This window comes from Apodemus sylvaticus, chromosome 4 (genome assembly GCF_947179515.1).
Source record: "Apodemus sylvaticus chromosome 4, mApoSyl1.1, whole genome shotgun sequence".
NCBI classification, from domain to species: domain Eukaryota; kingdom Metazoa; phylum Chordata; class Mammalia; order Rodentia; family Muridae; genus Apodemus; species Apodemus sylvaticus.
In genome coordinates, this window is record NC_067475.1 from 102,966,359 (window position 1) to 103,543,074 (window position 576,716).

The window sequence follows — 576,716 nt, forward strand, 5'->3', positions numbered from 1 at the left end:
CCAAGAATGCGGTGACAAGCAGAAGCCACCACACCCAGCCACATGCTTGAAAAACTATAAGGAAATGTGTTGGGAGATCTCACGTGGGACAGTATCCCAGCATCGTGTCTTTCCAGTATCTTGTTCACTGTTAAACTACAAGTACACAGTCCATTTTTCTCTGAGATTATATGTTATAAAATGTCTGAAAACTATGTTATAAAAGTATCTGGAACCCTCCAGCTCAATTTTGGAAATCACGTGCTGCCTGTAGAGTGTACCCCTATCTCCACACTGTATTTTCTTTCCAGGTTTGGAGAAGATACTTGCTCAAGTGTCGAGGTCTGGAGGATCTAGAATTTTCTATCACTCTTCTGAAGAGGGCCTGCTCCTTTCTCATTGTTAATATTGGGAAGTTTCTAGCCTAAGAACCTGGGCCTACTAAGAATCACTGACAGACCCAGAGAAGTCCTTTGGAGACAGCTGCCTCATGTCAGTCCCACAAGATCACCCAGTGCCACCACATTCTCTCAGAGACAGTTCACATGGATTCCCTGGGCTGCTGAGGTTAAAGGTGATGGAGGCCACTGAGAAATTCCCATGATCACATGCTCGAGAATGTATGCCCAACCAGGAAGGAGCAGAGAGCTGACAGATGAGGCTGTCATTATGGAGACAGCCCTTTGCTGGCTGCTCTTTCCTTGATCTTCAAACGCAACACTGACTTGAGAATCTCTCAATAGTGGGGCCTGGAAACAGCCACAGAGCTGGTGTGGCTGCTACTCAGCCTCCAGAGCTGCTCTTTGACAGTGCGTTACACAATCTTGAGAAAACACTATTATCTCTGATAAAGAGCCAGGCAAAGGACCCTAATGGGGATACATGAGCTTAAGGCATGGCACTCATGGATAAATCTACATCTCATGTCTACATAAGAAGTGAAAAGCAGACCTCTGAGAAACATGCTCTCTGGAAATAAAAAAGGAAGTTCCTTCATATATTTAATTAATTAAGATTGAGAAATATTTTCCAATGGGAAAAGTTAGTTCCTGTCCCCTGTATCTTTCAGGACATGTATAACGTCTGGAATACCCAAATGACATTGTCCTGTCTTCCTGGTGCCAGGCCAGAGAATGGGCGGTACAAACGTGGATACCAACAGTCATTACTGAAGTTTCCCACATGGCTGAATCCAATTAATTAGGCCTAGCCAAACCTGTCAGCCACACCCAGGACCCAGGTGAATAACCCTTAGGATTCAGGAACACCCCTTCAACAAACACTCGTTTGTCACTACCTGTATCCAGTGAATCACTCCGGATTTTTCCTGAGAGAGCTTCCTCCCCGAAGCACTCTAGACCAGAGTCAAAGGCCTCTGCTTTAGAGTTCATTAAACAAATGTTCTTTTCACTATTTTACAAATGGTAATTTATATTTCACTTTGACCTATAATTTGCTTACAGCCAAGTATAATGCAACTTATTTTTTAGGCTAAAATCAAAGGACTGGATAGTGTCTTCCAGCCCTATCTGTTTCCCTTAAAGTTGTTGTAAATCTTAATTTTCTCTCCAAAGCCTGTGGACTGTTAGCAGAATGTTCCAGAAACTCCTCTGGGCCCTATGCTTTGTACATGTCTTGGAGAGATTTGCAGTATTCCAGAGCAAATGCACGTCTTTGGGTACCAAAGGTCCTATAAGTACTCAACCTACTGTTTCCACCAAGGCACATTTATTGAATGCCAATTACTACCAGGTACTAGGTGGAAAATACAGATGCCCACCCTTTCTGGTTGCCCACGTTTATGTTCTAGTTGATGCACAGGTAGGGAAAGAAAATGAAAAAAACAAAAACAAAAACAAAAAACAAAGGAACTTCTGATAGCAAGTAATGCTAAAATAATCCAGAGGACTGGGGAGTTTCAGCTCAGGGGCAGAACACTTGCTTAGCAAGGTGAGACCTTGAGGTGGGTCCCTGGCAGCTCCCCAAAAAGTGTGGAGGGGCCATTGGAGTCAGCCTGGTGGTAATAGTATATATTCTCACATTCTGTTGTACTTCTCTATTTTATTTATTTTTGAGACAGAGTCTTTATAGCTCTGGCTGGCCTAGTTCTCACCATGTAGACCAGGCTAGCCTCAAACTCAGAGGTCTGCCTGCCTCTGCATCCTGTGTGCTGGGATTAAAGGAGTGTGTTATTATGTCGAACTTATACATCTCTATTTTAAAAGCAACTACACACACACACACACACACACACACACACACACACATACTCAAGAAGAGATCATTAGGAGGCCATTGTCCTATGTTTTTTACTTTGGTGAAGGGGAGGTATCTGGAGGGATCCTGACACGTTGATTCAATCTCTAAGGTAAGTGACATAGTATGTACCCAAACATAAAATGCTTTATCTTTTGATTCAACAACATTACTGCTGGGAACTTGGTCTGTCAATATAGAACATGCTCAAGAAGATGTCTGTAAAAGATACCTATACCTCAGCACAGTCTGTAGTTGACAGCACTAGCAACAGCCTGAAAGTTCATCAGTGAGAGGTAAATGATGAAGCATTTATACAATAGAACATTTCAGTCAGTCATTAAGGAGAATGAAGCTGCCCTCCAAGATAAACTGTCAATGAAAAAAGCCAGGAATACAAATGGTGTGTTTAGTATCCCATCATCTCTGAAAATTATATATATTCATCAGTGTGATCATTGGAAGGATCGATGGGCTAGAGATGAAGTGTCACCTAAAAGGCTCAGATGTCAGCTGCCTGACTGCCAGCTGATGGGTGCTTTCTTGGGATGTGACTGGATCTTGAAGGCTTTGACTTAGCAGTTTTAATCCATTAGTGAATTCATAATTAGATTATGAGAAGGTAGAAACTGTGGAAGGTGGGGCCTGACTGGCGGAAGCAGGCTGCTGGGGACCTACCACCTCTAAGAAGTTTAATTTGTTCTGGCCTCTTCTCTGTCCTCATCTCTCTCTGCTTCCTGATCACAATGAGGCCAGTTAGTTTTTGGTTTGTTTTTTTTTCTTCACACCTTCCTTCACAATGATGTTCAACCTCACTATAGTCCTCTATAGCAACAAATTAAACTGATCTTTAGCCTGAATCTCTGAAACTGTGAGCCAAAATAGGTTTTTACTGCTTTCACATTGCTTATGCAGGGTCAGCACTGTTTGCCTGTTTGTTTTGGGCACAGTGAGAAAATGCCAACTACCTCGGGTATGTAAGAAATTGGTAACAGCCTTTGTCTCTACAGGGAAACTCTACATATTCCTTTCTGTTTTGTATTGCTCGTTTTGTATTAAAAAAAGAAGTTTTGGAAAAGCACTGCTGTATTGGGAATTATATATCTTTCATTTTGTGTGTTCTATCTTGAATGTGAATTTAATAGGTAGGCAAACATACTTTGATCATACTATACTATACTATACTATACTATACTATACTATACTATACTATACTATACTATACTATACTACAATATACTAATTTGTGGGCTGACTGAGTAAATGAACAATTCTCAGTCAGGGCAGGGTATAAGGATCAAATATAAGGAAGGTTTCAGAATGTTTTTTCTTAGGATGATTGTCCTCCTTAGAAGATGTTAGACTTATCTCTAATCCTGTCAAAGATTTGAAAGGCTACCCTGACCAAACAGAGAACTGAGAGGGGGCTGAGGTGGGGGTGGGGGTGTCTTGAAAGTTATTTGCAATCTGTCCTTGGGTTCCAAAACTAAACCTCTTCCAGCAGAAATGTCGTCCCAGCTCTCACAAGTACTCAGTTGCTGGGACACTGTGTAGATAGACTGGCAAGTAAATGGATGGAAATCAAGTGTTTTTCAGCTGCCTGTATTCTGAGCTAATCCTGGTTTCCTACAATATTGTGCCTGGGAAGGTCAGCCAAGAATATTCAAAATCTGCTCATCATGACAATAAAGCCTGTCTCATGTTAAATAAAGCATGTCTGCATATGTAAACGTCTTATTTAAAAGAAAATTTGCCATCAAGAACCTGAAGTAGCTATGGAAATGACGTTCAGTCTCTATTTTTAAGATGCATTAAACATGTATCTTCATGGAGATGTGAAGAATTAATTTGCTTTGGGGCAGAATTTCCATTACTTCTGAAGTGGGTGTGGGAATTCATGCAGGGGCAGAGCTTGGGGAATTGGCAGTGGCTGAGACTGCTGGGAGCAGAACTGCTCATTAGAAAAGGCCACAGGAACACCCCGAGAGCTGCTGCATGTGAAACTGAGTCAGAGAGCACAACCTGATCCCGGAGTGCAGAACAACAGAAACTGCCAGTCATGGGCCTGGGACCACAGCTTTGCATGCTCCACCTGAAACCAAATGCCTTCAGTCTGCTGAAGCTGAAGCTGAAGCTGGGCAGATGAAATGTTTTGAACACTAGCTCAGGAGGCCTACCTCCGCCCCTTCTCCCCCTCCCCTCCCCTCCCCTCCCCCAGCAGGAACCCTTCAGAGAGAAATCAGGAGGAACCCTCCAGATATCAGGCCTGTCATCTGTTCCCAAGGAACCTGATCACAGAGGAGGCAGCTATTAAAGCGTGGGTCAGCACTGAAGGCTGAGCTAACTTCTGGATCAGAGTTCTTGTTCTTATGAGGCTTCTGGGAAGGAAGGCCTTTGTTTTTCTGGCCTCTGACAACCTTTAATAATCTAGGGCAGAGGGACTGGTTGACATACTACTGGTATGGGTACTAGATAGTGGAAGTGGGGGGACAGGAAGAGAAGGAAGGAGAGACAAGAATGGGGGAAGGGAGGTGAAATAAAGATTCTAGAACTTATGTAGTAACATCACCCACAAGAACTCTCTCTAGTAGGCAGCAGATAGGTCTATGTCCAGTGAGGAATTCTGAATTTATATTTTATTTTTCTTCTTTTCTCTTTTCTGAAGTTCTTTGGAGTCCTTCAGCCTGGAATCAGACGACTTTCTTTGTGACATAGGGTTAAAGCCATGGTCTTATTAATAATGAAACAAGCTATTGACTATTTCTAAAATTGTCATAGAATCATAGAAAGGACCTTAGAAGTCTGTACCACTCGTTTTTTCAGATAAGAAAACTGAAGCCTGGAGTGGTTGGTGACTTGGTTAAAGCTCACAAAATATTGGGGACTCGAGTTCAAGATGTTTTTCCAAGTAGCCAAATGACATTAATTTCACTCACAATTCTATTGTTCTGTATGTTCTATTCCTGTCCTACAGAGAAAATGTGCTGTTCTCTCAGGAATGACACAGGAGACAGCAAAGCTTATATATAGGGCCTGTAGAGTTTAATATAATTTAAAAAACTTGTTTGTTGTTTTAAGACAGGGTCTTTTTCTTCAGTACAGACTGGTTGAATTCAAACTCCTGACAATCCTACTGCTTTAACTTCCTCAGTGATGGAATTACAGGTTCGAATTAGTATTAGTATTAGTATTGGCTTAAAGGAATTAGCCAATAGTGACCAGAATGGTTGAGACATAAAAATTGATCCCAAACTGGGCGGTGGTGGCGCACGCCTGTAATCCCAGCACTCTGGGAGGCAGAGGCAGGCGGATTTCTGAGTTCGAGGCCAGCCTGGTCTACAGAGTGAGTTCCAGGACAGCCAGGGCTATACAGAGAAACCCTGTCTCAAAAAAACCAAATCCAAAAAAACAAAAAACAAAAGAAAACAAAAAAATTGATCCCAGCACAACCAAATACAATTAAGGTTGTCTTCAGGGAATCAATGCCTGCTAAGTACTACCTAATCATCAGCTGGGATGCTGTCTAGACTTAGTACTTAGTCACTGCAGGTAATACTCACAAGGCATCTAATAAAAAAAGGATCTGGTATAACAAATGGCCTAATTTGACATTAAGTACACTGCAATTTACTAGAAATTTCTGGTTTGGCACTTTATCCTCATCAAATCAATAAAATTATTGTCACTTTGGCTGTCTAGGTAAAAACAGAATTCAAAATTTGGTGCTGTTCCTTGAATCACTTCATAAAGCATATTTCGCAGTGAGAGTGAAACAGCTGATTGTGCTGAACTGGGGAACAGCATCCCTCCTTTATTTGGGGGTGGGGCTGTGAATCAGTGACACTTGATAGATATATACCAATCACCTCAACCACTGTGTGATACATAGCTACCAATATATGTCTAGGAATTCCACAGGCATGGCTATTTTCTCCCAATATTTTTTCTCCCTAGACACCCCTGAAAAGGTCTTATAGTTTAGATATGAAGTACAGGGCCCCCTACAAAGGCTCCTGTAAGGGGATTGGTCCTCACCTGATAACAATTCTGGAAGGTTCTAGAAACTGTAGGAGGTAGGACTCAGCTGGAGGAAGCAGGTCACTAGGAAGGGCATCTTTGGGAAGATCTTCTGTCTCCCCTCTCCTCCCCCCCCCCCGCCCCCCCCCCCCCCACCAGTTTCCAGAACTCACATGGTGGCTCACAACCCTTTTACTCTAGTTCTAGTGACTCCATGCTCTTCTGACTTCTGCAGGTAGTAGGCTTGCTTGTGGTGCACATGCATGCAGGCAAAACATGTTCATTTGCCTTTCTGCTTTTCTGTGTGAGCGTATATAGGCCTTTGTCAGATGAAGCCTCCTGGGTCTTAAGCTATATGTGATTTTCATTTAGCTATTACCATGTCCCCAGGTATTACATTACCATACCTTAAGATGTTTAATTAACTATGTAAAGCTCCTTTGCCTAGTAACAAGGTGACAGGTTCCTAAAGTAGGATTTGGATATCTTTGGGAGTTCCGCTCAATTCATGATACTACTATTGCTGCTGTTGCTATACTGTTACTGTTAGATAAAATTTGATTGCATACCATAAACTAGATGCTGTTCTGCTTTACATTATCTAAATCTGCCCACAACCCAGTTACTAAAATCATATGACTTTCTTGAAGAGACAGGCCTGTGACTAAGTAGCTGCTGACAAATGGCAGTAATTTAAAACAACATTGGGTAACAGTGATTCACAAACCCTGCATTCCCATTCATCTAACATGACATGTATACACCAACAAGTTCATTTTAAGACTGCAGAAGCTGTAGCTCTAGAAAAATGCAGGTATGTGTCTAGAGCTATGGGGTAGAAACTTGCATTTATAATGAATCCAGCTACTTTTAAGAGGCATTATATACACCAGGTTCAATCAGCTTAAAAATCACTGAGAACAATGCTAGTTAAATTTATAATTGCTATCCTTAAAATGTAAACCAACTCTACCCAGTTTAGAAAATTTGACTTACACCCTTGAATAAAATACTATTACAATGAGAAGCTGGGGTGGGGGTGGGGGTACTCAATGTACCTCAGTACAGCACTTGCCTAGCACGCCCACAGCTCTGCTACACAAAACAAAGACTCTAAAGGCTCTGGAACACTTACTTAGTTGAGCCTGTAAGCTAAGTAATTAAAGTGATTTTAAGATTAAATATAGTTAAGGAGACACAATTAGTTATAAATAAGTTATATAAACATGAAGAATACAGGAACTTACCAAGCCAAGTTAAATCGAAATATAACTAACGCTGCTTGCTTGTACCCTATGATTACTCACACTGAAAGGTTTCATCTGCACTGTTAGTTGGTCTTATTTTTATGGCTTAAGTCACTCCTTGAATATTTTTGAGGGGACTTAATGCCTACACAGAATTGTCAGGTGACTCTCTGTGCTAAATCTTTAAAGTAATCAACTTTAAATATGGCAGAATTTCAGACTGTTATGACATAATTTAACCAAATGTAAAAACCTAATAATATGAAATACAGAATGACTAAAAACTATTGGAACTCAACTACACTCCATTAATTTGCCTGCAAATGAATAAGCAGGCTTAGACAAGTCTATTTAAAAAAAAACAAACCATAATACTGTTCTAAAAAAAATTAACTGCCTAGCTTTTAAGCTTATAAGGAAATAGTATCAGTTATTTATATTTATATAGAAGTTTACAAAAAGTATAGTCTCAAAGAATATTTCTAGTATTTAGGTTTTTTTTTTTTTTTTTTGAAAAAGCATTTCAGATGAAAGTACAGCCCAGACTTACAGTCCTAGCTACTAGGGAACCCGAGGCTAGAGAATGCAGAACTCAAGGTCATTCTGGACAACTAGTGAGACCCAGATTCAAAACAAAAGATAAAAAAGAGGGTTTGTGATACAATCAGTGGTAGACTGCTTGCTTACCCTATGCAAGGTCTAGTTTTCCTTCCTAGTACAGCAAAAACAAAAGATAAACAACAGTAAAAAAAAGTGTGGTATGGTGGGAGGTGCAGACCCTTGCCTGTAGTCACAGTACTTGACTGAGACAAAAAGATCTTCATAGGTTCTAGTCTAGCTGAGGTACATACTGAGACATACTAAGCCCCAAGACAGCCTTGTCTTAAAAAGTGGAACCTTGTCTTTAAAATGCCAACAACAAAGCAACAAAAAGCCCATTTTAAGATTAAGGTACCAACTATGGAAAAAGCTGTAATTTGTCTGGGATTAGAACTTAATTTCATGGAAGAGTGAGGCAGGAAGATGGCTCTGGATTTTGAGAACAGACTGTTCAAATATATGAAAAACTAAGTCAAGATTTAAATTTAAATTCTAATTTAAATCTAAATTGTACGACTATGTACAAACTTTGTTTACATTAAAAAAATGTAGGGCAACTATGATGGTGCAAGCCTTTATTCCCAGGGTTTAGGAGACAGAGGCAGGTGGACCTCTGAGGCTAGCCTAGTATACTGTGAGTTCTAGGACTGCTACACACACATACACACACACACACATAAACATGACTCAAACAAACAAACAAACAAAGCTCTCCTAGTACAGTATTATAAAGTATTGAACTATATATCAAGGAGTTTATAGGCTCGTTCCCTAGATGTTTCAACTACATTTTAAATGAAATGATACAAATTATAGTTGTGCTGGTAGGAAGAAAGTCATTAAATGCCTTTCAGTATGTTTCAACCATAGATTCACTACAAAATTTAAATTGACTCTATACATATATAGCTAAATCAGAACAATAAATGCAGTACTAATTACAGGAATTTAAAGTCATTATTATCATGGTAAATACAGTCTGATAAGTTCACATATACTCATCAGGGATTTCATTACACTGAAATCTTGAGTTTACAATTCCTTTTTATGTTTCATCAATTGAAAGCAGCATTCTCAACTAGCTTGTTTTTCTTTATAGCTATTTGCTGATGTAAGACTTGTTTGTTCCTTACCCCCAAATAAATTATCAGCAAATAAAAAGTCATTCTTTTCTTGTGACTTTGTGACTTACAGTTGAAAACTAGGTAATATTTCCTCCATTCCCAAGCAGAAGAGGATAAGCAACACGTTCTGAATAGATCTATTTAATCCTATAGTCTTCTAATGAACAAACCAAGCCAAATCAACACACTCACCCAGCCAATCAGCCAACCATCCAACATACAGATCAAATATTTAGTGATTTGTTATTTAAATGGAAATAGAACAAAACGGAGGTTTTAAAGAATTAACTTTTATTTTTGCTTAGTTTTATTAAAAAAATAAATATGTCATAAAGCTTTTGTTTCCTTTAGGGAGAAAAAAAGGAACACGTTCCATAAAATCAAACAAGCAATGGTAACATGTCTTAACTTGAAAACGATTGGGGATCACTGGTTTACAAGTTATAATGAATGACTGCCAGAGTTGCCCATTTCCTCCTGCCAATGGCAGCAAACAACAGGATCAACTAGGGCAAAATAAATAACTGTGTGGAAGCCCTGATAAGTGCTTAAACAGACTGATTCACTGAGACATCTGTACAGCTATATCTTGCTTTAAATAACAAAGTTCCTGTAAAGTTTGGGTAAATGAGATAACCACAAACATACAAGGAGAGCTTGGTATCTGAAGGACTTCTGTGGTTTATTTTATCAACAACCACTTTTCACTTTATTCAGGTTTTTGCTTTGCTTAGAAGTACTTACTAATGCTCTGAATTGAGGCAACAGCACATTCACCTAACAGTGCTCTTGCTGGGCCAGTGGCACAATTTCCAAGTTTGTGTTTCTATTAAGTAAGTAGTGTAAGGTACGGAGTCAGCCAAGAAATCCAGTGCATCTGGCAAAGCAGGCATGGGGATGAGCTTGTTGTCTTTAACAATTCAACTCAGCAAATATGGCTAAGAGTCTGTTTTGTGTGAAGCACAGTACTCAACCTTTCCACCTTGGTTGTAGGTGTCTTCTATTATCTAATACCAGCCTAGGGTTACCCAACCTAACTGACCAACTCTGAAACTAAGGTAGGCAACAATGAAAGAGGCTGAGTTTTCATGGCTGAATTTTAACACAAGTATCACACTTTACAATCAGGAATTTTGCTGGTGACAATTTTTTTCAAATGGGTTCTTTATTATTATTTTACTTCCTCTGAACAGATCCTGGGTTCTCAGGAAAATTCTGGAGGTTTGAGTGGATGATATATTTCATCCTGATCACAGAATGAAAATTTCTTCCCACCTATTAGAATTACATCAAAGTATACTACCCCAAAGTACAATACATAATGCTTTGGATAGGTAATAAGCATGGTAGTATCAGTTCCTGGTGGTTTTATCAATGTTAAGTAAACAGAATCCTCACTTTGCTCACAGCCTCTATTTGTTTTGACCAGACTTCTACCAGACCCAAGCAACATTTAATTAGGCTAGTCAGTTTTTGTTTTTTGTTTCCCAAATACTTCTACTAATATTGCTGCTGCCTATATGTACAAGTGTGAATGAAGAATATGCACTTTAGTCTTTTCCACAACAAGTACACTAACAATTAGTAAACAATTAAATAATAAGTGGCCATTTTAAAACCCATTTTTTTTCTTTTAAAAAAATTACTTTCTAGCACTTATTAAAAAATTGGGTCTGAAAAGTATCCTATTTCTGTCAAATGCTGTTTCCCTCCCAGTCCCACCCAAACCTGCTACAAATGCTGGATTGAGTTCATATCAAATAACTTAGTAGTACCAAGATTTTCAAATGGAAACAGTGTTACTGACTTCTTCATATTGGATAACAAAATAAGGGTAACTCTGGTCATCATTAAAAATGACGAAAATCTGAGGCTCAAAAAAATTATCCACACAAGAGTCATATAAGTCACTGGTGACACTGCCAGGGTTGACTGGAGGGGGCCTTCTCATGCCATGACTGCCCATTGTGTATCTGCCAGTTAACACTTTGGCCAAAAACATGAAATGGACTCCTTTGGAGGACTTCTTAGAAAAGTTATGAGAGTAGCTTGCCTTCTTTGCGAAATAACTGCCTTGTCCAAACATTGTAGCATGCTTTCCACAGACACGAGGGTCAAAGTTGTGCTTGCAAATTCCATCTACCACATCTTGGGATGTTCCATGAAATAAATGTCTCTCATTTATTATTCTGTCACGGCCAGACATTTTTCTGTTCATATATTCTTTTTTCCTAGTGCAAAAAATAGGCAGGCATTTAGGAGGAAGACGTATAAATAATAATAATAAACAATGCATTCAAACTCTGCTTTATAATTTCGAGGATAACAATATATTAAGCTATAAAAGTAAAATGCCAAAAATTAAACTATAGTTTGTCATAATTTTATTAAGACTATTTACAGGTGTATCATGATTACATGTGTGCTACTACATGAACATATGAACATAGTAAACTCTATGCAAATGTTTACTGTGTTGTATATTTGACAATAGTTATACTATGAAATGCTCTTACATTTTCATACCTCTGACTCACCTTTTATATTTCTCCCAAAGAAATTGGTTTTGGACTCTCAGTATTTGTACAATTCTGTATTTAAATTCAGGTACAGTTTTATGAAAAAGGTTGTAAATGATTCGATAACTTTTATCCTCTGCAGAAACAGGCACTTGGATGAAGTCCTGAGATGGATGCATATAAACCCATGTTTCAGGGTAAAAGTTTGCTGAAGTTACTCCATCTGGGCAGATGATTTGTGATGAAGTTGCTTCAAGAGGCAGAGAAGCCTGAGTGGGAACCCCACCAAGTGTCCTAAAATGGAGAAAAACACTAAGTAAAGCATTCAAAAAATTAATACTTCTCATAGTACATAGTGCTTTGTAGTACTGTCCAGTTTTATAACTGAACAGCTTAAATACTTACATATTAATTTTATTTATTTACTTTTGTTTTTTTGTTTGTTTTTCGAGACAGGGTTTCTCTGTATAGTCCTGGCTGTCCTGGAACTCACTCTGTAGACCAGGATGGCCTCGAACTCAGAAATGCGCCTGCCTCTGCCTCCCAAGTGCTGGGATTACAGGCCTGTACCACCAGGCCCGGCTTTTATTTATTTACTTAAGAGAAGCAAAACAAACCCAAGTGTGGTAGTGCTTTGCTATGATACCAACACTCAGGAGTTGAGGCAATAGAAATATAACCTCAGCCCAAGTCTGGGCAACTTTGTCTCAAAATAACAATTCAAAAAACAAATAAAAAAAAAACAAACCATCAAACAAAAACAACAACAGGCTCTTAGAAGCAAACACATTAAGCAAACACATTAGCTTCTTTCTAGCTTTTTTCCTGTGGAGATAACTCTGAAATGCACTGCTTCAGAACAAACAGTAAGGAGCAACTTACAAGTATCTTTACTTCTGAATCCTCCTGGAGTCCTCTTTTATATATACAGTTTAAAAAAGCTTTGTCTCAAAGGACCAACAATAATTTACATGCTTCTTTCAAACTTTGCTGATACTACGCAAAAAAATTACTATAACTACAGAATATTTGAAAATAAGGTAGGACAGGTGTTAAATTGGCTTCTATGATTAAAAATTTAAAACTTTACTTTATAAAAAGTAAGAAAAGTCACGAAGCAGGCATTCACTTTCTGTTTTTCTGGATTTTGTTTTTTTTCGAGACAGGGTTTCTCTGTATAGCTCTGACTGTCCTGGAACTCACTCTGTAGACCAGGCTGGCCTCGAACTCAGAAATCCGCCTGCCTCTGCCTCCCAGAGTGCTGGGGCATTCACTTCCAAATACTACAATTAAAATAATCACTTAATATTATTCCAATTTTACAATTTTAGATGTAATTAAAATGAAACAAACTAGGGGCCTATAGGTAGGCTCAAGTATAAAGTGGTGATCTATGATGCTTAATGCACTGGGTTCAGTCTCCAGGCCCCTCCCCCAAGTAGAGCAGATGCCAGAGGGTGCACAATTCAATCTTTAAATTCAACTTTGTTACTTTTAAAGATGAATTTACATAAATAATAAGTTTTCTTTTTCCTGCCTGGTTCATATATTTAAATCATACTTTTTAGTTTTTTTCAAAACAAGGAAAAGGGAAGAAGCAAAGTATACGGAAATCCTGATCCTGAGACCTAGTTTCAGTGTTAGGGTATTGTAACACACACTCATCAGTACATGGTGGTCACAAGGAAGGAGTAATGTCTGCCAAGTGGATTTGGAAATTGACATTTTCAAAAGAACTTTGCGACATAGTTGCATATGAACTTTGTCTTGTCTCTAAAGAGTATATCCTACCACCGCTGTCATTAGTCACCCACTGAACACACACTATATATTTCACACAGTGTCACTGTCACATGAACTGCAATATGGTTTGATTATCCCCCTCCTCAAATAAATAGTCAGAGTAATTAATGATTTTGTCTGGATATAGCAGATGTATTTTTTAATCCAGGTCTGCTTTTTTCCATTTCCACATTTCACAACTTACAATAAAATAAAGTAATTGGTATCTAATTGGTAGATATAAGCCGGTTTGTCTGACTCTTATGACGACTACTATTAGTGGTATTGCACTACTCTTTTAAGAGATGGCTTATTAAGAAGCTAATGCTATGGAAAGACAATTGCCCTTCCTTCCTTTTTTCCTTCCTTCCTTCCTTCCTTCCTTCCTTCCTTCCTTCCTTCCTTCCTTCCTTCCTTCCTTCCTTCCTTCCTTCCTTTCTTCTTTGAATTTTTTTGGTTTTTTCGAGACAGGGTTTCTTTGTGTAGTCCTGGCTGTCCTGGAACTCACTCTGTAGACCAGGCTGGCCTCGAACTCAGAAATCTGCCTGCCTCTGCCTCCCAGAGTGCTGGGATTACAGGCGTGCGCCACCAACGCCAGGCTACACAAATGCCTTTTCTAATCCCCGCCAGCTTCATGTAAGTAGCTGTGCCTTCAGTTCAATGTGCCCCAAAGCCCCTTTGTAAGACAAAGCTCTAAGTGAGTGAATTCAGGACTCAGCAAGTCCTCCTACCACCCTCATCTGAAATTCCCGGGCAGATTTAAGTAGTTCCTCCAACTTTTGCAACAAAAGAAGTGTATTTCTTGTCTTTTGGATCATTTTTTGAGAGCTAATAAGTTCTTTTGGAGACTTGGCACAGGTATATTTTCCTGTTACAATGGTTAAGCTTATGCTTTTTACTGGTATGCTTCTCTAAAGAGAAGCTCCACGGCTTCAATCAGTCTCAAAAACTCTGGATCTGAACAAATTACAGAACAGCATCCAACTTTTGGCCCCCAGCTCTTACCCTGCTTTGCACTAGCCTATCTGGTTTTCCATTATTGTTAGGGTTTGACATTTCCAACAAAGGTAAGATTCTTCCCAAACATTCTGCTAAGACTTGTTATTTACAGTTGGCATACAGAATAATGGTTTCATTATGTTATAGATGTCTATAATGGTTCATCTTACAGGATTCAGAATAACACAGGAAATAAACTTTTTTGTATTCTGTATGGCTGGTCCAAGTCTCAAGACTGAATAAAAAGGAAGACAGCAAGCTTCTTGTCTTTGTTTTCTGACTGCAGATGTAGCAGGAGCAGCCATCTCACACAGCTTCTATCATAAATTCCCCGCCATAATCAACTGTGCCTTAACCAAGAGCCACAGCAGACTGCTCCCTTCTTAAGTTTTGCTTTCGTCAGGTATTTTGTTAAAGCGATGAGTAAAGTAAATAATTCACATGTATACCTTTGTACTTTGCTCATCCCGTTTCTGTTTACTGTCCCCCATCCTCCTCCTAGACACCCTGTTCCACTTTCATGTCTGTCTTACAGATATATTGCTTAATCTGGATTCTACAGAAGACAAAACATGTAATAACAGTCTGTGTGAATCTGGCTTATTTCCTTTAATATGAGCTCCGGGACTATCCACTTCCTTTCAAATGACTTTTTTTCCTTTGTGGAGGAAAAACCCCCAGCACACATATAACACATTTTTCTCTATCTGTTGATGGGCATGTAGGATGATTCTTTATTAGTGTAACAATAAACACAAATGTACAGATATTCTAGATTCCATACATGGATAACATCAACTGCCACACATACATACTTTCATCAGGCTAATATTCTAGCTTTACTGAAACAGATATATAAAGGCAAGTGTGATGCTGGACTTTTATTTATTTTGTTTGTTTGTTTGTTTTTCGAGACAGGGTTTCTCTGTATAGCCCTGGCTGTCCTGGAACTTTGTAGACCAGGCTGGCCTCGAACTCAGAAATCCACCTGCCTCTGCCTCCCAAGTGCTGGGATTACAGGCGTGCGCCACCACTCGCCCGGCAATGCTGGACTTTTATCCACCAGTTGCCATGTCAAAAAAAAAAGTGTTCTAGGCAATGTTAAAATGTACCAGTATTTTCTGAGAACACTGCTTCTATTCAGCTTATAGTATACCAATAACAAAGCTTATAACTTTTCAGATTCCAACCTTATTCTCCTTGCCCCACCCCACCATTTTTGAAATGTTTCTTAAAGGAATTTCAGTACTGAAATAAAAATGGATTAATTTTATCCCTCTAGGGAAGGAGTCTATGTTTGGCATTCTTATAACCACGGGATGGCTACATGAAGTACATGTCCTTCGGCTCTGAGACAAAGCCTCTCAAGTCCCCGATGAGGTGGCTACATGAAGTACACGCCCTTCAGCTCTGAGACATGGCCCCTCAAGCCCGAGTCTCATTTGTTGCTTATGTTACTTCAGCTCAGGTATTCTAGAAATATTAAAGAACAGGGTCCTTTTTATAAGTATCAGAAAAAGTCTTTATACAATGGAATTTGCTGGAAATTCATGACCCACATCTCTTATTTCCTTTGGTTCTTTGAATTTAATAGCTAAATGGAAACACAAAACATTTTCTCTAGCTAATATCATGACCTCTGAAATCTGCTTTTGGAAGCACTGCCCTTTCCTCCTCATCCCTCTGAGGAGGGAATGTCCTGTAGCTGCAGACAGAGCAGAGAGGACGCTGCACTTCACATTTCACCCTGTCAATTTACTTTGTGCTTTCCTCCTTCAAACAGCTCCCTCTTCTCACTGATTGGCTGATCTCTCATTTTAGTCCTTTATTATCACTGCTTCAGACAGGAAGACTAAAACAATTTTTGAAAAGAAAAAGCAAATAATTATTTTCTTTCGTTGCAAAGCTGCATTCTATAAAAATGCCATATTTATGCTTCTATTATTTTTATATTTTATACTTTAAAAATGGGTATACGTTTTTTTTAAAAGGAATAATCTCTTAAAGCATTTCTTTTCACTATTTACAAGTTCTCCCACCAATGTAGCATTTGGAAAAGGACTTTTGTCCTTGCAGAGGAGCCAGTCTTCTGGCTTCTGTAGCTCAGCATGCCCAGCTGCTGGTCTTACTAATGAGTTCAACTGTCTCCTCACCAGGACAGCATGTTCCTAACTACTGGACGGAGACACTAGCTCCAGCTGTGCTGTGAGCAAAATCCCAGCAATAGTGTTTTTATTATTTCTAATTTAAAAAAACAAAAAAAACAAAAAAACCTTAGGTAACAATTTAATTTTCACATATGGACTTGGAAGAAAACACAAGCCAATATTTCTAAAACTGACCTTATTACAAACTGATTTTGAATTCTAATTCTTTGAGGGATTCTTTTATTTTCAAGTTTTGTGTTCTTGTTTGAACACGAGGGTGGGGGGATCCTTGATTTCCCCAACTGGTCTGCAATTTGGTATGTATCCCAGGCTGGCTTCAAATTTGAGGCCTCCTATCTTTTTATCACCTGTGCACCAAGATTACAGCTGAGCAACCATGACCAGAAACTTGTTTTTAATGGTCTTATTTCAACCCCAGAACTAAATTCTTTAAGAGTTTGCCATGAATGACTTGAAATAAAAATACTAGAAATATGAAAACAGCGTTTTACCTTAAGGATCAGAATGGACCAAAAGACACTAAGTTTAGTATCACTTTCAAAACCAAATTCTAATAATGGTATATCTGTCCCTAAAGTAGTCTTGTAATTTGGAACAATCTCCTTATAAGAAGCAAGCTCTCCTTCATTCAAATACAAGTTACTTTAGTTATATAAATATGTTAACTGTATCCTGTTTTTCAGTTCAAAAACCAAATAAAAAACTCATGCTTTTAGGATTGGGTGAATAGTAGTCATTTGAACTTAATTTAAGAATTAAATGTAAAGAATACACAATTTCACATTCTGGTAATAGTAACCAAGATCATTCTTTTAAATGTACACAAATGAAAAGTAAAAAATGAAGAGTATAAAACAATTAGATATTTACTGTAAATATGGAATCAGTATGAAACAGGAACGGAAAAGGGGTCTCCGTTTTATTTCTCTCCGGAAGAATGAGTTGTGGAGGATGTAATGGTTGTTCCACATCATAAATCTAACTTCTTTCAGACCCCGAGAGTTGGCTTCTTCAATTAGTCGAACAACAGACTATGGAGAAGAAAACAGAAGGTAAATGAAAACCCAATTTACATGAAAAAAGTAACTGAAAGCAAAAAAAACTGTTTACTTCACTGCTAACATCAAAGGAATTTCAATAAATACAATAAATCAATCTAATTCCTGTATTTAGGATTTCTGAGCCTTACAAGTAGAATGACCCTCCCTGTTCATAAGAGTACGGCTATCAATCTGCCTTACGACACATATGAGGCTCAGAAGTCCATTCTATTTTCAACATTAATGATGTCCTAGAGACTTTCTTGACTTACATTTGTCAAGGAAAATTTCAGAGAGGAATTAAAAGTTAACAGTACTCAAATTTCAAGAGATAAAAACAAAACAAACAAACAAAACCCCAGCCAAGTTCTAAGCCTAAAAACCCCACTAAAAGCACAAGGACAGTCCAAGCATTCCATTTAAACAGCCCCTTACTCCATTTGGAAAGTAGACATCAATCAATTCTTAAATGACAAAATCAGAATATGGATCAATATTGTGTTTAATTAGGGTCATTTTGTTTGGCAATGTCTTAAACAGATCAGGGGAATGAGAAGGTAATATCTAACACCCATTTTCAAGATTGTACTGGATTCAGTTACAAGCAAGGCCTTGCAACTGGCGAGCTCTTCTATATCATACTAGTGATTCATGTGCACATGACAGAATTCTGAAGAGATGATTTGCCTAACTGTAGCTTAATAAAGACACATATTCAAGCACTTCTTTCATGGACTCAGGAATGACTCCTGTTCCATTAGGCTTCTAAAAATGGTAAAATTTAACACAATTAGATCTCTATAAGCACAGAAGGCAGATATAGCCAAAAGCTACACCAGTTCTCATCAAAACTATTATAAAGATGGCACCACTGTTAAGTACCTCTCTACTGTGAGGTTCTGGGAAAGCCCTTGAGTAGCATTTTATTATGGTCTTCAGACTAATGGAAAGAAATATACTTTTAGAAATATAAAGAGAGAAGTTTTACCTGTACCAGCAAGGCTTTTAAATTTACATCCTTAAGATGTCTGATTATTATATTCAGTTCTGCTTAATCACTGTTGGAAAGGAAAAAAGACCACAGGAAAAAATTTAAATTTATTTAAAAGAAAAAAAAGAACATGTAAATACCTCAGGATATTCTCTCCATCCAAAGTGGTCTCTACAGAAGAATTTCCAAAATGTGTGGTAAATAGAGTTTGTACTACTACAGGGTGGTGTAGACAGCCTTCGTAGTTGGTCAAATTCAGTTGTTTCAAATACAGTCATGGCATTCAAATCTGCCCAAAAGTCTTGTCCTCTAGAAAGACCCAGAAAAAAAGACCTGCTAAATAAAAGTACCTAAATATCTTATTGGGCATTAAGAATATCTAACATAGCCTGATGCAGAACTGTCATAATTCATTTTATTTGGTGTAAAAGAACATTACTGGTTGCTTCCCCAACATACATTTTCTATATGTTCATTCCTAACTAGACCTACATTTCCAAGTTATGTATGGTATGATTAAAAAATTAGTAACAATAAACCAAAGCCATCAATAAATAATACAGCCATAGGTTCTTCTCCCTGGTTAAGATTAAGCCAAACCCTGGCAGTCAGTTTGAAGAATAAAACTGACAAAAATCAGGCAGAGAAACCAAAAAACTTTTTGAAACACAGCTTTTTTTCAGAAGCATCAGGTTACCTGTGCCAATGAGGATATACAATACTGCCTGGTGAGGTAGGAAAAAGGATGACAGAAAAACGACACCAGATGAAGCCAGTACTACTGATTCAACAAGCATCAATATTTCATTTCATTGTATAAGTGGGAAAATGTTAAAAGAGTAGTTTGAATTATTATGAGGGTTAGCTATGAGACTATTTTGTCATCTGTTATCTAGTCTACTATCGCTAAATTAAACCTTTACAAACATCTCCATATTGTTTTTTTCTCTTGAGACAGGGTCTCATGTAGTCTGAGCTGGCCTTGAATTGTTTTACAGTTAAGCGCTACTCATCTCCTACCTTCCTCTCCCAGGTGCTGAGATTATATGTGTTGTGCCACCATACCTAGTTTATATCTTCATATTGTTGGGAGACAAGTCCACTATAAGAATCAAATTCACTTAAATCATTAACTGACAAAGGATGACCTAAATAAAACATTTCCTCTTTAGTGAATCATTAGATCATGTTGAAACATCTGAACCATTAACTTTAAGAAACTAGTAAATGTCATTGTTCTCTGCCCTGTATAATGCACAACTGCAAATTTCCCTAAGAAAATATTTTTTAAAATAAGATAATATTATAGATATTTGTAACTAAGCCCCTGAATGCATTTCCTCTGGGTTTCTCCATTCTCAATGCAGACTTCTAAGGGGATATCTATAAAACAGATTAAGTGAACCTGTATATGTGAAATCAAGGATTGGAACAGATTTTCCTTGTTACAAAACAAGATTTTGAGAAGGGTATTCATTATTAGCATTTGTTAGCTAATCCAACTGTGCTTTTGGTACACTTGTTTCAAGGATTGTAAATGAGTACTAAAAAAACCCTCTCTGGCTGAATCTTTGAAAATTAAACTGGTTATATAAGTTAAACTATTCACTGTAGCCATTCTTTAGTCTCTGTAATATGCTAAGGACACTGTAGTACTGTGATAAGAATGACAGGGTATACTTTCAAACCAATGAAGATGCTCTCCTTTTTCAAATGACCATTTATCACCTCTTAAGGCACACACCCCTAGCAAATGTCAAGAAAAATCTATCACGTCTCTCTCCATCCTCATGTCATAATTTATGATCAAGTCCTACTCTTTGGGAAACAAAACAAAGCAAAACTAAAGTCACATGCATAATTAAACACACACACAATACCAAAACAAAAAACAACAACAAAAACACCTCTAACTTGTAAAAAGCTGTATGTACCTTTAAAAATGTCTAAGGATTCCAGAATCCCAAAATAACATACAAGTTAAATTAAGCATGAAATGGGACTATAATAAAATGCAGTTAAAAATAACATTTTGGGAAAAAAATAACATGAATGTAGAAGAGAGACTACTAGAGAGAAGTAAGGGTCTGAGAGGGGAGGCTTAAGGACAAGCATAGCGGGGCGGTGGTGGCGCACGCCTGTCATCCCAGCACTTGGGAGGCAGAGGCAGGTGGATTTCTGAGTTCGAAGCCAGCTTGGTCTACAGAGTGAGTTCCAGGACAGCCAGGGCTACACAGAGAAACCCTGCGTCACAAAACAAAACAAAACAAACAAAAAAGAAGGACAAGCAAAAGGGGCTATATTTTCTCTGAGTTCATTATGAAAGAATGAAACCTATTTATTCTGTATAATTAGGAATTTAAAAAAAAGGGGGGGTAAATCAAAATTGAACACAATTTCATTCAAAATTTATAATTAGTAATATTTAATTTAAAAGGAAAAATGATCATAGGAGATTCTAGAAAAAGGAAAACAACCCTGAACATGGAAATCCCTATGCTTAAGTTCAATATCATATTAAGTTGAAGGCAATTTTCATGTCATTTTATAAAGGAGAAATTTGATATTAAAACTGAGAAGAGCTAGAAATCTTTTTCTGAAGGACATTTCAAAGTTTCTTCTAAACATATTTCCCCCATTAAGCTCATTTTCCAGCAACCGCTTCTCAGTAAGTTAACAAACCCTTTGTCATTCCTGCTTTTTGCTATTTAGATTTTATTGTAGATATCACTTCAGCAATTTCTGTACAAGCCTTTATCACTAAAAACATTTTATAGATAATGATTTGCATAAGAAAACATCTATGAACATGGCTTTTGCTACAACCTCTATGCATTCCAGTCCTTTGGACATTGAGAAATTTCTATGATAAACCCTAATTTACTTCTTTAGATTGGTGTACTGAATAAAGTATTATTTTGGCTATATTTCATTTTCAATATGCTTTTCTAGACTTGACAGAGGTAAAATAACAAATGTGATAAATATTATCTTTTTATAAGATAAATTTGCTACCAAATCTTAAACAGGATGTTTTAAAAATTAAAAGCAAATAATTTTTTCTTCTACAATCTGGAATCACTACACATGTACATAATATAATCATCCAAGTGTTCAGCATCTTCTTATCAAGTCATTATTTACTATTATCAAGAAAGAAGTTACAAGTCATCTATGCATGGCAATGAATTGTGTACTGAATCAGATAATGCATAAAGAATTTAAGAATGTTGATCTCAATTTTGCAAGAGTTTCAAGGAAATAATATACATCTGTCTATATAAATTCATCAGTGGCAAATAATATATTTAAACAATTGGAGTAAATGACAGATTTTCAATGTCGTGGGAGAAAAAGTGGTTATTGGTGTCCAGCAAGAGGTAATGGTCAGGGAAAGTTAAAAAATATATATGTAAGTAAAAAACATATACATATATATATTCACACACACACACACCCAAGAAGTATTTAAGAAAATATTTTAAGAGCAGTTTAAATATTATAAAATATCAACAAGGAGGGGCTGTGCAGGAGAACAAGAAAAATGGCTAAGTGCTTTATTCCTTAGAACATTTGAGCAGTTCAAATAGTTGAAGACCTTCTTGACAGTGCATAAGACACAAAGGACCTGCATACCATATACAGGCAAGGGGAGAGCAGAAGTTAATCCAGGACCTTGGAGGACAGGAGATAAAGACGGAGGAAGCAGCCAGGGATGCAGTAAATATAGGATGTATGAAACTGAGTAAGAGAAACAAAGCTAAAGATTGAGGGGGTAGGGTGGGGAGGTGTCACGAACCCTACTTGGCATAAGAGTTGAGAGGTGGCCAGAATACAAAGGAGATGGTTACTATACTGTAGAATTTAGTTATAATCTCATCATTAATCAGAGGGACGAAACACATTTTGTGAACAGATTATGAACTTACTGAAAGATAAAATAAGAAACCCAGTTATATGCTTTACTAACAAACATACTATCACACATACTTGTTGAAAAATCCAGGTAGAAAACTAATTTGAAATTCTGGAAAATTACCCCATTCTCATAATTTTTAATAATGGTTCTCTTATCTAACAAATACCTCACATACTAATTGAGCCAGCATTTCCAGAAATATCTCACCAATGTATGTACCAGTACCCACATAGGAGCACAAAAAGTATACCTCACATATCATTTCATATGTGTATTTCAAATACTAAAAAAAGAAAGTGGAAAGATCCCACAGTGAGAAAGATGAACAGAGGTGGAAGATCAAAACCAATACAGAAATAGGTGTTGAGTAAAACAAAAATTACTACATTTCTCGCTCAGATAGTTTTCTGTTTATACATTATGCATTTGGGAACTCAGTATACAACAGTCTTGGACAATTTTTATTTGAGAGGTTGTTGAAATAGCTCTTGGGTAAAAAACACTTGGTGCCAAGCCTGACATCCCCAGGATCCACATGGTAGAAGGAGAGAACTGAGTCTGACATGTTGTCCTCTGACCTCCATTATTGTGCCATAGCATATGTCCCTCCTCCCATGATACACAAAATAAACTAGATGTAATAAAGTATTTGAAATGATGAAGAAAATAATGACAAAGATAATTTTTTAAATAGACAACTATGTATTAGACTATATGCTAGGGACATAAAATGAAAAAAATCAAAATACCACAGAACATTAGTTTAGAGAGAAGAATAACCCAGTTATAGTGTGAACTGTGACATAAAGATGATCTGAGGATAACTCAAAAGTAGATGGCCTGGGCAAGTTATGGTGGTGCACACTTTTAGTTCCAGCACTCAGGAGACACAATACAGAAGTGACTTCCACATCAACCAAAGATACATAGTGAGATCTTTAAGAAAATATCAAACAAGGCCTGACATTGCTGATAAAGGTATCAGGAGAGGTAACAGGATTGCTTCAGAAGGTGACATGTGAACTTAGTTACCAGACCACCATGAGATGACTTAATATGTGTAGAAGTTAACTAAGCAGGGCATGAGGATACAATGCAAGAAGCACATGCAGTTCATGTGGGAGGTCAGAGTGTATGTGGGAGGTGATTAGAGATAAGACTGGTCTGGAGAGATTGGCTGGAGCCAGATAAGGAAGAGCTTTGTATGCTGGGTTAAGAGGTTAGGGCTTGATCCTTTGGGCAGGATCAACACGGCCCAGGGTTGCCTTTTATAAAGCTTACTCCAGTAAAGTGATTTATTTTCAGTAGAGGATGGAGAAAGAAGAGGGGAAGAGTAGAGACTAGCACTATTTTGCAATATATTAGCATATTTATTATCGATGTTTAACAATTATGAGACAAATGTTGACAGTCTATGGAGGCAATAAAAGGGGGCTGCTTGAGAGGTTAGGGTTACGATCAACCTACACCAAGAACAATTAATTATGTGTGGGTAAGAAAGTACAGAGTTCATGATGACCAGGTGTGGTAGCAGAAGCACGTAATAGCACTCAGAAGACTGAGGCAGGAGAAGGGTCAAATTTGAGGCCAGTATGTGTTACACAGAAGACTTTCTCAAAGAGTCCAGAATGTGTCCTTTATTTCTAATCTGTGCTCTTGGATAATGATGCCAATAAAAATTATAAGAGGCAGAACATATCTGAGTGGGAAGATGATGTAAATAAAAATTAAAAGTAAGACTTTAGGAAAGTAAATTGAGTATAAGCTTTTCTGACCATTGCTCAATTTTAATGAGATCAGCTAGACTTCGGAACCTTGGCTTTCTGCCCATTAAAGAGTTAACCAGTCCTTTAATCCCAGCACTTGGGAGGCATTAGCACTCACCCCAATCAGCTGAACTAAACATTCACGATTAGTAGCCCTCTTCTATTATCATGTAAAATAAAATGTCTTCTTAAGCTGAGGGTCATAATGATAGAAGGAAAGATTAAATGCTGCCTGGAGTATGTGGGGATCTCCTAGCTTAAGACAAGCTTGATAGATGGGAATTTTTGCTATTGCTGCTGAAGAAATTTCACAGGGACACAAAATATAGCTAGCTTTTGATACATGGCTTTGATGTTTCCAGAACTCAGTTATACTGGAGTTATCTGCCAGCTTATATACTCCTTCAAGATGTTACAAGGAAATGAGAACCAAAGACATAGTGTATAATATACCAACATATTTTGTGAAAGTACTACAGTTACTAAACTTCAGAAGACTATGTACTTTATACCTTAAACTATGAGGTTAAACTTTTATGAAAATGAGTATCATCCCTTTTGGTAAAAGTAAGCTTTCTTCCTTACCTCAAAGCAGACAATAAAATAAAATGTTTACATAAATATTAGTTAATTTCAACTTGAGAGGAGACAGTGGAGGACTGAATGATTCCAGGGTCTCATATGTACTAGACAAGTAAGCGTCCATCCTACTACTCTTTTGCATCCCTGACCCTTTTTTATTCGAGACAGAGCCTAAACTATCTGTGCTGGCCTTGAACTTGCAGTCCTGACAGACTACAGACATGTAATAACCAGGCCTAGGTAACAATTCTTTGAATCTGAAAGTATTTAAAGAGAGCCCATAGTTTTCTATATTAGAAGCACTATCACTGTCAATTATCATATCCTGTTACTAATTATGATTTCTGCTATCATTGCCTCAAATAGTAGAGAGCTCCTGGAGAGAAAATAAAACATTTATAAATGCTGACATTCTATGCTTCATCTTTCACCTATTCACTAAAGGCTTAAAATTATACACAATTTATATACCCAGATTCCTTATGTGTTTTAAAGTAGTTATATCACAGTCATATTCATGAGACAAATTTCAGAGTTTATACTATTATCTATATGGATCTCTGTAGTTATGTGCAGATTAAAAACCAAATGTTAGCACTGGAGATATGGCTCAGTGGTTAAGAGAGCTTTCTGTTCTTGCAGAGGACCTGGGTTTGATTCTGAACAGCCATGTGATGGTTCACAACTATCTGTAACTCCAGTTCCAGGGGATCGCTTTTAATCTGTTTGGCACCAGGCATGCACACAGTGCACATACACGGAGGAAAAATAAAATAAGAATCCTTTAATGTTGATTATAGATTAAATGTGTTCATTTTAAAAGAGGATGATGCAGGCAGAGGCAGGTTTACTAAGGTTTAGATTACTCAGTAGAACTATTAACATATAAAACCAGAATGATAGACATGGTTAATGTTTCTAAACACTAAAAATCATAGGTAGGGGTAAGGGTATCTCCATTTTAAGATATAATGAATTTTAAAAAATGATCATTAAACAAAATTAAGCCCCTGTGTGGTGGGTGCTCCCTTGAATGTTCCTGGAACATCAGAAACATGTCTGAGAATTTCTGAGAAGGCAGGCAATTTTAAGCAGGACATCCACTTATCTATATGCCAAACCTCATGTCTGATTTATATGTCAGACATTTAATGTGTGGTCTTGAAGTCTTTCTAGAAGAGAACATAGTGGAATGAGGTGGGGGATGGGGACGGAGATGGAGAGAGATTGAAAGGAGAAAAGAGAGGTAATTAAGTTTCCTAAATGAAAAAAAAAAAATTCCAAAGACTATGGAGAACAGAACAACATGCTTTTAGTAAATATTACGCTAAAACAAGCAAAACCAAAACCAGTCATACTGAGACAGTCACTTGAATGCACATAAATATTTGTCAAAATTCTAATGATCTTATATTTAGAGTTTCTAAAGCCCCTACATTTTCCTCTACTCCCTACGTTTGCACCCATTTCAACCAGCGAAAACACTAAAAACAGACTATAATATCCATACTCAAGGAAAAGAACTGACCAAACATTAGGCATGATGATGATGATGAAAATAATAACTGCAGATGAAAGCAAAGAACATATACAAACAATTTTCTAATATCATGTGACTAAGCCTAAAATCTTTTGTAAATAAAAAGTATACTTGTAAGATCTTACTGCCATCTATTCACAGAACTGGGATTAAGTTTTGCATTCTCAAGAGGCCAAAAATGTCATACAGCCGTAATTTTGATCCAAGTTCAATCACATGTCCTGAGTCAAGTTGAAGGTAACTATAAGTGAAATATATTTAACTGTGGCTTAATAAGGAAGTAAAATATAATTTCTATGAGAACAGCTGGGAAAGGTTTTTTTTTTTTTTTAAATCATGCTGAAAGTTCTATTTATATCTTAAATTGCCCAAAACTATATAGGTAAAGATTACTGAAATATGTGAATATCCCCTTTGTTGAGTAAAATATTTTAAAAGCAGAAGTTTCAAAGTGATCAATTAAAAATGTGTGCCATATATGCAAGGCACAAATTCATTTTTTAAAAAATTGAAAGTAGAAAGGGCTAAAATAAAATTTACAAAATACTTCCACATAAATATAAAATGCTTAATAGTATATTTACATAAGATACATATAAATGGTAAAATATCATTTAAGTCACTTTAAGATAATCTCAAATTAGAGCTCATCTATACATAAACAAGACAATATAAACATTATAGAATATACTCTAATAATGTCTAGAAAAACTCAATGTACTAGTCACTTTATTTCTGATTTAATATTTCAATTACAAATGACTCTTCAAAAATATTTATTCTAAATTTTATTTAGCCTTGTATTTTTTTTCCTCCAGTTACTCTAAATAAATTTAACTGGTAAATAAGAGAAACAGAAATAAACTCACTGATGGTTGCTTTTGTACTGGTGCTAACAATCTAAAGTAAACGAGTTTTAGCAGACTAAAACTTAATGTACACAAATAAACAGAGAATCTATTACTGACAGCTCTTCATGTGAATTCTAGTGGGAGGGATGAGGAAGTTTTTACAGAAAAGATATTAAGAGGCTTTATAAAACACTTATGATATGACAGTATTTTGCTAACCCAAATGTTAAAAAGTGAATAAGAAAAGTCTTTTCTTTCATTCTTTACCCAGATTCATGAATGTCTTTTATTTTTTAAATTAAGATGAGTATTTGGAAGGAAAACCCAGTATTTTTTCTGTTCTTATTGTGTCAGTGCCTGGAAATAAAAGAGCTAAACCAGGTGACAGAAACCAAAGACCAACCACAACAGGAAATTATTTAGGGTATTTTGTACCCTTTGCTGTCTACACCCTGAGCAGCTGTGGGAGATGTGAAGATCAGAATGTAAGCAAGCTCCTAAAAGCACATGTGTCACTGCCATCTCTGCCATGCTTTGATGCCTGGCTAAGCAGTGCTGGTAGAAACTTGGAGCAAAGAACTTACAGCTACTGCAAACAAGAAGTAACTGGGTAAGAATCTCTTAAAATGCAAAAAGAGGAATTTTCTTTAAAAAAAAAAAATACAGCTAATGTGAGAGAAGTGCTGTTTCAACCAAAATACAGAATACAAACCTTTATTTTTCAGAAGCAATTGCACTAAAGCACAGGACTTGGACTTGAATAAAGAATACAAATTTACTAAACTCTCCTACAACTTAGTAATGGAAGATTACAATATACTGTTCACAAATTTTTGTGGTACAAATACTAGAATATGAGAAAGACAACAGTCACCCTAACCGATCTCACTCTTTTAAAAGCTTATCCTGTGCAATGACCATGAAAGGGTTCTTTACTGGTCAAGTGGGCACTCAAGTTAGTCAACAGAATAAAGCAGAGGAAGACTGAAAAGACAGGCACATTTTATCCTGTGGAACAACAGAAAGGAATGCTTAATTAACTTTCTATGCTTGCCTTAAAAACAATAACTGGCTAGGTCACAAAGGAAAAACTTGAAGTTTTACATTTGATAACTAGAAGCTTTTTGATAGCATCAACTTCTAAAATTTGGTCTTTCTGATCACAAAATTGTTATATTTAGTAAAACTTTCAATATCTTTTGCACGGACTGATAAATCTACAAAATACAAACTGAGATAAGCTCATAAAAATCTAATCTCAAACTTCATACAGTATTTTAAAATCTATCACTTGTAATTTCGAATTCTTTTATTACAATTTGAGGCTTTCAGTTATTATTTCAGAGGCTTGGCTAGGTGATGTTTAACAATTGTAGGGAAAAAAATTAATGGGAGTCTTTATGTGGTGTAATTCCTGGTCCCTAGAAAGCCCTGTCATAAATAAATATAAACCCAAAATCTAACTGAAAGTGGCTCAATCTTTAGCATTCTATTTATCTCTTAAAGATACAAAAATCACTCAATTGTAAAAGAGAAGCATGGTTAGTTTTAAGAACTGAGCTTTTTTAAAATTACCAGTGTCCACTTTAAGCCTCCCTTTTACAAAACTGAGCCAGAATCAATTATAACGTAACTCAAAATAAGACTTTTTTCTTTGTAAAGTGATATACACATGCATGCAGTTTTCTCTCCACAACTCACAAAGACTGGTAATTACTAAAGGTTGCTGATCTAGGTTAAAAGGACTTGACAACCTAATCTAAATACATTCCAGAACCAACCCCAGCAGGCAAAGAATGCACAATCTGGTGGTCTCAAATGGGGGGCGGGGGATAATAAGAAATTAGCAGGCCACAGACAACAGTTACAAATTTACAATAGGTGGATTGTAGTAGCATTCCTTCAGTAATTATGGTTTTATACATGATATAAACTGTTTCATTCTTTAGAAATAGCACTCAAACCTGGGATGAGGATCACTAATCAGAAATATAAAGAATTTACCTTTGCTTTATAATTGAATGAAAACCTAGAAATTAAAAGTATCTTGGATGCCTGAGTTTTTCTTTACACCTTCATGTTACTAGTATTTCTTTTTCATGTACAATAATAACTAAAAGCTTTGGATTCAACTGGATAATAAAATATATTATACATCATGCAATTATATTCAGGAATTGTGAGACAGCCTTATGAGCTTTTTTCCCTCCAATCATCTGAATAATTAGAAATCTTTGCTTTTTCCAAGGTTCATTTTCATTACATCAGGAAAAGCCTGACCTCAACCTGAAGCCAGGTGACAGCTGCTTCAGAAGTAACCTACTTATTGATGAAAAGCCAGAAAAGTAAATGAATGACAGCTATTGATTCCCATGATAGCTCTACACAGACCCACTAACTTCTCTAGATTAGTACTGATAGATGCCAATTAGTTTTATTTCATATGTAAATAGCAGCATAAAGAGGTAGAAAAAAACAAGTCACTGCATGGCTTTATCATAATAGCACAAGGCACCCATTTTGAAAGTCACTTCAAACAAGTTCTTGCTTATGGAACTCTCCTACACAGGAATTTTAAAAATAAATTCAAACTCATACAGCCGTGTAAAGAACTACCAAAAAGTCACAAGGACAGTTAAGTTTCAGCTGTTCTCCTCTGTCCAGTGTTATCAACAACACATAATGAGTTAGTTCACACATCATCACAGCTGTATAGACCAGAAGTAATTTGGCTAATTTAACTATTCTAGTTAAGTTCAGTAAGAAGCTTGCTCTATTTTAGATACTTCACCAAGTCATATAAATTATAACATAAGCTTTTGACTTCTTACATAAAATAGAGCTGCTTTGAAGTTATCTACTGGCATTATATCCTTGGACAGATTTTTGAAAAGGCTCATAAGAACTATTACCAATAAAAATTCACAGCAGCCAAGATTAGAACAATGTTTTAAAGCAAGTAAAATTATATTATCTGTAAATACTAGGCAAACACACATTCTAAACTCTGAGCTGTTGTATAGCTCACGCCTATAATCACAGCATTTAGTACATTTAGTATAGCATTGCTTACAAAGCAAGACCATGTCTCAAAATAAACAACAAAAACCACCTTCTCCCTGAGAAAATTTAACCGTGAGTTCACCACAATCCTCTTTCAATGAACTGAGAAATTAGGAATACTCATTGGTCATAGTTTCACTAGCAAGTCAACTCCAAAACCCAGTTTGTGGTTCCCTACCATTCTGACTTACTTTGAAATGAATGTAATGTGAAACTAATGGTGATCTTGGTTGCTAAAAAGATTTGCACTGCTTCCAGTTTCAATTATCAGCAACAGTATTCTAATTACCAAGGCTACTTTGAAACTACTTAGTTCTGCCACTCAAAAATCACCATCTCCTAATGATTAGTATCTATACTATTAAGAGATTACTTTCTCAATTAAAAAAAAAAAAATACAACACTTAGTGTTCTTGCTCTCAGTAATTTTTGAAGGCCCAAATACAAAAGAAGTCTAAAAATCAATTTGGAGTCCAGACCCATAACTAATTAGTTTTCATTTGATGTTGGCAACACACACCTATGATGTACAGAAGGAGGGAATGAAAACAGGAATGTATAAGTATTTATCATCCAAATATCATATATGTGTTGTTAATATATAAGCATCATCTTAAGAGCTCAAAGGAAATTATGAAAACATCTGGCTCAATTTCCTACTCAATTTAATTCCTGAAAACAAAATAAACAATGCATATCCAATTTTGATCAACTTGGGTGCTATATCCTCACAGGTGCAAAGAAAAATAAACATTTCTATCTTCATAGTTTGAAACTATGACCTGTCTCTGTTACAGACTCAGAACTATGAACATACCTCAAAGTCCTCAAAATGATATTATGATATAGTGTGCATTGATGACTTAATCATATAAACTACCCAAAACAAGTAAAACAAAACAAACGCCATTCATCAACTCTTCCTGGATATAAGACTGGGTCCAATATGAACATATACACAGCTGAACATGCATTTCCTGGTTATGTGCAATCTGCACAGATAGACCAGCTTTACAGGCCTGACCACAGAGATTAATAGCTTTAGCCAAATAATGTGGTAACCATGTGAACCTGGGCTGCTCCAGCTTGTTTGTGATTCTCTCAGCAAGGCTCAACATGCCGTTATCTGCATCTTGTTGCCAGGAAACACAACATCGCTTTGGAATACAAGGAAAACCAGGTTGCAATGACCACAGGTCAACTCCCCAAAAGCCTAATTTTTGACAGTTATTTTCAATCTTATATTTCTTCTTGTTCACTGAAAATTAGCAGTTCATATTTCCAACTATATTATTACTGCAGGATCACTTAAAATGTAGTAGCAGCAAAATCAATTACACTAGCAACTCACTCATACTTTTCCTCTCCTAAGTGTCATTAAATATTAGTTTACATCATTAAGACTAATTTGGAAATCAAGCTCCTACTGTAACTACTTTATAACTGATCCTAGTTTTTGCTAAAGGCTCTAAATCTATCTACTTTTCAAGCAAAATGATCTTATGAGAATTAAATGCCCAATATGTTATTGACCAAAGAATTTTTGGACCTTCTGGGACCAAAATGATTGTCTAATGGTAAGAGTATACCAGACCTTGCTTATGGTAAGAGTATAATGTGTGAGACAATGATTCTGCTAGTTTCTTTGTGATTAAGCCCAACAGAAACGCAATGTACCAAAATGTTCAAGAACTCAGTGAACTGAAATCTACTTCATAAATGAAGTGAGAGGCCACTGCTCTGAAGTGTTCTGTAATCTGGAGATGGAAGGATTCGAGTGGCTTTGAGCATTCATAAGCTTAATTACTATTGAAAGAACAATTAGAATTGCTAGCTCAGGGGCAATTGAGTTCTTGGACAATACCGCATTAAAACTATTTTTAAGAAAAGGAGGCCTCTTGCAGAGGACTATGGTTCAGTTCTTAGCACCTCATGGAGGCTCAAAACAGTTTTTAACTGTGCCAGAATATTCAACACCCACTTCAGGCCTCTACAACGCCAGGTGCACACACATTTATGCAGGCAGAACACTCATACACATTCCAACACCTTGAAAAATCAAAATAGCATGTGTCTGTGTATGAATAAAGAACTTCTGAATTACTCATATAAAAAGTGTTTAGCATAAGAGCTCCAAACATTAGTTCCTATATTTAAAAAAAAACAAAAAAACAGCTATCCAACCCATAAAAATTTAAAAACTAGACAAATTTAGTATGTAAGATTCACAGTAGATTTTCTTTTAAAGGTAATGTAATTACAGTTAAATTATTACTTGATTCACAATACTCAAATGTATATACAATTTTCACTCAAAAATATACATACTAAACAGAATGACATCTAAATTGTTCAAATCATAAAATGTTCCTTTTTCTGGTTAGGTAAAAAGAGACTACATTAAAATTTAAATACTACGAAAACTCAGAATAGCATAGAAGTCATAAAAGTGAAAACAAAACAAAAAACTTGGTACACTACTGAAAGAACTCACCATACCAAACTTTCAGCTTCATTAGAACATGTAACAATTTCTAAGTTATTATAATACATACCCATACTTCATTCTCATTCTATCATTTTCAGGATTACAATAAAATCTTTCCAAGTGCTCCTGAGAATCATTGGAAACACTCTGCCACTTCTGAGTGGTTGTCCTTTTGATCTGCCAGTGATAGGGCAATACGGTGTGATGCTTCAAACAATCCCTGCCGTAAATGCAAGTGCCCTGCAGAAAGTCCATACAAATTTCAATCCCATTCTCTTGGTGAGTATGGTACTGTAGCTGGTTTACAAGTTCAAACACAAGGTCAAGGGAAGCTTCCTCACTTTTGTCTTGGAAGAGCTCAGTACTCAACTTATCACTGGTATCCAAAATATACTGGATTGTAAAACTATTGTCTTGGAAAGCTCCTGGGACATAATCCATAACTTTATCTACGCAGTCAGGACTTGTAGGAACATCACCTGAAACAGGATGTAAAAGATCAGTTTGGAAGGGTCCAGTTGTAGAATCTGCCACTGTCCCAGTGATGTTTTCTGGTGGAAAACTGTGATCCTGGATTGGAACTACCTGTTCTGGAGCATCAGCAGAAGGATGTGCTTCTGGTAACTGGCTCTCAACATTTGTCCCATCAGGAATCAGGACAGGCATACTGTTTTCTGCTGATGGACACGATGGGTTGATTTCCAGGGGTTTTTTTACTATACGTTCATGTAAGCTGTTCTCATCTCCATTTTGGTCTCTAGCTCTAAAAACTCCATCAAGTGAGCCAGATTCTAGCAAAGTATTTAATATTGGCCTCAAGGATCTCAGGGTTCCAGTTCCCAATCTTTTCTGTTCCTGTTTTTTCTTAAAACAAGTTTTCAATGGAGAGATCTTCTCGGAAATTCTCATTTGGCATGAAAAGTCATCAGGAGGAGAAGGAGGCTGCGCGACGCAGTCTGGCTCAGGTTCAGTGGTTTCCACTTCCATGACGTGGATTAGCTCCAACTTAGTCTCAGTATCTACAAACCTACCAGGAAAGAAGATCATTTAAAAACTGACAACTGAACCCATTCATTCATTAAAACATTTTGTGTTGGTCTATGATTAACTATTTGCAATCACTGCTTCCATTATATTTAGCTCTTACAGGTCAATTTTCTTTTTGTTTTTTTACCAAGAAATGAAGATTCAAAGGCTATGCAAAAATCTGCATAATAGTAGATGAGAATGTATCTTTCAATAGTTATATATTGTTTATCCCACAAATAATTTGATTTAATAATTAATATACATACACAGATATGAGAGAGAGGGAGAGAGAGAAAGAGAGAGAGAGAGAGAGCGCTCACGAGTGAGCGCTGTGTGATTCTACTGGGGCATGGCTTTATTCTGTAAGGTAGAAATAACTTTTTTCTAGATGATGAAGCAGGGAAACCACATCTCTTGCTTAGCTTTGTGGTTCCCGTTACAGTTGTTTACATATGATCTGTTGCATGAGTTTGCAAAAACAAGTTTCTGTGGGAGGAAAGTTCATCAAAAGGATAAACTTAAAAAGTTAAAAAGTGAAAGAACAAGTATATGTCTGTCTAAGGGATAGACACAGAAGCTTTCAAGTGAATTGTGATACAAGAGAAAGCCAAAGCCTGCTAACATTTTTTAACATTCTGAAAGTTCTAGTATTTAATTATTGAATGTTATGTTAAAGACTTACTTGTAAATTAAAAAAAAATTACTATAACTGAAGGAATATCAGGATATGCCTAACTTCAATAGCCACTCTGCCTTAGAAACTTAACACAGCATGATTATACAAAGGGTCTTTTAGTCCTTGTCTTTGGAAAAGTTACACTTACCCACTTTAAAAAAAAAATCAAATGAAAGCATATTATAAGCAAAAATACAAATATTTAAAAAAAAACAAATTTCAGAATCTGAATGAAGCTGCTAAGGGAAAGTAAGATTTTTTTTTCCTTATAAGAACCAGATCCTTTAAAACGACTGATATTTCCAGGTATTTACTGAGATTGTTCCAGATGAGAAAGGACAGTGATGAGCAATTAATGGCCTTTTTTCTTGTCCAATAGACTGAAAGAATTCCTTGATGTAAGAACCTATGATTTAATCAAGTATGCATTAAGGGTACCTAGCACGGTTCACCACTGAGGATGTCTATATTTTGTGGCTGCATTACTGAAGAAAAAGCACACATTAGATGTTTTGTTCTTGGTTGAAGGTCAAAACCAAAAATGGTAAGACTTCGTGCTTTAAAAAAACGAATATAAAGATCTAGGAGGGATTTATAAGTCTACGTACACAAAAGTGCTGAATAATCAAAACTCAGAAAAACACAAGGCATGGAACAAAGTGTTAGTCTAAGTACAAAAGAGATTTTATTTTATTTTGTTTAAAAATAGAGTTCAGTATGAGCTGGCATTGTTAAGAGAAAGCCTCACGAAGGAGGGATCCGACATGAGACATAAATAACTGGAAAGCAGCCAAGCCAGGCGTTAGTATTCATCATTTGGTGCTCTTGCCTCAAGGCTCAGTTGGCACAGATTGTGGTATTCCCTCTCCGTATCAAACCGGCCTGTGCCTTCCCCTACGCACGCACGCACACTCGCCTCTCCCATCACACCAATCCGAGCAAAATACTGAAACGATTTTATTTATACTTCTGCACACACAGGCACACACGCACGCACGCACGCACACACACACTCGCACGCACACAACTTTTTCCTCTTACAGCCCTCAGCTAAACTCAACTAGGAAGCTGAGGAGTGGAGTGCGGAAGCCACGAGTTCCTCAATTAGTTTGCATAACAGAAAAATAAAGATTGGAAGGACATTTCCTTCGGTCGCCCGCAGCGGGCAACCCAATCGCGCCACCCTTCACCTCGTGACGCCCGGGTCGTCTGGCACTACCGGCTGGTCACACCTTCCATGGAAACCGCCGGCTCTCTCCAAACAGCCCTCCGGAGAGACGCCCGGGTCCGAGCGACGCCTCCTGCCGGCCGCGGTCTGCGCAGCCACGACCTCCCGCCGCGCCGGCTCCACCAGCTCGGCACTTCGCCGTGAGGGTGAGCATCCCCGGCCTCACCTTGTCCTCAGGAACCCCGCGGCGTCCCCCTCACTCCCGGCCCATCTCCCTCACGACCCGACCTCCCCGCCTCCCCGAAGCCACTCACGGCGAGTCCACAATGAATTTCCCCCGGCCCTGCCTCCCTCCGAGGATGGTCCAGCGAGTCCCGGAGCTTGCGGGGCCGAGCCGCAGCGGGCACTCCGGGTGGCCGGGAAGAGCAAGGAGACCCGTGCGCGCTCAAAGTTAACTCGAACGCAGCCTGCAAACTTCTGGGCTGCAGCCCGGAACGCGCGCCGGCCGGAACTCTCCCGCAGCGCCGAGCCCTCCCGCGGGGGCTGCCCGGGCTGCAACCCCCCGAGGGTAGCCGCCGGCGGCCCCGCAAGCCCTGCGGCGCCAGTCCATCTATACACCTGCCCGACTCCCGGCGACCGGAGTCTCACCCCATCCCACCCCGCCACCGACGGACGAGCGCATTCAGCTCTCCCGGGCAGTCTGTGGATCCGCCGCTGTCCCGGCGGGGACTCTTGGGAGGCGAGGCCGGCGCCCGCCATCCCGCTGGGGTCCCTCCACCGCTCGTTGCCCACCCCGAGCCCTGTTACCTCAGGCAAGCTGCCTTTAGAACGCGGCACAGGCGCGGCGTGGAGGGCCGGTTCTGCGCCAGCGGTCTGAGCCGAGGGCGAGTGCCGGTGTCTAGGGGTAGTGGGCGGCCGATGCGGCGAGCGGCGCGCGGGCCATTCCGCGGACCTAGGCGCAGAAAGAGGCAACTGCTCTCCGGGTTCCAGCTCGCTCGCCTGTCAGCTCCAGCTCTGCTTTAAGTGGCTTCCGGTCTCCTCCTCCTCCCCGCCGGCTCGTCTTTGGGGCGGAGCTTCGGGGCTAAGAGGGGGTGCGGTGGGGTGAGGGGGCCGGGAGATCGGTGGGTGCCGGGAAGAGGACCCGCCTCCTGTGCGCGTGCGCCGGGCGGAGGGGGGCTCGCGCGGCGGCTCTGCGCTCCGGGGAGGGGGGAGTGTCCGCTAAAGAGCCGTTGAGGGTCCGCGAGGGTCTGCGTGTTCGCGAGGTCGCCTAGGGAAGCCCGTGTGCGCCTGCGAGGAGAGGAGGCGCGCGCCGCGTGGGGCGGGCTCCACCTGCCTGCGGACAGAGGCAGGGTCACCGTGTTCCGCGGACACCCAGGCACGCGATGTGAGAGAGGATGTGAGACGGAACGGCCGGTTTCGGTGAGGTTGCCTTTGTTTATCTATCTCCCTCTCAAGACGCCTCCAGATCCCGAGGGGGAAGCGAGTAGCCGCCTCCGCCGCTGCCTCCAGACGGGGTCGCCGGCCCCGCGCCGTACGGGCGGGAAGGCTGAGCCCGCCCCGCCGCCTGTTCTCGGACACCGACTCAGCCTCCGCTAGGGGAAGCCAGTGTGAGGGTTTTGACAATAGAGATGCCTCTGCGCGTGTTTTCCAGCCCACGGACACCGTAGTGACTAATTCATTTAACAAGTCAGAGCACCTATTACGCTTAGGGAACCGAGAGTTAACCTCAAAAATACACATGAAACTGTCATCTGGATTGTAACTTCATGCATTCAATAGCTTTTTTTTTTCAGTAAGAAATAAACATATTAAATTAGTATAATCGGATTTTAAGAAAAATTAAAAGGTCGTACTTATTTCCAAAAAAAAAAAAAAAAAAAAAGAATCCTGGAAAAGCACGCTAAGAAGAGGTTGTGGTTCCCAAGTTTTATCGCACTACTGACCCAGATTAATGATCACCCAGAAGCGATGTTTCAGATTGCATCAAGTCAAGGCCCTCAAACTAAAGTGGAAAGCATTCAAAGACTAGTACATAAGCAAAATAAAACTCTAGTTTTAAAACATTATTAGATTGTAGTATTTCCAAATGTACCAACTTTACCTACTAATTTAATGATTTACCAAAAATGTTTGCAAAAACACAGTTTTAAGTAAGTTTATGGCTTCATGTTGGGTTGCATCCAAAGTTAATCCTGGGACACACATGGAGCCCTTGTGTTTCAGGTTGGACATACTGTATTTGGGTTTAAATATATCATTTTACTACTTATTTTTTTTTTTTGTCTCATCTAACTTGTTTGCTTTGCTTTCATGCTATTTTTAAAATTCCATTATCTTTCAACAATTTTTTATACATTCTTTATACTTTTAGTAATGTTTCAGTTACTGCTATGTACGAATCACCCCCCAGACATCGTTATTTAAAACCGTAATGATTTGTCCATGATCCCAACTCTTTGCTCAGGAATTCCAGCAGGCCAGCCAGCTAAGAATACTGAAGAAAAAGAAGGCATCTTGTTCTGTTTCCTTGTGTGTGGCTTCTCCACCTGGCTGACTTCCTCATGAAATGATAATCTGGTTTACAAGACGGGAGCATTCCAAGAGAATAAGCCTCAATCTGCAAGCAGTATGATTACTCTTGTGCCACTGACCCAAGCGAGTCATATGACCAAGTTGAGCATCAAAGTGGGAAGATATGTTACATAAAAGGCTATAGATCACTTAAGAGTAACTTTGTGTGTGTGTGTGTGTGTGTGTCTGTCTGTCTGTCTGTCTGTCTGTCTTCTGACAGCTCTGGCTGTCCTGGAACTCTGTAGACCAGGCTGGCCTTGAACTCAGAAATTGGCGTGCCTCTGCCTCCCAAGTGCTGGGATTAAAGGTGTGTACCACCACTGCCCAGCAAGGGTAACTTATCTTAACTCAAGTAAGGGTTGATAATTAGATGTAACTCCAGAGCTAGTTTAAATATTGGTTTCTAAAACCTTGAAACTCGTATTCTTTTTTTTTAAAAAAAAGTTGAAGGCATGAGGGCGGAGAGATGGCTCAGTCAGTACTGAAGAGCACTTGATGCTGGGCCTGAGGACCCATGTGCAATTCTCAGCAGCCTCATGGCAGCTAACAACGATTTCCAGAAGATCTGATGCCCCTCTTCTGTCCCCCTCATCCCCCACTCCCCCACCCCCGTGGGTATCAGGCATAAACATGTTAAACATACAGACACGTAGGAAATACCATACATATAAAATTAAGGACTTTTAAATTTGGAATATGGAAGTTTAAAATTATAGAATGCTTCATGAATTTTTATATCATTTTTGCACAGGGACCATACTAATCTTTTCTTAGTATACATGCTGCTGTTGAACATGGATTCACATACTTGATAGAAGTGCCAGTAGCATCATGAGGGCTCTTGGAGCCTGCACTCTGAGCTCCTTATAGTCCACTGACAGGCGTTTTGGGCTATTCTAGGAAGGGTAAGATTGTGTTCCTTGAATGAGAAGAAGGGTGAATTGTGCCATAAAGTTCCTATAGTACTTTTCTCCTTTATTAGAAATATTTGGATGATTCTCCTCCTCCTTTTTCTTCTTCATTCTCCTCTTTTTCCTCTTCTCCTCCTCCTTCTCTTCCTCCTCATCTTGAGGAAGAAGGGAGAAGGGTGCCTAGCTGAAAACGTTATCTCCCTAAATCTCGTGTAATTATGGTCCCCATAAGGAGACAGTCCTGGAAACTCAGTTGCTAGAAAAGCATTTCTTTTTCTAATACTGAGCCTCTCCTTCCCTCCTGTTCCCTCCTTCACCGCCCTTCTCTTTTGACACATAGATGGAAAAAGTGTCTCATGACAAAATAAGAGAGCATAATGTGGAAAACCTGGAGCCGGAAGCCATGGCCTGAGGATGCTTGGAAAGAAAGAAGGTGCCTGGGTCATACATGGTCTTCTGAAGCTGCAACCGCAGTCCTAGAATGGCAGCTTCTGTCCCCCAGATAAACCTGAATTTGTCTCCACTCCTACCTGGAGTGTGTAGCTGAACATAGCTTTGGCTAGTACATAAACTATCATAAGTTACCTTCTACTGAGTGTTCTTGCTCACATGACTTACAAGTTAGATATTGACCTGACTTAGTGTGTTAGAAATATACAAAGAGCTATCACAAAATAATGTATTAACTCCATTACCATTTTCTGCTAAATCCTGATATCTCAAATTATTATTAGTGGAAGAAACATTTATTAAAGGAAATAGTAGTTAAAAGGGAGAAATAGTATCCAAACTTGAATCTCCCAAAGTCTCATTTTAACATTTTGATGGTCTCTGCCTTTTTTCCAAGTACTTTTTTACCATTATGACACTAGTGCATATTTATATTATTTTACCTAATGTTGTACTATAAATAGCTTTCCAAGTTAGTACAAGTTAGCAAGGGTGTGGCTAAGTGAGAAAACAAATACATATACTGTGGTAAGTAACAAAATATATACACACAGGAATGGTCCTAAAAATACACAGAGGGAAAATTACTTTTAAGTAAGTAGCTGACAAACTACAACATGTTTTGGTTAACTGTTTCTTGGTAGTGAACATGTCAATTCACTTTTTAAAAAATATTATTACAGTGTGTGCACAACACTGTGTGGGGAGGTATGTGGTTACAGACGTGGCACGTGTGATATCAGTTCTCTCCTTCCACCTTTACATAGATTCTGAGGATCAAACCAATGTCTATAGACTTTGAATGTGACCACTATCTCACTGCCCTCAATTCATTAAACAAAAACCATTCAAGTCAAATGGTTAAATATGAGTAAATAGAGAATGTATGGCATCTTAGTGAATGATTTCCAAAACTGGAAGACATACCATGTGGCTATATGTTATATGTATGTGTAGACTTTTATTTGTTACCATGTATTTTCATAAGCCATTTTTTTAAGTATGTATGGAGGATGGAAATATTTTAACTTTCAAGCATTCTTTTTATTGCCAATTTTCATCATTACTGTGTTCTGGATTAACCTCAGTATATTATTAGAGTACTAATGCCAATGAATACACTTTAACATGAGAACCAAGATCTCTTTTGTGAAATTTCAAGTGACTCAAAGAAACTAGTTTTCATTTTCATTAACAGTAAATGTTATCAAATGTCTAAATATTGCTATTCTGTTGCTTTCCGCTATTACAATTATTTGTAATAGTTAATTTCCCAACATCCTTCTCCAGGAAAGATTATTTTTGGTTACCACACCAAGGAGGAAACAGTGACCAGCTTGACTAAGAGCTCAGTGAAAGACTCGAGATTGAAAACAGGCTTTGTCATTCAGTGTCGCTAAGCTGAGATCACACGGAGAGCACAGCTACTTGTACAAATAGTGAACCTATCTATGAGTGCTAAGTTCAAGCTGTCATGTTTTCTATGGCTTTGGGAATAATTAATGGCTTAGCTAGCTTAAGGGTTTTCCTAAATTCATTTGGAATTAGACATTTTAAAGTCATACTTTCTAAAGATGATAGAAGACCATTGTCACATTTTAAAAGACATTTCTTAATTATGATCGTTATAATTGCTCTCTCTTAAAACTCACTTTTTTGCCTTTGCCGTGAGTGAGTCAAAAAGTTCTTAAGTTTGGGAAACTAAGGGTAAAGATAAAGACCTAGGAGAAAATTAAATGCAAAATCTAAATATGTGTTAAAATGTTTTAGCTAGTTCACTTGTTCTTCTGGTTTTCTAAGATGTACATTTGTAAATTGCCTGATCATCTGCTGACCTTTTGGGTTTTTGTAGGATTCAGAAAGTCTGATAAGTTCTTGATTCACACCAGTTGTGAACCTGTTTAGTAGTTCTTGCTGCATATACTGAAATGCTTTCCAATGTAGTTGGTCTCTGGTCTCTGTGAAATGATTCCTTCAGAGAATTTCCTGGATTTTTTTTTATCTTATTCAATGGATTGAATATAGCTTTTCAAGTTTGTATGGCTATGCAGTTGTGTGACACACGTGAAGATAGCCACTACCTTTTTCAGTTTGTCATAGTGAAGCTTGTGAACCCACCGTCTGACATTAAGAATGCCTCCTACAAATTCTCCAGTTCTCTTCCTGATCTCTGAGTCAGAGTCTCAGAACAGGCAGGGGAACTGACATTGAGGCTCCCTAGGTACTACTGTTCTAAGAGCTCTCCATCATTTGGAACACTTGAGAGTACGGAGGAGGTAGGCTAATAAGAAAACAACTGCATAAACTGTGGTAAGTAATATAATACATATAAACAGGAACAGTGCCAAAAATACATAGAAAGCAAATTAATTCTATTGTCAAAAGGAAAATTACCAGCCTCAAACTCTTGGACTGTATACAAGAATTATTCCCTAAAATATTTAGAAATTCAGTTGTTTCTACTTGGAGTACATCTAAAACTGAATAGGAACATAAAACAGGAAGCCTACTTTTAAAAGGTTTATGTCTGTGTGTGAGTTTAACCTGCAGGAGCCTGTGGAGGCCAGAAAAGGGAGTTGGACCCCCTGGACTGGAGTTACAGGTGGTTGGGAACTGCTTTATGAATGGATGGTGGGAACCAAACCAGGTCCTCTGCAAGAGCAGCCTCAGTTCTGCTGTTGAGCCATCTGTCCAGCCACAAGAACCCTGATACTTTTTAAAAAGTGAGGTCCTCAAATGAAATAAAAGAGCAAGCATATACAGAAATAATTAAAATTAACAGCCTTCTCCTGTGGGAATTTATCCTAAGGGTATAATTAGGGTTGTGTGCATAGGTTTGATTACAAAATGAAAAACCTAGTAGGTTTGAGTGGCTCGTTTTCGTCTAGTCCAAGACCCCACTCTCCATTTCTTACCTTGTTAGGAGACAGAGCAACCAAACCCAACATTCTTTGTAAAGCCTTTTTTGTTTGTTTGTTTTCTTTTTTGAGGCAGGCTCTAGTCTCAAACTCACTGTGCTGTCACTTAAGTGCTGGATTACAAGTCTGGGCCACCACACCTAACTTAAGACTTTTATATTTTTCAGTAACAAAATATAGGGAAAGTTTATTGGACCCTGGCCAGCTGTGTTATTCAGGCTCATGCATTTAGCTTAAGTTTTCATTGATGTCCACACTCAAAATTGTGACTTTGGCAGAGTGGAGAAAATTACTCTGAGGCCTACCATCTACTTTTCTCTGATGCTCTCACCAGGCAAATAATGCCTAGCCCACAGGATTTCAACCTAACTGATATTTGAGAATTATTTGAGCCACTTCACATAGGAAGTATATATTGTACATCTGTTTTTAATCTTTTCCCAAGGCCAGCCAAATCAGAATTTCTCACATGAGGCCTGTGCACTGATGGGTACCACATTTGTCTGTCCTCCCTGGTTCTAGCAGAACACATGATATATAGCAGGTAGGCAGTAATGCCATTTAGTCAACACATTTTTTGAGCATCCGCATTCCAGGCTTATTTACTTATTTTGCATACCGTGTTCTATGTATGTTAAGTGTTAGATGGTACAGAAGAAAACAAATGGCAAATTGATAGCAACACTCTAATTAGGGGGAGCAGGTTGTATTAGAGATGCTGAAAGCTATAAAAATAGATGTGGTAAGGGCAGAACAACACCTCAGCAAACAAGAGCATGTGAATAATTATTCAGTTAGAACTGAACGATACAGGTTAAATTAGGACTGTCCTTGATAAAAATGTATACTCATACTACATTCCTACACAAGTTTCTAGAGTGCTGTAGGAAAGGGAGTAAAATATTAGGGGAAAAAGTCATATGATGAGCAGCAGAGACCTTCCTAAGAAGAAAACACAAGCAGAAGCCTGAAGAAAAGAAGGGGCAAGCAACGGCAGCACTCGAGGAGGGACTTCCCAGGAAGCGGTGCAACACTGGTCCGACCGCTCGAGATGGGGACAAGCCTGGCATATTAGCAGGAACCTGGGAGCCAGTTTGATTGAGGTAGAATAAACAGGGATACTGTTAGATCTTTGAAACAAAAGTCAATGTAATTTATATTTATAAAATAACACTCAGGCTTCTGTGTGGAGAAGAACTTTTGTAGCCTGCAAAGATTGGAAACAAAATTAGTAGATGAGAGATTATTATGGTCTGAACTAGTGTGGTAGCTGTTGCTGGTTAGATTCTAGACATATGTGGAGTGGTACTGAGAGCACTAGCTATTGCATTTGGGATATGAAAGAACTTGAAGACCCAGGAATGATTCCATTTGTAATTTAAGCAGCTAGAAGAATAGGGCTGTCATTTCACTGGGAGGAGTGAGCTTTGGGAAACAAGGAGAAGGAAAAGTGTAGATTTGGCTATTATTATTATTATTATTACTAGCAATTAGTGGAGAAGTTGGAGTTGTTTGCTATTGAAACCCAGAATGTCCTTAATGTTGTTTTTATTTTACTGCATCAATTTGGTGTGTGTGTGTGTGTTCCTGTCCGTATGTCATCTGTCTATGTGTGAAGACCAGAGGGTACCTTTTGGAGTTGGCTCTCTGTTTCTACTTTATGAATCCCAGGGATCGAACTCTGGTCATCAAGCTTGGCAGCAAGCAACTTTATCACTGAGCCATTTCCCTAGTCTGAAAGTCTTCATGTTTGAGTCTATATAGCAAACACACTTGTTTCTCCATTTGACATTGTGTTGACAAATCTTTTCCTCAGAAGACACAGCACACACATCTATTTACCCCACATAAAGAACTCAAGAAAGACCAAAGTTCAGTTTTGGTGAACCAATGTGTTTTATTGGGGTTACTTAGAGGAATATGGGTGAGGAGTTACTTAGTGGAGCAGAAGTGACTCAGAGACAGCTGCAACACCAAAGCCCACCCCGGCATGAGTGACAGCTCACATTAGCTGGGAACCTGGAATACACTGAGCAGCCTGCAGGCAGCTCCAACAGGCTGGAGAGTGGTTTTTCCAGGTGACTAAAACTCTTCCTGGCAGCTCTGCGGATTTCTGTTCCTCCTAGGCAGCCGGTAGAGTTCATTTCAGAGAATGGAGTTTTATTTTCATACAGCCTTTAAATGAGGCACTGCTCTCTTGTTTTGTCCACTCATTTTATAACAGATGCAGTAGATTTGCTTCTCGTTGAGTACGAGGTTGGTAAGCACAACCAGGAAATAAAGTGAAGAAAGTGTTCTTGTAGCAAGTGAGATGCAGAGTGCAGATATTTCCCAAAGTAGCTCCTCTCTGAACAAAGCAAGTTTTTGGTTTTGATTTTTGGATTTTAAAAACAGGGAACACTCATGTACATTCTTAGAGGGAAGACTCAGCATCATAGACTCAGTTGGAAGTCATGTGTTTTTAGACATGTTCCAAAACAAAACAAAAACCAGAATGGCAGATGGTAATTTTTTTTTCCTGGGTAGAGAATTTAGTATCATAGTAAGCCAAGTTTAATATCATCTAAAAAGGGCTAAGTACAATGACTCAACTGTTTCACTGATTCCTGGTTTCTCTGGAGGGCCCTACAGAAAACAAAGAGTAGTTTAAGTTGCACATTTAACAGTCAAAGCAAAGAGACTCCACCCTCACTCCAGACTTAGGTGATTGTTCTAAATGGTACCTGCCTCCTGCCTAACAATTTCTGATTCTCCCGCAGAGGCAAACTGCCGGGAGCTAATGTACAGTTCCCAGCACTTCCTTGGCCTGGCAAGGAAGCCTGCTGAATAAGAAGTGACTTTCAGGAGGATGAAGTGAAACAGGTGACATTCTCATGCTCTTCAAGGAGGGCTAGGGAAAAACAAGCAAAGCCAAGCATATTAAATATGAAAATCAAAAAAATTAGTACAAACTTATGCAACCTTATAGTAATGTAAGCTAAATATGTCTCTTAAATGAAAACGTATAGTATCAGTCTGAATCCCTATTATGTATTGGCTTCTGGCCTATAGACATTAAAGATGCAGCTGTGTCTTATTTTCAAATGTTAAACAATGAAGTCTATATTAAGCCAAAGAAAATATTTGCAACATTATTCAGTGTGTGCATTATTTTGACTTCAGCAAGATTTTATTTTTTATTTTCTGAAGTTACAGCTAATTAGAAGTCAAGATTCTAAATTTTGTTCTTCCACATTCAAGGAGTGTATTTACACTGAAACTGATAATCTTTTGGTTTGAAAGTTTTACCAAAGAGTAGCATTTCTTTGGTTAAAAATAACCTCTTGTTGAAATGAAATCTGTGACCATGAGAGATGGAAACCAAAACTGTTTTTTTTTTTTTTTTTTTTAAGCCTCAAAGGGAAAAGCCAGGACATTTTAGCTGCATCAACAGAACACCAGGTACAGACCTACTGGAAATAAATGAACTAGTTGTATAAAGTGACCTAGAAAAAACCCAACACATATTGATTGACATAATTTATATTTCTTTCACTTTCGTTGAATGAGAAGTTGCTGAGCACATGTCTGAACAAATGAGACAGAATCTCTGCCTTTGTATGGAATAACATACATTACTCGAATTCACAAATAAACATGTAATTAGGTTTCTAAAAATGTATTAGTGTGTGTGTGTGTGTGTGTGTGTGTGTGTGTATGTATGTAAGATTGATGTGTGTGAGTATGGGTGTATAGTGGAGGTCAGAGAGCAATTTCTGGAAAGCTAGTTGTTTCCTTCCATTGTGAGTCCTGAGAATGGAACTCAGGATATCAAGCTGAACTCATGTGTCACAGCTTACACAGCTATTTACACACTAGGCTATCTGTCTGGCTTTATAGTTACAAATTTTGAATTGTTTGAGAAAGTTCCATGACTGAGACCATATCTAGACTGGAGAAGAGAGGGAAGATGTGCTTGGTCGAAAACCATGTGGATAAACTCTGATGATTAAATAGAAAATAGGTCAAAGGACAGTGAGTGGGAGTAGTTCATAGTGAGCAAGAGACAATACAGGAAGTGAAAGTCAGAATGGTGAAGTATGGCACACACAAGAGAGCCAGTGTGTCCAGAAACAGAAAACGAAAGGGGTGTGGTGGGGATTGGAGAGGGTTTGGTGGATATACACATTGAGACATAATTAAGGATTATAGCACAAAATTAAAGTCAGTGTTCTTCAATTAAAATAATGTGGGGCAGCCACTGGATGGTGATGGTGCATGCCTTTAATTCCAGCACTCAGAAGACAGAGGCAGAGACAGGCAGATCTCTGGGTTCGAGGCCAGCCTACTCTGCTTTCTGGACAGCCAGGGCTAAATCAACCCTGTCTCAAGAAAAAAAAAAAGTGGCGCTAGAGAGATGGCTCAGCAGTTAAGAGTTCTTCCAGAGGATCAGGGTTTGATTCCAGCACCTACCTGGTCACTTAAACTGCTTTTATCACCAGATCCAGAAGATCTGATACTATCTGTGGCCTCTATGGGCAACAAGCATGTGATACACAGATAGACACATAGGCAATACAGCTATGTATGTATAATAATAAAATAAGTTAAAAAATTAAAGAAAATGGTGTGATAATATTTATTTTCAAGTCAGTCTGTAATCAGGGAGATGACAGGTGTGAAGGCATGACTATAATTCCAGTATACAACGGGAGACAGAAGTGGGAGAATTGCCAAAAGTTTTAGGCCAGCGTGAGATAAATAGCAAGATCTAGGCCAGGCTACACAGTAAGACCCTGTCTCAGAAACAGGGGGCTTTGTGGTAGTAGGAAACTGTTTCAACTTTAGTAATAAAAATAAAAATATCCTGAACTAATAAATAGTTCAGGATAAGCATAGGATTAGAACCAAAACTACCTTTTTATTCATTTATTTTGAGACATAGTACTGGTACGTAGTTATGGTAAGCTGACTGTGAACTCATAGCCCAGGACTCACTGGAGTATGAGGTCTTCCTGCCTCAGCCTTTCAAGTGATAGGTTATAGGTATGATCCGTCCCACATGGCTCAGATTAAACAGTGTTTTACTGTTGAGAGATAACATGACAAGGATGAAGAGGAACAGACCCTGGCGAAGTCTGAGAGGTAAGGAGATATGTGGGCCCATTTTGCTCAGAGGTGTCTGGGACACTGTACAGAACTGATGGGACACGTCAGAGGACACAAGAGGCCAGCTGGAGATCTTACCAGGCACACTGGGACAGTGAGTGATGGGGAAAGAGTGGTGATTCCTTACAAGATAGTTAAACGAAATTCATAAATAATCCAAAAGTTGTAGCCAGTACAAAAGAAGAGAGCAAGCTTTGGGGCTGTCTTTCTTTGTCTCCTTTGAGATAGGGCCCAAGTATATGTAAAACCCGGGTTGGCCTCACATTCAGTCTACTCTAGTTTCAGTCTCCTAAAGAACTTGGATTGCAGGCATTTATTGCCACACCTAGCTGAGAAAGTTCTTCACAGAAGAACAATAGCTGGGAAATGTGTACAGATTAATAGACTTAGAAAAGCATTTGGTTAACTGATCTAATAACAAGGAGAGTACTAGCTGATGTTAATTCTGCTAAGTGAAAGGCTGGAAGATACCCACAGCATTAAAGTACATATTCTGCTCCATGCAAGGCTCTGCAGCCTCTACAACAGCACCACCAGTGAGGACCTAGGTGCAAATACCTGAGCCTTCAGGGGATATTTCTCATCCAAACAACCTCAGTGAGTCTCAAGCTTGAGAGCAAGACCTGTTTTAAAACAAATGACAACCAAAATATCAATGTCATGAATTGCAAATAGTGGGGTTTCATTTAAAGCTGAAAAATATTGTTATCATGAGAGATAAAATAATGAAATTATTTTAGATTGAAAGATATTAAAGGCTATATCTGTACAATGGATATTTTTAAATATTGCAATACCACTCTTCAGATAATTGGTGAAATAGGTGAAACAATATATATGACAGGAATATTAATTTCTTAAGTGTAGTGATGGTAAGAGAATTAATGTTATTGTGTATGGTAATATATACAAATTTTGTTGTGAGACAGGGTCTCACTATGTAGTCCTGACTGGCAGGCATCAAACTCATAGTGATCTGTCTTTCTCTTTCTTGCATTCATTCACTCATTATTTTACTTCATTTTGTGGTATGTGTGTAAGCACATGCATGAGCTTTTTCTTTAATGTACATTGTGCCACAGTATGTGTATGCAGATCAGAGGACAACTTGCAAGAGTTGATACCTTGCATGGTCCATACCTCCCACCATGCAGGTCCTGAGAGTAGAGCTCAGGCTTCTAGGCTTTGTACCAAGCACCTTTCTCCACTAACCAACTACATGGCCTACCCTTTGCTCTTAAAAGACAGGGGTGTATGTAGAAATATTTAGGGGATGAAGAACCATTTTATATACAGTGTAAGATCACAGGGTTCAGGTATATCCAAATACTTACACATACAGAGGCAAGCATTCCTCACGTCGAATAACTATAGAAACAGTACAGTGCTAGGTGTATAACTATCTGTAACTCCAGGAGTTTGGGAAATAGAGGAAGGAGAATCAGTTCAAAGTCATTGTCCATAGCTACGTTTTGAGTTCCAGGCCAACCTGCCTCACATGAGATGGCTTGGCAGGTAAAGGGAGAGAACCAACTCCCACAAGTTGTCCTCTGACCTACACATGAACAGCACAGTGTGTATATACTCACACAAACACACAAGTAAAAAAAAAAGACTACTGGGAATGGGGAATTGGAGATGAATATAATCAAGATACAAGATATATATATATATATATATATATATATATATATATATATATATATATATACATACATATCTGTATGTATGTATATGCATATATATGAAACCATCAAAGAATAAAACTATTCTTAAAAACATCATTGTCAAAAGATTAACTCATTTATAAATGTAGGAAAATAAAGTAAAACTTTTTTATGTAGTTATACTGTAATTTAAAAAAATATTAGAAGCACCGGGCTGGAGACATTGCTCAGCAGCTAAGAGCACTGGTTTCTACTCTTCCAGATGTCCTGGGTTTGACTGTCAGCACTTATATGTTAGCTCACAACTATCAATGATCCAACAGCTTCTTCTGGTCTTCCCAGGCACCAGGCACACACATGGTGCACAGATATGCATGCAGGCAGAACATCCACACACACATTTAAAAATTTAAAAATAGGAACATTGAGTACTAAAATATTTTTTTCTTATAGAAAATATAGCACGTGTAATTTGAACAGCCCTCTTGTTTTGACCATAAAACTTAACCCAAATTTAGGATTATCACAGTTTGTGGAAGCACAAGAAAGATGGCTGACTCATAGTTTAAGTTTTTTTTTTTTAACATTTCTCTTTAAATTTTGAATATTTTGTGTGTGTATGTGTGTATGTGTGTGTGTGTGTGTGTGCATGTGAATGCTTAACAGTTAGCTTGGGGCTTGCAGAATGGCTGGTTTTCCTGGGCAGATGTGGGCATATGGAAGAGCCAACATGGAGTCTCCTTAGATTCCAAAACTGGCTTAAGGAATGTGGCCAGAAAGCCAGGGGCTGAGGAAGAAATTGTAGGTAGCCAGTAGGAAGAAAAGCAGTGCTTCCGTTTTGGGAGCAATGTGGCTAGCTGCAGAGGAGTCCCTCAGGCTGGGGATACAGCTCAGCGTTGGCTTCAGTCTTCCATACCACAAACCACCACCACCAAAAGGAATATATTCCCCAAATTAACAAAAACACTTATGAAGGAGAGTACATGATGGTATTCTTTGATCACGGAGACTGACCTGGGAGATTGTGCCTATAAACATTAAGTGAGTCCTCTATGACTTCCCCTCCTGAACAGACACTGTTCTTGTAATGGAGTAGGAGAAATGTTACGACTTGCAGGAAGCCATGAGAGTACGTTTTCTGTTCTAGGAATAAGAGACGGAGGAGATGGAGGGGTAACTAGTCTGGAGGGGAGGATGCAAAGAGTGATTGGGCAAAAAGAACTCATTTTAATTCTGCACTACAGAATGCCCTCACTATAATGCTGGGTATACTAAACCAATGCAGTTGCAAGATCCAGAATGTGGCTGTGAGAATATCTGATCCTAATGGAATGGACTAGGAAATTGTTGAGGATGGAAAGGTCAGGGTATAGGAGGCCGTGGTTGATGAAGTCTTCAGTGCTGGGAAAGAGTAAAATAGGGAGAGTGTGAGCCATGTGTCCAAGTCAGTGGTTTCCAAACTTTGGAGGGTATCATCTCAAAAAGCAGTTACAGAGCTAGGACGGCTTACAGAGGAGTGGACACGCTGAATGAAGATAAAGCCTACACTTTTGTATATTTTCACCACATTCTCAGGTAATTTGAAATCTAAAAGTTTGAAATCTACTCCCTAAACGTTAGTGGAGAGAAGTAACTGATAAGCAGTCTATGACAAAGTCTACAGAAGAGAGGGAGAGAATATAGTCGAGAGCCCTACGGAAGCAAACTTGTTAGGTTGCCATGGCCCAGAAATAGTAATGAGGACAACTGGCTTCCTTAACTGTTATTTTCCTTTTTGTGATAATGAATGTTACAGAATTATGACTCTTAAAGAGATACATTGAAAGTCCTAACCATATGTATTTCAGTATGTGATCTTATTTAGAAATAGGGTCACAGGAGTTTGAAATGCATGTAGGTAGTGAAAATGAGGGCATAGCATGACTGCTATTTTTATATGAAGTTGGCCACATGCACACAGACCCTTGGGCAGAATGTTGTATCATGATGACATTTAAGGTTATGGAGCTGCAAGCAAGAGAAGTCACCAAAGGTTGCCACCAGATCACCAGAACCTAGAAAAGGGCAAGCACAGATTCACCTATAGGATTCAGAAGAGCAGTGGGCTTGCTAACACCTTAGTTTGTATTTCTAGTCTTCAGAACTTAGAAAATAGATTTGTATTGCTCAAGCCATCACATTTATGGTAGATTGTTTAAAGCTTTCCTAGAAATTTAATACAGTGAGATTGACATGTCCCAAGTTTCTTTCCTACATTCTGCCCATGTCCTGCCTGCCCTTGTCTCCTTTGTGCAAAACGTATGCTCTGTCAGAACAAGGGAACCTTGTGTGAACCAGTGGGTGTCATTAGCACAGCAGCAACAACAACAAAAATAAGGAAAGAAGGAAGGAAAGAAGGAAGAATGGAAGGAAGAGAGGGGGAGGAAGGAAGGAAGGAAGAAAGGAAGGAATAAAGGAAGGAAGAAAAGACAAAAGAAAAGCCCATTTCTCCTAACATGCTGGAGGTGACACAGTACACATCTCTTCTTGATGGTGTGACTGATTTCTGCATTTGCTGAATGTAGTTCATATGAGATGAGTCAGTGCACATGAGATGCGTAACTTATTTGAGAGGTGTTAGCTGTTTTTTTTAATACACAGAAGCAATATGTACTTTGCAATATATACTTTGTAGCTCAGATATATTACCTTGGGACTCTAGAATGAGAATAGGGCAGTTGTTGCCAGTGTAGGAGTATAGGACTTATGTATGGAAGAGGGGTCATCTGCTAAATCTTCTCTTTTATTGCATGACCATCAGTATGGATTGGAGAGGAGACGATGGGGCATGAGAAAAGGACATGTGCACTAGAGATACATGTGCCTAATTTTAAAGCTTTCTCTCAAGTCTTACTAATATTCTGTAAGATAGTTTTATTTGGATGCTCTGTAGCTAACTGGATCTCACTGCATTTAAAACTTAGTTCATCCTCCTCTCTCATCTCCCTCCACAACTTTGTTTTCTTTTCACTTTCTGTTTTATATGCTCTCCTAAATTACACACACACACACACACACACACACACACACACACACACACACACACGCTCCCCTTCCTATGTTATCCAATCTGCTTCCATTCTTCTTTCTATTTCTGAAACTGCCTGACTGAGACCGTCAGTGGCCCTGGTGATGTCCATCCTAAGAGCCACTGTGTTCATTTCTTGTCAGTGTTCAACCTACACGCTTTGAGCTCATTCTGCTCTGCTCTTAGCCTCTGGTACATGACATATCCTGTTTTCCCTTCTAGTTCTTTGTTCCTTTTCTCTTTTCTCACAGTCTTATCTTCAGCCAGCCTTCAAAATATGAATTTCTGACATTTCTTTAAATATCATCAATATGTATTAATAATACTGTTAATATGTATTAATAAGCTGACAGTAGGCACCAGGCATCTAAGTATAAATACTAATTTGATGTGGCTGTCTTTTGCTTGCTAACTGTCAAGCATTTGAAACATGACATACCTGAGTTTTGGTTTGTGTTTGTTTTGTTTAGTATTTGTTTCCACATGCATGTGTATGTGTGTGTGTGTGTGTGTGTATGTAACAGGCATATGCTATTGAGTACAAGACAATTTTTGAGTGGTCAGTTTTCTTCCTCCACATTGTTGAGGATGTAGATCTCTAGCTTCTGTGTTTCTCCCTACTCCAGGCCCACTGGCTCCAGCGCTTTTTGTGGATTCTCTGTCTCTGCCTCCTGGCTGCCAACTTAGCAGTGTGGGGTTACAGATGTGTGCCACTGCATTTGGCTTGTACATGGGCTCCAGGGATTGGACTCTCCTGCCTTTCATAGCTAGCTTTTTTACCCACCAAGCTGTCTCCCTGAACCTTGTTTGCTTAGTCTTTGAGACTAGGTCACTGTGGCTCTTGACTACCCACGATGCCAGGGATATGTCACTATGACTGGCTGGTTCAGCCAAACTCTTGAGTCACTTCAATGCTTCCTTGCCTGACCTGTTATGCCCAAGTATTTCCAGCTTAGTAAGTGGTACTTAGTTTATTCAAGCTTAAACCTTACCATTCCCTCATCCTGCACATCCAAAAAGCCTTGTAATTCCTGTGGCTTTCTACACCAAATCTCAAATCTGTTACTTCTGTTTAGTCCACTTAAACCAAGGTTACCACTTTGGCGGTAACTTTGATTCTGGCAGTTGCTATCCAAACTGATTTCTCAGATATACTTCTTGGGACTCTGTTCCCAAACTCTGCCCCAGTATCTTTGCCAAGAAACAGCCTGAGAGCAGACTTTTAAAAATTTGTTAATGTGCCCACAAGGGCATAGATTGCCCTTTGCTGGTCTCTCTCATCTCATCTCTCTGTTTTCTCCACCCACAGAACTTCAGCCTGTTGCCTTCTCAGCTTCTGGGGCCAGCCCAACTCTTTCCCACCTCAAGACTTTGCATAATAGGTTCCCTTTCCCTTGAGCACTCTCTGCTTACTGCTTTACGTGTATTTTCTTTGTTTAATTGCACTTGACATTTAGTACAGTGATTGGCACATGGAAGGCTCTTATAGGAAGTGAATATAACTGGAACATTTATTAAACAACCTAACGTTATGTGAAGAGAGCACAGAGGGACTGTATTAGTCAGGGTTCTCTAGAGAAACAGAACTATACACTGAATATATATATATTTATACACATATATTCAGAGCTATAGAATGAATATATACATTTACATATGTGTCTATGTATAAAATTATACATATATTCATATGTGTACATATTCTAACAAATCATATATATGATTACAGTTCATATGGACTGCTAAGCCAACAGGTCCAACAATAACTGTTTACCAATAGAAGGGTCAAGAATCCAGTAGTTTGTTCAGTCCATGAGCCTGGATGTCGTAGCTGGTATTCAGTATATACCAGAATCCCAAAGAAGTAGGCTTTAATGTCTGTGAAGGAATGGACTTGGCAGAGAGAGCAAAAGCAAGCAGGCACAGAGATTTCTCCTTCCATATCCTTTATATAGCCTGCCAACAAAGTGTGGCTCAGATTAGAAGTGGATCTTCTTGACTCCAAAGATGTAGATTAAAGGTATATCTTTCTACTTTAAAAGAGCCTGACTAAAAGTAGGTCTTCTCACTTCAAATGATTTAATTAAGAAAAATCCATCACAGGGATTTTTACCTATTCCCATCCACTTGGGTTTTAGTTAATTCCCGGATTCAAGTTGACAAGCAAGAATAGCCATCATAGGAACCATTCCCATGAGCCAGAAAATGCTCTTTGGAGCAGCAGAATGATGTTTATATAGATACCTATGACTGCTGTCTGTTTGTTTGTTTCTTTTAAGAATTCTGCTGCTAGTCCCAGGCGCTGCGGGACCCAAGGGTTACCATGCAGACATGGCCAAGTCTAAGAACCACATCACACACAACTAGTCCTGCAAATGGCACAGAAACCTCAATCACAAAGATACAGATCTCTTAAGGAGTTGACCCCAAGTTCCTGAGGAACACGTGCTTTGCCAAGAAGTACAAGAAAGGCCTGAAGAAGATGCAGGCCAACAATGCAAAGGCGGGAGTGCACGCGCAGAGGCCATCAAGGCCCTGGTGAAGCCTCAGGCCATCAAGCCCAAGATGCCAAAAGGCCCCAGCCACAAAATAAGCCATTTGGCTTTCATCTCTCATCCCAAACTTGGGAAGTGAATTCGAAGCTACATGGCCAAGGGTCACAGGCTCTGCCAAACGAAGCCCAAGGTTCAAATCAAGGCAGAGGCCACAGGTCCAACTAAGGCCCAGGCTTCAGCTCCAGCTCAGGCTCCCAAAGGTGCCCAGGCCCCCGTGAAGGCCCCATAGAAAAGGATCCTGCCAGTGTGAAGCAGACGGACTGCTGTGACACATCTACCCACACACTATTTACAGATGATCAGTGTCCCATGCTGTTTTTACAAATAAACTTGAGGCTAGATCTGTTAAAAAGAAAAGAATTCTGCTATATCCTGTTGCTAGATGATTCATTTCATTATACTTTTTCCAACAAGATCTCATGTTTTCAAAACCATTTGTCTGCTAAGTAAACTGCCTTCACTATGGAATAATTTCTATTTTTTTTTCATATGTAACACCTAATTAGACATCCATAACGCCTAAGTGGAGAATTGAAATCAACATATGTTCAAAACGGTAAGTCAAAAGTAGGGCCAGGTAACAAGCATTGTCAGAATTTTCACTGGGTTACTATATTTAAAACATTTTACAAACCCACATCCCATATTCTTTTCAAAGCTTCACATCTTATAAAGAAAGTAAAACACAAAATTTATCTTTTTCATGTAAGTCTCACCAGCTTTTTGTAGTTCAGTAACTGTAAGTGAATTAGCTTTTGTGGAAGAATGAGTTAGGAAATTATTTTACCATAGTGATGTTTTGAAAATCTGTTAAGTAGGGTTTTTGTTGTTGATGATGAGACACTCATGTAGCCCAAGCTGACCTTAAACTTGGTGGCTGGGGTGACCTCAGAATTTCTGATCCTCCAGTCTCTACCTCCAAACTACTGGGATTACAGGCATGCACTTAGTTTGCAATGCTGGGGACAAAACAAGGATTTTGTGCATTCTAGCAAGCACTCCACCAACTGAGCCATCACCCCAAAATACAATGCATTTTCTCCTTTCCTGCTTTTTTATTTTTAAATCTCCCTCATAGATCTCTCTAAAGTAGCCTTTTTGTTTGTTTGTTTGTTTGTTTGTTGAAACAGGGTTTCTCTGTGTAGTCCTGGATGTCCTGGAACTCACTCTGTAGACCAGGTTGGCTCAAACTCAGAAATCTACCTGTCTCGGCTTCCCAAGTGCTGGGACTAAAGGCATGCGCCACCGCTGCCTGACTCCTGCTCTTTTCTTAAGACTTGTAACTCAGGGTCTGCAACATGATAGGCATCAAGCTATATCCTCCCTGCAAATAAAACTTCCTTTTTTATTGGCACTATTGGGTAACCTTTGATCCTGCATTTACGAGACACTATAATATGACCTACTAGTCTAATCCAATTTATCCACAAAGATCTATGTTCTTTTTGTACTTCTTAAATAATTGTAATCATTTTCAACAGTGTACATTCCCCAAAAGTAATTTCTGCCAAGAGAAATAGGAATATGTAAATATTTTATGTACATAAAATGAACACTCATTCATGTACTTTAAAATGTCTGAAATAAATTAATGATACTTTTCATGCTGTTGCTTTGAGAATATTTCCTGAATTCAAATCATTCTGAACAAAATCGGTGATTCTGTAGAGGTATTCAAAATAAAGGAGCAAATAATGTTACATAAGTCCTAAAGAGGAGGTGTATTATATAGTTTGGGAAACTTAACACTGGAAGTCAAGAAATTTCAATTCATAATTTTGCTAACAGGTGCAGAATCTTGTATTTTTACAGCTTTTGTGTGGGAAGCAATTTGTAGTGGAGTTGGTGGCAGTTTTATCTTACTGACAAGTGCCTGATAGATCAAGCATTTTGGGTACATAAAATAATCTCAAAATGGCAGATCTAAATTTCACCTTTTTACCCCCATCAAGATTCACCCCCATCTTAAAACCCTTAGAAGACCTTATAGACAATTATTTTCCTCCGCATTTTGCCACAGATGAGATGGAACAATTATCCTGACTTTATTACTATTACATAGTCTCTGCAGATCTGTAAAGCAAAGCTGCAGGGTATTTCTTCTATTAAATGCAAATAAAATATTTTACTGTGGTAATATATATATATATACATATATATATATTACCAATATATATCTTACATACATATCTATCTATATCTATATCTCAAAGATATATATGTATATATGTATCTTACCACAATAAAGATATATATTTATATCATAAAACTTACTAATTACTTATTTTTAAGTATAATTCAGTGTCACCAGTAACATTTACAATATTGTACAACCATCACTGTCCCATCAACTATTTCCAAAACTTTTTTTTCATCTCAAGAGAAACTCAAATCTTTGAATAGCATTATATATATAGTATGTACATTATATACATTATATGCAAGGTGGATGCTTGATAAATATTTTGCTAGTGAGTAAAGTATTTAATAAATACTTATTAACATGTTGAAAACTGCAATCATGTTTCTTCCACTGGAAAGATATGAGAGTTCTGGTTGCTCCATGCTCTTGCGAATAGTGGTTGTTTCAGACTTAAATGTTACCCTGTTTATTAGCTATACTGTGGCTTTAATTCACACTTCTGTGAAGACTAATGATATTAAGACTCTACAGTATTTACCATTGTGACAACATGACTAAAAAAGCTACTTAAAGAAGAGTTTATTTTGGCTCATGAGATGAAAGGTCTCAGTCCATGCTTAGCTGGCGCCTTTGCTTCTTAGCCATGGCAAAGCAGAACGTCACGGTGTAATGTGAAGCAGAACCAGACTGCTTACGGAATGGTGGCCGTGGGGCAGAGGGAGACACCGAGAGAGCAGTCAATGTACAACTTGGTACTTCGCCCAACTAAGGCTCACCTCCCAGTAAATGCCATCATATTACGAATGCATCAGTGGATTAATATACTGATTAGGTTACAGCTTCCCAGGTCCTGTCACTTCCCAAAGCTCATCAGGTGGCAAACAAGCCCCTAACATATGAGGCTTTAGGAGAATACTAGATTCAAACCATAACAGAATCTTTTCAATATCTTGTTTTATAAAAATCATCTGTTCTATGTTTTATTGAATAATTTTATAATTAAGCTGATTGTTACATAGTATACCTGTTTTTTTAAAGTATATTATGAATATGGGTCTTTTGTTGTGTGCATAATTTGCAAATATTTATTAACCACTGAGATTTTTCTGCTTATTTTTAATATGTATGTATATATGTATATATGTATGTATGTATGTATGTATGTATGTATGTATATATGTATGTATGTATGTATGTATGTATGTATTTAATGTATGTGAGTACACTGTTGCTCTCTTTAGACATACCAGAAACGGGCATTGGATCTCATGACAGATGGTTATGAGCCACCATATGGTTGCTGAGAATTGAACTCAGGACCTTTGGAAGAGCAGTCAGTGCTCTTAACTGCTGAGCCATCTCTCCAGCCCCCTGATTACTTTCTTAATCTGCTTGAGAATACACGATTTTCATTTTGATGAAGATTTAATAATTTGTCTTTTTTTTTTCTCCTAAGGACTCTTAATGTGTCTCAAGTTCCCTAAGTATCTCCCAAGTTTTCTCATGTAGTTTTTATAATTATAATATTCATTACAGACTTTTATAGATGTTTTATATCAAGTTGAAAAATTCCCTTCTATTTCTGATTTGTAGAGAACCTTTATCACAATTGAAATATTTATCAAATGCTTTTTTCTGTATTGAGATTATTTTGTAACATTCTTTATTCTGTAAATATGGTGAATTACATTGATGATTGTTTGAATTTCAAGTCAACTCTTGTTCCTGAGACAAATTTTATAGCAACTTCTAAAAGTGCCCTGAACAGAATTTAATAATATAAGTTTTGTAGATGAATTTGCATAGTTGTTTTAAGGTATATTAGTCAGTGGTTTTATTCTTGTAATATCTATCAGTTTTGATGTTGGAACAGTTGTTCTGTCAAAGAATGGACTGGGAAATATTTCCTTTCTAGTTTGTGAAGGAGTGTGTGTCGAACTGATATTTTTCTTAAATGTTTAATAAGAGTCACAACTATAACTATTTGAGCTTAAAGTACAGCCCAGATAAGGACTTCAATTTTTTCAATAAGTATTAGTAATTCATTTTTGAACCACAGAACTGTCTTATTGAATAAAAGTTTCACCATGCAACCCTGAAGACATAGGTTCTATCCTCAGGACCCATGTAAAGCAGAGAGAGCCTACTCCAGTGTTGTCTCCTGACTTCCTTGTACATGTGCATGTAGCACACACACACACACCACACAAAACCTCCCCTTCTCCATATTACGTGTTCAGAACAGTAATCAATAAGAATGTTGAGGCAGGATCTCACTGTATAGCATTGCCTGGCTCAGAAAGTACTAAGTAGTTCAGGCTGGACTTGAACTCACAGAGATCCATCCACCTGTGTCTGTCTCCTGAGTACTGGGATTAAAGTCATATGCTACCATGCCTGGAAAGAAATAATTATTTTTTTAAATTTATTTTCCTGTGCAGGTGGCTACTTTTGTTTTGTTTTAAGACAAAATCTTGCTGTCTAGACCAGGCTAGTCTTGAGTTGAAACACTACTTCAGAACTCCTGAGTGATGCAGTTATTATATAGTTATATTATAACACATTTGGCCAATTCCAATGGATATAAAGCTAATAACATTTTTCTTCTTGAATCAAATTTGATTATTTATGTCTTTTAAGTTATTAATTCATTTATTTATTTTTACTTACTTCCAAGACACACCACAACCTAACTATTGAATAAATAGTTTGAATTAAATTAAATTAGAGGCATTTAAATTAAATTTTTAAAAAATTAACTTAATTTAAATCAAATTTTAAAATATGCTCCTGTTTCTTCAGATAGGGTCTCACTATGTAGCCCGGAGTATCCTAGAACTCACTGTATAGACCAGGCAATCTTGAACTCCTAGAGATTTGTTAGGTCCAAAGTGGTACCCTAAATAGCAGTGCTAGTGATACTGTCCTAAACAGAAGGACTTTGCCTGGATAAACAGGATTGTTACTAAGTAAACAGAGGCCTAAAGGTGGGTTTCTGTTTACCAGGAACCTCACTTAAATCACCAGGAATCTTGCTTAATCCACTCCAAAGGTCATCTCCCTTGGACAATGGCATCCAAACAACCTATATCAACTCAAAGAACTCACCGTGCTGATTGATGGCCATGTAAAATGTTTGCTTTTCTACCATTTTGTTCTTCTCATTGCTCACTACCCCCAGAAGCTCACCTTGGCAGTTTGAGGCCAATCAACCTTTCTTTCTAACCATGGAGTAGTGTAGTTCAATGGTCTCACCATGCTCTACCCCTGTTTACAGGATCTACCACTTGCCTTTCCTCCTGAGTGCAGAGATTAAGGTATGTGACTCCATGTTGGCTCATGCTTCTTCTTTGATTCATGTATTATTTAGAAATGTATAATAGAACTTACAAAATTTCAGTAGTTTTCCAGCTATTTTATTGACTAAATTTCTTATGAACATAATTGGAATAATTTTGATTTTTGAGACTAGCTAAAGGAGCAGAATGAATTCTTCCCGATTTTATATGTATGTAAGAGAGCATTCTGCTATTTATTGAGTAGAGTAGTCTATAAATGTTTTTAATAAAAGGTTTTAGGTGATTGAGAGTGTTGCTCCAGTATTCTCTGCCTTTTCTGATTTACTACTTGTTTTGAAAAATAGTGAAAATTTGAACTGTAGTTGTTGGTTTGCTTATTTTTCTTTGAGGTTCTTATACTAATTACTTTTTACTGCTGTAATAAAATGTCATGGCCAAAGGCAATCTAAGAAAGAAAAGGTTTCTTTGGCTTAAAGATTTAAAGGAATGGTCCATTGTAGGGGACGGTGGCAGGAAGAAGGATGGTGGCCAGAAGCGGAAAAGCCACTTGTTGGAAGCAGAGAGGATGAACTTAAAGTGGGGTGAGGTCATGGAAGAGTCACTCTTGGTGGTGGTTTGAGTATGCCTAGCCCAGAGGGAGGCACTATTTGGAGGTGTGACCTTGTTATGGCAGGTATGGCCTTGTTGGAGTAGATGGGCCACTGTGGGCATGGGCTTTAAGACCCTTGTCCTAGTTGCCTGGAAACCAGCCTTCTAGCAGCCTTCAGATGAAGATGTAGAACTCTCAGCTCTGCATGTACTATGCCTGCCTGGAGGCTGCTATGCTCTGCCTTAATGATAACGGACTGAACCTCTGAACCTGTAAGCCAGCCCCAGTTAAATGTTGTCCTTATAAGAGTTGCCTTGGTCATGGTATCTGTTCACAGACGTAACAGCACCCTTAGTAAGACAGTGCCTTACTTTCTCCAGCAACCCTGTATACCCTCTAGAAGTCATGTAATCTCTTCAAACAGGACCACCACCAGGGGACCAGATGTCTTAGTACAGGAACCTATGGAAGATCTTTCTCAAACTGCCAGTTCTGTTGGTCTTGTCATGGACTTTGATGTTCTGGTGCGCAGTGTCATGAAGCATGTTCTGCATTGGGTGGTTGAAAGTCAAATGTCTTCAAGGTCTGTCTGAAATGTGGACTTTATCTAAAACTTACCTAGTTATTTATTATATGATAAAACCTCACTGGAATTCCAGCCTATTTGATCATTACTATTTATTCAGCAATAACCCCAAAGATAATACCTTTTTTTTTTCTTTATAGTACTTTTGGAACTTGTCTGTTGAAGTTGCGGCTTTTACTCACCCGAGGAGTCTAATCGCAACATGCGACTCTAAACAGCCCCTCTTGCAGGAAGTAGGTCCTGCTGTGGAACTCATCTCATTTATTGCTCTCTCTGAGACAGAGACAACACTGTGTGTTTCTCAGTGACTGTCAACAATGTTCATACATTAGACTAGGAATCTGTGTTCTAGACCCAGTTGCTCCAAAATGCTGAAAAACAGAAGAAGGGGGCACTTGTACTAGTTGGAGGAGGTGTAGTGGTGGGTGGATATGGTCAAAATACATTGTATATATGTATAGAGGATACGTGAAATATTATTTACAAACAATAAAGCAAAGCAGCAACTCTTAGAAGACAATACTGCAGAAGGTACCACACAACCACAAATTATATCTTATTCAAACAAAGAACTTTTTAGAACATAACCTTTGAAAAATACTAGATGACAGGTGGAGTGATACATGCCTGTAATCCACTTAATCTCCTTACATCCATTACAGATGGAAGCAAAGCCACCAAGAGTGTCTCTGTCCTATTTCTGCTGAACATGACATCTCAGTAGTTCAGTGCGATTACACTGGGAACAAAACCTCTCAAAGCTTTTGATCTACTTTCCTCAAGGTCTATCTTACCCATAAGGAAAAGTCAGGATTTATTATAGCAAGATACAAGAGGAAAAATGAAGCAATCACAAATAACATTAGCATGTAACATTAAGCTCTTACAATATACCTATCAGTCACAAGAGTTGCCACGAGAAAAAGCAACCTAAAACCTGAGCATTTCTAGCATACAGAAACAAAGGTTTGTTTCTGGCTCATGTTACATATCCATTGCTTTCTGGACTTAACTCTACATTATTTTTTTTCTCTGGGACTTAAAGTAATGGAGCAATTACTGTCTGGAACATTGCTGGTCATTATGGAGAGAACAAGGCAAACTGTGTACTGGCTCTTAGATATTCCTTCTCAAAGTGACATGAATCATTACAACAGGACTTCTCTAGTTAAATCAAATCTTAGGCCTATACTCAAATCAGAGGGATTGAGAACTCTCCCTGGGAAGGGACTTCAAATATAACAATTGACTCTACCACATAAAACAAATATTTTCTCCTTGAGTACTCATAACAGTCAGAAATAGGCTTTATAATTGTTCCATTTTACAAATGGACTAAGGCTGGGATATTACCTGACCCAAGGCAAAGGCTACCAAATGGCAGGGCCCGACTTAACTTGTCAACCTGGGTCCTGCTCCAAGGCCACGGCAAGGAGGAGAGTGGAGATGGTTGAGGCTGACAGTAGCGAGAGAAACAAAGATGGGAGCCATTAAAAAGAATAACAAGCTGGTCCTGTGGAGATGAGGCAGGTGACGGTGCAGCACAGGGAGGAGCACAGGGAGGAGCACTGCCTCTCGCCTGCTCACCCTGTCCGCGCGTGCCCTCATCTAGCATCACCCCAAGGAAACCAGGTCTTCCCCACCTTCTAAAGCAGTCACTCAATTCCTCAGTCTATGTTAACTGACTGATTTGTATTGTGAAAAGAAAGGAGTTGCTACACACACTTAGCACTGAGAATTTACCTAGCAAAGACACTTATCTTGATAATGCCAAGCATGTTATCAAATCCCAACAAATTGGCCACTTTCTGTTGTCCTCTCTGGAGGTGGGGAGGAAATATATGTGTGTGTGTGTGTGTGTTTATAGATATAGAGATAGAGATAGATATATCGATATAGATAGATATAGATATATAGTTTTTGTCTACTTTTAAAAACAAAGCCAGTATCCAGCACTTTCTGAAGCAATTCTATGAATAGGTGGATGTAGCTCGTTATAATCTTAGCGTTGTAGGAAAAGTGAAAACTCCCTCTGTGCCCTGGCTGGCCTGAAACTTGTTATGCAGAGCAGGCTGACCTAGAGCTCGCAGAGAGCAGTCGGCTTTACCTCCAAAGTGCCGAGATTAAAAGGCACCGCACCAGACTAGTTCATCTTTTCTTACTGTTTTGTTTTTGGTGATACTCTTTTACTGTTAAAATGCAGATGTTTCTTCTTAGTGTAGAAAACAGTGTGATCACACATAACTAGATCATTAAGGTCATGACCCTTCAGCCTATGTTTTCCTGAGAATGGATCCTGAGTTTGTCCCAGCAGTCTAGGAGGATGCTGCAGCCACTGCACAAACCTCTGAGGAAAAAGATGAGAGGCTGTGGGCGGGGCCCCACATCCCTCTTTAATAGATGAAATAAAAACGTTTCTTCCTGGATCCTGGTCATATCCTCCTCCCTCTAGACTTCAGCTTGCTGTATATTAAGTGTTATAGGAAGGGTTACATAATAAATGCTGTACAATAAGAAACTGATTAAAAATACAATGTAACTATTAAAAATTTATAAAGTCTGAACTAGAGAGATGCCTCAGTCAGGAGCCATCTTCAAAGATGCAGGAGTGCACCTTTCAAAAGCACTTGCTTAGAAAACCTATAGTCCTGGGTTCAGCTACCAGTTCCCACTACAAAGCTCGTGCAGCCACGGGCCTGTAATCTCAGCATAATGAAGATAGGGCCATTCTAAACACTGCTAGCCACCTAGTCCAGCTAAATGATGGCAAGTTCCAAGTTCTGTAAGAGACTCTGTCTGAAATAAAATAAAATTCTCAATAATTCCAGCACTGTGGAACATAATTCTAGAATAATTTCAGTGACAGAATACAATTACTGCAGTCACCCACAGTGGCTAGGCAGGATGTACAGTCAAAAGAAAAAAGGTTGCTCTGCTGAAGTGTGCACTTACACATGCAAACTTATGATTGTAAACAAGATCTTTTCTTACTTATTTAGGTTTATTGTGTAGTACAAATGGATACTTATGTAGTAAAAGTTTTACTTTTAAGCTAAAGAAGAAACAGGAAATAGTGGCCCTTTTCTATTCTGTGTCTCATTAGAGGCTCCAAAATTTCTTTCCCAGATCATTAAAATGAAAATCCCCAAACCATCTTCAATTTTGTGAGAATTGTGATGAATATATTATTAGAATCACACTCTGAGTTTCAGTCATCCTTCTTCTGGAAGGGTTTATGTGTAGGTAATAAGTGCTTCCTATAGTAATCCACTAAACTGGGAATTAGCATGGAAAGACACATCAATCACTGTGGGGGTTCAAATAGGTACAACCCCATAGACTCCTGTGTTTGAATGCTTGGCCAACAGGGAGTGGCACTATTAGGAGGTATGGCTTTGTTCCAGAACAGGTGGCTTTGTTAGTATGTCACTGTGGGGGTGGGCTTTGGGGTCTCCTATGACCCCAAAGCTCTGCACAGTGTGGACTCAGAGCCTCCTCCTGGCTTCTGCAGAAGAATGGCTGCCTTCAGATGAAGATGTAGAACTCTCGGCTCCTTCAGCACTAAGTCTGCCTGCACAATGCCGTGTTTCCCACCATGATGATAATGAAGTGAACCCCTGAAATTTTAAGCCAGCCCCAATTAAATGCTTGTCTTTATAAGAATTGCCTTGGGCTGGGCAGTAGTGGTGCATGCCTTTAATCCTAGCACTTGGGGAGGCAGAGGCAGGCAAATTTCTGAGTTTGAGGCCAGCCTGGTCTATGGAGTGAGTTCCAGGACAGCCAGGGCTAGACAGAGAAACCCTGTCTCAAAAAACCTGGGAAGATTTGCCTTGGTCATGGTGTCTGTTCACAACAATAAAACCCAAACTAAAGACTATCATGGTGTCTTAAGTTTCAAATTATAGAACATTTGTCGGGTGTTTGAATAGTCAGAAGACTTAAGAGAAACATTATAAAATTATAGTATTCATACTTAAAAAAAAACAAACTTCATTATTTTTGTTTTCGAGTCCTTTTCAGATGATGAGTAGCTATGTTTTAAATGGATGCTCCTAGTGTGGTGGTGCACATCTCTAATCGCAGCACTTAGGAGGCAAAGGCAGGCTGATCTCTGTGAGTTCAAGGTCAGCCTGTTCTACATAACAAGATCCAGGCCATCCGGGGTACACAGTGAGCACCTGTTTCACTCACTCACTCACTCACTCACTCACTCACTCACTCACTCTCACTCACTCAAGCAAGCAAGCAAGCAAGCAAGCAAGCAAGCAGTCGAGCAGTCAAACAAGCAAATAAAACAATATAACATGGTGGATTTAAAGGTTAATCTCAAAAAGATAAAACATAATTTGACTTGTATTTCCAGGTTTTTGGATATTCTTATATTTTAATTGTCCTCTTTTTCAGATTAACAATTAGACCCATCCCATTGTATTTAGAGATCAATTGCTAAAAAGGGGCCAGGAGGTTAAAGAAAAAGCACTCAGCAAATTATTTCAAAATAGGACTGAAATACTGTTTAAAACAAAAGTATGCTTTATGTCCTTACAGTGTGAACACCCTTGGTACTTTATCTGTCTCATCAACAGCAAAATCAGAAAAGATGGATTCATCCTCCCAAAACTGGGATGGAGGAATGGCATGGGGAGGAGGCAGATGAGCCCTGCTCCTTTGGGGTGGCACTGAGAGAAAGTTTGGTCTTGACATCAAGACTCTAATGAGTTAAGAGCTCCCTGATAGATGGGGAGGGGCTGGGGACAGGAAGAGATAATTTGCCCTCCAATGCCTCCTGGAACAGCTTCCTTACTTTTTCCATATTGAGGTTGAGACAAAGTTTCCAAGTAGATACTGGTTTTCAAATAATTACTGGTTTCCTTTCAGATGTTTTCCTATCCTCAGAGGTAATATGGCAGCTGCAAACATGAGCAGGGGATAATAAAGCTGTCAGTTGTGGGAGCCCAGAGCAGAAAATATTCTGGCGACTGAACAGGACAGAAACCAAATAGTGTGTGTATGTTTTTTTCCTTTTAGATCCTTTCATTCAGGCGCCATCTCCCTGGAGACCGGGGGTGGTTGGAGTCCCTGGGAGCGCTGGCAGCTCCTTGCGGAGCTTCTAGAGAAGAGAAAATACTAGATAAAGTATTTTATCTAGTGGCCAGTTCCCAGTCCAGGCCAGACTCAGGAGAACAAATGGAGAGATAAGAGGGACCCCTGACCTGAATAAACTGGAGACATTTCCAGATGTTTTTCCCTGCCCATACTCTGGTCCTCAGGGGACTACCTGGAAAGACAGCTGGACATCGGTGGCCCCTCTGAAAGTGTCCTCTCACCTTGTTTGTAGTCAACCTCAAAGCTTCCAGCCTTAAGGAGAACATTTCCTGGAACACTGGCAGAAGCCCAGACAGTGGCTGGAAAGCTGGTGAGTTTCCCTTACAAGTACTTCAGAGAGCCTATGCCAGGCCTCCAATTCTACCTTCCTCCTATTTTGAAGGCACTGAAGGCAGAGAAACCCACGCGCGGGAAGGCCACCTCATTACAACTGTCTGCTCTTTTCATTGCAAATCTGAATTAGTCCATCTGCATTGCTTCTGCCATCCTATTCATAATCACTGTTTCTGAAGAAAGTGTGTTCTGTGTTGGTAAAAAACAAAATCCTGGTAAATAAACATTGATAACTCGGACCTTTAAGGCCTATTGACTCATAGTTCTGAAAAAATGTTACCTGCTTACCAAAGAAACATATGTTGTGCATCTGGTGCTGAGGTTGGGTACACTGTATGGGTGTTTGTAAGCTGGAGCATCACATCTAGTTCTAGGATTTGACATCACAGAATAGAACAGGAATTACTGTGGAGTCACAGAGGGAGAACGTTGTTAGTGTAACCTCTCCAGTTCTCTTTCCGCAGGACAACACAGAGGAAGCCTCAGTTTGGAGCTTTAGCAGCCTTTGTAATCCTGCTTGCTATTATTTTTAAGTCACTATTTTACTAGGCCATGGGCTTAGAGAATTCTACTGGTTTCTGGTTAGAATTTAATTTCTTTGCTCTGCTTTTGTTACATTTATTCTTAAATTGATTTCTGTTCATTGCTATTGATCTGCTTTTTCTTTTGTGTTATAATAGTGTATTAGAAAATAAATTGTAGTAAAGAGTGAAAGGTCTATATTAAGGAAGAAATAGTTGTTTTTGACCAGGAATTCTGGGTTTCCTTTGGTGTGTGCTTAGACTTGTTACTAAAGTAAGTCCGAAGAGCATTTAATTAGTGTTTGAAACAAAAACAACAGGTAGGCAAGCCATATATCTCTGCAGCCATCCGGAGATAGCTACAAGGAAGAGAGAGACATGGCTATAAAGTCAGGGTCCAAGAAAACAGGCAGACTCAGTGTCAGACTAGTTTTATGTCAATTTGACCCAAGCTAGAGTTATCTGAAAGGAGGGAACCTCAGTTGAGAAAATACCTCATAAGATCTGGCTGTAAGGCGGTTTTTAAAATTACTGATTAATGGGGGAGGGCACAGCCCAGTGTGCTTGCTCTAGTCTGGTCCCAAGCTGCTTTCCTGTCTGTCTGTTTGCTTTCAGATTTAGGATTTATTTATTTTCTATATTTGAGTATACTGTTGCTGTCTTCAGACACACCAGACGAAGACATCAGATCCCATTACAGATGAGTATGAGTCACCATGAGGTTGCTTAGAATTGAACTCGGGACCTCTGGAAGAACAGACAGTGCTCTTAACCACTGAGCCATCTCTCCAGCCCCACTTCCCTGTTTTTTAATCACTGGGTTCTATATGAAGCAGGCTGGATAAGCCACAGGGAGCAAGTCAGTAAGCAGCATCCCTCTGTGGCTTCTGCATCAGCTCCTGCCTCCAGGTTCTTGCTCTGTTTTGAGTTCCTGTCCTGGCCTCCTTCAGTGAGTGTAAACCACTGAAGTGGAAGTGTAACCCCATGGAAGTGTAAACCCAATAAACTCTTTCCTCCCCAACTTGTTTTTCCGTCCTGGTGTTTCCTTGGCACCAGAAACAATGACTATGACACTGAGCAATGGAGACTGGCAAGCAGCAGTGGTGGAAGGGTCGGGTAGGCTTCAGAAAATGTGGAAATGTCTAAGGGGTCATGGAAATAAATGGTTTATCAAGGAGAGTTCTCCCGAGTCTAGGAGTAGGCTAGAAAGCTGAGAGGAATTGCCTATAAAGTGACAAGGCAGGAGACATATGACGCACTATGATATCCATGTAGCACTGTCGCCACCTGGGTCTGAACAGTGTGGCCTTTCCTTGGGCATGTTTTGTTTGCCAGAGGGCAGGTAGGCCTTCGTTAGTGTTAGTCTGATGCTGCTATCTCCAGGCCCCACCCTCCCACCACAGTTGTGACTTCTTACAAACATGAAATAGCATAACAAAATTGAGCTCTGCCATGGAGAACAGCTCAGGTTACTTTCCACTTATAAGAGGTTCCAATTTGTCATCAAATTTTATAAAATAGAGCAAATAGATTATTACAGAATTATCATCTGTTTGGGTGTAGAGGCAACGGTGATGCTGCTGGAACATTTCCAGTACACTCATTTGCTACAGGCTTCTACCAGACAGCAGGCACCCTGACCCATTACACTTGGAGTAACTCATCACTAGGGAATGAAAAGAGGCAAAGTCAAGTGAATCCAGGGATCATTTCAGACTGGAAGAAAGCTGGCTTGTAGCTGAGTGGCCTTGGCCTGACTGAAACTAGGCAGCTCACAGGGCTTTTTATTTAATTGATTGGTTGATTGACTGATGATTGATTGTTTGTGTAACTGGGGATTGAACCCAGAGACTTATGGTAGCTTAGTGTCAAGAAAAAAGCATAGCTTTTACCTCAAAGGGTATTAAAGATAGTTTACTCTAGAGGCAAATATCTGGCACAATGGTCTGGGAATACAAATGCAGGTTACAACAAATACTATGTTTCAACACAGCAACAGTTTCAAAGTTTTTATAGTTATAGGATAAAAGAAAGTCATACATTTCAAAACATTGCTGGGAACTTCAAGTAGGTACACTGTAGCAAAGACAGTGTATTGGTAGGGGAAAGGGCTTATCCACTAAGGTTCCATTATCTGGTGATATTTTTGGGGTTGTGTTTGGTAGAAGCTGGTGGTTTATTAATACATCCTAAAAGGTTTCTCATTATCACAAAGCTATTAATGATGGGAATTAGGGATGAGACAGCTTCATTCTAGGCAAGCTAGTCAAGGTCTCAGGATCAAGTGAACAAAGTATCTACATGCCAGGTGAAACTAGTAATCAACTCTGAGAACACAGAAGGTTTATAATAAACTCTAAGAATTCAGTGATAAGCCCAAGAAACAGAGTCCAGAAACGGAAGTCCAAAAGGGCCGCTCATTACAATGCGAGATTATCTCTAGCCTTCATTCGTGGGCCCTAGTTCCTCCTGCTTGTAGCTTTGGGTAGAGGTCGTGATTAGGGGTGGGGTGGGAACTAGTGGATTTTTCTTTAGTGTGCTTTTTCTGAGTCTGCACTCTTTGACTGGGGAGGGGGTCCCTTGACCAATTAGAATCCACTGTCTGCATGAAAATTAACAACCAGGTTCACCTCAACTCTGTGCTAAATTTACATATGGGCAGGACCAAATCGGCACATCCCCCAAAATATTAAAGAACCTCATCTCAAATGCTCTATCTGGCAGCCCTTTTTTTGTGGGTGGGGGCTCCCTTCTGTGGGGAGCTGCTGCTCTACTCTCCAAAAACACAACCCTGCCTGCTGACTCTCATTCTGCTGTCCTTCCTCATCCCTGTCAACCAAGCAACTACAAACTCAGTCACCCACAAAAACTGTGTATCAGACATGGTGGTGTTCACTGAAAGACTATTGAAACAGCTAAAAATAACCTGAGATAATTAGATTCCATATTTGTAACATTCCTACTGCAGTCATAGAGTCTAATAAGTCACCCCGTTTGTAGCCTTGTCACGGTAGGTGTGGCTCTTTTCTGGACACTTCAGCACACACAAGGCAAGTGCTCAGTCACTGCGCTACTTCCCCAGCTTGCTTTATACTTTTTAAGAATTTGAAACTAGTTCTCTTTGATTTGTCCAAACTGGCCTTGAACTTATTCTGTAGCCCAGGCAGGTTATTAACTTGCAATCCTCTTCCCTAAGGGCCCCTGAGTAGCTGGGACTTCAGTCCTATGCCACCAGGCCTGGCTTGTTTTGTTTGTTAATAGCACTTAGATGCACTTGTTATCCAACAGAAAGTCCTTGCTATGTGCAGGACTATACAAAATCCAGGAAGTGGGGATTGAGGGAAGCAGAGAACAGGGTCAGTGTGATAAAGGAGCTAAGGACACACCTAGAAGCTTATAGCGGAAAACAGAAGATAGTAAATATTACAAAGTGCTCGTTTGATGGAACCATGAATAATGTTCTTAATACGGTAGAAACAGTACTTGCTCTGTTCAAGTCTCCAACCACTTCCCTGGTTTTTAATGACTTAGAAAGATATGTCCATGATCATGGTGGATACTACACTCCTTGAATCAAAAGAGACTGGAGGATGATTCATTAGCCAGGAATAACTGTCTTTCTGAGAAGGTATTTAATCCATCTTAACATTAATCATCTGCAAAGTGGAAATGTCTGATTTTTCCTGGGTCCATTGTGCAGACTAGTAGGAACAAGGAGAATTTGTTACCCAGAATTGACAAGTGTAAACCTATGCTTGAGAAGCCTGCAGCTCCATAGTTCACTGTTGCCTGGGTTGTCATCTCTGACTGCGGACCCGTCCAGTAAACACATTTGTCAATTTCAACCAAGTAGAAAATCTTCTGGCTCAACACTCTGCTTAGAACACATCCACAGTTAACTGGACTTGGGTCTTCTCACAGCCTTGTGCAAAATGAAAGATAAGCCATTGTACCTTGGAACGGCTGCAGGAGCTGGATCTGAAAACAAGTGAAACTACAGACATTTTTCCAAACTTAAAAGAACTTTCTGTGCATGTCTAAAAGTATTGTTTGGATTAGGAACAAACCAAGCAAAAGAGGTAAGAGTTTCCTGAAATTTATGATTCACTTAGAGGCATTATAATATTTGCATGAAAGGCTTATAAAATGTGTGATTTAACACACACACACACAAAGTTCTGTTCAATGAAAACAATTCTGCTCACAAAATTTACATTCAAGTGAGAAAACTAGAAAAAGCAAATTAAATAGATGTTTACCATGCAGATGTTGACCGCTGTAACATTTATGATGACTTGTCACAACAGAGGAAGGAAGTACAGTCCCCTTGGACCTAGACTGTGAGAATGCCTGTAAGACAGGGAAAAGAAAGTTTCCATTTTAATCAGGGGGGCTCTTGAAGCCTTCCCCAGAAGGTACCATTAAATAAATACACAAAGGAATAGAGAGTAAAGCAGTGGTGCCTGGGGCACGAAGGAATGGGCAGAAGGAACAGCAGTACAACGGGGCTGGAGCAGGAGCATGTCCAGTGATGTTGAGATAGGTGAGTGTGCTGGATTCTTTAAGGTCAACTTGACATGAGCTAACATCATCTGAGAGCAGGGAACCTCAGTTGAAAACATACATGTGCCTCCATAAGATCCAGCTGTAGGACATTTACTTAATTAGCAATCAATGGGGAGGCCCCAGCCTGTTGTGGGTGGAGCCAGCCCTGGGCTGGTGGTCCTGGGTTCTATAAGAAAGCAGGCTAAGTAAGCCATGTGGAGTAAGTCAGTAAGCAGCACCTCTTCATGGCCTCTGAATCAGGTCCCTGCCCTGTTTGAGTTCCTGTCCTGACTTCCTTCCATGATGAACAGTAATGTGGAAGCATTAGCCAAATATTCTCCTGTTATAATTGTTGTCTGGGAGGCTTACAAAAGTCTTTCTCACCCAACTTGCATATACTCTGTGTGTGTGTGTGTGTTGATATGTGTGTATATATGTGTATATATGTGTATGTGTGTGTGTTTATATGTGTGTATATATGTGTATATGTGTGTGTGTATGTATATACACACATGTAAATCTAACTAGGACAGTGAGCATAAGGATAGCCCAGCCAAAGGCAGCTCTCCTTTGGGAAAAGGTATCCATCTTCCCTTCTTAGGGTAATGTGGGGTCAGGCATATCTTGGTAGGAAAGCTAAATAAGGCTGACTTAAATCAATATTGGGCACAAGCAAACACAGTGAGAGCAAATGTATCCTTGAAGCCATGTGTCAGGGGGGAAAATCCCCATTTACCATCTCATGCAGGCACAGCCTGTGCATATATGCTTAAAAGTATGGGATTTGTGGCTTTCACATGCACAGATCAAAGTTATATAACAGCCCATCTGTCAATCAGCATAAGGATATACACCACTCCCACCCCAGGAAATCAACTCCTCCAGACTGAGCTCATTAAATGAACCGAAAAAAGAACTCCCAGCTCTTGAGCCACATGGTTGCTCCAGCCTGCTCTCATTCTGTGAGTACTCTCTGCCTTTACTCATACTTTTAATAAATCTACACTTTTACTTCTGCTCGCTGTGTCTGGTACAGTTTGTTGTTTGAACACACAGACCCTGGTCATCTCCTCATGGAACACCCTGAAACCCTGTTACTGTAGTAACAGATTCCAGGAACAAAAGACAGGCCTGAGTGATTAAAGCACAGTGGGTGAAGGGGAGTTTGGAGGCAAGCAAGGCCATAAAACAGGGAAGACCGTGCGAGCCTTGCAGGGACTCTGCCTTTATGTGGAATGTCCTGAGTAGTCATGCTGGAACTTTGAATAGCAAACCAACAATATTTAAGAGAATCAACATGATTTAAGAGAATCACTCTGAATGTTAGATTAAGACTAGACTTTGGAGGAAAAAGACTGAGACCAAAGAGACCATTTAGGAGGCTAATGCTGTTGCAGGCAAAGATAATGGAAGTGAGAAAAAATAGCCAGACTCGATATATTTCAAAAGTAAAGCTGAGACCATGGACAAAAGAGGAGTGACTGTTGACTCCAGCCATCTGTGTGGATTCTTCTCACTCCGTCCCTCACTCTGTGAACCTAGAAGTTTTCTGCATCAGGCTCTAGAACGCAGGAAGTGCTCAATAAACATTTCATGGATGAAGAACTAAGCATTGTCTCTTAGCAGAAGAGAAGACTTTGGTGGAGTTGTTTTGGGGGTGAGGATAGAGTTGGAGTTCAGTGCTGGGCGTGGAGGTTTATGATAATTCCTACAGTGACTTGCAGATGGGTTGCAGGAGTTCAGTGGGGAGGTCCTGCTACACATACACATTTGGGAACCACCAGCATCCGGAAGGCAGTTAGAATCACAAGATGAGAGGACAGGACCGAGAAAGACAAAGGGAAATGAGAAGAGGGTCTGTACTGAATCCTGGAACTGCAGCATTTAGATGTTACAGAAATGAAGCCTGGCATGGTGGTAGCGACTGTAACCCCAGTATATAGGAAGCTAGAAAAGGATCACCACTAGTTCAAGGTCAGCCTGGAAGGCGAAGCAAGTGGACTGCAAAGCAAGACCCTGCCTCAACAAACAACACCCACCCACCCCTACTCCCCACCCCAGCACACATGATACAGAACTAAAGAACCAACAAAACCAGTCGAGCAGTTAGGAACAACATAGGAGACAGGGAAACCAAACCATGTCCTGGAAGCAGATGCTGGACTCTGTTAGTGCTGCTCATGGACCAAATAAGACAAAATATAAGAACAATTTATCAGTAGAGCAGGGTTCAGAGGCTTTGACTGAGCAATGGGAAGCTGGGTGGGGCAGATCTTCTAGCTCACCACTGTGGGAGCTGGGGAGGGAGAGTGCAAATTACAGCAAACTCTTCCAAGAGTTTTGCTGTGATGGAGAAGAGGAAAACCAAAGAGTAGAACCAAGACAGATTGTGTTGTTTTGATTTTGGAGGCTGATGAGGAGGACCCAGTAGGAGAAATCCATACTTTAAAGCAAAGGAGGGTTGCTAGCAAAGTGTGCTTGAACGTGTGAAAGGTAAAGATCTAGGCCATGGTCAGAGGAGTTGGCTTTTGTGAAAGTTTTTTCACAGTAACAAGAAAGCTCAGTTTGGATATATTCTGTTGGTGAGTGGTGGGTGGGATGGTGGCACCTTGTTGAATTATTTTCTAATTGTTTCTGTTTTCTCAGTGAAATAGGAAACAGATACTAATAAACCTTGGAGATAGAGATTTGAAGAGTGGAGGAACGGAATAGGTAGTGTAGGAAAGTAAAAATGAAGCATGAGTCTCAAGCAGTAACAGTAACATTGAGACCTGTGATTGTTAATTTGTATCATGCTCTGTGGTTCACAGAGTATTAGGTTATTTGAAGTAAGTCTACCTGGGGAAGGGAAAGCAAAATTCATTGGCTCCAATTTAGAGATGAGGAAACTGGCAGTCTAAGAGATACCATGACTTGCCAAATTCACATAATTGGTGCAGCTTGCCCCAGATATTTTGACACATGGTTAATTTATTTCACTCTGTGCTGCCCAGGGGCTGACAGTAGTATAAGAGCAGAAGATTACTGAGGATTAGACAACAGTGATCTCAGGGTGCTACAGACTGGCCAAAAGCACTGGAAGGAGACAAGATTTTCAGGTGAACAACAGCAAAGGTGTGTTGGACCAGAAATGTTAAAAAACAAACAAACAAACAAACAAAAAACAACAAACTTGTAAGGAATTGTACTAGTCAGGGTTCCCTAGAGTAACAGAATTTATACAATGCTTTTTCTCCCTCTCTCTGTCTCCCTCCCCATCCGTCTCTCTCTCTCTCTCTCTTAGATTGCCAATCTCTAAATTTGAGCCAGTGATTTTTGCCTTTCAAATTAAACAGAAATCCCTCAAAGATATGCCCTCTCTTTTTGGATTTTAGTTAATTCCAGATCTAGTCAAGTTGACAACTGAGAAGAACCATCACAGGAATGTTTGTAGTGAGTAGGCTGACTTCAATGATATAGGAAAGAGAGTTGGGCAGGGGCAGGGAATGGGAGACTGGCTAACTGGATTTCTAGCTTATGTTGGATACAGAAGTTCTGGGAATCATAGCCCAAATCTCTTCTCGGCAATAGCTGGCTCTCTCATGTACTTATGTATGTACATGCATATATCTTGCTATATACCCAGGCTGGCTTCGAACCCACAATCCTTTTGCCTTCATCTCTCAAATGCTGGAACTACAGGATAGTGCAAGACACTGAGGAAGACATATCTGAAATCCGATGTTCCATTGGGATGTCCATGAGGTAAAGAAAGGCAATCTAGAGAAAGTATAGACTGAAATCAGATATCCATACAGAGATAAGTAGTGAAGATAGGGGAAAGATGGAGGAAGATGGGCAGAGGCCTCAAGAGCAACATACTGAGGATATTCCTGGAAGAATCACAGCAATGATCTGAGGTGAAAGAAGAAAAATTGTAGTTTTATGCTGGTCAAAGGGCAAGACACAGGTGTTCTGTCAGGTCAAAGTCTGCACAGAACAAAGGGCTATGACTCAATGGAGAAGACAAAGGTATTTTCTAAAGATAAGATCTCTGTATTCATCAATTTGATACATTATCATTTTATTACCTTTTTATTTATTATTTTGTATGTATGAGTACATGCCACTATGAGGTCAAAGTACAACTATTTGTGGCAGTCAGTTCTCTTTAACTGACTGGGTCCTAGTTATTGACTCAGTTTGGCTACTGGCAACTCTACCTGCTTAACCATCTTACCAGCCCCAGAGTTAACAAATATTTATTTGGGGTAAAAGTCACTTTTCTTTGCTGAATGTAATTATTGTCTTGGAGATTTACTGCTGAATAAAAGCACCCTTTCTAGTTCTTTCTGAACACTAGATGACTGGGTCAACTGTTCTTGCTCAAAAACGCCTCTCCAAGCTGACTGATTCAAACTGGCTTCTCTTGGCTTCTGACTGAATTGCTCTACTTGGTCTCAAATTAACTCTGGCAATCCATTCTAATCCTCTGGCTCATTCTCATGCTTGTTCTGTCTTCATCTATACCCTATCTCTTGAAAAACTGCCTCCCCTCTGTGTGTGTGTGTGTGTGTGTGTGTGTGTTGCTCTCTTCCTCGTGAGGGCTTTGGCGTATTCTAACTCTGACTCATTCTATCAAATCTTTCTCTGATTCATCACTTTGTCTGCCCCTCAAATGCCATTTCCAAACATGGCTGCTTTCTTTTACAAACCTACAAACTAACTTTACCTTCACTGTTTGGGATTAAAGGTGTGTGTGTGTACTAAGGGCATGTTTGTATTCCAGCCAGAGGGATTAAAGGATTAGAAGATTTTTGGATGTAATCCCTTACCAGAGGAAACAGGTTGCTGGATTAAAATTCCTCTACAATTCAGAATCTGGATGTTATTCTGGCCTATGGAAGTAGACCAAATGAAGATGCCCCTCTTGTATCTTTTTTTTTTCTACCATAAAACATAATCACCACATGGATATTATTTGTGGTTAATCCTACAAGGACAAAGTGTTCATGCCAGTGAGTAGAGGATAACAGTGGGGCCGGGAGAGCCTTCTCTGAGATGCTAGCATTTAAATAGTCAAAAAGGAACTGAGCAGGCGAGACAGCTGTCTGGGAAGCACGTTCCAGGCAGAGGGGAACCAAGAGCAAGGCTGGGTCTTGCATATCTCCATTGATGTGCAAATACTTACTGCCTGGAGAGCAAGGGTGTTGGGGTAGGGGAAGAGACAGGGACCAGACCACAAAACCCCTGGTGGGTTACACTGACTTCCGAAGTCAGTCTGATTGTTTGAAGCCGGGCAGAGACAGGGTGTTTCTGCTGCTGCTTTAGAAGGACCCCGAGGCCTGGAGAGGGGCCTTGGAGGAGGAAGCACGTCGTGAACATCAGCCAGCAGGTGGGGCCCTGGCAGTCACTGAAGTGAGGGATAGAGATCAGGAGCAGGGGGGGTGTAGAAGGAAACGGTGGATGATAAACGGCTGGGGGAGTGATGCTATCAGGGGTGGACTGCTTCAGGAAAGTAAGAGGGGTCATTTAGAGGTGCGGAAGCATGAAGAAGAGTCTCAGCCTTCATCTCAAATATTTTTATTTTGCTCCTGCAGATCCATGTGGAACGACTGCTGTGGGAGGAGTTGTGAATACTGAAAGTGGGTTCTCTTGGGGAAGAAACCTGCTTTTGGGTTTCCAGTTTATGACAGCAAGTAGGATGTCTTCAATCCTACATACATACCTAGAAAGGATGGCCTCCCGCCTCACACACACAATGTGGTTCTGTGAATATCTCCTCACAGCATCTTCATCCTCAGCCCCAGCTCCATTTGTTTGTGGATTCCAGGTCTGGAGAGGTGGGATGTCCGAGCTTGTTTTGCTCACATCTTTATCAATCTAGGTTGTCAACTAGGAAGGCTGGTCCTGCTGGCTCTCCAATCTGCCCAGTAAGTCAGGAAGTCCTCTTTGGGTCACGTTAAGTCTCTTCTTAAACATTGCAGGCCTCTTCTTGCTTATTAAGTTGAAGTATACCTTCCCATTTCAGGAACCAGCCGGAATGACACTGCTTATCTTTAAACACAAAACCTTTTTTTTTTTCTTCTTATGACTTGACTATATGTTCCCCTAAATCCTGCCCCTCCCCAATCTGTCCATGCCGCTTGAAGACCTACCTAACATTCAAGACCCATTTCTAATACCACTCTTTCCATGAAGATTTTTCAAGTGAGGTCATCTTCCTTAGAATGCCACAACAGCACACACACTCTAGTGGTGCTTGCTGGATTCTGTGGGGAAACACTACTAATTAAGGTCGAAGTCTACCATGATCACATAGCCCCTCTGAGCTTGGAGCAAAATGGAAGGACTCCCTTTCCAGCAGGGCTTCCCCTTCTCTGACCTTGTCTGGAGAGCCCAACCCCCTAAACCAGCTACCTGGAGAAGGTTCAATAGTCCTTGGCAAACCTACAAGTTCAACTCCCTCCCCACACCCACCCTCATGCCAACATGCAGCTGTACATGGGATTCCTAGAATGCAATGGAGGAATCCCCAGCACTTTAAGCTCTAAACTTTACCCATGTATACCCAAATAAAGTGTATGTGTACAAGAAGTCTCCCTACCCCCAGCACTCCCTCCCAGCCACACCAAGATCATGTAGAACCCTACCTATCCCAGACTCCACTTCGTCCTTCCAGCTGTGTATGCAATATGCATCATCTGCATTGATGTCTGGACACTCAGAGAGGGAGGAAGGGAGGAAGCAGAGAAAGAACCACAGCTGGATGCCGATACGCATACCACAAGGTTCTGTGTTGTAATTAACTTGTGTGCTTATCTGATTCTCTCCTCCCTCTTCACAATAGCCTGGTGCTAAACAAGAGCAAACTTTTCTTTCCCTTTTTTTTTTTTGTATCATCTGGAGTGCTCAGTACAAGACTTTGAACATTCCAGGGAGCTAACAAACATTGAATTGGATTCCTTTCTTTTAAAAAAAAATAAAAGACAAAAAGATTTCTGATAGAAATCCGTTGGAAGAGAGACTTGTACCAAGCATTTACAAGGTTGAAATGTCCTGCGGGGATAAACCGGGGGACTGCCAATGAGATATAAGCATGGTGGGCAGCAAATCTCTGGCAGTGGAGAAGGCACTGACCTAGAGCCAGGACCACAATGGCATCCTCCTTCATGAGGCCCTGCTGCCTAACCCAGGGTCCTCCGGCCTGTAGAAGGTAGACGTGCTGCACTCTCGTTTGACCCTATTCACAGGCCTGCTCTAAACTCTTTCAGATGCTCTGGGCACCAGTCAGTTTTACATAGAAGCCAGGTGAGCACGGATCAGCTGGCCTGCCAAGAGTCTCCGAGCCTCTCCACCGGGGCAAGCTCTGCGTCTTCCCCCTTAGTTTATTTTGGATCATTTATCACCATGAAATTACCCCAAATCTGTGAACAGTACCTAACTGTCAGAATAAGTTGGTGTATAAATTCCCAATCTCCAAACAGCTATTTCAGCTGTTACAGGCAAACAAACCCTCTGAGGACTGATTTCAGCTGTCTGCTTCTAGACTCAGTGCAGAATCAATGGCATAGGTGTTCAACACCACAACCCTGGGTGTGATAAACTGTATCTTTTCACAGGGTACTAACATTATGCGGATGCCTAATACCCTGAGAGGTTGGTGTTATTAGTGAGTCACCCCCATTTTATAGAGGAAGGGAAGTTTCTTCCTCTGGCAAGAGACTTGTTTAAGGTCTCACTGTCAATTAACAAATCAGGATCTGCGCTTAGATTTCTTGAGTTCTGGTTCTGCCATATGTTCACTGGAAAGTAAAGATCCACCCCCACCCCCCACCCCCCACTGTACCCTCAGCCCTGACCAAATACCTAATGGTATGTGGGACTGGATGGGACAGACAGTCTAAGAGCAATTCCATACAGTTCTGGCTTCTTATTGCTTGCTGTTACCTAAAAGAAATGAGGGCTATACAAAGGCAGGCATTAACTTTTTTTCTACAAGGTTTACAAGCTTTATAAAGATTGATTTAAACTATAAAACTTTATTTATAAAAGTGCTCAAACAAAATAAGAAAGAACAGGATAATCCAATTACCCTAAAACCAGACCATAATAACCCAACTTAACTAATAGAAAACTATTTATTCAATACCCAGATTCAACGACAATCATTATTTTACTGCATTTGCTTAGCTGGCTGATCTCTCCCTCTTCCTCCACTTCATCATTATCTTGCTGAAGCTTTTCCATGGAACTATTAAATCCCAGACATCATGTCCTCTCCTCCTTCCTACTTCTGGATGTGTCTTGTAGAAACATCTCTGCGTTAAAGGAACACGGCTTTGCAGACAAGATCTCCATAAGTCACATTACACCAGGAGCACAGCAGATGTGCCGAGGCACCCTGACCAGTTTGTGAGGTGAGCTCTGGCACCAGATAGAGCTTTTCAATCATGCTGACTGACAAACACATCTGTGCTCCTTCCAAGCCCTTTGACACAGCTGCATGTTGATTCAATCCAGTTGCAGTGTACCAGCTGCTGTTGGGTGCCACCCTGCCTGCTTTGAAACTAGCAGGAAATGAAGACTGGAAGCAGCTTCTAGATCGTAGGTAGGGTTGCTCTTAATCCCATCTCCACAGTAAGATGCAGGATATCTAGTCCTGCTGCCATAAGTCTGAGGCTCAATTGGAAGCCAGATTTCTAGACTATGACAGGCATTACTGGTCATTCCTTCAGTAACTGTATGTATAATATCTGCTTGATGGTCCCTGGTCACACTAGGTGAGGAGCACTCTGAATCTACCTCTACGGAAGGAAGGAGGGTGTGAGGGCAGGACTCTTAGTCAATTCTATCTTCCTCTACATGCTACCAACTGACGTACCATAACATTAAATCAGAAACAAGAGCCATCGAACCTGGAATTAAACAGGTTTATCTATGGGTTTCATCCCGTCCTGCTTCAGGAAAAGCTATGTGCAAGCCTCCTTTGTCTTCCAGGCTCTACCTTCCTTCCTACCCTAGTGACACATTCATCAGAGGCTCTGGCAGATTAGATTGAGATTCTTCTGCACGCATTCTGTATACACATTGTTCAATATTAGAAACCATGGTTCTGGTTTAAAGCACCCTCAGTTCTGTTTCTAGTAGACTGCAGCATATAGGAACCTAAAATGCTTTGAGGGAAGCAGCAGTAACCAAGCCCTGACACATTTTCACAAACATCTACTAATTTTCATTTTTAGTTCAAGAAACAGATACTTGGCTACTTATTGGCTACATGAGGGTCACGGTTTTGGATTCTGCCACTAACATCTGAGAAATATTGACTCATCTAATAAACTTCTCCTCCAGCGGGCTCACATTCCTGTTACATGTGGGTGACTGGGATACTCAGTACTACAGTTAGTCCCCTGATCAGAAGGGAACTGATGTCATTTGTCTCCCACCTACATGCCCTAAATTGAAAACAAACTACAAATAGTGTTACTTATCTACGTCCTCGTGATACTGGAACCAATGCTAAAAACATCAGTGGCTTCATTATTACTTTTTGTGAATGACATTTTGGCTTAGATTCCTATGTATGACAAAAGACAGGTTCTACTTCCTAAGTTTACCTTATTTGAATTGGAGAAGAGACTGGATGAGGCCAAATGAGAGGGTTAGGATGCAAAATTAAGGTAACATTCTCAGGGCATGAAGCTATCAGACTCTACCCTCACATAGCCATGAAAGTGGATACTTTCTTAATTTTTCCACCTTTTTCTCAAGCAGAGGGTGGCTTGGGGTCAGCTGAGGACAAAATTAATCACCATATGACTCTGGAGTGTTTCATAGCCTAAGTCTGGGAGATCCCAATTCAGTACAGTTGAGGTGGGGTTCTAGCTTTTCTTTACTTATGCCTCATCACGAAAACATGCAGTTGGGTTTGGGTTTAGAATACCACATTGGTGTGCAGTTTAGAACACCACAATTGAAAGGTGATTGTTCTAGTGTGATTTCTGTTGCTGTGATAAAACACTGACCAAAACAAACTTTGTGAAGAGAAGGATTTTATCTGGCTTATACGTTGATAGTCCATCTTTAGGAGAAACCAAGGCAGGAACTGAAACAGAGACCATGAATACATGCTGCTCACTGGCTTGCTCTGCTACTTTTCTTAAGAACACCCAGGCACACTTGCCTAGGGAAGGCACCACCCACAGTAGGCTGGGCCCTTCTACTCCAACAAGCAATTAAGAAAACGTCCCTTATACATTCCTACAGACAAATCTGATGAAGCCAATTCCTTAATTGAGGTGCCCTCCTTCCCAGGTTTTGTGTCAAGTTGACAAAAAAATTACCCAGCACTGGAATTAGGTATTTGGAGATTGAATTCTCTATATAGGATCATATTTACCTCTAAGTAAAACAAAATCCATAAATATTGACTAATACAATTAGAGTTTTGTATATAGGCAAAACCTCTGTATTTTCTCAGGCTTTCCTCGGCTGTTGTTTCAAGGTCTTCAAGTAACAGCTGTCTCTGGGGTTCATATGCCTTCAAGAGCCTCAGAGAGAAACAGAACTACACGGTCAGCCATCTCTGGTCTCTGCACCTTTATATCAAGAATGCTAACGTTTTGCCACAGCCCTCTTTTCCTACATGACCTCTCATAAATTTCGTTGGCTACAACTCACAGGGTTACCTGCTGATTTAAGGGAGTTGGGAAAACAAAGAGCAGGCTCAGTACAATGGGCTTAGCTTGGTTCACCTCAATGTTATAAGCTTCAGGTTCCCTAGAGGGCTCATTAAAGCAGAGAGAACAGGGATCCACTCCCCAGGCATGCCAATTTAGCAGTCCTAGGGTAGGGCCTAAGAATTCTTATATGTGACATTCAAGTTATGTGCAGCTACTGGTCTTAGGAAAACAATTTGAGAGCCACTGAGTTCCACTAAGGCCTTTTACCAGAGTGGATTGATAACATCTAGAGAGCATTTTGGGGGGCAACTCCTTGTAGGATAGGTGGTAACACTTATATAGCTCAGGCTGGCCTTGAACTCCTGTGCCTTCTGGCTTACCTCCTAAATCCTGGGGTTACAGGCATGCTCCACTGCACTGGTTTCTGGGGGGGGGGGAGGGGAGGGATGTGGAGGCTTAAGGTTAATGTCACATCTTCTATTTCATGTTTTATTTTAGGCTTTTTATTTTGAGATAGGGGTCTCTTGCTGACCCCAGAGCTCACCAGTTTGGCTAGACTGGCTGGCCAGCAAGTCCTAGGGAGGCTCCAGTCTCTGCCTCCTCAGCACTAGGACTGCAGCATGTACTGGCAATGCTCTGCTTCTTTTTTGTCTACATAGCTCTAGCTGTCTTGAACTCACTGTGTAGACCAGTTTGCTCTCAAATTCACTGAGATCCTCTGCTCCACCACGCCTGACTTTCCTTTTTTTTTTTTTTAAAGTACTAGAAGTGGTGATTAAATTCAGTTCCTCAAGTAGCAAGCGACCGAGCAGACCCAGCTGTCAGCTGTCTCCCTAGCCCCAGGAGAGCACATTTAAAGGTACAGATTCCCTGGGTCCTATCTCTAGATGTTCTGATTTAATTCTTTTATGGAGGTCAAGCATCTTTATTGTCAAACATGATTTTAAGTGCAGCAGGAAATGGGAGCCTTTGGTTTCAGCAAACCACACCCTTTATCCTCAGGGAGCTGGTATTGGTATTCTATTGGTAAGCAAAAGAAGTAACGACCTCAGATTCTGTCTGGGATATCCAGACCTGCATGCATTTTTGGAACACTTGGCAATCCTGAAGAATTGAGATGGCTCAGCAGTTAAGAGCACTGACTGCTCTTCCAGAGGTCCAGAGTTCATTTCCCAGCAACCATCTCTCATGGGATTAGATGCCATCTTCTGGTGTGTCTGAAGACAGCTAAGGTGTGGTGTCCTCTTATACATAAAATAAATAAATCCTTTTTTTTTTTAAAAAAAAGAATTCCCAGATACTCGGTACCTTCCCAGACTACTAATTCACTATGGATGGCAGTGGGTCACGTACAACATCTTTCAAGTGCCCCAGGCGAGTCTAAGAAACAGACAAGTTGGGAGAACCCTGAGGTAAGAGAAGATTTCTGTGAAAATGATTACATTTAAAAGCAGTTTTCAGGGGGAGGTGTGAAGGAATGTTATTAGGATGGAAAAGAAACCTGCTTTATTGAATTACAGCTTTTGAGTATGTGAGAAAAGATCCAGTAAGAATGCTGTTGTCTCTCGGAGCTGAAGAACAGCAAGGGGAACACAGGAGCAGTGAGGCCACCGCCCTTGGGTTGGATGCAAAGAAGAATTTCCCAGCTGCAAATTGTTGCAAAGAGATGTGGTGTGGTGGGGCCAGGTTGTACAATCCTGTTACTGAAGAGCTGTAAAAAAAAAAAAAACCATAGATTTCCATTTGTTTGGAACGTTCTAATGCCATTCTCTATGAAGGCGAAAAAGGGCATGGGATGACATGTCTAGTTTTCTTTGAAAATGTCCTATTTTACCCCTCATCTCATTTCATATCTCATCTTAAAGATAGACCTCTGCATTAACAATCTAGAGAAAACATGACCCCTGTCTGCCTATCTGCTTGAATGGATAAAATATCTGACAGCTAGAAATAGGTTGAGATGCCTCTAGTACAGACTACTTAGATCTCTAAAAGGCTATTTTGAGATTCTAGATGACATGCACACTGCCAAATAGAGAGGGGCATTCACATTTAATTTAAATAGGTTTCTGTGTTTGAAATGTTAAAACCATATTAGCAATGATTTGTCATGCTGTCTAAGCTCTGCTAGACAGAAGCACACACAAGCACACACAAGCACACACAAGCATACACAAGCACACACACACACATACACACACATACACACACACAGAGCTATTTTCATGCCACATAGGAATAACATGTGTGCTTAAATATAACCACATTTAAACTGTGAATGAAAATAGTTACTGGAAATAGGATGTGTCCTCTGAGTCTTAATCTTCTTCAAGGCTGGTGATACATTAACCCTGATCATACCCAATCACATTTACCAATGACATGCACTAGTCCCATGCAAGGGTTCTAGCTGCAGAGGATAAAGTAAAAGGCCAAGAGAAAAGAAAATTACATAAGATTTAACCTGTATTGGTGGGTTTTGGGTAGAGGATAACCCAATTTAAAGGCAAGAATTGGGAGTGTTTTCTATCATTAATCCAGTGATTGCCAAATTTTGCTGCATATCAGAACTATCGTGGGGCATCTTAAACAGTCTGATATTCAAATTGCTATCTATAGGACTTAAAGCAGAATGACTGGGTGTGGAAGCCAGGTATCAGTAGTTTTTTGTTTTGCTTCTTTGAGATGTAGTTCAGGCTGGCCTTGAACTCAGAATACTCCTGTTAGTTATGAGCCACCACACCAGGCAGCATCAGTAATTTTTAAAGATCCTCAGGTATGTTCTCTATGCTTGGTTTTTTTGTTTGTTTGTTTTAGATTTATTTATTTTATGTATATGAGTACACCATTGCTCTCTTCAGACACACCAGAAGAAGGTATCAGATCTCATTACAGACGGTTGTGAGCCACTATGTGGTTGCTGGCAATTGAACTCAGGACCTCTGAGAGAACAGTCATTGCTCTTAACCCACTGAGCCATCTCCAGCCTAAGTTTGACTGTTTTAGTCACCCTATTATGGGATCTAGAATCTTCTAGAAAGTATGTCCAAGCTTATGCAAAAGTAAATACAGAAACTAAGTAAAAATCTCTCCTTGCTGAATGCTTGGAATCTCCAGCCAACACAATTTTTTTTTTAATTCCTCTGTCATAAAAGAAATATCATTAGTGGACAGTGGCCATAGTCTCGATTCTGGCCCAAGGGATTAAGGGAAAGCAGTGACCGACCAACCACGTGATTGTTAAGGTGATAGCAGGTATTTGCTCCACCCTCCAAATTCTAGTTAACTGGAAGGCAAGCTCATTTTGTAAAATAGCCAGGCAGTGAAATAACCTGGAAAAGATGCAAGGTCTGCAAAGCAAGGCGTTGGTTCCTAGCACTGAGCTTGGTATCAGATCTACAGCGACTGAGTATTCTGAGCATGTTACTACTGGGTGAGAAAAATAAACTGTCTTACATATGGTCTTACCTTTTTTCATTGTAACCAAGCTTACGTCTAACAAAACTAATGGTTCTCAAATTTCAATATATATCACAAACACTTGAAGTGAAGAAAGCTGTCAAGCAAGAGCTATTTGACCAACAGCTATCAACCAGTATTGGCAGCCTCCCAGCAGGAACCCACAGCTGCCCCAGGACTGACAAGAACAGTGGCCAGATCTGAATACTGCTGCTGTCATCAGTCCCTGAGTTTCATGGGGTTGTCCAGGGATACTGAGGTCTATAGCAGCTGTCCTCAGTGTGGTTAAGGAGAAGCACCTGTGACTGCTCAGTCAGCGCAGTCTAACAAGCCACGCAAATTGTTGGCATTATGTCTAGGCTCCGCTCACAGTTTCCTGGCAATAGCCAGGTGTCCCTGACTCCCTATAAAAGGGGGCGCTTGCCCCCCTCTCTCTCTTTTGCTCTTTCTCTATCCTCTTGCTCCTGCTCCCCCTTCCCCCTCCCCTCTCTCCAGATGCTCATGGCTGGACTTCTACTTCTCTTCTCTCTCTCTCTCTCTTTCTCTCTCTCTCTCTCTCTCTCTCTCTCTCTCTCTCTGCCTTTCTCTGTCTCTACTCCCTCAACTCCCCCTCACCATGCTCTGAATAAACTCTATTCTATATTAAACCATAGTGTGGCTGGTCCCTCAGGGGGAAGGGGTACCTCAGCATGGGCCCAGAGAGACACCCCCTGACCTGACTATTCATCCACCAAACATATTCCCTCTCTCTTTATTTTTATAAAACTCAATATAAGTAGTGACCCTCTTTCTCACTCTTTTTTGGAGAACTTTAGAAGTTCTCCCTTCTGTGTATTCCCTCCTCATGCTGGACTCTATGTCCCAAGAAACTCCATTCTACTGCTTTATCATCGTACAATAGGTTGAGCTGGCAATGCAGAGAACAGTTTGGAAGTAGCATCGCCAGTCACATATAGCAACAACAGCTAAAAGCACATGAAGAATTCCAGAGAGTAGCTAGGAGTAGACACTCTGGAGAGTTGGGACTGCAAAGGGCTGCCTCAGCATGCAAAGAGCTGAAACCAGGAAGGTGAAGGACTGCAGAGACAGACTGACTGGACACAGAAATAGTTCTGAGAGTCATTAGAAACTGTTGAGGTGTGGTCTTTTGCTGTGTATTATAATGCTAAGTACAGGGCCCAAGACCTGGTTGGCCCAGAGAGTCCACATTAACTCAAGTGATGCTATATGACCTTGCCTCCAGGTTATTTCTGATTGATAAATAAAGATGGCGGCAGCCAATATTTGGACTGAAGAGACATAAATGGAGTTTAGGATTCCTTGGGGTCAGGGAGAACCACAAGGGGAGAACTAAACAAAGAAGCCACCATGGGTAAGGTGAACCATGAAAACTGAAGACTGACCAAGTGGAGTTAAGAGCAGCCCAGATGAAATATAGTAAATAATAACTTGGGGTTATCTATAGGAAAGTAGATTCTAATAGCATAAAGGATGAGTATCTGCCCAGCTCTTGTGCTGATTATAAATATTGTGCTTATTATAAATATAAAGGTTGTGTGTGTGTTTTATTCAGGAACTAAATGGTCAAAGGTGGGGTAGAAACCCCAGATTGGGATTAAAAATTTCTACAAGAAACCTGTTCATGGGCTGGAGAGATGGCTCAGCGGTTAAGAGCACTGGCTGCTCTTCCAGAGGTCCTGAGTTCAATTCCCAGCAACCACATGGTGGCTCACAACCATCTGTAATGGGATCTGATGCCCTCTTCTGGTGTGTCTGAAGACAGCTACAGTGTATTCTTTTTTATACATAAAATAAACTAGTCTAAAAAAAAAAAAAAAGAAAAAAAAGGAAAAGAAAAAGAAAAAAACCTGTTCATTTCTAGTGAGAGACAAAAAGGTTGTGATTGAGAGGAGTACAGAGAGCTAAAACTAATCAGAATATAATATATCAGAAGAAAAAACTATCTTCAATAAAAGGGGGAAAAGTTGCTAGGTCTGGTGACTAAGGTATTAAACCAAGAACTAAGAGCTCTGATCTTCTAGGCTCAGAGCTCCTGTGTTACTGAGGGTGGATTTTGGGGTTTCAAAAGACTTTTACCATTTTGAGTTCTCTGTTTCCTGTCTGGGGATCAAGATGTGATCTTTTGGCTGTTCCTGCCGCCATGTCTGATGCTTCTCTGTCATGATATTGATAGATCTTATCCCTCTGGAACCAAATAAACCCTTCCTTCTATAAGTTTTACCATAGCAATAGAACAGTAACTAAGAGAGTAGGATGAGTATAATAAATAAAGACAATAACAGATGTTGAAACAGTGATAGAAAACCGGGAACCTGCATACATCGCTGTTAAAGATATATTATGATGTGACCATTGGAAAACTTGTTTGGCTATTCCTCAGAAAGGTAGAGTGATTTCAAGACTCAGTAGGTCTCCTAATGTACACACCAAGAGAAACAAGAACACACAAATGTTCACACAAAAATTTGTACAATCATTTATAAAGCAGAATTACAGTAGCCAAAAAGTAAGACTATATATCAAGAGATGAATAAGCAAACACAACATTCAATACCATGAAAAGGATGTGCGGATTCATACCCCGATATGAGGAAACCTTGAGCGCATTACGCTCAGTCAAAAAAGCTTGGTCATGGGGCTGGTGAAATTTCTCAGCAGTTAAGAGCACTGACTGCTCTTCTGAAGGTCCTGAGTTCAAATCCCAGCAACCACATGGTGGCTTACAATCATCCTTAAGGAGATATGACACCCTCTTCTGATGTGTTTGAAGACAGCTATAGTGTACTCATTTAATAAATAAATCTTAAAAAATTCGGTCACAAACAGTGGCATGATACATGATTCCATTTATATTAAGTGCCTAGAATATAAAAATCCATTGCCAGGCAGTGGTGGCACATGCCTTTAATTTCAGCACTCAAGAGGCAGAGGCAGGTGGATTTCTGAGGCCAGCCTGGTCTACAGAGTGAGTTCCAGGACAGCCAGGGCTACACAGAAAAACCCTGTTTCAAAAAAACAAAACAAAACAAAACAAATTCCATTGAGACAGGAAGTAGACTGGAACTAGTGGTAAGAGGAAGTGAAATGACTGTGGTAAGTGCATGGTCTTATCAAATGCTAAGAAGAAAAAAGTTCTGAAATTAATGATCATTACACCACTCTGAATACCGGAAAAAAAAAATCCCTGGATTGTGTGTTTTAAATGGTTGAATTTTACAGCATGTGAATTATGACACAAAATACTGTTAAGAAGAAAACAGAGCCTCTCCACCTCTGGAAAAAAAAAGAAACAAGAAAGAAAAAAATGTGCCAATGCAACATATATAATGGAAAGAACATTGAGCACAGAGACACAGGTCACAGGCCTCCATCCCTTTTCATTAACAGCAAAACCTAAAGCGTGAGGACTCCTCTACTCATTTGGCAGTCGTGACTCCTCCCTTTTGACCTGACAGAGCAGACTGTACACCAGTTTCTCAGCAGGGTCCAGGACCCCACACAGGTGAAAGCTGCCTCTTTCAGGACTTCTTTGCTGGGAAAAAACGAAAACAAAAACTGATGAAATGTCTGCAGGAGACCCCCAGTCACAGGTCTGTGAAGCGCCTCTCATCAAACTTTAGGAAATGCCCTGGATAGTGTCCAGAGGAATCCTGTAACAAATGGGACCGTGTTCCGATTTCAAGCCAAACCTCTGGTTGGCACTGTGTCCTTTCCTTGCAGATTGAGACGTGTGTGAGGGAGAAGAATAGAAAATATTCTTCAAGTTATTTCTGCTTGAAATTATCTTAATACTATGACAAACAAAACTAGTGCCAATTACAGACTCAATTCAAAACAATATATGTGCAGAAAGGGAAGAGGCATTTGTTCTAACATTTTGATGAAAAAGTTAAAGGTGATAGGCTTAAATAACTTGTTCACACTTCTGTCACCAGAATAACTCTTGTACTAGACTCTAAATCTTTAACCTAATATATATATAATATGTATATATTATATATATATATTATATAGTTTTAAATTGTGCATGGTGGTGCATGCCTTTAGTTCCAGCTCTTGGGGGGCAGAGACAGACAGATCTTTTGAGTTAGAGACCAACCTGGCCTACAAAGTGTGTTCCAGGACAGCCCGGGCTGCACAGGGAAACACTGTTTCAAAAGACCAAAAATATAAAATATTTATTTTATCATGTATACGTGTGTATGTATAGGTAAGTATAGGGTGTGCAGGGCATGTGCATTCAATGCTGCTGTCCAGGGAGGCAAGAGATAGCAGATGCCCTCGGAGATAGACACTATTGTGAGTCCTGATGTAGGTGCTGGGAACTGAGCTCAGGTCCTGAGGAAGAGTAGTGTGTGCCCTTAACCACTCAACTGTCACACCAGCCCCCCAACGTAATATATCTTTTTCATAACTGTTGACAAGGGTAGATTAAGCTTATACACACATTAGTTTCATTCACTTTATTTAACGGCTTATACAATTACATTGTAAGTTAATTCTGAATGAATCCCATTGCACCACGACTTTACTTGTATTCAGTCTAAAACCAGGGTTTTGAAACACACTCAGAAGAGCTGGTTTGCTGCAGACCTGGCCTTCTCCTTTTCTTGCCTCATTCTATCGCAGCTTTTATACTGACTGACCATTTAAATGTCCCTCACTTCTCATCCACCCACATGTAATCCACTGACTCGATCTTCAAAACATGCAGGGGCCAGCCTATCTTTGTTATTGATAAGGTTACAATAAAATCCCATTAAAGAAAAATTTCTTTTGGTTTGGAGAGTAGACTCTCTCTGGCCTGGGTGGAAACAGCATTCCAGTTGGAACAGGTAAAATAACTGGCTAAGGGACCACCCCCGGGGAAGCAGGCTCACCTTCGGCCAGGCGAAAGAGGTCGGCATTATACTTAATCTTTCAATGAGATAGTATACCTTTCCTTCCCTGAAGGGATTCCTGCCCTCACACAGACCCGACAGGCACCCATGAGCTTGCTGTGGGGGCTCTGCTGGGTCTGCCCGCCCTTCTTTTGTCTTTGTGTGTGTGCGTGTTTCGAGACAGGGTTCCTCTGTGTAGCCCTGGCTGTCCTGGAACTCACTCTTTAGATCAGACTGTCCTTCAACTCAGAAATCCGCCTGTCTCTGCCTCCCAGAGCGCTGGGATTACAGGTGTGCGCCACCACTGCCCCGCTTGAACTCAGGACCTTTGGAAGAGCAGCCAGCGCTCCTATCCACTGAGCCGTTTCTCCAGCCCCTCTGCCTACCTTTCTAAGTGCAACTTCCCATTTCTGTTTTTTTTTTTTTTTTTTTTTTTTTGAATGTTGGTCAAAACCCAAGTACTTTTCCTGACACTTTAGGTTTCCTTACTGTGTTTTTAAAGTCCCTGTTTCCACCATAAGGCTGCGTGTTGCCATGCAACAAACTTCCTGTTGGTAACTCAAATCGCATAGCTTTCCCCTTCTCCATTCTTTCTCTCTTTCCCTTCTGCTCTCCACTCTCTTCCTCTTGAGGAGGTTTACAAGATTTACGGCTTGCCCCCCACGGGAGTTTTTCTTCTAGTACTAGTAAAATTGACCTGGCGTGTCTGCTTGAGTCCATTCTTACTTTCTTTTATCAATGAGATTAAGAAGCCTAAGAGGGGGAATCCCAGTTTTCCTGGTCTCAGCGGGCATCTAGTCATGGAAGGACTCCAAGATCTTCACCTGTTCCATAATTTTACTGCTTTAGTGGAGCCTGCCGCCGGTCTTCTGTGTAAGACAGAAACTCGTTCTTCCTTCCGTTCTCTCTAGGCACTGACCTTCTAACATGCTGTATAATTAAATTGTCTTCCCCTCCCCCTCCAGTTGTCACTGTGAACTGCTAAGTAAGTAGATGCTTTCAAAAGACACCTTTGCTCAGGGGAAAAGAGTGCCCCGATTGTTTGTTATTAAAGTGCCTTTCTATTGCTGTGATAAAAACATCACAACCAAAAGCAGGGAGTGGGGGGAGATAGTTTATTTTAGTTTACACTTTATAATTCATCACTGAGGAAAGTCAGATATTAGGAAGGCAGGAACCTGGAGGCAGAAGCTGAAGCTGAGGTCGGGGAGGGGTGCTGCTTTCTGGGGTGCTCGCCATGACTTGCTCAGCCTGCTTCCTGGACACCTTAGGACCACCTGCCCAGGGGAGGCAGCACTCACACCTAATGCGTTGGGCTCTCACATCAATCATTAATCAAGAAAATGCCCCACAGGCCTGTCTCTCTGCCAGTCTGGTGGAGGTATGTTCTCAATTGAGGTTTTACCTTTCCAGACGGTCCCAGCTTGTGTCAAGTTGTCCTAAATTGGCCGTCACAACCTCTGGAGTAGTCAGCTTTTTGTTTCTGGTTGGTCGGGCCGCCTCTGGTGAGAACTGCCGAGTCATTCTGCCCTACCCCGTTCCGCTTACCTAGAGTGCCGCTTGCCTCTGTAATAGTAAACGTTCTGTAGTTTGAACATACAATGTATGAAGTATGACCTCAGCTGAACATGCTCCAGTGTGCTCCCCCCCCTCAAAAGAAGAATCTTTCCTGTTCGCTCAGACACCACTGTGCCCCTGCTCCTTCTGCTGTCTTTCTTTGACCTTCTGGCTTTGCACCCACTGAGATGCAAACTCGGCATCAGGTTACACCAGCTCTCTGTCCTGGCAAAGAATAATTTTCAATACAAATTTACAGAAGGTATCAATGAAAATGTATAAAAAGGATATTTTCTGTGTCATTTTAATAGTAACTGGGTGCTTTAGTCCTTTCATTTCTTGGGTTCTTGGCCATTATCTGAAATTTAAAATTAATTTTAAAAAGCCATGTAACTATCCATGCAACATTAGCATGTATTAAACTCTTTTTTATGTTCACGTAGCAATCTCGTCAAGGAGACTATTATTATTCCCATTTTTTAGATAAGAGAAACTACTTGAGGCCTATTTCCCAGGCCATATAGGTAGGAAACAACGAAATGAAATTAAACCTAGTTATATTTGATTCCAAAGTCCATGTTCTTTGTCTTTTTTAGTAGCAAGTAATGCTCATATTTCTGTTTCTGGCATGTGAAAGGAAGTAGTGGAGAAAATTCTGAGTTTGAGATTCGCACACAGTTCTAGTGCATATTTGCTTCAGAACTCACAGTTTTCTCCACCACCACCCCAGCCCCTCCTCCCTGCTGTTGAGTTTCTCTGTGTTGCCCTGGCTGGAACTCACTCTTGTAGACCATCTGGTGTCCAGAACTCAGATATGTGCCTGATTTTGCCTCCTAAGTAATAGAACTAAAGGCATGCGCCACCAGTGTGCCTGGTCACATACAAATTTCTTAACTTCATTTATTTCATTTGTGAATTTGGAATCATGGTCCCAATGAAGAATGAGTAAGGAGATAGTGTTTAGTATTTGGGCTTTAAAAAAATGTTTGCTAAGCCATGTGCAGTGGTGGCGTGTGCCTGTAATCCCAGCATGTGGGAGGCAGAGGCAGGCAGATTTCTGAGTTCCAGGCCAGCCTGGTCTACAGAGTGAGTTCCAGGATAGCCAGGGCTACACAGAGAAACGCTGTCTTGAAAAACCAAAAAAAAAAAAAAAAAAAAAGTTGCTAAGGGGCTAGAGAGAGAGATTCAGAGATTGAGAGTATTTGCTGCTCTTCTCTTCCAGAGGATCTGAATTTGACTTCTAGCAGCCACACATGGTGGCTCACAACCATCTGAAAGTGCAGTTCAAGGGAATATGACATCTGGCCCTTCAGACACGGGATGCACATGCAGCACACAGAGAAAGGGCAGGCAAAGCACCTTTACGTATTAAAAATTAAAAATATAAGATATTTGATAGATATCTCTTGAAAAGATTTGAATGAGCTTATCATTAACACACACACACACACACACACACACACTTTCAGAAGCAGAATTCAGAGGAAGGTGTAAGCCCATTGCCACGGGAAAGCCAGTAGCAGGTCTACCCTGGATTTCTCGGAAGCCAACAGACTTGCTGCAGAGAAGGCTGCAGGAGTTGGGCAGAGAGAGGGGAGCCGCGCTGCACACCAGTGGGGAGTGAAAACCATATTCTTTTGAAGTTACATTTGGTTCTTACCTCCTACAGGTCGGCTGGCTTGGGCGTGCCCTCCAAGCTTCCAAGTAGGCCTTTTCAGCACTTCATCGAACAAGTACCAGGATACATGAAACTTCCTGGAATTGACTCACGCCATACGTTGGGGTGTACAGCTCTTTGCTGTAATTCAGACAGGCTTCCTTAGCGACAATAGGTGAGGAAGGACGGCTTGGTGTAAGGGAGTAGGTTGAGCCAAAGGCTAAGTGGGCTCCTAGGCGAGGCAGCAGGCTAGTCCCAAGACCCCCGTGACCCCTGCAGAGGGCCCAGGGCTTCATGTTTCACATGCCTAGGTTCATGTATGTGATCCTGATATGGGCAGCCACCACTGACTCCTGTCCTTTTCTCTCTAAGGTACCTCAGAAGGCTGAATATTTTTGTAAAGCCACGATTTCATTATTTAACCAGAATTTGGAAAATATTAGGAAAAAAAAATCTCAATGTAAGTTTGTTGTTTGAATACAGCCAGAACTAAAAGTGTGTGTTTGATAAGGATTCTAGCCATATAGACTTGTTAACTGTTAGACTTTTCGTCCTCTAGTTTAGACAGCTTCTGATTTTGAGGAAAGTAAGGAAATTTGATGGATAAGGTGCCAGGATTAAATGAAGCCGTGAATGATAAAGGCTTTAAAAAAGAGCAGCGTATTTTCCTCTTCTTTCCTTCCTTCCTTCCTTCTTTCTTTTCCTTCCTTCCTTCCTTCTTTTCCTTTTTGGCGATTTTGTTTGTTTGTTTTATTTTTATTGCATGCATTCATGGTGTGTGTGTGTGTGTTTGCACGCATCCACACATACACACATGCCAGCAAACAAAACACAGAGCACAACTGGAGATCAGAGGTCAACTCCAGGTGAGGAAACAGTTCTTTCTTTCTGCTTGTACCTGGGTTCTGGGGCTCGAACTTGGGTTCCAGGCTCATATGCCAGGAGCTTTGAGCCCTCTTGCCGGCCCTATTTTTCCTGTTCCTTAAACCTACACATAGGTGATTGGTGCAGATCACTGGGAGCTGGAGCGGCTTCCAGCTTTATCTTTCTGCCACTGTTGAGCTGTGGAAGCTCTCAGATAAATAATTTTTTTAAAAAGCCAACGACAGGCCATGAGACTATAGCTCAAGTGGAGAGCTTACCTAGCATTCATAAAGCGCTGGGTTGGAGTCCCAGCACTATATTACCCTGGCAAGGTGATACTCGCTTGTAATCCCACCATTCAAGAGGTAGAGGCAAGAGCATCAGAAAGAAGGTCAAACTTATCTGTAGCTACACAGTGAGTCTGAGGAGATCAGTGAATTCTTCCTGGACTATGTGCAGAGAGAGGGGGGGGCGGGGAGAGGGGAGGGAGAGGGAGAGGGAGAGGGGAGGGAGAGGGAGAGGGAGAGAGAGAGAATTTAGAATTACCAGAAAAGTTCAAGAAAAAAGATGTTTATTAAAAGAAAAAAAATTTTCAGGAATTTTTAGAGCCTGGATGTTGGCCATAGCCAGGTAAGCAACATTTCCAACAGTTTGGCTCTCAATGTAACGCTGTGATAGTTTTTACTCTCCTTATTTGAAAGGTAAGTCTGACTGTATTACCCTATACTTAGTTCTGTAGTAGCTTCCCCTTTGATTTAACGTAAACCTGAGGAGAAGCAAGGCTCTGTTTGCCAGAGCCCCCAAGTTATATTCTCTAAAGCATAACTGACTTTTCTTCTGATTTGTCATTGGAAGAAAACTTTCCAATCTAAACATTGTAAGATGAAAAGAGGGCAACATATTTGTCTCCTGAGAGGCTCTGCCAGATCCTGACCAACTCAGAGGTGGATGCTCACAGCCAACCATTGGACTGAGCACAGTGACCCCAGCGGAGGAGTCAGAGACAGGACTGAAGGAGCTGAAGGGGCCTTATCTGGCATCAGTGGGAGGGGAGGTCCTTGGTCCTGTGAAAGCTTGATGCCCCAGTGCAGAGGAATGCTAGGGCCACCGGTGAGGCAGGAGTTGGTTGGTGGGTGGGTGGGGGAGCACCCTCATAGAAGCAGAGTAAGGGAGGATGGGATAGGGGATTTGCAGAGGGGAAGCAGGGAAAGGGATAACATTTGAAATGTAAACAAATAAAATATCCAATAAAAAAAAGCAATATATTTGAATTCACAAACTCTGCTAATTTCCTTAGGATATGTATTCTGTTAGCTATAATTTGCTTGTTTCTGAATTCTTAGGGAAATGCAAATTAAACCTATAATGAGCTCCTGTATCTATTAGAATAGCAGCCCTCCTCCCATCCCCCAGTCTGAAAAGCAAAATGTAAATAAAGCAAAACCAATATTTCACAGTGCATCAAGGACACAGAATCTTCTACAAGTCTTGGTAGGGATAGAATATTGTGCAGCCATTTTGGAGAACACACCTACCATACAATCCAACTACGTTACTCGACCTTTCATCACTAGGACAAAATTCTTAAGCTAATTTATAAAGAGAGAAATTGTACTTTTGTTTCTGAGTTTCCGGATTCTGTTAACTGGCTTGAGTCTCTTCAGGACTGTGGTGAGTCAGCGAGGGTGTAGGAGTGTGTGGCAGAGAGCAAACTCGGACAAATATGGACATCAAAGGAATGGGTTTCACAGCCTTTTCAAAGACATTCACTCGGTGACCTAAAGACCTCCCACAAGGCCCCACTTCCAATGTCCCACCATCTCCCAATGCGGCTTGTCAGGAGCACAGCCTTGGGGGAGGGCGGTTTGAAGATCAAAACTATAGAACCAGCAGTCCTACTTGGGAGCATGTACCCATGGGAATAAAGTTGTTTGTGCAAACACTTACTTATATGTCAATGTTTATAGCAGCCTTTCATTATTGACAAAAACTAGAAATAACTCAGCTGTCCTCCAACTGGTATACAGATAAACAAAATGTTGGGACTCTACACAATTGAACATTATTCACTAACACATAAGAGCAAAGTACTGGCACACAAGATAGCTGGCTCTCTCAAACACTTTATTTTATTGAAAGAAGGCATCCCCAGAAAGCTATATTTTGCATAATGGAACATTCTGGAAAAACCAACATAGGGACAGAAAACAGTTGGCTGACGGGAGCTGGAGTGTAACAGGGCATGGGGAATGGCTGCTAAGGTGAAGAAATGTATTATACTGAGGTTGTGAGACTGCTTACCTAACCACATGCACTTGTGAAAATTTATGGAACTTTATTCTAAAAAGAGCTAATTCTTGTAAGTAAAATTACCACAAAAATGTCAAACTTTTAAGAATAAAACAAGGGGCTAGAAAGATGGCTCAGCAGTTAAGAGCACTGACTGTTCTTCCAGAGGTTCTGAGTTCAATTCCTAGCAACCACATGGTAGCTCACAACCATCTGTAATGGGATCTGATGCCCTCTTCAGTGTGTCTGAAGACAGCTACGATGTACTCATATAAATAAAATAAATCTTTAAAAAGGAATATAACAAAACAATAACAACAAAATGAAAAGTAGGAAAAGCATTATAGTGTGTGTGTGTGTCTCTCTCTCTCTCTCTCTCTGTGTGTGTGTGTGTGTGTGAGAGAGAGAGAGAGAGAGAGAGAGAGAGAGAGAGAGAGAGAGAGAGTTTAGGGGTTAAGAGTATATATTCCTGAGTTCAGTTCCCAGAACTCATGTGCCTATAACTCTAGCTCTGTTAAAGAAAGATTTATTAACAGAGAGAGACACATACACACACACACACACACACACACAGATACGAGACACATACACACAGAGAGAGAGAGAGAGATACAGAGACAGAGAGATTAGTAAGTGCTCATGCATTTGTTCAGCAATTTTACCACTGGAAAATCTCATAAAGCCACAAACGAAGACAGGAGAGCAGTTTTCTATGTGAAATCAGTTGGCAAACATTATTAAAGGAAGCACAAAGTTTGAAGCAACTCACGTGTCTGCATCAAGGTGACAGTCAGAACAAGCTCAACTCATTAATAGGAAGGTAGTACAATGCAGAGTTAGCAGGGATGTTATTTTTGAGGCATTTTTTAATAATTTAGAAAGGCTTATGAAAGAATGTTGAGTAGAGAATAGTATAAAAGTCTATCCTTGCGCGGGCTCAGGGGTTAAATGCTCTTACATCTCTTGGGAGGACCAGGTTCAGTTCCTTGCACCCATGTGGCAGCTCACAACTGACTGTAGCTCCCATTCTAGGGGACTAACACCCTCTTCTGGCCTCAGCAGAGTCCTGCACACACAAGGTGCAAATAAACTCATGCTGGCAAATACACATACATATTAAATAAATCAACACATATTTTTAAAATGTATTTTTATTCTTATTCACCCCTATTTTTCTTAGAAATATTAAAAAAAAAGTTACTCTGAAAAAAGTGGACCAAGGCTAAGAAAATTCAGTGACTGCTCCCGATCATCCCTCTAACTGTCCCACAGAAATGTGCAATGGTGACTAGCTCTAGAAACATATTGTATTTATCTTCCAAAGCTGGAATACTTAGGAACAAAATACAATACCATTCATGTCAGTATTATGTTAGAGGTTTTATTAGCAATTAAATTACAGTTTTTGCACTTATGTAATTTAACGTCAAAGCTTTTTAAAAAAATTATTTATTTTATGTGTTTGAGTACACTATTGCTGTCTTCAGACACACCAGAGGAGGGCATCAGATCTCTTTGCAGATGGTTGTGAGCCACCATGTGGTTGCTGGGAATTGCACTAAGGACCTCTGGAAGAGCAGTCAGTGCTCTTAACCGCTGAGCCATCTCTCCAACTCCAAACTTCATAGCTTTTTAATATGAAATTTAAGGCTCTAATATTTATTTTTATTTTACATGTTCTTGCACATCTGTGTATCACCTGCGTGTGAATGTCCTTGGAGACCCGAGAGCATCAGATTCCCTGAAACTGCAGTGTCAGGTGCTTGTGAGCCTCCTGATGTGGGTGCTGAGAATTGAGTCCACATCCTCATTAAGAACAGCAGATGCTCTTAACCATCTTCCTCTGACACATCTTCCAGCCCCCAGATTTAAGGCTCTAAAAATGTGCTATCTAATAGGGTAGTCACTGGCCATATGTGGCCATTTGAGCTGTCCCCACAGAGCCACAGACCAGGACAACAGTATAAATACATGTCAGATTTTGAAGATCAAAAAAAGAACAGGTAAAAACATACGGGTTATCATTTGTATTGATTGCATTCAGAAATAACATGCATTTTAATAGGTTAAATACAATGTATTCTTAAAGTTAATTTTAGCTTTCCCCCCTTTTCATTGTGGTTATTAGGGAATTTTAAGTTAAAGCTGAGCATAATGCTTTAAAATCTGTCCTCAATCCAGCCTTTGAGCCCTATTTTTCTCCCCTGTGTTTGCTCATGAATAAATGGAATGATCCTTCCCTTCTCCCAAGATAAAATATACTTACTCACTTCATCCTGCTCTGCCCTGCTCCTCCGGCTGCAGTACCTTTACCCACCTTAGTTAAAGTGTTACTCACCATTTGAGTCCAGTGCTCAAATGCTACACTAATCAGGGATCCTATTCAGCTGCAAGTTAAGGAAACCACATTAAGAATCTCAGCAGAATAGCCATTTCTCCTCCCGTACCCAAAGGTGGGTGGTGCAGGTAGCAGCTCTCAGACACCTCTAATCTCTAACGAGTCCCTTCTGCCTTCTGCTTCTCTGTGTTTATAACCGAGTTGTACTCTCAAAATGGCTGCTTCACCTTCAGCCAGTAGTCTGCATCTTGCAGAGAGGAGAGAAAGGGAAATGTTGCAGAGAAAGGGAGGCTTCTGAATGATCAGAAAACAGTTTTGTAGAAAATTTTCACAAATCTTCCCCTGTACCTCTTTGGCTTGGATCCTGTCAAATGATTTCCCACTTTGCAATAAAGAGAAAATATGGTTCTTCCGGGTTTACTGTTGTTTTGCTGCTATTGTTTGTTGATCTGTCTGGCTTTCGGGTTTTTTTTTTTTTGCCAGACTCATAGCTTCAAGGATGTAGTAGCGGGAGGCCAAGGGGTTTCTGAGTCCTGGCTGTCTACCCTTCTTTGATTTCCGTAGTCAGAACTGATTTCCCTGGATGGTGCTACGTACCAGAAGGGTGTTACTATTTTTACATTTCCTTTCCACACTGCAAAGGGACTTTCTCCTATAAGCATCACTTTTCCTTCTGGCAAAGAACACAATAGTTTATCACATTTTGGATTTTCTTAATTACTATCACATTCCAGTTGGCCTCTGGAGTCTTTTTCTTTATTTCACACAGCGCCTGGAGTCTGAGAGCTTTGCAGAGGCTCAATATTTAGATGTGGGAGAGAAAAGTACTGGCTTCTATATATATATATATATATATATAAGGAATATAGTGATATAAAAAAAATCAGAAAAGACAGCTAAATGCCTACAAGTCACAGTTATAGCCAATGTATTGAATGTCTACAAAATGTTATTATATGGTATGATCTGGCTTTCATAAATGGACATGATTACATGGAGAACATAATGAAGTAGCAATTAAATGAATGACTCCTAGTTTTAAGAGATATTTTTTAGTGCTTCTCTGCATCTTTTCTAGCCAGAATATCATTTTAAATCTTTCACAGTGCCTGAATTCTAAATTAGTACGTTGGCCAAGCCAGGTCTAAGCTGTTCTGGCTAATGGCCTATAAGGAGAAGTGGGCTGGCCCTCGACTCTCGCTGCCTCTCTTAGATGTGGATAAGGAAGGGTTTATAGCTCTTGTCCCTGCAAGCAGCCAAGCCAGTGAAGAAGTGGAGGCCCACATTTTGGTCCACAAAGCAAAGACAGAGAAAAAAAAAATGACCCGGGTCTGTGAAATCCTTTGAATGTCCTGAATCAACAGTTCTGACATCTTTCCTTCTGGATGTGCGGTTATGTATGCAAAGAGATCTTAGACTGCTCTCTCATTATGACAAAAGTCATACATTCAAGGGACAAGTAAGTGACTCGGCAGCTGAGAACTCTCACTGCTGCTCTTTATTCTTTTTTAATGAAAAACTATTTTTCATGCAAAACCTATTTTGATCATGTTTTTCCCCCTCATCCAATTTCTCCCAGGCCCTTCCCACCCAATTTTATGTTCTTTTAAAAATTCTTTTTCTTTAAAACAAAACAAAACAAAAACGAAACAGCAAACACACACCAAACCCTCCAAAATACCCATACAGAGCAAAGCATGACAACAATACCACTGAGTTCGTTTTGTGTTGAACAACTGCTCCTGAGCGTGGGGCCTGCCCTGAAGTGTGATTAATATATCCAGGGAGAGTCCATTGGAGAAAACTGATTTCCCTCTGCCAGCAGATGATATCAGCTGCAGATAGCTCTGTGGGTAGGCGTGGGAGCCTGTGTCCACTTCCCCTCTCAGTGCTAACCCCCTGTTTAGCTTGAGTTTGTGTAAACCTTGTGTGTGCTGTCACAGACCCTGCGAGCTGATATGTGCAGTAGTCCTGATGTTGGGAAAACACTGTTTCCTTGAGGCCATTCAGCACCTCTGGTTCTTACAAGCTTTGGACTTCCTCTTCCACATAGATTTCTGTACCTCCGCAGGAGAGCCTTTATGAAGATACACCACTTAGGACTGAGTGCTCCAAAATCTCTCATTCTTTGTACGTTGTTTGGTTTCAGGTCTCTGTATTAACCCCCATCTACTTCAAGAAGAAGACTCTCTGATGAGGGCTGATCTATAGCAGTATGCTATTAGAAGCCATTTATTACTATGTTCGGTTGGCAAACTAACAATATTAGGGTTTTTCCCTAGGCCTATGACCTTATCTAGTCTCAGGTTCTTAGCCATTTTTTTGCAATGTCAAGTATGAATTCCATCTCGTGGAGTGGGTTAAATCCAGTTGGAAAGTGTTTGGTTACTCCAATAGCATTTGTGCTGCTGCTGTACCAGTATATCTTACAGTCAGGTCATTGGAACAGATCTCAGCGTTTGTAGCTGTGCCTATGATTATCTTTCTTCTCTGGCAGCTATAAGACTACCTGGTGTTAGGCATCAATGGGAGGAGAGGTCCTTGGTCCTGTGAAGGTTTGATAGATGCCCCAGTGTAGGGGCATCGAGAGCAGGGAGGCAGGAGTGAGTGGGTAGGTGGAGGAACACCTTCATAGAAGCAGGAAGAGGGGGATGGAATAGGGGCACTGGGGGAATCCGGGTGAGGGGATAACACTTGACATGTAAATAAATTAAAAAAAAAGACCACCTTCCAGTCCCATGAACCGTACTCAGTAAGGGTGAAGCTTCTATGTAGTCCCTGGCCTGACTTCTCTAAGTTCAATGACATATACAAGTGTTATCTTCTGCAATTCCCATCAGTTTATGGAGAGCAATGCTTAGCATAGCCTGTGATGTTTGGGGTTTTCCATGAGGTTCCTTTGACTGATGACTCAACAAGATGTAACCCACCCAGACGCTAAAGATTTTTACTTGGTGGCATAAAATGTCTAGTTGGGGTATTGTCTCCTATATTATTTAGTGACTCTGTTTGGATTCCTTTCATATATGTATGTCTAGTAGGTTTCCGTGTGGCCTTTGATGTTAGTTGTTCCTCCCCACATTCCCTGCTTACCCCTTTTCTTCCATCCCCTCCCTATTTAACCCTCCTATTTTAGTTTCTCCTTTGTCTCCCCATAACAGTATATGCTCTTATCACTAGCTGTGGACCAAGCACTCAAATACATGAGCCTGACTCAAAGCATGACGTGGCTCTAAAGGCTGGAATTATGATGCATCTGCAAGTTTTGTTTCTCCTGTGCTCGCTGCTGGCTCCCTTCCTACTGTGTCCTCATAGGCCTTTCCTTGTGTAGGCCAGGTTTCAGAGTCTCAGCATATGTCCAGATTGCCTCTTCTTGTAAGGAACTAGTTTTTAGCTGATTAAGTATCACTCTAATGGCCTCATTTAAACCTAAATCACTTATTTAAAGGCCCTGTCACATCCTGGACTAGGTACTAGGAGATTAGGCTTCAACTAATGAAGCAATTAATTCCCTAACACTTCCAACTTGTTACCACAAGGATAGATCTCAGATTATGACCCACAGTGCCCGATTCCAGCTGTGCTTTCTTTATCAAGATGAAAGGAATACTGTCTGTCCTGCAGTCTCAGCGTGGGTTAGAAGAACTTTCAGCAATAATAAAGCAAGCATTTAGTAGGAAGTGGAGGTGGAGATTCATCATCAGCAGAACTGGGAGGCAGGAATCAGAGCATTCCAGTGTGACTCAGCTCTGTGAGAACCCAACTCTACGGAGTGGGAGCTTTTATTTTATTATTCTGAAATGTAACATTAATCTCATGATAGAATTGCTGTTACCAATAAAACAAAGGTCAACAAATGCCAGTGAAGATTCGGGCGAAGAGGGCACCTTATTCAGCCATCCCCTGGAATGGGAGAAAATATTTGCAAACTGTATGTATCATAAAAATCTAAAGTCTAGCACATTATAAAAAAAATGCCTTTGGCATTAACAAGGAGCCCAATTAAAACAAGGGCAAATGACTTTAATAGACTATTAGCTAAAGAACCTTTACAAATGACCAACAAACATATGAAAATACATGTGAAAATTATATAATATAATATTCACAAGAGAAAAACAAATCAAAACCACAATTAGACACCATCCACACCCATTTGAATAGTCACTATCCAAGAAACAAAGAAATGACTGGATCTGTCGATGATGCAGAAAAATTGTCACCTCTGTTTACCATTGGTAGGAATGTAAAATTGTGTAGCTGTTATGGAAAGCAGTATGGGGGTTCTCCAAAAACATTAAAATAATACTACCATGTGACTGGGCTATTTCACTTCTGGGTGTATAATCAAAAGAATTCAAAGCAACTCTCAAAAAGTTATTTGCATTCACATAATTATCGTAATAGCCAAGAGGTAGGAACTCCTTAAATGCTCACTGGCAGATGAACGGATAAAGATGTGGGGCAGACATACGAAAATGGGAAGGGGCCTAACTGGTAAGAGTGCTCTTTGTGCAAGCATGACTTTAGTTGCAATCTTTATGGCCCAGGAAAAAGGTAGGTATGGCTGTGTGTGCCTGTAACCCCAGAGCTGAGCACAGAAGACCAGAATGGAGAGAGACACCTGAGGCCCTCCTCTGGCCTCTGTATGTGTGCACCTGTACAGGTGAATAACTAACACACACGCACACACACACACACAATTTTAAAACATTTAAAAATTAAAAGACCTCTGTGTTGTTCATGGCAGTGTAATGTTTCTTTTTAAAAAAAAAAAAGGAAATGTGCCACCTGCTACAGAATGGGTAAACCTTGGGGATATTATACTCAGAGGAATAATCGTCACAAAAGGACAGTGCTCAGTCATGACTGTTGCTCAGATGAAGGAGCTACGGTTGACAAAATCACAGAAGTTGACACTTGACAGGTGGTGGTTAAAGGCTGGGGTGGGGGTGGGGTGGAGTTGTTGTCTATTGCTGGGGAATCCATATTTTCTGTATTTAGTAGGCATGGAGTGTCCCATTGTCACAGGGTAGGGGGTAGGAGGCTTGCACATGTGGGACAAACTCCCCTACTGAGCTGCAGCCAATCCAAGAGTGTTAGTTTTGTAAGATGAAACGTTTAGAAGGGTCTTCTGGAAAGCGACACATATGTGTGACTGTGCAAATACCGAAATGAACCCTTAAAAATAAGTTGCTAAGTCTAATGCTATGTCCCCGACCTCAATAAAAAATCTTAACGATTAAATCATACAGCTCTGGTATGTTCTGATTTACAAACACATAGATTCAATTACTGGCAGTGTACAATGGAACTGTTAAAATACTACTGAGATTATGAAAAGCATTTTCCCTCTGCGTTTTTCCCTTAAAGAATTTTAAGTGAAATTAGCAAGTTTATATATTGAATCCCGAGAACCGTGTCAGTCTTAGTGTTCAAATGAGGGGTTTGTTTTTGCCTATCAAGCGGCCAGCAGTTAACACTCAAGTGGGTGAACTTTGGCAAACTGAGAGCTAGCAGCTGCCCTGGGGCTCCCTCCCCACTGAGCACAGATCCCTTAGCTTACAAGCACACGGAGAGGCAGTCCTGCTTTTTCTCAGGAGTTGGCATCCTGCCTGCCCCCTCCCTTAGCCGAGTATAGGCAAAGTTCTTTTATTTTGTACTTTCTCCCAGCCCGGCAGGGAACAAAGCACGTCCTCCAGGCGCTGTTTTGAAAGCAGAGGCCCTGAGCCCGGGCACGGGGAGAGCTCAGTCTTGGAACACTGGCTTGAGCAGGGGGCAGCCAAGTCATCTGTTCCCAGTCCGCACCGTTTCTGAGCACAGGCAGTGCTCGCTGGTCCTAGCCCACAGGCCCCTGGCCGTGGTTGAAGTGTTTCATCTCCTGTACTGACTGAGCCGTTTGAGCTGATTGGAAACATCTCCTTACCCTCCTACTCCCCGCCCAGAGCATGTACCCTTGACTTTGATAATAGTCTTGGAATTATTGCACAGTCAGCATGTCCCAGTGTCCCATCGCCTGTGTTTCATCCTGCCAGCCATTCTGGAAGGAGTAGCAGTGAGGTTGGGTGTGGCCGGATCCTGGTCCCAGCACAGCTTCAGAAGGGGTTTCCGCACTTGGCTTACAGTCTAGAGCTTTCTGGAACTGTTTAATGACCTTTTTCCACTAATTTTTGCCTCCTGCAGTTTTCCTCTTGTAGAGTTAGCTGAGCTTGCAACTCGTGTCATTATATCCCAGCAAGATCCTGGAATGGTGCAGGAAGTAGATCTAAACGACCATCAACCTCCCTTCTGGTGCAGGAAGTAGACATAGACTACCATAAACCTTCCTTCACAGAAAGCTCTAGGCTCCGCCCTGACACTCGATCCCCCAACCCCTGCCCCCAGCAAAGAGGTGGCAGGTTCTATGTCAGTTAAGAGTGTGGCGGGGGTTGGGTGTAGTGGTACACACTTTTAATCCCAGCACTGGGGGAGCAGAGATGGGGAGGCAGAAGATCTCTGACTTTGAGGTCTACATAGCAAGTTCCAGGACAGCTAGAACTACATAGTGAGACCCTGTGTCAGGGATCCTGTACAGGCTGTTGTAGTTATCCTACAGGCAAGAGCCCTCAGAAGTGAACTGCCCCTCCCCCCACCCCATCTCTTTGGTTCTTGGGGAACCAATGATAACAGAATATCACAAGTGAATACTTTTCCAGAATCACAAACAGCTTTATAGAGTTTGGGAAATATTTGGCTTTTCAATTACAAAGTAGGGAGATAGATGAAGACACGGCAGATTAAACTCTTCTGTGGGAAAAATATAAGCTCCTGTTTGCATTCAGTTGTTTGTAGTCTCTTGATTAGACTCAACATCAACTGATCTTTTTATCCCATAATTACACAGTTACAATTTACCTGTATTAGTCATGTGAGTTACAGTGTAAATATCAGATATGTTGTATAAAAATTAAGTATGGATTTATGAAGTGGAATTTTCTGGTTTCTTTGGAAACTCAGTTATGTCACTTGATGGTTTTTCTGGACGCTATCTTGCGATAGGATATTTTGCTGAAGCAGATGCTTTAGAGGGTGCTTGATGTTTGGAAAGAGTGTAAGTCGAACCCCACAGACAGTGAAAGGACGCTCTTACATGGTGATGCCGTGTAAGATGCCATGGTCTTCGCCTAGCTTAATTGGTTTTAGGTCCTAGTAAGACACTCTGCCTTAAAAACATGGTGGACAGGACAACTACTGAGGGGTGATACCTGAGACTGACCTCTGGCTCCACACATGCACGAAAGAACACACACACACACACACACACACACACACACTGATTGAGGGGAGAGCAAGTAGAAACTTGCTATGGTTGATTCTGAAGGATTATTTGTATGGAAAACAGATCTATATTTTTTCCACTTTCCTACCTCGTTAAAAGTTTCATAGGATGAAGTGAGGTAATAAAGGCATTTGAGTGCCAGCTGTGTGTAGGATGCTGTTCTGGTTGCCTGCTGCACAACCTTTTGTTGAAAGAGGCACCTGCCTGCTTTACACAGTGCTTTACACAGAGGTGGCTGAACATAGGACAGCTGAGGCGACGGTGGTTCATTAGTTATATATATATATATAGTTTTGGGAGGGGTACTGCCCCCCCCCCCACTCCACTCACACTGGATCACAGGGGAGTTGCACTCTGGAATAGAGCAAGCCAGTATGTGCTATGGGAAGCAAGCTTTTGTTAAAAAGAATGGCATGTTCCCACGCTACACCCTGCTACTCTCAGCCCCGGTGGTCTCGCTGACCAGGTCTTATCTAGTGGAGACTCTCTGACTCAGAGCTCCAAAATCTCTTAACCCAGCTTGCTAAATTCCCACTGGTGGGCTGCTACCATGCCAGCACCATGCTTCAAATCCCCCACAGCCCTTGTGGTGCACATCTGGCAAACCCATGCTTTGCCACTGTACCTTATCTCTTGAACCCAGAACTGCCTTGTGAAGGAAAATGCAATGCAGACTTAGTTCAGAAACAATAGTAACTCAATTTCTGGGCACAACAACTAGAATCCTAATCTTGTAAGCCCTATAAAATCTAAATCCTTTGGTGGTGAATCGGCCATTGAAACTGGGAGACATTAGCAGCTACATCTTGTCCTTATACTATCTCAGTCCAAAAACCTCTCTCTCCTTCTTCCTGTCTTCTCCATCTAACTCAGAAGTCCCATCTACTCACTATAAAATTCCAAATGCAACCTCATATTTTAAGCTCATTAAATATTTAAATACTTCTAAATAAATCATCATTCCTCAAAATTATTTCAGGTTGGTGAACATTAGAAGACCTTAAACTAATCATTAAAATAAACTACTTTTTGTTCCATTCATGTGCACCAATTTTAGTGTTTGATGCAATATATTCTATTAGGTACTTTGGTGAATATAGGAAGGTATGAGATGAAAAGTGGAATAATTATTTTAGGTACACACAATTTTTATTGAAAAGAGTTTAAGATATCATTATTACTTAGAAATTAGAATATGGAAAATGGTATGTATGATTTCCACTAATAATTAACATTCTATAATCATTAATAAAATATGAATATTTATCACATTATTTCTAATTATTAAGACACACCAAAGCATTTCTCAATGTCATAATGTTTTCTTTTTATTTACATGAGTAAAAATTATATATTTTTCTTAGTTCTTTAGTATTGATTTAATATTCTGAAATTGGATATACACTGAGTATTCATGTTGAATACTCAATGTGGTGGTTATTGTGAGGCCCAGTGATTGATTTCTTTATTCATTAGGGGATGGTTCACAAGGAGTCATCTGAGTACATGACTCATTCCTTGTTCTAGACAGCCCCTCCTGGGAAAGCAGAATTAACATAAAAAAGACAAGCAGCACCAGGGCCATCCACAACACTTTCCCCTTACTGTTCACTTAAAAGACTCTTTTATCTCACATATAAATTGAGCACACCTATTACCATTTTGCAATTTATAAAGTACAAGATAGACCTAACACCCAGTCCAACATTTTTGTCAATAAAATAGAACACTGTCATCTGTCCTAACTTAAAAGACTAATAATTCTACACCTGACTTATGTTCTGGCTTTAAATTGTATACCATCTGAAAACCATCCTCTCAAATCTGTTCTTTCAATGTAACTAGCATGAGTTGGCTATGAAACTATAAGTAGTCTTTCAACCCCGTCAGAAATCCGAGAATGACCAACATTATCTGAAGAAAGAAGCCTAACACAGCTTCCATAACTGAGTCAAATTGCAGAGACAGCTACCTACTTACACAGCCCCAGTAAGTCAGGATTTGGAACATCAGTCTTCAGCCTTCTGGCCTGGGATCATCTGACAGACCTTTGAAAAACAGGATTATTAAGGACTAGCCTATTCTATCTCTGCAGAACTAAGCTGTCCTAATCTGTATCTTGTGTCCACTCAAGGACAGTACAGTCTGCAGGAGAGATAGGCAATTTCTGCTCAGTGGCCACCTAGCCAGAATGTACCACCTCAAGCTTTCGTAGTAACTAAGGTCTAGGTGACCCTGGCTCCTGATGTAACTGGCTTGTTTAAATAATGTCATGGGTTTGCAGGGAAATAAAATCCCATTAAACTGAGAACCATGTAACATGTAGTAGATTCAGAGGATAAAAGGATCAAGGCAGATAGGAGTCTGTCCAAGTGACAGGGCCATCTCTGGTAAGGGCACAAAAACTCCAGTGAGGCTTTTGGGTACTCTAGCTAACAAAGGATATTTTAGACTTTTACACTATCAATATAAAAGAACAGGGAGCCGTGGGTTATAGTCTAGACAGAGCCAAGTCCAAAAGTCACACCATACACACTATTCATCAGAATGGCACAATTACATCACAATTGCATCAAGAAAGTCTGATCTCAATGTTACAAGTCTCTTGGGATGAATGCCAAGTTCCTAAGGAACCCGATCTTTGTCAAGAAGGGCATAAAAGGGCATAGGGAGATGGTGCCATTAGTGAAAGGTTCAGTTTGCAAGCATTAGGAAGAGTTTGGATCCCTAGGACCTGCATAAAAGCCAGTTGGCCTGTCTATAGTGCCAGTGCAAGGGAGATAGGGACAAGGAATCCCCAGAGGCAGCTGCTTATCCAGACTAGCCAAGAGAGTGATCCCTGGCTACAGGGGAGAGACCCTGCCTCAGTATGTAAGGTCGCAGCCATAGAGGAGACAGCGGTCATAGACTCTTTCTTTTTTCTTTTCAAGAGAACAAGACTTTATTGAAACATTAGGTTTAAAAGTTTGGGGCCTGGGGAGATGAGATGGCTCAGTGGTGAAGAGCACTGGTTACTTTTCCAAAGGACCTTGGTTGGATTCACAGCACCCACATTGTAGCTCAAGATGTCCAGTTCCAGGGGACCTGATGCCTTCCTCTGGATTCAGAAAGTACTAATACACATACTACACATACATGCAGGAAAAATGAAGTCAACTCTGCTTGACCAACCGGCACTGGTACCTGGAGACCCTAATTCTGCATTCCTGCCCTAGGCACGTTCCTGTATGACAGCCAAACAGGGAAACTAACCTGGCCATGTTGGCTCTACTTAAGATACCACAGAGAAAAATCAAGAGCATCTAACTAACAAGTGTTTACAATTTGAAGGCTAATCCATTTTACCCAGAGTTAAGTACAGCACACCGGCAGGCATGGTGCTAGAAGTATTATCTCCCCATCAACTGGGGACTAGGCAAGCATGAGCCTTTCGGAATAAAGCAAATGGTAGCCCACTACTGGCACATCTGTGATCTCAACTTCTAGGACATGGAGAGATCCACATCCTTGGTATGCTAATAGCCAGTTTGGGCTGTCAAGCCTGCTAAAATCAAACCAAGCCTGCAGAAGGAATTCATCATCCCCTCCCCCAATCTGATGATTACAGTAAGTAGGCTCAGTTCTGTTGCAATCATTGATAAGGATCAATCACAGGAGGTTGTCAACCTCTTGTAGTGGTGAGCCTGGAATATCAAAACAAGTTACACTCTTAAGATATATGAATGGGCTTGTGATGGTCAGTGAACGCAAGGAGGAAGCCAAACCAAGCCAATGGAGCAAACATGAAATCCTAGCCCTCAAAAGTTACCTTCTCTCCCGTGGGGCTTTGCTGGACTCCTCCCCTGCTTCAGTCTTCACAGGCTTGTATCTTCCTCTTCTTCTTGGGTTTCCACTGTGGTTTGACAACCACCATGCCATGAATGAGGCATCATCACCTCAGACTCTTTCCGTAGAGACTCCAACCTGAAGGCAGTCTTCTTCCTGTTCTCACTGGATTTCCTCTTCAGCTGTACTGAGAACCGGGACTCCATAGCTAAGATCTTCATGCCTTTATAAGCTCCTGCACAGCGGTGATGCTGCCAAGACCTGCTGCTTGTAGAGGCTACATCCGGGGCCCCTCTGATTCATGGCTGAAGTCAAGGGGGCGGGTCTCTATGCGCAAATTAGAGTTCCCAGGCACCTTTGGGGCTCGCTCCTGGGGTCCCCTCAAGGAATTCTTCTTATTGCCAGGATTCAACACCAGCAACCTCTGTTTATTAGCTCTAATCTTCTTGGCCTGAGCTTGTTCTGAAAAGCCTTTCCTGCTTAGATCCCGGTGTCTCCTCCCTCCTCTGGCTACAAGGCCCTGCTTTCCTTTTATCAAGCTTCGTCTTCAAAGGATCCCTTTGCTCTCCCATTTGACCATAAGCCATTCAGAGCAGCCACGATACAGCCCGGGCACTTTGCTACTTACACTGGAAGTTCAGTCTTACAACATGCCTCTGGACAGGAACACAAGGAAGCCAAACTGCTACAAGGAAACAAGGATGGCCTCTACTCCAGTTCCCAAGAAAACTCTCCATTCCACCAGAAACCTCATCTGCATGGCCTTTACAGTACATATGCCCAGCACCAGCAGCCTTCTGGGTCTCTGAGCCCTCACCCACACTGTAGGCTGATCTTACCGGTGGCCTGCTGCTCCAGACTCTTCCTTCCCTTCCCTCTTAATCCGACCCAAAAGGTCTGCCACATGCTCAGGGGCAGGGATATAAAGGACCTCATTTTATTTAGCTCTTGTCTTTTTGAAGGCCCGAAATCCCAGAAATGATGTTGAAGGTGCTGTCTCTATCTCTCTGTCATCAACTTTTTTGCAGGTTTATGAACATATATGTGCATCCACACACATCTGAATAGACATGTTTACACAATTTTTTTAAGGTGCATAAAGGCGTGGAGGAGACACAAGCCAACAACCCCAAGACCAAAAGCCCCCTGAAGCCTAAAGACAGTAAGTCCAGGATACCAAAGTCTGTCAGCCATTAGCTCTACTCCTTGCCTGCATCTTCTCTTTCAAAGCTCGGGAAGCGTGCTCTAGCCAGCACCACGGCGGGGCTCAGATTTGTCCCCAGTGCCAGAGCAAAGCTGCATCCGACACCCAAGCTGGGGTGGATTTTTAAGAGAAAACTATTTAAGAGAAAGTATATTTAGGTGAAAACATTTGGGCTCAGGGTTTTGGAAGTTCCAATTTAGGACCATTTGGCTTTCTTGATTTGGACCTATTGAGGCAGCATATTTTGGTAGAAATATATGGCTGAGCAAAACTACTTGCCCCTTTCAGGGCGGGAGATGTCCTGGGGTGGGGACCAAAGGGTCCCACTGACCCTTTGAATAAGGGTTTCTGATTGACTGAAGACATATGGTTAGGACCTACCCCTTAAAGTTTCCATCACCTCCCATGATGTCCAGCTGGGACCACATGGATCTTGGGGGATTTTCTAGCTCCAAACCGAAGCAGCTCCATGGCAGAGACTCCTGTCTGACAGTATGAAGGCAGTAGGACTGGCATGATCACCTGTGCCAGTGGGTACCAATGGGGTTCTCAGAATAGGACCAATAAGCCTGAGGCAGCACAAGAAGAAAGCCATGGTTCTTGCCTGTTATGACCTTGTTTTCTCTAGGCTGCCGGCGAGAGGGAGAATGGAGCTTGGAAGTGTATGGTGTAATGTGTGCCTCTGACTCTAAGCACAGGAGGAGATCAGAATATAGAGGTAGTTAGCTGTATTAATTGGGCCACAAAGATTTCATTAAACAATATGGTATGTGGAACTTGGGTACACCATCAAGGGTAGTTTGGATGCAAAACTGGGGGAGCTGAGTACTGGATGAGGCATTTTAGGGAAGAACCAAAATTAAAAACAAGTTCCTACTTATGTTTAAAGAGTGTTCAATTCTTTATTCAACATATACTAATTAAGATCTGATCCACAGTAATAGTAAACTGTGGGTAGCATGTAGGTGGAGCCTGCCAACCATAGATAGCCTCAAGTGTGGATGCAATTTTCAATAAAATGGAACAACTGGTGGGATAATATTTTCAACTTCTAATTTTAATCGCTGTAAGCACCTTTAGGTATATAATATATATTTTAAGATATAATAACTTTAATATTATATCTGTCTATCTATCCATCCATCAATCTATCAAATCTATCTATGTATCTATATATCTATGTATCTATGTATCTATCTATCATGTATCTTTATCACCTATATACCATCTATTTATATCTCTTCATCTATCATTTATCTATTTATTTATCATCTATCTATCTATCTGTCTGTTTGTCTATCTATTTATCTATCCATTCATCCATCCATCCATCTATCTGTCCATCCATCCACCCATCCATCCATCCATCCATCCATCCATACATACATACATACATACATACATATATACATACATTCCCTGGTACTAAGAATTGAATGCAGGGCTAACACATTCTAGGCAAACACTTTAACATTGATGTACAAGAGGGTTGTACCTTTTTAAGTAGTAGTAGTATTTTTGAGACAAGATCTTTTGAAGTTCATCAAGCTAGTTTTAAATTCATTACAGAGCCTAGACAGACCTCTAACTTGTGATACTGGTCCCTCAGTCTTTCCAGTAGCTGAGACTACATTTTAGAATGTATTAGGACGTTGAAGAAAGAGAAGAGTATCTGGGGATACATCACAGTTCAGTGTCCTAGCACTTGCTTAGGTTCAAGCCCTTCTGCTTTCATACAAAGAAATCATAAATGGCTTTGGAGGCTCATAGTTCCTGAAGGCCATCATTAGCCAGCCTAGGCTCATGGACCCATCCTGCCTATGTGGCTGGCTTTTCCAGGCTCATCCCCAGACTCTCCTGCTTGGAGCATGCTAAGAGCACCTCCATGTCTGCACTCCTGGAGCACTGGGGTTTGTTCTTTCCTGTGGAGCATTTGGTACTTAATGCTCCAGCCAACTGAGCTACCCAGAGTGTATGGCAGCCACAAAGAGAAAAATGAGCCTCTAAATTACTGAAGGAGCGCTATGTTCTTTCCAGGACAGGGTGGTCATTTTCCATTTGTCCAGCTCGAGCATGTGTCCTTGAAGATATTTATCAGAGACTTGGTTCACCTCTTGTACTTGGCAACCACAGAGAAAGATGCCTGCCAGCATGCCCTCAGGTCTGTGCTAATTTTGTATCTCAAATGGCGTCTTCCGACATTGAGGATAAAAGGGAAGCTCTTAGGCTCCAGGAAATTCACTATGACTTGAATCTTCTTCCTTAGTGAATTGTTATGTGAGATACACATGTATATGTACGCATTTGTGTTGTTTGATTGATTGATTGTTTGAGACAGGGTCTCTAGCTCTAGGCTGAAATTCAACTCATTTTGTAGATAAGGATAATTTTGAACTCCTGATTCTCCTGTCTCTACTTTCCAAGTGTTGGGATTACAGGTACACACTACCACACCCAGCTTATGCAACATTGTACATAGTACTAAGAATAGAACCCAGGGTTTTATGCATGCTAAGCAAAGACTCTATCAACTGACCTACATTTCCGACCTTACTATTATTTGTTTGGCCACCAAATAGTTTAGCTGGTAAAATATAAAGAAACAAGAAAATGTACCATTTCTTCAGGAATCACAATAATAATAACAAAGCAAACAAAAGGTACTTATAAACATAATTACTCCCAAATGACGGCAACAAACCCCAAAGGTATAAGTTGTTTAAAATTTATACATCAAGAAATAAACTTGTCCTAGGATAAGTGGCTATAGAGATGAATCTGAAGGGTTCTAGCACAACAAAATTAATAGCTTGTGGGTTAACATGCTTGAATATCACATTACTCTTTCTGGGAACTGTTTGCAGAATTTAAAGGCAGCTATGACCATTTTTTTGATGATCCTCTGGATGGTGGCCTGAATCTCAGGACGTCCTGAAGTATAAACTAGATCCATTAGAAGAAAATTGTATAGATCCTAGAAGTGATAATGAATTTGACTGTCACCCTACTAAGAAAAGAAATATCCAAAGTCTGGTAATGAATCAGTAAAGTATAAAATGTCCTGGAACATTTGTAGATGCAACATCTCGGATGTAATATTTCCAAGTGGAGATTATTTGGGAAATGTATTTAACAATCACAAGACTGAGACAAATCACCACTTATATGCTAAAGAAACTCTGACCTCATCTTTGGACTGCGGTTTTCTTTAGATCCCTGAGTTGCTTTTAACCATAATTTGTGCTTAAAACCCATTAATTATAAAAGAAAGTTTTAGGAGACATGGACCTTAGAATGAATGCATGCATACATACACACACAACACACACACACACACACACACACACACACACACACACACACACACGATAATTAGCAAATTCTCAGCATTCACAATGTAGTACTCTAGAAGCCCCTACTTTGAGATCTGGGTATATTGGTGCCAGAGCTTTCTCCTAAAGTGTTGAGTGACCATTTGATCAGGGACATCCATCAGGGCTATTTCATCTAAGACTAGAAGGTACTTTTGTTTTCAATTTCTCTGTCACTCACAAAAATGTTCTCTGTAGAATGCAAGGCAGCTATATGGAAGAATTATATAAACAAAATTCACGTGGAACTTTACTTTGGTTTAGTCAATTGACTTTACATAACTTTCCCTGTTCTATAGTCAAACTATTTCATCATTTAATCTGAAAGGAAGCCACCATTTGCTAGGTCCGACGAACAGGCTAAAGTGAGTAGAACATTTTTATCTGGAATACAATGAAGGTGATGCCAACAACTTAATAATCTAAATAAGTAACATTTTACTATAATTTAAAAAAAAAAAGCTGTGGCTTGTGAGCCAGTTGCCTAGGTTTGTAAATAAAGTTTTATTGGGATCTGGGTGAGAATTGGAGTGAGTCAATAAATACTGATCTGTCATAGAAATATCCTTATCTGTATTTTTCTAAATGTTTTCATTATTATTTTTAGCAGTAACTTTTAAGAAACAACTGTCCCAAGTCGTCTCAGATGAAGAACATCAGTTGCTGTCTGCACAAGGCAGATGCCACTCCTCACGTGCTTCTTTCTTTCTCAAGTGTGAGCAGAATCCTGAGTTTCTCCATCATCTTAACTTGGTACTCATAGCCGGCTTGATCCCACCGCAAGTGCTCGTTTGTCTTTTTTTTTTTTTTTAAGATTTATACATTTTGAAATATTCTTTCTTCCCCTTTCTTATTATCAGAATAAATCTAACTAGGATGTTTACTTTTTAAAAAAATACATACTATATCTGGTATGTTTAATAAATAATCTATCAACAGTGTGACCTGTGCCAGTCCCTTAGCCTGGAAGGAGTTCACTTTCTCCACTTGTCAAGTCTGGGGCTTACAGACTGGGTTACACCTTGCCTTCACTGCATAAGGAAGCACCATGTAATCCCCCTTGCAAGCCACAGACTCAGTATGCATCCCACAAGTAAATGTGGCACACGCATGCATGCACACATATACAGGCACATGCATATGACACATACATATACATATGCACACACATAAGCACACTATTAGGCACATACACACACACAGTACACCCCCAGCACACACATCACACATCACATATATACTCTACTTATACCCCTTATAAACATACACATACTACAGATACAAACACATGCATACAAACATACAAATGTACAGAGACACACATCATATACACACATATGCACACATGCATGTCTATATACATACCACACACATGCATGCACATAATGGTATACACAGTCAGCATATAAACACACAGAAACACATGCATATACATGTGAAAATACACAGATACACATGCACACACAGAAACACAAGTACACATACACATACCACACATGCATGCACACATGTACTACCACACATATGCACACACATATATACACCTATATAAGCATACCAATGCACATATACACAAAGATACATGCACAGACACATGCACATATTCAAGTTCTTACACTCCCTACTACACCATACACACATGCATATACACTCATTCTCACCTAACACATCACATATACATACATACGCATACAACATACACATGTTCATGTTTTGGTGTGTGCTTACACACACATACACTTTCATGTGTACCTACCCACACAAATGCCACATACACATGGATACATATCCACACACCACACACACACACATATACATACATTATATATATATATATATATATATATATATATATATATATATATATATGTATTCATACACATCTCACATCCCACACATATAGATATTCAGGCACACATGTTCATGCACACAACAAATATGTACATATACATACCCTATACAAACATCACACACACATACACATAGGTACCTATCCAAACACATGTGTGCCACACACTATAGACACACATACATATATATGCACATATGTGTACATGTACATACACATACACTACACACCTCTGCACACACATGTGCACACATATACACATGTGTGACACAGCATATACATGTACTTGTACACTCCACACATAGACACATGTACACAGATACGTGAACATGCATACAACATACACATATATAGAAATGCTCGAATATACCTCCCCACCTTCACCCCCATATTGATATATTCAGTCTCAAAATCAAAGTCTTTTTTTTTTAAAAGATTTATTTCTTTTATGTATACGAGTACACTGTAGCTGTTTTCAGATACACCAGAAAAGGGAATCAGGTCCCATTACAGATGGTTGTAAGCCACCATGTGGTTGCTGGGAATCAAACTCAGGACCTCTGGAAGTGCAGTCAGTGCTCTCAACTGCTGAGCCATCTCTCCAGCCCCAAATCAAAGTCTTAATCTCTTGAAAAGCACTGGCTCTAATATAAATATCCTCATTCATTTATTGCCTTGAAAATGGATACTCTGAATACAGCACCATATCTAAAGATCTTGTCTTAGTTAGGGTCTTATTGCTGTGAAGAGACAGCATGACTAAGGCAACTCTTACAAAAGAAAACGATTAATTGGGGCTGGTGTACAGTTTCAGAGGTTTAGTTCATTATCTGTAGTAGAAGTTTCTGGTTGTGTCATGTGATGCAGACTCTCGTAGTGTTCTGCTGAGGCTAGACCTGTAGGAGGACACATGATGTTTGAATAGAGTATAAGTAGGACTCAACGGACAGTGATGGGACACTTACATAGCTAGCCCTGTAATGGTTTCCTTGGACTCAGGTCTTCACTGGCCTTCATTTCCTTGAGAGAGGCAAGACAGAAAATGTCTCCTGGCATCCCTACTGTTCCTGCTGACTGGTCAGATTCAGAGGAGGCCTGGCTGTTTCAGGTGAATCGTGGCACTGCTGCTGATTTGTGTTTGGTATCCTGACACTATTGAACTGGATTGCTAGTATCCTGACAATGGAGATTGGAATTGCCCCAAAGAACCACCTCTAACGGGTCCATATCTCTTTGTTCTTTTTACCATCTTTTCTCCCATACCTCTGGACAGTGGGCTAGAAGAGAGATCGAAGCACTGGAGAACTCTTATGAAAGTAAGCTTTGAAAAGTCTAAGCCTACAGTTATCATCATGGTGGGAAGCATGGCAGTATCCAAGCAGACATGGTGCTGAAGAAGGAGCTGAGAGTTCTATATTTTGATCCTTGGGCAGCAGAAGAGAACTGTGTTTAACACAGCTTAGCTTGAACATAGAAGACCTCCAAGCCCACACCTACAGTGGCATACTTCCTCCAAGAAGGCCACGCCTACTCCAAGAAGGCCACACCTCCTAACAGAGCTACTCTGGCCATGCATTCAAAGACATGAGTCTATGGGGGCCATACCTATTCAGACCACCACAGAAGCCCACATCAGAAAAGAACCCAAGTTCCTGATCTTACTCTATGTGTGTGCTTGAAGTACGCAAATAGATGCCCCATAAGTAATTTTGGATTAAAATTGCTTATTGGCAGGACCAGTGAGATGTCTCAGAGGGTAAAAGTGAATATGGCGTAAGCGTGAGGATCTAAGTCTGACTCCCAGAATCCACTTCAAATTGGAAGGATTGTAGGGGCCAGAAAGGTCAAGCACAGCACAAGAAAACCCACAGAATCAACAATCCTGGACTGGGAGCTTACTGAGACTGAACTGACAACCAGAGAGCCTGCATGAGCCTAATCTAGGCCCTCTGCATGGATGACACAGTTGTGTAGCTTGGTGGCTTTGTGGAACTCCTAACAGAGGGAGTAGGGGCTGCTCCTGACGCTATTGCCTGCTTTTGGGACCTCCGTCCTTTTACTCAGTTGCCTCATCCAGCCTTAATATGGGAGGAGGTGCCTAGCCTTCCTGTGCCTTGATATGCCGAGTTTGATTGATGTCCCTGAGAGGCCTGCCCTTTCCTGAGGGAGACAGGAGTGGATGGGGAGGGAGATAGAGGGCGTGGGAAGACAGGAGGGAAGGGAAGCTGCATTGAGGATGGAGGATTTGCAAGAATAAATCAGTAAAAGCATTACTTGTTTAAAAACTAAAAGGCAGGAGAGAACCAACTCCACAAAGTTCTCCCCTGATCTTCACAAGAGCGTCACGACACATGCACACCCACACATCACATACACACAATAATAATAAATAAAAATAACACTTTAAACGTTATCTATGTTCAGTTCCATCTCTAAAATGCTGACCTTTAATAGGTAATATTTATTTTTAATATGGAAACCTGCCTGCATTTTGATCATTTGCTTGAGTGACCATACTCACTACACGGGAGTGACTTTATGGCCTGCGTGCTATTTAGGTCAACCTGGCCAGCAAAGACCACTTTATTCTCCCTGCAAATACTGTGACCAAAAGAAGGAAACCACAGCAACGATGGAGTCTGAGGACAGAAAAGTATGAGAAGCTGAGACCATCATGGAACCCAAAAGATGCCTGGGAAACTCACAGGTCATCGGAGCCCCTGGTGGTGACGTTAGTTTAAAATGATAGGCATTCTGAGTGTGGGAGGGAGGTTCAAATAGTCACCTGTTCCCCATTTCTTCCTCGTGCTGGACACTCACTGTGTATTTACAGGTACTGTACATGAACCAAGCCCACTGAAACAGAGGTAGATTTTTTTTCCTCAGTTGAGGAATTTTCAAGGCTATCTGCCTCCTGATTTCTGCCTTGCCCCAGCTCCAGGGCTGCCTCCAAATTGAATGACCTTGACTGAACTTTCTTTTTATTTATTTATTTTACTGGTTATTTTATTTACATTTCAAATGTTATCTCCCTTCCCAGTTTCCCCTCCACAACCCTCCTACCCATATCCTACCTCCTGATTCTATGAGGATGCTCCCCCACCCAATCCACTCCCACCACATTCCCCTATGGGACATTGAGCCTTCACAGGACCAAGGGCCTCCCCTCCCATTGATGCCAGATGGAGTTAGGGGAGGGACTGAAGGAGCTGATGGAGTTTGCAACCCCATAGGAATACCCACATTATCAACCAACCAGACCTCCTACCCCCCAGCTCCCAGGGACTAAACCACCAAAGAATACATATGGAGGGGCCCAAGGTTCCAGTTGCATATGTAGCAGAGGATGGCCTTATTTGACTAAGCTTTCAACACTTAGTTCTGATCACAGCATCTCTTCCTCAGGCCTCTGGGCTTAATGAATTGAGTCCAAACCTTTAGCTTGAGAGCTGGCCTCAAATCCCACCATTTCTATTTCAGCTTGACAGTTTTTTAACATGCTGTTTATTTTCAAAAATGTTTTTGGGGGTATAGAGCTCTGATTTACATAAAGTGTGCAACCTTTGGTGCACCTTACGGTTCTGAGGCACACTTAGACCTGTATATCGCTACACCTGAATCAATGTGTAACCACACTCTCCACACACGAACACACACCTTCTGTAAGCTAACCTGAATCATCCTTGGTGCGTGGGCGCAGTAACCACCATTCTAGATGTTTGCCTTCTCTTAAATGTCTTATGAATGAAATTATACAACTCTGGTCCCTTCTGTGTCCCTCGTCTTTCAATATCGGTTCTTGGGGAACTCATCCGTGAGATGCACATATGTTCATTCATCATTCATCTAGTGCAGAGTAGGATGCTGCTAGGTGAATGTACCGCCATTTATGAGTTGCTTTGCTTCTTCATAATTTTCTTACATGACTTTGAATTGAAGAGGGTTAGAATAGAAAAAACTGGGAGGCAGTTTCCTGAGGCCACAAGAGGATTCCCACCAGGTCTAGAGTCTGACCTCAGCAGCCTGGATTGTGAGATAGTTAACGGGGACACAGAGCCAGAGAGAAAAAAAAACAAAAAACAAAAAACAAAAAACCCAGCCTCATTTATTTATTCATTGTGAGAAATAAGACCATTAAATTCAGATATTCACCTGAATTTCATATATATTTTAAAATGCTTCTTTAATATTTATATAGCCTTTCTTTCAAGGAACTGGGAATACATTTAAATAATAAGTTGCTCTGGCACCTTGGTAAACAGATTGTTGGATTTAAAAGTGAAGAATTTTGGATGAAAGAACCAAAGGTACCCAAAATGGGCTTGTCAGGAAACGCAGCAGCTTTAACCTCATCGCTGCTTTCCTTTTCCTCAAGCTTAGAGGTTGACAGTGTATTGGGCAAGGCTATGGACTCCAGGGCCAGAGGCCTTTGGTGCAAATATGTGCCCTGCCGCCACCACCAGACTTCCAGGGGTTTCAGTGCCCCTCCATGCCTCAGCTGTGTCACTTTAGAATGGGGATAATAATAGCTAAATTAACTGGCAGAGGCAGAGTGACCCAAGCAATGCTGTCATATAACACGCAATTAAGAAACGCCAGCTGCTAGCACTGTCTCGGGCCCTATAAATTATCACTTTCCTCGTTCTCAGAAAATTAGATCACATTTAGGCATTACTAGCTAGTAAGGCTTCAGCTTAAAACTCCAGCATGAAACATTCCTTATGTTCCCAAGGGACAAGGCATTTCTAGAGGAGAGTCAGAGTTGGTGATATCACTTAAAAAAAATGGTAACACAGAAGAGACTAGAGAAAGCAAAGTAAGTTTTACCTAAAGCAGTTCAACATATTAGCATGCTTAGAATACAGATATTGTGTTAGAGGCACTGGCTTGTATCCTTGGCTTTGTAGCATACGCCGTTAAGAAGCAGAGAGGATGGAAGATATTATGGAAGAAGCTGAAGGGTCTGCAATGTTGCTAAGGGAAGTTAAGAATCCATGACGGGTAATTAAAATTAATTCAACATATTGCGCATAAATTGGATCCTAATGAGAGGAGCAATTGCAGTAAAATAGTTACAGAATGAATTTTTTTCTCAGAACAACAAACCAAAAAAAAAAAAAAAAAAAAAAAAAGAAACCCTAAAAGCCAGGGAGGCTGTGCACTCTCGGCTCATGTGTTTCTCTTCATCTGCAGCTGGATAAAAAGGAAGCGGCGTGGAGAGCACAGAGATGGAAAATCAAAACACAACCTTTCATGTGGTTGGCCCAATCTGAGCAGGGCACATGGGACACCTGTGAATAACAGAAAAGGAAGTCTTTGCAGGCCGTGGAAGATAAGTCACCCAGGGGCATTGCAGCAAAGCCAGCCAGGAGGTAAGTGACAGATACCAGGGAAGGGTTGTGACTTAAAGTCAGGGTCCCAAGAATCAGAATCACTAAGAATTAGATTCTGGAGAGACAAATTGTATCTCAACCACTTATGTCTTTAAGAAGATTCCTCTTCAAGAATGTATTCGGGTTTACAACATATTCAATTTTCCAAAGCATAAGAGGTTTAGGGACACTTCCTGCGAAGATCAAATCCTAAGGAACATAACTTCTTAGTAAGAGTTTATCTTAAACATTATGGAGCTAGGAAGTGGGTCTTCTGGAGATCATAGTCTCGGGATCCCCCACTCCTGCATCCTAAAACCTACCCACAATTGTTTTTGTTTATCCATATTGGGTTTTTCTTTCTTTTTTTTTATTCGATATATTTTTTATTTACATTTCAAATGATTTCCCCTTTTCTGGCTCCCCACTCCCCGAAAGTCCCATATGTTCCCCCATCCACCCCTTCCCACTTCCCTGTTCTGGTTTTGCCCTATACTGCTACACTGAGTCTTTCCAGAACCAGGAGCTACTCTTCTGTTCTTCTTGGACATCATTTGACATGTGAATTATGTCTTGGGTATTCCAAGTTTCTAGGCTAATATCCACTTACCAGTGAGTACATACCATGACTGATTTTTTGAGACTGGGTTACCTCACTTAGTATGATGTTCTCCAGCTCCATCCATTTGTCTAAGAATTTCATGAATTAATTGTTTCTAATGGCTGAATAATACTCCATTGTGTATATATACCACATTTTTTGTATCCATTCCTCCATTGAGGGACACCTGGGTTCTTTCCAGCTTCTGGCTATTATAAATAGGGCTGCTATGAACATAGTGGAGCATGTATCTTTATTACATGCTGGGGAATTCTCTGGGTATATGCCCAGGAGTGGTATAGCAGAGTCCTCCGGAAGTGATGTGCCCAGTTTTCTGAGGAACCGCCAGACTGAGTTCCAGAGTGGTTGTACCAATTTGCAACCCCACCAGCAGTGGAGGAGTGTTCCTCTTTCTTCACATCCTCGCCAACAAGTTTTTAATCTTAGCTATTCTGACTGGTGTAAGGTGAAATCTCAGGGTTGTTTTCATTTGCATTTCCTTAATGACTAATGATGTTGAGCATTTTTTTAAGATGCTTCTCAGCCATCCAAAGTTCTTCAGGTGAAAATTCTATGTTTAGCTCTGTACACCATTTTTTAATAGGTTTATTTGGTTTTCTGGGGTCTAACCTTGAGTTCTTTGTATATATTGGATATTAGCCCTCTGTCAGATGTAGGGTTGGTGAAGATCTTTTCCTAATTTGTTGGTTGCTGATTTGACCTTTTGATGGTATCCTTTGCCTTACAGAAACTTTGTAATTTTATGAGGTCCCATTTGTCAATTCTTGATCTTAGAGCATAAGCTATTGGTGTTCTGTTCAGGAACTTTCCCCCTGTACCAATGTCCTCAAGGGTCTTCCCCAGTTTTTTTGTTTTTTTGTTTTTGTTTTTTTTTTTTTTTTTTTTTTTTTTTTTTTTTTTTTTTTGATTTGGTTTTTTTCAAGACAGGTTTTCTCTGTAGCCCTGGCTGTCCTGGAACTCACTCTGTAGACCAGGCTGGCCTCGAACTCAGAAATCCGCCTGCCTCTGCCTCCCAGAGTGCTGGGATTACAGGCGTGCACCTCCACTGCCCGGCTCCCAGTTTCTTTTCTATTAGCTTCAGTGTGTCTGGCTTTATGTGGAGGTCCTTGATCCATTTGGAGTTGAGCTTAGTACAAGGAGATAAGGATGGATCAATTCGCATTCTGCTGCATGCTGACCAGTTGAACCAGCATCATTGTTGAAAAGGCTACACCTGAACAACAACTTCAGCAAAGTGGCAGGCTATAAAATCAGCTCAAGCAAATCAGTAGCCTTCCTATACTCAATGGATAAGCAGGCTGAGAAAGAAATCAGGGAAATGACACCCTTCATAATAGCCACAAACAATATAAAGTACCTTGGTGTGACTCTGACCAAACAAGTGAAAGATCTGTATGACAAGAACTTCAGGTCTCTGAAGAAGGAAATGGAAGAAGACCTCAGAAAATGGAAAAATCTTCCATGCTCGTGGATTTGCAGGATTAATATTGTTAAATGGCCATCTTGCCAAAAGCAATATCCAGATTCAACGCAATACCCATCAAAATCCCAACCCAGTTCTTCACAGAGTTAGAAAAAGCAATTCTCAAATTCATCTGGAATAACAAAAAACCCAGGATAGCTAAAATTATTCTCAACAACAAAAGAAATTCTGGGGGAACCAGTATCCCTGACTTCAAGCAATACTACAGAGCAATAGTGTTAAAAACTGCATGGTATTGGTACAGTGACAGGCAGGCAGAACAATGGAACAGGATTGAAGATCCAGAAATGAACCCACACACCACATTGGGTTTTAAACTCTTTTCAATTCTAACTTTTTAAAATGGATGTTTAACCAGGCAGTGGCAGCACATGCCTTTAATCCCAGCACTTGGGAGGCAGAGGCAGGCAGATTCCTGAGTTTGAGGCCAGCCTGGTCTACAGAGTGACTCCAGGACAGCTAGGGCTATACAGAGAAACCCTGTCTCGAAAAAACCAAAAAAAAAAAAAAAAATAATAATAATAATAATAATAAAATAAAATTAAATAATAAAAAAAATTGGATGTTTAAAACAATTCTAGCTTCTAGCTGAGTAACAGTGGCCCCTCTGCATCCAACAGAGCTCAAGCTGGGTGTACCCACGCAATCCTGATATCACAAGTTCTGGGGTATTCCCTATGGGCTCCCACTTGTCTGTGGTACCTCTTCTTGGTGTGGGTAGTTTTGAGGGGGTTGGGTGATAGAATACTTTAAAAAAAATCTGGTTTTGTATGTTTCAAGGCAGAGAATGGAATTAGGTGGGAATATTGTAGAATCTCCTAGCCAATTCTAAAGCACTGGTCTTTCAGTCCTCCCATCGCTAAGCTGGTGCCAGTCACTTCCCACATTGCTGTGGAATTGTAAGTATGCAGATAATTCCCTCCCCTATGAACTTCTCCAGAGCAGGGTCCAAGCCTAGTCATTAGTTGGTGTCTAATAAATATTTATTGAATAAACAAAAACTTAGATGACTGGGATGTTCCTCACCTCTAACATGAGAAAGAATCTGTTATTTTTTTAAGGCATAACGACTCTCTAGATGACATTGCTCCTTGCCATATGCCTCATTCGTTCTTTTGACCCTTTTGGCTCAGGGGATCTTCGGCTCTAACCACTAGCAACCTGGACAGAAGCCTGGTCTAGCAAAGCAGAGCACCATGGCCTCTCTCTCGGTGCTTGAAATGGGTCTCCCAGGGAATGAGCCAAGAGCCTCATTCCAACTGAAGACCAGCTGCACAGCTGGGAAAGTGGAGTGGACACAGCGGATTTGTTGCTTGCACATCTGAGAGAAGTCTTTAAATGAGGGTACACCCAGCTCCCACAAACCCAGTGAGCCAAGCCGAGCGAGCCAGCTGCTTTCACTTTGCTGAGAGGACACTGCTTTTTGGTGTTCCAGTGTACTTCCGGTGTACTTACTTGGCCAGATTCTCCCCAGGGAAAGTAATGAGGACAGTGAGTGTTGGCTGTTCACAAACCCTACTTACAAATGAGCGATTCGAAACTCTAGCCTCCAGGGCCAGACAGGCTGAGTGAAGCCTCCTGGGGAAGTCAGCAGGGATAGCTGTCCTCAGGGGCTAGAAACTGCAGCTAAAGCAGGAATCTGTGCCCAGTGTTGCTAGGCCTGATTTTTCAAGGGATGCCAGATATGCAGATTTTATGGGCATTTCCCCGATTAAGCAAAACAAAACAGATCCAACTGAGCAGGCAGATGGAGCCCTAAACTGTTAGGTTTTTTTTTGAAATCTTTAGTTCAACCAGGTGAAGGAGCCTGTTACCCTGTGATTGGCAATAGAAGGTTCCCAATCTTCTTTATTTTGTTGGTTTTGTTTTTTTGTTTATTTTGGATTTATGATTAACTAGAAAATTTGAAATTTTTACAAAAACAAGAACCATATAAAGGTGAGGGAGTTAGCTCAAATATGGAAGTGAACTAATAGTATTTGCATTCTAATTTCCTTATAGGCAGCCTGAATCTGTCATAAATGCTAACATCTGTAGACATGCGACTATGGACTGCAAGCGTATGTACATAAACATTCACAAATGTTTATTTTTTAACACTGATAATTGGTATCTGCTTTAAGAATATATTGTTCCAGATTAGGTTTGAGTTTTGTATTTTTTTCTTCATCATAACCATGGGATAGAAATGCATCCTTTGCCCGGAGTTACTTTGTTTTTGAATGTGGAGAAATGATAATACATTTCAGGCTTTGATCCCTGGACCAGATTATTTTCTGTCTCACAGTGAGGTCACAGACAGGACATGGGAACAGAGCACATGCTGAGAGCCTGCACTGGCCCACGCGAAGGCGATCCTTCAGGGCCTCTGGTGTGACTGCTTTGCTTTTATTAAAAAAAAAAAAAGAGTAATAATAGGAATGAAAGACCAGATAATACCACTTCTGCTCTGTTTTGTTTCTTCGTGTATGGAGAAGCTGGAGAATTGTGATGAAAAGTTGAACTATTAGTAACTTTGATTTTATTAAAGTGGAATTCATTTTCTCAAAATTTCTGTGAATAGCAGTAAGTTTAATGTCTGCCTGGAAGAGGGACTGGAAAATGGCTCAGTGGGTTCTGAGCACTTGCTGCTCTTGGAGATCACCAAGAGTTTGGTTCCCAGCATCAAAGTTGGTGGCTTATAACTGCCCATAACTCCAGCTCAAGGGGACTGGACACCCTTTTGTAGGGACATAGACAAACACACAGACACACAGACATACACACAGAAAGAGGGAGAGACATAGAGACAGACAGAAAGACAGAGATAATAAATAACCACTGGAAAAGGACCCTTCTAGAACTCAGAAAAGAACTCAAAAGCTAGTACCTAGTCACTATCACCTTATACTACTAAGTTAATAGCATACTATTACTTTATACTACATTTATGATTTAAACATTGATACTACAAGCATGGCTTGGGCTCAGCAGTGTCAGTATTCCCTGCATGCTTCTTTGAAATATGGGGTTTCAAAGCCACCCTAGATGTGCAGCATACTGAATTACCATATCCCTGGTTCTTCACATGCCTTGTCACTGTGGAGACAACACTGCTTTATAACTCTATAACGTACACTTTTTATATTTTACAACGTCTTTAAACAGTGAGACAAAACTTGGATGATTTTGTATTATGGATATAATATTCCCTGTATCTAGTTCCACCTGCATTCTTATTTACGTGATACATATTTTGAATCATCTTAATTGAAAAAAGATGTTAATAGTCTACTCCTAAAAATAAAATAGGAAGAGATGCATGACTTCAGTTCTAGGGGGTTGGGACCCTCATCTGACCTTCCTGTGCATCAGGCATATATGTGGCACTCATTTACACACTCATACACATAAAAATGAAATGAATGCAAATTTGAAAATAAAACACTCGATGTCACGGGTCTTATAAACTTTGCCATACTCATTCCACTATGATATAGTTGGGCATAAATAAGAAATGTAAGTTTAAAATGTGCCTTATAAATCATTGAAGCCCTCCTTGGTAGCACTGTGGCTCTTTGAGGCCACTCTTTGGAGAAACTCAATGGTAGCAAAAAGTTGGTGCTGAGTGGTTTTGAAAAGTAAAGAATTGGACCAGACATGTAGCAATAGAACATTGCAGAATGTAGTAATGGAACATCGCAAAGAAAAGGCCCTAGGTCCCAAACCCTGGCTCTTCAAATGAAGACTATTGATCAGTCTGCATAATTACTATCTGGCTTTTTTATTTTGACCATGAGGATGGAGTCTGCATGATGTACCTGACAATCGTTACAAGTCTCAGGAATGTGACTTTCCTAGCATGTACCTGGACCAGGTTGCAGTCTCCCTTTTTACCTTTAAATTAAAACAAAACAAAATGTGGGTGCTGTTGCCAAGGTGAGCGGCTAGTCAGAGGGCAGCTTTTGGAAGTTGGCTTCCACCTTTTAAGATGTTAAGTTGTTTCTGTGGCTGTGCTAATGGTGTGTTCTAGCTAGCTGGGCTGAGCGCTCTCCCCCTCACCCCCATCTAACGTTGGGAGTCCTGGGACTACAGATTTGCATCACTGCTTCTGTTTCTATGCAGTCGATTCTGGGCAGCAAACTCGTGTCGGCCGGCTTACTCAGCTGGTGCCTTTAACCCCGTAGGCCTGTTTTTATTTATTAATTTATTTTAATATACCCAGTCACATCTAGTGAACAACCATTGCACTGCCAAACCTTGTTCTTAGCATGGAAGATGGGGTCGAGGAAGACACTGATGCTACCCTAGCTGGGTCCTGGTCTGGTTAGTGGATTGAGATAAACAGAGTGGAAAGTTACATGGGCCATGAACAAGCATTTCCCAGAACGCCACGGATGTGCAGGGCAAAATATTTGGCCCTCCTGTGGGATCTAAGCAAGACTTTGTTTTTTGACAGGTGGGGCTGACAAGAAAGTTGAGGATTACATTTGAAAAGGCACCAACAAGCCTGTGGGCACAAACAGGCGAATCTCCCAGTCCTATTTGTGATGTGAAATAGGAAGATATTTTCCTTATTAGGTAATTTAGAAGATAAACACTAAGGAATGTGTTTATATGTGAGAATCATATGTCTACACATTCAGAGATTTAGAGGGAGGCTGTGACAAGTAATAGATGTGATTCTACACATTCCTGGTTACATTCCCAAAGGGAACATATGTACATGTCCACACACTAAATTATACACAAGTGTTCATAGTGTCTTATTAATAATAGTCAAAATTGGAAACATTTCCATATTCATTGACTGATGAATGAGCAAATAGATTGCAGTAGGCCTCCACAATGAAACATTATTTGGCAATAAAAAGAAATGAGATGTCGAAGTCAAATGTGATGGCACATAGGTGTAATTCCAGTATTCAGCAGGCAGAGGCAGCAGGATTGTTGCAAGTTCCAGGTCAAGCTCCTCTACATAGTGAGTTTCAAGGCCAGCCAGGGATACATTGACTATGTTTCAAAATCAAAAACTAGCCAACAAATAACCCCACCTCAAACAAAAGCCAAATGTAAACAATGATAAAAGAAACAAAATATTACTATGTACTAAAATGTGGATGAACTTTGAAGTGTTAGGTCAAATGAGTCAGTGACAATAGGTACCTTGTTACATGATTATATAGATGTCAAATGTCTAGAGACTGTTACAGACATGAAAGCCAATGATCATGTATGAGTGGGTTGGGGTAAGGAAGAGAGTGTCAGTAGATACTAGGTTTCTTTTTCTGTACTAAGGAAATTGATCAAGCTTGGCTCCAGTTCCTGTGAAAAATGCCATTAGCCAAAGCATCGGGAAGGAAAGGGTTTATTTCTGCTTCCTATGGAAGCTCAGGAAGGAGCATAAGGTAGAATATCTGACTGTTACTGCTACTGCAATGAAACCCGATGACAAAGAGAAACGTGTGAAGCAAGGGGTTGACTTCACTCACAGTTCCATCATCATCAAAAGTAGTGAGGACAGGAACTCAAGCAGGGCAGGAAGCTGGAGGCGGGAGCTGATGCAGAGGCCATGGAGGGGTGCTTCTTACTGGCTTGCTCCCCATGACTTGCTCAGTCTGCTTTCTTATAGGACTCAAGACCTCCAGCTCAGAGATGGCACCACCCACAAAGGACTGGCCCCTCCCACATTAGGCACTGGTTGGAATAATGCTTACAGGCTTGCCTATAGGCCAGTCTTATGGAAGCATTTTCTCAGTTGAGGTTCCCTTCTCTCTGATTTTAGATTGTGTCAAGTTGACATGAAGTTGTACAGCACAAACATGGAGGCAGGAATGTAAGTATTTACCCTGTGGCTACATGTTTGAAACGTGGGAATTTTGCTTTGCAATGCATGTGAATAAGCAGAGTGTGGGATGGGAAAAGGAATGTGTCACTTGCCCCAACACTGCCTTGTTCAAAGCCCTGGGATGTAGAAAAAAAGAATAACTTATCAATGGCCAATTGTAATTCTGCAAATGTATGGGTCGTGGGTTATATATTGCAGCAATGCAACTTCCACACAATGATAGAAAACACTTTCAGAGCAGTTTCTAATTAATTAATTCCAATTAATTCTTACAGTACTCAATGAGATAGGTACCATGGCAAGAAGAAAAGCCCCAGTCTGAACTAACTGACTTTGGAAGTTCCCAGAGGAAACTACCCAAGGCCACACAGCAAGTCAGCCGAGTATGACTGGCTCTTGAACACACACTTAATTTTACCCTGCCCTCTTTTGGCTAGGAAACCATTAAGAGCTTCAGTTTTCAGTTTGAGATAAACCTAGATTTTGATCTTGACCCTGATGCTTCCCAGTCAAGTGATCATGGGCCAGCTACTGAAGTTGGCTTTCTGATATGTCCAATAGGGATAATAATAGTGCATAGTTCATGGGATTGGTGTTTTACACTGGGACTATCTATAGTAAGCTGTTATTAACTATGAAGTTCTTTTATGTAGTGTTATCACTGGTTTGAGAACTGAAAAGCACTATACAAACCAACACAGCAGGCAGTCGAGCACTGTAGCAACTTGAAGAGTCAGCTTATTATTTCTGCAAGGGTGGAATTTTGTTTCCTATATAGAAATGCCCCAGTAAACCAGCGCTATGGCATGCTACCTTTTATATAATAACACAATTCAAAGTATAAAAAGAGTCAAAGTTTTAAACGAGGATTAAAGTATTTACCGTGTGGGCTACATGTTTGAAATGTGGGAATTTTGCTTTGCAATGCATGAAAATAAGCAAGTGTGGGATGGAGAAGCAATGTGTCACTTGCCCAGCACTGGCCTGCAAGGGCAGAGTGACCTCACACCAGAAGACAAATGCCAGTAATTTTCAAACTAATCTAATTTTAAAGTTTTGGATTTTTCATTTCTTGGTGTGGAGACATATTTATTCTTTGAAGAAGGACAAACAAGACAAAACAAAACGTAGCACCCTCCGTGCTAAAGGAAGCCTCGTCAGTTCTGCCGGCGGATGCACTGCACCGCTGAGCTTATTTGGAAGGTAGGGAAGTTAGTTAAAGCCATTGTGGTTTTCTGAGTGCCCCGTGGTTTCTTTGAACACAGTTTATGACTAGAATTTATTTTTGATGTTTTATTTTGGGCTTGCCACAGTTTGCTAGGGTATGATTCAACCTTGTCTCTCATCTCCGATTATTTTCCTGCTAACTCAATGAACCCGCTCTGGGGTTTCTACACAGTGGGGAATGCACCACACCATTGCTTTGCCTGATCAGATCATCTTTGATTCCTCCTCTTCTCTCCCACAGCCAGTCGGTGGGTGCCCTCCGTAGGCTGCCTCCAGAATGCCTTTAGTCCCTTTGCTTCTCTTTCACTCTTTACCACAGTCCAAGCTGCCTCTTCTATCTCCTGCTGGGGCCAATACCATAGTCTTCTAAATGCTCTTTTGGCTTCTGTCATGTTCCACACAGCCAATTCTCCACAGAGCAGCTTGAAAGAGATTTATTTAAATGTCTAATCATTTCAGTCACCTTCCTAAAAACTGACTTTAGATTAAAAAAAAAATCCCCAAACACGATTAATTAGAAGTTTTAAAAGATGTCAATAGTTATTAATCACCAGGGAAGGTAAGATGGAAGCTACAATGAGATTCGGTTACACATCACAAAATGTCTAAAATTAAAAGTGTGACCAGTACCACATGTTGTGAGGAGGTGGATGAGCTAGAATTTCCATACAGTGCTAATGGATGGCAATACATCATGAGTCTGGAAAGTTGTTTAGCAATATATCTCAGTGTGTTCTTACCGGGTTAACTGTCCTAGTCACTGTTTTACTGCTGTGAAGATACACCAGGACCAAGGAAACATAAAAGAAAGGATTTTATTAGGGGCTTTCTTAGAGTTTCAGAGGCTAGTCTATGACCATCATGGTGGGGAACATGGCAGCAGACAGACACTGGAGCAATAGCTGAGAGCTCACATCTTGATTACAAGCAGCAGGCAGATAGACTGGGCCTGACGTAGCCTTGTGAAACCTCAAGCCCACTCCAATGACACCTGCTCCAACAAGGCTATACCTCCTAATTCTTCCTAAATAGTTCACTGGAAATTAAACATTCACATATATAGACCTTTGGCAGCCATTCTCATTCAAACCACCAAGTTTTAAAAAAAATCCACTCCTAAATAGATACCCAGAATACATGGCTCCTTACATCCATGCAAAGATGTTGATGTATTTACTGCTTTAGTTGGCGGTGTGAACCTAGGCCTCCCAGGGCCTAAAAATGAGATAGACTAAAGTCTCGTGCAATAGCCAAGTTTATTCGGAGCATCAGACAATTCAAGAGAAGCCACCCGAGTAAAGTGTACAAAGTTTCATGTGACAAAACATGTTTTTTGACAGAGGTATATGCATATCAACAGCTGAAGTAAACTCGTTCTTATCCCTGAACCCTGGGAGGAGCATGAAATCACATTCCAAGAATAATTTTGTATTATGGAGGAGCTGAGGTCACAAAACTCATCTCTTGTTTTCCTGGAGTTTTTCCCACAAACATTCAAAATTCTCACACTGCTCTATTTTTGGACTGTGTTCTGACACTGAAGAATGTTCACACTGGGCTTGGGGGATAGTTCAGGGGTGAAGTATAGGATTAGCCCTAGTGAGGCCCTGGGATCAGTGTCATGTATTACAAGTGTGCAGTGCCCATGGAGGCCAGACGAGGGTGTCAGATCCTCTGGGACTGGAGTTACAGACAGTTGTCAGCTGCCGTGTTGATGGCAGGGATCACACCTGAGTCCTCTGGAAGAGTAGCCGGTGCTTTTAACAACTGACCTATTTCTTCAGCCCATCTTCCATGGTCTTATGTTCTTGTCACACAAGCCCGAGCTTCCGGTTCCTCTCAGGCAAGCTACTTCCTATTCGTTACTGTATTTGGTTCCGTTACAACCTCTTCCACCACTTGAAATTTCTTATTTTCTTTTTCCTAAGTGATATCCTGATGTCCCCATCTGCAATATCAGTCTTATTAGGTTAGATGACTTGTTAGTGTTAGTTCCTTTTCCTGCAGCACCCAGAATATGGCAACCATAAGATTTTGGTATTTGCTATATAAGGTTGGTAGATAGCTCAATCATGGGCACTTTTCCAGCATGGAAGGCCCCAGGTTCAGTTCCAACCCTGTAAAAACAAAAAACACAACAAACCACAACCATGTATTTCTTCTATAAATTGACATTGTCTTCATGTATCTACTGAAAGTTATACATTTGAGTGTTTATAATTTAAAATAGTCTTCAAAGTGTCTCACATGGAAACAAAGCTATTACAGTGTAACTATCCTTCTGGGAAGGTGCATTTACCATTCATCCACAAATTCATTTATTTACTCCATAAACATTTACAAGTAAATAGTACAAGCGAACAATTTATAAGTTAGCAAATTTTGTCTAGGAGTGCAATGAGGGATGGTTGAAAATACAGGAGACAAAGTAGTCACGATGGACGGTATCCCAAGGCTGGTCTAGCCCTGTGAGACTGAGCAAGAAATGTGGAGGGAACACCTCAGGTAGCTATGAATGAGCACATGGAAATGTTAGAGCTCTGCTGTGTGGCTCCTACCGCCATTAAAGCAGGAGTCACATGCCGGAGAGGAGAGAGGCACACACATGAGGAAATCTCACTGTCTATTCACTCTTCCTAACGTAGGGCACAACTCCCTCAGCCTGTGAGCAGCTGCCAGGTTCTCTCAAGCTTTCAAGTGCAGATGTTGCATCAGCAAGGCAGGCAGTGAGGGACCCCGGGGGGCCTTGTGGGCTGTGAATAAAGTGGAAGTAGAATGGGAGCTGAGCTGGTGGAGGGGAGTGGGCACCAAGCTTCTTCACCCTTCGAGCTCTCTCCTCTTCAGCCTCTCTCCTCTTCAGCCTCTCTCCTCTTCAGCCTCTCTCCTCTTCAGCCTCTCTCCTCCTCAGCTCGGACCCTGCCTCCTGACTGAGCAGAAGCCACTCAGCTGAGGCCTAACTTTTCTATGTGCTCACCCTTAAAGTCACCCGCCTCCCCTCCTCTTCCGTCTCACACACAGGATGAGGCATATGGGATAATGATATTGTTACATCACATGCATCATAGATGGCCTTGAATGACAATTGGTAAGTATGATGGCTGTGTTTTGTGTGCTCTGTTTTCTTCTTTTCTTCCTTTCCCGGGTCTTCTTGTTTTCCCCTTTCCCCCCTCTTTTCTCTTCACTCCTCTCTCTCTCCCCTCCCTTTCTCCCTCTTCCTTCTCCCCCTCCCTCCTTCACCCTTCTCTCACACAGGCATGCATATATGTGTGCACACATACGCGTCTTCTCTGTTAAAATTACATGATTCTAAAGATCCTGTCAGCCCCGGCATCCTCCTTCCTGATGGTAGAGGCAAGCACTTGCTCTAGGTCGCACCCTGGTCAATCCAGTGACAGTCATCATACAGTGAGCTCAACTCAACCCAGCCCAAAGTCTCTTCTGAATATTTTTGCAATTTTATGGCTGGCTTACAAAGTCATCCCTCACCTCCACGCCAGGGGATGCCTTGAAGCTCTGTCTGTGAAGAAAGAAAAGTAGAAACAACAACAGTAGTAGAAGATGGAAGATGAAAGGGGCAGAGAAAGACAGAAAAACAAAATTTTAGCAAAGTCAAATCTCAAGGATATACAGGCTCCACCCTTGCTACAATTAAACTATTCTGTTGTTGTTGTTGGTTCTGTGTAGCCCTGGCTGTCCTGGAACTCACTCTATAGACCAGGCTACCCTCAAACTTAGAGATCTGCCTGCCTCTGCCTCCTGAGTGCTGGGATTAAAAGCCTGCACCACCGCTGACCAGCTAGTTAACCTGCCCTTAACAACTCATCTATACTTATTTTAGTCTATATTTCCTTTCTTCCTCTTCCTTGCTTCTTTTGTCCATTTTGATCATTACACAATGTTCCACTGGCTTGAAATGCCTTTTTTTGCTTAACCATTAGATTACTTACAAAATGCTGTACCCTGTGGTTAGAATGTGGCGGCAGAGTGCTTGCTAGCTCAGCAAATGGTATTAAAAAGATGTGGAGGCGAGAAAGTACACACCGTGTTTAAGGATTAACAAATGATCTTATTTGGCTGGAGCTGAGGAATAGCAGGAACAGAAATAACTACAGACCGATCCCATGGTGTGCTAATGGTAGGGCACACGAAGTGAAAAACGGCATGTGGATTTGTACTGGACACATTGCTTTAAAAAACTTTTTAAAAAGGATGGCGATGTGAACTGAATCACGGAGCAGCCGTGTAGCAACTCCAGTTTGTTGTTCTCAAAGCTCTACATTAGGTGCTTCAGAAAGAATGACCACACCTCCAGCCACCTGCATCAGCAGCACAGAACTGAATATAAAGGGACTATGGAAAGCCATCTCAAGGAAGGCTTCAGGACGTGAATAGCTGGCCGTAGACAGATTGAATTGTGTAGTTGTCGAGCCTTGGGTTCAGGGATTTGGTTGTAGTGGGTGGCGTCGGTGCTTCTTCCGAGATCTTCCCTATTCCTTTGACTTTTGGAGAAGAGATTTTCCTGGTTGGCTGTCCCAGCTTTCACAGGAATATGATCTCTTGTCAAGAAGGTATCACAGTGATTGATGTGGAAGTGAGTGGCTTCCTGTTTTGGAAATACTGGATCTGCATCTTTCAGTCAATACTCTGACCTCTATGATAAAGGGTGAAACACAGGGCATCACAAAAGGCTAGAGGCAAACAGTGTGACTTCGTAACCAGGTCTCAGTGAAAGGGGCAGAGGGGGCTTTCTAAGCTTCGAGGTGCTGGAAGGAAAAGTTAAAGGTGGAATGTACTTGACCACAAAAACTGCAAAACTCTTGTTGCCCGGATCAAATTTAAAATGAACTTAGAAAAAAAAATGCACTACTATGAAATGCAGCCAATATTTACACAAACAGGTTATGGAAGAGAAATTAAATAGAAAGGATTAAAAAACGTGGCAGAATAAAATTTCTGAGCAACTACATTAGGTCAGCTTGTGTTGGATACTTTTTAGACATTCAGTTAAAATAAAGAAATTTACAAGGTGGATAGACTTCTGGTAGACCCAGGAGAAGCTGCGGGTTAGAAGTGTGTATGTGAGTTGAGTAACAAACATATCCCTCCCAACACTATTTTAGTCAAAGTAATTTCTTAGCCTCAGTTTCCTCTCTGGTCACTTCCCACTCTCGGCTGGCATTTGGATGAGGGGAATCTAATCCTTCTCAGGGCAGCAGGTGAGTCCCAAGGAACATGTAACATGGTCTCTGTGTGGAATCTGTGGTGTGGTTACCGTGATTGGTTTAGGATGCACACATGGTAAAGTCCAGCTTTGGAAGTGAGGGAAAAATGATCTCAGGGCCTTTGGGACATGATGTCTCCTGCTTAGAAACACGCAGAACTCTACCCTTTCCTTTTTCTTGAGGCAAGATCTCAATATGTCCTCTAGACTGGCTTTTAACTCATTGTGTTGTTCAGGGTAGCTTCACAGTCACAACCCTCTGACCTTGGCTTCTGAGGACTGTTCTTCCATGCACACACCACCCTGACCTGCAGACAGTGCCTCTCTTGCCCATTCATGTTTTGTCATGGGCTACCCCAACTGTAAGATAGGCATCTTACAGTTACATAGATTAGGTAGAACCAAGAGCCTCCCCTCCAAAAAAAAAAAAAAAAAAAGGTGAAATTCTCGTTGAATTTATAACCCAGTGCTAAACGACTTTAAATGAAGGTTTCGGTTTTGGAGAGATGTACATTTCTTAGTACTTAGCCCGGTGAAGACTGGGCATTCCATGCTCCCAAAATAGCAGATGAAGGTCAATGAAGCATAACTGAGATTAATTGATTAACTTACATTTCATGGGGAAAGGTTCTAGCTCTCTTAGCAAGGAAAGGTATGTGTACTCATTGAGACTGAGGCCTCATTTATTAAAAAAAAAAATAGTACAGAAACAGAAAGCCTCTACTCCCCCAGACTGTAAACAAGCAAAGAGGAGATAGTATGTTGAGCCCTGTTATACTTTTCTGATATTTGAGGATATAAACTGTCATAAGTTGTTGTTGTTGTTCTTCTTCTTCTAATTATTATTATTATTATTATTACTACACTTCTTTAGTTTGTTGAGGGGGATGGTGTCCACAGCTTGTGAATAGAGGTCTGAAGACAACTTGCAGGAGTCAGTTTTCTTCTTTTGCTAGGTGGGTCCAATCTCAGGTCCTCAGTCTTGGCAACCTAAGCATTTTTTTAAAGGTTTATTTATTTATTGTATATATATGAGTATACAGTAGCTACACAGCTGGTTGTGAGCCATCATGTGGTAGCTGGAAATTGAACTCAGGACCTCTACAGACTTACTTCGGCCCTACTCGCTACGGCCCAGTGATTTGTTTATTATATGTAATCATATATATATATATAATAATAATCATATATTGTAGCTGTCTTTAGACAAACCAGAAGAGGTCATCAGATCTCATTATGGATGGTTGTGAGCCACCATGTAGTTGCTGGGATTTGAACTCAGGACCTTCAGAAGAGCAGTTAGTGCTCTTAACCACTGAGCCATTGTTCTAGCTCAACCTAAGCATTTTTAATTGCTGAGTTACATTGCTGGCCCTGCCATAGCCTTTACATTTTTCTAAAAAAAATTCTTTTAAATGTATGAATGTTTTGGCTGTACCTGTGTATGTGCACTACATGCATGCCTTGTGGGTGAGGAAGCCATAAAATATGTGTTGGGTCTCCTAGAACCGGAGTTGCAGTTGGTCGTGAACCACTAAGTGGGTGCTGGGAGTTGAGTCCTGGTTCTCTGCAAGAGTAGCCAGTGTTCTTAACCCTGAGTGATCTCTCTTGAACCTTTTTAAATCTTTAAAAATATTTTAATATTTAAAAAATTATGTGTATGTGTTTGTGTGAGGTCTGACATGTGTGTACAGGTGCCCTTGAAGTCAGAAAAGGGTGCTGGATTCCCAGGAGCTGGAGTTACAGGAGGTGTAAGCTGGATGATGTAGGTGCTGAGAACTAATTCTAGTCTTCTTCAAGGACAGCAATTGCTCTTCACAGCCGAGCCATCTCTTCAGTCTTTGACATAGCCTTTGAAAAATAACAGCAGTGGCTGTAATTTATCATTTTGGGAAACTTACTACATGTTGAACACTAGATAAAGCAAGCAGAATAATTTAGCTATAGACCCTGAGAAAAATATATGATTATTTTTAGTTCAAAAAGAAATTCAAAGAGCCCTGGTATGCTGAGATCTCACAGGTACCAAAGGTGGGTCTCTAGGACCTCCTACACAAGCACTGATAGAGCAGGAAGGTCTCTGAACAATTGACACTTTTTTATTTTTTTGTTTTTGCTGAAATTTGGAATTTAATATAAAAAGTATAAATCTTTGGGAAATACCTGATTTTAGCCTCCCTCACAACTTATTTTCAGATGAGTATTGTATTTGTTTTGTATTTATCTTGCAAGGGAGCAGGCAGTGCCACAGATTCATACCAGTACTGAGAGCCTGTTTCCATCCAGCTGTGGAGTCAGGATCAGCCCAGATAGACTCCAAAGTCTGTACTCTGAACAGACTCAACATGGAAAGCCATTTTACCAATTAAAACAATAGTTCCAAAATGTTCATATTTTTTAACCTTTTGAATGAAATATTTTGACAAAATTGTAAAAGCTTAAGAATAAATAAATTAAGATAACAGTGAGAAATTAGAAACCAATATGTATGTTTTACTATAGGGACCTTACTAGGTAGGTTTTAAAATGCAACCATTGGACTAGTCTTTACGAAACACTGATTATGTGAAGCAATGTCAAGTGGGAAAATTGACATACAAGACAATTTATAAAGTAGTCAGGGGAGGGGCAGTATGTATAAAGAAAGTCCTAAAAGAAACACACTTAAAAAATGCTAGGCATCTGGTCGGGGAAGCAGTGCAGAGGGTAGAGGTGCCCAATGCTAAACCTCACCAAAGTCCACTTCCTCCTTGGTGGAAAGCACTGACTCCTGCAAGACATCCTTTGACCTCGACACACCTGCCAGGGCATGAACTCATTTGCATATATTTATACACCAATAAATAGGTGTGTAGATATACACACCATAAATAATAAATGACTTGATGTTGATATACTGTTTTTTCAATTTATGTTTATTTTTTGTATTTATATAGTAAATTCACTAATGAGCAGTACTTCTAGAAATACTAGTAGAAATAAAATATAAAAAAAATTAGTTTTTAAAAAAAAGTATGAGTCTTGAAGTCTTCATTTAGTTAATAAAAAAATTAGTGGCAGATGGACAGGCTTCCGCAGACAGACAGGACAACTAATTCCTTCGGTGCACAAAGCCAAACCTGGGAGAGAGCCCCACCCTGTCTGGCCTGGCCTGACAGTTTTCTAGTGCTGACTGGGGTCAAATGTCTTGCCTCATGGTGAGTTCATGGGGTCAATCCTTGATGTAGGGGCCACAGGCATAAGCGTCTTACTCAAAACTCAAATACTCATGAAGCTTCTGGGTGGTTTAATGTGTTTTTGGATCATAAAACCCAGACATAGCCATGTCAGCGCAGAACTCTCTAAAGCTCTCCACCGCTAAATAGCAAAAGAAAGCACCATCACAGAAAACATTACAAAGCTCATCTTAATTCACTAATATTTACTCTTTAGAGGGAATCTTTCTTGGTGTCTGTAGTGCCCGATAGCTTTGCTAGGGTCTCTTCCAATCATCTATGGCTTTTATTTTTGTCTACTCTAAGGTTCCTTTTTCTACATTTCTCTGAAAGTATACACACTCAACCTGGTCTTTACGTAGCCCCCACTCTCTCTACAGCTGCATGCCCTTCGCTGTACAATCACAGTTATTTGATTAGTTTTAGTCATCTGCTGCATAGGAGTCTCTCCCTAAAAGTGCCTAAAGGTGACATAGAGGTAGGTTCAAGACAAAAGTCTTCAGCCACTTCCCTAGTGTACTGGGTCCTGTGTTTGATCTTTAGCAAGGTATAGACCAAAAGGCACATTTTGAGGCGGAGGATTCAGCTCAGTAGTAGAATGAATGCTTAGTAAGCACGGGGCCCTAGGTTGGTTGGGTAAAACCAAAAGTTTTACTAGTTTTTATTTCTGATAAGAGTGAGCCTAGGAAATGTGTGTAAGGATCATGCTTTTAAAATGGCACCCTGCCCTTTGCATACCTTCTGCATCTGTGTGTCTGGAAGTCTTTGTTCTGTCTTCAAATCACACACTGTCTTACTTTGAAAGTGCTTCCTCTGAAGGCATTTCACCATGATTTTAACAATTCATTAGTGCCATATGGGAAGCAGACAGTTGAAGAGCCCAGTCACTCCATAGCGTCCAAACTGGCTCTACCTCACTGAGGGTCCAGGAGGGACCCTAAGGATAATGTTCATTCCCAAGAGGAATGTATAAATGAATAATGCGATAACCTCAAATTATCTTTCCTAAGCAACGCTGCCTTTCCTGTAAATGCTCTGGGCCTCATCTGGTTCGCATTACTTTGCCCTGAGAGTCAGCCCAGTTTGTTGTGGTCTCATCAAGAGATCTGGTATGGGGCACGCCAGCCACGTCTTCCTCTTTTCCATGTTTTAATAGTCACTCTTCCTCTTAAGCAATGTCCTCTCGAGTGCACACGCTTTGTTAAGTATTGTCATGTCCCCCAGCCTTGTTGTGTTTGTACAGATGTTAGACACTCATTTTTGGCTCAACAAATGTTTTTGAGCGTCAGCGATGCAAGAAAAGCTGTGTGAGGCACAGAGCAGTGCAAGATAAATAGAACAAGATCTTCAAACGCACTTCCGTCGTTCAGCTGGCTTCCAGGCCTGACCTGAACGTCCAGCCCTGTCACAGACACTGTACGATGGCTTTGCGTGTGGAGCTCAGGGCCAAAAGCAGCCGGGGCAGTTGCTGGTTAGCTTGGTTTCTTAAACATTTTAAAGAGGGATGTGTGTGAGTGAGTGTGTGTGTGTGTGTGTGTGTGTGTGTGAGTGTGTGTGTGTGTGTGTATGTGTGTGAGTGTGTGTGTGTATGTGTGTGAGTGTGTGTGTGAGTGTGTGTGTGTGCACTACCTGAGTGCAGAGGTCCTCAGATTCTGGAAGAAGATGTGAAATCCTCTAGAGTTGCAGTTGCAGCTGGTCAGGAGCCACATGAAGTAGGTGCTAGGAACCGAACTTGGGTCTTCTGGAAGAGTGGCAAATGACTTTACTGAGTTACCTCTCCAGCGTGTTGCTTTTTGTTCTCAAATGTTAGGTGACAACAGTCATTTGACCCTCCAATCCCCAGCTCAATTCAATATTGAATATTCCAGCTCTCTGGCTATTCTATCCTATTTGAAATGTCCTTCCTCTTTAGACTAGAGAGCACTGGCCACTTAAATAAAAAAGAAGAAAGAAAGACGTTCATTATAGTGCGTGAGCGCATGTCAAGGCAACCCTGTGGAGGCAATGGAGTAACTTGGCTGGAGTCAGTTCTCTGTCTCTGCCTCATGGGTCCAGTCCCAGGGGTCAGACTCAGGTCAAAGGTTTGGCATCAGGTTTCTTTAACCTGCTAAACCATGCTGTCTGTTCTGAAATGTCCTTATCTTAGGTGGATGCGCCCTTCCTTTCTTCTCTCTATTTAGGAGTCTACTCAGGCAAAAGCGTGGTTTAAAGCCACATAAATCATTTTCCCTCCACAGCTGGTTTTCTGTGGAACTTAGGGAAAACAATTGCTATACCCCCAGGAGTGTTCTAGCCTACTGCTATATATATTTCCCTGCTCCAGAGCATCCATGAAATAATGCTTGGGTGTGGTAGCTGGTAGTGCGGGCTCATGCCTTCAATTCCAGAACTTAGGAGGCAGAGGCAGGTGACTCTGAGTTTGACGCCAGTTTGGTCTACAGAGCAAGTTCCAGGACTGCACAGAGAAACCGTTTTCAAGAACAAAACAAAAACAAAGAACAAAACTTGGATAAAGTGGTAGTTCGAATAAGAATGGCACCTATAGGCTCATAAAGTTAAATGGTTAGCCATCAGGAAGTAGAATTACATCTAAAGGAGTTGGAGGTGTGGCCTTGTTGGAGTAGGTGTGGCTTGTCGGAGGAAGTACGTCACTGGGGGTGGGTTTTGAGGTTTCAAAAGCCCAAGCCAAACCCCGTGTCTTTCTCTTCCTGCTCCCTGCAGATCCGGATATAGAATTCTCAGTTACTTCTCCAGCACCATGTCTGCCTGAATGCCACCATGCTTCTTGCCATGATGACAATGGACTAAACCTCTAACATTGTAAGCCCGCCCCAATTAAGTGCTTTCTTTTTAAAATTGCTGCTGTTGTCTTGGTGTCTATTCACAGCAATTGAACACTGACAAAGACAGGTGCTTTTCTTTCACAAATTTACCACTCAGTGCCACATAAATACACTTGATTAATAGTAAATTCACAGACCCAATGGCGCCTATTCACGGTCCATGGAGCTAGGACCAGGGAGATTCAGAGGAGTAGGCTTCATCATCCCTGACCAGGAGGCGCCATCTTGTGATGTAGAATGTACTCCAAGTACTCAGCAGCGCCTCCTTCAGGACTTTATTGGTCTGCCTTAGGAAAGTGTGCTACTTCCATATGCACATGCACAGCACCAGCTACTGTACAGGCAAAGTGTGCAGAGGCCAAGCAAGGTGAAGTCAGAGGTTGACGATAGATGACAAATGGTTAAAACTGGAATTTCCTAAAAACCGCAATAGGGTGCTATGGACAAACTCTACCTCTTAGAACGGTAACACAGACTTAGACTTCAGAAACTATGGGCTAGTAGTGAAAGTGTAGGGAACCCAGCTTTTAGAATCTGGAGGGTTTTATTTGTTTGTTTGTTTTAAATATGTTCTCTTTGAAAATAATCATCTGAAAGTTCACAGAATTTTAATCAATTCAATCTTTCTTTGAGGCCTTTAACACATATGAACCTGTGTCCTTAGCTCATGTGTAAGAGAATTACAGAATGGGCTTTCTTTTCTTTTCTTTTCTTTTCCTTTCTCTTCTCTTCTCTTCTCTTCTCTTCTCTTCTCTTTTCTTCTTCTTCTTCTTCTTCTTCTTCTTCTTCTTCTTCTTCTTCTTCTTCTTCTTCTTCTTCTTCTTCTTCTTCTTCTTCTTCTTCCTCTTCTTCTTCTTCTTCTTCTTTTGGATAGGGTTAGGGATAGGGTTAGTGTTAGGGTTAAGATTAGGGTTAGGGTTAGGGTTAGGGCTAGGGCTAGGGCTAGGGTTAGGGGTAGGGTTAGGGGTAGGGTTAGGGGTAGGGTTAGGGGTAGGGTTAGGGATAGGGATAGGGCTAGGGTTAGGGGTAGGGTTAGGGCTAGGGTTAGGGTTAGGGCTAGGGTTAGGGTTAGGGTTAGGGCTAGGGTTAGGGTTAGTGTTAGGGTTCCAGAATAGGCTTTCTTATATTAACAAACAGCTGTTTCTTTTTTAGGAAGGGAAAGTAGGTAGAATTTGATTGGAGGCAGGTAGGATATAATACATTTTTAAATGTTTAGTATGCTCATGTTTATAAATGCATCATGGATCTTAATTTTGGGTACCCCTTCTAAAACCAAGATAATTTTAGGCTAATTTACTTGAATTAAAATGTTAAACTTTAAACCATATTAGATTAGATCAAAGACCATTAACTTTACAGCCAGACTTTCTCCTTTGCCCTCCTTTTTTCTCCCTTCCCTCCCCCCTCTTTCCTTCTTTCTCCCTTCCTGTTTCCCTTCCCCCTCTTTCCTTCTTTCTCCCTTCCTGTTTCCCTTCCCTTCCCCCTCTTTTTCCTTCTTTCTCCCTTCCCTCCCCCCTCTCTCTTTCCTTCTTTCTCCCTTCCTCCCTCCCCCTCTCTCTTTCCTTCTTTCTCCCTTCCTGTCTCCCTCCCCCTCTCTTTCCTTCTTTCTCCCTGTCTCCCTCCCCACCTCTCTTTCTTTCCTTCCTTCTTCCCTTTTTTCTTTCTTCCTTGAGTAGAGGCCCAGGAGCCCAGCGGGAGTGCTGAGGATTGCTGGGTCGGTGTTCTCACCAGGCTGCATGCTCTAACTCCTAGAGGAGCTTTCCTTTTTTGGCATCTGGGCTCTACCCATTGGCCATTGGCCATTCTTCCTTGACTGTTCTGAGTACAGCCAAGCGCTAGATGTTTCTTTAAAAACTTTTCCCAGGTAATCACCTGGGAATATAAAGATCAGTCAGTACTAAAAACATCTAGTAGAGAAAAGTAATTCCCATTTCCTTTTAAAAAATTCCTTTTAATATATATCAGAAAATGCATAATTAGCACATCAAAAAACATGGGTTCAATGACATAAATGCTTAGGACAAAACAGAACAGGAAGCTAGACCTCAGCTCACCTCAAAGGAGATACTGAGTAAACAGTCCTGGGAGGCCTTTTTGTTGGAAGCAAGCATAGAAACATCCAATGATCTTTCCCGTCTGCCTCTAGGAATAACACAAAACACCTTTCCATACAGAGACAAGCTTTCACACAGGTGTCAGAATGCTCCGGGAGGTGTTCTGTAACAGTAACTCTCAAAAGCTTGTTAAACACATTGGGGGCAATTTCAAGTACTATTAGCATAACACAAAATATGTTCAGTGATTCCACTTGAGGCTGGGGATGAGTTGAGTGTGGCTGGGTGCTGGTGAGTCAAGCCCGAGAGGAAACAGCTGAAACTACTCAGAGGTGTGGCCATGGCGACTGATGGAAGTGGGCTGCTGGGACTGTGGTGAGGATCTATCAGTTCAAGGAGCAGAAAAGCTTCCGACATAGAAGACTTTTACTAGGGAAAGGTCAAGAGGAAGCTGGGGCATGGTGACATGAGAGTGGGGGCTCTTCTGACAAGTGCAGGAGGTAAGTGTCTTGGGCAGGTGCATCTCTCAGGGAGCTCACGTGCTCTATCTAGGCACAATACAAAACTGTAAACTTGCTTAAAGCAGTACGGCATTGTGTGTGTGTGTTTTATTTCATAATTCCATTGCATGGTTCTCAGACACAATGTCAAAATGTTGAGCATGTGAGAACCTTATGTTCCCTGAGAATCCACAGAGGAGGGGACGTAGTAGGGTGGGAGACATGGAGGAGCCTGGAGAAGACTTGCAAGGCCAACTGTAGTCCTAGCATTTTTTTCTGCATTAGCAGTGTGTGATAGTTCTCAGCCGGACAATAAAGAAAAAAGAGCACTGGATATACAAGGTGTCATTAGTCATTTGGAGGATTCAAAGTGGAAAATTAAAGATCTAGGAAGCACTAGGTTTTGTTGGGAAGTGGTTACAAATTAATGAGTGAAATCCCTTGTGTATATTCTAAGTCTAAAAAGGAAACTAACAACGCCTATTATTGATGTAAAAATGTATATCTGTAATAAAGAGAAACCCATTCCACATATTTTAGTGAGTAAAAACACACCTATTTTTACTACATTCACTTCCTAAAAACATGGCAGGATCTCTCTTCCCTGGGTTGCAGTGACATGTTTACAAAGCCATGTACAGATTAGCGTCCCACACTTGCCATATTTGTTTGGTTTTGCTCAATTTTCGCTTCCCTTCTTGTTTTATTGTGGAGTAACTGATACTTGCGTAAATACATTCTGATTATTTCGGAGTTATAAAAATTAAGTATATCTAAGTTGAGTATTTGAATTTTTCACAGGTCCCCTTCAGGGTGGTGAGGAGGGCAACCAAATGACAGTTTTGCAAGGATCTGAACTTCCTCTCTGGGACTCAAGACTTTTGTGATTAGACTGTCACAGTCTTAGGGAAACAGGGTGGGGGTGGGGCAGGTAGTTACTACTGTTTTCTCTCTTCCAATAGTTCCTAAGTATTTTATTGGTGATAAAGTGATTGTTCTTATGTGGCTTGTGAGACTGGCAGAAGGAGTCATGTCTATTCTATGATCCAGGTTCATGGAGGGAGGAAGACTTGTTTGAGGAATACAATACAATTCTCTTATCTCCTGTCTACTCCGTTGATGTTGTTTTAGAGTTTCTATTGCTGTGAAGAGACCCCATGGCAAAGGCAACAGCTATAAAGGAAGGCATTTAATTGGGGCTTGCTTACTGGTTCAGAAATTTAGTCCATTGTCATCATGGCATTGTCATCATGGCGAGAAGCATGGTGGCCCATAGATGTAATAGAGAAGTAGCTGAGAGTTCTATGACTGGATCAGAAGGTAGAAAGAAGAGAGGAGAGAGAGGGAGACAGTCAGACAGACACAGAGAGAGACAGAGACAGAGAGGCCTGGCTTAAGCACTGGAAACCTTAAAGCCCACCCCCACTGATAACATTTCTTCAAGAAAGACCACGCCTACTCCAAGTCCACACCTCATAATTGTGCCACTCCCTATTATCCTCTGGGGGCTATTTTCATTCAAACCACCACAGATGTCTTACCTTCATAGGTAGATCATTTGGACTTGTTGATTTTTCAGCATCAAGTTTTCCTCATGCTTCTGTTTCTATGAGGAAGCTATAGTGGCATATCTTGGCTTTGGGACACCTTTATTTTTCCTGAACCTGGTATCCTAAGGAATCTTCTTTTTCTAAGCCATACATGTCTTTCCTAAGACTCACATGTCTTTCTTCCTTTTATCCCAAGATAACATAAAGTAAGTCAAGCACCTACTTCAATTTTCAGACCAAAGAACTTCTTGATTTAAGAACATCTCCCTGTGTATAAAAAGTCTTCTCCCCATTTCTTATGTCATCTGTATATAAATGTGTGATATGATATATGTTTTCATCTCTGTGGGATTACGTATGTATGTTGTGTGTATGTGTGTGTGTGTGTGTGTGGACAGAGGTTGATGTCAGGAATTATTCGTATGTAGTCAAGGTCAATCAAACCTGGATCCTACTGCTATGACTAGCCCTAACAGCCAGCTTGCTCTGGATTCCCATGTGTGGTGGTTTGAATAAGAATGTCCCCCATGGGCTCATGTATTTAAGTGCTTAGTCATCAGGGAGTAGCAGTATTTGAGCCTTGTTGGAGGAAATATGTCACTAGAGTTGGCTTTGAGTTTTCAAAAGTCCATGCAATGCCTATTATTTCTCACCCCACAGTCCAGGATGTAGCTCTCAGCTCCTGCTCCAGTACCATGTGTTCTACCACATCGCCTGTCATGATAATAGACTAAGCCTCTGAAACTAAAAGCAAGGAGCTTGCAGGAGTTGGACCAATATTTGTAGCAGATATGCAACTTGGTCTTTATGTGGGACCCCTAACAACTGGAGCGGGGCCTATTTCTGACTTTGTTGCCTGCCTTTGAACTCCCTTCCCCGGGGTTGACTTGTCGGGCCTCAGTGGGAGGAAGCACTTGATGTGCCAGGGCAGATTGGTCCAATGGGAGATTGTTTCCCCTTCTCTGAGGAGAATAGGAGGGGGGAATGGGGAGAGGAGTTTGTGAGGGTGGAACTAGGAGGCTAGGAGGAGAGGGGGGAGAGGGGACTGCAATCAGGATGTAAAGTGAATAAATAAATTAATAAAAGCAAAAGAGTAGCCGGGCGTGGTGGCGCATGCCTGTAATCCCAGCATTTGGGAGGCAGAGACATGCGGATTTCTAAGTTCGAGGCCAGCCTGGTCTACAGAGTGAGTTCCAGGACAGCTAGGACTATACAGAGAAACCCTGTCTCGAAAAAACAAAACAAAACAAAACAAAAAACCCAAAAAACAAAAGAGTTGCCTTTGAAGTGGAAACTTAGGGGTTCTTTGAAAAGTCAGTTGTGTTGGATGGTGTTTTGCTGGGGCAAATACGTGAAGGAGTGTTTTCCTGAAGTGGACACAGGGGAAAGGCTAAGACAGACTTGTGAAGGGACATTTCTCTGACGCAGACACAGGTGGAAAGATATTCTGTTTAAGCAAGCATGTGAAAGGACACACAATAAAGGATTCTTTGCTAATGACACACATGTATTGATCGGCTTTTCATTGCATTTTTGAGCTCCATTTGTGGGGACGCCATAGAGAGAAACAACAAAAAAATTCTGGTGGTGTGTTTCTGCCTCTGGTTGCTTCCGAGGACCCGGGCTGATTGGCAGATGTCAGCTGAGACAGACTCATGTGGAGTTTTGCTAAGTTAGACTCACACACTGAGGCAAGGCTTGTGAGGACACGTGATATTTGAAGGCAGTGTATCAAATCTACACCCAGCCAGGTCTGGGTCCCACATAGCAGGTTTGCAGCTTTGGCTTCCAGAATCTACCTTGGTAATCTTGTACAATAGTCTCAGACAAACTGCCAGGTTCACCTTGGGGATCAAGAACTATGATTATAAAAGCTGGGCTGTCTGGTGACCAGCTTCCTTTCAGAAGTATATTCTTATGATTACTCACACCAGAGAGAAAGGTGCCAACATGATCACAAGGACGAAGTGTAATATAAAGTCCTACAGTGTCATCCTGCGCCTCTGGACTCATTACCTATGCTGGCATATCCCTCCATTTCCTCCTTGTTTTGTTTCTCCCTTCTCCACTCTTGTTTGTTTGTTTGTTTTTGTACCCTTAAGCTCCTTTGGGAAGGTCTTCTGTCATTTACTGAAAAAGCTCTGACCCCAGACACTTATCTTTTCTCGGTTTCCATAGTCCACTGGAAAGAAACTCTCGGCTTTTATATATTAAGCAAGTCTAGACTTTTGAAAGTTTCTGTCCTTATAAGCTACGCTTCCTCCTCCTCACCAGTAAGGGCATTATATTAGACATATTTCATTTAATGCTTTACAGGCACTAAGAATTATATTTCAAAAGCATTCTAAATGACAGACATGGGAAAGCCCCAGTAATATATGACCTCAATTATTTTCAGCATATAATAGCTAATCATAAAAAAATACCAAAAGGAAATCCATCAAAATATCATAGTAGTTATATCTGAATCATAAGATTATAGATGTTTTATGTATTATGGCTTCTAATTTTATAAATGGACATAATTATTTCATGATTAGAAAGTAATAAGAGTTATTAAGGTAAATGCATAAATTATGATGCATTCATCTAAAAGATAATTTTGTAGTCACTGAAAATAGTGCTTTAGAAGCATTTTTAGTGACATTGAAAAATGCTCACATTGGAACTATTGGAAAGGTAATCAAAACAACATTTAACACTAGCTATGTATACACAGCTAGTATATGGGAATGACTAAAGAGGTTATTTCAGAGTGTTAATAGAAGTCACCTGTGTTGATAACATGGCCTTTTTTAAAAAAAATTATGTGTGTTTTCTAACATTGAGAATCAGGGTTCTTTTATAGTTGTAGTTGTATTTGAGTCCCCGGAGAAACATAGCCAACAGGATATGCAGACACACAGATGAATTAATTGAGAAAATTCTTAATATGATCCAAGACTAGATCAATATAACAACAAGACTGAAGGCTAAGAAGTCCCTCAGTGTGCTGTATGCCAGCTGGTTGCCCAGGATGGCTGGTGGCATAGCTTTGGTCCACGTCCAAAGGCCTGACAGCAGGTGGTGCCTGTGAATGAAGACTGCAAGAGACAGCTGTTCCAGCTCCCCAAAGATAACGCAGATGCCCTTCCTCAGCCTCTTGCTGTATTTGGACCCTCAGCAGATTGGATGATGGTCATGTGCACTGATGTGTGGACTTTATTCAACCTACTGATTATAAAGCAAATCTCTCCCCTTTCCTCTCCCTCTCCCTCTCTCTCTGTCTCTCTGTCTCTCTGTCTCTGTCTCTGTCTCTCTGTCTCTGTCTCTGTCTCTCTCTCTCTCTCTCTCTCTCTCTCACACACACACACACACACACACACACACACACACGAATAATTAAGAAAGAATTCCTCAGAAAGGGAGGGATTAAGCCTAGAAATGAGGCAAGGGAAAAATATTTACACAACATATTTTGAATTTAACCATATGTCTTGACAGCTGCTACATACACTTTTGTACTTAATCTTTCCCAAATTACCATGAAATAGGTGCAGTCTTTTCTTATGAAATAGACTAGAAAAAGGAGTCTTGGTTGAAATAGCTTCTACATCTTCATGTAACTAAGAAATACCTTAAGTGAGATTTAAATTGAGGTGGTTTTACTGAAAGGCCTGTGCAGTTAAACAAACTGTTGTAACAAGTTACAACAGTTAACAAACACCCGGACTTTGTTTTGTTTGTTTGGAACTGGTGAAACCCTTGCAAACAGTTTCATTTATGCTGACAGCAGCCTCAGGAACCTATGGGAAGAGAAGCTTGTGAAGGCAAGTGGTTTGTACAAGACTACACAGCTATCATCGTGCCAGGCTAAATGGACAGTTCTTTCTGGGTTTAAAGATCTGCAGGCCTTAAGTGTGGAAGAAATAAAGAAAACAGCATATGTACTATATAGAAATGTCCACGAGGAGGTGGCTAGAATTGTAATAAAAACTATAGGTTAGTAAAACAGAGGAACTCATCTTGCTCACAGGCAAAGGAAGATGCTATGAGAAGAAAACTTGCAGGAAATTAACATTTAATGCTATTTAGATCCTGGTTACAAATAGCTCAGGCCACCGGCTGGCTAAGTGTCCAGCTTAATTTCTTAGGAACACTGGGTTTCTGTGGAGTCCACAGGAGCATGAGGGCACAGTTACTTTATCATTTAGAATTGCCTGGTTTGGGGTCACTCTCCCGAAAGGTCACTGCGTGATTTGCAAACAGTGCACTGTGTCCTTTCACACGGGTAACAGTCTGTATACTGTTTCTTAGTCTGAAATTCTCTGTTGGTGACTATGGATCTGGGACACTCTGAGCGAATCGCTATGCCAAGAGAAATAGGCTCCGAGATTAAATCGCACTGGGGAATTTAGTCTTACGATTTTTAAATTGGTGGTAGTTCTTAGATAACATCAACTGTGGTGGCTGAGTAGAGCTTTAAGTGAGGCCTCCTAAAAGACGCTTTACAAATCATAACTGGCTTTTGCGTTGTTGACGCGATTCCAGTGAAAGCCCGTGACCTACTTTATCTAACATTTTGTTGCCATAGTGCTTGGGTTAAATATGTAACAAAAGGAAATTGATTTCCAGTATAAATCTTCTTAATTTTTGTTGTGCCCCACAGTGCTACATGAGTGATGCGCGTGTGCTAAGCCTCACATTTAGAAGACTCCAGGGGGAGCTTGGAGAGTTTAAGTGTGATAGCCTTAGTCAGTGCTTATTACGATAATATATTTTCTGTTGATCTGGATCATTTTCTTAAAGGATACAGGAGCTTTATGAACATCCGGAGGCAGACAGGAAACAAGCTCTTCAGAAGTCTCCAGATGAGGTTTCCACATCACGTGGGTCAGATCAATACTTCCTCAAAAGGAAATCAGTATTTATATGGAAAGTACAGACCTCAAGCTCAGAGACAAATGCTCCCCCTCCAAAAACTTTGGTGCCCTGTTTGTTTGTTTGTTTGTTTGTTTGTTTTAAAATCAATTTCTCAGTAAATTGTGTGTTTAGAAGCCTCCAGACCTTGTTTTTTTTTTTTTGTTTTTTTGTTTTTTTTGTTTTATAACAAAACCACACCAACAAAGCAACAATACCAAAACCCTATGTGTGTTGAACAGGTGAATTTTTAGAGAATTGGGCCTGATATAGATGAAGGACTAACATTTCCCAGCAAGCAATATCCACAATAAGACATGTTTCTTTCTGTTGTGCTTAGCTCTGCACTTACATCTTAGTCCCCCCCTTACCTTTTAAAAGTCTCCTTCAGTCTCAGAGTTTCATGAGGCAGGGATAACCCTGACACCTGCAGTGTTTGGCCAACAGAGGATTTCCTGTTGATCCTAAAGAGCTATCCATTTAGTCTATTTACCTCCCTTTGCATGCCTTTTGGAAGGACAAGCTTTTTAGCTGTACTGATTATATCACTGTTTCATATTCCATCCCTGGCATGATCACCTCCCTGAGGTTATGTGTCTGGGTCTTGTAGGTATTTGATCATATTACCTTATTTTTAGGGAGGCAGTGTATAAATTGAAAAACTGTGCTGGGCATAGTGTTTGTCTGTATGGTCATTTGTATGTGGAACCTGTTGATATTATTCATGCTGATATTTTTCCAGTACAATTTTCGGTTTTGATATGAGTGGTTTGATTCATTGCAAGTGACAGGGGCCAGGCAGTGGTGGCGCATGCCTTTAATCCCAGCACTTGGGAGGCAGAGGCAGGTGGATTTCTGAGTTTGAGGCCAGTCTGGTCTACAGAGTGAGTTTCAGAACAGCCAGGGCTATACAGAGAAACCCTGTCTCGACAAAACCAAAAACCAACCAACCAAACAAACAAGCAAGTGACAGGGGTCTCTTCTAGGCCCACGGAGAGAAATGAAGAAGCCCCAAGGTTCCTCTATTCACTCCTTCTCTAAGTTATGACTACTGAAGAGCAATGGATTTTATTTTACAGCTTTTTTCCTACTTTCATCAATCTCTCTGAACTGTCTCTTTCTGGGGTTTTACCTTCAAATTTACTGAGACAGAGTATCCAGCATGGAAGAATCCAGCCGGGTTACCTAGGTTTGCCTATGAGTTGGGCACAGGATCCTCCCAGTCTAAGGATGAATGTTCAGGACTGCAGTGTGTCTTGACTCCGCATGGTGATTAGGGTACAAGAAATTAACTGTGAGTGCTGGCTTAAAACCAGGCTCCTGGGGGTAGGCTCTTGGAATCAGATCCCACCGATACAAAAGAGGCCAGAATTCGTCCGTGGATTAACACTATGTACACTGGTGTCATGTTTCCTGGCTTTGTAACTCGCTCTATCAGTTACTAGCTGTGGGAGCTAAGGTGAGTTATTGTACCATTCTATGCTCAGTGTCTTCATCTGGTGAATGCGGATAACACACACACACTTCACAGGGCTGCTGGAAGGAGATCACGCTTGTGAAGGAACTTGCATAGAGTTAAAAGTTTAACAAGGACTTACTAGAGGTTGGTCATTATAACCATCATAATTGTGATGGACAGTTGCTTACTTGCAGTGCCTTCCATATTGTAACGTCTCCATATTTGCTGAATGAATATATTAAGAATGGATTAATCACGCATTAGTGCCTGAAAAAATGTAATTTGGGGAAATAATTTCCTAGGTAATATGTTAAAACAAAAAAAAAAATCCCATCTCCTTGCAAAGAAATTTCCATAATGATACTTCCATTTCAAACGGTCTTTAAAACAGAAGAACATTTTTTCCCTCCTCAAAGTAGCCCCGGATAATTCATTTGTTATTCTTTATAAGACTCACTATTACATTCTTTACTAGCTAGGAATCTTGAAGGATGTCTGTTTTAGCAAAATGTATTAATTACTAACCTGACAGACTTTCTTACGGGAATTTATCAGTAATGGAGTAGAGAAATCTATTATTCCTATCCTCAAGAGTAACAGGTATTATTGCTTAAATTTTTTCATCAGTTTGATAAATGCAAAGTGATATGAGGGAAATATAAAACCTGAGAGAGACCCACAGATTAGAGCTAGGCTGGTGCTTTATAAAGATGAATTATATTGAAATAAACTCTGTATCAGAGCTTCACTCAGCTAGAATCTTTTGGCATCTCCTGTTGGCATATTGCTTGTCCTGTTTGCCTATTGTGACACAAACATATTCCATGTCTTCAGCTCAATTCAATTTCAAAACATAATAGGTAATTCAGGTACCAGAAAGCATCACTCCAGCACTCATAGGCAAGTGCATGGCATCTGTCACCTTCATTTTTACCATAAAAAGCTTTCTCTTCTGTGAGCATCAAATGCCTATCACATTTCTGTAAAAAAAAATAAACTAGTGACAATTTTGGAGTTTTGGTTTCTTTTAAGAAACATGGAAATATTATAAGGACATGGTTTCATTTTAATCCCAGGTGTGGAATGTGGAACTGTTTCACAGCAGCTGGTTATGGCTTGCCTTGTGCTCTAGCAGGGATGAGATTTTGCTGGCTGCAGAGACTTTCTGCGATTGTGTGACATTTATAATTATCAGAGGGTCTATAAATGCCAGGGCCCCAAGAGGAGTGGTGGTGGATTGTTGGTTAGTTGTTGATGGGTTGTTGATGGTTGTGGTTTGTTAAGTAGTTGTGTGCAAAGAAGAAACAAGAAGAAATTAGATATCCTAACACTGAAGATCAAACTTGCCCAGGAACTTGACACCCCTGATCAGCAAGAAGCAGTCTAACGATAACATCGCCCCCTTTCTGACCCCTGACTTTATTCAGGGATCTCTTTCCTTTTTTTCTTCCTTATCTAGTGATAGGGGTTGAAAGGGTAGAAGCAAAGTGGTGGAGAACCCACAAAATAGCCAAAGACAAGGTATAGGTTACCCCCATAATTTTTCTCTTACTGAACATGATTTTTATCTCACATAATATATCCTGATTATGATTTTTCCTCCCTGTATTCCTCTCAGTTCCTTCCACCTCCCTTCCATCTGGATCCACTCCCTTTCTGTCTTTTATTAGAAAACAAACAAGCTTCTAAGGGATAATAAAATAAAATAAAATAAAATAAAATAAGAAATGGTAAAACAAAAACTAACACATTGGGATAGAACAAAAGAAACAAAAGGAAAAGAGCCCAAGAAAAGGCACAAGAAACAGATACAGACACAAAGACCCACATATTCACACGTCCAGGAATCCCATAAAACACTAAACTGGGAGTCAAAATATATAACCAAAGGACCTATGGGGTAAAAAGAGAAAAGATATGAACTCAAAAATAAAAGTAAGATTTAAAGAAGAAGAAGAAGAAGAAGAAGAAGAAGAAGAAGAAGAAGAAGAAGAAGAAGAAGAAGAAGAAGAAGAAGAAGCAGCCCTGACACAACATTATGAGACAAGGAATCAGGAACCTCCAAAGATTCCATTGAGGTAGTTTTTCCTTAACAATCTACTGCTGGGCATCCTACATACCCTTAAGAGTAGTTTGTTTCCCCGGTGAGGACTCCCTTGGAGGAAAACTAATCTTTCGTTTATGAGTGGTTAACAATTAGAGGCAGATTCTGGGTCAGGGACAGGGGCATGTGTCCACTTCTCCATTCAGCTCTCGGACCCCATCTGGTCAGACCTGCGCTGGCCCTGTGCACGCTCTTCCAGTCCCTGTTGATTTACAGGGCCATGCCTGCCCCTCCCCCCCCCCCATGGCTCTTACATTCTGTCTGCCTCCTTTTCTGCAGGGTTCCTTGAACCCTAAGGGGAGGGATTTGCTGAAGACACCCACTTAGGACCGAGTGTTCTGAGATCTCTCACTCTGCACATTGTCTGGCTGTGGCTCTCTGTATTTGTTCCCATCTGCTGCACAAGGAAGCGTCTCTTGATGATGGCTGAGAAGGCATCTATGAGTGTGGCAGAATGTCATCAGAAGTCATTTTACTGCTCTGTTCTTTTAGTGGAACAGTAGTATTTGGGCTATTTAGTCTCAGGTTCATGGTCACCTAAGCAGTTCCAGGTATGGGTTCCATTTCATGGAGTGGGTGGGTCTTCAGTCAAATCAGATATTGGTTGGTCACCCCCACAAGTTTTGTGCACCATTGCATTAACACATCTTGCAAGCAGGACACCATTGTTGATCAATGGGTTTGTGACTGGGTTGGTCACATTTCTCCTTTGGTACCAAACATTCTAACACATAAGGGTTTATGTAGGTACCAGTTAAGCTTGATGTTCAATAAGTTATGAAGGTGCTGGTAAGAGGGCCTTGTAATCAGTGTTGTGGAGATCAAATTACAGCCTTGGTCAGACCAAGTGTTTAGGGCTTATCACAATTGTCAGTCACCCTTAGACTGACAATTCAATTAGATGTAACCCATTCTCAGTACTGGAAGCTTGATTTGGTGACAAGAAATGTCAAGTTGAGGCTTTATCTTTCCTATTATTTGGCGATTTCATTTACATTGTCTTCATATAGGTATGTATTTTATGAAGCTTCTACTGTATTCGTTTTCCATATGAGCCCTCAAATGACCCTTAATTTTAGTTGTCCCTCCCCATATCCCTCCCTTGTCCCTTTCTTTCTTCTCATTCCCTGTTTGATCTTCCTATTCCAGCCCACCCCCTCATTCATCCTTTACTAGTTATTCAATTTTCCTTTTCTAGGGAAATCTGTTTCCCCAGTTCCTTCCTCTATACACCTCTGTGGTTCTAGGACTTATAGCTTCCTTATTAGTGACTTAACCGCTAATATCCACATATAAGCAAATACATACCATATTTGTCTTTCTGGGTCTGGGTGATTTTTTTTATAGTTCTATCCTATGAGTTAACCTATGAATTCATGATTTCATTCAATTGCTGAGTTCTCCATTATATATACCATTCCTTTATCCAGTCATTTGTTGAAGGACATCTAGGTTGTTTCCAATTTCTGACTATTATGAATAGAGCAGCAGTGAACATCATTGAGCGAGTATCTTTGTGGTAGGCTGAAGCATCCTTTGGGTATATGCCCAAGAGTGGCATAGCTGGATCTTGAGGTAGATTGAGTCCCATCTTCCTCAGGTTATCACCACACTAATTTCCATAGTGGGTATAAAAGTTTGCGCTTACACCAGCAATGGATGAGTGTTCTCCTTAGTCTGCGCGTTTGCCAGCACGAGCTGTCACTTGTGTTATTGATCGCAGCCATTTTTGACCGGTATAAGATGAAATCTCAAAAACAGTTTTGATTTGCATTTCCCTGATGGCTAAGGATGTTGATTTAACATCTAAGCACTTCTCAGCTGTTTGAGTTTCCTCTTTTAAATTCTGTTTAGATTTGTACCTCATTTTTAATTGGCTTATTTGTTTTCTTGATATCTAACTTCTTGAAATAGATATATATGTTCGGTAAGAATCTTCCCCATTCTGTAGGGTGCTGCTTTGTCTGAAAGACAGTGTCCTTTGCCTTACAGAAACTTTTCAGTTTCACGCGTTCTTCTTTATTACTTGTTGATCTTAGTGCCCTTGCTAATGGTGATCTATTCAGAAAGTCTTTTCATGGACCAATGAGTTCAAGGATGTTCCCCACTTTCTTTTTCATAAGGTTCGGTGTATCTTGTTTTATGTTGAAGTCCTTGATTGATTTGGAATTGAATTTTGTGCAGGCTGATGCCTGTGGATCTGTTTGGATTCTTCTACATGCAGCTACCAATTTGACTAGCATGATTTTCTGAGCTGTCTCCCCACCCCCTGCCCAGTGTGTATTTCTGGCTTCTTTTTCCCCCATGCTTCAGGTTCGCCATCTGCAATGGGCAGCGCAGTGCATATCCGAGGATTCTAAGTGTGATAAGGGGCTAGGGACCTATCTCATCTGCTAGAGGGCTTGCTTGACATGCAAGAAGTCCGTTTCCAGGACCTGCTATTAAACCAGGCACACGAGCAAACGGGCCAGACGTTCAAGATTATCTTCTATTACATGATGAGTTCGTGGCCAACCTGGGCTACATGGTGAGTGTGTACAAGAGTTAGATATAACTTTCTTCTCCAATGTTCAGGGTTAACCATGTGTCCATATGTTCACTGAATTACTGAATGTATGTCCTGAATCCACAAGAGCTTTTTTATTTTCCAATTTCTAAAGACTGTAATGAGAGTCTTTCAGACGTTTAGAGGCTTTGTTGATTTAAATAATAATGATGATGATGATAAATTAAACCTCTGGCCATGCAGAAGGCTCAGTGGATAAAGACACAAACCTGACAGTTTGGTTCAATCTCTGGGACCCAGAAAATAAAAGTAGAGAACTAACTTTCTCCAGCTGTGTTCTGACAACTTTGTGGCACGGGCCTCCAACCAACCAACCAACCAACCAACCAATCAATGCACCAATCAATCAATGCACCAATCATTCAATCAGTGTAATAGATTTAAATAAATAAATAGTGCACATGTTAAATGGAATACCAATAAAGTTAGTTAGTTAAAACAGAGGACTGCTTGTGTGGTTGCTCATTTCTGTTATCCAAACCTGCCTCTTAAGTTACCTTGAGGTCCACAAATACACACTAAACTACAAATCCCTCCATTCCTTGTGGCGTTGAGGAGCCACGTATCCTAAAGGATGCGGAAGTCTTGTTCGCATACCCAATCGTGCTTCGAGACTTGTAAAGCGACGTCAAGCTGGCCAATCCTGAAGCAGCGTGCTCTGCGGAGTCCCGCCCCCACGTTGCGCTGATGGGTCGCGGGCGGCTCTAGCGGACAGACAACGCGGCCTTCTGAGCTTTTCTGTTTCTCTGCTCCCGGTCTGTGGTCCTCAGCTCGACCATGGCTCCCAAAGGCGGTTCCAAGCAGCAGTCGGAGGAGGACCTGCTCCTTCAGGATTTCAGCCGTAACCTGTCGGCCAAATCGTCGGCGCTGTTCTTCGGGAACGCGTTCATCGTGTCTGCCATTCCCATCTGTGAGGCTCGGGCGGGCGGCGGCGGGGACGTGGCGGGCGCGGCGGGGAGGCCTGGGATCGGGGTCGTCCTCGGGAAGTCAGTCGCGGCGTGCTTGTGAGCCGCGCGCGGGCTCTGGCCCGGATTATCGATATACTGCCCTTCCCCTCATAACTGGTTGATCCTAGGAGGTCTTTAGTGAACCAGGCGGGAGACCCACCGATAACCTCTGAATTAGCAGTGACCCGTGGCAAACCTCCCCTTACTCCTGAGCATCCTTTTGACTTGCAGAATGACAAGTTAGGCCGGGCCAGAGGTCCTCGATCAGCCTTGTTTAGGATTTCAATAACTTGTCGATTGAATGAGAAACGGCCAACATGAAGGCCGAGGCTGTGTCCAAGCCCAGATTTTCCGAGTTTCCTGTCTGCTGACCCACACTGCGGCACTGCTGCAGGCCAATCACGTCCAAAAGTATTTTGTTATTTTGGCCTTGTAAAAAAAAAAAACTCACCGTGCAGTGAATGTGTTGCAGAGCCCCTCTGGCTCACTGGCCCGACAAAGCATTGCTTTGATTTCAGAGAGCAGCCACGTCAGCAAGTTAACCAAGGCTTTGGGACAGCGCTTGATTTAAAATGGCCTGTATTTTAATAGTACTCCATGAATGAAATTTTTATTCTTGTTTGTGATTCCCCACTCCCAGTTTGTTCTCAAGTTAGAAGATGACATTTCTAGGCTAGCAATAAACCCCACAATCTAACTTTCTGCACAGGGAAAGCCCTGAACTGGGACTAACCCCGTTCATTGGTTATCTCACCGCTAGTGAGGTTCCTTGGGTACTGGGTAGGATTTACGGACTCTCATTTACCTGGCTTAGCTGTAGTTAATGTGACATGTGTAATGTTTTGTGTCCCTTTTGTCCTATCTCAGGGTTGTACTGGAGGGTATGGCATATGGATCTAATCCAGTCCGCTGTTCTCTACAGTGTGATGACGTTAGTAAGCACTTACCTGGTAGCCTTCGCGTACAAGAATGTAAAATTTGTTCTCAAGCACAAGTAAGTACCCCAACCCCAACCTGCGTACTTCATATTAGGGTGTTTTAAACATGGGTCATAAGCATTAGTTTGAAATGTGTATATATTTTGTGTAGAAAGCAATACCTGGAGAATTGATAGTTTCTTGAGCCTTGTGACTTGACACTTCAGTGGAAATAGGTGGTTGAGGGTGGAGTTTGAATATTCAATCCTAGTCTTTAATTGATGGTTTGATCAGAAAAACAAATCAATTAAGTAAATGAATTTTTCCGAAATTCAGTGGATTTCTTTCTAGACATTGTTTTAGGCTGCCCATTTACTAATTTTGGAAGCAAAAAATTAAAAATTCTTTGACATTTTCAATGCCAGTAGAATGCCACTGTAGAAGACAACCATATTTCTCGAATTTCAAGACTACACATATTATAAGACAAATTATTTTAATAGCTTCAGGAGAAGAAAACCCAAGGTTTTTTTATTTTTTATTTTTTATTTTTTATTTTTTTTATTTTTTATTTTTTTTTACCTGTGTTTTCCGAGACACAGTCTCTCTGTGTAGCCCTGGCTGTCCTGGCACTCACTATATAGACCAGGCTGGCCTTGAACTCAGAAATCTGCCTGCCTCTGCCTTCCAAGTGCTCGGATTAAAGGTGTGCACTACCACTGCCCGGCAGCTGTGTGTGTGTGTTTTCTTTTTTAAATAGAATCTTCTTTCTTTCTTTCTTCCTTTCTTTCTTTCTTTCTTTCTTTCTTTCTTTCTTTCTTTCTTTCTTTCTTTCTTTCTTTCTTTCTTTCGTACACTATAGCTGTTTTCAGACACACTAGAAGATAGCAGTGGATTCCATTTTGAGCCACCATTTGGTGGCTGGGAATTAAACTCAGGACCTGTAGAAGAGCAGTCAGTGTCCTTAACCTCTGAGCCGGAACTCTAGCCCCTGAAAACCCAAGTTTTACCTGAGTAAATTTTTATGTTTTAAGCACTTGTATGCTCTGCTTTCCTAAAGATGAAACAGAAGGGTGTAGCAGGCTATTCTTTTGTTTGTTGAATTGGGCCTTTTAGGTTTGTTTTTTCTTTGAAATATATATTTTATAATTTACTTTTTACTTTTGAACTGTGTTTGTGTGTTTGTATCTGTGGTTTGGTGTGTCCCTTGCCTGAGGGGCCATAAGAGAGTGTTAGATCTCTGGAGCTGGAATTATACATGGTTCCGAGCCACCTGATAGAGGTGCTGGGAACCGAACTCAGCTCTTCTGCAAGAGCAGTATGGATTCTTAAGTCTTGAGCCTACTCTCCAGCTTCTAAAGTAATTTTTTGAAGGCAGTAGGGATTCTGATCTTAATTTTGTCTTCTATTTACTTTAAAAAATTTTTTTCACAGTATCCACACTTGATTAGAAATTATTTTTGTTTAGACTGATATAGCAGTCTCCATCTGGTCTCTTGAAACAAAAATGTAGAGTGTACTCTGGCATGCTTTGTATAAAGCTATTTGATGATACTCTTCCTTGCATCGTTTATATTTTATGGGATAAAAATCACACATACTGGTGAGGGAACGAAGTGGTGGCTCAGTGGTTAAAAGCTTACTGGCTGCTCTTCCAGAGGACTTGGTTTCAATTCCCAGCACCCACATGGTAGCTCACAACTGTCTGTAACTTAGTTTTAAGGATCCTGTGCCCCTGGTCTTGGGTACCAGGCATGCCTGTGGTGCACAGATATACAAGCAGGCAAAATATATCATCATCATCATCATCATCATCATTTTTAAAGATCACATATCTTAGCCAAATGTCTGGGAAGTAATATATTTCTCTTTATCTGTCATTTTTATTTTGTTAACTATCTTAATATATCATGGCCTTCTTTTTTCCAATACAGTAACACCAAAAATCCTTTCAGGTTCTTAGAATCAAAGTCGTCTGCCTCCTTCCTGTGAGTCTAGCCTACACCTTTAGATTCAGACTTAGCCTTTTTGCCATCCTTTGAGTGTGTATTATACCTACTTCATTCAGGATCCCTTGCTTTCTGTTCTTATATGTCTGTTATTTGAAGACCCAGAAAACCTTTGCAGAGACTTCCTGACTTTGCTCATTCTTTGGTTGTCTTTCTGGTAGGCTCTTGTAATTGACAAGTACTTAGTGGTGTATTATGATTTCAGTTAGCAAGGTTTATTTAAGAGATGGGCGTGGCCTCTGCTGCTTTCTTGCTGTCATTCTAGGCATGCAGAGGCTTGGCTTCATATTTGAAGTCCTGCTAGACCAGCAGGCTCGGCAGGCAGGTCGTAGTGTCATCCTTCTGCCTGGCAGCTTCTTTACTGCCTGTTATTTTGAGTGCTCTTACAGGGCTAATGCATGGGCTGGTAGGTACTCTGTACATGTGTGCACGCTGTCACTTTCTCTTCTGAAGGGTAGCTCTTAGTCGTGAAAATGTACTTTATTGAATATAAGTGTCTTAGTCTACAGGTTTTTTACATTTTCTTTAAATTTACCTTTTTTTAAAACTAAAAACCCCTGTGATAAAATTCATTTGTAGTTTGTTGTTGTTTTGATCTGAATACTTTTTCTGAAACAAGGTTATCATGTAGCTGAGGCTGGCCTTGAACTCCTGATCCTTGCTTCCAGTTTCCAAATGCTGGGATTACAGGCTTTTACTATCATGACCAGCTGATGAGTATGCTTTTCACATACTTCTTTAAATCAGATTCTGATCTGAGTTGAGTTCTTATTCGAACCATTTCTGTCTGACTTAGTGTTAACTCACCCCGGTGGCTAATTTAACTAAAAATGTTATGGCCAGCTTCTGACCATGCTTTTACTGTTTTGTTTGTTTGTTTGTTTGTTTTTTTAAATGAAATTGTCCTTGGGAATGGAATTAAAAAGCATAGTTTTACGATAGTTTGTTATTTTTATTCATGTATTAAGTCAAGTTGTCTATTCTGTAGTTTACTTGGAATTGAAATTGGATCATTAATAAAACATCAAGTTGTGAACCTCAGGAAAATAAAATGTAGTTACAGTGATTCCTAATTGAATTGTACTAATAGCATTTGACTTTTATACCCATGTTAAATACTTCAGCTTTGGAAATTGCTTCCTTTCCAGCAGAAATAAAATCTCATAACTAAGAAACCACATCTTGAAAATTTCTTGAACTTCTCTTAGGCTTGTATAGTGGAGTGTTTTGTATAGTTTATTTTCTTGAAATATAAAGAATCACTCAGTTGGCAATAGAAAATATGAATACAGAGTGTTGTTCTGAGACTGATTTTTCATCTCTAGAGCATGTGGAGACCTTTCTCTGTCTGTGTTTGCATCTCTAGAGCTTGTGGAAACCTTTCTCTGTGTTTTCTTTCAGAGTCGCACAGAAGAGGGAGGATGCTGTTTCCAGAGAAGTGACTCGGAAACTTTCTGAAGCTGATAATAGAAAGATGTCCCGGAAGGAGAAAGACGAAAGGTTTGTGTGTGTGTGTGTGTGTGTGTGTGTGTGAAGATGTGGTATCAGAAGACAGTTCAGGTTCATGTATTATTCCTCTATCACTTTCCACTATGTTCGTTTGAGGGTCTTGCTGAACCATGCGAGGTGTGGTGGCCAGTGCCTTCTCATCTTGTTTTTCTCAGAGCTGGAATTACAGGAGTGCGTTCAGGGTATAATACAGGGATTACAGGTGGGGCCATGGGTCCTGGGAACCTGTTTCTCTACCCACCCTTGACTTTTTATTTAAAGTTGTAGTCAGAAACCTTGGGAGGAAATCAGTTTTTAAATTCTCATTAAAGATGTTGGAATTGTGTAAATAGTAACAATGGTGATAGTAATGACTTTTGAATTGTTATCAGTAGAGTGTTTTCTTTGAGCTATATACAGTTGATTTATTCCAAAGAGTAACTATATGTAAAGTATCTGCTACATAATTCCTGCATTTACAGCTCAGGAATCATTACTGAAGAGGCGGGCTCTGTAAGAACCAAAGGAACGGGAAGTTTGCTGTGAGATTCTAGTCTACTAAAAATGTCAGAGAGGCTACACTCATGAAATCTCATCAACATGGGTGACCTGAACAAGGAAGACACCGATGGACAGTCTGATGTAGCAGGGGAACACCCATGTGGTCCCAACCCTGACAAAGAACTATGCTGAGAGCAGGAGAAATAGTCTGTCTTCACCAGGGAAGCTCATACCAATTGGTTATCCAGTACGAAATAATCAGGTCTGAAAGCATTCATAAAGTCACATACGGACCAAACAGGTTGTATTTTTATAGTTAGGAATACACATGACATATACCATCACCAGAAAGGGAGCACAGGGGCATTCATGGAAGGGGGTGTATAGAAAAGAAGGAAGGGGGACAAATGATGTAATTATAATCACACAGTCACAAAGAGTGAGCTAATAGTGCTCTTGTGATCTCCATTTTATATCCAAGGAAAACAAGTGTCAGTCAGAAGGCATGGTAACTTGGCTCTTGATATATAGATCATGGTAATACAGACTGTCCAACTTGGAAACTTCTGCCAGTAACTGTTTTACTGGAATTTAGGAAGCAACAGAGCTTGTATGTCGTTTAACCCAAGTCTGTAGGGATACAGGGTATTATGTTAACATTTTTAGTAGTTTTGATATGGAAATTGTCCAGGGGTGTCCACGCGTATATGAATACTGGATGTACTGTCTGGGAGAAAGTAAGAACTGGGTTTGTCCTTTGTTGCTTGAGGCTGTGGTGGTATGTTTGTTAACCCTCCCAATACCCCCTCCCCCACATCCACAGTATGAACTGCCTAAGCCCCAAATTGATCAAGTATTAGTGCAAATCTGGGCCAAGAGTTACCAGATTGTCCCAGTTGTTGGTGATGCAAGCCTTTAATTCCAGAGGCAAGCACATCTGTTGAGTTTGAGGCCACCCTTGTGTACAGAGTGCATTCCAAGAAAGCCAGGGCTTAGAAAACCAAAAAAAAAAAAAAAAAAAAAAAAAAAAGGTACTGAATGCAGCCTGGGGCACAGTTTGCCCATGGACCTTAAGCTCTAGCTGGTACTTTGTGGGGAAGCGCTTTGACTGCATTTCCTCCAGGAAGACTGTGTGGGCCTTGTGAAGTAATAGAGTTTATAAAACCAGAAACAAGGCAGGCTGTGGGCTTACCTGTAGCATTTGAGCCTGCACTCACTGGCGAGCCTAAGTGTTCAGCAGGCGTGTGAGGTCGGCTGGCTGTGTTCGCTCTGATGGAACGCAGCATGCAAGCCCTGCAGGAGAGAAGGCTTCCTGAAGGCTCTGGCCCTGGGAAGGGCTTGATCAAGTGGATCTTAATTTAAGGAACACCAAGTAACTCAATGAACGCTTTTACAGTGGTTTGGCAAGGAACTGAACTTTAACAAAATGATTGTCTTCTTTAAATACTTTATAAAAATAAGAATGTGATATTAAAGTCATGGCGATGAGGGGCTGTTGTAGGGAGCAGTAATGCTGTTTGGCTGTGTAGGTGTTTTGCATAATTTTGAGTAGGAATAAAAGTTGGAGAATCTTTACCCTAAAACTACCTTTATTGAATTGTGTGGGTCAATATTTGTTAAACTGGTACATATCATAGTTACCTAAATTTCAGAGTACTTGATACAAAAATCAAGATTTTGGAAATGGTCATATTGGAAATGGCAAAGGTCTCACCTGGCCTGCAGGCTTCCCCCCTCTGCTGTTCGGATGGCTTTTCATCCCGGGACACGTCTCAGTCTGGTGTTCAGGCTGACGGTCATTACCAGTGAGTCCAAGCACTCCAGGTCCAGGTCGAGGTAGTAAAGTGCAGATTATAAAATCACTCTTGTTGACAGTAGAAATGGGTGCTACTAGTGTTTCCCTCAAAAATAGTTTTACCCAGGTCTATCTAGACTCATGATTAATCTGGATAACAGATCAGAGACTCATTAAGATTTGGTAAATTAGCTGGGTGGTGGTGGTGGCACATACCTGTAATCCCCGCACTCGGGAGGCAGAGGCAGGTGGATTTCTGAGTTCAAGGCCAGCCTGGTTTACAGAGTGAGTTCCAGGACAGCCAGAGCTACACGGAGAAACCCTGTCTCAAAAAAAAAACCAAAAAAAAAAAAAAAAAAAAGATTTGGTAAATTGTTTCCAGAGGATATATGTTGCTTCCAAGACATTTGATGTAAGAAAAGGTGCAATAGTTTGTCGTTCTCGTCAAGCTCCATGTATAACTGTTCTGGCATGTTTGTATCTCGTCACTCAGGGATGGAAATGAGCAATGGCGAGTTAGAGAGTCAGGCTCTGAAGTGTGAATCTTACTTCTTGATTTCCTCAAGCTCTTCTGACAGTATTATCTGCTTGTAACAATTTCTGTTTAGTCTCCCCTTTTCTCCTGTCATAGTTGGCTGTCTCTAAAGAATGATAGCTTGGGAAATACTTTGCTAAGCTAAATTTTGTACTAGTGAAGCTTTGGTAGAAGCTTTGGTAGTAAATACATTTGGAGATTTTGACTTCCTTCAGATAAGCAGTATGTGGTAGACTAGCCATGCTTCAAAGACATCTGGATGGCCCTGGCCTGTGTGGCCTGAGGTAACATGGGAGCTGGGGTGTCATGATTGGGTCGTCAGACTTTCATCTCAGTTGTTTTGGAGGTGATTCTGTTTCAGGTCATGGCACGAAGAGAGTTAGGGAGACCTGCTCAGATGTCACCGGGATGATTTAATCAGCAGAATAAAAGCATGCCATAGCTCACTGGGTCTTATGCCAGAGTTAAAAATAGCTGTGTTGATTCTGAGTGTTTTTTAGCATTCAGGTGCACTGGATCTATGCAGCTTACTGTGCCTGATTTCCTTGGAGCAGTGTAAGAGTGGTAAAATGACTTTTCTCCAGTTTAGATTTACATTTACTCTTCTTTGAAATCAGAATGTTGTTGGCTGTACTTTAATGTAACATTCTTCCTGTTTCCCAAAGAGCAAATTTATTAAGTAAGGGGGTATTATAAAATCAAGGAAATAGAGCATATATATGAAATTACAGATTTTAGAGTGAAGATTAGGTGACAATATCCTTATTTTAGCTCCTATAGCCAAGCTTGAATTTGAATTAGAGCACGTGCTAAGTAGAAATGTCAATTACTTGTCCCTGTGGTGGTAGGTGGGAGGGCTCTGCATCATCTGACTTCAGAGTAGAATACCTTCCTGGAGGACAAAGCATCTGGAGTTGTGACTTTGAATCTCTTTGAGGATGACTCCACAGTGAAGCAGCCTTTTACCTTTAACCAAGTATAATAATTTGTACATATATACAAAGGCTTCTGGAAACGAGCTACCATACTGGGTGGCAGATTCTCAACACTGTTTTTTCTTTCTGTTGCGTTAAAGAAGAAAAGCAAGTCTTAACAATTTCTGTTTAGTCTCCCCTTTTCTCCTGTCATAGTTGGCTGTCTCTAAAGAATGATAGCTTGGGAAATACTTTGCTAAGCTAAATTTTGTACTAGTGAAGCTTTGGTAGAAGCTTTGGTAGTAAATACATTTGGAGATTTTGACTTCCTTCAGATAAGCAGTATGTGGTAGACTAGCCATGCTTCAAAGACATCTGGCATGTTTTCTTTTCTTTTTTTCTTTAGGCATTAGATCAATTTATTTGACTTCTTACCCTACCAATGGGATATAATCTAGTCTTTAAAAAATGATTTTGCAAAGTTAATTAGCCAAATGGAATAAAATCTGCTTTAATCACAAGCATTCTGAAACATTCTCTTGGCCTCTTGGATAAAAGGCAGATAAATATGGGAGCATTTAAAACAGATTTAAAAGTAAGAATTTTAATGAAGTTAAACACATCTTCCTTAAGATTTTATAGCTTCCTTGTTCAAATTCAGTAAAGACAACTAAAGATAGGCCTGGTGAGATTGTGACTGGCTGTGTTCTTGGCATTATCTCTTTAGGGTATAAAACTAAAGGTTTGAGCTATATGCCTCTAGAGAAGCTAAAGCCAAGGAAGCGTGTCTCATACCAACCATTGAGACCAAGTTTTAAGTACAGATCTAAGGGCATCAACCTTCTGATGTGTGCGTGATACGACATCATCTATAAATTGTTAGGCTACATCTTTAGCAGTCCTGGGACATATATGGTTGGTCCACAGGCCTCAGACTGGATACTCCCTTTCCTGGGACTCTTAAACAAAGATGCCTATTTTAGGACTTTACAAAATCATGTCAGTTGCAGTTAGTATCAGTCTCCTCTACTGAAGCCTTGCCTGTTTGGGGAAATGGTAACATACCCAGTAACTTAATTTAGCATCAATAAGAAAAACAGAATTCAGTAGAAAAAAAGGAGATAATTTGCTCTAAATTTAATGCTGCAAATGTATTTTCACCCTTGAACACAAAGAAAGGTTTGTTTTTTAGTGAATGAGAACTATTTGGCACATCAAGGTTTTGGTCATGTTTAAACTTACTTGGCTTGTATCTCTAGGATCCTGTGGAAGAAGAACGAAGTTGCCGATTACGAAGCCACCACCTTCTCCATCTTCTATAACAACACTCTGTTCCTGGTTCTGGTCATTGTTGCTTCCTTCTTTATATTGAAGAACTTCAACCCCACAGTGTATCCTTTAGAAGGGTTTCAGAAGTTATCCTATAAACAGTAGTTTGTTGTATTTTTAAGCTGTCTGGTATGTTAGTGGAAACAAAAACTTCCCAGAGTCAGTTAAATAACACTAACTATAGGTAGGTGTCTGTGGACTTAGAGCTTAAGAGTTTCTGGCTTGACTTAGTGTTTTTAAAATCTATAAATTGTAGTTTTATGGTAAATAATGTGTTATAAAGCAGTATTACACTGTCTGACTTGGTCTGCCTTCCTGTCTATAAGGAGTCAAACTCAGAGTAAATGTGTTGTCTTCACTAGTTCCGTTATACTCATATATGCTGGCTTTGGGGGTTAGGTGATAGATAGCCGGGGTAGTTACAGATGCACAGTTTATAATATCTTCATAGTGTTCAAGATGCTTTTAAATTGAGCTTTGGCCAAGAGTCATTTGTTTTTTATTAAAGTAATTTTTTTATCAGAGGTGTTATCCAGAAAAACACAGCTGGTCTGTGAATAGCCAGGAGCTCTGAGAGCCTTCTTGCCTTAGAGGCTGACCGCAGCAGCCCTCTGATTGGCCAGAGGACTTCCCATCACTGTTTGCTTGTGTCTGTGTGTTCCCCGATCCGTGCTTCCCAGGAGGCTTACATGGAACTAGGATGTGTTCTTTGTTGTTATTTTCGTGTCTTTTTTTTTTTTTTCTTTTCTTTCGAGACAGGGTTTCTCTGAATAGCCCTGGCTGTTTTGGAACTCACTCTGTAGACCAGGCTGACCTCGAATTCAGAAATCTGCCTGCCTCTGCCTTCCAAGTGCTGGGATTAAAGGGGTGCGCCACCATGCCTGGCTATTTTCATGTTCTATAGCCTCCCCTCTTGTAAATTGTGTTTACAGACAGTCCAACTACATCTATATATTGTGTCAATAAGGAAAAGCTCTTTCACTGTTAAAAAACTAATTTAGGAGGTCTCATTTTTTCCTTAACATTAAATTCTTGTAGGAACTACATTTTGTCCATCAGTGCTTCATCTGGACTCATCGCCCTCCTGTCTACTGGCTCCAAATAGACCGCTTATGAAGCTTGGCCCTGCCTTTGTCTCTAGGGGTGGCCTGTGGTATACAGGAAAGCATCAGGGTGGCCACGTTGGGAGACACATACGATGTTTTTAATAGTCTGGAGTTTGAGGGTTTAAAAATGCAGTAGAATGTAATTCAGTGTTTGTTTATTGGCTCTTTTTGACAGATTGTTGAAATTAAATGAATTGAAAGGGAAACTCAGAGTTCCAGGGCATTTATTAAAAGGCAAGAAGTCTTGCAATGTGCTCTAATCACGAGGAGAAAAATAACTTGTTTCCTACATCTGTCAGAGGTCATGGTAACCTGGACTGAGCTGTTATTATTTATAATAGGAGGAAGAAGTTAATAACTGGTTCTCTGTGTTCCAAGTACAATATTACAACTTTTTGAACTGTAAATCTTAGAGTGAATCCTCTTCCTAAGGGATTAAACAGAAGCCTCATTTTTTTTTTTTTAAACAAGGCTCCAAATTTGTAATTTATAATAACTCAAAGTTAAAAACATGGCCTCTCCAATTTGAGGGAGGGAAACTTGTAGATTTTTTTAAAAGGCAGCCAAGGTAGTAACCTAAAAATAGTCCCCAGGCCTATGAGTGTTGGCCTGCGAGGCTAAAGCACACACTGTTCAGCTGTATGGCTTGGCCCTGGGTGGCCGGGGAGGTCAGCTTGACCCTGCCATGTTGGTTTGATGTGTGAAGTCACTGGGATCATTGTTTCTGTGACCAGGCTCTCAGCACCACTGGCAGCGTATTGAGGGAGACAGCATTTCTGTCTTGATTATTGACACACTAGAGACCAAAAGAACTTCTGTGAACTTAGCCCTGGAATTCTTTGAGCTGTCCAAGTTTACAGTGGTTTAAGATGGTTGTCAGCATTTTTCCATGAGGGCTTTAATACATTTAGCCCCTTTTGCTCAAGGTTCCTTTTGATTGTGAAATGCTGATCACATTAATTTTTCGGGGGTCTAGCTAAGAGCAGCCTCATGTTGAGTGGTCATCCCCCCATGTTTCCCCCCCTCCCATTATGTACAGATTCTGTCTTTGTGTGCTATGACTTCACAGTTGGGAAAATGCAACACCACGAGCACTGATTTCATATTCCTATTTGCTGTTTACCACACACAGGAACTTTCTGTAAAGGGTACCTCAAAGGGAAATATTACTAATATCTAGTTTCTGCTTGTAAACTTAAGAGGAACATATGACTATTTCTAACTGTAAAGATATTTACAGATTAGAGGTATTTCTGTGCTGGTGGACGTCTCTATGGTCTGTGCTGAGACCTTAGGGAGCTCAGTTGGCATGCCCTTGTGTAGTCACGCTACTCCTCACTGTGCATTCAGAGTCACGTTATCTAAGTATTGAGTTCTGTTCAGTGATACGCTGGTGTCTGAGTGACATTCCAGGTGATGTGGAATGGATAGGGAAATGAGAAGAGATCGAAAGCAAAGTACATTTCAATAACACGTATGAGGTAGTCTGTTTGTTTTATTTTAATCAGTATTTGGCTGGTAACTGTACCAGTTCATTTATTTAATAAAATGATAATTTGATACACCATCAAGTTGTTACCAGAAATGAACCAAACACTTTCTAAGTGACTGCTGTGAACTTGCCACTAGGTGGCGGTGCCTGTGTAGATGAGGAAAAAGTCACCACCAATATTGGACAGTATGCTCAGCAGCTCAAGAGTAGTAAAATAGGGATGCCAGCTTCAAATTTTTCATTTTAATTAGTAACCAAAAGTTTGTTGGGAGAGTGATTATGCAGTTTTCTTCTGTCTTGAATGTTTCCTGTGGCTGTCTTTGCTTTTAACTCTCAAAATATCCTCTAGCTCTGTGCTGCCAACTTTCTGTGTGCGAATTTATGCAGCCATATCATTAGCATCCTTTACGGAATCAGTGTGTCAGTCCTTTGTACTTACAAGTGTGGGCCCTCTTCTCTGACCTCTTCCCCACCACTGCATGTCGCACATAGGCTTAGGAGGTGTCAGTAAGACATAGAAAGTGAAATCCTGTGGCAGGGTTTGTACCGTAGAAAGAACCCATGCATCACACCAGTAAAGTAGGACAGTCACAGTGCTCACATTCTTTTTTTCTCTTATGTGTGATAGGTAGAATTTTAGTGTTAAGAATTTTTATTTCATGATTTACTCATTTATAACATAATAGAAGTCTTGGATTTAAATATACAACTTGTCCTGTTTGGTATATTGTTTTAATTTGGAAAGGATAATTTGAAGTTAACTGAAATAATGGAAGTTGAATTTATACTCTGCATTTTTAAAAAAAGTTTTGTTATTAATAAGTATGATTAAACCTTGTTTTTAAAACCATGTTTTTCTGTAATTCTTTATATGTGAACCATAAGAATATTACAGACTTTATATTAGACCTCTTTCCTACACATGTAGGTGCATCATTGGGTTTCTGGGCAGATGTCTGAGGCAGTGACAGGCATGGCACAGTTGCAGAAGGAGCTGTCAGTCCCTGCCAGAGCGCCCTGCGGTGTGCCTGCTGGACCTTCCCGCTCATGCTGCTTTTCTTACCGGGCACTGCGGTAGGAAGGCTTTGTATGAATGTGCATGTGTGCACACTACCAGCGTATCGTTTATGCCCCACCTGCTTTGGAGTCTTCGGCAGGGTAGTTAATAGGAGATTGGGAGGGTCTTTAATTTCTTTTTAATTTTATATTATTGTGTGGGTAGGTGCGTGGACACATGCACACTAGCTGACCGTAGAGAAGCTGGGGTGGCAGGGCACGTGTGACACATGTGTACATGAAGATCAGAGGACTGTTGTGGAGTAGGGTGTCTCCTTTAACTCAAAGAATCTCATGCAATTGAGTATAAAAACAGCCCTATACTGAAAACAATCTTTAAAAGAGCTGAGGACTAGCACACAAGGTATGTGGGTTGTAAGCCTGGTTTCCTGTTCTGTCCTGACATGAATTCTTGTTATGCAAATCGGTGGCTGTGCAGCTTGGGCTCCGTGAAGCCGTGCGGTTGCTGTGTGCGTGAATGTTGCTTGGCAGTGTATGAAGTATCAGTTCCTGGAGTAGGCATCCAGGCACACAGTTTGTAGTTTGTATTTATCCTGCTTAAGACCAGTATGACTCCGGCAGTATGTTCTTTGCCAAGGAGTTCTGAAGAGGAAATTATGAAATTAGTTAATGAAACTTTTTTCATAAGGGTAAAACTGAAATGTATTACTTAGTTTACCTTTGGACATACTTAGTATGTCCAAATTGACTGCTCCGACAGCTAACCAGTATTGCCTGTATTTGGTTCAAATTTGTAGCTTCTTTCAAGTGGGTTTGAGAAGCTTTTTAACCTTAGTGTGCAGTTTTCCAAAATCTCCTGACAGGGAAAGGAGTTTGCAAAACATCATTTTCTTTAAGTGCAGTCCATGCTGGCCACAAACTTAAGAGCCCTCCCTTCAGCTTCCCCAGTGCTCTGATATAGGCGTGTGCCAGCACGCAAAGCCTGCAGCACCAGGCTCGGGTTTTTTTTTTTTTTTTCTTTTTTGTTGGGATGGTGGTGGTTGAGAGGGGGTCTGATGTATCTGAACTCTGGATCCTTTGGATTCTGCCTCCTCAGAGATAGGAATATGGGTGTGTACCACCCCTCCTTGTTTCAGCCTGTTCTAGTCACTGTGACTTCTCATAAGCATTCAGTGCAGTGTAGCGTTCAGTATAATTTATTAAGGTGATAATTGCTTACTTAACTCATGGTAACATTTTATTTGTATTTTATATATGGGAGAATGTATAGATCTTATAGCCTTATGGTTGTGTACCACCCCTCCTTGTTTCAGCCTGTTCTAGTCACTGTGACTTCTCATAAGCATTCAGTGCAGTGAGCGTTCAGTATAATTTATTAAGGTGATAATTGCTTACTTAACTCATGGTAACATTTTATTTGTATTTTATATATGGGAGAATATATAGATCTTATAGCCTTATAATGAAAGACCCGAAAGCTGTATTATGAGATTGCAGATAACTTTATTACTCTAAGCGAATGAATTGATTTTCATTTAGACAGCACTTCACTCATTTATACATACAGTAGTTCAGTGGATTTACAGTGAGTGGCTGGAAGGTTAATTCATCTCCATCAGTAATCAGATACACATGGGTGAAACTCCCAAGTTGCCTTCTGGAGTCTAGGTAGTAACAATCATATTTCTTGGTATCTTTCACTGATAGTTTAAGATTTAGAACATAACCACGTGGTACATATCTGAAAATGATTTTAAGTTCATATATTTCTTGTGTAAATCTTAAAGTGATGGAGAACTTACTAACTAGATGAAGTAGAATGTTGTCCATCTATAGTTAGACAAATAAGAGTTAGAAAATGACCTAGCCTTTACAGAAAACAAAAAACCCGTGTGTTTTTAATCCTTATTTACAGATACCCACACAGTATAGTCTTACAGTTCTCAAGTGGGATACAGTGAGGGGAGTTAGCTTGTAGAGGCAGGGCTAAGTGTATCTCAGATTCTGAGTGCAAAGCTAAGCCCCTTAATTCATGCAAAGAGCTTTCATGCATATGGTGTAGTGTGTGATACAATTAGGATCAGGAGCTTCTTGAATATTTTGCTTTTTCTTTGGGCAAGTTAATTCATCTAGCATGTGCTGAGGAATGAGAAAAAAATCCCATTTTTTTACATTGCCTATGACTTGTTTTCATGTTAATAACTTCAGGATATACCAAGCATTATATAATGATGTCCCAATGGTAAATTGAACACTTGCCTTTCTGGGTATTTATAGATTTAACTACAAAACTGAGCATGTGTGTGCTTTTAAAGCTCAAATATTTAAACTTAACAGAAATGTGCCTACAAGCAATTGAAAGTATATGCAGGCTTTAATAGAAAGTAAAAAATGAACACTTAACATTTTATTTAAAGCTGTTTCCACAGCATTGTAACCCTTTTATAAATTAGCATTATGTATCTAGTAAAGATTGGGGTAGTCATGCCTTTATAACTCTGTAAATAGATACATTAGAACCCTGAGAGACACCCCAGTTAAACTGTACAGGGCCAGGCAACAACATAACTTGAGAGATAGTGAAAGCAAATACCTAGAAATTTTATTTGAATTCCAGGTGACATAAAACTTGCTAGTGTGAATATGAAATATGACAAAAAAAAAGGTAAATTAGTTCTGTTTGTTCTCCCGAGCAAGACTAAAGAGTGAGGATATCCTGTTTCCTATGCAGGTCATATACTGTATCTTGTGAAGTTTGTTCTTTTGAAAAAAATATATATGTACAGCCTTCTTCTGAAGATAATAGATTCCCCTACCCCAATATTCTTTCCATTGCAAAAACATGAGGTACACAGACCAATGCCAGGATAGGGACCAGTCCAAGATAAGAAAATAGAATGGATTTTCCGGCTTGTGAATTTTCAGATGTGTTCAGAATTCAGGGTGCACAGTGGTAGCAACAGCAGAAACCTCAGAATCCTGGGACACTAGAGGTTGAGCAGCAAGCTGCTAAGTGATTGGAAAGAGTGGCTGGTGAGGCCAGCCGGTCTGCACGCCCACCCACCAGGACATTACCCATGCAGCTCAGGTGGCCATGCAGCGCCTTATGATCTATAGTCCTTTTTGCTGTAGGGCTTGTTGCGCAATATGTTATCAATCTCATTCACCACATGTGATGTCATCTTAGGGAGGACCTGAGGGTAGGGGAGAAGCACAAAGCATGGTTAGGGTTGAGCATTTGTCTTGTGTAGTCAGCATTAAGCAGTCATTTATACTTGCAAGCCATATGTTGCAAGTGTATGTTTGTCAGCCATAGCTGAAATGAAGGTCCGTCACCCCTCCCCCACTATGGACAAGCTTTAAATCAGAGATTATGTTTGTTGACTAAAGAAATAAGACAAAAGTATAGTCTCAGGAATACAGACTAGCTTTATCTGGTGTAAATTCAGCGTAAGCAATCTTTTAATTTTTCTAGAAGGTAATTATGCTAGCTGTCTTTAAAATAATATAATTAGTGCATTTTAGTACATTGTATCCAGCTAACACATTTTTACTTAGTATTTCTTTCATATGAAAATTAGTATAGAAGATTAAGGTGCTTTTGAGGATAGTAGCAAGTCCTTCAAATCCTTTGAATATACACTTACGTATACACACACATATACACATACAATGTATGTTTGGACAGTCCATCATTCATGTATTCAAATAGTCTCATGTGGCTAGAAGCTGCAGCAGTGGTTAGCACTGATAGAGACTGGGAGTGTGGACTTTCCAGCTGCTGCTTAGAACTGGTAAAGGATGCTTGCAGCTTAATAGGCCTCCCAGATAGATGGAACAGCATGTACGCGAACCGTGGAGTGGAGTGATACCAAGGACAGAGAGTGGAGATGGTAGGGATGAGGCAACAGAAGCTGGAATGTATAGGGGAGCTTTATACGAATGAAGACGTCATTCTCCAGGCTGTTCTGAAGCCTAAGGTAGTGTTTCTCACCTTCCTAATGCTATAATTCCTCATGTTGTGGTGACCCCCAACCATAATGTCTTCTTTACTACTTCATAACTGTAATTTTGCCATTCTGAATCATGATGTGTATATTTGATATACAGGACATCTGATATGCGACTCCCCCCGCCCCCACAGGTTGAGACCTGCTGCTCTAAGGTCTTGATTTCCCCCATCAGACACCAGGGGAAAGTTGAAGGATGAGTTGGAGGAGCCTGAAACGTAGCCAGAGTCACAGTGTGAGAGACAGTAGGGACTTAACAAGGCTAGTGACAGTGGAGTGGGAAATGGATCTGGGGGTGGGATCAGCGTGAAGCAGGATGTGTTGTGTGTATGTGGAGCTTTGGGTGTAGCTGACTTGCATAGAGGCGAAGCTCATTCAGGGCTAGTGTTCTACCATGAGACAAAGGACAATGACCTGCTTTCTCTCTGGAGTAGTCTCACCCTGTGTAGAGACTGGTGAGATGCAATTAGCATGACCGGTTCTGAGGGTTGGGCGTCACCCTTTGCAGCAGCAGCCTTGCTGGCCGAGGTGACCTCGCCTCCACTCCAGGGCTGTCCTTAGCAGCCTGTGGGTTTGGCGCAATAGTTCAGCTCCTGTGTCCGGGAAACTTGTGGTTATGGTTATCGTTTTTTTTTTTTTTCTTTTTTTTTTTTTCCTACCTGAAGTCAAAGGAGAAGTTTTGTTTCCCACTAGCTCTGGAGTCTCAGGTTCTAAATAGCTAAAGTTACTTGGAGACTTAAAGAGACTGGAGTTCAAAAACTGGACTTGATGGAAGAAAAATCCAGTGGGTTAGCCATGGGAAATGAAAAAAACCTCACTGTCCAAATACATATCAGCTAGAAACAGTGGAAACACAAAAGTACTCAAGTAAAATGTGAAATTCCAATGCATGTTGTATTAAAGGACCAGTATCTTTTAAAGGAGCCATACTTTCAGAATTTTATGTGAAATCACTTTTTAAAAAATGCAGCAGATACTTTACAACATTTTAAGCCGTTGGGCAGATTTAGTGAGATTGTTCCAGTTGTACAACTTTATTTTTATATTGCCTCAGGACTTGGTAATGGAAGGGGAGGTTTGGCTAGGAATGTTTTTCCGGGACTGGGGTCATCACGGAGGGCCTCCAGTAGTAAGTTCTTTGAGAATGATGGAGGTTTTGCAAGTTGGTGGTAGCTACTTTGGAGGGCAAGCATGGACCACTGCTAATTTTGGGGGAGAGGTATCCTGAAGTGTTCCTCCTAGTGGCTGGAGATTAGAATCCTGAGAAGCAGGGAGGGGAGAGGGAGAAAGAGAGGAAAAGAAAGAGGGAGGGAGGGAGGGAGAGGACATGTGCACACAAGAATGTGTACACACCTGAGACACTGGCATATCTGTTGCTCATACTTACACAGTCCTCTCTTAATGGTAGCCAGCATTTCACATTCTCTGAACATTTGCAGTCAGTTAACAGTGTTTGGCCTCTCCAGATACCTAGGGTACTTTTCACCACAGCCGGGGCTTCTGTCACACCATGTCTAGACTGTTATGTGCTAGTGCTTGGGGTGAAGGAGAAGGGACGTTTAGTGATTCCTTGTGCTAGCAATGAGGCTGTCTGGGTAACATCCGTATCATTTGCCTTTTGAGAATAGAACTCCCATCTTGCTGCAGCCAGAGCCTTGCTAGGGAGGGAATGCTTTGGGAGTTTTTGTATCCTTTCTTCACTGCCCCGAGCTCCTGCAGCTCCAACTGCTTAGATCCGGGGTGCTGTCTCATCCCTGCCCCTGGCATGACTTCCCCTGGGATGGAGGATCCCAGTGTTAACATGATAGGAATCCTGCATTTCTCTTCCCGCCAAGATGTTTATCTGTTTTCCCCAGATCTGCAAATCCATCCACTCCACTTCTGTTGCCACTGATGCTGTGGCTGATGACCACAGCTGCCTTCTGCTCTCCTTGGGGCAGCCTTAGGAATCCACGAAGATTCAAATACAAGTACATCTGTCCTCTAAATTTTCTAAATTTCCTTAGCTATAAGGAAAATGATAGTCTAGTATAAGCTATGTTCCTCTTAACCTAGGTCCTTTGTACTGCACACTCTTGTTCCTGAAATGTACTTCTGGGTTCCTTTCATGCTATGACAAGGCATACAAATCAAAGACTTAGAATAAGCATCTTATAGGGAGGAAACTTGCAAAGTTATGTCAAGTAAACACACCTCTTTCTCAGTTGCTTTCTGGTACAACAGTAAGTTTGCTTAATAACTCGTGATCTGAATTTTGTGTGTTTTTATTAGTCTCCTAGTAAGATGTAAACTTGTTGAAGACTGGACAGTATCTTGTGTCCTGTGGTGTTGTCAGTATTTGGTACACAGTGAGCTTTCAGAGGCCAGCTTTTTTAAGGCATAGATTTCTTAATTCATTCTTTCTTAGTCCACCAGCAGTTTTGCTGTCCTAAAACTTGTTCTTATGCTTACTTATCACAGTAACCCAAACCGTCTCCTTGGTGTCATGTGCAGTAAGTATTCCCATACACGAGTAGAACTGAAATTTTTGTATTGAACTTCAATTCTTCTGGGTACAAACTGTGCTCCTACCCCATCCTCATGGTGTAACCTTGTTTTCCCAGTGCATAACAGAAAATGAAAGATGGCTTGGTTCATTAGATGGCATTCCCTGTGAAGACACCACAGAATCCAGGAGGAACCATGGCCAGGCAGAATTTGGAAATAGCTGGGGAAGATCGCCCCACTGCCTAGTCTGGAGAAAGGTGGTGGCTAGGCAGGCAATTTGTACCATTATATACCATTCTGGTCTGTTATCCCTCCCTCCCTCTCTCCCTCTTCCTCTCTTCCTCTCTCCCTCTCTCCCTCTTCCTCTCTTCCTCTCTCTCTCTCTCTCTCTCTCTCTCTCTCTCTCTCTCTCTCTCTCTCTCTCTCTTTCGAGACTGGGCTTTTCTGTGTAGCCCTGGCTATCTCTGTGTACCATGCTGGTCTCAAACATACAGAGATCTACATACCTCTTCTAGGATTAAAGGCGTGCACAAGCACCACCATTCTTGTCTGTTTCTAAAAGGGGGTTTTAAATATTTATGTCTTGACCTTCATCTGTCTGGTTTGAGGAGAGGTGACAGGCCTTGTTTTAGGAATAGATGGATAGCCAAGAAGCTGTGAGTCTGTTTCCAGTGAGCAAGAGGGAAACATCTTTGCTGATTTCAGCAGGTGATGGCTAAGTGCTGGTTGAACTCATCCTAGGACTCTGAGCAAAGCTGAGGAGCAGGCTCAGGACCCAGATGTGTGCAGTGCTGAAGAAAGGTGATTCCAACAGACCACTAGCCACACCCCTGTTCTTAGACGCTCCTGATCATCTGCCCCTCCTCCTGCTTCAACATATACTCTTATGTGTTGCTGCAATCTCAATCCAGTGCCTGGCCTTTAGGCCATCACTTGGGGCGCAGGACCTGGGTATTGAATGGGCCTCCTTCAGCCTTCTTTCAGGAGGATGTGATCCTGAAAGTTCCAGACAGGAATTTATTCTCCAGTTACTTCTGGAGTACTGACTAAGGGCCACGTAGTAGGAAGTGGGAAGCCAGAGGAGAAGAGAGCCACAGGTCTCTGACCCTCAGGCTTACAGTACAGCAGAGGACAGACAGTTACCATGCATCTTACCCTAAGTGGTATGAGAGGGATCACAGGATGCTGTTAGATGGTTGGAAAAGCAGTGTGGCATAGTATATTGGCAATAGTTAATGGAAGGAACAAATGAACACACAATATGTATTGTCCTATAGCCATTACATCCCCAGGCAGACAGTTATACCTGCTTTTATGGTTAGACCTATCAGTTGCCAGGTGTGACACGGGAGTGCACTGCCCCACACCGATGATCTGCTGGCATTTGAGAAACGTGTTTCTTAAATAAGCAGAGGACAGCCCTGGTTCCATGTATAATGTAAATGTTGCTTCTTACAACTTGTGTTTCCCGCTATCTTGTCTAGGTCACAGCCTGCAAACACACTGTAACATTTCCTGGAGTTTGCTAGAAGGGGCTGTAGAATTTACCTGAATGGCACCAAGGTTTTCAATGAGTTGTTCAGGAGTGGATGATCCCAGGAGCACAGAACTCACACCCTCATTTCTCAGGCACCATGCTGGAAAAGAGCAGAGCACTGGGTCAGGATGATTGATACACTTAGAATTAATGTGTGTGTGTGTGTGTGTGTGTGAGAGAGAGAGAGAGAGAGAGAGAGAGAGAGAGAGAGAGAGAGAGAGAGAGAGAGAGAGATACATTATTTTCTGGGCTTAAAAACTAGAACAGCACCCTACATGTTCAGAAGGAGTTTACCTCCCCTTTTAAATTCCAGGTCTGGTTGGTTATTCCTCGGGTTTCTCTCATCCATTGGTTCTTACACTTCAGCGTACAATGGAGAGTTATCTGGAGGGTTTCTGTAGCATCGTTTCCAGGCCTCAAGATTTTTTACTTAGATGATCTTGCCTTGAGATATGGGCTTCTATGTATTTATTTGATAACAGTTTTTTTGTTCAAGCTGACCTTGAGCATTTTATGTAGCTCACAGATGACCTTAAAAGTTCTGACACTGCCTCTGCATCCCGAGCCCTGGGATTAGGGGCATGCGCTGCCATCCCAGGCTTCTGAGATACTGAGGCAAGCATTTTACATTTCCAGCCTGGGAATTTAAACTATCTTTTTAAGAGGAGGGGGAGGGAAAAAAACCTTTATTAAAGTTGAAATTACATATAAAAAAGAATTTAACCTGTTTTTGAGTGTACATTACCTTAAAAAAAAATCTAGCAGCCCTAGCAATTTTAGTGTGCCACCATTACCATTTTAAATTCAGTCAGTGGGCCATTCCCATCCCTGATAAAATGCCTCATGACAGGCAGTAATTGATAGCATACTTCAGTCCTCGATAATCACTATTTGTTTTTCCATCTGTCTTTCTGAACATCTAAATAGGATAAAGCGTTGCCATCTTTTGTATTTGGTTTCTTTCCCTTGGCATGCACATATATGTTTTCTAGTTTCTCCTGTGGTGTGACAGCGTATCACTTCTTTGCTGCACAGGATTTGGCGGTGTAGATGCCTCGAGGGTGTCTGCTCTGGGGGTCTTTCCCATGCTGCCACCATTCACATCCAGTCCTCGGGAGCTCTGTGGAATCGCTGCTTTCCCTCCTTTTTGCTCCAGCTGCCCCTCCCTTAATCTAGATGCCCTACTCCTAGCTTCAGCTTCTCTGAGTTTCATAATGTCACTTTCCTGTGATTTTGCCTCTCTGCCTTAATTTTCATGCTTCGAGAAAACTAGTTTGTTGATCTCTCTGTCCCGAAACGCCATGCTGGCTTTCCTTGTCTGGGAGATGGGAGTCCTTTGCCTGGAAGGCACGTTTTTGCCCTCACTTTGTTCTTTGCCTTGTTAACATCTCATCTTTTGAGGTTCCCAACGGTCTTCTGCCTTCTTCCTTGAACCTATCCTGAATTCCACACCAGCCAGATGTGCCCTATACATTGTAACCTGCCCTCAAATCTGTTAACTTTCTTGATGTGCATTAGGCTCTGGGATGTGGCTATCTTGAGTTGGACACTGCTCAGCAGCCTACCCCATACTTGGCGCATGGGACACACTGATTAAATGTTTGCTGGGGAAACTGGTCTGGATGATTGTTTCATCTCCTGCACACTTGCCCTGCTGTCTGTCAGCTGCTCCTCTGAGCTGTTGCCAGGGCTCTGAGGCCATCACTGAATCCTTCCGGGTGGCCATAGTCAGCACCCTCTCTTCCCCCTTGGCTTTATTGCAGTCCACTTTGCACTTAGAACCCCGTTTAGAACCAGTGGGAGTTCCGGGTCAAAGCGCAGCCCTAAGCAGTTGCTGCAGCAGCAGCTGATGCCTCCAAGGGCTTACAGGGCTAAGAGAACCGGCAGAGCTGGTGGATCCATGCATAGCCTCTGCCTGTAGCCGCTGCTTTACAATCAGTCTATCTAACTGGGTATCTGTCACCAGCAAGCACATCCATAGACTGTTTGCTGCCGGTGAGCTGTGCGTGCTGCCCCTGGGCGGTGTGGAACTGACTGGGGAACAGCATGCAGATTCAAATAGTCTGTCTCATTCTGGAAGCTTCCCTTTTCCAAGTCACGCTCTGCCCTTGGAGACCAACGGCAATGAGGCTGGGACTCATTCCTTTTTGGGTCTGAGAATTCTGTGAATAAAAATTACTTACTTGTAAAGAAAGAAGAGATGACAGGAAAGAAAAATATCTAGAGCAGTGATTCTCTCTCAGTCTTCCTTATGTGGTGGCCCTTTAGTACAGTTCCTCATGTGGCAACCCCCAACCATAAAATTATTTTTGTTGCTACTTCATAACTGTAATTTTGCTACTGTTGTAAATCGTAATGTGAATCAATATGCGGTATGCAGGATATCTGATATGTGACCTCTGTGAAAGGATCATTTGGCCCCAAAGGGATCACAGGTTGAAAACTGGTGACCTAGGGCATAGTTCAGAAAGGACTGGGAGGAAAAGCCAGCATGGATCAGTTTAAACCTAAGCTCTGTGCAAAGGGCGTCATGAATATCTAACACCCAGCCAAAGTCTATATTCCTCTCCAGGAAGGTAATGTTCTGCCATTTCTTATAGAGTTTAATATCCTCTTCCTGGTATTCGTGGAGGACCAGCTCTGTCTTCCCCCCAATGCAGGAGCACGCCACTCTGTTTCATAAGAATGTCTTGGCATTTGCATATACATTCTCCTATACTCTTTGAATCATCTCCATATTACTTATAATGCCCAAAACAATGTAAATTGTTGGTCAACTTTATGGACACAGAAAGTATTAAATTCATGTTACTACCTAAAATCTTATTTACAGTAGTAGAATCTATTTTCCTTCTGTGTTAAGAAAACCTCAAGCCCAGAATGTCTAGTTCTACGCAATATGTCAATATCATCATCTTTCCCACTTACTGAACTTACTTATACTAAATGTTTACATATACAATTTTGTTTTAGTTCAAGCTTATAGGGTATAGATTATTTGCATTGCACATGAGAAAAATCAGGCCAGGTGATTTGTCTACTATGATCACAGTCACTTTGTTGTTCTTGCTGAAGCCGCAGATACTGCTTTAAACCTGCTCGGTAATTCTTCTAAAGAAAGCGTTAAGGTGTGCCCCTGAAGTCCCTTGGGCAGATGATGAGCCACCTCTTCCTCCCTCTCTTACTCAGTGTGAGGGTGTTCACGTGCATACAGCAGCCAGAGACAGCAACTGTAGGAGTCCGTTCTACTCTGTGACTTCAGGTCATTAGCCTTGGTACTAAGTGGCGTTACCCAATGAGCCATCTCTCCAACCTTCATTTCCAGTTTTCTAGTACTGTTTGCTGTCATTTTTTAACTTCTAACTTTGGCAGAGCCAAGCTATTGGCAAATATTCTATTACTATTTGCACAGACCTTACCACTGGCTGTTTATCTCTCTGGGTCAATGTTGTTGTTTTATTTATTTTTATTTTTATTTTTTTATTTTTTCTGCTGTGGTTTACAGTTATTTGTTGCTGTTTCTTATTAGGCTCCTTCCCCCTCCCTGGAATTAACACCTGTTTTACTCCTTTCCCAATTGCCATGCCAATTCTAGTAAATCATCTAGTGACGTCTGTAAGACAAGGTTCCTTATAGCATGCACCTCCCAGGATTGTTTGAAATCTAAGGGTCAAAGAAGGTAAGACAATAAGTGTGAGGTACACATAACACAGCGTGGCACCCCCCCCCCCATTGCCTGCAAGTTTGAATGTTTCTGTATACAATGTGGGGGTCATTAATCAGGTGTGAATACTGAGCCCAGGTTCAGGTGCTTCAGAAGTAAAATACATGCTGGTTTTTGTTTTTTTGTTTTTATTTTTTAAAACAGGCTGAAAAACAGTATTTAAGAAAACCTAAGTAATTTTTTATATTATTTATTGAAATGATAATTTGGGTAAAGTGTGTTAAATAAATTGGATTATTAAAATGAATTTCAATTTTATGTTTTATTTTAAAGCTTTTTAAGAGTGTTTGTTTAGTTGCATGTGTGTGTGTGTGTGTGTGTGTGTGTGTGTGTATGCCGTTTGTCTTCAGGTACCTGTGGAGGCCAGAAAAGGCTGTTGGGTCCCCTGGAACTGAAGTGGCAGAAGGTTTTGAGTCACTGGACATGAGGGTTGGGAATCAAACTCTGGTTCTCTGGAAGAGCAGGGAACACTCTTAACCGCTGAGCCATCTCTGCAGCTCTCCTGTTTTTCTTTCTTAATATGGCCATTGGCAAATTTGGAAAGAAAGAAGTCGTTCCCATTGTGTTCTAATGGACAGTGCCAGTGCATTTGTTTTTTGGGTGGCCGTGACCTTTCACGGACTCCACAGCATGAGAAGAACAATTTTCATGGCTGTTGAAAAGGTTCCAGGGGAAGGAAGCTGCCCTTGTAGTATCATCTTTCAGTGTGGCAGGAGCCAAGGGCCTCTTGGGAGCCCTATTTCTCAATCTCTCACCAACCCAGTCTTAGTGTCAACAGGGGGAGGGGCCTGAGCCAGAAGAAAGGGGTGTCATTGTGTAGTGACACTGAAGTATGTGTGTATTTTTAATTTATTTTTATTAAATTTTATATGTTTATCATTTCCCCCTCCCACAAATCCTTCCAGATTCTCTCTAGTTCTCTACCTGTTGTTCCCGGGTAACACTACCTACCCAACTTTGTTTTCTCTCTCTCTCTCTCTCTCTCTCTCTCTCTCTCTCTCTCTCTCTCTCTCTCTCTCTCCTCTCTCTCTCTCTCTCTCCCTGTCTCCCTCCTTCCCTTCTTTCTCTATTGTTCTTTCTTTCTCTCTCTCGTGTGTTCTCTCTCTCTTTCTCTGTATTTTCACTGATATATTCTCATGTGACTGTCTTATAAGGGAGAAAGGAAGGAAAAAATGTAGCATATAGAAATTTCTGGGAAACCTTGAATAATTCACTTTCTCTGCTGTATGTACCAGAATTTGATGCTTCTGAGGTTAGCCTGTCCCTATGGTAGACATTTTACCATGGCAGGGTGTGGATCAAGCATAGGGAAGTTTGCTTTTGAATAATATCAGCAAAAGTTACCCTCCAATGCAGACCGCCTCCGTCTGCCACCCCTCACAGTTTCTTACCCACAGCCAGCTGAGGCAGTGTGCATCCCAGGCGGTCGGCAATTGGAGAGAGGTCTTTCAGCTTGTTTTGCTGTCTTCTCCCTTCTTCACTTACGATTCTTTCCTTCAACCACTGGTAGCACTGGAAATAATGATAACTGGTAAGTCTTATACAAGTGTAATGTTAAATCAGTAAAACATAAGACCCTCAGTTGAGGCAGGAGAGATGGCGCTCATCAGTTAAGACTGTTCACTACTCTTTCTGTGGACCTGAGTTTGATTTCCACAGGACCATCAGGCAGTTCGCAGCTACCTGTAACTAGCTCCAGGAGATCTAATGCCCTCTCCTGGCCTCCAAGGGCACCTGCTTTCTTGTGGCAAACACGTACACATGCATGAGTGCACACACATGCACACACCCAGACACACCCATGTACACACACATAGGCTCAGCTTTCTGTTCAGAGAGCTGGCTGCTGAGTTTTCTGCCCCCTGAAAAATCATAGCTTTGCATTATTATTGTAACTGTCCTGCCCTTTGCCTTATTCCATCCCAAATATCATTGTCATTTTAAAAATATTTTCCATGTGTATATGTGCATCTGTGTGTAGATAACCTTGGAGGCCATAAGAGGATGCTAGATCTGTAAGAGCTGGCGTTCCAGGCGGTTGAGAGTCACCCACCATGGGTTCTGGGAACTGAAGAGAGGTTCTCTGCAAGAGGAGCAAGTGTTCTTAATCACTGAGCCATCTCTCCAGCTCCCTACTACCACGATACGATAATTACAATAATAATATTATTATGTGGACTTTGTGTTGACTTCCTCTTGTGGTTAGTTTTAATGCCACAAATTAGAATCAATAGAGATTTTGTTTAAAGGACAACCCAGGAAACTACTCTTTAAACATGGGCAAGGGTTGAGGGTTTACTTCCCTCCGTATGAATAGCCATTCAGGGTTTTCCTTTGCCCTTCTTTGCAGAAGGCTCTGCCCTTACAGGAGACGGAATGACAAAGCTAGCACTGGCCAGCAACAGCCAAAGGGAAGGACTTCTTTCCCCTGCAGCCATGGCTCTGAGCCTTCCCACAGGGAGCAGGAAGCTCCTTAGTCCACAGTTGGCCCACATGATTTCAATAGGCTGCTGGCTTTTGTTTTATTAAGCATTTTTTCATCACCAGAGAAAAGGATAACCACACTATGTTTTATTGTGATTTTTGGAATAATTTTACAGATGTGAAAAGCAGAAGGGCAAGCTGCCCCAGTTCTGTCTGCTCCTAGATATCAAAGGCTTACGGTCTGGCTCCTCACTTGGGACTTTGCTTGGGGAAATGGCCAAGGCATTCCCAGATTCAGCCTTGAGAAGTCTCTGATTCTTCCAGAGGAAAGGTGCCTGAAGTGTCATCTCCAGAGATGACAGCTGGTGCCAGTGGTGATGGGGTGGATGGCTGTGAACTACAAGCACATGATCAGGGCCCAGGCAGTCTTCTTGAACCTGGGCACTGCCTATGTCAGACATCCCTGATTGGCTACAGATGCTTTAAGTGGGAAAATATCATCAACCGTTACTTAAATTTCACGATCTTTCAGGAAAGCAACATCTCTGAATATTACTCAAACACAAAATGAGAAAGTAGTAGACAAATGCTTTTCAACACTTTCAAAAGTAGAATTCCTGAGATTTCAATATGTATAAGGAACATTAAGAACGTTTGATTTGTTTATTTTATTTTTCAAGTATTAAATTTATGTAATAAATTCTTTTTCTTAAGATTGGAATACACTCTGTGTGTGTGTGTGTGTGTGTGTGTTTGTGTGTAGGAGAGATAAAGAGACAGAGACAGAAACAGAGAGACAGTGAGATACGCACTTATATCAGCCATATTGAAAGACTTCTGAAAATAAGAAGGATTGGCCTGGAGGGATGGCTTGGTAGATCCATTGCTTGCCTTACAAGATGGAGTTTGGATTCTCTGCACCATGCAAAACTGGGGATGATAGTGTATGCCCATAACTGAGCACTTCTGCAGTGAAAAGGGTGGCAAAGGCAGGTGAATTCCAGAAACTGTGGGCCAGCCAGCCTGCTGTGACCCTTTCTTACACTATAGAAGGTGGAGACTGATAGCAGAGGCTGTCTTCTGACCACTGCATATGCACAGTGTATGTGTGTGCCCACATGCACATATATAAACACTTCCTTATTGAATCCATCTCTTCTGACTTTCAATACTGTAAAGTTCACTGTTGGCTTAATCAGTGGAATATAAAGGGAGTTAGGGTTTGTAAAAACAGTGTTTACACTGCTTTCCTAATGCCGAAGGAAACAGGTTTTTTTTAATTAAAATATTAATTAAATATGAATGTGACCCTGTGTTTGTAGGAAGGTTGGTGGCGAATACTAATGCCACTGTGGATGGCACAGTGCTGTGGGTTTTGTCGCTCTATAGTATCCCTACACATGAGTGTCTCTGGAAGTCAACGAGATACTTCTTGAACATCAGTGTCATCCCCCTTGGTTCATGGATCCCCAGCGACCAGCAGAGAGTCCAGTACTGAGTAGACAGTAATATTTTCCAAGGTACTAATTGTTAAGATTTGTTTGATCTTATGTTTAGGGTTATTACAATCACTCATTCATTCATCATTTATTGAGTCATGTGTCTGGGTTAGTTTCTGTCTTAGAGTCACGCACAAGTCATTATCTAGGGACTTAAGTGTTTTGTAGCTGAGTGGCTTTCCTGTTTCAGTGGTTTCCTCACAAGCCATGTTTGGAGCACCATCTTTTTTTCTAACAAGGTCATATATGGCTGAGCTGACCAACACTTTCTCTTTCGGCTACTGTTGTTGGTCTCACAGGTGGAACATCGCCTAACTTTGGTCATTCTTTTCTGGTCTGAAGCTGTCAAAGAAAAGATCTCTTTTCTTCTAGGATATAGTCTCTTAAGGATGTGGGCTTGTGGCTATCTGTTTTCCTGTTCTAGCTTCATTGTCAAGATCCATGTAATGGAAGAAAATGGCGTATTCATAATAGAGATAGCGTAGAGAAGACAGAGGACTAGTAATGCCCAGTCTGTAGACAGGTCTGCTGAGCCCAGCCCACTCTATCCTCAAGGACTGTCTTTGTGACAATAGAGTTCTTAGAATGAGATTGTTCACATTGAGGTCGGTCACTGGCAGCCAGGGAACTTGAAGCCTGGGTAAGAAATGTTGGTGGAGCAGATAGAGAGAAGCACATAGAACTCAGTAACTTTTACTGAGCTAGAAACGTTGTTCTTAAGGCTAAGATGGAGGGACCACAGGAGAATGAAAACACCCTGGGAAGCCAAGGAGAGAGTGCAGTGCATTTGGGTGGAAAGTAAAATAACATGGGATTGTAGAGACAAGAACAGAAAAGTAGACTTGACTTAGATTCCAAGAGGATTTGGGATTTATCTTGTAAGCAGTAACTGAGAAGTCATGATAGAATTTTAAAGTGGGTTTTGATAAGGTCCTTTAGAAGAACAACTAACCACAAGGGTGGATTGTTGAGAAGAGGGAGGAAATGAAAGCATCCAAGTTCAGTCCTGCAGTAAACCTGGGAAGGAAAGAGGAGGACCTACTTTAGGGCTGTGCACGGTGGACCCTAGTGGTAGGATGCAGTCTGAGGATTTGGATGGAGCCTTGCTAGGTGGGTGAGGATGCAGAGGATGAAATCTGAGGTAGCAATATGACATCCGGATGGCTAGGTCTTGGGCAGGGGCATCGCTGATATTAAGGAGGGTTAAATTTGAGCAGAGGGTATGTGAGAGTAGATTCCACTAGGCTTGACAGATAGCTATGGGACATCTACTAGACTGGAAGCAGGGCTTGGCTTTCCAGCAGAGCAGCCAGAGCTGATAGCTTTGTAAGAGGAAAGGGGCCAGCCAGAAGAGGTTGCCAGAAAATTCCCTGGATAATCTTGCTTACTGTAAGAGCCCTGGAGAGCCATTAAAAGAAAAGAAAGATTGAGTTTTCAATTGCAGTTCAATATAGCAGACACAGAATATTAGCATTTCAGCGATGTAGTGACAGTGTTATGTGAGCCATTTTTAGGCTTTATTATACGTTGCCAGTGTATCTTCCCACTTGTCTTGACTTTTTCTGCTAGCACTATAATTCAGTATGGAGGGTATCATGCTATCTGCTTCTTTCATTCTCATTTTTATTTTTCACTTTGGTAGTTCTGCTTAAGTCGTCTTCCCCAGAGCAGACATGTTGCTCTTGGAAACACTTCGTCGATAGTGTAGAGCCTGGGGAATTCGTGGCCGCCTTCAGCCTTTCTCTTGGACAGGTTCTAAATGGGTGCTGTTAATGTTCCAGGAGCACTCAATTTGATGGACTACATGAAAGCCAATCAAACATTTACCCAGTTACTTTTGAACTTAGACACAGTCAAACATTTTGAATGTTCTCCCTACCCTCTTTCTGCTTTTGTTAGTCCATTTGTGGATGTTTTCCATCTGTGTGCAAGCTTTTTATCAAATAGTGATAGAGGCATACCAGCCAGATACAGCAAAGCTACATCTTCCCTTTAAGGACCTGAGTGTGAAAGGAAACAGATGTCTTCAGGGAAAGATAATTCACTGACATCAGGAGGCCTGGGTTCTCACGTCAGCTTTATCTGTTGGAGTTTATGGTCTTAATGTTGCTTAATGTCCTTGGGCTTTAATTTCTGCATCCGGCCAAAGCCTGCCTCTTACAGGATTACTCTGAGAACAAATAGCCCACATATGTGAAGTGCTTTGAATTTTTTGGAAAGTCCATGAAAGACTATACAGATGGCCATCCAGCTTATAATTGTTTGACTTAGGATCTTCTTGCTGATGTGCAAGAAGTGTGTCAATGCTGCCTTTGTTTCTCACTTTCAGTCCGGTCTTCAACAGATTGCATGAGATAGTCAGTGCTTTAGTGTAAAAAGAATCTGTTTTAGATGATTTGGCTGCTTTTTTTATTTTTTTATTTTTTCCAAGATAAGGTTAGGCTAAGCTATGATATCACGAGGTTGCCATAAATATATTTTTGACAGGGCATCTTGGGTTTATAATGTGCTTATCTGGGCATTACCCCATCATAAGTAGAAGAGTGTCTATATAGCAATTTAGCTTAGCCACAACTGATTGCAAGCCATCTGTGTCCACTTCTCATTGGGAGGATGAAAGGAAGCAAAACATAATTCATAGCTCACTGCCTGGCACACGGTTGATGCCAAGTGAAGACACAGCTCTCAGTATTTTCTTCATGCCCCCTTTGCCTTCCTCTTTGTCATATCCCTGCCTCAGACGCCGTTTCCTTCACGGACTTGTTTAGAGTCTGTTCCGAACGACCTTCAGTTTTCAGGAACAAGATCTCATTAAATATTCTGAGATAACTGTGCTTTGGGATAATTAAAAAATGAGAACACTGTCATGTCAGCATGCTTTGGGGGCTATTTATATCTTGTGAGTTTTAGAGAACAAACAAGCTAACAGCTCAACTCTTACAGACAGAAAGAAAGGAGAGTAAAATCCGGGAGCCTTGAGAGGGTTCTAGCTCGGGAGGTGCTGGTGGTCAGCTGTCTCAGCCCATCATGTCGTGTCCCATGTCCCTCTCCGCCCCCAGCTATACTGCTAAAGGTCTGGCCTTCGCTTGGGTGGTTCTGCTGCTTCAGTGCCAGTGGAGGCTGGATCCTGGGTCAGGCATAGGCTCTCTTTTAAGATGACTTTGGCTTGTCTGAAATTTTAAGATTCCTGAATTCTTTCTCCCTAGACACTACAGAGAAACAAGACACAGGCACCTGTTGTTAATAAGGAAAAATGTTTGTGGTGTTCCCCAGTGAGCTAACCATTAGGAAGGTGCCTAGGATGTGACAGGGCATTGAGGAGTGAATGTCTTCTAAGTATGTGATAGAACTGAACAAAAATGCCATTAAGAAATCCATCATGTATGCATGACTAAAAAAGTAGAATAAAAAGATCCACTGGGCAGAGTGGCTGCTGGTGGTGATGTGCTCTGTAGCTGTCTCCCGAGGGGCCTCCACCCCACCTTGTTTCCCTTGTCTCCGAAGGCGTGTAAGCCAATCTCAAGCTATATCTAGTTATATCTGTTTACCTCAAATGGATTAAGCCCTTATGGCTTAAGTATTGTTTTCTAAAGAAAAGGAAAATTAAATCCTCTTACATAGAAAAGGGATTTTAAATTCTGTCACTTCTAGACAAGGAACAAAATAGCCCCTTTAACAGAAGAATAAGTAAGAATGTAAGAATGTAGGGACCTGCATCTGCAAGTCAACTAGGTCATTGGACCCCAGAGTCTCTGTGCAGGCAGATTAGGAAGGGCTGACTGATGCCTGGCCAGCAGCAGAGACCTGGGTAGGGCTGAGGGGGCCCTGCCAAGGCCATGGCTGCCCAAGGCCACCGTGTGCTCAAGCTGGGAAGCCCTGGGCTGCCGCTGCCCCTTCTAATTCATCTTCTTCCTCCCCCCACAATCTTTTCTAGAAGTTGAGGAAAATACCTTCAGCGAAGCTCTAGAGCTTTCTGGCACCCCGTTTCCATATTTTCCTGAAATAATTCCACAAGCAAGTGGAGACCATGTCATTGCACCAACCCCTGTAGGGAGAAAACAACAACAACAACAACAAAAGATACACAATCAGAACCTTGTTTATGCCAAGTAGGACCAAAAGTGAGGGCATGTTTAAACAGCTCTGTCCGTTCTAGAGGAAAACTGGCCAGATAAATGAGTTAATACCAGCATCCATCTTTCCATTACAACTTAGGACTTACAAATTGTACCTCATTCTTTTAGAAACCAATTAAACATGTACTGTCTGTTCCTGGGAGGGAGCCATGTAGGCAGACCTGGAAATAAGGCTTATTCATGATCTTTTCATGGCCACAGTTCACAGGCCAAGAGATAAGAGCTTTTGCTGGCAAAGAAAGACAGTACTTCACTTATCCACTCCGTGCCTGGCAGTACCTGGTCCCTGGAGGAAGCACAGCTCGCCACACAGCAAATGCCTGGCACATGATCGGAACAGCAGCAGCTATTGTTGGATTTGGATTGTTTTTAATCCAGCATTTATTTCCCTATTATTTTTAGGGGAAAAAAAAAGGAGTCTCTGAAAAGTATTTTGGTATATAAGCCTGAAGAAAATGTGGCTTATCCATGTTTCTAATACCCAAGTTCTGGTGTTTATATCTTCCCACCCCCAGGCAATACTCTCACACAAACAAATTGTACCTGACTTGCTGTTGTTGAATTTGTTCTGTCTTACCCAGCCTCGGGCACAGCGCAAGAGACAGATGTGGCTATCTATATGCTTGTGAACACTTACTCAGTCCACTCATGTGTGCGACCTTAGGCCGGAAGAAGCATTTATGCAAACTGAGTTTATCCACTAGATCCTGGTTGTGAGCTCCTATGCAAATTAAGTTTATCCACCTGATCCTCTTTGTGTGGGAATTATTTGAACTGTAATTGCTGACTGTATATATATATATATATATATATATATATATATATATATATATATATATATATATATATATATATATTACTGCCAATTTACAACTCTGTGACTGTCAGCCCAGGACCTTGTAGACTATGGATCCACCTGATTCTGCCACCCATCTCTGAGATGTGTTGTTCTTGTCATTTCTATATTGTATTAATTGGGGGGACATTTGGGAAAGCATTTCCCTAGCACCCCATGCCCCCAGTCATTGATTCTCATGTTGTGAAGAATGATCAGATGTGATTGTGAAGATTACCTATTTTATGGTAGAGCTCAGGCAGCTGGACCTCCACCTTCTCTCTCTGGAAAAGATGGTACTCAGCTTGTTCACAGACAGGTGGGATCATGTTGAACTGCCGCGCGACAGAGTAGGCTTCCTAGGGGCAGAGGGAAGTGCAGCTAAGTTTATTCTGATGAGCACTGGCGCTTCACCGAGATTCATTTCCATTGGGGGGCCTTCATTTCAGTGGATTAAATAAGAACCAAGGAGCTAAGCCAAATACATGCAAAGTTGTGGCCATAAACATCACCAAAAGAAGTACCAAGTGTGAGGAATCCTTGTTATTCAGGAGGTTACCCTGAGTAAAGTCTGGGGCAAATTAATCAAAGCCTGAATTATGGGCTGTTATAAAGGAGATGTTGTTTGAATATGTTTAAGTTCTTAAAGAAAAAACTCAGACTAAAAACTCATACTAAAGTGGTCTGTAAGTGGTACGGTATAAGCAGAATTGTAAGAAAGATAGAATACTCTATTCACATATCTCATTAGCTTTGAACTTCTCTCTGCCCTTTTGCCCGCAAAGGACATGCTAAAACATGGTTCCTGTTTGCAGATTTGGCTCCTGGCTTTGTTCTAAGCTTGCTGACTCCAGCCTTCACATCCATGCCCTTAGTGCCAGAACTGATGGTAGAGTTCCAGTGGCATGGAGGAAAGTCCGCAGAAGATGCTGCAACTTACACACGATATCTACACAATAACACCAAGGTGCCCGGTAGCCATTAAAACCAGAAACTAACTCACCATGATCTCCATTGCGCTCCACCGGGAGGTGCCCCAGTACATGGCCATGCCTTGGTTGATCACGTGCGTCATGGCTCGAACGATTTCTACGGAAGCCCAAAGAGTGTTTCATGAACTCACCTACTGTACAGAGTTGTGATTCCTTCCTCTTTCCAGAATTTAGAAATTTAATGTGATTATTTGATTAGTATAATTACTCTCTCTCTGGTGACAGCATAACATTCACAATCAGTGGTTTGGAGGCTGGACAGTACTCTTAGGTAAACTGACACACATTTTCGGTTTTCAGCAATATTCAGCAGTATTAAAAATGTAATGGTCATTGCAGGTTCTTCCTTTACTAGGAAGATCGCTTGATGGTTCCTATTCTGATAACTGAAGCTGAGTTTCTGGTACGAAGTAAGAAGGGAGGAAGGTATTTGTTGTGACTGTAGAATGCAGGGTCATAGGATGAACGGCCTGTTTCTTCTGCATGGTGGATTTGCAGAACTGTTCCTTTCCCTCAATAGCCATTTAATAGAGATGACTCAATAACTGTGTCTAGCAGCAAGATAAACATATAAAATGCAGAACAAACAGCTGAGGCCGGGGGACTCGAAGCCCATTTTGACACACCCTGTCCTTGGCCACTTTGAACCAAACGCTGTTCTAGGACACCCATGTAATTGATCTCACCAGGGCCTGCTGGTGGGACCACCCTGTTTCCTCTCCCCAGAGCATGGAGCCAAGCTAATCCTCTTGGCACCAGCCAGATAGGAAGCATAAAGAGTTTCAAGTTTAAGTCAGCAAAATCCTTAGACAGCTTTTACAAAGCAAGTCAACTCCACTCCGAGGATGCCAGATCACTGGACATATTTCTAGGGTCAGGGTCTTAGACTTCTTTGTGTCCCAGTAATACCCTCAGATTAAGTGTCCTTCAGAAAGGAATCCTTGCTCAACTTAGATTTGGGGTAGATATGTTCTTTTTTTTTTCTTTTCTCTCTTTTCCCTGCCTCCTCTCATCTCTTTCTCTCCTTCTTCATTCTTGTTCTTTGAGACAGTGTCACTGTGAGGCCTTGCCTGGACAGGAAGTCACCTGTGTAGAACAGGGTGTATTTGAATTCACAGCAATGTTCCAGTCTCTGACTCCCAAGTGCTGTGATTACAACTGTATGCTGCTCTTCCTGGCTTGAGTAGATGTAGTCTTATTTGTATTTAAGTTGATAGGGGGGCAGGATTTAGATGGATGGAACTGTATTGGCTGGTTTTGTGTGTCAACTTGACCAGGCTGGAGTTATCCCAGAGAAAGGAGCTTCAGGTGAGGAAATGCCTCCCTAAGATCCAGCTGTAAGGCATTTTCTCAATTAGTGATCAAGGGTGGGAGGGCCCCTCAAGGGTGGTACCACCTCTGGGCTGGTAGTGTTGGGTTCTATAAGAAAGCAAACTGAATAAGGCAGTGGAAGCAAGCCAGTAAGGAACATCCCTCCATGGCCTCTGCATCAGCTCCTGCTTCCTGAGCTGCTTGAGTTCCAGTCCTGACTTCCTTTGGTGATCAACAGCAGTGTGGAAGTGTAAGCTGAATAAACCCTTTCCTCCCCAACTTACTTCTTGGTCATGATGTTTTGTGCAGGAATAGAAACCCTGATTAAGACAGGAGCCACGATTAGGATCATAGACTCTTTCTTTGTTGTTTGGCTTACATGTGTTATTTTAGTTTCCTTTGTTGATTTGTTTTGAAAATGGGGGTGTTTTTTATTCACTATCATCTAACAAAGAATTTGGTTTATTAGCTAAACACCTTTTCTTGTGATCATATATCTTATCGTAGCACCTAACTGTAAGGTTCATTTATCACTTATTAAATAAATGTGATAAAAATTGTAAGAAACCTTCCCTTCTTCTTTAAAGAGTGTACAAATGGAGATGATAAAAGTTTCTGGATTTGGGGGCCATTTTTTGCATCTTTGCCCTTGATTAGCCACCTGCATTATTGCAACAATCCCCTTCCTGTTCATAGCCTGTTTCTCCCAGAGCCGGGAGCTCATCTGGTCACCATGTTCTTTAGCTGCTTGCTGTTCTGGGAGCTGGACGTGCCGAGATGTGCCCAACATGTTGGTGGCGCTGAAGGGGTTCACAGAGAGCAAGCTGAAGTGAAAGGCTCCCCCACTGCTCTCTACTGACAGGGTGAAGAGGACAGAGAGGCTTTGTGGCCAGGCCATGTGAGTTACCAAAGCCTGGACCAGAGCAGTTAGGGTGGACATTGTGAGTTGTCCGAGACTCATTTGTTTACTTATTGAACACATTTGGTATACAGTTTCTAGACTTGGGGAGTTTGGGGTTGGATCGCAAGGGTGGAGAAATAAAGAAACGATTATGAAATATAAAGTATTATAGAAAAATATAAGTAGGGCCAGATCGGAAATGAAAGGGAAGATCTTCCAAGTTAGGGCTCACTTCCTGTCTCACTTCCTGTCATGTTGTATTATGTTGACGCACTGTAACAAGCGGACCATACAAAGCGTGGGAGAGTAACATTTTAGGATGAGGGAACGTGTGTAGGCCGTGCCCTCAGGACAGTGAATTCCTGTGATTGAAATGAAGCCAGGGAGCAGGAGCCCAGCATGGAAGGATGGGATTGAGATAAAGTTGCCAGAGGACAGCACACCAAACTGTGGGCTAAAGGGTGGACGGGGTTGTTGCCATGTTTAGGCAAGGGAATGGGAAAGACTGTCATGGGAGTTTGCATCTCAGAGTGCCATCCCTGTCTAAGTAATGAAGAATCAGTGGAACAGGAAGCCTCTGGGGACAATCTGTCGTGTTGCAAGAGTGCCCGGAGGAGGGTTTTGGTCATTAAGTGTGGCACATAGTGGACAGGAAGGAATCAAGGCCGTCTCCAGATCCCTGACTGTTTACAGCGAGGAGGGCAGTGGTAGAGAACCTTCTCTGGATGTGTGGAACTGGAGGGGATGTGGAGCCGCTGTGGCTGGATGCCTGAGGTGATGAGTGGCCACTGTGGGGACACTGGTGTGTGAAGGAGTGCAGCTCACTGCTGTGCTAAGTCGTCGCAGTGGAAGTCTGAAGAGAAAAAGAGAAGAGTTTTCATTGCCAGCATGCAGTCAGAGAGAGGACCCTGTGCCGTCAGCTGACTGACTAGGAGCCAGAGGAGAGGGACAATTTAGAGCCAAGAACAGAGGGTGCTTCAAGGAGGAGGCCCACAGTGGAACACAAGGAACAGTCACGTCAGAGGCTGCATACACACACACACACACACACACACACACACACACACACTGATTGCAGAGCAGGATGACAGCCATTTTAGTGTCACTGAAAGACCAAGGCCAGGCAGTCCTGAGGGAAGAATGGGGGGCAGACAGGTGTGGAGATCCTGCACAAACTCTTTCAGCAGGTTTCTGAAGGAAAGAAGCACAGAAACAGCAATCCAAGGAACGCCGGGAGAGTTCTTTTCAAAGTTGGAGAGGCGAGAGACTGTCTGGGAATCACTGAAGATGACCTAGAAGGAGGGTATCCCTGATGAGACCCCACTGTGAGACTGGGAAGGGAGGGGACAGAACACTGGGCTGTGAGGGAGGAGGCAGGTGCTTGGGGCTGGGGACCCCCACCAAGGACAGGGCCCAGCTGGGTTTGTGGGACTCGGTGGGAGACGACAGGGTCTTGTTTGATGCTGTCCTCTCAATGGACCGCGATAGGGTGTGGTAGTGAGAGGTGAGGCAGAGGTGCACAAACTTTACTTGCTGGCCACACCCTCTCTGTTGTGTGTGCCTCTGAAGAGAGGGCATGGAGGAAGAAGGGAAGCGGGTATCAGGGATTTTGTCTGTGGAGGAGGCTATTTAAAAAAAAAAATCCCCCGAATTTAGCTAACAGGCAATTACCTTATTGGTGACTGAGGTAGGATTTTACGTTTTTTACATAGTACTAACTTGTGGACACTAGAGGGCAGCATTGTTGAAAGAAAAAAATCCTGCCACATTGTTTTACTTGTGAATTATGGAAATTCATTTTATTTATTTTGACCTTAATAGAGAAAGCTAAGTGTAAGATTTTAAAAGAAAAGTGGTCATATTGTCTGTGTGTGTGTGTGTGTGTGTGTGTGTGTTTGTGCCTGGGCCATAGTAGCTGGTGGAGGTCATAGGTCTCTGTTCTTCCCTTCCACTACGTCTGAGTCCTATGGATAGAACTTGCAGTTTATCTACTGAGACATCTTGACAGCTCGGGGATGCTTTTAAAGGTTTACAATATCAACACATTGATTCTTAGTAGGGAAAGGCCAATAGAATGAATGTTTAAGGTTTATGTTTAAGTTTCATACTCTGAGAAAGAACACTCTGGAAATGCGGGAAAGCCTGCCTCCCCAGGACTGACCCTGGCTCTCCCTGTCAGGCTGAGGCCCTGGCATGAATATTTTAGAAACTTGGGCTAGTTGATTCTCATAATCAGCCTGGGGTAAGAAGCGCTGTACTTGTAGTTCTGGTCTCGAACCGCAGCTTCTAGGTAACAGCTGCAGTAGCAGCCAGGAACTGCTATGTGTACCCGCTGGAGTCCTGCCTTAAGACCGATGGACAGCAAATCCTGTGGTAGAGTCTCTGTGTTCCCTGAAGTCTGAGGACCGCTCACTGTGCACTTCCCAAGCCAGCCATCTCCATGGTGAAATCCTCCACACGCCTCTTCCACGGTCTTCTAGTCAACGTTTCCTGTATCCTTTGCTCTAGCTATTTGCCTTAGTGCTTACGTGAGTGGATAGTAAGAACTCACATGCACACCCGTGCACACCCGTGCACACCCGTGCACTGGCATGAATGAGATCGCCTGGAGAATCTGGTAGAAATACCTAGTTCTGAGTCTCGGCTTCCTTTAATGAGACTTTATGTCCTGCTTCTTCTTCCCATTTTTTCCTTTCTCCCTTTTTATTTTCTCCCTTCTGTCTCCAAGTAGTCTCTCTATGTAGCTCAGCCTGGCCTAGAACTTTGCAGGGAGGTAGCCCAGACTAGCTTCAAGTTTGTAGTCTTCCTGGCTCAGTTTCCTGGGTGCTTGGATTAATACATATGCATCTGATTACAGGTATGCCTGGTTTATGCATGTATCTATCTGTCTGTCCGTCTGTCCATCCGTCCGTCCGTCCATCTGTCCGTCCATCCATCCATCTATCTATCTATCTATCTATCTATCTATCTATCTATCTATCTATCATCTATCATCTATCTAAATGGTCACACGATTTTGTGAGGCCTTCCCAACCCTTCTCAGAATGAAATCATCCGTCTTTAACCCGATGATTCTCCCTGGGGCTCAGAGGCTACATGGAGCCTACCTTAATAAATTCTTCATGCCAGTTTTGCTTTCTAGGTATCTTATTTCCATCTCTATCATTAAGGTGATATCAATCCTGTAGAATCCATTCGCGGATGGTACAGATCATGCCCGTAGATGCTTTGAAGCGCCAACCTTTCCCTCACAGCCAGCGAGTGAGTGGAATGTAGCCTCGGTTCCTCCACAAAAGCCCAGCACCCACATTCTAGTACATTCTTTCTTCAGTGTTGGAGCTCATCTATGTTTAAAATATACACTTCATACCACAGAAGTTGATACAGATACTTGGAGTGAAAAATTTTGGATGATAAATTTTTAATTTTGGAATCAGATCTCACATAAAGATACACAGCTTACAAAGCCTGCCTTTGTTGCCTTCTACTGAATAAGAAACGGCCTGGATACCTTGAGAACCGAGCAGATGATAGTATCATATGAACAATAAGGCACGAGGAATAAGGACATAAATGTATAGAAATTAGTGTTTAGATTAAATACCATTACTCAAATGAGTCTGGACATAAGCCAGAAGTCTGAGAGACTGCACTGCAGTCTTCTTTGAATGGAGGTGAGGAACAGACTGGGAGTCCACTGTATTTGGACAGGACTAAAAGCTAGGATATTATGCTTGTGAAGTGCAGAGAGAAAATCCAAACTTACTGTGGTTAGTACTAATTATCTCTATATTGCTCATGCTTTATGTAAATGTGTATTTTATTTTTGTAATGGAAAAATGAAACTCATCATAGGGAAGGCTCTGTTTAAATACTATGTGTTTAATTCAATGCTGCCTTCAGAGCTAGAACGTGTTTGAACATTGGCAGTGTTAGATGGATTGATTTTAATGGTTTCTGAGGCCCTTCTATTTTTAAAGAAAATTTTAAAATCATTTTATTTGTTTACATTCCAGATGTTGCCCCTCCTTCCTGGTCCCCCTTCCACAGTCCCTCATCCCATTCCTCCTCTCCCTCGCCTCTGACAGGGTGCTCCATTGCCAGGCCTCCCCCTTCCCTGTGGCCTCAAGTCTCTCTCCAGATGAGGTGCATCTGGGAGTAGAGGCTCAGACCAGCCCGTGTATGTTCTTGGCTGGTGGCTCTGTTTCTGGGAAATCCCAGGGGTCCAGGTTAGTTGAGGCTGTTGGACTTCCTAAGGGGTCTCCCTTCCTTCAGTTTCTTCCATTCTTCCCCAAATTCAACCATAGGGGTTCCTGGCTTCAGACCAATGGTTAGGTGTAAGTGTCTGCTTCTGTCTCATTCAGCTGCTGCTAGGGCCTCTCAGAGGACAGCCATGCTAGGCTCCTGTCTGTCAGCACCATAGCATCAGTAATAGTGTCAGGCCTTGGTGCCCCCCATGCGTTGGGCCAGTCATTAGAGCACCTTTCCTTCAGTCTCTTCTCTATTTTTGTCCCTGCAGTTCTTTTAGACAGAAACAATTCTGGATCAGAAAATTTGACTGTGGGTTGGTAGCCCTGTCCCTTCACTCGAGACCCTGTCTATCTACTGGAGGTGGACTCTTCAAGTTTCCTGTCCCCATTGTTGGTCATTTTGGCTAAGGTCACCTTTATTGTGTCCTGAGAGTCTTTCATCTCCTGAGTTTCTGATACTTTCTAGAGGTTCCCTCCACATCCCATCTGTACTGGCTGGTTTTGTGTGTCAACTTGACACAAGCTGGAGTTATCCCAGAGAAAGGAACTTCAGGTGAGGAAATGCCTCCATGAGATCCAGCTTTAAGGCATTTTCTCAATGAGTGATCAAGGATGGGAGGGCCTACTGTGGGTGGTGCCATCCCTGGGCCTGTTAGTCTTGGGTTCTATAAGAGAGCAGGCTGAGCAAGCCAGGGGAAGCAAGCCAGCAAGAAAATCCCTCCATGGCCTCTGCATCAGCTCCTGCTTCCTGACCGGCTTGAGTTCCAGTCTTGGCTTCCTTTGGTGATGAGCAGCAGTGTGGAAGTCTAAGCTGAATAAGCCCTTTCCTCCCCAACTTGCTTCTTGGTCATGGTGCTTATGCAGAAATAGAAATCCTGACTAAGATAAATTGGTGTCAGCATAGTAGGGTATTCCTGTGACAACCTGACCATGTTTTGGGGAGGACTATGGAAGGACTTTGGAATGTTTTGCTAGAAGAACCATTTGGATGCTGAGAGCTATGTGGGATGTTCTGTGGGGTTTTGGATGATAATGTTGAGAACAGTACAGAAGATGGATGCCTGGCTTGTGAAATTTCAGAGCGAAGATTAAAGACTCTTATCAGGTAATTGCTGTTTTGATTGTGAAGATTCGTGGTTTTGGTTAGCTGGAGCTGAAGAATCAGCTGTGATTAACAGGATATCAAAACTACTAAAGTGAAGCCTTTGCATTACTGGGACAATTGATGCTGGTTAGCTGGAGCTAAGGAATTAGTGGTGATTTAGAAGAACCTAGCATCACTGAGGTGAAATCTTCTGGGAAGTGTTTTCTGAGAGCACAGAGGCTGTGTTCCAGAGATAGCCAAGGTTGTATCTTGTGCTGTGGCTGGACTTGGTAATGTATAAGTCATCCAGGTGGTACTGGTTTTGAAGGGGTCATGAAGAGCAACTGAGGCTTGGCACTGTGAGAGGCCTAAGAAGGCCATTGGTGAAGATACAGCCTCAGTTGCAATTGATGGCTCAGGACTGAAGGGGCCATGCAAAGGAGTTGAGTCTTGGCACCATGAAGAGAGCCTATGAGAGGCTATTGGTGAAGCCTGGTTACAGTGCTTTGGAGATGCCAGTACCATGAGATGACCACCAAGAACAGCAGCAGCAGTGGAGTACAGGCAGCTGGAGCCTAGAAGACAAGCTGTGTGCTACAAAGGGCAGAGCTGGAGAAGTGATCCAAGCCCTTGGAGGAGCCTAGAAGATTGTGAGTGGATCATAGACATTAGACAGTTGGAGTTTGATTTTACTTTTGATTGTGACTGTGCCCTCATATTTTTTCCTCTTGAAGGAAGAAGGTATATTAGTGGAGCCCACAGTTAAGAGACTTTTAGTTGTAAAAAGACTTTGGATTTTAAAAGAGATTGGATATTTTAAAGGAATTGAAATTTTAGTATGTAGGAATTTGCAAAGACTGTGGGACTTTTAAAGTTATTTAGACCTTGGGGAATGAATAAGAAAGTAAGGGCTGAGGCTTAATAGTGATGTGTTTGTCAAGTGGACAAGGGGTCAATTGTACTGGCTGGTTTTGTGTGTCAACTTGACACAGGCTGGAGTTCTCAGAGAAAGGAGCTTCAGTTGGGGAAGTGCTTCCATGAGATCCAGATATAAGGCATTTTCTCAATTAGTGATCAAGTAGGGAGGGCCCCTTGTGGGTGGTGCCATCCTTGGGCTGTTAGTCTTGGGTTCTATAAGAGAGCAGTCTGAGCAAGCCAGCAGAAGCAAGCCAGTAAGAAACATCCATCCCTCCATGGCCTCTGCATCAGCTCCTGCTTCCTGAGCTGCTTGAGTTCCAGTCCTGACTTCCTTTGGTGATGAACAGCAATGTGGAAGTGTAAGGTGAATTAAACCCTTTCCTCCCCAATTTGCTTCTTGGTCATGATGGTTGTGCAGGAACAGAAACCCCTTAGATACTATCCCTTGAGGTTGCATATTCCCATTCATTCTCCCGGCCCTCTAGGCATCTTCTCTGTCCCCTATACCTGATCCTGTTCTCTGTTCCCCTCCCCCTCCCCTTTCCCACCAGATCCCTCTCTCCCTCTGTCAGAGGCAAGGGCTCATATATACCTGTTTATATATATATATATATATATATATGCATGTATACATTATAGGCCAGGATGTGTATCTGAGGGAGTGTAGGTCTAAAGTCTAAACACCAAGAGAGGGTAATGGGTTGTGAGGAAGGGGAGAGTACAGGCAAAAGAACAGGAATCATGAAAGAGGATAGAAAACTAAATTATTTATATTTTTAACTAGTCTCAGGACCATTGTTCTTTTCTTTTGTGCTGGATGTGTGAAATTTGACCTTTTTATATATAGAAGTAGCAAAAATCATTTTGCATTCTAACACAATCCTGCATGAGTTAATCCTTTGAGGCAGTGGGTGTGGGAGTTGGGGGTTTATTTTTAATTCCACAGACATTAGTGGAGTAGGAAGTAGACATGAGTAGTCATTGGATAGATCTGTTCTACTGACCCACTTAGAAAAATGTTTTTTTTTTTAAATAAGTGTTTTGGGGAGAGGGATTTATAGCCTGTAATTTTCCCTTTCATTTAAAATTACCTTACGGGGATGGCCGGGAGAGGGGCAATGAGCAGGACGGAAAGTGAGTAAGTAAAAAGTAAATTTGAAAAACTAAAAAAATTAACAATATAGATGTAGTATACCTTTAAAAGTCTTGCAGTCTTTAAATACCTTAAAATTTTACTTTTTAAAAAAAGATACAAAGTCTTGAGGCTAGAGAAATGGCTCAGTGGCTAAAACCACGTGTTGCTCTTATAGAGGACCCAGGTTCAGTTCCCACTATCCATGTGGCAACTTCCAACTATTGGATAACTCTACTTCTAAAGAGTCTGACATCCTCTTCTGGCCTCTTTGGTTATGCCTCCCATAGGTAAAAAAAAATGAACAAAACCTTCCTTAAATTATTATATTGAAGTGTTAATGTAAATGTAAGTTGTATTGCTATAACTAAAGTAGGATTTCAAAGAAAAGAGGCAAGGCTTAGGGAGAGACTGGCCCTGGCATAAATGGAAGGAGGACTAGGTTTCATCAGAGAAGTGGTTAGGAATATGGGCAGAAAATGTGAGTCTAGAACTGGACACATTTATTATTTCAAACCAATTGTTTTATTTCTCTGTCTTTAGTTTCCTTGTTAAACTTCAGCGGCCAGTGCTTGTGGTTTCTTTGCAGCCTTGAGATTTCTCTTTGGATTTGTATGTTCATCATTTTCTGAACTGCAGATATGCCTATGCCTCTCTGCTCAGAGCTTGGAGCTAGAAGGCTGCCTTTTCTCATAGGATTAGAGCCTGCTCAGAAGTAGAGCGAGGTGTGCCCAGTACTGGCCCCAACTACTAGCATGAGAGCTGTTGATTGACCCGGGAGAACCTGGCTCCACGTTACAGGATTCAGGAGACCTTGATAACCGTGGCTTCCTATCTAGACCTTGCTTAGCTGCAGAACAGACTGATAATAATTAAGCAGTGTGTAATCTTTGTAATATTTTGCTCTCATTGATGCAGGACCAGGGATGCAGAAAGGCAAAATCACTTTGGCAAGGTTTCAGTATGCAGCCTTGATGTTCTCTCTCTCTCTCTCTCTCTCTCTCTCTCTCTCTCTCTCTGTGTGTGTGTGTGTGTTTGTGTGTGTTTGTGTTTGTGTGTATGCCTTGGTGTGGGAGCTAAATCTAAATGCAAAATTCATTTATGGCTCATATATATACCTCATATACATAAATAAAGGTAATTTCTACTATATGTATATATGTGTGTTTGTTTATTTATATATTTATTGAGACAGGGTTTCTTTATGTAGTATTGGGTGCTGTATGTCCTGGAACTCCCTCTGTAAACCAGGCTGGCCTCAGATTCAGAGATCCACCTGTTTCTGCCTCCTGTGTGCTGGGATTGAAAGTGTGCACAACCACACCTGGTTTACTTTATATAAAATACTGTTAGTATTTGAAGTGTACCTATATTTTTACTCTGGCCCACCACAGGAGGTCAGTGGTAGAATTTTTCTTTTATGGTGTTATGTCAGTGCTGAAACATTTGGATTTTGAAACATTTCTGATTTTAAATGTTTGAATTGGGGATTTTTTTCTTGTGTCTTTCTGGGACAGTGGTTCTCTAGGTAGCCCTGGCTTTCCTGGAACTTGCTCTGTGCATCTAGCTTTCCAATTCTTGGATTAAAGGTAGTGTGCCACCACTGTCACCTGCTGGATTAGCGTTGTCTAACCTACTGCCCGGAGACTGTCCGTGTGCTGTTCTGATCATAGAAGTTCAAACTTTGTGAAGTCCTAGGACCTTAGAATCCCATTTGTGAAACTTGCATCTAAGAAAAGCTCCTGAGGAAAGAGGCCGACTATGCAATGGCTTCTCTGGACAGACACAGGTTTCCCTGGGAACTCTGCTCTTTCCTGGCATACCACTCTACAGAAGGAGGCTCTGCAAAGCTGTGCATTTTGAGTGCTTCTTCCCTCTTTAGACACCTACCTGCTCTTTAATCCTAGCAAGAGAGTGACTTCCCATTTTACCTTTAGAGCTCACTTAAGACCAAGGCAGAGCTCACTAGCCTTCTTTCTTTCTTCCTTTCTTTCTTTCTTTCTTTCTTTCTTTCTTTCTTTCTTTCTTTCTTTCTTTCTTTCTTTCTTTCTTTCTTTCTTTCTTTCTTTCTTTCTTTCTTTCTTTCTCTCTCTTTCTCTCTTTCTTTGTTTTTTAAAGAATTAATTAATTTATTTATATTATCTGCATATATGTGTATGCATCACATAAGTGCTTGGTCCCCTGCACACCAGTAAAGAACATCAGATTCCCTGGAACCGGAGTTACGGCACCATATCTTCAGTCCCCAGACATCGCTTTCTTGCCTTTGAATTCTCCCCTTGACTGATGCTTTCCTGCAATAATGCCATGATTGCGTCTGCCCTTTCTACCGTCTCGTCTAGACTCATTGTTGTTTGCTGATGCTCTCCAAGGTGTGATTATGTAGGTGATGGATCAGAAGTTGCAGTTATCCATCAATACAAGCTTAAGCAGGAGCTGACAGTTTTCTAATACAACCTGGTCATTTCAAGTTTTGGAATGTAATTTCCGCATTTGCTTAACACTAAGTGGTAGAAACTAAAGAGTCATGTCTTGTCTCAGTAGAAGGAGAGAGTAGTCTTGATAAGTGTAGAGGCCAAAGCTGTTATCTAAGATGTCAAATGTGTTAGGATCAGGGAACAATGGAACAGATTCCAGTTAATTAAAGTTTGTTGGAGGCAAGGCAATGAATAAATAAAATTAAAGAGACAAACCTAAGTGAACTTAAAGTACTGGATTGTGAAGTTTTTCTAGATAAGTGATATATATCTTAACTTTTGGAGCCACAAGTTCTCTATTCTGTAGGTTAAGGGTGTTTCTCTACAAATCCTAGGATTTCCTTTGACAATCACTGGGTTACTAATGTCAACCTGTTATAAAAGAACATCCACAGTTTGAACATGGCTGTGCTGGTTAGGGTTTTTGTTGACTTGAGACAAGCTGGGGACTTCTGGAAAGAGAGAACTGAAGTCGAGAAAATGCTTGTATCACACTGGCCTGTAGACAGGTCTGTGGGGCTAATTAAACTTCTTTTCATTAATGATTGGTGTGGGAGGAGCCAGCCTGCGGAGGGTAGTGCCATTCCTGGGCAAACGTCCTGAGCTGTATAAGAAAGCGAGCTGAGCAAGTCAGTAATCCATATTCCTCCCCTGTCTCAGTTTGGGTTTCTCCTCGAGGTTCCGCCTTGAGTTTCCGCCCTGCCTTTCCTCAGGGATGGGCAATGACCCCTTTCCTCCCCAAGGTGCTCCTCAAGTCATGATGTAATCATAGTAGAAAGAAAACTAGGTCGACAGGCCTTCCCCGATCCCAGGTATCCCCCTGACAAAAGGAAAATACTGAAGCATGAAAAGAGGTGTTTTTTTTTTCTTCTAAAAATTTAAAGTTTTACACTTGCTATGTTTCTGACCTATAAGTTATTTTGGTGTATGGATGGTATAAAATAAAGACCTAGTTTCATTTATTTCTTCTTACCACAAAAAAAATAGTCATTTTCTCTTGGCTATTTTTTCTTTTTCTTTTTCCTTTCTTTGTTTCTTTTCAATTTAAGACAAGGTAGGGGTGATCTGGGAAGACAGCACTCCAGTTTCTAAAATGCCTCCATCAAATTGGCCAGTAGGCAAGCCTGTGGGGCATTTTTTTGATTAACGATTGATGTCAGAGGGCTCAGCCCATGTTCAGTTATTGTGTAGTGTGATGGATGTCTAACCTTTTGACAGTGTGGAGTTGTCATCTACAACATGTCATGGCTCTCCTGGGATAATGTGGCCTAGGGGCACAGGTTGGAAAAATGAAATGGCTATGCGTATTTATTTTACAGAACCAATCTCTTATAATTTCAGAAAATGGCTATGCGTATTTATTTCACAGAACCAATCTCTTATAATTTCAGAATAGCTAAATGTCTCTATCTCTTTACCTCTTGTATATCACCTTCTCTCATATGACTGTCTCTTGTATCTCCCCTTCTTATATATCAGGAAAACGACATAGGGTCATTCTGGTGTTTCACAACAACCATAATCAGCAACACAGAAAGATATAGAAGCTATTAATTCACATTTAACTATAAAATTAAAAAGATCTCAAGAAGATGATGTTAAGAATTACTAGGTTTGAGCAGGGCCAGAGTGAGTGGGGCCGGAGCTAGCAGAGGTCCTAAGTTCAATTCCCAGCAACCATATGATGGCTCATAACCATCTGCACAGCTACAGTGTATTCATATACATAAAATAAATAAATAAATCTTAAAAAAAGTATTACTAGGTTTTTTTTTAAATCTAACCTTCTTGAGCTTTGAGTTACAGCTTTTCTTATTAAAAAGTAAGGATACCTCTATCCTCTTGGTGTATTGATTAGGGGTTTTAATTCTAAATGTGTATGGAGGTTAGACTATCAAAAACTCAGTTGAATGTCCTTAAAACAAAAAGGTATTTATTCATGCTTGCCACTGGATGGTTCTTCTATCAATCTACTGAAGACTAACCTTTACCCCCGAGATCCATGCTATCTTTAAGGTGGTTTCTTTTGTGACATTAATACACTTCCCTATAGAATCTGAGGATGTTGTGCATGAACATATTCAACATGATCCTTTGGCTCATGATTCTAAGTAAAACTCTGAGATGCTTTCTGAGTGGGCTGCTTCAGTGACATGAACCAATGACTTGGAAGAATGGGAGTGGCAGGGAGATTGACTTATAACATACCCTGTAACTGAGGACCAGTCAGGGAAGAAGAGGCCAGCCTTCCTGTGGGTCAGTCTCAGGAATAGGTAATAACCTGAATACTGTGTACCAAGAAGGCAGTGTGGCTACTGGGTAGATAATCAACAATCCCCAAGAATTTTGGATTGCGTATTATTGGACACTCCAGGCAGGTGGGTCTCTCAGTCATGGGGCAGCAGAGGAACACGGACAGAGCTGACCTTATGGCTTGCCAGCCGGGCTATGTGCTGGGAGTTTTCCCAAATTTACTGTAGTTCTGTGAGGTGATGTTTTGAAGATATTTCCTCTGAATTGAAATATTACCTCCAGGTGGGAGGAAGGAAACTCAGAAGACTCTAGCAGCTAAGAAAATTTATAAAGCTCAGGAAGTTCATGAAACTTGTATGGCTTAGGAAGTCCCAGTAGTTACAATCCTGGTGATACCCTGTACCAAGTTCATATAAGTAGCAAATGTTTACTGGGGAGAAGGAAACTCTTCAGCAGAGCGGCTTGCAATTTGGAAAGAGAATTCCAGGGATTTAGCTTTCATGAGCTGTCACTTATGATGGGATGAACTTTTCTGTGATGCAGCTGCTTTTGAATTGCCCGTGCTCCTGTGAGTAAATCACTACCTGTATTCCTGTTAACTCATTGACTCACCCAGTTAGATTTGAGTGGAATAGTGTCTTGGTTCTGCCATCAGTGTGTTATCTGGGGTAAACAGATATCGCTTCTCATTTCCCCAGGGACAGTCAGTCACACAGCAGGTGGTAGCGCCACAATCTCATTTTGTGTTTGAAGAAATCAAGGCACAGAAGGATGAAGGCTCATTTCTGCTAGTTTTAAAATTTCCCTTTAACCTCCATGCTCAGAGAAATGAAACTATACACCCCACCATCTCTCTTCCCTTGTATGTGTGTTCCGTGCCCACTGTTTGGATTACATTCTTTGAGACAGAGTAGCAGCAGTATCTGAATCAACTGAAGAAAGAAGCCTTTGGGCACGGCAGAAATGTATTGGGCAAAATTCTTTTCCAAACATCCTTTGAGCTGCTAAAAAATAAATTTAGCCAGCTCCTCCAGTGCTGTATGACACTTAGTTTTATAATTGGGAGCCCCTGTCATTTCATTACAGCTAACTGGCTCAAGGCTTTAATATCCGATGTTTTAAGTTGTGTGAATGTCCTTCTCATTGGTCAGATAGATTGATGTGGATTCTTGACACATAGCTTCTTATTCTGTTATCCTGCCTGGAGCCTTTAATTCCATAACTGTCTGTGTATCTGCTTCTGGGGGACAGGCTTTTAACTATATTTTTAAAAGGCATGTTATCTTGTAGATCAAAGAATAAAGCAAACAACTTGGCAGAGATTGATCAGAGTAGGAAAAATATCAACTCTAATGAGATTTTTCTACTGGCAAATCCAGTTTAATGAGCCAAAGGAAGCAGTCTTTATTGCTCTTTTAATAGTCTGAGCTAGCTGTCTCTTTGGTCCTGTCATGGGGGATGTCTGGAAGGAGAAGCTATCTTAATTTTAATGACATTAAAATCCCTCTCCCCTTACATCTCAGGCTGCCCCTGGCTGCCTCTAGTCCATTTCAGCTTTCTCATACATACTGTCAGGTCACCAAAAGGCGACTTTTAAACTTGCTGTGGTGGAGCAGAATAATTTTTTCAGCTTCTCACCAGCTAAATTACCTGATAAAGAAGAGTTGCTAACCATCTAATGTTTTTAACAAAGCACTCACAACTGTATCTGTTCAAACAGGGGGCTGCACGCAAGGTGACTGGATAACTTCTGGTTCTGAAGCTGTTATGGGATTAGCCTGTGACTATGGCTTCTGTAAGAAGGACCGGAAAGGTATCAATGGCTTTGGTCTCTGACATAGGCTGTATTTGGGGGCGGGGGGTGGCTTTTGGAAAGTGATTGAGTCAGGAGTGCTCTGCCTTCGTCAAGGGATTACTTCAATTATGGATTCAGATGTTGAATAGGTGGTGAGACTGGAAGGTGGGCCTGGTTGGAGGAAACAGCTCACGGGTCTTTGAGGGGTTTAGTGTTGGTCCTGGCCTCTCCTCTTGGTTCTTTCATCTCTTCTTGGCTACACATAAGGTAAACCGCTTTCTCCTTCCATGTCCTTCTGACATGATGGCCTAAAGGCTCTGAAACTAGGAACCCGAGCCAACCTTTTCTCCTTTGAGATTGTTTCAGGTATTCTGTGGTGAACAAGAGGCCTAACATAGCTGATCTCCGTGGGTCTGGCCTGTGGTGCCCTGTGCTTTATTGCTGGTCCTGTTTAACCATTCTACATAGTGTCTGTTTGCATGTAGACTTTCTTTGGCACTTTCCTTCCTGTTTGTGAGGATCTTCTCCACCCTTCACCCAATGATGTGAGTTTCCCTCATTGTATCTCTCAGAATCCTCTGCTAAGGGGGAGTGTAAGGAGGGCTTTAATGATAAAGTAGTGCTTCCTCTCTACAGTCCACTAAACGGCTATAAACATGCTATTTAGATAGCTTGGGCTTTATCAAAACACGTATACAAGCTTTCTACTGCATACCATAATAAAGATTTAAAATTATATATATATTATATATACATATATTAAAATAAATCCTTGATGAAGATTGACACAGGAACCATGTCTCCTGCTTACTTTGCCTTGTTCAGCCCTGCTTCCCCCCCACGCCTGATCTTGCATTCACTCTCCTGTGATGTGCACAAACACTCCTTGCCCAGAAACCAGTTTGACTGAATCTTTTACATCCCGAATGCTTGCATATCTTCATTCCAGATCTTATGAAGCTGTTTCGAATTAAGGTTAAAGATCCTTTATCACCTGGGGTGTTCAAAAATAATAGTTCACATTTAATGTAGCATTTATAGTGTTTCTCACAATGTTCTAAACATTTTGCATATATTAAAGAATCAATTCCATTAGACGATTTTATCAAATAGGTGATTATTGCTGTTTCATACATGAGAAAACTGGGGCACAAGGAAAATGAATAAATTATTAAAAAGAAACAAAGGTATACAGATTCAACGCAATACCCATCAAAATTCCAACTCAGTTCTTCATAGAGTTAGAAAGAACAATTCTCAAATTCATCTGGAATAACAAAAAACCCAGGATAGCTAAAACTATTCTCAACAATAAAAGAAATTCTGGGGGAATCAGTATCCCAGACCTCAAGCAATACTACAGAGCACTAGTGTTAAAACCTGCATGGTATTGGTACAGTGACAGGCAGGTGGATCAATGGAACAGGACTGAAGATCCAGAAACGAACCCACACACCTATGGCCACTTGATCCTCGACAAAGAGGCTGAAAACATCCAATGGAAAAAAGATAGCCTTTTCAACAAATGGTGCTGGTTCAACTGGAGGTCAGCATACAGAAGAATGTGAATTGATCCATCCTTATCTCTTTGTACTAAGCTCAACTCCAAATGGATCAAGGACCACCACATAAAGCCAGACACTCTGAAGCTAATAGAAAAGAAACTGGGGAAGATACTTGAGGACATCGGTACAGGGGGAAAGTTCCTGATCAGAACACCAATAGCATATGGTCTAAGATCAAGAATAGACAAATGGGACCTCATAAAATTACAAAGTTTGTGTAAGGCAAAGGACACCATCAAAAGGACAAATCGGCAACCAACAAATTGGGAAAAGATCTTCACCAACCCTACATCAGATAGAGGGCTAATATCCAATATATATAAAGAACTCAAGAAGTTAGACCCTAGAAAGCCAAATAACACTATTAAAAGTTGGGTACAGAGCTAAACAAAGAATTTTCACTGGAAGAACTTCGGATGGCCGAGAAGCATCTTAAAAAATGCTCAACTTCATTAGTCATTAGGGAAATGCAAATCAAAACAACCCTGAGATTTCACCTTATACCAGTCAGAATGGCTAAGATTAAAAACTCAGGAGACAGCAGGTGTTGGCGAGGATGTGGAGAAAGAGGAACACCCCTCCACTGCTGGTGGGGTTGCAAATTGATACAACCACTCTGGAACTCAATCTGGCGGTTCCTCAGAAAACTGGGCACATCATTTCCGGAGGATCCTGCTATACCACTCCTGGGCATATACCCAGAGGATTCCCCAGCAAGTAATAAGGATACGTGCTCCACTATGTTCATAGCAGCCCTATTTATAATAGCCAGAACCTGGAAAGAACCCAGGTATTTCTCAATGGAAGAATGGATGCAAAAAATGTGGTATATCTACACAATGTAGTACTATTCAGCCATTAGAAACAATGAATTCATGAAATTCTTAGACAAATGGATGGAGTTGGAGAACATCATACTAAGTGAGGTAACCCAGTCTCAAAAGATTAATCATGGTATGCACTCACTAATAAGTGGACATTAGCCTAGAAAATTGGAATACTCAAAACATAATCCACACATCAAATGAGGTACAAGAAGAACGGAGGAGTGGCCCCTGGTTCAGGAAAGACTCAGTGCAGCAGTATAGGGGAATTCCAGAACAGGGACGTGGGAAGGGGTGGATGGGAGGACAGGGGGAGAGAAGGGGGCTTATGTGACTTTTGGGGAGTGGGGGGCCAGAAAAGGGGAAAGCATTTGAAATGTAAATAAAAAATATATCGAACAAAAAAAAATTAAAAAAAAAGAAACAAGGGAAGGAGATGTATTGATATTCCTGGGAAAAGTGGGAAGGGGAGTTTGGGGTGCATGAAATTGTCAAACAATAAATCAAATTTTTAAAAGTATGTTTTTAAAAATGTCTTTTTAAAAAAATGAAACCAAGCACTTTCCTGGTACAATAGTAAATCAGCTTGTACCTCCCCATCAAAGGCTCTGGGGTAAACTTTGAGAAGAGAGAGTTACTAGGGCACCCCACTTGCATGGGATTGCCTAGGCAAGTGTTTTCCTGGGTTCAGTTGCTTAAGGATTCAGAAACCACTGTAGCTGTGGTACAAGGGGGATTGACTAGTTCCCAGTCTATTTGCAGATCTTGATGCTGCGTGTGGTGTTGGCTTTGCAGGTGCACAAAACAGAGCGGTTACGCTATATGCTTCCTTGGACAGGTAACCTGGAGGAGAGCCTGTGAGGCCGGTGTGCAGCAAGGTTGGATGCCTTTCAGGGAGGCCTTGCGGGGTAGTGCATGAAGCTGTGAGAGTGAAACCGAAGTTGCACTGGAGATCACAGGACTGGGGAGATGCCAGGAATGTGAAATATCTGCAGAGGGAAGCTGTACGCAATAAATAGAGGCAGCCAAAACAGAGAGCATGTGGGCTGCAAATGCCAGGCGATGGGAGTGGGGCTCCTGGAGCTCACGGCACACTACCACGTGTCCCAGATGCTGGACACAGATGTACAGGAGGTTTGTCCAGTCTTTCTTTGGTATCCTCTTATTTCTTCTTTTTGGAATAGAAGTATTTAATCTATGCCATTGTCTGTTGTAAAAGTCATGTTAATAATCAATTAGTTGATGTTAGAACTGATAATGTTCATTTTGATTTTTTAGGAGCTCCTAGTTAAGAGACTACCTTGAATCTCAGTAGAGCCTAAGTTAAAGTTTTAGAAGTGTTAGTCTAAGACACAGAGGACTCTGGAAATGAACTAAGTCCTCATTACATTGTGAGACAGCTGTTAGTCATTTGGAGCCAGTATGAAACATTATGGTTTGTCTATGACAAGCCCCCAGAGCCCATGGGCTTGTGTTTTGAATATTTGTTCCCTAGCTGGTGGTTGCTGATTGTGGAATAAGGGGTAGGAAAATTAGGATTGGCCCTTTGTTTCTGAACCCCAAGGCTGTGATTGGATTTTGACAGCCACAGTCATTTAATACTGACCACTTACAGACACACTCTTATCCTATTTGTGTGTGAGCTGTTTCAGTCTTTTGTTTTTCCAAAGTTATATGTGCACATTGTTTAAAGGGCTAATGTTTAAAGGATTGTAACAAAAGCCTCAGTCCCCTTGAACTTGTTTCTTGTATCCAAGAAATGATATCTGATATTTCTGATAGATACATGTTTCCTCTGGTGTTAATTTCTATATTTCTCAGTAATGTTTTTGATTTTTTTTTGAGACTTTGCGTGTGGGCTTCCCCTCATATACCTCTATTATTTTACGTATTGCTAGTTGCCGGTCGGTAGACTGTGAGAAGAAGCCTGGTAATGGGTAGACACCTCGGAGACCCTGAAGGGATGGCAGGAGCTTCGCCTGCTCCCAGCAGCAGGCCCCTGTCACATAGCTGTAGCACCCCCAGAGAGAGATTTTGTGGCCACCAGTCACATAGGGGCAACGCCCCAAGACCTTCCACACTTAGATGAGGCATCTGTAACATCTCAGACCAGTAGGCAAAGAGAAGTGACCAGTCACATAGGCCTAAAACAGAGTTCTCCATGCTAATGAGGTACTTAGAGGCCTGGCTTAGCCAATAAGCTTCCCTTCCCAGACATTCCTCCCTGCAAAAGGTATTTAATCTCAGGCCCACCCTGAGAAGTGGGGTGTGGTTTTATGCATTCACTTTCCCCTATACAATAACTTGTTCAGAACCATTGGCTGTCTTTTTTCACCAAGATCTGCTGTGGGGAGGCATGGAAAAGGCCTTCACCTACAGAGCCACAGCCTAATCTCTCATAGAAGGCCTCTCTGTGCTCCTAGTCACAATCAACACCAAGCCATCTTTAAGCCAAGTACAATCTCTCCATTGGGAGCCTCCCTCTTCCTCCCCCACTGCTCCAGGCTAGACTGTCCCCAGTCCACCAGCCTCTGACTCAAATCTCTGTTCTTCAGCGACTCCCAGCAGCACCTGGATTTCCAAGAGTCTGAGGAGCCCCCAGCCCCAGCCTTGTCTCAGGCCTTGGGACCCCAGAACCATCTCCGGCTTCCCACATCTCAGACTGTGTTTCCCACCCCTGGAGCTGTTCCTTGGTGCTTCCTTATGGCCCAGCGCCCGTCCTGGCATGGCGATAAGCACAGTCAAACTTAGTGCGGAGCCGTGTACTGTAGGTGAGAGGTGGTATAGTTAGGATCTGTTAGCATGCCGTTTAGCGCCATCTTCATGTGGCTCAGACTTAGCAGACAGGACCGCAGCAGTTCTGGTTCCTCCACACTTAGTTACTCCGCCTTTGCAGAGTCACTTCTGTTGTGTCAGTATCTTAGCATTTCATTGGAGGGTTGTGCCATCAGATTTATTCAGATTGGATCACAGAATTATGACTTCTCAGATGGCTATGTGCTGCTCTGGGATGTCTCAGTCTTGTTTCATCATGATATTATACCCTAATTTTATCATTTAAAATTTCCAGCAAGGGTATTATAGGCAGCTGGCATGAGTTAAATATTAACTATTTATAGAGTATGTTGGCCATATAAGAGAAACAAGAAATGAATAACCTGTAAGGCCGAACAAAGATAACATAAAAAAAAGAAAATTACAGGATCATGTTTTTATGAACATAGTTACAAAAGTCCTCAGTTAAACATTATCTTACCTGATCCAAAAATATTTATTAAAAATAGTGAAATTTGGGACAAATAAAATTTAGATATGATTTATTGGTTTTAGTTTTTATGACTAAGTACTTGTTTCTTCTGCCTACCAAAGAGATATACCAGTGATTCCCTTCCTCTTGTTAACTAGCTCTTCATTAGCCGCCCTTGGACGCATCGCTGAGCCTTAACTTTCTTTCCACACGGTGAAGTTTGTAAGGAACTCCATTACTTCCTGCTTTGTGGGCGACATGCCCCCAGATGCCACATGTGTGTGCTCTCTGTGCCTGCCGCGCAGTCTTCGACCTGGCCCGGTCCCGCAGGCATCTGAGGAATCTCTTCCAGTGAGTTGAGTGTCATGGCTTCCTTTCTGTGGCTTTGTTCCCTCATTTCCATGAGCACATTTTCCAATAGTTTCTGAGAAACTGTGTTTGAGAGACAGAAAGTCCAAATGACCAGTGGTGGGCAAGTTGCTTGCCATGTCCTAGTGTCCAAAGCTTTGTTGATCCAGCCTGCAATACTGCTATTGAGTACTGCCTAGGCAGTTCTGATCCTCTGAGTCGTGGGCGTTAAACCTCAGGGTATCTAGGATGCTTTCTTTGTACCAGTCCTCCTGTGTCTCTCTGTTCATTGTGCTGGGTCTTCAGTGGGCACTTTCAGTCTGGAGAATCGTGATTCTCAGATTCAGAAATGGTAGTGACAAATTCTCAATTTTATTTTATTTTTCTAGATAGCCTTGCCTTCAGAAGATACTGGATTTCCTGGACAGAACATTAATAATCTTACATTTTCACTTCTCTTTTATATGCTTTCCTTCTTCACATTTTCTAAAGATTTCAACTAAATATTTGACATCTTTATTAACCAAAAAGAATCTTAGTCATTGTATTTTTAACTTCTTAGAATTTTTTCTAATTCTTTGATATTCCTGTCATGCTTACATTTTGTGTGTGTGTGTGTGTGTGTGTGTGTGTGAGAGAGAGAGAGAGAGAGAGAGAGAGAGAGTGTGTGCAGGTGCTCATTGCAGACCAGAAAAGCATGTTGGATGTACCATGTGGGTTCTGGGGACGGAATTCTGGTCCTCTGTAAGAGCAACAGTGTTCTTAGTTCCTGAACCATCTCTCCAGGTGGAGACTGTCTTGAATGCCAAGTGATTCTAAGTCTTCTATTCTTGTTTAAGGAGAAAATTTTGAAATTGTATTTGAACAATGCTTTTTAATTAGTGTAATTCACCGCAGGCATAATTTATACACTTGAAACTCTTTTGTTATTTTTTTCTATAATGTTATCATTAGATTTTTTTCCTGGGATAATTACTTTTCTCCCAAGATATATATATATATATTTACATGAGGATGGTATGTAAGACTTGGTTGTTGCTGATTTGGATGTGAGTGATAGGACAGACTTGGAGTTTTAAATACATATACATACAATTTTTAGTCAGTGGACCTGGCTTCATTCTTTAACAGAGAAGGGCGGGACCTTGACTGCAGACTTGTCCTCTTAATCTATCTTTCCTCTAGTCTATGGCATCTTCTGAAGCATTGGTGCCCCCTAGTTCCTTAAGCATTATGTCATGTATACCATTTACATTTTCTTCTGTGGGCATGCCAACCAACCAACCAACCAAGCAGTCAGCCAGCCACCCAGCCAACCAACCAACCAACCAACCAACCAACCAAAATCAACCAAACCAGCCAACCAACCAGCTAGTCAACCAAAAACCACCCACCCACCTAAATGCATTCCTTTTCTACTTTACTGTATATTGCTCCAGGTTTTCAGGTATCTGCTATTTTCATCACCAATGAAGCTTCTGCTTCTGTTCATTGTCTTTGTTAATTGGATCTTTATCTTTAGGATGATGTGTAAACATATACTTTGGTATTCTAAATGCAGAAGTTTTCTCGCTGTTTTTGCAAATAAGAAAGTGGTAAGTAAGGACTAAGTGGCTTTTGACTTCCATTTTCACTTGCTGGTGAGTTAGAGATCTCCACCATGCTAATGACCCCACCTGACCCACATTCAACGCACTGGTCTTCCTATTTTTCTTTCTTTCTTTCTTTCTTTCTTTCTTTCTTTCTTTCTTTCTTTCTTTCTTTCTTTCTTTCTTTCTTTCTTTCTTTCTTTCTTCCTTCCTTCCTCCTTCCTTCCTTCCTTCTCTTTCTTTCTTTCTTTCTTTCTTTCTTTCTTTCTTTCTTTCTTTCTTTCTTTCTTTCTTTCTTTCTTTCTTTCTTCCTTCCTTCCTTCTTCCTTCCTTCCTCTTCTTTCTTTTCTTTCTTCTTTCTTTTCTTTCTTTCTTTCTTTCTTTCTTTCTTTCTTTCTTTCCTTTCTTTCTTTCTTCCTTCCTTCCTTCCTTTCCTTCTCTTTCTTTCTTTCTTTCTTTTTCTTTCTTTCTTTCTTTCTTTCTTTCTTTCTTTCTTTCTTTCTTTCTTTCTTTCTTCTTTCTTTCTTTCTTTCTTTCTTCTTTCTTTCTTTCTTTCTTCCTTCCTTCCTTCCTTCCTTCCTTCCTTCCTTCCTTCCTTCTCTTTCTTTCTTTCTTTCTTTCTTTCTTTCTTTCTTTCTTTCTTTCTTTCTTTCTTTCTTTCTTTCTTTCTTTCTTTCAATGCCATCTCTATCCTTCCATTGATTCCAGCCTACACCTTGTAGTTATTTATGTTCTACTCTTTGTCATATCTATAAATTCTTTGCCACATTCTTCTCGCCTTCCTCCAAACTAGCTAATATTGGAGAACTTTAGGGCTAGTCCTTAGTTGTTTCTATGTCCATTTTCTATTCATTTGACTCTACATGTGATTTTATCTGTTACATTAAGATCTTTAAGCACCATTCACATGCAGACAACTCCCAAATCCCAAGTCTACCTCTTTCCATGTCAGGCCTTACCCCGCGCGTCAGGTTCAGAGTCCAACTTTAGAATCTCTATTTGGCTGCCAAATAAACATTTCAATCTCAGGATGATAAGCCCAAATCTTCACTACCTTGGCTACATGTGGAATCTCCCTATTTGTTTGAAGCAGTGCTTCTCAACATGTGGGTTGCGACCTCTTTGGTAAACTTCTTATCTCCAAAAATATTTATGTTATAATTCATAACAGTAGCAAAGTTACAGTTATGAAGTAACAATGAAATAATTATATAGTTGGGGGGCACTACAACATGAGAAACTGAATTAAAGTTAGGAAGGTGAGAACTGCCTAAAGTTTAGAGCATCTCTGTCCTTCCATTGATTCCAGCCTACACGTTGTAGTTATTTATGTTCTACTCTTTGTCATATCTATAAATAACCCATCTTACTCTTATGTGGTCAAGGTCCAACCACATTGCTAACACCCTTATCTAACCATGGACATCTCACTAGACTGTGGTAGCCATTTCTTAGATTGTTCCCTGCTGGTACATTTGCATCAACAATATAAACACAGTAATTCACAACTCTACTTCAGGTGGAGGGATGCTTTTGAAATGCAACCTGCCTCACTTCATGATTGAAATTCAGTGGGCTAAAGGGATGTGGCTCCAGCATCTCTCTCTCAGGCCTTCATTTTCACTTGTTATTCTGCTGTCCTCAAATAATACAGGCAGCTCTCATCCCAGGGCCTTTGCCCTGTTCCTCGGGAAGAAACAATCTTCCCTGCTCCCAGTTAATCACACGACTCCTTCCAGTCATGCAAGCCTATGAATTCTTGTCATATTGTATTTTCTTTGTCTCATTATATAAAAACACTCCTTTTTAGTTGGAGATGGAGTTTGCTCTGTAACAATGCTTTTCCAGTTTCAAAGCCAATGATAGATCATGTTCCATTTTCCCAAGTAAATAACAATGTTGGTGACACTTTCTTCTGCTCTGCACAAATCCTTCCCATCTGCTGGCTCTTAACACCCACAACCTGGTTTTCATATGTAAGTAATGTATGGCCTTCTATATTTGAATTTTTATAAGTTCAGAAGAATTGATGTTTAACTTTCATCATTTTTGTATGAAGTGGTTAGCCTTACAGCTTTCCTTTCTAAAAGTAAAACTTAGCACTGAGATGCATCACAAAGGATGGGCGTGTTTCAGGTTGCCGAGCCATGTAATGTCCTCCAGGCCTTGAACATTGACAGTTACTCCCTAGAGCAGAAGAAACACTTTCAAAGCCTTCAGATTCCTAAGGAGGCTCTTTGGGATGTAATGAGAGGGTACAAAGAATGCCTACCTGCAACATATAAATTGTGCCACATACCCAATTCTGTAATTTGTGGAAATGTGAATCTTCAGACACAGAGCACTTTTCTACACTCCAGTTATATTGGATGTAATGGTATTTTATTTTGAAGTAAACATGTTTTCTGGAACTAATGGAAGGTCATTTAAGTCAGATAGCTTTAAAACATACAAAATATGTGGAGCCAACATGACTGGTGATGGTTCAGCATTGCTTGTTGGTCCTTTATTCTTTCGACCCCAGTGAAAATCTCACACTTGTCTCATAGCTTTTCTGCCCATGGTTAGATATTCCGAAGATAATTTTAAACCCATCTTTTATAGGTTTCAATCAATAGTTTAAGTTAGAATTCTTCTCTCTTTCCTCACCTGGAGCCTGAATTGCCTGAAATGATAGGACAGTCTAGGGTGTGGTGGCTTTCTCTATTCCTCTACTTTTTGAACACGCCCCATACCATCCCTGGCCCCAATCTTAGATCCCCTCTAAGAGGCTTCAACTAACACAGGGCACATCACCTGGGCACTGTGCTGGCCTCAGGAGGGCAGCACTCAGCTAGCTGTGCTATCAAGGCAGAGGTCAACCCAACACTCCACTTCTAGATTTTCCAGACAAAAGTCAGGTCTCAGGTCACTGTGTTCCTCAGCTGTAAGGAGGATGGAGGGAGAGATTACTGGGAGAGACAACTGGATTTGGGGTGGGCATCTCTGGGACCAGCTAGAAACCTAGGGCATGGAAACTTCCAGGCATCTGTGATGGTGAACCTATCTAAGACTCCTAGCAATAGGGAATATGGAGTCTGAAATGGCCATCTAACTAGGCGAGATTCCAATAGATAGATTTGAATACTGACCAAGCTATAAAACCGTAAACCCACAATTTGTCCTGCCTACAAGATGTGTCAGGTTAAAGCATGGAAGGAAGAGGCAGCCAATGGTTGGCCTTACTTGCGACCCATGCCAGGAGAGGAAGCCCACCCCTGGCACTGTTAATGATAATCTGCTATGTTTGCAGACAGTAGCCTAGTATAACTGTGATCAGAAAGGCTTCACCCCAAACTGATGGAAACTGATGCAGAGATCCACAGACAAACATTAAGTGGAGCTTGGGGAATTCTGCAGAAGAAGGGGCAGAAGGATTGAAGGAGTGAGGGGGTCAAGGACACCACAAGAAAATCTATAGTATCAACTAACCTGGGTCATAGGTGCTCACAGAGTTTTTGTTAACCAGAGATCATACATGGGATGGAACTAGGCCCTCTGCACATGTGACATATTGTGCAGCTTGCTCTTTATGTGGGGCCTGTAACTGCAGGAGCAGGGGCTGTATCTGACTCGGTTGCCTGTCTTTGCATACCTTTCCCTGACTGGGCTGCCTTGGCTATATAGCCTTAATAGAAGTAGCACTTAGCCTTATTGCAACTTGATAGACAAGGCTGGTTGCTATTTGTGGGAGGTCTTTGCTGAGGAGAAAGGAGGAGGGGTAAATGAGGGGAAGGCATGGTAAGAGGGAGGGATTGAGAGGAGAGGGGGGAAGGGAAGCTGCGCTCAGGATGTAAATAATTAGAAAAGAGGAAGAAAGAAAAGAAATGAAAGGAAACTCCAAGGGCCCTGAAAGTTTCTAGATGGAGCTCAGCAGCTGTCTCTCCTCCCTGCTGGGGTAGATGGAGCCCACCAGCTCTCCCTCCTCCCTGCTGGGGTAGATGGAGCCCACCAGCTCTCCCTCCTCCCTGCTGGGGTAGATGGAGCCTACCAGCTCTCCCTCCTCCCTGCTGGGGTAGATGGAGTCCACCAGCTCTCCTTCCTCCCTGCTGGGGTAGATGGAGCCCACCAGCTCTCCCTCCTCCCTGCTGGGGTAGATGGAGCCCACAGTACAGGTTTCTTTATTTTCCCTTCTCAACTGGATCCCTTCTCTTTCTTGCTCTCTCAGGCTTCATATTCTTATGCTAGGGCGAGCTCCAGATTCACGGAATGGAATGGAGAGGGGGCAAAAGGGAAGCTCATTTTATAGAATAATTTTAGTCATAAATGGAATCAGGATTTCACTGTCTCTCAGCTCTACTGCAACAACCTGTATTCGTGGTCAGGCTGGGGTTCTGAGCTCTTCACAGCATTTAGAGTCACACTAAGGTTATTTACTAAAAGTCAAAGATATGGCACTAGTGGGACGTGCCCGTCAGGATTCACCCTGCAAGAGTCACCTTAAACCGAACAATAGTGGGGCACAGTGGCCCTTCTCGATCCTTGGAGAGACCCTGAGGAAGACCTGTGGAGTACTATTACCAAATGTGTTTAACTCTATCTGACCTTCAGTTGTCTCCCTATCAGATAGACTGAGAGGGAAATGGTCTCCAAAACAGATTACAGGAAGTTTGGTCAAGGTCACTAAAGAGAAAATGGGGTGGATAAATCATTTTAGGTTAAAAGAGATTGACTAGCTGTTGATGTTTTGTCTAAGCTCCACCCCACACCTACCTGGCAATAACCAGGTATGCCCCGCCCCAGAGATCTGGCCCACTATAAGAGGGGCTACTTGCCCCTCCTCTCCCTCTTTGCTCTCTCTGCTCTCCTACATTGTCTCACCTCTCTGCCCCTTGGGCTCTCCCCCCACCCTCCACATGGTCATGGCCGGCCTCCACTCCACTTTTCTACTCTCTCTCTCTCTCTTTCCTTTCTCTCTCTCTTTCCTTTCTCTCTCTCTCTCTCTCTCTCTCTCTCTCTCTCTCCCCCCACTAACTCCCATCCCCTACTCTGAATAAACTCTATTCTATACCATGCCTGTGTGTGTGTGGTCCCTCAGGGGCAGAGGTGCCCAGGCAAGGGCCCGCCTGGACACCTTCCCCCATGCTGCCGAGCCACACTCCCCTAGCTCCCTATCCTCCCCCTTTTTAAGCCCCCACACTAGCCACAACAGAACATCCTACACAACCCTGTAGGACTAAATCTTCCTTTTCCTTTTCCTTTTCTCCCTTTAGTGCCAGGGATTGAAACCAGGACCGAATGCATGCTAGGCAAGCGCGCCACACTCAGCTGCATCTCAGGACCACTTTTAGTCAGACTGTGTTCCCAACTTCCTTTCAGAGAAAAACAAAACAAACCATATGAATCTGTGAAGGGTACTAGAGGAAACAGGAGCATGCCTTGAGTGCTAGATTATGGGAGTGTGCTGGAATGTCTTGCATATGATGACTGTCCTGGTCATATGAGGACTGCTTTTAATCAGGAGATAATGGAGAAAGTATTCAAGGGTGAAGTGTTCACTGAACAAGAGCAGACAGAACTTATAGCAGCTTGAAACATGGAGACAATGTGTATCAGGTGTTCATTCTTCTGTTTTTCTGTACTTTTTAATTTTCTTAAAAAGTTGGAGAAAGAAAAGAAATCATGGAGCCAGCTTTGTCACCTCATTCTGATATGTTGATTGTGTTTTAGGACCTAACTGAAACTTCATCTTCCTCTTATTCATATAAAATCCCATAAGTATAAGCATATGCAACAACAGTAAGCCCCTTGAAATACTGATATTTCAACTTAAATGAACACAATTCTTTGTCACAAGATTGTTGGAAAGAGAATGTGACTTTCCCATTCTTCCTGTTTTATAAATAAGAATCAGAGGAGTTCTAATCAGCTCATCCTCATCCACATACTGGCACCAAAGTCCTCTCATTGTATTTTCTCAGCACACCTATGAATATCCAGGACTTTAACCAACCACACACTCCTGGACTCTTTTTGTATAGAGTAAGGAGGAGACCATGAAGTACTTGCTCAGATCACTGTGTGAGAATGGCTGATTAGCATCCCTACAAGTGTCTCTGCTCCCTCCATTCAACAGGAATGCTGGGAACCCTCAAAGATAATGCTGCTGCTACGTTCTTCAGCCCCCCATGCAGGTAGAGAGCTATCGTGGGTGATGTCATCTCTAGTTCCAAAGCACATGCACGCCATTACAGACCTGCTGTACTGTGGAGCAATGGGGAACCTATAGGAATGGATTCCCTTGAGAGTGAGTCAACATGTCCTCAGAATATTGAGTTAAATCATGTCACATCTCTAGGTGTCTTTTTGAGAGCTGACAGCTCATGGAAGGAAGCGCATGCGAGTCATAGATAGAATACTAAGCAGCTCTTTCTTTACCTGACAGCTGGGGTGAGCAAAAGCAGAGTCTCCTCTCTCTCTCTCTCTCTCTCTCCTCCCCTCCTCTCCCACTTCTCTCTCCCTATCTTTGTAATGGCAAACAGTTTAAGGAGAAAAGTTGAATAACAATAACAAAAACAAAAACAAAAACAAAAACCAACCAACCAAAAAACCATTTCACCCCTGGCAGGGGCTACAGTCTAGAGAAGCCAAACAGCCCACTTTGTTTCTTTATGAGTCTACTAGTAAGGGCTGAATTTACAACTGAATGAAGATGGAGAGAAAAGAGAAGGTAGACATGGGAGAGAAAACACAGGAAGTTGTATACAATATATTCACGTCCTTTCCCAAGATCATCCATTCCCACCAGGATTTTATAGATTGAGAAGTCAGTCTATAATTAATTCCAACCAAAGCACCGTATGAGTAAAAACTTGATTTTAGGATTTTTTTTTTTTAATTTACAGTCAGCTCTTTACATATATCCTGCAGGTTACCATTTCAGTACCCCATAATTCTTCTGAAGCTCCTTTCTCAATCTGTGGTTAACACTGCTAACCAGGAGCCTGTTTCTGACAGGTAGGACCATAGTGATCTGTGTACAGACCTTCTCGGGCCTCTCCTAACTCTGGGACATTTTTCACCAGGTCTTGAGGACTCCTTGCGAAATGGTATGACAGCCGCTAGCTTGGGCGCTTTGTCCCATGAATTCCGCTGCTTTACCTAAGACCATTCATTCCTCTGCAGGAAGCAAGAGAAACAAACAAGGAAATAAATGGGAGGAAAGAAGTAGTTTGTGAGACATAGGCAGAATTTACCAAACGTGATAGGACTAGTAACTACCATGGAAGCAGCTGAGACAGAGGAAGAACTGGGAACTTAGGAGATTTATAACACATATCTCTCTCTGTCTCTGTCTGTCTGTCTGTCTCTCTTTCTTTCTCTCTCTCTCTGTCTCTCTCTCTCTAGTGTTTTAAATTTTAGAATTATTTTATGTACATGAGTGTTTCATCTGTACATATGTTTGTGCACCTGGTGTGTGTATAACTGGAACTCAGAGACCAGATCCCCAGGAACTGGAGTGACCAATGGTCGTAAGCCACCATGCTGGGGATTGAACTGAGTCCTCTGTGAGAGCTGCATTCTTAACACACTGAGCTGTCTCTCTAGGCCCCCATGTGTGTTGAAGTATGTATATGAATGAAACATATGAAGACATATAAGATCTTCAATTAGCTCTCCACTGCTCGCCCCCGTACTAGCCTTGAACATACATTGTATAAGACGTGAACAACGTTCTTAGGTGTCCATCTGTTAATTGTGCATTAGCTGATGACTGACAGCTAATGGCCAGCTGTACTTATCCCTGATTTTTTTTTTTTTTGGTGGTGTTGTTTTGTTTTTGTGTTTTTTTCAAACTCAAATGCATTACTGAACCATGTCCTTTCTGCTGAGTGATATTTTTCAAATCCCAGATCTGATCCCTGTAACTGCACCACTCTGGGCAAAGCCAAAGTGTCAGAGAGAGAACAGCTCTGGGGACCTCTGTGTGCCCTAAGACTTGGGAATCTGGGTCTTTCTACACAGTTCAGTCCTAATTACTTTAGCCATCCCTATCGGTTCTCCATTTCCTCTTGTACTTTGTTTTCATTGATTTGATTAAATTTTGTGATTCGTGCATTTTATTCTTTTATTATTGATTTATATATGTGTGGTGTCTGCAAGTGTGCATACCCATGTGTGTGGACATGTATGCAGAGGCCAGAGGAGGACATCTGGTGTCCTTTTCTGCCAGTCTCCCTGTGTTGTTCCCTTGAGATAGGGTTTCTCACTGAATGTGAACCACCTCGGTTTGATCAGGCTGCTCAGCCTCTGAGAACTGCCCGTCTCTTCTCCACGAGTCTGGCCCTACAGGCATGCATGACCATGCCTGGCTGGCTTTTATGTGGTTGCTGGGGATTTGAACTCAGGTCTTGTACTTGTGTAGCATCTGCTTTTATCCACAGAGCCATCTCTCTACCCCCCAAATTTCTTAGTTATTGTCTGTCTGCACAGCCAGCAAACACGTAACTTCTAGAAGGGCAATATTTTTTGTCAGATTTATTAATGTCTAGTTCTCCTAGGTGCCCAGAAAAGTGCTTGGCACATGGTGGGAATTCAGCAAATGTCAATTGAGAATGAGTTGATCTTCTTTGCTTTTTGTTCGTTTGTTTGTTTTTGTTTTTGTTTTTTTTTTTGGGGGGGGAGATATCTTTGAAAATAGCTGCAGGCACAGGACCATCTTTTAGGCTGAAGCCTGGAAAATCTATAGTTAAATTAATGCAGAGCAATATTCCAAGGAGAAAACAAATAGCTTATAAGAAAATTATATTGTGCCCACTGGCTTGATCTACTCCTGACCCTGTTTAGCCCTGTAGCTTGGCCTTCACTGGGTTTCATTATGTTATAATTTAAAGACCTTGGGTGTCTCCCATAGTTACCTTTGAGAAGAAAGGTGTGTGTGTGTGTGTGTGTGTGTGTGTGTGTGTGTGAGTGTGTGCGCATTATATGGTGCACTCCATAAAGAAGGCTTAAGCTGCTTCGCCTTGGCTGGGAGGGAGGTGGTGAGCCCTCACTAATGGCTCACTCCCATGGTGCTTTGCATTTTACCTTTGTATTCCAGTGAGGAGCTGAGCCTGAGCAGGGACAGTGACATGTCTGAGTGTGACTGTGGCCAGAGCCTGGATCTGAAGCTGTCTGTTCTGGAGTCCCGCTCCAGTGAGGAGACCCATCGCTCCTCTGTGGACTGAACCCCACCTCTCCCCATTGCTGACTTCTCGTTGTGGCCTCAGTTACTACTGTTCTGTAAGGCTGAATTCAAAAGTAATCAACTGATTTGTTTGGAGGAGGAAATTTTAAGACAGAGTAACATTCGTGCTCTAGTGTGATTCCTGCTGTCTTCCTTGAGTCAAGAACAAAACCAGAACAGAATGATGTCAAAAAAAAAAATTTAATTTGGCCCAAAAAATCTAATTTGACCTAGGTGCATTCAAAGTTTCACACAAATTAAACATAGACAAAAGGGGCCATAACTGTTAAAGAAACCAGTGCCTTTAAAAATAGAGATAAAAAAAAAGCAAAAAAATTTCAGCAGGGGGCATAGAAAGATGTCTTGTTGTCAAGATCTCACCCATTGAAGCCTTGGGGGTATAACAATGCACACTCATTTGGAAGACTTTCTTTTCAAAGGATGCTTGAAAACGGCAAGTAGCCAGGGCTCCTTGATGGAAACAACTGCTCAGGGAAGTGGTTTCCTTTATTTGTTTATTTATTTATTTATTTATTTATTTATTTATTTATTTATTTTCATTCAGCTTCAAAGCACTACTTCAAAGGCTACTTCAACCATGGTCTAAAGGGGCCCATTTACTTCGCAGACTCGAGCAGAACTTGAGATAACACACACGGCTCTTCAGGCATCAGGAACACAAGAACTACAAGATTGCAAGATTTTAAAAAAAAAGCCTGGGAGGCCAGGCTCTCTCTCTCTGTGTGTGTGTGTGTGTGTGTGTGTGTGTGTGTGTGTGTGTTTAGGGAACAGATTTCCCATAGGGAGCCCCTGAGTAGGCTATTATGAAAGCTGTGAGTGTAAAGTCAGTTGAATTACAGACAACAGAATGGGATGCCTGCTTAGGAAACTTGTAGTAAATGAGTGGATGTAGCTCAGGAGGGAGAATGTGTGTGTTGTGGGCAGCACAGAAGTGGGCTGCTCAAGAGTACTGGAGCTCAGATGACGCCATACCTCTCCAGGGTTAGACATGGAGCTATGGGATGTAACACTTCCCTCTGGGATTTTTATCTTGATTTCATCCATTTTTTTTCCTCCTGACTTTTCTCCTGTGCCATCTTTTGTGGTGGGAATGTTTACTCTGTCTGGGCCATTGCACATTGGAAGTATGTAATTGGTTTTTTATTTTCACAGGGACTCACAGATTCTTATCTAAGAGACTGCCTTAATTCTCAGTAGATACTTAGAAGTTTGGGACTTTTAAACAGAAGTGGGGCAGTTAAGACCTGGAGGATCTTCGAAGCCTGGCTAACGGCTTTTGCAGTGTGAGGTGTGAACGTCTTGGGAGAGGGGTAGAATCTAAAATATTTCCCACGGGCTTGTATTTTAAACACTTGTGGCCAACTGGTAGCAATATTTGGGAAGAATGTGGAATCTTTCGGAAATTGAGCCTGTCTGTCAGAAGTCCCCAGGGGCTGGAGTCACTAGGCACATGTCTTAGAAGCTTGTAGTCTGGCTTCCAGTTCTGACCTGTCTCTGGTTCCTGGGTTGTAATATTGCAGAGTTTCTGCTGCGTGCTTCCTGTAATGCCTTCCCTGCAATGTCCCTGAAGCCATGAGTAATGCTGTTCATCGTAGTCAGGGCAACACAGTCACACGTGGCTAACACCCATGCTGCTATTGGACTGGGAGGAGCTTTTACCTCTGGTTATACAGAATAGTGTTCCCGACACATAGCTCTTGGGCATTTGAAATGTATAAGTCCAAATTGCGGTATATACTGTGGATTTCAAAGACTTAGTATGAAAAGAGTAAAATATACATTTTTAAATGGTTACATGTTGAAATAGTAATTTTTGTGTGAGTAGTTAAAAATAATACTATAACTAAACCTATCTGTCTCTTTTCTTCTTTTTTAGTATAGTTAAATAATTCAAATTGCATAAATGTCTTGTGCTATACCTTTCTGGGACAACATTGTCATGTGGCTTGCAGAGGATTTCTTCTTGGTGTTATTATGATTTTGGGGGCGTGGTGGGGGCACCTTTTTAGAGGCATGAAATAATGCCTCTGAACTTAAATAATCATGAAAGTTAGAGCCAGATGCACTTATCAATCATAGCTACATGATATATGTAAATATCAGGCGTTTAAGCTTTGGTTCTAAAACCTTTACTTTGGAAGATAAAATAGCCAGGTTCAGTATTTTCAAACAAATACAATATTGACAATATTGATAATATCAGGGGTGTTTTCTGTGGTCTCTCATTTTGTGAATTGTCATGGATATACTAGATTCCCAAATATCCTTATATTCCTGTTTGCATTGTAGTGACAGTAAAAAACAAAAACAAAAACATGGTCTATGAAAAATATTTACAGAATCAGCTATTTGGTTAATATCGTGGAGAAAGGTGAAGCTAACTTCAGTCTTAATACTGTTATTTGAAATAAGGCATCTGGGTTGCTTTATGGCTGTACCAGCCCATAAGAAGGAGAACTTGAACAGCGTGAAAGTAATTAGTATAGGCATAAAATTCAGTGATTCAGTAATTCTAGATGATTAGTTTTAGCAATGAGCCCTACATGAAAGGACTTGATTTCAAGCATGTTTTAAAATTAAATTTTAATAAAATGTAATTTAACTTGAAAAATCATCATATTTTGTCAATAAATTTTAAGTCTATATATTAAAATGCCTCTTCTTTTTGCCATTAGTCACAAGTGGTCCACACTTTATATCTATAACCACCTCACAAACATAGTGGTGTTCAATGGCTTTCTCCCTGGAGAACTACCCTGCAATTGACAGTAGCAGAAAAAGAAAACCACAAACCCTCCTCCTAGCATGGGACACAATGTCTCTGTCGATCCTTGCGCAGAGTGACTTAAGTTGTCTTGAACCTTCTCTTAAACCGAGCTCAAGACAAGAGTTTGAAATGCATACTGACTTATAAAAGTGAGAGAATTAAGTCTTTCATAGAGACAAAGAACTCTCAAAGTGAGCCCAAGGAGGGATATATTGTCGTAGGAAAGAAGACATAGGCTGATTTTTTCCTTCCATTGGCATGCCACTATTGGCAGATAGTATAGCAGAGACAGATGGCCCAGCAGCTGCTGTGAAAGAAAAATGCCTTACTACTAGGTGAACCATGAAAAATAATGAGAAGGACGGAGGGGAAAACGCGCATGCGCGTGCACTCCCCTCTACTGTCACATCTTCCTGTCTCCACAAAATAGAACTGTATTCTGTCAGGTGGCAGATTGCAAACGAAGTGCTTCGCTTTCCTCCACTGACTGCACATTTGGACTTTACCACTCATCTCTTGCTAGAACTTGCTTTTTGTCTTTTGATTTCTGGCAGGAATGGCAGGAATGGGCAGCAATGGCTCACGGGATACACAATGCCCATATATGGTAAGAAGGTGCACCAACTGATCTTTTCCATGCAGAAATTGGCCGGAACTCATCCATCCTATTTTATTTTAGATGCACCCCCAGTTAACACTGATTCATGGCATTTTAAACAGCTGGAAGTGGAAATGTGACTTTGAGCCCCACCAAAGCGCGCACACGGATCTTGACACTCACAGAGTTGGTGGTTAGACGCCATCCAGTGTTTTATGCCGGTTGCCTTTTTCCACTCCCTTGAGTACTCAACAACATTGAGGGGCTATTGGAGAGCTGCTCCAGCCTCTCTAGAAGAATTAGCCTCTTCATCGGTTTAGAAAGGAATGTTTGAAATGAACGAAGATCTACAAATGCTGAGGCTCTGGAGTTTTGATACACGCACAGTTAATATCTGCTTGGTAATTACTGCTGTGTAACTAATAGCAACTAGAAATCGGTCTAACGAAGTTGTGATGTACTGAGATAATAAAAGCAGGTGGATGATATTAAAGATGGTTTCTGCTTTGGGTGAATACCTGAAGATGTTTTTGTCATTTTATCTGAAAGAGCCAAATAAGGGCTGTAGAGTTACACTGACTGACAGTTACAAAAGGTTCCAAGGGTAGTTTTGGTAATATCCAGCCTGCCTCACAGTTTAGTGTTTAGGAACACTAGTCATCCTCCAAGGTAATGCCTCATGGTGCACGTATAACTTTGACTTATGCACAGGCTCATTGCCAGCATGAATCTTAACATAGAATCTAGAAACAACTCAGGTATATCCCCCAATCCCTGCACCCTGATGAAATAATCTTAACTTTTTCTTTCTATTTTCCAGAACTTGCCTCTGTTAAGAGAGAAGAAGAAGAAGAAGAAGAAGAAGAAGAAGAAGAAGAAGAAGAAGAAGAAGAAGAAGAAGAAGAAGAAGAAGAAGAAGACTGTACAATCTGTGCTTCCATAACCAGAATTCAACTCTGGTGTTTCTGTTTGACCTATAAATAAGTGATTATACATTATAAACAGTTATAAATATAAATTTATCAGAAAGCTAAAGTAAGCTACATGGAAGCCATTTGGGACAAGTCTTCATGAGAACAGCCTGGAGAGCCTGTTCACTAAGCCCAAGGCAGAGAAAACTTCAAGAGGTTGGTAGACTCATGGGGGTATGTGTCTGTGGGGGGTGGGAAGAGATGGAGGGACTACATTCCAGTACAGGGCAGCGATCGCTACTAGGAGAGTTACAGAAGCCCATGCTTTGTGACCTACTCGGTAAGTGGGACATACCCGTGGTCTAACACTCTTAGTACAACAACTAATTATGCCGTAGCTTCCCACTTTACTTTGTGGAACTTTATTTGAAAATCTTAGGGGAAAAATGTAATTTCTCTGATTCTTGGAGAGGTTAGATAGGTTAGATAATACTTTATCATTATAGACGCTAGCAGGTAACAACAATCTGTTCTTTTAAAAAATGCTTGGAAATTTCTTAACTAAATTTCAACATACCATTGGTGTTTATACAAGAGACTCTTAACCTGTGAGCATCACAGAGGTGGAGAATTTCCTTCTTTTACCCACATACTGTGTCTTTTTCATTTGAGAGATACTTATATATAGCTTTCCTTTTATAGATATAATGCAGCTTATATTTTCTGATTGAGGGGCTACAATATAGTCCTAAAATTAAAGGTAAAGTAGGATGCAGGATGGGTGGAAAAACAGACTCAGCTGTCTGCTGTGTATGAACACAGTGTAACTGTAAAAGACACCATTCCAAAGAGGAAAGTAGCTACGAGGTACTTAAAATGAGAATCAATTAGTCGTTTACTATCCAATATTTTATATTTGGTAGTTTTGCTGAGTAAGTGGCTTTAGTGCTCTGTTTGAATGTATCTTTGTGAATTGTGTGACAGCATACTATCATTGAAATAAATATCTCTAATACTGTTTATGATCTACTTATCAAGCAGCCTTTGTTCTGACATATGCTTGAAATGAATGAAGATCTACAAAATGCGACTTAGAAAAAATTCCTATGAACTTGAATCATTCGTATTCTCCTTAATTCCCATAACCCAACAGTAAGAATAAATCTTCACAGAACTTAATGTCTTACAACATTATAAACAACTTTCTCAATTATCAAAGACATAAAAACAAACTTACTTTTAGTGTAATTTTATGTGGGTTACATTATTTGAATTGTTAAAAAATATGATAGTTCAAATGTTGTAAAACTTAGAAACAAAGCCAAAAATTCCCTTTTCATCTTGAAATATTTTTATCCTCAAGTAGCTGAAGTTGTCTTTTCCAGTTTGGGGTCCATTATCGCCTTATTTCTCAGTTATCCCAGGTGGGATTGACAAACGGACACCACTGAAGAAAACATGGCTTTAGGAATGTTTGGAAAACTTTCACAGGGGACAAGCTGTGGTCTTCTGAAGGGGGGAGGGGTGGTGCTGGGGGAGGGGGACGACGGAGGCACAGAACCAAAACCAAACTGCAAAGAAGAGCCTTATTAACCAGTCTGCCTGTCCAACGCCTGCTCTCACGCAGCACCTCTCAGCGTTTATCATGAAGGATTGGAAACTAATCAGACTTAGCATCGTTATAGCAAAGGAAGCTCCTTAGAGGAGTGCCTCGGACACGGTGGTTGTATTATAAATCCCTCTGAGCAATGTGATCATTTTAGTTGACGGAATCATGAAAGTGAAATGAATCTGGAAGAGATGAGTACCTTACAACCATGAAAAGCCACCGAGAATAAAGGTAAAGGAGGAAGTTAGAAGAAGGAAGAGGAAGGGGGGTGGGAGGAGAAAAAGCGTACGTAGTACTCTGTTGGCTTTCCGAGTCAATACAGAGGACACTAGAAGCAGTCGTGAGGCTTGGACCAGCAATTCTGCAGCCTCCTATTCTTATTAAATTCCTTCACTCACCTTCCATGGGGGTGTTGCTGTCCGGGCGATTTGCAAAGACTACATCCACATATTCCAGTTGCAGCCTCTGGAGGGAGCCTTTCAGACCTAGCAGCAGAAGCAGAGAACAAAATATAACCAAAAGCCTAAGAAGTCCAAATAGGACCACTATGAGAAAGGGCTTGAGTTTTATTTCTTTCAAGAATTTACTTAAACACTGAGTTAATTACAAAAGTCCTTTTGAACAGGGCACAGCAAGACCACAGCAGTAATTACTTGCTCACAGAAACATCAGTCTGAGTTATTTACATAGGAATTATCGTCAAAAGAGTTAAGCCAGATGAAAGATGATAGTGCCTGTTTTTTAGTATAATAATGGAAAGTGATGTTTGAGAAAGCTGGAGGGAAACCCACCAAATCCAAGAATCAAACCACAGATGGTTCTAGAGAACCACAGAGCTTCTCAGATTTCTAATATAGTTCTTCAAGATATGGTGAACCTCAACTGTAAGATTATTTTTGCTGTTACTTCATAACTTAAATTTTGCTACTGTTATAAATTGTAATCTAAATATCGGTGTTTTCTGGTGTCCTTAGGCGACCCTTGTGGTTGAGAACAAATGGCCTAGAGAGAGACACTTTATGGGAGGGGAGGGAGACTTGAACCCAGTACCAACCTCACTAGGGTGAAATTCAGTACTGAGCAGACCTCCCCCAACCCCCCAGCCCTTGCTCCCAGGTTAATCTTCACAGAGAGTCTCTGGATCCACCCCAGAGCTAGGAAACCTTGGTGAGGTGGACTGGGTTCCCACTTCCACAATTGCTAACTACGGCCAGCTCTAAAGGTTGTAGCTTCAGGTATGACACAACTTAGCACCTATCTTGTTAGCCAAGGGGTTGCCTGCACTATTTACATCCAATCTCAGGCAGCAAGTTCAAAGACATTTTATTTGCAAGCCGCTTATGATGAAAAGGTGTGTAGAACCTTTACTTACAACTCAGGGCTGGGGCTGTAGATTCTTCCCAAGAACAACACCCATGCAGAAGCCCAAATGTCACATGGAATTCCAGTCTGCATTGCCCATGCCTGGCTGCAGTGGTGTCCAGCCAAAGGTAGACCGCAGCACCAGACAGGCCATGGAAACATACTTACACTGCTCTCAGCAAGCTGAGGACTCCAGAAAGGGACCCAAACTTGGCCTTTTGAGCTGCATCCCTTGTGGTAAGGTTCAGGACTGTGTAATACCTTATTGTTCCTGACCACAGGGTAGTGATTGTAGATGAGGTGTTTGGATTGGTGTTTGGTGTCCTGAGGTTGGATTACTTTCTCTGGTTCCCCTAATCTATCACATACAGTGTACCAATTGCAATCAACCTAAGCTAGGGATGCCATAGTTCACTAACAGAATAGCAGCACTGGTTTTGGATTTACTGGGACTAGAGCCCACTAGTGTTGCAACAGTAGGCAATGACTGTGGTCTCCAGAACAACCTGCTTAGAATTCCTAGAAAGAATATTCACCAACCCTACATCTGATAGAGGGCTAATATCCAATATATACAAAGAACTCAAGAAGTTAGACCCCAGGGAACCAAATAACCCTATTAAAAATGGGGTACAGATCTAAACAAAGAATTTTCACCTAAAGAAATTCGGATGGCCGAGAGGCACCTTAAGAAGTGCTCAACATCATTAGTCATTAGGGAAATGCAAATCAAAACAACCCTGAGATTTCACCTTACACCAGTCAGAATGGCTAAGGTCAAAAACTCAGGAGACAGCAGGTGTTGGCGAGGATGTGGAGAAAGAGGAATACTCCTCCACTGCTGGTGGGGCTGTAAGATGGTACAACCACTTTGGAAATCAGTCTGGCGGTTCCTCAGAAAACTGGACATGACACTTCCGGAGCACCCTGCTATACCTCTCCTGGGCATATACCCAAAGGATTTCCCGGCATGCAATAAAGACACATGCTCCATTATGTTCACAGCAGCCTTATTTATAATAGCCAGAAGCTGGAAAGAACCCAGATGCCCCTCAAAGGAGGAATGGATTCAGAAAATGTGGTATATTTACACAATGGAATACTACTCAGCAACAATGAATTCACAAAATTGTTAGGCAAATGGTTTGATCTGGAAAATATCATCCTAAGTGAGGTAACCCAGTCACAAAAGAATACACACGGAATGCAATCTCTGATAAGTGGATATTAATTAGCCCAGAAGACCTGAATACCCAAGGCACAAATCACATAACAAATGACTCCCATGAAGAAGTATGGAGAAAGTCCTGATCCTGGAAAGGATTGATCTAGCATTGGAGGGGAATATAAGGACAGAGAAAAAAAGGAGGGAGGTGACTGGAGAATGGATGGAGAGAAGAAGGTTTATGGGACATATGGGGAGGGGGGGATCCGGGAAAGGGGAAATCATTTGGAATGTAAACAAAGAATATAGAAAATAAAAATATTAAAAAAAAAGAATTCCTAGGCCAGGGACCCATTGAAGGCAAACAGTGACAGCTGGAATAAATGCCTAATACTTCAGTGCATGGATGTTGTCAGATACTAAAAGCATCAAGAGCTTCCAGGGAACTGTGAGATGTCAGAAGCTGATGATGAGGTGATAGATACGCTTGGCCTCTTGGACAGGAATTTGAAACAGCTATTTTATGGAAAAATCATGAACTTCAAGAAAATACAGAGAAGCTGGGCGTGGTGACACATGTTTGTATTTCTAGCACTAAGGATGTTGAGGCAGGAGGACTGCAACTTAGAAGCTTGTCTGAATTAAATAATGAGATCCTGTTTTGCATAATGGTCAGCCAAGAGTGGGACAAACAGTCTTCCTTAAGGAAGACCACACCAATTGTTATCTAATACCAAATGGTCAGCCCTGAAAACATTCATAAAAGTAACATTATGTAGGTTGTATTTATGAATGTAAGAGTATATATACGTATATGTGTCTGTGTGTCTGTAAGTATGCATGTATGTGTCTCTGTGTGTGTGCTTATGTATCTGTGTAGGTGTATGTGTGTGTCTATATATCTGTATGTATGTATGTACGTGTGTCTGTCTGTGTGTCTGTATAGGTAGGTGTGTCTGTTTATCTGTGTCTATGTCTGTGTATATGTATATATGTGTGTGTTTTGTATGTGTCTGTGTGTCTATGTGTATGTATGTATATGTGTGTGTCTGTGTCTACATATCTATGTCTGTGTGTCTGTGTGCATTTATGTACATATATGTGTGTGTCTGTGTGTGTATATGTACATATGTGTGTCTGTCTGTGTGTATATGTATGTATATATGTGTGTCTGTGTATATGTGTATATATGTGCATGTGTCTGTGTGTGTATGTTTGTATGTGTCTGTGTGTGTATGTATGTATATGTGACAACAAATAATAAAAAATAGAAGCCATGAATTTGGAAGAAAGCAAGGAAGAATATACAGGAGGGTTTGAAGGAAGGAAAGGGAAGGAGGAAATGACATAATTATAATCTCAAAAAATTATATATATATATAATTATATATATAAATATATATATAAATATAAATATATATATATATATATATATATATATATATATATATATATATATATATATATATATAGGCAGAACTGGTCATGGGTGGAAAATACATTAGAAATAGCCTACTGAAATGATCCTTAAAAACACAAGAGAAGCTGGGTTGCAGAGGTGCACACCTTTTTCTAGCACTTGAGATGTAGAGGCAGACAGATCTCTGAGTTCAAGGCCAGCCTGGTCTGCAGAGGGAGTTCCAGGACAGCCAGGGCTATACAGAGAAACCCGGTCTTGAAAATCGAAACAAAAGCAGACAATAACCACCAGAACCACAAAATAAAATCTCTTGAGAAACAATTTGAACAATTACCAGGAAACCTTGCTACAGAAAGTAAAATAATTTTTAAAACTGTTAACAGTTCCTGGAACTGAAAAATGGAACAGATGAAGAGGGAACTGACAGCATCCATGGAGACCACATTTAGCAGAAGAGTCCCTGAACTTGAAGTTAAGACATTTGAATATATTCAGGAGGGAAAAAGTGAAGAGGAATGAAGAAGTCATAGGATCTTAGAACATCGTTAAAAGAACAGATACCCAGGTCTGGGGTTTCAGTGAGGGCTTCAGAATCCTAGAGTTCAACATTTACTAAAAGTAACAAGGAGGTGGAAAGATGGCTTCAGCAGCTAATAAGCCTTTTCTCCTCTGTCGGCGTCACCAGTTCAATTCCGAGCAGAGTTGGGTGGCATACAATAGCCTGTAACTCTACTCTTCTCTGACCTTGACTCCTCTCCCTGCATATGTGGCTTCTTCACACAGACACAAATACTTACACATACATTTTTAAAAAAGATGAAACATATAAAAATATAATAACATGCTGAGAAAAGGTGACAGTCCAGTGCTCAGGCCTGAACAGGACATCTACACCTCCTCTCTAATGCTCTGAGATCATTGTAGACAGAAGGGTCAGAAAGAATACAAAAGCTGGAAACGCTGTGAGATGCTAGTTTCTGGGTATGCCACAATCAATGCGACTGTGATTTCCCAGCAGCCGCGGCTGTCTCCAGACTTGTAGAACACTGTAATTGATATCAGTTAAACATGGATAGGGGAGGGGCTCGTAAGCCCTACCCCTCCCTGCTGAACTACTGGCTACTAGTGGACTCTGGGAGAGGCTCAGTCTTAATAGTTGTATACCTGTGTGTAACTCACAATGGTCAGTCCAAACTCATCATCACATGACTGCCTTAGTGAAACTTAGGGTGTCACAAAACAAAACAAAACAAAACAGAACAACTGGAATTTGAGAAAAAGACTTGCAGCTAAGAGGGGAGATTGACAGAGTAAGAGGAAGATGGGAGAGAGGGAGAGTAACCAGGATGTATTATGCACTGCGCATGTATAAACAAATTTAATAAAAAAGTTTAATAAAAACTAGTTTTATAGGAATAAATATGATTCACACATAGTTTTGTATATATATTAAAATGGATGACTATATTCATACATTTCCTAAAATAAATAGTAACACAAAGCTTTCCAAACCTAGAGAGAGAACAAAATATCCAAATAGAGGAAAGCCAAAAGTTACCAGTTAGATGTAATTTAAGGAAGGAAGGAAAGAAGGAGGGAAGGAATATGTTGATTAGACAGCTGATTTCAGGAGAGAACTTACATGCTAGGAGGAATGAAATGGAGGAGAAAACTGAAACCCGTGGACCACCACTGGTGTGCTCTGCAGCAGGGACTGCCCGGAGCCTGTTGCCTGCCTCTAGATTCCCCGCCCCTAAAAGGACCGCCTTTCCTGGCCTCAGTGGGAGAGGATGTGCCAAGCACCCAGCAACTTGATGGGGGGGGGTGTGGGGTTGAGGGGGCTGATATTGGGGGTTGTGGTACCTGGTGGGTAATTCCTCTTCTCAGAAGGGGAAGATGGAGGGAGGGAGGGCTGTGTGGGAGGAGGTATGGGGAGGAGAGGAAGGGCTGATATTGGGTTTTAAAGTGAATTAATAATAATAATAATAATAATAATAATAATAATAATAATACTGGTGTACTCAGCAAAGCAAGCTTTCAGAAGAGGAGACAAAAGGATAACTTCCAAATAGAAGCTGAGGGAACTTATTGCCCACTTAGATCCACTCTAGAATAAATCCTAAGGGGAATTCTCGAGAGAACAAGACATGGTTGAGTAAAAGAAGCATTGGAAGGTAACAGTAAGTTTTCAGAAAGATGCAGTGTTTTCTAATTCTTTAATTACAACACTCCAAACATCTTTAGTTTGACGATTGAAAATCAAAAAACTTGAAAATGACTACATTGCTATTTTAAGAAATAGGCAATAGAAAAACATAAAATGAAACAGTATGCAGTGCATGTGTTGAGGTTTTCTTTATTTTTAATATTTATGATCAAAATTAAGTTGCTCTATTTTCAAAATAACTTGTGCTAAATATTTTTTGTATATTTAATATTAAGTACAAAGAGAAAACCTACGGTTACACCATAACAAAAAACAAAAAATAAAACAATACTACTAGAGAAACTCACAACCGAAAACACTGAGAGGGGAAGAAATGAGGAGCTGAAACAATATAGAAAACAAGTAACATCATCATAAAACAATATAGAAAGCACCCGTCATGATGGGTGAGACCTTACCCATCAATAACTGTTTTAAGTATAACTGGATTGAATTCTGCAATACAGATACACACAATGAAGAAATGAAGAAAAGTACATACATACATCTTATTAAAGACTGATATCTAGAACATTGAAGAGATTCAATAACAAAGCATTATCAATACCACCACCATAATCAACTCTGCCATGATTCAATTATGAAATGGTAAATAGCCCGAAATACACATTGCCTCAAATAAATGAAGAAAATGTGATATATGTACATACATACCAGACACACACTAAAGTCATGTATATTTTATTCAGCTACCAAAACATTATATCCTATCATTTATGACAACCTATATGGAAAGCAAAACATTATTCTAAGTAACATAAAGCATATAAGAAAACAAATGCCAAGTGGTCTCACTTATACGCAGAGTTTAAACATGTTGTGTTGGGGCTAGAGAGACGCTCAGTAGTAGGAGCAGAGGGTCCTCTCTAAGTCTGGTTCCTAGTGATGTGTCTATAAATATATATATAGAGGGAATATGTTTGGTGGAGGTGCACTCCGGTGTGGGGGAAGGGGTGCTCCATGGGACCATGCTTAGGCATCCCTTCCCCCTGAGAGATAGAGAAGGGGAGGGGAGGGGAGGGGAGAGGAGGGCAGCCATGAGCACATGAGAGACTGGGGGGAAGGGAATGGGGAGAGTGGGAACAAGAGCGAGAGCAAGAGAGAGAGAGAGAGAGAGAGAGAGAGAGAGAGAGAGAGAGAGAGAGAGAAGAGAGAGAGAGGAGGGGGCGAGCAGCCCCTTCTACAGTGAGTCAGGCATACCTGGCTGTTGCCAGGTAACTGTGGGCAGAGCTTAGACAGAAAGCTAACCCCTGGCATCCACACGGTAGTTCCTGGCTGTCTATATGATCTGATGATTCTGATCCGTGGACACTACAGGCACCTGGTGCACATACATACATGCAGGCAAAACACTCATGCACACAAAATAAAAAGAAATCTAAAAAAAGAGTAGAATAATGGTTTTCAGATGCTAGATGTGGGAAGTATTGAGGAATGGAAGGCAGGGAAAGGTTAGTTAACGATGTTAAATATATAGAGGGACTACTGCCACACAGTAGGGTAATGGTCAATAACAACAGTATACTGTATATTCCAAGGACTTTAGAATTGGAGTGTTTTTAATAAAAGAAATGATAATGATAAAGGTCCTTATCTTGATGTGAATGTTATCTCATGTATTTATGCACAAGGTATCCCCCAAATATATGCCATTCTTAATAAACGGGGACTGTTATGGAAGAATAGGAGGAAGGACTGCAGGCCCTGTCGGGGATAGGAACTCCTCAGTAAGACCAACAGTGTCAACTAACCTGAATTTTTGGGGCTCTCAGAGTCTGAACCAACAACCAAAGAGCACACACAGGCCAGATCTGGCCTCTCTGCACATATGTAGCAGATGTGCACCTTGACCTTTGTGTATGTCCCAAACAACTGGAGCGGGGGCTCTCCGAAAAGCTGTCGCCTGTCCATGGGAGATGTTCTTCTAGCTGGGCTGCCTTGTCTAGGCTCAGTGGGAGAGGAGGCAACTAGCTTTGAGACTTGAAGTGCTAGGGTAGGGGGATACCCACGGGCCTCCACCCACTCAGAGGGGAAGGGGAGGGGAGAATGGAGGGAAAGGTGACCTGGGGAAGGCAGTGAGTGGGATGTAAAGTGAATAAATTAAAAAAAAGAGTAAGAAAAATACGTTGAATGCAATGATGTGTTAATTGATCCCAGGAAGCATTAACTCATATCAAAGACTGACTTTGCTTCAATAAAGGAAACCTCAGGCCTCTCTCAAGATGACTAGCACCCTCAGTGGGAACTTGGGCAGCCCAGTAATGACCTTCCATGGTGACACTGTGGCAATAGCTGGAAGCCAAGTTTAAAATAAAAAGCAGCTTCTTTTCAAGGTTCTTTGTTCTTCTCTGTATAAGTTAGGGAAAACTAGGCTGCCTTAATCCATTTAATAAATGTATGCTTTAACAGTAATATAAATAGGAGAGCAAATAAAGGTTATACTCGGCACTAAGTCTATCAAAGTTTAGAAAGCCTAAAAGATGTGCTGCCAAACTATATACTTTTAAAGATCCCTCCGTTTTCCTTTTATGACATTAGGTCTTGAACCTAGGGTGCTGTGGTTGTTAGGCAAACAGTCTGCATCCACACTACATCTCCAGGCATCTTTTTACTTTTCATTATTAGACAAGGTTCCCAGGCTGGCCTTGGATTCAAAGTCCTCCTGTGTTAGCCCTGAGGGTTGCTGGGATTGCATGCCTGTACCAATGAATCTGGCTTTATTTTTCTTTTATTTTGGAAAGAAACCAAATGCCAGAAGCCATAGGATGTAAGATGTATTATAATAGAAAGAGCGAAACTCAGGAGATCTGCAAGCAATGGCTATGTTTCTGTCCTAAACGTTGGTCAGGAAAATTTAATTAATTTCATTAATATTAATACTTCTCCCACATAGGCTGTATTATATGTACTATTATGCAACCAAAAGGAGGGCAGCTTCAGGGAACTGTTTCATCTCATTCCCAGAAGGCACAGCAGGTCCTTATCAGCCTCTTTAATCCCTGGGAAGACTGGAGGTTTTCTCCTTTTATTATAAGCATAAAATTAATTGCCTAGTAAATGAGGCTCTTATAAATTTAAACTTGGCTCATTTAAATTTGATTTTCAAACTAGTTTATTGGACAGTCATAATTATTTTTCTGACCAAAAAAATGGAATGCTGGAATAGAGCCCAGGAAATATCTTCTGTGCAAGAAAGGATGATGGTCTGTAGTAGTTCTTATTAAAAGCTTTGATGAGGAGATCAGGGCAGACGGGTGTTAGGCGGTCAAATAACTCTTCCTCAGCTGGGTGATGCTAATGACTGGGATAGCACCAGCTTACTCAAGAAGTAGCTTGAAAGGAAATTTGCCTTGAAAAGTACTATGACATGAACCACTTTGGGGGAAATTGTATGTAAACAGGACATAGGACATAGACACATAACAAGGTTTGGAAGCATTCTTGGTGATTAAACACAATACCTTTTGTGACTTAATTCTGCAACCTGCACCTGGGCTAACAAATTTACCACCTTCAGAACTGTCATGCCAGAGAACGACGTTGTCTAAGGTGTTGGACAAAACCATGATGTAATTGCACTGTTGTAGTCATGTCAGAGGAGACGGGTAAAGATTAAATGCCCCAAAGCTTCTTGGCTGAAGGGAAACAGGTATCCTTTGGCCCATGCCTATGTTCATACCCAGCCCTGGAAACAAGTGTCCTCCTTTCTGAGAATGTGCCTCACCTACTAGGTCTCATTAGTGTGGGCAAGAAGGAGTGTAGAAGGAGAAGGGTGACTCGGCACCCCTGCAGCTCACTTATCATTTCATGTGTTAAATCTCAGGTTGTCCCAAAAGGGTGCCAGATCCTAGGACTATAACGATATATAGATAGTCTTCAACCCCAAGGACCAAACATGTACACTGAGGCCATCTATAGGCCTGTGTTCTCTGTAAAGCCATAATGTCTATATGTAACAATGATGTGACAGGTCCACCTCACTGTATTTGGTGAATATTTGGCCATTCTTGGCTTATCTATTATTTCTCTGGAAGCTCTGTGTATTGATATTTTGGCAGAGATATAAATGTGTTCATCTGTGAGTAGAAGGAACTGTATCCTGGGTCAAGTTAATGACCCCAATCTGGTTGAGGTGTGTGTGTGTGTGTGTGTGCAATTATATCTCCAATACTGGTCACTCTGAAAGTCTTCTGCAAGTCTTTTGTAATCCATGTGTTTGGAATTTCATTCTATGTGACACTTTGAAACACTGGCAAAGGATGCAGGAATGATAGGGAGTGAAGAAGAAAAGATGAAACAGGTCCGATCTGGCCTGACTTTCCTATGAACTGGTGGCTTTGCTTGCTGAGCAGATCTCATGGAGACAGGACTGAAAGGGAGGTCTGGGGCCAGCAAGGACGTGACTGACTGCAGCACATCCGCTCAGCTAAGCTGGCTGAGTGAGTTCAGACTCAGAACGGGCCTTGTACATAGAAGTAATTGGACTGGACATAGTTATGGATACAGGGTATAATGGTCACACAAACCAACTATGACTCCTCGATTGATGGCCTGAGCCAGGTGAGTACACCTAGGGTGGGGAAAACAAATTTCAGGAAGTGTTAGGAACTGGGCTGGGGCTGGGTGGCACTACACAAATGGAAATCTGTCCAAAGCGTAAACTGTGTCAGATCATTCCCCCTTCTTTCCTGCCTTCCTTTCTTTTTTCTCCTTCTTTTTCCTTCCCCTATTTCCTTCCTCACTCCTTCTGGAATTTCCCACCCACCCAGCTGCGCACTCTTCTCTCTCTCTCTCTCTTTCTCTCTCTCTCTCTCTCTCTCTCTCCTTTTTCTGTCTGTCTCTGTCTCTCTCGTTCTTTCTCTCCCCCCTTTCTGTCTGTCTTTGTCTCTCTGTCTGTCTCTGTTCTCTGTCTCTTTCTCATTCGCTCTCTCTCCCCTTTTTTCTGTCTGTCTCTGTCCCTCTTGTTCTCTCTCTCCCTTTCTCTGTCTCTTTCTCTCTCCTTTCTTGTTCCCTGCCTGCTTAAGTAGCCCAGATTTCTTCAACACTCTTGAATGCCTTGACTTAGTCTTATAAATGCTGGGGTTATAGAGTGCACCGTTCTTGGCCTTCATGAGCTTCCCCGTCCTTTTTTTTTTTTTTTTTTTTTTTTTTTTTAAATCATTCATGTGACTGGAAACCAAGTCAGGAATACCACCTTTTCCTATTGTGATGCTTTAATCTTGGAGAAAAAGTTAAATCACAGCATTACAAAGAAGTGCTCAACAACTGTCTCCTTAAAACTATTTAGAGATTTGTTAAAATAAACCTTCACTTAGCTAATACTTTACTGAGCGCTGGCTTGAACTAGACATTGTTTTAAATTTAAATAGATATGCAAAATTGCATTAATCCTGGTTCCAGCATAGCAGCTAATAACAAGCTAAAGCCACAGCTGCAATGAGTGCAGAAGACTCTAAGGATCTCAAGAAGTGAGCCCTGAAGAAGCAGAAGACAAGAAGATGTGCTCCCACCCTGGAGTGTTATCTAGAAGTTAACTACAATGTTTCAAGTCTGCAGGATAACAAATTATGTACTTCCAAAGGACTACAAGAAAATAGATCTAAGTCTATTTTTCTTTTAGATTCTGATATTGTTGAGATTTTGTTCTTTTAAAGAAAAAGATGTATTTGTTTTTGTATTGGGATATTTTGTCCGCATTTATATCTGCATACCAGAAAAGGGTGTCTGCTTACGTGAGTCTACAATTATAGAGCTGCTATTTGGGTGCTGGGGTCTGAACTCTGGAAGAGCAGCAAGTTCTTTTAGCCATTGAGCCATTCTCTCTAGCTCTTTTATTGTTTTGTTTTGTTTTTTAGATAGAGTTTCTAGCCTAACAGTGTGGCTCTGTCTTATAACTTGCTTTGCAGACTAGATTAGCCTCAAACTCAGAGGCATCCCTTCCTTGGCCTCCCCAGTGCTAGGACTAAAGGGATGCACTACCATGCCCAGCTTAGAATTCATATTTTTGTGCAACTTTCTAAAATAATGAGTTTCCTGCAAACTTTACAATGATGGGCATGGCTACATGTGCAGCAGTTGTTCAGGGTTGTAGCTTTACCCATATATCAACCAACAGTCAGTATTGAATCTGCAAGAGCTCTGTCTAAGTATGCTGTTTTATTAAATCTACCTATTGTGTTCTTGCTTTTCTATGTCTCTTGGAAAAATATTGTTTTAAGTGATGTCTGTGATTTCCCTATGTAGCTCCCAATCTCTTTTCTGTAGTAGTTCTCTCAGGCACTCACTTCCTTTATTAAAGATGCCTAGTCTATTCAGTTCATGTGTAGCATTTCATTCCATTGTGAAACATGGTTGTCATGAGTGGACATAACTGTTCATGAACATGATATATGGGAAAGGAATACTGATGGTTCACTTTGGTCAGAAAATTTATTCTTTCACTGAGAAATCACTGATGGTCATTCTTTTAAAGGAGGGGTTTTTGTTGTAATATTTAGTCCTGACTAAAAAGTTTCAAGCTGAGACTTTGCCACCTATTTTCATCTTCTGAGCTGACAGCAATGGCGTGTGACTGTAAAATCTTAAGAGAAGTGTACTTATTCTGACAATGTGACTGTGGTGGTTTGAATAAGAATGTCCCCATAGGGTCATCTATTTTAATGGTCACCAGAGAACTGTCACCAGTGGGTGGCACTATTTGAAAGGATTAGGAGGTGTGACCTTGATGGAGGAACTATGTCACTGGGGATGGGCTTCGAGGTTTCAAAATCCCAAGCAAGGGCCAGTCTCTTTCTCTCTCTCTCTCTCTCTCTCTCTCTCTCTCTCTCTCTCTCTCTCTCTCTCTCTCTCTCTCTCTCTCTTTCTCTCTCTCTCTCCTGCCTGCAGACCTGAATGTGGAACTCTCAGCTATTTCTCCAGCCCCATGTCTGCCTGCATGCCGCCATGCTTCCTGCCATGATGATAATGGATTAAACTTCTGACACTGTAAGCCAGCCCCGATTAAAGGCTTATTTTATTTTGTGTGCACTGGTGTTTTGCCTGCATATATGTCTATGAGAGAGTGCTACATCCTCTGGAACTGGAGTTACAGACAGCTGTGAGCTGCCATGTGGATGCTGGGAATTGAACTCTGGTCCTCTGAAAGAGTTCTTAACTGCTGAGTCATCTCTCCAGCCCGCAAATGCTTATTTTTATAAGAGTCAACTTGGTTGTGGTGTCTCTTCACAGCAATAGAACATGGACTAACACAGTGAGTTATCAAACTATTCCAATTCCTCTATGTTAGGCTTTCAATCTGTAGATTTTTAAAGCACAGTTTGTATCTTGGTCATGTAAAATGGTCATGGAATAGCTTAGTGAATATAGAGGACTGTAGAACCTCAAAGACCTTAGGACTCAAAAAGAATATAATAAACCTCTTGGAAAAATGTCTTCTTTCTTCTTGTAAAGATAAGGAGGAAATCATACTAACTGGGGCCATGCTGAAGATTTTGACTCATAGAGAAGGTTTTTCATACATTAAAATAAAGTACATTACACACACGGCAAACTCATGTATACTCTGTAAAATAACACAGGTGTCCAAGGTCAGCCAGCTTTGTCTATGTTCTAACCTTGCTCCTTAGATTTAATATGCATACGGATCACCAATTTTTAATAAGGCCACCTTTCTCAGAGGGAATATACCAATGGAATTCAAGTATCATTATGTGTAAACTTCTTCAAACTGTATTTTTGGCTTAAGAATCTCATGGCGCTCCTCCTCTGCAGAATTCATTTAATTCTCTAATTTCAGTTTGCATACAAATGTCCTATGGGGCTAACTCCTACTTATTAGCCTTTGTCTTTGGCTGAAACTACAAACTTCAAAAGAGCACCAATAACAACGTGACAAGTGGTCTCGGTCTCAAAACTGAGTGTTTGTGATCAAGTCTGAATCTGGGTCAGCTTAGACTTCGGCTGAAGTGGTTACCATCCTATGAGAATTCCTTAAGTAAAAAAAAGTAGAAATTTAAGGTATTCCTATTAAGTTAAATGAGACCTGAAGAAAAGTTACTGAAAAAGAATTCTGAAATCACACACACACATAGCCTGTGAATCCTTTTTTTTTTTTTGTTTTTTTGTTTTTTTGTTTTTTTGTTTTTTTGTTTTTTCAAGACAGGGTTTCTTCTCTGTATAACCCTGGCTGTCCTGGAACTCACTCTGTAGACCATGCTAGCCTTGAACTCAGAAATCCACCTGCCTCTGCCTCCTAAGAGCTGGGATTAAAGGCATGTGCCACCACTGCCTGGCTTACCCTGCAAATCTTAAGGCAATGGAGATTCAAAAAGTTTCTCCATTCATATATATATATATATATATATATATATATATATATATATATATATATATATATATAATGTTAATGTATGAATATATATATATATTCACTGATTTGTGAACCATTTTCTGAATCTATTTTCCTAACCAATTAGATTAAAAAGAAATTTTTGTGTTTTGAGTATCACACTGCCCTGTTTGGCCAGCTGGACTCCCTGGGCACCTGGGTTGTTGGATATTGGCAAGCTCTGTGTAGATGACACATACTGGTGACAGTAGAGAGGAATGGGGGTGGCCAGGAGGGGCAGCCTGGGCTTGACTTCAGCATCCAATTGCACAGTAAGCCTTAGCAGGACTTGTGTTTGGAAGAGAAAGTTGGAAGCTTTCCCTAGGGCCAGGGGTGACCATTCATTGTGGCAGCCTCATATGTCACCAGCTCAGGACAGTGTCAGGACAGTAAGGCAGTTGTGCTCATTACACAATAATGTGACAAAATGACCCTTGGTGTTCATTATGTGGTGGGCGTTCCACTTCATAGGAAGTACTGAGTTTTTCTCCCCAGGTTGTAATCCTAAAATGCAGGATGGAATCTCTGCTATACTAAAGGAGACAGAGGTTTGAGCAATTTGTAGGTTACTTAATAAATAGTAATAAGTAGTAGGAGTTTGAATGCTGGTCTCCAAAGCTCATGTACATAGAAATAAATACCAAAAAGTGAGAAATACAAACCTCAGATAAATACTTTACAGTGAAATTATATAATAAGCATGGTGGTTAAAAGTATGTATATATGTAAGGGAGGAAGAGAGACAGGTATACTTTTAAAAGTCTTCTTTTAAAATTAAATAATTGAGAACTTGTGTGGTGCTAGCAGGTAGAGTCTCCTGTGATAAGACTAATAGCCCAAGTTTGCTTACTGGGACCACAGCCATGGACGAGTAGAACTCCTATAAACTGTACGCTAATTGTATAATGTACTCTACATTGAATCCCTGGACCCCCACTCCTCCCTATACCCAATAAAACACAATATAATAAAAATAAAAATTAATTAATTGAATATCAGAACTATCTTTTTCTACTCCTTGTCAAATTGGGTGTTTCGGGATGAATTTTGTCTCTCCACACTACCTGGGGAACATCACAGAGAATTAAAAAAGAGTAAACAGAAGTTTACAAAGAGCTCCTGAAATTGAGACTACCAAACCAAACCAAACACACACACACACACACACACACACACACACACCCTGTGATGTATATAATATAAAAACACAAAAGCTAATTCTCAGGGGGAAAAGCATACAATTATAAAAAGAAGTTTGGACTCACTAATAAATGAGTAAATAAAACCACTTCATTTGACATATATTCTTATAAGAAAATAAGTTTTGAAATGTACTTTATTCTTTGACTTAAAACTGCTCCTAGACTCTACCCTATTTACGGAGATGATCATTTGCATAATTCTTTTTTTATAGCAATAAGTTGTGTGTAAAATATACTTTAGTTGAGGGGAAAAGTCCAGGTTAATATCTACAACTTGATTCTACTATTTTATATTTTCATGTTCATACATGTATATAATGTGTTTTAATCATATCTCCCTTCGAATCTCTCCCCCCAATCTTCATGTGTTCTCTTTTAAAACCCATTAAATTCATTTAATGTTAACTGAATATGCATGGGTCTGCAATCATCTGGAGCATGGGTAACCTTTCAGGAGTATCCTTGAAAATGGACTCTTCTGACCCTTGCAATCATCAATTGAAGAGTAGGGTTTGAGCAGATAGTCACAGCCACTGGGAGTTTATGTGTACAAAGTGTGAAACTGGAACAGTGTAGTAGGAGTTAAAAACCATCTCACAGTGAATGTCCAGCAGATGTTTTTTATTACTTCTGTCTCTTAAAATCTTTCCACCCTCTCTCCTTCAGTGATCCCTGAGCCTTGGGAAGAGTGGCTATGATAAAGATGTCCCATTTAGAGGCGAGCACACCACTGTCTCCTAATATTTGCATGCGGACCAGTTGTAAGTCTCTGTATTAATTACCATCGAAGACTGATAATTGTTGAGAGATGAGACCATCTAAGTGGGTGTGCAGCCAGACAGAGGAGCCAGTTCGTGCAGGACACATACCAGACTGTCAAAATGGAGGAGGGGTGAAATGGAGGTATGGTAGTGGTGGTGTCTTAGTTAGGGTTTTACTGCTGTGAACAGACACCATGACCGAGACAATGCTTATAAAAACATTTAGTTGGGACTGGCTTACAGGTTCAGAGATTCAGTCCAGTATCATCAAGGTGGGAGATTGACAGCATCTAGGTAGGCATGGTGCAGGCAGAGCTGAGAGTCTAATAATCATCTGAAGGCTGCTGTGAGGAGACTGACCTCCAAGCAGCTAGGATGAGGGTCTTATAGCCCGCACTCACAGTGACACACCCACTCCAACAAGGCCACACCTACTCAGATAGGACCACACCTTCTAAAAGTGCCACTCTTTGGGCCAAGCACATACAAACCATCACAGGGGGTGATAGCTTTATTTTTATTTTTTAAGTTTTGATAATTTTGAGATTTCATGAATGAAATTATTTCCAAAGAGGGAGAAGTTCTCTGCCTTAATAATTAATCATAAATATAAGGATATAAAAATCTTGGAGAGAGAGAGAGAGAGAGAGAGAGAGAGAGAGAGAGAGAGAGAATGAGAATGTGTTACTAGGATTGACCCCAAGCCTTGAACCTGCTAGGCAGGCACTCTAACTCTGAGCTACATGCCCAGGCTTTCTGTCCTTGTTGGGTCCTAATTGTTCACACATCTCTATGCTCCTTGAGCTGCACACCAGGAAGAAAGTTGATCAATGGTTGCTCTTTTCATAAATGACCTTTTCCTTCCCATATTTTTATTCTTCTCTCAAATATTACATCCTGTCCGCAGTTTTTCCCCCTCTCCCCTTCCTCCAGTCTCTCACACCCCCTTCCCCTCACAAAAGAGCATCCTTCTCAGGGACATTAACCAAACACTGCATAACAAGCTACAGTAAGACCAGGCACATACCATCATTTCAAGGCTGGACAAGGCAGCTCAATAGGAGGAAAAATGTCCTACTGCAGGCAAAAGTGTCAGGGACAGCTCTGGCTCCCACTGTTAGGATTCCCATAAGAACACCCAGATATTTATCCATAAATATATGCAGAGGACCTATGTGTTTTGAACCTACTTTACTGATACCTTACTTGAAACAGGAGCCCACACACTGAAATAAAATGGAAACAGTAGTACTCACCTTCAATGATGTGCTTTCTTGACAATCCTCTTTCTGTTTCAGCTCTGCAACAGAACAGAGGCAGGTGACTGACTCGGGAATACTGTTTTATTTTATAAAAATTGTTTCAAAATGCAGAATAATAATCATTCTTTCTTGTTCTACACTGCTAAATTTTTACCATATTTTTAGCAACTCTGCGCCACTGGCTGCAGAAGAGGGAAAGCTGGTAGGCAATACCCCAGGTGGAGATGCCTAAGAGAGTGGCCAGTATAGTGACCTTATTCAGCTCTAGGCGTCGCCACCAGCCAACCGCTGTGTATGCTTTTGTTAGAGAACCCAGTACACAGCTCAGTCTTCTGGCCTTGTCCCCAAGCAATCTAGAGAAGAAAAACACTCTAGGCATAAGTTTATAGGTTTGCTCTATGGTGGCCACAGCACAAATAGTAAATTTTTGCATGAGAAATTTGATGCAAAATTTGAGAAATTTTGCATGGCAAATTTGAAAGCAACTTTTGATGTTGAAAATAATTTAACAATGATTGAAAAAAAATGCAACAAATATTTCTTAAATTAGCATCCAAGGGGACAGGACAAACCCTTGATGACAGAGCTTCTGATATAACAGAAAAACCCTGAAGCCTGGACAAGTAGAAAGGATGTGGTGGTTGAGTTATAAAGCACCAATGAAGCTTTCCTTTAACACAGTTCCTTTGGACAGTTTCTCCTATAAACATGTAAGCCACTATTCCCTTTTTTAATGTATTTTTTTTTTTACAAGTGCCCCAGTCAGTCTCTGTTGCGCAGTGGCTCTTGCATCTGGTCTCATTTCTTAATAATTTGTACCCTCAAGGTAAGGTATCAGGAACCACTGCAGAGGAACCAAGGACACCATGAGTCAAATTACAGAAACCAAACTCCTGCATTTCTTATACATTCAATATTATCTAAAAAGAGGACAATAGTACCAAAGATCTAAATTTGTGGCCCCCCACCCCCCACCTTGTTTGCTCCTGCCCTGCTCGCTCTGGTCTTGCTTGCTCCGCCCCCCCATTTCGTCTTATGTCATCATATCATTAGCAAGCTCAAGGATCAAAGCAGTATGGGCCCATGTGTATACATATGCATTGAGATTGGACCCTTCTTGAAGCCTGAAGAACTAGCCTGGACCTCCTATTTTAAAAGACAAACTGATGGTAACAACAACAACAACAACAAGAAATAGCACAAACTAAATCAAACAAACATTCACAAGGCCTCCGCCAACACTCTCTATTTATTTCAGGTTAGTACATGAAGTTTTGCATGTTTCTGACTTGTTATTGTTAAGATCCCAGTATCTTCAAGATTTCTCCAAGAAGCACCGGGCCAACCATTGCACCAGTATAAGGACTAGCTTGTTGTTTTCTTACATGTTTGGTAATAACATCCAGTTCTCTGCTTCTTGCAGAATAATCTAAACAACCAGTTCAAGCTGGGTCATAGCAGCCAGCTCAGCCTGTGGATTTGTTCTGCATCAAGCAACACACAGACTGCTCTTTCATTGTCCTGTTGCTGAGTGACAGAGGCATAGCTTCTGCTATTCCCCAATGAGACGGTCTTTTTGATCAGTTCTCTCAGAACCCTCTGCAGAAATGATCAGAGACTTGAACACCAAGACAGACAAGGTATTTTTATCTTTGTGTTCTGTGGAAATCTTTGAGTTTTGGCAGATTTGAGGAGATTTTCTTTTGTGATGCTTTATTTTATTTTCCTGTATCCAGAACTCTCTTTTGGAAATGGTTCTAAGTTAGACACTGACAAATCTACACGAATCATTTAATAACAAGGGGCCACCGGCCATGTACTAAATTCCTTTGGGAATAATATGCTAAAATGTAGTCCTAAGATAATTACTATTTCTTTAGCAGGCAACAAAACAAACAAACAAATAAAAAAAAACCTAAGGAAAAAAGCAGGAATTGCCAGTCATTTCCTATCTCATTGAAAATAAAAAATGAAAGGTCTTTAACTTACTTTCCACCCCAGTAGAGTTTGGTTGTGATGACCAAGCTGGACCTCCTGTACATCAAACAGACACAGAAAAATAGTGAATAAATTTGTGGGGTTCTGATGGACTGAATCATGTTATGATTATAGCACCAGGAGGATTTGTGACAGCACCTTACATCAAAGAGAAGACAGAGTGGAGTTCTAAATTCACAGAACCGAAATGTAAGAGCAAGGGAAGCCAGGAAGTACTGCCTTGAAGTCAGACCCTAGAGAAGGGACTGGAGGGAACTAAGTTCTGTAGGAGACCCTGAAGGAGGGGGGTTGCCCAGCAGACTGGTAAACGGTGTTGCAATGTGTGCTGAGTGGGAGGTGATCTTGGAGGTCAGAAATGGTGCCTGCCAATGTAGGTGACTTACAGGAGGAGTTGCTTTGGTAGCTCAAAAGAGCAGCCACTAATTAACACTTATTTAGAATCTGGCAGAATGTTGATTGCCTGTGAACCTTTCCTGGGAGGAAGCCTCCTCTCTGCCAAGGACGATGGGCCCAAGTGGCTCTGGGTTACAGTCTTATGCCATCATCACATTCACAGGCAGTGAGAAGTGACTGACTCATGGAAGTATGAATGATGAAAGAAAGCCTCACAGACAGTAATGCTTAAATCCTTCACCAAACGTCCTATCACGCGTGTTCCCTTAAAGGAATGGAAATGTGGAAATCACGCCAGCAAACTTGTTAACCCTCTCAAAAGCCCCACTCAAGGGCAGCAAATGCAGCTTCTTGTGTTGTGATCATGAAGAGCTGTCTTTTGAGAGCTACAGGAATATAATTTATACTTGGGAGGCAGAGAGAGCTTGGCATACTTCTGTTTAGAATAAAATCTTTGAGATTCAAAATTTAGGATTATTTGAAATACCAGGCACGTCTAACTCTGTTAGCTGCAGAGGAGGTGAGACCTCCAGCTATGGGGCATACATTAACTGTACAGTATAGGTGGTTGATAATGACCAGTGGGGAATGACGGGCACAGTTCTAACAACTTGGTGGCCAAACAAAAAGCTTATTGAAAATGTCAGCAACCCCATCCTACCAATTCCCTGAAAGGCAATTTGAGTTACAGATATGGAAGGTCCTGAGCATCTCCAAAAGGGCTATGCAACTTTTCAGAGTAACACATGAACCTTCTGCTATCTATGGTGATAACAATCTGCAAAGGGGAGCCAGGTCTCCTTTAGCAAGCATTTTTGTGTCTTCCAAAAAATAATCGAAATAGTATAAAAGATGAACATGAGCTCTTTTGATTATTTGGAGCAAATATTATGCTAAAGCTGTAATTCTATCCAAACATTGAAGTTAGACTCTACCCAAAACTGTCTGCCCTCGAGGTTGTGAACATTAGCATCTATGTGCAAGTAGCAAGCAACAGTTCTGGGTGGGGATTGATAATGTGAAGGTGACACAGTAAGACAGAATTGTCCCAATGGCTTCGCTGTCCTCTCACTTGGTCTGCATGGCACCTCAACAGCCAGTTTACAGTTAGGGAAACTGAGGCTCAGGGAAGTGAAATTGCTTTCTCTGGACAATGCAGCTAGCAAGTCACAGCTCAAGGACCAGAACCCGAGCCAGCTAGTTGAACCACTTTTCTTAGCTCCGTGTCAGGATAGCGTGGCTCTTCTTCTCACCAGTTTTCTGGAGGCAAATGTGAACCATATAAGCTTTTTATAGCACAGTAATAGCTTGAGCTGTTATTTGCTAGGCTGAAAGGCGGCTGGTGAAATATTCATAGTAGTCTATTTTCCACAAGGTATGTATGATGGGTTCCGCAATTAAGGAAGATGGGCCAATGCTCGCTGAGGGAAAACCACTGCGTCTCCTTACTCAGGCAAGGGAAGTCTTCATCTAGCTGTTGTTGGTCAGACTCTGCTGTGTTGCAAACACATGACATGTTGTATGACAGCTCCAAAATGCCACACAGTCCTCATTCCCACTTGCTTTGGGTACAGAGCTGGTGGAAGGGATGGCTGAGCACATTCCTTAAGTTTCTTAGAGTTCGCATGGAGAGTGGATACTTTGCTGAACACTCAGAAGTCAGAGTGCCTAGCATCCAGGACAGATGTTGTCAGCTGTATCCAGATGAGAAAGCTCCAGGCAATTATGCCACAGGCTTTTTGTTTCATCTTTGTACAGAGAGTTGTTAATAGAATGAGTGGTGAACATAAATCTATGTGTCTAGATAGTTTCCTGTAGCTTGCTTTCTTCACTAATTACAAGTACGGTTAAAACTATGAAAATATCATGTTCATTATGCACAAACAATCTCATGAATGGTTCCTTTTTCTCTGCTCAACCACACTGTGATTCCCTGTAGTCAATGGCTATGTACATTTTGAAGTACAAATAAGTAAGTACTCTCTGGCATTTATTTCCAAACTACTGTAGATTATTTCTTTACCAAGTGTTGATTGTTTTTCAGACAGTCTTTTGTTCTAGTACCATATGATTTTATTTTATTTTATTTTATTTTTTTGTTTTTCTGGCACAAATCAGTAAGACTTTAAAAGGCAAACTAGCAGTTATGGTAGATGTGGTACCTCCAGCCTTTCTTCTTGATGATGCTTCCCAGAATCACCTCAGCCCTGAAGGGGAAAATAGACAATGTCTTAGGATACAATGTCTCAGAAAAGCAAGAGTCAACCCAACACCAGAGCCATCCCATTTTTGAACTCTCAGTGCCTACAGATCCCCAAAATAGAAGCACACTCAGCTGGTAGCACAATCTCCACTGTTTCTGCTTGTGCCCGCAGAATCCTGCTCCCAGGCATCCCAGAAGCACCTGCCAAATGCTGGCACTGGCAGGAGACCGCCTGTGGTCCTGACATAAGAAACAGAGGAGTCATCTGGCAGCTTGGTCCCTCATAAAAATATCCCACTTGGTGGTGTTCAACGAGAGGCAGCACTGCCTATTTCCATCTATTTTACGGGAACAATTCAGCTGTGCTCAGAGGCTTCAGACTGTCTTAACCAAACATACTGGCTTCCCAGTCTTGGAAGAGAAGAAAGAATCTATGTATTCAGATATCCCTAAGTCCAGGGTTGCAGTTATAGTGGTTCACATGAGAATGTCCTAGGACACAGGACTAAGATATAGGGAGACACTACAAAACACCTTTCCTGTTCCTAAGGCTGGGTTGTGGAAAGGTACACCAACGTCATCCTCAAAGTATCCCCACTTCCACTTCCCCAGGCAGATTCACCAAGATCGAGGAGCCTAAACTGTCCTCCTGTAGCCCTCCCACTCCCAGTAAGATGCTAAGCGTGAGAAGCAGTTGGGCTGCCAGAAGTTGGAGTAGAGAAGTGAATGCAGGTAGTACTTAGTTCATCAGTGAGCCAATATGGATGCCATGCTAGCTATTATTTGATGTAAACCAAAGTTGCTTTTATTTGAAGGCATAACCTCCAAGGAACCATGATGCAGGCTAGCTATGGTAAATGGTCTAAATGCACAGGCATGGGGTGGTACTGGAATCTTTTTCATTACCCCTTGTTTGGCTGTTGTTATATTGACCTTAGATATTGGGAGCCTATCTTAGTTCCATAGTGGCCATCAATGACTAATGATTCAAATGACTGTCCCTCGCAGGAGGAGTTGCAATCACTGAGTTCCCCTTCTCAGCTTTAGCCTGTTTGGGATTGAACAAGAGAAAAGCCCCCCAGAAAAATGGGCCTGTGGAAAGGAGCAAGGCTGTATAACTTCTCCTTTCCTTTCTTGGATTCATTATAAACAACATAGGTGTGGATGCTCAAGCCCTCTGACGGTCTCCTTAAACATAGACAGGTCTTTGAAAAGGAAGAAGGAAAGTAAGAAAAAGCTCTGAGATTATTTGGAGCTAACCCGGCAAGCCTCAGCTCTACTGTAACTGGCCTGAGGGAGGGCAGCCAGCCTGGTGTGTTTGTATTCTACCATGGATATCTTCTTCCTTTCCTGATGGTAGCTGGACACCCACGTTCATTCCAGGAGACCAGGGCTCCATACCTATTCTAAAGTGCACTAGTTATGTTATGTGACATGTGCTTGGTGAGCTGGCCTGATGGACTATCAGCTATGTGTTCTAATTTAGCAAGCCATGTTTAGAATGCCAAGCCAAGGCTCAGGTCCAAAGGAAGTCTGTAGAAGTTACTTGTCACCACAGCAAGGTCTCTCTGCAGCCTACAGCCCTCAGAATAGGCTCTGAAGTGCCCACCTGTAAAAGTTGTTGATTTCTTGGCATCATTAAGGAATCAGAACTTTCATGAATGGCAGCACTGGACTGAGGAAGAACATGCCTGCTGATACATGTACAAGAAGAGCAGCCCTTCCTTGCCAATGCCACAGCAATGTTTGAGCACACCCTCTTGGTTCCACAGATGCCATGCGAGAGACAAAAACTTGTTCTGACTCACTTCCCAGCAGCATAGACTTCAGCTGTGTCGAAGAGATTAACCCCACTTTCGTAGGCAATTGTCATCAGCCGTTCAGCAACCTGCAAGAGGATGCAAGGGTCAGTGTGAAATGCCAGGCATCCTCCTAGCTGGGAAGCAATGTTAAATCCTTTATCTGTCTTTCACTTGGAGATCTCATTAACTACTTCTGCTTTTCTCAGCTGTAGTGAGTGACAAGAGAAGGAGGAAAGACTGAAGCACAGGGCAGGCGATCCTCTACCCTCAGACACAGGGTGGACTGTAATCCCACTCCTGGGGTGTGCGTTTGGTTTCCCATGGAGCACTGAGGGGCTCAGATCTGTGTTTCCCACCCTGCTGGGAAGACCTTGTTTGACAACACCCTCCGTGACATCTAATCTTGCTGACAAAGAGAGTCATTTGTATCAAAGCTGACTCCATCTCTCAACTCCTTTCTGCAAGCCAATAGTTTCTGGCAGTTGGATGACTCCTGACCTAAAAGCTTGTGACTTTCCTCAAGGCCTAGCCAACTGTGCTGATGAATCACAGGCCAAACAATCATGACTGTGGTAAAGCTCCTGCCACCCACAGTTCAGTGGAACAATGGGCATCATCTTGGCGCTGCTGCTGAGTCAACACAGGGGAGGGAGGGAGCTCCTCTGGGCTCAGGCTGGAATGGATCAGAGCTCTGCACAGTCCATTCTCTTTGCTGCTCAGTGCAAGTAAGAAGTGTGCCAAGAGAGGAGAGGGCGACCTGCAACAATCAGCCTGAGGTAGAGCTGTAGGAAGATGGTGGAAAACAGCAGGGGAGGAGTCTTTCTCCACTTTGCTGATTAATTTGCTAGATGTTTGAAACATTTTTCCACTTTGCACATAATAACAATTGATTTTCTATTATGTTCTTTGATGGTGGACTAAAGTTGCTTCTCCAGCGTTTCTCCTATAGACTGTTTCTCCTGTTTTGAAAATTAGCCTCTCAAGACCATGGGTAGGCTAGTGGGCGTATCCACTAGCAGTTACTGCCTTTTAATTCGATAATATTGAGACATTATTTTAAAGAAGAGCTGAAAAGTAAAGCAAATATAGTAAAATATAGTAAAAATAGTAAAAACTATTATGGTATGTCATACAGCATATTGATGGATTATTATTAGGAAATCTAAAAATTATATTTTATCTACAGAGAAGTTTTGAAATGGAGTAACTGAAAGTAGAAACCCTTCCCAATCACAGGATCTGAAGACCTCATGTGGAAGAATGGGAAAGACATTGAATTAAGTCTAAAGACTGGTTTTAGGCCTTGATACAGTTTTTGATCTGAAATGTCTTATGAGTCCCCTGCATTTGGTTCCTGGTCTGTAGCATTTTTTAGAGATGGCAGACTCCTTAAGAGGTGTGTCCTAGCTGTAGAAGGGTAAGTCACTAGGCTCCTGGCTCTCTTCCCTTTCTGGGGCTTGTTGTCCGCTAGTTCACACTCAGCCATGACATGCCAGCTTACTACAGCACCAAAGTCAATAGACCATGGATTGGAAACCCTTGTTGTCTAAAAGTTAATTGCTTGAGGTTGCCCCAGTAATGGCATGTGAACATAGTCCTCGAATGCCCTTTTAATATTTAAATAAATAACTGTGGGCAATCATTTGGCCTTTGCAGATTTTGGTTTCCTTGTCTGAAAATTATAAGTGCTCCTATGGAGGGGTCTCCCTCTCCCTCATGGAGCCCAGAGGCATCGTGGAAGTTGACCCCACTTCCTCAACAAGGGCCTAATGGCCTATGAGCCACATGGCCAGGACAGGTCTTATGAGAGACCTTTCTCTCACAATGAGAAGTTCACACCAATGAGTTGCTGCAGACAATCCTTGGAATACATTCCCCTTCTTCATAGAATTTCTAGAAACACAACTTTTGCCCTGCTCCTTTTTAAGTCTTAAATATTCCTGCACCTATTTCATTCTTGGTTCTCAAAGAGGAAGTTGTTGCAGAGGGCTGTATAAAGCTGAGAGAATGGCTCTCTTCCTAAACATAGAGTTTAAATGTCGAATTGAAAGCTCTCTTCTTGGCTAAACTAACGTGAGCAGGGTTTCTATTATTAACACTGCCTCAACTACATTACAGGTGAGAAAAATATGGAATAAATCCCCCAATTCTGTGCTTTTGGAGCTAAATGTGCTCTCATAACTTTTAAAAAGTTATTACTTATATGAGAAACATATGTAAAGATTTTTTTTTAAATTTGAAAGACACATGATCAAGTTACTAAGTTTGTTAATATCCCTTCTAAGTACCTATCCAACATATTTAAAATATTCAGGAACAAGGACTTTATACTCTCCTGAGGTGGCACTGGTAATCAGTACTCAGGGCATCGTGGCCATTTGTAGCTGCTTTGAGTTGACAGCATCTGGAAGTCTGAGTGAAAGCTGAGTGACCAGGGAGGTAGATTCATAGATATTGGCTTATGTTTTACCCCTAGAGAAGAGGTGGGGTTGAGCCATTCAGTTGTGAGTGTGATTGGGTTTGGCTAGTCATCCTTGTCCCCCCTTGTGGACAGCTCTGCAGGAACCGTCTCACAGCTGCTCTCCACAAGGACGCTAGCTGTGGGGTGTACATCTGTGTTGGTGTCTCTGCAGCTGTTCATGACAACTTTATTGTGCAATTTTGAGAAATGGAATTTTGAAATGGTTCATCCACAGGGTCAGTCTTGCATGCCCAGACATGGGCTCCCTGCAGCAGAGAACGGACAGTATGAAGGGGCAGTCAGAGTCTTGGGGGAAACTAGATATGCTTCCAAGGCTAGCTAGCCACCAGTGCCTTTTTCCTTCTGCACAGAGCACCAGGCAGTGTCAGGTTATGCGCAGGCTGGAGACCCTGGCTATGAACTTACTCCCCTCCTATGTTGCTGCTTACTTTGTGCCTAACAGTGTCTGTGCCCTTCGCTGTACTCCCTGTGAGTGTGTCTTTGTGCCACCCCCAAACATCCCTCCCTGATGCCAGTTACAAGGTCTCTTGATATGTACTGGGGTCCTCCTGGGAGAAAGGACTTCCTTCTTTAGCTACTGGGAGTGCGGCTATTGGAAGATTTTCTGCTGTCAGCCCCCTAAAACTATGTTACCCAAGATCCGCTTCTAAGCTAGCCTTCCCTAATGACTGGGCAGTATAGTTATACACCACCCCACACACACATGTAAATAAAAATCCAAGAAAAAAAATGTTAGGAAGGGAAGACAATGCCTACTGCACATTTTCATCATTAGAACTGTAGAAGCTGAGAGCAGCTTACCTCATCTGAGATCTGACCTCCGAATGTCACCCATGTGCCTGCAAGACAACAAATATTTGTGCATTACTTGACGCCGTTTTCCTAAGATTATACAGATAAGAGCAGACTTTTGTATCAAGCAGAGAGTTCACAAATGTACTTATGTGGGCACATGCCGCCTGTTGTCTAGACTCCCCCCATCCCCTGTCCACTTCCTAAATATTCCAGAAAGGGTCTATGTCCCTTTGGAAGAAGAGTGCTCCTTCAAGCTGCTGTGGATGCTTGTGGCAGGCAGCCCTGGCCTACAATGAGACTTTGCTTCTGCTACAGGACCAAACGCACGAGGAGCCGGTGCTGTGCAGCTCACGTGGGCTACACACCTAGTTTTCCTCTTCTGCAGTTAAAGGCCCATTCTGACAGCAAGCACAAGAAAGTGTACACAGCCATAGTGAGCCTGACCTTGACTTCTTCCCTTTGCCCTAACAAGACTTTGTTTTGTATTTTCTGTTACCTTTCAAGAGGACCTTCTCAGACACTCTGCCAGGCTCTGTTTACAAGACCCGTGTGTGTGTGTGTGTGTGTGTGTGTGTGACATTTAATGTACCTTCTCTGTGTGAACTGCTCTGGGAAGTCTGTTGGCTTGGGGTGAAGTTAGAGGCAGGAACCAAGGCAAGAACAAAGAAGCCAACGGGAGGGGGACACAGCTAGCAGCGTGTGTAAAGCAAGGCTCTGAGCAGGCACGTTATGCTCATATCCAGAAGCCTGTTTAGTCAATCCCTTCCTCATCCATATTTTGGGGGGACCTTAAGTATATCAATGACATCACATTCATGTACTTAGGGTAATGAGGTGATGCTACAGTTTCCATCATTAGCTCATAGTTAACAGTTTATCTTGATAAATGCCGGAACCAAGACAAACTCAAGGCACTATGGCAGAGAGTACTGAAGGGGGCTTAAAAAGGGGAGAATGGGGGTTAGGGGAGTGTGGCACGGTGGCATGGGAAAGGGGGTGCCCAGGCAGGCCCCTGTCTAGGCACCTCTTCTCCCTGAGGGACCACACACACACAGGCATGGTATAGAATAGAGTTTATTCAGAGCAGGGGATGGGAGTTAGTGGTAGAGAGAGGCAGAGAGAGAGAGAGAGAGAGAGAGAGAGAGAGAGAGAGAGAGAGAGAGAAAGAGAGAGAGAGAGAGAGTAGAGAAGTGGAGTGGTGGCCGGCCATTGTGGGAGAGCGGAGAGCAAAGAGAGAGAGGAGGGGCAAGTAGCCCCTCTTATAGTGGGCCAGATCTCTGGGGCAGGGCATACCTGGCTATTGCCAGGTAGGTGTGGGGTGGAGCTTAGACAGAACCCCAACAAGTACTCTATCCTAGGCCTGGGGGTAAAGAATTCATGGAGGACTTCCTAGACAAGGTGATACCTTGGTTCAGTCTTATAGGAGTAAAGGGAATGGAGAAAAAAGGGGTAAGCATTTCAGATACAGACAAGAGCTTGGGAAAACAAGAAGGTGCTGATGAGCTCTGTATAGACCATCAGGGCATGGGCTGTGTATAGACCATCAGGGCATGGGCTGTGTATAGACCATCAAGGCATGGGCTGTGTATAGACCATCAGGGCATGGGCTGTGTATAGACCATCAGGGCATGGGCTGTGTATAGACCATCAGGGAATGGGCTGTGTATAGACCATCAGGGCATGAGCTGTGTATAGACCATCAGGGCATGGGCTGTGTATAGACCATCAGGGCATGGGCTGTGTATAGACTGTCAAGGCATGGGCTGTGTATAGACCATCAGGGCATGAGCTGTGTATAGACCATCAGGGCATGGGCTGTGTATAGACCATCAGGGCATGGGCTGTGTATAGACCATCAGGGCATGGGGTGGGGCAAGGGCCAAGGGGGAGACCTGAGCAAGTGTGGAAGCAGTTGGGCGTGGCCAAGGTTGGTGTTTACAGGGTGTGAACGAAACGCTGCTGGCAGCTTACATTCTTCATTCCACTGTAACGGTCTCAGCTCCTATTATGACACACCTTCTAGATGCCACACGGTCTACCAGGAAATTTCTCTTGATTTATTTGACAGGCTCAAAAGGCAATTTTATTATCCACATATGTGGCTGAGCAATCTCACAGTAGCCAACACCAAGTGAGATACCCAAGCTTTCGCAGACATCATTGGCTTTGAGAAGGCTGTCCCTTCCAGTGTATCAAGCTGATGAATTAAACTATCACTAAGTTAGTGTTACACACCCTGTTATGGCTCACATATACTTTATTATGCATAACTTGAAATATATGCCTGCTTTCAGACTCCATGTATCTAAGGATTCTTAAACTAAATTTTTACTTGTAGACATATTTTTGCACTCAAAAAGTGAATTGTGGAGCATTTGGGATTTATATTTTCACATTAAGTGTGTTCTGATTGTATCTGTACATAGACAAATATACCCATGAATATATACATACTCATGGAAATACATGGATCATATATACACATATATACATATATGTATATACACACACTGGTTCTCTTCATTAGGTGAATTTCACAATTGCTGTACAAGACTGTAAACTCATTTGTTTTCTTTCTTATCTGAGACTGTTAATACCATTAAAGAATAAATACTGAAGAAAAAAAAGAAAGAAACAGAGGGAGTGTATAATGATCTTTCGAGTGTGTTCTCTGTCTGCAGAGGCTGCGAATGGGTGCCCACAGCTGAGATCAGCTGATAGGCTTGTCTGGCTTCACTGGGATGGAATTGACCAACTTGGTATTTTCACAAATTTTGAATGAGTTACTGTGATGGTTTGTATATGCTCGTCCAAGGCAGTGGCACTACTAGAAGGTGTGGCTTTGTTGGAGGAAGTGTGTCACTGTGGGGATGGGTTTGGAGATCTTCTTCCTAGATGCCTGAGGATGCCCAGTCTGTTCCTGGCTTTCTTTGGATAAAGATGTGGACCCCTCAGCTCCTCCTGCACCATGCCTGGATGCTGCCATGCTTCTGCCTTGATGACAAGGGACTGAACCTCTGAACCTGTAAGCCAGCCCCAATTAAATGTTATCTTTTATAAAACTTGCATTGGTCATGGTGTCTGTTCAGAGTAGTAAAACCCTAACTAAGGCAGTTACTGACATTTAAACACATGGGAACCTTTTTTTCTGAAAAAAAAAAAAACATCAACATTTACAACAAAGGTCAATATTATTTCTAGGTAGGTAGGCCCCAAACTGAGAAAGCAGAGGGTGCCTTTGTGAAAGACCATGTCAGTTAATGAAAACCTCCCCTCCTGCCACCGCCTGTGACTCCACATGCATTCTTAACATTGAAATAAAATGGTTACTGCTTTGTGCCATATGCTTATTGCCATTTTTCTTACAGCAAACATAAGAGGAGCACGAATTTGCACATAAAAAATTGAGTATTTTAAGAAAATAATAGGCATAGACTTTTTCTCCCCAGGATTATTCTAAACAAATGGAGAAAAATCCTATCCTGAGGCACCAAAATAAAACCAGCCTTGACTGTACACAGGAAAGATTGTCTTTGAAAAACTTAATGGCCTGAGGAAATGGCAGTGTTTGGTTTTGAATGTGAATTAAATAAGTGAGATGCTGGGAAATGCAATTCTGTATTGAGTGGGTAAAAATGCTCAGCCTTTTCAGAGGCTACACATTTCTATGAGTCCTTTTGAATGAGGCAGAAACGGTGTGTCCAGAGAACAAACATTTGAGAATGTTGGTGGAACTATCCTAGCACAGGAATTTGGAGAGACATTCAGCACGTTAAGTTACTGGAGCCGCTTTCTATTGCAGCAAATGAGAAAGCAGGTCTGGGTGACCTGTAGCTCACTGTGTGGTGTGGCGAGTACTTTGAAGGGGTTGAAGAACTTTTGGATGGGGGCTCACAAAAAGAAAAACATGGAGAATGGCTGTCTTGAAGTGTGATGTGGGGAAGTCTCAGATCGTTTGGAAACTGAGTATATACTGGTCAAAGTCAGGGTTGCCAGAGGTGCGTGGGGCTGTCAAGCCAAGGGCCGAAGATGGCACTACTTCATAGGATTGTACACCTGAACCCCTTAATTTTATCATTCATTATAAATGGCTTTGGGCAAAGCACTAAAATGGGCACAAGCTATGGGCCCAGTAATGAATCCCACAAATTAGCTATTCTTCTATATCTTCAAGCAAAATTAGGTCAGTGCTTAACGAATTTGCTGGCTTGCTTGCACTGTGCAGCGAAAGCAGTTTTTCTTTTTGTTTGTTTGTTTTTTTTAGTTGTTCCTGTCATCAATGGGAATAGACCCATCTCTACTGAGTCCTTAAGATTTCCCTGAGCCTGAGTTTCTTGCTGACCTTACAAATCATCTGTACTTGAACACTTTTCTACAGGGACATTCTTTAACTTACAAAGAGGTTATGGCCTGGTAAATCTTTCATGTGTTGAAAATACCACAAGCCAAATATGTTTCACATTCTGCATGTACCAAATTTTCTAGCTTAGCCAGCAGTCTATTGTATGGTATCAGCGGTCTCCTCCGTGGTAGGTTAGCTGACCAGAGGCTTACCCATCTGCTGCTGCCTGGCATCAGGACAACATTTAGTGCAAATTCTGTCCCAGGAAAGATCACAATTCACACGCAAAGTATAAAAGTTTGGGGTTTAGCTCAGTTATGGCAGTACTAACTAGCACCCACAAGACCCTAGATTTCACCCCAACACCATAACAGAAATCAAAGTATACTTTCTACCAAATGTATATTGCTGCTGTACCATCATAGAATTATAAATTGCTAGTCAAGACACTGTTATATCCGAACCTGTATTTGCCTATATTATGATTTGCTCCTCTCAGACTTGACAAACCTTGGGGAAGTCATTTATTGAGAAATAACATCCATTTCTGAATGAGAATTACAGCCTAAAACTCATCCTCTAAGATAATGTTCAAAACTAGATCCTGAAAAGTTCTCTGATTTGAAGTTTTAGGCAAATAAACTAGCATCATTTAGCTCATTTTTATTAAGTAATTACTGATGTTGTTGAAGACTAAATACAACTCTGAAAGCTAGAACTATATGTACATTTCAGTGGAAGGAAAGGCTAGCCTACACTTCAGCACTGGCAGTGATTCTAGCCAGGATGTAATGGCACTAGTATTAGGAGCAGTTCTATTCCAAAAGGAATCAGAAAATCAAAACAAAGCAAGACAATGAAAAACAACCCTTCTATGTTGCTTTTAAGAATGTAAGGCTACATTTGAGGCAGATGTGCAGCTTGGTCCTCATGTGGGCCTCCGAACAAGAGGTATAAGGCCTGTCCCTGACTCTGTTGCCTGCCTGTGTATACTACTCCCCTAACTGGGCTGCCCTGTCTGGCCTCAGTGGAAGAGGATGTTCCTATTTCCTACAGTGACTTGATGTGCCAGGTTAAATTGGCACCCAGGAGAGGCCTCCCATTTCTGGAGGGAAAAAGGGGGATGTGGGAGGGGCTGTTTGAGATGGGGGGCTATGAGGATGGGGATACTGCAATCAGGATGTAAAGTGGAAAAATAAATAAATAAATGGAGGGGAAAAAGAATGTAAGGCTGTACACATAACGGTGAAAGTCAGATAGCCCAGAGGACACTATCACACAGAATGAAGATGTTAGTCAAGGAAGAGATGAATTATGAAAAAATAGTTATAGTTAAATAATTTTCCCTTTCAAATAGCTTAAAATTATCAATATATAACAGTACATGTATCATGTATGTTTATATTATTGCTATAGTTTGAATATGGTTGTGTGCCACCAGTGGCTCATAGGTTGGGAATTTGGCCTGGTGCTGTTAGAAAGTGGTGGGAATTTTAAGAGGTAGATTCTGTAGGAGGTCATAGGTCACTGGGGTGCGTAAGTCCTTGGCAGCTGTCATGAGGGAGATGTCATGAAAGGAGCAAGTTTGGCCCTTCTGCCCTCTTTCTTATTTGAGATGAGGTCATTGTTTGTTCAGACACATACTCTAGTCATGATGTGATGCCACAAATTGACCTCATAGAGGTCAGGTCAAGCTCACAGCTCCTCTCTACCCCCCCCCTGCTCCCACTAATCTTGGACTTTGCACCCTCAGAATTCTAAAGTAAATAAGTAGCCAGATATATTGTTATTATAGTGATGGCAAGCTAATAAAGCTACTTATGTACACCATAACAAAAAAAAATAGTGTTTCTTCTTTTAGAAGTTACCTATTATTCCATTTGTGTTACTTTGTTCAAGAAGACTGCCCCCCCCCCAATCCTTTCTTCACACACTACTCTCCAAATCCCTAGAATGAAGGTGGAGCCTTAGTAGATGGTTAGTCAATGTTGGTTAAGTTGAGCTGAACTGCCTTTTGACTATCATTAGTCTTCAAAGTACCGGGTCAATATCCTACTAAGCATATTTACATTGATTTATTGAAGAATGATGAATAATGCCCACTTATAATTTATTAGTTTGTCTAGTTTGAAGGGGTTGATATGCTTCCCACCATCCCTGGAGTCATTTTCTTTCCTGGAGAAGGGCCCTATGATAATCTTTCTACTCTCTGCAGGACTCCAGTGAAGGGGAGTGGTGACATTGTGGGAAGATGCACCAACTGTCGCTGGAGAAAGAGATGCCACAGTCCTTCTTACTGAAGGAAGATAGAGCAACAGCTGTATCGTCAGGGGTCTCTGATTCTAGGATCTCATTTTCCATTATAACATCTCCAGGAGAACTAAGGTGGTTTTGCTATTTAATATGATTTTCTTAATGGCAAGATGATGTGGGAAGAACTCTGCTCATTCATTAAGAGAAATATATTAGTTCAAGAGTAAGCAAAGGAAAGCCCAGAAATCCTAGGTCTATCAATATGGGCTGAAAAGTCTCTAGTGGTGGGTCTGGGATGTCTAGACAGGTGGCTTTGGTAAGGCTGAGGAATTCACTTCTTGTACTTGTCACATTACATCAACCTAAAGGCGCAGAATGAAGACACTCATTTCCTGAGGAAGCAATGTATTCAATCAGGCCTGGGCTAGAGTTCTGAGTCTTCTACTCACTAGGAAGATAACGGCTGGTGGCAATAAACAAAAACAAACAAACAAACAAACAAACAAAAATCAGCACAGGACTTTTAGGAGAATGCTGAAATATAAGAAAATGTAATAGTCTCTACCTCAGTGACACCATTAACTCGCCAACTTAGCTTAGCATTAGAATTTCCTAGCAACACCACTCTGAGATTTTGATTATTTTTATCTGAGCTGCACCCTGGTTACTTGTGTCTTTAACAAGCAGCCAAGAGATCTGAATGTGGCATGACAGACTGAGAAGCCCGACTGTGGCCACAGCAGAGATGCAGGCTTGTATTGCAGGACTGGGACACAGCTCAAGGCTACACCTCCTGGAAATGATGCAGGAACATCTCTCCTAATCCCTCCTCCTCATTTTGGCTCACATCTGTCAGTATTTCACCCAGAGCCTGGCCTTTATTTTTGGATCCAAGCTGCAGCCTTTTTTTTTTTTTTTTTTTTTTTCTTTTTGGCTTCTAGTACGTTGCTAATGAGCATCTGGCCAGAGTTAACAAACGTGATTATCAACCAAGCCTTTTCTTTTTATTTTGGTTACATTTTCTTACAAGAACCAATAATACCACCTAGGCTCTCAGGGGGTGAGGCTGGCATCCTCTCACACCTGCACTTTACAAAAGAGCTTGAAATAGCAATAAAACTTGACATGGAAGTCGTGAAGGCCATGTGGAATTAAAGCGCACGCCTCCAAGGTAGGTAAAGTGCAAGTAGTATCCCATTTACAGCTAAACTAAGTGTACTCTCACACACGCACACTTTTAATGACTGAACACCCTTTAAATCCTTTGTCTAACACTTGGAATGTGGTAAAATGAGAAGTTACAGTCAGATGAGAAAGAAGTTCTTAGTGCCTGCCATACAGATGCACTGTGGGTTTTGTTTGTTTTTTTTTTTGTATTTTTAATTTTTTTCTAGACCAGTGGTTCTCAACCTGTGGGTCTCAACCCCCCATGGGAATTGAATGACGCTTTTACAGGGGCCACCTTAAAACCATCAGAAAACACAGATATTTACATTATGATTCATAATAGCAGCAAAGTTACAGTTATAAAGTAGCAATGAAAATAATTTTATTGTGTGTGTATGGGTGTTGCCAGAGCATGAGGAACTGCAGTAAAGGGCTGCAGCGTTAGGAAGGTCGGGAACCACCAGTCTAGACTCTTCTGTATGCATCCTCAGTTCTAGTCCTTATGGGAAAACTCCGCAGCGTTTGTTGAAAACACCACTTATTCTGCATATGAGGAGCTCCAGTGGTAGAGCAGTGACTTACTCTTCAGTGGGAGGCTGTTTAAGCCACACCGTCCAGAGGCCCGTGCTGATTTTGGGTGATGTGCCTTGAGCCCTCTACCTAGCACCCATGCTCCATTCCAGACAATTGTACATCTGTCTGTTTGCAACATTGTCCTGCTTTAGGGATCTGTTCGTGCTCTTCCCTCTGCCAAATGTCTCTCCTGTGGAAACCTTGGCTGCGATGCACTACATACCCCTTTCTTCTCTCTTGTTGCCCATCTGTGGATGAAGAATGCCGTTTACCTGCCGCCACTTAGGCATTCCGAGTCACCTCCACCCTTAGGCATTCTCTCGATTTCACCTGAAATCGTAATCAGGGTTTGTCTAAGGGCTTTGCTGTTCTGCAAGCACCACCCCAATCTCACACACAGAAAACAGACCCAACTCTTAGTTGGCACACTTAAAAGTGAAGACCTGGTTGAAGACTGACTAATGACAGTGTATGATATCTGTGGAAGGGTCCTGGGGCAGATTGTCCAGGAATGAAACGTGTAGCAGAAGGTAGCCCCTGGCTGGCAATGCTGTCTGGGTATCACAGAAACATCTGTGGCGAGTGGCCTCTGACCTCTGAGAATGTGAGCACATTTGAGGTCCTGAGGGTTTAAGGGGTGGTCCATTCTTTATGGCCTTTATAAAGAATGTACAAATACTTGGCTCCTTTCCTTTGCCCGTCTCTTGTTTTTCCCCATCCACACTTTCTTCTTCCCATTTTCTTTCTTTCTTTGATTTAAAATTTCTTATTTTTAGGAGCCAAGGGCTTCTAGCTCCATGTTGTTTTCAGAGTTATTTCAGGGCAAGTTTTCCCAGAACCATTTTGTCCTATTTGTCCAGTTGTCTGATCAGTTCAAGTTAAACAAGAGTGTGGTGTTGAAGATGAGATGGATGACAGGGATGTGCTGTTTGGAAGTGGACAACCTTAGAAGAGTGTGAAGAATGGCCAGCTGTCTCTCCTTCAGTGGCTCAGGAGCTATGTGAGCATCAGCAGGCCAAACATCTTAGTGTACACTAAAAGCCTCATCAGAAAGGACAACCTACGCTCTGAATTTTGATGCTAGATTAACTGTAACTACCAATTTAAACCTATAAGTTCCCTTCCTGAAACTTCATTACGAAGACACGATTTCTGAATTGATTTGGTTTCTTGAGCCACTTTGGAAAAATTCAAAATATAAAAGCTTAAAAACTTTAAGATTTTCTTCTCTGCTTTTGCTCATGTTACTGAATTATATATTCATACCTTCCTAGCTTGAAGCAAAAGATACTCAAAGATTACTTTTATTGAACAATCCATTTAATAAACAAAGGTTGCAGCAAATCATAATTCGTCCTACTTTCTATCATTAAAAAGGAACACTGAATGTGGGTTGTCATCATATTATATTCTAATTTTTTTTGGTTATGGCTCCTAATCTTTCTCTTGTACTGATATTTATGGGGATTATTTACTCAAATGCAACTTGTAGGACACACAAACTTAGTATATAGCATCAACAAAACTTTCTCATGCTGCTCTTTGAAAAGTTCTTATAAGAAATATGTAGTTAACATAGGTGAAGTAAACAGTATTAGAGTAAAAGTAGATACTTAGCATAGAATATAAGAAATAAATACAATTTTTGATTCTTAAAACAAATTCAAATATTTTAAATATCTTCTTCAAAAATGTGACCTGCTACTAGGACAGCCAATGTTTTTACCCTGTGAGATCTTTGCACACTGGAATATATTCTGTGCACATACACATATTTTTGTTTCTTTTGGGGTCTATCATGCCTTTCAATGGCGAGTTACCATGGGTAAGAGTTCTGACAAAATACCAAGAATTTGAAATCCAATGTAGGCTTCGGCACTATTTCTTTTATCTCTCAACATTTGTTGAATTGTTGTTGTCACTGATAGTTCAGAGAGGTGTTCTACCTCAGATAGGAATAATTTTGAAAAGTTTTTATGTTTCTGAACATAAAAAAAAAACACAGTGTGAATTCACGTGGATACTAAGATCTGTTAAGAAATGCATTTTAATTTCCTGAAAAGCAAAAAGAAAAAAAAGTCTAGGTGAAAACAAGAAGATAATAATTGTAAAAATGATGAAAAAATATTTTTGCAACAGGAAGAAGTTCTTTCAAGGTCTTCTTCCTGGGCCATGAATGACCAGATGTTCAGGATATTAAATATTATTAAAAGGAAAATTTTGTGTTCAGAGAGTAAGAATAGTGTGGCATTCTTAATAAAGCAGGAATACAAATGTGCTTTTGACTAAGAAATTTTCAAACTATAAAAGAATTAAGGCAGAATATATATATTGTTTTAATTCATATATATATGTATATATACATATATATATGACAATTTGATAAAAACCTAAAATAATTTTCAGCCATAATGTAATTAGATTCATTCTCAGCTATAATGTAATTAGATTCAGTCAGTTCCTATGTTCACTTATATAGATTCATCAACTTACATACAAACATTACCTTACTTCATTAGCAATTATAAATACAAGCTGCTAATAATTTTACTTTAAAAATGTCTATAATCTTTTCCTAACAGAACATTTATAGCTATACCAAAGCTAAGAATGGTATTTCTGCATCACCCATTGAATGACACACACTCCTTTTATGCAGACTCTACTATTTCTATCAAAATAATAGGAACTTTCTTTCTCAGTACTTATATGCAGAAATTTAACACAACATCATGAACAAAGTGGAATAGTCCTAAATCATAAAATCAGGGTAATCTATCTTCAATTTTAGGATTCAGTTTAATCCAGACCCCACGTAATGTCTGATGGTTAACTTGATTATCTGCTCGATTAGGTCAAGGAACACTTAAGAGGTTAGTGAAGGGTATTTCAGGGTGTGTCTGTGATGGGGTTTCTGGAGAAACATTTAGTATGTGCCGTAGTGAGTGTACTGATCATGTGATAGAGTCATATGATGGTGTTATTGAATGGTGGGAAAGGTGTGAGGTGGGACCTAGATGAAGGAGGCTCTGTGGGTGTGGTTTTTGAGATCTATATTCTTCTCTAACTTCTAGTATTTGCTTTTTCTCTGCCTTCTGGTCTCCATGAAATGAATTATTCTGATTTTCCCTCCCAGCCACCATGGTTGTCGCCTTTGAAACCAGGAACCAAAATGTAACCTTCTTCAAGTTGTTTGGCTTTTGGTTTCAGTGACAAGAAGACTGATTAACAGAGGTCCATTGTCCTTCCAAATGATAGGCTATACTGAAAAGTTAATCTATGTCTGAGAGAAGCACAGAACAGCTCCTGGAAGCCTGTAACATCTGGGTTCTTTCTAGCTTCTGGCTATTATAAATAAGGCTACTCTGAACATAGTAGAGGATGTATCCTTGTCATATGTTGGAGCATCCTTTGAGTATATGCCCAGGAGAGGTATAGCTGGGTCCTCAGGTCCAGGTACTATGTCCATTTTCTGAGGAACTGCCAGACTGATTTCCACTGTGGTTGTACCATCTTGCAATCCCCTGTCTTGTACTCTTTACTGTTATTATTTAGTGTGTGTGTGTGTGTGTGTGTGTGTGTGTGTGAGTGTGTGTGTGTGTGTTGATTGTGATTTGTGCTGTCCATATACTCCCTGGATTGGTTAACCAGTCCAGAGAGCTACAACTTTAAAGAAGACCAATACTGAAGTAGTGCCTCTGTTATGAAGGAGGACTCCTGATCCTCTTCCCATTCCCTCTCGGATGTTGGCTGGCCTCATCTTGTACAGGTATTGTGCAGGTGCTGTGATGAAGAATGGCTTTCAAAGATTAGGTGAGGCACTAACACTCCCTTCCTCGGGCTCAGTTCGTGTTGTTTATTACTATCTCTAATAACATACCAGAATTCAGTTTTGCAAATTGACTCCCTCCTCAGTTAATAGGCAGCTCATTATTTTCTTATTTTATAACTCTTAAAGGCATATTTAAATTTTTTCTTTTGGATATACTTCAAATTATGAATTTCTTTTGGATATACTTCAAATAATAAATTGACCACAGTCAATTTATTAATTCACTCTCAAGACTTAATTCATGTCTAAATTAGTCAGTGATACTTACTCTATAGTTGTGAGGATGAAGTGAGATGAGATAATGACCAATATTTTGAGAACTTATATTGTGTCAGTCATTCTGTATATATTCTATAGACATAATGCCATCAAGCACGACCTCTATGATGTGAGTTTGTTTGTTGACAAGTGCTGGGGTTGGTAACTTTGTCTGGGTTGTGAGTCTCTACAGATCACACTGTTAGATGACTTCAACCATATGCACAACAGCACTCAGACCATGACCAGGACTCACTGAATGTTACTTTCCTTCTCATCTGGGAGAAACTATTTGAAGCAGCAGAAGTTTTATAGGAAGATGCCGCTTTAGAAACTGCAGTAAAAGTCTAACTCAGTAGAATATATCATCAGTTCTAAAGGCAAACCCAACTGAACTAAGCACTGGGAAAGTTGCTATTTGTTATGGATTTTGAGGTGGAGCATTATGGATAGAAAAAATTAAAAAGATACTACAATGCTCAAATATATATTTTTTTAAAACTGGAAGCAAAGGTAAATAAAAATTGAACACCTGGTTCCCTGTTGGCTTCTCACACTGGTGAGCAGAAGGGCACATGCCTGCTTTCTGGCTGGGCCTCTTGCGTGCTGTGTGAAACTTTCAGATGTGCCAAATGTTCTCATCTACCCAGCGGTGATAAGCAAGTACTGCAGGCAGGTCAGGGAAATCTGGACCCAGGTGAAATCTGGACCATGCGACTGCACTCCTGCCGCCATCAACTCTCTCCAGCCAGCCACGAGCATCTGGCTCACTTGTCCCGGGAGTTCACTAGCTAGTTCCCTCTCTGCCATCAGCTCTGTCCCACATTCTAGTAACTAAATGGAACTGCCAACCTCATGGTTGTATAGCACAATACCCAGTAACCCGGTAGAATCAAGACTCTTAAAGCTTAACCAGGAAAGGGAAAATCATTTGGAATGTAAACAAAGAATATAGAAAATGTAAAATTAAAAAAAAAGACGCTTAAAGGTTAATCAGTCAGATTTATGTATCAATAAAATCACACTTTACAAGATGGCAATACAATAATTTCAGAGCCAGTTGATAATGATAAAAGTTTTACCCCAATTAATCTAACCTTATGATTCCACAACTACTTGTGGCTGGTAAATACTACTTGGTTCATGTCCACAGCCATCTTCCCTTTCTCCCTACACTGAGATGCTGACTCTCTCTCTCTCTCTCTCTCTCTCTCTCTCTCTCTCTCTCTCTCTCTCTCTGTGTGTGTGTGTGTGTGTGTGTGTGTGTGTGCAACTCTTAGCTCCACCTTCCTTTTCCCTGTCCAATCACAGACCTCCTCTGCACTAATGTAATTGGACAGGGGAAAATCCTGTGACAGGTATCCCTTGTCCAGGTTAGTAAATCTCAACTCCAGCCCAGAAAGTGGGATCACCTGGGGAACTGATGAGCCACCCCCTCCCAACTAGGGAGAGATCATGGTTTAGTCAGTTGGAAAGAAGGCCCAGGCATAGTTCTCTCTCTCTCTCTCTCTCTCTCTCTCTCTCTCTCTCTCTCTCTCTCTCTCCCTCTCCCTCTCCCTCTTCCTCTCCCTCTTTCTCCCTCTCCCTCTCTCTGTCTCTTTCTCCCTTCCTCCCCCTCTCTGTTTCTCTCTCTCCCTCCCTCCCTCTCTCTGTGTGTCTCTTTCCCTCTCTCCCTCCCTCCCTCTCTCTGTGTCTCTTTCCCTCTCTCCCTCCTTCCCACCCTCTCTCTCCCTCTTCCTCCCCCCAATATGTGTGTGTTTATTAAAGCTTTCCACGTGGGTAGACTAGCAGTCACAGTCAACAACTGTTTTAAGTGATGATTGGGACATCATGGGAATGTATTCAATCCATCCATGAAAGAAAACACAGTATATGAAAAGAAACTGTAATAATGTAAAGAACCGTTCAGCAGAGAGGGCAGAAGATGGCTTTGACCCGAGCTGGAGATTGTAACACTCTGCAGGGCCTTCAGCTTGGCCAGATAGTTACAGACTGTGGTGCTTTAAGTAAGAATGCCGGTAACAGGCTCAGATGCTCGGATGTTTGGTTCACAGTTAGCAGAACTGTTTGGGAAGGATTAGGGGAGGAAGCGTGGCCTTGGTGAGGAGGCATATCACTGGGAGTGTACTTTGATGTTTCAAAAGCCCATGCCACACCCAGGGTCTCTCCCTCTCTGCCTGCTAAGTGCAGACCGGGATGTAGCTTGAAGCTTCTCCCACATCATGCCTGCCTTCCTGCCCCCTGCTCCCTGTCATGATAATGGACTAACTAAAACCATAAGCAAGTCCTCAGTTAATTGTTTTCTTCTATAAATTGTCTTGGTCATAGTACATCTTCACAGCAACAGAAAATAAGGCAAGACTACTCCTTGCATTCTCTGCTTCTTTGACCTTCATTTTACTAGTACAAAAGTCTCAGCAGCAGTAAGTAAATGACTACAGTAAAAATAGCTTAGTAGAAAAAAAAAGGAAAGATGGGATTTAGAAAAAAAGCATCAGCACTCTTGTTTTCTGGGACAGGATCACACAGGCTGCTAGTAGGCTTATGACTTAGAAATTTCTCTTATTCAGTCCTCAGCCCCATGGCTTTAGTGGCCATTCATGACACCTTCCTGGCAAAGCTCAAATGTGACTAGGTCAGTTATCTGGTTCTTCGTGACCTATACCAAAGATTCTAGATCTGTATTAGAAGATCATTCACAGGTTGTAGAGGTGGACCTCTGGCCGATCTTCCCTTTCTAGAAGTTGTTTGTCCTTAACCCTCTGGCCGTACCACACCCCTTTTTTCCACCTCCACAGATAGTAGATGACTAGCTCTATAGGGAAAAAACTGACAAACTATACATTTTTTTATACTACTTATAATACTTACAATAGTATATACTTTTTATATACTATTCTTACTACACAATCTACCAACGTCCTAGAGCAGAAAGGATTGCTGCTCTGCTTAATTCTCCATGAGCTTCCAGCTGCCCACAACTCTGCTGGTCAGAAAAGGACCAGCTCCTCACCCATGGCGTGTGTCCATCTGCACTGGTTCCTTCATCCCCGGGGCTATCTGATCCAGCTACACACTGGCTGGTCCAGTGACTCGCCTCCCTTCCTGCTCCACTTCTCCACTGATGAAAATAGTGACAACCTCAGCCATCTCTAAGAAAATTGCTTACTTTCAAATTCTTTTCTTAGAACCTGCTTCATACATACAAAATGAACATACGGCAAATAGTGCCTCCCTCTGCTCCCTCTAGGGACCTTTCTCTCCCAGGCCCATATTTCTTGCTTTCTTAAGCTTCTATGCCTTGTTTTTTTTTTTTTTTCACAGATGCCACTCCAACAGTTATTAGTTATCTCCCATGCACCACTGTTGGTATCATCTGGGTGTCTTGAATGATTCAGTGTTTATTTAATGATGAATTTTTAAAAAGTGTGTGTGTGTGTGTGAGAGAGAGAGAGAGAGAGAGGAGAGAGAGAGAGAGAGAGAGAGAGAGAGAGAGAGAGAGAGAGAGAGAGAGAGCACGAGGGCATGGACCTCTGTATGCATAAGTGCATTTATCAGGGTATATGTGTGGAAGTCAGAGGACAATGTTTTTTTTGGAAGTTAGTCTCTCTTTCCACTGTGTGAGTCTCAGGGATCAACGCCAGCTTGTCATGATTGCACGGCAACTGCTTTTACCCACCTGAGCCATCTCAACCACCATGACTAATTTTTATCATCATGTTCTCACTGACTATTTCCTCAGATTTGAATTTTATTTGACTACTTTTATTTATCTTCGTTCCTCTTAAAGAATGTAGCTAGAAACTAGTAATATGTTCCATTCAGTCTCCAGAACTTTATAACTTACTATTTTTTATGGTATGGTATTATATGCTTTTAAAGACATCTCAAGTAGTCAAGCCTAAACATAAGCATAAACTAAATGCACTCAGAAGGTTGCTCTTATATATACATAAGTTTAGGTACGTAACTATAATAAAGGAGAGAAAGCCTTCAGTTGGAGAACGAGTAGAGAGGATAAAGAAGACTGGAAGGGGAGAAAGAGGGGTGGAAATGATGTATATACAGTACTAATGCATGAAATTATCAAAAAATACTTTAAATTAACAACACACTTCCTTTCTCCTTTCTTCTTCCCATTATTGACGCTTTCACCAGGCCTTATTTCCCTCACACTCTGACCTGCATTTTGTGCACATGTTTACACATGCTCATGGCTCACAGGGTCACACAGTTGCATGTCATCATGTCTTCTACAAAACTACAAAACAGACTGTTCAGCTCTGCACGCTGTGTCCATATTTGCTGTTCCCGCACTCTCCATCTTGCTGTCTGCCATTTGACTGCCATGATTGGAATTAGCTTTGTAAAATACATCTGACCAAAGTGACTAATGGAATTAAATCATCTTGACTGCTGGTCATGTAATAAAACCTGCAAGTTTCCTGGTATAGCGTCTGTGCATTCTGTATTTCCTATATGATTGCTGAGCATTCTGTATTTCCTGGTATGGCTTCTGTGCATTTTGTATCTCCTGGTTTAGCTTAGGTACATTCTGTATTTCCTGGTATGGCTTCTGTGCATTCTGAGCTTCAAGGTTGTGTCTCATCATTTTTTCCCTATGATAATTCCCTCTCTAGTTTCTTCCTCCTACTGAAATTTATCACTTCACTTAGGAAATATTTATAAAGTCCTCTCACGTCCCTCTAAACCTTGCCAGATGGTGAAATCAATGGCAAGAGTTAATTACGGCCTCCATTTTCTGAGGCATAAGTGGGAAAAGAAGACACATATCCCAAAAGTTCTAGTGTCTAGTCAGGGCCTGAGGGCCATGTTGTGTCGAGGATTGAGACGGGACATATAACAAGTCTCCCATCAAGACTTTATCATCAGGAAAGCATCAGTCCAGCCTAGGAAAGAGTGAGGCCTGGGTAGGAAAATCAACCAAAGGAAACAGCTGTGAGCTGGAGCATGGTGGCACAACCTGTGTTGCTAGTCAGGGGACTGTGAGTTACAGGGAGCTGCACAGTGGCTCCCTGTCCTAAACACACAAATGCCTCCACTCCTGAACAAAACCAAAATGTTGTGCTGTGGTGGTTTAAATAGAGATGGCTTCCACAGAGCTTGTGTGAATGCTTGGAGACTAGGAAGTGCCACTCTTAGAAGGTATGGCGTGTCACTGTGGGGTAGGCTTTGAAGTCTCTTATTTGCTTCAGCTGCGTTCATTAGGACAGTCTTTTTCTGCTGCCTTAGGATTGAGATGTAGAACTCCCAGCTCCTTCTTTAGCACCATGCCTACCTATAGGCCATTGTGTTTCCTGTCATGATAATGTAGTAAGCCTCAGAAACTGTAAGCCAGTCTTAATTAAATATTTTCCTTTATAAGGGTTGCTGTGGTCATGGTGTCTCTTCACCTCAAGAAAATCCTAACTAAAGCACATCTTTATCAGACTGGCAGATTCTTTTTTTCTTTATTTTTTTTAATTCGATATATTTTTATTTATATTTCAAATGATTTCCCCTTTCCTGGCTCCCCACTCTCCGAAAGTCCCATAAACCCTCTTCCCTTCCCCTGTTCCCCTATCCACCCCTTCCCACTTCCCTGATCTGGTATTGCCCTACACTGCTGCACTGAGTCTTTCCAGAACCAGGGGCCACTCCTCCATTCTTCTTGGACATCATTTGATGTGTGGATTATGTTTTGGGTATTCCACATTTCTAGGCTACTATCTGCTTATCAGTGAGTACATACCATGATTGATCTTTTGAGACTGGGTTACCTCACTTAGCATGATGTTCTCCAGCTCCATCTATTTGTCTAAGAATTTCATGAATTCATTGTTTCTAATGGCTGATACACTGTGTTTCTAATGTTTCTAATGTTCTAATACACTGTATATATATACCATATTTTTTGTATCCATTTCTCCGTTGAGGGACATCTGGGTTCTTTCCAGCTTCTGGCTATTATAAATAGGGCTGCTATGAACATAGTAGATCATGTATCCTTATTACATGCTGGGGAATCCTCTGGGTATATGCCCAGGAGTGGTATAGCAGGATCCTCCAGAAGTGACATGCCCAGTTTTCAGAGGAACCGCCAGACTGATTTCCAGAGTGGTTGTACCAATTTGCAACCCCACCAGCAGTGGAGGAGTGTTCCTCTTTCTCCACATCCTCAGACTGGCAGATTCTTATTTATTAGACAAAATAAGGCAGTTTCCAGCCTTCCTTGCTCCCTTTCACACTGCTGAGAGAGGTGGCCTATTCCTCATGTGTTCCATGTCTGCATCTTGTACCCCCTTCTCTGTACTGTGACAGTGTGGGTTTTAATTGCTCTTTTTCTCAGTCTTTCCTTGTCCTGGCTGCTTCTGACTCCTCTTGCCTAAAAGTCCTCTTCCTCCAAAGTCTTCTGTGGCTTCCTCCACCCTTGTATAGGGAGACCTTGAACCCCATAGTTCTCTGAGCACTGATCACGAGTGTGCATTCCCTAAATGAGCATATACTGAGCATCTCCTCTGTTCTAGACAAGTGGACTGAATTGATAACCATATAACAAGCAAGTCAGTCAGAAAGCATCACCATTATTACACAGCATTTCAATATGCAGGGGTGTTCCATGGAGACTATATAGCTGAGAACCAGGCCCTTTCGGTATTGGCTATGTAAGGACCTAGACCTGAGGCCTTCCATCCTACTTTCCCAGCACAGAATCTGTTCATTGGCCATTTGGTCCATGTACACGAGGAAGAACCAGCAGTGTCCTGGATTCCCCGCTTTGCAGAGAGTTCACAAGAAAAGATACAGGTAGCACTGGGAATCTCTTCTCAGTGAAGACTAGTAGCATGGTAGAGTCTATGGTGTGAGTATGAATGGGAGGTGAGGTCAGAGACCAAGAAGGACAGTGAAGCCACGCCTGGAAAGAGCTTGTTAGAGTTCAGCGTGCAGGGTAAGCCAAGCCTTTTATCCTCTGGATCCTGTTCTTCACCGTATGCAGCCCCGTGGTTTGACTGTCAGCTCTAATTTAGCTTCTGCTCATTACCTCATCACCCACTTTCTATAATTACATGTTGGGCAGCTCTTTCTCTTCTCATTTTAATTAGTTGTCAAATATAAAATGAACATTAGCAGTATTTTCTGCCTTTCTCTCATGGCTGCCCTCCTTTGCATGGTTTTCATTATCCAGGTGTTAGGATGAGGCTTTTATTTGTAAATGAGCCACTAATCTCACAGATCCTTCAAGATCAGTGGGGACATGTAGAAAAGAATATATCAAAAATCTGGGGTTGTTTGATGGCCCAGCAAGAAAGGCACTTGCCCTTAAGTTTGATGACCTGAGTTTGATTCCTGGTTCATATATGTTGGAAGGAGACAACTTCCTCTTTAAGCTGTCCTCAGACCTCCACACACATGCCACAGCAGTCACCCTCTCCAATGACTGTTCCTTCAAAGATTAAAAAAATAATATATTAAAAATCCAAAGATGTGGAGAAAGAGGAACACTCCTCCACTGCTGGTGGGGTTGCAAATTGGTACAACCACTCTGGAAATCAGTCTGGCGGTTCCTCTGAAAACTGGGCACATCACTTCCGGAGGATCCTGCTATACCACTCCTGGGCATATACCCAGAGGATTCCCCAGCATGTAATAAGGATACATGCTCCACTATGTTCATAGCAGCCCTATTTATAATAGCCAGAAGCTAGAAAAAACCCAGGTATCCCTCAACAGAAGAGTGGATGCAAAAAATGTGGTATATATACACAATGGAATACTATTCAGCCATTAGAAACAATGAATTCATGAAATTCTTAGGCAAATGGATGGAGCTAGAGAACATAATACTAAGTGAGGTAACCCAGACTCAAAAGGTGAATCATGGTATGCACTCACTAATAAGTGGATATTAACCTAGAAAATTGGAATACCCAAAATATAATCCACACATCAAATGATGACCAAGAAGAATGGAGGAGTGGCCCCTGGTTCTGGAAAGACTCAGTGTAGCAGTATAGGGCAAAACCAGAACAGGGAAGTGGGAAGGGGTGGATGGGAGAACAGGGGGAAGGAAGAGGGCTTATGGGACTTTCTGGGAGTGGGGGGGCCAGAAAAGGGTAAATAATTTGAAATGTAAATAAAAAATATATTGAATAAAAATATTAAAAAATATCCAAAGCTGGGGGGGGGCACTGGAGATGTGGCTCAAGTATTTCAGAAAACTGGCTGTTCTTCCAGAGGACCCAGGTTTGATTCCCAGCATCCACATGGCCACTTACAACTGTCTGTAACTCTAGTTCTAGGGGATCTTTTTCTATGGACATCACACACATATGATGCATAGAAATATATGCAGCCATTATCCATCACATAAAACAAACAAAAACAAAAATAACACAAATCTTTAAAATAAGCAAGAGAAAGTGTTCACTGGGTAAACCGAGGCAGCAGGAGATGAATGTGGATTGACTCTCTAACCCCCGAGCAAGCCTCATGTTGGAGAGGCAGTTGGAATTTAGACACTGGAGCCTGGCTACGAACACCATGAGAAAGGCACATAAGCTGAATGAGACTGGAAGGGCGGTGGTCTTTGTGGTGTCCCTGTGTTTATGACAGTCAACCACTGCTTCCTTTCTTTAGAAAAGAGTCCTTTATATTTCTTCTTAGAATGCAGTTTCATGGCTTTAAATCCTTCTTCCAGTTCTTTTTTTTAAAGATTTACTTTATTTTTTTAGATATATATGACTGTGTTTGGGTTCACATGTTCACATGAGTGTAGGTGCCCATGAAGACAGAGGCATCAAATCTGCCCAGAACTACAGTTACAAGCAGTGGTAAGCTGCCATGTGGGTTCTGGGAACTGATTTGTTTACTCTTAACCACTGACCATCTTTACAGATCTGATTATGGGGTACTGAGAATTGACCCAGTGCCTGATTCGTGCTAGGTAAATACTCTCTCACAAAACTATATGCCCAGCTGGAGTACTTCTTGGTTGTCTGAAGTCCTTTAGGAACTGGTTCATGGAAGGATACCACAGGTAATGAGATATGAGGCTTGGAGTTACGGCAGCCATTTTCTCATTCTGAGGCCATCCTAATAATGGAACGTATCGTGTAGAACTCATAGTTTGACTCCTCAAAAGTGCCATACAAGTCTGCTGTCTCTATACACCTGGAGATTCTAGCATCTGGCTTAGAAATTTCAGTATTTTTGGGAGTCATTATGCACTGTTTGGATCCAGGCTTTTGTTTAATTGTTTTGGAAAGTTTTTGATTAATTCATACCCAGGAGACCTAGAAAGACCTGGGACTTTATTCCAGTCTTGTGCTGGGGCCCTTACAGTATATGAACACTGACCCACAATGGGATAGCTCAGGCATTCATGCTACCTTTCTATCTGTTGCTGTCATTCTCTGAGCATCCTAGAAGCACAACCCCCACTTTTCTGGAAGATGGCTCCCCAAATGATCTCCTCAGTGTTTTTCCTTCACTGTTAAAGGAAGGAAAGTACACTGTCAAGTGTACTGCTGCTCAAGAAGATTGACTGGAATTTGAATTCCAGTGCTATAGAATGTTTTAAAGAAGAATATCTATATAAATGTAAAAGGAACACTGATTTGATCTGTATGTATATATATCACATGCTGTGATCATGATGCCGCTGGCTCAGTAGAGGAGCTATGGGGAAACAGATAGTATCTTCTAGGCAGTATCAACAAGGAAGCAGCAGGACATCACTCAAGGCATCTACAAAACCAAAACATCTTTGCTGGGTAGCATTCTGACTTCCAAGTATCACGGTAAAAATATACTTCATCCTGGGCAGAAACTGATTCTGGCTCTGGTTACATCCAAGAAGCCATGAAGGTTGTTGCTCACCCCAGTGCTGGACAGAGATTCCAAGACTCATTTCTTGTTCTAACAGTTTCTAGATGGAAGCCAGCTGGTGTCAGAAATCATACTGAATCTGCCTCTTGCCCACAAGACCTCTCATGTCTGATGCAACTGTGCCTTGGTTTCTTTTCTTTTGCTACAATAGCAACGAAGGGAAGATGGGTTTATTCCAGCTCATACAATACATCATAGCTGGGAAGTCAAGGCAGAGGAACCTGAGGCAATTAGTCATGGAGTTCGTAATCAGGAAGTAGAGAGCCATGATTAGTAGTACTCATCTGTCTCCTCTCTCCTCTCTCTCTTTTTCTCCTCCTCCTCCTCTCCCTTTCCCTTTCTCTCATTGCACTCAGTCCAGGATTCTTACCCAGGGAAGGGTCCCAACCACAGTTAAGGTAGATCATCTTCCTATATCAATGAACCCAAACAAGATAATCTCTGGAGGACATTCTTTTTTTTTTTATTTTATTGGATATATTCTTTATTTACATTTCAAATGTTATCCCCTTTCCCAGTATCCCCTCCTCCTAGGAAGCCCCTATCCCATCCTCCATCCTCCTGTTTCTATGAGGATGTTCCTCCACCTACCCCACTCCCACCTCCCCACCCTCAATTCCCCTACACTGGGGCATCTATGGGGGGGGGGGTCTGGTTGGCTGATACTGTTGTTCTTCCTATGAGGTTGCCAAACCCTCCAGCTCCTTCAGTCCTTTCTCTAGCTCCTCCATTGGAGACCCTGAGCTCAGTCCAATGCCTCCTCGAGGATTCTAGATTCTTTTGACTTGACATTAACACTACCCATCATAAGCTGCTGGCTTAGGGAGAAAGGAGAAGTACAGGATATAGAGAGGAGGCAGTCGGTGTTAACGGAGGCTGTGCGTACCTGCTGGCTGCATGTGGATGAGGCTGTTGGTGTGGGAGGATGAAGGCTGAGGTAGGCTGGATTGGGAGATGCCTGGGGCATGAGTAAAGCACAGCTCTGAGTGGAGAGGACCAGGTGTCTCCAAGATGGTTAGACCCGGAGGGATGTGCGCTAATGTGCAGTTTGATCTTAATGGCTGATGGGAACTGGTTGATGAGTTAAGAAGCAGACCAATGGGAGGTGGTGGCATTGTGGGGGGGAGGAGCCTGGGAGAGGGATCAGGTCTTTGGAGTCGTGCTTTTGGGCTGTATTTTGTTCTTGCCCTCTTCTGTTGTGATCCCCTCCATTTCCTGTTTATCATGAGGTGAACAGTCTCTTCCTGCTGCTGCTGTTCTGACTCACCATGAGCCCAGAAACAACGGAGCCAGTGGCAGTGTGCTGAACCTTTGCAAAGATGAGTGACGTAAATATTTCTCTATTAAATTGTCAGGTGATTTTTCACAGCAGTGAGAGAGGTAAAACAAGAGGTGGGGGCGGGGGCTGTTAGAAACTGTCAGCTCTACCACAGACGTTGGGCAGGACATGGGCTTTTCCTCAGTCTGTCTCCCTCTTTTGAAAGGAGCTCATCTTTCCATAATGCTAAGCCATTTCTTTTCAGGAAAGCCATGTTTAGAAATTGTTACTGGTTCTGCTAATTGCCCAAGTGTGGGTTCTAAATTTTTTTTCCTTGCGTTCTCTTCTAATTGCTGTGTGGAATGTCAAGCTATTTCTGTCCCTCAATTGTGTCTTCTTTGGTCCTAATGGACTCTTTCAAGTAAAGGCATGTGGCCAGCAGCAACACTTATTCAGAAGCATCAGGTTGTCAGCAGTTCTTAAAAGTACTTTATCCATTAACTATTCACATAAAATCCCATTTGGGTAGGGGGCTGGGCAGATAGCTCAGTGGATAAAGTGTTTGCTGTGTAAACCCAATGACCAGAGTTCAACCTCTGGAACCTGTAAAAGGGCTGGGGGCAGGGCATGTGTGTTTATTATCCTAGCACTGGGGGTGGGGGTGGGGGTGGGGGTGGAGCTAGGTAGATCCCTGGGGGCTCATGGCCAATGTAACCTACTTGTCAAGCACCAAGTCATTGAATGACACAAGGTAGATGGCTCCCGAAGAATGACACCAGAGATTGACTTCTGGCCTCCACACAAGGCAGGTACATGCACATGGACCTGTGCACACAAGTGTGCCAGCATGAGCGAACACCCACACCTATACATACAAGTCTTATTCTGCAAAAAAAATAATTAAATGACTACGAGTCTGTACATATATCATAGATTTGTTAGAATTTTCTGGGAAGAGTGACAAGCCTAAAACTCTCTTGTGGATTTAATATTCATGTGCCATTTAGATTCTGTTTTGGTCTTCTGATACTTCATTTAATTTTCACTGTACAGAAAAATTGTTCAAATCTTTGAGGAAGGAAACTTTACTTTTAAGTGGTTCTGCAAGTATCTGAAGGCACTTTATAAACGCCTATGACCATTGTCATAATACTAGGTGAGGGAGCTAGTCTACAGTGGCCTTAGCAATAGGAATGGGAACCGTGAAGGTTGTCATAAAAATAATCCTAACCATGTGAAGTGTTTAATGCCATGTTCTCCTGGTGTCACAATATTTAAGCACAGCGAGATTGTCTCAAAGGCAGAGGGAGATGAGGCAGCAGTACATTCTGCGCATATGCAGTGAATTAAAAAGCAGCCCATGACGCCTACTTGTAAGATGGACTGATTGTGCTCTAGAAGTTGGCTGTGGTTAGGCAGGGTAGGGCTTGTTGGGAAAAGCTGAATGGCAGGGCGTCAGCTTGCTAACCTACCCTAGGAGCTTCCTTAAGCTCTGAGTGTCTCAGAAGCCCTGAGGCCATTCAATACTGTATTTACTCATTTTCTATCAGTTTCTTTGACATTACTGTGTCATGATGGCTGGGGGCCGTGTATCCACACATTGTCCCAGCTTCTGCAATGCCCAGGTGGAATTCACCTCTTCTCATAATTCTCCTCATCAAGACTGTTTCTTAGTCACATCGTCACTCCATTCTGCCCTTCTCTATGTGTTCATCTACCACAATAGAGCCTGCCAGGCAAGAGGCTTCCAGCCACTCCTCCTATAGAGAAGGTCAGTGCTGTCACCTTTAACTATGACCCATTAATGCATTCCAACAAAAAGTTATCTGAGGCCTTTTGCTTGCCACAAGTGTCAATGCCTAATTTCTAAAGTTTCAGTTGAACATGGGCCATGACTAGGCTGACATCCAAGCCTTAAGCAGTTAACCCAGCTTCACCTAGTCTGATGGCCGAGTGTGTGGGTATGTGGATATGTTGGTGTGTGTGTGGGGGGGGGGGTGAGGGGTGCTGGGACTGTGGAGCCTCATGAAGACCTAAGGCTGCTGCTTCACTCCCTTTGTGATTCTCTTTTGCCTTGCCTTCTTTACAGAGGCAGCACAAAAACATCCCGAAGGAGCATCTTGTCATGAGGCTGTCCAACCCATTTTGCCTGAAGCCAGTCAGCCTCCAGGGCTGCCTTGCTTTCTCCTATTTTTCACAGCATCTTATCACCACTGTTCAGGCTCAAAAATCTTGGTCTATTGCTCTTAGATCATACCCATCTCAAAGCTCACTTAAAAGGCCTATGGTTCATATAGGTTGAGTTCAAACAAACAAACAAACAACCCAAAACAAACAAGCAGACAAACAGAAATGCACTGCCATCTGCTCTCTAGGGTCATATTCAACATTTTGGGGGCTGTAACATTTGTTACAGCCTTTTGTTTGAATTTCTTTACATTTTTTACTTTTTCTTTAAAAAGTTTAAAGATTATATTTACCTATTTGTGTGTATGTATTTTGTGCACACATTTTGTGTGCAAACACACATATGTGCATGTATGTATGTGTGTATGTGTGTATACATGTATACACATGTATGTCACAGTGGACCTATGGAGGTCAGAGAACAGCTTGTGGGAGTTGGTTCTTTCCTTCTACTGTGTGGGTTCTAAGAATAAAGCATGGGTTGCCAGGCTCTGGGCCCAGTGCCTTTACTCACTGAGCCATCCTGCTGCCTTCCTCTTTTTTCTTTCCTTTTGAGACAGGGTCTCATGTAGCCCAGCCTGGCTCTAAAATTCTAAGTAGCACAGGATTACCCTGAACATTTGACCTTCCTACCTCCACTTCTCAAGTGCTAGGATTACAAGCATTTGCCACCATCACCAGATCTTGTTGAGTTTCCTATGTGCTTAATGACTAAACTAGTTTCTCCATAGGTATCAACTCCAAGATAATTAGTCAGAATTTTTTATATCATCATTTTAATATGCATATATGTGGCCTCTGTGTTTCCTTTCTTCATCCTCCTTTCCTGTCCTCTTGCCAAAGTGGTCCTTCTGTGTGCATGTCTCATATTAAGTAATATTTTCTTTCCATGAGTGTATGCATGTGCTTGTGGTTTGCAGGCTCCCATATTTGCGCATCTATGTTGAGGTTGGAGGTTGGTGTTGAACATCTTCCCCAGTTGCTCTCTATCTCGCATATTGAGGCAGGATCTCTTACTGAATCCCCAAGCTTGTGATTTTGGCTAGTCTGGATGGCCAGCTTGCTGCAGGGATTTCCTGTCTCCATTCCCCGAGGCTGGGATGGCAGGCAGGCTCCTGTGCGCATATGGCTTTTACATTGGTTCTGGGGATATAAACTCTGATCCTCATGCTTTCGTCACAAACATTGTACCTGCTGAGCTATCTTCCCAGCTGGTATTTTCTTAATTTACTATGTTTTAAATCTTATGTTACAAGGCACAAATTGCATAACAAATGACTCCCATGAAGAAGTATGGAGAGGGTCCTGATCCTGGAAAGGATTGATCTAGCATTGGAAGGGAATATAAGGACAGAGAAAAAGGAGGGAGGTGATTGGAGAAGGGATGGAGAAAAGAAGGTTTATGGGACATATGGGGAGGGGGGATTTGGGAAAGGGGAAATCATTTGGAATGTAAACAAAGAATATAGAAAATAAAAATATTAAAAAAAAGAAAAAAGAAAAAAAAGAAAATTTGGCAATAAAAAAAAAAAACTTATGTTACTAAGTAGTTCCTTTCACTATTGTATGATGATTTACCATTAGTGCATTCTCAAAAAAAACCTCGGGATGGTTAATTAATCCTTATTGACAGATACTAAAATTACCTAGGAGATATCTCTGGGAGTATGTGTTTGCAAGGGCATTTCCTAGTAGATTTAACAGAAGAGAGAGATCTTCCTGATCTTCATAGTGAGTTCTAGGACAGTCAGAGCTATGTAGTTGCTGAAAACTCCTTGCTCCTAACAACCCATCTCAATGCCCCTCTTGAACCTATATCTGAGACTTTCACTATGGAGATGCAGGATTTAATGTTTTCCATGTTGGCTTTTAGTCTTGCCTTGGTCCACCTTTTCCTTGCTCTGACACTATTTCTCTCTTCTGGAATGGAATCTTTATTCTGTGCTAAGGTATGGATTCATCCTATAAATAGTCAGCAAACCCTGACGCTACGATGAGAAGCATGTATCAAAAGGAGCATGCCATGGCTGTCTCCAGAGGGGCCCTGCCAGAGTCTTACGAATTCAGAAGCAGAAACTAGCAACCAAGCTTGGACTGAGCTTGGGGTCCCCAATGGAGGATCTGGAGGGTTGTCCGGAGGAGCTGAAGGGGTATATAGCCCTATGGGGAAAACAATGACTTCAGACACCCAGACACCCCAAGACTCCCAGGGACTGAATCATCAACCAAGGGGTATACATGGTTCCAGCCAAAAATGTGGCAGAGGAATGCCTTTTTGGGCATCAGTGGGAGGAGTGGTCTTTGTTCAGGTAAAGGCTCAATAGAGGCCACAACAAAGGGAAACAGATGGGGGAGGAAATTGGGGGAGAGGTGGGACTGTATTGGGTAGAGGGACATATACATGGAGGCAGGGGGAGGGAGGAGGGGTAGGTAATCATTGGGGACGGGGGCTTTTGGGAAGGGGAAAAGCAAAAAAAATTATAAAATAAATATAATAAAAAAAGAAGTATTAACTTTTTCTTTTTCTTTTTTTAATGAGGGTTCACAGTTAAGAGACTATGAATCTTACAAGGGGCTTTGAACTTTTGAACAATGGTGAAGTTGTTAAGATCAGGAGCAGTCTTGAAGCTGAACTCACTTTGCATTGTGGGATGGCCAAGGAGGAGGAGACATTCAGGAGGAGGGTGGAAAATATAGGTAAAATTGATGTTTGGGGGTGTCAAATTGACAAGGTGTAGACTTGTGATGATTAACCTTCAATGTAACTTTGTTGAGAGTCACGTGAGACATCATCTGGTGTGTTTGAGAGAACATTTCTAGAGAGGTTTAATTGAGAAGTGAACACCCACCCTGAATGTGTGTGAATAGAAGAAACAGAACTGAGCACTGGTGGGAGGGAGAATGGGGGTGGGTGTGAGTGGTAGGGGGGGACATGGGGACAGGGAGAGGGATAGGGAAAGGGGGAGATGAGATGACAATGAGGATGGTGTAGAGGTTCCTCTATTTTTATTGTTTGCTGATACCATTTCAGGTCAAACTAGAATCTGATCTCCTTAGTGGAGAATCCCATGGAAAATTACCCAACTCTGTTCTAGGAGCCGAAGATCAGGATGTCCTAGATGACTTAGCCTTTGTCAGAACTTCTTGTTTGGATCCTCCTCTGGCTCAGGGTTGATCTTAATTGCTTGCTTGTGTGGAAACCCCCTCCAGCTGGAGAGATGATTATCTTAACTTCTGTTCAAACTGCTTACTGTGTGAAGCCCCCCTGCTCCTCTTCCCCACAGCTAGTGATGTAATCACTGCCCTTAAAAAACAGTGTTCTGGATACCCAGGACCACACCTAGGTCCCTGAACCCTTGGATATATGTCCAGACGGTTGGAATACTTTTAACTGGTCATACACTGTGTCTGAGTGGGTATCTCTGGTAAGCTCCTGGTAACATGAGCATACATCTCTCTCTTCTTCCCGACTTCAGACACAGTGTGACAGGCTGTGCCACAGCACCATACCATGACAGGAAATAAACATTTCCATTCCACAAAACATTCCCATCTCCATTTGATTCATTCAGTCCAGGTCTTGCTGCCATGGAATAGTTCCATCTACAATTAAGATGGATCGTCCCACATCAACTTGCATAATCAAGATAATGCCTCAGAGAAATGTCTAGAGGATCATCTCCCATAGCATGATTCTGTCCATTGAAAACACTTTGAGTGTGAATTATTTCAGTTTGCCCCAAAGAATTTGAAGGAGATTTTAAAAAATAAAATAAAATAATAACAATATCAGAAAATAAGTGAAGAAATTAGTTAAAGGGAAAGTTAGAATAGATAGAAAAATCTCAGTGAAAGGGAAGGCAAGGTGAGGGAACGTATAAGTGCATGCTTCTCTCTTACACATCAGAGAGGTGGGAGAGATACACGACCCTTGTCCGCTGAGGCTGCTTTTAGCTTGATGTAGAAGATACCATGGATATGATAAGTCCTTGGGTCTAGACAGAGAGATGAGCCTGCTGGACAAGGAAGCACCCCTCAGAGGGAAATGGGGGCAAAGCTAGATGATCTCCCCTGAGACAGAACCCCAGAACTCCATCTATGGTATGCCTTAGTCTCACGCCTTTCTACTCACTGTCCCCATAACACCCTGAGTACTTACCAAGACCCAAGCACGAAACTCTGAGCCCAGATTTCCCAAGATTCCTAGAACAAAAAGAAAGCAGCACATAATCACCATTTGTGCATGTGAAGCAACACACACCTAAGCCTGAACATTATCTTTCTTGACAAGAGCTAAGGCAGGGGAATGTCCATCAGTGCCTTCGGAATTTCTTCCATCGCTATTCTTTGTTCATTGATATTTCATTTTGAAATAGAGAAACTCAAAATCTCAGGCTTAACCTAGGTACAAAATATATCCCACAAAATGAAGCTTTTTAATTTTAAATTGTCTTTATTAATTTGATTCTACATTTACTGTCATGCTCTTCTCTTTTAGATTGTGAGTTTTTTCAACAGAAATGGAATTTACCTTTTTCACTAACCAGCTGTAAATCATTTATCACAGACATGACATAGAGTTAATAAATGTTAATAAATTATTAATTAATAAGTTAATAAAGCAGTTAATAAATGCTGACTTATTGACTGACTTCTAAAATAGAATATTACTTCCATACGAAGAATACACAGAAACCTGTGTTTCATATAATGCACTTTTATACAAGATTGCGTAAAATCATCACAGGAAGTTCAGAGAACCCTTTAAAGATGGAGTCTTATTTTCTTCCTCATTTTTCCTGCTTCAATCACTCAAAGTTCGTCAAGTAAAAGGCATGTAAATTTATAATTTGTGTAGTGTTGGAACCAGGAGTTCATTCATTTACCTACAGTCTATGTAAATCCAAAACCAACCCATTTCTGTCCTCTCACTAATACTTCTCAGAGAAGACAGAGAATTCTCAGCAGCCAAATGTTTCATAGAACCAGTGTGGAGATCAAACCGAGGAGGCAGAGCCAGGATACTTACACCCTGGGGGTGGGAATTATCCCCTATTCTGCCCACGTGCTGTACAGTTCCCTTCCCACTTTGGCTACATAGCGGCACCCTGACCACTTCACCAGTTTGCTTTCCTCACTGTGCCTGCTTTGGTTTCTCCAGAGTTCATAATCAGGACTTTCATTTTTGCACTGCGACTTTTTTCTCTTTTTATTGTCTATAAAATGTCACCTAAGTGACACATGTAATATTATAGCTAGTCAAGCACTTATCATAATGTGGAACTGAAAGAGTCATTGTCCCCTCAGTGTAACCCTAGAGTGACCTTAGAAAGATGCTTTCTGGGGTCTGATTTCTTCATTAGTAGGTTGGGATGTTGGTATCTGTGACATTAATTTCGTATCATCTCTAAGGTGGATGGAATCTGAGTAACTACGATAATGTTATATGGAAAGCCAGTACAGGGACTTTGGTGCCTCCTGCCTGCTGATTTCTAACAGATATGGTGCTGAGTCTTCTCACATTAACTAGATATTTGCAACTAGAAAGAAACTTGCATACAAATACAAGTGAAACATGTTTTGAACTACTAGATAGTAAAGAAGTAATTGGGTATCTTTCAGGAAGAATTTTCCCTAAGATGTTTTTTGAGCTTTTAGAAATCATCAGGTATACCAGGGAAGATCTTCCTTTGTAGTCAGAAAGTCTGCTTCTTTCCAAAGATGGGAATCTAGAGTAAAAAACAGCTTAACAGGGAGAATAAAAACCACTATATCCAAGGTAAATCAAGACAAGTAAAATGTAAGTGAATATCTGAGTCTCCCAGGTAAGCCATCCAATGCTGATGAATAAGTAAATATTTAGTGAGAGGTCACTATGTTCCAGACAAGCTTTGGGACATAGAGGGGAACAAAGCACAGCTTTCTACCTTGAAAGAACCCAGAGTCCCAAGGAGGAGCCTAACATGCCATCACAGATCAGTGGGGTGTGACCCGTCACAGCAATCTTTGGAACACTGTGTGGGCATTCTGATGTCACAGCAATCTTTGGGAACATGGTGTGGGCATTCTGATCTTGTCACGAGGAAACAGATCTAAACCAAACTTCCTGTGGAACTCTGACACCATTTAGTGATATTGAGAATAATATGGAGGAGTAACAGCACAGAACAAACACAACAACAACAGTAACCAACAATGCACAATAACCAACAAAGCAAAGGAAGGCAGGTTTAAGGCTAAGCCTGTACAGACCACAGTTCTCTGACACAATCATAAAACAGGAGGTTGGTGTGACTGGATGCTTTCTAAGGAGGAGCTGCCCCATTTTCCTTATGTCATAGATGATGAATAATCAGTCAGGGTAGAAGACTGGACTAGAGAACTGTCAGCAAAAACAAAGTGCTTAATAGCAAGCCTCTTACCATTGCTACCTATAGAGAGGGCAGCCGTTTTGAAAATCAATGTCTTAGAAAAATGTGGAACAGACTCTCCAGGAGCCCTCAGGACACAGGAACCAAGGATCTGCCTGGGACAGGATCCTTCCAATTTCCATCTGCACTGGGAGCTGATCCTGTGTCACAGTTCACCATACCCAAATACTGCTGGAAGAGAGCTGGTCTCCCAGGAGTGCCAACACACCTGTAAGACCACGACTTCTGCTCAAAACACAGTTAAACTCTGTGTTCTCCTTGGAGATGGAACTGTTTCTGTCTAATCAGGAACCTGTCACAATTTCCTTTCATAGAGGACTTTATAAGAGGTTTTTTTCTACTTCTATTATATTTAATGTTCAAAATAGATTTTAAAAACTGGTTGAGTGCATATTACTTTTAGCTTCAGAAGATATCATGAATATTTAAGTATTATAAGAAGCATTTAACTATTATAAATTATTTTGATGACTTAAAATGTCAATACTGAGTTGTATATTTTAAGATAAATTTTATTAGTTTAATAAAAAAAAGAAAGAAAAAAGAAAGAAAAATGTGGAATGAAAGAAAAGTTCAATTCCAGACAAACCCTGAGTGATAGCAGGCCCTAACTCAGTGTTAGTACTTTTGTTTCTTTCAACTCTTTAGTTTTTATTACATTTCTATACTTCAGAGGTTTCTGAATCATTCAACTTATTACCCTTACTGTCTTTTCAAGATGTGTTCCCCATAAATGTGTTCCAGTCCTGATACATGACTATGCTGTTCACTTTGCTGATGGAGAAGATGGAAGAAACTGCCTTTCATTCAGGGCATGAAATCCCGACACTACAGCAGTTATACCGAGTGGCACAGGATCATCTACCTGACCCTGCCCATCAATGTGAGTCAGAAACGTGGTAGCGGCCAGATACTCTGACCTATTTACACTCTGCTAGATGACAGAAGCTCAAACACGTGGCACACGTGAGAGTTTCCCATGAGCCTCGGACATACCATTTAGTTCTTTATGCATATCTCTACATTAAACAACCAAGTGCATCACTCACATTGAACTGTAACACATCACCCAGGATCCATACTGTCACCCAGGGAGAATTTTCACAAGCACATCATAATCTTTTGTGACATTTTGTATAAGGTCTCATTTTATTTCTTAATTCCTCAGAAGTCATGGGCAAGGGGACAGAGGGTGTCTTAAAGGTCGTCGGATTTCCAACTACCTTGAATTCCTTTCTCATTTGATCTGAAATAGTCTTGCGGCACAGGCTTCCCTATTTTATCTGTGTCAGATACGCCAGAAGGAAGTCTCACCATGTTCATTTTTAGTATCTGTTCTTGTTCGACTCAAAAATAAAAGCTCCTCTTTCCAGGTGAACCCGGAATGCTCCGCTGCTAATATTAGAAGCAAATGACATCAATATGGGGTATGGGGCACTTAGATCTGTCAGTCAAATTTTTGGCAATCCTGAACCTTAATGCTTCAGTAAAGTGATCTGGAGGCAGGCCCTAGCTTGTGGAAAACTAACTGGAAAGTTTGGTTTCTGCTTTCTTCTGGGAGGGAGCTGTCAGCTCAAGGAACAACCTGGCCAAGCTATTCTCCTGCAGTAGTTAATGCCCAGTATTGCTTCATGAGGCACCAGGCTCCTTTTGCTCCTAAAGGCGCTAATAGAATACCGTGCACTGAAATGAAGTCTCATCTCAGCATAGTGCTGTACGCCACACTTTTGCTCCCAGTTCCTTCGCAAATGGAAGATGCTAAAAGCAGAAGATTAGCAGCCCAAACGTGTTGTTTTAAATTGCCTGCTTCTAGATGAGTATATCTTAGATATTGTTCACAGTTTAAAACTGCTAGGCAGAGAGGAGTAGCTAGCTAAAATATGCCTCTTGCATTTGACCAAGAAAGAAGCTTATTACGCCTGACAAAATCTCCCAATTTAAAGCCCGTCACAGCAGGAAGGGACCAAAAGCATATGTAAGAGTCTCCAGTTGCTGTGTAGGCGGAGGACACAGTCAGGTCGGGTCTGACCTGGTTTTCATGTGGCTGGAACACTACATCGATGATGACATCATTTGCTATATCTATCACACCCTCTTTCTGACCCCACCACACTATATAATGTGCCAGATCTTACCTGGGAATTGCTAAGCAGTCTGTCTTTTGAAAGATGCACATATAACTTTCTTAAAACAAACATACAAACCAAACCAACCAAGCAACCAACCAAATCCCCATAAAACCAAACCAACAAAAATGTCAAAACGAAACCCAAAATAGCCCCACCCCCAATACTTTGAATCCAAACCGTATTCATTTGTTAAGCCAGATGGTAGTGAGGCTCATATGGTACATTTTTATACTGTGAATATGACTACAGTTAGTGAACAGGAGACTACTTGGTGAGTGAATGATAACTCTTGGGGGAACCACAAGCCACTGGAAGGATTTGGCCATGGATGCTAATGACAGAAAGTAATGAATAACATAGGGCAGTGGGTCATGGTTATCTGTAGGTAGCAACAAAGTAGATGAGGTTGTTTTTCAGTTTCTAAAAAGATCAAGTCAGTGTCAGCTCTAAATTCCAGCTAGATTTTTTTCAGGAGTCACAAAATTCATCCATTCACCTGTATTATTCGGAAAAATGTCTAGAGGAGTATAGCAAAGGAAACTTTTTTATAATTAATAAATTTAAAAGAGATGTATGGTGACCTATGCCTTGAATCTTAGCACTCAGGAAGCGGAGGTAGGTGGGTCTCTGTGAGTGCAAGCAAGCTAAGTGTATGTAGTGAGACCTTGTCTTAAAAATAAAAATGAGTAAGAAGATGTACCACATTTTATGTAATACCAGGGAGGAATGGAGCTTAGTTGAATCTGAGGTAAAGGAAAACTGTAGCTGTACTTTGAAAGCTGTGTCTCCTGATAGTAAGAATTCACCCTTGTCATTAAATATCCTTGAAGCCATAAACAGATCCTTTCCACTATATCAGAAACTAAGGTTCCAGGACACATCTTCATTATTACCCATTAGCATGAGGCCTAATATTTAAATGGTTATGACTTTTTAAAACACCATTTGCATCATGGTATGGTATTTATCCTTCTACCCCTTTGTGGTTCTTACTTGAAGATTATGGGAAGAGATAATGAGGCGATTAGGGTCTCCATAAGGTGGAAGAGAAAAGTCGCTACTTTATTCTATGAATATACCACCCTCCTTGAAAATATTCACAAATCTCTTTTAAAATCCATAACACAAAACTCATGGCATTGCTCCTGGCTCCTTCAGGACAGCACATCTCGTTTCTCTCCAGAGTACCTTGTTTAATAAACTTCCTCTTGAGAAAATCCTTTCTTCTGAGAAGACAAGATTGGAAGAGAAACCTTTGCTTGGTATTAGCTTTAAGCCGTGCTTGGGGGAAGCCAAGTAGCAGGTAGTTACTGATCCATGGTGCTTATATCATAGGAAGGGAGGGACATAATAAACTGAATTGATCATTTGATTATGATATACTAAAATAGCTTTGACCTGAGGATGTCTCCATATTTTTGCCCTTGTGTAATGATCTTGGAGCTAAGTGCTATATAAACTTACCAAAAGAGTAAATTAAAGCCAGGCAATGGTGGTGCAAACCTTTACTCCCAATACTCAGGGAGGCAGAGGAAGACAGACCTTTGTAAGTTCATGGCCAATCTCGGATACCCAAGGCTATACAAAGGAACTCTGTCTTGAAAATTAAAAAAAAAAAAAAAAAAAAAAAAAAAAAAAAAAAAAAAAAAAAAAGAAAGAAAGAAAGAAAGAAAGAAAAGAAAAATAGAACTAACATAAGAACATGGTTTTGTGACAAATATCTGAGTCATAGGCAATCACAAACTGCCAAAGTGTAAGGCTATGCTTAGATAAAGAAAACAGAGCAGTCTTGATGTTAGCAGTGTGCCAGCAAACTGTCCCTGGAACACACTATCTTCTGTCTAAGTGACGCCTACCAGCACTGCAGTGTAGAATTCTCTGAACGCTTCTAGGTTTGAGGACTGTTGGAGTCATGACTTGTCCTCTGCTCACCTGAGCTCTGTAAAATGTTTCTAAAGTTCTTAACAATCACAATAGTAAATTTACAAAAGACAGTGTGGTCCAAATATAAGATTGTGGAGTAAAGCCTATGAGACTTCAACCCTACACAAAGAAATACAGACAACTGGGAAATGCTAAGAGAAGGAGAAATAAACTTCCCCAGGAAGAACACACTGATTATTATTCAATACCAAGTGGTCAGCCTGGAAAACATACATATAAGTAACATGATACAGACTGAAGATACTGTGTGTGTGTGTGTGAATTTAATAACAGTTAATGAAACTAGAGATCATGAATTTGAAAGAGAATGGGGGTGGGGTTGGAAGGAGGAAAGGGAGGAATGATGTAATTATAATCTTAAAATCAATCAATCAATCAATCAAACAAACAAACAAATGAATGAACAAATAACTATAAATGGTGGAAAACTGCCCAGATAGAGCAGTTAGGAAGAAATTTTTTAGGAAAGTGGCATTTAAATTTAGACCCAAAGGAATCAGAACAGGGAAGAGCTCCAACTGCCCTCAGAATCTTCCTACTCTCTCAGTTAGGAGGCCGAAGACCCCTTCTTCCCTCTCCTTCCCCTGTCCACCACTCCCCCTGACTGCCATGCCTCTACCCCTACTTCAGGCATATATCTGCTGCTTAGGTGCAGACCACACTATCCAGAACAGGAAAGAGCCATACCTGCCCTCTGAACCTGCCCACTCCCTTGGATCAAAGCCCAAAGGACCCAAGCCACTGATACCCATCAAGCACACCACCCACTCACCTCTTTAGGGGGCAATGCCTATTGCTCAAGAGCAGGCCACTCTAGTCAGAAGAACACATACCCACTGCTGAGACAAAGGCCATGCTAGGTACCAGAAGTCCAGTCCTCAACAATGATGGAGACTCCTGCTGGACCAGAGGTTAAACCAGCCACTAGGAATATAGAACACAAAGACCAGAAAGACCAAAGAAGAAACAGAAACCAAGGAACAAAATACCTATCCAACAAAAGAAACTTAGAAATCAGCTCCTATACGTGTACTCATTCTAAACCCAAGTATACCAGTATAAGAACACAATCAACAACCAGGACAATATGGCACCAACAGAGCCCAACTATCCTACTAAAGCATCCCCTGAATATTCTGACACAGCTGAAACACGAAAATGACCTTAAAACCAATTTTATGATGATGAAAAAGGTCTTTAAAGAAGAAATGAAAAATCCCTTAGAAAAATCCAGGAAAACACAAACAAATAATGGGAGGAACTGAGTAAATCCCTTAAAGAAAACAAACAAAACCAAAAACAAAATAAAAAAAATCAAAACTGAAACCAAACAAATAGATTAAAGGAAATGAATGAAACGGTTTAACCTGAAACATTGACCTGAAAATGGAAATAGAAGCAATAAAGAAAACACAAACTTGAGGGAACACTGGAGATGGAAGATCTAGGTAAGCAAACAGGAATCTCATATGCAAGAATTACTAACAGAATACAAGAGATGGAAGAGAGGAAATTTCAGGTGTAGAGATATGATAGAAGAAATGGATGTATATGTCAAAAATGTTAATTTTAAAAAGCTTCTGACACAAAACATCCAGAAAATCTGGGAAACTATAAAAAGACCCAACCTAAGAATAATAAGAATAGAAGAAGGATAAGATTTCCAGCTCAAAGGCCAAGAAAAATATTTTCAACAAAATAGAAGAAAAATTTCCAACCTAAAGTAAGGAGATGCCTATAAAAGTCTAAGAAGCTTACAGGATACCAATAGACTGGACCAGAAACAAAAGTCTCCCTACTACATTATACTCAAAACACTAAGCATATAAAACAAATAGAACAAAGAAAGACTGCAAATAAAGTTGCAAGGGGAAAAAGCCAAGTAACATAACCAAGGCAGACAGACCTATTAGAATTATACCTGACTCTAAAGCAGAGAATCTAAAAGCCAGAAGGATCTGGAAAGATATCTGATAGACTCTAAGAGACCAGAGATGCCAGCCAAGACCACTATATGCAGCAAATGTTTCAACTACCATAGATGGAGAAAACAGGATATTCCATGACAAAGTCAAATTTAAATAGTATCTACTCACAAATCCAGTCCTATTTCAATACAATACAATACAATACAATACAGTACAGTACAGTACAGTACAATGCAATGCAATGCAATGCAATACAATACAGCAAAATTTCAATACAAGCAGGTTAACTACACCTACAAAAACATAGGAAATAATTTCACACCAGCAAAACCAAAATAGGGGAAGAGCAGAAGCATAAGAGTCTGCATACAGAACACCACCACTACTACTACCAAAATGACAGGAATTAACAGCCATTGGTCATGGATATCTCCTCAATATCAATGGACTCAATTCTCCAATAAAAAGACACAGCAACCAAAAGGAATGCAAAATCAATCATTCTTCATACAAGAAATATACCTCAACATAAAAGATAAACATTACTTTAGAGTAAAGGGTTACATAAGGATTTTCCAAGCAAATGAATCAGAGAAGCAAGCTGATGTACCCATTCTAATATCTACCAAAATAGACTTCCATCCAAACTTAATCAGGAGACAGAGAAGGACACTTCATAGTCATGAAAGGAAAAAAAATCCACCAAGATGATATTTATATCTTGATGTCCACCAAGATATAGATATCTGAATATCTATATCACAAACACAAAGGGTGCCCACATTTGTAAAAGAACTATTACTAAAGCTCTAAACACACATAGAACTCTACACATAATGGGAGACTTCAATACCCCACTCTCATCAGTAGACAGGTCACTCAGACAAAAACTAAACAGAGAAATAATGGAGCTAACAGATGTTGACTCAAATGGACCTAACAGATATCTATAGATCATTTCACTCAAATACAAAAGAATATATCTTCTTCCCAGCACCTCATGAAACTTTCTCCAAATCTGACCACATACTGAGTCACAAAGCAAGTCTCAACAGATACAACAAAATTGAAATAACACCTTGTATTCTATCAGATGACTACTGATTAAAGCTGGACTTCAACAACAGAAACAATAGAAAGCCTACAAACTCATAGAAATGAAAACTCTCTACTGAATGACCATTATATTAAGGCAGAAATAAACAAATTAACAATTTCCTAGAATTCAATGAAAATGAATGCACAACACACCCAAACCTATGGGACACAATGACAACAGTATTAAAAAAGTTCATAGCACTAAGTACCTTCATAAAGAAACTGGAGATATTTTATATTAGCTTATCTGCATATAAGCTAATTTTATATTAACTTAACTGCATATCTGAAAGTTCTAGAACAGAAAGAAGCAAGCACACCCAAGAGGAATTGAAGGCAAGAAATATTTAAACTGAGGGCTAAAATCAGTAAAATAGAAACAAAAAGGACAATATAGATAAATCAATGAAAACAAAGAGTTGGCTCTTTTTTTAAAAAAGATTTATTTATTTATTTATTTATTTATTTATTTATTTAATCTAAGCACACTGTAGCTGTCCTCAGACACATCAGAAGAGGTCATCAGATCTCATTACGGATGGTTGTGAGCCACCATGTGGTTGCTGGGATTTACTCAGGACCTTCAGAAGAGCACTCAGTGCTCTTAACCGCTGAGCCGTCTCTCCAGCCCCCAGAGTTGGCTCTTTGAGAAAATCAACAAGAAGACAAATACTTATCCAAACTAACTAAAAATCAGAATATACACATTAACAAAATAGAAATGAAAAGGGGGACATAGTAACAGACACTGAGGAAATCCAAAGAATCCAAAGGTCACACGTTAAAAACTTGTACTCCACAAAATTGAAAAACCTATAAGAAAAGGAAAATTTTCCTGATATATACCACTTGCCAAAGTGAAATAAAGATGATATAAGCAATTTAAATAGACCTATAGCTCCTGAGGAAATACAGTCGACTAAAAAGAGCAGAGGCCCAGATAATTTTAGTACAAAATTCTACAAGTGTTGTTATTATACTTCCAGGACGCTGGATTTATATCTATCAACATTCCTACTTACCCCTCCATCACCCAATGGGCGCTACTTGTCTTCGACCATATATTTTTTAAAATTAACAGTCTGGTAAATGATAAAGGACCTAAATCTCACCTATTCTGTGTTCCCACATCCTTAACTCGTTTGTTCCTATAGCCTGTGTGCTCAAGTTGATGTTAACGAGCCTGAGTCTGCCTAGACAAACTCATTTTCTGTCACCACTATTTAATCCATTGCTGCCAGCTTTCTTACTCTGATCCTAGCATCTTTACTCACCAAAATAATATACTTTCCTCTACCTATGCAACCTGTCAAAGCTACTTAAGATTTCCATTCCTATTCTCTCTTTAACTATTGCCCTCTTATCTTGCAATCAATATTGTCAGAAGTTTGCTATTAGATTTAAGACAGATAGAATTCCTGAAGGCCTGACAGCTTCTCCCAGGAGGTCTCAGAAGAAAGATATGGACACCGCCACAGGATGCTGCCTGAAAGAGTGCAGTGGACAAAACCCGGATACCTTGAGTCAAATGACTTAGCTAAATAAAGGTAAGCCATTTCTCATGTCATGGGTATCCATTCCACAGAGAAAAGCCGTGCATCTTCTGTGCTTGAAAGCTGGATTGACAGCCAAAGCTGCCGTGGAGACCAAAGACCACAAAGAACTGCTGGCTACTGGAATCTGTCATTCTTAAATAATATAACTGCTAAGTTATTGTTTATTCCTCAGACTTCTGACTACATTGACAGCTAAACAATTATCTCCTTACCTAAACTCTGTTTCCATTAAATGCTTCATATTTCCTTTTCTTGCTCTGTCACTATCCTAACATCTACGTTCTCATAGATTTCTTTAATAATAAGTATTCCACTATACGATCTAACCTTCAATCCTATTCCTTCTGATCTACAAAAGGCTCATCTTAAAGACTGTTCATGTGGCTAAGCCATGTTGTCATCTCTTTAATAAACTTGTTAGCTACAGAAAACCCGAGGGGCAGAGAGGTGAGAGTATGTGGGAGAGTGGAGAGCAAAGAGGGAGAGGAGGGGCAAGTAGCCCTCTTATAGTGGGCCAGATCTCCGGGACAGGGCATACCTAGCTATTGCCAGGTAGGTGTGGGGTGGAGCTTAGACAAAACACCAACAACAAGACTTTCAAAGAAGAGCTAATACTAATATTCCTCAAATTATTGCACTAAACAGAAATAGAAGGAACACTGCCAAATTCATTTTATGAGGTTGCAGTTACCCTGATACCCAAACCACACAAAGATTCAGCAAAAAAGGGGAATTACAGGCCCATTTCCTCCCATAAACACGGATGTAAAACACTCAATAAAATACTCAAAGACTGTAGCCACATCAAAAAGAACATCTACCACTGCCAAATAGGCTTCAACCCAGAGATTCAGGGATGGTTCTACCTATAAAAACTTGTCAATGTAATATACCATATAAACAAACTTAAAAACAAAACAAATCCATGATCATCTCATTAGATGCTGAAAATCCTTTGACAAAATCCAATACCCTTTCATGATAAAAGTCTTAGAGAGATCAGGATACAAAGTACATACCCAAACATAATAAAGGCAATTTACAACAAGGCTATAGCCAACATCAAATTAAATGGAGAGAAACTCAAAGCAATTCCACTAAAACCTGGAATAAGGCAAAACTTTCCACTCTCTCCAATTCTATTTAATATAGTACTTGAAGTTCTAGCTAGAGCAATGAAACAACTAAAGGCAACCAAGGGTATACAAATTGGAATAGAAGTAGTGAGAGTATCATTATTTGCAGATGATATTATAGTATACATAAATGACCCCATAAATTCTACCAGGAAACTTCTAAACACTTCAGTGAAATGGCTACATTAACTCAAGATTAGTAAGTAGCCTTCCTATATACAAAGGGCAAAAGCACAGAGAAAGAAATCAGGAAATAACACCCATGACAATAACCACAAATCACATATCTTTTGAGAACTCTGAGGAAGTGAAAGACCTCTAAGATAAGAATTTCAAGTCTTTAAAGAAAGAAAATCAAGAAAGTATCAGAAGATGGAAAGACCCCATGCTCATGGATCAGTAGGCTTAACATAGTGAAAATGGCTATCTTACCGAAATCAATCTATAGATTCAACCATTTATAATCGCCATCAAAACACTGACACAATTCTTTTGATATTTGCTTTATTTACATTTCAAATGGTATCCTCTTTCTGAGTTACCCCTCCAAAAACACCCTATCCCCATCCCCTCTCCCTCCCCCTGTCTCCCTCCCCCCCACCAATTTCCTGACTTGCATTCCCTATTCTGGGGAAGAAAGCCTTCACAGAACCAATGGCCTCATGTCTCATTGATGTCTGAAATGAGCATTTTCTGCTACATATGTAGCTGGAGCTGTGGGTCCCTTCATGTATACTCTTTGGTTGGTGATTTAGTTCCTGTGAGCTCTGGGGGTACTGGTTGGTACATATTATTGTTTCTTCTGCAGGGCTGCAAACATTTTCAGCTTCTTGGGTTCTCTATCTGCTTCATTGGGGACCCTATGCTCATTCTGTCGGTTGACTGTTAGCCATGGGTGTTTTGATCCACTTTCCAATAAGGATTAAAGTATTTACACTTTGGTCTTCCTTCATCTTGAGCTTCATGTGATTTGTGAATTGTATCTTGGGTATTCTGAGCTTTTGGGGCTAATTTCCACTTATCAGCAAGTGTATACCATGTGTGTTCTTTTGTGACTGGGTTACCTCACTTGGGATGATATTTTCTAGCTCCATTCATTTGCCTAAGAATTTCATGAATTCATTGTTTTTAATAGCTGAGTAGTACTCCATTGTGTAAATGTACCACATTTTCTATATCCATTCCTCTATTGAGGGACATCTGGTTTATTTCCAGCTTCTGGCTATTATAAATAAGACTGCTATGAACATAGTGGAACATGTGTCCTTATCACATGTTGTAGCATCTTCTGGGAATATGCCCATTAGCGGTATAACTGGGTTCTCAAGTCCAATTTTCTGAGGAATCACCAAACTGATTTCCAGAATGGTTTTACCAGCTAGAAATCCCACCAACAATGGAGGAGTGTTCCTCTTTCTCCACATCCTCTCAAGCACTTCCTGTCTCCTGAGTTTTTGATCTTGGCCATTCTGACTGGTGTGAGGCGAAACCTCAGGGTTGTTTTGATTTGCATTTCCCTGATAATTAAGGATGTTGAACATTTCTTTAGGTGTTTCTCAACTATCCAGAATTCCTCAGTTGAGAATTCTTTATTTAGCTCTGTACCCCACTTTTTAATAGGGTTATTTGGTTCTCTGCAGTCTAATGTCTTAAGTTCTTTGTATATATTGGGTATTAGCTCTCTATCACACCAACAGAATTCTTTATAGACCTTGAAAATCAATACTCAATTCATATAGAAAAACAAAAAACCCAGGACAAAGCTAAAACAATCCTTTACAATAAAAGAACTTCTGTCCCTGATTTCAAACTCTACTGCAGATCTGTAGTAATAAAAACCTCATAGAACTGGCATAAAAACAGACAGATTGATCAATGCAATCAAACTGAAGACCCAGATGTAAATCAAAGATCTATGGGCATCTGACTTTTGATAAAGAAGCCAGAATTATACAATGGGAAAAAAAAAAGCATCTTCAAAAACCAATGGTGGTCTAACCAGATGTCTGCATGTAGAAGAATGCAAATAGATCCATATTTATTATCCTGCATGAAACTCATCTAAGTGGATCAAAAAATCTCAGGATAAATCCAGACACACTGAACCTAATAGAAGAGAAAGTGAGGAATAGTCTTGACTGCATTGGTATAGGAGACAACTTCTCAACAGAACACCATTAACTGAGGCACTAAGATTAATAGCTAACAAATGGCACCTCATGAAATTGAAAATCTTCTGTAAGACAATGCACATCACCAAAAGGATATATAAGCATCTCACAGATTAGGAAAATATCTTTACCAACTCTACATCCAACAGAAGGCTGATACCCAAAATATATAAAGAAGTCAAGAAACTAGACATTATAAGCCAAATAACCCAATTAAAAATGAGGTACAGATCTAAACAGATAATTCTCAACAGAGTAATCTCAAATGGCTGAGAAGCACTTAAAAATGTTTAACATTCTTAGTTATCAAAGAAATGCAAATCAAAAAGACTCTAAGATTCCATTTTGACTAAGATCAAAAAAATCAAGTGACAGCTCCTGTTAGCAAGGGTGTGGAGCAAGGGAACACTCCTCTATTACTGGTGGGAGTGCAAACTTTTACAGTCATGTTAGAAATCAGTTTCTCAGAAAATAGGTCTCTTTGGAAATCAGTTTCTTAGAAAATTGGGTATAGATTTCCTTTAAGACCCAGCTATATCACTCCTGGGCATATACCCAAAGGATATTCCACCAAGTCACAACACAAGGGGACTTGCTCAACTATGTTCATAGCAGCTTTATTTGTAATAACCAGGAGGTGGAAACAACCTAAATGTCTCTCAATTGAAGATTAGGTAAAAAAATGTGGTATATTTAAACATATTTACTAAGTTATTAAAACCAATGTCATCATGGCATTTGCAGGCAAATGTATAGAACTAGAAAAGATCACCCTGAGGAAGGTTACCTAGACTGTGAAAGACAAACATGCTATGTGCCCACTTATAAGTAGATGATATTAAGCATAACCATGCTATAATCTACAGACTCAGAGAGGCTAAGTTACAAGGAGTGCTCAGGTGTGGGGTGGTAGTATATCTCCCTGGGAAGGGGAAATAGAATAGATATCACCGGGGACTGGTGGGGTTGGGAACATGAGGGATCAGTTTGGACGAGGAGGAGGAGGAGGAGGAAGAAGAGGAAAAGGAGGAGGAGGAAGAGGAGGAAGAGGAGGAGGAGGAGGAGGAGGAGGAGGAGGAGGAGGAGGAGGAGGAGGAGGAGGAGGAGAGAGAGAGAGAGAGAGAGAGAGAGAGAGAGAGAGAGAGAGAGAGAGAGAGAGAGAGAGAGAATTGGAAGAGACAATTGGAATTGGAATCGGGATATCTCTGAGGCAAGCTAGAAATGTAATGCAATGGAAATTCCCAGGAATCTATGACAATGGCCTACTTAAGACTGAGTGATGGAGGATAAGGAGCCTGAACTAGCTATCACCTTACTAGGCTAGCTTTCCAATGGAGGGATTGGGACACCAACCCAACCACAAAATCTCTGACATACAGTATGCCTTGCCTATAAGATACACTATGGCAAAGGCGGCACAGAACTTGTGGGAGCAGCCAGCCAATGATTGGTCCACCTTAAGACTCATGACATGAGAGGGAGCCTACCCCTGACATGGCCTGGAGTGAGTGCCAGGAACCAGAGGTTTCATATCCTAAGACGTAGAACAGAACAAACAAGACTGGGAAAAAAAAAGTCAATGAAATGAATCCTAGTGATAGTCTGCTATACTGGTAGGCTCTGTCATTAGAGAGACTTCCTCTAGCAATTGATGGAAACAGATATAGATACTCACAGTCAGACATTAGACACAACTTGGGGAAGCCTGAAAAAAAGAGGGAGGAAGGAATGTACGAGCCAGAGGGGTCAAGGGCACCACAAAAATCCACCACCACCACCACCACCACCACCACCAACAACAACAACAACAGCAACACCACCAACAAAACCCAACAAAACCCCCCACAGAATCAACTAACCTGGGCTCCTAGTGGCTCATAGAGACTGAGCTGACAATCAGGGAGCCTTACTTAGGCCCTCTGCATATATGTTATGATTGTGTAGCTTTGTGTTCTTGTGAGATTCCTAATAGTGAGAACAAGGGCTGTTTCTGACTCTTTTGCCTGCTTTTGAGACCCTTTTCTTCTCACTGGGTTTCCTTGTTCAGTCTTAACAAGGAAAAGTGCCCAGTCTTATTGTGACGTCATATCGTGTTTGGTTGATATCCCTGGGAGGCTTGCCCTTTTTTGAAAGGAAACAGAGGAAGAGTAAGAGAGGGTGAGGAGAGGGACCAGAAAGAGAGGAAGAGGGAGGAAAAACTATACTCAGGATATAATATATGTGAGAAGAATAAAAACAGTTAGAGCCAAAGGAGCTTAGAGGATAAAGCAGGGACTAATACTCTATGCAGAATGAACAGCATGTACAGAGGCTTAGACTAGAAGAGGCGTTGAAGAAGTAGCCATCTAGGGCAGTAGAAGGAAGTGAAGGGAAGGGTGACTCCAGATGAGTAAGGAGAGTAGGAGTCAGATGTAGCAGAGCCCTACAGATTAGGGTGTGGGTTTTGGGTTTATATGTACGAGCAACTCTTAAAAATCGTAAGTAGGAGGAAGAGGTCATAGGGAGGCATGAGGGGCTAGGGGGCTGCTTAGGTGGCCCTGATGAGTAGGGATGGTGTCAGTCAGACTTGCAGTGATGGAACAAGGGAACCTGCAGGGGTTGTAGGGCTAACTGCTTGGCTAAGTGTAATGGTGAACAGAAGTGGATGCTCACAGCCAACCCATGGACTGAGCACAGGGTCTCCAATGGAGGAGCTAGAGAAAGGACCCAAGCAGCTGAAGGGGTTTGCAGCCCCATAGGAGTAACAGCAATATGAACCACCCAGTATCCCCAGAGCTCCCAGGGACTAAACCACCAACCAAAGAGTACACATGGAGGGACCCATGGCTCCAGCTGCATATGTAGCAGAGGATGGCCTTGTTGGACATCAGTGAGAGGAGAGGTCCTTGGTTCTGTGAAGACTCAAGGCCCCTGGGGAATGCCAGGGCAGAGAAGCAGGAGTGGGTGGGTTGGTAAGCAGGGGGAGAAGGGATGGGATGGCGGTTTTTGAAGGAGAAACAAGGAAAGGGGATAAGATTTGAAATGTACATAAAGAAAATATCTAATGAAGAAGGAGGAGGAGGATGAGGAAGAGGAGGAGGAGTAACAGGCCATTCTCAGGCTTCCGACTTGGACAGCTGCATAAAGAGGGGTACTTTTCACTGAAGTAGGTGCTTTTCACTTTATTGGTCTTTGTTGGAGAAACAGAATAGCTTTAACCTCCCTTGCACATGGGGATTAGAACACCCATGAGATATCCAAGTTACTTGCCAGGAGAATTGGGAGAAGGCTTTTCTGGAATTAGGAATAATCAGCACCTTGAACAGAGGCAATGTTAAGGGAAACCATATCTATGCAGGGAAAGGGGTGGATGGGGGCTTTGGGGCTCTCCAATCCTGTAGACAGTGGAAAGAAAGGTATATTAGCAAAGGAAATGAAGAGAGGTAAGTGTGGAGGACAGAGAGAGGGGGTCTGTGCAGGAGGCCACCAGGAGACTGCCTCAGGATGCTAAGCTGGCAGCTGTGTTGTAGGCTACCAAGAGATCAAGAGGGAGGGTGGAGAAATGTCCTTCCATTTAAAATGGCATGGTGCCTGCTACTCCTCTTTCTGGGAGATCCCTTTATTCTCGGCTCTATCAATTTGGTGTTTCATTCCTCTTGTGCCCTAAGGTGGCTAAAGGTGAGTATGTACTGAATCTGGCAGAAGGACAGCCTCTATTTCTTACATGATTCACTTCTTCAGTCCATTGATCCTCTTAACAGTATTCTGTCCTGGACGGACATATGGCCAAGTATTCCAAATGCCACAAATAAATTATATGTGAATTTAAATTATCTGTTTAGAATCATTAGGCAAGGTTGAAAATAGGACAAGGGAGGCAAAAAAAAAAAAAAAAAAAAGCAGTTTTGAGAAATAATGTGGGGCTGAAAACTTTAGCACTATGTTTCCATGGCCACCAGGACTGGAGACTGGACATGGGACATGCAATTGTGTGGATATCAACATACAAGTCCGGACTATGTGGAAGTAGGGCTTGAGAAATATCTATTCAGGTTTACTGACCACTTGCGTAAAAGCTACATAGGGTCTTGTTTTGTTTTGCTATTTTACATCAGAAACACCCAAATCATTAGGAAAACTGGAAATCAATAACTTAATCTTAAATGAGGCACTAGAGCTTCCAACTTGAAGGCACATAATTTTGGGGTCAATAAACTTGAATGAAAATGAATACACACTTTTTTTGCCAAGTTTTAATTAATAGCATTTCATTCAATAATGAATATAGCTGAGAAGCCACAGAAGTATACATATGACCTGTAGCTTTGCTACTTATAGAAACTTTAGGTAATTTCATATCATATGGCTGTTGCTTCAGGTATAAGATTCACACTCACCATTTATACTCAGAACCACTTAGAAATTCTGACATTAAACCTGCCCTAGACCTTGTCAGGCAACATGTTAATAAACAAGAATATGCATTGCTAGGTCACAAATTTCATTTTAAAATGTTATAAAATTTAATTGGAATGTTATATATTTGATATTAGGTGTTTAAAAGTTTCTTTTCTGAGGTCTGTAGATTTCACCAGGATTGTGGGGACATTCCTATCTTAAGAGTTTCATATACAGTTGCTATGGAATCACTTGTAGTGTGTCCATGCGTCTGTTGCAAAGTATATGGACTTAGGACTGGAGAGATGGCTCAGTGGTTAAGAACACTGTCTACTCTTCCAGAAGTCCTCAGTTCAATTCCCAGCACCCACATGGTGGCTCACAACTTTCTGTAATAGAATCCAGTGCCCTCTTCTGGTGTATTTGAAGGAAGCTAGTGTACACACACACACACACACACACACACAAAGTATATGAGCTTACAGGTATCATTGTATGTGTGTGCTCTTGTATGTACAGGTACATGTATGTATGTGTATGTGTGCAGGCACGTATGTGCATGCATTCCTCTTTTAATATTCACCTGGCTCATTCATACAACCTTGTCATAGTATTCTTGCTTCTATAGATCTTTTTAAATATAAAATATTTCCTTCCCTAAATCTTCTAGCACATTTGTTTTCTCTGAGCTAGGCTACTCTGGTGTTCTTGAACACCCTTCTGCTTCTCTACTATGCCAGTTGGACAGACTTCGCTATCAGAAAAGCCTTGCTACTCTGGGAGGGATGCAAAGTCAGAACAAAGTGATAAAAACTTAAAACCTGAGCATATGAGATAGATGAGAGAGGTTTTCACACAATAAGAAATTAGTGATTGGGTCTGCCTGTCTGTTACCTTCTACATAGCTCTAGAGAATTCAGAAGTCAGAACTGCCTTCATGTATGCCAACGAGAGGACTAGTGTGCAAAGGTCCTGGAGAGCCTCAGTCATACCAACGGTGTGACCAGGCAAGTTGAATGTGTTGACTGTGATGTGTTGGGGACTGGGAGCCCAGAGACTCTCCTCGCGATGGGCATGTTTTCCTCTAAACTCTGGCTGAGTTGTGTTATAGTAAATGGGTTATAGTAAGTAAAACACATTTCTGGGTTCTGTAAACCACTCTAACCAATCTGGATCACAAGAAAGGGCTTGGGCACCTCTTACTTGTAGCTAAGGTATACATAGGCTGAGAGTGACCTGGACAGCATAGCTGTGATACATATCTCTCTGGGGCTGCTTTATGGGACTGGCCCTTGAACTGGGTGGAATCTACACTAAAGAACTCAGTGTTTGAAATGAGCTGAATTACTGGCATCCAGCCAGTGTTAGGGAACTGGGCAGAGCAGGGAAAACAAAATACCACATCTGGCAGCAGGGAAGTGTACACTTAGACTATAGTAGGAGAAAATAGTTCTGATACCCTACTATGTGAAGGAGTTAGAGTCATGGGTCTCCTAAAAAGGGGAAATACACTCTTTCCTTCTAAATTTTATCCAGGATACACTTGGCTAAGTAAACATCACCCACATATGCCGTTTTTGGAACTTGGAGAGGCTCTAAAGACTTCTGTGCTTTTATCTAGTAGTAATGGTGTATTTCAAAAATGAAATTCCAAAGATGAAGTTAAAGCCTTCCCTGGTGTTGTCTTTACAATGAGAACTGTGGCTGGTTTCTCTGTAATGAGCTGCAGGGCTCTGAAAGGTTACACAACTCAAAAGAGCATCTGAGCATGAGTCCCAGGTCCTATGTGTTTGTGTTTTCCCCGGGCAAATCTGCCTTCTCAGTAGAAAGAGCTAAATAGGATGACAGACAAGGAAGGCTAAGGGAGAAGGGTAGGGATGAACTCTCAATATGCATTTAAAGGTAAGTGCCATCAGCCAGAGTGGACAAGTTTGTCTTCCCTGGTCCTTGACACGGGCATAGAAAACAATGTGCTCACTCACATTCGTTCTCTCAGCAGTCAGAAGGCCACGGAGATGTCTAGTGTTCCTATTGTGTGCAAGGCCATTTCCCCTTCCAGACTGGAATCTAGAGCAGTGGCTGTGTCTGAATCATCTGTACCATCATCTACACCACACACAGTGCTGGGTGTATAGTGATGTCCAGAGAGAGATTCCCAGCGTAACTATTCTGACTCCTTCACTTTGCTATGGGTAAAGACAGTATTGTTACTCACTGTGACTCCTTCGTTACCCAAAGAGGCCTTCATTCATTGTAAAATACTGGACAACTGAGTACTAATTTCTTTCTCACCGCAGAGAAACCATGGTCAGAGAACCTCTGGTGCCCCATCTGCTCCATGATAATAGTAATAGATGCTCTCTGAGGGTGGTGGAGAAGGTTCAATATGAAGATAGCACCTGGCACGTGGGAGATGCTTGCCAAGTGCAAGCTGATACTAGACAAATGTGGATTGGATTTCAAGTTCTGCTCATTTGCTTTGAGCCTCATCATTTGTGTGAAGTCTCTCTTCTGTATAAAGCAAGTCTCTCTTCCCACTTTAGATGATCACAAGAGACATTTAAGCCTTTAATTATTCTTTCAACCCTAGAGGGCTAGGACTCCTTTCAGTTTTACAAGAGGCCTGAGACTGGCCAGGTGCCTTTTCTCCCCACTCATACCCTTCTCTTTGACTCTTTGCCCCTTCCCCCTCCACCAGTTATTGTCACAGCTCTTCTAACCGAGGAGACATGTCCTACATGGCACTCAAGGATGTAGATAAAGGGGAACGATGACTAAGCTCTTTTGCCATGTTCAGCTTTGATCTTAGTCTGGTTTATCCATTCAACATTTTAAGCCACCTGAAGGTCAATGAGTGCCTCAGGATTTAGAATGTCAAGCTATGTATCTGAAAAAAGAGCCAGAGCCAGACTCCAGAGCTCTCTTTGTCTCCTCCCTCTTGGCTTCTACAATCCACCAACGAGCAAATTCCAAAGAACTCTTTGCTGTGCTATTTCTCATCTCCATCTTGGCTTCATGGTCACTTCCTGGTCAGATTCTCACTCTTATTGCCTCTAGATTCTCTTCTGGTTTTTTTTTTTTTTCTGAATTTCTTTCTGGTTGTGGTACTGATAATTTTATTTTTTGTCTGAAACAATTATTGTTCATGTCTTATCTTTTGTCACTTACAAAGTACTTTTGGGCAGGCAGCAAGCCTGACTTCCTTGTACCTTTTCCATAGTGTGTTGTCATGGAAGCATAAGCAAATAGTTCACTGAATGATCAATTAGTGGGTTGAAAAGTCTTTCTCACTTCTGTAATGCAAACTAACACAGTTAATTATTTCAGTCTTGATACTTTGATGTTTATTAAAACTATTAAACATTTTAGTGCAACAAAAAGAAATAAAAAACATAAAGATTAAAAAGGTATAAATAAAATTATCTCTCATGCAAACAACATAATTAGCTTTGTGGAGAAATTCTCAAATAATCTCCTAAACTCTCTGAGAACTATCAAGTGAATTTTGCAAACTTTAAGGGTCTAGCATATAAAAGTCAATTGTAGATTGGTTAGATGGCTCAGTGGATAAAGGCACTTGTTGTGAAGACTGAAGACCTGAGTTTGACCTCTGGGGTTTACATTTCTCTGGGTAGAACTGTAGCCAAAAACTAGTTCTCTTATCTCCACGTGTGTAGTAACACATGGACTCACATAAATAAGTATAAAAAAATTTAAAAATAAATTAGGTATTTAATAACAATTGACTGGAACTTGAAATTTAAAAGAACAATGCTACTTACAATAGCCTTCCCCAAACAAGATATAAATCTATTGAAATGTAATTAGGACCTGTAAGCAAAAGATTGAAGAGAGAAGTAAAAGACCACAGAAGTAAAAGACCATTGCAAGATTCAATCATGTTAAGATGTCAGTCCCTCTCACTTTGATCCGTGAAGTAAACCCAATCCCAATTTAAGTCCTAACAAAGTATCTCATAAATATTAATGAGGTAGTTCTAAAATTGCCTTGGCAAGGTGAAGAAACTGAAACAGCCAGAACAATTTGAAAATGAAGAACAAATTTGGGAGGTTCTTAGTACCTGACTTCTGGGTGGAATAGAGCATTTCATAATCTAGGCAGTGTGGCACTGTTGAAAGGAATGAGTATATACAATAGAACAGGGCGAAAGAGGCACATATGTGTGATAGCTGACTGACTTTTGACAAAGGTACAAAGCAATTCAATAAAAATATAGCTTTTCAGTAAATGGTACTGGAACAGATGGAACAATTGTCTTTATGCTAAAAAATGATACAGTCCTCACATTCTGCACAAAAATTAACTTAAAATGGGTTATAGGCCTAAATGCAAAATACAAAGCTGTAACACTTCAGGAAGAAATGTCAGAGGAAATCTTGAGATTTTGGATTTAACAGAGTTCAGGAGTATGTGAACAAAAGGATAATCTCTCCAAATTTAGAAAGATTATACTTAATAAAAATTTAAATTTTTATTCTCTTAAAAATACATTAAATGGTTGGAAAGACAAGCTGCGTCCTGGAAGAAAATATCTGCCAAAGGGTAATAAAAATGATTTAGGCGTTGAATGGATAGGGCTCTGGAGAAGATTATTTGGTGGTAGATAAACTTTTAGGAAGAAAATCAGCCCAGTGTTACTAAACACTAGGAAAAACAATTTAAAACCATAATTAGATTCATTAATATACTTGTTAAAAATACATAAGATAAAAATTAAAATAGTAAACACAAACACATATTACTAAGAGGTGGCAAAGATGCAGGGCGAATTTCTGGCCAGGAAGAATATAAAATGGAATAGGCCATTTGAAAGGCAGTGTGATGGCCTCTTAGAAAGTCAAACATCCACATTCTGGAGTGATTCAGCAGTTCTGTTCCTAGGTATTTACTTGAGTAAATGGAATGCTTCTGTTCACACGTACAAAACTGTACTCAAGTATTTATAGCAGTTTTACTCATGATCACCCCAAATTGGAAACCACCCAGATGTCCATCAACTAATGAATGGATAAACACATTAGACTTTCACACGATGAAATACCACTTGGCAGAAAAAGGAGGGGAGCAATTGAGTCATGAGTCACCGAATAATAAGGTTGTATCTGCAATGCAGTGTGCTAAACGATAGAAGCCAGGCTCAAAGGGATGCACATTGTATGATTCTGGTTATACATAATTCTAGGAAAGATGAAATTACGGGGAGAGTAGTTAATGCTTGGAGGTAAAAAGAAAGGTTGACTATAAAGAAGGAATTTAGGCATTATTCTATATGGTGTGTGGGTTGATCAAAACCTATACAATTGTAAAACACAATTAAGTGCCTGGACTACTCAGCTAAATGAAACACATCCTTTCTCCAAGACTGAAGGACCATCTCAGAAAGTGTGTGTGCGCGTGTAGGTGCATGTTGTAAAATTCTAACAGCTAGAGGCTGAGGAAAGACTGGGGCTAAGCAATATCTTCTGGACAGGATGTGGTTTTGTACCCGTGAACTCACAGCAGCTGTGGTTTTCTGTACAAGTCCTACATGAGATCAGGCCAGTCAATAGTTCAGTATGGATGGCTGAAGAACACATGAGCTTTCACCCACAACTGAGGTGCTATTGATGGTTGTTTTCCTCTTGGGGGAGGGAGAGTCAGTTTTATTTAGGGGTGTGGCACTTGGCAAGGGTAACCATGCCCCAGAGGATTGCCCCCATCTGTATGTCTGTGCAGTAATAATTAGCCTTGGTGGCTTTAAAGAAAGAAAGAAAAGAGGCACAGAGTTGAGGGAGGAAGATGAGGGGATCTAGGAGGGATTGGAGGAGAGTGGAGGTGAGTGTGATAGAAATACGTTGTAACCATGTACACATTATTAAAGAGTAAATAAAAATATTGTATTAAAAACCCACAAAGCAAAATCTCATTCTATGAATAGTTTTAAAGTCTGTTAGGACTCAAGGGTACTGGCGATGAAATACAGCCTGTTGGAAATGAACCTAGCTTTATTCTGATGAAAAAAAACTACACAGGATGAGGTGGGACCCACAGAGTTGACTTTGAGTGCAAACAGAACAACAACAAAGCAAAACCACACACAAGCACTGCAGTGGGTCAGTTTCTTTCCACGGGACAATGAGTTAGTAACTCTGAAACTAGGGTTGACTGAGAAATGTAACCAAGAAAACATTGAATACTAGATTGGGGAACTCAATAAATGTAGAAGAAAACAGGACCTCTTAAAGCTAACATCCTTTCATTCTATTTTGTTTCATTTGTAACCACTCTCATAAGGCCAGAACATTTTTATTTTCCAAACTCAGCATGTTGCTATTTATACATTAGCTCCTGAGCTGTGCTGCAAACCAGCTTTAGGATGATAGGTGATCATCTTCTCTGCAAAAATAAGAAAACCTGACCTGGCCCCTAGTGAAGATTGAGTACAGATGGCCCATGATGGCACTTTGAACCTTGATCTTGGCTAGTGATTGACTGGGCTGGACTATCTACCTTAGGTTACACTCATTTTCCTCCTCTGCTCTGGTCTTTACATTCTTCTTGGGATATGCTTATTAAAACAACTTCTCATTGTTCATCCTGTGATGACCAGAAGCAAAGTGGTGTCTGACCCAAGGGCAGGAAATAGTGGTGACTAGTAAGAACTGTTCTTCTGGATGGTTTTAGGTGCCGAGGTATCTGTGCCAATCCTGACTTTAGCTAAATTAAAGGACCAGTTCTGTTAGAAGCGCTGGGATGGAGGAAGGGAGGGGAGCAGCCTACACTGCAGCTCCAGAAGAATGTGCTGCTCAAAACCTGCAGATTGAACACCACTGATATCCCCTCACAAACAGAAGCCCAGCTGCCTCTCCATGGGCCAGACATACAAATATGTTTAAATACCAACTTCAGGAATTTTAAGTTAATCACTATATGACAACCTTAAATATCCTGTGAAACAATTTTGCCTTCTTTTTAATGAATAATCCACCTCAGGAATTAAAATAATAGATTTCAAGTGGTTAAAATCATTGTCTGGCCTCTCTTCAAGCTGAGACTTTAATTGATTCTAAATAAGATTTGGATGACAGGATCTCAGTATTGATGGCTATGCAGCTGTGGATTTGAGAAATCATTGGTTTGGCTTCAAAGCCATTGATGTCCCACTCTGGCATCACCATACAATAAGGAAAATCACCGGGCGGCGGCGGCGGCGGCGGCGGCAGCAGTAGCTGGTCCAGCTGAAGGGCCATCAGCGGTGGAACCAAGGCGACACAGGGTCCAGTTAGGCCCTGCGCCCACGACCACTGACCTTCGCTGACCAGCCGGGCGGCAAGCAGTTGCGGTTCTGCAGAGCCTTTCACTGCACGGAAGCCACTTCAGAACTCGGCTTCCCGCCAGTCTGGAGAGACTCACCTCCATCTTGATTTCGGACTCCACAGATCGGTCAGACTGAGGTACACAAACATAATCCTAGGCCCAACACCGCAGGGGTCTGAGCCTGACGGGCGTTGGCCTGCACCCAGGCCCTGGGCTGTTCGAGTGGCCATCGGGGCGCCAACCCAGCCAGGAGTTTTTTTTGCTCTGGCCGGCGCACGCGCCGCCATTTTGCCTACAGGACCCAGAGTGTTCGGGAGGGCAGAGACGGCTAGCAAGCGTAGCCTGAGGCTAACAAAACGGGGGTCTAGGCCCCAAAAGGCACAGGACTGACCCCAAGACCTGGGCGGCTTGGTGGGCCATCTGTGTGTCAACCCGCCCAGGAGGTTATTAGCACAACAGACTCTCCCGGTGCTTTCAGGGAGCGCGGACGCGCACGCCCGCCATCCAGGTCACCTGGCGGACCCAAATAACAGTCATAGCCCTAGGGGAACTTTGCTCAGACCTTGGCCTCCCAGGCTTTTGCCTGGACTCAGGGCCTGGGCGACAAGGCTAACCTAGTGTGCACCAGCACGGTTGGGGAAATCGGCTGCCCAGCGGAGTGAGCGGAACACAGGGGAGGTCACAGCAGCATACACCTTTGGAGCTCCCTGGGGGTGCACACGGGTTCCATCTGGTCCACAGACACAATCTGGGGCAAGGCCTCAGGCAGAAGGCCTCAGGTCAACTCTCTCCGCTTCAGATCAGCCTGGGTGGCCGCACCACATCCCCAGGTCCCTCAAGAGGCTAGTGGGGGCTTCCAGGCGGCCAGCTGGGAGAAGTCGGTGTGCTCCAATAAATCCTGCCGGCCCCAGCGGGAGCCGTCAGGTGCCTGCTTGGGGATCTGAACAGCCTGGACAACAGCACCCTGTCTACAGGCAGTGCAGGGTGTAAGATGTGCACCAGAGGCCAACGGGGAAGGGGCAGCTTGCACTGGTGAGTCCAGCACTGACAAGACCAAGTAACACCAGTGAGAGCTAGATGGCAAAAGGCAAATGCAGGAACGTCACTAACAGAAATCAAGGCAATATGGCAACATCTGAACGCAATTCTCCTCTACCAGCAAGTCCTGGATACCCCATCACACCAGTAAAACAAGATTTGGATTTAAAATCACTGGTCATGATGCTGGTACAGGAACACATGAAGGACATTCAGGAGAAAATGGATCAAAAGTTAGAAGCCCTTGCAAGGGAAACACAAAAATCATTGAAAGAAATCCAGGAGAATACAAAAGTCAACAAGGAGGAAATGCAAAAAACACTTAAAGAAATACAGGAGAACTTTGGTCAACAGGCTGAGGTCATGAAAGACGAAACACAAAAATCTCTTAAAGAAATACAGGAGAACTTTGGTCAACAGGCTGAGGTCATGAAAGAGAAAACACAAAAATCTCTTAAAGAATTACAGGAAAGCACAAACAAGCAAGTGAAGGAGCTAAGCAAAACCATCCAGGATCTAAAATCAGAAGTAGAAACAACTAAGAAAACTCAAAAGGAGACAACTTTGGAGATAGAAAGCCTTGGGAAGAAATCAGGGGACAGAGATGCAAATATCAACAACAGAATACAAGAGATAGAAGAAAGAATCTCAGATGCTGAAGATTCCATAGAAACCATGGACTCAACAGTTAAAGAAAATGCAAAATGCAAAAAGCTTGTAACCCAAAATATCCAGGAAATCCAGGACACAATGAGAAGACCAAACCTAAGGATTATAGGCATAGATGAGAGTGAAGATTTACAACTTAAAGGGCCAGCAAATATCTTCAATAAAATTATGGAAGAAAACTTCCCTAACCTAAAGAGAGAGATGCCCATGAATATACAAGAAGCCTACAGAACTCCAAACAGACTGGACCAGAACAGAAATACTTCCCGTCACATAATAATCAAAACACCAAATGTTCTAAACAAAGAAAGAATATTAAAGGCAGTAAGAGAAAAAGGCCAAGTAACATATAAAGGAAGACCTATCAGAATCACAGCAGACTTTTCACCTGAGACTATGAAGGCTAGAAGGTCCTGGGCAGATCTCATGCAGACTCTAAGAGAACACAAATGCCAACCAAAACTACTATATCCAGCAAAACTCTCAATCACCATAGATGGAGAAACTAAGATATTTCACGACAAAACCAAGTTTACCCAATATCTATCCACAAACCCAGCCCTAAAAAGGATAATAGGAGGACAATACCAATACAAGGAGGGAAACTTCACCCTGAAAAAAGCAAGATAGTAACCTTTCATCAAACCCAAAAGAAGTTAAGCAATCAAATTTAAAAAATAACGTCAAAAATGATAGGAAGTAACAATCACTATTCCTTAATATCTCTTAACATCAATGGACTCAATGCCCCAATAAAAAGACACAGACTAACTGACTGGATACGTAAACAGGACCCTACATTTTGCTGCTTACAGGAAACACACCTCAGGGTCAAAGACAAACACTACCTTAGAGTAAAAGGCTGGAAGACAATTTTACAAGCAAATGGTCTCAGGAAACAAGCTGGAGTAGCCATTTTAATATCAGATAAAATTGACTTTCAACCCAAAGTCATCAAAAGAGACTCTGAGGGACACTTCTTGCTGGTCAAAGGAAAAATACAACAAGAAGAACTCTCAATCCTGAACATCTATGCTCCAAATGCAAGGGCACCCTCTTTCATAAAAGAAACTTTATTAAAACTCAAAGCACACATTGCACCTAACACAATAATTGTGGGTGACTTCAACACTGCACTTTCCTCAAGGGACCGATCAGGAAAACAGAAACTAAACAAGGACACAATGAAACTAATTGAAGCTTTGGACCAATTAGATTTAACTGATATATATATATAGAACATTCTATCCTAAAACAAAAGAATATACCTTTTTTTCAGCACCTCATGGTACCTTCTCCAAAATCGACCATATAATTGGTCACAAGACAGACCTCAACAAATATAAGAAGATAGAACTAATCCTATCTGATCACTATGGAATAAAAGTGGTCTTCAATAGCAACAGAAACAACAGAAAACCCACATACACGTGGAAATTGAACAATACTCTACTCAATGATACCTTGGTCAAGGAAGAAATAAAGAAAGAAATTAAAGACTTTTTAGAACACAATGAAAATGAAAACACAACATACCCAAATCTATGGGACACAATGAAAGCAGTGCTAAGAGGAAAACTCATAGCCCTGAGTGCCTCCAAAAAGAAAATGGAGAGAGCATACATTACCAACTTAATGACACACCTGAAAGCCCTAGAACAAAAAGAAGCTATTTCACCCAGGAGGAGTAGAAGGCAGGAAATCATCAAACTCAGGGCCGAAATCAATCAAGTAGAAACAAAGAGAACCATACAAAAAATCAACAAAACCAGGAGCTGGTTCTTTGAGAAAATCAACAAGATAGATAAACCCTTAGCCAGACTGACCAAAGGGCACAGAGAAAGTATCCAAATTAACAAACTTAGAAATGAAAAGGGAGACATAACAACGGAAACTGAGGAAATCCAAAAAATCATCAGATCCTACTACAAGAGCCTGTACTCAACACAACTGGAGAATCTGGAGGAAATGGACAATTTCCTTGACAGATACCAAATACCAAAATTAAATCAGGACCAACTAGACCATCTGAACAGTCCCATAAAGCCTAAAGAAATAGAAGGAGTCATAGAAAGTCTTCCAACCAAAAAAAGCACAGGACCAGATGGTTTCAGTGCAGAATTCTACCAGACCTTCAAAGAAGAGTTAACACCAATACTCTTCAAACTATTCCACAAAATAGAAACAGAAGGAACACTACCCAATTCCTTCTACGAAGCCACAATTACGCTGATACCAAAGCCACACAAAGATCCAACAAAGAAAGAGAACTTCAGACCAATTTCCCTTATGAACATCGATGCAAAAATACTCAATAAAATTCTTGCCAACCGAATCCAAGAACACATCAAAACGATCATCCACCATGATCAAGTAGGCTTTATCCCGGGAATGCAGGGTTGGTTCAATATACGGAAATCCATCAATACAATCCACTACATAAACAAACTCAAAGAACAAAACCACATGGTCATTTCATTGGATGCTGAAAAAGCATTTGACAAAATTCAGCATCCTTTCATGCTTAAAGTCTTGGAGAGAACAGGAATTCAAGGCCCATACCTAAACATAGTAAAAGCAATATACAGCAAACCGGTAGCCAGCATCAAACTAAATGGAGAGAAACTTGAAGCAATCCCACTGAAATCAGGGACCAGACAAGGCTGCCCCCTTTCTCCTTATCTTTTCAATATTGTACTTGAGGTACTAGCTCGGGCAATTCGACAACATAAGGAGGTCAAAGGGATACAAATTGGAAAGGAGGAATTCAAACTATCATTATTTGCAGACGACATGATAGTCTACCTAAGTGACCCAAAAAACTCCACTAGAGAGCTCCTACAGCTGATAAACAACTTCAGCAAAGTGGCAGGTTATAAAATCAACTCAAGCAAATCAGTGGCCTTCCTATACTCAAAGGATAAGCAGGCTGAGAAAGAAATTAGGGAAATGACCCCCTTCACAATAGCCACAAACAGTATAAAGTATCTTGGGGTGACTCTTACCAAACATGCGAAAGATCTGTATGACAAGAACTTCAAGACTCTGAAGAAGGAAATGGAAGAAGACCTCAAAAAATGGGAAAACCTCCCATGCTCATGGATCGGTAGAATCAATATAGTTAAAATGGCCATTTTGCCTAAAGCACTATACAGATTCAATGCAATACCCATCAAAATCCCAACTCAATTCTTCACAGAGTTAGAAAGAGCAATTATCAAATTCATCTGGAACAACAAAAAACCAAGGATAGCTAAAACTATTCTCAGCAACAAAAGGAAATCTGGAGGAATCAGTATCCCTGACCTCAAGCAATACTACAGAGCAATAGTGTTAAAAACTGCATGGTATTGGTACAGTGACAGGCAGGAGGATCAATGGAACAGGATTGAAGATCCAGAAATGAACCCACACACCTATGGCCACTTGATCCTCGACAAAGAGGCTGAAAACATCCAATGGAAAAAAGATAGTCTTTTCAACAAATGGTGCTGGTTCAACTGGAGGTCAGCATGCAGAAGAATGCGAATTGATCCATCCTTGTCTCCTTGTACTAAGCTCAAATCCAAATGGATCAAGGACCTCCACATAAAGCCAGACACTCTGAAGCTAATAGAAAAGAAACTGGGGAAGACCCTTGAGGACATCGGTACAGGGAGAAAGTTTCTGAACAGAACACCAATAGCATATGCTCTAAGAGCAAGAATTGACAAATGGGACCTCATAAGGTTACAGAGTTTCTGTAAGGCAAAGGACACCATCAAGAGGACAGATCGGCAACCAACAAATTGGGAAAAGATCTTCACCAATCCTACATCAGATAGAGGGCTAATATCCAATATATATAAAGAACTCAAGAAGTTAGACTCCAGAAAACCGAACAAGCCTATTAAAAAATGGGGTACAGAGTTAAACAAAGAATTCTCACCTGAAGAACTTCGGATGGCGGAGAAGCATCTTAAAAAATGCTCAACTTCATTAGTCATTAGGGAAATGCAAATCAAAACAACCCTGAGATTTCATCTTACACCAGTCAGAATGGCTAAGATTAAAAATTCAGGAGACAGCAGGTGTTGGAGAGGGTGCGGAGAAAGAGGAACACTCCTCCACTGCTGGTGGGGTTGCAAATTGGTACAACCACTCTGGAAAGCAGTCTGGCGGTTCCTCCGAAAACTGGGCACCTCACTTCCAGAAGATCCTGCTATACCACTCCTGGGCATATACCCAGAGGATTCCCCACCATGTAATAAGGATACATGTTCTACTATGTTCATAGCAGCCCTATTTATAATTGCCAGATGCTGGAAAGAACCCAGGTATCCCTCAACAGAAGGGTGGATGCAAAAAATGTGGTATATCTACACAATGGAGTACTATTCAGCCATTAGAAACAATGAATTCATGAAATTCTTAGGCAAATGGATGGAGCTAGAGAACATCATACTAAGTGAGGTAACCCAGACTCAAAAGGTGAATCATGGTATGCACTCACTAATAAGTGGTTATTAACCTAGAAAACTGGAATACCCAAAACATAATCCACACATCAAATGAGATACAAGAAGAAAGCAGGAGTGGTCCCTGGTTCTGGAAAGACTCAGTGAAACAGTATTTGGCAAAACCAGAACGGGGAACTGGGAAGGGGTGGGAGGGAGGACAGGGGAAGAGAAGGGGGCTTACGGGACTTTCGGGGAGTGGGGTGGGGCTAGAAAAGGGGAAATCATTTGAAATGTAAATAAATTATATCGAATAAAAAAAAAATAACAATAAAAAAAAATAAGGAAAATCACCAAAAAAGTAGGCACAGTCTACAATGTGGCAGTTGAACATGTTGTTACTATAGTAAAAACTTCAATTATTTGGACTACTGTATATGAAGCTAGACAGTATAATAAAGCCTTGAATCAGACAGTATCACACAAGCCTTTGGCTTTTAAAGATGGAAAAGCCCATCCAGTGAGAATGAATACTTGATTTCATCTTCACTTAATTATTCTGTCTATGTTTAAACCCAGCTTCTTAATAACAACACTGCACAGGGCACTTGCTGTGTGCCGCTTTAGTCTGTGTATGTCTTTATCCAAGGCATTGTAAGCGCAAACAGTTTTACTGATCAGGCACTGGGTATCCACTTTATATACCAAGAGGAGAGCTGAAAGTGTAAAGTGTTCAGTATACCTGTTAAATACACAGTGGCGTTTCTCACGGCTAGCCTGAGAGTGAACTTTTTACTGCTTCACATTCTCTGCCCACTTAAACTGACCAAGGCACGAGCCTTGATCTAAGAAATGAGCTGCAGCTCAGAATGACCCAATAACCTGGGCTTGGGTTCCTGCTTAGTGTGGCCAGTTCTGGCAGCTGAGAGAAGAGGGAAAACAGACTTTGCCTCAGCCTGGCTAGTGATGCGTAAGCTTTCCTGCCCCTGCCCCTTGTTCTGTTCCACCTCTGCCTGTAGCTCTCCACATTCTCTTTATGATTGATGTCATTGCAGTGGTGGGAGTTACTGAACTGCCAATCATCTTGTTCTTTTCCTGATCAGCCCTCATCCAGAAACAACTGAGGGGGAAAAGGCAGAAGGAAATTTACAACTTGAAATGGTTCAGAATTCCCCAGAACTGATGTCATCCTGTTTTTGTACATGTGCTTTTGGAAAAAGAAATTAAATGAAGCTGTTTGTGTGTTCTGCCAATCGGAGATGGGAAGCAGGGCTGGAGGAGGTCATAAGCCACAGAAGGAGAATGGGAAGGGAACCTTGAAAGAAGTGAAAGCTAGCTCAGTAATGGTTTTCAGTGCAATTCAGGTCAATGACCGCCTCATGGCTGCCAGTAACAGAGTTTAGGACCCACAATAAATGCAGTGAAGTGTATCTGAAAGACAGATATTCATTCCTTTACTTTATCTATATTTATTAAGTGCCTGCTAAAAGATAGGTACTATATAGGCCACATTTCTGGCCCCATGAGGCTTACCCCCTAACTGGGGAAGTCCATAGCGAACCAGTAAACATTCAAATAGCTTTCATGAATAATAGATGATCTGAAAACATAAAAACTTCTCAGTGGCAAAAGTAAGAGCTGAACCCCAGATAAGGACCATTTTAGAGGAGATGACGTCAGAGTAGTGACTTGAAGGATAGGAAGGACCAACATTGTAGAGCTCTTAAGAACTGGAGTTCTAGGCAAAGACCTAACAAGACCTAAAGGTGGGGACAGACTTCAGAAGAAAAAAAGGTAGGCCTGGTAAAGTTCAAGGTGTGAATGGAGAGCCAGACCAGATGGTACTAGAGAGGCTGTCAGGATCCTGAACTTACAAGGCTGAACTGGCAACTGGCTTAAGTAAGCCATTCTACCAGAGTGGATGAGAATGCCCAAACTGCTGCAGAGTATATGCTAAGAGCAAAGCAAACAAATCTGCAAAATCAGAGCTGATGACTCCTCTATAGAACTTTTAGAAAGCACAAAGGAGTGGGCTGGGGGCATATTTAAGTCATGAGCACCTGCCTGGCATGTGCAAGGTCTGGAGTTTGATTCCCATGACTGTAATAAGCAAAAGGATAAAGGCTCTGTGGTTGTTCGAGGCTAGACCACACATTCCTATTCTCAGGAGATTTTCACAATTTTTGGCCTAGGGTTGCCTTGTTCCATCACAGTGTGTATTCTACTCAATGTGTGCTCCCTTCCCCAAATGCACAGCTCAGCTGTTTGATATCTTTTGTTTTTTTGAGGCAGTATCTTTCTTAGAGTCCAGGATGGCCTTGAATCAGTGATCTTTCAGACTCAGTCTCTTGAGTGTTGGAATCATAGATCTGACCCATCATGTTCTACAACTCTTTCTTCGGTGATATTTTCTTCTTCCTCTTTTGGCCTCAAGCAGGTCCAAGCCCTAGCCTCCATCTATTTTACCTTGATCAAATCTTGCTCTGAGGAAAGTTAGAGCAACACATTCCTGCCAATTTAAGAATGATCAGCTTGAAAAAAAGAAGCTGACTGAGATTGCAGAAGGGAAACAAGATTTGGATTCCATCTCTAGGGTTCTCTGGAATGAGGAAGAGTACTTCTCTGCATTTGTATATGCTGCTCTCATTCAAGTCTCCCCTCTGAGGAAGGCTTCCTCTAAGAGAGAGCTTTCTGCACTGCTTGTGCCTCTCAACTCTGCCTGGTGAATCTGTCTCTATAAGTGAGTGTACTTCTAGCAGCTAGGCAGACATACTATCTCATTTATCTGTTATCTGGCTCAGTGCAATGCCAGCCTTCTGTCTTCTCACTCACTGCAGCCCTGGGAAGGATCATAAGAAACTTCTTATTTGACCACCAGAGCTAATGAACCCATGCTTGTTAAAAGCTCTTCTCTTCGCATCATCCTGTATTATCTTCAGTTTCATTTGACCATTTTATAATTTTTACAACTTATAATTATCACACACACACAGACACACACACACACACACACACACACACAACTGTCTACCAATGTAAGATACATTTGTTGGCAAGTACCTACTTTCAAAATGCAAATAGATCCATGAGGACTGGGCCTATATATTTATGGAACAATCACATGTTTCAATCATCTCTGCTGTGCACAGTCCAATTACCATGCTAAGATACTCAGAGATTCAAAGACCACATTTCCCCTCTCCCATATTGGATCAAGGGCTGCAAATCAAGATTGGAATTTCTCCTTTTAAAAAACCATTTCAAAAAATTCAGATCTGTAAATCAAGTTTAAGAAAAAAGATATGGAGTATATTAATTATTTATTATAGGAAAAATTGATAATGAGAGACTCATGAAGCTTTAGCAATATCATGAGTTATGTAACTATTTTAAAGATATTAAAGCATATTTTACTAATGTTGAAGAAAAATGCTTTCATTAAAGCTAGATTAAATGAAAAAGAAAGCTATGACATTTGTTACAGTATTATAGTCACCTGTTCAAAACAGTTTTTAAATATGTACAGTGTGAAAGGACTGACAGAGCAAAAGGAAAGTTGGATATTATCATCACCCTCATGGTCCTTTAAAGCCTTGCTGAAATGACGGCCAATGATTACTTTACATTGTGCCATGTGTTGCAAAGAAGTATAGGGAGTAATGAGCACATTTGGTTTGCCAAATTGTCAATGTATGTGAAGGGGTACAGTATTTAAACTGCCAAAATGGCCACTCCATGATTAAGGAGTTAAATGTTTACCGTGAATAATAGAGAGAAAATATCCAGAGGCATCTGGAAGACTGTAGAGCAGAGAGAAAAAGAAATAGACTAGGAATGATCAGCAGACTGGACATGGCCAGGACTATCTGTGATAGAAGGGAGAACAATGGAGACAGAGTGAAAACTGAGCAGGCTCCAAATCCTTGCCATTATATAGAGAACAAAGGGGGCATCTCAGAGGAGAGAAGCCTGAGGATGTGAGAAGGTCCAGTAGGTTACCATGAAGCTTTGAAATGTAGTGTGAATAAGGACAGAGGGAACTTGGGGGCAAGCAGGACTTTGATATGCTGATAGTGTCTACAGGTATCTGTCAATGGAGAGCCAAATGTCTCTTCTGCCTTTTGGTTTCATTGGCTTCTGAGGAATGCTGGTTTTTATCTAATCACCAGAAATCCTCCTATATTCCAGCTTTAATTGAGCCTAGACTTTTATTTTTGGATGTATGAACTCCCTTTTAGAGTTTGGGGAATTGGACCTGAAATTTTCCTTAGTACTTGAAGGAATTAAACAGTAGCCACTTGCTAAAGCCTTCATTAAGCCCTCTTTTCCACATCTGTAAAATGCCTTTACCTTTGTTTTCTTTTTATTCTTTATTTACATTTCAAATGTTATTTCCTTTCCAGGTTTCCCCTCTTCCCAGAAAACCCCTATCCCATCCTCTCTCCCCCTGTTTCTATGAGAGTATTCCTCCACTCACCTGACTCCCACCTCCCCACCCTCAATTCCCCTACACTGGGGCACCTAGCCTTCATAGGACCAAGGACCTCTCTTCCCATGATGTCTGACAAGGCAATCCTCTGTTACAAATGCAGCTGGAGCTATGTGTACCTCTTGGTTGATGACTTAGTCCCTGAGAGCTCTGGTGTGTGTGTGGGGTGTCTGGTTGGTCGATATTGTTGTTCTTCCTATGAGGTTACAAACCCCTTCAGCTCCTTTAGCCCTTTCTCTAACTGATCATTAGGTACCCCACACTCAATCCAATGGTTGACTGCAAGCATCTGCCTATGTATTTGTAAGGTTCTGGCAGGGCCTCTCAGGAGACAGCCATATCAGGCTCCTTTCAGCAAGCATTTTTGGCATCTACAATAGGACAGTCTCTGGATGGCCTTTCCTTCAGTCTCTGCTCCATACTTTATCTCCATATTTGCTCCTGTGAGTATTTTGTTCCCAGTCTCAGAGAAACCAAAGCACCCACACTTTTTGGTCTTCCTTCTTCTTGAACTTCATATGGTCTGTGAATTAAATCTTAGGTATTTGAAGCTTTTGGGCTAATATCCATTTATCAATGAGTGCTTACCATTATACCTTAGTTTTAAAAAATAAAGTTACCAACTTAAAAATTGTTCTTGTCGAAAGCTTACTTCAAGAAAACTTACTGCCCATTATGCATTCAAAGATAGGTATTATTATGTTTTATCTAATAGGTATCAACTTGTATAACTTTCAAGATGTTTTTTAAAGGTGTCGAGACAATTTTGTACCCTATAGGATTAGTATGATTATCTAGCATCATGCTTGGCTCCAGTTTTGTCTGCTATCTTTGTTTTTCTTAACTATAATAACACATACTATGGATGAATCATGGATAGATAAACAAATTGTGACAGGCCAAGAGAGTGAAGAAATTCCTTTGTCTTGTATTTTTGCTGAGATCCTTTCAGATTTAACTAGAATTTGATCTCCTTGATGAAGAATTCTGTGGAAAATTATCCAACTCTATTCTAGGAACCCAAAGCCAAGATGTCCCAGCTAATTGCTTATCTTAGCTTCTGTTAAGTTTAAACTGCTTGCTTGCACAAAACCTCCTCTTGTAGCTGCTGAGTAAGATAAAAGGATGTAGTTTTTAACCTTTAAAAACCCTTTACCCTAAATACTTGGTGCTATACTTGGGTCCTGACTACCAGAATGTGGCCCCAACCAGCTGGAATAAAGACTTTCTATTGACTATAAACTTAAAGTTGTCATCTCTGATGGCCTCATCATAACAAAATGATATGTCTCTCAACTAAGTTAAGACATCACACTTCTATCTGGGCAAACAGTTCTTAGAAGTCAGATATTTCCTCCACAATTTCATAGACCAATTTGAGGTTTCCACACACACTAATGTATTTCTTGTTGTATCCAGACATGAATAGATACACTGTTTCTCTGAGTCAATACTGAATGGACATACCTACTAGAGCGAACAAAATCCATAATCAAAAGCACCAAACCACCCCCCACAGGTGATTTTTAGAAAATTACAAACCAAACTCTCCTGCTGAGGCTTTTGCCTTGTATGTCTTTCTTTGGATACAACATAAAAGTAGATGTTGGGATAGCTCAGTACTGATTTCAGCCAATGTCTACTAATGTTACTAAATTCTTAGGTCTCTCTCCTTTTTCTTCTTCTCTTTCTCCCTCCTTCCCTCCCTCCCTCCCTCTCTCTCTCTTTTTCTCTCTCTCTCTGTCTCTCTGTCTCTGTCTCTCTCTCCCCCACCCTCTCTCTCTCTCTCTCACACACACACAGAGAGATACACACACAGATACAAAGATACATAGACACACACACACACACACACACACACACACACACACACACACAATTTCTTTGTTTTATTGGACCTGGTGGTGCAGGCTTCTAATTCCAGGTACTTAGAAGGCTGATCTAAAAGGTTTGTAATTGCAAGTTTAGGTCTAGTTAGGACAACTTAGTAAGATCCTGCTTCAAAAGTAAAGCATAATAAAAGGGTTGAGCACATAGGTTCCATAGCAAGTGGAACATTTGCCTGTGAACATATAAAGCTCTAGACTCAATCTCCAATAACATACGCTAGCATGCACAAAGGTTTATGATTGATGTTTTGTTCCAACAGATGATCAATGATATCAAGGAAGAGTCACTATAAGCACTGGGCAAGGAACCTTAAATCTGGAAGTGGGATTTATATGTTTAGGCTCCATCTACTTAGGGATCATGTCTCAGGGTTGACTCATATCAGTATTGAAGTCTAGCTTGCCTTTTACACGCTAAAGTGTTCCATATTGGATACTAGATTATGTGGTCATCCTACTTCAATTCATTAAATAGCTATGTGTTTATGAGTCTCCCATTGGAAATAAAACATTTCCCTTCTGAAGAAGGTAGGAAGAGAGAAAAAGAAGCCATGAATCTCTGGGTTTCCTCTTTTCTGATTATCTGCAACCTTCCCAGTTTGGTTATAACTCCAGAAGGGATGAGAGAACAAGAAATCATCAGACAGATGTGTGGGAATATAAGACTGAGAGCTTAATTTTGGGTCTCAGTATTCCCAAGATAATTCTAAACCCTGGATAGATGCTTCAGTCCAGCAGGACTTGGCCAGTAGGGCAGCACCATAGGTGATCCTGATCCTTTCCCAGACTGAGAGATTGTTACACTTTCTTCCACTCCCTGATGCTAGTTTTGGAAGAAAAACATGAGATAGATCCCAGATGAATAATTTGACTGTTTAAAGTCAAATGAGACAGAATTAGCATTGAATAGGATATTTTAAAAAGACTCTTCATCTGCCATCAGCAAGAAAGGACATTTTAGGAAAATCTTTGAACATTTATAGGGGAAAAATGCCTTTCCCATTCCTTCATAATTACATTCTCAGGGTCAGAACAAGGTGAATCTGTAAAAAAAAGTTCAGTGGTCATCAACAGACAACAAACCCTATTCTAGTATCATCCCATAGAAATATTAAATTACTTTCTGAAATAATATTTCTAGTTATGCTATCATAATAGAGAAGCTGAAAAACAAACAGAAAAGTATTATTCTTTTGTCCTTTGGGGTGTGGTTTGTCTCTCTGTGGCATAATATAAGCTGAATTAGCTTTTCTTTAGGACATTTCCACAGCTATTGCCAAAGGCAAGCTAATAGATTATAGCCTCTACTGATTTTACTCAATAAGTAAATCCTATAGTTCCACTATTTACTAGTTAAGCCAAACCACATTTTGCACTTTTGGAGTTTCTTTCTTTCTTTCTTTCTTTCTTTCTTTCTTTCTTTCTTTCTTTCTTTCTTTCTTTCTTTCTTTCTTTCTTTCTTTCTTCCTTCCTTCCTTCCTTCCTTCCTTCCTTCTTTTCTTTTCCTCTCCTCTCCTCTCCTCTCCTCTCCTCTCCTCTCCTCTCCTCTCTTTCTTTCTTTCTTTCTTTCTTTCTTTCTTTCTTTCTTTCTTTCTTTCTTTCTTTCTTTCTTTCTTTCTTTCTTTCTTTCTTTCTTCAAGACAGGGTTTCTCTCTGTAGCCCTGGCTGTCTTTGAATTCACTCTGCAGACCAGGCTGGCCTCAAACTCAGAAATCTGCCTGCCTCTGCCTCCCAAATGATGGGGTTAAAGGCATGCAGCACCACTGATTGGCTCCAAAGCCACATTTTGAATAATTATATATCAGATCCTCATCAGATCTGCAAAGAGATTAAAAATATAACTGGAGGAACCCATTATTAAAATAGCAGGTGTTTATTTATTTGGCTCTGAGAAGTTTGATGACAGGTATATTAAAGTCTTCTAATATAAATATTTTCAATGAAGATGTGGTTGGCTAAATGTAGGTTTATGAAGAGAGGTTGTATAAAGTTTGGAGAGAGATCTATTTCTTTTCTCTACGTGGATGGAAGAATATAGTCTGTGACAAACATGTAAATAAATGTACTACTTCTCTGTTGAGAGGTACTGGATGTCTTAGTATTTAATATCAGTTTTAAGGGTTGTGAAACATTGTGACTATTGCCCTTCTTTTAAGTTCCCACCTACAGTACATTTTATTTTTTTTCCTCAAGAAAACCACAACTTGTTTTTCTAAACACTTTTCTAACTAGTTTAGATAATAAATCTGAAAGTCTTTGGAGAGTCTTTGCTTTTTTTCTGTTAATGAAATCTTCAAAAAGGAGTCAAAAAGGAGTCTTCCCTACCCACCGTCATTTTTTATCCTTTCTAAACAAATGTAGAGAAAAACATGGTTTTTATATTGAATTTGGTTCATTTTGGAGAAAGCTCATTTTATGCCTGTGTTAACTTTCTGAAAAAGAAGTTCAAATTCCACTGGATGGCGAAAGTCTTTGGGTGGCAAACAATTAGTTGTAGGGAATGTAAATTCTAATAGACACATGGAGTGGAAATCCAGACTCAGACCCACAAGGTGGCTTCCTGAGGATTAACTGAATGAACTTGGTCACTGGTGATAGATTAAAGCAGCCTTATTTTGACACAGATAAGTTTCTATTCTCTAGTGCATCTCAACTTGAGTTTCATTGTCTCTCTACAGAAAATAGGAAGAAAACAATCAAAACTCAATTCAGTAATTCATTAAGAACATTTTAAATATCAAAGACTAGAGCAAGCATAGAACCTCAGTTGTAATGTCTGTTGAGTCTGCAGCTGGCTCACCCAGGCCTCATGGTTTTCTAGTACAATATGCTTAAGACAAAACAAATATCCATAGGTTCCAAACTGATATATGTACACACTAGGAAATGAAAGGTAGCAACAGAAGGCTGTTTCTGAATTACATTTGTCTATTTACTGAAAGCACGGTGATTTGATTTAAGATGTTTATAGCGAAATAATAGCTGAGCGGAGGTCTTTGCTTCTAGAAACCTGGGATTGGATTACCTGTAAATAAGAATGGTTCTTGCTAGGGCACTCTGCAAGGTTCTGAGTATGTCGCTGTGCTGTCCTCAGAGAGGATATACTAAATAGGTGATGGGACTCACTAGTTGGTTTCTGGGGGTAATGAAGGAAATAAAGGAAGATAAGTCTCACTCTGTGACAGGTGAAGGAGATAGAGCTAAGGAGGAGAGGTAGGAGCAGAGCCGTGGGTGGGAAGCTCTTAAGATGCTGAATAGAGTCTTCTTAGAAGGATGGATTTGAGCTGAGAGATTCACCAGGCAAAGAAGGAGAGGGGGATGGTTAGAGGCACAACTGAACAGGAAAGCACAGATGGTCAGTGGGTCTGAGGACAGTTCTGTATCCTGGAGAAGATCTGGAAAGATGGAATGGGGCTGGAGAGAGACAGCTTGAATATCACATTTAATTTGAAATGTAACCTGTGGCTGATATAGAGCTATCACACTATTAAAGCAGGGTAAAATGTCATCCAATTTGCATTTTAGAAAGATACTGACAGCAGTGTGGAGGATGGAGTGGAGGAGGCTGCTATTGGAGGGAGAAAGTTCAATTAGAAGGTAATTGCAGTAGCTGTAATAAGAAAGTATCGGAGTCTAAAGTGCTGCCTTCGATTGACAGGGGCTTTCTATGGGACCTAGATATAGAGGCTGTTATCTCTACAGACTGTAGAGCTTCTCTGGGCTCCCAAGCACTGCCTGCATGCTTGGCCAATAAAGGAATTCCTCAGGAATTTAGACGTTTTTAGCACTAATGTCCAGTCTCTGTAATCCTTCTTTCCCTTTGAATTATCGCTGACAGAGAGTTCATCTTCTTCCCCTGGAGGCATTAAAAGCAACGGAGCAGCTCTCATTTGGGAACCATGAAAGAATTAATTATGGATTCACCACCACTCTGAGGTGTTTAAAAACCATGACTTACACAGAGTCCCTAATGAGGAGGGTGGCCAAGGAGCATCTGCTGCCCCTGAGGGGTCGGGTGGACAGTCTAGAAATGGTTCAGGTGACAGACATGGAGGAAGGGGTGTGTTAGGAAGGCAGTGCAGTCATTTGACAGATCTTCTGTCATGGTGGATTGCAGATGGCTTTGCCACAGAATGACTTGTGTGTGTGTCATTCGTGTGTGTGTCATTCGTGTGTGTGTGTGTGTGTGTGTGTGTAATGAAAAAATTTTCCCATGAGAAAACTTGTTAAATTTTACTTTGTGTTCTGCATGTACAAGACAGATTTGATTCAAACAGCTTCTGGCAACATTGGAAGGCTGTTTTGGGGGGCCCTGTTTACTATGGGTATCTACTTCTTAATTTGGGCCTTTCTCTTCTCCTCAGCTCTTCTAATCTCATGGGCTGTATTGTCAGGCTTGGGAAAAGCACATTGTTACCTGTCTTTTGCTACTTTGTGAGTTCTTTCTTCCATCCTTCTCTACCTGGGTTTCTTCTACCCTTCTAATCCCCTATCACTATATAAGAGAAAAAAGGGTAGAGAGGAAAGGAAAGAGATCCCTGAATAAAGTCAGGGGTGGAAAGGGGGCGATGTTATGGTTAGACTGCTTCCTGCTGATTAGGAGCATTGAGTTCCTTGCAGCAAGTTTAATGTTTGCTGTCAGGATATCTAATTTCTTTTCTTTGTTGTTGTCTTCTTTGCACATGACTAGTTAACAAACTGCCACCACCAACAACCAACAACAACCAACCAATAACCAATAACCACCAACCAACCAACAACACATCATGTGTCTCGGGGACCTACTATATACCTTCTGAAAAGTTCCCAAAATTCCAAACACCATACAATCACAGAAACTATCTGTAGCAGGCAAAAATCACATGCCAGCCAGAGCATGAGTCTCATAGTCAGCTGTTGTGGACCATCTGAAGCAGCCTCATATCCCACACCTGGGATTAAAATGGAAACATCCTCATAATATTTCTGTGATTTTAAAAGAAATCAAAATCCCCAAATTGTCACTACATCACAGAAATCTTCTTTGAAGTGACTTTGCCATTTCCTGTTCATGACAGATGTTTACACTGCCATCTCATTTCTCTAGTCTATATTTTGTCTTCCCGGAAACTCTCTGAAGAAAATGTCCTCTATTAGGAGAACCCCACATGATGCAGACTCTTCAGTCACACACATTCCAGCTGTGTCAAACACCTGTTCCTCACACTGCCATTTACCTATAAACAACATATGGAATTGTTTCTGCAAAGTACTTTCTCTATGTTTTCCTTGATAAGTGGGTGTAACTGTTCCATATAGCATACTCAAGGATGACCAAAACCAATACTGACTGCAGAGTCATTAGCCACAAATAACTTTGGGGTGCTGCATGTACTTATTAGTAAAAGGGAGAAATTAAGGCTGATATACATTTTACATTAGGAAGATAATCTTGTGACACATTATTCTAAACAAGTAAGAATCTACTCAGCTACAAATCCCCCTAGGTACCTATAGTGATGATGTGAATGAAGGAGGAGGCATTAAAGAGGAAACATGGGAGCAGGAGACTGGGGGATGCGGGGCAGGGAGGCATCAGAAAGACTATACCTGAGTCCTGAATGGTCAGTTTGAGTACTCAGTCCTGAAGCAGTACTCTGCTCAGTTCTAGGGTATAGTTGCCAAAATATGCCCATGGTATTGCAAGAAGAAAATGCCAGAAGCACATACATTTGTATTTTAAATATTTTCTTCAAAATATTTCTACTTTTTGAGATTTTGAAAATTAATAAAATATGAGCATAGTAGATGTGAAGTTTTGAAAAATGCTTCTCAAAATGTGCTTTGTTTTTCTAATTAAGAAAAAGTAAAATCGCTTTGTCTACTGTACAACAAACAAACCATACACCAACATTCTTTTTCCCCAAAGGGCTTCTTGTGAAAAGGCTGAAAACACACACATTACAAACACTCATTGATCAATCTCCTGCCGTCTGCCCCCTGCCCAGCTCCTTATGTAAAAGTGCCCTTATTCTTAAGTGGGCAAGGTTATTAATGCACCAGAGCAAAGGACGTTTTAATGTGTTCCTAGATGAAAAATGAGGAAATGGGGCATCTTTGTGTCAGCTGTCAAGAGTCATCCCTTTTTAGCTCCATGGGAGGCAGATACTATACTAGCAGCATCAGAAGATAATTCTATTTCTTCAGAAAGGTAGCTTAACTTCTCAAGCGCCGTCTCTGAAGCCCTTCCTTCATTAGTATAGGTTTAACATACAAAAAAACTCAGACTTTTGCAGCATAAGCAAAGCAGACTCAGGTCTGCATGCTCAGTATTTCGGATCTTCATGGGCACATTCTTTACAGAGTTCTTGAGTCAAGTTATTTACATCCACCACCTCATTTACTCCTTGATAAATAACAACTGTGAGTTGATAGCTTCTTTGCCTTATTAGAGGTGGATATTGGGACAGTTTTAGTGATAGTTTTGGGTTTCGAAGCTGGCAAGAGTCACTGAGGAGTCCACCCACCCTACTCTGTACAACACATTGTTCTTGAATACCTTGTGAAAGGACACCTCTCTCCCATCTACAGACACCAAACCCAGACACTGTTGGTGATGCCAAGAAGTGCTTGCTGACAAGAGCCTAGAATTACTGTCCTCTGAGAGGCTCTGCCAGCACCTGACTAATACAGATGCAGATACTCACAGGCAACCATCGGACTGAGCCTGGGGACCCCAATGGAAGAGTTATGGGAAGGACTGAAGGAACTAAAGGGGCTTACAACCCTATAGGAAGAACAACAATATCAGCTAACCAAACATCCCAGAACTCTCAAGGACTAAACCACCAATCAAAGAGTACACATTGATGGGTCTATGGGTCCAGATACATAAATAGCAGAGGATTACCTTACTGGCATCAGTAGGAGAGGAGGCCCTTAGTCCTGTGGAGGCTTGATGCCCCATTGTAGGGGGATGCTAGAAGAGTAAGGCAGGATTGGGTGGGTGGAGGAGCACTCTTTTAGAGGCAAAGGGGGAGGTTATGGGATGTGGGGGCTGCAGAGGGGAGATTGGGAAGGGAGACAACATTTAAAATGTAAATTAAAAGAAAGGACACCTCTCTCTGGTTTCACAGTGCTGGTTCTGGGAGCCAGAGTGTATTAGTTCTCTTGCCTTGAGGTACAGTGGTGATTACTACTTCTCATGTACATGTCAATATATTCTAGTAAAAATAATCAAATAGGAATCAGCAGCCAAACTATCCCAAATGTTTTATGAGTCTCACCATATGTGTTTAGTTGTGCTATTACATTGCCTGTCCTAATTAAGATGTTAGAAATCTGAGCTGAAGTAACTGATTATTTAGATACCAGAGCTAAGATAGAATTATCACCACAACCTTGAGCCCTTTTATTCCCAATATTGCTTGCTATTTGCTGTCCAACTCCATTTTTAAAATAATTGTTACTAGAAATGTTAATATATGCCAAAACAGATAAAGCTAACCCAGAAAATTTGAAGCAGTATGGGCTGTGTACTTTATTAAATTGTGAATTTGCCAGAAAACTTAAGAGCTTTCTAGCATGTTCTTTGGTCTTACCAAATGAAGGGAGGGCACAATCATGGCAGAAATGGATGTGTTGGGCTGGGCAGTGGTGGCTCACACCTTTAATCCCAGCACTTGGGAGACAGAGTCAGGTGGATTTCTGAGTTCAAGGCTCACCTGGTCTACAGAGTGAGTTCCAGGATGGCCAGGGCTATACAAAGAAACCCTGTCTTGAAAAACAAAAACAAAAGCAAAAACAAAAACAAAAGTAAACAAACAAAAAAAGAAATGGATGGGTTGAAATAGTCAATAGTTTATCTGACTAGTAATGGTAAGTTATGATTGGGCACTGTATTGGTGAGTTTGGGTGTTGCATTGGTGAGTTTCTGTCATCTAGATACATTAATGTCATCTGGGAACAGGAAACTTCAATAGAGGGGTTGCCACCATTAGATTGGCCTGGAATATCTGTGTGGGACCATTTTTTTGATTAATGATTGGTGTTGGAGGGCCCAGCCCATCGTACATGATGCAACTCTTGGGTAGGTGGTTCTTAATGGTATAGGATAACATGCTAAACAAGTCATGGAGAACAAGCCAGTAATCATGCTGATGGTTTGGCTGATCCAAGTCTTTCCCTGAGGCCCTGATATATAAAGATTGAATCAGGAACATGACTGGCTGAGCCACTCATGGGCTAGCCCAGTATCATAGGAGCTTTCCCTCGAGACCCTATGGGTGGGGAAAGAACCCAGCTCCTTTTCTAAAACCAAGAATAAGCTTGACAGTCAGAAATGTTCTGGGGCCAGGGCCTTAGGGGAACTGTGGTAGACCCTGAGAACTTTTCTCACTGTACAGGCTTTGGTTATCAATTCCATGACTACACTATGCTGAGGTATCTTGTGTATCTCCTGTTCAACACTGTGTAAAGTCTGGCTTCTTGCTGACTTTGTGCCATTGTATGATAGTTTCTACTGACATCATCCCATTTCTATCCTGGAATTAATAATCTAAGATGTTTTACTTCTTAATGATATTGCTTGTTATAAGACATACCTTGTGCAGACTACCTGCTTCCAGGTCAATCAGTGCTCCTTCATGATCTCTGCTGTTTATTGCCTCTAGATTCCTACCTTGAGCTTTTGCCCTGGGTTTCTACAAAGATTGGTTGTAACTTCTTAGATGAAATAAACATTTTACTCCCCAACTTGGTTTTGGTCAATATTTTAGCCCAGGGGGGAAAAAAACCACAAACAAACAAAAAATCAGAATGAGTATTTTGGTAAATGAGGTATATCTAATCAGAATTTGGTGAGAGATGTTCACCTTCTTCTGGTTGAAAAGACAAACTTAAGAATGAAAGGATAGAAGTGTCTGTCCTACTAAATATTAATATTTCAGAGATAAATTGTATATTTTATCTTATGTTTAAAATTTAAACCTTAACTCCAAGACCAGCCTGTCAAGCAAGATGTGCCCATTGTATAATAGTGGTACTATTGGCATGGGAGTGACCCTCTGTGGTTTGATTAAGATAGTCCCATGATTTCAAGCATTAGAAGTTTTGGAACCCTGTTTGTGGCACTGTTTGTTGTTTATAAGGTGTGATTGTAATGAAGGAAGTACATGATCAGGGGCTGGATTTGAGGTTTCTAAAATCACAGGCCATTCTCTACCATGTGCTTGTAATTGAAGACAGGTTCTCAGATTCCATGCTGTGGATAGACTCTTACCCTCTGGAACCATAATACTTTGTAAGTTGCCTTGGTTATAACATCAAAATGCCAACTTGCATTTATGTCCATAAATACTCACTACTGCTCCTCACTCTCTGGAGGGGATCTAGCTAGGAGCATACAGGGCCTAAGATCAGTGGAGCAGCTGGGATAGAAGTCTTCCTGCTGCCATTTGCACCAGGGAGCCAGGAGACTCCACAGCCTTCTGTACATAGCCTGCCAGGAGGAAATGATCTCCCAGCAGACTTTCACTTTTGAGATCTCCACCTTCTTTCTGGAGGGGACCCAGCTAGGAGCATGCAGGGCCTAAGAGCTGTGGAGTAGTTGGGACTGAAGTCTTCCCACTGCCACCATTTGCACAGGGGAGCCAGGAAACTCCACAGTCTTCTGTGCATAGCCCACCAGGAAAGAGAGATCTCCCAGCAGTGCTTTCACTTTTGAGCTCAGAGGAGTAAGGACACCGGCTTACAGGCCGACAGAAGGAACAAACTCCAGCTAGAGACAACAATACCAACTAGTACCAGATGGTGAAAGGCAAGCACAAGAACCTTACCAACAGAAACCAAGGTCACATGGCAACATCAGAACCCAGATCTCCCACCACAGCAAGTCCCAGATACCCCAACACACCAGAAAAGCAAGAGCTGGATTTAAAATCGTATCTCATGATGCTGATAGACGGCTTCAAGAAAGACTTTAAGTAACTCCCTTAAAGAAATACAGGAGAACATCAGTCAACGGGTAAAAGCCCTTAAAGAGGAAATACAAAAATCCCTTAAAGAAATACAGGAAATCATGGGTCAACAGGCAGAAGCCCTTAAAGAAGAAACACAAAAATCCCTTAAAGAATTACAGGAAAACACAATCAGGTGAAGGAACTGAACAAAACCATCCAGGATCTAAAAGTGGAAGTAGAAACAATAAAGAAATCACAAAGTGAGATATCTCTGGAGCTAGAAAACCTTGGAAAGAATTCAGGAGTCATAGATGCAAGCATCAACAACAGAATACAAGAGATAGAAGAAAGAACCTCAGGTGCTCAAGATATCATAGAAAACATTGACTCAAAAGTCAAAGAAAATGCAAAATGCATAAAGCTGGTAACTTAAAGCATCCAGGAACTCCAGGACACAATGAGAAGACCAAACCTAAGGATTATAGGTATAGATGAGAGCAAGGATTTACATCTTAAAGGCCCAGTAAATATCTTCAACAAAATTATAGAAGACAATTTCCCTAACCTAGAGAAAGAGATGCCCATGAACATACAGGAAGCCTTCAGAACTCCAAACAGACTGGACCAGAACAGAAAGACCTCCAAGCACATAATAATCAAAACACCAAATTCACTAAACAAAGAAAGAATATTAGAAGCAGTAAGGGAAAAAGGGCAAGTAACTTATAAAAGGCAGACCTATCAGAATAAGACCAGACTTCTTACCAGAGACCATGAAAGCTAGAAGATCCTGGGCAGATCTCATGCAGACCCTAAGAGAGCAGAAATGCCAGCCCAGGCTACTATACCCAGCAAAACTCTCAATCATCATAGATGGTGAAACCAAGATATTCCATGATAAAACCAAATTTACACAATATCTGTCCACAAATCCAGCCCTACAAAGGATAATTGATGGAAAACACCAACACAAGGAGGGAAACTAGACCCTAGAACAAGCAAGAAAGTAATATTCTTCCAACAAACCCAAAAGAAGATACCCACACAAACATAAAAATAACATCAAAAATAACAGGAAGCAACAAACACTATTCCATAATATCACTTAACAACAATGAACTCAACTCCCCAATAAAAAGACACAGACTAACAAAATATTTCTCATATAAATTTTCAATTTTATCAGAAAATGTTTGTAATTTCCCTTTAAATTAATTTAGTAATTTTTTATGTCTACCATTTTATCTGCATTATTTTTCATGATAATCTTCAATTTTAACATGTCTTTCTATATACTTCCTCTATTTTATCAGAAATGTTTTCAATGTAAATCTTTGATTTTATCACAAATGTTTCTAATTCCACCTTTAATTAATTTAGAAAGAGTTTTTATATCCACCATTTTATATGTAAAATTTTCCATGAAATAGTCAATTTTAGTGTGTTTGTCTATGTATTTCCTGAATTTTACCAGAAATATTTTCCATGTAAATCTTCAATGTTCTCTGAAAATGTTTATAGTTCCACCATCAATCAACTTAGAATTATCTTATGCCTATCATTTTATCTATATAATCTCCATGATAATCTTTAATTTTAACATGTTTTTCTATATGTTTCTACAATTTTATCAGAAATATTTTCCATGTAAATCTTCAAGTTTATTAGAAAATGTTTATAATTCCACTTTCAATCAACTTAGGAATACTTTTATGCCTACCATTATTATATGTATATGAAATTTTCCATAATAATCTTCAATTCTAACATGTTTTTCTACATTTTTTTCTACAATTTTATCAGAAATATTTTTCATGTAAATCTTCAATTCTATCATAAAATGTTTTTATCCCATATTTCAATTATTTTAGCAATGTTTTACATATTTACCACTTTACTCTTTAATTTTCCATGAAAATTGTCAATTTTAATATGTTTATCTGAAATATTTTTCATGTAAATCTTTAATTTTATCATAAAGTATTTTTACTTCCCTTTATTTCCCTTTTCAATAAATAAAAAAAAATAAAAAAGAAAAAGAAAAAGAAAAAAGAAAACTGCTACTCTCAGCCTTAATCAGAGATGCTTTCCTGTCCAGTGAACAGTGGTGGGTATAGAGAGTCATGGCCACACAAGGCATTGAGAGCAGGTAAGAGATGATGACTTAGCCCTAAACAAGACATTTACATCACTGATTCTAGAGTTTAGGGAACACTATACAAAAGGGGGCAGAAAGAATGCAAAAGTAAGACAAGAGAAGTTGGAAAAGAAACATTGTTTTCTGAGTAAGAAAACAGAGATATAATGTCCTAAGGTAAGTGATAAATAAAAATAACTATGGATACCTACATTGGATCTGCACTGGAATGGGCCAATCAACAGTCATGCATGGGTGGAGGAAGGGCTTGGAGGACTATAGATAGGTTCATGGAGGGAAACCATTGCCTTCAGTTGTGTACCCACAGCTGGCTCCCCTAGGCTCCAATGGATAGCTCCCACCAAATGGTCACACTGATGGCCCTGGATTAAAGTGAATGGATCACAAACCCAAAAGTCCTGAAAAAGTCTGGGAAAGAGATCAGTAGGGTGGCTGGGGGCTGTTGATAAGGATTAGGGTGTGGGGAGAGGTGATAAGAGACAGTGGAAGAAAGCAATCAAAATGCAATATACAGGTATAAAATTTCCAAAGAATACACTTAATAAATTAAAAATATTTTTAAACAAAATAATTTGTATCTTTGGAAGTTTGGAAATCCTTTAGTGAGTGCTTTTGTTTTATCTTTTTTCTTTATATGCTTTAAAATAACCTTTATATTTTAAGTTAACATGCACACGGCAAGAAACAGACAAGAAGCAAGAAACAAAAATTTATCATGGTTATAAGCTCATCAGTTGAATGTGTCCTTCCAGGTCGTGTAGTCCATATCTGTTGAAAGAGCTTTGATTACCTACAGTTAGCAAGAGTAGTGCTGGCTAAGAACTAGTAATCATCGAATAGGCTCAGCCAAGCCATGGCTTCAAAGAAGAAAAATAAGCAAGCCTTAGTGAGTGAGAATGCCCTTCATCTTTTCAAAGGAAGCCAAAGCAAGGCTTATGCAGCAATGTGGTTTTAAAGAACCCACTGGATTACTGTAATGCTTAGCACCCATACTTGGTACTACCACTAGGTTTCTTTGAGTCAGTAACAGTGTAATCTACATGGACTGTTGGTTGAGGCACCATCCCTGGGTAGGTCTAAGTGGGAACTATTGTATATGGAAACATTTGAAGTATGGAGCAGGGGCTGTCTTTTCTTCTTTCCCGAGTGTATGAGGCAATGCTTTCTCTGAAGTCACATGCCAGTCAATTTTTGTTCCTGTGTACATTTGTTTTGCAAACATTTTCAGAATACGTTTTTACAACTGGGAAAGTAACCTTTCTAACATGAAGCACACTGCTTTGAGAATGTTTATTGTAAATCTAGAACCTGTTTGGCTTTTTTAGCAAAGACACACACACACACACACACACACACCAGAAATTCAAGAATAATTTGTTCACATGAATGGGCTTCACAAATAATAGGGCATGATTTGGTTGGAATTGCAAGTTCCAGTGTGGATAAAAATTTATTAAGTACATAGAAGGAGAAATGAAACATGTCTTGATAAATGAATACTGATCTGTGTTTGTTGAACACTTACAATCACAATACTCATGGGATGAAATCATGCAAGTCCGTTAATCCAACACCGTGAACAAAGACGTTTCAGTAAACGAACTTAGGAAAGTTCTACTTGGTATCTGGGTGTTATATGAAACAGAATGGTAAGGAACTAATGAGAAGTTGCCTTTAAAACAGCCCATAAATCACTGTTCTTGGTTATTTAGGAATATTTCCATATCTTCTCTGAGCTACTTTCAATAACAGTAGACGACTGGCATATAATTTCTACTTTCGTATCTATCCTGAGCCACTTCCCTGTTTTATTGAGCACTGTAGCAGGAACTCTCATGGCATTCTTTCTTGGATGTGATAGCAGAGTAAAGCTGGTGACCAGAAACACGAACAGATTCAGAATAGTGGGTAGAGGATAAGTGCATCGCTTGGGAGGGGTGTCAGGAGGCAACACGGAGCTGAGCAGATTAATGTCATCTATAGAAGACAGTGTGTTCAACCTTTCCATGTGCTTCGGCTGGAGCCATCCTTTTTCTCCCCCCTTCAGACCCACAGGCTGTCTTCCGCATGTTCAGCTAAGCCGGAAGTCAACACATGGCTGTGGAGGTAGCTGCTGCCTTTGCATGCGCCATCTGAGAAGGTCTCTGTTCACCTCTCCTCCACCCAGAATCAATATGGTGTGATTATCTTCCAGCTGACACTCATCCAAGGCCTTTTGTTCTTATCTTTACTCAACTTCCCCTGCCAGTTCTGGAACCTACCTTTGAAAATAGACTGCACTCCTCAGGGCCCATTTTAGTACATTGCAAAACAACATGTCTTATTCTAGCTTCTTCAGTGACATTTAGCTTTCTTCTAGAGGATTCTTGGAGAGGTAGTAAAGCTAATAAAAATAGAGTGATTATTTCTAGTTTGTTTCTTCCTGGTATAAGCCAAATTCAATCTCTTAAAAATCGTGTATTTGTATAGCACTGTCTCCTTAAAACCTGCCATGTTCATTACTCCTGTTTGAAGTCGGCAGGATGGATTGTTGTTCCATGGAAGTCTAACTAATGCTTCCAAGCTCTATGGACTTTGCAGAGCAGAGATTGAGGAGTCTAAAGTCAGTCTCACACTCTGGCCATTTGATTTCTGGGTAGATGTTCTCACCCTAAGCCATAGAGCCTCTTCAGCTGGGAAGGAGAGGGATTAAGACTAAGAAAACAGCTCTGTCTTCAATGTCTTCCAGGTGTTGCTGGGGCAACTATTTTTAATTTGTGCAGGTGAACACTTAATCACAAGTTTCTTAACCAGATCTTCCTATTTGTTTTGCAAACTGTCTTCAGTCCTCCCTGGTAAGAAGAAATGGGGGAAATAGATAAGATCTTACCACTGTCACCCATGGCTATTATAGTCTAGTTACAAGCATTCATTGAGATGGAACATGTCTTCTGCTTTATCATAGAGGGATATACATGTTGAGAAAGACTGTCCCATGGATTGAAAAATAGGATATACTGAAACAACAGCTAGAAAGTGCTAAGCAGGGGGAGGTAAAATGCTACGGGGTATAGAGAAGTGTCTAGGGCAGGGCTAGGAGAAGGTCCCACAGGAAAATGAAGAACAGTCAAAAAGTGAGCAGCCATCATGGAGGACAGAGGGAGAGAAGATGAGACGAGCAAGGGGCAGCAGGGAGAGAGAGGCATGGGATGGGCCTCAGGGGTAAAACCTTCAGGACGACTAGAAAGTAATGACTTATTACTTCATTTACCTTGGCCTCTGGGTGACTGTTGTTACCGCTCCAAGTCTCCTTGGAGGTCTCTATGTGGACCTCATAATCCCATGTGGTGTGACTTAGTTTGGAGACCCTGTTTTGAGGGGTATTTTTTTTTTCATCTCTTTTCTTTTTTTACAATTCTGAATAGGCCTAGTAGTGCCTTTTTATTTTAATGTAAATAGCTAAAATAAAGGAGAACAAAATTTGTGCTCCCTCCCCTTTATCACCTTTTACCTGTATCATGAGGTCCTTTGTTTTATTTATTTATGGCTTTCATGTACAGATGTTGTCTTATTCACATAATAGGTAACATCTCCCTTAACTAAGATGTCGTCAGCAGTTGTCAGCGGCAGAAAATATTATCACTATTTCACATGAAAGGGCAGAAGCTTAGAAAGCTGAGTCACTTGACAAATGGAGTTTTGGGAGCCTCATCTCCTGTCACATGACTGCCCGCCTCACTAGCCGCACAGCATTCACTGTGCCCGCACTCCCCTTTTGTTCTTGCTGTTTTCTTGGTTGAAATAATCATTCCTTCTCTTTGCCACTGGACTTCCTCGGTGACAGTCCAGACTAAAATACGACCCATTAACCTCGCTCACAGACAGAATCAGCACTGCCTGTTTCTGTGCACAGAATCCTGCTTCCATCTTTGTCACAAGGCCTGTGTTTTGCTGTGAGTTACTGCTGTCTGGTGATGGTGTCTACGCAATCTAACTAGCTTTAGAATGTAGAGATAGATGATAAAAGTGCATCGGTCCGAAGGCTTGAGAAGGGTAACTGGTCAGTGAAGAACCAGAAGCAAGATCTGGGAGAGGCTGGAAACCAGAGCAGAGAGCTTGGACCTGGAGTGCTTGGATAGTGCTTTTGCCATCCCTCACAGCTAACAGTATAAAACCTGAGCTTGGGATGGTGGTCGTAGTCTATATACACTCCCTACAGCTGGTGTGGGACTCTGGGTAGCTGAATTTCAGAAGTGAGAGCGAATTGATTGTACACTCAGCCCTGACAGGACTTCAAACAAGATATGAATTCTCTGAAGTTTGCCAATCAGTTTAATATGGTTTGTGGCTTCTCTCAGTTCTCACAAAAGCACAGGGCAGGCTTAGCTGGGTTCAGCAGCGAATTCTATCAAGTGCTAGAGGAAGAACTCAGACCTGGCTGGTGCAAACCTCCAGAAAACAGAAAGAGGAAGCTTTTTCAGTTTTTCTTTTCTTTCTTTTCTTTCTTTTCTTTCTTTTCTTTCTTTCTCTTTCTTTCTTTCTTTTTTTTCTTTCTTTCTTTCTTTCTTTCTTTCTTTCTTTCTTTCTTTCTTTCTTTCTTTCTTTCTTTCTTTCTTTCTTTTTCTTTCTTTCTTTCTTTCAAGGCCAACACAGCTCAATAATCTTATTAGACAAGGACACTGTGAGAAAAGAAATTTGCTGCCAGGGTCATTTAGGAAAACAGATGTCAAGGGAAAGAGCAACGTATTAGCAAATTAGGTCTAACAAAAAATGAAAAGGTTAATGTATCATGACTACATTCGATTTCTGTCAGGAATATGGGGATGCTTTTATATTTGATAACAAGGGGGAACATCCCATGACTGTATTAACAGCTGAAGTCTTTGCTCAAACAAAAAAAATTTAAAGTTAGCAATTTAGGAATATCTTCTCTATTTAAAAATTGGATTTGTTTAGTGTGTGTGTGTGTGCATGTGTGTGTATATGCTCACACATGCATGTCTGCATACATATACAGAGAACACCTTTCTGCCCTATGGGACCTAGGATCAAATTCACATCATCAGGCTTGCCAGCAAGGGCCTTTAACCATTGGCCATCTCATTGGCCCGGTCTAGGAATACAGGAACTTCCCTAATGAGACAATGACACCTCCAAATTTATATCAGTACACTGCTGAAAATGTTCCTTTTGAGAATAGGGGCAAGAAAAAGACGTCTATTATTGTGAATATATTCATAGGTGGACTGGTTGAGCCTGTATAGTAAAGCTATATAGGAAATATATATCAATCAGAAATGAGCTAATTAAACCATAAAATTAAATGTAGAAGTCTTCCTAAAATAAGTGACTAACTGAATCAGTTTGAGTTTAAACACATGCTTTGCAGTAGGACACAAATAATTTTATTTATTTATTTATTTTGGTGTTTTTGAGGGAAGGTCTCATTATGTAGCCTTTGCTAACCTGGAGCTCTCTGTTAAGAACAGGCTGTATTGAGGTGGGCTGTATTGAGCCCATAGAGATCTGCCCTCCCTGCCTGTCTTTCCAAGTGTTGAAACTAGTGCTCCATGCCTGGTATATAAGAGGACGTATATTATAAGCCGTATTATAAAAACTGTTCTGGAGGATATTTTGTCAACTTAACCAACAAATAACTATAAGACTGCTTGTTAGGTGCTGCCCTAACCCCTGAAGACTCAGCAGTGATGAGAACAAAATAGAAGATGCTTTCATTTTTGTTAGAGAAACCAAGGATAAGCAAGAAACCAAGTAAGCATACCTTGTACAGACATGCTATATGATGGTATTTTGGTCAGTGATGGACTATATATATATATATACACACACACACACACACACACACACACACACACATATCATATATATATACAATGTCTGTACCATAAAGTATAGAACATCACGTCATCATAGCTAGTTTGGCTTGTATAAAAACTCTGTGATGCTCACACAATGATTAGCATACCCAACAATGTATTTCTAAGGAAATGTTCTGCGATAGCTAGCATGTGACTGCCATTTCAAGTGATAAAACAGAATGGGGCTGAGAGTATTGAGAAAGATGACTTTAGAAGGTAGAAAAGAAATACTTTCTGAGGAGGTGTATATGAGTGGGTCATGCCTGAGGAATTCAGGTTGCATGCCAAGACCATAGCCCTTTTTTTTTTTTATTAAACTAATTGACCTACTTCTTTGAAAATAGTGGGCCCATCCCTCAATCACAAAGCACTTCATAATGTTGTTTTACATCCAGTGATCATAAGAATTCTTTAAAAAGTAGAATTATTTTAATGACTTGTAAGTAATTGAGGATTTATAAACCATAAAGTTATCTTTTGATGCTTGCTCCTTTCCCATGTACTAGCATCTCATGGAGATGGTGAATGCTGTTTGGGCTACTTTATTCTCAAGAAGTTCTAGAGGAAAAAAAATAACTTGTCCAGTCAGTGTCTGCAGCAAGTCTGGGCTCCTGTTAGAACCATCTTTAAATGCAGGTTTCCTTCCCTTGTACACAGGACATAATGAAATCCCCTGCAGTAAGGCCTCCTGTCACATTTTATAGAAACATGCAGCTTAGGAAGAAGCAGTTTTGATGACAGTTTCTCAGCAGTGATGGATAAATGAAACACTTCCTTGAATTGGGGGAAACCTTTTAAGCATCTCAATTTTCCCTCCCACAGAGCCTCTATGTTTTGGGTTCTGCTAAGTTTTCTGAAGACACAAAACAGAAGAATCTGAAAACATGGAAGAAAAAGTATAAACTTCAGCCAAGGGGCAGTTAGGGGGGACGGCGATTGAGAGCCCTAACCCATACTAAGCACTTACTGACTAGATGCTAGCAACTCTGATTTTGGTGACTCTGAACTGGATAGGGTGTTCCTTATTGCACATGTGAGGAAGCTGGTCCTGAGGGGCTGAACCTCAGAAGCTTGCACTCAGCCCCTCCAACAGAGAATAACAGAGGTAGATTTCTACCTGGTATGAACACGCCAGAGGCTGCACTACCACCCCTTCTTGATAGCCAGCACTTGCCCTCAGAGGAGTGAGTCCTATTTCCTGTATTTCTTAAGAAAGAATATACTATGTTCAAGGTGAAGAAGACCCATGGTGAGTGTCAGATACTGAAGCAGGTGTCTCATCTACACAGCTTCTGACATTTAGAATGTTCTTCCTAGAGAAAGGTTCAAGCTGTGAAGGAAGAAGAAGAAGAAGAAGAAGAAGAAGAAGAAGAAGAAGAAGAAGAAGAAGAAGAAGAAGAAGAAGAAGAAGAAGAAGAAGAAGAAGGAGGAAGAGGAGGAGGAGGAGGAGGAGGAGGAGGAGGAGGAGGAGGAGGAGGAGGAAGAGGAGGAGGAGGAGGAGGAGAAGGAGGAGGAGGAGGAGGAGGAGAAAAAGAAGAGGAGGAAGAGGAAGAGGAAGAAGAAAAAGGAAGAGGAGGAGGAAGAGGAGGAAGAAGACTTTGACGACGAAGAAGACGAAGAAGAAGACGAAGAAGAAAAAGAAAAAGAAGAAGAAAAAAAGAAAAAGAAGAAGTAGTAGTAGAAGAAGGTGGCATATTCAGTCACTTTATGGAGAGATAGCAATGAAAAATTCAATTTCTTGGCTGCTAAGTTCAAACATTCTCCTTTGGGTCTAACCCAATCAAACGCACCACTGATCCAAAACCCTTTCATTTGGAAAACACATTGATCAAGGAGATTCACGATTACCTTACAAATTAATCTGCTCCCCTCCCTGCAGACACTATTTTTCAAAACAGCAAGTATATGACTACTGAAAACCAGCCTCATGAAACGCATCTGTCGCCAGCTGGCCGTTCCTGCCTGTCCATGCCTAGGATTCCTGCATGGGTTTGGCCCTCAGACCTGAGCTGGCCCAGGGAACAGGACTACACCAGCCCTTACCAGCTACCACTGATAGCAGCTAGAGATGTGCTTGCAGGCGTGGAGAACAAGGTGCCTGTAGATTTTCTTTATAGAAAGAAAAGATAATCATAAAGATTTCTTTTAGAGTCAGATAAGTGTTCTTAGTTTCCCACTGGGTCATTGTGGATGTCTTTCCTTAAATTCCACTTGCAAGGTATCACATGGCTTATTGCAGTTAAGGTATACTTATACAGAGTAGTTACGCCAGAACCCTTTCTAGCCAGATTTTCAGTTTTGTAGGACATATGGTCACTGTGGAAACTGTTCAAATTTGTTATATGTTGCAAGAAATCAGCCATAGATATGTAAATTACTGGGTGTGGCTGTGTTCCAATAAAACTCTACTTACAGAATCAGATAGATGGTGGGCCATTTTTGGATTACTGCCTACATGCAGCTTTCCAATGCCCGGTATAGAATAATTATTTCTCACCACGAGCAACCCAGATCAAATGCATCATGATTTCCTAGGCAACTATTAGCAATGTTAATAATCAGATCGTGGAAAGGATCAGAATTAGCTGGCAGGCTTGCTGAATGCAGAATTCTGGGCCCTAAGTGAGACTTTCTGATTCAAGGCCTATGGGTCGTGGTTGGGGCTTGGGATTTTGTCTTTTTGCACAGGTTTCCAGATAATTGAACACTGCAAACCAGGGGCACACTTCGAGAATTGCAGCAGTGAATAGCTCTCTTTCTGCACAGGGCATCCGAGAAGGGGTCTTGTGGTCAGAAGAGCACAAAGCAGAGGCAAGGGTGTGTGTGTGTGTGAGTCCTGCTTGCTTCTCCAGCTGACTTCTGCTGAGGGCAGGACAATCCAGGAAGCGAAAAGCACCAAGGCTGTGGCCTGGCGAGGAGTTCTGGAGCTTCTGTGAGCAAAAGGCTCTGCAGTAAGGAAGACTTCCAGAGGACAGACTGTCCCCATTCCCTGGCTGCATTTGACCAAGATGACATTTGCCAGCATTTAGGCAAAGGAAGGATGAAGAGTACCTTTGAGTCTTGTAAAATAGGGAATAAGGAGAATCTACAAAGACTGGATGAGTCACAAGAGGCTGAGGGATGTCTGAGCCCCAGCTTCCCTGCAGTCTTGAGAATCATGTACCTTCAGAATCAGCTTACTACACATGTAGTTACAGAACTGCCAGGCTTCAGTGGCGTGGATAGGGAAGCTACTCGAACTTTTCCAGGAGACAAGCCTTGGTTTTCTCACCTGCAAATGCTTCCAACTCCATAGGGGCTAGGAGAGTTGGTTTCTTTAGTCATTTCATGCCCTGATATGAAAAAACATACTTGACAAGGCTACAGGCCGATGTATAAACAACACAGAAGCCTTCCACTCCTGTGTGCTTGCCATGGGAATGGTCAGGTCAGCAGCCGGTAAGCAGAGGCTGGTGCAGGGAGGGGCGTCTTTTGAACAATGGATGAGCTGCCAGAGGGTGTGAGGCAGGGGTATGTGCTCTGGGGTTTTCTGTAAGGAATAGTGAAGATGGGCATCATTATTTCCATGACTACTTGCTCAAACAGCATTCCAAACTTCACCTTGATTTCCTCTTTCCCTACCACATGCAACCCCTGCTCGCAACACAGAGGTACAGCCTTCAAATGGGATATGTTAGAATTTCCCAAGGAAGCAAACTGAAGAGAGTTAGTGCAAGGTTGCAGAAGGGCCTGGAAACATTAGCGTCTCTAAGATGATACTTGGAGAAGGAGGGTGGTCTTAGTAACGTTCTTTGCCCTCACTATGGGGCTCTTAGCTCTTTCCCAGCTCTGAACTTTTCCTACTCACTCAGGAACCTAGAATCCAATTCTACTCTTTGTTCCTCTTAAAGAATGTGTCAAGACCATTACTCTTGAGATCCAGTCCAGTGACATCATGAGAATGTCAAGACCAAGATCCAACACAAGGAAGTCATCCCACCTGACCAGCAGAGGCTGATATTTGCTGGCAAACACCTGGAGGATGGCTGCACCCTGTCCTACTACAACATCCAGAAAGAGTCCACTTTGTACCTGGTGTTGCGTCTGCGAGGTGGCATCACTGAGTCATCCCTTTGTCAGCTTGCCCAGAAGTACAACTGTGACAAGATGATCTGCTGAAAGTGCTACACATACCTGCACCCTCATTCAGTCAACTGCCACAAGAAGTGTGATTATACCAACAACTTGTGTCCCAAGAAGAAGGTCAAATAAAGCTGGGGCCATACCTGGCCTGTGACCTTAGAACCAAATAAAGTCCCCTTCCATCGACTGGAGCAGAAAAAAAAAAAAAAAAAAGGCAAGAAAAGAAAAAAGAAGAAAAGAAAAAAAAAGAAAAAAAGAAAAGAAAAAGAAAAAGAATGTGTGGGGCTGGGGAGATGGCTTAGCAATTAAGAGCACTGACTGCACTTCCAGAGGTCGTGAGTTCTATTCCCAGCAATCACGTGGTGGCTTACAATCATATGTAATGGGATCTGATGCAATAGGATCTGATGCTGTCTTCTGGTATGTCTGAAGACATCTAAGGTGTACTCATATACATAAAATAAATAAATATTTTTAAAAACTTAAAAAAAAAGAATGCACTCAAGTCCTATATGAGAAGCAATTTATGACAGGAAAGAATTAGATCCTGATAGAAGGCCTCACTTTTTGTGCTCTTTTTTCCTGGCATGGCTGTGTTCTAACATTGGCCCTGAGGTGTTTCAGCACCATTCACATTCCTCCTTTTCTGGACCTCAGCCTCATGCCAATCATCTCTAGTCAGACCTGTCTGGTTCAGCCAACATCCTACAACACATAGAACCATTAAGTCTATAGTTCCATGTAGTTTACCAGAACTCCTATAAAATCAAAGTTCAATTCAAATTCCCCAAGGTCAACAATGACTATGACTTGGCACAGAAGAGGAGTTTTATTCTCAAGCATTCATTTTTCCTGTGGGACATCTTCCATTTGCTCTAAGATGGAAAATAGTTGCCATTGCCTGGTGCGAGGGTCCAAGAGGATCTGGCCTCATTTTGATAAATGATTTAGTAGGTTTACTGAGGAGTGAATGAGGTGACTCCACCCAATGCCCTATGTCTTATGTATAAATTAGACCTACTTTGATTTCAGATGGACGAACTATTTGGATTACTCCTTGTTTGAAAGCAGTGAGACTGGGAATATATCTTAAAGGGGCCTAAAGAATAAACTCACTATTTTAAAGCAGAAAACTACATGGAGAACATGAGCATTCAATTTGCAAAATAAAGTAAATACACAAAATTAAGACTGCTCCTTTAATTTTAGTAACATATTGGATTAGTCATAGGGGAATCACCGATTATCAGAATGAAAAACAGGGAAGTTAGAGAAGGGATCTAACTTCCCAAATAGTTTTAAAAGTATACGTTGCTACTTATATTTAATTATATTCTGGTCTAATCTAAGTATTTTTCTATAAAGTGTATTTTTATTATGGTTCATTGTTATCTTTATTTCCGGCACATGAGGCGCCATGTCTCACTTTGCAGTCCAATTTTGAACCAAGCATCTTAGAGAACTGGACAGGTGGAGTGAATCCTTAAGAGTTAGCATCATAAAAGGTAAGTTCACTGTTTTTTTTTTTTTCTCTGAGCTTCCTCAAGCCACATAGTGCAAAATCAGTGCTTGTCTCAAAGCCCAAGGTATAGCAAGCCCTGAAGACCATTTTAGCTGTTGCTTGACCTTGGCAGAAAAAGCCAGATTCTTGTAAAAATGAACACCATCGCAGGAGATCTACTTGCACACAGCTTACTAAAACTAAATTTAATGTAGGAGGTGCTTAAAACTGTGAGGTGGAAGCAAGCCTCTTTAAGCAATCCCCTTTCTTTCCCTTTCCCCTGAGGTGTGAAAAATCAGAAGTCAGGCCACATTTTTTTCCTGTCTGGTGGGGGGGGGGTTGGGGGATCAGTTGCTCCTCCCTCAGGTGCCAAGCTCTCCTGCCAGGAGGATAAATCCTGCATGGGGAAACATCTGCTATCCCCTTCCCAAGCAGTGCTCATATAGAAGAAGTTTTCTGAGGACTCAACTTTTAATCTAAATAAAGGAAGAGAAAGAATTCTGGTGCTATGGTTGCTGTGCCAAAGTAAACAGGTAAAACAAGAAACCTGACATTTTCCACACTGTATTCCTGGCACCCAGGGCTCCAGATTTACCTTCATCTCCCTTCCACTGATTTTATTGGACACCCGCACTCCTTCGTTTCCTCTCCAAACTATCTTACTTGGGTAAAAATTTAAAACTTTTGCACTCAGGTTTTCCTTTGAGTATTGCTTCAAGAGCTAATTGTTTCTGGAATACTTTTAGCCTGAGACCTAGAACATTTTAAGACCTGAAGGGAGGTTGGGGGTAGTGAGTCTGAAGCTCTTCTTTGTCAATAGGTTGTAGAGGAAAGGACATGGAAGCTGGGAGCTCACCCCCAAAGGTGTCTTCTTTTTAGCTACATGGTAATTATCAGCCAGGGGCAAAGCAAATTCAGGGATTCTACCATCTTCCCAAAAAGATTCCATTAAGTTCTTCATTAGCCACCTTCAGCTAAAGGTCATGACAAAAAGTGTCTAACTTGACAACCCTTTAAGCAGACTTTTCCCATAGGATACAGAACCATCTCTAACATGTAATGTTTCCTGAAGCAAATTTGCTCTGGGACTTGTCTATCCTGATAGCAAACCACCCAAGTATTAAACACCCTTCAGAAGACATCTTGTCTAGTTGTCAGAACAGGAAAATTCAAAGCAGCCCCCCTGGGGGGGGTGTGTGTGACAGACTGTGGCTTTGCTGCCAGTGCCTGGAAACCTGGATGCCTTCAAGTGGCAGAGCTGAGAGGTTCAAAACCAGCTCAGGGGTAGCACAACCCTGCTGGAACCCCCATCTCTACTGATGCCTACCGAGCTGGCAACAGACTTGAGCTGAGAATAGATTTTTTTTTTTTCTTTTTGGCTAGCATGTTGAAATCCATAAACTGCTTTCTGCAGCACGGAAGCTGTTGGGGGCCTATTTGTTCTTATTTGAGCCAGAACATACAGAAAGAGCTGGAATCTAACTTTGCCAAGGACACAATCAGGGTGGGATGTGGGGAGGTTAGATTCATAGTGACTTTATTGAAAAGAAATAAGGGCGGATTGCAGGGTGACTGTCCAAATTTTCCCAAGACTGAGGATTTTAACAATGTGGAATGTTTACTGCCAAACTACAGTAGTTTGAGACCAGGCAGAATGTCTATTTACCCTTGGAGTAGATGACATGGGCCAAGTTATGGTGCTGAACAGCTCTGGATTCGTACCAAAGTTAAAATTTCCCTGCCTATAGCTGCTTTCTCTGTGAGTGTATCTGCATCTCAGATATCAATTATGCACCCAACAGAAGAGTCTGAGAAGGTTATCACCTAAAGAGTAGCTCTTTACGCATTCTCACTATTAGCTAAACATCTTCCTGAAGAAACAAGCCAGTTCATATTTGGAAGGCACTGGAAAGATCATATAGGAAACCCCCACCCCCACCCCAGATACCTGACTTATGCTGATTCAAGTATGTCCAAAGCCCCAGAGGACAGATATCTGCCTGTATAAGTGAGGCGCTGCTCCCTCAAACATACTCTCACCTCAGGGCCTTGGAACTACTAAGGTTTTTGCTTCTTTGTTTGCCTGATTCGCTCAGGCTTTAAGTCCATCATAGGCAGGCTGCTCTGCTCATCTTGGTCATCCAGGGAAACCAGCTGTGCATAACCACAGGCCAAGAGTGGAAAGTGGAAACTCAATGTTGGACAGTCTACATAAGTACAATTTAGTGCCCAAGTCAAGAGATTCAGTGTTCAGAGTCATTCATTCATAGGGCTACATTAAAGCATAAACTGCAACAATGGGCAAGCAGGCATGCCTGTCACCAATAATTAGATGAGATAGGAACTAATTGGCAAAGGGTATTAGCCAGTTCCACAAGACAACTAGAAATTTCAGGTTAAAAATGAATCTAACAAACACAAAAGAAACAAAAATAAAACTCAGACTGAGGGCACAGCACAGAAATAAAACACTTGATTAGCATCTTCGAGACTATAAATTCCAATCCCAGCCTAGCAAGCTCTAGCCTTAGTACCACTAAGAACCTGATTCAGTGGATCTGGGGGAAGCTTGTACATTGATTCAGAGTTGGAATCCCAGGATGTGAAAATGGCCAGGGCATGGGGCCCTCACAAGCAATTCTAGCTTGTATGTAAGGGCATGCAGCCACATGAGGATAAGATTCAAAATGCCCTCAAAGACTCATAGGTCTTTTCTATTCATCCCAGGCCCTTTTAACCTGGCTGAGATGCATTCTGCTTCCTCTGGGTCTTATTGTTTCTATTGTTGTGACAGAACACCAAGATTAAGACAACTTCTAAACAAAAGTGTTTCGTTTGAGCTTATGTTCGAGAGGGTTAGTCTCTATGGTGGTGAAGGAAAACATGGCAGTGGGAATAGCTGAGAGCCGAGAGCTTGGTCCATGAATTAGGCAGAGAAGGGACACACTGAGAATGGCAGAAGTCTTTTGGAACCTCAAGGCCCACTCTCAGTGATGCATCTTCTTCAGCTTATTAAGGACATCTTTTCTAGTCCTTCCAAAATAGTTCCACCAAGTGGGGATCAAGTATTCAAACATATGAACCTATAGGAGCCATTTTCTTTCAAGCTACCCCACCCAGATTAAGGAGGTAGATCTTTAATGGGGCATTAAAGAAGTACGGAAAGCTAGTGAACAGTGCTTCAAGTCTTGAGACCTCATTGAGGTCAAACAGCTGGATGAATCATCTCAGCATTACTCGGGGTTCCTCCAGTGAGCAGGATGCAACCAGAGATGGGCTAGTGAGACCCACTTCCTGCATTCCCTACTACCTGAAACCTCTCCATATTCCTGACTAGATCCTTTCCTCCCTGGGTTTTCTGTGCCTGTGCTGAGGGGCTCATTGTCTCCTCTTGGAAAACATTCATTAAGAACCCCAGCTGATGATGAACATTGGCCCAGCTTGGGGGTGGGGTAGGGAAGGGTGGGCAATGATCACAGTGCTGTTGGCTTACCTCTTTTTACCCCATTGCTTAGCTTAGTTTCCAGTTCTGCTAAAATCCCCTCAGTTTGCTCACCGAGCCCCTCTTTAACATCACCATGTACTTTGGTAACTAATTTTGTCTTATCATCAAAAAAGAAAAAAACTTCTTCTCTTGCTGAAATTTCTATCCTATAATCAACCAGGCCAGATGCCACCACTTGCCTGCAAAATTTCCCAGCATCAGACTCAACATTACACTTCTTTTCCCTCATACTCTAACAGCTGCATCTGTGGCTCTCTGCCCCCTTTTTAACTTTACTGAAGGGCAAGGTCTCCCTTAGAGGATTATGTCACTCAAGTACAGTATGTAAAACACAGCATTGTCTAACATGGTGGATAGTCCCTTATCTTATTGTTTGTTCTCTCTCAGCTAAATTACAAGCCACATGGGCTTTTTGTCAGATTTTCTTATTGCCATGTGCCCAGTATAGAGCAGAGCTTGCAGATCTAATCAGAGGCTAATAAATATTTGTTGAGTAGAAGTGAAGAACTCTGAAGGGACAGGAACATGACTATTCTCAGCAGGCTTGCCACCTGTCTTCCTAACCTGGCCATAAAGGAGCTCATATATTCTGACCTGGTGGGGCCAAATGAATCACAAACTGTCTGCTCACACTGTTTCTAGGGGTGTGTTGGCTATGCATCCCATAGGAAGCAGGCCATCTTAGACAGGAGCTTCAAAGCTCTTGAGAGTTTCTCTGAGCAGAAACTACCATAGGCAACTTTAGACTCTGTAGTATGTCCCATAGAAACCATAGAGCCATGGGAATTGTGGTGGTTTGAATATCCTTGGCCCATGGGGGTGGCACTGTTAGGAGATGTGGCATTGTTGAAGAAAGTGTTGTCACTGTGGGAGTGGGCAAAGAGAGAGTCCTCCTAGCAGCCTGAGGATGCCAGTCTTTTTGCCTTCAGAACAAGATGTAGAGCTCCAATGCATGCCTGCCTGGATGCTGCCATCCTTCCCTCCATGATGAGGATGGACTGAACCTCTAAGCCTATTAAGCCAGCCCCAATTAAACATTGTCCTTTATAAGAGTTGCCTTGGTCGCAACTTAGTTATGGAAACCATAATTAAGACATGGATTTTTTTTTTTTTTTTTTTTTTGTCCTAGACACATCTCTTCCTGCCATGCTCAGTCCCTGTCTTCTGCTTCTGGCTCCTGTTTAGTCAGCATGGTTCTCCACCTTCCTTGTTCCTGAGCCACTATAAAGGGAGGTTGCAAGCAAGGAACACGTTCTGAGCCTCTATAGTCAGTCAGGTTCTGTGCTGGGGAGTAGTGGCATAAATCAACCATTAAGTGCTCTAGGACTCTATTGACCCTGTGTGGGAGAGAAGACAATTGTACAAAGAAAGGAACACTGTGAAACAGGACTCAGTGTTCAATGAAGAAAAGCACACTAATTGAATCTTAGAGAGGCCTTCCTCCAAAGCCTGTGCTCAAGGCACCTATACTCTTTCTAGTGTCCTGGAAGGCTCGGAGCAGCTCTTCACAGAAGCCCCTTCCATTCTCATCCAACTCTTGTTCTGGGATCCTGGAAATGGCCTAGTTTACAGACCCTAATAGAAGGAACTCAGATTCTAAGATCCATAGCACTAGGGCTGTAAAGAACTGAGTTTGTGGCATTTGTATTAATTTTTATACATCTAGATCTGATTTTTTATTTTTATTTTTTACAACTACTTTATAGCAAATCTTCTCCTATATAGCATCCATGTATTTCTGCTCTGAAATGTATCCTAGAGATGCAAGTCCATATGCCTAGTTATTACTCATAGTCCCAGGGCTAATACAGGGGTTTCTGGCATCTTCTAGAGCACATCCCTGGAGACTTTCTCAAGAATGCCACCACTGACAGGCATTTCCATCCAGCACTACTGTGACCAACCATTCCTTTCTGAGAGAAGAAGAGTTGAGGTAAGGTATAAAAAATAGGGAGACACTGAGAATAGACCAGCCTTCCTCAGCACTTTCCACAAGCTTAGCTTATTCTTCTGGAAACTTCACTGCACATTTCTTTTCATAACTTTAAAACTTGAAAAGCCATTTCCCCTTGACTGGCATGACTTATGTTTTCCTTGCTACCACTCACTGTAGGTAATTCCCCCTGTATGGGGCTATTGCCACTTTATGAACAGCATTTCTTTCCTCTGGTGCTAGTCATCTTGTCAATCTTCCTTCCTCTTCATTTTTAAGGGAATGAAAAAAATTGTCAATGCGTGCTGGTAGAAAGACTGGGGTCTAGGTGCTGGAGATGTTGCTCAGAGTCCCACTGATAAACAGGCCACTAGCCTGAATTACCTCAATGATCTCTCCTCCACTGTAGTCCTAGCTTCTAGTCATGAGTGGTAGTGGACAACCATTTATTAATTTGCTTTTCTGATCCAGCTTTCTTCTCTACCTCTTGGCCACCAACAATTTCGTGTGTTGTTGTTTCCAAACTGAGCATCAAGACTAACACAGAGCTGGATATGGAACCACATTTGTACCAGTGATGTTGAAGTCCACACCATTTTTCTCCATACTTAGGCCTTTCTATAGAGAGGAGAGAAAGGCAACTTAGAGTCTTCCAAGTTAGCCATCCATCCAGGCTGATGTTTCCGGTGAGTGCTACCCGAATTTTTTCAACATTTTTTGACAATGAAGTGTTTGCTCCACATAAACTTTCAGGAACAAATGAATCTTCCCAAGCCAAAACCAAAACCAAAACAACAACAAAAACTAAAGTTGGGGGTTCAAATGAAGTATCAGATATCTTGTAAAGTTGTGGCAAAATGAGTAAAGAGAGGCAAAAATGTCAGTCTCAGATCACATCCAGCCCTCTGTCTCTCACAATACAATGTCACAGCAGAGCGACAGAACCAGAGCATAGGTATCTTCTCAGAGATTCATTCCCTAGCTGTTTTTCTTAAGACATTGAGACCCAAGAAGTATGATTCCTAAGACCACCTCGGTGACATGCATGAGGTAACTCTTGGATAAGTGACATTTAAGATCTACCTTATTGAACTTTATCTATATTTAGCAAAAGCAAGTCTCAACACATACAAGAAAATTGAAATAACCCTTTGTAGCCTGCCAGACCACCATGGATTTCAACAGCAACAGAAACAACAAAAAAGCATAAAAGACTTCCTAGAACTCAATGAAAATGAAGGCACAACATACCCAAACGTAGGGAATACAATGAAAGCAGTGCTAAGAGGAAAATTCACAGCACTATCTGCCTTGATAGATCACACTAGCAACTTAACAGCATACCTTAAGGTTCTAGAACAAAAAGAAGCAAACACACCCAAGAGGAGTAGGCTGCAGGAAATAATCAAAATAAGGACTGAAGTGAATAAAATAGAAACAAAAAGAACAATAGAAAGAATCAATGAAATGAATGAAATGAAGAGTTGGTTCTTTGAGAAAATCAGCAAGATAGACAAACCCTATCCCAACTAATTAAAAGACAGAGATTGGATATTTACATTAACAAAATCAGAAACAGAAAGGGGGATAGAACAACAGACACTGAAGAAATAAAAAAAAATTGGGGGCCATACTTCAAAAACTTGTACTCCACAAAATTGGAAAAATCTAAAAGAAATGGATAATTTTCTCAATAGATATCACTTACCAAAGTTAAATAAAGATCAGAACAACAATTTAAATAGACCTATAACCCCCTAAGGAAATAGAAGCAGCCATTAAAAGTCTCACTACCAAAGAGAGGCCAGGCTGTGATCATTTTAGCACAGAATTCTACCAGACTTTCAAAGAAGAGTTAATACTAATATTCCTTAAATTATTCTACAAATAGAAACAGAAGGAACTTTGTCAAATTCATTTTATACTCAAGCTAGACAAAGACCCAACAAAGAACACATTGCAGAACAACTTCCCTCACAATTATCAGTGAAAAAATATTTATTAGTTGCAAATTGAATATAAGAACATATCAAAAAGATCACCTACCATGATCAAGTAGGTTTTATTCCAGAGATGTAGGGATGGTTCAACATTAAAAAAAATCTGTCAATGTAATCCACCATATAAACAAACTGAAAGAAAAAAAAAGCCACATGATCCTCTCATCAGATGCTGAAAAAGTCTTTGACAAAATCCAACACTGCTTCATGATAAAAGTTTTGAGTGATTAGGGATACAAGGGACATACCTTAAAATATTTGAATAGAAGCATCCTTCTATAAATCAAAGGTTATTGAACAAAAATTCCAGTACTAGATGTGACATATTTTCTTATGAGTTGTTGGTCAGGGAGGCCCTGAAGATTATAGACCACTGTCATGACCTTTTTGTCAGAACTAGATGATAAGATCTTATTGCTGAAGATACGATACTCTCTGGTGTGCATCATACTGAATTAGAACTGAAACATCTTCTGTGATGGAGAGCTTTCATAGGTACTATGCAGATTGTGGTGGAAGAACATCTAGAGTTCTTCCTAGTTGCAGACTCCATGAGACTTAATGACCCTTTTAGCAAGGTGTGTTCATTGGTGCAACAATGCTATGAGTAAGAGGGGATAAGCCCCTGCTTTTAGATTGGATTTGAGGTCTGTTCTGGAGAAGGGAATTCATGCCTGGTTAAGGGAATGCACGTGACTTGGAAGGTTACAGGCCCTAAAGGAAAACCAGTTACTGTTGTTTTGTTATGGTCTCAAACTCACTTCTAAAATATGTTTATACTCATAGATTCATGCAGTTCTCCTGTCTTTCTTTAAAACATATTCTTTTTTGCAGTAGATGACAGTTGATGCAGAGACTCACAACTGATCAAATTGTGGTGAATAAGAATCCATACTGTGCTCAGTCATAAAAGAAACAGCTAAGTCATACATACCCAGGGTTCAAGACTAAAAGATATCTACAGCACTCACCACCAGATTACTCTATAGGGGGGTAGGGTAGGTAGAAAAATTTAAGAGCCAAGGTTGGGGAAGAGTGTTGTTGAACAGTGTTTTCTGGGCATGGCATGGACTCTAAGCTTGGTTACTTATCTGTATAAGAATCCAACCTGTGGTAATTTTATCATGCAACAGGTGGGAGTTCATGAAGCACATACCTCGCTAAGAGACTATGGACAGTTAATGGTTGCCTAGGAGAGTGGATCAGTTTCCTCAGTGGTATCACTCCTGGTAAGTTGCCCACTTTCCAGTAGATAACCTCCCACCCATACTCATCTGTAAGTCAACAGTGAGCACAAACTAATAAGCACACCTCAGACACTAAAGGAGGAGGGGGCTTCTGCAGGCGAAAGATGGATGAAAGAGTGTAGTGGGAGTATGAGTGAGAACGACTACAATTGGTACAACCACTCTGGAAGTCAGTCTGGTGGTTCATCAGAAAACTGGGAATGATACTTCCAGAGGACCCCGCTATACCACTCCTGGGCATATACCCAAAGGATTCCCCAGCATGTAATAAGGATATATGCTCCACTATGCTCATAGCAGCCCTATTTATAATGCCAGAAGCTGGAAAGAACCCAGATGTCCCTCAACGGAGGAATAGATACAGAAAATGTGGTATATATACACAATGGAGTACTATTCAGCCATTAGAAACAATGAATTCATGAATTTCTTAGACAAGTGGATGGAGCTGAAGAAGATTATCCTAAGTGAGGTAACCCAGTCTCAAAAGAACACACATGGTATGCACTCACTGATAAATGGATATTAGCCTAGAAGCTTGGAATACCCAAGACACAATGCACATATCAAATGGTGCCCAAGAAGAAGAAAGGAGTGGCCCCTGGCCCTGGAAAGGCTCAGTGCAACATTGTTGGGGAATACCAGGACAGGGAAGTGGGAAGGGGTAGATTGGGGAACCGGGGGAGGGAAGAGGGCTTATGGGACTTTCGGGGAGGAGGATCCAGGAAGGGGAAAAATCACTTGAAATGTAAATAAAGAATATATCAAATTAAAAGAAATTGTAAAAAAAAAAAAAGAAAGAAAACGACTACAAATTCAGGATCTACATGTATAAAATTGACAAAGAAGGAGGTAGATTTATAGGTTTATAGGTTGTGAATACTTTAAATGCACTTAAAGTTTTGTAATATTCCTTTTGCATTTCCATAACATCTTCTTTTTCTGAAATACTGAACTCCCTTTGGGACTACAGGGGCTTTGATTCTCACATTCAGAAGCCTGAAGAGAAGATTGTTCTTTCTCTAAAGGAACAATGAGATCAAGCATCCCAGTTAAGGACCAGCTGTACCAGGGGTGATTAAATCTGTCTGGATTCCATGTGACCCGTCTCTCAGGAAATTTCTGAGAGCTTGTGTGGCTTTCTCCCCCCACCCAGCTGTAATTGTTTTTCAGTAGATAAAAATTGCTCTGCAGATTTGCCCTGCTCTGCTGGGATGGAGTAATGAAAAGAGACAGTTTCAGCTGCCCAGCTGATTGAATCTGGAGGCTGGCTGGGAAAGCTCGGTGCTGCCTGTGTTTTCGAGGCTTTGTTACCTGGTCAGCTGGTCACCTATGTGATTAGCCAATTACGCCTCTTCTGCACTCTGCCCACAAGCACCCATTTTATACCTGTCATGTGTAGATGCCTGTATCTTCCTGCCACTAGTCAAGGTGGTAAGAGGTAAGTCCCAGAGGACTGCAATATAGGGGGCTTATCAGGTACCTCACTTTAAGTCTTTGTGGCAGTCACAGGGATGCCCCAGCTCTCCTCTCTCACAGGCTCAGTTTGTCTCCTCCTACCAAAGGGTGTCTAGTCTAGTATCGCTCACTTTAATTTACCTCAGAGCATCGGGTTGTTTATTTTGAATATACCTTTGTTCCGCAGTGCCTTCTCCCACTTGTAGTACTCCTATGTATGACTTACACTCATCTCAGCTTCCATTACTGTTCGCCTCTCACAGGGGGACTCTAAGCCTTCGCTTGCATGCACACGGTCCGCCAGCATCAGCATTGTTAGGAAGCTCCTTAGCGAGGCTAGTTCTCAGGATCCAATCCTGGACCGGATCTAGGGGGTGGGGCAGTGTCTTCTTACCACAAATGTGCCAGGCACATCTGTAGACTTGCAGACTTGAGAAGCACCATCTGAAAGTGAGGCTGGAAATCTGCCCTGTCAGGTAGACACTATTCATTCTCATTTCACAGCCGAGTTCCTCATTCAGAGGCAAAGAGACATTGAGTTACCTACCCAAAGCCACACTAGTTTATTATTGGATGCATTCCTCTCTTGGAATGTTCTTTCCTCTCTTTAGTAATTCATTTGTTCTCTTCATTCCTCTGTGGCATTGTATTAATATTACATCATCATCATCATCATCATCATCATCATCATTATCATTGTATTATTCCTTGTGGCATGCTGTATCCGATTTCCCTTTTTCCATCATAGTGTATGTGAAGAGATGTAAGACTCCAACTGACCCAGGAACAGTGAGACCTTCCAGGCTAGAGATAATGCAAGGAATTTTTCTTTCAACCTCACATCTGACTTGGGGCAGATGCTCATGGAAATATTTTTTAAAAATAAATTTAAAAAAAAAACCAACAACACCAAGGTTCATAAACACTGTGATGCAATAAAGTTGGTTTGGAATTGCCTTTAATGTCCTCCAAGAAGTGAAGATGTAAAGATCCATCAAGCCTGTTTCATCACCTTCTGGTAGATTTTTGTGAGGAAAACTGGAATAGGCTCTGCCTTTATTAAATGCAGGGTTAGAGTGGCTATAATTCATCTCAACACCCACTGACTCTAATCAGTATTTATTATGTGCGAAATACTGTGAAAGCTGAGGGGCAGATTTAATTTGCTTTCACAAAAATTTATTAACATTACAACAAAGTCAAGACCCCACCTGCACCGTGTGTGTGTGTGTGTGTGTGTGTGTGTGTGTGTGTAAGAGAGAGAGAGAGAGAGAGAGAGAGAGAGAGAGAGAGAGAGAGAGAGGGAGAAAGAGGGAGAAGGAGGGAGACAGAGACAGAGACAGAGACAAAGACAGACACAAATACATACACATTGAGTGAAAGACAGACACATACATACACACACACACACACACACACACACAGAGAGAGAGAGAGAGAGAGAGAGAGAGAGAGAGAGAGTTTCAGGTCCCAATGCTACTCTTTTCAGATTGCATTTCTGTAATATCTAACAGTGTGGTGAAGATCCTAGGGTGACCATGTGATTTCTTCTGAATAAAAGTGTGTGTCAAGAAGTGGAAGACTGGATCCAAAGGGAGAACTGTCCCAAGAGACGACATGATGTCCTGACCTGACCTGCTTGGGTATTTCAGAAGGAACCCAGAGTGAGGAGGCTTGAAGCTCTGCTGTTTGACTTCACAATAATCCTGGGCTAGCCTCCGTCATCCACACTATTTAGACAAGGGAACTGAAGTTCAGGAAGTTAATAAATGTTCTCAAGGTTTTAGCATCCCTAAGTGACAAGTTTAAGGTCTGTTTCTGCTTCCCCTTGGATCACACTATCTGCCAAGCAATGTTCTTGAGCACTGGTGGTGGGTGTGGCAGAAGAACAACTCAGGCAAGGACCCCTTGAATTCTTCCACAGAAATTTTCCACCTTTCAGCTCCCTGACTGAGTCCTGTCTAGCAGAGTCTGCTGCATGGTTGAAGGCAGAGCTGCTGTGCCTGAGCCCTTATCCTGCTTAGTGCTGGGCAGGACAAACACCTCCTCTGGGGCTTAATCCACTAATCCCAGGCTTTAGGCTTTACTAAGTCAGTGCTAAAAACTATTTTGAATCAACCCTGTGTTTTACAGTGCAGATGTTCCTTGACTCCCAGTGCAGTCACATTCTGATAAACTGAAGTAGCAAATCTGGTAAGTTAAGTGCTCATTCAGGGCTCTTGCTTGCTGACCATCCTAGCTCAGCACCCCTGTCCACTGCAGAGCACAGGCTGCTCTCATCGACTGATTGCATCTTAGGGCATGCCGAGCATCTTCTTCATCAGAGGGAGTGGCCTCTGACTTTCAGGTGACTGTACTCACAGACACATCCTAAACTTCCAACCTTTTTTTTTTTTTCCTAAAAGACCCTAGTTTGGTGGCTCTTTCTCCTTCTGACTGCAATCTTCCCAAATGCCAAAAGACAGTCCATTGAGAAAAACCTGGATTATAGGAAGATTCCTGGTGGCTAGATAAACACCAGCAGCCCCCAGAACTTGTGAAACTGGTCCCCATCTTCCCAAAGGAATCATTTCCCTTGTCTCTGGCAGAAGGGACCTATGGCTACCTCTGGTGCCAGGCTCCTTCAGAAGCATCATGAGTACTTCTAATACAGTTCAAAGTCCATCCTAGCTCTTTGCCCCTCCTCCCCTACCCTAAAGCCCCTCCAGTTCCTGGGCTTCGATTCCCCTCCCCCCCAACTACTCATTACCGTTATAACCCTGCAATCACATAACTCTCTCTCTCCTGTCTCTTTCACTATGTTTTTTTCTATTTTCTATCCTTTGCTATTCTCAACTCCTTCTTTCCTCATTGCTCTGCATTCCTCAGATGCTTCCAGCTGTTCTCTCTCTCAGATCTACAAAATCTTTCCCCTTAGCCACACCATGGGCTGATCATATTGTCCAGTTATATATCTTCCAGGGCCAGGAACCTCCTTTCCAGAACTTCACACTGGAAAGCCCATGGCTTAGTTAGGATTTCTATTGCTGTGAAGAGATATCATGGCCATGACAGCTCTTATACAGGAAAAGATTTAATTTAGGCTGGTTTACAGGTTCAGAGTTTTAGTCTAGTGTCATCATGGCAGGAAGCATGACAGCACACAGACAACCTAGATGCTGGAGAAGGAGCTGAGAGTTCTGCCTTTGGACTGGCGGGCAGCAGGAAAAGAGATTCACTGGGCCTGACCTGAGCGTTTGAAGCCCCAAAGCTCATTCACAGTGTTACACTTCTTCCAATGAGGCCGCACACCTCCTAATAGTGTCACTGACTGTGAGCCTATGGTGACCATTTTCATTCAAACCACCACAGCCCAGGACTGAGGCTCACTGTTGAGCTCACAAGGCAAGAGAGACACAGTGGCTGGAGAAGACAGCACCTGTCTCTGAACAGCCAGATATGACCCCTTCACCTCATCACCCAGGGGGGTAGGGTGACATTTGAATCTTCAGACTTCACAAATGTACCAGCTGCCCACATCAGAGAGGGAAAACCCTCATATGGGCCCTGCTTAGGGTCCATCTTTATTCTGAGAAAGGTCTGATTTGTTTTATTTCTTGCCAAACTGGCAAGAAGGCTGTTGCTCATGTAAGCAGACTTAATAGAAAGTATTTTCTTATGTCTAAAAAGTATCATGTGATATGGTAGTTGGAACAATTTTAGAACTGATAATGATATTATACAGATTTATGTAAGATAGACAAATGTGAAGAGATGAGCATAGATTTTATATAAGAAGTGATACAGATGCATATTTAAATTTATGTCCATCACTCATAGGCGATTGAGTGAATAAGTCCCCCAAGTTCTCAGTAGAGTCTCCTTAAATAAGCCCCTGTCCTAAAATCTCTGCCTCTATTTCCATCATTAGGATACAGAGACAGGAAGATCTCTGTTAGTCTATAACCAGTTTTTTTGTTGTTGTTGTTTGTTTGTTTGTTTTTTAGCCAATCTATGACTATCAAGTTCATTGAGAGACCTGTATCAAAAGTTGACGTGGAGGAGAATAGCAGAAAATTTACAGTGTTGACCCCTGGTCTCCAAACAGGTAGTATGCAAACTCATACACATACATTCTGCACAGACACACAGACAGATACTAAAAATAAAACCACAAAAAGGTCTTAGTGTTCTTAATGAGTTTACAGTTTTATGTTGGGTCACACTGATAGCTATCCTGGGTTGCATACAGCTTCACAAGTTGAGGGTTGGACAAGCCTGGCCCATACCTGTGGTATTTGAGTGTATACATCTGAAAATGTATTAGGTTGTACACTGGAGATTTGCATTCCTAACAATAGACAGAGAATACACAGGCAATGAGACACAAAGAAGAGAAGGAATCATAGCAAGAAAACTGCTAGAGAAATGGCTCAATTGTGAAGAGCACTGGCTGCTCTTTCAGAGGACCAGGGTTAGAGTCACAGCACCCACAACCAATCTCACAGTGTCTGACTCCAAGTTCCAGGGGATCCAACACTCTCTTCTGGCCTGCAAGGGCACCAGATACATGTGGTACACTGGCATACATGTAGGCAAAACACACATACACATAAAAATTTAAATCATGATGATGATGATGATCATCATCATCTTCTTCATCATCTTGCAATGCTTTCCAAGAAATATGGGAGCCCAACCATTTTGGAATTTTCTTTCCTGGAGATCAAACTGAGGCAGGACCTTGGGCAACCTTGGGCAGTAGTCTCTTACATTGGTATATTAGGACCTTTCAATTCTCACTTTAATTTGGCACACATAAAGGACAGGTGTTTATCATTCCTGGTACCAAATGTGAGTTCATTATTCTGAGGTCACATTGCAAATAAATGTCAGAGTTGGAGCTGTGCCTCTATGTGCAGGTACCTTGAAGGTGGGGGTGGGGCTTTCCATTTGCTGTGTGGCTAATCCAGGCAAACTTTATCTGCAAAAACAGATAAGCAAAGGACAATTCTCTCTCCAAAACACAGCAACAGAACGAATTGTGGAGCATCTTGGGACTTTGAGGTATGTCCTGGATTGTAACTGCAGATGAGTGGGTCTGTCCAGATGTCAGGATTCCAGGGCTCTGTGCCCAGGAGGCCCTTCCCAGGTTTGGCAGATGAAAGAAGAATGCCTTGTTCAAATTGAATTTCAAATCAACAACTGATACATCTTAAAATCAAATTTGCATTTTATCTGATGTTGGGATTTGGCGGGTGTCTTTTGTTATTACTCTATTATCTCTTCCAAAATAACTGCCAGGTCCCAGAGCCTTCCTTTTTCACACTCACAAATTATATTTAAGTGCAAAACTCCAAAGATACATACAAACAAAAACCCCCAAAGGACCATTGATGAAACTGGGGGTCTGGGGTAGGAAAAGAGACTCTGTGGGTGGGGAAATTTCAACTCCTAAAATTTTCTTTGTTAATTCTTTTTCCTTGGTGCATTTTGGGCTATAGGTAAAAACCATCTCCCAGCTTTACATTAATAAATGAATTAACGACAGGATTCTTCTTCCTCTCTGGCATATTTATTCACAATCTGTGAGTGAGGATAAAGGAAGCAGTGTGTGATGAGTGATGTTGGTTGTCAACTTGACTGTGTCTAAAATCAACTAAAACCCAAACAGCTGGGCACTCCTGTGGGGGATTTCCTTTAATGGATCCTTTGAGGTGGGAAGACTCTCCCTATGTCTGGATCCTCTCAGGTCTGAAGACCCACTCCACATCTGGGCCACACTTTGTAATGGCAGCCCACATAGAAGGACATGGAGAAAGGAAGCTCTTGCTCTTTGTCTGCTTGCTCTCAGGGTTGCTGGCAAGTCTGTCTATCCTGTTTCTGAGGCATTATCACTACACTGTGTTGGAATTCCAACATCGACTGAAAACTTGCAGCTGTCTAGGGCTTCAGCATCAGATTCGGACTGCTGAGACACCAGTCTCATGGACTGAATAGCTACTGGATCTTTGGCTTTCCCATCAGGAGATAGGTATTATTGGACTATTCAGACTCCAGCCTATAAGGTTCTCTAATAAACGCCCCTTTAATATATATCCATATCCATTCTATTCTGTTCCTTTAGAGAACCCCAACTAATGCAAATTGTCAGGGAAACCTCGTATGGGTTCATTTTTAAATACATGGTCTCTAGTTGGTAGAACTGTTTGGGAAAAATTAGGCTGGTAGAGTCTATTGGAAGAGGTTTGTTGTGAGGGCCGCCTTAGAGTTTAATAAGCCCATGGGATTCCCGGTGTCCCTCTCTCTGCTTCATGCCTTTGCCTCCAGATGTAAGCTCTCAGCTACTGCTCCAGGACTTACCGACCACCTGCTGCCATGGTCTCACCATGATGGCCATGGATTTACCTTCTGAAACTATAGGCCCCTTATAAACAATACAGATCACAATACCTCCTCACAGAGAATAGAAAAATGAATGAAGACACAGGGTATTGGGGGTATCTCTCACACCTTCACAACAGCCATTGCTATTTCACAATTTTTTCAAGGACCATAAAAATTTTCTTTAAAATTGCCAGATACTAAAACACCAGCTATGCCCTTGAATTAACAAGTGTGTGTGTGCGCGCACACATTAGGTGCCCAGGGAGACTGCTTTTTCATTTTCCAGATAACTTCTAAAAATAAAGGATTTGTGATAAAGTTGTCAGATGACTCTGATGTGCCTTTACTATGGAGAGCAATTGCTAAATACATGCAAAAGACCGATATGAACTACAAAAGTATGCAATTTCCCACTTAAATTCAAGAATCTAAGCAGCCCACACAGGCATTAGAATAGCCATTGGTAAAATGATGACGTTCTGCTCCTTTCTAAGGTTTCTGGAAAGACTCTAGGGACCAGGTCACTGTTCACTTTAGGTTTATTCTTAGGAGCCAAATAAAACCACCTAGGATCTGGGTGATTTAAATTTAAGCAGAGCAATGCTTTCAAGTAAGACACACACAATTTATAAACTACATGGGAGGCCACACTGAGCAGAGAACTTTCCCGTTTAAGCATTATTAAGATGCCCAGATGCAGGATTCCCATCCTGGCCTGGTAACAATTTAGATTATGAGCATTAGCTTTGTCTCAGATGGGGAAGCAGCAGCCTGTGGTGCTGCCAATTAAAGGGATGGGAGAGACTGGGAATGCTTCTCATGTGGTCTTCTCCCACAAATGACCTCAGAGGAAACGATGGCTCTGAGGGCTGGAATCCCTAGGCCTTACTTGCTTTTGGGGGGGGGGGTGAGAACTTTATGTCCAACTGTGCCAAGCCCTGTAGCCTTAGGAGATCTGAATGCCACACTCTCATTGCCAGTGTTTGAAGCCCTTTTCTGGATTCTAGGGGCACAGTGGTGAACCAGATCTCCAGTGCTTCCCATGTAAGGAGTCATCACTTGTTCAAAGGGACAGATGGACAACTGTTCAGGACTAAGCCCACAACTTCTCTTTTCTCTCTCCAATACTGGTTTTTGAATATTTCTGAATAACCAATAAAGTCCATCCTCTTTTCAGGTTTCCATATGCTTTAAATACCACAGGACTGAGAGTACAGGAAAAGGCTAGAAAACAAACATACACACAAATTAAATACTTGCTATTTCCAGTATTTAAATTTCATGAAAACACCACATACCACGCATAAGACTTTATGTATAAAGTTTACTAACATTTTTTGAGGGCCAAGACTTCCATTTTTTTCTTTCACCATTTTGTCTACAGGTCAAATGCAGAGCTGAATATTTAGTGTCCAGTGGGAGAAGGAGCTAAGAATGGAACATTTCCCCCTCTGCCTTTCGCTGTGTGAACAATGAGTCTGTTACAGGGAGGGGCAAGCTCAGAGATCGTTGAGGATACTCTGAACTCTATCTCCTGTTTTTGTTTTGTTTTTGTTTTTGTTTTTGGTAATTAAAAAGTAAACATATCATATTTGTCCCTCCTTAGGCCTTGGGTGGAGACATGACATTCTGATCTCTAAAAATCAGAATATTACATACTTTATGTAATAAAGTTTCAAAAGTTTGAAATGAGATTTCTGCTCTTCTAAGACTCAAGGGTTTGACGCACTTGAACATAAAGACCCCACTGCCCAGGGTCTTGTACAGTGACCCTACTTGACCCATCAGGAAGCAAGTCAGGAGTCTACCCTTGTAGGGGTAGACTTATCTGGAGCCATTCTAATGAGATGGGAGGAATAATTACCCCTTAATGAGATGGTATAGCACCCTTCCCAGAGGCTGCTCCTAGGGAAGGAAGGGATCTGTCTTTAATGATAACACTGTTAAGCCTGTCTTATTTTCTGAATTCAAACTCAGAGCCTCAGTCTCTCTCTCTCTCTCTCTCTCTCTCTCTCTCTCTCTCTCTCTCTCTCTCTCTCTCTCTCTCTCAAATTTCTACATTTTTCTTTCAGTTATTGGCCAGACTCTTTGGGCTTTTCCCCTTTTCTGTAGCCACCGTCCCCTGTCTCCTAAGCAACTGCTTGTGGATCTCCATTGCTGGGTAAACCTGCTTCTTTGGACTCTAGCTGAAAAAAAAAAAAAAACGTCTCTCTCAGCAGCTGCCACGATTTCCAGCTTGCCTGCCTTGGTTTTCTTTCAGACGCTAATAATATCGTAAAGCTTTCTTCTGAGTCCATTTTACCTCTTTTTCATTAAGGAGACCAAGAACCCCAAAAGGGTTACTTTCTCCAGTGGCAAGCCCAGCTCTCTAAGCTGTAGAGGGCTTACCTTTTAGACTTTCACATCCTGTACAAAGAATTTAATTTCTGCAATTTTTCAAATCTTGTTTGCCAGAGTTAATACCTCCATCTGCATCCATGTAGATTGTGTGAGGTTATAAACTCCTGGAAGTTGGGACCTTGTCTATTTAAATTTATTTTGTAAAGACCAAAACCAGAGCCAGATGCTTTGCGAGACAGTGAGCAAGAGTGAACAGAAAGGCAAAATGAAGGAACCCAGACCTCTTCTGATTGGTGGATTTGATTCGTCCATGTCTAACGCCTTCCTCAAATTATCACAGACTGAAAATGTAATAAAATGGCTCAGCAGGAACTTGGGTTACAAGGTAAATTAAAACAGAATATCTGAATATGAAAAGCATGCAATCACTGTGAATAGAACAATAAAACATAATGGACATAAGAATAAACACAGGAAGGGGTCTATGAGGACAGGGGCTATACATGCCTCAATACTGTTAATCATTGATACTGTAAGGCTAAAGGAAGTTAGTTCAAGGGCAACCAGCATTTTCTTTAGGTCAAGGAGATGAGCCAATTTTCCTTCTAGGAGAGAACAGACACTAATAGTTGATACTGAAACTATGTAACAGGCCCTGTACTTATTAGCCATCCCAACTACCTTGTGGGGTCACTACTACAACCATATTTATCCATTTCCCATCAACATAGCAAATATCCGAGGTTGAGTATAAAGAATATTTGAAGAAGAGCTCACGGTTTGGGAGATTGAGGGTTTAAGATTAGGTGGCAACATTGGTTCAGCCTCTGGTGAGGGCCTCTTTAGCTGCATTCCATCAAGGTGGAAGGCGTCATGGTAGATGGCAGAAGCCCAAGTAAGAAGGAATGAGCATTTGACAAGAAGCTGAAGAGCACCGGGGAGTGAGGCTTGCTGTTTTTATAACAACTTAGTCTCTGTACCATCATCCCCTGTGCTGCTGCCTGAGCAACCCCAGCTGAAAGAAGTGTGACTGCTGAAGTATGGAATTTGCAAATATCTTAACACTTCTTCCTACATTAGGAAATATGCTTGATCAGATCTAATTGGGTTATTTATAAATGAGTGTGACAAAGACACTAGATGAAAATCCTTGTAATTTATAACATAATTAGCCTTGGCTGGACATGCATTGAGAGTGGCCTAAACAAAAGAATGGATACATATTCCAAATACTAAAACTTTCAAAATTAAACTTGGTAAGGCATAATCACTTGCATAAAATAAAGTAAGAATAAATAAAATTTTATGGTATTTTAATACGTTATTTTTATCACATAAACTTAACCAAATAAACTCAATAATTGAGTTATTAATTTTAAATGTGATCTTAGACTAAGTTTAATTTCTTTGAGACAATGCAATGGTTTCTGTGGCTTTAATATAATTCCCCTTAGGAACCATTTATTCTCAGTGTATTAATGGTGATATGATCCATTTTCACTACCCTTAACATGACAGAGACTTGCACTTTCTTCTTATATGGGCAGGAAATTTGTCTCTACAGACAATGTCTAAGATCATTCTGAGAATTTAAATGGATTCAGCAGGACTGACTGTTGCTTTTCTTCTGATTGTTTAGTTCTTGATAGATTTGCCAACTATAACATCAATCTACTATTCAAATTTGTGTATGAGAATGAAATTCTAAGTAGTGTTTTCCCCTGGAGCCTATAGATACACGATTAAACACATGATATAGAAGATAATTCTTTCCTGTCTTTTTTTCCAGCCTGCTCCAGTCCCACTCACTCTAGCCTATTTATTTTATTATATATAAGTATACTGTAGTTATCTTCAGACATCCCAGAAGAGGGTATCAGATCTCATTACAGATGGCTGTGAGCCACCATGTAGTTGCTGGGATTTGAACTCATGATCTTTGGAAGATTAGTTAGTGCTCCTAACCAGTGAGCCATCTCTCTGGCCCCATTCCTATCTTTTACATAGAAACATACTAAGCAACAGCAACAACAACAACTACTACTACTACAACAAAACCTGACAGATCTTGTTTCTAGTTATTAGCTTTGTGTCCTGCATGGGCCAAAAACCCTATGTCAACTCCTCTTCCAGTTTCTATGGAGTGTTATTAATAATGACACTACTAAAGTTTCTGTTCTTCAGAGGAGGAAGTGGAGCTGTAGCAAGAATTAGGGTCACATAACTACAAAGGGTTTAAACCTAGGGACAGTGTCTTTGAAAGCTATTCTTTTATATTCAGAAGCTGGTATTTTCTGTCTTTTATTGGAGTTTAATTAATCAGAAAATACTAACCTCAGATCATATGTACAATGAGTGCAGTCTGTCCACACACCTGAACAGATATTTTTTTGTTCTTGTCCCATATCCTTTGCTCCCAGTCAATATTTCCAAGGTAACCATTTATAAACATATCACCATAGTGTCACAGACCATATTTAAGTCTCCTAAAACCATTTCCTATTCCACTCAAATGGTTTTTCTGCATTCTTACTTTCCTCTTCACATGGTATTGTATTTATACTTTATTTATTTTTTTCAGTGTCACATGCATGATGTGTGACTCCTATGCTGTGATTTTCACCATTAATTCGTCTGTGCCTTTATTTCCTATTTGCCTATTATTAATTCATTTCAGTGAACATTTGTAAGCAAATGGGGAAGGTTTTCTTTTACTCCTACATCAGGCAGGAGAGAAGTCAAGAAGGATTCTAAATTTTTATAAGCTGTCAATAATTCAGATGACAAAACTTTAAGAAAGGCTGATTGGTGGTGGTGGTGGCTACGAGTTTGGCTTAGGACTTATAAAAGCTGAGGTTCAAGTAGAAGAGATGGCCACCAGGCAGCTGCAGTGCAAATCTAGAGCCTCAGAGACAGATGCAATGGCGTACATGCTCACTCACAAAATTGAGATTATTTTATGGATAATATTCCCACTGTTTTATGGATAAAAACCACTGTTTATACTGAACATTTTCTCATATGGTAAAATAGCATTGCATGTTTTGATGGTTGTATATAAATCTAACATTTGAAGTTAAGATATTTATCCTTTTTAAACCTCTCTCACACACGCTTTGGCATAGTTATCCTGATGGCTCCTTACAGACAAGGAGAGCGAGGCTTCAGTGGCTATAATGCCTGCTCCGTGTACCCACCATTCCATGGAGATCAGATTCAAGATCAGATTTTGTAGGGCTCTTTTCACCAGTCCACCTCAGCCTCTGACATAACATTCCCGGTTCCAGTTTCCTGCAACCATGACAGGAAGCCATGACAGGAAGCCATGACAGGAAGCCATGACAGGAAGCCAGACAGGAAGCCATGACAGGAAGCCATGACAGGAAGCCATGACAGGGCTTATTGCAGCAAAATATCTGTGAGTTGTCTCAGGATGTTCATCCAAAACAGACTCTGCAGTGACACAGTCCGCACTGCATAGCTCCTATGTCACCTGATCAGTTGCAGATGAATTCTGTAGTGTACTTCCACCACAGTGGTCATCTCCTCAGCGTAACATAAGCGAGCCACACATGGTGCTCCTGTGTCCTCTCTCATTTTCCAAGCTCCTGAGTCCTGACTTAAGTGACCAATCATTCTGTTCTCGGGGCAAGATTTCAGACGTCAAACAGGAGGAAAACTATTGCTTATTCACAGAGCTGCACCTTAAAGCATCCTTTTGATAAATGATGTCTGTGGGTTATGGGAGACTCTGAGCAAAGCCTGAGGTCACTGCAATTCCCTTAGAAGAGATGAGAAACTGGCAACTATTAGGGGGAAAAGATATGAACTCCCTAGGAAGACAGATGAGCAGCCACTGGCGACATTTATGTTTTCCTTTGGCAATGCAGAGAGAGCTGTATATATTTTTAATGCATGTGAACAAAAGGACCCAAACAGTATGGTTTGGAAAGCAAGAGGCATGAAAGTAATATATGCTTCTCTTCATGGTGGAAATGGGAGATTGTTTATCTAAAAATAGTTTTGCCAAGCCATACAAAACAGTTACTATTTTGTGTACTGTAGGAAGGGCTGTTTTAGACAATACTTTGTCTACGGTGTCTTTATTATTATTGTTATTATTATTATTATTATTAATAGGCTTTGAAAGGATCTAAAGCAATCATAGTGAGCTTTCTTGCTTTTTATCAATCAGCTCTCTGTCAGGTATTTCAAATAGCAGCTTAACTAAACTGTATGTTATCTACAGGGACCTGAGATGTGTTTTGTCACACAGGTGGGAAGAGGAGGCTCTAAAATTCTGGCCCAGAATCAGCTTAGCCTCACCTTTCAAACTATGGGGCGGGGGGGGGGGGGGGCAAAACAAAATAAAACGCCCACCCAAACCAAAGCAGAATCAACAGCAGCAGTAGCAAAAACTGTGCCTGACAAAAGAAGGCTCACTGGCTAACTGACGCAATTTTACTTTGCTGGGAAAACCTTGAGCATTTCCTAGGAACCTCCAGCTGCCATTAGAGACCAAAGTTCTGCAGGTCTGTAACTGTGTGACCTCTACCTCCTTGCTGCCCCTGCTCTGGGTTCCATTTTTGTTTCTCTGTTGCTCTTTATTTCTGGCATTCAGGCTTCTTCCTTCCCAGGCCTACAGCTAGTGTCACCTTGGGTCAACAGTTGGTTGATGATGGAACATAAATGGGACCAAACTTATGTCATAACTTCAGCTTGGCCATGGTGGTTTAAGAGGAGAGATGATGTGCCAAGGGCACTTCTTAATCTTTGGTCCAGTGTTTCTAATCCTTTAAGATGAATCCCTTTCTGGAGTGGTCTGTAGTAACAAAAGATGTCAAGGCTCTCACTATCTGTGTTGTCTAATGAGGCAGCTGTCAGCTCTTGTGTTTGGTACTCTCTTGGAGTGTGGCCACTACAATTGAGGCATAGATCTAGAATACTATTAAATTTTAGTTAATTTAGCTAAAATACATACCTAGGTTAGGCAAGTCTGCAAACAACCTGGAAACATGACGAGCTGTTTCTCTAATATGAAATCTAAGTGTAGATTATGTGTTTCTGACAATACTTAAGCATCTAAACTGACATTTTTTGTTAAAAACAGTGTACCATAGTTATTTAATAGAGTTCAGAGATTTAGTATAGAAAATTAATATCTGAGATAAAATATTTTAGCAATTTTAGTGTTTCACCATTGATATCTAGGAATCTTGTGGGACAGAATGACAATACTAAAATGATACACATAAAGTAGGTTAAATAAAATATATCACTGTGGATGTTTGAATAAGAATGGCTCTGCAGGTTTATATTTGAATATTCAGTCCCTAGTTGGCAGAATCATTTTGTGAAGGTGTGGCCTTGCTGGAGGAGGTGTGTTATTTGGGGGTAGAATTTGAGACTTTAAAAGACCCACAGCATAGTCTCTCTTTGCCTCCAACTTTTGAATAAGACATGAACACTTGACCACTGCTCCAGTGCCAGCCTATGGTCATGTTCCCCACCACGATGATCATGGACTCATGCTCTGAAACTGTGAGGAAACCCCAATTAAATGCTTTATTTTATAAGTTGCCTTCGTCATAGTATCTCTTCATGCAATACGAAAGTAAATAAGACAATTAGCAAAATTAATTTTACTTGTTGGTTTTGCTTTTTAAAAGAAATATAGCTATTTGTAGATTTTAGATTACACAGCATCAGTTTACACTATTTGACAGTACTGCTTTTATACTCGCTATGATTTATCATACACTCTTAATAAAATTTAGACAATATTCCAGGCATCAAATTGGCTTTGTCAATTTTTAAGATATGAATTTGCCTGAAAATATTAAACTAGTTGTATTATATGCAAGTTAGTCACCTCATTTCTTAAATATTATATTGTTGTACAAAGAGGAAGAAAGGGAATTCTTGAGTGTCTCATAAGAAAAAGTGTTTCCCCCAGTTGAAAAATTATAACTGCTGCTGTGCCCATTTTTCTACTTCAAAGGACACAGCTAAAGGCAACACGACTCCATTCTTCAGCCTGCAACGGCATTCCCTGTGAGACTGATATTAGTGTTGAGAGGCAGCAAAGATCTCTCTGAGCCTGGTGTGTGAGCCCACAATCAGAACAAGGTTTTCTGTGGGTGGATGGAGGCTATGTACTGTGATGTTCTTATGCATACATTCATATTTCATTATGATTCGCCCATAGACTGTTGGTTTCTTCCATTTCACCACCTCAAGTAAAACACCCACAACATCAGAGCACACCAGAGACACCCTGCCAATTGAGTGGGAAGGTCAAGGAACTCCCTGTTGCTGTAAGTTGGAAAGACAGAGCCAACCAGATAGAGGATTCCCTAGGGATCACTTGATGATAGAGCTCCTCTCCTGTATGCTGGTCCCAGCTTTGTAGCATTTTCATCAGTGTTGGAGGACTGCAAGACACATCGTTTCTCCATCTATCTTATACTAATATGGTAAAAGATACTTATCTAAAAGACTAGCATAGTGAGGACTGGAAGCATTGTACAAACCTGAAATGTGCTTTGTGCAGTGGTAAGAAAGCCTCTAGTTATTTGCAGATTCCTCTTCATTGCACTGAGTGGCTTGCTCAGAGAAACCAGAGAGAGAGATTTAAGTATTTCTAAATTTGAACATTAGGAGCTTCTTGGGCTTACAAGAAACAGTGTGAGAAAATCGGAAAGGTTGGGTTTAATTAGTACCTGACTGGTGTGCCATCCATTCCTCCCCCCCACCACCATGTGTGACTCTATTGTTCCATCAGCAAGTTGGGCAGATGATCCTGACCCTGCCACAATCAAACACACAGGATAAACTAACCTTTAAATAAGTTACTGAAGATTGTAGCATTTTCAAACTTGAAAATAGAATTCGTTATTTTTTTTTTAAATCACCGATTGAAGTCTAATGTGTTTCTGTTGGAAACTGGTTGTGTAGAGTGAAAAGGTTTCTGTTTACTCTTTGATAAGTGATGAACTAAGACAGATTTCCATGTTTTATGAAGTGAGCCCAGGCTGGAGCCCTGGTTCCTCTAGGATGACATTCTAAATGTTCAAGAGTAAATACTGATAGGGAGAGGAAAGACACAATTTCACAGCCTGGGGATTAAACTCAACTCCCTCAAATAGGCTTGAATGTGAAGATTGAAGACCATGGATATTATATTGAATACCAAATGAATTTTGATTAAGGAGGCTACTTACACTGACAACCTTAGACAGGAAAATAATGTTATTTCGATGCTTAAATATGCTTTGACTTTGTTTTACATTTGTACTAATATTTGCTCAGAGCTTCAATGAATGATGACTTTTTAGAGAGGTCAACTTACAGGCTAATTGCTTCGGAAGGGTGCGCGCGTGTAAAGCGAATGGGAAGAGGAAGCCAGCCAGGCAGCATGAGTGCTTCTACCTCCTGCCTCTTGGACTGTTTCCTCAGGCCTGCAGTGACTACTCTGTTCATTCTCTAAGATGGAGCTAGAATTTCAAGATGTGCTAAATCAATTATGTAAATTAAAATAATGGATTCTTTGGTGAACTCTCTATGTTCTTTGTAAAATATTTAGGTATTTCTAATTTTTGTTTTAAAAAAGATGCTGGTACAAGTGGTAATTCACTCTTGAAAACATTAAACAAATTGCTCTTTAGAATCCATCTGTATGATACATTATTAATCTTCAGACTGAAATACGTTTCTATACATCAAACTCGAGAGATACTGAATATCCATCCACATCTTTGGTAGCATTCACATGCATGGTACTAAGGTGGCCAACTGGCGACGCCTTTGATCTATCTATCTGATCAGTACTGTAGCTGAATATTATCTGGACATAAGTTATTACATGGCTATCTTTCACTTGGATGTTGTGTACATCTTATAGTATGCATAAGGTCACAAGTTTTATGGGTTGGAAATTGAATGCAAATGTATCCAGTCAAATTAGGTACATTATACATTATAGTGCCTTTGTTTGCCTAGCATCAAGGAGGGATAATTTTCATACCTTCCTGGCACTCATCTAGTTTCTGTTTGGGGTGGGACTATTCTTGGTTATACTGACTTGATACGGTTATTTCAGTTTTCTTTAGCAACACAGATGCCTCTTTGGGCAAATATAAGAAACCCAGGAACTATGAGATTTTTAATCTATCTTTGGTCTTCCTTCTAATCCTCCTGTGGTTTATAAACCTCCTCACTCTATCTTATGGAAGTGATGGTTGATGTTTTTAGCTTGCTGATTTTGGCTGAGGTGATTTGAGTCTTTAATGCTCTTAGAGCCATCATTGACTCCACAGTAGGAAGCCTCAGAAGACTGTGAGACAGAGGATTGACTTCCTTCTGTCTGACCCTCCCTTTTGACTCTGATAGGGCCAAGCCTCCATATTGTATACATCTCCAAAGACAGGCTCACACAGCAGGAATTGAAGGACAACTCTGGACAAGAGCCAGAGAGGAGCCAAGGCATGCCAACATCCTAGTGAGTTTAAAAATGGGTTTTCCCAGGGTAAGGCTTGAGATGCCGACAGTCAGTTTCTTGAATGTAGCTATCTGAGCTAAGTCCCATTTGGATTTCTAATCCCCAGAGATGGTGCCACAGTGAATACAGCTTAAGGCATTAGTCTTGGAGAGACTTGTCTCACAGCTATGTACAGTCAGTACAACCTCTAACTCCAGTGATAAGACATTCACATTTCTGAAAGCATCATGAGGCGAGATCTGGTTCTAGGGCCTCCTTCCATGTCTGCTGCCCAGCATGCTGCTTGGCAAATTGAGAAACCCAAATGGAGTTTGAGAATAAAAGAAGGAAGGAGGACAATATCAAGAAAGAGGGAGAGGGGAGAGCTAACACCAGTAAAGCAATGGAGACTTGAGTTGCAGGTTACCTGACAGAACTGAAAATTAAGTCAACTATGCTAGACTTATAGCCACTTAAATGATTTCACTTCCTGGCTTTGGGTTCTGTTGACACAGGGTATCTGCTGACACAGGGTATTTATTGCTGTGATAAAATAAGATGACCAAAGATACCAGATGGAAGAAAGAGTTTGTTTAAAGAGTTTTTAAAACTCTCAGGTCACACTCTCTCACTGAGGGCATTCAGGACAGGAACTCAAGGCAGGAAGTGATAGGGAAGCCATGGGGGGACTCTGCTTACTGGCCTGCTCTTCATCACTTGATGTTTGTGTTGTCATACACCTTGGGGGCCCCAACACTCACAGTGAGCTAAGCCCTCCCATCGGTCATTAATCAAGATACTGTCCAACAATTTTACCTGCAGCACTGTCTTATGAAGTCATTTTCACAATTGAGATTCCTCTTCTTGAAGAACTCTGGCTTGAATCAAGCTGACATAAATCTAACCAACATGCTTCTATTTCTGACATAGTTTTATACTTGGTGAATTGCTTAACATGCTCTTAGCAGAGTTCTCCTCTCGGATCTGTGCTAGAACCTTCAAAGAGCTTTGTTGAACGTGGGAGTGTAGAATGCCCATTCTGTTGGGCGGCTGGGCCTGGCTAGCCACGTGTGCTTCTGGAAGGGAGGCTCAGCTCCGTGATCAGCTCCTGGCAGCCTGCACATGGCCTTGATCACCGGGCCTGAGGATGCCTGAGGCAGAAGCAAGGCAGAGTACAGTATAGACAGCAGGGCTTTGTGAGGGTCAGCTGGTTGGTGTGTGTGTGGGGGGGAAGCTACTCCCGAGAAAATCTGTACCCTCTATGCAAAGCTTTCTTCCTGATCTTGGGGAATGTCTCTCTGTCTGTCAGCAGCCAGGAACATGGAATAGTTACACAGACTTGGAGAGGAAGCACTTTGGGAGGTAATACTAACGTTTGAAGAACTGGGGATCTGATTTAAGGAGGACTCTAGACAGCAGTCTTCAGAGCAGGGAAAGGAGAGACCTGAGGGAAATGGGAGAGCTCATAGTCTAAGAGAAGCCGTAGGTGCCAGGAAACTGGTCAACGCTCTCGTCGATCTGTTTGGGGAGGGGAGGCTGGTGCCCAGGCAGCTGTGTCTCCTGTCTCTTCCCACAGCATCTGTTCCCTAGCCCCCACCAGCAGCTTTCACTCAGGTAGAGAGCCTCCTGGTGTGCTCCAGGGCCTTACTGTGGCACCGAGAGCACAAGTCAGCATCCAGCTGTAAGAGGGTAGCTTGAAACTAAGGACACTCCGCTGGTGAAATGTGACACAAGATCAGAACTCACAGAGAATCAAGGCTGAATGGGAATAGTGGCTCAGCCGCAACGTGCCTCTGCACCATGGGAATCCTCCAGAAAGAGGGATTGTCCTAGAGGAAGGGCGGCTGAGCCACTGAGCTGAAGCTTCACAGGCCCGTGGAATAATGGATAGATAATACAGGGGCTCAGACACAGAGGCATAAAGAGCATGACAGGCCTCACTCAGCACAGCTGGTGCAGTGAGGCGCTTAGCTACCTCTCATTTCGTCAGGAGGGCAGTTAGGGTAAGTGTGGGGAGAGAGGAACTTCTCTAATAACTAAAAACCCCCCTCTACCTCCAAAGAGCTGGGGCACTCTGTGTATGACTCAAAAGTTTGCCCTACCGTCTAGGCCCCAAATGAGGCTTTAAAACTGAAGGGGAACCAGGGGACAGCGAGCGATAGCACAGCGAGAACGCGTTAAGTTGGAGCTAGACTGGAGCTTTAATTAACATCAGGTGGCTGCCAAGAACTTTGGCTCAGCCAGGCGTGCAACAGAGTCTGCAAGCCTGTGTTTGTTCATACCTCTCCAGCTCTCTGCCTGTTCCCAGGAAACCTGCATGTGCCCTAACGCTGAGCTCCCTTCTGCCACCACAGAGCTGTCCTGTCGCTTTGCTGACTTCCCTCTCTGACAGGACACAAGTCACACTGGTGTAGCGGAAAGCAACAGAAACTTGGCTGGGTCTGCGGTGAGATTTCTCAAAGGGCCTCAGAGGCTTTTCCACTTCTCTTTTCTCTTTTTGGCCCCTCCTGAATGATCAGAACAAGGTTTTCCCTCACCGTCCTATCTTTTCATGTTTGATTTCTGTTCCCTCACCAACAGCTTGCTATGAACCCTGTGCATCTCTCTCATACACTGGTGCTGGGCCTTGAACTTGGGACCTTGGGCTTGTTATGTGAGCAGTGTACTCTTGAGTTACATCCCCAGCCTCTTGGAGAATATTCTTTTAAAAGTTTTTGCAATTATGATTTTATTATAAAATTTCTCTCTTTCCTTTCCTCCCATCAAGCCCTCCCATATACCTCTCACCACTCTCCTTCAAAGTGATGGCCTCTTTTTAAAAAATAATTCTTACTGTATGAATATATGCATGCACATTCATATATTTATGAATATACATGCATATACATATACACATGCATATACACATACATATATACATAAAAATAATCTGTTCAGTCTGTATAATGTTGATTGTATATGTTTTCAGGTCTGACCATTTGGGGCTAGCCATCCAATGTGTGTGCTTTTTCCTGGGGAAGACCACTTTGGCCCCAAGCTTTCCTCGGACACCTATAGTTTTTAAATAGGGTGGGGCCTCATAGGATTTTCTCCATCCACTCTGGTATGCTCACTAGTATCATCCTTGTTCAGCTCGTGTTTAGGAGATCTTGTTGGTGACACTTTATGGGTGTAGTTTCTGATATTATCATGAGATACAAACTCCCAGCAACTCCCTGGTTCTCTGGCTCTTAAAGTCTTTCTGCTCTCTCTCTTTCTAGCCCCAAAGTCCTCCTGCCCTTCTCACAAGCTGGGTGGGGCAGCTTCTGCTTCTGTGGGCTTCCCATGTCAGGGCAGGGCATGTGCAAAGCGTCTGAAGTTGAAGCTGGGCTGGAAGGTGCCCAGTGAGGGCCTCTGAGACTTTTTATTAGACACCTGGGAAGCAAACAGGAATTTGAACAGGGACTTTTGGGTTGAGCTCCGAAGGAGTTTTAGTTTTAATGGGACACTTTATGGGCAGCCTTTCCAATGGGGTGCTGGCAAGAGCCAGGAAGGTTACTCTTGTGCAGTTTCCGTTGGCACAAATACCACAGGCACCCAGTTTCCAGATTTCTCTTTGTTTCTTTAGCTTGCCTCCAAGTAACCTGAGACAGGCAAATGTGATGGCTCCCATACACTGGCTGCCACCTGTCTTATTCAGTGTCACATAGCACAGTGTTAAATTCAGGAAACAGAAATTAAGCACATCACATAGGCTTTCTGAGCCTCAGTTTCCCCTGTAAAAACAAGCAAATGGCAGCTATGTGTAGCAAAAGACCACGAGGGTTCATCACGTGGCTTCTGGTAATGTCCTGTGCAAGCCAACAGCAGACGTTGGTGAAACCATTCACCTTTAGGAGCCTCACACACAGGCAGAGGCTGGGATGTTCTAGAGGTGAATGGTGGATAGGAAGCTTCCTTCCAAGTACTAAAGTTTTGACAGAGTCTGCAAATGGAGAGACCCATCAGAAATGAGTAGGGAGGCAGGAAGTTCCTTTCCTGTCACTCAGAGGAGGCCCAGTTCCAGCTCCATGTCTCTGGGGATCATCTGCCTTCACAACAGCTCAACAATAGTACAGTTTGGTCTGATGATGCCTCAGTAGTTTTATGACACTAGACCCCTCCTCTCCTGTGATCCTTGGATCCAGCTACAAATGGTATGACTACACACACATGACACCCCCCCCCCCCAAACACACAGGCTAGAAATACGAGCAGAGCCAGTTTCTCAATGTCTTGCATCCATTTTTCTCCAAAGGTAAGGCAGTCCCATATCCACTGTGAATCCATGTCCACTGCTGCTCAACTGTCCTGTCACTGCTCTAACCGGACAACCCAGATGGCTGTAGAAGCCCCTTGTCTGGTCCCTTTTTCCCTCTACAGAAGCAGTTCTCCCATCTGTGGCCTCTGCAGTTTCTATGCATTGTCTGCATGCCTCTACCATTGACTAGATGTTCAGTTTAGGCCCGAGTTAGACATGTCAGCATCAACACCCCACTCCAATCCCAAGGTCTTTCTGTGACTTTCTATCTCTATCTCATTTGGTGTTTACCCCTTGGAGCTCATATTACGGCCTCTTACATTTATTTTATTATTGTGTCTGTTTTTGTTGGTTTGTACCTAGGATAAAGAGGTTCTGTATGTCCTGTTCCCTCTACCTCCAGTGTCTGGAACACTGTCTAACCTTTGCTAGATGATCCTGATATAGCTGGGTTTAAAAATCTAAAAAATGAAGGACAAGAACTCTTACCACCATCCCTGTGTGCTAATTCCATTGACTCTTCCTGTGAGACCCATAACACATGCATGCAAACAGTCTCCCATAGAAATCTCACTGAAGCACAAGCTAGTTTATAGTATGCAAGGATAATGTGAGTGCTGAGAAAATCACAAGTTTGATGAGCTAGAAAATAATGCTTGAAACACAAATGCTACTCAGAAATCCCCCAATTAGTTGTCATGGGAACCCTTGAAACAACTTGAGGAATGGAAGTTTCTAGACTCTTTAAGTGCAGGTTCAACATGTTTTCTCACAGAAGCAAGGCAATGCTATGATAAATACATCTCTGTATCCTGTGTGCTAACTGGTGAAGGAATCCCTTATGATATGGAATTGCACAAGCCTGATTCTCCCAAGTCTCTGGCTGGGACTCAGTTTCTCATTAACAATAAAACCATGCAACAGACAGAGGTATCTTCAGAGTCTGTGGTACAAGCCTTTCAGCCAGAGTTCCCAACTCAGCTGCCAGGGTTGATTCCCAGGCTGGAATTTCATTTCAGCCAAGTTAGAAGTGTCTAGTACTTATCTCTGCAGGGCCCATAATGGTGGTCCCTAATTAATGGTGCTGTTTGGGAGCTTGTGGGGGTGTGGCCTTTTGGAGGAAAGTATGTCACTGGAGGTATGCTTGGTGAGTTTAAAGATTCTACCACTTGAAGCTCTCTTTGCTTCCTGCTGCAGCCAGCATGCCTCAGCCTTACCACCATGGACTTTTAGCCTTTGGGAACTGCAAGCCCAGATAAACTCATCTATAAATGTCCTTGGTCAGGATGGTTTATCATAGCAATAGAAAAGCAGTGCAGTAGTTTTGACAAATAGCCTGTATTGCCATGTAACCAAATGTACTCTGAAAAGAAAATATATCAAGTCCTCTCACCCCTCTTTTCTTCCCTGCCCCGCACTCCCTTCCCTTCCTCCTCTTGCTCCTCCCTGCCCTTTTTTTCTTGCCTTCTGTCTATCTCTGTGGCTTTCTTTGAAAGAAAGCTGAGTTTGTTTGCTTCCAAATCAGTTTACTGGCATGTTTTAAGATAGTGGCATGCTGATGTGGACAGGAACAGAACAGGATGAAGAAGATGTCTGAAAAAACAGCTGCTGAAAGTTTATCTGCTCAATTAATGCAGGACAGTCAGAATAAGAAAAAAAAAAGACATGTGTTTTCATAACATTAATCAACTCAGCATTTTTCCTGAGACTGTTTCATATTTGGCGACTTAATTTTTGATGATTATTGAAGCTAGCTTTGGTTGATCACCTATTATGAACACAATAATTTACATGCATTATTTAATCCTCACAGCAGTGCTGAGATTCATGGCAGCTGTTTTCATAAAATAAACCCAGTGTTCATGGTGGCAGAGTGCCTACGAGCCGTGCTCACAATCAGGACTTGAGCCGTGACAAGCTACAGATTTCCTGGCCTTTTCTGGCCTGTGCCATTCTCTCCAGTCATCGACAACATCTTCTTATTGGTCTAGAGTCAGGATGGTCTTGATAACTTATGTCCTCTTAGGCTTAAATATGACCATATTTGTCAAAGATCACATACTTTCCAGCATATCATACATGCAAAGGATATTGTTTTCTTCATATCTGATTAGAAAAAAAAAGCAATAGAGAGCTTACAGCATCTATTGGCTCGCTATTTCTCTTTACATATTCTCTATCAGACTTCTTTGCCAGTAACTACTCCAGATGATATAGTTAAATGAACATGGATTATTAGACCACAATTGACAAGAATATCCTGCCAGTATTTCAGATAACACTTAACGATGGATGGTCATTTAACTTAAAACCCTCCCAATCGCCCTTCAGAACAAGATAGCAGAACAAGAATTGGATTCCTTTTGATTCACCAAGCTCCGTAGTGAGAAACATGTTGCCTGACACAAGATATTCCCATTACCTTTGTTGTATCTTCCTTAATTTTTCTTGCATACACACTGGACTTTCTCATTTACTGTCATCAATTAAAATTATGATTGCTAGAAAACAATGTACTTTCAAAGTCCATTGGTGAAGAGTTCTTCCTTCATACTCTTGCTAGCTGTCCCCAAATACCAAAGTCAAAGCTACTGTTCTGTTTCTCTGCTGTCCCCAGTTTTCAGTAACCAAAAGGTCACCGCTCTGCTCCCTCACAGGGATGACCTTCCCTTCCTGCTCACAGTAGACTTTGCCCATAAAAACGAAGTAATTCACGTAAATTTTCATATTCCCACTGCCCTGGTACTAAACTCTCAGTGGGATACTCTCAAGATTGCAGCCTCCAATAAAATATTAATTACCAAGATAGGCACCAAACCACAAATCTATCACTTTACCTTAAATTGTAACATAGGTTAGTTTTTTTAAAACTTGAATTAATATTGTACAAACATCAGCTACTTCTTTATTTCTAATCATACAAGTGACTTACAGAATTAGGATTTCAATAAAAAGTAACAAAATTCTAATAAAACTGTTTGAGCTACATCTTGTTCCTAAGATAACAATACAAGCAAACATTGTGTAGAGTGAGGTATTCTCCATCCTTAGGAAAAGGTGAGTTACAAAGCCTCCTGGGTCTGAGCACTGCCTGCTGAACACAGCCTGCAGCTAGAGACAAGTGAATGAAAAGACCTTCCTGTTTATGTTTATCCTTCTCACTCCAGAAATAAAACAAACCAAAACAAACAAATAAACAAAAACCCCTAGGCAGTGTATTGTCTATTTCAGAGATGTCCCGGAGTCAACCTGATTTTATAGTTCATGTTGAGAATGTGAGCTCGGGGAAGAAGTGCCCTTCCTCATATGTGGGCATGCGATGCCGTGTGTTATGTCCATGAGGGCCTTTCACTTCCCTGAAGATGGGAAAGCAGTCTTTGAGTCTCTGAACATAAACCATATCTTCCTATGTTCTATAGAACTCTCTCACTTTCTCTGTTCATTTCCAGTTGTTTCTTTTAGTCTGTATTTTTCAATGTCTATCCATGGATTATCCTGCTCAGAATCTTTGAGAAGCATCTCAGCCTGCTGAAGCAGAGCCTTTGAAATTCACTTCTCAGTGGTCTGAAAGGGTTAATGTCCTCTCACAGGTTTTCTGGTACAGGAATTTGGTGGTGTTGTCCTTAGAAAAAGACTTATGTAAATGGCCCCATCTTCCACCAGCTGCTGATGACCAGGCTACAGCACACTTGTAGATGTATGTATGGCGCTGATGTTTGGAGGGTGGGTGACATGCATCTGAACCTGTGGGTACAGCATAGGCAGTTAGCAGAAGTATCCAGATGAGGAAAGTGCTTCGGTGGGGACACAGGGAAAAAGAATGGGGTTGTGGATTTGTGCTTTGCCATAGGACAGATTTCCCACTCTAAGAAGAACTTACAAGATCTAGCTTGGTTTTATTTAAGGAGAATGGTCTTTCTTTTTGCCATCTCAACAGACGGATATTTAAGAAATTCAAAAGAAAAAATGCTGGGGCAAGCATCTCTGTGACCAGGACAGTTCTGTTCAAAGTTCACAGAATGGAAAGGGGTTGAATTCCAGCCAGAAGAGATGAAATGGCTATCAACTGTTAGAAAAATAATAATGTAGTAGTAATAATAATGTAGTATGTTAGAGGTTTATTGTTGTGAAGACACACCATGAGCAAGGCAACTCCTATAAAAGCAAATATTTAACTGGGGATGGCTTACAGCTTCAGAGGTCTAGTCCATTATCATCATGACAGGAAGCATGGTAGCCTGCAGGCAGACATGGTGCCTGAGGATCCTAGAGGTCCACATACTGATTTGAAGGCAGCCAGGAGGAGACTGTCTTCTGCAGGCTGACAGGAGGAGGGTCTCTTCTTCACTGGGCAGAGCTTGAGCATTAGGAGACCTCAAAACCTGCCTACACAGTGACACACTTTCTCCAACAAGGCCATACCTATTCCAATAAGGACATACTTCCCAATTGTGACACTTCTCATATTCAAACCACCATACCAGGCTAACAAATTTAAAACTAACCATTAATATATCTAGAAGATGAATGTTGTAAATCAGATCTTTATACTATAATGAGAAAAGATAGTCAACCCATGCTCTACTCTGAAGGAGGAAATGGGAATAATAGGTCGGAGTGATATTTAAATGGGGATGGAAGGAAAAGACAGAAAAGAGAGTCATGGGAGGCATAATTTATACCAGAGATGTTTTAAAAGGCCATATGGAAGCCCATTTTAAAGATTATTTAATTATTTTATATGTATGGTTGTTCTGCCTATGTTTATGTCTGTATACCAAATGTGTACCATATGGAAGACTATTTTAAAAATTATTTTATTATTTTTTTGCTCATGATATACAAACCTTTATTTCTTTTTTTTTGCATTTCTCTTCTTTATTTATTTTTAAAAATCTTTTTAGCTCATAACGACTACTGATTTTCACTATTACATAAGTATGTGTGGTTGTTTTGTCTATATTTATGTGTGTACACTAAAGGTATGCCTGGTATCAGCTTAGACCAGAGAGCTTATTGGAACACTGATTTGAGTCACCATGGGTGCTGGGAATTAAACCTGGGTCCCCTGAAAAAGTAGCCAGTATTATTAACTGCTGACCTATCTGTTCAGCTCCATGGAAACGTGTTTTATCAACCAGTCAATCATACACACACACACACATGAGAGAGAGAGAGAGAGAGAGAGAGAGAGAGAGAGAGAGAGAGAGAGAGATTTAGAGTTATCCTACATGGAGGATAATATTTTAGAATATATAGGTTGCCAAATAAAAAGAACAGTGACAGATGTAGGACACCAGTATCTCTTTGAATTGTTGTCTAGAAGGTTCTCAGATTCCAACAAGATGATGCAAACTATAGTGATTGTTCTTGGTGACTCACCAGAAGTTGATGGTAAGATCCTATTGCTAAAGACACCATACGGTTTGGTCATAGGACTTTGCAAACTCAAGCTGGTGCTAACATGACAGTTTCCTACCTGCTGGCTTACTTTCATAGTACTGGAAACTTCTATAGAGGCTAGTGGAGCAACTTTGTAAACTGCAATAATTACTGGTCCAGGAAGATTCACCCATCAGTCCAACAGTGGCATGAATGTTATGGGAATAGCCAAATGCTTTCTGATTGGCACTTATCCATAGGAGAAAACTCATCTTGGTACTGTAAATCTGACCAAGAACTCATGGTTGGGGAGTTCTTAGGTACCAGGATCAACCTAGTTTGCTAAATGGACATAGTTGAAACTGCATTATAAATGCACATCTCTACACCTCTAAATTAGCGAAGCTTTTAGTCTTCATCAGCGAAGTTTGTGCAATGGGTAGCAGTTAATAATTAGACAACTAGTCAAAGTGTACAGAATCAGTGTCTATGCAGTGCTCATCAAAAAATGGGACATCTGTATCACACTTCTTACTCAGGGAACATGATAATAGAGCAGAGAAAGCAATTCTAAGAGCCAGAGGTTGGGAATGGCTGGGGCGGAACAATAACTTCTGAATGTGACAAGACAATTGCATTCGTGAACTCATAGCAGCCATGGCTGCCTGTGCAAGATCAAGCCAGTCAGCATTTCGCCACGAATGGGGGAGGGGAACAACCCCTATGCCTACCTAAGGAGAAATTGACAGTTGACAATTACTAGAAGTGGGGAGTCAGTCTTCTTTAGGGGTGTGGTCTCTGTAGATTGTTCCTGTTCAACCCATATCTATTGGCGGCATGAGTCATATCTAGTGGGTTCCAAAAACAAAATGACACAAAGTTGGGAGGGTGCTTTGATGGGGAATCTAGGAAGAGTGTACTGAATGAACACATGAAATTTCTAAAGAATATGCAGGAAGTTCTAAATTCACAGCAAGGAAGGCAAATTGAACAAGAGGTTGGTATAGAGAGGATATCTTGAGTATGGATGCATCACCTGCCAATTAAATAGCCTATGGCCTATGGCTTAGGCAGGAAATAGAGGTTGGACATATGAGAGGAGAAAAAATTCTGAGATAGAGCCAGAGGAAGATTGAGCCACCCAGAAAGATGTGAAAAGCTGATGTCTCGTACCTGAGCATAGGTAACTAGTCACGTGGCAAAATGTAGGTTAAAATATTTCGGTTATATTATTTATGATCTAGTCAGAATAGAGTCTAGCTGTATGGCCAAGGCATTTGTAAAATCTTGATATTTTAAAATATATTTTGAATCTGAATCTTATTTCTGGGAGCATGGAGCTATGGGTAAGAATTGGGGCCTAACTTCAAACGGTTGGGACAGGGTACTGACCTGATTCTTTGCAATAATGCAGAGGTCTGTTTTGACAGTGTTACAAAGAAGACTATATGTGAACCTCACTGAATCTAATGGTTTATCCTCAGAGTTGTACACTCCCATGAGGAATGTTCTTTATGTTCTTAGGGTGATGGATATATCTTGAAGAGAGCTGAACTTGGAAACCGATGCCCCATGGACCTCCCAAAACCCTTGAGTCATGACAGCCCATCCCAGTAGTCCCCTGTTTTAGTCATTTATTAAGAACACTGGGAAATTTACAATACCTCAAGGCAGTTAAATGTTAATCTCTGGGTGCTAGGCTCTGAGTACAGCTATTTAACAAAGCTTCTGGGATCTGTTGTTAGGCCAATTCGCTTGGAACTGGGAATTAAATGGGTGACACAGAGACTCTGGGGAAGAACACACTGACACGCAGAACCCTTAGAGAGCATCGCCAGGGCATGGAAGATGCCCTGTCATGATACTACAAAGTCAGCAGCAGTATTCATCAAAGATGGGGCCTTGGGGACAGTGACATATGGCTCAACATCTTTGCATGAGATGTCATGCAAGGAACTTTGCTTCCTTTGTGTTTTCCTTCAGTACAAAGCACAATAGAGGAAGAATAAAGGTGATAAGGTTTCTGATTAATTATTTCAGTTCCTTTTCAGTATCCCAAGGCCACACTGACCATCTGCCTGTGGTGGAGGTGTTGTAGAAGAAAGATGTGGAAACAAGGAGTCTGAGGATCTCCCACATGTATTATTTTTGATGTTTCTGGGTGTGTTGGGGATAGGACATGACTGAGAAGCTTCTGGCAAGGCTTGCTGGTGTGCACAGGGAAAGCAGGTGGGGAGGGGGTGACGTTGGAATCCTCCACAGTGGATGAGGGATAGAGAGACAAGACATGACTATTTCTACTTTTTCTTGCTATTCAGTTCAAACTTAAATGGGCATCTGAGGGGGGTCCATGTGTCTCAACCCATCATTTGGATTCATTTGATGTTTTTCTTTTATTTGAGGGCCCAGGTGTGACTGCTAGGTTTTGCCCCTATAAATTATCCTATAGGCTTGGTATCCTAAGCTGCCTACTCTATATGCTTTAGTTAGTTTGTTTGTTTCTTCCTCTCTCTCTCTCTCTCTCTCTCTCTCTCTCTCTCTCTCTCCCCCTCCTCTTTCTTTTGATGCTGAGAAAATACCTGATGAAGCAACTCAGGGAAAGACAAGTTATTTTGGCTCATAGTTTAGGAAAGAATTCAGTTCCACTGACAGTCATGCCTGAAAGTGTGTTTCCTAGGTAATTATAGTCTAGTTGACAATGAAGATCAACTATCCACCGTACACCCATGAAGACCTATATATCTATACCAGTAAACACTTAACCTTGCAAGACAGAGTTGTTGTATGTCACATTCCTAAGTGCATTTCAGATGATTAAACTTACCATAAAGTATGTAATATAAAATAAAATTTCGATACTCTAGACTACTGCATTATTTAAAAAGGGAGAAGTTTGTTTTTTCATGTTCTCTATTTTAATCATAGAACAAAGAGATCTCTATTCATGTGACATGGAGAATAGTAGATATGGGAGACCTGAACAGAGTCTAGTAAAATATTCCATTATTACACAATGGGAGATGCAACTGCTACCTTGGCAACAAAGATGATCAGTATTGATTAGCAAGACAGGTCTGGGCAGGAATCCAAATTATAAAATCCATTTTCTCTCTGTACATTTGCAGACTTTGGCCTATGAGTTGAGATCATCACAAAATCATTAAAAATGCAGGTGGAAAGTCCACCTACAAAATCTTTGCCTTGGAGGTTCCTGAAGATCTCTTAGTGTGATCTGGGCAGGAAATGGCCATGCCAGAAGTGCCAGAGTGGGGAAGGGAGGATGAAAAGAGCTACAAACCTTATGATGTCACCCCACAGACATGTGTGTGTGTGTGTGTTTACAGGGATGGAACCAGTTAAGTTCATCTGATACAGTGCCATTTGGTTGCATCTCTTATAGAACTTGGCATTTCACGTGCTCAGGAAGTAGGCAGGAAGATGGGGCATTTGGAGGTCTCAAGGCCTGCTTTTGGTATTTTATCCAAATAATAAGGCAAATGACTAATAATGACAAGGGACAAAGGAGCTACTATAAACAAAATGAACAGGGCCTTAGTTTGGACTGAAAGAGCAGAGTTGGAGGACTACGAAATAATAACAGAAGTTTAAATAATGGTATTGCTCATAGGTAACCTATCCACTAGGCTGTGCATAGATTGGTCCATCCATGTGTCCTTGTAGCCCCAAATACAAATGCAGGACTGTGGCTCAGTGAGCAAGTTCTCGCTCTGTCTCCGCCCAGCCACTATTGTTCCAGGGCTTCCAAAAAGAACCATAGGAATTGGAAAGAGGGGACAGTGTTTGAACCTACATCATTCTAACCCCATGACTATTCCCTTCACACTAAATATCCTAGGATAGGGAGATAAGTACCAACTGCCACAGTGTGAAGGGTGTACAGCAGCTTGACAAGGGGCTTTCACTGCTGGGATCAATGTCCACTCAGTGTCTCTCAGCAAAGTGACCTCTGGTTCCCTGGGAAGTGAGGAAGAATAGAAGGAAAGGAAGATGGAAGGTGAAAGAAGAAGAAAAAGGACAGAGATGAGAAGAAGAAGGTGGGGAAGACAGTGAATGTGATCAATGACTCAGGTCAAACTCCTGTGCAAATGGTCCATTCCCTCTTGACAACAGACCTAAGTGGTCAACCGTCTCCTCCTCAAAACACCACCTTCCTCTTTCTACATGTCCCTCTCCGTGTCACAAGAGAACCATTTATTTCCTACTTATTTCACTTATATATAAGGAAATTCCTTCTTGAGGAGGTTTTGATCTTTTAAAGTAGAAATTGACAAGTTTAGCAGTTTCCATGAATATAAATTCTAGCTGTGGTGTATTATTTTATTTCTGGAAAGATTGATAGCAAAGACAAAATGAAAAAGGAAAACTTAAAAAGGTTACAATAATAGATGTGATTTATGACACCAATTTTCACTTGCCTGCCAATTCTGGGAACCACAGAGCTGTGATGTATCAGTTCATCAAATACCAAGACTGCTTCATTTGCCCAGGCGTCCTGGGGCCTTCTCACTCCATCTCTCTTCCTCCTATTCTTCTTCCTCATTCCCTCTGCCTTCAAACATTTCTTCCCCCTTCCCTCCTTCATTTCTACTTCCTTTCCCCATCTTTCCTTCCTTCTTCCCTTTCTTCCTTTCTTCCTCCCCTCTTGGGGAGGTTTCTAATCCACACATCAAATTAGGTACAAGGAGCGGCCCCTTGTTCTGGAAAGACTCAGTGAAGCAGTATAGAACAAAATCAGAACAGGGAAGTGGGAAGGGTTGGGTGGGAAAACAGGGGGAGGGAAGGGGACTGATGGGACTTTCGGGGAGTGGGGGTCCAGAAAAGGGGAAATCATTTGAAATATAAATATATCAATAAATTAAAAAAAAGAAATGTAAACTGTAAAAAAAAAAAAAGAAATCCCTTGTTTCAGAGAAGAATATTTTTGGAGAGAGGAGGGCTAAGCTGTAACCCTCCTGGAACTGCAAATAATATCTCCTAATTTATTACTGGAGATTTACTAGAGTGGAACATACCCAAATGAGTTAGTCTCTTTTTCATCATTCTGAATAAGGGAAGCCAGATTTCCTTAATCCATTATGTCAGAACTGATAGAATTTATGAATCAGCACTAAACTCCCAGTACTTTTCAAGGTTTTTCCTCGTAGTTAGGGCTTAGAGAGCTTAAAATAATTTGGGGTAGGGTGAATGTAGAGAAGGCTTAATAGTTAAGAGCACTAGCTTGTCTTCCAGAGAACATAGATTCAACTTCTAGCACCCACATGGCTGCTCACAACCATCTAAACCATCTATAACTCCAGTTCCAGAGGCTCTAACACCCCCCTTTGGTCTCCATGGGCACCAGGCATGTATGTACTACACAGACATACATGTAGGCAAAACACCCCTCATAAATAAATGAATAAATGAATGAATGAATGAATAAATAAATAAATAAATAAATAATTTTAGTTGTTATTACTACACAACCAAAATAAAAAAGATCAAATCAATGTCAGCTGAGACCTTAATGGTGTGGTTAGAAGTATTGTTACTTTTAAATATGTGTTAGATATCAAAGAATAGATAAAGAGTCATACTTAGAGTATAAAAAATGTTTCTGATGTTATACTATCAGGTAGGTAATGCCAAGTATGATTCATAAACAGAACATCTCAGTAAAATGTAGATGGACACTATAGGCCAAAGTGTCTTCAAGCTATTGCTTTCCCATCTGCATAATGCAAGAAGCAGATTAGAGCAGTGTTCCAACACTTTACTTTGACTGGCAGAACTCTGTCTTTTTAAATGATGATTTGTGTTAATTTCTTTCCCATTCAGTTATGACTCACTGCCCACTATTGTACTATAGGATCACAATGTTCAGTGACAACAGGTGACATGCTGACAGTGGGCAGAAGAATGAAAGTTCGTCATTGAACTATCTAGATGGCCTGTTGCCATTGACATGTTTCCAAACCTGGAAACCCTGAAAAGATTATTTTTTTGTAGCAATGCCTTACCTGGGGGCTTAAAAAGGTCTCCATATTGATAGAGTAATCACTTATTTTTAAAACTCATGTTGAGCCTTTTAGTATTTATGAGTCAGTAAGTTAGAGACAAATAGCAGGAAAGCCTTCTGCTTCCAGGAGGAAATCATAGTTTAGAGAAGACCAGATATGTGCATGATAAGTACCACGTAAGGCGTGGTGGCTGTGCCACATGGTGGATGCTCTATGTAAGCCACTTTGTGGGTACAGGCAGAAGGAGTGGATATAAGCCCAGAGCAGGTTATTAGGAATAGAACCATAGAAGACTCAGGGAAGGGGGCATCCTGAATTGATGCAGAGGCAGAAAAAAAAGCTTCCCATTCCAGCTACCAAGCTCGCTGCCTATTGCCATACCTCACTACCATGATGATTTCTTCTCTGTAACCATAAGTCAAAATAAACCCTTCCTTCTGTAAGTTGCCATGGTCATAGTAACAGAGTAGTATCTCACACACCAACCATGACCTTGAAGTTAATCCTTTGGATATCCTTTAAATTTTTCCTTCAGCCATGCAGTAGGAAATCATAGCTCCTAGCTTCACATTTTATCCTCAGTCACAAAACTCCATCCACCCTGTTTTTGTACCTTCTGCCTACATAAAACCTTCCCATAAAATCAAGTTGATTGATTTTACAGTACAATATGAACCTGTAGACTTGAACCTGGAATCCCAGCTGAACCTTCTGTGTCTGGACTTGTTCATTACAGGACATTTCTGAACTCCTGTTTCTTTGATTCTAGTGTTGCCCCCGTCTGAATAGACAGTGGAACTTGCCAATCCAGGAAACCAAATAGACCAGATATTAGGACCGTTTTCTTTCTCTGCTTCCCAGCTGTCCTGAGTGGAACAGGCTTCCTTGGCCACAGGATTCTGCTATGATGGCATGTACCAGAACAGTTCAAAGCCATGGACTGAAACTATGGCTCCAAATCGAAGTAAACCTTTCCCCTTTTTAGGTTCATTCTCTTAGGTACTTAGTCACAATGGTGGAAAGATGACTAAACATCAGGGGAATCCAGGAAACCAAATAGACCAGATAGCAGCAGAAGCAAGATCCTGGAGGGCCCTGCCTGTCATCAAGGGCATTGGGACATTAGCCTTCAAGCAAAGACAACTTCAGGATTTATTTTAGTGGAGCAACTTGGCAAGTTCCACTGTCTATTCAGACGGGGGCAACACTAGAATCAAAGAAACAGGAGTTCAGAAATGTCCTGTAATGAACAAGTCCAGACACAGAAGGTTCAGCTGGGATTCCAGGTTCAAGTCTACAGGTTCATATTGTACTGTAAAATCAATCAACTTGATTTTATGGGAAGGTTTTATGTAGGCAGAAGGTACAAAAACAGGGTGGATGGAGTTTTGTGACTGAGGATAAAATGTGAAGCTAGGAGCTATGATTTCCTACTGCATGGCTGAAGGAAAAATTTAAAGGATATCCAAAGGATTAAATTCACACTTAGTTGCTGGGCACTGAGCCCCATGACATCATTGGTTTTCTCTCACTTAACTCTGCTACAGTCATGGATTGATCACACTGCTTGTCTTTACCTGCAGAGATACAGGAACAGAGGCTCATATCTCAAAACTCATCCCTAGTTACTAGGGGAACGTGACTCTGAAGCCCATGCTACAAGGAGGGTCCAGTAGAAAGAAAGCCATTCTAGGGAGACCTCCTCATCCAGGAGGTTCTTGGTGGGCAAGAAACCCATAGGATCGTTCTTTCAATGCATTAGGCCATGTCAGTGTGTGCTAGAGTTCACATGGTGTGCTGCAGAAGAGCAAAGCATGCCCTACTTCAGCTCAGCCATAGACTCTGAACTCAGGCACCCTGGAGCAGCACAGGGAGAATTTCTACTTTGTTACTGGATATAGGCGAGTATATGACCTCTAAGGCCTCATCATGATGAATTTTAGAACACAAGACTACTTGAATTTGATTCCTGCTGCTGAAACATGGTCCATAGGAACATCAGTAAGACAATTTGCCAGATGTTAATTAGGATTTCAATATGATAAAATAATTTAGATATTGGAGATTGGGTTTTTTACTCTAATTTTGCTGAAATTAGGCATTAGCAAACACAAGGAGCTGTTTACTAGCTTCTGTCAACATTTCTTAGATTAAAAAAAATCCAACTAACACCACAAAAAACAAAGAAAACACTTTTACTTCAAATAAATGTTCTCACTTATATAAAATCATGCATGTGCCTAAATATTAAAATATTTTAAAATTGTATTAAGAAAGGATAAAATTGATTTTTAAATGTTGGTTGAGTAGCTTTGAAGTGACTTCTGATATGGGCATTGTGCTTATACCTATAATCCCAGAACTAGGTCAAGACAGAAGGCTCTAAGACAGTCTGGACTGCAAGCTGAGTTCAAGGTAAGCTGAGGAGTCATAGCGAGTCGCTGTCTTAAAACCAAACCCCAAAACAAACAAAAGTTTAACCACTGTGTTACTTCTTCATTTTTCCTTGAAATGTTAGTATCTTTTTTCCCAAGCTGGCATAGACTTAAGTCCAGTGACTGAAAACCACAGATCCGTATAACCACCACCTCTAATTTTTCATTGTCTTCTCCTAACTCCTCTCTAACTGCCTCTGAGTTCCATGCCCAAACAGAATCAGCTCTCTACCATGAGAACACCTAAAGAATAACTGATGCTGTTCAGTGTTTATCAATGTACTGATTAGTAGGCATTTGTTTCCAAAACTAAGTCAATCTGTTACAGGGTTCTGGCAGCAGGGTTCCTACGACTGAGTGTTGACATAGGGATGTCACCTCTCTTCAGCAGAGCTCAGAGCCAGGTCCACATGCCCTACCTGCAGCAACACCTTTCTGGGCAAGGTGAAGGCTACATAGTGGAAGAGTGTTTCAATCTCCTTATCCCGAGCATAGCTCATTTTAAGAATCTCTTTCTGTATGTATGTATGTTATTCTAGATATTCTTGTTCATGTGTATGCATGTGTGTAGACACATATGAGGAGGACCGAGCTTGACAGTGGATGTCTTTATTAATTATTCTCTATGTCAGTTTTGAGATAAAGTCTCTCACTGAACCTGGAACTCATTTATTTGGCCTGGTTTCAGGCCAATGAGTTTCATGTTTGGGATGGTCAGTGCTGACTGGAGAGTTGACAGGATTTGGAGTCACCGAAGAGGCAAGCTTCCAGATACATTTGTTAGACATTATTTAATTATATTAATTGACGTTAGAAAGCTACCTAAACTATGTACAGTAGTATTCCATGCAAGTGAGCCCTGGACTCTATAAAAAGAGGGTCTTAGATGAGAACGAGCAGTTATCCTTTGCTGCTCTCTGAGTATGGATGGTGCTTCAAGCTCCTGTTACTTTGATTTTCTTACTATGAGGACTGTGTTCTTGGCCTGGGAGCCAACATCAATCCTTTATTATATTTTTGTTGGAGTATTTCATTATAGCAGCAGGAAAAGCAGTTAACACAGGAGACTGGGAGGAGTGGGGGGCTGTCGTGGTTCTTAGATCTTTGGAAATGCTTTATGGTTGGAGTATGAAAGAAAGAGGTTGGTATTTTAGATTTAAAAAAAAAAATCCTAATGTGCTGAAAGCAAAACAGCAGGCCATTCTGGGGCTTTGGAGACAAGAATTCTGAGGAAAAAGAAGGCAGTGGATGTCCAGCTCCTGAAGTTTCCGAGGAGATCAAAAATGCCATCAAGAACTGCAGTAGGAGTCATCTATGTGATATTTTAGTTAAGAATTTGGCTTCATTTTACTGTGTCCTGAGGACTTGAAAGAAGTTTGGTGGAGAAGATTTTAAGCATTCAGGCTATGCGTGCTTCTTTCTGCTATGCTTATCCAGGTCTACAGTGAGGAACAGCAAACAGTTCAGCCAAATGCACTTTTCTGAAGAGGGAAAGAGCTTGATCATATTAAACACTGCAGTCAAGGCAAGCACTAAAAGAGGCTGAGGTGCTGAAAGAGAAGCATCCTCCTTTGAACTGGGACAATAGGGAACATGCCTTAAGAAAAGGACACACCCATCAAAGGGTCCAACTTGTGAAAACCGAGACTTATTTAGCTTGAACTGAGAGGGAAGCCAGCTGAGAGGTGTATCAACATCCACCCAGGAAATGTTTCTCCGGGGTCAGCATAAGGAAAGCAGCACAGCTGTGACCCAAGAAGGCCAGGCTACACCTCAGACTTTCAAAGTACTTAGCAGGACTATTCTGTGGTACTGGTTTTGTAGCCATGAAATCTGAAATATCGAACGAATCATGGAGCCTTTCTCCACAGGTGTATTTGTCAGAGTACAGCAACAGGGAAAGTAAGACAAAGAGAGCAGCTGCCTATCTCTGTCCCCGCCCCAGTGTTGGGGTTTTATATCCACACCAGCACGTGTGGCCCTTCACACAGGTGCTGTGGATCTGAACTTAGATCCTGTGCTTATGAGGTGTTTTACCAACTGACCCATCTCTCCGGGCCTTTCTTCTTTTTAAATCAGTTCTAATACATGGTAAGGGGTGTACTATATGTGAAGAATAGAAATATTAATAGTAACCTAGAAAGAGAAATGCTGGAACTTTTCTGCAAGAGTGCAAAGGGTCTGGAGGCTTTGTTACGTCCCGGGGGGAACTGAAATAAGCTAAGGCTTACCAGAAAGCAAGTGAAAGCTGCCCCAATTTTCACAAATGGGAAAACTGAGCCCTGGATGTTTGACACTGGGAAGGCTGATGTTGATTCCTGGGTAGATATGTCCTTGGCAGAGAAAAGAGGCGACAACTCAGAGTTAGCCACCACTGTGGACTTGCTAATAAGGCACAAAGAGCTGGACCCATCTCTACTGTGACTTCTTTTATTATGAAAGCAGATGGGATGGATTTTACATACTAAAGTTTATTTTAAGGCTTTTGAAATCTTCCTGTAAGATTCATTTTCAGAAAAATGTAAACTAATTATATTTGAGGAAAAGTAGGTGGAATGCTATGATTTTAAACTCTCTTTGAACTAAATTTCAGTCTCATTCAGGATTTCTTTCTATTCCCTTGGAAGTGCCAAGGTTAGAACCTAGGGCCTTGTGTGTTCTAGGTAAGTACTCTGCCACTTGGGCTGTATGCCAAGACCAGCATCTTATTCTTTTTGCATTCCCTCCCTCTGGAGTTAATCATAAGCTCCAAGTTTATGTGAGTGCTCTTGTTGAGTGAGGCATCTGCATCTGAATATAGTGTGATCTAGATCTTGAAGGGTGAGATTGCCTAAAGTCAAAGACAAGTCGCTGCCAAGTCCACATCTGTTGAGAATCTCTTGCTGGATCCTTCCATGATCTTCAATTATGGTCCTCTTCCATGGTGTTACCACTTACCACAGTCAGACGGCTTCATCCTACAGCTTTCTCTTTTTTGGCTAACTCTGAACTTTACTTGGGAGTTTTAGAGGTCTCAGCTGTTCTCCCTTAGTCCTCCATGACACACAAACCAAACCAAACCAACCAACCAACCAAAAAACTAAACAACAACAAAAACCAAAACAAAATTCCTTTGTGACTCTGTAGTCACGGTTACTGAGAGATATCTTGAAGCCATTTTCATTGTACTACTAAGCTCCCCCTCACTTTATGGCATTGGCACATAAAGTCCCTCTTCAAGGCAGTTGTCTCCCCGAGCTCTCGCTGGGCAGCAGATCCCTAGATGTTATCCTTATAGATGTTTAAAGGTAAAGATAAGTCATTCATACCTTCTTTTATTTGACCATGACTGTAGAAAGAGGACCATCTTCTTCTACCCCCACACTTAATGTTCATACTTGCCTGCTATTTTGCTGCTTGGAGTATCATTATCTCAAGCACATAACGTGTGCTAAGCCACAGGAAAGATGGGAATAATTCAGGCTGATGGTGAGGCGTTTATTATCACTGCTCAGCATGTTGACTTCCATCCTTTAGCTTAACAGTTTCCCACTGCTCACTACTCTATCTCTGATTCTCCTCTCTTGTTAGTTATTGGAAATTTCAAGTAGACTGGCAGAAAATGAAGTAGTGACCATCCCCCTCCCCAAAACTAAGGTTCAGCCAAACAAAATTTGTTTAAACTTCACCAAACATCCTACCCAGAAAGCAGGTCACTTGTAGATAGGTAGTCTCTTTTAACGTCCTGATACAGGGTGTCCAGACATTATGGACTATTAGATTGTAGAAATGTTATGTCAAATCTCTCCATTCCAACAAGGCAAAGACTGCCCAAAGAGCCCATGGAACCAAGTGAACTTGTACCTGAATGAACAACTTACTTATATGGTATTGAGTTATGGATCAATTTCTCCCAGAAGATTTTTAGTTCTGCTATAGAACATGCTTTTGTACCATTCTGAATAATGGTTAACAATGTTATTAATGACTCTTTTGTGAATAGGAGAAGTGATTATTGGATTTCTTGATGGCCTACAGCCTGGTTGCAACAATGGGATGAGACTAATGTGACAAAATTTAACCCAATAGTAATTTAAATTTGTTCTATTTAGTACATTAATGTTATAACTATAAGATAAAGTGACCCAATTAAATAAAAGGTTACCATATCTATATTCTGAAAGACTTATCTATAATAAGAATATGTGCCAAGAACAAGATACAACTGTAGAAGCAAGTGAAGTACTGAGTATATATGTATATTTATATTTGACATGAGCACAGCCATGTCAAGGACTCCAATGCCTCAGATCTATGAGAAAATGGAAAAGCACCACCCCTTCTCAGGGTGAAGCTCCAAGGGATGGCAAAGCCTTCCTTGGTTCTTGTGTGAATGTTGATAATATGTACAGGAAATGTCTATCATAGCTTTTATGATCATAGCTTTCTCCCTCTGGATATTTATGGCCTGAAGACTGCTACCATATAGAGGTTGTACCTACTAGTTTATTACTAAACTACTACTGTCTTCTTGTTCAGCTATATGTAATAACTTTACCTCCTTGTTTATATGTGTAATAACCCTGACTCCCTGTTAAACTGTATATAATAAACAAACCTTCTGAGATGCAGCGGCCTCTCTATCAGAGATTACAGTCCATCCAACTTCAGCATGTCTGTTTATGTGTTTGTCTTTTCTTGTTGCTCCAGTCAGGAAAAGCCTTGGAACCATGTAGGATATAGCACACAACCATTGGAAAGGCCAGTGTATTTGATCTTACTGATGGAAAACCAGTGATCATCAGTGGTACTCATCAGTGTAGTGTGTCCTAGAAACCATGATGTCTTCAGCCCAACCTCTAAGCTTCAATAACTCTGCCCACAAAGTATTTCACAGAATTATCCTTGGTTCTAGATCAGAATCAATGTTCTCTTTTATGACATTTCAAGGCCCTCACATTCTTCTTCAATGATCCAGTATTCCTTATTCCTGTCTGTTGTTTCATCACAGACCACATGTGCTCCCTGTCAAGATATAGGACGAAATTGACTATTGGTCCGAGGTTTCAGGTGGTGTATATATGTGGGGAGGACATATATACATGTCCATGAGGATAGATCACATCAGAGTACAGAGGGAAGTAAGAGTCTGAGATAAGAGGTATGTAGAAAGGAGGAAATGAATGCTAGGTGTGGACCTTAGAGAGAGATGTCCAAGCTCTGGGAGAGTGGAGAAGCTAGGACTAGAGAGAGAAACAGGAATGACCATAGATCTGCGGTATGTGCTGCTTTTCCAGGTCATCAACAGAAACAGTCTTGACCTTGTCTAGCTCCCCTGATTCCAGGAGCAGCTGACTTACTCCTGTCTATATCAAGGTTATACTCTGAATATTTCTTTTTTGGATTCCATAGAGTCCATATTTTTCAATTATTCATTCATATGTCTACTCTTCATAACTAACTGAATGCTTGGTTAATAATGAGCTGTGGGCTACTACTGTGTGAGACCAGGCTCTAGCCTATATCTTTGAATCTCTATTAGGTCATATATGCAAATTAATAATCCAACTTGATAGAGATTAAAAATAGCATTTCTCAAAGCATCTCAAGGTATTAATATAAAAGTATCAAATTATCTTGATTTATTACATGATGGAATTATCTTCCTTTAAAAGAATACACTGTTGAGTATAAATATTCACATTTTGAGTTATATCTGCTCACAGGACATTTGGATCCTATGGCTGTAACACTTATACTCTTGACCCCTATGTAGATTTTGTGAAATTTAAGTCTCCTAATGTAAAGGAAATTAAGTACTTGACATCAACATAAAACCCATCCCCAAGCTAACAATCACAGAGAATAAGGAGAAAAACATAAGATGGAACATTTCACACTGAGTTACTAACAAGCTTGTTGTGAATAAAGGAAGGTTTTAATAAATTTTAATAAAATGGTAGGCATAAAAATAACGCTAAGTTGATTGAAATAGGAATTACAAACATTTTCAGGTAAAATTGAGAATTTACATGGAAAATATTTCTGATCAAATTCAAGAAATATATAGAAAAACATGTTAAAATTGAATATTTCATGGAAAATTATACAGATAAAATGGTGGGCATAAAAAACCTTTCTAAATTAATTGAAGGTGGAATTAAAAACATTTTGTGATAAAATCAGAGATTAACATGGAAAACATTTCTGATAAAAAGGAAGAAATATATAGAAAAACATGTTAAAATTGAAGATTATCATGAAAAATAATTCAGATAAAATGGTAGACACAAAAAATTACTAAATTAATTGAAAGAGGAATTAAAAACATTCTCTGATAAAATTGAAATTTACATAAATATTTCTGTTAGCCTATATCTTTTTATTGCTTCTACTTCCCTTTTCAATTAATTTAGCATTGTTTTTTATGTCTACCACTTTACTCTTCAATTTTCCATGAACATTGACAATTTTAACACGTTTTTCTATATATCTCTTCTATTTTATCAGAAAAAATTTTCATGTAAATATTCAGTTTTTTCAGAAAATATTTTTACTTCCTTTTTTAATAAAAAGAACATGCTTTCAAAAATAAATAAATTTCAATTCTCACAAATTATCATGGTGTTACCGCTTCCTAAAGTTTGGTGGATGAGCCACTTAAGAAATGGTCCCTTGAGCCAACTATAAAACAATTACAACCTGATTTTCTGTTTTGTCCCTCAAACCATTAGAACCTGAACAAGGGAGAAAGTGGCCTGTGGTGATAGTCACTGTTGTATATATTGTGTTCAATTCCTAAAGCTTTCTCTGTGTGTTCCAAATATGTCCTATTTTAGTGGTTGTCATCTACAATCAATTGCATTAGTAGGTTTGTTTGTTTGCCATAGAAGGCACATAAGTGTCTCACCAATTCTGGCAACTCTAATTATAATAAACTTTAAATAAATTTAAATTAATAGGATATTGTTCTATAACACTATAATATAAAATTTTACTTGGTTATATGTAATATTTATAACAAATATATGTACATATATTTAGCTAACAAATATTTTATAAAGATTGGTAAATAAATGCAATGCAATAAAAATAAAAACCTTCCTTTTCCATTTTTTCTTCCCTTCCCTCTCTCTATTCCCTCCCCCCTCTCTGTTAGTAGGGTCTCAAATGTAGCTCAGGTTATTCTATAATTCACTATATATACCAGGCTGGCCACTGCCTATCCTCTTCCTCAGTTTCCTGAGGATGATAGACTTATGCCACCACATTCAGTTTCATTCTTTTGCAAATCATTGATATATGATCCACAACATGAGAAATGCTCTGCACTGTTAACACAATACGCTTTAGTCATTCATGTATTTTACACACATCTATTGAGCATCTCCCAGATGCTGGACAATTGCTCAGGAAACTGGGGGTTTATAAAGAGCTGACGACAAATGTCCTCACGGAATTTAGTTTTAGTGAAAAACACAGAAAAGCAAACAAATGAAAAATCCTCAAATGGTTATACACATATAGGAGATTATACCAAGAAGAATTATCTAATATAAAGAAAATAAATGGGAGATAGAGTGATGACCATTTTTAAAAGTATATCCTGATAAGACCCAAGGAGGAAATGTGTGTGTGTGTGTGTGTGTGTGTGTGTGTACACAGATATGCTTTAAATGCTTTAACTTTCTTCTCATTGGATGGAATTATGACAGTGGCTAATTTTTGACATTTTTAGTTAGTGTACAAATGACAGGTTTCATTGACATATTTACACATATATATCCCTGCATTTTGTTCATGTTTTTCTTTAGCTTCTCCCCTCCTCTATATTTCTCATTTTCCATATTTGTCTTTCTCAGTAGAGGAAGGTCATATCTGAGCACGAGGCTGGAGTGAGGAGACTGCAGACTGCTGAGGTCGTATGAAAAGGCTGAAAGCAAGAGTAGGCTTTCAGTGTTTGCAATGCTGAGACATCAGTTGTGTGGTGAATGGAGACAACTGTGGCAGGCGGCAATAAGAATTTGCATTAGAGAACTTGTCAGACTGCATCTCTGATAGAGTTTTGGCCATTCACACGGTGGTGGGAAGTTGTTGGAGGTCTGAACAGCAGAGTGACATAAGGAGATTTGTGTTTTGTGAGTCACTGCCATTCCTGAGGGAAAAGGAGCAGGAGAAAGCTAGATACTTGTGGATGGACTACTTCAGTGGGTACCAGGTTCTTCAGAATCGTTTGCGCAGGAAAGTGTCTCCTGGTCAATAAATCTGCTAGCTCTGGTTTCTCCCTGCAGGGAGGGTTACCCTGTGGGAGGTGACCAATGGCAGAGATGGCTGGTGTCAGGTACCAAGGTCTATATGCTTGGCTTCCAGTTCTTCATCTTCTTCTTCTTTTTTTTTTACTATTTTTTTTTTAATTTGTTGATATATTTATTTACATTTCAAATGATTTCCCCTTTTCTGGACCCCCACTCCCCGAAAGTCCCATCAGTCCCCTTCCCTCCCCCTGTTTTCCCACCCAACCCTTCCCACTTCCCTGTTCTGATTTTGCTCTATACTGCTTCACTGAGTCTTTCCAGAACAAGGGGCCACTCCTCCATTCTTCGTGTACCTCATTTGATGTGTGGATTATGTTTTGGGTATTCCAGTTTTCTAGGTTAATATCCACTTATTAGTGAGTGCATGCCATGATTCATCTTTGAGTCTGGGTTACCTCACTTAGTATGATATTCTCCAGCTCCATCCATTTGCCTAAGAATTTCATGAATTCATTGTTTCTAATGGCTGAATAGTACTCCATTGTGTAGATATACCACATTTTTTGCATCCACTCTTCTGTTGAGGGATACCTGGGTTTTTTCCAACTTCTGGCAATTATGGCGCTGCTGATAGATTTGCTCATTGAGAGAAGTCTATACCAGGTTAGGAGACTTTTTGTTATTAAGGTTTGTAATATTGCCTTGCAATTTCCTTCTTAGGAACTAAGCACAGGAAAGTCAGAATCCATTTCATGTGTGTTAGGTCTTCTCATTCACTGTTTGAGAAAGAAGATGGTCAGAAGGCCATGTCTGTGAACATTGGGTTCCTATCCTATATCTGGCCTTGTTCATCTTCCAACACAATGTTGTCCAAACAAGACACTTGGTAACCTGAGGTTAAACAGAAGGCCACACATTCCCTAGGCTGCTCAGTGCTTGGTGAGTTTGTTCCCAACCGGAGGATCTCATGACTACTCACAATGTGGTTGACAGTGGCAAAGTGGTCAGTTTCAATCCCTGTAATGGCCAAGAGAGCTCATGACAAAATGCCAAAAAGAATGTAACAAAGACATCAGGAATAAGCAGTCTTTGAAGGCACTAAGATGGGGCTCTCTGGAGATTGTGTGCCTACTGGGTATATCAAGGATGTAAGGCCCTATGTGTTCTTAACTAGGACTATCACTGACAGTTGAGTTTGCAGCTGAAATCTTATTAAACTTTCTTCTGGGACACACAGCAGGGTACCAAACTGCTACTGAAAGTGGCAGATTCCTCAATTCTGGTGTTGTTTCTTGTGGTGCATTCATTGTACTAGGGCCATTATTCTGGGCCAAGGAAGGGTCGTCCAATGTGGTGATCCCTGGCGATAAGGAAAAAAATCAGTGCTATCATTTTGATCCTCCTTAGTAATAAAATCTTTATTTCTGATCCATGAAATACTGATAAGTCTAATTTACTGGCCCATAACTAGAGTAAAAATTCTAGACCATAACACAATGGGTCACAATTTAAAAAAAAAATAAATAGAAAATGGCCCTGGATGGATTTACTATTGGCATGACTTAGGCTCAGTCTGTCATGTTAAGTAATTACAGTTTTGAAAGAAAATTTGCAGAGTATCTGGCTTGAAGAACCAAAGGGCAAAGTTAGAAATAATCACAGCACTTGGAATCCCGAAAAATAAATCACAGAACTGAGAGAGCCGGATGGGGAATTACTGAATCCCTATATAAATTTTATTCTTGACAATGTTGGCCTCTGAACTACGTATTTACAAGGCAGAGTCATGTGGCCTAGGCAAGACTAAATGTACAAAAATGAGACTTCAGAAGCTACCCAGATCACAGTTTGTGCTTTGAATTCAAACAATGTAATCATCTTCTACAAAAATAAGAAGTTCTTTGGAGAAATATAATAGCATTCAGGAACTTTACAAGGCAATATCCAATGTTCAGAATCTAAAATTATTTAAGATTTATTTTTAAAAAGTATGTGACCCATTCTCAGGAGAAACAAAACAAAATAAAACACCACACACACACACACACACACACACACACACACAAAACCTACCGGTATAACATGACTCTGAGTTACCTAATATGGTAGAACTAGATGAAAATATTTCTTTTTTGGAGAGGAGGATGAAGTGGCTGCTCTGTTGCCATAGTCAGCCTGGTATTTGCTATGCATTCCACTCTGGGTTCAGGCCCACAGTATCTTCCTGCTTTAGCTTGCCAGGTGCTGGCAGTATAGGTATGAGCCATCCCAGCTAGCTTAAAAGTCAAAGACTTTAAGGCAGCAATCCCAATCTGCTTAAAGATGGATAAAAAAATCATATGTACAATAAAGATAGATATTAGAAATTTCAGATAAAACCAGAAACTATTATTTTTCATACTTGTTTTATAGTGTACTACCTCTTCCTGCCTTTCCCATCCTCTTTACTTCTTAGTTATCAATATCAATAACTATAAACAACTCTAAACTATAATTTTCTGAAAGAATCATAGTGATGCTATCTCTGAGCCTCACTGGAACATACATTTTTTATTACATATTCATGGCCAGATTCTGTCCAATTGTTTTATTATAGCTTGCTTCTGTATATAATAGTTAAAATATAAACTCAATTGAAGACATTCACCAAGAAGATTCACATAAAACAAACAATTAGGAAGAGTGGGTGTTGGGAGAATCTTTTTGTAAGATGTTTCTTTGTCCTGAACCAATCAGCATTCTCTGATTGGTTTAAAAAAGAGCTGTAGGGCCAATAGCTACAGAATAGGTGAGATATCCTGCAAAGACAGGAATTCTGGGAAATACTCAGGTGCCATACCAACTCCAGTGTCAGTCTGTGTGACATGACAGTACGTCATTAAGGCAGATGGGAGAAAAATGCCCCTCAGGGCTAGGCTCCCTGGAGGTCCCTGGCAGTGTGCCCACCTCTGGCCTTAGAAAGGGCCTTGATGTTCTCTAAGGATATTGCGCTTCCTGGGTTATGGGTTCTGCACTGTGTCTTTCTTCCTCCTATTCCTAATTCTTTATACAGCACGATCCCAGCCTACAAGCTGGTTAATTGATAAAGGAGAACTTGGTATTCTGGTGGAAGGAAAAAGAGGATGTAGTGATTACGCCTACTGCTTCCAGTCCTAAACTCAATGAATTCATGTTGAACTTCAGTGAAAGAAAGTCTTGGAATGCTTTTCAATAGGGTCCGTCTTTATCATTAGCCTTAGTAAAGGTAATGATGAATAGTTTGTAGCAGGAAGAAAAACAATATGAAAAAGTATAGGACTACTGATGAACTATTGCTTTATACAGGTACTTATGATAAGAAGGTAATAGATGGATAAAAACATTGAAGGTTAGAAGGTCCTATAATTTTCTTGAGATCCTGGACATAGATTACCTTGAGCCAGACCATTGTGGTGTTTGCTGTCCAAGGCAGTAGAGAAGGCTCTTGTAATGAATATGTGTTCATTTTTAAAGCATTTCGACTTTTGATGACAGAAGAAGGCTTTAAGCATACAAATTGGTCTGAAGGCGCAAGTTCTCCTGTTGACTATTAACACAGCTTTAATTAAGTAACCACAAGTTAGAATTGAACACTATATGTCTGAGGTTCATGATCATAGTTTGCTTTTGATCACGGTTCACGGAATAAGAGTTCCTGTGGGCATCATCTCATGTCTACTTGCTGTTCTAATTAAGATGGAAATGTACCTTGTTTAGCAATTGTTTGAGTGTTTCTGGAGATGTGCCAACCTCGATCTGTTCCTCAATATATTATAAATATGCCTAACTAAAAAGTAAAGTTGCAGCAGATTCAAACTGCTCTTTGGTGTGTCTGTCTGTCATCTCGCCGTACCTGTGCCTTCCTGAATACCAAAGCCCCAATTTTCCCTCGGTTGTGACTCCCCCGGCTGGGTCAGTCCGTGGCACTCAGGTATGGGAGACATGGAAGAAGCGAGACATGGTAGAAGTAGATGCTGGTACTCAGGAGGTAACAAGCCACATGGCAGAATATAGATGAATATAAATGCATTAATTTAAGCTATAAGAGCACTGGGCAATGGTGGCATGCACCTTTAATCCCAGCACTTGGGAAGCAGAGGCAGGCAGATTTCTGAGTCTGAGGCCAGCCTGGTCTACAGAGTGAGTTCCAGGACAACCAGGGTTACAAACCCTGTCTCAAAAAACCAAACCAAACCAAACCAAACCAAACCAAACCAAACCAAACCAAACAAACAAAAAAGTTATAAGAGCTACTTGGAAATAAGCCTAAGCAAAGGCCTTAAGCAGTCATATTAATAAAAAGTCTCCATATCATTAACAGGCAACTGGTGGGTCATAAACAATCCAGAGTTAAGTGGGAGAAAAGCAAAAATAAAAACTGAAAAACACATTCATCTTAGCAGTTATATAACACACAACAAATAGACATCAAAAAGGGAGTAGATAAGCCACCACGACGCCTCTATAACCTCATAACTACAGAAAGCGCTTGTAATGAGATAGATGAAATCCAGGAAAGTCTTAGGGCCTTCCTTTTTAAAATGATCAATGACCACATAAAGAAAAAAGTAGATGAATGAAGTGAGGAAATCAATTTAGAACCTGAGTAATAATGTTAGCAAAGTAGATGTAAAGGTCAGAAATATGAAGGGGAAATTCAAGACCAAGGCAGAAATACTCATTCAGGAAATTAAGACTGTGAAAAAGAATCACACAAAATGTGTAAAATAGAGTCAATTAAAAAGAAAGAAAGAAAGGAGGAAAGGAAGAAAGAAAGAATAGAATAGAATATCAGAGTAGATACAAGGAAATATATTCCTACCATACCATCGATGTACACATAAACAGAAATCTACAGAACATTCTATCCAACAGATCTGAAATGTACCTGATTCTCAGAAGCTCATGGACATTTCCCCTAAAATAAATTACACTATAGGACACAAAGCAAGTCTTAATAAATATAAAATAACAGGAATAATTTCAAATTTAAATCAGCCACAAGAAAGACCACACGAATATTTAGAAAGTAAACAATCACTCTTGAGTGAATGGTGGGACTGAAGAAACCAAGGTGGAACTTTAAAAATTCTTAGGATCAAATGAAAGTTACAGCAAGATTATTAGAATGTATTAATAAATACTAAAGTACTAACATTAAAACAAATCAGAGAGATTGGGAAAATGAGGATAAACCAAACTCCAAAGATGTAGATGGCCAGAAATAATAAAAACCAAAGTTAACAGGAAGGAATAGAAATTGAAAGAACAATGCATGGACTCAATCAAAGAGCTGATAGTTCAAAAAGATAATCATGATTGATGGACTCATAGCAAAACGAAGGAGAAGAGAGGGAGAGAAGATCCAGATTCAGGACACTGGAGGTGAAAGGGGAATTGTTACAATAAATATAATGAAACCTAGACAGTCATTAAAAAACACCTAGAATACTTCTATTCCACAAGTGGATTTATTCCTAGGTACACGTGACCCATCCAACATGAAGCAAGAAGATAAAATCATATCCATAACAACCAACAAGAGTGAAGCAGAAATGACAAATCTTTCCACAAAGCAAAACCTAGGACTGAACAGATTAATACATACTAAATCTTGTCAAATCTTTAATGTCACTACTTCTTAAATTGTTGTACAAAATAGAAAGGGAAAAACATGACTAAAATCATTCTATAAAGCCATCATTAACATAATGCTAAAACAGAACAAGTACCATCACCACCACCACCACTAAGAAAAGTATAGACCAATGTCCTTTGAGACAATAGATGTAAACATGCTCATCAAAAATACTTGAAGGCCAACACCAAGAAAGTCATGCATCATGGCCAAGTTAGCTTCATCCTTCAGAGTTGCAAGGTTAGTTCAACATACATAAATTAATACATGCATTATAACTTGTCAATAGACTTAAAGAGTGGACATACACAATAGACATAGAAAAGGTCCTTGACAAAGTCAATATTTCATTATGATAAAACTAAGGATAAAAAAGTGTTATCTCAATAAAATAAAAGCTGCATATGACAAAACTCAAAATTGAAGCACTTACTCTAAAATCTGAAATGGGACAAGGGTGCCCACTCTTCCTGCTCTTAGTCTTACTTATAGTACTCAAAATCTTCACTAGAACAATAAGACAAGAGAAAGAAATGAAAAGAAATGGGACAGAAAGAAGTTAGAGCATTTTTATTTACAGATCACATGAACCTATACATAAAAACGTCTAGAAACTCCACCAGAAGGCTCTTAGACATAATTAACACCTTTAGTAAGGTAGTGAAATATAAAACCAATACACAAAAATCAGAAGCCTTTCTACATATTAATAATGGATTTGATGAGAGAGAATCAGGAACATAATATCACTCATAATAGCTTCAAAATATAAAATAAAGTATGTAGAAATAAACCTAACAAAGGACAGGACCTTCATAACAAAAACTTTAAAATATCGAATAAGAAATTGAAGAAGATACTACAAGGAAAGACTTTACATACCCAAGCATTGACAGAATTAACATTGTATCAATGGCCATATTATAAAAAAATTAGAAACTTAAGAGTTCTTTGGAAAGTCAGTTGTGTTGGAAGGTATTTTGCTGGGACAGACACATGAAGGAGTGTTTTCCTGAAGTGTACACAGGTAACAGATTAAGGCAGACTTGTGAAGGAATGTTTTGCTGAAGCAGACACAGGGGATAGAATGTTCTGCTAAAGCAAGCACATGTGATTCAGATTCTTTGCTAGCAATACACACGCAGTGGTCTGCCGTACATTGTGAGGCTGAGCTGCATTTAATGGGACTTCATAGACAGAAATGCACCATTTTAGTCTTTCATATTTTACTGAAATTTTACATTCTTGCCAACAAGGATACTATAAAAATAAAAACACCATTTTACATGTAAAATTTGTTTTTTTTTAAATATGAACAAGTATCAGAAGAAAGTGAAAGAAATGTTTAAACTTAATTTTATTCATATCTTATTGGGTATATGAATCATGTTTTCTTTGAAATATATCTTTTCATGTATATAACCACTGAATACAATTATATTTATAGAGATACAGTAATTTATAAATGCAGAAGGATATCACATACTGACTTAGTACACAGTAATTAAGACTGTGATACAAATCTTAAGAATTTGGGTAGTAGAGTCAGACTATGATAAATTGAGTTTGGATCTCAGATTTCCCATTTACATTCTTAAGAGATTTTGGACTTTATAAGGGCCTCACTGTTTTACTCCTTATGTGAGGGTTAAGTGAGACAATATTGGTAAAGTGTTGTAAAAGTTTCTCATTGGAACACATGCATCCACCATCAATGACAGCCATGGTTTTACTTTCTTCAGCTAGAGGATGCTCAGTGCCATGGTTTTACACATTGCACCCCAATAAGGCCTTGCTCTGAGGAGGAAGGGGGTACATTAAAGACAGAGAAGAATTTGAAGAAAAAAAATCTTAGCATGAATGGAATGTGCTCCATAAGAACCTAGGTTTCTCTGAGACCACATTCTGGCTTGCAGAAGGAGCTAAAGTAAACCTCGGAAAGGCAGAGAATCTAGCTTAACAAATGCCATGCTCTGTCTTTATGATAGAACACCACAGGGAGGTGAACATGACTGAGAACAGGGGAAAGTTAGCTGGTGAAACCCCAGAAAACAAAGTGACCTCTGGCTGACCTCTAGCTCCTGTTTAAAACCAGCTTTGAATTTAAAGGAGGGAGGGAAGGAGGGAAGGAAGGAGGGAGGGGAGGAGAAAAAGAGGGTAGGAGGGAGGAAGAGAGGGAGGGAAGGAGGGTAGGAGGGAGAGGGGGTGGAAGGAAGAGTGAGGAAGGGAGGGAGAGGGAGGGAAGAAGGATATAGAGAGGGGTGGAGGGAGAGACACTGCCTTCAACCTTATCAGAAAGTCAGTAGTTAAGAGGTTCCACTGAGTGAATGACTGCATGTACAAACAAGATTGTTTCCCAAACACCTGATCACCATGACCACTAAAGTTTCCCTGATTCATGGGTAATCAACCCATTGGCAACACTTTCCTGGAGCTGGATGGAAACTAGACAGCAAGGTCTTAAAGAAATTACTTTAACAGCTATTATGCTTCCCAATTCAAGTGAATTGTAATACAGACCATTTTGGAAAATGCAGCTTGGCCCACCACAGGCTGGAGAGAGCCACAGGGTTGCCAAGGACAGAGTGAACTTGAAACACTTAAATAAAAGCACACGTCTATTCATTCAGCCTGAAAAGAAGCTGATGTAGCAACATCTAGATGATGCTTGCATTTTTTTTCTATTAATTCTGACTCATATTTACGGAAGCCCAACTCATTCTTCCTAGATTTTCAGAGAACATTTGGTTGTCCCAAGAAAATATGAAAAATACAAAATAAACTGTTCTAGTTTTGATCATTATCCTGGGTGACTCTTGGACCTCTGAAGTAGTATGATGCATAAGGGAAGATATTAAAAAAATAAAAAAGAAGAACAAAAAACTCCAGAAGCACGCCACACATTTAAAAAGGAAAATGTTGCCTCCATTGTATCTGATTCAAAGCTGTTTCCACAAAAGTCCTCTTTCTGATTGTTCTAAAAGTAAGCTGGGGTGGAGGCAGCTTCAGCTACATATGCAAATTTCTATTATTATGGAAGTGTGTTCTTCCTGGACCAGGAAAAGTCAAGTGCTGCTCAAGCTGCAATAACAGGAGCCCAATATGGAGGCCCATGTGCCCCCCTAACGCATTTCTCCCAACATTACACAATAAAGCTGTTACCATGGCAACTGGACCTTCAACTACACAAAGGCAACACCTTAAATTCTTTCTTAAGAATGCCACAGATCGAACATGCACAAGGGATTTGTTTAAAAAATACTTTCCTAATGCTATTTTAAATGTCTGACAGATTTAGGATCCTAAGTCAGAGTCTATGTGCAGGCAAACAAAGATGAACTGAGTTTATATAAACACTTAAGATACATACACCGTTTACCATTTATTTGTTACATGTGTATATTTACATGTTGTGTGTGTATATATGCATATTTGCACACATGTGGGTGCATGTGTATATATGTGCATTTTTGTACATGTTTGGATTCATGTGTGCATGTGCACATTTGCGCATATGTAGGTGCGTGTGTGTGTAGGCACATGTATGTACAAGTGGAAGTCCAAAGTTGAGCTTGTCCCAGGATCCTTTGTCTATGCCTTCTAAGTGTGGAGTTACAGGCAGCTGCCACCACACCTGCTGTGCTTTGATGTGGGTTCTAGGGAGCAGCACTGAGCTATCTCCCCAGCTCCCTTTACAGTTTCAAGTGGCTTGAAGTTCTACTGTAATGATGGAAATAAATACAAGTCTATATAGGTGGTATAGAGATACTTAATGAATGTATTATTTGCCTCCCAGAATAACGCAATGGAACAGAAGTCTTTCAGTTTGACCTGAAGGATACCTGGAGCCCACTCCAGTGTCTGGTCCTTAGTATCAAACCTTCTACACAAAGCAAGGCACCATACAATTTACACGACTTAGACTCACGAGGGAAAAGAACTAGCTCACCATACAAATGAATCACCTTAGAAAATTAAAACTTAGGAACCAAATAATGGAAGCTAAGTCTGCAACTAAGTCAAGGGATGGGCCAATTATAGTATCAAGCACAGACCCAAGGAAAGATTCACCTTCCTGAAAAAAACCAGTAGTGTAAGTAAGGGTTCCCTCTAACTATGTAGCATCATCCTCTAATGAAAGACGACTGATGTCTTATGCTCTCAGCAGCATCCTCTATCAGCCAACCTCAGATGTATGCCCTTAGCTATATGACTGCTTATTGGCAAGGTGGTCAATCTGTAATCCTAGCATTCAGGAAACTGAGGTAGAAGTGACTATGCAGGCATCTTTCTTTTCCTGTTGCTGAGATAAAAAAAACTATTCTGGGAAAAGCAACTCAAGGGAGAAGGGGTTTATTTAGCGTGCAGTTCCAAGCTACAGTCCACCATGTCAGGGAAGCAGTGGAGGCTGGGCTTGGAGGGAGCTAGCGGAGAAGCAGAAAGCCAGGAGTGCATGTTCACTGCTCTGCACTCTGTTTCCTTCCTCCTGTCCAGGGTCTGTATCAAGGAATATCCTGCCAGCCTCTCATTAGGGAAGGGTCAGAAGCTGGAAAGAACCCAGATGTCCCTCAATGGAGGAATGGATACAGAAAATGTGGTATATTTACACAATGGAATCCTACTCAGCAATTAAAAACAATGAATTCACGAAATTCTTAGGCAAATGGTTAGAACTGGAAAATACCATCCTAAGTAAGGTAACTCATTCACAAAAGAACACACATGGAATGCAGTCACCGATAAGTGGATATTGAAGCTCTGAATACCCAAAACACAACTCACATATCAAATCATTCCCAAGAAGAAGGAAGGAGAGGGTCCTGGTCCTGGAAAGGGTTGATGCAGCATTGTAGGGGATTGCCAGGACAGAGAAGTGGGAAGGGGTTGATTGGAGAATGGGTGGAGGGAAGAGGGCTTATGGGACTTATGGAGAGGGGGGAATGGGAAAGGGAAAATCATTTGGAATGTAAACAAAGAATATAGAAAATAATAAAAAAAAAAAAGAAGGGTCTTCTCACATCATCAGTTTAACAAGATAATCCCAATATGCATGCCTGCAGTCCCACCCACGATCCAGCTGATTCTACACTCAGTCAGGTAGACAACACTATCACAATAGGAGACTCTGTCTCAAAGGCAAACTGATAAACAAAAGCTTCAAATCCTGCCATTAGCTAAGGAAATAGGCTCACTAAGCAGGTGGCACTGAAACTCTGGAAGCATAGGAACAGTCAGTAATCTGCCTGCCCCTTAATAGCACATTTGCAGAGGGAATTCTCATGGGAACCAGTAGTTCAGTTAAATGCTAAGGCAAGGATTTGAATGCTTTTGTGATGACTGTAAAGTATCATTGTTAGGTCCAAAATTTTCATTGGCCTATCTAATAATACTAGCAGGCTTCATGTTCACAAATTTAGCTAGCTTTAAATAGACAATATTCAAAGTTTAAAAACCCAAACCTGCATCTGTCTGAATTGTGCACTAACTTTTCTTGTCACTATTCCCTGAGCAGCTGTTTACAGGACACTGCTTCATATTAGGCAGTAGAGTGGATGATTTGGAGACAGTACACAGGAGGATATGCATAAGTTCTGTGTAAATGCTATGTGCCATTTCATACAAGATATTAAAGATTTCAGTAGTTTAAGAGGATCCTCAAACCAACTTCCCACAGGCCCTGGGGTCAACTGTCTGCATTTTGAGTATAGTTGCATCATTGATTTAACATAGTTCATCTCAACAAAATACAGCCAGAAAAATGGAGGAAGGGAGATAATGAAACCATTTATTATTTATTTTGGTTTCCCTCATCTAAGGAGTTTCTGGGGAGGATACGAGATGGAAGAGCCTGCTCCCCTCAGCTAGACCCCATGCCTGGGGCTGTTAAGACGCCGGGGCCTGACTACTTTAAGAGATCCTGAAGCTAGGAGTTGGTCATGCCCTCTCCCACGCAGTTACTTGCTATTCAGTAGAAGCAACCATCCATGGAGGAGAACTGGTCTGTTGTAGGAAGCCTGCCTGATGAATTTTTGAAGGCTATTTTGACTACATCTGATTCTTCCCCTTGCATTGACTTTAATACAAGGCCCTCCTGAAAGCTAGATCTCCACTATTTTATATTCTAGTACATGTTAGAAATCTTGACTTTCTGGAACCAGATTTCCCGTTTCCCTTAAAATACCATCTTAAGAGACTGGACTTTCAAATGAAACCCGAGGGTGTTTGGGAGGTGGGAGGTTGTGGTGGAGTCTAACTTGTAAATATGAGGCCAAAATGTCGACTTGTATTCTGGGAACTTGGAGTGTGTTTGACATTAAAACACTGATATGAATGGTCTAAATACTATGTGTATTCCCAGGGAAGCACATGTAAATATGTATTGTAAAATGTTTCCTTTTACAAAGAAAAATAAATTAGGAGGCAAAAGTGGGGAAAGATACAGAGCAGGAAGTATAGTTCTGTGCCCAAGAGTCTGGGGGCTAGTCTGATGGTGGACAAACAGTGACACCAACTTTTGGTCATGACACACAAATCTCTGTAAAATGAACAAATAGGGGCTCCTTCAGAAGTTTTCAAGAGGATATAATTGGCTAGTATCATACACTGACCCAGTCAGCACCTTTGCTGCCCTCCAGCCTGAGAATGCTGTGCCAAGAGGCAGATGGGGTGTGAGGCGTTAAGGATGGGAGGCCGTCGGTCAGATTTGGAACAAACCACTGAGCAGGCATCATAGAGGGCAGGGCATCAGGGCAGAGACAAGTCCTTCAGCTACATCCTTCGGGTCTCCCCTCTGCCACAAGGCCCTCTGTACTGAGCAACTCTTCTGAGCTTCCATCCTCTTTCTAGATTTTCTCTAGGATCTCCCACAGGGGACTGGAGGCTTGATCATGGTGTAGTGGTATCATCTCAGTGTGGTGCTATGAAGGGAGTGATAGTATTATTAGTGAAACCTGGTACAAAGTAGTGTCACAGAGGCATTGCCCTGGGTCCTAAGAATGGGGTAATGTTACCTGTTGAAGGTGTTTAGTTCTTCCGAGAGTGGTGGTTTATTTATTTTTAACTTTATACATGTGTCAGGTTTTGTTGCCTACATGTATGTGCATCATGCACATGATGGGGGGGGGGGCACGAAGATCAGAAGAAGGCATCGGAGCTCCCAGAATGGGACTTACAGATAGATGTTCGTGAACTACACGCAGGGCCTATGGGCTGAAACCTGGTTTGCTTTTAGAGCAGAAAGTGCTTTTAACAGCTGAGCCATCTCTCCAGCTCCTGGAGCGCTTTATGTGAACTCGGCATGATTGTCTTATCCGCACTCAGCCATTTCCCTGTCTAGTGCTGGCTCAGCCAAAGGGATCTCACCAAAGACTGAACAGATGGAGCTGCTGGATCTTGGAAATGATGGCCTCCAAACCTGTGCACTAAATAAAGTGTTTTATCACTTCCAAAGAAGGGATCCCCAAATCTAGTATGCTCGAGGGAAGGAGAACACAGTTTCAAACCTTTTCTAACACACCAAGTGCAAATCAAATGCTTGTACCATACATCTATCCATTCATTTTCTAGAGATGATATTACATTCTGAGAAGTGAGACATTGTGTTTGAAGAAAAACATTGTCCTCAAGGGGTTCACAGGTCAGATCAGGAAGCACAAATAGCTTCAACTAAGGATAGACTTAATTACCATCAGTTATTAAGCCAAGGCTTTGCATGTCCCTGGAGTTGGGACCCAGTGCCTACACCTGGAGTCCTCAGAGGACTCTCAGGAGAAGTGTGAAGAAAGAAAATGCTATAAATAGGAAATCTGAAGATAGATGTTATTTACCTGATCTACTGGCTCCACCATTAACCATCTGTATGGCTCATGAATGAGTCACGAATATCTTAGGGCTTTGGTTTTCTTGCCTGTAAATTCGCCTGAAATCAACAAAGTAGCAAACAGACTGTAGACCTGGGTTGTGTTTTGTTTGGGTTACACAGGTGTAGGTTCTCCCTTGCACTTTTATCTAAACTACAACAAAGCAGAGGTATATTAAAATCTAAGAGTATTCACATAAAAATGCAGCAGATGCCTTGGTATGCTTACTGTGTGACACACTTTGTTTAGGCTCTGGGGTTACATTAAAAAAAACTATATAAAAATGTCATATGGAGTTGATTAACATTCTTGTAGGTTCCTATGCTTCTTGAAAAATTGGAAGCTCTGACAGCATGAAGCACACATTTCAACAAAGTGATAGTGCCTGAAGAGCTGCTTGCTTCTGGCAATTGATACCTTTCTCTATAGGTCATCTGGCCCATGACAGACATTCACATTATCTGCCTGGGCCCGGTAGACATCTGAGTGTGTGCTATTTGGACTGGGTCTCTTGTCAATCATCCACTCCATTTCAGACCCAAGTTCCCAAGATCCTTGATTCTGCGAGTATATGCAAGGCCAGGATTTAGTGCTAGCTGGGACTTGCCTTCAACGCATGGACTTTGTTCAGAGCCTGTGCAATAGATCAGTGAACGAATCAATGAGTGATACAATCAATGCCTGGAAGAACCCGCACCATAAAATAAATGCTGACTATTTTCAGCTGTGTTATAAAACCACTACCTGTGGGTGTATCTGCAAGGGAACCAGCTTCTGCTCTCTCTCTCTCTTTCAACTCACCATCTCCCAGGGGACCAGATTCTTCCAGAAACACTGAGCACATCCTCAAGTTTCCTCGTCTTCCTTCTTTTTCTGCTTTCTGTAACTGCCCTCCCAGTAGCCTTTTCATTCTTCAGATACAGATTAGCTTTGTAAATAACCAGGGAAACCAATGTCTTAGGTATCTTAAATATTTAATTTCCTATGTAAAACATTAGTTGTGCAATCAGAACCAATTTGCATGTGGTTTTAATGGGATTCTAGAATTTCATGTCTTTGTACTGCTGTCTATTTGCTAGCTCCATCATGATTCTCCCCAGAGAATCCCTTAGTGTGGTTGGTGGTTGAAGATATCAGCTTTGATGGGAAGTGGCTTTGTGAAAAATGCGGTGTTGGGGCTAGTAAATACTAAAATGGTGTGTGTGTGTGTGTGTGTGTGTGTGTGTGTGCAAGTGGCCTGTCCTGTGGCCGTTCCTTCTCTGTCTGTTTTTCTCTCTTTCTTCCTCTTCACTTAGGTGGACCTGCAAGTGACTCATCTTTTTGAGTCATTTCCTTTAAAAGTGGTAAGGTTAATGCCATTATGATGGTAACAAAAAAGACAGAACAGAAAACTGTAGCCACATGTACTAATAGATACACACACACTTAACACCCACAATGCACACACAGCATTCCATTACTCAAGTGAAAGGCAATTAAAAGGATGTTTTTCCATGTAAAATTTATTTTAATCTAAGGACTGAGGCATAGTAGCCAAGTTTCCCCTGGAGCAAAATTTCATAACCAAGTTATAAATGCTTGAAAATAGCAAGCCACAATGGAAACCCTGTCACACTCTTAATTATCCTGTCAGCAGATGCAATGTTAAAATATACATATAAATGTTCCTTTTACAGTCCTATGATTAGTCATGTAGATAGAATTAACTTCTAACATCTGACCTACCTTTTGCAACTCTGAGAGGAATAATTATTCTAGGTTCCAGATCAAAATAGGTTCTTTTCAGTCAAGAGTCTAGAAATATTAATATCTCCCTGCAGCTGAAAACATACCCAGTGCTGGGAGAGTGGTAAAAATAATCATGTCTACAGCTGACCTGTGCTATGCTCTGGGCTGCGTTCCAGCTGTTTCCCTTAGTACACATAACCATCAAAACTTGACCCTGAGAGGTGCTCCGTGTAGACGTTCCTGCACTTCCCTGCATCTCCTCTCTCCATCTCCCTGCTCTGTGTCATGGGTACTCACTTCCTGGGACCTTCCCTTCAGGCTCCCCAAGTCTCTGGTTTTCTTAGGACCTCACAGTAGGATGAGAAGGGAGTCTTGGTAGTGCTATTCTTCCAGGTTAATTTCTTGGGACCCTAGGGTCGTATGGCATTTCACAGCTCTATGCTTTAGCCCACTGGGACAGCCACTGCATCCTCTTTAGCTTCCAGACCTTGCTGCCCCTCCTCAGTGCTGAAGATATGGGTGTATCCCCAGGGTGTTCATGAACCTTCCTGGAGTGCCTATAGTTCTCTGTGAACTCTGCCCATTGATGCCCTCTTAAACTCCTCCTATTACTTGAGTGTGTCATTTATCTGGACCCTAAATAATTTAGTACAATCATTTCTGTCTTATGGATTGAATTATACTGAAGCCCTGATAGGTTCTGTGACTTGTACAGGATCACAGGTTAATAATGGCAGAGCCAGGATATAAACCGAGATCATACTCCAGTGCAGGTCTTAACTATCATGGCGTACAGCATTTCCTTGTGTTGTTTTAGACAGGATGCCTGCAGTGGGCCTGGGCTTCCAGCCCAGGTCAGCAACCTGACTTTACCACTGGTGGCTGGATGATGCTGGTTTTCCAGAGCTGCATGGTTCTTTGAGCTTTAGTTTTAAAGTCTATAAACTTAAGGGGAACAGTCCTGTCCAACTTACTGCTCAAGATTCTTTTCTTTTTTTTCTTTTTTTAAAAATTCTGTACTGAATGACAGTTTCCACAATTTTTTTTATTTTATTAGATATTTGCTTTATTTACATTTCAAATGGTATTACATTTCCTCCTTACCCCTCAGAAAACCCCCTATCCCATTCCCCCCTCCCCCTGCTTACCAACCCCTTCCCCACTTTACTGACCTGGCATTCCCCTACAATGGGGCATTGAGCCTTCACAGGACCAAGGGTCTCTCCTCTCATTGATGTCCAAAAATGCCATTCTCTGATACATATAAAGCTGGAGCCATAAGTCCCTCCATGTGTACTCTTTGGTTGGTGGTTTAGTCCCTGGGAGCTCTGGAGGTACTGGTTGGTACGTATTATTGTTCCTCCTATGGGCTACAAACCTCTTCAGCTCCTTGGGTCCTTTCTCTAGCTCCTCCATTGGGGATCTTGTGCTCAGTCCATCAGTTAGCTATAAGCCGTGGGTATTTTGATCCACCTTCTAAAAGAAGGATCAAAGTATCCACACTTTGATCTTCCTTCTTCTTGAGCTTCATGTAGTCTGTAAGTTGTACAGGATTCTTTTAAAAATAAAACTGAGGCAATAAAACTGATATGAATGCTATGTAAATATGTTATATTTAGGTTGACTATAGGTGACTATACTGTTTCTAATGGTATTGATATGCACATCTCTCTCTCTCTATCTCTCTCTCTTTATATATATATATATATATATATATATATATATATATATATATATATATCCTTTTTTCTTACATTGGCCCATGTATGCTACTAAGATAGACATGCGCTAAGAAGGGAAGCAAATGAAAGCTTTTATTGATTGGTAAAAAGCAAGATCCCCCTTTTCCCCATCTGGTTGGAGATTAGTGAATATTTGATAATATTCTGGACTCCAGTTCTCAGAAGAAGGCTTGATCTACAAGCCTTAAAGAATTCCAGGTCCTCCAGAGAGCAGACATGCTCAGCTGGGGAGTGTGATAGCAGGTGGGCTCTCCGGAAGCTGCAGGAATTTGGAGGGCAGTACTTTGCCTAGAATAGGCAACATGGCGTCTGGCAGCGTCCTGCCTGCAGCCCACATGTTCACAGACCTGACAGAGACTCCTCCCACACACACAAGGCTGGCTACAGCAGTCTCAAAGGGAAAAGCAGATAGATGCTCCCATGCACCCCCAGATACATTCCTCACCTTCGTCTGCCCATAGGTCTGACTCACTGTCTGACATTGGCAATATCATTTAATTATGTAGTGACTCAGTTCTCCTATTGACAAAGTATGTATCAGCTTCCTGCCTGGTGCTCACATGATTCTAGATGGTTGGAGAATCTATCTCCAAATGTAGCCACAGAATAGTGAGGGGAAATTAATTCTTTGTACCTTTACCTAGAATCAAGGAGGCATGCGTCACATCAACCTAAGTCCAGTTTTTAATCAAAGAACAGATGTTAGATGTCTTTGATATTCAAGATTCTGGCTCAGGGCACACATCTCTTGTACCTTTGGTCCTCCTGCATGTGTGACCTCATAAGTGGGTGGGTATGGAGACAATGAAGTCTATGGACATCAGGCTGGCATGTAGAGTCAGGCAGGATGGTATTGGATGTGTTACCCCCCTAAGCATCAGTTTTCTTATTTATAAAACACAGATAATAGCATCTACTTCAATGGAAGTGTTAAAGGAGGATAACTACAAACACTTAGCCATATGCCTTGTACATCATGTGTGTGTGTGTGTGTGTGTGTGTGTGTATGTGTGTGTGTGTGTGTATCCCTTTGCATTTTTTATGTATGACTTACCATAGTCTATAAATTGACTAACATTTTTCTTTTTATACTCCCACTTTCAGCTCTTTTCCCAAGTGCCCATTATGTGTCAGGTTCTCAGTAATTATTGATCAAGAGAAAGAAGATGGATTCTTGCCCTCTGGGAGGTCACTTCCGAGGCAGAACGTAAGACAGCTGCATACCAGGTAGCTGGTAGTGACCGGCTGATGAATGACACACATGGAGCCAAAGGAGGGAATGCTTCTAATCAGATGGGAAGACAGGCTGCATTGGAAAGTGGTGCTTCTAGCTGAAATCACAATACCCGCCTCAGAGCAGGGCTCAATCAATTACAAATATCACTCCAGTCCTGGTCACTCAAACAGGGACATCATCTCCTCTTTCTTTTCTGGGTTAGAGCTTTTGCCTTATCATGGTGGTAGGTGGCTACATTAAGTTCTTTCTGCTGCTCCAACCAATTAACAGGAATGTAGTGGCTCTACAAGAGCCTCAGTTTACCTCCCATTGCTGTAGAAGCCAGCATTTCTGAATGAGTTTTTCCTGGCTAAAGTCAGGGACATGGTCAGGGGAGCAGGGATGGTCACCAAGGAGGCTTTGGCAGAGAATCACTTTCTGGTCTTTTTGTCACCACTGCGTTCTGCTGCACCCAGCCCTCGGCTCCCTCTTCAGAGCCAGCTGTGAACACCCTTCCATCTGCCTGTCATCAGAATTTCCCTCTACTTCACTCTCAAGAGGGAGTTTTTGTGGTTGCACTAAGTTGTGCCTGGATAATCCAGGATAATCTCCTCAATTTAAGATCTCCAAGTAAACCCCAGATACAAATCTCATGGGCCCCACATTCACAATGCAAGGGTTAGGACCTGGATATCCTTGGGGAGCATTATTTAGCTTCATGGGACAGCCACTAAAAGGAGGAAGGAAGTCATGTCTTACAAATCTCTTTTTTTATTTTTCCCCAGTCCATTCTAACATTGAATTCAAGGAATACCTTCAGAAATCAATAAGACATAGACCCTTCTCACACTGAATGTCATGTACTAATCATGATTTGCTTACATTTTCTCATTGAGCTTCATTTCTGTGTAAGCATTTGAGCTCCTGTATGTTACTAGTATTGTGGAATGTAGGGCCTACAGCGGTTTTTTAAGAAGTTGAAAAAAGATCCAGGATGAAATACAGAAGACAAGGGGCAAGGAAAGAAACACTCATGAGCCTTTTAAACAGGAGTTTAGGGGCTGTTTTGCCTGAGTCATGCCTGTGGCCATTTGTAATAAACGAGAAAGAAGAGCTGCAGGAAGAAGAGAACTTTGAGCTGAAGTGGGCAGCTGCTGACATATTCTTTAAATGAGCAAGTTTTACATAACTCAGGGAGAGGGCTGAGTGATGAGCTTATAACACTCCATCTTCTTCTAAAAATATTTTTGTTTAGTTAAACTATGTATATGATTGTATTTCTGTGCATGTATATGTATATTTCTGTATAGGTCAGAAGAGGAAGTTGACCCCCGCCCCCAGAACTGGAGTTACAAGTGGTCATGAGCCACCTAATATGGGTACTGAGAACTAAATTTGGGATCCTTGCAATAGCAGCAAGCATTCTTAAGTGTTCTTCATGGTAGAATTTGGCCATCCAAATGAACACAGAATTAATCTTATCAGGAGACATTTGCTATGTCCACAGTTGGCTTTTATGCATGTCCTTTGGAGAAATTTTTATTGATTTTAGCCTATTAAAATCCCCCTTCCTCATGTTTAAAAAAGTGTTTGATTTTTGTCCTTTTGGAACTTCTTTCCTTGAAAGTAAAGACAAAGACTTATTTTTCATCTTAAGTTTAAGATGCACATTTCTTCCCAGAGGAGCTATAAATCTGCTATATTAATGTGGCCTCAATATCTGTCACATACTCACTCAGCTTTACATGAAATCAACATACCACTGCTTTGGTGTGTGGCACTAATAAAACACCCCTTCTAATAACATCGTTACTATAGTTACTAATTCCTTTCCAGGAATAGGGCAGAGTAGTTTAATATAATAGCCAACAGCAGAAATATAAGTAGCATAAATAAAATGTGCCACAAATGTGATGCCCCAGCTCGACTGCTGTCTGTGTGAAGACACAGGTTCTTGCCTTCTAAGTGGAAAACTGTTAACAGGCTGCAGAGCCTCAGACCTCACTGCTATACCTAGCGAACCCTTAAAAAGGGATGAAGTCTACTCAGTTAACAAAACTATAGAAAGATGTAGGAGTAAAAAAACCACCACAGCCCCTTGACCTACCCCTGGGGTATAGGATATTATTCTAAGGGACACCTTTGCCTTCTGTGGTGGTTTGAATACAAATGACCAGAAGACATTAGTCATTAGAGAAATTCAAATCAAAACACCCCTGAGATTTCACCTTACACCAGTCAGAATGGCGACGATCAAAAACTCAGGAAACTGGAGGTGTTGGCAAAGATGTGAAGAAAGAGGAACACTTCTCCACTGCTGATGAGAATGCAAACTGGTACAACCACTCTGGAAATCAGTCTGGCAGTTCCTCAGAAAACTGGGCACATCACTTCCGGAGGACCCTGCTATACCACTTCTGGGCATATACCCAGAGGATTCCCCAGCATGTAATAAGGATACATGCTCCTATTCATATGTCCTATGTTCATAGCAGCCCTATTTATAATAGCCAGAAGCTGGAAATAATCCAGGTGTCCCTCAACAAAGGAATGGATACAAAAAATGTGGTATATTTACACAATACAGCCATTAGAAACAATGAATTCATGAAATTCTTAGACAAATGGATGGAGCTGGAGAACATCATACTAAGTGAGGAAACCCAGTCTCAAAAGATCAATCATGGTATGCACTCACTGATAAGTGGATATTAACCTAGAAACTTGGAATATCCAAGACATAATCCACATATCAAATGATGTCCAAGAAGAACGGAGGAGTGGCCCCTGGTTCTGGAAAGGGCTCAGTGCAGCAGTGTAGGGGAATACCAGAACAGGGAAATGGGAAGGGGTGGATGGGGGAACAGGGGGAAGGAAGAGGGCTTATGGGACTTTCAGGGAGTGGGGAGTCAGAAAAGGGGAAATCATTTGAAATGTAAATAAAAAATGTACCGAATAAAAACAAAACAAAACAAATGACCAGAAGAGGCTCAAATATTTGAATGCTTGGTCATTGGGGGGGGGGGGCGGTCATTGGGGTAATACTTGAGAGAGATTAACAGGTGTGGCCATTTTAGAGGAAGTATGTCTTTAGGAGTGGGACTTGGGACTTGGGGTTTCAGTAGCCCAAGACAGGCCCATTGGTTCTCTCTTCCTGCTACTTAGGGATCCGGATGTAAAACTCTGAACTTCTCCAGCACCATAATGTCTTTTTGAGTGCGGTCATGCTTCCCACCATGAGGACAATCGACTAACCCCACCCTAGCCCCCCACTCCCAAAAGCATGAGCTACCCCAGTAAAATGCTTTTCCTTTATGAGTTGCCATGCTTATGGAATGCTGACTGAGAAACCTCCTTTCTCTTTATCCCAGGACAGCTGTTGTTCTGTGTACTCTTTCCTCTATCTTACCAATGTTGAATTGCTTGACATGATTTTCATTACATCTTGTGGAGCTGCATTTCTCATCTGAGAGCTTGGGTATCCCTTCAGGCTGCCTGTACTCAGCTTGCCACACTCCTGTGCCTCTGCACTAGCAAAGCCTACCTAGGGTGGTTCACCTTTCTCCCAGTGTCACTCATCCATCAGCCTATGTTCAATAGTAAGACTCAAGCAACACCCAAACCCTCTTGCTAGTTAGCTCAGAGCTGGGTCTATCCCTTTCCTATGACTCATCCTATACTCTTGACTTAACTCATTGGGATATAAACTTCAATTGTTTTATTTTCTGCTCACTGCTTTCAACTCCTTTGAACCAGTCCCACCTGGTTTCCCCTGAGTGAGAGCTTCCACTGAGGCTGTGTTGGCTCAGGTCCATAAGTATTGAATTACTTCATTCTTAAAACACTTCCTAAGACTCAGCTATGTTCTTTAAAACATCACCTCATATTTAATTTACAACTCTCTTCTCCATCCGTAGTAGGCTCTACACTACACTTAGCATGGAAGAGCAGGGGAAGGGAAGCACCGTCTGGACCTGAGACATAGCTTTCTTTTTCTTTGCACATTTTTTCAAGTTTTGTCCAAGTGAAAAAGAGAAACAGAAAAGTTTCTTTTCTGCTCTTGGGGTGGACGGTCCAGTTTTCTCCACATCTGGGTCCTATGTACTGACCTGGCTTGATTTCTTGGAGCTGAGCAGGTAAGCAGTTCCTAGAGGATGGGATGCTTCATGAGTCCAGTCTACAAGCCCTTAGACCATATGTGACACCATACCTACTCCATGTAATGCTACTGGTCCCTCAGCAGAAATCTGGAAGCTGTACTTTCTTCTTGGTTCTCATTGTATAGGCTCTGTTAACCCAAATGGCTCACACCTTACATATATGTTATATCCTTACCTCAGGTTACTCCAGCTATCTTTATCTTGACACTTTATCCCTACTGGCATTTGCCATGAGTTTCAAAACTGTCAAGACAACATTCTGTAACTACCTGCATTTGGACACGGTGGAGCACTAAGGCTAGTTTATAATAAGTGTCTTATTAGAGTTCCCCTCTTGGCTCTGATGAGGACAGTACTTTAGTCACTTAGGGACATTACCAGAGGAGAAAGACCACTGTAGTCCAAGGAAAATACCCTTTCTCTCCACTAAGCCTTCCATATTAATTGGGAAGGACAATTTATGGGTATGGTATCTGGACTGGTTTGACTGTCTTCTCTGGGATGAGTTAGGTACCTAGGAACTACTGTCTGGCCACGAGGATTGGATGAGCTGGACTTCATAGTCTATAATGTTTAGCTAAGTACTTCAAAACTATTAAAATGCCATTCTATCATCATCTTGAAGTGCTATAGAGTTCTATAGCAAGTGTAGAAGTCATTCTCTGGAGGTTCCCCCCCCCCCTCCGTCCACCTTGGTCCTGGTGTGGAAGAAGTACTCAATTCACTCATTTAAGTTAGCAATGAAGGAATCTATTTTATTCTATCATATACTGTCTCCACTGGCAACCCTACAGTGATGCTGTACATGCAACAGTTAAGAACTGCTTATCCTTCAGTTGTATGGGATACAAGGAGAGCACATGAACCACTTTGCTCTGGCAATTTGTAACAGTTGCTGCTGCCACTTAACAACTAGGGGTGTGTGAGGCTCTGTCGTTACAAGAGCTGCACCCTTGCTCTACTACACAGGGATGCCCTTGCAGGATGCTTACCTTAGTTGTAATTTTTAAAAGTTCAAATGATCCCGAATTTGACAAATTCAGATGTGAGAAATTCAAGACTAAATTTGAGAGTTCTTTTGCCAGGGAAAAAATTTTCCATACAATTGTATATCTGATTATTTTTTATTTTATAAAGCCAATTTTGGAGCTGAGGAAATGACTTAAGTCAATACAGGGCTTTCCATGATCATGTGAGAGATGGAGTTTGCATCCTCAAGTGAGTGTAGTAGTGTATCTGTAATCCCAATGTCTAGCAGTTGGAGAGAGGGAACCTCCAGGTAAGCTAGCTATCTAGACTAGCCAAATTGTGAGCTCTGAGTGCAGACAGATATTGCTTCAGTCAATAAAGTAGAGAGAAACTGAGGAAAACACCTTATTTCAGCCTCTGGCTTCAACACCTTCATGCACATAGATAAATATGTGCCTATAAACACTCATTCATACATATATGGGCATGCTTATATACCTACTGTAAACTGCATTAACTAACACACACACACACACACACACACACAGAGAGAGAGAGAGAGAGAGAGAGAGAGAGAGAGAGTCAGACAGAAAGACAGCATTGATTTACTATTTACAGGATAGAGCCTAGAAGAATTAGATAAAGCAAAAAAAAAAAGGCAATAATTCTTTTATGTGTGTGTGTATGTCTATGTGTATATGTGTATTGTTTTGTTCTTATTTCAAGACAGGGTTTCTTTGTATAGACTGTCATGTTACTCACTCTACAAAACCGGCTGGCCCCAAACTCAGGTCTGCCTGCCTCTGTCTCCTGAGTGCTGGAATTAAAGGCATGTCCTACTGCAGCCCAGCTAAAACTCCAATTCTTAATATATGTTTTGATTAAAATTGTTTTATTTCTATTTTTGAAATTCATATGGATTACTTTATCCTTACAAGAGAAAAACAAGAAACTCCCAGGTAAAAGAAAAAAATAACAAAATGAAAGTAAGTTATGATGTTAATAAATTCTCAGTATATGTCAGTGTGTCAATGATTGACTTTGATAGTCCAGGTATTGTAAATGCTAATGCTATGCCACTGGAACAGAACAATTCACTCGACAATAGTTGTGCAGAACAGAAGGTCATATCTACAAGCACCCAGATATTGACTGTAAGATAATTTTTAGTCCTGCATTGTTTCACATACATATGCATATGTAGTACTTACATCTATTCATGTTTTTGCATTTGTATGAGTACAATCTAGTAGGTGCACATGATCATGTATGCATGCATGCAGAAGCCCAAGGTTGATGTCAGGAATGATCTCCATCTACTCTTCTATCTTATTTATTAATGCATGGCTTCCTGGTGAAACCTGGAACTAGCTGCTGTGATTAGTCTAGCTATCCAGTTTACTCTGGGGATCCCCATCTTTGTTCTCTGAAGTTGGCATTCCAGATAGGTATCCATGTGAGTTTCAGAGGATCTGAACTTACTTTTCACACTTGGCCAGGGCTTAAGCAGTTAGCAATCTCCTTAGCCAGAAGATGTTTTCTGACTTTAACTTGATAAATTAAAAATGGCACAATAAGTGCTTTACCCATAAAAGAGATGTTACCATCACATACATTTTACTAATGAAAGGTTTGCTCAGCATCAATAAGTATAAGTGGCACTCTGGATCCAAAGCTAGCTATTCTAATGAATAACCACAGATTGGAAGCTCTATTTGTAAGAGAAATTCAATGTCATGATGGGCTTGCCTGCTATTTCTCACCACTTCCACCCATTCTTGCAGTTCAAGTCACTTCAAACACATGTTCTCTCTCATATGTAGATTTTAGCTTTGAATCTTTTGTGTGTTTTTACCTGGAGTGCAAGTGAATGCCCACAAAGTAGAATAGAGCCACTGGTGGTGGAAGCGTAAAGGGAAATGGGAATTGTAGGATATAAGTAAAATGAAAGTATAGAGGAAGAATATCAGAGTCAGAAAGGTCTGCCTAGTAGGATGATACGAATGAAGAAATGAGGGGACAGGGGAAGGGTTAACCAAGATGTTTATGAAAAAGACTGTATGGGAATCCATGATATTGCAACACAAGTAAAAATTATAATAAGAGGATAGTAGAATACATGTGTTACAAGAGAACAGGGAGAGCCTAGGGGTTAAAACATTAAGTGGGGATGGGGTGGGAGCAGAGAGGTTGGGCAAAGAAGGGCAACCAAAATTAATGATATATGAAGAAGCTTTATGAAAACTTACTAGTTTGTAAGCTAATACCATTAAAAAGGCATTTGAGTAAAGGTATCCTGAGTGGATGAACAATGTTGCTCCCAGAAGACAAGGCTTATTAAATGAAAATCTCATTATTAACCATGGGTTACCTATGTATGACTTATTGGTCAAGAAGTTCCCAGAAGCACCCAAAACAATACATGCTACTGACATTGCTCCTGGTTGCCTAGTAGATGGTACGATCCTGTGGCTATAAACATTACACATTTTGGTTACAGGGCACAGAGACGTCAACCTTGAATTGCTAATCAAATTCTCTCCTTTCTGGGTAGCTTTCCTAGTGCTGGAAGGTACTGTGCAGGCTGCTGGGGTAGAAAAGATATCAGTGGTCTTATATAGCACTGTCCCCTGCATGTTATAATATTGACCTATGAGGCAAGATGCGCTCATTGGAGCAATGGTAGCAAGACTGTTTATAGGGGTAAACAATCATTCTCTTGATGAGATTTGGGGCTTGCTTCCACAGGATGGAATTCATATCTGGTACTGTTAACATAGTTAAAACCTATGGCTAAGGACATCATAGACCTTAGGGAGGAATCTACTGTCTACTGTTTGTGAAATAGTCATGTTATCGAACTTCCTTCTAAATAACTGTGCTTATACCTACAGATGGGGTCGTCTCTCGACTTTGGCCATAGATACTTCTTTTTGCAGTGGGTAACAGTAAAGGCGAAGATGAATAACTTCTCAAAAGCTGAGAATAAGTGATTGAGATATTTGTATGACCCTACCATGCACTGTGACCCAGGGGCCATCATGGAAGAGTGGGTGGAAAGAGTATAAGTACTGGATATTGGTGGAAGATGCTGTGAAAGACCATCTTCTAGACATGACATGGCTGTTACACATATGAATTAACTCCAGGAGTGATTCCCTCATAATACATGCACATAATCCAGCCAGTTAAAAATTCCACCCTGAATGGAAGATGGTCTACCAAGGTCACATCTGTAGCTACGGAGCTCTTAGCAGATGATGGATACTAGAGGGGAGGGTGTCAATTTTCTTTGGGTAGTAACCACTGGAAGGTTGCCCATTCCCTGCTGGATGACCATACAACCATGGGCACATGGATAACACTAACTGGATTTAGACACTTAAAAGTAATGAAAATTTAAAAAAATTTAAAGAATGACACGAACTTGGGGAGTTATGGGAATAATTGAGCTGGGATGCAATCAAGAAGCATTGACTACCTGTGTGAAATCTCAAAAAAGTAAAAAAAAAATATTGTTTTAAAAAATATTGTTCTGCACTATTTATCTTCATTGACAAGCGATGCCTCCTGATATGCTGAGCACTTATTTGTTTGGTTTTCTTTCTCCCCACTCTAATTTCTAAGCTTTCAAAGGCAAAGGCTCTGTGTTTGCTCTTGTCCTTATCATCAGTACCCAGAACAGTTCCTGGCACTGAGCTGGTGCCCCAGGGGTGTTTGTTAATGAATCAGCTCTTTTGAACCCACTGGCCTTAGTAGTTAAGAATCCATATCCACGCACATTATGTTCTTTGGGGGACTTTTATTCTGTAGAATTCCTACTTCATTTGGAGTCATAACAAATAGGTAGACAAAGAAGTTCTAAAAGCAAGAACATAGCCTGTCCTCTGCCTCCTGCTTCATTGTGATGGGAATTCCTGGTATTCAGGATTCACACAGTTGCTCCTTCTTTGGCCCAGAGATGAATGAAGCCACCTTGGTTTCTCTTTCTCAGAGCTGAGATAGGGGCTCTAAAACAAACTCTGAGCCTTACTTTTCTCTTCAGGGTCTAATCTACACGACAAACTCAACTTTGATTTTAATAAAATTCTCCCACATTCTAAGTGAAGACACCAATTCATCTTTTGTGAAAAGAAATGCACTGGTTAGAGGAGATTTGTTACCAAGAAAATAGTTTCTAATCCTGTGGCAGTAGAAAACAAAACTGAATTGATTAAAAAAAAATCCAAATTTGAGAAGCTCCCTATTTTCATAAAAATAACTTCTGTTCTGCAATCACATCAGTAGTCTCTGCCTGGCTCAGTCTGGAGACTCAGCTCTGTACTACGAAGCATATGTCATTGTACTGCTTGGCTGGTTTCCCATCTTGAAATGATGCCTGGATTCTCAGTCTAGTTCTCCTTCCCATTCTTGCAAAGTGCAAGCAAAGAAAGAATCCTGGGTTAAAAACCTCAGGTACTGAAAGCTCTACCCCTGCTATCACTTTTTTTGTATCTGAATTATGCTAATTTGAATCCAAAGGACACCCCATCTGTAATTCTTCCAAGCTCAAAGGAAATTTATCTCTCATAGAATATTGAGATCTCAATTGTGGCATGAGGTTTCAGAGACATTTTATGCAGAACACACTGAGATCCTGCCTTTAGAGGGTACAGTGAAGAGCCTGCAATCTGCATAAAATGTCTCTGAACCCTCATTCCACAATGAGCTTAGGTGTGGGGAATCAAAAACCATACTCCATTAAAATAAGAAATCATGCTACTCGCTTGAGCCTTCGCAGACTGGCATCTTCAACAGTATCACCTTACCAGCCCCAGAGTAACAGAACCAGGTCCTTCTCTATAGATTCATCTCAGTAGAAAATGGAGATTTGGGGGGGAGGAGGACTAGTGGACCTGGAACTGGGATCTCAAGTAGTCCCAGTGACTGGGCTCTGGCAGAAACTCAGTCCACCAGGCAGCTGAAGTCATTGAAAGAAGAACAGAGTGACTAGATATGCCCCCAAGGAAGCTTCAGTCAGTCCCATTGTACATGAGTTCTGATCACCACTAAAAGTGCATCGCCACAAAGGTGAAGTTTAGAATTTCTATATTATATCTAGGGATTAGTAATTACAAAGCTTTAAGTGTTGTTTATTAAAATACAGTGTCCTCAAAGTATAGTCTTCCAACTGATATTTTCTGTGGCTTGACGTGCTACTGCCCAGGGAGTACAGCTTTACAAAACACTTTGCTTTTAGTACCCGGATTTGTAAAGGATCAAGTGATAACTCTATTTTATGAATTCCTCTTCTTAGCAGAAGACCAACAAGAAAACAAAGGCTCAAGCAGTGTGTGCACAATCACTCCCCCAGGACCCTTCGAATTGCGACACTTTCTCTTTCAGAGTAAGAATGAATGGGCAGCAAACATTTCTTGAGGACATTTGTGTTCTTTAGTGTCAGCACAAGACATGGTACAAGCATTCTTAACCTCTGTCTCTGCTTGGTGCCTTTCACATTCTTTACTCTTACAAGTCATGTAATTTTGAGAGCCACATTAGATTCTCTCCTGGAACAAGCTGGATACAGGTTAATATGACAGAAACTAGGTGCAACTATCAGGGTCCAGTCATTGTGGCAGAATAATTTGGTAGGTAGGAAGGCCATGCTATTCAGCATCCAAGGCCTGTAGCCAACAGGATTTCTAGCTTTGAAGGGAAGAGTGACAATCTTGGATGTGAAGAGGGAAGATCTGATGAGAATTAAGACTGTCTTGGAGGGCAGGAAGGTTCTACTGTAATACATAGAAACTGTTGAAGCTTATGCAAGCTGAATTATTCAACTATCCAGCAAACCTTTTCTGATCACTTATTATATACCAGGTAGCCATGTGCAGACTGGGAATGATTAAAACAGGCATATTACAAAGCAATACTTACTGAAGGTTAGGACCCATTGCAAAGATGTTCTATCAAAGACCTTTTCTCCCTGTTCTCTCACACCATTCTGTGTAAATGTGATAGCAATTACAATTATAGTTGACAGCTGTTCCGGTCCAAGCATTGTTCATGCAATCTTCAAAACAACCAGAAGCCATGCAAAGCTGTTGCCAGATCCCCTTTAAGACCCTGATAGCAAAGACAAAGCTGATTAAACGGGTACAATGGTACCCTTCAGCAACATGCTCTTACCAGACCGTTAACTTTCCCTGCCACACAGACAGAGGGGAAACAGCAGTCAGGATGTGAAGTAAATAAACGAATGAGAGAATGAATTAAAAAATTCATGTGTACATACATATACACTCAATCTTTGTAGTGGATTAAATATATGCAATGAATAATTATTAAAACCACTTTGGAAATGTTATTTTATGAGCAAGGTATAATTCTGATGGCCGAAATTTGAAGATGTACTTAACTCTTTCTTGATAATAGCCTGAACTGACAGAGCTAAAACACCCAAAGCATCACACAGTGGCTATGCTTTCTATCAGCCTGTAGCTTTTAGAATGAGCTCTGGAATTCTCAATACATGTTCTTTGTACCACTGTGACCTCTGACCCTGCCTCCATCCTGCTTTCTGGAATTGTAGAGATAGAAACATGAAGAACAAGGATATTCTACTGCCTCATGTCAACAGGGAAAAACAAAACCCAGGCTGAAAATACAGTGGGCTGTGTTAGCTCCGCAAAGTGATGCACATAAGCGTATGTGCTGGTCAGTGTGAGAGACAGTAAGCCCAGAAGGAGCCTGAACTGAGAGGCAAAACCAAAAGCCCAATATTGCAGATTGTACAGTATATCGCTTAGTTCAGGATTTTGCCCTGGTTTCTATTATTAATAATGGGCATAATTCTATTGATGGCATCTTTTTAGACATTTTTTTCTCAAGCCTAAAGACAATGATAATTAAACTCATTCAAATCTTTGGCTTAAATGTTTACATGAGACAATCAGCATAAAGTATTGGCAAAGACTGTTATTTATATAGTCTAATGATCAGAAAACCCTGTTGCTAGGATATTTCCATTTCAAAGCAGAGGAAGGCTGAACAGGAACAATGAACAAACAAAAATACAGACCACTCTTCTTAAATGCTTGTATTTCTAAAATTAATTGTTAAAATAAGACCAAGTGTTGTGATTAGTCATATCACCATGGGGCAGAACTGCTTTCCTGATAAGAATGAGACTGAAGGATGCTTACTGAACTCACACATTTGCTTCCCTAGTGGCTACCAATGACTTACAATCAGGCTGAGTCATTAGCAGGGTGACCATACATCTTCAGTTTCTTTGTTTTTCTTTTCTGCTGTCAATAGTAATCAGCATCATTGTCATCACATTAAGCACAGGTTAGACAACAGATTCTGTTGACAATAATTTAGAATACACGAAGGGTATGTCTTGTTATTCCTTCTTCTATCCACAGGACACTGACTAAGTATCTTCAGTTATCTTGTTTACTCTAAGCGTATCATTATTCTGCCCTTATAGAGAAAGTGGTAACAGGTTAAAAATGTGCAGTTATCTAGCCAAGAGAAGAACTCTATGGCAAAGCTTATCAGTGTCTATTTTAGAATTATTTCTACTGCGATTACATTCTAACCCATGCTTTGCCTCCTAGCTCTGGCTTACAGGGTGGCAGCACAATTGATCAGCAGCAGGGTCCTAAGGGCCACGAGATTGAAGAATGCTTACTGAACTCACCCACGTTTGCTCATTTCTCTTTCACTTAGGTCTTTTGTTTCTTAGAGGCACCAGGAACAAATATTTGGCTACAAGAGTCTGACATATAAACTAAGCTTGAATTTTAACTCTTGATTTCTTTAATTTCTGAGTTTGCCTCTTAACTCAATCTGATTCATAGCCATTAATATTTCTCCCCAATCAAGATGTAATCTGGCATTGTTAGCCCACATTCTAAAAGAAGAGATAGAGGTTTAAATAGTTTGGCATCAACAGGCTAATCTTCAAAGTCTGATATTTCAGGTAGTGATACGATACAAGGGGTCTTTGAAAGGTTATATAAAGAACCAAGAACCACCTCTGTACATGAGTGAGATTCCAGTTTCATCCCATTGCTATGATACAATGCTGACCAACAGCAGTTTGTGGAGAAAAGGGTTGACCTCATATTGCACTTCCAGGCCAGAGTCCATCACTGAAAGAACTCAAGGTTAGAATTCAAGGCAAGAACCTGAAGCATCAACTATGCAGAAACGCTGCTAGCTGGCTCAGTCTCTGTCTCTTTCCCAGACTGGAGTTAGCTAGCTTTCATATAGAAACCAGCACCACTTTGCCACCACTATGGTGGCAACCCATAGTGGGGTGCCTCCAACCGTTATCAATTAGCAGTCAAGACAATCTCTCTCACAATCTAGGCTAACCTAATCAAGGTGATTCCCCAAATGAAGTGTCTCATGTCAGATAACTCTAAGCTGTGTCAAATAGACCATCAAAAGCTAACTAGGACAGTCTGTAAGACAGAGCTTTACAGAGGAAACCACATCAGGCCAAAGATATTTGGAAATTTCTGTCAGAATATGTCAGGGTTTGATTAATAAGAAAAGAGCTTTGTGATGAAAATAAAATAACCTTGTGCCTTCAAGTGAATAACAGAAAGGCTCAGAAGAAGATCTCACATCCTGACAAGAAGCTCCTTCCCTCCTCCACAGCATGGGCCTGACAGCACTAAGGAGGCAACAACAGCAAGGGTGTCATGGAAAAGGGAGGTAGTTCTGTTGTGTGAGGTGCACAGGGCTCCACAGATACACTGTAACAGGAGAAAGTCACTGCTGTTACACATGCCCAGGACCCTGGGTGCTTGAAAAGAGTTAGAATACCATACATCATTGGTTACAGTCAGGAGACCTGCAGGCAGATACATTTCTTGGGCTTTGGACATTTTAATGATGGTTTGATTCAGATTGCTCTTTATGGCTAGCATATTATTTTTCTATTAATATTGCCTAGATTTTAGAGAGGGAATTAAAGAGGAACATCAAATTCCAGCAACAGATGCTAGAATAGTAATTATCAAGGCCTGAACTGATGAAACTTTATCGTGACAGGTTTACACAGTCTAAGAGGTGCTTTCATTTCTGATGCAGAGCTAAAGCTGTAAACCCTCTTCACTCTGGAATTTCAATGATCCCATTGCTCCTTTGCTGTCTTGCCTCACCCCAACAAGTCTTACCCTTGAGAGAGCATGACTGGGAAGGAGTGCTGGTTCCCACAGGGTTCCTTTAGCTCTGCTTTCTTATATACATGTCCACACGATCCGATTCAGGCTATCAGATGATTGGCTGTGAAGAACATCTCTGCTCTAGTCACTGAATCTATGCATCTATTTTCTTCTTTGACAAAAGGACTTTATAAGTTTAATGAAGTGAGGGGTCTTGAGATGGAAAGATTATCCTGGATTGCCAAGATTGGCCTGCTGTTACCAGATAAACTCTTGTAAAAGTGAAGAAAAGGGTCAAAGTTAGAAAAAAAGATGTCAAGACAGAAGCAGAACTTGGAGTGTTATGCTTGGAGATGGAAGAAGATTTCACAGGCCAAGGAGTGCAGGTGGCTTCTCCAAGGTGGAAGGGAGAAGGGAAGCATTTCTATGCTGAAACTGGCAGAGAACATATCTTGCTGTCTTTTGTGTTTGGATTTCTCACTTCGATGTGAAAGAAAAAATGCACAGAGCTTTTAGGCACTAGATTTGTGGTAATTTATTATGGTAGAAAAATTATATGCATGAAATTTCTCAATTTGATTTTTCAAACATTAGTTTATTTGGTATGGGGAGGGCGGCTTGAGGAGGTTGGAAGATGACTTGAACCTTTCCTGTCACCGTGTAGGTTGTGGGGATCAGACACAGGCCATCAGGCCGTGACGGCAAGAACATTTACCCTCTGTGCCATCTCAGTGGCCTCAGCTTCGCTTAACAGCCCTGTGTCCCTCTTTAATTCACCTCTTGTTCTAAAATAGTACCAGAGACGCTTCTACTGAACCTTTTAAGAAATATCTGGCACAAAAATCAACCTTTCAGACAACACTCATTGACTTAGGAGTTACCCTGAGCATGTATGTATAGCCGGACCTCCTGATTTTCAGAGGGCTAGCTCCGGAAAAATTGTATTTGAGTAAAAGCAAACTGCAATGATCCATGTAAATTTTGAGTGAGTAGTTGGGGTTTACTATACATATCCCAACTCCCTTGTTGTATTTGGACTTCATAATAATAGTCATTTATCTTTTTGTCTTTAAAATGGAACAAACATATTTTGCATCACAATGAAAGCCCTCTGGAATAAGACTACAAATATCTCTCCTAGCACTTCCTGTTTTGTAAGTAAATACAGACTCTAGAATGCAAAAATGCTTGTGCAAACAGGGGTAAGAATCAGCATATTAGCGAGTGAGGAGGTCTGGTTGCATTAAATGCCCCAGAGGAACACTGTGCTGGTTCTTGAGCTAACAGAGAAGCAGCATTCATTAAAGCCGCATTACTTCTGTAGTTGATTTTTATAATGAGCTTGTTGTGGCCTTAGCCCACAGTTATTAAATAAAACAAATTCCAGTAACATGAAAATCTAGATTAAAGTGGAAACTACCTTCAAAAGAAGTGAGAGCTGGGTATGTATTATAATGTGCTTCCTAGGAGCTTTCCTGATGACAGAGCCCTGAGAAACCACATGGGCCTACCCATAGATGCAGCTCACCACAGAGGGCCCAGTCGCTTGTAGTACACAGTCCTGAGACATGTTAATGACCAATACAGAACATGTTTCTTCCTGATTAATAGTATCCATATGTGGTTGCCTTTATATCTACATGCTTAAAATACGCTCCAGTACCCAAGATGTCTGCAGAGATGGTTCAGTGTTTAAGAGCGCTGTCTGCTCTTCCAGAGGTCCTGGGTTCAATTCTTAGCAACCACACATGGCAGCTCACAACCATAACTCCAGTTCCAGGGGATCTGACACCCTCATGAAGATATACATGCAGGCAAAACACCAATGCACATAAAATATAAATAAATAAAAAGTAAAATAGAGTACCCAAGAAAATAAAATAAAAATACTACAAACCATTAGTTCTCCTATCTAAATACTTAGCTGTCATTGACCTTTTTGTATTAAATCTTTTCCTATTTCTCTATTTCTTCAACTGGCACCATGACACCCTTTAGAGGTGATGGTCTTATAAAGATCTAATTAGATTACTTGACTCTAGAAAGTTAGAATGCTTTTGAATCTTTCATACCACATTTTAAAATATTAGCTAAAATATCAATTTCTTTTCTTTCAATTAATAATCCTGATCAAGAAACGAAAGCAAAGGTCCAGAGAAGTTTCTGGATGGAGTAATTTCATTTTCTGCTGTCCAGATGCACCCAGCGTTGGATGGCTTAAAGAGGTGGTCATCCTGTGACGGGTTTAAATGACATTAGCACAGTTGGGAATTATAAAATGAGATCTAGGAGGAATGGACAGGGCTAAAACCATTCCGGAAATTTGTAAGCTGAGTTGTGGTAATGGTTTTCAAGTGCTGGAACCCTCAGGAGGCAGGAAATTACAGCTAGCTCATTTTCCTTTCAATGGAGAACAGGCACAGAAGATTCCAATGTAGCTTTTAAAGACGGAACTTACCAGAAGGGCTGTTGTATAACCCTGAAGCATACTGATTCTTGGATGATACAGCAGTAAAACAGGCCACCTAAACAGGAGCAAGGGCCAAATTGAAAAGCCCCTCTCCCCAATGTCTACAGGAGGTTGGTCCTCTGTGAACCACTGTGTGTCTCCCTTGCTATCTTACCCTTAGCCCTTTCTGTCTTCATTTCCCTCCCTGACCGGACTGTGGGATCCAGACAAAAGACAAGAGATCTAAAAATGTTCACCCTTTCCTTTACCCTAAGGACTTGAGAGATGAATGAATGATCTGATCCTGAGAAAGACAAGTCAAACTCTTCATGGTTGCTGTAAAAGGAGATTACACAATATTTCTTCAGAGGCCTTTATAAGTAGTTGCTGCATGGAGCAAATTGGAAAAGCAGGGCAGATTTCTCACAGGGGCTGGACCAGATGGCCCGTGCACGTGCTCTCAGAGTCCTCCCTTACTGTCAGTTCCAACAAATAAAAATCACTGCTGGGCTTCTGGTTTGGTTTCCAATCTGGGGAACAGAAAACCAGCCTGTGATGATGTTTAAATATATTTCTAGTCTTCCTTTCAGGGGCAAGGTTTGTGGAGCTGTCTCTAGTAGCATAGAAAGTGTCAGTCTCCAGTGGCCATGTGAGTACTTCTGCCTACCACTGACATGTGACCCTGTCTGTTTACCTGACAGGGTTAGTGAATCCCTTTCTCAGTCATTAATACTTTTAGATGCTCTGATGGTATCCACACTGTCATCTGGGTGTTAATTCATGTCTCAGTTCAGTATATACAACCTTATAGATTTGATGTGGTGGCACTTTGGGGTACTTTGCTTCTCAATGTTAAAAAATGGGCCAAGACCAAGAAGTCAAAAAAATAAAAACCAAAGGACCTCTAAAGACTTTGTTCTTGGAGTCAGGAGGCTTGAGTTTGGCCTTCATTGCCCCCTCAGGGTAACCTGAGAAAGTGGTGTTCTACATAAAGCAATGTTACTCCACGAGTTAGAATCTGAGAATTCCTCAGCGCGTCCCAGTGACAAGCCATTTACTTAGAGTGATCAGACTATCTATATTAATAGCTTTTAATATTGAAAATATCTGCAGTGCATTCAGGTTCATCATAAGTTGGCCTCAATACTCTATTTTCTAATTCTAATTAGGATTTCTAATTCTAAACTGGTGACAGAACTATTTCTTAAGCATGAAACATAATTAGCCTCTGATATGAAATCATTTTTATGATGTCTAGTTAGTATTTTTCTCAATGGCTTTGACAGTCTTTAAAGTATTTATTTATAAATGTGAGGAGGTGAGAGGACATATTTCCAAGAATCAAGGAAAGATTCTCTTCCTTTACTGTGGGTTCTGAGTGAAGTCAATTGTTAGGCCTTCACTACATCTTGCTGACCCAGCTTTGAAATTCTTAATGGATACTTGGGAACTAATGATTATGAATTCTATTATTCTCATAAAGGTAATTTTCTTGCTTAACAGTAGTTATTGAGACACACTCAAAGAAGCCAAGATTTTCCTATTTTGATCAAATTTCTTTGCCCCAAACCTCATACTACTCACTTCTGAATCTACCAAAAGAAAGACTGTTAGCTTGATGAAGGGAGTTTGAAAAATCAAAGTGAATCTTGGGAGTTTGCTTTCTCTTTTGAATTTGATAGGATCCTTTTCTCCTCTCAGAACATTTACCCAACTCTCACACGTTGAAAAGTTTGCAGAAATGAAAATGAGAATAACTTCTCTAACATGATGATTAAAGACTTCATGAGGAGCAACCAAGGGAATAAGATAGTTGGGCAGACTCCATGGATCAGTTCCACGTGGACAATATCCGGGGGCCCCCTTCCCTCCTACCATTTTCTCACCATCCCATGGATGCCAGACTTCTGGCTGCTGCTATGCAGAGGTGGAATAAACTCTGAAAAATTGACTCAGCCACTACTTTTTAGGAAGGTTCCTCCACCTCCCCATTCTCACCATTTGGCTTTAAGGCAGAGAGGAAAGCCCACACCTCTCTGCCTCAGGGTGTCAGTGCAAATCATAATGGCATTCACCAAATTTTCTCTAATTAAAAGTTTGGCATTTTAAATATCCAGACTTCTCCCTTCTCTGGACTAAGCTCAACTATTTCCATCTGAAGCACAGCTACAGAGCAGACTCTTCTTCTGCATCTTTTCAGTACACCATTTTCTCCTGCTTTTCCCACATGGATACCACACACACACACACACACACACACACACACACACACACACACACACTGTGCCTTTTATGCAATCAGTTGATAAGATTGATCTTTTCTCTGAACTTCTTTGGTTTAAAATCCACCCACTATTTGTGGGAGGTACCAGGCGATGGATGCAATGTGTGCTTAAGAGATGGGACTCCTTGAAGGAGCAGCACAGAAGCAGCATCTGGGAGAGGGTCTGTGCCTTTTCTGTGCAGTTTTGATTTTGCTAAGATCAAGAGTGCTATGAAATTCATTGTACATTCTTTTATTTCAGATCTAAACTCACAGATCTTGGGAAAAGTGCCAGTGTAATTGTTGCCGAATTGAACTGTGAGCAGACATTGTTCAAACTCCTTGGTGGGTCCTCCATTGCAGATGGTCACCCTATATCTTGATGTCTTACTCTACATCCTCATGAAACCACAACATCAACCCCTGTGTGGTTGGTTACAAGATTCTCACCGAGGGGAGAAAAGGCCATTTATAAAAGACAACATTCTGTCAGTTTCCAATGATTTAACAGTCTTAAAAGGATGAAATTACAGAGATGGATGGCAGATCAGTGATTCCCAGACACTGGCTAAATCACATAGACACATGCAAATGAACACATGCATGGCTGGTGAAACTGGAAACAATTCTATTTTGCAAATCAAATTTCAAGTTTTGAAATGACCATATCATTATGCTACCACTGGAAATTTAATGGGCCATGGAAATTGTCTGCATACCTAAAAAAATTCCTGAGCTTCTATAATTATTTTTTTAAAAGTTTAATGGTAAAATGCAGCTAGCTACAAACAGAAAAATTTGAAGTTTTTAATGGAATTTAAAGATTATTTTTTTAGGTGTGGAACGTTGCTTTTGCAAAGCAAACTTTGAAATATTGCAAAGCCTGTCTCCAACTTCACATACACTAACTACAAAGCACACGTATGTAACTATACCGTGGGAGGGGGGTCATGTTGTTATGGCTCACAGATTCTTAATACCATTGAGTTTACCAATATTTAAATTATTAAAGAACTAAAGCAATAATTTCAGAACAGGAAGATGGATTTGGTAAATACAAATATGTTTCTAAACTATGGCAGAAGCTCCAAACCATGTCAAGAACTAGCAGCTGGAGCATTCTAAAAAGGTCCCTTAAAACAGAACAACTCCCAAACAGAGAAAAAAAGTCAGTGAGGAAGCCTGGCTTAACCGCCGATTAGTTCTTGAAAGGTTGAAAGGTTCGTATGCATAGGTCCATCTGCCACTCGGAGATCTATCACATATGCTTGCAGAGTTTCCATAGGAAACACTAAAACCAGTAACTGTCGTGCATTACCAAAGCACAGAACTGTCTTGGATATGGACAGCCCCAGAGTAAATGTAAGGAAGATTCTTGTTGTTCCATTAACAGTAACCGCAGCATGTTCTTATAGATTTGTTTCCCCCATAAAGCCTTGCAAAAACTAGCCAGTTTGGAAGAAGATTCATACAGAGTTATGGTGTGGCTATAATTACATTTGTAAAATTTAGAAGATTGCACAAATATATTAATTGTTTCTCAGTTCCTAGTTTTAGGAGCTCTTGACCTGTGGTTGTTATTCTTAGCCTAAAGAATTGAGACTTAAATGTTGCAATCACTATAGAAGCAGAAAGAAGGTCATTTATTTCTCAAGGTTATAAGCAGGTCCTCAACTGTCAGGGAGCACCTACCCCTTACAGCAAGGCTGAACCTGAGTGGGTGGTTCTGCACAGTGAGGAGGAGATCTGGGCCGTTACATGGCCAAAATGAAATCACTCCATATAGACAAAAGCACAGTTGGGAACCTCAAATAGACCCCTATATCACCTTCGTGCAGAGCCCTCCAAGAGTGTGTCACAACAGAAAATTCGAACATCTACTTGCTGATTATGGTACCTTTTCCCAACTTGAAGCTAGTTCCCAAGGCTAGTTCCCAATGGCTTCTGCATTTGAGTACCCAGTTCTGATAGAGAAGGTGTGCGGAAAAAGTATTACTGACTAAACAAACAAACAAATAACTGCTTCACTCCACAAAATTCTCATGAAAATTTTTGTTTAGTAGACACTTCAGAGTCTGAAGGAAAGATGATCAAGATTCCTGGATTTCCCCCTCCCGCCAGGTGTGACTATTCCTAAAAGCTCCAATGTGGAAACCATCTTCAAGAATAAGAGCATTACCGATCATAAGGATTCAGTGACGTACTGTTCTCATTCATTCCAGCAGTCACTCCCCATTATGTAGACAAGGCAATCACTTTCTTTATTGCCCAAAAGCATTTATTATTTATTCTTAACTATCACTCCATGCACTCATTGTATTCTAGATGAAACAATGTAACAAAAACATAATTCAGGCAACACAAATACTGCCATTATTTTGGGCACACACATTGTAATTGCCCAACTCCTCTATAACCTAAGAAAGCTTTGGCATGTATATGGCATTATTTCCTAATCTCTCTTATATCACTCTGAGAATTTAAAAGCAGGAAGCTGGATTCACACACACACATAAAGCACCTGCCCTTGCTGGAGTGGTTCTGAATGAGGAGTGGAAAAGAGACATTTTGTTTAGTTACCACAAACTCAAGAGTGCTGAAGAACCCAGATGACTGTCAGAGAAGAGCTGTACTTAGCTGCAAGGGAAGAGAGACGTCCACAGGAGTGCTTCCCACACCGACCTTCTGGGGAATGAGACAGTCCAGTCCAAATTCAACTCTGTTAATAAGAAACCTTAACAGAGAGCCCCTGACTGCAAAAGCCCACCAAGACAAGACTGTCCCATGACAAACCCCTGCCACACCACTATGAAGGTGTGACCACAGACAATAGGGGCATGACTTTTTAACTTCTGCCTTTTAGGAAAACTGTTTATTGTTCTGTGAAATTCTGCAGGTCCCCACTGGAGCCACCTCACCCTGGTGTGCCTGACTCTTGGACTCTGTCCAGGAGGCAACAGCTTAGCTATCGGATCAGTAGCACCTATCCCGCACAGGACTAAGGCTAGGTCTGTGCCACCGCAGCTGCGCAGAAACTGCTGGAGCATTAGAGACTGGGGTCTCATCTGGAGAAGTCATTGTTTGGGGTCATCTGTCCACAGGGAAAGCAAAGGAAAGCAGAGGGCTCACAGTGCTGACACTTCACGGGAGTGGACCACAGTCAGGGGGTTTATTTGGTGGCTTGTTCTCACCCTGCAGTTGTGGCCCAGAGCTACTGCTATGGCTGGCTTCCCACACAGGTCACAGGTTTTCTTTCTCAGTGGCTTGAAAAACATCAGAAGAACAAGACTTGCTGCTGCAGTGGAAGGCTTCCCTTAACTCTGCAGATAAACTTTCAGCAAGGCCAGCTTTTATAGAGAAGTTTAAACGTTCACTTCATACAGACAACACAATCTTGGATGTACAGTATTTCGATTGTCCCAAGTTCATCTTAGCCTAAAATCTGGTCTCTAGCAAATGAGGGAGACAAAACAAAACAAAACCACCCAGAAAACAATGTACAGTTACACCTGCAGATAGCCAAAGACCTCAGAGGATGTCAGTGGCTGCTTTCCTTTCTATCCCTAAACACTAAGGGGAAGTGCAGAGGAACTACAGAGCCCGTGTCCAGAATGCTGGTGCAAAGGAACCATACCAAAGTGGCAGGGATAGCATTATGGAACGGTGAATTGTTTTTACTACAGGAAGATTTCTATCTATGAAAACAATGAATTCTTCATGATACAGGAAACAGGAACACAGACATCATGGTCATGAAGAAGCTGACCCCCCTGTATTTACCAGCATCCACACTGCCTTCATTTCAGGCAGTAATTTAAACACAGCAGTGCTCAACCTCTAATTTACTGTTGTAGGTGTTTCTTGCTACCACAAACCTTCCTTAAAAGCTGGGCTTAGCGTGTTGCCTCGGTCTCTCAAAGGTAAGAGTACAGTGTGGGATGGGATTCTACGCTGAAAAGCAGAAGCGTCGAATCTACAGCCTGCCTGTGCATCGAGCAGGACAAACACTTCTGCTCTTGACAAACTGTCCTAGGAGAAAAGAGTTTCTAGCTCTTAGGTGTGCTTTCTCCGCTCTGAGGTCTGGAATTCATTAAGGTCCTAAGGTGTTCATAACACTTAGAATAAACAAAATGGGCCACATCTTAAAGATCGCACACACGCATGCACAGTAGCTTGGGCTTTTTCACCTCTCCCCCCACAAAAGGCTAATTTAAAAGCAAACACCTGAGAATTCTAAATTAAGCAAACCAGTGCTGAGTTAAGTCACTTCAAACAAGAAGAACTGCCTGGCTGAACCTTCAAAGAACACAGAAACCCCGGGCAGAGGGACCTCATCATACCTATATTTCATGCCAGTCTGCTTTGCGGTGGACTCTTTGAGAGAAATGTGATGCTGAGGGGTGAAGGTCCCCAGGCTGCGAGCGATGATAGCCACAGTGCGGAATTTGGCCCGGGCTGCGTTCACCACATTGGGGGCGGTGGAGCTCTGCTTGCTCAGAAGTCGGTCCTCACCATTTCGACTCTTCAAATTGTGCTCTGTGCAGGCTATGGAGACTTGCATTGCTTCCCAGGACAGCGCAAGGTCCTCTCAGAACCCCACAGCACAGGCGGTCGGCAGAGGGTGAGCAGTTGGGGGGATTTGGGCTGTCCTTTAACCCCTGTTGCCCCCCCTTCCTGGATGCCTTCAGAGGAGTCCCAGCAGCTGACTTCAGGACCCACACAGTGGCAGGCAGGAGAGGCTGAGGTGCAGGACTGAGTGTCCGGGACCCAAAGAAGTAAACAGCCAAGCTGGAAGTTGTCTCAGCAGCTGGAGCGCATATCAGCCTCCCCAATCTTCCCAGGCTGTGATCTCGGCTGATTAAACAGCCAGATCCATGTGGTCAGGAGGCTGGTGCGGAAGCCTAGAGCTGAGCATTCATGGTGACTGCACACAGCCCTGCCTGGAGCCAGTCCGAGGTGCCTGAATGCAGAGGGCTGGTTTCTGGGCGCTGGCTCAAAGCAACGCAGGCATACCGCAAGATGCGCTGCCAGCACCCTCTGGATCACAGGCAGGAAGCTCAACTGGAGAGGAGCATCCCAAGAAGCAGCTAACAGCAAGCAGGGCCCCGCGGACCCGTGGTCTCCATCCACTCTGTCTGTCAACTCCCTCCCTCCCGGGCTTCGGAGGATGCGGAGGTGGAGGCTTCTTAAGACCCCTCCCCACTCATCCTCCGGCAAAAGCTGGGTCTCCTGAGCCAGCACTTACTTGGTTAGCGACTGCATAAAAGAGCTGGGAGGTCCCTTTAAGGAGCGCCTTGCCTTTGTGTGCAGTGGGGAGGAAAGATCACTGTGACCACTCCTTACTGGAACAGGACTGGGAGGGCTGTTCCGTCAGGGGGCTCTGCCTAGATGCCACCAAATCTTGCTGCCAGCACAAGAGTTGAGACGGGGGAAGGCTGAGTCGGGTGCTCCTAGAACAACACGCTACTGATTAACACGTGAATACTCTTCAGACTTACTGGAACACAGCTCGGAATTCAGCTATTAGCCTTGTCAGGGTTCATATCCCCTCTGCGTGTTATTTCTTATGCGAATAAGTTAGAAGTTTTCTGAGGAGCCACAGTGCAGTCTAGATAGAGTGGGGTCTGCTAACTTACTGCAAATTTATTTGAAATACCAGAGTAGAGACTTCTGGGATGCTATGGGGAGCAATGGGTCCTCCACACTAGAGGGGACAGGTGGGTGTACGTGCAATGAGGGAGAAGCAGGTCAGCATTAAGGCCTAGAAGGTTCAGGAAAGTAAAAGGATCCACATATACTGCCATGGACACAGCTAGAAGTTCTGTGAGCAGAGCCTGAACCTAAATAAGATGCACTTCTTGTCTGGCTGGATGTCCCATTCAGTGCAACTGCTCAAGAAACATGCTCAGACCAAACTATCTATTAATTGATAATTTATCTCTCCATTTGAAGGATGTGTGAAATAACTCATCCTGTGGATTTATTTAAATTACAGCTTCTCCAAAAGCTTCTTCCTAAATGTGATTCCTAACAGACCCCACTGTCAAGAAAGGAGAAACAACAGCTATTTGTGAATCCACCTTTATATTTGGCATTAGAGATCAATGTGGAGGGGAGTTTAGGAAACTCTCAGGTGTCAAGGAGCGGACAATCTGGGTGGCAAGGACGAAGCATTCGGTCTTCAGAGACTAATTATGTTGAAAATCACCGACTACATATCCACGGAGTGGTACCCACGCTAAGCGCGCCAGAATGAAGAAGGAATGAATTTCAGGAGCCCGAAGAACATTCTTCATTTTGATCCATTACCACACTTCAGTGGAGTCTCTCTTAGTGTCTGACTCTGCTACTGGGACACATGACAATGTCCAGAGTTTCAGCCAGTGGCTGCGCAGCATGAAGACTCAGGCAGCCCTCCTAGAGGGGAGTCGCCCCCGTGGCAGGAACAGGGGATCTGAATTGATTATCAGGAGCACAGGGAAGCATGCTCAGGGACAACATACCCTGCCTGTATAAATTAATAAATAAAACAGCTCATCTGGACATTTCTACCCAAGCAAATAAAGTTGCAGAGTCTCTGTGCTTGTGTTGAAATCCATTCGAGACATTAATCTTAACATTTTTGAACCTTATGGAATTGTGTCCTTGACCCTCCATGTTTTTTCACTCTTTCCCTTAGAAAATCAATGTGTTCATTAGCAGCAGACATTTAGGGTGAGTGAGGGTGGAAGGGTTAAGTGGGCACCTCTTGTTTTCACTCAGGCAGCAGTACTGGGGCATACCTTTCTTTAATCTTTGGAATAAACAGTGGGCAGAGAGGAAGCAGATCATGGGAACCTTTATTTTTGCACACTAAGCCAGCTCATCGGAGATGATCAACGTGAATTGGGAAAGCAGTCAAAATGAGAAGAGGAAGAAGTGGGAGGAATCAAAAGAAACAGCTTTTAGAAAAGGAACGGAAATAAAAAGCAGGCTGATAGCAATGGAGTGAGGTGAGGCCCTTCAGACCCGAGGGGTCAGGAACCTGAGGCTTCAACTTGGCAACTGGCTGTGGGGGAGGGGAGGTGGGCAGGGGTTCAGCTGAGAGTGCTGTGGGCTTTATAGGAAGGACTAAGAGGTTTGGACATGTTAATCAATGTGTCATTTAGCTTTATTAAAATAGTAGCAGAAAAATGCCAAAAAGCACAGCATAGCCTAGATCAGGGAAAAGGTTATCCGAACAAGACATAAAAGGCAGAGCATTTCTGACCCTAACAGGACCATACAGAGTGCTTGCTTGGTCTATGGCAGGTCCTTACTTTATACACAACGGAGAGGTGATGAGGAAATAAAGAGGGGGAGGGGAGGTGGGTTGGAAGGGGAGATGCCATTTCCTGGATAAACTCTGTTCTTTAAAAACAACCACCACAGAAAATCCTGTGCATTCGCTTTGAAGCTCAGCCAGTGTACTGAAAATGGTTGACTGGTAGTCCCACATTTTCCTCTGCTTCCCTCGAGTGTGGTCCAGTGTCCCAGCCTTTGGGACATGTCTCATAGAGAATCAAAGATCTGAGGCCAGAGGATGCTCACAGTGCAGCCTTCTTTCTTGCTGACCACAGTGAGCCTTTCATCGCTGTTACCACACAGGCATTCTGACAGGCAACCAGCAGCCCAAGGTCTCCCCAGACATCCTCATCCTTCCCAGCATTAAAGGAGCAGTCGCTCTCAGGAGCCTGCAAACCAGATAACAGTTGGCTGTAGGGTGCCCATTCCTAATAAGTTTGCTGACAGGCCACATGCTAATTAAGCTGGGGAAATTAGACTTGGAATGTGTGTCCCTTAGCTGTCACATAACAGGACTGAGAGAATTTCAGGCTTAAATAGACATACAAACCTGCATATAGATAGATTTACATAGACACACATGTATACATCTATAGATATAGTTATGGGCTAGATATTTTCATTGCAAATTTTATGTACTGAGGCCCTGGCCTCTCCCCAGTGTGTGAGAATGTGACTGGATTTGGAGACAGTCTTTAAAGTCATAACAAGTATAAAGAGGCCATAAGTATGAGCCCTAGCCTAATATGACACGTCCTCATAAGAAGGACCAGGGCCAGGCATGTGAAGACACAGAGCAGGGGGCCATCCACCAGCCCAGGGCAGAGTCCTCAGAAGAGACCATGCTTGCTACTTTGATCTCAGACTTTCAGTCTGCAGAACTAAGAGAAAACAATTTTTTTTTTCTCTTGTAGCTATTCAACTTCTAGTACGATGTTGTGTAAGGCTGAATTCATACAGGCAGGAAATATAATTTATATCTATAATATTGCTCATAAGAAACTATTGGAGCATACTAACATATAAGCTTCTAAAGGTCATTATTAGTCACAGTGAATGTCATTAGACATACTCCACACATCCCGAGCTGTTACTAATGTTCTATAGGAGAATGATGAGTTGCAGCCCAGCCTGAGTGACCACAGCACAATTCTGTCATAAACACCAAAAGGTAGACAGCAATCTACAGATCTGTTCTCTAGGAGGGCTGCTGAAGGGTGCCCAGGAGAAAGGCCCACATGCAATCCCTTTATTCCTCTTCATAAAGTCGAAGTTCTATGTGGTTGCTCTTTTTTTTTTTAACTACCATACATTAATCATAAAACAGTGTCATCTTAAGTGTATGTGACACGGTGTGTTAACAGTCACTCACTTCCAAACACCCTTTTATCGCCTCTCTCCCACTCCCCATCCTTTCTGCTTGTCTGTTGTATAAAATGAGTCTCCATTGGAAAAGTAGCTGCTTTTTGGCACATTGAATCATTTCCTTTGTGTCTACTGATCTCCTTAGCTTACTGATTTTTCCCTTGAAGGGCTTGCTTGTATTCCCTAAGACAGGAATCAGCACCTTCAGAGACATCCTGCAGCAGTGGAGAGAGCACCACACCAGTAGACAAAAGCCCAGCCATGACACCTCGCCTGTAACTTAGGAGTAAGCTGCAGCTTTCCCTCAGCTGGAGCCTTTGTGGGGGTGGGGTGGGGTGTGTGCATGCATATCTTTATTTTGAAAACCTCTTTGTATTTGTGTTCTGTAGATGTTATGACTATATCCCTAAAGTCATATCACACAAGACCAAATTACCACATACTCTTTAGTTTGGCCAGACTCTCAGAGGATTCCTATTTATTACCTAGTAGTGAAGTTTTAGCATTAGAATCGGCCATATTGGGTCTCTGTAACAGTGCTATTCAAATGCAGATAACAGGATGCAACATTTGTATCCCAAGGCTTTTTGTTTCCTTGGTCATCTCAGTTTTCCTGGGACCCCTTGGGGACTTGACAGCAGATATGCTGGTTGCAGCTTAGCATGAAGCTCCTTCTCCCTCTACCTCTTCCCTTTCCTTTGCTACTGAACAGGATGCTTACATTCTTGGAACTTTGGTTTCCTCACAGAGACATAGAGAGAAAGGGTGTGGTTCTCAAGAGGAGCTGCCCAATATGAGCTGCAGTCTCTGGTTGAGGAAGCAGAGATGCAGAGAAGGTAAACACAGATGATGTAGGCAGAGATGACACGGGCAGAGATGACACAGGCAGAGATGACACAGGCAGAGTTCGGATGTCACGGAGGAAGCCTTCCTCTGGATGTTTGCTTCTTAAGTGCTAAGCACACTGCTCCTCACTTCAGAAGGCCTTCACATCCACCCTCCTTGGAACACAGCTTCAAAAGAAATCCAATTACCATCATGAGTGCTAGACATAAAATCAATTTAGAAAGTCTAAATATCAACTTAAAAAAAATACTTCGTGACTGTGTATTCTTATCCTATTACTGTAAAAATTTCCCAACTACCCAGAAAAAAATTTGGTTTATCCAATTTCTTCCCAGTGAAGTCAGAACCAAATATTTTTTACTGGTTTTGCTTACAACTTATGGTTTATATTCCATTTGAAAGCACAGGCAGCAGGAGCCAGGAAGCATTCAATCATGCAGCTAGGCAAAATTGAGAGTTATCCAACACAGAAAAGAATCTGCTAATATCGAAGCATTTTAAACATGCTCATGTGCAGATGGCGAGCTGCTTCCTGCACCTACAATGTATTACTTATTGTATTCTCACAGTTTTAACTTGCCACAAGAATAATCAGGATCCCATATGCACAGCGACACAGCCTTTACAATGACACATACATCAGGGATTAGACATACAGATGGCTTTTCTGATGAGAAGAAACTTCCGTGTCCACCCTTCAGCTTCCCTAGAAGAACATACTTACAAAGAACTGAACAGGACACTCAGAGCAACTGCATTTTCACACACCAGATTCTATTCCAGAAACACGGCACAGTGAACCTATGGATGCACAGTGAACCTACGGATGCACAGTGAACCTGCGGATGCACAGTGAACCTACGGATGCACAGTGAACCTACGGATGGACCACGCTTTAGTCCTGGGAAGCAAAGCAAGGGCTTGAATGTGAGAGCTAAGCATTCTCTTACTGCACTACACTCCCCAGGTAGCAATTAACACTCAAACTACACCCATAGCAGCTTGCAATCATTTCCTGAATCCACAATATTCCCAAATATATGAGCCACAAATTCTAAGACTTTTCATAAATGTTCACACAGGAAACATGGAACTCCAGTATTCTATAGAAAGAGTTCTAGTGAAATGGGAAATTCACAATTCAGCTGGTTTTATTCAGCCATCTCATGGTAGGGGATTTCTCACGGCTTTTGGGAAAACAGAAATAAAAGAAAACAGACACTTGTAGTCTGCCTGCCTTTATAAATGTCACTTTTCTTCCAAATAATTATCCATTACCATCATTTCTACTATTCGTTATATTAGCATCAGACAATCTGAAATATGTGCTGTGTCTTTTGTTAAAAGATTTAATTCACAGAGAAATTATTTTCAAAAATAGAGTTATTATATATAATACAATCCATGATAAAATCAACCAAATGGCACATTTCTACTTCATGTACTTCAAAGTGCTTAATTAATTATGCCATGAGGCATATGGTTAATTTTCAAGCAATTAAAAATGTTTTTAGCTTTAGAGTCCCTCTCCACAAAAATCACCATTTTATGAACTTAAAATAAAAACATAAAGGAAACAAATTGTTTATAACAATATTCTAAAATGTGTTCACATTTAGACTTCAAGTTTCTGATCAAATGCACACCTTTCTTCTAACATATTTGTGTTTTGGAAGCAACACTGTTTAAAAGAACACCCAGCTGTTGTCGCCCCCACTAGTTGCTGGGGCTGACTCTCAAAGTGTTCCAGTGCACATCTGTGAGCAATGGTGGTCACAGCATCCCAACAGCTGGCCTGCAGCAAGTTAACATTTCAAAAAGGAAAAAATTCTTCAGAGAATTGATGAACTATAATGTTTAAGAAAGGATATGATAAACCCTTATCCTATGGCAATTTATATCTGAAATATTTCAAACTGAATGGAAGAAGAAAATGCTGTTTCTTTGATGTTCTAGGCATTAGGGTAAAAGCTTCCATGCCCATTACTTTAGTTCAGAGGCAAGAGAAAGTAAGTTATTGTTAGTCATTTCAATCAGCTGAAAATTAAGTATTGTTTAGTTGATTACATGAGCATTCGGAATCCATCTTGCGAAGCTGTAATGAGGGAGGTATAGTATTGGCCAGCATGTGCTTGACTCTAGATTTGATTCTGAAGTCTGCTTATACATATAACATGATAAACATCTGAAGGACGTGATATGCAGTTATATTTCTTAAAACTCACAATGAATTGGACTCCTGGGGAACCTCTCACAGAAAGCCATCTTTACAAGATGAAGCTGAAAAAAAATTCAACCCCCAAAATGTTACTGAGACAAAAATCACTGGTTCGATTTAACTTGGTTCATCTGCTTAGAACAAGAAAAGCTATTATTATACACATCTTTTTATCCCATAATAGTAATATATTTCATAAAGAGTCTGCTGATCTGTTTTTATTCTATTCATTTTTTTTGAAACGAATTCTCATAAAACAAGAAGATCCAAGATTTTATGGGATCATTTTTTATTTGATTTTGCTCCTTTAGCAGACAAAGAAAGGTTAATGCAGGGGACCCGTTTAATCTCTCACTACATTAAAATGAAAGTCATCCTGAGTACACAGTTGCTTAAGCCTTCTCTCACCTCAGACACCTTGAGACTGCTATTCAAAAAAAAAAAAAAGACAGGAAAATATTAATAACAAAACTAGAAAAAAAATCACTTATCCTTTTTCTTGACTCATGTCCATTGCTTCCTCTTCCTCTTTCTCTCTTTCTCTCTTTCTCTCTTTCTCTCTCTCTCTTTCTTTCTTTCTTTCTTTCTTTCTATCTCTCTCTTTTCTTCCTTTTTCCTTTCTTTTTATTTTCTTTCTTTCTTTTCTTTTATTTCTTTCTTCTTCCTTTCTTTCTTTCTTTTCTTCCTTCCTTTATTTCTTTCTTCTTCTTCCTTTCTTGTGTGTATATGTGCATGTGTGTATGCATGTGCATGTGTGTGTGTGTATGTGCATGTGTGTGTGTTCATACATGTACATGCACACACTGTTGGATAACTTCATAACAATAAAACTAATAATGAAAGTATACAATCCAATGTTAAGCTCCACAGCTTCACAATAGCTATTATAACTTGTAGAACTTCATTGCGATGCAAAGTCTTTGGGTCTGGCTAATTTCACTGTATAATGCTTTTGATTTGAAACTTCATTACAATAAAGTTTTAATTTAAAAAAGGGTAATATGGGAAGACATGTTAGAGATTCAAACTTGGACAACCATTTATCATGAAAAAAGTATGGAAGTTCCTTGACAAATCATAACGTGAAAAACTTATGAGTCATGCACTCACTCCATTGCTGAATTAATAGCCAAAGAATTACATCACAGTTTTGGAGAGCTCCATTCATGTCCATAGTCATTGCAGCATTATTACAAAAGCCAAGATACAGCAACCTAAGTGCCCATGAATGGATTAAGAAGTAAAGAAGCTATGGAATACATGACATGGAATATCATGAAGTTTGAAATACTAATATTTGCAAGGATATGGGTAAAACCAGAAAGTTTTACACTCGATTAAATAAGCGAGATGCAGAAAGACACATACTAAGATCTCATTTTCATTTGGATGTAAACCAGCCAAGCTCATAAAGCTGTGACAAGAGAAGAGTTTATGTGTCCTGACTTTCAACAGGAAGAAATGGAGGGATTGAAAGAAAAAGAGAAAAGGGTACAGGAAGGGAGGAAGGAAGGATGGACACACCTAGCTGAGGTGATAGCTATGCTAATTACCATAGCCATAATGATGATATGTATATCTTGGTATGTGCATGTATCAAATCATTGTTATATATATTTTAAATAAATACATTTACTAATGTGTCAATTATACTGCAATAAATCTGAAGAAAAGGAAATAAATAACTCATCCGCTATTATGAAACTTGTTTCCTGCTGAGACTGAATTACCACCCAGATATCCAAACGCATGCTGAACAACCTAATGAACCACTTATACAGTTACATTAAAAACAAGTTCCTACCTTAAAGAGAAAATAACCTCTCACTTACGTTCAATCAAGTATCATATTTTCTGAGGTCTTTTACAATGCTTACTTCTTAAAAGCAAAATGAAGTAAACATTTAAAGTTATTTTTCTATCACATAGTTATGCCAAGTTTTTTTTTGGAATATATAGATAAATTATCTCAGGTTTACATAAATCCTAGTCGGAGCACTGAAAGAGACAGACACAGGAAGAAGGGAGGAGTGCCATTCGTTAAGGAGACTTAATCATCCTGGTCAATATTTCTTAGTTTGGTATTTTCTGCTTTCACACACAGGTGTGTAGGTGTTATTAATTATATTTCTATTATGGTTGGACTTAGCTGAGCATCTTTTTAGGTTTTTAACAGTTACTTCATGCTATCAGCTTCATTTTTTGCTCTTCAATTTTTTAATTTAAATTATTGTATTGATTTACATCCCAGTCATTGCCTCCCCTCGGTCCCCCCTCCCATAGTTCCTGATCCCATTCATTCCCCCCCTCGCCTCTGAGAGGATGGCCCCCTCTCCAGGCCTCCTCCTTCCCTGGGACTCAAGACTCTGGAGGATTAAGCACATCTCTCCCCCCAACCCCCCACTGAGGCCATACCACACAGACCTCTGCTGTATATATGCCGGGAGCCTCGGACCAGCCTGTGTGTGCTCCTGGTTGGCCGCTCAGTCTCAGTTGGAGTCCCTGGGGTCTGGGTTAGTTAGTTGAGACTCATTTTTCATATATTATCTTTTCTTTTTGTCATTGCCATCATTGATTATTATTACTTGCTACTCAGCTGACTAGCTCTATGTGCTGCTGAGACAAGAAGGAGGAAGATTCAGCATCCTGGCGTGTGGCTTCTTGGCTCAGAGTATGCAGGCATGCATGACCAACTGGCCAGTGGGAATCCGATCAAATGCAGCTGGTATGTTCTTTAGAGGAAAAGGGAGGCCCATGTAGGCTGGGCATTTAGATTAACCATAGTGGTATCAAAAAGATCTCTGGGCAGTAAGGACAGAAAAGGACAAGAGAGAGAGAGAGAGAGAGAGAGAGAGAGAGAGAGAGAGAGAGAGAGCAAGCTAGGTGATGCCAGAGGGAAAGCAGCTTCCATGGGGATGCTGAGAGTCTTGTTGGGGAATGCGCAATGCACCTGTTATGCGGCTTCTTTGGAAAGAGGATTTCTACAGTACATAGTGCAAAACAAAGTCTATATACATCAAGTGTCAGTAGAGGACAGTCTGGCATAAAAGGAACACTTCAACTTCTCTCTCGTAGCACACAGGTGAGTATGGAAAACAGTTCTTCAGGGCTTTTGGTGAGGTTGGGTGTACAGGCTGAATTTTAGGTAAATAAGACTGGAAACTATGTGTAGGCAGTTTGAGGGGAGATGACTGGAGTTGGTTGGCCATAAGGTGCAACCTGCTGAAGAGATTATGATTCTTCTCCTAATCCTAGCAGGATGGAGAAATGCTCACTAGGTGTGGTGATCTGATAAGAAGTTGGATAATATATATAGTAGGAACTTATTTTTGATAGAAACAAAAACGTTACCCGTAGTTAGCCATAGGTGGTAGGGTTATAGGTAATTTTTGTTTCTTTTATTTTGCTCATAAATGATGTTCTGCTGTGAGCACATATTACTTTTGCATTATGGAACACAGAAAGCAAGAAAGGATGCTACAAATAATCGTGAGCACACATATTCTGTAGGGAAGAGCAGTGACTTTGCTTCACAGCATTTGGGATAAACAACACTAAGCAGACTCAGTTTACTTTTCAACAAACAAACCTATAGGCATAAACTCTCCAGAATACAACCACTGAGCTTTTTTAACTAACATGAGGAATAACTTCACCAGCCAGATAACTATTTATTTGATTCTTCATAGATGAGTTAGGGACTGCCGCCAGCAGCACAGGCAAGGAATGTTCTGATCCATTGAGAACAGCAGTAAATATGGAGCAGTAAAATAATTTTGGTAACAATGATTTAATGGCACTCTTTAATATTTGGCCTCTCCTGTATCTGGAAGAGAACCTGCAGGAACCCACAGTTAGTCAAATCAGTGGGAGCTGAGTTCTCTAGGAAAGCAGGACATGTCTTGATCTAACACAGCTGTTCAGAGAAGTGAGTTATACATTTCCATACTGAAGAAATCAGTTACAACTGACAGAGACAAACCTGAGTGTCTCCTATACAGAAGTTGAATCCCCATGCTACTGTTTCTGAGACATCTGTGACAGCCATGTGCTTTCTTCAGTACTCTGTTTCCATCCCCTGCTTATTTTCCTTATAGTCTTCTACTTAATTTTGTGGTCATAACATAAGATAAGGTGGGATTAATATAACATGGTGTTTCTGTGCATAGTTGTTAAGATCTCAGCAAAGCAGTAGGAATGAGAAAGGCATTGGGAAAGCAGAAGGAATTTGAGCTGAGATGAAATGTATAATACTCAAGGATAAAAAACCCTGAAGCTTTGACTTAATCTGTTGATTGAACTTAATGGGGAAGTAGTCAGCTATTATTGCTAGAGCTATCATAAATAGTACACACTCAATGAGGTAAGCTGTGGCTTAAACAGTAGGTGCCTATTCTTGTAGTTCTAAAGGCCCAGAAGTGGAAAAATCAAGCTGCCAGCCGGGCAGACTTCCTCCAAAGGCTTTCTAGTATCTGGTGGCAGGTAACACTTCTCCTGACTGCATCTTTCTAATGGCTGTGACTGCCTTGACACAGTGCTTTGATGTATCCCAGGTTCTTGTCCTTCAATTACTTGAGTAAACTTATCTCAAGATCATTATCTCAATTACATCCTCAAAGACTTTTCCTTTCAAATGGGCATGAAACACTGAGATTTAAGACTAAGATGCTCCCAGGGACTAAGCCACCAACTAAGGAGTACACGTGGCTCTGGCTGCATATGGAACAGAGGACAGCCTTGCCAGGCATCAATGGGAAGAGAGGTCCTTGGTAGCTGTCAGTTTGCGGAGAACATGGTCAAGGAGGAGAGAAGAAGGGAAAAGAATGCGTGAGACAAAAGCAAGGCGCTAGATGTTGTTTCTGGTCTGAGTAGAGAAAAATGGAGGCAAGTAGCTCTGATTATACGGAGAGGCACGGCTTGGCCTGGAGCACAAATGGGAGCAGCTCATAGGTGAGAGTGTTTTCTATAAAGAACTAGCAAAAAAGGAAAAAAGTAAGCTAAGTTCCCACAGGTCAGGGGCAGCTAGTACTGTTCATACCTCATGCAGAGGGTCTTTGACTGAGGACAGAAATACTGGGCATGGAGAGTCACCCACATGAAAGTCTCTATAACCACGGTGAGGATGGATTCCAGATTCCTTAGAGGTAACATTTTATTCTAGGGAGAAATGGCACATGGACTATTTGGGAGGTAGAATCCCCACGAAGACTAATAAGATGACTACAAAGCAAACAGGAGGAAAGTTGGGAGACATTCAAGTGGAGGCGGAAATACCAGTGGCTGATAAAGCACCCAGGGAACGGGTGTTTGTCTTTGTTTCAATCCTGTTCTGATCAAAAGCAATGATATTTTCACATGAATACCTTTCTTATTAGCAATCAGTTATGTTATCATGTCCACAGAAGTAAATACTGGAGTTGTCTTATTAGTGAGTGGTCTAGTATTGGAGTGTCTCAGATATAGGTATGAAAGATTTCAGTTATGGAACAGAAAAAACACTACATCATTTGAAAGGATGCTTTAAATAAGGACAACTTGAGGTTGTAGGCAAAAGACCTACTACTCAGCAGATCGGTTCTTGTGGACAAGGTGATTCAGCCTCTAAAGTAAAATCACAGTTCTGAAAATACTGATGCAAATGATTCTGAGCAAGGTTTCAGGGAAAGAAACTATTCTAGCCTAATATCAAAAGACACAAGGCCATGTATGTTGGCATCCTTTGTAATGGTAGCACTTAGAAGACAGAGGCAGGAGGATTGGGAATCCTAGGTCAATATGAGATATCAGGTTTCAAAACAAAATAACATTGCAAAACTGATGCTTTTAAAATCATGTTGTTGCAATGTTTAAATTCATGTATGTATAGAAGTTTCAGTGTAAAAGATGGGGGAGTTCATAGCACAGTGGCCATGTTCTACATTTTAGCATAATTGATTTAGTTTCTATATAAAGTAGGTTCTGTTAAGTTAAACCATTTTCTAGTCATGGAACAATCACTAAGAAAATAATTCACAGGAATAATTTTTAAAAGTAATATAATATGCAGCATAAAATAAGATAAAAAAGAACAGAGTAATAAATAGAAAGATTTAAGAAAACAAATAGCAGCATAGTAAATGATAATTGAACCATATCAAAAGTTCATATTAAGTATAAATAGTCTAAGTGAAAAGGCAAAAATTGAAAGGCTGAAATAAAGGAAGATACTGCTACATAAGAGACATGATTTAAATGAAAAGAAAAAGTAAATTGAAATGAAATTATTGAAAAGCTATCCCATGAAATAGTAGCCATAAAAGAGCTCTAATGATTCCATTATTATTGAAGAAAATAAACTTCAAGAATTATTAAAGTAAAAGGACATTAAAAAGGATAAAAACAGAAGAATCATCACGTCAGTAAAGCACACTAACTGTAAACAGATCCATTTGGACCCAGGTTGCAGGATCCATTATGACTGAAGGATGCGGGAGAGTCAAGTCTTTATCACACAGCAGCTGGGAGTGAGCATGACATACAGAAGAAGCCAGGTATATGGCTCACCCTTTAAATCCCTACCTTCTTCACCCTTCCCTGGGCAGTGAAAACTCAATGGATAAACCCATCGGTGAAATTAGACTCATGTCCCAATCACCTGTCAATCAACTGTGCCATCAGGTGGTGACCAAGCATTCAAAACATGAGCTTTTAGAGGAAACATGCAATCTAAAGCATTAGATACTCTTAAAAATAAATGTAAAAATCCTTTACAGGCCTGGGACATGCAACAAAGTACATGCCACCCAAGCCTGGTGTCCTGAGTTTGGATTTCCAGAACCCATATCAAAACCAGGCACAGTAGTCCACACATTTCTCATGCCAGCACCTTTCTGTGGGGTGTGGGAATTAGAAAGTGAGGAATCTCCAGAAGATCACATGAATAATTCAGTAGATGCACAGATCACTTTTAATAAAATCAAATATCCATTAAGGCTAAAAATATTTTCCAAACAAGATCCAAAATAAAACTTTAACCTAAAGAGAGCATGTGTTGTAGGTTAAATATGAAAAGTGTTTTATAGGCTCACACATTTGAACACTGGGGCTTCAGCCAGTGGCATTATTTGAGACCGATATGAACTCTTAGGAGCTTTACAAGAGGAAATTGGTCACTGGTGGTGGGTCTTGAGATTTTATTTCCTGTTCACCTCCTAGTTTCTGATTTCAGATGCAATGTGTGCAGAAAGCTTCCCACTCCTGATGTTGCCCTTCCTATCTGCAGCCATTCATCCCTTCCCTACCATGATGAAAGTTTCACTCAAACTATAACACATTATGAAGGCTTCCTCTCTCAAATTGCCTCTTGTCAGGTATTTGGTCACAGCAAAGAGAAGAGCAAGTACTACAGAAAGTTATTTCTGAAAGTGGGACCACTGCTGAGATTAAACCAACTGTGTGCTTGGTAAGAGGAACGTGACAAGCTTGGAACGGCCCACTAGAAAAGCTTTACCATGTTCTAACCAGAGCTCAATGTGCCATACTGGTGGAAGTTTTGGAAGACCAAACTGCTAAGAGAGGTCTGGACAGGGTTATCCTGGTCCATGAAGTTTGAGATAAAATGAGGTCTTCAACAAGGAACTAGGCTGGAAGTCATTCACGTATTCTAGTAAAGAATCTAGCTTTATACTGACCATCATTTTTAGTGGAGAAAAATTCAAGCATTTTGAGCATAGGTGCTTCTCACTGCTCTGTCCAGATCTACAGGGAGTGGGAATAATGCACAGGGGAAAAACACTTTTTAAAATGTGAGGTGTGATGTGGAAAGGTGTGTGAAAAAGTTTAAAGTAGTATACAAGGTTCACGCAGCAGACAGAGCACTGGTAACTATTAAAGAGAAACCTCAGTGTTTTCACCACTGCGATAGAAAAGATGTCTGGAAGGCAAGACCTCACCTATCAAAGATTCCAACTCGTGAAAATAAAACTTTCTAGGGAGGAAAAAGCCTGATGTGAGACCGCCACAGAAGGAATTCTCTACTTTTCAAAAGTAAACACCCATGGTCATATATACACACATATGTATGTATTTACATTCTCTTATATTATAAATTATATACATAAATATATTTAGAGTTTCTATGATAGCCTAAAATAGTAACAATAGAAAAATCACTCCTGAGAGATGAGAATCCAATAGTAACTTCTTGAGGCTGAATGCCTCAATAGATAGTCTTACAATAGCAGTATCTCACTAGGAGGCAAGAACAGTTAGTTACTCATTTATAAGAAGTGTTGCCCAGTAATCCCACTCTGGTTCCAGGATCCCAGAAACTTCCTGGAGAGCCACTGGTCCCTAGTCTACCTTGAAAGCTTAGAAGCACTGGGTCTGCAGCAGCGTCAGAAAAACAACCTACAGATCAGAGAGGAGGTCAGGCAAGAAAACATGAGATGGTCTTCCTTTTGACCCAGCCATGTTATCTGGGGGGTGCTAGCAGAAGGTGAGCCTTACCACAATCAGCTGAGCCTTACCACATCAAACAAAGCAGTCAGGATGGTTCTTCAAATGATTCTCCCTATTCAGGTGGTTCTGATTTGTGGTAATGAGATCTGATACCAGAGTCATGGAGCCTCTGCCAAGGTTAGCTGCTGATATGTAATGGAGCTGGGTTAAGAGAGAAGCTGTGTACGGCTTCAGCTTAGGTGGGATCATCACCATCCAGGTCCCACCCTTTTTGAGTATTAGCAATGAATAGTTGCTGTAGGGGAGATAATCATTCTATTTTGCAGATGTGCACGTTGGTTGGCTCCAACGTTTCAGTGTATGGATGTATCGGCATACCTATGCATATATGGGCAACACTAACTGGATTTGTGATTTTTATATATACTATATATGGTATATATAAAAGAAGACAATAAATTGGGGGGAGTTATATTTTAAGAGACATAGGAAGAGTTGGAGAAGAAACGGGGAGGTAGATATGATTGCGTTTTACTGAATATGTGCTTGGAATTCTCAATTCTCAAAAATAAAGAAGATTGAATGGGGGGCCATTTGTCTATGGGGGTAGGAGTGGAATGTTGCAGCTAGAAAGTATGTTAAATGTCCCCCATAGGGTGATATGTTTGAAGTCTTGGTTTTCAGTTGATGATGCTGTATAGGAAAGTCATGGATTCTTATTTGGTGAAGCCTTCTGGAAGAAGTGAGTGATTGGAAGTGAGTCCTGACGTTTTTCGCGTTTTGCTGACTTCCTGCTTTCTGACTTGCGATGCACTGTTACCAGCCAGCTCCTGCTGATATGCCTTACTTACCATGTCTTCCTACCATGAGCACAGGATCGCACTGCCTCTAACATGGACAGAGAAACTCTCCCTGACAGCAAATAGTAGAGTGGCTAATAAAGCATGCAGGAACATGATGTAACTAGCATTATTTGGAATAACAAAACAGAACGAATGCTTTTTCTCTAAGATGAGACAAGAACACGTTGCCACCCATATTCAATACTGTAGATGTCCGCAACAAGAAAACTAAATAGAACTTAAAGACACACAACTAGAAAGAAAATAAAACCCCTTTTATTCAAACCTCATATGACTATGAGTAGAAAATCTTTTGGATTTCTAGTAAAAGTTACTAGAAAAGCCCGGCAGATGTCTCAGGCCTGTATTCCTACTACTCATGAGTCTGAGGCAGGAGGATCAGCATGAGCTTGAGACTAGCTAGGGTTATACAGCAAGATCAATTTCAAAACAAAACAGAGTAAAGCAAAACAAAACCGAAAACCCATTGGATGGGGACTGGAGGGATGGCTCAGTGGTTAAGAGCATTGACTGCTCTTCCAAAGGTCCTGAGTCCAATCCCAGCAACCACATAGTGGCTCACAACCATCCATAATGAGATCTGATACCCTCTTCTGGAGTGTCTAAAGACAGTGACAGTGTACTCACATAAGATAAATAAATGAATCTTTCTTTTAAAAAAAAAATGAAAGAAAACCAATTAGAGCTATCTGCATGTGGAGGTGCTTGCCTGTAATCCCAGGCTTGGGAAGCACAGATAGGAGGAATGCATTTAAGACCAGCCTAAGCCGCATCAGAGTTTCAGACTGGCCTGAGATACACACCAAGATCCGTCCCAAACCAGAGCAAAACAAAGCAATGTATATATTACTAAAGCTAGTAAACAAGTTTAAGAAGGTCCCAGAGTATGGAAACAACATATAAAATAATTTTTCATACACTAGCCTTGAGTGACCCAGAAACAAAATTAAAAAACAAAACAAAACAAAACAACAACAAAAAACAAACAGTGCTAGTCATAGCAGCATGAAAAGGACAAAATTACTTGGAGAGAAATTTAACAAATTTAGGTCCTGTTTACTCAACACTACAAGATGCAGCTGTGTAATTAAAGAAATACGAACAATGTTTGTGTCCAAGGATTATAAGAGTTACTATTGTCAAGATGGCAATTCTCTTTAACCTGACCCAGGAATTCAGTGCAGTATCTATGAGGCCCCAGCAGACTTCACTGTAAAAACTGTGACAGTGAAGTAAGACAGTACTAAACTTTGTGTGGAAATGCAACAATAACAGCACAACTTAAATGGACAATTTGAAAAGAATAAAGTTATTATTATGGATACTTACCATACATTCATAGTAATGAAGAAGTGTGCTTTTGCAAATGACAAGTATATACAGAAAAGAGAAGAAAAGGTGGCTGAGAGTGTGCCCTGTGCTTTCCAACCTACTGACATGACAGTGGTGCCAGGACACGTCAACCAAGGAGGGAGTCATTTCTGAACTGAAAATACTATGTGAAAATGTCACAGTGAAATTTATCATTTTATATAATAATCTAACCTAATACTAAAAATAGGAAAAAATGGTACTGGGACAACTAAATATATTCATGCATCAGAAATAAAAACAATCAATAAATAGAACTCAGGTTTTCACCTCGAATACCACACTGAAAGGAACTCACAAACTCATAGTCAGAGAGTGAGACTTAGCACTCCAAAACATAGTTTTGTAGTACTACAATATATAAGGTACAGCCTAAAAAGAACGAAGATAAATGGATTTCTTAAAAGTCACTGTTTTACCTCAAAATACATCACTATGTAAATTAAAAGATAAACTGAACTGGGTAAAAATATCTTGAAATGATTGTTGTGATGAGGGTCTGCATGTACAATACTCAAAGAGCACTAATAAACTTCCAAAAAATGATGCCACCAGACTGAAAAAGTGGGTAATAGATCAAACTATTTTTATAGATATGTTCCTAAAGAAAATAAATGGCTAATAAGTTTGGAGAACAGGCTGAGCCTTGCTAGTCCCTAGGACATAAATTAAACCCATTATGGGAGAGCCCTGCACACTCAATAGAGCAGCTATCATACGAGAATTCCTCTCAATAGAGCAGCTATCATACGAGCATTCCACCATGAATTAGGATGTAGACAAATGAGACACCTTTGTTTATTGGTAGGAATGCAGAGTGATATAATGACCCTAGAAAATAGCTTGCCAACCTCCCTCCATGTGTAACAAAAAGTATCATCTGTCCAATTTCACTCGAGTGTGTGAGAAACATGTACATGACTGTTCCTAATAGTATTAATTAAAACAAACACCAATAAATTATCAAGACAACCATCACATTGTAAGTCCATAGAAATGCCTCTTTATGGAATTCAATTCAATATAAAAATAAGTTGTTGACATATTCTATGTGAATTATCATCAAAAACTCATACAAAAGCAGTTAACATAAAACACTATACATTGCACTATTCACTCATGGTAAAATGATATTTCACTGGTAGACTGCAGGTACAATCGTGGTTCCCTAACCTTATAATGGAAATGAAAAATTCAAATTGCCTAGTGACATCATAGGCTATGATAATGTTCCAGTAGGGAATGATATGTCTTTGGTGATGTTGATGTAAACAACTTTCTGTGGGATCAGTCATAAAGAAGTATTGCCCAGGAATGGGGATCTGACTCTACAGTACAGGCTTGCCTAGTATTCATGAAGTTCTGTGTGTGATCTGTAGCACAGAAAGAATGAATATTAATAATAACTAATAATAAAGCATCACACAATGATGTACAGTACAGGGTGGTAGTAAACAACTGTTAGTTATGTATGTATATATGTATACATACATATATTGGAGTTTATCATTAGTCAAATTCATTCTACTTACAAAATGTTGACTTACAAGTTTATGTGCGTTATGCTGACAGCAGCCTTGTACTCTGATATTACCTCATCTACTGATTATGGGGCCATGCACAGAGACTGAACTTCGCCATTTACTCTGTACTCTACATGACCACACAGACTTATCTCCTAACCACGACTCTCAGAACATATTGAGAATGAACTATCATGACTTTAATTTTACATTTATGACATGTATCGAGAAAGAACATTTATAGAGACAGAAATGAGATTGGTGGCTGCCTAGGGCTGGAAATATAAATAGGGAATAATGGAAAATGGACATAGAATTTTTGAGGTTATGGGAATGCTATAAATTAAAAATGGGATTCATTTATGGTTGTACAATTCCATAATTTACTAACATCATTGATTTGTACCTTTGTTTTAGATGGGTTTTATGACATGAAAATTATGATTCTATAAAACTGTTGAAAACTCTACAGGAAAACAGAGTATGACTCTGTTGAGAAAGATTTGCTATTTTGCAGCCCACAGAGCAAAGGTTGGAAGTCAGATTAAAGATTTATTACCATAGCAGGCAAAGGCAAAGAGTATGGGAAGTCCCTGAAAGGAGCTTCAGGCAGGGTGAGAGAACAATGTGCTTTGTTGTTTTAAGTGTTCTTCAGAAGGACCTATGTATTTTCCACACGAAGCTGAGCGCCTAGAATCTGCACCTTGGCTGAAGGAATTCAAGGCTTCCAGAGGAGGCCACGGGGGTCGGGGGTGGGGTGGGGTGGGGGGGTGGCATGTCGCCGGGGTCGGGAATGGTGAGCAGGCGATGAAACAATGGCCGCACACTTCTCTTGTCAGTTGCCCACAGTGTGGAGTGAGTTGCAATCAACACACACAAGGACTATGGAGGGAATCTCTGAAATGAGGCAAAAATAAACCCTTCCTTAAGTTGTGCCAAGTTCTTTTTCACAGTGATAAAAAGTCTGACTAGCATACCCCAAGCTCCTACTTTGGTAGTGAGTGAGATTCTTTTTAAAGGCAAGATTGACTCTATTTGCTTATTTAGGTCTGTGGGTGAAAGCAAGAGAAGAGCCATTAAAAAACAAAACCAGAAACAAACGAACAAAACCTCTCCTTTTGCCACTAATTATTCCCCCCCCCCATTATGTATGGAGCTGGGAGTATGTGACCTTTGACCTCATGCTGTCCAGGCTGCCCAGCCAGGACGAACATTACATGTTCCCTAGTAGACCATTTTTGGGGGTCTTTATCAGATCAGTAGTCTCTTGGGTGGACACGGTGACAGACGAAAGAGCTGGCCCTCTCTTTGTCAGTGGGTCTTAGGTTTCACTTCCATCTTCACAAAACCCCTGGGAACCATGAAAACGCTGGTTCCATCACCCAGTCATCAGATCCCACTGGGGCTCTCTCTGGGTTACTCCTCAGCTCATAGCATCACTCAGACCTAGTGCTTCCTCACACAGGGGCACAGCACATCACAGCAACAGGGCTGGGGTAGAAGCCTCCATGTGGAGGAAGGAGAGAGAAGGTATTTGGATTCTTAACGTTTCTGGCTTGGGGCTTTTCATTTTAACTGTGTAGGAGGAAGTTATTAAATGCTACTTTAGGTAAATGAGAAAATATGTTCCTTGCACCAAGAGACTGGCTGATTTTAATTTCCCTGTAATCATTTGTAATCGTTAACTGTCTTCTGAAATTCAAAAGGTTGCTGTGTGGAGGAGGAGGACATTCAGAGGTATTATTATATGAGAGAGAAACAGGACCAAAAGAACTGGCAGCTGTCGGCATGGCTACATAATAAGGACTTGGTGGTAACGTGGGCTGCTCAACAGTGCATCAGACTGCAGATTTGGTGAGTTTGCTGTCACTGGACATATTCAAATCACTGTTACAGGACTAGATGTTAGCATCAAACATGAAATTATAGAGAATTTGCTTCTCTTAATGGTAGCTAGACCCTTGCAGGTAATGGGAGACATCAAAGTCCTAAGATGATGTGGATCTGCTCTCTTGGGCTCTCCAGTCCTTTATTGTACAGAGCCATATTGGGGTGTCATACCACTTGGTAGGAACATTGATCAAGGTGAACTTCCTCTCACAGACTTTGTTGAGTGGGGGATTCCTGTGCTATTCAGGACCCTGATCTACCTAGGGTGGAGTGCTCAGAGTGAAGGTAAAGTTTATTGCTCCTCCAGGTCTACGAATTCCTGAATTAAGCAGGTGACCCACCCAGCTGCCTGAGCAGTGGAGCCAAGAACCGCCAGACTTACCCAGAACTCAGCCTGGGGTCTGGGGGGAGGGGCTTGCCCAAACTGTTAAATAGTCTGACCAAGTTGGGGCCTCTATTAGTGAACTATCGTCCTGGCCCTCGTTCTTTTTGCTGTTTCCCCATCTATCCCTCAGCTTCTGTTCCAGGAACCCAGTTCATAGTAGCTACAGAATGCAACACTCTGTCTTCTGAAACAGCATCCTATAATTCAAGTTAGAGAGATCCTATTCCAAAATTCCTACTATATGCATGTGGCCTACCGTAGTCAGTGAGAGTATTCCATTTCCCAGATTATGGTAAGTGGCTCAGGCATGGTCATGTGGTTCAACAATACTGAATCTGACAACTTTTTTGTAAAAGAGAAATACTTGCTCTATTGGACTTAAGATTAGACTAAAGCCTTCTGGGGCCATAGTAAGAAGGATCTGTTTGAGTATGAATGGAAGTCATTAGGGTGACCACATACTCTAGGACACAATATTCTCCCTCAGTGGGAAGGGGCTGTCTTCATTTTACCATTCTGATGCTGCAATGATTTATCTATTTGGGCTTCATGTCTGCTGATTTCAGGGCTATAAGCCTGAATTTGTATCTTTAATTAAGACATAATTAGTTTTTTTAAATCTCCCATTCAAATTCCCAAAAAGAATATTGAATGTGGTTTTGTATTTGTACAAAAAGCCAGGATGAGGCATGGTAATCACAAATTCAAGGCTCAGACAGCTGAGACTACATAGTGTGAAGCTACCTGTCGTATAAATGGTAAAACAGTTCCCCTATGGGAAGAATCTGATCATGCTATTTGTGTGATATAAGTCACACAATAAACAGTAGCCCTTGGGCTGTGCTTGACCTTGAAAGGACCATCTTTGTTATCAGGCACCAGTTGCAGATGTAGTTCCTTGTTCACATGGCCGGGTAAAGAACTGTTGAGCTCACTTTAGTGAGAATGTACCACGAGCACAGAAGGACAGAAGGTCTTCTACAAACTTCTTGATACAGAAGCTGTCCTTGGAATGGGGCTTTGGACCCCAAGCAAGCAAACAAGCAATCCTAGTCCCCTTCCCAGATGATGTCCAAGTTCTGTTTAGGGTTCATTTAAAAGTTCCCTTTTGATCATCCTGCATGGATTTATATTAGATTAAGATTGATGAGTTAAGATTGCTGAAGAGTGTGGCTGAGCAGAAGACCTCATATATACTCTACTATCCATCTCCGTCAGAAGATTAAAGCATATTTATTTATTTATAAAATTGTTAGCATAAGTGCAAATGTCTCACATAGATTCGTGTATTTAAACACAGATACTGGTTCTGCCTTGGGAGATTATGGGGACTTTTAGGACATAAAGTCTAGTTGGAAGATATAGGGCACTAATCCTAATTGTCATAATCCAACTCTGGTACCGTTATAGTGCTCTCTGCTTTCTGACCAAATGGAGCAAGCACATTCCTACAGCCACAGACACGGCTTCAGTTTCCTCTCTTCTTTTCTCCCTCCCCCATGATGGAGTGTATCACCTTAAAGCATGAACCAAAATAAGCCTTGTCTCTCTTTCAGTTGCTTCTGCTAGATACTTTGTGTAATAGAAATAAAAGCAATTAAAACATAAAACTGTTGTTAGGAGTTGGGTCATTTCTGTAAGAGACCTGAATGTGTGGCTTATGGACTTTTGGAACTGGTTCATGGAAAGGATGTAGAAGACTTTGGAACTGTGGCCTATGGGAACCTTAGAATGCTATCAGCAGAAGTTAATGGGCCACTCAGATGGGAGTTTAGAAGAACAGAATGATGACAGGAAGAACTATTCTTTCTGGAGACATGTCTCATGTAGCCTGGGCTAAACTCAAACTTACTGTATAGTTAAGGATGTGTTTACACTCACAATTTTCTGCCTCTACCCCTTTTACAGGATTACAGGGGTACACTACCATAACAAATTAGAAATCCAGACTTTAATAAGATTATTCCTATGAGGCTTTAGAGCAGAATATGGACCTTCAGGATTTGGCTAGAGGTCATCATTTTTGCATTATATTCTAATACTGAATCTGGCTATTGTCTGCCTCTATTTTTTTTTTCTTTGAGGAGGAAGAAAATGTAAGACAATATAACATCCAAGCTACTTTATGACTACTATTTGCTGCCTTTATCTGGCTTGATGATGAGAATTGTGGGTGAAAAGCAGAGATGTACATTGTGACAAGCAAAGGAGCTTGGGCATGTTAAAAAGTTTCAGACAAGGTGAATGCTATAGACATTAAGAGGTTGAGCGCCAGTTTAGAGACACCATTGGGGGAGCCTAGGGAAGGTGCCTTGAGCACAGGACCACATCTATCCAAGCACTAGGAAAGAAGACTGAAACTGAAAATGCACTGAAGTTGGTAGCTCTGTGGTTTAACAGGGGCTGGAGCGATAGCTCTGTGCTTAAGAGAACATGCTGCTCTTCCAAAGTTCCTGAGTTTAGTTCCTAGTACTTACATGGCAGCTCACAACTGTCTAATGCTGGCTTCTGGTATGCAGATATACATACAGACAAAGGACCCGCTTATCTAAAATAAATAAATTAATAAACAAGCAAATAAATCTTGAAATGTAAAAAATAAAATGATTTTTTAAAAAAATGTGAGTGCTTGAGACCTGATGGTGGATGCTTTTAATCTCCAAACTCAGGAGTCAGAGATAGGTGGAGCTCTGTGTGTCTGAGGCCAGCTTTGTCATTATAGTGAATTCCAGATCAGCCCAGGGGACAGAGGGAGACCTTATCTCATCGAAACAAAGAGAGGGTGTGATAGGATCCTGAGAAGATGAAGCCTTCCAGGCATGTTATCAAAACTGCCTTAGGAAATATTCTACAAGGCTTAGCCATAAGGATGCTCAGAGACAAAACAAAACAAAAAATTGTAGCTGAAACAAAAGGGACAAACATCTCAACTCATGTATGCTGCAGGCTTCCAGGTGGTTGAAGTGGTGTTAACCCAAGCCCCTTAGAACTCAGAGATGCCAACCACATCCTGTAGACAAATGTGGAGCCAGAGGTTCAGTGCTTGCCCTGCAGTGTTGTAGTCTCTCCGGATCATCCTCTACTCTCTATCCTCTTATTCCTCCTTTTTTTTTTATTTTATTTTTTTATTTTTTTTAAATTTTTTTATTCGATATAATTTATTTACATTTCAAATGATTTCCCCTTTTCTAGCCCCCCAATCCCTGAAAGTCCCGTAAGCCCCTTTCTCTTCCCCTGTCTTATTCCTCCTTTTTTACAGATGGAAGTTTTCCTCTGTGTGTAACTTCACTGTTCATTTTATAGGGGTTCATAGCTAAGAGTTTGCCTTGAGTCTCAGTAGTGACTTTGGACTGTTGAACAGTATAGGAGCTGTTAAGCCACATTGAACTGAATAGGTTTTATATTAGGAGATGGTCATAAGCTTATGGAACCAAGGGCAAAACATCACAGTTAAAAATTACATTTCACCCCACCCCTCAGCCTTGGCTCATGCATTAAATATCTCTTTAATTAAATATCTCTTTAATTCTGGGAGTGTGATTCCCAGCTGATGGCAATGTTTGTGGAGCCTGTGGACCCTTTCGTAGGTGAAGCTTAGTAGAAGTAAGCTATTAGAGACCATCTTTGAGAGTTCTAGCTCACTTGTTTCTACTGTCTCTACTTCCTGACCTGTTAATATGAACAACTACCACAATCTCCCACAAAGGCCATGTCCCTTTAAAACCTGAGTCAAATCAAACCTTCTTTTATTGAAGTTGTGTCTGGTTGTATTTTGTTACAATGGTGAGAAAGTGATTGACACAAATACAGACACCAAAACTGAGATGCTGGGTATGTTTGCTATGACATCACTGATGCAACCAAGGTCTGACAAGAGAAAGACTCATGGGGTATGTGTCTCATGGGAAATTTAATGCAGAAATTATTGACATACTGTACTAGAAACATCGATGAGGGAGATGTAAGTTCCCTAATCCACAAAGGGTGGCCCTGCCCCTGAGGCCCATCACTACTCCTCATCTGAAAGAAGCAATTAGGACTAGCTAGCAGAGTGTTGAATTCAAGGGTCTCTGTCATTAGGGCCCATCTTAGGGATTTACTGCTGTGAATAGAACTATGACCAAGGCAACTTTTATAAGGACAACATTTAATTGGAGTGGCTTACAGGTTCAGAAGTTCAGTCCATTATCACTAATTCAGGAGCATGGCAGTGTCTAGGAAGACATAGTACAGGAACAACTGAGAGTTCTACATCTTTATCTGAAGGTTGCTAGGAGAGAACTGGCTTCTAGGTATCTTGGTTGAGTGTCCTAAAGCCCATGATCCCAGTGACATATTTCTTCCAACAAGGCCACACCTACTCTAACAAGGCCACACCTCCAAATAGAGCTACTCCCTGGGCCAAGCATGTTCAAACCACCACAGTGCCACATGACAGAATGTGTACTCTTCAACAAAGGAACACACTTGTCCCCTAGGGAAAAGGAAAGAGCTTAGAGAATCAGTATTTTCACTCTATTCCCAGCACCCTCCAATCTCCTGCCAACTGACTCAAGCTACTGAGAGTCAAAACACAGGGCAGTCACCTGGAAACAAATACAAAACTGTGCAAAGAAGGGAAAGTCTTGAGTGGAAAAAACTTCATTAAAGAATGTGCATGGGACCCTGAAAAAGGTGACTAGCTCTGAGTGACCTGTTTAAAATGGTACCAGTGAACTGCTGGTAGAGCTTCTCAGAGGACAGCCATGCTAGGCTCCTGTCTGCAAACACAATGCAGTATCAGTAACAGTGTTGGGGGCTGGTCTGTCCCATGCCATATATGTAGTAGAGGACTGCCTTGTTTGGCCTCAGAGAGAGAGGATATGTCTAATCCTCTAGAGACTTGATGCCCCAGGAAAGGGGTAAAGGGGAGGGGAATGGGGTGAAGAACTCTGGAAAGGGATATAGAGGGAGCAACATTTGAGATATAAATAAATAAAATAATTAATTAAAATTATACAAATAAAAAATGATACCAGTAAAAATGGGGGACATCCAGTCCCTTTAGGAATTTTTACCTGGACAGGACACTCATTCTTTCAGTGAGCACACAGCCTTCCATTTAACCAAAATAGGGAGAAATACTGCATTTGAAAAGAAGGATGTGAAAAGTATCAAGAATGAAATCCCAGACTTCTGAATGCAGTGTCTCCATTTCATATTCAAACAGAACCACAAGTGATGCTGGAAAGATAAATCGTTGTCACTCAATAACTTAAACTCATTCTATTAAAACTGAAAGACACCCAGATTTCCTAAAATCACTCAAACTCAACAGTCTAGATGATGCTTCTTTTTCTAGGGAGCATATAACATGGAAGAGAAATCTTATTTCTCTTCCATTTAAGCAAATTTTTACCATGAGCTTCCATACTTTGAGGTGTAGAGATAGTAAGAAAAATAAACACTAAGACTCCTCTTTCACTTGAGCAGCTTAAAAACTAACGAGAGAGAAAAGTGCAAAGGTAGCCACCCACAGCAAAAGGCAGAATGAGATACGTGCTGCAGGAGAACTGGGAAGTCCAAGGGAGGGAGTGCCTGGGGGATTTTCATAATCATGGAAGCAGGATTCAGGAAGTAGAAATGTCCTGGTGAACCTAGAAACATGAGCATCTTATCCTTAGAGGCACCAGAGCCCACTGTCAGATAATACTAAGGTCATCTAGCTCAGAAGAGAACATGACAGAGATGCCTGCAGAAGAAGGAAATGCTGGGCCAAAGCAGAACATGGCAGGCGGTGAGGGAACAGCTTACTGGCCTAGTGAGTGTTTAAGACTGAGATGGATCAGGAAGGAAGTTTTGGGATAAGTCATAGAGAGCTTTAAATGTCAGCTTAATTCAATTCAGGAGGCAAAGGGACTCGGTGGGTACTGTGTTTGGGCGGGACATATGTCAGTTTTGAAAATTTTGATTACCACTGGTCCATAGCAATTCTACCTTGTGCCTCGAGTCTGTGCCCAGTTTGTTTCCATGACAGTGATATGTATAGTGCATCTGTCCCTAATGTGCCACATTAAATCACTTCAATCTAATGATATTAATAGCCTCAAACTGTAAATATAATCTGGCTCATAGAACCCATATGGATAATGGAAAGTTCAAAACTAACAATTTGAGATGAAGTAGCTAGAATGAAAGGCTTTGTTGGAACAAAGTAGCCTAAAAATAGTTGTGCAGGACACATAAACCATGTACTGAAAGCCCTTCAGCTAATGGCTGAATGCTCCATCAATCAGTCAGAGCACAGAGAGGGGGCTGAGTGTCACCCACATAGTCGGTTCAGCAGGGAAAAGGGAGAGAAGCTGCTAATTAATCCTCACATCCAGCTGCTGTAATGAAGCTCCTGTGGTTTCTATCTTATCTGGGCAATTGGTATTAAAAATGACAAGAAAAGAATTTGTCTGCTTGCTTCACAAACTACATTACCTTACTTCAGAGGCCAAGTCATAAAATGCTATTGGGGTTCCCTGTTTCAGAAGGCTGGGGGGATGGAAAGCAGGGCAACCAGGCCACTCCTTCCAAATCTCCTCTGACCCAGAAGGGAAGAAAGGCTGAGTCCACAGCCTCCCTTCTACATGGTCCACAACACGACCTCGTGAAGACTGGGCACGAGCTGCCAATAGGCCAAGAGAAGAGCTTGGACCTGGTCAAAACCATGCATGATGGAGCAGTGGTCACTGAAGCGTTGAGAGCTCTGGGGACTCATTCTGCCTTTTAATGGTTAGCTTGGCAAAATCCAAACAAATCCATTCCCCACCACCCTGAGAGAATTGGCACAGCCTTCAGCCAAGATATCTGCCAAAGTGGACAAACCCATCAGTGACTGACCTTGAAGGACCTCCCAAGGGTCCAGTTCTGGCTGCTTCATATATGTTCTGCTGAGAGTAAGCCCTATGAAAAGTCTTAGTTGCCTTGAATATCCCAGATAAATTATTCATATAAGCCCCTTGTGATAGTTTTTATATGTTCAGCCCAGGGAGTGGCACTGTTAGAAGGTGTGACCTTTTTAGCATAGGTGTGGCCTTGTTGGAGTAGGTGTGTCACTGTTGGTGTGGGCTTTAATACTCTTATCCTAGCTGCCTGAAAGTGAGTATTCTGCTAGCAGCCTTCAGATAAAGATGTAGAACTCTCAGTTCCTTCTGCACTATGCCTAACCAGATGCTACCATGCTTCCTGCCTTGATGATAATGGACTGACCCTCTGAACCTGTAAGCCAGCCCCAATTAAATGTTGTCCTTATAAGAGTTTCTTTGGTCATGGTGTCTGTTCACAGCAGCAAAACCCCAACTAAAACACCCCTCACTGCGATTTATTTGTTTTTAGTATTTTTTCTCAACAAAACCATAATAGCTATTTTCTAAAATTTATAGACCTCCTCGTAGTAACTAAAAATATTCAGTTCTTTGATGTAAAGGCTATTAATTTTTCCTTAGAAACCTCTAGAGGCAGAGGTTGTTTCTTTCTTTCTTTCTTTCTTTCTTTCTTTCTTTCTTTCTTTCTTTCTTTCTTTCTTTCTTTCTTTCTTTCTTTCTTCCTTCCTTCCTTCCTTCCTTCCTTCCTTCCTTTCTTTCTTTCTTGTTGTTGTTTTTAAAGCTATTCAATAAAACCCTCCTCTACAACCCACACCCCTGATCTACCACCACAGTAAGTACATTGAGCTCATTTCCCATTCCCACCTTATTGATACATCACATTCTCTCCCAAAAGGCAATCCTGTGGCTGGGACAAGAGCCTTTATGATTAAGAAAGACCAATGATTTCTAAACTTGACTGGGTACCATGATTACCATATGCGACAGATGATTGGTCTCTGTCCCAAGAATTTGTGCCTCAGTTTGTCTGAGGTGGCTTCTAATTAATACTGCATATTTGTGAAAATTCTCAGTTTTACATTGTGCTGATCTATACACAAACAGTGTGACTTAGATGTGTAATGATTTACCTTTCAGTACAAAGAAGAAGCTAAGACACCTGTCAAACACATGGCTGTGCAGAAGAAAGGGAACAAAACCAGAGTTCTTTCAGGAAGCAAATGGTTGGGAATGGCTAATCAATACGTCTCCAATGTCTTCTGGGTTGGAAGCCTGAATTGACTTCAGAGCTCTAGACAAGATGTGCAGGCCACACCAATTCTGGTTTAGCACTCACCTGCCTAACATCATAGTGGCTATCAGTAACAGTCTCTTGCTGTTACTGACAAACACACAAAGCACAGAAGACTGTGGGGCAAAGATCACCAGTCATAGAACCCAGAACAGCCTGTGTGGAGGATGCAGTTACCCTGAGACACTGTGGGGGAAAGCATTTATAGTCAGCAATGCATTTTATTCCAGTTCAGTGTTATGGAAAATGCCCTCATTCTTAGATATAGTATGGTAAAGCAAAGTAAAAACTGGTGGGTCCAAAGAAAGAGAACTGTTATTCTAAGAGCAGCCCAAATGAAGGATCAAGGCTGCCTCCAGAAACAAAGAAAACAAATTGCTCACTTTCGGACTGCTACCTCAAATTGAAATAAAACAGACTACAACACAGATCTGATACAATTACTTTACATTCATAGGAATTTGATTAAAATTGCTGTACATTAGGTCAAATGCTAATACCACATTGTAACGTCAAAATGCTCAATAGTCTGTTAATTTGGGCTTTGCTTGACTATTTTACAAAATGTGAATTTTTAAAGTTTTTTTTTAAATTTTAAATTATGTGTGCATTTGTATGTGGGTGTGTGCACATGGGTGCAAGTATCTACAAAGACCAGATACCTCTGAAGCTGGAACTACAGATGAGTGTGAGCCATTTGGTATGTGTGCTGGGAGCTAAACTCAGGTCTTCTATAAGCACTATGGTCTCTTAACCACTAAGATCTCTCCTTCTACTGTTTTGATGTTCCCTAGTGAGGGATCTGAACACTGGTTATCTTAGGAAGGAATGCCAAGTATCCTTTAACTGAACGTGGAACTGGAATCATTGATGGATATGCTCTCTTGTTTCAGCAGCCCAATAGATGCAACACAGAAACTTAGTAAGCAATATGAATGGAGAGTTGTCATTTCTGTTCTATCCTAACTAAGGTATTAAGACTGGACATTCCTTAACATTTGGCAATTAGACAGGGAAGATGTATAGATAATATATCTCAGACACTCAGCTTTCCATAGCCTCCTGAACCATGGCTGTCCTCACCTCCTGTATATTTGAAATAAGCTAAGTCATTCCCAGTCTGTGTGCCAGTTCTCAGGAGCAGTTACTTTGAAGGCAGCTCAGTAATGTTAGATATTGATAGAAGAGAAAATAAAGCACATATCGTCTTAATGCTGCATTTCAACCCAAGAGTGTAAACAGCTTAAAACAGAGGGCTTGAAAAGCCAAATCCATTCACCATGCCTGTCTCCCACTGACTTAGGCAGAATTTAAAACTCCAAAGGAATAAACAACAAAAGAAAAAAATTGTTGGTTTATCAAATACACACAGTGTTGCTCTGCTTTCTGCCCAGCAGGCAAACAAAGGGAAAGGAAATACTGATAACCAGTAAAAGACAAGACACCACTTTTCATGGAGTCATTGAACTAGTATGAATGGCACCTAAACGTCTTTGTCAGAAAACAGAAAGAACCACATCTGCAACACTGAGTACCTGGCCCATGTTTCTAGCATAAAAGGTGCCGAGGCCATGTCCTAGGTTCTGTGTCCTTGAATACTTGGCCTGTCAAGGCAAGCTTCTCATCTACCATCTTCAATAATGTCAACCCTTTCTGTATCCCTGATCACGCCTAGCAAAAATTCCTCAGTTCACCAGAAAGTTACCAGATTTGGCAGGATAGAGGCACAGGAGGGGTCAAGAAAGGATGTTACAGTGTTCTTCCAAGATACTGCTTGAAAAATAAAAGTTTTGTCTGAGAGGACACATGTGAAAATTCTAGGCTTCTTCTGACTGTTAACTGCATATTTGTATGTTTAAACACATGAATCAATCGTTTAGTTAGCTTAAAACTGCAGACTGGAATCCCTTTCTCATATCTTCCCTGAAGTCACCTATTCACTAGAAAGGATTCTTCTCAGGCCAAGACTAGCTATGGACAAAAGGCTGACAGATATCAGCTTTCCTCACTCTGGATAGCTACACATGTCAGGATTCCTAGTTCTCCCATACATTGTCTCTACTCTGATCTCTTTCATTGTTTATGACTCTGTAATAACGTTAGCTTGAGTATAAAGCTGTCCTGTTCTTACGTGTGTACTCACCCTAATCATTCATAGACTTCCTTACATTATCCTTGTTTTAGCAATGAGGATAATTAGGAAATTAATTACCCTTGCCTTTAAGTGATTTTAATCCAGGACATTGGTTTAAACCTCTTATTTAGATCTTAGAGCATATTTTATAGAGGAAGTGCTTAGAGTCTTCTCACACAAGCCAAGTTGAACTTGTATTTGAAAACACACTTAGTTGTTTCTCTGGGAGGATCAGCAGGCATGTGTGAGCAACTGTCTCCCTAGGTAGCTAAGAGTAGCCCCGATTGTCCAACAATCCTGCCTTGGCCTCCCAGGTGCTAGGATTACAGATGTGAGCCAGCATTGTGCCTGCTTTGAGTATTGCTTTGATTTTAATGGAGTATGGGGTATGTTATCAATCAGTGATTCGAAATTTTCCACAAGTTGGACACCCAGTTTGGGTTTCAATTTTCCATAAAGATGTTCTTTTTGGTACCTTTTAGCTTTAAAGTTATTATTCATCAAAGAATGATGTAAAATAAGAAAGAAAGAAAAAACCCATGCTAGTAAGCAAAATGCTTACATGTGTCAACAGAGATTTGATTGACACTGTCACCCATTCACCCTTGGGTATTTTGGCTCATCGGGCCAAGTAGGCAGTAAGTGCCTTCCCACATCATCTCCTAAGCTTACCCATTCATGTCTGAGCCTTTAAGATCCAAACCCATGGCTATAGTCAGAGAGTCCAAGTTATCAGCTCTCCTGTGAAACAGATAGCTGCACATGAAGGATTGCTTCTCACTTACGGCAATAACCCCACATCCAGATGTTATACCACACACATGGGGACACCACATTTTGCAGAGTGGGTGTATAAAAAGCATGTTGACTGGATAAGGAATATTTGCAGGAACTATGGGTTCTGGAACAAAGAACCATATGGTGAATAATGGGAGGGGGAGGAGGAAAGGAAGGGGAGAAAGGAAAGAACGCATTTTCTTCAACACAAACTGGTCTCAGGGAAAACTGTAAAATTAGGCTTTGGGATGAAATGGATTCTGACAGATTCCAACAGTCACATATTCCTCTCATCTACCTCTTGTTTAAAAGGTTCCTGTTGCAATCTAGAGCAGCCATTTGCCCACAGCCTGGATTCCATTCATTCTTCATTCTCAATGTTTTTCTGCTTGCTTATTGTCGACTGTGTCAGTTTCTCCCTCAGACCATGGTCAGTTCTAACGCAAATGTGCTATAGAGTTTCTATATACATTTGAGCTTTTTAGACAAAAGAACTCCCAGATCCAGTGTCCTTGTAGACAACACTCCAGTCACTCCTAGATAATAAGAGTCCCACGAAGGTTGCTAAACACTTCACATATACTGCTTTTGTCAAGGTAATCAGTCTCCTTTATCTTGCCAAATTTGTGGTTGTTTTTCAGCTCATCTTATCAAGAGCATAGTAAAGCATGTTTTCCCAAAGGCTGTGCTCCTGGGTGAGTCCTGAAAATTTGTCGGTGGATAGGGAATGGCCATCACAGGTAGTCTTTTGCAACATTATACAATATATAGATTGTTTAAGGTATGATAGACAACTGGATGGTATTTAGCGTGGTTTTCCACTCCTTTGAATTTGTAAAGCTTACTCCTGGCCAGGCACTGTACATTTATTCTTATGCCCATTCTATAAATCTTTGCATTAACTAACCCATTCAAATGGTATCTGTCCCTTTATTTCTCATGGTACTTTCTTTTTCCTATAGGGTATTTATTACTCTTATTAATATTATAATGTGTATTTTGATTCAGAGGCTTCATTGTACTTGTTGACATAAACCAGGTTTCTATTCAATGTCTCCAAGAATTCATGAGGATCTAGAAGGCTCCCAAATAATCCACATTTAATAAGATGATTCTGATTCAAAGTGGCCACAGATAACCAGGGCTCCTAATCCTATCTGAGGGCATGTCCTCTTCAGTTAATCACTTGAGATGTAAATGATGCATTTTCAGAGGTAAGGAATTTCTGTTGAGTGGGACTTTCCCAGTCTTAACTAGGTAAAAATGAAACAACCTAATGGGTAACTGGTTTTATTCATATAAAAGTCCTAAAACTATAAAGGATTGTGTGTCTGAGAATGATACGCTGTCTCCACGAATCTCCATTGGGATATTTATGAAATATGAGTCTGTGTAGTTAAGTATTCTCTCTGATATTCCTCACAGAGACCCTGAACTATGCTGCATGCTTAGAGACCTTGAATAATAACATGAAATAAGAGAGAATTTCTAAATAACAGAAGCCTGTGCTATAAAAGGTGGTTCCATTATATGCTCCCAGAATTAGGTAACAACCTCCCAAGGTGCCAAATTGCCAGATAACAAAAGGTACTTACCTCTAGGAGCCAAATCCTAAAGAAGTGGCAGGGAATTCCAAGCAACTGCCCATAAGCAACTGTGCTGGTAAATGTTAAGAATATGACTGAAAGTGCACCAAAAAATTTACATAAGAATAAGAAGAAGCAACTGGAACAGAAAAATCAAAGCATAAATACCACAATTCAATTTTCAAGTTTTACAAGTGCTCAAAACTTGAACACAGTAAACAGATTGTTACTGTTCCATTGATGACAAGGTGACAAATCGAGTATGACTCCTTTTAAAAAGTGCTCAACAGAGAAACTATCGCTCAGGAAGGGAACGTTCCTCCCCAATGATGGTGGTACAAAGGCAACATGAAGGAGGCAGATGAAGTAACAAGAAACATGGCTATCACCTTTTTTATCCAGAAAATATTTCTGAGACACAGTACTCGTTAGGAGCTGGAGACAATTTGGTTGAAAAACCTCACTGTCCTCAAGGATCTGGGAACCATGAATAGACAATGGCCTTGTTATCAGTTACTTGTCACACAAAGGTACTGTGTTCCCGTATGCTGGGACCAAAACCAGAGAAGGTTTTCAGAGGATATAGTTATTAAAATAGAAATAGAAGGTTGATCAAGTGTGCCCGGCACTGAAAAGCAAAAGCATTGTCTGCCACAGAGAACTGCATATGAACAGACAGGTTGTGTTATTTTGTAACAGTGTTTTACTTTTTTGTCAAGAGCAACCATGAATGTGGGTTGGCTTGCTGACTAACTTTAGCCAACAGGATGCCATTTGAAGAACTGGTTGCTCCATCTTTGCTTAGACATCCATCACAAGGCTTTCTGTACTTCCATTGTTTTTGCAGCCCAGGAAACTACCATGTGAACAAGTCCAGGATAGTTTTTTTGGATCATGGGTAATCTCAGAGAACACAGCCAGTCAGTCTCCCAGACACTCTGCCAGCTGATTACAGTTACAGAACCTAGTGCAGCCAAGATCAGCCTGACCTGGGCATGAGCAGAAATGTTCTCCCAATCAGACACACAGTCGTGAGCAATCACAACTGGTTGTTGTTTTAAGTCCTGAGTTTTTGGAACAGTTTATCCTGCATCAATAGACAACCACAGAAACTCAATCCCTTTTGAATTTGTCCCAGGGAAGCTCTCCTGCCTTAAATCAGCTCTGCAGATGTGCTCAAACAAAACACCGCAGAGATAAAAAGAAAAACAATTCTGTCAGTGCTTATTTGTGAATGTCTCACTGTCATTGCCTCCCTTGTGTCTTCCTGATCAAATACAGCAAGTGAAACGCAATTATCTTACAAGAAGAACCTTGCAGAAGAACCTGCTGCAAGAAAAGAGAGTACATTTTTAGATAGTGTTCCTTTTACTCACCAAAAACAACCTACAATAGAGCATGATGCTTATGAATAGGAACATAAAATGCCAGGCTTTGATCACAGCCCATGCTCACTTTTAGTTTACATGCTGCTTTTTGGTTGTCTTGTAAGCCTCCTCTCTTGCTTCTGACTTTAGTGTACACAAACAAACAAAAAAAAAATGACTGCAGTAGGTTAAGTGCAAAACACTCATCAAGACAATTTAACTGTCTGAGCAGCCAACTGGGACAGCTTTAAATAATTCAGGTATGCTTCATGTTTCTTTATGGGTACCTCTGACTGGGTCATTAGTCCTTCATTCTTGTAGAAATCAGAAAACACAACATTCCTCTTTGTTCCTCTTTAAGTTCCCCTTTAAGAAGAGAATGTTAAGGTCCTTTTAATGCTGTAAGCCTATTTTTGACCGATGTTGATTGAAATAACCCATATGCCATGACTCCATGTGAATGAGGAACCTGGCAAAGACCAAATGTAATACCATGCATCTTGTAAGTTTATTATTTTATCCAGCGTGGTAAATGGCTTTCTTTTTTTTTATTTTTTTTAAATTTTTTTATTCGATATAATTTATTTACATTTCAAGTGATTTCCCCTTTTCTAGCCCCTGACTCCCCGAAAGTCCCATAAGCCCCCTTCTCTTCCCCTGTCCTCCCACCCACCCCTTCCCACTTCCCCGTTCTGGTTTTGCCAAATACTGTTTCACTGAGCCTTTCCAGAACCAGGGGCCACTCCTCCTTTCTTCTTGTACCTCATGTGATGTGTGGATTATGTTTTGGGTATTCCAGTTTTCTAGGTTAATATCCACTTATTAGTGAGTGCATACCATGATTCACCTTTTGAGTCTGGGTTACCTCACTTAGTATGATGTTCTCTAGCTCCATCCATTTGCCTAAGAATTTCATGAATTCATTGTTTCTAATGGCTGAATAGTACTCCATTGTGTAGATATACCACATTTTTTGCATCCACTCTTCTGTTGAGGGATACCTGGGTTCTTTCCAGCATCTGGCAATTATAAATAGGGCTGCTATGAACATAGTAGAGCATGTATCCTTATTACATGGTGGGGAATCCTCTGGGTATATGCCCAGGAGTGGTATAGCAGGATCTTCTGGAAGTGAGGTGCCCAGTTTTCGGAGGAACCGCCAGACTGATTTCCAGAGTGGTTGTACCAATTTGCAACCCCACCAGCAGTGGAGGAGTGTTCCTCTTTCTCCACACCCTCTCCAACACCTGCTGTCTCCTGAATTTTTAATCTTAGCCATTCTGACTGGTGTAAGATGAAATCTCAGGGTTGTTTTGATTTGCATTTCCCTAATGACTAATGAAGTTGAGCATGGATACAACATCTGATTTTATTCCTCCCAAATGCTATGATAGAGAGGCTCTTAAAAAAGAAAAGAAAAGAAAGCAAGCAAGCAAACAAAACCCAAAGCATATATCAGGGTGGTGGGGTTGGTAGCCAGCAGGCCTAGGTATATCCACCTAGGATGAGTGGATTGTATAGACTTTTACTTTAGTTTGGGTCAAAAAATATCTGCTCATATAATACTTTTCTCTAATGTTTCACAGAAAGGAGTACACACTAATGAGTGCATGTACAACTAATAAAAAACAAAGGGAATTGGGAATTTTATAAATAGCAATTTTCTGTTTCTGAGGTTGTACAATGTCATGTAGGACATAATGATCCTGGCTGAAGCTGAATGAGGTTTCTTTAGATTATGACTTCTAACTACACGGAACTCTGGAATTAAAAGAATATGATTAGTTTGACAATTCAATTCAATAAATTCCAAAAAGAAAGGATAACATTAATAAAAGTTGAAAGCATCCAAATAGATGGTATAAATAGATTCCTGCAGTCAAATTCAAAAATAGTGATAAGGAATGTCAAGAAGCAATCTCTTGAGCCAGAGTACCATCAAAACATTATTCATTGGTTTCTCTGAGCATAAAGGAGGGACAAAGGCTACTGAAAAGTGCCCCTGACACCAGCTTCCATGCTTATAGCCTCCTTGCAGTCTGCACTTGTGACTCTGCTTCTCCCTCTACAAACTCATTTCTAGTGCTGAATGACGTTGCTGGGAAGCATGAAGCAGAGGTTATCTGCGGTGTCTCCTAGAGCAGAAAATGAAGTCCCAACCACAGCAGCAAAACTAAGTCAACAGGTTGGTTGGTGTGAACCAAGATGAGTCTGCTACATTTGTACCCTCTGAACTCTCAGATATTCAGCAGTCAATTCTGGACCACCAGGCTGAACATCAGAAGAACCCGGGACAATACAATTCACCCATGAAACGCATAGAAATATGTTGATGTTAGGAATATATCTATTAGGCTCAGCCAGGAAACCAAAGGCTCACCGTTGGACTTAGATCTTACATGAATATGGGAGGAACAACAGCTAAGCACACAGAAATGGGCATTTGGAAAAGGTTCTTCACAACCTTATGGAACAGTGATGCCAAGGTGAGAAAACCAAACATAGTTCTGAATTTCTTTACAAAAGGCTCTGGACGGGTCATCCTTCAAAAAAGATGAAAAGTCTCAGGCACATGCTTCAAGCATCTAACCAAAGTCCTAGTTTTCAAGTCTTAAATTTATACAAACTTTCAAGGCCTTTTTATTAAGCATCCAGAGAAAGCCTTGAACATATAAAATAAATATAAAAATCACAGAAGTGGGTGTTTCATGAAGGTCATCAATGCTATACACAAAACAGAAGGAAGAAAGCAAGAGAAGAAAATATAGAATGTCTAGAGAACAGAAGGTCTCTCCTTGGAGCAAAGGGGACACCAGACAGAGGAGAGAGAAGATACAGCAAAGAAAGGAAAAGAAATGTAAACAAAATAATTTTGCTCTATACTGCTTCACTGAGTCTTTTCAGAACAAGGGGCCACTCCTCCGTTCTTCTTGTACTTCATTTGATGTGTGGATTATGTTTTGGGTATTCCAGTTTTCTAGGTTAATATCCACTTATTAGTGAGTGCATACCGTGATTCATCTTTTGAGTCTGGGTTACCTCACTTAGTATTATATTCTCCAGCTCCATCCATTTGCCTAAGAATTTCATGAATTCATTGTTTCTAATGGCTGAATAGTACTCCATTGTGTATATATACCACATTTTTTGCATCCACTCTTCTGTTGAGGGATACCTGGGTTCTTTCCAACTTCTGGCAATTATAATAGGGCAGAAAAGGGGAAATCATTTGAAATATAAATAAATATATCAATAAATTTAAAAAAATAGAAAAAAATAATTTAAGAACTTTTCCCCTAAATGAAGACTTGAATTTGCACTTTCAAAGGATGCAGCCTTGGTGCAGTCCAGGGAAAGTACAGCACAGAGGGTACTCAGCCTACACAAGACCTCAGCATAGAGGTTCAGAGCAGGGGGACAGAGAAGACTTTACAAGCTTCTGGGGATTTAAAATTAACATCACCAACAGGCCAAACACCATATTATAAATGTAAATACAAATGTATCTGGTATATATCAGAATTCCTTCATGGTTCTTTATGGCCTTGGGAGATAGAGTAATACAGAAAAATGTCTTCAAATTCCGATGGTAAATAGTTTCCAAAATGTTAAGGGGAAAATAAAGATGTTTTCAGAATCGTAAGGTTTCACACATTCATGTTTTAAGCAGTTTTTATAAGGTACTGGGTATTTCATTTTTATTAAAATGAGAAAATAAACCAAGAAGGGGGAAAGGTGACAGAGAGAAAGAGACAACAGAGACAGAGGGGTAGAGACACAGAGGCCAAAGAGACAAAGAAACAGAGAGACAGAGACAGAGAAAGTTCAGCAAACAGAGTATTGAGGTTCTTTCCCTGGGCTTGGGAATGAGTAAGGTGGCAGCCTCGGTGAGAGCAGCACTCTACAGAACTCAAGAGTGACCACCTTCTAGTTTGCCTGTTCTCTCAGCAGGGTATTTTCCCAGAAATAAATGAAGAACCAGAGAGCAAGAGGATCAAACTCAGAAGTCTCTGAGTACCATGGGAGTCCCAGGATACTATCTGTGTGAACTTGAGAGCTCTCAGCCCACTGGGGATAACAGAGGCCACCATGCTTGTCTCCAAAGACAAAGATGGAACTGACAGATTCCTTGATGAACTTATTGAGATGCTATTGGAAGGCGTGGGAAGAATTTGCAATGAGTGTCAAGAACACTCACTAAAATAAAAAAGGCAAGTTCAGGACAAAACAAGAGGGATGAACACACAATCATGGTGTACTATGTAGTTGATGTTGCTAACAGAGGTCAATTCTTCACTGTGAACCTGTTTCTCTTTGCAGAGGGTATTCACTAAGAATCAGAAGGTCATGGATTATGCTGCCTGAGCAGTAAGCTGGAAGTGCTGAGGTACCCACAGCCCTCAGAGCATTTAAAAATGCCAGGCAGAAGCTGACTTAGAAATAGCCAGTCTCCTTCAGCCATCATCGGCCATGACACTGAGTACCCCATGCCATTCTCCAGGGTCCCTCAATTAAGCTACGGTTACCCACCACGGCAACCACTTGATAACTTGCCCTTTGTTACTGCCTTTGCTTTACATTATCTTTTTCTTACTCTTCCATTGGTGCTGCTTGCTTCTCTCATATAAGTCATTTCTAGCTGAAGCCTTGTTCTGGTTACTCCTGGGAAACCTCACCATTAGAATTCTCAGTTGTGAGGAAAATTTGTGGAAACATAGTATCAGCACTGAATATATACTGAACAAGATTTGGAGTCATATAATACAAGAAAAAAAGGAATGGAAGAGAGGGATGTGATCAAATAGAGTTCAAGTCTTTATTTATGAGGGTAGTTGTAGTGGCAGTTTTGGCTGCCCACTTAGTGTTCCCCTCCCACCTGCACAGGAGCTATCTTGGATCCGTGAATAGAACACACACACACACACACACACACACACACAAACACACACACACACACACACGTACACACGTACACACACACGTACACACACACAAACACACACACGTACACACACACAAACACACACACACACACACACACACACACGTTATTCTTAAAATGCCTTTGTTAACTCAATGAGCACTCCTAATCCTTCCCCTGTAATCCCAGGCCCAGAGGCCGCTTACCTGGAAACTCACATGGCTAGTTAGCTTTATTTCCTCTGGATACTGAGGCTCTTTCTCCTTCTCACCCTCCTCCTAATTTTCTCTGTGCCCTACAGGCAACTCTCAGTGTCCCTGCCTATGCTCAGCCATTGGCTACTGGCATATTTATTGATAGATCAAAGTCCAATTGGGGCAAGGACCTTCAGCATCAGTAAATACAGATTCCTGATCAAAGCATCAGACCTACCCACTACAAGTAGTGAATCCACATGTCATTTAAAAACAGAAATATAGATGCTCCAAAAAACAAAAAAAGCGTAATGAATCAAAAGTGCTTGCCTCTAGAAAGGATAAGAAGAACCATGTGTGTTGATATTTACTGAGTACCCTTACTTTTAATAGGCTGACTTGCTAGATGACTTCTAATAGCATGCCCAAGACTCATAATCACCTAATAGCATACACAAGAAAGAGCATAGGCACTGATGAAAAAATGCTAAACTTGGAAATGTAGTCTAGTAAACCTTGGAGTCATGAAACATATCGGATGTAGGACATATTTCTAAGCAATGAAATGAATCCACAGTTACTCACTAAAGGTGTAAATGACTTCATTAGCATTTCTTATTTCCCCCTCTGCCTCAACATGACAGTTTTCATCTGCAATTTTAAAACTATGCAAGTAACCCCTGTACATGAGGCTGTGCTTTCCCATTAACCCTTATAAAATCACTTTTGTCCCATTTCTGAATATCATTGTACCCACGGTTTAAAGGAACACAAAAAGAAGAGCAAGGCAGATAGTGAGAAAGAGACTAACAATGAATGAATCAATCAACATCAAGACCCCACCCACACTCATCCTGTCCCTACCCCTGCTTTGATGATGTGCAAAGGAGTTACTTGGCAGAATGTGACAGAGAATAAGTACTCAAGGACTCAGACAGGGAGCACAGGAAACCCTTTCTTGAGTAACTTTCCCAATACCCATCACTGGGACTCAAGACCAGGAAGCATTCCCAACTGCACAGAAGGAAAAGACAGGGGACAAAGGGAATTTCTTAGGAAGAGTCACTGGAGGAGCTGGAAGGCTGGCTTATCTACAGCGTACCTAAGGGTAGACAAGCAGTCTGCTGTTGCAAGAATACAGATACTACCTTTGAATCCATCTTTTTATCTTTTTATTTTAAATGAAAGGCAAGGAAGAAGAACTTAATATCTCCACAGCAACACAGATCCCCAAGAAAGATCAGAAAGCTCATGCAGCTGCACAAAACATGAGATGTTCTACCATAATGGAGTTTGTAGCCTATCAGAAAATTATATTAGGTAAGTTCTCCAGACTTATCACAGTCTCCACAAGAAACATTGCTGATCTAAATGCCTATTTCTCAATTATCAATTTCTCAATTATCAAATTGAGAAATTATCCCAATTATCTCAATTTGAACTAAGAGTAATAACCAATATTTTTCTTAAAAATATTAAAACTGAAGGAACCTTACAATTTTCCTGCTCCTTCTTTTGTTCCTCCTCCCCTTCTTCCTCCTCTTTCTCTCCTTCTTAGACAGGGTTTCTCTATGTATCCCTGACTGCCTTGGAATGTATTCTGTCAACTAGGTTGGTCTTAAACTCAGAGATCTACTGGTATTTGCCTCTCAAGTGTTGGGATTAAAGGTATACCACCATTGCCTGGTAAATTCTTCTAATTATGGGCTAAAGAGTTGGCTCAGCAGTTAAGAGCACTGACTGCTCTTTCAGAGGTCCTGAGTTCAATTCCAAGCAACCACATGGTGGCTTACAACCATCTGCAATGGGATCTGATGACCTCTTCTGGTGTGTCTGAAGACAGCAACAGTGTACTCATTAAATGAATAAATAAATCTTTAAAAAGGTTCTTCTAACTACATAATTTATTACCTGCCTCAGATCCCTCTGGTATGGGATGTGAAATCACAGTTCTACTGTAGACATTTTTCATAGGCACCACCTTGTTGCCTGGTAGCAGGCGTATAGCTTGAGCATTCATGCATAATTTCCTAGCTCAGCATGTTGCTCATTTATCACAATTTTATATCACAGACAAGGATGTACCATGAGCTGAATCAATGGCACAGATTATCATTTTTATCCTTTAGAAAAATTATTCATGTTTCCCCCAGTCATTTACCGCAAACTGATGAGTAACCATGAACTTAGTGTCTAAGCAATAGAAGGGAAGGAAGCCAACTGCAGTGAGCATATTATGAATCTTAAATATCCTAACTTTCATTTAACTACACCCTCATTCTAGACTGAGACCAAAGAATTTTTTTTTCCCCTGGATTTTGCTATTTGTCATGTGAGGTCTCAAGGAACACCTTGAAGATCCATTTGGGACCATAGAAAGTGATGCTGTTTATAAGCCCTTAGTGGGTTGACCTGATATTGTTTGTCTTCTATGCTAATACTAGTTCCTTAAGACCTGGTTACCCCAAGGGACAAGAGAGTCCATACATAGACCCAAGTGATGTTATGTGACTTTGCCCCAAGTTATTTCTGATTGGTGAATAAAGGTGCCAATAGCTAATAGCTGGATAGAAGAGACATAGGCAGAGTTTAGGGTTCCCAGGCTTGGGGGTCAGAGAAGAGCCATGAGGGAGAGAAGAAGGTGAAGGGAGGAGAAGCTGCAATGGGTTAGGTGAGTCATCAAAACGTGGTCCTGAGGGCTGCCCCAGTGGAGTTAAGATCAACCCAGATGAAACACAGTGATTAATAACTTGGGGTTATTGATAGGAAAGTAGATTCTAATAACATAGAGTGTGGATATCTGCCCAACTCTTATGCTGATTAAGGCTTATTGTAAACATAAAAGGTATGTGTTTGTCTTTTATCTGGGAACTAAATGTTTAAAGGTAGGTTAGAAACCCCATTTTGGGATTAAATGTTCCTACAACGTAAGACCCCTGACTTTGACTTTGCCCATTTTAGGCCTCAGCTCATCTTATCATCATTGTGGTTTCCATTTTTCCAAGACTCCCATTCGTTCACTAAGTAATCACTGATTTCCATACACTACAAATCATCCCCTCGCAGTCAGTTATTCTAGGAAATGAGGACACAATTGAGAGGCCCTCAGCCTTCTAGATACTTGTGACAGAAATACAAAAACAAAAATCAGAAAATGGGAACAAGCTATTCACAAAGTCATTTCAAAAGTAAAGAGACTGGCAATGGTTGGAAAAGAAGATGAAGAACAGAGATTGTGAATGGTCAGGGATGGTCTGAGAATATAACTTTAGATCCCTAACATGAACAATGAGAAGGAAACTTTTTATGAACCAGGTGGGTAAAAGCTCCATGCTGGGTTACTGGCTGCACATGTGTAAAGGCTCCAAGGGGTAATGAAAATATAGACAGTGGAGATGCATGTGGTATGTTCCCAACTGTTGCCACTGTTTTGACAAGTTATAAAACAGAAGTGTGTGTGTGTGTGTGTGTGTGTGTGTGAGAGAGAGAGAGAGAGAGAGAGAGAGAGAGAGAGAGATAAGTGTGCAATGTTTTTCCCCTAATGTTAATAGTTATTTTCTAGATAGCAAAAATAAGGACAAATTCCAGTCTTTATTTACATTTTTATATAATTTCTAGTTGTTCTACTTTAAACATTTATAGTTTATGTGATCAAAAATGGTAAATGTTCTGAAAAGTTCCATTTACTTAAGGGTAGTAAAGTACAAATTCATAGAGAAAAGCTCAGTTTCCTAGTTTGGTGCTTTAAGTAAACCTCACTTAGACTTTTATATTTTTTTTTTTTAAAAAGTAAGACATTTCAGTGACAGTGATGATAACTTTACTGTTATGTATGAAAATAAATTATCTTATACTAATGCAAATAAAGTGATCTATCCCATCATGAGCTAAAACAAGCAATCTTGTTTCCATGCTAGCTGATCATTCCTGGCTGTATGGAGCACGGTCTTCACATAGCTGGGAAGTCACCTCAGCTTTGGCCGGATCCTGCTCCAGTCTTTGCAGTAGTTAGGGAATTCTCAAGGTTCTGCGGTGCCTATTAAAATCCAGTGTGTTAAACGCCACTTAGAAGCCAGGCACATCTATTGCAAAAGTGTGACGAGTATTATCTTGGAATAGGCATGTAATTCTGGAAAAAGAACATTTCTAGTTTCAGTGAGGATTGTGCCAGCAACCAGGCACTATAGTTATGCTTTAAATTGTCAATGGACCCCAAACCACATGTGCTGAAGGCTTGCCTCTGCCTTACCAGCAGTGTTAAAGATATGGAGCTTCAGGAAATTTTTTTGGACCATAGGTTCAAAACTTATACTGAGAGTGATAGAAATTTTGGAATTTAGCTGTTAATTGGGGGAAGTAGGTTATGAGGGTTTGCCTGTGAAGGCTGGCCACATCTTGTCCCTGTTCTCCCTTGTATCTTGGCTGCTGAGGTGAAAGATTTTTGTCACCACATCCTCTTTGATACTCTTCCCACCACAGAAACAGAAATAGTGGAGTCAAGTGGCCTCCACTATTTCTTAGAAACCTCAGAAACTGAGTTCTACTCCTTTAAAGCTATTCATCTCAACTATACTTCTGTAGAGCCATAGCGCTGTTCAACATGATGCCAGAGCACAGGAAGAGGCCACATCAGAGAAGAGACAGTGGTATGATGTCTAATCAGGAGGGGATCGGAGGCCTTGGTAAGAAGGGAGGAACTGAAAATCCCACTCAGGAAGAAGTTTTCAGTAAAGGCAGGTCTCCAGCTTGCCACCATCGGTTAGAGGGGACACTTCCTTTTCATCAACTTCACAGTTTTGCAGCAGTGCCATAGATTATAGAATTCTGCTTCTGAATCTGCCAGGTTTTTACATCTATGCTGTTTCTGAAATGAGTTTTCTGGGCTTGGTTCCTAGAGACCACAAATGCATATATCTGTCTTGGAGCTTCAGATTTTGTGATTTTTTGCAGACAGGTGATTCAGTCACTTTGGGGAAGCCAAGGGGTACAGGGCTGTCATGCTTGCATTGTCTTGAAACACCTCAGAAGCACCACACCAAAGTAGCCAAGGTGCTACCAGCATAAAGAGCTCATGAGCCACTACTGGTCTCTTCCTAAGTGATGGGTTTTTCAGCAGAAGGAAAATTTATCCAAAGGATCTGGTGCAAGGGACACTTCCCATTTTTATCCTAATTGACCATAAGAGTTGTAATTGCTATTGTTTCTGTTGTTATTATCCTAAATACAGGTCCCAGGTCCTACTCTGATGCAGTATGTCTGGATATATGGGATGAAATCATCAAACCTGTACTTCAATCATCCCTAACCAAGAGTTTTAGAACTGCTGGGTTTGAAGATTGCTAGACAGCAGCCTGCATTGTCACTAAGTGATGATGTCAGTAAGGGCCAAGGACCAACCTCAGCTTGGCGAGGGGTTCTCAGGAAGGGGTGTCTGGAAGTGATGAAAAGAACAGCTTGAAGTCAAATTGTAGGTTACAAGCTGATGACCTGTATTCTGCTTGAGACAGCTTTCCAGACAGCTCTCTGCTTGAGATAGCTTTTTCTTTCAATTCTAAAAACTCTCTGGATAGCTCATCTTTTGCAGATCAAAAGACCAGTCTTTTATTTACATATCAATTTAGTCATTATTACAGGTTCCCTTTTAATTATCCCATGACCCCAAACCCCTGATTCTTAGAAAAAGACAGCATATTTTTTAACATTGCAAATGAATTCAGAGATCTGACTGCCTTTGAAAGCACAGACAATGAGCTAGTTAGGTGGGATCCTGTCCTGACATTACCATTTCTACCACACCACAGCTCTGTCCTAAGCTGACCTTTAACTTCAAGAATCTGCTTGCCTTTGTATGTTCCTGCATTTGTTATTTTTCTGACAAGCTGGCTCATGGTACAGTTGCCTCTGTTCTTTGAGGTCTGTGAAGCTCCATATTGCAACCTTATATTTTAAATAGTTGGGAAATTATATATACTTGGAGACAAGGTTTCTCTGTGTAGTCCTGGCTGTCCTGGAACTCACTTTGAAGACCAGGCTGGCATCGAACTCAGAAATTCACCTGCCTCTGCCTCCCAAGTGCTGGGATTTAAGGCGTGTACCACCACCACCGGGCAAAATTATATATTTTTGAACTCATGTTTTCAGAGTTCTTTTCCACAGCCTTAAGAACTGTCCTGAAGATCTCAGCATTTATCATTTTTCTGAGAGATTGCGTGTGACCTCACCTCTGACCTCTGGCCTTGTGCTATCTCTGATTATTGTGGAGTCATTAACCTTAGCAGGGAGAATATTTCCTGATAACCTTGGCAAAGTGAATATCTCTCAAAGGAAGAAAAGGAGGACACACACAAACACATGCGCGCGCGCGCACATACACACACACACACACATACACACAAACCCCTCACACCAGCAACCATCAACATTTGTGGAGGCTTACTCCCTGCTGGGTCTGTTCCAGGGATAGAAACCATGTCATACTGTCCCTTATATAGCCAAGCAGTACTCAGCAAGTAAGCTCCTGGCCCACATTCTTACCTGTTGAGATATTCTAGTCTGTAGAAGTAGGCAGTTATTTCTATTTTGACAAAAAAGTTAAGTACCTATCTTGCAGAGAATTCAAGGTCTACCTTTTGGCAGACATAGATCCAGAACACCTCAATACTCCATTTTGGTTAGGTAGGTTTTCCTACCAGCAAGATGATAGTGAGTGATTTGTATCTCTCACAAGCTTCCAGAGTAAAGAAAAAAATTTAGGTTAATATTTCTTGAGGGTCCACCATGATAAGACTGTGTTGTTTTGTTTTACAGGCTCCAAGCAAACTCATCAAACTGCCAAATACACAAACCTTCAATCTCAGGACTTGAACTGCCCTGGGTAAAGCTGCCTTTCTGTGAGGCTGAGTGTGGCTAGGATGGGAAGTTAAAAGCAATTCGTACAATTGCATTGTTAGAGGACCTTGTCAAGCATTGTGTAATACCACAGAATGAAACACACAGGAGGTAAACATTGACACTAGGATGTGAACAGAAGAGACAGGGGTCACAAGACATGAAGTGGGAGGAAGAGCCTCTGTGTAGACTTGGTGAACAAAACAAGGCTGTTGGGTGTTAATGCTTTTGATGTGTAGGCCAAGCAGCTGGGTTATAGAAGGTGAATGGAGAACACAAGCAGATGCTGTTGGTGTTTATAAACTCAGCTGCTGCACGTCCCTGTAGCAAATGTGACTTCTTAGGCATGATCTTAAATGTTACAATCAAGGCTGGTGTGTCAAAATAAAACACTTAGCCATGGAATGAGCCCTGTTACCTGCAGACAGACACATGGCAATGTAAGCACACTGTTCTTCCCTTCCTCCCTGCTTTCCTGGTGTTAAATACACTAAAAAAAAAGAAAAAGAAAAAAGAAAAAAAAGAAAAGAAAAGAAAGAAAAAAAAGAAGCTGTTGTTTGGGGCTAAGATACTGTACTAGACTCCAAAAGATTAGGTTAAAATCAAAATGAAGTCAGTCCAAGCTGTAACTAAGCAGTTTATTTGGCTTCAGGAATCAGGATTAGAGAGACAGTTTAGCTAAGGTTAGTTCCAACTGGTAAGATAAGGAGTCCTTCTGGCTTTATTCTGGGGTGGGGGGGTGGTAGGGAGTGGGGAGGGGAGTAGGATTCTATACTAACCAGTCAGTGAAAGTCCTAATGTTCCTTCTCACTGTTTCTACCTATCAAGGAAAGAAATTTTGAACCTGAATGTGTTGGCCCTCAGCTTTATTACCAGAATTCAGTAGACAGAAGAAGCAGGAGGATTTCAAGTTTGAGGTCACTGGATTCTACGACAGCTTTGGCCAGATAAAGAAGACCTATCCCCAAGAACCAAACACAAAGCAAAGTAACTACATGGTGATCAATTTGCTTTTTGTTTTGTTTCTGTATTTTTTTCCCAATCCATTTGTTTATAAAATCAACCCCCCTCTGCTCAGTAATTGGAATAATTTCACATTTTATGGAATGAAATTTGTGTTTAGAGTTGAAGATAAACCTGGGAAAGACCCTTGAGCTAAATTATTATAATTTTACCCTTTGGCAAGTATTAACAGGAAGAGCAGAAAAATAACAAATTCTTGGAGTTGTGATAGTGGAGAAGAAAAAATGATCACCCCTACCTCACTGTCACCTGAAAGTCTGGACCCTACTCTGGATCCAGAGAACTCCCACTATTCAAGTGAAGGTCATACAGTGACACACCTGCCAGCTGAGCTGCTCCACTCTCCAGATTCATTTCTCAAAGACCCATTCCACCACTGCTCCTGTGGCCCCATATGCCTCACTACCCACCCTGCTGCCAGACCTCTGCCACCAACTCCTTCATGAAGCTGTCAGCTGCTCAAGTACAGGCCACACCCATCAAAAGAACAGTGATTTCCTGTCACACCGAAGGCTAAGCTAGTTGCCAGACACCAATCTTGACAGACTCCCTACTGGATCAGAGGTCATGCCAGGAATCTGGGCCAAAAAGAATAGAAGACCAAAGAGCAAACAGAAACCAACTGAAAAACTGTACATCTGTCAGCAAAGACAAACTCAGAAATCAGGACCTAGACCTATAATCAATATGAGGACATAGCCAAAATCAGCCGTGGCAATATGGAATAACCAGAGCATAGCTATCTTATGATAGATCTTCTGAAACACAAGAAAATGCATTTTATACCTGTCAAATGGCTAAGATAAAAAACACCAGTGACAGCTCAGGCTAGTGAGGACATTTAGAAAGGGGAACACTCCTCCATTGCTTGATTTTTGTGGGGTGTTAGGGAGGGAGAGTCCAAATGTATATAGCCACTATGGAAGTCAATATGGTAGTTTCTCAGAAAATTGAGAATCTCTGTCAAGACCTAGCTATATCACTCCTGGGAATATACCCAAAGGAAGCTCTACCATACCATAAGGATGCTCACTTAACTATGCTCATAGTAGCTTTATTCAAAATAGACATAACCTGGAAACAACTTAGTTGTCTCTCAACAGAGAATGGATGGAGAAAATATGGTATATTTATATCATGGAGTACTACCTAGCTGGCAAAAACAATGACACCATGAAATTTGCAGTAAATGGTTGGAACTAGAAAAACACTCTCAGTGAGGTAACTCAGACCCAGAAAGACAATATAGTATGCATTCACTTATAAGTGGATATTAGCTGTAAAGTAAAAGACAATCATGCTATGGTGCACAGATCCAGAAAGTGAAGTAGCAAGGAGGGCTGAAGGGGGGGATGCAAGGATGTCCTTTGGAAGGGGAAATAGAATACATTTTGCAGATGGACTGGGGGATTATGGAGTTAGGAACAGGAGAAATTAGGTGTGGAAGAAATGAATTGTATTTGGGGACATTTTGGGGGTGAGGTGGAAACCCAGTGTAGTGGAATCTAGGAGAGTAATCCTAGCAAAGTCTCCTAGTAATAGGGGACAGAGATCCTGAAATAGTCATCTTCTGTAACCATGCAAGGCCTCTAGTGCATGGTCATATTGTAACTTCTTATGCAACCTTTGGCTGATGTCCCTGGGAGAGCTTCTCTTTTCTGAGGGGATCTGTGTGTGTGTGTGTGTGTGTGTGTGTGTGTGTGTGTGTTGGGTGGGGTGATATGCTGGGCCTGGGATAGAGGAGAGGTCAGGGGGGAGAAATTAGGGGGAGGTAAAGAAGAGGAAACTGGTTGGAATGTATTATGTGAGAGAAAAAGAAAGAAGGGGAAGAGGGAAGGAAGAAAGGAAGACAGAAGGTAGCAGTGGTTCCATCTCCAGCACGTGTGGACAGTCTCACTTTCAGTTTATGGCTCTGACCCCAGAGCTTAGCTCTCTGTAGAATCCATATTCTATTTCCTTCCACCTCCCCTCCCCACACCACCCATATACCCGTCTTCCTTCTTCAAACTTCAGACCTGCTCCACCCCCAGTCAGTTCATCTAGATAAACCATCGTTTGTCTAGTTATCTGCTCAGAGTTAGCTATGACTCCTCCACTTATGTGGAGGGTACTTAAGGAAATTGCCCCAGTGGTTTTCATTCCTTCGCCTGTCGAGGAAGTTCCTCCCTACTGCAGGGCCTTTCCCATGGGTGCCACATTCATTTATTTCCCTATTCTGTCCATTGAGCCTGGTCCTCAGCTACCCTCCAGGATATCTGATTTGCTTTCTATTTCCTTGTCTGTTCTTTTCGCTCTCCTTTGCTGGTGTTCACTCTGTGGAGCCCCAGCCTCATGCTTGGAGCATTTCTCTTCTTGCACATTCATCCAGTCTCAGAGCGGTGGTATCAGTATGAGCTAACATGGTCCTTGAGGTCCAAGTTTCTTCCTCAAACCCACAATCATACCCAATGGCTGGCCTGGGTTCTTTCCACTAACGGAGGGAAGGGTGCTGGGGCGGGTCCCATTTTCATGTAAGGGAGAGAAACAGCTTCCCTTGATTTCAGTTTCTCATTGAAATAGGAATCGGTTGAATGCTGAGTACTGGATGGGATAGCGGTAGTCTTGGCATGTATACTTGGATGGCTAGTGGCTATTTCTAATTTTACAAGTCCAGCTTGAAATACTACTCGGTCTCCCAACCCTGCTTTTCCACAATCTTTCAGTGACCACTTGTTTGAATGTGTGGAGATTCCTTCTTCCCCTTTCCTAGTCTGCTAACAAGTGGTCTTTTCATTTACATATTTGTATTCTATCCCAGGAACCTATTCCAGTCTGTAAATAGGTATTGTGGCCACAGCATTCCAGACTTCAGAGATATGTTCTCAATGTCTTCAGAACAGAACCTTAAATATGTAATTTATTGTAAGCACATAGATCTATTGAACCATCCAACAATAAAATCTGTCTGGTGTATTAAGTAATTTGATGGACTGAACTTTGAATAGTAAAAGTTCACTAAGATTGATAAAATAGTAAGGTAAATACATGAGAAAAACAGTTTTCATTGTGTGTGTGGTAAAATGTATGCCTCAGTTTTTGTTTGCAATACATTGTTGTATAAAACTATATCCACCAAATAACTCAGCTCATAAAATATGGAATTATTACCAAGTTACCTACTTAGAATATCAAAAGAATAAACCAATTATAATTACTTGTTTCATAACAGAGGTTGTTTGTTGTGTTAAACAAATTCTTCTCTTAAGCAAATAATAGAAACTAAGTGAAATCAAATAATATGGAAAACAATGAAAAGAGCATTGATGGATCCAAAGATTTATAAGGATGCTTTCCATTCCCAGGAAGAGTGTCCTTGGATTCCGTGGCTTCTTTGATCAGCTATCATTATGAAACCTTTTGCTTTTTTAATATGCTGCATTAACCAGGGAAGGACAGTAAACAGGAAAACTACTCAGAGTAGCATCTGGCATCATGCCAACACCACACTTTTAGCCTTCTAGCCACTTAAGTCTCTGCAAGCTAGCAACATATAAAGAAAGAGCTGGCTGGAGAAGAAAACCATATGAAAATTTTTTCCCAGTTCCACAATAGCCTTTGGAGCCCAGGTCTACACAGGCCCCTGGGCATTCATGAAATGATTAAATAATTGAAATATTTGAAAATCTTCTAAAATGACTTTTTCTTCCTGGATTTGTGCATCTTATAAGTAACTCCATTACGCATCCATTTACTCCAGGAGGAACTGTAACACTCAGAAAAAGGTATTCCTCTCTTGGCTCCTCACATCCAAACCATCAGAAATTCCAATGCTTGTAATTTCAGAAGTTTCTTGCTTCCTGTGTCCGGTACCCGACGCCTATCCTAATTTTTCTGGTGGTAGCCCGACCACATTCTCACTTTCCTTCAGTCTATTCTAAAAAAGATGAGAAAGGATCATTTTAAAACATAAGGCACTTATGGGTCTGGAGAAATTAGACCAATAGATAGGAAACATCTTTCACGGAATCCAGAGTTGATTCTCAGCACTCACAGGGTAGCTCACAACCATCTGTAAATACACTTTTTTGGTGATTCAGATGCCCTCTTTTGATCTCTGCAGGCATTGCATGTAGGCAAAATATCCATAAACAAAATAAAAATGAAGTAAATCTAAAAAGTAAAATAACACATGAGGCACTTCGTGTCATGCCCATACCTTGCAGGTGTCATGCAGAGTTTGGGCTGATTGGATATATATCTTCAATTCTATTCTTTCCTAAAGTCTCACCAAAACCCAAGCAAAGAAATTGTAAATTAAGACAGAAACTCACCAAGTTTTCTTTGTACTGTGAAAAGTATAAAGGGAAGAAAAATCATTAAATCCTGGAGGCTCAGAAGCAGGAAAAATGTGACAACTGGCTAGTTCTAAACTGACTACAGGAGAGCCAAGAAACAGTCTGATTTATGCGATGAGCCAAAAAGACTAATCGATGCTGGAGGGAGGTACAAGGAGGAGGATAACAGGGGTATAAAGCAAGGGCACAGTCTGAACTGCTGAAGAGGTCCCTCTTCTGTGCCTTAAGACCAAATTAAAAAATGGTTGCCAAGATGAAGGAAAACCAAAGTAGCACAGCAGTTGTGAGATTCCTAAAATGAAGAGAAACACAAAACCGAGGGGGACAAGGCCAGGGTGGAGTAACTCAGGGAAACATGCAGGAAAGAAGAGTGTGAGCTTCCTGGACAAGAGGCCCCCGAGCAAGTGACAAACAGACCCACTGTACAGTACATGCACCACAGAGCTTCAGTTTATTAGAGCCAAGGAGGAACCTTTTTTTTTTAATGTTTGTTGACAGCTTCATACATTTACCTCATGAATTCCTCTCATTCGTCCCGTCCCTCCCATTCCCCTCTCATCCTCCACTCCTACTGGAACCTTTTTCCTAACTCCCTGTCTTGCTTTTACATGTTGTTTTTGTGTGGCCCGCCGAGTAGAACTGGAGTTTTTTGCCTGAAAAAGAAAAGGGGTAGGAGGCCCTTTACTAGAGCAAGGGTGACTTATCAGAGGTTGTGTCATTATAAAGAATCAAGTCCCTGCCCCAACAACCTTTCACTGCCTGTAGTCTCTCAAGAAGGGATTGGGCCTCATGCCTCCTCCTCACCCATGATGAAACATTGACCGTCCCAGGTTGGTACAGGCCTTGTGCAGAGAGCTGCAACGAGTTCATTAGTGCAAAGCCTTTGTCATATCCAGGCCTATCTTTTTACTGTATATCTCACCATCCTGTGGCTCTTGTGCATTTAATGTTTCCTTTTCTGGGAATGATCTTCAAGAGCTTCCAGAGGGAAAAATCAAAGCCTTTTTCATACACAGGACAAAGACTTTGAAACAACTCTAGATAGGTCAACACCAACACAGGAAGGGAGAAACAACTTCAAAAATCCTGGAAGCAAATTATTTCCAGCCTAAACACCCACAGAAGAAAACCACATCTCAAATCCAGAGAGAGAGTGAAGAGATATCTAAAGATAAAATTTCTAAAAGTTTACTTCCTGAGCCTCCCACCCCCCCCCACCTTTTTTTGGGGAAACTACTAGAAAATATAACACAGAGAAAGAGGGATTAAGCCAACCAAGGGAAAGATAGGAGAGAAGAAACCAGCCGCTGAGAGGTGAGAGCAATCATTGATATGAGATACAGGCAGAGGCTACCTAACTCCCAGACTAGAGTGGACCTCAGACTCCAGGAGGCCTTCTCTAAGGATAAGCAACTGGTGGCATGCCTCATCTCAATGAATATTTTCAGGGAATATTAAAGGAAAACTAAGGGCTGTTTGAAGTGAATAAGGGGCAATACATTTACTTTCAAACAAAGTATTTATTAATTCTAGGAAAACAACATGTCTATAGGAAAGAAAAAACCCATATATAATTATAGCTAATCTCAGATTTGCTGTGGCCACTTCTCCAATCAAACTGTAAAGAATGCATAATCAGACATATGGAAAGATATACCTGTGAGTCAGGGCAGGTGGGAAGAAAGATGGACTCCCCCAAGCCATAGCCCAAGGAAGCAGCTGGGACTCTAACTGTGGAGACAGTTTTTTCCAGTGTAGATTTTTTTTCCTCTTTGGAAAGTGGTTGGAGACTGACTATTTCCTCCAACAGAGCCTCAGGATATAAACTTGCTGACTGAAGTATGAGTGTATGTAGATTCAGTTCATCTGCTTGTTTGTTTGTTTTGTGTCAGGGTATCATGTGATAGCTTAGGCTGTCTTTGAATTAGTGATCCTCCTGGCCCTGGCTCTCAAGCACTGGGCTGGGCGGTGCCTATGACCTCTGGCTATCCTGGCTCCTAAGTTCCTTTTGAACTCTCCTTGTTTGCTATGTTACCACAGATTACATAATAGTTCATCCTATATACAGAGAAGGTTGCACAGCATCTGCCATGCTCCCAAACCAATGTTCTCAAAACCTAATTTCCTTTTCTGAGGACCCTTCCCCACATTGTCATTGTTTGTTTCATTGTCCCTCTGATTTCCCTGATGACTGTGTGTGTGTGTGTGTGTGTGTGTGTGTGTGTGTGTTTATTTGTTAACCTGTCTGTTGTCTAGCTCCTCCTCCTAAGCGTGGTTTTCACAAGTTGACCATTTCTACAAGTTGCTGCACACATAATACCACTGTGTTTTGTGAACTCTGCATTCATGTTGTTAATGAAGTAACAGCAGATTAAGTGAACACATAGCTTAAATTTGATAAAAGAGAAAATTAAGTCTTGAAACTATACATAAGTCTATCCCTAGAACTTAACTTTATATCCCGTGGTTGAAGAAATGAAGGGTAAGAAGGATGAAGACCAGCCACGATTCAGCCAAGGAGACTCGTCTGGAGATGGATGGACTGAAGAGCAGGACTAAGCTCCCTGACCGGCCAGCACTTCCTGATGCCGGCAGCCTGCCTCAAGGTGTGCCTTCTTGCAGACATCTATCTTGTTTATTAAGCATTCTGTGATGTCCTGGTTATGAGAAGTTCCAGTACTCAGAGAGAAGTTGCAGGGCACTTCACAATTTATAGGCAGAAAGATACTACAGTTCACAAAGATAGAACTTATTTTGAAAGCCTTACCACAAAGGAATGATAAATGCTTGAGTAGATAAGTATAACTTCCCTGACTTAAACAGTGTATATATCATTCATATCAAAACATGACACTATTCATGCCTATTTATATATATCAGTTGAAAAGTAGATTTAATTTAAAGCAGAAATCTCCCTTCCCCACAGAACGGTCTCTGTGACCATAGGTACCAGTATAAGATTTTTTTATCTTATGGTAATGTACATGCTAATGCTTTCCAGGAACTGTCTCTGTAGTTTGGTGATGTCAAACTCATGTCACAAAAAATAGGCCTGTGATTTTATCTTTTCTGGCTGAGCATCCAACATGATCTCTTAAACATGATTAATTCATCCCTTAAAATGTTGTAATTACTGACTAAACCATTTTCCCAGATTACACTAATGATCACAGTTTTGAATGCAAGAATCTTCCTACATAATAAAGTGATTTTTGTTAAAAAAAACAAAAGAACCAAAACAAGTAACAACAAATATTTTTAACTTATAAATTTCAGGGTAGAAGATTCTATTACTCTAACAAAGCCCTCTAATACAGCTTGTCTTTACTGACAATCAACCATGTAAAATTAAAGCCAAGAATCATTATAGCCCAAATCAGAAGGTCTTTGATACATTTCTGTTTTGATCAATTGTCTCTTCTTTTCATCTCTCAAGCTCTCTCTAATTTTAACCCACAATGCCCTTCTGTGCTTCTCAGCCCAATTTCTGTCACATTAAGGAACAATCTCACACCATTTCACTCCTCCACCGATTATATTCCAAGATGAAGACAATGTCATTATGTCCATAAATGTGTAAAATAATCTAGACTTGTTCTTTGATTTTTTTCTTAGTCTCTTTAGCAGAGGTCAGGCTACTCTCTCAGACTATCCAGGCCTGAGGCCTCTTAAAATCTACCCCAAACTGTTAGGAGAACCTGCTATTAAGGTCACAGTCTACCATGTCTGGATAGCTCTTCAGGCTTGGTATAAAATGAAGGACTTCGTTTCTCAGCAGGGCTTCCCTGCCTCTGCCTGACCTTGTTTGGAGAGTCTCCCTGAGCACAGATGACTGACCTTATCTGGAGGGCATCCCTTCACAGAGCTTCCCACAAGGGCTGCAGGACATAAGTCCTGCTCTTTCCTCAGGTCCATACGAGTATTAGGTACTGAGTTATGATCAATCACCACCAACAATACCACCTAATTCTGAGAGCCCTGATATACCCTACCCCTGGAACAATAAAAAGAACTGTCTCTCTGAAGTTGACTCCAGGAATAATCATAATCCATCATAATCATGGCCTGATCACTCCTTCTGCTCCCTTTACCACTTGGGTCAGTGGCCAATGGCCCACAAAGAGGTGCTCAATGTCAGATAGCAGGAAAGCTATCAAATGTGAGATATGTTCACATCACATGTTGGGACAAAGAGATATGTTCACATCACATGTTGGGACAAGAGATATGTTCACATCACATGTTGGGACAAGAGATAGGTGTGAGTTATAGGTGTCTGTGACTTAGATCACTCAGGACTGTTGGTGTAACTTCCTCATCACCTGAACCTATTTTTTTCCTCCTATCCTTCACTTGAGGACCGAGTACTACTAGAGGAAAGGATCCTGTGCCTGTGCCCCCCCTCCTCCCCCAGCACCATTACTGTGTAGGCCAGGTACTCAGTAAAGATTTGTGCAATGGGTCCATGAATAAACTGAGGAATGGAATCAAATCATTCTAGTCAAAAAGTGTTGCGTATCTATAAAAAAGAAGACTTCTTTTTTACTTTCAATTTCTATAACAAGAAAGTAAATTCTTGGATTCTGTTCTCTCCACAGTATTCCTAGGATTCTATTGCTGAATGTTTTGATGTTTCTTGTGTCAGTTGATGAATTAGTGCCTCCTTCAGACTTTGCACAATTGATATGATAGGAAGATCCAGTGTGCCAAAGCCAAGTACAGCAGACAAACTGGGTCTAAAAACCCTTCTTAATCATGGCTTGCCAGAAAATCTCTGAATAGGACTGGTACTCTGGAAGGATGCTACTGAGCAGCGATAACAATTGACCACTCTGAGGGTTAATGAGGACCCTGTGTCTGTGTTAGACAGACAAAATTTATCTACAGTCACAATGTCCCAAGTTAATGCTTTAGTACTTCTATTTATGGGCAGTGTGGCCCCAAGGACATCACCCAGCTCCTTTAGACCTTATGGTCCTTTCATAGAATTAGACAAAAGAATCATTTACCTTCATTATTCCCCCTTCAAAGAATGCTATGCCATTACCTATAAGACAAACTAACTATAACAAATATATGCATATGAATATATGTATATGTGAGATATATGTGTTTTATGTATATATTCCCATATAAGGTCAAAGGCATTTGAGAAAATGGAATTATCACTGAAATAAAAAATAAAACCTTTCCTGGAATCTCAAGGCTGTTACTTTGCTGTAACCCTTACATTGATATTTTCTAAATATCATTTTTCCTTTCTCTGTCAGACTTTTAGAGCGTATTAAATGCCTCTCAGAACAGCATCCCTTGTCATGTTTCTTGAGGTTACCTATACTCTTACAAATGACCAGTCTTTTAGCACTAAGCCAAAACAGAGACATGGAAAGAACAAAAAAGATATGTTCTCTTCTAATTAATTACTTATCCTTAGAGCAATGGCCTACACTTGCTCCCACGAAGACTTTTTTAAATAATAGTGCCACAAAGCAGTATTCAGAACCTAGAAGCCATTATTATTGAATAGAAAAAGCTCAAAAGTACTTGACAAGCCCTGAAGTTTTCAATTTGTGTTTGATTCATTCTTTATGTGCTTTCAGTTCTCTGCAGTCTCTCCCAGCTCCAAGCTCTACAGTTTGTTTTTTAATAAATAAATGTTTATTCCTCATGTGTCTACTGCATCATCCTCCATGATTTGATTTGCCCCAAAGTCAAAACGCTGGAGATCATTGTGGCCAGAACTAATCAACACTGGCAGGGATATAATGGAACTTACTCAATGCAGCAACAGAGCAGTGCTGGTGGGGCTTGGCAATGGGGTGGGGCTTGGCAATGGGGTGGGGCTTGGCAATGGGGTGGGGCTTGGCTAAGGGGCATTTTCTGAATTTAGAATAAAGGGAGTATTTTAAACATGGATGATTGCTTACAAGCTTTGGGAATAGATTTTATTGTTTCTGGAGTCCCTGCAGGTAATTGCAGGTTCACAACAGTTCGAAGATTCAAATGCATTCCCAATAGAATATTGTGACCAGACTGCTGCAGAAACCCCACTCTGGAAGGAGCAGGCAGGTTAAATGGTAAGCTCCCTTTAATAGCAATGAAAGCCACTCAGGCAGTGTGGTGCTGGTGCTTTTCCAAGCAGAGGACAGCTCCCTGATCTGCATGTCTGTGACACTCAAATCAGAAAAAAAGACTGTTGGATTGGGTTCATACCAAGCTGTGGCAAAAATTCAGTGATTTAAAGGAGAACAGAAAACCTTCCAGAGTGGAAGCCCATATCTAGACACAGTCTTTTTGCTCAGGTTTCCAGAAAATCACCTTTGAAAGAGGAAGTGAAAATGTGTGTGTATGTGTCAGTTCATTGTCCTGATCATATGTATCTAAACCTGATGTGACACAGAAGTTTAAGCCATGTGAACATTGGTTTGACTGTTGCTAACATATGTGGGATAGAGAGGGCAATTTGATGGTAAGCTTGTAACCAAATTAATGGCACAGTGACTAGAAGCAAGGACACACTATCTTTGCAGGCCCTGTCGATGCCTTCTTTCTCTAAGCATCCTCCCCGTGACTGTGGGACTTTCGGGAATACAGCAGCTTCGTTACCTTGGGTTTCAAAACCTGCTCTCATGCCTCAGCGAATGTCTGTTCCCTGGCCTTGACATTAATTCTATCTCTAAAGCTTATATATTGTCAACAAATGCTTATGATTATCCTGTTTTGTTTCCACCTGGGTTGAAAGAAAAATACCCCCCTCCAGTCCCCAGACAATAAGCATTTGAGTCACAAGCTTTTTATGTAAAACAGAAAACCACTGTGTATTGGAGATGCTGATGGGAGGAGTTTGGGTGTGGACTCTAGCCTCACACGGTGCCACTGCCTTCCTTCTGGCTAACTGCAGCCATTTTCTCAGTGTCTGTGACATGTGAGTGTCTCATTTATTTGGCAGAGATTAGACATTGCTGAGGCATGAAAGCAGCTTTTCAAACCCACGGTAACGATGCTGCTATATTCCTGCAAGTCCCACAGTCATGGGGAGGATGCTTAGAGAAAGGTTGCATCAACCGGGCCTGCAAAACACTGCCTAATTTGTATAGTAGTTGAAACTCTATAGGAAAATAAGAAGCAAAAACTCAGGCTGTCCCCAATTATTTACTACCAAATACTACTGCCTTCCCTAACTATGTTTTGCTCTTGTACTAAGTGATACAAATTTACCTTTTATGCATCTACTTTACACTGAAAAACTAAGATCTCTGTATACAAACTTATCTGTCTTATTTCCAAATATTACCTGAGTGCTGAGAAATGTTCATGAAATATTTAGACTCTCAGAAAATATGTGATGAATAAAGATATGTGAACAAACTCCAGGCTACCAAGGATGCTGGGAATCACAGCATGTCTGTCCTGCAAGCTCTCAATCGCAGTCCCTGATAGACAGTAGCTCTTATTATAAAGGACCTCCTGTAATTATCATTCTTTATCTACTCTTCTTCCTATAGACATTAGAAAGTCTAATGCTTTATCTACACCATGCAAAGCCTTGAGTTACCATGAACTGGCCAAGTTTGCAATTCTGAGTAAATTCAGTTTCAGACTAAATAAAAAAAATGTACATTTTATTTCAGGGACTTGACTAAATTAAGATATCAAAATAACTAGAAGCATTTTTCAAATTCTCCAAGGCCAAGGAGCCTTCAAATGTGTAGCCAATACTACACGCAATATTTTTTGCCATAGTCAGAAGCAAAATCTCAAAACTTATCTAGTTTTATCATATGGAATTGTCATTAGTATAAATCCAAATGATTATGTGTCAGCAATTCCATTTATTTCAATTTATTGTGTCATTGAACAACTGCTAAGAAACGCTTTGCTCTTCAAATGATTTCCCCTTTCCTGGTTCCCCCCTCCCCAATCATTTGGAATATAAACAAAGAATATAGAAAAAAAAAAAAAGAAAGAAACCCTTCGCTCTTCCGAAGAGAAATACAATTTTGTTGCTTCTCCTGAACCAATCTTCCTTGACCACCATTCTCTTTGACCCTGAGACCAGCATTGTAGACCATTTTCATTCTCAGCCCACTCTCTTGTCCAATTCACCACTTCCTTCTTCTATGTTAGCCCCATATTATCTGTCTTAGTCACTGTTTTATTGCTGTGAAGAGACACCATGTCCAAGGTAACTCTAATGAAGAATGCATTTTATTGGGACTTGCTTACAGTTTTGGAGGGTTAGTCCATTATCAACACAGTAGGGAGTGTTGGTGCAGGCAAGCATGGTGCTAGAGAAGTAGCTGAGAGCTTTAAATCCTGATCCACAGGCAGCAGACTGGAAACCTCAGAGCAAGCTTTTGAAACCTCCAAGACCACTCCCAGTGACACACCTCCTTCAACAAGGCCACACCTCCAAATCCTTCCTAAACAGTTTACCATTTGGGGACTAAACATGCAAATATATGAGCCTATGGGTCCCATTTTCATTTAGACCACATTTTCAGAGTCTAGTGGATTTTCCCTTAGTAAGTCATACATTTCCTCTCCTTCCATCCTTTAATTAATCTGCTGTGTCCACATGAAATTCTCTTTCTATCTCCATTACTTGCCAAATGTCTGTTTGTTTTTCAGTATCAAATGTCAAGGGAACATTTCTCCTAAACTATACCCTTCTTTCCTTTATGCCTAATCCTTTATCAGGAATCATCTTAGCCATCTCAGAGCTCCTCTAACCTCTGTATCAACTCCACTTTAGCATTCAACATGACACCTACTATGTGGCATAAAACAAGTATTCTCATTCATTCCTGTAGTTATTCCAGATACATGGTAGTTTGGATTGGATCACTTCATTTCTCATTAATGTGATAAAATGCCTGGCCAAAAAAACAAAACAAAACAAAACAAAAACTTAAGGGAGGAGGGGCTTGATTTACTTTACAATTTAAGAGGGGATGCAGTCCATAATGATGGAGCAAGCATGGTGGCAGGCATGTGAGGTGTTTGGTCACCTTGTTCCCACAGTGAGGAATTAGAGATGGGACCAAGAGTAGAGCCAGACTGTTGATGAACCTCAAGATTCACCATCAAAGGCTCTCACTTCTTCCAGAAGTATCTGCTTCCTAGAGGTTCCACAGGCCTATGAAATAGTGTCACCAGATGGAGATCAGGTATTCAAATACATTAACTGGCCTATAGGGTGTATTTCACATTCAGAACACATTCCATGCTTGACCCACCCTTAAACTCAAGCCATTTAACTATGCAAACTGTATTTATTCCAATTTCAAAAGTCCATATAGAGTCTTTCATATTCCCAACACTACGCAAAATTTCAGTCTTCCAAAATTCAAGGCAATCTCTTAAATGTGAGTTGAGGTAAGGTAAAATAAACAAGAAAATCATATTAAAGGCTTTCAACATACAATGGCACAATGTCAATATTCTCAATTCAGAAGGAAGGAACTGGGGCAAAGCAAAAAAAGCAAGACCAAACCCCAGGTCACACAACAAATACATTCAGCTCCATGTCTAGCATCTGGGACTCTTGATGGTATTATCTCGGTCCCAACTGTCTTGGACAAATGATTATTAAACGTTGATTGAATTTAGTCTTGATCATGGCATTTCGATGACTTTCCAGAAAGTAAACATTGCTTAGTATAAAGGTCAAAATGATGGGTTTTTAAAAATCCCACCTTGGACATTTGCATGTCTGATCTATATCCCTTAGCTAACCAAATTGTATACCTTTTTCCCTAGTAAGAAATGTGTTAGTAGTTACTACTCTTAAGAGTTGTAAAGATTAAAAGTATGTGAAGCTGCATTTCATAGAGGGGAAGAGAAAGAACAATTATATTAGTATATATAAAATAATCATTTTCCCTGTCAAATATCTAACAATAAGTAACAAGCCTAAAGAAAGCATAAAGACAGAGGCATACAGAAGTCTATGTACTCTCAAACAAATTCTACTCTATGTGAGACTGAAGAATTCTGCTTACCATGAGGAATACCTAGCATGTTTGATGCTGATACACGCATGCCAAGTTCTCCACATGAGAAGTATGCATTCTCAGCCTTTATTTCTGAGGCCCACTGGAAAATATAACTGAATTTGAGCTTTTGTGAAGTTAGAGTTTGGTTTTGATTTATCTGTGAGAGATGCATACATCATTTCAATCTTTTTCCATTTAAGAATATGGCATGGTAAGCTCTGTGTCTAGCCAGATGCAACTGGACTCACAGTTCTTTATACATTGTCTTGCCCTGAAGTCATGGCAGACAGGTTACATCCTGCTCTGAGCTGAAAAACCTTTGCATCTCTCCAAAATGGGAACAATGACAGGAATCCAAGGAAATCTAATTTTTTTAAACAGAGTTGTTTTATGAAGTCCCAGCTGACCTGGGAGACTTTGATTCATAAGGAGTTTTTCATTTGTTTTTGTTTATTCTTGTTTTTGAGTTTTGGGGTTGGTAAAATAAAACACTTGGTTTTCTATGTTCAATGTTTTGGATACCAGATATGTGGGTTTTCTATAGCAAGAGATTCTCAACTACTTGAAGATGACAGTGAAGTTCTAGCATTAATAAGAGCTTAAGGCTCAATTCTATAAGACCACTCTGAATCCAGATGCACATTGAAATATGGGTTCCTCTGATTATCCCTGCTTCTGGCTTGGCCACAGATTTGGGACTTTCATCCTTCCATTCTTATGGTCAGTACTTTCCTAAAGCAAATCATAAAAACATAGGAAACATCTTTCTTATAATGAATACATATAAGAAGTCTGATAAAGAGGTTCCTGGACAAAGTCAGGAACATAAGTTCCTGACTAGTCCCACGCCTAAGCCCAGGAGCTTCTGACCCTATGGACTTGGAATTCACCATCCTCTGAGCATATGGTCATATTTATCAACAAAGAAACTCTCTGAACTTTATTATTCAGAGTGTTTTATGGGGGTCTTAACTATGGAGACTTCTCCATGAAGGCATGGTTGATTTTTACAACTTCAAGATTCCTTTCCCTCCCTGGAGAAAGGAATGTGGGTGTAAGTAAGGTCTCCTAACTTAATCATGGCCTGGATAGATGATCAGTGCTGTATTGAAGCTATCTAAGAACTCCAAACCATTTAAACCAAAGCTGCTACTACTGTTCAGGAAATTTCAAGACATTTAATGAGCTATATGCCAATGACGGCAACCAGGAACCAAAGATTTCTTTTCTTTGTGTCAGAAGAGTAGACCACTGATAAGTGGATATTAGCCCAGAAGCTCGGAATACCCAATACACAAATTCACATATCAAATGATGCCCAAGAAGAAGGAAGGAGAGGTCCCTGATCCTGGAAAGGCTCAGTGCAGCAGTGTAGGGGAATACCGGGACAGGGAAGTGGGAGGGGGTTGATTGGGGAACGGGGAGGGAAGAGGGCTTATGGGACTTTTGGGGAGGGGGGAACCAGGAAAGGGGAAATCATTTGAAATGTAAATAAAGGATATATCTAATAAAAAAATAAGAAGAGTAGACAAGGAATACTGCTTCCTAAGTATTACCCAAGTCCCAAGATGGTGAATGGCAGGGGTGGTAAAGTTTCTCCAACATTTCCCACTCTTAGTGGGAAACAAGGTCCAGTTCCTGGAACCTTGTTTGCCATTATGGACCTGCAGTCAGTCACCTGGGCAGAATCTAGCAGCTGATGAGACACATGGTTTAGGAAAGAGACTAATAAAGGCTCTAGGTTCTCTTGTTTGGGCAACTAAGAGACTAGTGATGCTTCTAACTGGTGCAGGGATGGAGGATCCCCTCTCCCTTTCCTTCTGCTCAGCCGATCTCCAGCTCTTTTTGATCTTTATTGTAAAGTAAGCTTTTCAATGTAATGTTGACCTCCCAGCTTCATTACCTGCAACATGAAATTCATCCTTTGAATGGCAGTTAGCATGTCTTTATGCTGAAATACCACTCCGTGTGTCTTTATAGCTATTTATATTTCTGGCTGCTTTATCAATGTAGTTATCATTCTCCATGGGGGTTCTAGAGTCTAGTCATTGTCAACTCTACCATGCCATCGCCCTCCTCCTACCTGCACTCCTTTCCATGTGACTCACTTTCAGATCCATCCTTGCCCAGCTTCTCTCCCATCATTGGCCTGAGTCCCTGTAATTCCCTCTGCACTGACCACTGCCTTCTTTGCTTTGCTCTTCAAGCCCTAGCCCAATCATTGCTTCCTAAAAGATCCTTCTTCACAAAGAATTCTAGAAGTCCTCTGCTGCTTGGTGGTAGACACAATGTTACACCCATCTGACCATTGTCTATTATATCCCCAGGTGTAGATAGTAAGCCTTGTCAGCTTCTGTTCCTTTGCAGTCATTTCTAATACTGGCTTCGGGCTCATGGGGCTTTATAATCAACTGTTGATTGTAGGATGACTAAATATGAAACCTCATCTCTCAGGTGCCTGAGCCCAGCATTGAGACTTTTTCCCTGGAGAGGTCAGTGAATGGAAACTATCCCTGAGCAAGGGCTGATATGCTTACACTTGAGTGTGAAGAATGTATCAACTAGTCCATGGGACCCCCACAATCTCTGGTTTTATGTCTCCTTCTCTTCTATATCTACACCCAGGGCACTAATTACTGCTAGCATTTGGAACCAGCAAGATTCTTGCATCTCTGGCTAGAGGACATAATGTTTCCTTTCAAAGGCTCCTCCCATCTTAGTAGAACACCCCATCAGCATGACTGGATGCCTGAAATAAGGCAGAAAAGCTTCCCATGTAGCCATGGTAACCACTGACGCTCTCTCTGACCTTTTTTTTTTTTTTTTCCATTCTTTTTCGATCTGGGAGCCCAAACTCTTCCTGGTTTCAAGCCCAGATCCTCCTTAGAGCATCTTCCTGTGAACAGTTCTTGCTAGACCTGCTACGTCCCAGGTGAGAGACTGATGAGAACTGTGCACCTACCATATGTTCACATGCAAAACGTCTCCAAGGTTCCTGGAGACATTCATTTCCTTTGAGTAATTACTGCACAATTCTCGGAAGTATAGAAGTAGGTGGGTCTCTGGGCCCAAAGTAGGGAACTCTAACACTTTTCTGCCATTACATCTTCTAGCTTTATCTTCATGAGACATGATGTAATAGCAAAGAAAAAATGCCACTTGAATTACCTTTAGCTTCTGGCACTTAATTGATCATCCTATATGTGGATACTGGCACAGAATTGGAAATTCCTAAGCTGGCAGGGGGATGGTTTTAGAATTGAGTCAATCATTTTAGAGCTGAATGACATCGATACCTTCTGTCGAGATCCATGAGAGACAGCAGTTGATTTCCCCTTACACTATGTGTCTAAAAATAATGTAGTTCTCCATATTATAAATATTAGTCATTGTAGATGATCACTACAAAATGGTTTAAAAAAAAAAAAAAAGAACTGAAAGAAATGATTTACTGGAACACATCAGGCACTGAACAAACCATGAAGGCAGTTTCTAATCAGCAATTCATTTGGTGACTCTTTGTTTGAACTCCTCTTTGATTTGGCGCCCTCAGAACAAGATGTTAAGAAGTACAAATTGGGAGATGATAAAAATCGTAGAGTGTAAATGTACTTACCACACAAGCTTGACAACCTCAGTTTGATCTCCAGATTCCACAGGACCTGGCACCCACACATGAAACCTGGATCCTCTGGAAGAACAGCTAGTGCTCTTGTCTGCTGAGGTACCTCTCCAGAGACAATTACTGTTTCTGTTTGTTTGTTTTATGAGACAAGGTTTCTCTGTGGAACAGCTCTGGCTGTCCTGGAAGGTCTTTGTAGACCAGGCTGGCCTTAGATTCACAGAAATCCACCTGCATCTGCCTCCTGAGTGCAGGGATTAAAGGTGTGTGTGTGACCACATCCTAAAGTTATTTTTAAATGGAAATGGAAAGAGTGCCACATGAATCCAAAAGAGAATAAAGAGCAGACACAGGCTGCCTGAGGTCTCTGGCTATGCATATTTGGCCTGAAGATATTACCATGTGTGTAATGTGTCACGTTAGAAGAAATAACTCCTGTTCTCTGATCTACTACTCACTCCTGTCATTTAAGACAGTCTCTGGTCTTGCTTTGGCAATGGGTGAAGAAGAATTGCTGTCAGAGCATGACTCCTAGCACACATCTTGCTTCATGATTGGCTTTTGTGCTAGGGATCAAATTGAGGACCTTGCTCATGTTAAGCAAGTGCTCCACCACTGAGTTATAACTCCAGCTAATAATTGTTTTTTACAATGCATATATTCTATAAGTATTTGGCTATATAGCTGCCTACAGAAACCAACTTTTCCTTTCTAGCTGTCTAACATCTAAGAATGCAAACAGAATACCAGAGAATTATCTTTATTTTCCATACTAAGAATACAGTCCAAGAGTATAATTCAAGGCAGTATGAAAAATAAGGATAAACCACAAAGTAAAGTGGAGGAAAAAGTGGCTATACTGAGTAGAAACAACTTTTAAAATAATGCAAGGGAGAGCCAAAGTACTCCTGGTCAGCAAACTAGGCACACAGTCAGTTTATCAACAGGAGTTCAGACTAGAACTTGGTCCATTTCAAGTCAAAACCCCAATGCACCTTGATGGCTGCCTACCAAGCAGTCACAGTACACACAGAAAACTAAATCAACAATGGAATAACTATGAGTCTTTTTAAGATATTCAAGAATTTTTCTCTTTTGTGGAGTAAGAGAGTACACTTGTAAAGTCTTAGTTCATCTTGATTTTCACCAGTGCGCTAATCACTAACCTTTTTGACATTCCTGAATATGTTTATTCAGCACTAAGCAGAATGAACAAGATGAGGAAGATGTTTGACCTGGATAAAAGTAACCTTCAAGATGTGTTGAGCAGGCTCAGAGACACACTGCTGTTGTGTTGAGGATATTGGCCAGCATCCATAAATGTTTCCATCTGCTAAATCTCCAGACATTTTGTGTTTAATTTACACTTATGATGCAGTATAGGTTGTTTACATATCCACATTTCAGAAAGAACCAAAATGCACTTGGTTTACATTTTGTATGAAGCATCAAAATCATCATGAATGTCACTAATGTTAGGAAATATTTGGGCAGCCTTTTCTCCTCTGAAAGTTCTGTTTGTATACTGAGGTTTATTGATATGAATGGAGACTTATTAATTAATATAAACATTTTACATAAAAATGAATCATTTAAGTATCATTTTTCCATTTTGAATGATTTTGCTTGCCTCCAATGGTATTTTTAATATACAGTGTTTGTTAATTCCTTGAGATTTTTCACACATGCCTATAAAATGTTATGATCATATCCACCCTTACTCATTCCCCAAATCCTCCCACGTCTACTCTTGACAGCTTTCATCCATCCCAACCTCATGTCCTCTACTTTTTAAATAATTCACTGAGTCAAAAAATTTTTGCTGCTCAGGTACTAATAGGTGTGCTGTCTACAGAGCAAGGACAACTAACCAGTGACCATACTTTTGAAGAAAACAGACTCTCTATTCCAACAGTCATCATTTAATAACAGGTTCTCATCTAGGGGAGGGAGTGCTTGCCTTCCTATCCACCATGCTGGAAAGTTGTTTAGCTTGGCCCTTATATGGGTCTTCCTTAGCCAACCAAGGATGCTGAGTTTACTGGTTTATTTGTCCTGCCATGTCCCGATCACACTAGACCTCTATAACCTCTAGAGTGTTATCTTCCATGATTGTTCCTGAATCACAGGAGTAAAGGGATCTGAGATAAATGTTCCATGTATATAAGGCTGATCAGAAGACAGATCTGTATCCTCTGCACTTAGACAATTTTGTTTCTGCATTAACTGCAGCCCAAAGAAATTTCTCTAATGATGTCTGAGAGCTTCTACTCTATAGATGTAGAGATACAAATTTGGAAGGCACTTTAATGTCCATTTATCAAAATAATAGTAGAAGCTTCACTCCTGGAGTTTATGAGCTCCCCAGGCATGGATTTGTGGCTAGATTTATAGCAACAGGCATGTTTATATCTCCTCTTAAGGAAAGGCCCTTAAATCCAATCAGGAAGCAGTTAATTGCCCCTATAATATTGGGGCCACTGGTGTAGCCATGGGTGAATCTTGCATTGATGCTCATTATAACTCATGGTATTCAGAACTGAGTAAGACTACTGATGACTTTTCTCTCCCAGAAGCCAGCAGAGCACTTTCATTACCATGAAATATGGCTAGCAAGGATGAATCTTCCCAGTCAGTACTAACTTTGCTTCTCCATGTGTGATTTCTTCGTCAACAGGGTCTTACCATCAAGTTCTGGCAGGTAACCAAGAGCAATACCAATATACTGTATTATTTGAGGGATCCCTGGGACAAATGTGATCAACAACTTGAGAGGAAGCCTCACATTCTGGGCATTTAGCCTTTTATTTCTGATATGATATTTTTCCATATGTTATTGCTCTGTCTGGAATGTCCACCCCATCCAAACACTAATTTAGCTCCACTATTCCTTCCGAAAGTCTTTCCTGGCACTTGCACCTCTTCCCACCAAAGCAGAGACAGTGTCACATGCTATATACTGATTATGACACCACCTGTACTGCCTTAATTCGTGATTTCTTTAATTATTTCTAAGTTTAAAACCATAGTCTTATTCTTCTCTTAGCATTGAACAAGTGAGTAACAACAGACTCTACTCATTAAAACACAGGTAGAAGGTAGAAGAATATCTGCCTGTTATGCAATTTCTACTACATTATACACCTAAAATGAATATTCCATAACTAATATTTCTCAATAACCCTACATCTAACGTTTCTCGTTTCTAATTGGAATCCATGAGTTTATAAAAACTGTGGTACATCTTACATAAACAATGATTTTTTTTACAAGGGAAGAGTTTTGGCTAATTATTGACCATTGTGTTACCCGGGTGGGTGGTCAGGACAAGGGCTTCTCTCACAACAGGCTTATGTGAGCATCACCAGTTTGTTTTTGTTGCCCACAGCATGACATCCAACTCATTATCAGCATGGAAAAGCAATTTTTCCATCTATATTAACATATAACCTCATAATACAGCCAAAGTACCACACAGGAACACCCCACCCTCCTGCTCCAAGCTACCAGGGATTTTCTTAGCCGAGGCTGTTAATGACTCAGACGGGGCATTCAGAAATTTAAAAGCTCATAATGAACCTGCTTTCTGCTTTCCACTCCCACCCTTCTTCCTAGTCTCACAAGGCGTTGTTATTTTTAACTCCACATTGCTTCAGCTGCGCTTCAGAGAAAGCCAAGCTGAGACAGAGGTGCAGCTCTGTTCTCAGGGAGGGAGGCTTGGCAGAAAGGAGAAAAGGTTGTAAGAAAAAAGGGGGGACATTGGAAGAGGGGTTAGAAGCATTTCTCAGAAGTGGGACTAGATTCAGCCCTCAGCAATAAGGCATTGTGGGGAGCAATCCATTTTCCAAACCTAGGGTGTGGTGGTTTAAATGAGAATGGTCTCCACAGGCTTAGAGATTTGAATATTTGGTCACAGAGAGTGACAATATTTGAAAAGTTTAGAAGGTGTGGTCTTGTTGGGGGAAGTGTGTCACTGGGGATGGTCCATGAGGTTTCAAAACTAGGGGTGGACTAGTTCTCCCAGTCAGTTTTAGAAAGCCCACTCCTAGCCCAGATTCTCTGTCTCTTCCTGTTGCCTGTAGATCCCGAAATAGAACTCTCAGCTTCTTCTTAAGCCCTGTGTTTGTCTTCATGACGCCATGCTTCCTGCCATGATGATAATAGGAAAACTTCTGACACTGAAAGTCAGCTCCAATTAAACGCTTTCTTTTATAAGAGTTGCCATGGTCATGGTGTCTCCTGATAGCAATAGAACACTTAGTGAGACATGGTGATGGGGATGGGGTGGGGAACAGGGATGGGGATAACAATTCTACCACTGCTGACCACAGAACTTGACAATGATGAGGTAGAGCCAGTATAAGGATATAAGATTTTACCAGTTAAAACTAAAAGTGCTCTTTGTGTCCAATGTGTGTTTTGATCTAAAGAAAACCTCCAAGGATTTATACTAATTTTCTCTCCTTACTTTGATGAACAACTGCTGGTTTGTATTATTTTAGGACATTTACACTAAAGAAGAAAATGCATGACCCAAAGTAACTAAGTTGATTAAGTTTATTTTTTGTTGTTGTTGGGGGCGGGGTGTTGCACTTCTTAGTAATAAGTTTCAGCTTCATGTCATGCAGGTAACTTTGCCAGATTTGTTTTCATTTTTTTCCTACCTAGCAGATATTATTTCAGAACTCATATGTGACTAAAGTAAAACCGAATTATACTACAAATGTCACCCTAGAGCTGTGTTATGTGAGCAATGAAGCCCAGAAATTCATCTAGGCATTTTCTCCCTTGGTTTTGTCATGTAGCTATTTCCTGTGGTCATAGCTAATGCAGATCATAATTCAGCATCAAATTATACTATATTAAATTATTTGCATTTAATTATATTTCTTGTGCATGGTACATTATTATATTTATAGAGAGGAGAGATATGAATATTAAATTAATCGCATTTAATTATATTTCTTGTGTATGATGTGATATATATAGATACATACATACATTATATATATGTGTGTGTGTGTGTGTGTGTGTGTGTTTGTGTGTAGAAAGAAAAAGAGAAGGAGAGAAGGAGAGGAGTGATATGAAATAGGTTCCCAACTGAAAACAGATGATACACACAAGTTAAGCAGTTCAAACAGTTTTATTTGCAAAGGTATAGAGAAGTTATTAGGATCTAGCATCTCAGGGTTAAATAGCAGTAGTGGGTAGAGTGGCCATCAGAACCAGGTAAGGAGACAGCTCTAGTGAGAAGAATGGCAGAGGTCCATTGTCAAATGACAATTCCATTTGGTAAGATTTAGTCTGATTTGGTTTCCTGAAAGGATAGATCACAACACCCCAACCTCATCTGCACAGCCTCCTGCTAGGGTCTCTACTGACCAAAGTAAGCTCAGGTCAGCCTCCTAGGGCCAAACAACAGGATAGAGAAGAGATGTCCAAATATAGGAGAGCTGGCATAAAATAGGTGTTGTTTTTTTTTATTTTAACATGTTACTTCACCTAAACCAAAAATAAGTCTGATTTGAGCTTTCCAATTGCTTGTGCTTTCCAAAACCAAACAGCTCAGGTTCTGTATATCCCTTCCACCTTAGTTAAGTCCTTTGGATTTATAAACACATTTTTATACTTTTCCCCAATAAATAAAAAACAAAAAGATTGAAATCCAAAATTATCAGATCACAGCATTGTTATTTATACACACACACAACACACACACACACATACACACACACACACACACATACACACACACACACACACACACACACACACACACACACACACACACGCAAACAAACAAATTTTTTCTATGTTGGTATCACCAAACAATGGCAATTAATTTTTGTTTAGTTCAGAAAGATGTTCATACAGGTCATAGAAGTATCTACAGTGTTGTCTGATAGGAGGTTCAAAAATATTTCTAGGCTCTTTCTTTCCACAGTTTGGCTCCTTGTGATGGTTTCCTTTGTGGGAGAGGATAACTAGAAGAATCCAAGCTTCACACTAGTATACCACTATACTCACAGGAGAAATTATTTCCATGTGCCATGGCCACAGTTAAGTTCTGAGTTCACTCTAATTGAACAGGCTTAAATCACTCTAGAATCAAGAGCTGGTGCCAGAAAAATGTAATATATTTGACTTGAGTCAAGGAGAGCTTATCCTATGCATTAAATGTGAGGCCAATTTTACTTTAATATTATGGCCACGGAGAATGGAAAAATCCCCAAGGACAATCATGGGATTATTAATAAAAGAAAGTGGGTAGTGAATGCCAGGAGGGAAATAATTTTAAAATATATTTATATGTAGATTATTTAGAAATGAAAATGAGTATCAAACTCTGCAAATAGGCTGGGTCATGTTTTAGATGATTTTCTAAGGAGTAACAGAATGAGATATATGGTGTTGGGTGACTTAGAAAAGATGACACAGATCCCTGGAGGAATCAGAGAGGTTTTCTCACACATCAGGATGTTCAGTGTGACTACTGGACCTGGAGAGTCCCAGATCCAGACTGCAAAGATAGAAGGAACCACTTTATGTCATGGTAAAAATTCTATGCCTTACTCTTACATTATTAAAGAATTTAGCCAGTAATGACAAGGTAGAATCCATTTTATAAATTATAAACCCATTTTCTAAACATAGATGTAAGAGACTAGGAGTCTGATGGATTCCCTGATAGGCAGTCAAATAGGGAGTGGGGCCATGGCTAGGTTACACAAGTGGTGAATGTCCCAGGTGGCCACAATCTCCCTACTCTCATGACCTGAAACAAAAGTCTGAAGCTTAAAACAAAGGCTTTGCATGGGGTCTTCGTCTGCCAGTAGCCCTCCGCTAACAGACTGGACCAACAGGTAGCCCTCCGCTAACAGACTGGACCAATAGGTGCAGGGTAAGGTTGCTTAAAACATTTGTACATAATGGTTGTGGGACCCTGTGTTTACTCAAAACTGAGAAACCCTAAATTAGGGGAGCAAGACACGTCAGAGATTTTAAAAACACTCAGCCCTTGAGAAGGGACTGGATTTTCAGCTTCCAGAATGCTCCGTCTGATTTGTGGAGGGTCTTTCTCTCGGTGTGTCTGCTGCATGTGTATGTTTCCTCATGCCTAATAAAAAGCAGTTGAGTGCTAATTCTGTGTGCTTCTGTTGGCGTGGTCTACATTTTTCCATTGCTACCCGTCAAGATTGGAAGTTTTCCTGCCATTTGATTATTTAACTGGTGGAGAAAATGAACCATATCAAGACCCCCTAGATGGTAACAGAAGGACAATCTAAGAAGAACAGGCAATGCAGGAAAAGGGCTTAAAGGAGGGTTGAAGGTAAAAGATAATGGGTCTCCACAGAGGTTGCTGGATTCAGAGGTAAGAGAGAGTGTCTAAGAGGAAAAGAGAGCATGTAATTGGAGAGAAAAGCTAGTTACTGGTATCTCTTGGATTTGAACATCACTTGGGCTTGACTGCAAATGCCTATCAGGGAACCAAGAGTCTAGACTGACTCCAAGTATACCAGAGTGCTATAAAGGCTATTCTGTCCATTACAGGTGTTTCTATTATCAATGTGCCCTTATATTCACCTGTATATTTAAGTTTTTATTATATAATAAATATCCACTATAATTTTTATATGATTATATCTACTATTATACTTTTATATATAAATTATATATTATATATAATATATAATTAATTTTTTATAATTATATCTACTATCATATATTTGTATCTACTATAATTTTGCTATATAATAAATATCTACTATAATAAATATCTACTATAATTAAAGCTTCCACTGACTTAATTTTTACAAGTAAAGAAAAGTAGAATAATTGCCACTAAATATTTTGGCTTGCAAGAAAATAATTTAAAAATTCAGGTAAAGGTAGACTTGAAAATATTTTTTATTATCTTAGTGATGAATATAGGCATAAAATGAATATAAGTCAATCAAAAAATTATGCTTAAGCAACAAGCTTGAAATTTTGCCTTCTCTTTCTTTGTATGCAGTTCTATGTTTACCCTGAGTTGACAAATGAAAGAGGAATGAATTTTTTTTTTAATTTTTTTTATTCGATATAATTTATTTACATTTCAAATGATTTCCCCTTTTCTAGCCCCCCACTCCCCGAAAGTCCTGTAAGCCCCCTTCTCTTCCCCTGTCCTCCCACCCATCCCTTCCCACTTCCCCGTTCTGGTTTTGCCGAATACTGTTTCACTGAGTCTTTCCAGAACCAGGGGCCACTAGAGGAATGAATTATTAAAAATTACTTAGACATACAATTACAAATTGTCTATTCACTTAAGAGCTGTTTAGGTTTGGTGTTGTACACATTGTCTATTTCACAGAAATGACTTCTCTTCTGATTTAAAAGCAAGAAAACCAATAGAGCTCACTGTAGCCACCCACTGGCTTCTTCTTTTTTGATACTTTAATGGACAAGGATAAGGAATTAATGTCATCCCTAGATAGAGAGAAGAGTGACAGTTTTCTGCATCAACTCTGAAACTATATAAAATATACAAATTTTTAAAGAAGAACCCACTAAACTGTGAGTAATGGCCAATGAAAACAGCTTGCCTGCCCAGGAAGTAAGTAGATATTAGCCTGAATGAAAGGCTGCAAAGGGTGGCAGAGAGCAGGAGGAAGGGGGGCCAAGCAATAGTCAGGGGGAGCACAGATCTCGGTCTTACCCTATGAAGGAGTAGTTAGTGCCCCACGTGATACAGAAAGTGGGATGTTTGGGAAGCATCGCCATTTATGAGACAATACCCACAGGAAAATAAGTCACTGCTCAGATCAATGGGTTCAGTCTTACTGCTTAACAAAACAAGTGCTCTCTTCCTACTCTAGAGGACATTTTGTTTTTAATATAAACTCCTTTTCACCCTTTGTTCATATCTTAAATACTGGAGAAAGACTCAATTGAAGTACAAGCGGGCTCTACCTGAAATTTCAGTTATGGAAAAATAAAAAAGGCTCTCTGTAACCAGCTAACACTCAGGAGAGCGGGCACCACACCTCACTTGGGCAGCACTGTAGAGCTGGCCCACCTCTCACAAGGGCAAAGCAGGAGAGCTGGCGGCCTGACCAACTCAGCTTCTGCCGAGGCCCAGATCCAGGACTCTGAGTTTGCCCACCCCAACATCTACCCCATCAACAAACTGCTGGAGCACATGAAGATCCAAAACTGCTGCAGGATCACCATGACACAGGGAAACAACAGGATATCCAAGAGGAAGTCAGAGGGTTTGAACCAGACCAGTCACTCATTGTGCTGAACATTTGCAAATAAGCTGTTTGGGTAAAAGGATACACTGTGTGTCACATTGTCACACATTACAGCTTCCACAGATAGACTTTCTTTCTTTATTTATTTATGTATTCATTCATTCATTCATTCATTTTTGTTTTTTATTTTCTTTTGGGGGAGAAGTTGCAAGGACGGATATAAAGGGTCAGGGAGATGAGTGGAATTGGGTTTCATGATGTGAAACCCACAAAGAATCAATAAAAATATTTTTTTAATAAAATAAGGTCTCTCTGAAAGTGTGGAGACTGTGAACAATACTGACTACAGTTTGAGTATATGAGCATCCTTAGAGATGTAGGCAAAGAGGATCTGAAAAACCAAAGCAAATGTTTTTCCCGTGAAAGAAGGTTTCTGCAAAGATGGAGGAGCGATTTGAGAATGCCTTTAGCATAGCATTCTGTAATAGAAAGAAGACCCAGTATTTAATAAGAAAAATCTGGTTAGAAAAAAATGTACTCAGATAAAATTTAAGATTGTATAATTGATAGCAAATAATTTTCTGCATTATAAAAACATGATTTAAAGGCAGTACATCAAGGATAAAATGAGTACATTTGTATAGACTTATACCTTCAAAGAATGCTGTTGAGAACCCTGAAGCTAGTGTGCTTACAGTTATTATCAAAAGCATTATTGCCATTCACAATTTGTAGTTGAAGAAGATGGATCGTGAGAAGGCTGAGCATTCTGACAGCTGGGTTTTATATATAATACTAATTTACTATAGATCTTAGTTCAGAAGCAAATTCTTTTCTCTTTTTTCTCCCCCATACCTTTTCCTCACCCCACCCCGAGATACAGTTTCTTTGTGTAGTCCTGGCTGTCCTGTCTGGACTTGAACTCACAGAGATCTGCCTGACCCGGCCTGCCTGACCAGGCCCTATGGATGGCATTTCTATGCTGTATAAATTATTATTCTAGAGCAGAGCCAGTAGATGGTTCTTATTCAAATTCAGAGAGTAAGTATTTCCAGGCTCTGTCAAAACTTTTCAACTCTGTCACTGCAGTGGAAAAGTAGGCATAGATAGTACAGTCGTGTATGGCCATGAATATCTAATTACAACTACCTGGAATGTCAGATTTGCCCCATCAGACATAATTTGTTATCTGAGATTTCAGAATGTAGAAAAGTAAAAAGATCACCATTTTGTATGTAGGGTTGTCACCACACCAATACCAAAATGTATGAAGGATATTAAAATTTCAACTTATCTCACATAAATACAAAGATAAAATAAAATGTTTACAATTTGAAATTAATATAGAGGACCATCACTCACTGATCAAGTAAAGTATATTCCATCAATTTAAACTCTATTAAAAATCTACTACTGTAATAATATAAACAAAACAAATAAAACATATACTAGTAGAGCTTCAGAAGTTCTATCGGAGTTTAACATTCATTCCAGTCTCTACAAAAATATACCCTCTTTGTCCCTTGAAAATAATCTTCCTTTTAAAACATTTAAAATACTTGTATTAATCCTTAGAGACTTTCATGTAATGTATTTTGAACATATACATTCTTATTACTCCCCTTTTATACCCTCTCAACCCCATCACTTCCCACTTAACTTTGAGATTTTTCCCTTCTTATTTTTCCTTCTTCCTTCCCCACTGAGTTCAGCTTGAATTGTCCAGCTAGTCCTGGATTTGAGCCTGGTCTGACTCTCTCTCTCTTAGCCAAATGCTAACAGCTCCTCAGCCAGTGGTGAGATTACCTGTCCATATTCTCCCCTCTATGCTAGGATTTTGTCTAGCTGGAGCTTACATAGGACTCATGCATGTTGTCATCGTGACTGTGAGGTCATTTGTACATGTGCCGTATTGTGTCTGCAAGGCACTGTTTCCTTGGTGTCATCCATCCTCTCTGGCTCTTAAAATCTATCTATCCCCTCTTCCACAAGGACTGTTAAGCCTCGTGTGGAGGGTATGATACATAGATCCAATTTAGGGCTGAGTACTCCACAGTCGGTTTTTGATTGCACATTGACCAGTTGGGTGTCTTTGTGTTAATTACCATCTACTAAAATTAGAAGGTTCTTTGATAAAGATTGGGAAATTCTCTGAACAATGGATATAGCAATAAATCATTAGGAATCATTTTAGCAATATGTCCAATTAGCAAAAATAATAGTATTGGCTTCTTTGTCTATGCTATACTTGTCTATGCCTATGACATATACAACAAGTTCTTGGCTCTTTTGTAGTGTTGAAGCTCTGAGTGGTATATGTTGTTATACTTTTTTTTTCAAAAACAGAATGCTATAAATATAATTGAGTGAACCCTAATATAAACTTGCACTTTGGGAAATATCATGTCAGGGTAGATGCTTTAACTAGAGCAAATGTATCACTTCTATGCAGAATGTAGAAGAGTGGAGAGCATTATTGTGTAAGGTAGGAAGTGCTGGATAATGTGAATTTATTTTGTCTTTTCAATTTGGCTATAATTCTAAAATTTCTTTAAAAGTAGTTTGTTGATAAAATTAATAAAGAATATAAATTTTCCTTTAGATACATTTATGTAACAAAGTATCTGTATAAATATAGAGAGATATATAAATAAAAAGGAAGGGTATATAGGAAGGAAGATATTAGAAATAATTGAATGACTGGCAGATTTACAATTTAGCAAAAACTACAAACTCACACATTCAGGAAAAGCAATAAACTCTAAACCCAAGGAGTTTGATGAAGGTGTGCCAAAGCATATGTAATCAAGTGGATTACAATCTGTAATGAGGAGATTATGTTAAAAGACAGCCAGGAGCAGGAAAAACACAGTATACTCAAAAGAACAAACATAAAAAGGAAGACAATGAAAATACGGAAAGTACACAGAAGGAAACGGTGCTCAGCATTGGGAAGGCATCAGCAGACATTCTGTTAAGTGCATTCTCAGTCGTGCAGCCATTTTTACTGTAGTATCAATAAAATGTTTGAAATAAACCGTAAAACACCAAATATTTCAGTTATTTTATATAAAATAAAAAAAATCAACAGTGAAACTAGAAAACCTAACTCAGATACAAGAGGAAATAAAATCACTTTAGATTTTAAGTAGCAGACATAATTCATAATAATTAGATCTGTACCAGCATATTGTAAGGGAACATTCATCAACGGAAGACACCTGGTTCTGTACAAAGGAGTGGTAAGTGTCAGTGGTGACTATGCTATAGGCAAAAGAAGAGGAGTGTCTTTGTATTTCCATCTACCTAAAAGACAATGATATGTTAAAATAACAGTAATTAGCATATAATCTGGGTTTTATATATAAATAGAAGTGGAATAACCTCAGATTGATTCTGAGACGTTTCTCCATTTACAATGATTCTATTTTGTGTTTTAAAATTTGCCTCATTAAAAAACTGGAACAGCATTCACAATCACCTTCTTATACTTGACACTTATAGAAAACTACCTAATATCAGTGGACACACATTATTTTTTGCAGAAAATATCTTTTTCATCATGGATCATGTTCTAGCATAAAATCTCAATAAGCTTTAAAAATTCAAGACACATAAAATATGTTCTCAAATCACAGTAGAATTAAATTGCTAATGGGAAGTACTCTGACATTCCTCATAACTTGTACAAGATGGCTAATGGCAATTTTCAACTACCAATACTCATCAGTAAGTGACTGCATAAACAAGTAGCTATATTTGAGTGTGGGACACTGCATCTGCTCCCATCAGTTGCTGGATTAAGTCTTTCCCTGGTCTCTTTGCTAATGAGTATGCTAGGCTCCAATCACAGCACCTCCTGCAGGCATGGTAAACTGAATATTGGGAACTTTTGTGACTGGGGTGGAGTTTCAATCTCTCCATTTGAGTCTTTGCCTAGTTACAGTGGCTGGCTGGTTCAGATTCCATGTCCGCAATTACTAGGAGTTGTTTCTAGTGTCACCCTTGTAGATTCCGTGTAGTATCCATTGCACTAGATTTCTACTTCATTCTCAAAATTGATCCCCTCTCCACATACCAACACCAGTTATCATTCCCAGTGTTCTTTGCTCCAATCCCCCACAACCTGATCCCTCCTTTTCTCATCACCACCCACCCCCAATCCACCTTTGAAATCTATTCTATTTCCTCTTCCCAGGTATATCCTTTGTTCCCACTTAAGCCCTCCTTGTTACTTATCCTCTCTGAGTCTGTAGATTGGACCATGATTATCTCTTACTTCACAGCTAATATCTACTTATAAGTGAGCATATAACATGTTTGTTTTTCTGAGTCTGGGTTACCTGACTTAGGATGATGTTTCTAGATTTTCATCCATTTGCCAGGAAATTTCAAAGATGCAGAGTCCTATAGCAGATCTGAGGGAGTCCTGTGAAGGAGCGGGTGGAAGGATTGGAGGAGGTAGAGGGTTCAAGGGCATCACACGAAGATGACCCATAGAATAACTGGGACAGAAATCAGGAAGCCTGTATGGGTCTGACCTATGTCCTCTGTACATGGGTTATGGTTGTGTACCTGGGCATTCTTGTGGGCTTCCTAACTGTGGGGGGAGGTGCTGTCTCTGACTCTTTTGCCTGCCTTTGGGACTCTTTTCCTCCTACTGAGTTGCCTTATCCGGCCATGTTATGAGAATATGTTCCCGATCTTACTGTAGCTTGTTATGCTATATTTGGTTGATATCCTTGGAAGTCTTCTCTTTTCTGAGGGGGGATAAAGTGAGTGTGGATCTTGGGAAAAGGGGAGATGTGAGGGGAGAGACTTGGGGAGGGGAAGGAGGGGAAATTGCAGCCAGGATGTAGTATAAGAGAGAGAGGGGAAAATCCAAAAACAATGAAGCTTTTGCCAAAGAAGGAGGAAAAGGAAGGGGGGAGGAGGAGGGAGAGGATGATGATATAATAATAATGATGATAATAATAATGATAATAATAATAATGATAATAATAATAATAAGTTGCTATAGACCCTAAGATGAACGCATACTACATGCTGCAGCCTAAATGAACCTCAAAATCACTAATCTGAGTCAAAGTTGTCAGAATCTTCCCCCAAAGAAGATACACTGTGTAATTGCAGCTACCTATACAGTTTTAGATAATTCATCATCATTGACAGTGACTGAAAGCTCCTGGTAATTAACTGATGTAGGAATGGGCCTGATAAAGATATTCCAGAGGGACGAATCTCTAATGATAAAGCTTTCAGTTTTAGTCAGCCAGAGGAGAGACACTTAGAGAACTCGAGTTCTGCATTGCATCCCCTTTACTTCAAGGTCTTGAGGCTTACCTCAGATGGTACCTAGAATTGTACTTGTAGTCTTTTTTTCATAGAAAGAACATTAAATGAGCAAGAGACGAAATGTAAATTAGGAAAAACACAAATACAACAAAAAACAAATGTTATTAACATCTGGCAACTCTTGAAATGGTGTTTTAAACTCTCATTACCTTTATCCCTCAACAGGTATAAGAACTTAGGTATAATAGTCAACCTCTGACTGACTCTGAGAGCTTTCTTTATTTACAATGATTCCATTTTGTGTTCTAAAGTTTGACTCATTAAAAACATAAAATTCATGTTTATGGATTTTACCTAAAGGAGCAGCCAGTGTGAAAAAGGCCCAGGGCTGTTGTTTTGAAGAACAAATTGGCTCTGGGATGAAAGATTATTTTCATTGCCAGATTGGAAAGGTAGAGTACCTGGTTACAGACCCTGCTGACCCCTGCTGGAGTGCTGACATTGAAGGCCATGGAATGCCTGTAAGGCTGCTGGTGGCCTTGGCAGCTCTTGCTTCACCAGCAGATGCCCTGAGGCCTTTGCTTCATGCTCCTGATCTGATGCTTAAAGGCTCCTTCCTCATCTGTGATCTAAATGAAAAGTGATTCCATCTCTTAAAATCCCTACAAAGGCAGAAATCCTCAATTCAGGGTCTCTCTCCTGTTATGAAGGATTCACATGTTTATATTAGTTCAATACTACATGTTTTCATTACCAAAATTCTCCTTGAAAGTGCATTCTTATTTCCCAGATGTTCTTAGTAGGCCTTCGTGCTAACCCTAGAAAGTCAGTGGGCTCATCAGTATTGTTACCCCATTTTGCCAATAAGAAAACTGCTCACAGGTTTAGCTGTCCAGTGAGCTGCTCCAGCAATATTGCTTATTTAATTTCCTTAATTCCTATTTGTATTTTATAAGCTAGCAACTCTATTTAGAAATGGCCTAAATTGGTTCTTTTCTGTGTTTTTAAAGCTTCTTGTGCTTTTTGAACTGTCATGAGGACAAATTGACTTCTATAAAAGAAGAATAAGTTATATTTGGACCTAAGTATTTTGATGTTTAATACTGAACAAGGAAAAATTCACAGTCTTCTGGTCCTAGTGGTAAAAAAGAGAAGGGAAGGCAGATTGGAGAACTGGAGGTTATGAACAAGAGCATGGGTGGAAGAAAAGGACTCTTGACATAGTCAAGGGTCTGCTGACAATGAACACATCGTTAGGTGACTTGCTAACTAAGTCTCATGTGTATTTACATAAACTAAGATGGCTATGACATCACTATGCAGTATAATCTATGGCACCACCAGGGTATAGACATGAAGTCCATCATTATTTTCCTCATAACTGTACTTTAAGATAGTGCCTGAGAAATCCAACAAAACAGTTGTGGCACCAAGGTGGTGGGAACTTCATGACATGATCCTACTGAAGCTTTTGATTGATGAATCTTACAACTTAGTCGCCAATTTCAATCATTCTCTGGTACAGTTGTACTAACAGTTTAAAAATTATTTGTTTTAAGGTTGCTTTGGCTTAACATTTGGTCAAATGCTACACCTTTCCAAAAGGCTCCTTTAATTCAGCATTATTATGAGTTCATGATAAATAAAAAGGACATGACTGAACTTTCCCCTTCTTTCTGTTAACTCATATGCTTTGGTATATATTCAATCCAGACATCGAGTCACATATTGTTTATATATTTTGATAACAGGTATTTCCTATGCTGTCCTTGAAAGATGTATATTACATTCCATAGTCAAATTTCAATCAACAAGTACTAGAAAGCTTTTCTTTCCCTGAATTTTATGAGCATATGTATTTAAACACATTTTTATATTATGAGTATAGTATTTAATATACTGGCCACTTGGCTTGATTGATAGCAACAGGAGACTAATAAAGCACACGTCTGTGTGGCAATAAGTGTTTGTAGAGAAAAGTAGATAATCAGGAGTTTGACCAAATTAATTCAATGATGGGTTGGGAGCTGGTAGAATAGACAGTAGTAGGGCCTCATTGGAACTATTAGGGTGCTACAGCCGTACCTTTGGCCCCACCCTTCCTCTGTCTTTCTCTGTTTCCTGACTACAAGGAGATGAGCAGCTTTAATGGGTTATTTGGCTCTCTGCAGTCTACCTTCTTGAGTTCTTTGTATATTGGATCTTAGCCCTCTGTCAGATGTAGGGTTGGTGAAGATCTTTTCCCAATTTGTTGGTTGCTGTTTTGTCCTTTTGACAGTGTCTTTTGCCTTACAGAAACTTTGTAATGTTATGAGGTCCCATTTGTCAGTTTATGATCTTAGAGCATAAGCTATTGGTGTCCTGTTCAGGAACTTTTCCCCTGTGCTCATGTCCTCAAGGATCTTCCCCACTTTCAATGAAATGAAAACATCATGAGCTGGTGAAGATGGTTCCGAGGTTACAACCACTGGCTGTATTTCCATAGGACCTGGGTTTGGTTTCCAGCACCTGCATGATGACGCACCACCATTCCACACCTGCATTTCTACAACCTCCATGGGCACTTCCACACATGGTGTACAAATGTACTTGCAGGCAAAGCACTCATACGTATAGAATATTAAAGTAAGGAAAATTTCAGAGAAGTGTGAAGCCCATTGCCCTATGTGTTAAATGAATACTTAAATTAGCTGTAGAGGCACATGTGAAAACTCTAAAGGATCATACCACAACACAATGATGAAGACATGGTTAGAGGAAACTTGCTGGAATAAATTGGGCATTTTTGTGTGAATTTTTATTTATGATTTAAAGTCAGAAGATGTGGCTAAATCACTTGCATAAAATGTCAACTTGGCATAGTGCCTGAAACCTATAATCCCAGTGCTCAGAACTCTGAGGCAGGTGGATCATCTTAAATTCAAGACTAGCCAGGTGAGTTTCAAACAGCCTAGGTTACAGAGTGAGACTAATTTAAAGACAAAATCAAAGAGTGAAAAGAAGAGAGGGAGAAGGAGGAAAAAATAAGCAAGAAAAAAAATCAAGCCTTTGTAGAGTATTCAGTAACATGAAGTTTTTTCTTTAAGTAGATTATAGAACAATGTATGTAGTATGATATATATTTCTAAATATATTTAGATATTTATAGTAAGTGTACTAAGTGGAAATTCACTAATGTGTAAAGAAGAATTTCAAGGTGAACCAATTTATAGATCATTTTAATTTTTACTTTTCCATCTTTCTCCAAACTTCCTCTGAGCATACACACACACACACACACACACACACACACGGCAAGTAATAAAATGTGGACTAAATAATGCCCTGAACATACACCTGACTTGGGAAACTTGGGAAAAATTTATCCAAGTAGGTTATTAACCTTGAGATGACTAAAATATTAACAGAAATTCACTAAAAAATGGGAGAATTCTCCCAGTGAACAGATGTAGAGGGGTATGGATCAAGACAGAATGAATTGTGTGTCCAAAAAATGTCAGGTAGGGCAACATGAGCTGTGGCCTGCAAAGCAATGGAGCAAGACAGAATTAATGGCCTGTCCAAAATAAAACAACGCCACGTAGGGTGGCATGAGCTGTGGCATGGACAGGACTACCAGACATGCATAAGGCATGCATGCTCTACTGGAGAACGCTAAGTTTTCCATAGCTGAAAGCCAGGGAAATTGTGATGGATTTTTAAGGCAGTAGCATGGTTTTGGGGGTTTCAGAAATCAATTGTGACTTAGGGTTTCTATTGCTGTGATAAAATACTGTGATCAAAAGCAACACATCTTACAGCTTGTAGTCTGTCATCCAGGGAAATTAGAGCAGGAGCTCAAAGCAAGATTCTGGAGGCAAGAGCTGAAGTGAAGGCCATGGAAGAGTCCTGCACACTGGCTGGCTCTCCATGGTTTGTTCATCTTGCTTTTTATTGATATAAGAAATGGAATGTGAAGCCCTTCTACATCAATCAATAAAAAGAAGGAAAGAAGAAGAAGGAAGAAATAATAATAATTAATGATAATAATAATAATAGTAGTAGTAGTAGTAGTACCTACAGACTTGCTTACAGCCTAAGTCTTATGCTATGGAGGCATTTTCTCAATAAAGATTATCTGTTCCCAGATATGTGTGTCAAGTTGACAAAAAAAATGCAAGTAGCTTCTCTATATAGATGATGGAGAAAGGAGAGGCAAAATTAAAATAAGTGGGATCAGGCTTTGCAATGGTTAATATAAAAGGAAATGAGTGCAACTTTAGAGCAAAGACAACAATTACATCATTAGGCAGGAAGCAGGGGCCAGCAGTATATGCAGGCTTCTAATGTGAACAATATTTTACCTCATGGTGTGCTTTATAAGGTAATAAAATCCAGGAAGTAGACTCATGGTGTGAGAGAAACAAATGTTAATAACATCGTTTAGATGTCCAGGTTTATGTGACTGGGTCATCAAGGTAGAATTACTTTGTTAGCTAGTAATGAAGTTAGTCTGATGGGCCCAGTCATTGGAAAAGCCAACTGAGCATCCAACAAGGACATGAATAAGACAAGTTATGAGAAAATTCTGAAAGAACAGGAAAGCTAGAGAGGTTGGGCACTCTGAAGTGTTGTAGAGTCAAGGATGCAAGGAGCCCATTCAGATACAGTCCCAAGCCAAAGTCAAAGCTACTGTGACCAGCTGGGAATAATATCATGAAAGTCCAAAGAGATAGCAGGAAGCTTGAAGCATGGCTTGCAGGTGTTAGAGAAAACATGCATCATATTGTCCAGAGAAGTTGCAAATCAGGGTGCACAGAAGACATTCATCCCTGAGGACTGATGAGGTCACATCAACAGGATGACAAAATGGGTGAGGGTTCACTAAAGGAAGACAAAAGCAGTTAATTGATAAAGTTGGAAAGAGAAGAAAGCCTGGACCCATCTTCAGGAGACCTGAGACTTAATTTCATCCATGTGACCTATTGTCTGTGTGACCTTGAACTTTATAGTCACACTGCCTGGAATTTTGTTTTTTTCTATGTGAATAATATGGAGGCAATATGAACGTTCATATGCAGGAGAGCTCTTCCAAAATGATCAGCTTTCATCAATATTGATTGGAGTTGGAGCCTGAGGTATGAGATGTGAACTCAGAGAAGCACTGGGACCACGGATGGGAGTGTAGTGTCCATGACTAGGATGGGCCACAGGGCAAGAGAAGGGAGCCGGGAAGGGAAATGATAAACTTCATTAGAGTTCCCAAGTTTGCTTAGAGCTGACATTATTTGCCATCAGGTAGGTGGAAGCAAAGAGAATATATTTTGGTCATGCTAGGCTGTAAAGGTGGATAGCTTTATTTCTCGTGATTTATGAAGACAGATTTTTAAACTCTAGCCAGTTTTTTTCTTAAAGACCTGTATTCTTGAACCTATCCCCCCCTGCTTGCTCTAAGCATTCCCTCCATCAATCATCCCTTCTAGCCAACACTCTCCATCCCTCCATCTCTGCTGTCAATTTCTCTTTGGTCTTAGAACACTCTGGTAGTGGTAGTGTTTGCTCCCTTGAAGAGAACACCCTCCCCACCTCCCCAAGCCTGCATTCCTGTACCAAGAGGACTGTTGTTTTTCTGTACTTTCTCCCAGTCACATGGAGGTCCAAAACAGGGCTGGGCAGAATGTTTGATCCTCTCTTGGGGTTGGGGGACAGGGGAGCTGTATCTGTAAGAACCTGACCAGACTAAGTCTGGCAAAGTCAGAACCATGCTGGCAGCGACCAACATCAGAAAAAAGGCAGCTTCAGGACAGAGGCAGAATTGAGTACGCAGAAGAAAAGAGCCCCGTTTCTCAACATCTGACTTAGTCATCTCACTGTATTATTTAAACAATTGAAAGACTTGAAACTTTTAGAGACAATGTACAAGTAAATTTCCATCACTCACATGGTAATGGTAGCAAAATAAAAAGGGCAATAGCCTACTTATACATAGCATTTACTAAATACAACTTGCTGTATGATCTTCATATTTATGGTCTTATTTACAGTTCACACTGTCTTATAAAATTGGAAGCATTATTATTCACCACCCCCTTTTTTAAAGATTAAGGAACTGTGCATCACCAAATTATATAATTAGTTCAAGGTCACATGTTCAGTAAGGAACAGAAGTCTTGGCCAAGTCTAGTCAATGAAGTCAATATGATGTAACGATTTTTCTCTGTCAGTCTCATCACAGCCCTGGGATGTGAGGAAGCAGGGAAAATTATGCTCATTACCCTATAATACTTAAGGAAAATGAAAAGAGGAGATGAAGTGAGGTTTCACAGTCAGGAAACAGTGGAGCAGGAGTCGATGAGAGATGCTGGTATTTGAGACTGGGATAGCCAAGAACAGCAATCTTAGAAGGATGCAAAGCCATGCTGATCATTTAGCATTGTCCACAGATAGCTCAACACATGCTCATACGTGATGAGTTCAATGCTAAGGGTCCTCAGGCAGCACACACCTGCACTATACCATTACTGTTTTAAATGTTATGATTAGAGCTTTTGAGTACCCCATTCTGAAACCCAGAGGTGAGTCCCCAGTGTGACACTATCAACAGGGTGCTGAGGCTGGGCTCTAATGGCACCACTCTCTTTAATTCCTGTGGGAACAGTGACTTTGTCTTCATCTTCACTGTCCCAAGTTCTCTCTGTTGAGGCTTAACTCAGTGCTTACCTCTTCACAGCCCAGGTCCCCTCATCTCCTTCCCTAAGTTCTCTGTCCCCACACCACTCCTCATTATAATATTCCTCAAGGCCTCTTCCAATTCACATCGTGTACTCTTCTTGAGTACATTGTCTGTACTTGTCTTGCCTAAGACTATTTAGGTATTTAAAGGTCATCTTTGTATCAGCTATTGTAGAATAATCAAAAGAGCAATTGTTTCATGAGGAACTAAAATTCCTCATGAAAAAAATTGTCTTAATGTAAAAAGATACCTTAATAGGCCACTAAGTGGAAAAAGGTAAGACTCATGAAAGTAGAAAAGGACTTATTACATATAGATGAATTAAGTTGACTTTTTTAAAGATAGAAATTTGAGACATGAAGGAGGGAGAGAAGCCATCCCTAATGGACAAATGAATGTGAGTGGCCTGGAATTAGGCTGAGTAATCAGAAATGGCTGCAATTCTTTAAAGAGAGATCAACCTAGCTTGGTGTCAAATTATTTGTCCATGTGTATTACAGGCCCTCCATCTCTCCTAAGTCTCCATACACATTGGCACTAGCAAGAGTATCCTTTACAAAATAAAATCCTCATTAGTATCTGATAAATGGAATGCATGATTGAGGCTTCACTGTGAGATTTAAGACAATCTATAAACCAAGTTAATTTAATTGGAAAGTGCTGAATTTCTAACTATTTTGTGTGAAGCAGTGGACTTGATATGGGTGATGGAATGGCAGCACCCAGCTTACCTGGGCCCTTTAGCGTCATCTCACACTTGCATGGAGATGATGATGTTGCTTGTGGTAAATATGTTAATAATACCAAAAAAGTGAAAATGAGGAATACGGATTAACTATGTTTCTATGCACATTTTAATGCACCACTTTCTCGTTTCTTTCTTTGTAAAACATTTCATCTTACCATTCTTTCTCATACTCCCATACCTAGCCCTTTTCTACTGATGTACATTGATCAGCAGACTCAATACATTCTAAATTAAGTTCAATATTTTCAATCCTACCAGTTTTCCTCTTCCAGTTAATGACAAGCCTACTTACGAACTCATCAAATCCTGGAGGTGTCTCTGAATCCCTCTTTCCTGTTGTTCCTCTGCTTCCGAGTGTGGGACCTTAGGCCAGGGGCTGCTGGAGGAAAGGTGGCGGGAGCTTCAATCCCAAACACCTCCAAGATGAGGAGTGCAGGAGTTCGCTACTGTCCTCCTCCCTACCTGGTGCCATAAATCCAGCTCCCCCACCTAGTAAGTATTTATTACCCTGACAGTTATCAACCTTCAACCCTTGTTTGGCCTCACAAGTCCCCTTCCCCACACCAACACAGACACACCAGACCCTATCACCCTTGAGTATGTGGAGGAAGGATCTTCCAGCATCCCTGCCTTGGCCAATGGTGCACGGCCACATAAACCTTGCACCAGAGACCCTGCCCAGCTCCTCATGGGCATATATACCACCTCCCCACACCATCAATAAGCCAAACCAGTTCTCCAAAACTGTTCCCAGGTGTGTACATTACTCATGCATTCATGGCTGACTGAGATGCTGCACTGCCCTCACCCACACTCACCTAAGCTTCCCTCCCTCCAGTCTAGCTCAGTGCCCAACAGATCTGGCTACCAAAATGGAACTATAGCTAAGCAGTGATAAAGCTTAATAAGTCAACCTCTGGATAAGTGAGATTCAGCTGTTCCTTATGTCCCTGTCTCTACCAGCTCCTTCATTCATGCCTTATTTCTCCATGACAATTTCTGGGTAAGCTTATTAGGGTGTCCTTGCCCTTGATCTGTGTGTTTCCTTACCAACCTAATATTCCTACACAATTAAAAGACCCTCAAGGGCAGCTTTATTGGAGGGAATTTCTAATGACTCCATTGCTTACAAAAGTGAGCAAGGGCCTTACCCTGGTATTCAAAATCCCACTAAATATGTTCTTTTCTCCTTATATTTGCCTTCTTAACTTCACCAAACACATTTGTCACTTCTCTTTAAAGCTTGTTCCCTCTGCTTAGAATTCCTGTCCTGAGCTTGCCTATCTGTTATAGGTTGAACTATCTTATGTCCTAATTGAAATGTTGAAGACCTAATCCCTTGTACCGCAAAAGTGTAATTGTCTTTGCATACATGGCCTTTTTAAAGAGGCAATTAAGTTAAAATGAGGTCATTTGACAGACACCGTATCCAAGATTACTGACATCCTAATAAGAAATTATAATGCCACAAACACAGTGAGGGGCATTCTTGTGTAGACACAGCAAAAAGGTCACTATCTATAAGCTAAACTGACAGGCCTCAGAAGTAACCTAAACTACTGATACCTTAACCTTAGAATGACAGCATCCAAGACTGTGAAAATGAATTTCTGTTGGGCAAGCCATAATGTCTCTGCTACTTTGTGTGTGTGTGTGTGTGTGTGTGTGTGTGTGTGTGTGTGTGTGTTGGCCCTAGAAAACTTTTGTGTCATCTTCAAAACCATCTATTAGTTGGTTTCTATTTGATAACTTTTGATCTGTCTCCTCAGAAGTCACATGACACTCTTATTGCTTCTTTTCTTACTTGGTCTCTTATGTGATAGCTGGGCTTCTGCCTTGACCCCATATTAGACTATACTTTAGTAATCCCATAGTCACCCCTGTGCAGGGACCTGAAAATGTTAGTTATTCAAAGCCAAAACTCCTTATATTTTACTGCTTCCCAACAATGCCAACACACAATAAATCCATCAAGGGATTTTCCCATTCAATATGTCAGAGCCTTCATGTTCCAGCCATCTCAAGAAATGTGATCAGAGGTAAGCACAGAAGTGGGCTTTACTGCCTCCCTGTTCATCTCCTAATGCTCAGAAGCTGATAGTCCAAACTAAGCATCATACTAGGCAAACCAAAACAATTCCTGCTCTTTTAAAAGGTTAGATAGGCAAGTACCTTCCTTATCATAACCATGAAGTGCTTAAGTCCAAGTGGCTTGTCTCAGGCTCATCTGGACCCACATCTGGCTCTGTTGTTCACTAGATAAGGCCATTATCAGAGCATTCACCTCGCTGCTTTGGTTTCCTTCTCTGTAAACTGGAAATGTCCATGATGACATTTGAAGACTTCTGAGAAGACTGACTTGAAATCAAGATTAGAGAGCCTGGGTTAGGAGCTCAATTTCCCACCACTTACCAACTACTCGGCTTGGCTCTGATAGTCACTTAATTACTGTAAGCTTCAGTTTGTTCATCTGTTAAAGCATAGAGACAGGGGTAGTTCCAATACCTGGCATGGTAAATATTCAACATACATAATCCAGTATTAAAGTGCTTAACTCATAATTTGCAACATGGAACGTATCTAATAAATAGTACTTATATTGACATTCTGGTTATTATATGCATCAGGAAGATGTACATCAAAAACACAGCTACTACTATGAAAGGAAAGAAACCTTCTTGTCTGCAATGATAAACTTTCCAAGAGGATTCTAGTATTTGAAGCAATTTAATCTTCTCCTGAATGAAAATAGTTTTGAGCTGCATCACTGGCAGAGCATGTCTGTCTCATAACCTTGTACCTTTGTTGTCTGGGATTACTGCCCTAGCCAAGTGGCCAGAACACCATGTAACAGCTACTTTCTGTGGATGTGGGAAGGGAGACTAAGCTGCTAGCCTTTTGTCATCTATAAGACATGGGACTTCTGCTTGAGCCACTTGTGGTGTGCTCACTTAGCCCAAAGCACATGGGCCCTTCCCCATGAAGAAACAAAAGAAATTATGAAGAAAACTTCCAGCAATAGGACCTAAACCAAAGGGCAGCAAAGAATGGTTTGATACAGCTTGTCTTTTATAAGGGCTTATGCCCCACTTTCTGAAATGAAAAAATCAAAGTGGAGTATAATTTTCTCTTAGTAATATTTATGAATTTTTTATTTTAGCACATATTGGACTATATACACTGTTCTTAAATATCTCCTACCATGTCACACAGACAGTAAAGGCCTAGTAAATATTCCCTGAATTTCAATGGCTTCTGAAAAATAAAATCTTAGATAACATTGAGGATTCTCATCTGATCTGGGAAAGCACTAGGTCATCATAATATTTACTTAAAATTATAACCCAAGACACAGAACTTTGTGTTGGTTTGTTTTGTTTGTGATAGGGAATTGCTATGTATACTAAACTGGACTCAAACTTAAAACTTTTAACCTCCTTCTTGTGCATTCTTGAGAGTGCTGGAGTTTCAGATGTGTACTGCTATGTACAGCTGTGAGAAGTAAATTTATTTAGTCAAAAATTCATTCTGTGCCTACTATATGCTAATCTTTGCAGGCACTCAAAAATGAATTTAATTAGATAGTCTTTAAGACTGAATAGACAAATCCTCTTCCAACTAGAGAGGGGGGGTTTAAGGGTTCTGCTTCTTTCCTGTGATGGCTGTATGAGATGTCTCCCCATAAGTCTAGGGAACATTTAACTACTGGGTGGCTAGTGGGTAACCCTGCTTAGAGAGGGTTAGCATGTGTGGCCTTGCTGGAGGAACTGTGTTCCTGGGATGGGGCTTTGATATTTGAAAACCTATGACTATTCCCAGCTCAGTCTCTGCTTCCTGCTTGTGGTTTGAGAGGTGAGCTCTGAACTGTTTCTGCCAGCATGCTTGGTGCTTGCTACAGTGTTTCCCAGTCATAGTAGTGATAGACACTTATCTTCCTGGAATTATAAGCCCAAAATAAACCCCATCTTTTATAAGTGGCCTTTGTCATGGTGTTGTATCATAGCAATGTAAAAGTAACTAAGACCTTCCTATTAACCTCTTCCCATAAAACAATAAGATTGAGTTGTAGAAAGGAAATAGCTAAGCTGCAATTCTCTAGTACTTTAGAAAATATTCCTTCAGCTCTATGGTACCAAATTTTTGGAATAAGACCATAAAGTGGAGGAAAACTGGAATAAGTGGTCACCTTAGACATCCAACCCTTATAGGACATATCTGCTTGCCTGGGGAGACTCTTTAGAGCCACACTCTCCTGTTTCCATGATTGCTTATGTTTTAGATTAGTATTGAGAACAACGATATGAGCCTTCTCTTCTATCCCTACTTGAGAACCACTGGTAGAATTCCCTGGTATCCCTTGTATAAGCATAAAATCTCCAAAGCCTCTCTTCCTTCCTTCAGAGATAGTCCTGGAGGTTAAAAGCTCAAGCCTACCTCCAGCACTTCCCTTCCAGAGCTCATCCAATCCTATATTTAGGAAGCAGTTAACCATCTGTAATGAACAGACCATTAAGAAGATTATGTTAAGTGTGCAGGCTGTTGATTTCCTCTTGATACTTTCAGTCCACATGGGACCATTTAGAATACCAAGCAAGGGCCCATCTCACTCACTGACAGGTCATGAAGCAGGCCACTCTCTATTTACACAGCTCTCTTTTGTCAGGTTTCATAGATCTTGCTAACTAGTTACCTTCTGACCACTCGTCATACAGCTATAGAGTTCCTCCTGCTAAATTCACACAGAGATTCTGGCTGCTCAAAGTAGTTTCTCCTCATAACCCCCACATGAAGTCACTGCCAGCTATATAATGTTTCTAAATCCTACTCTGGAACAATCCTGTTAAAAAAGACAATTATTACTTGAAAGGAACAAAGAGAGAATACATAGTGCTTGACTCCTAAAATTATATTCTATAAAATTGGAGAAATACTAGACTTGAACGGTGTCTCTGTTCACAAATGTATAATGTACTAGTCTAAGTTGTGCAGGGAGGGGAGGTGGAGGGAGAGAATGAGAAATTGGTCACTGGTTCATGTTATTGATTAGAGAGCCTAAGAAGTACCATAGCCTGTCCTCTCTAAGATGGAGACCCAGGAAAGCTCATAATGTGGTTGTAGTCCAAGTTTAATGCCTGGGGATCAGGAGAATTCATTATATAGATCTTGGCCTTAGGGCATTAAAACGATGTTTCCTATGAACAGTCTTGCAGAGATAGTGAATTCATTCCCCTGTTTGCTCTACTCAGGCCCTCAAGTGATTGAATGAAGCACACTACAAAGTACAATCTATTTCCAGTCCACCAATTTAAATGTCAGTCTCATTGAAAACACTTTCTTATACAAATCCAAGGTGGTGTTTAGTCACATGTCTAAGCATCTTATGATGGTGTCGTTATCATATAAAATTCAGTACCACATGCCAACTCCTTGTCTTTTTGGGTTATATAGATTGTGGATGCTAGAAGAGACCTTAAGACTTCTTATTTAAAGATGGGGATGCTGAGGTTGCTATACAAATCTACAATGCTTGACTTAGAGTCCCAAAAACAATTGATAGAACTGGAAGTAACCCCAAGAGAAACTACATTTTTTTTTCTGTTTTATTGGCTATTGGAATGGTAACCATTCAGAATTCTGAGACAATTGGTTGCTCATTTCTACCCTATTTAACATTTTTAATGAATTAGTTAAAACTTCCAGGAACATGACTCACAGTGATTTTCCTCTTTCACCCAGTTCTTGTCTCTGCATTTTCTGACTACATCTCCTGTCACTGACACTCACACCTCAGAAATGCTTTGGCTAACTCAATGAACAGCTTGATAACATCCACAAAACAATCAAGGTTGAGATTAGAAACCCAACTGGTTTCTGAAATAACTTGCCCTAAATGACAAGGAGACTTTCTGCTATGGATTGATCTTCCTTATGGTAGGATCAGAGATCTTCTCTAGCTGAAAAGGTTTCAGGTAGCCTCTGCTTTTCCATGGCTAGTAAAATCAAGAGTGTCTCCAACCTCTGAAGTTGCTTCAAGGACTTTTCCATATCTATTATCTTTGTGCCTAAGGTTCTTACCTTGTTGTCTTGTCCCTTCTATGACTTGTCCCGGGTGTTCTAAAATTGATTACCTTAGCAACAACTTCCTATTGATCACAGACAAAATAAGTGACCAACAATGAAGTTGTACTCAATTCCCATTTAGGAAATTGTGTTTGTTCTCCTGGGCAGTAGTGGTGCACACCTTTAATCCCAGCATTTGGAAGGGAGAGGCATGAGCTTCTCTGAGTTCAAGGCCATCCTGGTCTACCAGTTGAGTTCTAGAACAGCCAGGGCTACACAGAGAACCCTTGTTTTGAGAAGACAAAACCAAAACAAAACCAAACAAAAAGAAATTCTACAATGCTTCTGTCATTCTCCACAAGAGGGAATTAGAGTGTTTGTCATAATATCCATAGCTTCTGATGAATTCAGATTCCAGGAAATTCACCAGGCTGTGTGTGAAAATACTGGGAATTACATGTTTATTTTGTTCATAGGTCATAGATCTTTCTTTCCTGGTATCCTTTGTTGTTGTTGTTGTTGTTGGTGGTGGTGGTGGTGGTGGTGGTGGTGGTGGTGGTGGTGGCAGTGCTGGTGAATATGTGTATAAACCTATGTTGTAATGAGCATTGCTAAGAAATAGAACATCCAGCTCACTATATCCAAGTTAAATATGTTTGGAAAGTGAGAAAACAACTTAACAAACACTCTCCTTGCCTAAATACATATTTTCAAATGCATTCTCCATCACAGAAATTCCCTGTCAGATTGAGGATTTATAGAGATCCTGGTCTATGGTTTACAAATTAGAATCTAGTATTATGTTGGGCATTTGGTCATCAATTTTAAAACAAATTTTCAGCTTTCTGTAGGCATAGGGGAAATGGAAAGCCTTTGAAATAGACTCTCATACACACTCAATTCTCCTTTGTTGGTTTATTAGAGGCAAATGTTATGCAGTCATGAAGAGCTGTCTTCAGGGGGGACATATTTCACATTTTTACCCTTTATTAGTCCTAGTGATGCAAGTTTTTCTTAAAATAAAATTGCTGTTAAATGAAAAACACAAATCTCTTTCTTGCTTGCTAAACCAATTTTCCTCAAGGAAATTCTTTCAAGAATTCTACTTTATATTCTATGATAACTCATCCATGGCCAAAGAACCACTGGGGAGAGTCTTACATTTCAAATGGAGTTATGTACTTTAGGATTCTTAGAAACGTTATTATTCAGTGCATTTATAAAAAGAATAAATATTGGGAGAGACTGGTCTTGTAAGAGTTACCTAAAAAGGGTGTGTCATAGGTCTAAATGATAGAAATGGAAACCAATGTGTAGGTGTGTGTGTGTGTGTGTGTGTGTGTGTGTAGTTTCTGATTATGATCTAATGCTTGTGTTTGATAGAAGTGGTTATAGGCACTTATAGGTTGAACAACTATAAATGTTTACCCTTCTATAGCTCACAAGGTAAACACAACATAAATTGTAAAAAACACTGAAAGTCTAGAGCAATCTTTGAGCTGTGACTCAAAGTGTCTTGGAAGCCTGGGTTTTCTTCTGCCCACCCCCAGGCAACAGCATATCTTCCAGTCTGGAGAGTCACTCAGCTGATCAGAAAACACATTTTTCTTGATCCTAATAGTAGCAAGAAGGGAGAAACCAGAGAGAAGATGTCAGGATGAATAGTCTGAGGCAATTGGAGAGGGGATTAAGCTTAAAAGGAACTTGGGAGAGAGGCTGAGAAGACCAGATGGAAATATCCAAATATTCCATGAGGCACAACAGCCAAAGAAGGAAAATCCGTACAGAACAACAACTTCTCTCTTACTTACATTGATTCCCAGGCTTCCTGCCAACTTCTTAAAGAGGGAAATACATCATTATTTGTAGCATGTTAGACTATATCATTGGCCTTTATTATATAAAGGAAGTTGAAGCATTGCAATTAGTTATTTTGTCAGGAAGGAAGTTACTTGGACTTATGCATGATTCCTGTTGTTCTCATTCTCTGCTCCTGTCCTCATCATGGGACCACTTCTATGGGTGTGATGCAATTCCTCAGAAAGACCCAGAAGTATAAAGCCAAAGGGATATGGACTAACCCCTCTAAAACTCTAAGGTGAAATGAACACATCCTCCCTTAGGTGATTTATGTCAGGTATTTTGTTACAGCAGCCCTGAAGTGGGTGATATAGTCTTTCATTTAGTCAGTGTGAAATGAGATCTTAAGTGGTCAGGCCCCAAACAATTCAGATTTTCCACAGCAGTGTTAGAACTAGACCACAGTGTCTCTATCTCTTACCTAACTTGCCTGACTATTTCTCATGCATCCTTTTATAGCATAACATTCTATAACCTAAAAATGTCTATAACTAACATTATTCTCTACCAACTTTTTTCTTATGCTGCAAACTAGTTATTTTAAGCAAACACCCCACTTTAGGAATGATACCTTTGTTCTACTGATGTCATTGCACAAAACATTATTGCTATTTGGATAAGTAAGACTCATTTTCTGTTTTGCTAGGCTAAGAGATATTATATTAAATAGAACTCTTAAATAAAAGTTTGGTGATGTTAAATGTGTAAATTTTTTTACCAGAAATATTCTTTAGATTTTCTTTAAAAGGTATTTATTTTATTCTGTGTATCAATGTTTGTCTGCATGTATCTATGTGTTCCATGTGTGTGCCTGGTGCTTGTGGGAATTAGAAGAGTTTATCAGGTCCCCTAGAAATGAAATTGGGGTGCTTATGAGCCACCATGTGGGTGCTGTGCTATGAACTGAAACTTGGATCCCTCTGCAAAAGCAACAAGTCCTCTTAATAGCTAAACCAACACTTCAGTACCCCTACACCAGAAAATATTCTTTTAAAAACACTGGGTATTAGATCTGTCACTTGGCACTATATGATTAAGCGCATGCTTTAGGAAGAGAAAGTGCCTCCAACCCAGTAGATGCATAAAACAAACTGACAAATACTTTTTAAAAGACTATGACAGATTTGTTGAAAAGGCTATCTTGAGCAGCAGCAGCAGCAGCAGCAGCAGCGGCTGGTCCAGAGGAAGGGCCATCAGCAGTAGAACCAAGCGGACAGGGTCCAGGCAGACCCTGCACCCACGACCACTGGCCATCGCTGGCCAGCCAGGCTGCGAGCAGCGGAGGATTCACCACACAGAAGCCACATCAGAACTCTGCCTCCCGCCAGTCAGATACAAGGCCTCCATATTGGTTCTCGGTCTCCAGAGAAATCAGACTGAGGTACGCAAATATAACCCGAGACCAACATCGTGGGGGTCTAAGCCCGACGGGCGTTGGCCTGCACCCAGGCCCTGGGCTGATCGGGGGGCCACCAGGGTGCAAACCCGGCCAGGAGGTTCCCCCCCTCCCCCCGCCGGCACGCGCGCACCACCGCCATTTTGCCTACAGGAAGCCAGAGGGACCCAGCAGACAAAACCAAACCGGCTAACAGGCATAGCCCGAGGCGGACATAGCAGGGGTTGCAGATGGTCAGGCCCTGGACTGCCCCCAGGCCCTGGGCTGCTCGGTGGGCCATCTGTGTGCCGATCCGGCCAAGAGGTTGTTTATCCAGGCCGGTTTGCACACCACCGCCATTTTGCCTACAGGAAGCCAGAGAGACCTAGCAGGCAAAACCAAACCAGCTAACAGGCATAGCCCGAGGCGGACATAGCAGGAGTCTTAGACTGTCAGGCCCTGGACTGCCCCCAGGCCCTGGGCTGCTCGGTGGGCCATCTGTGTGCTGACCTGGCCAGGAGGTTGTTAGCCCAGCAGACTCTCCCAGCACTCTCAGGGAGCATGCACACGCCACCATCCTAGCCACCTGACAGACCCAATTAACACTCACAGCTGAGGGGAACTTTGCTCGGACATTGGCCTGCCAGGCTTTTGCCTAGACTCAGGGCCTGAGCAGCTAGGCTAGCCTTGTGTGCACCAACACGGTTGGGAGTTCCACTGCCCAGCAGAGAGATCAGCACGCAGAAAAGGTCCCTGCAGCATACAGCCTCAGCACTCCCTGAAGGAGCAAACAGGCACCTTCTGGCTCACAGACACAATCTGGGGCAAAGAACACTAGGGCTGCAAGGGCACCCAAGAGGAAGAAAGCACATTAGCAATCTGCAACAGGGGAAACCCTGCCCTCCAGTGGTGCAGAAATAGCCCTAGAGCCTCTCAGGAGGCTGAAACACCAGCCAGAGACAAGACCAATTAGCTCCAGAGAACAAGATGGCAAAGGGCAAACGCAGGAACTCTACTAACAGAAATCTAGGCAATATGGCAGCATCTGAACCAAACTCTCCAACATCAGCAAGTCCTGGTTATGCCAACACACCAGAGAAACAAGATTTGGATTTAAAATCACTGTTCATGATGCTGCTAGAAGAACACAAAAAGGACATGAATGAATCTCTTAAAGAAATACAGAGGAACATGAATAAGCTAGAAACCCGTATAATGGAAACACAAAAAACACTTAAAGAAATGCAGGAGAATAAGGCCCAAGAGATAGAAGCCAATAAAGAAGAAAGGCAAAAAAACCTTAAAGAAATGCAGGAGAACTTGAGTCAACAGGCAGAAATCATGAAAGAGGAAACACAAAAATGTCTTAAAGAATTACAGGAAAACACAGACAAAAAAATGATGGAACTGAGCAAAACCATCCTGGACCTAAAAACAGATGTAGAAACAACTAAGAAATCACAAAGGGAGACAACTTTGGAGATAGAAAACCTTGAGAAGAAATCAGGGGCCATAGATGCAAATATAAACAACAGAATACAAGAGATGGAAGAAAGAATCTCAGATGCCGAAGATACCATAGAAACCATTGACTCAACAGTCAAAGAAAATGCAAAATGCAAAAAGCTTGTATCCCAGAACATCCAGGAAATCCAGGATACAATGAGAAGACCAAACCTAAGGATTATAGGTATAGATGAGAGTGAAGATTTACAACAGAAAGGGCCAGCAAATATCTTCAACAAAATTATGGAAGAAAACTTTCCTAACTTAAAGACAGATGCCTATGAATATACAAGAAGCCTACAGAACTCCAAACAGACTGGACCTGAGCAGAAATACCTCCCGTCACATAATAATCAAAACCCCAAATGCACTAAACAAAGAAAGAATATTAAAGGCAGTAAGAGAGAAAGGCCAAGTAACATATAAAGGAAGACCTATCAGAATCACACCAGACTTCTCACCAGAGACCATGAAAGCTAGAAGATCCTGGGCAGATCTCATGCAGACTCTAAGAGAACACAAATGTCAGCCAAGACTACTATACCCAGCAAAACTCTCATTCACCATAGATGGAGAAACCAAGATATTCCATGACAAAACCAAATTTATACAATATCTTTCCACAAACCCAGCTCTGCAAAGAATAATAGGAGGCAAATGGATGGAGCTAGAGAATATCATACTCAGTGAGGTAACCCATACTCAAAAGGTGAATCATGGTATGCACTCACTAATAAGTGGATATTAACCTAGAAAACTGGAATACCCAAAACATAATCCACACATCAAATGAGGTACAAGAAGAAAGGAGGAGTGGCCCCTGGTTCTGGAAAGACTCAGTGAAACAGTATTCAGCAAAACCAGAACGGGGAAGTGGGAAGGGGTAGATGGGAGGACAGGGGAAGAGAAGGGGGCTTACGGGACTTTCGGGGAGTGGGGGGGCTAGAAAAGGGGAAATCATTTGAAATGTAAATAAATTATATCGAATAAAAAAAAATTTAAAAATATTTAAAAAAAAAAAAAGAATAATAGGAGGAAAACTCCAATACAAGGAGGGAAACTACACCCTGGAAAAAGCAAGATAGTTACCTTCCTTCATCAAACCCAAAAGAAGATAACCACTCAAATATAAAAAGAACATCAAAAATGACAGGAAGTAATAATCACTATTCCCTAATATCTCTTAACATCAATGGTCTCAATTCCCCAATAAAAAGACATAGACTAACAGACTGGATAAGGAAACAGGACCCTACAATTTGCTGCATACAGTAGACACACCTCAGTGTTAAAGATAAAAACTACCTTAGAGTAAAAGGCTAGAAGACAATCTTACAAGCCAATGGTCATAGGAAACGAGCAGGAGTAGCCATTCTAATATCAGATAAAATTGACTTTCAACCTAAAGTCATCAAAAGAGACACAGAAGGACATTTCTTGCTGGTCAAAGGAAAAATCCACCAAGAAGAACTTTCAATTCTGAACATCTATGCGCCAAATGCAAAGGCACCCTCATTCGTAAAAGAAACTTTACTAAAGCTCAAAGCACACATTGCACCTAACACAATAATTGTGGGGGACTTCAACACTCCACTTTCCTCAATGGACCGATCCGGAAAACAGAAACTAAACAGAGACACAGTAAAACTAATTGAAGCTTTGGACCAATTGGATTTGACTGATATTTATAGAACATTTCACCCTAAAGCAAAAGAATATACCTTTTGCTCAGCACCTCATGGTACCTTCTCCAAAATCGACCATATAATTGGACACAAGGCAGACCTTAACAAATATAAGATGATCGAACTAATCCCATGCCTCTTATCAGATCACTATGGTGTAAGAGTGATTTTCAATAGCAACAAAAACAACAGAAAGTCCACATACACATGGAGGCTGAATAATACTCTACTCAATGACACCTTGACCAAAGAAGAAATAAAGAAAGAAATCAGAGACTTTTTAGAATTTAATGAAAATCAAGGCACAACATACCCAAATCTTTGGGACACAATGAAAGCAGTGCTAAGAGGTAAACTCATAGCCCTGAGTGCCTCCAAAAAGAAAATGGAGAGAGCATACACTAGCAGCTTAAAGTCCTGGACACACCTGAAAGTCCTGGAACAAAAAGAAGCCAATTCACCCAGGAGGAGTAGAAGGCAGGAAATCATCAAACTCAGGGCTGAAATCAATCAATTGGAAACAAAGCGAACCGTACAAAGAATTAACGAATCCAGGAGCTGGTTCTTTGAGAAAAATCAACAAGATAAATAAACCTTTAGCCAGACTGACCAAAGGGCACAGAGAAAGTATCCAAATTAACAAACTTAGAAATGAAAAGGGAAATATAACAATGGAAACTGAGGAAATCCAAAAAATCATCAGATCCTACGACAAGAGCCTGTACTCAACACAACTGGAGAATCTGGAGGAAATGGACAATTTCCTTGACAGATACCAAATACCAAAATTAAATCAGGACCAAATAGATCATCTAAACAGTCCCATAACGCCTAAAGAAATAGAAGGAGTCATAGAAAGTCTTCCAACCAAAAAAAGCACAGCACCAGATGGTTTCAGTGCAGAATTATATCAGACCTTCAAAGAAGAGTTAACACCAATACTCTTCAAACTATTCCACAAAATAGAAACAGAAGGAACACTACCCAATTCCTTCTACGAAGCCACAATTACGCTGATACCAAAGCCACACAAAGATCCAACAAAGAAAGAGAACTTCAGACCAATTTCCCTTATGAACATCGATGCAAAAATACTCAATAAAATTCTTGCCAACCGAATCCAAGAACACATCAAAACGATCATCCACCATGATCAAGTAGGCTTTATCCCGGGAATGCAGGGTTGGTTTAATATACGGAAATCCATCAATGCAATCCACTACATAAACAAACTCAAAGAAAAAAACCACATGGTCATTTCATTGGATGCTGAAAAAGCATTTGACAAAATTCAGCATCCTTTCATGCTTAAAGTCTTGGAAAAAACAGGAATTCAAGGCCCATACCTAAACATAGTAAAAGCAATAAACAGCAAACCAGTAGCCAGCATCAAACTAAATGGAGAGAAACTTGAAGCAATCCCACTAAAATCAGGGACTAGACAGGGCTGCCCCCTCTCTCCTTATCTTTTCAATATTGTACTTGAGGTACTAGCTCGGGCAATTCGACAACATAAGGAGGTCAAAGGGATACAAATTGGAAAGGAAGAAGTCAAACTATCATTATTTGCAGATGACATGATAGTCTACCTAAGTGACCCAAAAAACTCCACTAGAGAACTCCTACAGCTGATAAACAACTTCAGCAAAGTGGCAGGATATAAAATCAACACAAGCAAATCAGTGGCCTTCCTATACTCAAAGGATAAGCAGGCTGAGAAAGAAATTAGGGAAATGACCCCCTTCACAATAGCTACAAGCAGTATAAAGTATCTTGGGGTGACTCTTACCAAACATGTGAAAGATCTTTACGACAAGAACTTCAAGACTCTGAAGAAGGAAATGGAAGAAGACCTCAAAAAATGGAAAAACCTACCATGCTCATGGATCGGCAGAATCAATATATTTAAAATGGCCGTTTTGCCAAAAGCAATATACAGATTCAATGCAATACCCATCAAAATCCCAACTCAATTCTTCACAGAGTTAGAAAAAGCAATTAACAAATTCATCTGGAATAACAAAAAACCCAGGGTAGCTAAAACTATTCTCAGCAACAAAAGAAATTCTGGGGGAATCAGTATCCCTGACCTCAAGCAATACTACAGAACAATAGTGTTAAAAACTGCATGGTATTGGTACAGTGACAGGCAGGCAGATCAGTGGAACAGGATTGAAGATCCAGAAATGAACCCACACACCTGTGTCCACTTGATCCTCGACAAAGGGGCTGAAAACATCCAATGGAAAAAAGATAGCCTTTTCAATAAATGGTGCTGGTTCAACTGGAGGTCAGCATGCAGAAGAATGCGAATTGATCCATCCTTGTCTCCTTGTACTAAGCTCAAATCCAAATGGATCAAGGACCTCCACATAAAGCCAGACACTCTGAAGCTAATAGAAAAGAAACTGGGGAAGACCCTTGAGGACATCGGTACAGGGAGAAAATTTCTGAACAGAACACCAATAGCGTATGCTCTAAGATCAAGAATTGACAAATGGGACCTCATAAAATTACAAAGTTTCTGTACGGCAAAGGACACTATCAAAAGGACAAATCGGCAACCAACAAATTGGGAAAAGATCTTCACCAATCCTACATCATTTAGAGGGCTAATATCCAATATATATAAAGAACTCAAGAAGTTAGACTCCAGAAAACCGAACAACCCTATTAAAAAATGGGGTACAGAGTTAAACAGGGAATTCTCACCTGAAGAACTTCGGATGGCAGAGAAGCATCTTAAAAAATGCTCAGCTTCATTAGTCATTAGGGAAATGCAAATCAAAACAACTCTGAGATTTCACCTTACACCAGTCAGAATGGCTAAGATTAAAAATTCAGGAGACAGCAGGTGTTGGAGAGGGTGTGGAGAAAGAGGAACACTCCTCCACTGCTGGTGTGGTTGCAAATTGGTACAACCACTCTGGAAATCAGTCTGGCGGTTCCTCCGAAAACTGGGCACCTCACTTCCAGAAGATCCTGCTATACCACTCCTGGGCATATACCCAGAGGATTCCCCACCATGTAATAAGGATACATGCTCTACTATGTTCATAGCAGCCCTATTTATAATTGCCAGATGCTGGAAAGAACCCAGGTATCCCTCAACAGAAGAGTGGATGCAAAAAATGTGGTATATCTACCCAATGGAGTACTATTCAGCCATTAGAAACAATGAATTCATGAAATTCTTAGGCAAATGGATGGAGCTAGAAAACACCATACTAAGTGAGGTAACCCAGACTCAAAAGGTGACTCATGGTATGCACTCACTAATAAGTGGATATTAACCTAGAAAACTGGAATACCCCAAACATAATCCATACATCAAATGAGGTACAAGAAGAAAGGAGGAGTGGCCCCTTGTTCTGGAAAGACTCAGTGAAGAAGTATAGGGCAAAACCAGAACGGGGAAGTGTGAAGGGGTGGGTGGGAGGACAGGGGGAGAGAAGGGGGCTTATGGGACTTTCGGGGAGTGGGGGGCTAGAAAAGGGGAAATCATTTGAAATGTAAATAAAAAATATATCGAAAAAAAAAAGACTATGACAAATGCCTCTCTTGATCTTGCTATAGAAAATACTCATCACACCAAGGATTTGTGTGAGAATTCATATTGTCAACTTGACGGAATCTAGGCTCACTTAGGAGACAAACTGTTGGGCATATCTGTGAATAAGTCTCTAGGTTGCTAATTGAGGTGGGAAACTCCCCTCTAAATGAGACAGGGCTTGAGTCTAGGACTGAGTTTTAAAAGAAAAAGGAAGGTGGGCACTGGTCTTATCACTCTGTTTGCTACATGGGACAGAGGGCAGCCATCCACCTCATGCTCTCATTGCCATGAGCTTTCTATGCTGGTAGACTGTACTTCCAACTGCGAATCAAAGAAATCCTCCCTCCCTTAAGTTACTTTTGTCATAGTGATGAGAAGAGTAACCAATAGGCTCACTACAATGCTTTTCTGTGAATGAACATCAGCGCTCCTCTATAGATCTTGTTTTCTGTTACATTTATTTTTCTTCTCTGGGGCAAATAGACAGTTCATAACCCATGACTCATGCTAGAAAAACAAAATGAAGAAGAGTAAGGTGTCTTTCCTCTGGGAATCTTTAAGGTGAGTAAAAGAGATAGTTGTGCACACAATTTAAAACAGAGGTACATGGGGGAGGACAGAGCCAATAGGTCATGGGGACAAAGGATCAATTCTTCTCAAGAGGGCTACCTCATTTGTTGCCTTGGATCCTTCCTTGCTAGATTGATGGGGCTACTGCAGGCAATGCTCTTGTGACTTTCACGACATTCATCTTTGTTTTCCTGTTTCCTTTGTCCGGTTATATCTGAATTGTCAGGCAATTAAACAAACTATCAAGAGGTGGCAAGGTGTTCTTCATAGTTCCCAAATTAATTCACTGTATTCAGATAATTGACTCTGAAAGGCAATGCTTCCTATGGACAAAGGTTGAGAATCAGTTAAAGCTAAGAAGGATAATATGCAAGACTTTGCAGGCTCTGCCTAGCATCGGCATTGTATATTAGCATTCATCAATATCCAGTGCCTCTGCTGGAAGACAGGGAAACAAGTAATGAATCACCTTGTAGATCATCAAGGTTACATACGCACTAAATGAATCTTCATGCTGTGGCGTTTGTATAACACTTGGCCTTGATTGATAATTCTGTCCAAAGTTTGCCATCACTGCAAAGGGTAATGAATTAGCAAGATCAAAGCTGAATTAAAAGTGTTTCTTCCCCTAAGAATCTATACCCAACCTGGAGTTATGACTGGAAATGAGCCAAGGCAAATAAAAACAGGAACCATGTATCTCTTCTCCTAATCACAAAATCAAGCTGGAGTCAGGGAGGAGCTTATTGTGGGGAAATAAATCACTAGGTCAAAATGATGCTTCTTGAGGAATTGAATAATAGTTGGATATACAGAATAATGTACATCAGAATATTTTTGCTGAATACATCCTGACATCTTTCTTAAAAACCTGATTTACAAGTCACTAAATCAATTCCATTGCTAGATAATAATTGGATACTTTTACATAATAGCTCCTACACCTCTATCACAAGGCTCACATTGATTGATGCCTCGAGGTCCTACTCCTGACTCAAGACTGTGGTTTTGTTGTTGTTGTTGTTGTTTAATTGACACTGATTACATGGAAACTTGCAAAAAAAAATCTCATAAAACATAGACCTCCTTAAGGATTTTGAGCCTGAGTTGCCTATCTGTGTCATGTAGAAGGGGGTTCTGTTTGGTGGTGAGGCTGTTCTACATGTTTCCTGCCACCACACAGCCACTGGCCTCATGTGGACACTTGAAGTTTGACTGATTCCAGCAAGGAAGCTACAACTTTAAGTTCATTTTGGAGTAATTAACTTGGAAAGCCATAGCTCTGAGCCAGTACCTTATAGTCCAGTGTGAATTGTATTTTTAAAATACAATTACAAAAAGTAAACACTAACTTGCATATTAAAAGCAGTATTTCTGAACTACTTAGTTATTGGTTTTTTTTTATTTCAATTAGTTATTGATTTCATTAACTGTGAATTCCACAGCTAATTTTATAGGATCAATATCCTTGGTTTTCTTATTTATGTCTGCTAAACAAGTGAGTTGGCTGAATAACTGACAGGCCTAAAACTGGCAGAAACATAAGATTTATACCATTCCTAGAAATAGGCAGCTCTAATGGAAGTGGTACCTTTTCCTCTGTCTTCATTGCTAAAATAAATCCATTATAAGGACACCTTAAATAGTCTTTCCATTCAACTTGGCCTTGGGCAATGTTTAGGAAGCCACTGAATGATTTCAAGTGATGAAACCTCTTCTGAGTATAAGCCTTTCAAAGGTTAGTGGCTAACTCTCTTCATCAGGCACCAGAAGCAATGTACTGTGATCTTGTGAATTCTTAGAACGTTTCCATATCTAGACTAAACAATTGAAAACTGCTCATATGAATAGCTTCTTAAATATAGACGGTTAAAGCTTAAGTTATTTTTATAGACAACGTTAAGATACCCTGTCAGTAAGTAATTCTTCACTTACTTTCATCCAGCTAAGGTGTACATCTTGCAGCTGATTAAGTCAACAACCAACCATCTTAGCAAAAGTGTCACGCTTACCACTTTGCCAATGTGGGTTCACCTTAGAGGTTATGCAGAACTGGTATGTGGCTAGAATGAGAACATGTTCAAAGTGTATATATGGCTTCTTAGATCAAAAAGAAAATGCAGACAAAATTGAATTGCTCTTAGACCGGAACTTAGCATGGCACGGAGTTATGGGGGAAAGGAAAAGCTCTGGTGACTGGAAGTGTATGGGAGCTGACCTCAAGTGTATGGGAGGTCAGAGCCTAGAAACAACTTTCCTTCTTGAGAGTAGTCTTCTGGGGTTGGCTTGGGTAGGAGATGGGGATATGAGTATGCATAAACAAATCATTTCATCTTTTAGATGAAAGATGTTTTAGGGCCCAAATGAAAGCAACACTAATAGGCCGCAGGGGTTTTTGTAGGAAAGTTGAGAGTGAGGAGTGGAAAGGTAGAAATGGAAAGGCAAGGGATGGTGTTGATGAAGGAAATGCAGCTGACCCACAGGCCTCAGGACACATCCCAGTGGTACATCCTGTGCTCATTCGACCCTTCAAGGCCTGAGGCAGCATAGCCTCAGACCATCACAAAGGAGGCCTTAGCGACCTAAGGAAATATACTAGAAGTTACTGAGTTACTGAACTGTGATCATGAGATAATTGCCCCAGGACTAAAACCATTTTAGAAACTCCTTTTAAGTCAGAGAAGGAAGAGGACTTGATGGTTCCAGGGCTCATCCTCTTCCTCCATCTGATATTTCCTCTCAAATGAATGCTAGAGAGCATGATTTAAGAGCCTCTATGGAAGTAGTTTAGAGGCAGTAAGAGCCGGAGTGATTGCAGCTGCGTTGTGGCTCAGCTCCTCTGCCTGCCTCAGGATGCTGCCAGGGCAAACCTCCTTGCCTGATTAGATCCATGTGCATTTCCCATTGAGACAGTCTATTGATGTGCACGTGGAAATGAAAGTCAGAGGTCAGTGACCAAAGTTAAAGCAGGAAGCATCCTGCTCATTCCATTCGGTTCCCAGCATCAGCCCATGCTTTTTACCTAATGCCACGCTACTGCTTTTGGTCCTGTCTTCTCGCCTAGATGGCAAAAATAACTTTCCTATGTGGATTCCCTATGCAGAATCCTCTTGGACATCTCTTGTTAGTAAGTCAGTTTGATCTCTTTACTTCTTGCCTAAAAATCTCTCAGCAGTTCTTTGTGATCAGCTTCTGAAACCTCCACTAAACTTGCTTTCTTGTTATCCTCATTAATTCCCTCACAAGGAAACCTCTGTGGGTGTGCCTGAGGAAGGCCAGCCATTGGAGCAGCCTAAGGTAGAGCTAGAGAGCAAGAAGAGAGGGGCTTGTGGCTAGAGGCTAGGGGCTGGGCTACTAATGAAGGGAAGCCGTAGCTCCTTGCTTCTGAGTTCCTCCACTGCTCTTGGAGTATCCTAGAGAAGCCCCATCATGGCCTTCATTGAGAGCTCAGCTGTCCAGGGGCAGCTGGTGCTCTGAACAACTTTGTTTATTTGAACAACTGTATTATACCAGGAAGAAAGCACTGATCAAAAGCCCGCGTTCAAACTCTTATCTGGATTTAGCAAGTCATCCATGAAGCGATGAGACCATTAGCTAGCTGCCTAGCCTCTTCAGGCCTCAGAAAACTCATCTGTAAACTCTAGGGTGGAAGTTTCTCCATTTGTCTTGTATCCCTCCAAATTCTAGAGTTAGTACCGTTACTCTTTGCCCAGAGAGAATGTTCGTAAAGGGGGCCCAACCTTGGCCAGACACAAGACGAAAATGGCATTTGAATTAGCTTCCTTTACTGAGAAGTTACTGACTTAACTGTATTTAGTGGAGATTGGGGCTAACCACCTTATAATTAAACCACTTTATCAGTTTTTAATGTGTTCTATATTAAAAATGCATTGCTTTCCAAGGTAAATTAAATATCTTTTAAAGTCAATATTTTCCTTCTTACTTTTCGTTAAATGAGATAAGATTTCTACATATTTCAGCAGTGTGATTAAGTAGCAAAAAAAAAAAAAAAACACTTGGGAAATTACCTAATACAGGGAAATATTCCCTTGTACATAAGAAGTTGGAGAATGTTGGCACAAAAAAGAATCAGACCCAAAGCTCAATGGCGTGAACTTTGGAAAATGCATGATACTTGAGGGACCAACAGTGTCATTAAGGAGTTCCAGGTGACAGGCCACTGACTAGAATCTCTTTATAGCTGTGAGTTCACTAGTATTCCAGCTCACTGCACACCTGCCTCTCCAGACTTGATCATGAGGAAATGTGGTTGGCAAATATAGTCTGCTTTACCAGAATCTCTTCCTCTCTCCTCCAAATGAGAACATTTTCATTTTCTGTGTGTCAGCAATCTGGGAATCTCAAGCAGCAGCTGCAGTAACTCATCCATGGCTATCAGCTCCCGGGAATGACATGTAATCGTTTGTGGCTACTGTGGCTCCAGGGAATGGCAAGTGGTCGATGGTTCAGAAAGAACAGGATAGCCAATCAAATCAAACGAATGAATAGAAAGGTAGTACTTCTGGGGAAAAGCATTTTTTTCCCCTCCTGAATGCAAATAAAAGGAGATTGTCACAAATGGCTGTCTGGAGAGTCATTCTTGTGCTCTGTCCAGATTGGAAATCACAGATAGGCAAAGGGTGGCTCTTTTAACACCAAGGGCCATAAGCTTAAAAGGTTCAGAGATTAGTCTTCCAAATTGAGAAGCTTATAGATCTAAGCCTTGATTCAGAGGCCTATGGCTCCAAGCTTTTACAGCCTGGAGGCTTATTGATTCAGGAGCCCCAGGCACGGGCTTATTGCTGTGGGCACTGACATCCAGCACCCAGTTAGAGCTCAGGAGCCTGGGTATTTGGAATGTAGCTGTTTAGTTCTTAGAAGATCTCTTGAACTCTTCCTGTAACTGGGATTTGTTCTCCTTATAGTTTTGGCTCCTTCTTTCAGCTCCTAAAAACCTCTTATTTCTCACAGTCGTTGCTTCTCTGTTTCATGCTTTCTCCATAAGTCTTCCGTCTTCCATCTTTTGTTGTCTTGGCATTTTGCAGACTCTACCTTGATATTTCTTTCTAGAACACTATAGTTGCCTTCTAGTGTAACAATTTAGAGCTTTGAGTATTGTGGCCCTTAGCTTTTGATGGATTTCTGGAACTCTTCACCTCCTCTTGGTGTCAGAGTACTGAGCTTTGGGTTTTGGAATCCTTGACTCTTGTTGAATCTCTGGAACTCTTGATCTGATTTTTTTTTTTTTTTTTTTTTTATGATACAGTCATTACTATGTCTGGAAAATGCAGGATTTCACCTGCTATTTGTAAAACAGTCTTAGCCCTTCTCTTTGTAATAATGACTACCAACTGCAAAAGAGAAGACTTCGGGAACGGGGTTTAATATTGTGATATCATAGGTGATACACAAGAGAAGCCTTCTAGACCAACATGACAAGACTGAGATAGCTTTCTTATATAACTCAAAAGGGAACATGCATGCTCAAGCTTAGAGTACATTCTCTCTCTAGAGCACAATTGGCCAGGGCACAGGCATTGATTCCAGTTCTATCACAAGTTTTACATAGGTGCAAATTACAAACATCATTTATGTGCCAATTTTTGCTTTTTTTGCTGAGTTATTGGGGGACCTCCATTCTGTTCTGAAAGAGAGCAGATGCAGGGTATGCAGAGTCTTGCTGGGAACAAGGGTGGAGTCTTTCAAAGCTGGTACAAGCTGCCTGGATCAGTTGTCACTGAGGCAAGGCCTCATGAAGCAAAAAGAGAAGTAGGTCCTGCCTACATTGTTTGTAACTCAGACCTAAAGGTGCACGTGCCACTGGAATTTTGGTTAGGCAAGCCAGTTAGGTTTTCTTCACAATGTGGGCCAGTTTGTGCCGAATAGAGATGGCCTCTGCTACTTAAGGTCTCTGACCATAAATTGTCTAGTCCATTTCCATCTTGTTCCAGTTACTGTATGTTCTTTCTCTTCTTTCCACTTCTTTTGTGAAGTTTCCAACTTTACAACTTATCTTCCCTACCCACCCCAAACTCTAGTAAGGTGCTCTTAAGCTTCCTTCTGAATTGTCTTTTTAGTTCTTTTATTAATTTATGAAGAATGTGGTAGCAGATGGCATCCAACATGGTGCTCCCAAAATTTCCATAGTAACCATATATCCATATATCCATTTATCTCTTCAGTTCTTAAAATTTAATGGCATTAATGTTAACTTTATTTATTTTAATTTTATCATTATCCTTAACATTAAATAATACACATGCATTTGGCAACTAAGAATAGAAGGGGGTCAAATACAATTTTCTATAATGCCAAAATAACAGCTCATATTTGGTTATATTTCATTTTATTCTTTTTTATGTGGTAAAATTTAAGTGTACCCATTCATAAGCATAATTTCTATGTATTTTCATTTCAGAAGGAATAGATGGACCAATAGTAGAGATTTGATTGATACTGAACACTTCATACACACATATACATTCCAAAAAACCAGAATATGCTAAATAAACTATAACAAACCAATTTTGTAAATTAGAGTTTAGAACTTAGAAAGGGCAATCCATAGTAAAGATTAGCAACCAGATGCCAAAGCAAAGGAAGCACCACTTCCCTAATGGCACAAAGCAAGGCTACATGCACTGCCTTCCTCTTCAGAGAGAAGCAGAGACAATTTGTTTCTTCAGGCAGAATATGCCCATGTTCTACAAATTATATAAAATATAAGCAAACTCTTTTCTTTAATTATGGTCAGGGGTTGAGCTGATTTAAGCTTCCAGGTAAAACGGGGTTTTTTTTTCTGCATGTTCTCAGGTAGAAGGAAGTTTGAAGATGCTTTCGAATGCCCAGTAGTCAGAAGATTCCTGTGCCCACTGGTTTCCTTTACTCCTCAAAGTCCTTGGCATATCAGAGGTCAAGGACAGAGTAGACACCTCTTTTCTCCATTGTTGGAGAGTGTCTGAACCATAGGCTCTGGTTTCCTCTTTCCTTTCCTGCTTACTCATGCAGATACCCAGGCTGCTTCTGTCTTACCCTCCTTATCTCTTAACGCTGGAGGACTTTCTCTTTTTCTCTTTTTATGCCTTTTTGCTTATCCCATGGCTTTACATCCTCACAATAGAACAATGACTTCAAGATTTATATCTTAATAACTTGGATATAAGTCTCTAGCCCATGAATTTCAGACTCGTTTCTGTTTGACATTTCCCTGAGCTTTTTAACTGAACATGTCTAAAAACAGCTCCTACAATTCCTCCTGTGTCTTTCAGCTTTATATACCCAATTTAAGACACTTGACTCTCCCAGTTGCCCACCCCAAAACACTTGAAGTCATTCAATTTATTTGAAAATCCTCCTGACAACTCTTAAAATAGACTAGAATACAACTGCTTCTTACCATTTACATTCTATTTAAGTTGTTATTGTTTTGTGTTGTGGTTTCAACTAAAAAAGTGTTTGATTTGGTCCCCAGTTAGTGAATCTATTTGGAAGGTTGAAGAACCTTTAGAAAGTAGACCCTTGATGGAAAGAAGTGTCACACTGGTAGGCTTTCATAGCCTCACCCTAGTCTCTGTTTTCTCTTTGTGTGTGTGTCTCCTGGGTGACACTGAATAGTAGTCTTTCAGCTCCATGCATTGGGGGCCTTGTCTCATGCTTTCCCATCTGTAAACTAAAAACCCAAAATCATTTTCCCTAAATTGCTTTAGGTTATAGTATCTTATTACAGCAGCAGGAAAGTAACAACCTACCCAGATTATCTTTCAGCCTACTTTATGTCTTAATATTTCAGTAAATCTATTAAAAATAGTGCAAGTCATGATCAGCACTCACAAACATTCCCATTGCACTCAGAATAGAAGCAAATGTCACTAGAATAACCTATAAAACCCTTCGGTCTGACTCATCCAATAAGTGATTAATAGCCCAAAGAAAGATCTGGCCCCTTGCCCTCAACTCTTGCCAGTTAAATCTCTAAGCCTAAAAATGCCTTACTCTACAGAGGTGCTGCTATTTACTTAGCATGTTATGCTATGTTGTGCTATCTGTGATCTGTGTTTAGTTATGATGGGTGCCTTGAACTACCTGCTGTCAGCTCTACCTCCACGAAGGCTAGAAACTAAAGTCAGACACATAGGTAGTTATCATATCTTCAAGTCAAAACTCCCATAAAAAAATTCTGAACACAACTATTTAAATGAGTTTTATTGGTTGGGAGTATTCCATGAATATTGTATGCATTGTTGCAAGTAGAAATAAACAATTTCCATAGAGCTACTAAGAGAGAGAAGTTCAAACCACCCTGCCTATGTACCTTTACTCCAAGCTAATTTTAATCTTCTATTGGTTTGAATATAGAAGTATAACCATGAATATAATGACTTCATTGAGTTATGTGAGTCCTTCTAGTGAACAATCTGAGCTCAGGGACTATCTGAACATGGCATGTTCCCTGTTATCTTTTTAATGTCATATGTTGGCATTCTACCATTCATTCACTCATTCTCATATTTTTGGTATCTTTGAAGTTTCTTCCTTAAAGACTCTTCCTTATAGCTGCAGGACTTTATCCCCAAAGCTCATAGAATCAGTTTTTACTTGCTTTGGGCATTTGTTCAAATTCTATCTTTTCAGTAAGGTCTTCTCTGGATGCACTGTTAAAAATTATAGCTGGTCATCAAACATGTGCTTATCTTCTTGTGCTTTGTACTTCTCCAAAAGATTTAGCCTACTTGAAGTATTATGTATTTTGTTAATCATTTTGTTACCCGACCTGCCATCATTAGAATGAAAACTCAAGAAATTGGATAATGAAGCATGTATGTTCACTGCTGTTTCCACAAACACAGGGTAAGCACTCAGTGAATGTGTATTGAATGAAAAAAATCAACTTGTGGTCATTTATGGAAAAGAATATTTAGATGGTAAAGAAAAAAAAAGATACTGTACCACAATTATAGATAAGGCAAAATAACTTCATAAAAAGAATTTCACCAATATATATTTTACAATACATATCATATTACATGAACATGTTTTTCAATTTCCTAGGTTGCTTAATAAGTCAAAGAAAATTCTCATTAGATAAAGCAGAGGAAGTATCTAATTCATAGCAGCCTAGAACCAAGAAGCGATAAACATAGGGTTGGTAGTGGAAGCCCTTGGAGAGGAGCTGCTTATATAGAAGGCTGAGCAGAAGATAGCTGAGCTCTTGCCACTCCCACTGAGGCTCCTTTAGAATCCTTTGGGTGAAGTGTTGAGCATGGAAAGGTATAATTTTTCCATTGCATTGCCCAGTCCTGGTAACAATGTTAAATGCAGCAGAGTCTTACAGTCTTGCCAGGGTAGTAGAATGGGGCTAGACTCAGGCGAGAGAATCCATAGGAATAATGATATCGTTAAAGCTTACTCTGCAGTTGCTAATAACCAAAAAAAACTCCTCTGTTGTAGAACAGAGTTTTAGTAGAACAGTCTAGTATATATTGAGAATAGTAATATTTAGCTAGAACTCATAGTCATCAGCTATTACACTAGAGAAAACTCAACTGATGAATCAATCAGGAATCCCAAACAAGAGTCATACTTGTTCACAGCTTTTTTGGAGATAATACTACTTGTTAAATTGAGATGATGACCCTATTTATAGTAGCATAGCAATGGGAAAATATGAAGAAAAAGTAAACTTATAAAGTGATATTCAGTGGGACTGATGGGGAAGGGGTTGAGGGAGCAATACTAAACAGTGATAGAGGAGAGACTCACAGCCCCAGCATGTGTGTATAAGAGACATCGGGTGGTCATTAGCTAGAACCTCATTCAGCAAGTGTCACATCTGAGTAGAAAAAATATGCAGAGGGAAAGCCCTGAACACCCGACTCTAGACAAGGTAGCCTAGGACCTTACAGTGGATGAGGACGGACACAGATGTCCCAGAGAACTTTCTTCTCTATAGTCAGAAGATTGTATTGGTTGGGGTTCTCCAGAGAAACATTGCCAACAAGAGATCTAGAAATAGATATACAGATTGATGATGAAAAATTTATTTTCATGGTTGTAGAAACCAAGGCTTGAAGGAGAATCAATGGAATTCCTTAGGAGTGCTAAGGCCAAACACCCAAGAACCCAAATAGCTGTGGTTGTAGATGTTCACACCTAGGAGCAGTGAGGTAGGAGTTGCATTCTCTGTGTGGGAAGGTTTGCCTTTTCATCCCATTTAGGTCTTCCATTTACTGGATGATGATCAACACTTTAGAGAGAGGAACCTTCCTTTCACATGTTAATATCACCCTCAAAGATATCTTTTTAGGCATGCTCAAAATAATGCTCAACCAAAATCTGCATGAGTGCTGAAGCCCTGTGAGAACAATGTCAGAATTTAGAGCCCAGATGTTTTTTAGTAAAGAAAGGACAGAAAAAGCAAGGAGACTGTGGATGGGTAATGTGGCCAAATAATTCCCGCACCTGAGAATATGGCATATTTGTCTTCAGGTAAATAACGGAATCTTATTTGCTTTTTTTCTGATTAACTATTCATTTATTCAACCAATATTTATTGGTTTTTGCACTTGATATCAGTTTCTGAAGCATGCAGCAATCAGCCCTACGGATGAAATTACACTCCAGTGGGAGAGGTAGACAACTCAGAAATAAACAGAACAGACTGCTAAGAGGGAGGAAAGAAGGGGCCAATTTAATGAATCTTATCAACAAGTTATGATGGCAGTTAAATTCTGAGAAATATCCCAGGTACTGGTGTTATACAGCGGCCACTTCAGGAGCCATCTTCGCTGCTTCAGATCCATGACAAGCTTCTAAAAACAGGCTGAGTTTTGGAATACTGTGCAGTTCCAAAAGCTCACTGACAGGTTGGAACCCTTTGAAATCTAAAGAATACAGTCTACAAGCTGCACATTCCATGCCCACACTGCACAGCTGTCAAAATTTCCATCACAATTGAATTAAGAAGGATATCACAGAGTGGGGAAAATGATATACAATAATTGGGATAGAATGACTTGCCTAAAAGCATCCCAGGATCTGTATCTCCTGGGTTTGTATTTCTCCTCTAGATGAGCTCTGGTACCTCCAGCTAGAATCCATTCTTTTCCACTCTGCACAGCTATATTTGCCTTCTGCTCTATCTTTGGGGTTGTTTTCTGACTCCACTCATTTGTGGGTCCATTCAGAAAGCCTACATAGTCTTGAGGAACTGCATTTGGCAATCCTTACCTTACGATCCTCCCATGGCCTGTTAGTGTCCTCCTGCCCTGTTTCATGAACTATCCGGTCCTTCCTCTCCATACACAGACCGCCAGCACCACCTCTCTGAGGAGGAGGTACTGCAAGTGGAGGAACACAGATGACTGAGCTCTTTTGACTTCATTGCCTAAGGTCAGCATTGTCTTGAAAGACACTGCAGCTTTAGTTCTAATTTCCAGATGGAAACATGACAGACTTCCTCTGGCAACTGTGGAAGACAGCAGTCTCCACCACAGGGTAGTAGTGATTTGCAGCACCATAGAGTCATCTCTAAACCTGCAAAGGACTCAGTATTTTCAACTCTATTGTCTCCTCTCTCTCTATGCTATAGTTAATTCTGACTGAACTACAGTGGACTGAAAACAGACCCAACAGACAGGACAACACAATACAATTAATTATATAACTAATAAATATATAATTAATAAACTAATAATTAGATTATTAATGCACTCTAATACTAGATTCTTTCAGCTAGAATGTAAAGGTGCCACCAAAAGCATTCCTATGTTGATTTACAGAATTGGAATGTAGATGGTAGGATAAAATAGACCATTAATGTACATTTTACTGAAGTTGGTAACTGTCATAGTTTCTGTCAATTTGATACAAATCTAGACATACCTGGGAAGAAAGAGTCTCAGTTGAAGAATTGCCTCCATAGATTAGATTATGGAAATGTCTGAGGAACATATTCTTGATTGGTGACTGATGTGGGTGGGCCCAGTCCACTAGCAATGCTGTGCCTGGGCAGATAGATGTCCACTCTAAAAGATAGCTGGGTAATCCAAGAGAGTGAGCGAGTAAAGAGTGTTCCTCTGTGACTTCTGCTTGAGATCCTGCCTCTAGCTTCATCTGAATTCCTGAGTTAGCTTCCCTCCGTGATGGACAGTAACCTGTAAGCCAAATAAATCCCTTTCTTCCCAAGCTGCTTTTGATCAGTATTTTGTCAGGTTATATAAAGCAAACTGTGAGAGTACATGTTCAGGGATATATACAGGACACCGACGTTGTTAGAACTATTGAAGGACAGAGGGCCATGTAGCTTACTCTCAAAAGTTTGGGAAAACAAATAAGGCAGAGGGTGTGGGGAGGGGGCTTGTCAGACCATGGGCAGTGTTTAAAACAAATAGAGCAAAAACATTTGTGTTAAGAGCAAAGGGCTACAAGTACTTCTTTATTATTCTTGCTTGTTTTCTGGAGTTTGAAGTTAACTTTCAAAACAAAAGGCTAAAGCAAGCAAAGCCAAAATGGCTTGGGATTGACACACATAGAATATTCTCCAAAGGAAGGCCAGTATCATGGTTTATCTTTATTGTTAACTTGGTTTGACTCATAATCACGTAAGAGACACACCTTTGGGTATGTTGGAGAGAATTTCCAGGGAGGGTTAACTGAAGAAGGCACACTATGAATGTGAATGGCACCATTTCATGGACTGAATCAAAAAAGAAGAAAAGGTGCAGGCCAAGTACTTGTGTCTCCCTGTTCCCGACACTAGATACAACGTGACCAACTGCCTCATGTTTCTGCTGTCACAGCCTTTATTGAAATGTTCTTCAATATGATAGAGCATACTCATATTCTGTCAGCCAAAATAAACCCTTCCTTTCTTAAGATTCTTTTGTCAGATATTTTTGTTATTTCAGTAAAAATAAAGTAACATATAGCTTGGAAGGAAAGGTCTGTTCCCCCGCCTTCAGTCAACCATGCTTAGAGTTGGTACCATAGACTATTTGCTCTGTAAACCATGCAATTGACCATTTTGCAAAATAACAATGGGAGATCTACTGGGAGTGGGGGGCTATAACGTCCTTAATTACAGGCTTTTTGACAAGGACTTCAGTACCAATGGTGAAATTTCCTGCTCTTGAGCAGGTGACACACCCAATCAGATTGTGGTTGGTTAGTTATCCCATAACAGTCATGGATGCCACTATTACAGCAGTGGGCATATCAGGTCAGTATTGTAGCATGCATGGTCCGGACCTGGGTAAAAACATTAATGCCATTTCTCCCTGTAGCCTAAATAGCATCTTCTGGCACCATGAAAGCTAAGTACCAGGGAAAAGTTTTCCTAATTTATTTGCAATTAATTTCTTTGTTTCCTGCAGTCAAAATGTACTTAAATGAAAATGGCCACCATAGGCTCATATATTTGAAACTTAGACATTAGGGAGTAGCACTACTTGAGAAGGATTAGGAGGTGTGGCTTTGTTGCAGAAAGTGTGTCACTTTGAGGTTTCAAAATCCCAAGCCAGACCCAGTGCCTCTCTTTCTGCTGCCTGAGGATCTAGAGGTAGAGCTCTTAGCTACTTCTTCAGCACCATGTCTGCCTGTGTGCTACCAGGCTCCCAGTCATAATGATAATGCACTAAGCCTCTGAAAGTGTAAGCAATCCCCAGTTAAGTGCACACTTTTATAAGAGTTGCCATGGTCATGGTGTCCCTTCACAACAATAGAACAGTGACTAAGACAGATGACTTCCAACAGTAGTACCATGTAGTTATGATGCGTAACCAAGAACAATGGCAATAATCCCTATAGGTTTGGAGACACTTGGGGGTCTGTCTAACCAAAACCTTGTTAAGGAAGTATCTCATGTCTTATATTATGAATTGTATTTATAAGACCATGTCTTTAGGGAGCAGCACTGTCTACCTTTGCAGGATAGTGTTTTTTTTTTGGACTCCTTTTTTTTTTATAAAGGTATACTTATTAACTACTAAGTATCTGTAATGTTTTGTCACACCTTTTGGTTTTTTGTTAATAACCCATGGTTTCTTCCTCTCTTTCCTGTGCCTCACTTAATCCTTTACCAGATTACTCCCTGTTTTTTTCTATCCCATTTATTCTACTATACCTCCAATTGTATTTTTAATTGGGTTGCAGGAAAGTAGACTTCCGTAGGGCTTCTTATATACTTTCCTTTTGGTTAACCTTCCACCCACACCTCTTGACTTTCCCTGTACTCCTGACCGTCTTCCTGTATAAGCTTTCCCATGCCCTGTATTCCACTTTCCTACTTTCTTTTCAACTGAAGCCCCCCTTTAGCATGGCCCTTTCCCGAACGTCCTTTTCTGACTTCCCAGATGCATGCTTCAAGTTTAACACACACAGGGAAAACAGGTTCCATTTGTCTTTCTGCACTTGAGATGCTTTATTCAGTAGGTTTTCTTTGTTGTTGTTTGCTCCATTTCCCTGAAATTTTCAGGATTTCAGTTTTTCTTTACAGGTGAATAATATTTCATTGTGTATATGTGTCCCGTTTTTCTTACTCATTCATCGGTGGATAGATATATTGATTTCATTCCTAAACTATTGGAGGATGTCAATGGAGTAGAATGGGCTGTTGTTATTTTGCTAAATGGCAATGTTCTCAAATTGCCTTCTAAATATTTATGGTTACACTTATAAACCTGGGCCATTTTCGGTCTTGGACAGGGAAGCTTGGCAGAGAATAGCAGTAGATGCAGAGGAGCATAATTAGTGAAAACGCTGAGAATAAGAGACGGGATGTTTAATCTGAGTGGGATCTCTCTATTATCCCCTATTCCTGCCAACTCTCAAAGAACATTGTGGAAGAGAAGGCAGAAAGAATGAAAAAGACGGAGGTTGGGGAAGAGTGCTGGGAAAGGCTTCTGCCCACACTAATGCACTCATGAACTCACAGCAGCCACAGTTGTCTGCACAAGACCTGCATAAGATCAAACCAGCCAAACCCCAGCTTGGGTGGAGGAGATCTCAAGGCCTTACTCCTTCCTGAGAAGCCACTGAGAGTCCATAGCTGCTCAGAGAGGCAAAACTGTTCTTTTATGAGCTGTGTTTTATTGTTTTGTATTTTGTGTTTTCTTTTGTTTTGTTTTTTACCACTAAGAAGGTGTTTCATGATCCAGTACATGGCTTCATGTGCATGCCCATATGTGTAGCACTAATTGGATCCAGAGGATAATAGAAGAAAGGTGGGGTGGGAGAGAGATGAAATTGGGAGGAGACGCAATGAATAAAATATAGAGGGAGTTGAAAGATAGAGATTCTGGGAGTGGATATGATGCTATTGTATTGTTTATGTGTATGAAATTCCCAATAATCAAACATTTTAAAAATTAAAATTAAAAAAATAAAAAATCTAACTGGGTTAGGCTATAACAAGCCTGCTATTGCATCTGGGCTTTTTAGAAACCCAAGAATATGCCAGACATAATCTGTTACTGTTTTTTATTATTATGAAAAATGTTCTGTTGACACAATCAGATAACTATTGATTCTGAAGAAAACAGCCTGCTAGCTTCATTACAAGGAATGGAAAAGCATCCTTTTCTTTATGAAATAGCGCACCCTACCGACATTCACAAGCACTTCAGGGAAATTCAGGAGTTTTTTTCTGGTGGGGCAGGCAGTGGATATAATTTTTTGGTCTATGGTTGCTCCGTGGTCAAGAAAATCAGGTTTCAAAATTCTTGTTGTTTTCAGAGGAGCAACAACCTCCACATGAGAAAATACAGTTTATGTCACTCGGCCTTACTGTTAAGCCTTGGGTCTCTGATATTTTCATCAAGGCAACCTTTACCCTAGAAAATCACAGTGGAAATTTCAAAACAAATTGGAATTTCAGCTCTCAATATTCCAAGCTGCGATCATGCTCAGCTTCTGGGGCATTTCTTATTTAAAGTGACGCTGCCAAACCGTATTTGTTTTAGACCATTTCTTTCCACTCCCTGGGCAATGACCATGCCGTTCAGTCCTGAACAGGCCTCTTTGCTGTCTCTCAGGTCCACCACCAGCAGCCTATTCTGATTTTAAATCACATACGTTCTGAGCCTCATCTATCTCCGTGCCATCTCTGTCCCTCCAGAAATGTTGCGGAGAGACACAGCCTGAGGCTCAGGGAAATCAGCACAGGCCCCAGGACTGACCCAAATTAGACTGGCCTAAAATAAATCATGTCAGCGTGTCTTAATATGACTCCTGCACAGGCAGCATTTTCTAGCATTGTTTTTTAGCCATGGCCCTAGCTCCTTTAAGAGGGTCGGAATGTGCCAAGCATCCCAAGGAAAGAACAGGCCATGGGAACATGGAAAGAAATACATGTAATATGGGGGTACAGGGAGGAAATGGTGAGTTCTATTTTAATACAAAATAATGTTCCTTCCCTCCCCCCCCCCCCCCAGTACCTCAGCCCTGTAATCTTATGGAAAGCAGAACAGAGATTACCTTCCTGGTGCCTTCTATAAGCCCTCAGTGTGAATGTGCTATTATCCCATAAGGGTTTGTTCCCGTTGTTTTATAGAGTAGGAGGCTGCAAGAGAATCAGAAAGGGGGAAGGCTGAGCCTGTGTGCAAATCCACGTGTGAAGATATTGTATTTTCATTGTGACAGAAATGAAATGACCTCCCCGTATCTGTGAAAGGGGCTTAAAGTGAAAAGGGCTTAGAATTGCTCTTTAGAATGTCGATTTTGAGAGCAGTGAAAACCAACAACCAACAAGTACCCTCAAACTCGACATGTCGGATAAAATGTCTTAGCCAGGTAAGGTGCACCTGACTTTACTTCCCCTTTGTTCAGTCCTCGTCTCCCTCTTTGTGTGGAATCCATGCGAAGCACTATGCATGGTCTCACCTGAGGGCTGCCTATCAATATAGAGCACACGTTTCTTCCCCTCTCCTCTTGGTTTTAGGCCAAGGCTGTCTTCTTCCTGTTTCCATCTACCTTCTAGAGACTTTGCGTAGTTTCCCCTTAGCTGGCTCAGTGTGACGGAAGCCTCTGGGATGTCTCCAGTCTGACAATATCATCAGACACTGGGGAAAGCTAGCAGGAGAGGAACTGGAGCTGCTGGGAGTTTGAGTCGCTTTCATCTTATTCCCTCTTAACATCTTTTTATTCTAAGCACATTAGTCAAGGCACTAGAGTACAGTGTTGATAATAGGTACCATCACATTACAATCACTTGGAGCACAAGTTAGCTCAAATTTTAATTTGATCAAATGAGAATTCATGTGCTCATATCAATGGGGAAAAAAAAGCATTTTCTGAGTGTTTTCTAAAGATCTACTGCAATAGAAGAAGCAATGAATTTGTAAGTGCCAATGAGGGCGAGCTAACAGTGAGCTCAGGATTGTGTAAGGTTTACTTCGTCGGTGTTATTATTTTCTGTCCATCTTTTAAAGAGAGTTAACACAAGCTTCTTTTCATCATTTCAAATGCAGGGAGATGCAGTGACTGAAGTTTACAGTTCCATTACACAGGAGGCAGGATTTATTTATTTATTTATTTATTTATTTATTTACCATGAATTTGAAGCCGAGGCCACACAGAGAGTTCCCAGTCCCTCTTGGACTAGTGTGAGTGGCCCTGTGTATTTGCCAACAATAAACATAAGTACAGAAATCCCCACCCCTCACATTTAAACAGAAATAACTAGTCAGTGTGGTTAGGCCCACAGAAGTATCTGAGAGTGAGCCCAGCTTCTGCAAATATATGACCTGCCTCTATATGCTGTTAGTCTGTTTTTCAGATGGGGAATGGGACTCAGCAAAGACAATCAGATGCCTAAAACACAAGAAAACAGGAAGCTAGGGCACTGCCAGTCGGAAGCTAGAACACTGTCAGTGGGGATCAGATTCCGATTGGCTCACTGATATTTTTAATGCTCTCCAACTTATGGCTGGATCCTCCTCAATTAAGAACACACTTGTACTGGGAACATGAAAAGTCCAAACATTTTGTAGGATTATAGAATAGAAAAGCTCTAGTCCTAATTGTCATGGTGGGAATAGAATCATTTTCATATGAAACACACATACTCAACTAGCTTGTATAAAGCCAATGCTGTGAGAGAGAAGGGAAACCTAAGGGTTGGGATCACCTAGGCAATGGGGTTGAAGGTGAATCTTCTGGATGAAATGCTGAGCAGAGGCAGAGGCTCAGTGGTTCAGGGAGGGGAGGGAGGGCCAGTGTGCAGAGGGATAGTGCTGGAGCCGAGCTGAGCAGAGCCTGGAAAGGTGGACAGGGAAGAATGGTACCTCTGCAGGCTGTGTGTGTGTGAGTGTGTGTATGTGTGTGTGTGTGTGATTTTGTGATGTATGATAGGAGTTGGAAACATAAGAAATTCCAGGACTGTGAAGACTTAATGGGCAGGAGACTAGTCTTTGCTGTGCTGCTGGCTGGAAAAATCACTTGAGTCAGTGGTCAACCTCTCCCAGCTTTGATTTCAGCTTCAAGTGACTGGAAGAGTTTATTTCCAACATCTATCCCATATCTAAGCAGCATCCTCTGTCTCTTCCCTTTCTTCATTACCTTCTCCCTACTTTTAGTAAAAGGTTTTTGAGACATTGTACCATTGGCTAGAAACTAATACTGTGTTTATTCTGTTTTGTATCTAAGAAACCCAAACAAACCTTGTCATTGGAAAGAAGGGGATGGATGTGGAAAGGGAGGGGGAGGGAAAGAGGGAAGGATTGAGAGAAACTGAGTTTTTATGATTACTATTTTGAAACTGACCAATATAGGTTTTTTAAACCCTTTGCTTCTGCTGACTTATCCCTTGCTCTGTTACAACCTGTCTTAGGCAAGGGTTCTGGAACCTTCAAGGTTGTGCTTGGTGAGGAATGCTACTGAGGATGCCATCCATTACACACAAAGCACCTCAGGAGTATCTCCCTCCAAACTTCTAATCAGGAAGCATGAGCTAGTGTTGAGAAGGTGGCCCATTTCCTCCTCTGGAAACTATGAATAATCCACTTCATCTTTGGGGTTTGATGTTGTGGGAAGTCCAGGGCCAGATTAAGGTCAATGTTTTGCAATTCCTCTGACCTGTCTGAAGTATGTCCTCTCCATTTGATGAGTCTTTATGTTCTTTTAGTCTTTCTTGGGTTGATGTTTTTCTTCCTCTCTTAAATTAATTTTTACCTTTCTGGATTGTATGCATTTGGACTCCTTAAATATCTCTGAAAACAAGGCCTAAAATAAATATAAATAAATAACCTGTATAACTGAAATGGTAGCTCTTGGGACCCACAGTCAGCAAACCACGGGCTACTGGCCACATCCAGCAGGTCACCTCATTTTGTATGACCCATAAGCTAAAAATGTTTTTTTTTAACAACATAAGGGAAAATATGAAGAATATCTGTGACATGCTAAAATCATATAAAATTCAAATTTCTTTGCCAATAGTTATATTGAAATATATGTCATAGTTGTTTATGTATTATTTTATTTGTTTATAGAGATAGTATTTTGTTTCATTTTGGGGTTTGTTTGTTTGTTTTCAAGACAGGGTTTCTCTATGTCCAGACTTTTATTTTGATACTCCCACCCAGGGTTAAAGGTGTGAGAAAGGACGATGACAGTGTGAAGAGACACTGAAGCTCAGTCTGTGGGCTGGCTTCAAGTTCACAGAGATCCACCAGCCTGTTCCTCCCATGGGACGGGATTAAAGGCACGCACTGCCAGGTCAGTTTATTTGTGTATCATCTATGGCTACTCTCCCCTACCACAAGGACAGAGAGAAAGTACAACCAAGCCACCAGGCCCTCAAGCTTGAGATAAGCTCTCCATAACAGGAGGAGCTTGCTGAGTCCTGGGTTGACTCCTCCTGCCATTAGGAGTACAATAACATTCCTTGAAATTAGTCATCTGTGGCTCCTTAACAGTCTGGGTGTGTCTTGAGCTCTGCTCAATCCTCATCTCCAGTATATGTTGTTTAGTTTTGATTCAGCTATGTATCTACTCAGAGTTAATGTGCTGTGAGAGAAAGGAATAATTTACAGCCTCTTAGAAATGAAGACTCTGGAGTACTCTAAGCTGAACGAAGGACTCCCATGCCAACTTGGTACACTGTTCTCAGACACTACCCTCTTGTTTCTTTTCAGTTTATACATGTTTGCATATTTACTGATTTATCCCCCTTTCCTGGTCAACTTTAGTTAGAAACAGTAGCAAGTCTCTATGGGAACACAACAGAACACCCCCTCGCAGATGATAGCAGGACCTCAGCAGCTGGCCCTAGGCTGAAAGCTACAATGGCATTTGCCCAAATTAGGAAGAAGACAGCAGCTTTCCTAGCTCGCAGACTGCAGGGCTCAGAAGCTCATCCTGGGAACCTGCCCTGCACACTGCAGTGGTGCAATGTTTCCTTGCCTTTTGTTCTGAGAAAAGTCTCTTATGACTTATATATCAGCTGGTGGGTTTTCATCTTCCCTTACCCCAAGCCTGACAAACAGATGCTGGAAGGGCAACTAGGAAAAAAACCTGAATGTAATGTACGTCTACTGTGTGTTAAGCATCCAATACATCATTTCAAGATTGATATCTTAGATCTCAAACTGGCAGAGATGAGATATGGCTTCTGGTCTGCTTAATGCCAAGGTTTATCTCCTTTCTACTATATATGAAACAGAATGATATCTTTCCAGACGAAGGGACAAAGTCAAACAGGGGCCTCTTCACACAGTCATTGTCCTTTCTTATACCTTTTACCCTGGGTGGAAGTGTCATAATAAACAAAAGTCTGGACATCCCTATGCCCCAACCATCTTTATAAGAAATGAAGGTAAAAGCCAAGTTGAAGAGGAACCAAGTGTTACCATCCTCTTCCCTAAAATTCCCCCTTTGAGAGTGAAAGTAAATTTCTAAGTAAGGCAATTAATAGGTGTCTTGAATGAAGAAGTGAAGCACTGTTGGGACTGGGGGAGTGCAGTGAAGCATGCATTGGATGATGTATCAGAGCACAGCAAATTCATCATGATTTAAAGCCTTGACTGGTTCACGGAGTCACTAATGAGTTTAACCTGGCTTCCCTCTCTTCAAATCACAAAATATAGTAAAGGGTCCTTGGAGATCCCAGTTCTTAGAAGAGTGTGATCTAGGATTATAGGTGTCTGTCCAAGACCTTGTCTATATAAGGGCTCAAATCCACAAAAGTCCATCACTCTTCTATACCAGCCCTTTATTATATAAGCCATCTGTGTAGAACACATTGCTCTCCAGAGAGGAGCCACACTATTGCAAATTGCTTTATTAATAAAATTAGCTGGCAATTCAGAGCAGCGGCTACTCTACTAAAATAGACCATTGGTGTTGGACAATGAAACCTTTGGGGATAATTTGTACTTGGAAAAAACTCACCCTGAGAACTTTAACCTTCTGTGTTCATAACAACAAGCATCCTTTACAAATGCTAAGCTCACTTTGTGTTTTCGGTTCCCCTGGTTTTCTCAGTGATTTGTAATCAGCCTCCAGTCTCTGGAGGAGGAAGGCCTTGTGTACAAGCTCAGCAACTGCTGGCTGACTTACAGAAGGCCAGGACAAATTACTTTAAAAACAAATGATACCTTCTCGGAGCAATTGATAAATACCCACTCCACTTCATACCAAGAGAGAAAAATAACCTCTGTCTTTCATTAACAAATTGGATGGCCAGTGAAGAACAGGGGATTTATCTTAAATTGTGTTGGGAAAAAGCACTGTCATTTCAATGAGAACTCCAACTAGTTTATTAACCATTAGCACAGCCCACATGATTTAGGCTTAAATGAAGATAACAGCGGAAGCCTGGGCAGCATTGGAAAACATTCTGCGCAGATTGATAAACTGCCTTAAGAAAAGTGGAGCACACAGTCTTCGTTACAAGATGCTCAATCACCTAATTCCTCGGAGCCAAAGCTATTTTACTAGCAGCACATAAACTTCCTTTCACAGGTGACTGCAAGACCTTCCACAAGGGTGCTAGACTCTCTTTTGTGTAACCTTTTGAGCAAAGAGAAAGGTAATTCAAAACAAACCCAAGCAAACAAAAGAACTAAGGAAGAAGGCCCACCACATTTGTTTTTCTCTTCCTCCTAACATCTTGTCTTGCTTTTTCAATCTTTATTCCTTAACATCAATGGCCTTTGAACTCAGTACAGTTTCTGGTTGGATATTATTGCAATCAACAGTACCTGTATGCCATGCCTGTCTTCGCCTTGGTGGTTTCCTGCAATGAAACTCCATGGATGCGTAGAAACTTTTCCAGGCATCTCCATTCTGTAGTTCCACTTGACCTAACAGGCCAGCAGGCTCCCTGAGGCTGAGTCCTGGTCACTGTGAGGTGCCGTCGGCATTTTAGAGCTGATTCACTGGATTTGGGCAGACCCAGCTTTGGACTGGGGATGTCGGCACAGGCAGGTTTATAAAGATGCATGGTTCAAAAGCTTTGCAGAGACCAAAAGTTCACAGCTCTTAGCTTTAAGACTGGCTGAGACTAACTCAGGCTATCTGGATTGGGCTGGTCCCTAAAAGGAACCAGCTTGCTTTCTTTAGATCTCCTTTCTTATTGTTTTAATTTGAGCAGACTCCTATGCCCCCCAGAAGGATTTTTGGTTATGTGTCTCTGTCAAGGCTTGGGCATAAAAGAGCCCGATGGGTCAGCTGCCTTTTTCTCTTTAAAAGTCTGAGTCAAACGTAAGACAACTATGTATTGGCTCTAGGGAAAACTATGGGAATGTTTTCCCATGTCTTTCTATTTAGGTTGAAGAAATATTTTGGTAGGATACCAGCCAGATCTGTTACCATAAAGCCTTGGGAATGATTCATTAATGCATCAGTATTCCTCTGTAAATCATCAAATACTTTATAAACAAAATTTTATATTAGTGGCAAGAGTCATTTGGATAAAATGCCCATTAACTTTTTCTTTTGTAGTTGTTTCTGTCAAATGATAATAAAAAAAAAATCAATGACTTGTAGATAAGAAACAGAAGGCTTTACACATACAGAGGCAGATGCTAGTAGTCAACCATTGGTCTGGGCGTAGAGTCCCCAGTGGAAGAGTTGGAGGGTGGTCCAGAGGAGATGAAGGGGTTTACAGCCCCATGGGAAGAACAAAGATGTCAGCCACCCAGATGCCCCAGGACTCCCAGTGACTAAACCATCAACCAAGGGGTACACATGGTTCCAGCCAAAAATGTGGCAGAGGAGTGCCTTGTCAGGCATCAGTGGGAGGAGTGGTCTTTGGTCAGGTGAAGGCTCAATAGATGCCCCAACAAAGGGAAATTGAGGGGTAGGGGAGGTGGGAATGGGTCGGGTAGAGGGGCATGTATTTGGAGACAGGGGGTGGGAGGAGATTTGGGAGGTTTTGGGGGGAGGGGGGAAACCGGGGAAAGGTTTTTATCATATGAAATGTAAATGAAGATTATATTCAATAAAAAAAAAAAAGAAGCAGAAGGCTTATACATATATGGACAAGGGTGTTTTTTTTTAAAGACTATGAGGAAGGATAGGGATTTCAATAGATGGAGTAATTGGATATTTATAAGGATAACAAAATAACAAAACAAAACCAGGAAAAAAAGAAATATAAATCTGGGCTGGAGAGATGGCTCAGCAGTTACAGGAGCTTACTGTTCTTACAGGGAACCAAGGTTTGGTTCCTA

At 40.9% G+C, this 576,716-nt stretch overlaps 3 protein-coding genes and 1 pseudogene across 3 annotated transcripts; 2 read left to right on the forward strand and 2 right to left on the reverse strand.

The window, feature by feature from the left end:
- Positions 1 to 9,493: 9,493 nt before the first annotated feature.
- Tiparp (TCDD inducible poly(ADP-ribose) polymerase) lies at positions 9,494 to 36,701 on the reverse strand. The gene is made up of 6 exons (XM_052180404.1): positions 36,612 to 36,701; positions 32,999 to 33,958; positions 18,863 to 19,031; positions 17,562 to 17,722; positions 11,761 to 12,036; positions 9,494 to 11,454 (listed from the first exon to the last, which is right to left on the reverse strand). The coding sequence occupies exons 2-6, from the start codon at positions 33,916 to 33,918 to the stop codon at positions 11,007 to 11,009; spliced, it is 1,974 nt and encodes a 657-aa protein (XP_052036364.1). The 5' UTR covers positions 33,919 to 33,958; positions 36,612 to 36,701; the 3' UTR covers positions 9,494 to 11,006.
- A 122,434-nt stretch (positions 36,702 to 159,135) lies between these two features.
- On the forward strand, positions 159,136 to 172,334 carry Ssr3 (signal sequence receptor subunit 3). The gene is made up of 5 exons (XM_052180405.1): positions 159,136 to 159,361; positions 160,266 to 160,392; positions 163,726 to 163,824; positions 168,817 to 168,948; positions 169,925 to 172,334. Exons 1-5 carry the CDS (start codon positions 159,229 to 159,231, stop codon positions 169,989 to 169,991), a joined length of 558 nt encoding a protein of 185 aa, XP_052036365.1. The 5' UTR covers positions 159,136 to 159,228; the 3' UTR covers positions 169,992 to 172,334.
- A 1,664-nt stretch (positions 172,335 to 173,998) lies between these two features.
- On the reverse strand, positions 173,999 to 448,526 carry Kcnab1 (potassium voltage-gated channel subfamily A regulatory beta subunit 1). Its single transcript, XM_052180406.1, has 14 exons — positions 447,579 to 448,526; positions 290,326 to 290,369; positions 260,415 to 260,452; positions 257,138 to 257,217; positions 255,289 to 255,333; positions 252,725 to 252,769; positions 250,730 to 250,773; positions 233,349 to 233,435; positions 194,157 to 194,242; positions 193,392 to 193,512; positions 192,133 to 192,227; positions 185,651 to 185,771; positions 180,547 to 180,635; positions 173,999 to 175,695 (listed from the first exon to the last, which is right to left on the reverse strand). The coding sequence occupies exons 1-14, from the start codon at positions 447,797 to 447,799 to the stop codon at positions 175,606 to 175,608; spliced, it is 1,206 nt and encodes a 401-aa protein (XP_052036366.1). The 5' UTR covers positions 447,800 to 448,526; the 3' UTR covers positions 173,999 to 175,605.
- LOC127682457 (ubiquitin-60S ribosomal protein L40-like) lies at positions 350,142 to 350,979 on the forward strand (annotated as a pseudogene).
- Positions 448,527 to 576,716: the final 128,190 nt, after the last annotated feature.

Coding starts and splice junctions, on each gene's coding strand:
- Ssr3 (XM_052180405.1), top strand. CDS start 159,229: ATGGCTCCCAAAGGCGGTTCCAAGCAGCAGTCGGAGGAGGACCTGCTC. Junction 160,393..163,725: donor AAATTTGTTCTCAAGCACAA/GTAAGTACCCCA, acceptor GTTTTCTTTCAG/AGTCGCACAGAAGAGGGAGG. Junction 168,949..169,924: donor AAGAACTTCAACCCCACAGT/GTATCCTTTAGA, acceptor AAATTCTTGTAG/GAACTACATTTTGTCCATCA.
- Kcnab1 (XM_052180406.1), bottom strand. CDS start 447,799: ATGCAAGTCTCCATAGCCTGCACAGAGCACAATTTGAAGAGTCGAAAT. Junction 290,370..447,578: donor CAGACTGGCATGAAATATAG/GTATGATGAGGT, acceptor TTTTTGTTCTAG/GAATCTTGGGAAATCTGGGC. Junction 185,772..192,132: donor GCTCTAGAGCTTCGCTGAAG/GTATTTTCCTCA, acceptor CATTATTTCCAG/TGCTACCAGTGGTTGAAGGA.
- Tiparp (XM_052180404.1), bottom strand. CDS start 33,918: ATGGAAGTGGAAACCACTGAACCTGAGCCAGACTGCGTCGCGCAGCCT. Junction 19,032..32,998: donor AGAATGAGAATGAAGTATGG/GTATGTATTATA, acceptor GGGTCTTTCTAG/AGGACAAGACTTTTGGGCAG. Junction 11,455..11,760: donor CTTTGGGAGAAATATAAAAG/GTGAGTCAGAGG, acceptor TTTTTGCACTAG/GAAAAAAGAATATATGAACA.